This window comes from Hemiscyllium ocellatum, chromosome 5, assembly GCF_020745735.1.
Source record: "Hemiscyllium ocellatum isolate sHemOce1 chromosome 5, sHemOce1.pat.X.cur, whole genome shotgun sequence".
Classification (NCBI taxonomy): domain Eukaryota; kingdom Metazoa; phylum Chordata; class Chondrichthyes; order Orectolobiformes; family Hemiscylliidae; genus Hemiscyllium; species Hemiscyllium ocellatum.
The window spans coordinates 65,106,860-65,683,575 of NC_083405.1; the positions used below are offsets into that span (position 1 = coordinate 65,106,860).

The 576,716-nt window shown below is 40.8% G+C and overlaps 2 protein-coding genes across 5 annotated transcripts; one reads left to right on the forward strand and one right to left on the reverse strand.

Moving 5' to 3' along the window:
* Positions 1 to 63,352: 63,352 nt before the first annotated feature.
* Positions 63,353 to 296,997, forward strand: zgc:110045 (uncharacterized protein LOC664755 homolog). 4 transcript variants are annotated; one of them, XM_060825478.1, is made up of 13 exons: positions 63,353 to 63,413; positions 230,052 to 230,175; positions 244,926 to 244,949; positions 245,036 to 245,068; positions 245,157 to 245,273; positions 251,854 to 251,985; positions 258,803 to 258,931; positions 259,274 to 259,417; positions 266,425 to 266,466; positions 266,934 to 267,009; positions 267,966 to 268,024; positions 276,175 to 276,344; positions 296,784 to 296,997. In XM_060825478.1, the coding sequence occupies exons 1-13, from the start codon at positions 63,379 to 63,381 to the stop codon at positions 296,866 to 296,868; spliced, it is 1,170 nt and encodes a 389-aa protein (XP_060681461.1). In that variant the 5' UTR covers positions 63,353 to 63,378; the 3' UTR covers positions 296,869 to 296,997. The 4 variants fall into 4 exon arrangements, with proteins under 4 accessions (XP_060681461.1, XP_060681463.1, XP_060681465.1 ...); XM_060825480.1 differs by lacking the exon at positions 296,784 to 296,997 and adding an exon at positions 296,646 to 296,718; XM_060825482.1 differs by lacking the exons at positions 266,934 to 267,009; positions 296,784 to 296,997 and having other exon boundaries at positions 276,175 to 276,255.
* Positions 296,998 to 371,181: 74,184 nt separating this feature from the next.
* Positions 371,182 to 416,585, reverse strand: znf830 (zinc finger protein 830). The gene is made up of 10 exons (XM_060825483.1): positions 416,452 to 416,585; positions 414,012 to 414,108; positions 411,242 to 411,365; positions 410,407 to 410,431; positions 403,866 to 404,065; positions 384,214 to 384,301; positions 383,490 to 383,553; positions 383,192 to 383,272; positions 380,427 to 380,503; positions 371,182 to 371,575 (listed from the first exon to the last, which is right to left on the reverse strand). The coding sequence occupies exons 1-10, from the start codon at positions 416,571 to 416,573 to the stop codon at positions 371,401 to 371,403; spliced, it is 1,053 nt and encodes a 350-aa protein (XP_060681466.1). The 5' UTR covers positions 416,574 to 416,585; the 3' UTR covers positions 371,182 to 371,400.
* Positions 416,586 to 576,716: the final 160,131 nt, after the last annotated feature.

A 576,716-nucleotide genomic window follows, 5' to 3' on the forward strand; every position in this document is an offset into this window, starting at 1 on the left:
GGACGAGATCTATATGGACTTCAGTAAGGCGTTCAACAAGGTTCCTCATGGTAGACTGGTTAGTAAGGTTAGATCTCACGGAATACAGGAAAAACTAGCCATTTGCATACAGAGCTGGCTCAAAGATAGAAGTTAGGGGGTGATGTTGAAGGGTTCCCTTTCAGACTGGAGGCCTGTGACCAGTGGAGTGCCACAAGGATCGGTGCTGGGTCTGCTGCTTTTTGTCATTTATATAAATGATTTGGATGTGAACATAGGAGGTATAGTTAATAAGTTTGCAGATGACACCAAAATTGGTGGTGTAGTGGACAGCAAAGAAGGCTACCTCAGAGTACAAGGGGATCTTGATCAGATGGGCCAATGAGGTGAGTAGTGGCAGATGAAGTTTAATTTAGATAAATGTGAGGTGCTGCATTTTGGAAAGGCAAATCAGGGCATGACTTATACACTTAATGGTAAGGTCCAGGAGCATGTTGCTGAACAAAGAGACCTTGGAGTGCAGGTTCATAGTTCTTTGAAAGTGGAGTAGCAGGCAGATAGGATAGTGAAGAAGGCATTTGGTATGCTTTCCTTTACTGGTCAGAACATTAGTATAGAAATTGAGAGGTCATGTTGCACTGTACAGGATGTTGGTTAGACCACTTATGGAATATTATGTGCAATTCTGCTCTCCTTCCTATCAGGAGGATGTTGTGAAACCTGGAAGGATTCAGAAAAGATTCACAAGGATATTGCCAGGATTGGAGGATTTGAGCTATAGGGAGGGTTTGAATTGGCTGAGGCTACTTTCCCTGGAGCGTTGGAGGCTGAGGGGTGACCTTAGAGATGTTTATAAAATCATGAGGGGCATGGATAGGATAAATAGATAAGGTCTTTTCCTGAGGGTGGGGGAGACCAAAACTAGAGAGCATAGGTTTAGAGTGAGAGGGGAAAATTTTAAAAGAGACATAAGGGGCAATTTTTTCACACAGAGGGTGGTGCGTGTATGGAATGAATTGCCAGAGGAAGTATTGCAAGCTGGTATAGTTACAACATTTAAAAGTCATCTGGATGGTATATGAATAGGAAGGGTTTAAGAGGGATGTGGGCCAAGTGCTAGCAAATGGGACTGGATTAATTTAGGATATTTGGTATGGACAAGTTGGACCAAACAGTCTATTTGAATGCTGCACATCTCTAGGAATCCATGACTCCTCTTTAATCAGTTTCATAACATCTTTCCTACAGTAGGGAGACCAGAACTGCACACAGTATCCCAAAAGTGATCTAACCAATGTCGTCTACAGCTGCAACATAAACTCCCAACTCCCATACTCAATGCTCTGACCAATAAAGCAAAGCATACCAAACATCATCGTTACTATCCTATCTATCTGCGACTCCACTTTCAAGGAACTATGAACCTGCAGTCCAAAGTCTCTTCAGTGGAAGGAAGGAAATTATGCAGCAGAAAACGATTGAGCCAAGAACACTAGCCGGAGGAAAGGCTCTTGTAGTACAGTGGTAGTGGCCCTGCCTCTGAAGTAGAAGACCTACGTTCAAGTTCCACCTGCTTCAGAGATGTGATATAACATCTCTGAATAAGTTGATTTGAAAATATCTACCCTGAGTATCTAAGAGCCCCTGAGGATCAGTGATAGTGCCCCTCCCTCAGAACCAAGAGACTCATGTGCTCCAGATATCTGACATAACATCTGTGAACAGGTTGATCATAAAAACACCTACCCTGAGGAGCTCCCACAAAAATGTTCTGGAATGAAAATAGCTAACAACCACAAATGCTCACATCTTCCTTTGCACTAGGTATGATTCCAACCAATGGAGAGTTTTCCTCTGATTCCCATTTACACCAGTTTTGCTGAAGCCTTTTTGATGCCATACTCAGTCAAATAGGGTCTGGAAATGAGGACATCTCAAGCTGAAAGGCAATCCAATTCTCGGCGCCACTTTCACATGAATTACACCAGAGGCCAGCTTGCAGTGTGTGCCAGAAAAGGTGAACATGTTTAACAACATGCCTTCACATGGCACCAGTCCTCTTTCTTTCCCCTTTGACCAATTTTTGAGGCCTAGTCTGTCTCTCTAGTTCTGCTTGTTACATGAAATATTTAAAATTCATATTTGCTAACTCTATTGCTTGGCACTTTCTAAAGGTTACTTTTATTAAGTACTCATTTTGTTAAATCATCAGTTCATCAAGCCGAGATTTGTTTTCTTTGACAACTTATTTACCTTCCTTCACACCTTAATGTTTTTTGAAGTTCAGCTTTAATGTTATCAAAAAGCGTGGTGCTTGAATAACACAACAAGTCAGGCAGCATCTGTGGAGCAGGAGAGTTGACGTTTTGAGAATAAGCACTTCATTAGGAATTCGGGGGGGGGGCATCCAAGGGGGCTGAGAGATAAATGGGAATGCGGGGTGAGTCTGTGGGGAAGGTGGCTAGTATGCAATAGGTAGACGAAGGTGGGGGGGGGGTGATAGTGATAGGTCGGAGTGGAGGGTGGAGCAGATAGATGTACAGGTAGGACAGTTCAAGAGGGCGGTGTCAAGTTGGAGGGTTGGACTTGGGATAAGATGGGGGGAGGGGAGATGAGGAAACTGATGAAATTAACATTGATCCTGTGCAGTTGGAGGGCCCCAAGGTGGAAGATGAGGCATTCTTCCTCCAGATGTCGGATGGCTAGAATTGGACGGTGGATGAAGCCCAAGACTTGCATGTCCTTGGCGGAGTAGGAGGGGGAGTTGAAGTGTTCGGCCACAGGGTGGTGGGATTGTTTAGTGCGTGTTTCCCAGAGGTATTCTCTGAATCGTTCCGCAAGTTGGTGTCCTGAGTCTTCAATGTAGAGGAGACCACATCAAGAGCAACGGACACAGTAGATGACATGTGCGGAGGTGCAGGAGAATCTCTGTCGGATGTGGAAAGGTCCTTTTGAATCGGATGGAAGTGAGGGGGGAGATGTGGGCGCAGGTGGCAAGGGAAGGTGCCAGGAGTGGAGAGTGGATAGCATATTAATTGTTCAGTCTTTCATTCCTGGTTACAGGCAATAGCTTGTAGAAAAGGTGGGACAAAATAGCTATCTTTCAGTTTTTGGTTACTTCAGTGCAGAGGGAGAAAGAGATGTGGCACTTGCAGTCTGGAGACCTTCTGCTTCTGTATTGTTCATACTCAGTCTGCCTATCTACCCAATCAGAGTTGGTGTCATGCCGATGTCTCTGGGCTCACATAACTGGTTCTATTTGAAAACATAATCAACAGTCTATCTCCGGGTGAAGCTTGTTCCGCAAACACACCCATGGTGTTGTAGAGTCTCAAGCATTTACCCCATTATTTGAACAATATAAGGAACAGATCAAGGGACAAATGACAATATATTGTAAAGCATTAATACCATTGACAATGAAACCAATAGAAGAGGTGCAAGAAATATTTATAGTGATTCAAAGAGAGCTACATTCAGCCCAAAGAAAGGAAATATACAGAAAATCTTATACCTTAGTATAAGACCAGAACCAGATCAAGGAGATATTTCAAAGCTTCAGAAAGACCAACCAGTGAACGTAGGTTTGAAGAGGAGTGATGAAGTGTAATAGAATTAACTTCAGAAGTTTATACATTTTGGGCAACTAAGTAGAAATAACTTATTTCCCAGATGGTGGCTGAGTAGGATGCTTCAGCAAGAGCTCATCTGCTCCGTCCATTTCTTTTCATTTTTTTTTCTCTTTTATCTGTATTTCCTTCCTCTTCTCTCTTCACGGTCTCTGACCACACAGCCTTGAAACTTCCAGTCTTAAATTTTGTAGCCTCGGATCTCCCACAACTAACTGCACGACCCGGAAAATCATAGTATCTGACTTCATAGCCTTAGATCTCCTGGCCTCCGACCTCGCAGCCTCAAAACTCTCAGTCTCCACCTCGTGACCTCAGAACTCCCAGCCTCAGCACAATGTGGTGGCCTCTTAGCCCCACATGGTGGTCTCTTAGCCTAGTTTGGCAATTTGCTGGCCCAGTGTGGCATCTACTTGGCCTGGCATAACGATCTCCCAGCAGCCGAGCGTGGTGATGCTTGGGTGGTACATGACAGTCTCATGACCTAGCTCACCTTAGTGTGGAATTCCAATCGCAAGATGACATCACAGTGATCTCCGGTCCTCGTGAACCCAGAGGTAAAGTCCAGAGCGGTCTACAGTCAAGGCCAGGTGCGGACTGGAGACTAGGTGCCAGCATGAACTGGGTCGGAAGACTGTTGTCCTGAACTTTTTTTTCTCCATTTTATAATTTAATCGTAAAGTTTGCAATGCTGGACATTTTTTACCTGTCTATTTTCCCAAGAACTGTAATTTTAAAAAGCTGTACCTTTGTACTTAAGATGGCACCATAAGTGGCAACTTGTACACTTTTCACTGTACTCATTTGAGTATGTAACAATAAAACTAATTCTAATTCTAAGATTAGGCTCCATACTCACAACAAAGTAAAAATGATTAAGGTAAGACTACTCAACAATATAATTTATCATGTAGGTCATCCAACTAAGCCACAGACGTCGTTTACCACACTGTTCAAATGGTTAAGATTCTTAAATTGCTTAGCCTGTGTTCACATATTTCAGCAGGCCACTCAATGTGGAAGAAGCATTCACCAGCCCTCAGAAAACAGTTATTTTACTTACTGCAGCTGTAGGGATAGCCATTACAAGGATATGTAGGATAGCTAACTATTTTAAAACATGCACATTATGTAAAATAATGAATGAATTAATTATAAGTTCTGTAGAGCTGAAACATATACAAAAGACCTCTGCTACCTACTGCTATTGTTAAGTTTACTGAGATGGCCCAACTTAACTGGGTGGAATGAAACATGAAACGAACAATGCACTATGAGGTTTGCAACAAAAACCTTGTGACAGTTGGGATTGCTACTCTAATGTGAACTAAGCAATTGCAAAATATGTTGTTTTTCTACAAAGAGACAAGTGACAAAGAAAAGCCCTGGATTTAATTGGGTTTATATATAGACTGCTCCACCAAAACGAACATCAGAAAATCAGATAAGATGAAACACACTTTTATAGAAGCACACGTTTTACGTACAAAATTTCAGGAGGATTCTAAAAGGTGTGTGTTGAACCAACCAAATTTTCTGATACTCCTGCCATTCTGATGATCCAGACAATTAGGGTACAGGCCAGGAAAAACTTCCCCATAAAGTCTGGCAATTTATCACACTACTTGAAAGCACAGAAGTGAGGGGAGGAAAGATATATCCCAAGAAAATTCCAGGTAAATGTTAATAAGCTAACAAGCTAATAAGAACAAAAAAGTTTTTTAAAAATTGCAGAGAACTTGTAAAGTCGTTCTGCAAAGAACAAAGTAAATTACAGTTATGTGCTAATTGCAGAGAAGACTAGACTTTTAGGGTTTGACCCTCAAAATTCCCTCCCTTGCAGAACTCTTGGTTTCTCACTTGATTCAAACATTTGCAAGCTACTCTGAAGGCCTGAACTTTCTCAGTTTCAACTACTTGAAGACTTCTGCATGACGTCTCCCAGCTTTGAAATTTCATACATGAGGAAAACACAGAGGTTCAGGTGACCGTCTCCCCTGAACTGCACTAATTAGAGGCATAGAGATGTACAGCAAGGAAACAGACCATTTGGTCCAACTCGTCCATGCTGACCAGATATCCCAACCCAGTCTAGTCCCATTTGCCTGCACTTGGCCCATATCCCTCTAAACCTTTCCTATTCATATACCCATCCAAATGCCTTTTAAATGTTACAATTGTACTAGCCTCCACCACTTCCTCTGCAGCCCATTTCATACACATGCCACCCTCTGTGTGTAAGAGCTGCCCCTTAGGTTCCTTTACATCTTTTCCCCACTCACCCTAAACCTTTGCCCTCTAGTTCTGGACTTCCTCACCCCAGGGAAAAGACTTTATCTATTTATCCTATCCATGCTCATGATTTTATAAACCTGTATAAGGTCATCCCTCAGCCTCTGATGCTCCAGGGAAAATAGCCCCAGCCTATTCAACCTCTCCCTATAGCTCAAATCCTCCAACCCTGGCAACATCCTTGTAAATCTTTTCTGAACCCTTTCAAGTTTCACAACAAACTTCTGATAGGAAGAAGACCAGAATTGCATGCAATATTCCAAAAGTGGCCAAACCAACGTCCTGTACAGCTGCAACATGACCTCCCAACCCCTGTACTCAATACTCTGACCAATAAAGGAAAGCATACCAAATGCCTTCTTCACTATCCTATCTATCTGCGACTCTACTTTTAAGGAGCTATGAACCTGCACTTCAAGATCGCGTTGTTCAGCAACACTCCCTAAAACCTTACTATTAAGTATATAAGTCCTGCTGAGATTTGCTTTCCCAAAATGCAGCACCTTGCATTTATCTAAATTAAACTCCTTCTGCTGCTACTCAGCCCATTGACCCCTCTGATCAAGATCCCGTTGTAATCTGAAGTAACCTTCTTTGCTGTCCACTACATCATCTGCAAATTTACTAACTATACCTCTTATGCCTACATCCAAATCATTTACACAAATGACGAAAAGTAGTGGACCCAGCACCGATCCTTGTGGCACTCCACTGGTCACAGGCCTCCAGTCTGAAAAACAACTCTCCACCACTAACCCTTGTCTTCTACCTTCGAGCTAGTTCTGTATCCGAATGGCTAGTTCTCCAAGCATTCCATGAGATCTAACCTTGTTAACTAGTCTCCAATGGGAATGCATTACTGAAGTCCATATAGATCATGTCCACCACCCTGCCCTTATCAATCCTCTTGGTTACTTCTTCAAAAAACTCAATCATGTTTGTGAAGCATGATTTCCCATGCACAAAGCCATATGACTATCTCTAATCATCCTTGCCTTTCCAAACATAGATAAACACTGTCCTTTCCTGGTGGTGGAAATTGAATAAAGATTCTTGCACCTTGTGTCTCTCACTGTGTCTCACACCTGCACACACACACCATGGGTGCTGGGAAAAAATAAGCACTACCGCAGTTAGGCAGTAGTGTGGGGGTTAGAGAAAAAAAAACACGGTCTTTCAGGATTCCCTCCAACAACTTGCCCACCACCAACATCAGGCTCACTGGTCTGTAGTTCCCTGGCTTGTCCTTACCACCATTCTTAAGTGGTAAGCACTGCTGCCTCACAGTGCAAGAGATCCGGGTTCAATTCATGCCTCAGGCAACTGTCTGTTTGGAGTTTGCACATTCTCCTCATGTCTGCGTGGGTTTCCTCCGGGTGCTCCAGTTTCCTCCCACAGTCCAAAAATATGCAGGTTTGGTGAACTGGCCATGATAAATTGCCCGTAGTGTTAGGTGATGGGGTAAAATGTAGGGGAATGGGTTTGGGTGGGTTGTGCTTCGGCGGGTCGGTGTGGACTTGTTGGGCCGAAGGGCCTGTTTCCACACTGTAAGTAATCTAACCTAAACAGTGGCACCACATTAGCCAACCTCCAGTCTTCCGGCACCTCACCGGGGCCTAGCAATCACTTCCCTAGCTTCCCACAGAGTTCTAGGGTACACCTGATCAGGTCCTGGGGATTTTTCCACCTTTATGCATTCCAAGATGTCCAACACTTCCTCCTTTGTCGTATGGACATTTTTAAAGATGTCACCATCAATTTCCCTGCATTCTAGATCTTCAACGTCCTTCTCCATAGTAAACACTGATGCAAAATATTTGTTTATATCTCCCCCATTTCCTGCGGCTCCACACAAAGTCCACCTTGCTGATCTTTGAGGGGCCCTATTGTCTCCCTAGTTACCCTTTTGTCCTTAATGTATTTGTAAAAATCTTTTGGATTCTCCTTAACTCTATTTTCCAAAGCTATCTCATGTCCCCTTTTTGCTCTCCTGATTTCCCTCTTAAGTATACTCCTACTTTCTTTATACTCATCTAAGGTTTCACTCAATCTATCCTATACCTGACATATGCTTCCTTCTTTTTCTTAACCAACTCCTCAATTTCTTTAGTCATCCAGCATTCTCTCCACCATCCAGCCTTTCCTTTCATCCTAACAGGAATATACTGTCTCTGGACTCTTGTTATCTCATTTTTGAAGGCTTCCCACTTTCCAGCCATACCTTTCACTGAGAACACCTGCACCCAATCAGCTTTTGAAAGTTCTTGCCTAGTACTATCAAAGTTAGCCTTCTTCCAACTTAGAACTTAGATCTGGTCTCTCCTTTTCCATCACTGTTTTGAAACTAATAAGAATTATGGTCACTGACCCCAAAGTGCTCCCCCACTGACACCTCAGTCACCTGCCCTGCCATATTTCCCAAGAGTAGGTCAAGTTTTGCACCTTCTCTGCTAGGTACATCCACATTATGAATCAGAAAATTTTGTTGTACTCATTTAACAAATTCCTCTCCATCTAAACCCTTAACACTATGGCAGTCCCAGTCTATGTTTAGAAAGTTAAAATCCTCTACCATAACCATCCTATTATTCTTACAGGTAACTGAGATCTCCTTTGAAAATTGTTGCTCAATTACCTGCTGACTATTAGTGCTTCTATAATACAATCCCAATATGGTGATCATCCCTTACTTATTTTTCAGTTTCACCCAAATAATTTTCCCACATGTATTTCCGGGAATATCCTCCCTAAGCACAGCTGTAATGCTATCCCTTATCAAAAGCGCCACTCCCCATCCTCTCTTGCCTCCTTTTCTATCCTTCCTAAAGCGTTTGTATCCTGGAACATTAAGCTGCCAGCCCTGTCCATCCCCGAGCCACGTTTCTTTAACTGCTGTGATATTCCAGTACCATGTTCCAATCCATGCCGTGAGTTCATCTGCCTTTCCTGTTAGGCCTCTTGCATTGAAATAAATGCAGTTTACTTCATCAGTCTTCCCTTGTTCTTTGCTTTGTCCCTGCCTGCCCTGACTGTTTGACTTGCTTCTTTTCTCAACTGCGCCAATCTCAGTTCTTTTGTTTTTTCTTTCTGAACTACAAAGAAATGTCAATTATCTGGCATTCGATGATCCGGATTATCTGACCAAGCACGCAAGGTCCCGATGTTTGGTTAAACAGTGTTATCCGGCATTCAATTATCCAGCATTTAATAATCTAAACAAAATACTCCCCACCTGTGTCATTCAGGTAATCAAGGTTCATCTGTAAACAAGTTAGTTCTTTTGTCCTGAAGTCAAACCAAAACAAATGACTTTATTATCTTTCCTCAGCGTAGTGATTGAAACAAGTGGATATCATTGACTATGAGATTCTTGATTGGCATTGTTAACTTGTCCAATCAGGGACCCCTGGCTGACAGAGATCAACACAATATTTTAAGGAAGAAAAAAAAACGAAAAAAACACAGGAGTGTTGAGAAAAAAAGAAAAAAAAAGAAACAATATTTTTCTTTCTTCCTGGTGGTAGAAATTGAATAAAGATTTGTACACCTTGTGTCTTTCACTGTGTCTCACACCTACACACACACACACATCATGGGGAATAAAAATAAGCACTACCGCAGTTCGCCGGTAGTGTGGGGGTAAAGGAAAATAAAACAAAAAAAAAGGAGTGTCCGACATCTGAAAAAAGAGGGATTATAGGTCACCCTTTTGCTTGTTATTCAGCTGCTGACATTTTAAGAAAACAAATAAGATTATAAATTCTAAAAAAAACAAGAGTAAAAAAAAATATTCAGATGGTCTCCTCAGCCTAGGGACTGGCTTTGAGTTGGGTGGTCACAGCCCACAAACAGGTGCACATGTAAATAAAAGGTGATTTATTAATGGAACAGAAAAGGAAATTCAGAAGGTCTTCTCAGTCCAGACACTGGCTTTGAGCTGGCTGGTCAAAGCCCATGTACTATAACTTATAAATAAAGGCTGACTTGGTGACAGGATATTAGCCTACATGCAGTTATTTCAATCTGATCATTCTCAACTCCATTTTTCTGCTTTATCCCCATAGCCCCAATTCCCTGACTGATTAAAAATCTGTCAATCACCGTTTTGAATATAATTACCAAGCCTCTACAGTAAGAAATTAGCAATGTCACCTACAATAGGCATTATCTTTTCAGGAGGTGGGAAAAAAATAAAAATAAACAGCAGATTCGGAGAGCCCTGTCATTCCGGGGACTGGCTTTGAGCTGGCTGGTCAGAATCTCTGTACTATGTACATGTAAATAAAGGGTGATCTAGTGATGGGATATCTGCATCCTTGCTCAGTGGCGACGAGAGTGGGATAGCATGAACCTAAAAAGAATTCGCTCGCAACAGTCATCTTGAGTTGGGATAAGCATTTCTGGCATTGTGCATTTATTCTGGAAACTTGACTCGACCGTCAAAGACTGGGCCCAATATGTGGAGAGCATGCATTATATTCCAGGCAAACGGCTTTGGAGGAGATGAAAAGTAATGAATAATATTTCTGACTGTTTGCGGACATGCAGAATTTTCGTTAGTAGAAGCCTAACTTTCCCTCAGGCATCAAATACTAAAACCTTTCAAGAGTTGATAGATTTAACTAAGGAATATTACGTCCCCAAGCCTTCCCGAATTCTGAGGCAATATCAGTTTTATTTGGCAGTTTGAGAACCAAGGGAATACTTATTAGGATTTTTGAGGAGATGAAAACAACTTGCACAGGCACGTGAATTTGGGTTAACTCTGAATGAGATGCTGAGAGACTGTTTGGTGTGTGGAGTGTAAGCGCTAAGCCCTGACACAAAATTAACATAGTCCTTTTCTCAAAGTAAAAGGAAAGGGTAACACACATGCTGTCACCAGCCAGTGAAACAACAGTTCCTAATGAGAACTGCAATATACCTGTACCACATTGTGTAGATCAGCCAGTTTAGAAATCAGTCCTCATGCTTGAAGAGCTGAAGGGCCTGTTCCTGGGCTGTAGTTTTTCTTTGTTCTTTGTCCTAGTCCAGGTGATTTATCCACCTCCAGGCCATTCAGTTTTTCTAATGCCTTTTCTTTAGTGATGGCCACCATACTCAGCTCTGCCCCTGACTCTCTTAAATTTTTAGGATATTACTCTTGTCTTCCACTGTGAAGACTGGCACAAAGTAATTATTCAGCCATTTCCTTGTTCCCCACTCCTCTCTTTCCAGCATCATTTTCCAGTGGCCCAATATTCGCTTTTGCCTCTCTTTTGCCCTAAATATATAGAATTCCAGTTCGATACCAATGCAGTGGTTGCAGAACCAATCTTTAACAAGATTCATTTTGGACTCCAACCCTTAGGTTTGCATAAGACCTGGACCGGACTATACCAGGGAAACATTACAGATTAAGGGTACGATCTTGGTACAAGTCTCCTGTGAAAAGCAGTTGGTGTAGTTATCACTGATTGTAATAAAAGACTTGGACCCAAGCTTAATGGGGTGGAATTGGCTGAGAAGGATTCATCTTGATTGGCTCAAAATTATTCAATTAGAAAATGGTCACCTGAGTAAAGTCCTAATTAATACCTAGAAGTTTTTTCAGAAAGGGCAAAAATAGAGGCAGAATCAGGAGGCTGGAAAGTGAAGGAATCATCAAACCAGTACAGTTTATGGAACGGGCAGTACTGGTCATACCGATTTTGAAGCCTGATGGCTCAGTTTGCTTTTGTGGAGATTTTGAGCAAACTAAACCACTTCTCGCAGCTGGATAAATATCCAATTCGTCAGATAGAGGACTTGTGTGCAAAACTGGCAGAGTGGCTGTTCTTCACGAAGCTGGACATGAACCATGATTACCTGCAATTGCAACTAGATGTGAGGTGCTGGAAATATGCCACAATTCATATTCATAAAGGTTTGTACCAATACGTGAGACTGCCATTTGAAGTAGCATCAGCCTGTGTCCTTTTTCAGGAGACGAAAGAGATCATTTCACAAGGTCTACCCCAAGTGGCCATTTATGTGGATGATGAGCTAATAACTGGGAAGACCACTAAACAGCACTTGGAGAACTTGGACGTAGTGCTTAAACATTTTTCCCAGGCGGGCGTACACCTTAGAAGGGAAAAATGTGTTCCAGGCACCTCAAATGACCTAATTGGGCTACAGATTTGATGAGGCTGAGTTACACCAATTGCAAGATTAAAAGAGGGTGATCAAAGGTTCCCGGCTCCCAGTTTGTACTGGATCTTAGGTCTTTCCTAGCATTGGTGAATTATTACAAAATATTCATAAATAACTTGGACTCCAAATTGGCACTCTTTACACATTCTGTTGAAAAACGTCAGCATTGGAAATGGTCTTGTCAACAGAAAGTAGCCTGAGAGAAGGTGTTAACCCACTATGACCCCAAGCGAGAAGTTATGCTAATATGCGATGCCTTCCTGCTTGGTATCGGGGAGGGTGGCCCAATAGGAGAGAACACCTAGTAACATTTAATTCCTGGGCTTTGGCTGATGCTGAATGCAAATACACCCAGATAGAGAAGGAACATTGGGTGGTCGTTTTGATGTGTGGAAGTTCCATCAATACATTTATGGATGGAAATTTGTCATAGTAATGGACAACAAACCTTTGCTAGAGCTACTTAAAGAAGACAGGGATGTACCGCCCATAGCATCTGGTGGAATTCAGCAGTGGGCCCTTATTCTCAGTGCATACAATTACAAGTTGGAATACCGTCCAGGAGGCCAAATGGTAAATGTGGATGCCTTGAGCTGCCTCCTACTGGTAGATACACCACCTGTGGTGCCTCCACTGGAAGAATCTGTTTTGGTTTTAAACTTTCTAGATACCCTTCCAGTCAGAATTGACAATACCCAACTATGGATACAAAAAGATCCCATCCTGGCAAAACTAAAACAACTGGTGGTGATGGCGGAAACAAAAAGGCATTCCAACCAGGGTTGAAACTTTTCTGGACCCGATGAGACCAGACCATCGTAGAGGACAGCATATTACTATGGGGAGCAAGAGTGAACGGCCCAAGTAAAGGTTGCTGCTAGATAGTGGCTGAACCAGGGGTTTCCGAAATGAAGATATTGGCAAGAGGTTATGTCTGGTGGCCAGAATTGGTTACTGACATTGCTGCATTGGTGAGGCATTGCTCGGAGTGCCAACAAGGGTAATAACTAACAGCAGCAACATCCCTAATTCATGGGAATGACTGGGTAAACGCTGGAATCAGTTACACACTGACTATACTGGTCCTTTCATGGGGCTCACTGGCCCTGATCGTTATGGATGCCCATTCAAAATGGTTGTAAGTGTACAGAATTCATTAAGCAAACTCAGGGGTGCCGATTGAAAAGGTGCGAGCATCATTCGCGATGCACAAACTCCTGGATGTATTTGTCACGGTCACTGGAATGTCATTTACCAGCAGGGAATTTGAATAGTTTCTAAAATTAAATGACATGTGACATGTTCGGACAGCTCCATGCAATGGCCTGGTGGAAAGAACAGTCCAAACATTGAAGGCAGGCTTAAAAAACAGCCTGTAGCTTCACTCACTACCAAACTGTCTTGGTTCTTGTTTGATTACAGGATCGACCCTCATGCAATGACAGGGATAGCTACAGCAGAGTTGCTGATGGAGTGAAAATACTGTACCAGGTTATATCTGATATTCCCAGACATGAGCACAGGGTTGGTGTGTGAAATGGCAGAGGGATGCCAATGCCGGCCACATGCCTCCTTTAGGCAAAAGAGACAGTTTACTTCAGGAACAAAGTTTGATGTTGAAACTACAGAAACAACCCTGCATTCGTACAAGGTGAGGTTGATGTGAGGTCAGGTCCTATGACATGCAAAGTTGGTGTAGGTGATGCGGTCATGAACATGTGGATCACCTGAAAGCTGCTACCTTGCAAATGGGGATGAAAACTTATCTGGCCCCTTAGACAGCCAGAAAAACTGTCAGAAACCATGGGTTCTCCCCATCCGTCTCGCGTCAGAGAAACCTCAGAGTTTGAGATGGATGCAGCCTTGATAAGTTACTGCCTGAAGAACAGGGAGAATTCTCCAAGATGTTTCGGATCCAAGAAATGGGCTGGAGTCCAGTACATGGCATCCACGTCTGAGTCTGAGTCAGAGATCTGGGACGAAAATGTCTAATTGACTATGGGAACCCAGATTGGGGTTGTTATCTTGGGTCAATTAGGGAGCTCTGGGTGACAGGGGATGTAGAAGATCTCATTTTAGGGAATGCTTCTGAGTTGCTTGGCCACACAGTCAGTGTGTACTGCTGCTGTTGGTTTCTGTGTTTTTAGGGGGGGAATCTGATTCCTGAACTGGCTGATCTACACAGTCAATTTGTTATCTGATATTCCTTTTTTTATTGAGGACTGATTTCTAAACTGGCTGATCTACACAGTCTATGTGGTACAGGTGTATTGCAGTTCTCATGTTATTTCACTGGCTGGTGACAGCCTGTGTGTTACTCTTTTCTTTTACTTTGAGAAAAGGACTATGCTAATTTTGTGTCAGGGCTTAGCCCTTGCATTCTGGTTTTCTTTCTTATTTTTGTACGTGTTTTGACTTTTTTTGGTGTTTGGATTGGGTCCCTGTAAGTCAACTGCAACTTTACAGATGAACTGTTCCTCTGTGGGTAGGCCTAGTTCTCAGTGGGGTATTTGGTCTCTGTAAAGACTGAATACCTGTGTGCGCTGGGAGGTGAGCATTTGCTGCATGCTGGAGTGGACTCTGCCTTCGGGAGTGACCAAAGTCCTGAGTTATCTACACCATTATAATGAACTGTGTTTCTGAGAGTAGGCTTGGTCCTCTGTGGATGGACCAGGCCTTTATGGAGACTGAACACGTGTGTGTGTGTGTGTGTGTGTGTGTGTGTGTGTGCGCGCTGTGCATTTGCTGCCTTCAAGGCCAACTGGGTTGGGCGATTGGAGGGGCGGGGCTCAAGGGCGGAGGAGCAGGAAGTGGAGGAGATGCGGTGGAGAGCATCGTCAATCAGGCGATTGGAGGGGCGGGGCCCAGATGGCCTCCTTCTTCAAAGACCGCAATTTCCCCCAGACGTGATCTCCACCACATCTCCTCCACTTCCTGCTCTTGAGCCCTGCCCCTCCAATCGCCCCAATACCCAACAACCCAGATGGCCTCCTACTTCAAAGACCACAACTCCCCCCCAGACGTGATTGACGATGCTCTCCGCCGCATCTCCTCTACTTCCCGCTCCTCTGCCCTTGAGCCCCGCTCCTCCAATCGCCACCAGGACAGAACCCCACTGGTCCTCACCTACCACCCCACCAACCTCCATATACATCACATCATCCCTCGTCATTTCCGCCTTCAAACAGACTCCACCACCAGGGATATATTTCCCTCCCCTCCGCTATCAGCGTTTGAAAAGACCACTCCCTCCGTGACTACCTCGTCAGGTCCACACCCACCACCAACCCAACCTCCACTCCCAGCACCTTCCCCTGCAACCGCAAGAAATGCAAAACTTGCGCACACACCTTTCTCCTTACTTCCCTCCAAGGCCCCAAAGGATCCTTCCATATCTGCCACAAATTCACCTGCACCTCCACACACATCATTTATTGCATCCGCTGCACCTAATGTGGCTTCCTCTATATTGGGGAGACAGGCTGCCTACTTGCATAACGTTTCAGAGAACACCTCTGGGACACCTGGACCAACTAACCTAACCACCCTGTGGCTCAACACTTCAACTCCCCCTCCCACTCCACCAAGGACATGCAGGTCCTTGGACTCCTCCATCACCAGGCTATAGTAACACGACAGCTGGAGGAACAGCGCCTCATCTTCCGCCTAGGAACCCTCCAACCACAATGGATTAACTCAGATTTCTCCAGTTTCCTCATTTCCCCTCCCCCCACCTTGTCTCAGTCCCAACCCTCAAACTCAGAACCACCTTCCTAACCTGTAATCTTCTTCCTGACTTCTCCGCCCCCACCCCCACTCCGGCCTATCACCCTCACCTTAACCTCCTTCCACCTAGCGCATTTCCAATGCCCCTCCCCAAGTCCCTCCTCCCTATCTTTTATCTTAGCCTGCTTGGCACACTCTCCTCGTTCCTGAAGAAGGGCTCATGCCCAAAACGTCGACTCTCCTGCTCCTTGGATGCTGCCTGACCTGCTGCGTTTCTCCAGCAACACATTTTCAGCACTGATACCTATAAGCCAGGCTAACTAGGTTCTAATAACCCAGGAGAGGAGGATATCAGCTCTTCAAGTGCGCTAGCATCCTGAAGAAGGGCTTATGCCCGAAACGTCGAATTTCCTGTTCCTTGGATGCTGCCTGACCTGCTGCGCTTTTCCAGCAACACATTTTCAGCTCTGATCTCCAGCATCTGCAGACCTCACTTTCTACTCTGCTGTACTGTCACAAACAGGCTTCCATTAGACAAAATGTTTACAAAAGCTATAAAACATAGAACAATACAGCAAAGAAAAAGACCCTTTGGCCCATGATGTTGTGCTGAACATTTGTCCTAGCTTAAGCACCTATCCATGTACCTATCCAATTGCCGCTTAAAGGTCACCAATGATTCTGACTCTGTCACTCTCACAGGCAGCGCATTCCATGCCCCCACCACTCTCTGGGTAAAGAACCTACCCCTGACATCCCCCCTATACCTTCCACTCTTCACCTTAAATTTATGTCCCCTTGTAACACTCTGTTGTATCCAGGGAAAAAGTCTCTGACTGTCTACTCTATCTATTCCCCTGATCATCTTATAAACCTCAATCAAGCCACCCCTCATCCTTCGCCGTTCCAATGAGAAAACGCCTAGCACTCTCAACCTATCCTCATACGAGCTATTCTCCATTCCAGGCAACATCCTGGTAAATCTCCTCTGCACCCTCTCCAAAGCTTCCACATCTTTCCTAAAATGAGGCAACCAGAACTGTACACAGTACTCCAAATGTGGCCGTACCAAGGTCCCATACAGCTGCAACATCACCTCACGACTCTTGAATTCAATCCATTTGCTAATGAACGCTAATACACCATAGGCCTTCTTACAAGCTCTAAAAACCTGAGTGGCAACTTTCAAAGATCTATGAACATAGACCCCAAGATCCTTCCGCTCCTCCACCTTACTAAGAACCCTACCATTAACCCTGTTTTCCGCATTCTTATTTGTCCTTCCAAAATGGACAACATCACACTTAACAGGGTTGAACTCCATCTGCCAATCCTCAGCCCAGCTCTGCATCATATCTAAGTCCTTTTTGCAGCCAACAACAGCCCTCCTCACTATCCACAACTCCACCAATCTTCATATTGTCTGCAAATTTACTGACCCACCCTTCAACTCCCTCTTCCAAGTCATTAATAAAAATTACAAACAGCAGAGGACCCAGAACTGATCCCTGCGGAACTCCACTTGTAACTGGGCTTCAGGCTGAATATTTACCATCTACCACCACTCTCTGACTTCGACCGGTTAGCCAGTTCTCTATCCAACTGGCCAAACTTCCCACTATCCCATGCCTCCTAACTTTTCGCATAAGCCTACCATGGGGAACTTTATCAAATGCCTTACTAAAATCCATGTACACTACATCCACTGCTCTACCCTCATCCATATGCTTGGTAACCTCCTCAAAGAATTCACTAAGACTTGTAAAGCAAGACCTACCCCTCACCATCTCCTCTAGCTTACAGTCCGTTTCATACTCTCCTCTTCAACAATACAGTCCCTCTCATTTGTAAATACTGAAGAAAAGTACTCATTCAAGAGTATTTGAATGAGTCACAAACCTATACTGTCACAAACAGGCTTCCTTTATTCAAAAAGTTTACAAAAACACTGCATGTTCTTAACTAGACACATAACAGTGAAGGACAATAATTCAGCAGAGAAGTTAATTGATATTGAGTTTAGTTTTGAGGTCAGAATCAAACACTATCATTAATTTCACAAGGGAACAGCTGTGAATGTTATTACTCAGTGTCCTGTTTACACAGATTGACTGATATTAAGGCAAATGTTTTTAATTGCCGTACCCTCCCTGGCTGTCTATTTTCTGGTGTGCAGCAAATGTGTTCTCTAAGTCAACATTTTTCGTCTAAATATTTAAGGACAAGTTTTAAGGCTATAGACTTTCTCACCTCCTTGTAGTTTTTTCAGTCTGCCTTTCATAAGCTCAACAGTAGAAACACTTTATTCATTCATAGTATTGAGGGTTGTCTAAAGTACTTATGTGCAGTCAAATGCTTTCTTAGCGATTATGCACTTTGTGTAATTGGCCATTTTCCCTCCACCTCTGCTTTAAATCTAACTTACAATAGTCATTATAAATATTCTTCACCTTTCTTCATACTTCCTGCCACAGAAACTAAAAGAGTAAAATGGTGATGTGTTGCGATATGTGGATGACAAAGGGACTTGAATATCCTCGTACACCAGTCACTGAAAGTTAGCAGGCGATGCAGCAAGCAATTAGGAAGATAATTAATATGTTGGTCTTCATTGCAAGAGGAATTGAGTCCAAATGTAAGGTTGTCTTACTGCAGCGAGACTGCGCTTGGAGTATTATGGTCTGTTTTAATCTACCTAAGAAAGGGTTTTCCTGCCACTGAAGGAGTGCAGCAAAGTTTCATAAAGCTGATACCAAGGATTGCAAGACTACTGTATGAGAAATTGGTTCAACCGGGCCCGGAGAGTGTTCTGAAGAGATTTACCAAGATGTAGCCATTTTTTTAAAGTGGGAGGAGAAAGATTTAAAATGGACATGAGGGGCAGGTTTTTTTCACCAGAGGTGGTTAGAGTATGAAATGAAGTGCCAGAGGAAGTGGTGGATGCAGAAGCATTTAAAAGACATTTGCATAAGTAGATGAATTGGAATGGTTTGAGGGGATATGGACCAAACACAGACAGGTGGGACTAGTTAGTTTGGGAACATGGTCGGCATGAACTAGTTGGAAGGAAGGGTCTCTTACCAGTATGACTCTAATAGGGAGAGATATTACATTTGTGCATTCCCCAGACTCCTTGGTACTATGGAGTAATCAAATCTTGGAAGGAGGATGAATGCACCTAGGATGACCTGGCCTAATCTTATTAGGCACTGTGACCTCAGTGGCTGCAGTCAGAGAACATTCCAGCAGGTTCAGAAAGGGGGGAATAAGAAGGGACACCTGATGGCCATTCCCTCAGCAAAGACATGGTAAATGAAGACTCCAAACAAGACCCATCTTCATATCAAGAAGAACCTGAGTGCATCTGTCAACAGAGTTCAGTGAATTGAATCCAGCAGCCTAATCAAGTTCATCAGAGCAGGTAGATAAGTGTTTTTCAGGCAGTCAGCCTGATTTGGGTAAAAGTTAAGTTTGTTGTGTAAGAGTTGTTTCTGTAACTTCATTGTGTTTTAATAAAACTAAGTTTGAACCATAGTCCTTTATTTGTTTCCTAACAAAGAGCACTTAGATAAATCCATTTTATGAGTGTTGCGTGAAATCTAATCTTGTCTACCCCAGCGCAATATAGGCACATCCACAACTGAGTAACAGCTGGAACTTGAACCTAGACTTTCTGTTGTGAATTTTGGGATGAGTTTTACTAATTAATAATATATATAGTTTCAACTGAGTGAGATTTTTCAATCATAAAATGAACTCTACTTATTAACTATAGATTTGACTGGCTTGTTTTGCCATTGCTATGCACATGTTCAAGTGCATACTAAATCGAGTAAAAAAAGCACAACTCTTATAAAAATACGAATCTCTAAAAGGAAAAGTGATAGTTATTCACTTCCCTAGACTTGGTTGTAATATCTATTAGTTTTAAAATAATGATGGAAAAGGATAGACCAGATTTAAAAGTTGAAGTTCTAAATAGGAGGAAGGCCAATTTTGACGGTATTAGACAAGAACTTTCAAAAGATGATTGGGCGCAGATGTTCACAGGGAAAGGGACAGCTGGAAAATTTGAAGCCTTCAGAAATGAGATAACGAGGGTCCAGAGAAAGTATATTCCTTGTTGGGGTGAAAGGGAAGGCTAGTAGGTATAGGGAATGCCAAATGACTAAAGAAATTGAGGGTTTGGCTAAGAAAAAGAAGGAAGCATATGTCAGGTATAGACAGGATAGATCGAGTGAATCCTTAGAAGCGTATAAAGGCAGTAGGAGTATATTTAAGAGGGAAATCAGGAGGGCAAAAAGGGGACATGAGATAGCTTTGGCAAATAGAGTTAAAGGAGAATCCAAAGGGCTTTTACAAATACATTAAGGACAAAAGAGTAATTAGGGAGAAAATAGGGTCCCTCAAAGATCAGCAAGGTGGCCTTTGTGTGGAGCTACAGGAGATGGGGCAGAGACTAAACAAGTATTTTGCATCAATATTTACTGTGAAAAGGGACATGGAAGATATAGAATGTAGCAAAATAAATGGTGACATCTTGAAAAATATCCATATTGCAGAGGAGGAAGTGCTAGATGTCTTGAAATGCATAAAAGTGGATAAATCCCCAGGACCTGATCAGGTGTACCCTAGAACTCTGTGGGAAGCTAAGAAGTGATTGCTGGGCTTCTTACTGAGATATTTGTATCATCAATAGTTACAGGTGAGGTGCCAGAAGACTGGAGGTTGGCTAACGTGGTGCCACTGTTTAAGGAAGGTGGTAAGGACTAGGCAGGGAACTATAGACCAGTGAGCCTGACATTGGTTGTGGGCAAGTTGTTGGAGGGAATTCTGAGGAACAGGATGTACATGTATTTGGAAAGGCAAGGACTGATTAGGGATTGTCAGCATGGTTTTATGCATGGGAAATCATGTCTCACAAACTTGATTGAGATTTTTGAAGAAGTAACAAAGAGGATTGAGGGCAGGGTGATCTATATGGACTTCAGTAAGGTGTTCGACAAGATTCTCCATGGGAAACTGGTGGGGAAGGTTAGATCTCATGGAATACAGGGAGAACTCGCCATTTGGATATAGAACTGGCTCAAAGGTAGAAGACAGAGGATGTTGGTGAAGGGTTGTTTTTCAGAATGGAGGCCTGTGACCACTGGAGAGTCACAAGAATCAGTGCTGGGTCCACTACTTTTCATCATTTATATAAATGATTGGGTGGCACAGTGGTTAGCACTGCTGCCTCACAGCGCCAGAGACCAAGGTTCAATTCCCACCTCAGGCAACTGACTGTGTGGAGTTTGCACATTCTCCCAGTGTCTGCGTAGGTTTCCTCTGGGTGCTCTGGTTTCCTCCCACAGACCAAAAATGTGCAGGTTAGGAGAATTGGCCATTCTAAATTGCCAGTAGCGTTAGGTGTAGGGGAATGTGTCTGGGTGGATTGAGCTTCGGCAGGTCGGTGTGGACTTGTTGGGCCGAAGGGGCTGTTTCCAACACTGTAAGTAATCTAAATCTAAAATTTGGATGTGAGCATAAGAGGTATAGTTAGTCAGTTTGCAGATGACACCAAAATTGGAGGTGTAGTGGACAGCGAAAAAGGTTACCTCAGATTACAACAGGATCTTGATCAGACGGGCCAATGGGCGGAGAAGTGGCAGGTGGAGTTTAATTTACATAAATGTGAGATGCTGCATTTTGGGAAAGCAAATCTTAGCAGGACTTCTACACTTAATGGTAAGGTCCTAGGGAGTGTTGCTGAAAACAAAGAGACCTTGGAGTGCAGGTTATTAACTCCTTGAAAATGGAGTCGCATGTAGATAGGATAGTGAAGGTGGCGTTTGGTATGCTTTCCTTTATTGGTCAGAGTATTGAATACAGGAGTTGGGAGGTCATGTTGCGGCTGTACAGGAATTGGCTCGGCCACTGTTGGAAGACTGCGTACAATTCTGGTCTCCTTCCTATCTGAAAGTTGTGAAACTTGAAAGGGCCCAGAAAAGATTTACAAGGATTTGCCAGAGTTGGCGGATTTGAGTTAAAGGGAGAGGCTGAACAGGCTGGGGCTGGTTTCCCTGGAGTGTCGGAGGCTGAGGGGTGACCTTGTAGAGGTTTATAAAATCATGAGGGGCATGGATAGGATAAATAGACAAAGTCTTTTCCCTGGGATTGGGGAGTCCAAAACTCGAGGGCATAGGTTTACGGTGAGAGGGGAAAGATAAAAGAGACCTAAGGGACAACTTTTTCATGCAGAGGGTAGTACGTGTGTGGAATGAGCTGCCAGAGGATGCGGTGGAGGCTGGTACAATTACAACATTTAAAAGACATCCGGCTGGGTATATGAATAGGAAGGGTTTAGAGGGATAAGGACCAGGTGCTCGCTGGTGGGATTAGATTGGGTTAGAATATCTGGTCGGCATGGACGAGTTGGAGCGAAGAGTCTTTTCGTGCTGTACAGCTCTCTGACTCTTCAACTCTTCTGAAGTATCGTCCAGATTTGAAAATCGAAAAAAGTATTTTTTCGTCCTGTTTAATTGGTTCTATGAATGTTTCTTTCCAAATATTCTCAACGATCTGCACTTTTTTGAAAAAAACATTTTATGGCATAATTCAAATAATTGAACTTTTCCGATTACTGATTGTTAAACATGCTTGTCTAATATGCACGAATAACGGTTAAATTAATTGAAAGTTGAAAATGGAAACATTAGATTTTAGGATACAACTTTGTCTCTAGCACGAATGGTTTGTGCTGATTTATGCCCACTTTGTACTTAGGTATAATTTTGATAAAATTAATCTGATTCATCCAATTGGAAGCTCCTGTGTATTTTGAGATTGGCAAACGATAATGGGACACTTGCCAACTTTCAGGGTGCACCCACGTCGGAAATTCGGGGGTGGCGTGCGTTGAACCGGGTGTTGCTTTTTTTCCTATGTTATAGGTACTGAAAACAAAAGCCCATTGCTACCGACTGTGGCACTTTATTACCAACCTTGCCGACCGATCGTTCCAAGCTCGAGCAGAATAACCTTTACCGTTACTGCTGCAAGCAACGAACCACCTGCTAACACGCGCACAGTGACCGTTCATCACGCGCCACGGTCCTGTCCCCATCGACAGAAGGGCGGGCGGTGAGGAGATGGTATCCCTCCGCCAGCGGCAGTGAATCAGTGTGCGGCCGTTGCTGAGGGACATCTGTGTTCGTGTGCGCGGAACTGGAGCGGGGTCGATTGAGACAGTGGAAGTGAGGATCGGGAGAAGAGCTGACCGTGTACCTTGTCTCCCTGCAGACATTTAAAATCTCAGCTGCAAGCAGAAATCTGAGCGCCAGCGCTTGCAGAGAAAAAGAGCTGCCTTGCCTCATCTTGCATTGGTCTTCATATATCTAGGAGACAAAAAAGAGTCCGAAGAGAAGCAGAGAACGAAATATTTGTGTGTTACTTGGCTGATTTCTGACTTGTAGTCTTATTAAAAAACCCTGATTTCCCTCCTTCGCTTCCTTTCAGTCCGAACCCTGTCTTGTATCTAATCATCATCTCTGCACCCTCCTGCTCTGACCCTCTACGTTTGCATCCCCCCAAAACCCTCCTCTGTATTCTCGTCCAGGTGAGTTTGTCTTTTCATCACTTTCCTTTTATTTTGTGAAAACGGATAGAGTTGTGTACTTTTGAAAAAAAGGGCTTTGATTTGTTTTCCCGTTCGCAGTAAACAGCAGGTTTATTTTATGGAGCCTAAGCACCATCCAAACTTGCCTCATTCCGGGATGTAGGTTTTACAGAGAGTGATCAGGCAGTGTGAGCATGGCGTGTGTATTTGGGGAAGGGCAGGACATTTTCTTCATAATGTAACTTCTGACACCCTTCAAGAAAACGAACGGAAGGGAAATTGTCGTGCAATTGAAAAGCTACAAATTCGTAATATTTCCATTGAAAGCTATCAATGAAATGTCGCATCCAATAAAGTTTTGCTGCAGATTTCGGTTACTTTGATGTTCAGCTCTCCGGGGCGCTTAGTTCGTAGCTAAATTCAATAAACTGAAAGAAAATTTCCAAATAACGCTATCATACTTTTATCTCCAAAATTGTCTCTTCCCGAAAAACCTATGTTGAAATTAAGTGAATTGTTTTCGCCCGTTTCTACAGATGTTGTTAAAAATCTGATACTGATGGTCAAGTCGAGCAAACGCATAGATTATAACAGTACGATCGAATTTAGTTGACGATACTTCAATTTTCTTAAAAGCTTGCATATTGCGTCCGATTTGCATCAAAATGACAATAATGCAACTTTCCTCTATATAACTAAAGTAAATTTGTTGAGTAGTTATCTAACCCTAAAATACCACATCCATTAATTCTCAGCATGCTATTGTCAGTTTTACTTCAGTTGCGGGTTTTAATGTTAATTTTAATGTTACTAAATGGCGAAAGGGGTTAAAATAGACTGTTTTAAGTGATAAATAATGCTGCTTTTGGTATTTAAAATTTCTAAATGCCTAATGAGTGTTAGTTTTCTATTACTGCAATAACGGATTCATGACAGACGGATGTTCAGCCTTTTATTTCTTCTACCTTCGGAGTGCAATTTACTTGCTTTTTAAAAATAAATTCATTAAAGCTGTGGCACAGAACTCACTCCCCAAAACATGCAGAAAACTCCAAATATAATTAGAATATTGAACATATACTTTAAATCTTGGGAAATAAATTATGTCGAGATTGGACAACTAGTGCAATGGATCAATTTAATAGTGGAGTTATTCACTATTTTTGATGCAGGATAGAAATGAGCATTTAATTAATATCCTAAGTGATTCAGAATTTGTGTTTGGCAGCATAATTTTAGACACCACTTTGCTTTCAGCAGGACTTTAATATTTAATGTGGCTACTTTCAGACCCAATAGAGATGAGTATGATTGGCTGCCATAGCTGGCATTTTCTGGTACAGTAGTATCTGCACAGTGAGAGACTGGAGTATCCATCTGTTGCCAAGTTTGGTGCTAATTAGGCAAAATGCCTAGGGTGTTCACATTTCTTGAATATAAAAATAGAGTTGTCCTAACACAGTGATGCTTACAGATCACATTTTTAAATCTTAGGATATTTAATAGAAATGTATTTTGAAAAAAGGAAGGGTGGTAGAGACAAACCTTTTGTGCCAATAGCATACTGTTAACATAAAGTCCCGTTGTTCAGCAGAATCAATATGATAGAATTTCTAAAAAAACACAAATATGTTTCTACAAACCTTTTTTTTCATATTCCCAGATGTTCCTACCTTTACTCTCAGGAATAATTCACTTATACAGGATCTATAATGTGGGCAGATGATAATTTTACAATTTTCCCCTATCTATTAAACAGTGCAGTAGAATTAGTGAGACCAGGAGATTACAATAAATAGTCACAGCATTTGAATTAGTGCTGCATGTTTTATGGACTTGAGCAATATATGTTTTTCAAAATTTATAGAAGTCCAAATCTGCATTCTTGCTGCTATGGCAAAACAATTGCATTCAAAGCAAAACAATTCCAGTAAATAAAATATTATCCTTAAATGAGTGTAAGAATACCATTCGAATCAATGTAATTTATAAATTTAATGACTATATGCATGTTTCTAATTAGGTTGGCAAAAAGTTCATTCGGGTTTACTTTTGATCTTGAAGGTGTAATATTTCCTTGTGAATCAAAGATCAGTCCACATGTTTTTAGAATTGAGAAGTAGATTTACTAATATGAAATAAATCCAGACAAATTAAAAAATATTTTTCTCTGATCAGAAGTCTAACATAATACTTGTAAGAAGCATCATTAATTTTTGAAAAATGAACCACTAATTTATTTTCATTTCAGGTTAGATATTTATTAACTTAAAAATAGCTAATTAGCAAACTTTCAACTGCACTTTGTCCTTTTAAAAGCATAGATTTGTCACTTTCTCTTAGTTAAAATAAATTATTAATGCCTCTATTGTGTAGAGCTGTGTCTCTCTAAGAGAGCAAGTAGGATATATGCCTTCATGAGCAGTCCTTTAAGGTAAGCATTAATATGTGTCAAGTGCATAAATTTTGTAATGAGTGTTTTGCTGAATTCAATCGAATATATATTACTTACATAATTGAAGTGTGTAATGCTGTAAGGGAGAGAGAATCAGACAGCCTAAAATGGCGAGCAGTTATTTTTTGCTGGGAGGAATTTCCCTGTGGAATTGAGGGGAAGTCTGACAAGGCATGCAATAGCTCTGTTAAACTGTATATTTTTATAAAGATGGCTTACGAGACTGGGAAAGACTATTGTCCTTTTCCATTAGCTGTAAATTTCTCCTCATATGGTGCCATCACCATCTGGATTAAGTTCTGCCCTGCTATTCATTAGTCACTAATGCTGTGCTATTGTAAACTGGCTGAATTTGATTCCGATTTTACCCATTTCCCCCCCCCCCCCCTAAAATCGCCACCAATATATGATCCTAGTCCTCTTGGCATGTGTTAGAAAACCAGCCTGGTCTTCCCTGGCCTTTTCATTTACCCTACCCATTTCCACCCCACCCCCCCCCTCCCCCATATCGCCACCACCACCAATGTATGATCCTAGTCCTCTTGGCATGTGTTAGAAAACCAGCCTGATCTCCCCTGGACCTTTTCATTTACCCTAATGTACTCCCCTCCCCACCAACTCTTTCTAATCAATGCTTTCAGTTGCTACATTAATCCAACCACAGCCTAATGGTTGAACAATTAAGGATATGAAGTATTGACTGTGCTGGCTCCCATGGGGATGGAAACAAGACTATTACAGGAACTGAAAGTTGATATCCCGGACGCACCTACAAACTGAACTGTAAATTCATTACATTCACGTTATGTTTGGATGTAGTTTTTAAATTGGGAAGACTGTTATCAGCAGTGAATCAGCTGATCCAACTAATGTAGCCCAGCATACTGAAGAACACATCATCCAGCATCGACAGTCTGAGATTTCTGAAAAAGTAATTCTGTAGAATGCAGTTACGCTTGAAGCTTGAAATCACTGAACAATATTTCTGCAAAGGAATTATTCTGGTTCTCTGGATATTATCAAGAAACATTTTGGATTTGTTTGAATGTTAATGGATTCCTATTTCTAAGCATCTCTTTTCCTCAGATATAAATTTGAAGCAAGAAACTTAATACTACCTGTTGACTGATGAAAGAAAATATAGTTTATTTGTATCTTCTTAATCTAGGCAACATTTATTCAGACTGTCTCCATGTGAAACAGGTGTCTCTGTTGTGGAAGACTTTGCAGCTGCCTTTGTGTGACTGGATGGTTTGCATTGTTATACTTTGTCTTTCAGAATGCCAGTTTGTTGAGGCAATGTACTGTGCACAACAAAAGGCCAGCTCCCCAGAGCTATGGAGATAAAAGAACAGATGGTACATTCCTTCAACCATTCTCTAATTGTGGAGTTTACTGTTCTAGATTAATGCAAAATGGGAGATTTATATACACAATACTTGCATCAAGAAAATAAACACAAAATGTTGCTTGTTGCACCAAACAAAATTTATATTGAAAATCAAATATAAATTCAATTTATGAAATCAGATGTATGGCTTACATTTTAAATTAAGAAATTGCCATTATAAGTATAAGATAACAATATTTTGTTTGCTGTGAACAACATAAACAGTTAAGAACTTTCTTTGAAATAAATTGGTAGGATTATTGGGCTATTCATGACCACTGTAAGAAAGGATACAAATTTGTATCAGACAATTTATGATGTGTTCTGATGTACTGCTTTGTAGACAAGCTTAAATTCACTCATAAAAATAATTAATTGAGTAATACTGAAGTGGTGCCATGCATTATTGTTGCAGTCTTAATCCAGTTTCTAAATTAATCTTGCATTGTGAAGTGACAAGTTTGGAAAACTGATGAAGGAGATGATTGATGAGGCACTGAAGGATTGAATAATGAGAAGGTATCGGTAGGTTAGAACTGGGTCAAAGTAGAATCAATATTCCAAAAGGTGATTTAAACAGACATATGAATCCAGAGATCCATTTATGTCTAGAGCAATGGAATAATTGAAGAAACTAAAAATAACCTACAACATTGCAGTCAACATGAATTGAGAAAGAATTTTTTGATTTCTTTCAACTTTTTTTTGAAAACAGGACAATTCAGTGGACTTAAGTGAAAAGCCTTAAGAAATAGTGTATTGAAACTTGCAGAAGGCATTCAATAACATTTCAAATAAAATGCTTTTCGTTAAATTCAAAACTGTGGAGATCCAATCTTAAACCTTTTAGAATAGATAAGAGAGTAGCTGAAGGCAGTCAACAACAAATAGCCATGTTGGGATTGGCAGGAATGTATTGAATGATGGTCCAAATGTTGTTAGGTCTGTCAAAGTTCATAATTAACACAAATTATTTGGAGTTAAGAATTTGCAAATACAAAGGTAGAAAGACAGTGGCAGCTGCAGCTCACAAATTACAGAAGTATCTAGATATTGTATATAAATGGTCAGAAGAACATAGATGAAATTTAGTCCAAATACGTTCTTCAAAGACCGCAATTTCCCCCCAGACGTGAGCGACGATGCCCTCCACCACATCTCCTCAACTTCCCGCTCCTCTGCCCTTGAGCCCCGCCCCTCCAACCGCCACCAGGACAGAACCCCACTGGTTCTCACCTACCACCCCACCAACCTCCATATCCAGCATATCATCCGTTGTAATTTCCGCCACCTCCAAACGGACCCCACCACCAGGGATATATTTCTCTCCCCTCCCCTATCAGCATTCCGAAAAGACCACTCCCTCCGTGACTCCCTCGTCAGGTCCACACCCCCCACCAACCCAACCTCCACTCCCGGCACCTTCCCCTGCAACCGCAAGAAATGCAAAACTTGCGCCCACACCTCCTCCCTTACTTCTCTCCAAGGCCCCAAAGGATCCTTCCATATCCGCCACAAATTCACCTGCACCTCCACACACATCATTTATTGCATCCACTGCACCCGATGTGGCCTCCATTGGGGAGACAGACCGCCTACTTGCGGAACCTTTCAGAGAACACCTCTGGGACACCCGGACCAACCAACCCAACCACCCCGTGGCTCAACACTTCAACTCCCCCTCTCACACCACCAAGGACATGCAGGTCCTTGGACTCCTCCATTGCCAGACCATAGCAACACGATGGTTGGAGGAAGAGCGCCTCATCTTCCGCCTAGGAATCCTCCAACCACAAGGGATGAACTCGGATTTCTCCAGTTTCCTCATTTCCCCTCCCCCACCTTGTCTCAGTCAAATCCCTCAAACTCAGCACTGCCTTCCTAACCTGCAATCTTCTTCCTGAACTCTCCGCCCCCACCCCACTCCGGCCTATCACCCTCACCTTGACCTCCTTCCACCTAAGTCCCTCCTCCCTACCTTTTATCTTAGCCTGCTGGACACACTTTCCTCATTCCTGAAGAAGGGCTTATGCCCGAAACGTCGATTCTCCTGTTCCTTGGATGCTGCCCGACCTGCGCTTTTCTAGCAACACATTTTCAGCTCTGATCTCCAGCATCTGCAGTCCTCACTTTCTCCTCCAAATACATGTATACTCATGCACAGTAAAGAAATAGAGATGTCATACTTAATACTTAACTCTTTGAATAGTTTTGAAATAGCTGATAATAAAGCTGAAAAGAGAAGCTTTAGAACTCTCAACATAGTATGTCCAATTAAATGTAGATTAGTAATCTGTGAAGCAAAAGAAGGTTCAAAATGACAAAAACAGTAGACAATTAGCCTGACGAAGTTATGACCAAACTGGAATACACACCATTCGTGCTTGTTTTGAATACACTATCCATTTCTGGTTACCAAAATATGAGACAAACATTCACATTTTGTAGTGCAAAATGCAAGGAAATTGGTAGTAACAACTTTTTTTTTGGGTTATAATTCATTGGTATTTCAGAATGTTATTACTCAAAGGAGACATGAAGTCAAAGTTTTTCATCTTGCACGACTCATCAGAATCGAAACACAATAAACAATTTTAGAATGCAAACAACAAGCTGTAAAGCAGGCAATGAGGCTTCTGATTAGAGGGCAGTCTCACAAACCAGCCCAAGGCATTGGTCACTGTCAAGTGTCTGGTTTTGGTGGCTTGCAGAAGGTGACCATCCCTATATGTGAGACACAGTCAGTCTTTTGTCTCCAAGGAGCCAGTTGGGTCAGGTGAGATGGTGGGAGGGAAGGAAAGGACTGTCACTGTCAGGAACACCATCCAGGAGTCAGAGCAGGTGAAGATTGATGTTGGCAGGACGGATTGCTTGAAGGAGTGGCCTGCTGTTGTCCCATCAGATATATTCACAGAAATTAAGAAGAAAGAGGATTCGGAAAAGGGGAGGGGAGGGAAAGGGATGCAGTTTAAGTTGCATATGTATAGCTTAGGGGTTGTCACCTGGCAAAGTGAGAAAGCTGCATGGTTAACAGAATAGACAACTGGAAAGGAGAGCTGAATATTGGTCTCAGTGGCACATTAATGCTAAGGCTGAGGCCACCCATAAAAGATCATTCATTCAGACAACCATGAAGCACTTGGATTGTGTGCACTGTTAGGGAGAATGGCTGCATAGATACTTGTCATGGGCCGGGTAAGTGTGAGGAAGGGTGCAGTATTGCAGCTGTTCACTGACACTTCTCTGGGGAACAACATTGTCCTCCAACACATGTTTTGTTGGTCACACAAGCATGCAGGATGTCTACCCCCGAGAATCTTGCTGCATTGACTGTCTTAAGTTGCATCTCCTTGTCACTGCTGGGAACTCTCTGAGATATACATTCCTGTGCACTCAGAAGTAGATGATGATCAGGCTTTGGAAGCTGGGCCTATGGTGTCGAAGTGAGCCAGTGCCATGTACAGTACGCATTGTGTTAACTCTACTCTATTGTAATGTATTGGCAATGTACCCACAACTATTCTGTTCTGTTGATGGACCAGGAGTGATATTGCAGGGTACTATGAAGCATTTACAGAAACAAGAGACAGGGACAACCACATGGACAATGAAATGTAAGAATTTGTGAAATCTGAAAACTATTTTCATACTATTGCTTCTGAAAAAATTGGAACTATTTAAGTGCTTTCTTAATAAACTGTGGAGCCAATTGTATGGGCAAACAAACTATTTACATGAGACATAATGATCAACAACCTATTTACAAGTCTTCCAGCGGCTGTCCATTTGTGACATTAATACATTTTTCTCCTCCTGTCACTCCCACTGCACCACTCTGAGCTCCTCTATTCTGCAGGTGGAATGGAGGGATAATCCCTCATAGCAGAAGCCATTGACTGTGGAAAGTACCCTGTGCTGAGCTATTTTTCCATTTTCTTTCATTTATTTTCTAGTTGATCCATCTCCCATCAGATTATTATATAATCGTCATCCATTGGATTTACTGGTTGTGCCATCTTTCAATGTCAACTTGCCCATAGACAACCTGTCAAAAGAAAATGGGTGATACAATATTTAACTCAGCCGCATCATTCTATTCTAACAAACTTTACATCTTCACACTTTTCAACATTGATACGCTTCCCCACCCCTAGCAATTCTGGAGTTCTTGGGCGCTTCCCACTCTGTCCTGTGTATCTATCCAGAAGGCTGTAAGCTTGAGGTGCTATTGCTGAAGCTTTCTAAATGCAACAGAGTTCAACAACTTCAGCTCATTATTGTTATTATGTTTAGGTATAGAAGATCCTTTCGTTTGAGCCCCCTTGTGTGGTAATACACTGAGTATAACTACCATCATCATTACAGAACTAACTGCTTACATCATTGTTAAAGGTCTGCACATTGTTGGAGTAGATTATGCTGGATTACTTACGTTTGATTGTATACATCTTATAATTTTCCTTTTTTTTTCTAGCAGTTCTTGAAGAAAGTATTGCTATAAAAGTACCAGAGAGCTAAGTGTGTTGCTAGAGAATGTTTTTTTTATTCTGTATCGATGTCAGGTTTAGTGATGCTGCAGGGGTGCTAGGAAGTTTCTACATCTACACAGGGACTATCCATGATAAAATGCAGCCAAAAGCAAGCACTTGTTTTGATTTTTTTAAAAATCCGTGTAGAGGATAAAATATGCTCAATTCATTAGGCATACCACAACTAATAGTAAAAATGTCTTTATATGATATCTTTCTAGAACACCAAACATCCTAAAATCCTTCATAATCCATGAGCAACTTTTTCATGTTAATAATAGATTTAATATGAGAAATAAAGGCGCCAAATTACACACAATGAACATCCACAACATAATCCATGATGAGATAATCTGTTTTTGTGCACTACATATTTGCCTGGATAACATATTTGCCTGTTCTTCTTTAAAATAGTACCTTGGGACTTTTTGCATCCACTGGGATGAGCAGATGAGCTCTCGGTTTAACATTTCATCCCAGAAAACTGCACTTCTGATAGTACTGCACTTAACCAATACTGTACGAGAGTGTCAGCCCAGATTTTTGCACTCAAGTTTCTGAAATGGAACTTGAACCAACTGGTTCAGGCAAGCCTGTTTCGGGCTGAGCTACAGCTGACTCTTCAACGAAAGTAGGTATTCAAATTTGCTTATTAAAGTTTATTCTATAAATAGTTACAGTATTTGTAAGGTTTTATTGAGGAAAATAAAATATGTTTTATAGAAAATCTTGACAAAGCAGATTTACAGAAATTTTGTAACTTGGATACAACAATGCTTAGACAAATAATAGATCATGATGGTGAATCTTGTGATGCCTCAATAGAATATGGAACATGTGGAATTTCAATGTTGTTTAATCATGGATGTTCACATACAAAAGCTGGTACAGATGTACTATATGTTTGTACACAGGTCTTAGAATCATCATACACATTCTGCATAATTTAATTATTTATGTTAACTTTGCCATCTAGATTTTTTTACTTTAGCCAGAAAATTCTGCTGCAGCACAATTCTATTATTTCAGTGTTCGTTTTTACTTCAGTGCCTTAGACTCTTAGGTTTGGATTTTAGCTTTCAGACTTGCTCACAGCTAGGAAGCTTAGAAACTGAGGATTTCAGCATCTCATTTGGCAGTGAACTTTCAACTCGGCTACGTTATTTGCATCTGACTTCAAGCTTTCCTGATTAATTAAAGCAGACTGAAGGGATGACAACTTACATCAGTCTGTTTCAGCTTTATACTTTAAAGGGACTTTGTGAGAGTCAGCATCAAAGGATTATCGAAGTGTTATTACAGGACAAGGAGCTTCACTGATGGGGTCTCAAATTGAAAAGCAACATCACACTTCTCAGTTTCACCCCGAAATATATATTGCAGTGTACAAGTCTGTGGGGAGATTCCATTTATTGTGGACAGGAGAAAAGAAACTGCAAGTGTGGTTGGTGTGGCCATGGATTATTAAGTCTTGCTTCTAGATTTGTTCCATCAAGACATTCAATGCTCTAAATAGGGCAGAAACCGTGCTTCAATCCCAGATATAACCCCACACTCTATCCCCAGTCTTTTGCACGTCAGTGTTCAGATGAATGAACCTTCCTTTTGCAACCAACCCTCATTGAGTAACCACCCCCTCATACTCCATTTAATCAGCCATAACTGACATCTGCAGTTGCAATGTCATATTCTCTCTCACACACATACACATGCGCGCACACGCAGACAGTCACATTGCTATCTTATGCACACATACATAATGTAAATTTGTAAAATTTTATTGCGGGAAATTAAATATAATTCATTGAACAACATTCAGAGCAAATGTACTGAAGTTTTGGGACGAAGTCACAGTAAAGCTTAGATAAATGGTTGATAATGCTGATAAATCTGCTGATGTTGTATTTGGATATATGAAATTTCAGGATAGTTTGATAGCTCACACTGAGCCTCTGCTGTCCCCACAACCCCATTCCCCACCATCTCCCCTAAAATATTTTCTTCCAATTATAAAACCTTTTAATTCTTAAATCTATAGACCTTCTCAAAATGTGGCTCAGTGGTTAGCACTGTTGTCTCACAGCACCCCTGGGTTCAATTCCACCCTCAGGTGACTGTCTGTGTGGAGCTTGTACATTTTCCCTGTGTCTGTGTGAGTTTCCTCCGGATACTCCAATTTCCTCCCCCAAGTCCAAAGAGGTACAGATTAAGTGGATTGGCCATGGTAAATTGCCCATAGTGTCCAGGGGTGTGCAGACTAGGTGGGTTAGCCATGGGAAATGTAGGGTTACAGGAATAGAGCAAGGGAAGCTGGGTTTGGGTGGGATGCTCTTTGGAGGATCCATGTGGACTTGATGGGCCGAATGGCGTGCATCCACAATGTAGGGATTCTATGATTCTCTCCTTAGAGCTAAAGAAACACAGAACAGCAGATGGAGGCAGAAAACTGGAGGTAGCCCTCATGCCATCTCCACTTAGTAGGATATGATGATGAAGATAAGCCATATCTCAGCATCGGTGACTATTAGTGATGGAGAGATTGTGGCCTCTAACTATATGTGGCAGATTTAAATATGATACTGTCACATGGCAGATAACACCTACTTGTGTAGATTTGATGTCAACATCCAATGTTCTTTGACTTTTTTCTTCGGAACAACCTATTAATTTAAGCAAGCACGCACTTTAACTTTGTGCATTGCACGCATGCAATATATTACAAGGGCTGGTTTGTTTTCAGTCAGTGGGGGAGCTTAAAATTTCATGTTTATGAACCATAAATTTTTTTCAAAATTGCATTGATTTCTCTTCCCCATTGTCATCTGTTAAGTGACATTTGAAATGTAGTAGGGTAAAAGTAAATGATTAAAAAATCAATTGTGTTGATGAGTTGGATGGATTATTGATTGATTGCTTTGTGTTGGGGCAGAGTGGGTTCAGCATTAATGCGCCAAACAGTAGTATTGGTTTAGATTAGCTGGCGTGTCAAAATTATTCTGAATATCCTTGGCAGCTGAACAAGTCATTCGAGCCATTGCAGGTGTTTTTGAACATTTCTCCTACTCCTCTAAAGATGCAAATTTTATGAAGATGTGGATGTACTGTACCTTTAGGAAAGTTAAAAATTAGCAAAACTACCTGACAGCACCAAGTGTTCTCAAAAAGATACAATGTATCATGTGGTCCAGCAGTTAGTGTAGTTGGTTGCCTGGAGACAAAAACAAATTTGAATTCAGCCAATCAGTTTAAATTATACCCCAAAATACCAACCTTCAATCAAGTTTGAATTTAATATATTGACAATCCAATGCTTTGGGAGTAAGACCGGGGAATATTGAACAGTTGGAAGAGAACTGCAACAGGACCAACAGATGTAGACTGCTCGTCTGAACTGTCGGAGAGGTACCTGTCTAGAGAAGGAGTTTGCATAGAGAGAAACATTGACACCGACCTGGAGAGCAAATTTGCAAAGATAAGGTTTGACAGCTGGCTGGTTTCGAAATTTGAATTTTTCAGTAAATCTTAATCGGGGGCTTTATCAGACTAGTATTACAGAAAGGAAGGTAAAAGATAGGTTGGGGAAAGGTTGCAAATAGTTGTTAATTAATTATTTTCTGTTATACTTTAAGAAATAAAGTTATTTTTTTACTGTAAATAGTTCTTGGCCTCTCGAATTTTCACAGATTACTGCACAGGATAAATCTTTTCTGTGTTGCTGGTTTAAATTAAGCAGGAGTGTTTAACCTGTGTCGTAACACAAAGCAGTCATTCCCTTTGCCTCTTCAAACTTCTGACCTTGTTGCTCTGCTTTGTTCCACAAGCTGCAGCACCCTGCAATAATTCTGGAAACTCTTCCTGGAGGACATCACAGATTTCATCTGAAATGCACCTTCAGCATCTTTATTGGTTATTCAGTCACATCTTTCATGCTAATTTGGTTCGGTTGTACCTGTCTTGGATGTCTGTGGTCAAGGTAGTCACTGGTATTGTTAACCATGTACCTAAAGGCTAGCCTTTCTCTCCAATGATCCACCTACTGATGGTGGTTCTGTGTGCAAGTATTTACGAGGAAGATAATGAACTCAGATGAAGGCATCATGACAGCTCCGATGGTGTCTTGAACAGGTATGCATGATGATCATTCTTTGATTGTGTGTCAGTTGAACATTGATGGAGTGGAAAGCCTTTTTAGTTGATGGATATAAATAGGTGATCAGAGGATATCATGATTGCCATGTGTAGAATCTGTAACTTCCTGGGTGCATTGGAATCCATCAAAAGTGACAATTCTGATGGCTGTCTTCAACTGGCTCCACCAGTGGCAAAGTGCATAAGTTTTAACCCGGGTGCCAGGGTCCGAGATGTCTCAGACCGTGTCTTCAGAATCCTTAAGGGGGAGGGTGTGCAGCCAGAAGTCGTGCTGCACCAACGACATAGGTAGGAAGAGGGCTGGGGAGGTCATTCAGGAACGCAGGGAGTTAGGCTGGAAGCTAAAAGCTAGGACGGACAGAGTTGTCATCTCTGGTTTGTTGCTGGTGCCACGTGACAGTGAGGCAAGGAATAGGGAGAGAGTGCAGTTGAACACGTGGCTGCAAGAATAGTGTAGGAGGGAGGGCTACAGGTATTTGGACAATTGGACTGCATTCTGGGGCAAGTGGGACCTGTACAAGCAGGACGGGTTGCACCTGAACCAGAAGGGCACCAATATCCTGGGAGGTAGGTTTGCTAGCACTCTTCGGGGGGTTTGAACTAATTTGGCAGGGGGATGGGATCCGGACTTGTAGTCCAGCAAGTAGGTTAGCTGTTTTTCAGGATGCCCAAGATTGTAGGGAGGCTGTGGAGAAGATAGCACTGACAGGGAATACTTGTGGACATAGAGATGGGCTCAAGTGTGTATACTTCAACGCAAGAAGTATCAGAAATAATGTGGGTGAACTTAAGACATGGATTGGTACTTGGGACTATGATGTTGTGGCCATCACGGAAACGTGCATAGAGGAGGGACAGGAATGGTTGTTGGAGGTTCCTGGTTACAGATGTTTCAGTAAGATTAGGGAGGGTGGTAAAAAAGGAGGGGGTGTGGCGTTGCTAATTAGAAATGGTATATTGGCTGCAGAAAGTCAGTTCGAGGGGGATCTGCCTTTGGAGGCAGTATGGGCTGAAGTCAGAAATAGGAAAGGAGCAGTCACTTTGGGTGTTTACTATAGGCCCCCCAATAGCAGCAAAGATGTGGAGAAACAGATTGGAAAACAGATTTTGGAAAGGTGCAGAAGCCACAGGGTAGTAGTCATGGGCGATTTCAACTTCCCAAATATTTATTGAAAGCTCTTTAGATCAAGTAGATTGGACGGGGCAGTGTTTGTGCAGTGTGTCCAGGAAGCTTTTCTAACTCAGTATGTAGATTGTCCAACCAGAGGGGAGGCCATATTGGATTTGGTACTCGGTAATGAACCAGGACAAGTGATGGGCGTGTTAGTGGGTGAGCATTTTGGTGATGGTGACCACAATTCTGTGACATTCACCTTGGTTATGGAGAGAGATAGGTGCGTGCAACAGGGTAGGTTTTGCAATTGGGGGAAGGCAAGACAGGATCTGAGGAGCATAAGTTGGGAGCATAGGCTGTCAGGAAAGTATGTCATTGAAATGTGGAACTTTTTCAAGGAACAGATATGACGTGTCCTTGATATGTATGTGCCTGTCAGGCAGGAAAGAGATGGTCGTGTGAGGGAACCTTGGCTGACGAGGGAGGTTGAATGTCTTGTAAGGAGGAAGGAAGGAGGCTTACATAAGGTTGAGGAAACAAGGTTCAGACAGAGCGGTGGAGCGATACAGGATAGCCAGGAGGGAGGTGAAGAAAGTTATTAGGAGAGCTAAGAGAGGGCATGAAAAATCTTTGGCGGGTAGGATCAAGGATAACCCCAAGGCCTTTTATGCATACGTGAGAAACATGAGAATGACGAGAACGAGGGTAGGTCCGATCAGGGACAGTAGTGGGAGACTGTGTATTGAGTCAGAAGAGGTAGTAGAGGTCTTGAATGAGCACGTTTCTTCAGTATTTCCAAATGAGAGTGACCGTATTGTTGAAGAGGAGAATATGAAACGGACTGGTAAGCTAGAGGAGATACTTGTTAGGAAGGAAGATGTGTTGGGCATTTTGAAAAACTTGAGGATAGACCAGACCCCGGGCCTGACGGGATATATAGGATTATGTGGGAAGCAAGAGAGGAAATTGCAGAGCCATTGGCAATGATCTTTTCGTCTTCACTGTCAACGGGGGTGGTACCTGGAGAGTGGCGAATGTTGTCCCCCTGTTCAAAAAAAGGGAATAGAGATAACCCCGGGAATTACAGGCAAGTTAGTCTTATTTCGGTGGTAGGTAAAGTAATGGAAAGGGTACTGAGGGATAGGATTTATGAGTATCTGGAAAGACACTGCTTGATTAGGGACAGCCAGCACGGATTTGTGAGGGGTAGGTCTTGCCTTACAAGTCTTATTGAATTCTTTGAGGAGGTGACCAAGCATGTGGATGAGGGTAGAGCGGTGGATGTAGTGTACGTGGATTTTAGTAAGGCATTTGATAAGGTTCCCCATGGTAGGCTTATGCGGAAAGTCAGGAGGTATGGGATAGTGGGAAATTTGGCCAGTTGGATAGAGAACTGGCTAACCGGTCGAAGTCAGAGAGTGGTGGTAGATGGTAAATATTTAGCCTGGAGCAGAGTTATGAATGGAGTTCCGCAGGGATCAGTTCTGGGTCCTCTGCTGTTTGTAATTTTTATTAATGACTTGGAAGAGGGAGTCAAAGGGTGGGTCAGTAATTTTGCAGATGATACGAAGATAGGTGGAGTTGTGGATAGTGATGAGGGCTGTTGTCAGCTGCAAAGGGACTTAGATATGATGCAGAGCTGGGCTGAGGAGTGGCAGATGGAATTCAACCCTGTTAAGTGTGAGGTTGTCCATTTTGGAAGGACAAATAAGAACGCGGAATAAGGGTTAACGGTAGGGTTCTTAGTAAGGTGGAGGAGCGGCGGGATCTTGGGGTCTATGTTCATAGCTCTTTGAAAGTTGCCACTTAGGTGGATAGAGCTTGTAAGAAGCTATTAGCGTTCATTAGCAGAGGGATTGAATTCAAGAGTCATAAGGTGATGTTGCAGCTCTAATGGACCTTGGTAAGGCCACATTTGGAGTACTGTGTGCAGTTCTGGTCGCCTCACTTTAATGTGGAAGCTTTGGAGAGGGTGCAGAGGAGATTTACCAGGCTGTTGCCTGGAATGGACAATAGGTCATACGAGGATAGGTTGAGAGTGCTAGACCTTTTCTCATTGGAATGGCGAAGGATGAGGGGTGACTTGATAGAGGTTTATAAGATGATCAGGGGAATAGATAGAGTAGGCAGTCAGAGACTTTTTCCCCGGTTACAACAGAGTGTTACAAGGGGGCATAAATTTAAGGTGAAGGGTGGAAGGTATAGGGGGGATGTCAGGGGTAGGTTCTTTACCCAGAGAGTGGTGGGGGCATGGAATGCGCTGCCTGTGGGAGTGGCAGAGTCAGAATCATTGGTGACCTTTAAGCAGCAATTGGATAGGTACATTGATCGGTGCTTAAGCTAGGACAAATGTTCGGCACAACATCGTGGGCCGAAGGGCCTGTTCTGTGCTGTATTGTTCTATGTTCCATGTTCTATGTGGGATTTTAGTAAGGCACATTTGTGGGTAACAGATTGTGAGACTCTGTGGCTCCCTTGCAGGAGATGAAGAAATTAATTCTATTGCAACTTTGACTAGCACAGGTATTGTGCACCATCTTTAACCACTATGACTCTCTGACTTGGAAGAAAGCCTCCTTTTTGGGGCCTATAACTGTCACTACTCATTGCGTAAGTCTGAGTCTCCTGAGGTGTTGCTTCTCAGTCATATCCTCAAAAATAATCTTCTACCTATATACTCTGTGTTGAGTATGGGGGTGGTTTCTGTTAGCTGTTCTAGCCTTCAATTAACCTCTTCTGTCCTGTGGAGTGACAGCTGATTGAGAAGAAGGCTGCTGCTGCCCTTGCAGGTGCAGCTGGTAAGGCTGATGTTGTTCCTCCTGTATTTGATTAGACATCTAAGATAGAACTACACAAACATTTACCTTGCTTCTGAGGAAACTGAGCTGAGAAGTGCAGATCAAAGGCAAAACAATCCCAAGGTACCTATAAGGGAAGAAGAGCAAGGGTGGGCCATTCAGCCCTGCACACTGCTCTGCCATTTAATAAGATCATGGCTGATCTAATTGTAACGTCAAATCCATATTCTGCCTGCAGTGATAATCTTTCACTCCCTTAACAAGAAACTATCCATCTCTGCTTTTTTTAAAAATAAGGCAAGCATTCTGCTCCCACCACCTTTTCAGGAAAAGAATTTCAAATACTCATGATCTTCAGAGAACAGAAAAGTGCCTCATTGGTTTTAAATGGATGGCCCCGATTTTAAAATGGGCAAAAGTGAGGACTGCAGATGCTGGAAATCAGAGTCTAGTTTAGAGTGGTGCTGGAAAAGCACAGCCAGTCAGGCAGCATCCGAGGCTGTGCTTTTCTAGCATCACTCTAATCTAGACCCTGATTTTTAAATGGTGATCTGTGGTTCTCGACAAAACAAAACTTCCACTCCACATCTATGCTATCAAGACCCTTGAGGATATGTTTCAATCAAATCACCTGTTCCTCTTAGAACATAGAACATAGTAAAATACAGCGCAGTACAGGCCCTTCGGCCCTCAATGTTGCGCCGATCCAAGCCCACCTAACCTACACTAGCCCACTTTCCTCCATATGCCTATCTAATGCCCGTTTAAATGCCCATAAAGAGGGAGAGTCCACCACTGTTACTGGCAGGGCATTCCATGAACTCACGACGCGCTGAATAAAGAATCTACCCCTAACATCTGTCCTATACCTACCACCCCTTAATTTAAAGCTATGCCCCCTCATAATACCTGACTCCAAACGTGGAAAAAGGTTCTCATTGTCAACCCTATCTAAACCCCTAATCATCTTGTACACCTCTATCAAGTCACCCCTAAACCTTCTTTTTTCCAATGAAAACAGCCCCAAATGCCTCAGCCTTTCCTCATACGATCTTCCGACCATGCCAGGCAACATCCTGGTAAACCTCCTCTGCACCTGTTTCAATGCCTCCACATCCTTCCTTTCGTATGTCGACCAAAACTGCACACAATACTCCAGATACGGCCACACCAGAGTCTTATACAACTGCAACATGACCTCAGGACTCCGGAACTCAATTCCTCTACCAATAAAAGCCAGTACACCATATGACTTCTTCACAGCACTATTTACCTGGGTAGCAACTTTCAGAGATCTGTGTACATGGACACCAAGATCCCTCTGCTCATCCACACTACCAAGTATCCAACCATTAGCCCAGTTCTCCATCTTCTTGTTACTCTTACCAAAGTGAATCACATCACACTTAGCGACATTGAACTCCATTTGCCACCTTTCTGCCCAGCTCTGCAGCTTTTCTATATCCCGCTGTAACCTGCCACATCCTTCCTCACTGTCAACAACTCCACCGACTTTCCTATCATCCGCAAGCTTGCTCACCCAACCTTTTAGCCCCTCCTCCAGGTCATTTATAGAAATGACAAACAGCAATGGTCCCAAAACAGATCCTTGCGGAACACCGCTGGTAACTGCACTCCAAGATGAACCTTTACCATTAATTATTACCCTCTGTCTTCTGCCAGCCAGCCAATTCCTAATCCAAACCTCCAACTCCCCCTCAATGCCATACCTCCGTATTTTTTGCAGTAGCCTACCATGGGGAACCTTATCAAACGCCTTACTAAAATCCATATACACCACATCTACCGCTTTACCCTCGTCCACCTCCTTAGTCACCTTCTCAAAGAATTCAATGAGGTTTGTGAGGCACGACCTGCCCTTCACAAAACCATGCTGACTATCTTTGATCACATTATACCTATCCAGATGTTCATAAATCCTATCCCTTACAATTCTCTCTAAGACTTTGCCCACAACAGAGGTAAGACTCACCGGCCTATAGTCACTCAGGTTATCCCTACTCCCCTTCTTGAAATTGGGGACCACATTTGCTATCCTCCAGTCTTCTGGCACTATTCTTGTAGACAACGAGGACATAAAAATCAAGGCCAATGGCTCTGCAATCTCCTCCCTTGCTTCCCAGAGAATCCTAGGATAAATGCCATCAGGCCCAGGGGACTTATCTACATTCACCCTTCTCAGAATTTCCAACACCTCTTCCCTATATATCTCAAAGCCATCCATTCTAATGAATTGTGACTCAATATTCACATCGGCAACAATGTCCTGTTCCTGAGCGAATACTGACGAAAAGTATGCATTCAGTGTCTCCCCAATTTCTTCAGCCTCCACACGCAACTTCCCACGACTATCCTTGACGGGATCTATTCCTACCCTAGTCATCCTTTTATTCCTGACATACCTATAGAAAGCCTTTGGGTTTTCCCTAATCCTACCAACCAAGGACTTTTCATGTCCCCTCCTTGCTGCTCTTAGCTCTCTCTTTAGATCCGTCCTGGCTACCTTATAACTCTCAATCGCCCCAATTGAACCTTCACGCCTCATCTTTACATAGGCTGCCCTCTTCCCTTTAACAAGGGATTCCAATTCCTTATTAAACCACGGCTCCCTCACACGACTCTTTCCTCCCTGCCTGACAGGTACATACTTATCAAGGACACTCAATAGTTGCTCCTTGAACAAGCTCCACATATCGATTGCACCCTTCCCTTGAAGCCTACTTTTCCAAGCCACACATCCTAAGTCATGCCTCACCGATTCATAATTTCCCTGCTCCCAGCTATAACTCTTGCCCTGTAGTGCACACTTATCCCTCTCCATCACTAGAGTAAAAGTCACCGAATTGTGGTCACTGTCCCCAAAGTGCTCACCTACCTCCAATTCTAACACCTGGCCTGGTTCGTTACCCAGAACCAAATCCAGTATAGCCTCACCTCTTGTTGGCCTGTCTACATATTGTGTCAGGAAACCCTCCTGCACACATTGGACAAACACCGACCCATCTAACGTACTCAAGCTATAGCTTTCCCAGTCAATATCTGGAAAGTTAAAGTCCCCCATAACAATCACCCTATTACTTTCACACTTCTCCTGAATCATCCTCGCAATCCTTTCTTCTACATCTCTAGGACTATTAGGAGGCCTGTAGAAAACTCCTAACAGGGTGGCCTCACCTTTCCTATTTCTAACCTCAGCCTAAACTACCTCAGATGGCGAGTCTTCATCCATCATCCTTTCCACCGCTGTAATACTATCTTTGACAAGCAATGCCACATCTCCCCTCTTTTACCCCCACCTCTGACCCTACTGAAACATTTAAACCCTGGAACCTGCAACAACCAATCTTGTCCCTGTTCTACCCATGTCTCCGCAATAGCCACAACATCGAACTCCCAAATACCAACCCACGCTGCAAGTTCACCTACCTTATTTCGTATACTTCTCGCATTGAAGTATACACACTTCAAGCCACCTTCCTGTTTACAGGCACCCTCCTTCAGATACAAGCCTGCCTCTCCAGACTTTCTGCTTAAGCCAACCTGCCTGTCTTACTTCGTTACAGTTATTGGTCTGGTAAACCTTCTCTAAACTGATTACAATGTATTTACATCCTTATTTAGATAATGTATCCACTACTATACATACTACTTCAGATGTAGTCTCGCCAGCGCCTTGTATATCTGAAGTATGATCTCCACTCTGTTCTATTCAATTTACCTCAAGAAATTATAGCGTTCTATTTGCTTTTCTAGTTATTTTCTGTATGTGCACATTGTGATTTATGCATGAGGACACCCATATCCTTCTATGCTTTTAAGCTCTACAATGTCTCACCATTTAGAGTACGCATTTGTATTCTTCCTGCCTCATTTCACACATGATGCACCATTTGTCAGATCTTTGCCAACTCATTTAACTTATCCGTATCTTCTATTAGTCTCCTTGTGTCCTCTACACAACTTACTTTCCTACCTATCTTTGTGCCATCTGTAAATTTGCCAATCAAGTTATTCAAGTCATTTCTGTAAATTATAAACAGCTGAGGTCCCAACACCAATCCCTGTAGCATACTACCTGGCCAACCTAAAAAAGACTCATTTATGCCGATTGTTTGCTTTATATTAGTCTGCTAAACCTCTGTCCATACCAATGTTCTACCCCATACACTGAGTTTTTATTGTCCATGATCACTTTTGATGTGCACATCATCAAATTCCTCCTGAAAATCTAAGTACAGTGCATCTACCAACCCCACCCTATCTTAATCCACAGCATCTATTACTTTCTCTTAAATCCCCAATAGCTCTGTAAAGCATGATTTCTATTTCACAAAGTCTTTTCAACTCTGCTCAATTACCTAAAACCTGTCTAAGGCCTTGCTTTAACTTTTATGAATAACAGCTTCCAATATGTTCCCAATGACGGATGTTATCTCAACTGTAGATTCCCATACTGTTGTTTCCTTTCCTATCAGAATAAAGGGGTTTCATTTGCCATCTTCCAGTAAATTGGACCTTCCCCAAATCCAGTGTTTTCAAAAATTTAAACCAACAAATCAACTGTCTCACTAGTTAATTCTTTTAAGATCCTTGTATTATACAGAAACAGTGCTTTAAGTAGAAAATAAATAAAACAGCTTTTCTCCAGCATACCAAAACACGAGTCTTGCTGCAGTTCTCAAAAATACCACTCATAAAGAACTGACTCTAGAATCCCTGTATCTTGCACCTGGGTATGTTTCCTTCACTTGGGACTTAGGGTCATAGAGATGTACAGCATGGAAACAGACCCTTCGGTCCATGCCGATCAGATATTCCAACCCAATCTAGTACCACCTGCCAGCACCCGGCCCATATCCCGCCAAACCCTTCCTATTCATATACCCATCCAAATGCCTCTTAAATGTTGCAATTGTACCAGCCTCCACCACATCCTCTGGCAGTCCATTCCATACACTACCACCCTCTGTGTTAAAAATTTGCCCCGTATGTCTCTTTTATATCTTTCCCTTCTCACCCTAATCCTATGCCCTCTAGTTCTGGACTCCCCAACCCCAGGGAAAAGACTTTGCCCATTTACCCTATCCATGCCCTTCATAATTTTGTAAACCTCTAAAAGGTCACCCCTCAGTCTCCAAAGCTCCAGGGAAAACAGCCCCAGCCTGTTCAGCCTTTCCCTATAGCTCAAATCAGTTTGGAACTGCAATAGCTTCTTCCTGGGGCTATCACACACCTGTGCTTCAATGCATCCAGCTTGAATAATTATTTCTGGGTTTTTATCCCAACACTTCTGGTCTGGGACTAACAATAATGGTTCATACTAAAGTATTATTACAAACAGATGTTATGGTGTTTGAAACTCTATTTAAGAATGAGGCCAGATGAAAAATGTTCGGCATGCCATTTGAGATTTTGAAAGCAATCTTAATAAATTAACCAGTATTGGCCATCCTTGACCTTCCAAGATGACGCTTGATAAAAAAAAATTAGGAGTGGATGCTATCTAGTTACAGGATGATGAGTCAATAAACAAAAGTCATTGGGGAAACTATGGCACATAATTTGATAGCAAGGACTTTGCTACATTTTGTGAATTCTGTCTTTGTAGTTGTGGGTTTCTGCAACATGTGGATGACCAGGAGCTGAGGGGCTGTTGACAAGTGAAGTTGATTGATACAGGGTATTTGAAGTCAGTACTTTGCGTAGTGCTTTTTGGAATTGTACCAGGACTAGTGTTTTGGGGTGCTTTTCTAAGAAACTAAACCGATATCAGAAGAAATACATACAGTAGAATAAAAAGGCCTTGGGATTGTTGTAAGGTCTTCAGTGCTTTGAAATATATATCCAAAAGGAAACACTAATTTACATAGATTAATCCACGAGCCTGCATTGAAACGTTTAAAAATTGAAATATGTTACTATTCATATGGAGTCTTTTATTGCAATCATTTAGTGTAATATAAGCTCATATCAATGGAAGTTATGATATAATGGTGGGTACACTATCTGAAATGTAAAACGTTAGAAAAAGTTAAAAGGTAAGAAATTCTAAGGCAGTGTAAGTTTGTACAAAGTGGAAAGAAGAATGGGTAATTGTAGATCTTGTTATTGTGGATTACATATTTACAAAGAACACATTTAAAAAAAGACACATTTCATTTCCTTAAGGATAGAAGCATGTAAGGACAGTGGCTTTTTATTTTTTTGTCTCAATACTGTGGACTGCAATTAGAAAGAACTGTGTTTTTTTTAAACAGGGACTTACCAGAATGGCACATAATTTGATACTTAGGACTTTGATACCTATTGTGAATTCTGTTTTTTGTTTGTGGATCAGGAGCTGAGGAGCTGTTTAAAAGTGAAGTTGTTTGGTCTTCAGCCATCTGAGCAGTTTGGAACTGGAAATAAATTAGAGTCACAGTGAGAGAAAGACAGAAAAGTGTGTGCATTTGTTCTTCTAGCAGAAACTGTCTATGCTCGACAGTAAAATACAGTAAACCTTGCTTTTAAAGGTTCATCTACTACTGGTAGTAATACTAACATTTGATTCTCACAAGAGAAACTACAGATTTTTGATCTCTTGTCTGCTTCATGCTGTGCTACTTTTAAGTGCTATCTAGCCAACTCACTTGTTCTATTTAATCTCTCCCTAACACATGACACATAGCCCAATAATATAATTTTTGAACTCTGACTGCCCAATTTTCCTTATATATTTCAGTGGTCCTCTCACCTCATATCTGAAAATGAATTCAATTTGACTGAATTTAGTTGATTCATTAGGTGCATCCCAATTGCAAAAAGTAAAATGGAATACCTTTTATCCTAATTCCCTAGATACTCTTGCCGATGGGCCCTCAAAATGGTCTTTAAAGTTTAATGTTACCATTCTAATGGTCATGTGATTCTGTTTGGTAAACAATTGATTTAAATTGCTTTACTCCTAAGCTGTCCATAATTTCCTTGAATAACTGTGATGTAAAATTTGATCCTTCCTCTGATTGTATCCCTGTGGATTGTCTGTATCTTGTAAAAAAAAACTGATTAACTCTTCTACAATGATGATATTGTGTATTGGAATGGCCTCTGGAAATTAGTAGACCCATCCATAATGTTCAACAAATGCTGATTCCCATTTTATGTTTTAGGGAGGGCATCCTATGTAAAAGGTTCCTCAAATGTGGAAATGGGTATTAAGGGAACTTGTTTTATCATTGCTTGAGGTTTTCCTATTACCTGATGTGTGGCATGCCTGGCGAAATTTAACCACATCTTTGTGCTGTCCAGGACAGTAAAAATGTTTTTTGTATTTTGGCTTGAGTTTTCCTTACTGCCAAGGGACCTCCTACTGGTAGCTCATATGCTACTTGCAACATCTCCTTTCTATAACCCAAAATATACATCTTGATGAATGTCTCCCCATTTTTCATCCATCTGAAAATGTTATGTTCACCATTTCCTCATCAAGACTTCATTTTTAAGAAAGTAGCATTCTGGGATATTCTCAGGTTCTTCCTTTTTGATTCAATTGCTTTATCTTTTAGAGTCATAGAGATGTACAGCACGGAAACAGACCTTTTGGACCAACTTGTCCATGCTGACCAGATATCCCAACCAAATCTAGTCACATTTGCCAGCACTTGACCCATATCTCTCTAAACCCTTCCTATCCATACACGCATCACCCTCTGGGTGAAAATGTTGACCCTTAGGTCTCTCTTCTATGTCTTTCCCCTCTCAACCTGAACTTATGCCCTCTAGTTTTGGATTCCCTCACCCCAGGGAAGAGACTTTGTCTATTTATCCTATCCATGCCACTCATGATTTTATAAACCTTTATAAGGTCATCCCTCAGCCTCCGATATCCCAGCCTATTCAACCTCTCTCTATTGCTCAAATTCTCCAACCCTAGCAACTTCCTTGTAAATTTTTTCTGAACCCTTTCAAGTTTCACGACATCTTTCCGATAGGAAGGAGACCAGAATTGCACGCAGTATTCCAAAAGTGGCCTAACCAATGTCCTGTACAGCCGCAATATGATCTCCCAACTCCTGAACTCAATACTCTAACCAATAAAGGAAAGCATACCAAATGCCTTCTTCTCTATCCTATCTACCTGTGACTCCATTTTCAAGGAGCTGTGAATCTGCACTCCAGGTCTCTTTGTTCAGCCACACTCCCTAGGACCTTACCATTGAGTGTATAAGTCCTGCTAAGATTTGCTTTTCCAAAATGCAGCACCTCACATTTATCTAAAATAAAGTCCATCTGCCATCATCTTCCATCTGCCATAAATCTTCCATCATTGTACCTCTCTTGAACACACAAAGTTTTTATTGGTTGGGATGTCATGTTACAGTTGTACAAGACCTTGGAGAAAGTGAGGACATACGGCCAAATTTGGAGTACTGCATACAATTCTGATAGTCCTGCTATGGGAAGAATGTTATTAAACTGAAAATGGTGCAAAATCGATTTACAACAATTTTACCAAGCTTGGAAGGTTTGAGTTATGAGAGGCTGGATAGTCTGGGACTTTTTTACATGAAGTAAAGGAGGCTGAGGTGTCTTTATAGACATTTATAAAATGATGAGAAGCATAGATAAGATGAATAGCCAAGATCTTTACCCCAGGGTAGTGGAGTCTGAAACTAGAGGGCATAAGTTTAAGATGCGAGGGGAAAGACTTAAAAAGGACCTGAGGGGTAACCTTTTTATACAGATGGTGGTGCATGTATGGAACACCCTGTCAGAGAAAGTGGTAGAGGTGGGTACATTTACAACACTTAAAAGACATTTGGACAGAAATGTGGAACAGAAAACGTTAAAAGAATTTTGACTAAATGAAGGAAAATGGATCTAGTCCAGGTTTCCTGAACTGAATGAGTTGAGCGGAAGGGCATGTTTCTGTGCTATATAACTCTATGACTCTGTTCTCAAAAACTACTGTCACATCTCGAACTTACTTTTTCTCCTCCAAGTCCTTGTATGTTGTTTCCCATCAGTTATAGGTGCTTTGTTTTAATCCCTTCAATCAAACTTCTCCCTCAACACAGTCTCTAAACAGTTCTTAGCTGGGTCACAACAAATTACATCCTGTGTATTTCCATCTGTCTTTACTTGCTTTACTTCCTCTGTTTAAACCCTCACCTTTACCTTTTCTATCTCTATGCATTGACTATTGCAATGTATGTCTGCCTGGTTACCTATATTCCATCCTCCATACATTTGAGATTATTTGAAACTCTATTGTCTATCTCACAACCTGCACCAAGTTCTGTTCACTTCTGATCCGTGATTCTATTGAAATATGGATTTTAGGACTGACACAATTGCTTCCAGTTAAAAGAGGACTTTAATTTTAAAATATTTATCCTTTCAAATTGCTATATGGTCTCATTCCTTCCTACCTCTCTGAGGTTCTCCTATTCCCTAATCCACCAGGATCACTCTGCAACTTGAATTCTGATCCTTTATGAATCTCTTATTTTATGTGCTTCAACATTACTGGTTATATATCAGTTACCAAGGATCTAAGCTCTGGAATTTCCTCACCAAATATCACCCTCCCTCTATCTCTTTGTTTTCACTTTTAGGATGCTCCATAAATTATATTTTTGGTTCAGCTTTAGGTCAACTGTTCCCATGTATGCTTATATGGATTAGTGGCCTGTGAAATATCTTCGGAAATTTTATTATTTTAAAGATCCAACATTATCCCAAAAGTCACGACGTTTCCAAAATACTTTATTGAATGTCAAGCATGATTATGGGCATAATATAACAGCAAGTCTTTTTATATAACTACAATTTATTATTGTGGTTCTGTTCGCCGAGCTGGGAGTTTTTGTTGCAAACGTTTCGTCCCCTTTCTAGGTGTTATCCTCAGTGCTTGGGAGCCTCCTGTGAAGCGCTTCTGTCATGTTTCCTTCGGCATTTATAGTGGCTTGTCTCTGCTGCTTCTGGTTGTCAGTTGCTGTCCGCTGCAGTGGACAGATAACTCTGTTATCTCAGATAACAACTCACCGGGACAAAGGACCCGATACCCAGCATGAGCAAAACCAACGTAGTGTACAAAATCCCATGCAAGGACTGCACAAAACACTACATAGGACAAACAGGAAGACAGCTAACAACCCGCATCCACGAACACCAACTAGTCACGAAATGACACAACCAGCTATCCTTAGTAGCCACACACAGATGACAAACAACATGAATTCGACTGGGACAACACTACGATTATAGCGCAAGCCAAACAGAGAACAGCCAGGGAATTCCTAGAGGCATGGCACTCATCCACTGATTCTATCAACAAACACATCGACCTGGACCCAATATACTGGTCACTGCAGCGGACAGCAACTGACAACCAGAAGCAGCAGAGACAAGCCACTATAAATGCCGAAGGTAACATGACAGGTGCTTCACAGGAGGCTCTCAAGCACTGAGGATGTCACCTAGAAAGGGGACGAAACTTTTTCAACAAAAACTCCCAGCTCGGCGAACAGAACCACAACAACGAGCATCCGAGCTACAAATCTTCTCCCAACTTACAAGTTATTATTGATGTTAGCTGTTCAAGAATTATGAAGAAATTGAATACTTCTTCAGGATGTTGATTCTATGAAGGGAGCAAGTGACATCATTTAGAAGTATTATGATCCTCTGCACTTAGGATTCATATTTATAGATTTGGTGGAAATCAAATGTATGTTTTGTACTGAGGTTCTGGCGAGGTTAACATGAAAACAATCAAATTAAAACTTCAGTTAGAGTCTGGATGCACACTGATAAGTAAGAGAACTTATCAAATAAAAAAATTTATGAAGTTAATGGAAGAAGTTTGACTCATTCATAAAGTTTGGTGAAGATATGAAGCTCAGGGAGGATTAACTCTGAATAAGCACTTCACCACCAGAACCAATATATTTGACCAACTCAATAAACGCATGGTAAGAAAAGCTTTTACATGGAGCACGAAAACATTCAGTGTTTCTCAAAAAAATGTTTTACTATGGAACAAATATCTGTTGCAAGACTTTGTAACTGGATTCAATAAGTTGAAGCTGCTTTTTCTCTCAGTTTTACATAAACCTTTGATATGGACTAGTCCAGACCACTCAAAACATTCTTAAACTGCAGCCCCAGACCATAACTTTGCAATTTGTTTTGGTAAGTGTTTAGTGAAAATTACCAGGAGTAAGATAGCAAGGTTGACTACTAGATTTTAAAAGAGACAAATATTTATTCACAAAATTACACAATGAGACACAAAGAACAGAATAAAGGACTCTTACCGAACTTAATCTATCCAACTAGAATTAATTATTCTGTTCCGAATATACACTACAATCCCAATAAGCAATCTCTCTTTAAAAACCAGTATAAATGAAACACGTGCTTACAGGTTGAAGTTGAAAGGCAGAAAGTGAGAGAGGGTTTCCACACAGCTCCGTGTTGAACTTCCAACCAGTTCAAGACTGAACTAAAACTGCTCAGCTCAGCTAGTTAGAGAGCTGATTATTCATATTTCATTATACAGGTCACTCCTAAAACATGACCACTTTGGCCTGAAGTTTCATCTGTTTACATATAAACAAAAGGCCTCTCAAAATCCTTTTCATCTCTGTACCAAATCAGACTGATCGAAATCCGGCCTGATTTCTTGCTCCTCTGAAAAAAATCAAGAACAAAGTATCCTTGAGACAAGGAAGAGCTTTTAGAAAAAAAGGGACTAGCTTTGTGACACCTTAGTGAATATTTTAATGGAAGAACAGGAAATAAATCACTAGAATTTTCCTGGGTGTGAAATCCATATTCAAAGATATATAAGAGAAGGGCTTTAACTGTTGTGAATTTAAAATAAGATTTTACTAATTGCATTGTAATTTTATTTTGAGACACCATTTTTACTATCATGCTCCTTAATCAGTTATGGCTGTCAGTTCTGAACGCTTCCTTAGTAATTCTGAAGAACTTTGAATATTCTTGTCCAGTATGCCTCAAAGTATTTGTATGATAAAGAAATTTCTTCATGTTTCTAAATCAGAAAGCTCAATTTGGTCTTCCCCATAGTGTAAAATATGTTCATTGTGAATTGGCAAGCCACTTTATTCCACACCTTCCATTGACTTCAAGGGAAAGGAAAATTAGGTTCAGTGTAAAATGAGCTAACGATTTAATATCACCTATCTTCTACTGATCGAAGCTGGTTTCTTCTTGTTCCCAAATGTGTAAAATAACAAATATTCACATGGACTTCTTTGTGATGCAAAAATTCCAGTACTTGGTTGTTCTAAAAACATGCACAATTGGTGAAATATAGACGTAATATTTATCACCAGTTCCTGAGCACAGCACGTAATTTATTGTTGACAAAAAGCACTAAACACAACTAATATTTTGATTTTTCTAAGAAGACAATAAGAAATAGGAACAGGAGAAGACCGTTTGACCCCTCAAGCCTGCACCAACATTTATGAGATTCGTGGCTGATGACGTTCTTTGCATCCATTTTCCTGCTCTTTTCTCCATAACCCATGATTCCCCTAGTGACCAAGATTCTACTTCAACCTTAAATACACACAAGGAGTCTACCCACGACACTCTGTGGCAAGGAGTGCTGAAGACTATCAATCCTTTTAGAAAAGAAATTCTTTCTCATTGTAGTCTTAAATTGATGGCCTTTTAGTCTGAGACTGTGCTCATTGGCCCTTGACTCCCTGATGAGGAGAAACACCCTCTTGGCATTTACCCTGTCAAGTTCTTTCAGAATGTGAAATGTTTCAATGAGATCACTTCTCATACTTTTAAACTCCAGTGAGTAGAGTCCCAACCTGTTTATTCTTTGCTCATAAGACAATACTTCATACCAGGGGTAAGATTAGTGAACTTTCACTGAACTGCATCCAATGAAATGATATCTTTCCTTAAATAGAGGGATCAAAACTGCTTACAGTACTCCAGATTTGGCCTCACCTGCATCTTGTACGGTTGCAGTAAGACTTCCCTACTCTTTATTCGAAACCTCTTGAAATAAAGACCAATGTTTCATGAGACTTCCTGATTTCCTGCTGCACATGTATGCTAGCTTTCTGTGTTTCATGCACAAGTCCCTTTATGTTGAAGCTTTTTTTCAGATTTTCTACATTAAAAGAATATTCTGTTTTGTTTTAATTTGTTCTTCTTTCCAAAATGAACAATTTTGCATTTTCCCACATACTCCATTTACTAACTTTTGCCCATTTAACCTCTCTCTCTGTAAACTATTTATGTCACTGTCACAACCTGCCTTTCCACCTAATTTATTGTTGTTTGCAAATTTGGTTGCAGTACATTCATTTTCTTCTTCAAAGTGATTAATATATAATATAAGCAATCATGATTCCAGCACTGATCTCAGTGGAACTGGGGTGGTCATGTGCCGCCAGCCTGAAAAAGAACCTCTCATCCACCACCGTCTGTTTCTTACCCATTAGCTAATTTTCTATCCATGCCAATATACTACCTCCAACCCTGTGGCTTAACCTTTTGTAAGGTATCTTGTTGAATGCCTTCTGGAAGCCCAAATACAAAATATCTACTATTCTTCTCTATCTACTCTGGTTGAGATGTCCTTGAAAAACTCTAATAACTAAGTCCCATGTGATTTGTATTTCATCAGTTCCCTCCCTCAGGGCATTGTGGGTCAACATACCTGTACCAATCCTCGGGGCTGTTATATTAGGGTCAGCCCGTCTAGCTTCTGCTAGTGGCTCGATTATTAGCATAAATTGCAATGGTGAGAGAGGACATCCCTGACGGCAGGTCCTAACCACACTGAAGCTATCCGAGCCTAGTCCATTGGTAATCACAACTGCTTTGGAATCATTATATAGTGTTGAGACCCATTTGACAAACACCTTTCCAATGCCAAACCTTTCCAATGTGTAAAACAGGTATGACCATTTAATCCTGTCGAATGCCTTTTCCGCGTCTAATGAGATTACTATTCCGAGTATTGTTCCCTGATGGCAGACTTGAATCACATTCAAAACCCTTCTAACATTATTCGATGTTCTACCACCCTTAATAAACCCCGTCTGATCCTCCTTTATGATGTATGGCAATACCCTTTCTACCCTCAATGCTAACATTTTAGAAAGAATTTTAACATCTACATTTAGCAAGGATAATGGTCTGTATGACGCGCAATTTTCTGAATCCTTTGCTTTTTTTGAGAATAAGGGAGATATTCACCTCTTTCGGCGAAGGCGAGAGACAGCCCTGACTTTATCAGTAGTTATACATGTCCATAAGTGTGCCAGCCAGTATTTCTGTAAATTCTTTGTAGAATTCAGTTTGAAAGCCATCTGGGCCAGGTGCCTTACTGCTCTGAAATTGCCTGATTACGTCAAGTACTTCTTGGATTGTTAGCGGAACATTCAGGACCGATACCTGTTCCGGGGTTAGGTCCGGAAAGGTCAAGTAGCATCCTCCTACTCTATCTTCGCGATCCTGCAATTTATATAAATCAAAATTACATTTTCTGAAGATTGCGTTAATCCTTTTGTGATCATGAGTCAGAGTACCCGCACTTCCCTTGATAGATATGATAGTTTGAGGGGCCTTTGTTTTCTTTGCGAGAAATGCTAAGAATCTACCAGGTTTATCGTTGAATTCATATAACCTTTCTTAGCCATTTGGGTAAGCGTGGTATTAAGAGCTGTCCTAAGGGCCCTAATCCTTTGTAATTTGATAATAGAAGGTGTGTCAGCGTATGCTGTTTCAGCTGCTTTTAAGCAAGCTTCAAGCAGACACTGTTGTTTTCCCTTTAATCTTTTCTGGGTCGCTGAGTATGAAATGATCAAACCTCGCACATAAACTTTGATGGTCTCCCACATCATTGATGGGTTGCTAGCCGTACCTGAATTAATTTCCAAAAAGTTTTAAATTCTTGAGAGAAGTACTTTAGAAATTTATTATACTTCATTAGGAAAGAATCCATACGATAATGTCGGGCGGTGGTGGGGGGGGAGGGAGGGATGTCTCATTGTTCCTTGCCTTGATTTCCATATCTACAGCAGCATGATCAGAAATTGTTGCACTACCTATTTTACAGGATGATATGGAATTTTAAAAAATCGAGGGGGCAAAAAACATATCAATTTATGTGAATTGGAGTAAAAAGAAAAATCTCTGCCATGTGGGTGAAGGTATCTCCACACAGCCACTAGTCCTAATTCTTTGTTCAAATCCACCAATTGTCTGGATCGGGGGGATACTCCTGCAGTACTCTTGGGAACCCTATCTATTTCTGGGTCCATAATACAATTAAAGTCTCCCCCTATAATTGTATGATGAGCACTGAGAGCCATCAATTTGGAGAAGGCTTCTGTTATAAATTTAAAAGGATGTGCCAGGGGACAATACAGATTTAAGATCCCATATTCCTCTCCATTTGTAAGGGCTTTAAATATAATATATCATCCAGATTCGTCTTTTATCTAATTTAGGATTTTGAAAGGGAGATTCTTCCGAATAAGAATGACAACTCCCCTACTTTTTGAGCTGAAGGAAGAAGGCCTGGTGAAATCCACCTTGTCGTAATTTCAAATGTTCTTTATCCAATAAATGTGTCTCCTGTAGGAGAGCTATATCAACCCTTTTTTTCTTGAGGTTTGATAATATTTTCTTCCTTTTTATTGGTGAATTACTCCTTTTGACATTCCAGGTGTGCCATTTAATCGAATGACTAACCATAATTGTCCGGGCAAGTTCAAGATCCTCGGGAGAAGAAACCCCATCCAAAACATCTCGAGTTTAGAACATATAAAATTCACAAAAATAGAGGTTCTTTAGTACACTCACACCAATATAATAAAAAACTATTTCTAAATAGGAAAAATATAAAACATATTTACACTGAGATTTTCCTCCTTGTTCCCAGGAGGCATCATTTCCTTTCCGAAAACCCATCATATCCTCTCCCAACCAGTGCCCCACCCTTTACCCAGGCACCCCACAACAGCATAAAGAAAATTCAAAAATACTACAAAGCTAAACAGTAAGTACCCTACCCCCCCCCAACAAATAATAACTAAATATAGTAATACAAAATAACAGGGGAAAACAGCCCCACTTTTAAAGACAGAGGTAAAACAGGATAAGGTAACCACCTCGTAACTAGACAACTTGGCATATATATATATATATGTATATATATATATATATAAAGGATGAAAATCGCTATGTGAAGAACAAATAAATTAACCCCTCTCCCACACCCCGGAGATAATATTTAACAGTAAGGTAATAAAAAGAAAAAACAGGGATGAACCAGGATGTGGGGAGGGCAGAACAACATCATTCACCACTCGAATTAACTCTTACAATTTATCTAAGACAGCCCAGAAATTCCTTGGCCTTCTCTGGCGATCCAAAGTTGTGCACAGACCCTTCATGGCTAAAACGTAGCGTTGCTGGGTAGTGCAGGGAGTAGTGGATTTTAAGTCCCTTAAACGCTTCTTTGCTTCATCAAACACCTTCCTCTTTCAGACCAAAGCTGGGGAGAAATCCTGGGATAGCATAATCTTGATCCTTTGTATATCATGGCTTGGGGATCTTTCCCAAGATTTCTGGAAGCTTCTAAGAGCATCTACCTCTCCTTGTAACTCTGCAACCGGAACAGGACCGGGTGGAGGCGCTGGTTCGAACCGGGCCTGTGCATCGCAACCCGGTTGGCCCATTCCACCCTTACTTGGCCTGATCCAGCCTTTAGATTTAACAGCTGTGGAAGCCACTGCTCGAGGAACACTGTAAGTTGGCCTTCCTCTTCCTGTTCGGGAAGGCCCAGCAAACGAATATTTTTTCGACGACCTCGAGAATCGAGGTCATCGATGTGATTTTCTACGGGCCGGACTCGCTGTTCGAGAGTCCGGACCTGACCCAAGGCCGATTCTGCAGTAGTCTCGGAGGTCACGGCCTTTAGCTTAGTCCCTCCGATTCGGCGCTCGATTTCCACAATGTCTCGGTAATGCATTTGTAACACAACCGAGATTAAATTCCATCTTCTCAGGGACTCTTCAATGAAGGCGTCAATCTTCGTGTCAAGTTTGGAAATTACTTCCACGAGGCTCGCCACCGTAGATAAGTCGCCCAGGCAGCTGCGGACACCTCTGCTGCAGCTGGGGAGGATGGAGGAGGGGTTCCTTTGTGCTGAGAACTGTGGGCATCTTTTCCTTTAGTCATTTTTGCAGGAGACTAGACTGTTTAAATTTAGTACAGAGCAACTAATTATATTAAATAAAAACTATTTTAAATGATTTGGTAGGTGTGGTGGAGGTGGGCGGCCCACTTTGCCCAAGTCTTGGGAGGAGCACTTGCTGGGCACTAGACTCAGACTTGCTGGGTCACTGCCATCTTCGGTCTCCCCGCTGTTGGATGTTTCATGACATTTTTTTGTAAAAATGTGATGTTCTCATACTCAGGATTTGCACAGGAATTGAATTAAACCAGGCTTGAGAAAAGCTATTAGAGAAGAAGTGATTCTTTGTAAATTTCAGATCTCATACAGAAAACAAATTATCAACAGATTTTTCTATTTCTTCTAAACTGGCCATAATGGTTTGGGGCAAATACCAACAAGAATTATGGCAGGGGATCATTCCACTTCTCTCTCTACTACAGTTTTCATGATTGCACCTCAGCAGTTACTTATAGGCAATAAGAAGTGGCTGTACATTACTACAAATATTGTTGGGAGGACTTAACATTAAGTAATTTCCCTATGATATCCTACTTCAATTTTTTCACTGAGTGCCCATGATATCATCGTTTGTGGATTATACTTATTGCACCTAATCAAATATAAATTCTTTCAGACCCTTTTAGACTGATTTGCAACATGCCCATCAAGAGTGTTTTCTGATATTTTATATATGGCCTGACTCTTTGGATAGGGTGTTAGAAATCAAGTCCCAATAATCCTGGAGTCCTCACAATTGTAAAAATTTGATGAATCCACTAAATTGGTTGATTTCTACCCAACTGGCTGATTCAAGTTAAAAGATTATGCACCCAAACAAGAAAGTAATTTTTTATTGTAATTAAGCTGTTTCTAACCAATGGCAAGAAAGAAATACATAATGCTAACTTATACATCTATATCTTAAATTCTAAACCTTTAAAAATCTTCATACATATACAAACAGACACACCTTGAGAGAAGGCAAGTCACAAATGCTATGGGTGAAGAAGGGCTTTTTAAAAAAAGGCTGAAATACAGTTCTGTGACCAGTTCTGATCAACAGAAACGTGAATTGTTTTCTTTGACATACTTGCAATTCCTTCTAAATCTTTGCTCATGACACTGGATTGTGATTCATTGATTCTCAATTTTCCCTTCATTGATTAAGGATTAGTTTTTTTCATTGTCCCAGAAAGTGATTATTCCTTTGTCCTTCCAATGATGGGGTTGGTTTGTAGAATTTACAGACATAGCTGTGGGCGAGTAGCAAGCTGCCAGGGATTTTCTTTTACTACTTGTTATTTAGGAAAGAAAGAAGAAGAGATCGATGATTTCTCTTTCCATGCTAGATGCTTCTGCTGTATTGTCTGTCCACAAAGCTGTAACTTCCTGCACACGAACTGATCAAGTTGTTGTTACTATGCTGAGCACTCCTGAAGCCACAAAAATAGGCACTGATTGTAAAATTAATCAAAAGACTATTTCTGTGCAAAATTACACAGATAATCAGTTCTGAGCAGTCTGGAATTCTTCATCTCACTGCTCCATAAGGCACAGTGTGTTCCTGGAACTTGTTTTTAAAATTCTTCCATTGTTTTCTTGGTTTAAAGCAGTCTCTTTTCCCATTTGTGGTCCACAGTCCAATAACAGTGATCTTTACATACCTTTGTTTTCATAATTAGGTTAATCACAATCCCATCTGTCCCCCCAAGTTCTTTGACTTCACAAATTTGAGAGATCTAGAGGTTACACTGTTCCCTTAGGATTGAAAGAATTTTTTTTGTGTAGAAGGTAGTTGTCTTACATTGTCATTCTGACAATCTGAGGTTCCCTTCTGAAGTGGAGAAGTTTTAATCTCTTGTATTTCTTTCAGAGGTTATCATCCCTGAAATAGTAGACACTTTTTTTTCTTTGCATCATGTTGAATATTATTTGTCTGTCCCATGGTGTCTTCCATGGAATTATACATGGCATCTTCAATTCATAGTTATTTGGCCTATTCTCTGCACCAACCTTTCTTTTTCGAAAGACTGTAATATTTGTCCAGTTTCTGTTCTTCTGGCACCACCTCCAATTCTAAGGAAGATTAAAAATTGCAGCTAGTGCATCTGCATTTTCCAATCTTGCTTCCTTCAGTATCCTGGGCTGGATCTCATACATTCCCAATGTGTAGCAGTCTTTAGGTACTGAGTGACAGGTCATACAGTACCTCCTTCCTGTAAATTCTGGATCCTGCTAGTGACTGAATTTTCACCTGTGTTATTGTGGCCTTTGTAGCACATCTTTCTTTGGTAAAGAAGCAAAGTATTAATTTATTACTTCATCTGTGCCCCACAATTACGTGTGTAAATTCTGTTTTGGTCATTAATCACCCCTACTACTCCTTTTACAATCCTTTATTATTTTTATGCCATTGGATGAATTTATAACTGCGCAATTATATGAGCTCCCAGTGTTTTTTTAATTAATCCCTCTTATTTGCTTTTTCATCTTGCTTCTGTACCTTCTGTATTCTGTTTGGTTTTCACTTGTGTTTTCTCTTGAGCACTGTCATAAGTACACTTCTTATTCATCATAATTTCTACCTAGGGAACTCTGGATTGTTTATACCAACATTCCTTTTTGAGGACATATACTTTAACTATGCCCAAAACATCTCTTTAAATATAACCCTTAGTTCAGCTACAGTTTTGCTTGCCAACTTTTGCCTCTGGTCTATCCAGGATTGAGAAAGTGAAGACTGCAGATGCTGGAGATCAGAGTCAAAAGTGATAAGTCATTCTCGACTCCAGCCTATCCAGCCCAGTTTCATTCTTGCCCCATTGAAGGCTGTTTTCCCAGTTTTGCTTGCTCTGGATTATTCATTGTTCTTTTCCATCGTCAACATAGACCGAGATATAATGATCACCCTCCCGTCAATGATCTCCCACTAATACTGACTCTCTTCATTGCCAAGAACTAGGTCTAGCAATACTTCTTTTCTTGTTAGACTAGACACATATGGCTGAAGAAAATGCTCCTGAGCACAATCAATGTAAGCTTGCCCTTTCTGCCTTTTTACCCACCACAATCCCAGACTACATTAGGACATTCAAAGTCCTGTCCTTGTAACTATTGCATAATATTTATATATAAAACCCTGTGTACTGCACTATCCTTCAAGCTACACATTCCTCCATCTTATCCTCCTATTCCTGTACTCACGTGTGCCTGGCACTGGAAGTAATCCAAAGATTGCTACTTTGAGGTCCTGCTGGATAGTTTTCTACCTAACTCCCTGAATCCTACCTGAATCCAAACTGGAAGAGCATATCCCTTTTCCTACCGAAGTCATTCAAACCATAATAGCATGGACCATGCCCTCAGGCTTATCATCAACAGAAAAATAGCATGCAGTTGCTCCGTGACATTTCCGACCCTGACACTATGGACACAACTTACCATTCTGGAGTCATATTCAGAGCACAATTAAAGAAATATTTGTCTGTTCCCCTGACTAATGTATCCACTATCACTGATGGCTCTTCCACTCTTCTTCCCTCCCTCCTGTACAACTGCAGTCCTCTGAGGAATGCTTCCCCTCACCAGTATGCAGTATGGAAAATTAATTAGAACAGTACAGCACCATAATTGGTCCTTTGGCCCACACAAAACAATATTGCCAAGCAATTAGTGAGCAAAACTGTCGCAGGGAGCTCCTACATTATCTTCTGATTTCCTTCGATAGTATGGTGGTCTTCCATTCCTTGCCTGACCAAATGTTACAATTCTGCACTTTGCCCATCTTTTTTACTGTGTTGTTCATGTGTCCTTCATGAATACAGCACAGTGACTCCAGCTATTGACAAGCTCTGAAACATTGAGCTCGAGCATTTTCAGCCAGTGAAATATTGCTGCACATGTACCTGTTTTGGTTACATGGAAATCCCCCTATGGTTCACAATTCTCCCTATGACACAGGATGAGAATTCAATATGACAAAAGTTTATTTTTGAGTTATTTACTATAAATTGGGAATAAAGTGTGGAAAGTAGAATTACTCATCTTTACCAATCAGCTTCTCCCAAACCTACAAATTCGATACTTAATGGTAAAAATAACAAGCAATTTCCAAAGAGTATTCGTAGAATCCCTACAATGTGGAAACAGCCGATTTGGCCCAACAAGTCCACACTGACCCTCTGAAGAGTAACCCACCCCAACCCATTCCCCTACCCTATTTGTCTACATTTACCACTGACTAATGCACCTAACCTACACACTATGCGCAATTTAACATGGTCAATTCACTTAACCTGCACACCTTTGGATTGTGGGAGGAAGCCGAAGCACCTAGAGAAAACCCATGCAGACACTGGGAGAATGTGCAACCTCCACACAGACAGTCTCCTGAAGCTGGAATCAAACCTGGGTCCCTCGCGCTGTAAGGCAGCAGTGCTAAAAACACAGAGCCACTATGCTGCCTTATGTAATAATGTAACAAAATAAACAGAGCTCCTCCATCCTCTCCTTATCTAGCTCACTCCTCAAATTTCAATATTAAAGTCTGTTTACTGAAAGTGGGTGGTGGGTGTTTCCATGTATCTGCTACAGTTGTCCTTCTAGATGGTAGTAGTTGTGTGTTTGTAAGGTGCTACAGAGCCTTGGGGAATGTCTGACATAACTAATGATTATGGATTCTGCTTTTCGCTGGGTTCTACCACTAGCTTACAGAGCCCTATAAAATTTTATATCAGTTGTTTCTTGTCTTTTTTGTTACTTAGTCCATTCTAGGTTTTGAATGAAATTGAGATCAATATTCCCCTTTATTTTCAGAAATGCGAATTCCTGATTGTGATGTACAAATACATTTTCTACTACTGGTGTCTCCTATGTTGGGGGGTTGTTTCTAGCATTCATTTAGTGTAAAAAGTGTCTTAGAATTTTTAGTTTAACTGTAGCTGTAAACAATGTTTTGTCAGCCAAGATTTGCTTCATGAGATGTTCATTGACTTCAATGTCAGATTGTCAAAATGGTCTGGGATACCAATTTTCCCTGAGAAAACTTTGCCTTCTACCAGCCATTTTTGTTTAACTTCACTTATATCTTTATGCATGTAGTTCTTTAGTGTTTTGTTTTTCTGTGGATGTGCCTTGCTTCAATACATTTTTAAAGAACTATCCTATTGATTTGATTTTAATAGCTAGGCACTGTTTGTATCTGGAAGATGTTCCTTTCTCCAAAGAATTGGCTGGGACATTTAGTGTCTGATATCTGCCATACTCACTGTCTTAGCTTATCAATTAAATCTTCTTGTGATTGAGATTCTGCACCTTCACAATTCTGAAAATCTGAATTAGGCGTGATCGTCTACCCTTAGGATTGGTATGTTTTACTTGTGGCTGTCTACTTCGTGTACCATAGAACATAAAACAGTACAGCGCAGTACAGACCCTTCAGCCCACGATGTTGTGCCGAGCATTTATCTTATTTTAAAATCAACCTAACCTACACACATTTCAATTTACTGCTGTCCATATGCTTGTCTAGCAGTCGCTTAAATGTCCCTACTGTCTCTGACTCTAGCGTCTCTGATGCTGGCAGTGCATTCCACGTACCCACCACTATTTGAGTAAAGAGCCTGCCTCTGATATCTCCCTATACCTTCCTCCAATCATCTTAAAAGTATGACCCCTTGTGACAGCCATTTCTGCCCAGGAGAAAAGACTCTAGCTATCTACTCTACATATGCATCTCATTACCTTGTACAACTCTATCAAGCCACCTCTCTTTCTTCTTCTCTCCAGTGTTAAAAACCAGAGCTCACTTAACCTCTATTCATTAGATAAGCCCTCCAATTCAGGTAGCATTCTGGTAAATCTCCTCTGCACCCTCTCTAAAGCATATACGTTCTTCCTATAATGAGGAAACTAGAACTGGATACAATATTCCAAGTGTGACCTAAGCAGCAAAACCTCGCAGATCTTAAACTCTATCCCCCTGTTAATGAAAACAAAAACACCATACGCCTTCTTAACAACCCTGTCAACTTGGGCGGCAAGTTTGAGGGATCAGTGTACGTGGACCCCAAGATCCCGCTATTCCTCCACACTGCCAAGAATCCTGTCTTTCCGAATGGTTTGCTATAGACCTTGGCTGTCTTTGGGCTGTCATAAATCTGTGAGTCTTATTAGTGATGCCTAAAAGAAGTTGATCTCATGAATTTTGATTTAAAGTCTCCATAATCACATTTCTCGTCTCGTATTTAAAGATCATTCATGAAGCCAAAAGAGATTCAATGAGCTGATTTCTGAGATGAGGAGGGTTAATTTTGCAGAAAGCCTGAACAGGTAAGACCTTTATTCATCAGCCGTTAGCAAAATGAGGGGTCTTCTTATCGAAACATACAAGATTCTGAAGCATCTTGATGGGCTAGATTTTGAGAAGATGTTTCCACATGTGGGGGAGTCTCTCTCTAGAGAACATGGTTACAGAATGAGGGGACAGTCATTTAGAACTGAGATGAAAATGAATTTCTTCTCTCAGAAAGTAGAAAATGCCTGGAATTCTCTACTCAAGAATTGCAGAGGCTAGATCTTTGAAAGTATTTAAAATGGAGGTAGATAGATACTTTTAATATTAGAGGAGTTGAAGCCCAGGGCAGATCAGCCATGATCTGATAGAATAGGGACAGATTTGAGGGGATGAATGACTTACTTCTGCTCCTATATATTATGTTTGTATGTTCTTGTTGTTTCCTGAATGCTGTATTCTCCTGTTAAATCTTAAATTTTTCAAGCATTTTATTAGTTCTAAACTTGAAGTCTTTCAAGGCTTTCAGTTATTCTTTGTTTCTTTTTATACCTTTTGCTTTTGAGTTAGTATCCTGTTTAGAAATTAGTTTATTCCTCAAGAAGTGTTTTTCTAGGGTGTCCAATTTTGTGTTCTGTTTAGCCCATCTCTGAAATTAAATCTTCCTGGTGTTGTGGGTAAATCATTACAAGTTACCTTTAATTTGGCTACTTATCAAGGAAATCACACAGGCAATCAAATACTGGGGGAGCGGTCCTTGTGGAAGGCTGAGAGGGATAGGGTAGAGAAGATGTTCTTGGTGGTGGGGTCTATTTGGAGTTGGTGGAAGTGTTTGAGGATGATGTGTTGGCTGCAGAGACTGGTGGGGTGGTAAGTGAGGATAAGCGCAACTCCTTATTGCATTTTGGGGAGGTTTAGAGCGGTGGAATGGGGAATGCAGGTGGTGCGGTGGAAGGCTGTCTGTATGACGGACGGAAGAAAAGTACGTTATTCAAAATCGATGGACATCTGGGATGCTTATTGGGATATAGCAGGATACTGGGTGGAAGAAGGTGTAGTCCGTAGGTTTGTAGTACAGAGGAATCTCGATTACCCGAAGGACACGGGTGGGGAGTATTTCACTCGGTTAATCAAATGCCAGATAATCGAATGCCGGATAACATAGTTTAGCCGAGCATCGGGACCTTGCGATCTTGCCAGATAATCTGATATTCGGATAATTGAATGCCGGATAATCGAGGTTCCTCTGTAGATGTTCATCTGGAGACTGTTGCCAGCTATGGAAATGGTGAGGCCAAGAAAGGAGAAGAAGGTATCCGAGATGGACCAAGTGAATTTGAGGGTGGGTTGGAATTTGTGGGTGAAGTCGATGAACTGCTCCTGTTCAGCTTGGGTGCAGGACGCTGCACCGATGCAGTCATCGATGTAATGGTGAAAGAGTTTGGGTACAGAGCCTGTGTAGGTGCTGAAGCTGGACTGTTTGATAGTACCAGCAAAGATGGATCAGCACCCGTACCACCACAACCACTCACTGGGACCTCCGAGTACTCACCTGACTCTGGTCTGGACGTCTCCTGCAACGTCTCCTGACGATTCCGCCAACAACAGCACTCAGACCAGCCTGAACTCTGCTCCAGCTTCCACCTCTACCTCTGGCTCCACCCACTCTGCAAGGAAGTCCTGGACGACATTTCCCAGGGATACCCCGGATCCTACTGCCGACCTGCAGCCAGCCAGTACACCAGCTCTCTGTCCTCACTCACCCAACTCCACAATGCACCTTACCCCTCCACTTCTTCCTCTTCACCTCAACTCTCCCAACCACACCCAACCCTCACCTAGTACATACAATCACCCTTCCCTCCACCCTCTCCCCACCAACCACCCTAGGACTCCCCCCAAAACTCCACCCACAAGCCCTGCCACATATTCACTAACCCCCCAACCTTGAACTCTCTGAGACCGAATGATCTGTCCTCAGGAAAGGGGTCATTTTTGTATCCCTCCACTTCCACTTCAATGAATTCACAATCCGCCACAACGTGGAGCTCTTCTCCTGCCACCTCCGTCTCCGTGCCTTCTTCTTTGACAAAAACTCCCAACCTCCCTCGGATGACCACTTACCACGCCTCCAACTTTCCTCCTCCACTTGCTCACCACCTGAAGGCCTTGTACCTACGCTAGAACTCGGCCAAGGACTGTCATTTGGGGTATTGTCAGCCATGCAATTTTTCAGAGGGTAATAAAGGACTTTTTACAAGGTATAAGCTCCAGTGTTGTATGAAGTTCACATAGGTGTGATGGTCCTGAACAAGCATGTGAACATTATGAAGCTGCAAATTTGCAAACGGCATGGGAGCAAAACATGTCCAGCTCTTCCACAGTCTTTCTGAGCATTCCAGCACCCTTGGGTTCTTCCTCACTGATAAGCATTGAAGATACCTTGGAACCTGAGATTAACCCGGCAGATGTTGCCGCCTCAACTCTTTTTGCCATCTGAAGAGGAGGATAAATTTCTTCTGAGATGCTCCAGGCACAAGAAGCGGGCTACTGTGTGTTACACACTGCCCATATCAGAGGTAGATTTGGAGGAACTTGACATGGTGCTAAAACATCCCAGGAGAAGCTACAAAAAAAGGCCTACGTCCTCCGAATTGAATGGGGTGGGATGTAGTGATTGTAATAAGATTGGCCAGGTGGACCTCATGGAATATGAATTCCCTGATTGGGGCTGTTAATCTATCAAATCAGGGAGCCTTGGCTGACAGATAAGAACAGAAGTGTCAGATAAGCTGTTCACTGTGAGAATGGCTCTGAGGAAGCTGGATCAGTGTCAAGGACTCTCCACATTAAATAAAGTATGACTTGGTGATGGGATACTGACCTCTGTAGAGTTATTCACTCATATAATTGGGAAGACATAGAGGCTACAAACAAATGATACAATTTAACGAAAGAGGCCATCAGCAAGAAGGACAAGCTGGAGTGAATTTATGGTGTACACAGAGGTGCCAAATAAGGGACAGCCACCTCTATCATTTAGGTGGATTGGCATGGAAAAGATGTCTTCTGAAGGAACTCATAAAGCTTAAAGCAATGACAGGAGCACAAGGTTTCGAAGATAAACTGGAAACCACGGGAAGATTCCATGACAAGAAAAGCAGTTTTGAACATTTTCTTGGCAATCTTATCAACAAAACTTAGTAATATAGGTAATGGATTTTAAAGCTGCATTTTTTCTGGTGAATCATCTCAAAACAGAAGTACTTATTTGACCTCCAAAAGAGGCACCACACACTCTGGGAACCCCCTGGAAATTAAATAGATATATGGCCTAAAAGGTGCCTCTAGTGTTTGGTGCTTCTCAGTGAAGGTTCCTTATTAAAACTGGACTATCTCCAGTTGAAAGCAGACCCTCATGTTTTACTCGAGACAAGAGGAATAGCTTTCAGGCATTTATGATGCATGTATATGTATTTTGTGGGGTGGCAGCATTGAATTTGACAATATTGCCATAAATGGACTTAAAGCAAATTCAAAATTGGAAGTCAGGCTTCTTGGGCTGTTAAGTGCATTAGATTTAAAATCGGGCAGAGTGATTTCATCATGTATCAACAACCTTATTTGGAAAATGTTAGATGCATTGCATTTATTAGAAATAGAGCCTCAGAAAAAAATCTAGTTTCCAAAACATAAATGGAAAAATTGTAAAATCAAATTGAACATGTGAATTCAGCTTTCAAAAAAGGCCAAATGTCAATTTGAGGTCTTAAAAATGAGGAAAACTATGAAAATCCCCAAGGTTGGAGGTATTGTTTGGGAAAACAAAACATTGATAAAACTAAAAATGGAGCATTTTGTTTTGAGATTTCCATCAATGGGAGATGTCAGGAACATGAAATCTATTGTTTTTAGTGATACTTCCTACACAGATGTCTATTAAGTTTGGATTAGAGAAAATATTATAAATTTCCATTTGGGAGAGGGAGGTAAATGTTGCTTTTGAGCTTGTGAAGCGATAAAAGATCAGAATTAACTTAGCAGCAGGAAGTCTTATTCTTGTTGATGTGGTAGATATGCAGGAGGCTGGAAGAACATAGCAAGCCAGGCAGCATTAAGGAAGTGGAAAAGTCAACATTTCAGGTATAACCCTTCTTCAGGATCAGGGTTGGGGGTGAAGAGAGCTGCAGATAAAGATGAGGGTTTTGGGTAGGGAGAGGGGCAGTGTGGTGAGGTAGTGATAGGCGAACACAAAGAGGGTACGGCCTAGTTGGTCGATGGAGGAATGAATCCATTTGGTGGATGGAAGGAAGGGTCAGTAAGTGGAATGAAAGAGAGGAGACTGGGCTGGAAAGGGAATCAGGAGATGTGTGGGAAGGTTATTTGAAATTGGAGAACTCAATGCTAAATCCTCCGGGCTGTAGGCTGCCCAGGCAGTCTGATTCACTGTGGCAATGGAAGAGGCCGAGGATGGTCATGGCAGAGAGGGAGTGGGAAGGGGAATTGAAATGGGTGGCGACTGGGACTTTAGAGATCTGCTTATCTGCTTTGGATTCCAGCATCTGCAATGTTTTTTTTGCCTCTAACTGAGGTGGTAGATAAGGCATTTTTCTTAGCAAAAAGTTTGGAAGGATTTCCAAAAAGGAAACTCAGCAGTAATACGCATTATAAGTAGTAATTATAAGTCACAATGGGATAGAATACATTCGACAAAATATGTGAATGAAAAATGACCAAGATCGATATTGCAGTTTTAAAACCGATACTGGAAAATGAAGAAATTTTGTAACTTAAATGGTTATATGATAATTGAGGGTAATAAGCTGAAAACTTATCTGGGGAGCATAGTCAATGGTGTTTTATATGGTTTGTCAACAATAAGAGTTTACCTGTACTGGTGTAGCAATTAAGATTTACAGTTGACCTTTCTTTCTGCACCTTTATAGTCCAACATATTGGCACTCTCTTCGTATAAAATCATGTCTCTTTTCTGAAGTCTGTTTCTTGTGACCTAGTTCTGAGCAGTGCAAGACAAAATACTTCAACTTCTTGATTCCTATTAACAATGTTCAAAGTCCTTTGCAAACATAGATTTTTGTATTTATGTAATGTGTTATTGTATGTCAAATTTTAATTACAATGTACCACTTGTTACTATGCTGCATTATTGCAGTTTTGATTTTTTGCAACATCTCACATCCTGCTAAGTTTCATGAACTTTTTTATACTGTATATTCATTTATGGGATATGGGCATCGCTGGCAAGGCAAAGTTAGCCTTTGTTGCCTATCATTAATTGGACTTGAGAAAGCGGTGGTAATTTTAAAATGGGATTACATCAGATAATTGTTTGCAAAGCAGTGCCATATTCCTTTGCTTCACTTGGGATGCATATAATCCCAAGGTCATGTTTTGTTGTTAGTATGGACCTCATCTTGTATTATACACGCTAACTGTGTTGAAATGCTCAGACCGTTTTGCTGATTTTGTGCAAATATATTGATCTACAGCCTTGACTGTAATAGAAGATAACAAAGGGGAAAAGTAAAGGTACTCCTCATTTGAACTTTAATAATCCCACCCATTTGAAATAGCCCAGCGGCATTTGCATTCCACTATAGATCATTAAAATGCTATAGTTAAATAACTCGTTGTTACTTTGAGACTTTTCTTCTGCCACTATAACTCATGATACAGCAATATTATCTCACTCCAGGTGTTCCATTGAGGTGTAGTACAATTTCTGGAAGACCAGGGTAACACAGTTAGTACCTTCCTGCTTTCTACATTTAACCACTCTGTATGTATGTGTGGTTATCAAAACAGTCTGATTTGGCACTTTAATAATAGTGGGAAGTGGACATTACTTTTTCTGCACACGCTAGACTGAAATGTTTACTAGAGAAGTGAAATGGAGTTGATTTATTATTGAAATATCACCCTTTCCATGTGATTGATATGTATATTTTATACGTTGTTCGTAAATGTCTTGCATTGAGAATTGTGTGAATATTCGGGTCATTTGCTTGTTATTACAATACATCACTGTAAACATTTCAATCTTTAATTGAAACTCATTTAAGATATTTTAATTTTCTAAAACCAATGTATAAAATAACTTGCGCAAGTAAAATTTAATATTTAATCTTAAAATATTTGAGGAAATTCATTATGAAGCTGTACTACATAATTCATACCAATTGAATTTAAAAATTACAGTTTTAATTGAAAAGTGCTGTATGTGAGTTAGAACATTCCTATTGAATATTACATCAATTTATTTTTATTTTCATTGAATAATTATGTGTTTTATCTGAGTTACAGTCTCTCCTGAAATCTCATTTTAAAATAAATCACATGCTTATACTGGACACTCGTTAAATTAAATTTTTTCCAAACTGAGTTTAGTTTGAACTTTCAAAAGGGTGAATAAGTGTATGGCAGATGGTAAAGTGGACTCTTTGGACTGTTATGCATGTGTTTCTGTGAGTAAAAATAAACAATTGTGGAGCTTGAGCTTTACTGAAACATCGTTCTTAACTTTGGCTCAGAGATCATTGTTATTTGTGCTCTAATTGGAACTAGATCTTCAGAGGCTCAAAATCATTTTCAACACCATTCAAAAGTTGAAGTCTGTTCAGTTAATGCACAATAAATCAATTTTAAAGAATTGTTCTTTCAGATAAATGAATGGTGTTGTGATATTCGGTTTATATGTGAGGAATCAGTGAAAGTCATTGATTTCAATGGTGGCATCATGTAGCTACAGTAATGAGTTTAACTGTTTTTGCTGGTTGTAATAACAATACGGTACAAAAACAAGAAAATATAGAGCAGCAAAATTAATGTCACTTCATGAAAATTTCCTTTCTTTATACTTATTGGCATTAAATTTTAATAGCAATTGTTTAACAAATTCAGATACTGATAGTGGACAACATAGGATATCCCTGCAGTGCTACTTCCTACCCCACTGCTGCCACTTTAAGCCTTTTTAAATATCTTCAGCTAGTATCTTTATCTATTTCCAAATTTGATCCTAAATCCTCACACCCTTTGAGATTAGTTTATATCTTTTTGTTTGGAACTCATAGGTGCCTTTGAACGTCTAACTTCACAATAATTTAGAACTAAATATGGTCCATTTTCGTAGCTATCCTTCAAAAGATCCCTTAGTTTGAAATTTCCCTGATTAAATATGTGAGCCAACTGCTGGTTAAGTTAATGTTCTATACATATTCCTCGAATTTACCCTATTATTTTTTCTTTATTTTTCATAGAATTGGCATAAGATTGAATAGATCTGTAGATGCTGTGAGCTTTTTGAAGTTAGCAGCATAATGGCTTATCTCCAAACTGCTAGTTACCTCTACAGTATAAAGTATAAAGATTTTTAATGCTGCATAAATAGAATGCAAAACAATACTTTTCACTGTATCTTGGGACATGTGACTATAATAAATCAAATCAATCTCCCCCCCCCTCTCTTTCTCTCTCTCTGCCTCTCTTCCCACCTGCACCCCCTCCAACAAACACATCATAAATGTCTCTGAGCACTTTGTATGAAATACTTTAATTCTTAGAATGAGTGACACAGGATGAGCAATACAAATATGCAAGAAAATGTAGGGGAGGTACAGGTAACTATCAGAAGATGAGTTACAAACACAATCTTACTCATTTCAGCAGTAATATACAGCTAAGAATCACCCTTAGAAAGTGGGTATGAGCCCTCATGTTGGAATTCTCCGAGGTGTTGTTGACATAGGATTATCACAGATGTTTGAGTACATGAGCTAATCCATTGAGAGAACAATTAATCTCATGTAGTGCAATTAAATGTATACAGGAACAGAACATTTACACTCTGCATGAGATGTTTGGTGGCATTAACCATTCAGTGCTGTAATTATGCAAAGATGCTTGGATGCTGGTTGTGCTGCAGCTTCCCTTAGACACTCAACTCCTCTGTCAAATGCCAAAGGATTTAGTAATGATGATGAGGAGGTTCACTATCATCAGCATTCAATACTTTGACTCCTCTGAATTGGAAACATCTCTACAGCAAGGTCCTGCATTTTTTCACTTGGAACAAACAGTGAAACTGCACCCATTGGCTCCTCTAAGGCAACTATAACTGCCATGGACACGCTCTGCTGCACAAGTAAACCAATTGCTCCACCTTTATCCCAACCACAGGAGGAGTACACATTGGTATCGTTTTGAGTAAAGACCACCGTGTTATCAATTTTATGTTGTCACTTAGCTTGTTCTTATGTGTGAGAAAAGTTGTGCCAAATTATGAGAACTCAATATGGCATTTGTGATCTTGTTTAAAGAGAGGCCTATGAGTTTCCAGTCTTTGAAATTAATGTAAGAGGTGAGGATGACTGTGTTCATCATCTGAGTTATTTGGCCAAATTCAAATGGTACACATGTGAGTAATAGGACCAATTATTTCTGGAAGGCTCAGATGCAGCAGGTCAAAATACTACAGCTAATTGAGTTTGGATAAGATGCTGACTCAATATTTCTTCTTCCTGCATCTTCTCTCTGCCCCTCAGAGGCAATTGTTTTTGAAAGATTCTGCATTTTTTAAAGTTGGATTGCTGCACTAGAACAGCCTAAACATTCTTCTCTCAGAATGAGCCACTCAAAGTAATGTGTTCGGCCTCCCCGTAAGAGGTACCACCCCTCCAATGCACTTCTTTCACCCCAGTCAAAGAAGTAAGGCATAGAGGAATGTGCAAAGGTTATGCTTTGTTAACTGCATGACCAGTAGTGACTTGTGCCTCATTTGCTGTATGAAGCAATGGAAGACTTCTGTGTTGTGTGCATGATGGTTATCCAGTTTACGGGAGGTGCCTATCATCTCAGGATTTTCTAGCTGCATCAGAGAAATGTTCTGAATTAGAACTGCCCAAGTTTCTCTGCTCCTATGCTTTGACCTTTATCTGATCATGTGGAAAGCCGTGGAAATGATGTACTATCTTCCATTGGCTCTTCAACCTCATTCTCTTTCTCTGCCTCCATAAGATCTGCATTTCTTTTGAGAGCATATTAAGGGGAGCACAGTAGATAACTACAATGCAAGAGAAACTTGAGGGAATGTACTCAAGGCCCCTCCTGAGTAGTCAAGATTCTGAACCACATCTCCAGATGTTCAATGGCCTCCTTATTTGTTGGTTCTGGTGATGAGGTAGCATCAGCTGAAGAACATCTGTCTCTGTTGCAGAGTCTTTGATCAGGATCAGTAGCCATTTCTCCAAGGGATATCCTTCATCCATTTAAAAGCCATCTATGGAATCCCTCATGTTCCACAACAATTTGCAGCATCTTTGAATATGAGAATTTGCCTGAGAATGGCACTGGTCTGGATATCATGCAGATACTTGTATGAAAATATTTTTGTCGTTACAGACCAGTTGGATCTTTAAGGAATTATATCCCTTCCTCTTGAGGATTCTCCATAGCTGTTCAGCCATTCCCTCAGTGGCAGCAGGGTGAAATTAATAATTCCTTTCACCTGAAAGAATCTAGCAATAGAGGTGTAGTCTGCTGTCCTCTGCTGCATTGTTTCATCCTTTTGTGTTTTGCATAACCAGTTTGCCTGCTGTGAATGCATCTGTCCTTAATGTCCTCAGTAGCAGTCTCTACTGCACAGTCCTCATGGAGACAATTCCCATCTGCACATTGGGAATACTATATATTGTGCTTTGTGTCACTACCACTTTGTGAAATGGAATAGACTTCAAACAGATCCGGCAACTCAAGACTGGGAGCATGGACCATCAGCAGCAGAACTGTACTTCAACACAATCTGCAACCTCTTGGCCTGACATATTCCTCACTCTTCTATAATCATTAAGCCGAGAGATCAACTTTGTGGAGCATATGGGAAGAACATGCTAGGAACAGGAAGATTGCCCAAGTACATCCTGTCCACAAAAAGAAGGATAAATTGAACCCTGTCAAATACCACCCTTCAGTGTTATCTTGATTATCAGAAAAGTGATGGAAGGTGTCAGCAACTGTGCTTTTAAGCAACACTTGCTTAACAATAACCTGCTCACTGATGCCCAAATTGGATTTCACCAGGGTCTTTCAGGACTGACTTCATTAAAGCATTGGTTCAAATATGGACGAAAGAACTGAATTCCAGAGGCGAAGTGAGAGTCACTGCTCTCAACAACAAGACTGCAATTGGCTGAATGTGGCGTCAAGGAGTCTGAGCAAAACCGAGTCAATGGAAATCAAGGGGAAAGTTCTCCATTGGTTGGAGTCAAAGGCACCATTACTTGGCACAAAGGAAGATGGTTGTGGTTGTTGGAGGTCAGTTGTCTCAGCTCCAGAATATCTTTGCAGGAGATCCTCCGTGTAGTGTCCTAAGCCAAAAGAATGAGTTTGGTATACTTGCCTTTACTATTCAGTGCATTGAGTATATTCATAGAGTCATAGAGATGCACAGCACGGAAACAGACCCTTTGGTCCAACTCTTCCATGCTGACCAGATATCCCAATCCAATCTAGTCCCACCTGCCGGCACCTGGCCCATATCCCTCCAAACCCTTCCTATTCATACACCCATCCAGATGCCTTTTAAATGTTGCAATCATACTAGCCTCCACCTCTTCCTCTGGCAACTCATTCCATACACGTACCAGCCTCTGAGTGAAAAAGTTGCCTCTTAAGTCTCTTTTATATCTTTCCCCTCTCACCCTAAACCTATGCCCTCTAGTTCTGGACTCCCCCACCACAGGGAAGAGATTTCGTCTATTTATCCTATCCATGTCCCTCATGATTTTATAAACCTCTTTAAGGTCACCCCTCAGCCTCTGACGCTTCAGGGAAAACAGTCGTAGCCTATTCAACCTCTTCCTGTAGCTCAAATCCTCCAACCCTGGTAACATCCTTGTAAATCTTTTCTAAACCCTTTCACATTTCACAACATCTTTCCAATAGGAAGGAGACCAGAATTGCGCACACTATTCCAAAAGTGGCCTAACCAGCTGCAACATGACCTCCCAACTCCTGTATTCAATACTCTGACCAATAAAGGAAAGCAAACCAAACACCTTCACTGTCCTATCTACCTGCGACTCCACTTTCAAGGAGCTATGAAGCTGCACTCCAAGATCTCTTTGTTCAGGAGTGTAGGAGTTGGAGGTCATATTACGGCTGTATAGGACATTAGTTAGACCACTTTTGGTATACTGTGTGCAATTTAGTTTCCCTGCTACAAAAAAGATGTTGTGAAACTTGAAAGGATTCAGAAAAGATTTACGAGGAGGGTTTGAGTTATAGGGAGAGACTGGAGCTGTTTTCTCTGGAGTGTTGAAGGCTAAGAGGTGACCTTACCAAGATATATAAAATCATGAGGGGCATGGATAGGGTCATTAGACAAGATCTTTTCTCTAGGGTGGTATATGAATAGGACAGGTTTAGAGGGATTTGTGCCAACTGATGGAAATAGGATTAGATTAATTTAGGCTATATGGTTGGCATGGACGTGTTGAACTGAAGGATCTGTTTTTGTGTTGTACATCTCTTTGACTCTAACTATACTCAGCTGCTTTATCAATGACTTTCCCTTTACCATTCACTCAGAGGTGTGGTTGTTTGCTGCTGATTGTGAAATGTTAAGCACCATTTGCAACTCCTTAGATTCTGAAGTAGTCCATGTTGAAATGCAGAAAGACCTTGACAGTAATCAAGTTTGAGCTGACAAGTAGCAAGTAACTGTTGCACCACACAAGTGCCAAACAATGAACAAATTCAACAAGAGGGAATCTAACACTGCCCCCTGACATTCAGTGGCATTCAATAGCCTTAGCAACTCTGAATCTCCCACTATAAACATCCTGTGGGTTACTATTGACTAAAAACTGAACTGGGACTAACCATATAAGTATAATGACTATTAAAGCACGTGAGGTCCTGCAGTGAATGACTCATCTCCTGACTCCCCAAAGCCTTTCCATCTGTCCACAAGGCATAAGTGAGATGGCATACTCCCCACTTACCTTAAGGAATGTAGCTCCAACAACATTCAAGAGGCTTGACACCATCCAAGACGAAACAGCCCATTTGATTGGCACTACATGTACAAGCATCCACTCCGTTCACCTCTGACATTCAGTAGCAGCAGTGTATGCCATTTACAAGATGGACTGCAGAAATTTACCAAACCTCCTTAGCCAGCACTTTCCTAAAACACAACCACTTCCAACTAGGAGAAGGGCAGCAGATATATGGGTAAATGGGAACACCATTAGTTGAAAGTTTACCTCCAAGTCATTCACCATTCTGATTTGGAAATACATTGCCATTCCTTCAGTGTAACTGGATCAAAGTCCTGGAATTCCCTCCATTACAGCACTGTGCGTCTACATATACCAAATAGATTACAGTCCTTCAAGAAGGCAGCTCACCACCACCTTCTTGAGGGCAGCTAGATATAAGCAATAAATGCTGGCCCAGTCTGCAACACCCACATCCCATGCATGAATTAAAATAAAGAATTACAATCCTCTCAAACAGTGGAATAATGAATTGTGACATGCAATAATGGGGATGTAGATGAAAACTGCTACCCAGCCAAGCAGCTAATGCTGGGAATGACCCAAATGTGAAGAAGCTGATGCTTGTGATGACCCAAATTTGAAGAAATTGGGAACCACTGTGTCTTTTGTAAGAACTCATGGGATGTGTTTCTTAGATATTCTTTCACAGGACATGAGCGTCGCTGGCTAGACCAGCATTTACGTCTCAATCCTATGTTGTTGAGAATGTGATTTTGGAATGTGTTTTTCAATCAATCGTTACTTGGCCTGGCGGTAGGTCTCATCTAGATACCCATCATTGCATGAGACAATTCATGATTCCGCTGCTTGAGAGGACTGTAGTTCTTTATTTTAATTTATTTGTTAGATATTGGGATAGGTAAACTCATGGTGCTGAGAGGAAGGATCTTGGTCTCGCAATAGTGAAGGAATAGTGGTATATTTCCAAATTAGGATAATGCATAGTTTAGAGAGGAGCTTAAAGCTGGTGATGTTCCCATGTATCTATTCCTTTCTCCTGCTGGAAGATGTAGCTACCAAAGGAGTTCTGCATTGCAGCTTGTGACTTGTACACATTGCTTCCATTATATGCAGTGATGGTGGAAAGAATGAATGTTAAGGTTAGTGGTTAAGATGTCAATCATGTTTGTCCTTGGTGATGTTCAGCTTCTTGAATATTGTTGGAGCTTCATTATTCAGGCACAAGACAACATTACATTCTCGATTTCTGCCTTCTAGATGATGGACAGGCCCTGGGGAGACAAGTGGTCAGCTTTGTGCCACAAAATGATCAGTGAAAGACAATGGTCAAGTGGTATTATTGCTGGTCTATTAATTCAGTGACCCAGATAATGTTTTAGGGACTCGGGTTCAAATCCCACCATGGCAGATCACAGAGTTGTACAGTATGGAAACAGACCTTTCAGTCCAACTCATCCATGCCGACTTGATATCAATCAGTCTAGTCCCTTTTGCCAGCATTTGGCCCATGTCTCTTTAAACCTTTCGTCTTCAAGTACCCATCCAGATGCTTTTTAAATGTTGCAATTGTATCAGCCTCCACTTCATACTCTTGACAACTCATTTCACCATGCATCACCCTCTGCATGAAAGAGTTGCCCATTAGGTCCCTTTTAAATCTTTCCTCTTTTACCTTAAACCTATGCCCTCTAGTCTTGGAATCCCCTACCCTGCAAAAAAACCTTAGCTTTTCACCATTTCCATGCCCCTCATGATTTTGTAAACCACTATAAAGTCACCCATCAGCTTCCGATGCTCCAGGGAAAATAGCCCCAGCTAATCAGCCTCTCCTTATAACTCAGTCTGTCCAACCCCATCAACACCCTTGTAAATCTTTTCTGAACCCTTTCAAGTTGAACAATTTCTTTGCTATAACAGGGAGATCAGAATTGAACACTGAATTGCAGAAGTGGCCTAATTAGTGTCTAATACTGTCGTAACATGACATCCCAACTCCTGTACTCAATGGGAGAAAGTGAGAACTGCAGATGTTGGAGATCAGAGTCAAAAAGTATGGCACTGGAAAAGCACAGCAGGCCAGGCAGAACTCGAGGAGCAGGAGAGTTGAGATGAAGAGAAGCTGGAATTAAAGAGTCTAATGATGACCATGAATCCATTGCTGATTGTCAGGAAAAACCCATCTGGTTCACTAATGCTCTTTAGGGAAGGAAACATATCTAGTCTACATGTGACTCCAGACACACAGCAATGTGGTTGACCCTGAACTGCCCTCTGGGCAATGAAGAATGGGCAATAAATACTTTGTGACCAGCAACACCATCATCCTGTGAATGAATAAAGGAGAAAAAAATAAAGAATTCTGAGCCTCTGACCTATTCTTGTAGCCACAGTACTTAAGTAGGCCAGTCTACTTCAGTTCATGACCCCCAGAATGTTGATAGAGGAAGATGTAGCAATTTTAATTCTGTTAAATGTCCAGGGAAGATAGTTTGATTATTTTTTGTTGGATTTGATAATTGCCTGGCACTTAGGTGGCAAGTAACATTCATACCACATATCAGCCCAATACTGGATGCTGCCCATGTCTTACTGCATATGGATATAGATTGTTTCAATAGTTAAGGCATCATGAATAGTTAAGGGTCTGAACATTCCACAATCACCAGTGAATATTCCCATTCTGATCTTATGATGGAAAGAAGATCATCAATGAAGCTGCATTAAATTCTGGTCGTCTTGCAGTCGGAAAGATGTTAGTAAACTTGAAAGGGTTCAGAAAAGACTTCCAAGGAAGTTGCCAGGTTTGAAGGGTTTAAGCTACAGGGAGAGGCTGAATAGGCTGGCGCTATTTTCCCTGGAGCATTAGAGGTTGAGGGGTGACATTATAAAATCATGAGGGCATGGATAGGGTGAATAGTCAAGCTCTTTTTCCCAGAGTAGAGGAGTCCAAAACTAGAGAGCATAGGTTTAAGGTGAGAGGGGAAAGATTTGAAAGGGACCTAAAGGGTTTTTTTTTCATGCAGAGGGTGATGTGTGTGTGTGTGTGTATGGAATGACCTTCCAGAAGAAGTGGTGGAGTATAGGTGCAACATTTGGAGTATGGGTACATTTAATAGGAAGGGATTAGCAGGATATGGACCAAGTGCTAGCGAATGGGATTAAATTAATTTACTTAAGAAGGAAATCAAGGGGGCAAAAAGGGGACGTGAGATAGCTTTGGCAGATAGGGTTAAGGAGAATCCAAAGGGTTTGTACAAATACATTAAAGACAAAAGGGTAACTAGGGAGAGAATAGGGCCCCTCAAAGATTAGCAAAGAGACATTTGTGTGCAGCTGCAGGAGTTGGGGGAGATACCAAACGAGTATTTTGCATCAGTGTTTGCTGTGGAGAAGGACATGGAAGATACAGAATGTAGGGAAATAGATGGTGACATCTTGAAAAATGCCCATACTAAAGAGGAGGAAGTATTGGATGTCTTGAAACGCATAAAGGTGGATAAATCCCCAGGATCAGAGGTGGCCCCTAGAACTCTCTGGGAAGTGAGGGAAGTGATTGCTGAGCTTCTTGCTGAGATATTTATATCATCGATAGTCACAGGTGAGGTGCCAGAAGATTGGAGGTTGGCTAACGTGGTTCCACTATTTAAGAAAAGTAGTAAGGACAAGCCAGAGAACTATCGACCAGTGAGCCTGACATTGGTGGTGCGCAAGTTGTTGGAAGGAATCCTGAGGATACGATTTACATGTATTTGGAAAGGCAAGGACTGATTAGAGATAGTCAACATGGCTTTGTACGTGGGAAGGCATCTGGATGGGTATATGAATAGGATGGGTTTAGAGGGATATGGGCCAAATGCTAGCTAGCAAGTGGGACTAGATTAGGTTGTGATATCTGGTTGGCATGGATGAGTTGGACCAAAGGGTCTGTTACTGTGCTGTACAACTGTATGACTCCGTGACGCTATGCTGAAGAAGGTTGCTCCTAGAACACTATTGTGTAAGGGCATTAAGATAATGGAGCAACCTTACAATGAAATGATGGAGCTGTTCCTCACTGGGCATAAATAGCACAATGTGCATGAAGTTAAAAAAACACAAAAGAAACACAGGGAGGGCTAGCCAGAAACAAAATCTAGCCATTTGAATTTTAGAAATGCTTGAAGAGAAGCATGAGTAGCAGATCAACTAGCTTCAGGCAGTAGAATTTACAGGATCGTCTTTCAATAATGTAAAAGATCAGAGCCTGGTATACCTCTGAATATCACGTATTGTAGTATTTATCTTTAGTATGTAATAATGCTCAGGAAACTGCAGTCTTAAAACTGTTCTTCACCTTACCTTTCCTCACCCAATACGTCTTGAGCACAAACACATGGGTGTGGACATAAAACCACACAATAAAACATGGTGGCAGCAATGAGATTCACTGCCAAGAAAAAGTGCTGAGGATCAAGGTGTCATTGTGAAATCTTCAGAGAAAAGACCATAAGACCATAAGACATAGGAGTTGAAGCAAGGCCAATCGGCCCATCAAGTCCACTCCGCCATTTAATCATTGCTGATGGGTGTTTCAAATGCCAATTACTCGCACACTCCCCGTAGCCCTTAATTCCTTGCGAGATCAAGAATTTATTGATCTCTGCCTTGAAGACACCCAACGTCTTGGCTTCCATTGCGTTCCAAGGCAATGAATTCCACAGGCCCACCACTCTCTGGCTGAAGAAATGTCTCCTCATTTCCATACTAAATAGATCCCCTCTAATTTTAAGGCTATGCCCACGGGTCCTAGTCTCCCCAGCTAATGGAAATAACTTCCCAGCGTCCACCCTTTCTAGGCCACGCATTATCTTGTGAGTTTCTATTAAATCTCCCCTCAACCTTCTAAACTCTAATGAATACAATCCCAGGATCCTCAGCTGTTCATCATATGCCAGGGATCATCTGTGTAAATCTCCACTGGACATGCTCCAGTGGCACTTTGTCCTTCCTGAGGGTTGTGGCCCAAAGTTGGACACAGTATTCTAAAGTCTAGATAGATGACATCCACTGGGTCTTCCTGGTCTAATCTACTGGTGGCCTCTTCAAAGAATTCTAACAAGTTTGTCAGGCACAATCTCCCCTTACTAAATCCATGCTGACTTGTTCTAATCTGACCCTGCACTTCCAAGAATTTAGAAATTTCACCCTTGACGATGGATTCTAGAATTTTAGCTACAACTGAGGCTAATCGATTTGGAACGGCCCAATTTCTACTTTTGTCTCTCGTTTGTTTCTTACGCATTGAAAGAAACTTTTACTACCATTTCTAATATTACTAGCTAGCTTACTTTCATATTTGATCCTCTCCTTCCTTTTCTTTCTTTGTTATCCTCTGTTTGTTTTTGTAGTCTTCCCAATCTTCTGATTTCACACTGCTCTTGGCCACTTTAGACTCTCTCTTTTTCTTTGATGCATTTCCTGACTTCCTTTGTCAGCCATGGCTGTCTAACCCCTCCCTGCATAATCTTTCTTTTCTTTGGGATGGACCTCTACTGTGTCATCAATTACACCCAGAAACTCCTGCCATTGTTGCTCTACTGTCTTCCCCACTAGGTTTTGCTTCCAGTCGATTTTCGTCAGTTCCTCTCTCAAACCCCTGTAATTACCTTTATTTAACTGTAACACCATTACATCCAATTTTCCCTTCTCTTTTTCAATGCAGACTGAACTATACCATATTATGATTGCTGCCTCCTAAGTGTTCCCTTACTTTAAGATCTTTTATAAAGTCTGGCTCATTACGTAGAACAAAGTCCAGAATAGCCTGCTTCCTTGTGGGCTCCATCACAAGCTGTTTCAAAAAGCCATCCTGTGAGCTTTCCATGAATTCCCTTTCTTTGGATCCACCAGCAACATTACTCACCCAGTGATCCTGCATATTGAAGTCCTCCATGATCACCGTGACCTTGCTTTTCTGACATGCCTGATCTACTTCCTGGTACATCTTGCATCCCTGGTCCTGACCACTACTGGGAGGTCTGTACGTAACTCCCATAATTTTTTTTTGCCTTTGTCGTTCCTCAACTCCACCCACACAGACTCCATATCCTCTGACAATATGTCATTCAGTGCCATAGATTTAGTCTCTTTCTTAACTAACAAGGTAAGCTCACCCCCTCTGCCCTTCTCCCTGTCCTTTTGATAAGTTGTAAATTCTTGAATATTTAACTGCCAGTCCCGAACACCTTGCATCCACATCTCTGTGATGCCTACCACATCATAATCATTCATGATGATTTGTGTGGTTAATTCATCTGCTTTGTTACAAATAGTACAAGCATTTAGGTAAAGCGTGTTAATGCTAATTTTCTTATCCTCATGATTTCCAACATTGCTAGTATTATGTCCTAAGTTATCATTCCTTTTTGCTTTATTCCTAGCCTGCCTTGAAATTAAACCCTGCACACATGCTAACCTTTTGCCTATCTTTCTACTTGATTCCATACTCCCTTTTGCTTTCACTTTCCCTTCCCCCAACTCACATTTTAAAGTCCTACTGACCACCCTATTTATCCTTTTCGCCAGAACACTGGTTCCAGATCAGGTTCAGGTGGAGACTGTCCCATCGGTACAGATCTCTCCAGTTCCAAAACTGATGTCAATGTCCAATGAAATGGAATCCCTCTTTCCCACACCAATCTCTTAGCCACGTGTTTACTTCTCTAATTTTCTTATCCATATGCCAATTAGCATGTGACTCGGACAATAATCCAGAGATTATGAACCTTGAGGATGTGTTCTTCAATTTCCTTCCGAGTGGACTTGATAATTCCCAAACACGTCCTCCTTCCTAGCCTTGCCTGTGTTGTTGATGCCAACATGGACCACAACAACTGGATCCACCCCTTCCTGCTCCAATATCCTTTCAACCCAATTGGAGATGTCCTGCACCCTGGCACTGGGCAGGCAACACACCATGTGGGACTCCTGATCCAGGGAAAGGATACTATCTGTCCCCCTAATTATAGAATCCCCTATAACTTTTTTTTTGCTTCCCCCCTCATGAATGGCCTTCTGCACCATGGTGCCGTGGTCAGCTGGCTCATCCTGTCCACAGCCCTTTTCCTCATCCATACAGGGAGCAAAAATCTCATACATGTTGGACAAACTGAGGCTCCTCCACTCCTGAACTCAGAATCCCCCTACCTGCTTCACTTGCAGTCACACCCTGTTGTCCCTGATCATTAACTGAGCTAGAATTACTAAATCTACTGGGTGTGACTGCCTCCTGAAACAAAGCACCCAGGAAACTGTCTCCTGCCGCTGGATGTGCCACAGTGTTTGAAGCTCAGATTCCAGATGATCGATTCTGATCCAGAATTCTTCCAGCAACCAACACTTCCTGCAGATGTGGTCACTGCTGTTTACAATGGGATCAGCCAGCTCCCACATCATATTGCAACAGCACATCACCTGACCAGCCATCTCTACTTATTTAATTAATTTGTACAAATTTATGAGTTAAATAATTTCTAGTACTTCTCTCTGGTCTTTACTAATCAACTAATAGTAAACTCTTAATCTGTCAAACGATACACAAGAAATATAAATTGAAACGCCTTGTAGCATCTCTTGTAGTTACACTTGAAATAAGTGTAGTGTCTCGGAATTCAGCTGCTGCCCAAATATATACCCAGTAATCCTCTGCTCCTCGTTGTAGCCTCTCCCTCTGCTGCTCTTTTAAAAAGTAAGTGCTGCTCTCTCTCTCACCTCTCGAAATAGAGGCCCAAAGCACGAGATAAGTTTTAAAATGGATTTATTCACCTTCCCAGCTGTCCTTTGCTCCTCCCTCTCACCTCTTGACAAATGGAGAAGACAAAAGAAGACAGAGAAAAAACACTCTTTCAAAAGAAGGCACTGGCAAAGCTCTAAGACCAGGTAACATCCAGAAAATCTATAGGCTGAGCAGTTGCTGTGGAGAAAATATCTTTGAACATTAAACTTCTGTAGAGATACCACTAAGAACAACTGTAAGTTAATATTAAGGAAAACAAGCTTTTAGAAAATGAACAGTGAGATCCCACAGGCAGCCAAGGGGATTGATCCAATCAAAAGAGGTCAATTACTAATATCTACAACAAAGGAAAGAGACAACAGTTTCATTTTCACCTGAGAAACTAGGCTGAGAAACAAGGTCAGACTTCTAACAGTGATTTAACAATTTCTAAACTACCTCCTTGACAACAAAACAAAACTAATAAGGACATTCAAAAATGTCTGAATTAAAAGGATTGAAAATAAACAAGTAAAATTACTTATAAAAAATTGAAATTTCAGTGCCCCAACAGTAATGGTAGTTACATTGTTATTATTTTTGTCAGTTTACGTGACAAACACTAGATTTATTTAACAGCTATGAAGTTTTATTAACTTAAGTCCCGTTATAAGGGGTTGATATTGCTTTTGCAACCATTTCCATATGACAGGTTTTCTGAGAACTGTAATATGTAAACATCAAAATATATCTCAGCACCAAACAGCAGTTAGAGCACAATTTGAGACAACGTCTACTGTTTTATTCAAAATATTGTTCTTCTTTTTAAATGAGTAATTCAGTTAAGACCATTTAAACTGAGCCAAGTTTAAGCCAAATATAATATTTCTGTTTGGTGTTTCAATTTGCCATGGTACTTTAACAAAGAATATAAGACTAATATTTGAAGAATTAGACATTGAGATCTTGAAATATATGTCAACAGTTAAGTAATGGAATGACAATGACCAAGGATAAAGCTTACTTTGGCACAAACAACAAACTATAAATATACAGTAGCTGGCAACATACCAATGCACCTGCAAACAACCATTAAATTTGCAGTCTATAGATATCCCAGCACATGACTTTTGTAGTCATTACTGCAATTGTTCATACAAATAAAGAATGCATAGTATTCTATAATATGTATGTAAAGGTTAGGGGTCATCTGTTTCATTTAACATATCCATCAAATTCTTCAATGAAAGGTCACAGTTGCGTTTTAAACTATAATAATAGTGTTGTTATTGAATAATTGGTTAAAAAACACAAGTAAATGTGATGTGGTAGATGAAGCTTTAAAATTTGAATTGCCACTCATCTATAATAGATAATGTCTTGTGTCCAATATATACTGCATATCTGTCACATTTCCCAAATGTGATCAACAATTTGCAGTCACATTTGCACCTTCAGCACTTGCATTGTCACAGTTTATTGATTGTCTTGAAGTAGAATAGCACTGAAATTGTTGAAAAATTCAGATTGTTTATCTGGCAATGGAATGCTTGTGAACATTTGAAAATCAATCAATTTGTTACTAAGGAATACAAAACACTTATTACATCTGAAAATTAATTACAGCATAATTAAACAGATAAGTTGCAAAGAATTGATTCCTTCGTAATATAAAAAGAGGCGATCGAAAGTTTTGAACCTATCTAGTGACTTTCCATTTGTCCATATTAAATGACATTTACTGCATCAATCAAGCTCGCAATTTATTTATGTTCTGTAATTCATCTTTTTTAATTTTTATTATAGTTCTTATTAGTTCAGTATCAACTGCAAACTTACAGAATTTTCTTTCTATCCAGGAGAGAGGAATAGCTTCTAGAATCATGCATATAATGATATGCATATAAATTTAGCTTGTCAAGGTACTTCAACAATAGAATATGAGTTTTCCTATATTTGCTTGAAATGGAAGCACTTTATTTTTTATTTGGTGATTACTGATTTGTAAGGTTAAACTACTAATTTACAGATTTGTTGAGTAAATGAAGACCCTGCCATTTGAACTTTAAACTTAAAGTTCAATTGTCAATTTTTCTGACGTTTTAATTGCTGCCATTATATTGTTGGACTTTGGTTGATAATTATATAATCATTTTAAGAATCCAGTTGACTTTCTGTAGCATTGATCTTGAGTAACATGGAATAAAAATTGAACTTGCTGGGGAAAATGAAACAGAATTAACTTCTGAAATGTAAACAAAAGAGAAATCCAGGATGCAGAAATACTTCCTTCTCAACCTCACCTTTTTATGGCCAAAGTACAATTGTGTCAAGTTTTTTGAAGGGAATTCAGCATCAAGTTCTAGTGGGTTTTTGAACCATTTAACAAACTTGCCTGATTAACTATCTATTCTGCCCCTGTAACATCCGTAATGTTCAATTCCAGCCCCACTCACCAGACATTGTTCCCAGAGCAACTTGCTATTGTGCCTTGTGCCATCTTTTAAATTCCACTGTGTAATCAGACAAACAATTGCATTGCAAAATTGTCCGGCTTGTTCATGGAGAGAATCTGAACATAAGAAGTAAATATGGCATAGTAGGTCTCTGTCAGGAGCCAGGAGATCCTTGTGGAGTGGTGGTGCAGAGGACTGGCGGAGAAGGCCACAACAGACTTGGCAGCCTGGTCTGCGGTCACCACCTAGGTGTGGAGAAATGGCTAGAAGTGCTTGAAGAAGGTCTTGTCTCTGTTTCCTCACATTCATTCTATCTCTACTACTTCACCCACCTCTCACTAAAGCTCATGCTGTGCCCATCTTACATTGCCTGGACCATCTCCACCCCCCCCCCCCCCCCCCCCCCCCATGCAACATCATGAACCCTACGTGGCCTCTGCACTGACTACCTGCTCCTTTTGAACACTTCACCTCCTTTTGACTCCATGGTCCAGCACTCATTTTCAACTTATTCAATAAAATCAAAAGAACTGTGTATGCTATAAGTCAGAGTCCAAAATAGAGATTGCTGGAAAGGCTCAGCAGGTCTGACAGCATCTATGGAAAGAAATCAGAGTTAATGTTTTAGGTTGAGTGACCCTTCCTTAGAACACATTCTAAGGAATGGTCAGTCAACCTGGTATGTTAAGCCTGACTTCTGTCCACAGATTTTGCCAGACCTGCTGAGGTTTTCCAGCGATTTCTATTTTTGTCTTCAACTTACTCAGTACCTCCAATTCTCTTGTTACAAGAGAACACAGAGGTTCTGGAGGTACTGGAAATTATGCTCCTTACTCCATATGAGGAGAGACATCTGGCCCATGCAGAAAAAGTTTGATTTGGTCATACGAAGATGCTGAGACATCCATGACTGGCCAATCTACTAAGTTCCTTTATTCATTCCACTGCAAATCTTAAATTAATCTTAATTAAGTGGGCACACCATTTTAACATTTCAGTCATTGACCACAATGCCTTCTCTCTCTTGTGTCTTGGAGATACTGCCAGCATCTTGCCACCAGCCATGAAATGGATGACTGCCCAGAAACTAGCTCCTCCACCTCTGAGGACGAAGAGTATCGAAGCCTCAGAGAAAGCATGACCTAGACTGCATCCTGCCACCCCACCAGCACAGTTAGACATATTCATGGGAGTATTAGACTTAGAAAAATAGGCCATAGTCTGGCAGGTCCCTCACAGAAACGATTCTGCAGCTGACTGAAGAAGAAATGTCCTAGGATGCAAGCATTTGCTCAGTGCCAGGTTGGAGAGACCCCTGTGCTTTCAGCAATCAGGAACTTTGCCCACGTGCCTAGTCCTGGCTGTTATCCTGCACCCATGCTGCCCCATCAGGCCTTTAGAGGGTCATGCCAAGGAAGGTCAACTTGCATCTGACGAGAAGATCTTTGACCTGTGTGATCCATTCAAACATAAGCCTCCCTGGAGCCAACCTGACTAAACCTTCAGAGCCAAGGAATTCCACTGAAAGTATGCCGTCTCAGCCTACAGCGACCAAGCTAAAGAGTACACTCACACATAGTGTGGGGGAGAGGTAGAAGAAAACTTACTGAGGGCACTCTTTTGGCATTACATATTATTTTGTACATCTAATTGTAATTTTCCAGCATGAGGCATAATTTGTTGACAACATATGCATCATGGATGGGTGGATAGATGTCTGCAGTGAAAGCTTGCTGCAGCATCTAGAAGTTGGGAAAATGAGGTACACACAGGGCAATGAGTACAGCTGGCATCTTCGACCAACATCCCACAATATCACTGTTCTTTTCTGGCTTCTGTGTCCAACCGTATACCGTATGAGTATGAATGATTTTGGTCAGCGATGTCTGGGTCAGGAAGTGCAAAGCAAATAGGAGGGAAATGCATTAGGATGGTCAGAGATTAGGGACTCTGCAGTAATGTTCTTTCTCTTTAAAAGCACTAACATTGGTGGGTTCTGCAGTTCCGTCCCTCCCTCTCTCACTTACCCTGCCTATTCTGATAGTGGTTACAGCCATTTTCTTCCCCATTGTACATTTTTTATTTTCAGCATGATAGCAGGTGACAGTTAGTGTTCCTCAGCTGGTGGCTTAATGAAATCACACATGTCTGTCTCAACATGTCAGTGTGTACCGAAATATCCAAGTTCCCCCTCCTGATAACCCTTCTTCAAAGGCACGACCCCAGTTCTCAACCCATCTGAATGAAACCTGTATCTACCCACCTTTCCCTCCTAACCTCTATTATGTATGAGATGACCATGCCAGGTGAAGTCATACAATGGCACCCATTTCAAGACAGGGTGCTCCTGTTGATGGCTAGCCCACCTTCCATATGACCCACTTTCCATCCATGCTATTGTAATATCGTTGTCCCTCTCTTCATAATTCTTATACCTCCTTCTTCTCAGCCTACAGTCCCAAGAAGTAACTTGCTGAGTCTCCTTCCCATGACAGTGCCCTCCACGGACTTTATTTCTCTCCAAAACCCATTTCCCATTTTTTTTGTGCAGTTGAATCATGTACTAACCGTAGCCCACCCCGTTGATTGACGTCTAACAGCCAGGCTGGGCAGGAGGTGCCCCTTCCAGACTCATTGCATTAGCCCCCCAACCCCCAAGACTAGCTGCTATAGAGCCACAGGACTGACTGTTTCCCAATCTTGGTTTGCAGAGACATGGACCCCCTCCATTGAGATCACCCCAAATAGACCTGACTGAACAGTGCCACCATAGACTTCAGGTTCATCAGGTCAGTCTGACATGATTTGCCTTCAACAAATTTGTCCAGTCTGTCCCTTAATAACCCATAGTTCTCCAAGTTAAAATTAATTTTGTCCTTGACAGTGGTCTCTAACAAATTTTCCACCACTGACATTAGACTGCCTGTACTGATTTATCACTTCTTTTTGGATTTGAATATAATATTTGAATTCTCTCATCCTCTGGCAGCGCTCCCATGACCTTGAAGGATTGAAAGATCGTTGTCAGAGCTTCCAGTTTCTCTGTCTTTGCTTCCCTCAGCAATCTCGGATGCAACATATCTGGACCAGATGATTTAGTAATTTTGAGTGATGTCTATAGTGCAGATTAAAATATCACATTCTGTTTGAACAAATACATTGGACTCATTTTACATGCACACGGGAGATACAAGTACGCTAATCAGCTCCCGCTGACCTCTCTGTCTTTCCCAACTTACAATTTTGCATAGCTTTTATGTAGTTACTCAGCCCATTCTGGCTGAATATTTCTTACATCATGCAGCTACACAACAGATCGTGGCTGAACACACACCATCCATAGCCCTGGCTACAAATCAAATGCATACACATGATCAATCATGATATCCTAACTGCTGAGCACTGTGATTTCTAGCAGTAGTATTGCGATGTTCCACTGAGATTGCTTCTATGAGGTTAATTCTAACTCCAGCCTTCAAAATGTGAGTTTTAATGTTTACTCTAGCAAACAAGCAGTCACACAATGCTTTCTTGGCACAAACATACTATCTTTTAGCCCTTATGTTCCCAACTTGTAGTGTGGCACATCTGCTTCAGTTCAACATCAACCTATTCATCAAATCTTTTCTATTATTTAAAAAAATCATACTCAATATCATTTCTTTCACTATGGCAGCGTTGCTTTGGTTTTCAGATGAGAAAATAAATATGTTAAAATATTCATTTTGTAATATGGTTTTGTCTACTGCTGCCTAATGAAGATTTCCTTTTTTGCCTCCAGTCAGCCTCATCGTTCCCTTAATTATACTTTTAATACATTTACAAAAGAAAAAAAAAGTTTCCTTTTGTGATTTCCTTTCTTTGTGCTTATATCCTTTTTCAATACGTTTTCTACATTAATCTGTACCTGCTATTTAGCATAAACCTACTATTTTTTGTTTTGTGTTCACCTTTGTATCTTTTGTTATCTAGGGAACTCCAGCTTAGAATGCTTTATCTTTTTCCCTTATCCAAACTACTTCAGCCTTGAATGCCTGATATTGTTTAATCTGTGTTTTCTTGACCAATCTTTGTCCACATTCAGTTCACATGTGATAAGTCTCATATCACTGACAGTGTCTCTTTTCCAGCTGAATATTTTCCACTGTTGCTTTTCCACTGTAGCTTTTCCTGTATTGTGGAGACAATATAGAGAACCACCAGGAGACGCAGAGAGTTCTTCAAGAAGTAGGTCTTTTATCTGCAAACAAAAAACCGTGACATTGAGAAAGCAGATTCTCAAATGCTCGCGAACCTCAGGGTCTGTGGATTTTTTTTTTGTCATGTTCCTGTTAGCTTTTAGCGTGTCCAACTATATTAATCAAAGTACCTCACTCTGGCTACACAATAAACCACTGATGTTAATTCCCATTATCTCTTTAGTTATACATTCTACTTAATATTATTCTAATGTCGTGGTTAGATATTTATTGCTAACTCTGCTACAGTGATCTTTCCATTCCAGACTAACCTGTCATGATAGATTAGATTAGACTTAGATTAGACTTACAGTGTGGAAACAGGCCCTTCGGCCCAACAAGTCCACACCGACCCGCCGAAGCGCAACCCACCCATACCCCTACATTTACCCCTTACCTAACACTACGGGCAATTTAGCTTGGCCAATTCACCTGACCCGCACATCTAGCTATATATAGCTATTCCATCTAATACAATAGTCTCCTGTCTCAAGTGGACTCTACTAACTACTAATTAGATATTTTAATGTCATGTCCCAAATACTTATGGTCCCAATCCTGTCATAATAACACTTAACAGAGAAACTTGCTTTATTACTTGTGTTATCTCATCTCGCCATAGTGACCTTTCAGCCTTAACCTTACCCTGCTAATTGGTGTAAGAGTGTTCCACTATGGTTATCCCATCATGCCTTCCACAGATCACAGATTGCCAGTGGTCTTCATGCTTTAACCCTTCCCATGCTTTCATGTTCTTTATTTTCCATAATCCCCCTTTGAGACCTACTGGACTCACCTAGAAGAAGACAATACAAACAATGTAGGACCCAACACGGATTAAATAATTTTTGGAGTCTGCGACTTAAAGGGTTCTTCCCCCATTCCTGGAGTCCCTTGGGCCAAAAACCTGTTCTCCAATAACCAGAACAGGAAAAAAGACCCAAGACCCCTCATGTCCTAGGACCAACGCGTTCTTCAGAAGTATCATCGATGTCTCCACGTGGACATATCCCTTGCACAGTGGCAGTTGTCAGGTCATAATATTAGAGAGGTGGGGTTCCATCAGAGGAGTAAGTAGTTCCTGGGGTAGCTGAAATGACCACAAGTTGCCTTGTAGTGACGGGAACAAAAAAGGACTTAATAAAAGTTAAAGCACAACAAAAGATGCAGGCAACAACAAGCAAAACTGCACCTACAATAAGACCAATCTGGACAAACCATGCTCCCCAAGACCCTAATATATTATTCAGCCAATCAAAAGCCTGATGACCAAACCCCACATTGTCTTTTAGCTCCTGTCTTAGATTCTTTAGTTTTTCCATTTCTTCAGTAAAAGATCCTCCAGGGCTAGTGTTGTTAGGTATAAAGTTACAGCAGGACCTTTATACAGCAGGTATAAAGGTACTGCGTCTTGGTGGGTCGGTGTGGACTTGTTGGGCTGAAGGACCTGTTTCCATACTGTAAGTAATCTAATTAAAGCAATGTTTCCCAAGCATCACACAAACCCTGCCTTTTTCTGCCAGTATCCAATCTAAGGCCTGTCTGTTTTGCCATGTCATTTTAGTAGTAGCATCCAATTGTTCTCCCAAGGCCACAAGGGCATCGTCAGTATAATTGATAAATCCCTGCTGGTTGTAATAAATGTAATTAATCCATTCAGCATTCTTGCTAACCCCTATCACTGGGATGAGAGCTTCCCAGCCTGTGGTAATCTCATTGTGGGCCTTAAACTCATTAGAAATACCTCTTGGCTGTCCTATGCGATCAATCCGAATCGTTGGATCAGGGACATACTGTCGCTTAGTTCAGTGCAAAGCTGAATGTGACATCTCATCAAACTGCGTGTGTGCTGATATAACTACCTCGTGTAGGAGCATTATTCGGGCACAGCTGCCACTCCACTCAATGGGCAGCGTCAGGCACAACCCTCCTTTCCTACCACACAGTTACCAAGTATTTGCCAGTGGGACGCGTTGAGAATTTAAAACAGTCCCAAATGTGGTGTCCACCTCTAATTCAATTAAATTCCTGCAAAGACCCTTAAAATAGCCTACTGGTGTGGAGCCATTTCGCTTAAAGCATTCAAAACTCAACTCTTCCCATATCCTGAAAGCAACCACGGGGAACGTGTAATTAGTCTTGCTGGTCACCACACCATCTTTGGAGTTGCTGCCAGCCCACATAATCCTGCTGATGGAATGCAAAGGCCGGAAGTAGGAGGCACCGAAACGGGCAATGGGATTGCCTGTAAGTTGATGAATCATCCGGACTAAGAGGTCAGTTAGAGTGCTGCAAACGCCATTGAGTACAGGTGGTCGAGTTATAGGGCATTGGGACAACATAGTATGAGGGGGCTGCCTTAGTACACAAGAAACAGTCCTGTCTAGCCATCATTACAGCCGTATAGTTTACCCATTGATACCAGTGATTGTCACAGGCATGTACCCATGTTAGGGCAGTGAAGTCTGCACTTCTAATATGTCTTTGTCTCCCAGCCTGAATGACCCTGGCACTATCAGTCCAAGTCTGCCAAATTAATGGTCTCCAAGTCTGCATATACAGGCCTGGCATCAGAGAGAGGGGGTATCAGGGGCATCCCCCATGTCTTCCCCATCCCCACTGCCAGGAGAACTATGCTCCACATCTTCATCACAATCATTTCTAGAGTGATCAGTATCCCCAAGAAGTTCACCTGTACCTTGTTTGGAACCCTGTTGAGGGGTACTAGCCTTCTGTGTGCCCTGCCCGTGTCCAAGTTCCTCGGCCTCAGCTCCACTTACCTCAGTGTTAGAGTTAGTTTGTGCTGGTGGGAGAGCTTTAGTACAATGATTAAGGTGGTACCATATGTGTCATCCTTCCACTTGGATGGCAATAGGTGATGCCTTAGTCACTGCAAAAGGTCCCTCTCTCCTTGGCTCATTCCAGCATCTTCGAAAAACTTGCACATACACCCAATCCCCAGGTATAATAGGTCCTTCCTCGTTGACAGGTGTTGGTTCCCTTTGTGTTTCCTGCAGGTGGATCATCTCATGTATCACAGTTAGCTGCTGCATATACTGCTTAAGTTCTAAGCTTAATCGCTCCAAGCTCGGCCCCTCGTATGGGCCTCTCCACCTGGGCACTGGCATAGATCTATGTGTGAGCATCTCATGCGGTGTTAGATTGGTTATGCAATAACTCATTTGCGCCAGCGGCAGCGCATCAACCCAATTAAGGTTGGTGCTTGCGCAGATCTTGTTTAACTTGGCTTTCAATGTCCCATTAATCCTTTCCACCATATCCTGTGACTGGGGATGATACATGCACCCAAACCCCTGTTTGATTCTCAAAGACTGCAGCACCAACTTTACTTTCTGAATGAAGATAGACCCATTGTCTGAATTAATTTCTGACGGTATACCAAACTTTGGGATAACTTCATTCATCAGAAATTTCACTACTGTCCCAGCTTCTGGTTTCAACCTTATTTCCACTGGGCTAGCTGATTTCACTCTCCCCACATCTGTGTCATGCTGTGACCACAAAGTAGCTGGTAATGCATCCAATCGCTCATTACCATATTGATCACTTTACTTCATTGTCACTTGCATGCTCCGCTGGGGCGTTACCTTAACTTCCTTCTGATTCCCTGTCAAGTTGCAGCATGCTAGGATTTTAATGTAGCTGCCATCCCTGGATTCCCAAACCCCTGTCGTGAGGCTATGCCAATTCCTGACTGTTTCTACATGCCTGGCCATAGATCCTAAGTCTTTAGATTGATATCCCTTATTTACCAGTAAGGTGACATGTGGTGCAGCACCTGGTACTCTATACCACTTTTCCAGGAACGCATTTCTCTCTATTTTCAGGATCACCCAACATTTGCTTCACTTCTCAAATATTGTGGAGCAGTGACTTCCTACTCCCACTGCCTGTCTAACACCTCATCCTGAGACTCATCAAATATCAATGTACAGTGCATCTCAGACTTAGGTGATCTTGCTTTAGTCAACATAGTCAACACTTCTGCTTCCCACATCCCCCAAACATCTTGAATATCACTTGCTATATCCCCTATCCAATAAACATTAACATCTTTAACTTCTTACATCACTAATTGTGTATTTGCCTTTTCTATGACCAAGCCTGCTGTGTGCACTCCAATCTTACCTCTAACTAGAGTAAAGCATCCCTACCTAACAAGTTAATTGGCATCTCTTTAGACACTAATATTTGCAGAACTATCTCCCTACCTTCCATTTCTAATCTTACTGGAGCTGTAAATTGGGTTAACTGTGAATTTCCTGAGAACCCTACAGTTTTAACAAATTTATTTGACATGGGAAGGTGAGAGGCATACCATGGCTGTACACAAGTGTATGTAGCTCCAGTATCTATCATCACCGGTGTCTGCCTCCCTTCTATATTAACTTGTATTACTGGTTCTCGACCAGCCTCCCATGCTACAACAGGGTAGTGCCCCTTCCCACCCAGGTTCTCAGGGCACCCCAAACACATCCCATACGGGTTAACAGGTCCTGCTGGGCCTGTAGGTGTCTGCGAAGTGGCCACTGGGGATTCTCGCTGAGTAGGCCCGCTATGGAGCAGAGAGGGCCCGGTCCAATAAGGGCAATTCCTCCTAAAGTGGCCTGGTTGATATTCCAGCAAATAATTTCTGCTGCCCCCCCGCCCCGAGCCTGATTATTTATCATGTACCTTAGTCCCCCATTCCTACGTCCCTGTCCTTGGGGACTCCAGTTCTGTTTAGGCTGTTGTTTAAATCTGCCCTGCCCCGGATACGTCACCTGCGGGAAACTTCTCTAAAAGCCTCCATTGCTGGCATGGGACTTTCTGGCCCCTGTCTGGCTACCTGATAGGATCCCCCTTGGTTCACGCCAGTGTTGATTACTGTGTCAGTTCTTACTGGCAATACCTTTGAAGCCTTCTCTTTTTCTTTCTTTTTAAGTGCTTCGAGCTGCATTTGTGCCAGCTTCCTTTGCACCTCCTCCTGCTGTTCAGACAGTTTCTCTTTGTCTTTTTGAAACCTTTCAACTGCATGATCTACATGATCTCGAAATTCCTGATGGTTCATTGATGATGTCAGACCCACCGCCTCCTCCAGTCTTGACCTGACCTGGGAGGGCATTGCCTCAATGATGAAATTTCAGAACATTGTGGTCAGCAACTGATTAGTCTCTGTCTTGCTCTGTTTCCAGCCTCCACTTCTTTAACTGTTTCTCCAAGTAAGCAGCCGAGTTTTCACTTTCTCCCAGTGGATCCCCTCTCAGAGCCTGGGGGTCCATTTTGGGTGGATAACAGTCTCTTAAGGCCTGCCATACATGCTGTCTCACTCGATCAAACCCGACCACATCAATCATTGGATTGTCTACCGCGTTTTTCAAATGGGCTCGGACCATTATTTCCTTTAACTTCGGGAGCCTTACCAACCTCACCAGCAGTGCCTTCAAGTCTCCTATAGCCAGCAATCGCCCGGAGGTTTCATCATCAAAATCCCTGATCCATTTGCCTGCTCCCTCACATAAACTGGGCAGCGCATTCTTGAGCCCTTCCAAATCCTGAGTTCCCCAAGGAATGTATTGTGGGTTGCTCCCCTCTTTTATAAGGAGTGGTAGCATCCTTCCCTGTTGGCCCTTTTTCCCTTTATTGACACTACATCTTAATAAATCCACCTCGGGCTCTGAGTCCAACGCTATTTCTAATTTCTCCCATTCTTTAGGTACTGGGCCCTTTTTCTTTCCTGGTGTCTCATCATCCCTTTCTGCTTGTTTTGTGTCACTTTCACAGCTTTTCTCTTCAGCCCTCCTTTCGTATCGCAACGAGTATTCCTCAATTGCTTTTTGTTCCCTTAGCCTACGCAGCACACTAATCTCATGTTTCAGCTCTTCCTGCTCTCGTTGTATAGCTTCTATTTGCTCCTGCCTGTTCCTTTTCTCGCTTTCTCTTCTTTCCCTGAGTTCATTTTTGTCTTCAGCATTTCTATCCCATTCTAACTGTCCCTCTATTTCTACTGTTCCCTTTTTTTGCTCTATTTCTACTCTCTATTTCTACTGCTTCAATGCCTCTTCATTTGAGTAGGGAGGAGGTCTATTCAACTCCTCCACATCTGGGTATAGAGAGGGTGGGGGGATGAGGGAAGCTGATTCCTGCTTTCCTGTTTCCTATAACTGCTCTGCTTGTTCTTTTGCAGCTTTCCTAGTCACCACAGGTGCCTGACAAGCTACCTTCAGTTCCTCACCCTCTTTCCTGAAAAGTTTCAATATTTCCATGTCCTGATCCCTTTTTGGTTTCTATTTTTAGATTTACCTTTCGGCTTATAGTTCTTAATTAATCCTTCCATCTCATTGCACATATGTATATCAAAGGTACCTTCTTTTGGCCATTTAGTCAATAAATCCTTAGTACTTTTTTTCTATTTCTCAGAAATTTTTACAATATAATTTCTTGCCACTGGAAATTTCTTATTCAGTATCTCAACTGCAGTCCCTTTATCCATACTATAATATTTTTCTTTGCTCTCATAAACCACTTCCTCGTACCATTCAAGTCCGGGAGTGCTTTGTTCAATGGTATAAGCAGTTCCTAACTTTATAACTTGCAATTGCCCCTTACCAATCTATCAATTTCTAAACGCCCTCAATTGCAGTTAGTTAATACAAACAACCTATTCTCATTCATTCAACCTAAACCAATCTAACACTGCACCTTCAAAATGCATCAATCACTAATGGTTTCTTGAAACATTTCTCTCTCAAAAAAAATTCTTACAGTGCAAAATAAAATCAAAATACTCCTGGTTCTCGAGCTCCAGGGAAACAAACACAAACATTTAACCACCAACAAACAATTATGCATACAAATCAGATCGAACTTACACACACACACACACACACACACACACACACACACACACACACACACACACACACACACACACACACACACACACACCTCTGCTACAGCCAAGAACTCTGCTGTAAATCAATTCCTGTCAGCCAGAACCTTACTTAAACAGACCCTTTGTTCATTTCCAAAGATTCTATTATCCTGCAGGCCTTATCTGAAACATTTAACAGTCTAGTAACACTATGACTATTGCCTGCTATTTTAGTTTTAATCATCCACTACCAATCTGATGACTTTCTAAACAGGTCTATCAGCACTTCCAGTAAAACAATTTCCCTTATTTATTTTGCCCTATCTATCTATAGAGTCTTATAAAACAATTTCCCTTTCTTTATTCTGCCCTATCTATCTACAGGGTCTTATATTTCTGGCCTATCTATTTATAAGGTCTTATATTTCTGCCCTATTTATCTATAGGGTCTTATATACACCATGAGGAATTTTTACTCAACAATTACTACTTTCTATTCTTTCTCACCCCTTACCCAACTGGGCAGTTTTCTTGACCAATTCTCCACGTCTCCTTAAGCAGCAATTTACCCCTCGCCTTTGGAGCTTGGATCAGAGAGACCCTCTGGCAAGTTCCCATACCTCTGAGTTCCCAAGGACCACTCCAAGCCAACAGAATATAGTCCAAAATCACAGCAAAAATGCTAACTTTTTTTTGTTGGGTACCCTTATTCTGTCAGTCTTGGGAGTGCCCCTGGTGGACCAACAAGCACCCTGTTACTGATGCCCTCTGTCCAGGTGGGTCTCTGCTCTGCCCTGCTTGCAGTGCCAAATTTGTTGTGGAGAAAATATAGAGAACCACCAGGAGACGCAGAGAGTTCTTCAAGAAGTAGGTCTTTTATTTGCAAACAAAAAACCATGACACCAAGAAAGCAGATTCCCAAATGCCCTTGAACCTCAGGGTCCATGGATTTTTATTTTTTTTTAACATGTTTCGTTAGCTTATTAGCATGTCCACTATATTAATCAAAGTACCTCACTCTAGCTACACAATAAACCAGTGATGTTAATTTCCATTATCTCTTTAGTTGTACATTCTACTTAATGTTATTCTAATGTCACAGTTAGATATTTATTGCTAACTCTGCTACAGTGATCTTTCCATTCCAGACTAACCTGTCATGATAGATATTTAGCTATTCCATCTAATACAATAGTCTCCTGTCTCGAGTGTGATCTGTAATTGATCACAATTACAGAAAGGTTATTTCATTGCTTTGAACAAGTTCCAATCTGCTTTTTTTCCCATGGAGGTAGAATCTTTTTGGTTAAGAAAGTTCTTCTTTATCATTCTTTCTCTGACATTTAATTTTATAACTATATAGATAAATTTTAGATAGTCTCAGTCTTAGAATGAAGTGTTCTCAAAATAAACTTGTCAAAATCAACTTTTCTCAGCCGTATCATAACTCAGTGAGAAAATTAACTCATAAGATATTTTGCCTACTGCAGAACAAATATTGCAGTCTGATTTTACAATACTTTGCATGTGTTATTTTGAAGTTTTTGCAATGAAGGCATATTGTTGTATTCAGAACATGTATTTACTATCTTATTGTTGTAAAATGCTGAAGAATGAAATTCTTCTTTTTTCTGGAGATATCACTTTTCCTCTCAGGCTTTCTTAACTGGTGGTAATATCATTATTTGCTAAAATGTTTGGACTCTAAAATATTTTGATTCAATAAAAGCTGTAATTATGTTGGTGTGCAGGTTTTATTAAAAAGAGTGGGTTCAATTTTATCAGGTCCAAGGAGAGCTGGATGGCATTATAGAAAGGAGGAGGAACCAAAGAATCTTGAGGAACCATGCCAGATTGACTCCAGGAGTTTACCCTTCTGGTGAATTTTACTGCAAGGACCACCATAAATTAATTGTGCAATTGGTGTGTGATCTCATCAAGACATTCATATCACTGAATTCCTGCTCTCCTGAAGCAGCCAAGATGCTTTCATCCTTCAATGGCCTGCAATTTCTTTTTGCCTCGAAGAGAGAAAACATGATTGCGTACTTGTATAAGGCTTACCCTCTGCTTTATTTTGCGTTTGGCTTATGGTCACACTCCGCAGTTACATCACTCTGAATCAAAGGGCTTTCAATACAACCATGGACTCATATGTAAAACCAGGCCCCAGAGGTCTCAATGTTTGTGGTATTGTGGGCCATGTCACTTTTCTAGATCTGAAAATTACCTCATAAGCTGGAGGAAGAAGGGAGGAAATTGCATACAACACCTGAAAGTAGACAATGTGAGAGGAACTACATGGTGAAGCTGTATTTTAGATGAATGTAACTTCCCCACTCCAAATTTAGAATATAATAATTTCATACTGTTTCAAAGTTCCTTTGGCCCACATCACCAAGCTTTTGCACAATGTTTATCAATAAACACATACATGGTATGAAAAGAAAATCCCCATTGTGGATTTCCTTAATGCCTGTTATGTGAGTACCCTTCTCTAGTCTAATGTTTTTTTTATGCAGAACACCAGTGGCTCCAGCATGATTGGTGGAAGTTTGTTTACATTTTCCAGAGGAATTTGCAGAATGATCTTGAAGAATGCCTTAAATGCTGACGAGCATCAAGGGTCCAGAATTCGGACTGTACCATTTTGGTGTGCGTAGCAGTCCATGGAGTGACTGGCCAGCTGAGAGGCAACAGCAAGGACATTAGTTAAATGGCTGTGGTGAAACATGAATGTTGTCATAATGAGAGAAGACAGCAATTTTGTGTTTCATGGCCTCACTGACACTTCTCCTGGCAGCACCTCAGCTCATATGGTGGAACATAAGTTGTTCAATTGCTGTGAAAGCCAGTAAGCACTTTAAGTACTGAGATCTGCATCCAAAATTAATGTTGTCTGTGACTGAATAGCAGTAGTCACACATTGAGGGCTGAATCTGAGATTAATTCCAGAACCGCACATGATGATGATGATACACTGATTATGCCAGTTATGTAATCCCAATGCTACCACATGCATTGTTAGCTTGTCACGCTGTATCTTTCTGCAAACAAGCAAACACTAAGGCTGTATCTAGGACACAATGGGTCAGTGCGTTTAGCTGTAAACTGGAAAGTTGGTGGTTTGATACCACCCAGGGAAAAGGACTTCCTTGCTTTAGGGGGCACAGAGTTAGTACCCCTACCCCTGGACCAGGAGGACCAGGTTCAGCTTTGACCTGCTCCAGAGGTGAGTAACATCTCTAAACAGGTCACTTAGAAAAATAGGTTACATTTATAAATGTGCTATGTGATTAACTACTAAGTGCTGGAAGTGAGCAGAAGCTCAGCCAACCACGAAGATATGGATATATGAATCAAGCTGTAAACAAAGTTCATGAAGTTAGTTTAATGGATTTGCACAATGTTAATTCAGGAAAATAAACAGGTTTGGACCTCAAACACACAGCAAAACATAGTGCCAGTGGAAAAGGCAAACATAAGCAACAAAGTCAGCAACTGAGTGAATTATATAGTCAAAAAGGACAGAGATTTATTTCTTCTTGTATATTCACCAAGATGTCAGGGATATCACAAGACTACAAGCAGGCTGGAAAATAGACCTGGAGACTGGACAGCAGTGAGCAATGTTCCAAAGCCATGAGCAGCACGATGGACTAAGCAGCAGATTCAGGAACTACTCCAGGACTCAAGCGATGCAAGAAAGCCAACCTACTACTGCTGGAAACATTCTAGGCAATTGAGGAACTACACCAAGTCAAGGAATGGAGAAATTGGAAGTAAAGGTTCACAAGATAGAGATTGCTTCAGAATTAGTTAATAGCTCAGTACGTTTCTTTATGTGGGAACCATAACCAATGACATTTTAGCAAGACAAGACATTGATGAAAATCAGCATTGTCTGGAGATATATTACTATACTGAATGCATATTTTAGCATTGATCAAATTTCAATAATTACGCATATGAGTTTAATAGGAAGAATTAATAGTCAGGGCAAGCATGGATTTATTCATTAATAATCTTTGTATGATAGCAAAGAATTGTGCTTATGAAAGGTTGAAGATAGAAATAATTTACAACTGGATCATAGTCAAGGTGGCACATGAGACTGTGTCAAACCTTTTACAAGCCGGGGAAGATTAAATGTTAAAGAAAGTAAATTAAAAACAAAAAAATGGTGCAGACCATCACCGAATCCCTACCATGTGGAAACAGACCATTCGGTTCAATGAGTCCATGCAGACCCATCCCTCTACCTTATCCCTGTATTTCCCATGACTAATACACCTAACCTACACTTGCCAGGGTAACTTAGCATGACCAATCCATCTAACTTGCACATTTTTGGACTATGGGAGGAAACCCATGCAGACATGGGTGAAATCAAACCCAGGTCCCTAGTGCTGTCAGGCAGCAGTGCTGATTGAGCCACCTTGTCACTCACAACAGGTCAGGCAGTTTCCATTGAGAGAAAGAAAGTAAATTGGAAACAAGAAAATGGTGCAGATCATCACTGAATCCCTACCATGTGGAAACAGACCAGTCGGTCCAGATGATTCTTCATCAGAGCTGACATGAAGTGTGGAGGGGGCAGCAGGTGACCACTTTGCAGGACACCTCCAGTCCATGCACAAGCATGACTCTGACTTCAATCCTTTCCTGTTTTTTTAGCTTTGCTTGTTACATTCTCTGTCACCATATTGTCTCTCTGTACCCACCCCACACACACCCATTCCAGTGGCATTGTCTCTTCTTTCCAGTCTGGCAGTTAGACACACCATTGTTCTGCCATTCTCACATGCCAATCACTTAATCTGAACTGTCAACATCCTTTCCCCTCCAGCACTCCAAACCACATCCCATCACCGCCACTATTGCATAAATGCTGCCCCCTCCACACTTCAAGTCAGCTCTGATGAAGAGTCATTGAGACTCAACATTAGTTTGCTCTCCCTCCATGGATGTTGCTTGACCTGCTATGATCTCCAGCATTTTTTGTTTTCAGTACAGATTCCAGCATCTGCAGTTATTTGCTCCTCTGTTTGGCAGAGGGAACTTTGGAAACAATAGGGTATATGAGGGGAAACTGATGTGCCGTACAAAAAAAGGCCAAACACAGAATGCAAAGGAGAAAGCACAAAAACCACAGTTCATCAAAGCAGAAGAAATGTACACTAACTGCTATTTTGATTATTCCCTGATGTGGCTGTTACAAGCTAGCCAAACGCAAAGAACGTCCAACAAGAGGAGCTTAATCCAACAACTATGGAAAAATAGGTCATATAAAAGCAACCTGTCATTTTAAAATGCATATAAATTGCAAACAAAAGGAGAAATTAACACCACATTCAGAAGAAATCAATGGTGCAGAAAATAAACGTTGAAAATCAGACTAGAAGGAAATGGCCACCCCACAGAGTTTAAACTAGATTCTGATTTTGTGTTTCAGAATTAACAGGTAACTTAAATGGCTTAAATAAATTAAATTACAAACATCATCCATGAAACTGCAAGTATCTGGAGGAACATTATTAAATGTAAACGGTCAACTTATGTTGAGGTGCAGATATAAGAAAAGAGAAATCCTGGAATATCTGTTAGTCTGAATCAAGAATGTTCTCTAACTAAGCAGAAAGCTAGATTTAAAGCAGAGAATAATCTGTAAAGTCATTGAGATTGCTGATGATGAGCAAACAAATGAATTTCAAAGTAAGTTCCTGAAATTGTTTTCATTTTAAAGTTTGGCTATCACATCACACTACAAATTGATGTTCTACCAGTTTGTGTATACTGTACATGCAGAGAAAGATCCCTGACTCAATTTAGGGAAAAGTTAAAGGATAAATAAAGAATATGCTAGAAGGAATGATTTCACTGGTCTTTTTAGCTAGATGGTGTTTGATTATAGTTACACTTGCAAAACCAAACGATCTGATAAAAAGTTTCCATGGATTTAATTCAGTTGAATAAAGCAATGGAATTCAAAATATTCAGTGGTGTCCAGCAAAAGTTCACCATGGTTTATCAAGAACATCCTATTCACCAAAGCATATGCTGAAGGTGGATTTTGACAATTACATCGATATGAAGTAGCATAAAGTTGACATAAAGAGAGTAAATGTGACATCACAGGTTGGTCAAGTGGAACGTGTAGCCTGCAATATTTAGGAAATCATAGACCATTGGTGTCTTAGATGATCACATATTTAGGAAGAGTTATCAGCTAAAGACAATTGAGCGGAGAGTTTTGGAACTTGAGCAGTAACAGGAGTCACTGTGACATATCTGTGAAGCTGAGAATTATGTGGATAGCTCATTGAGGAAGGTGGTCAGACCTAGTTTAATGACTTTGAGGCAGAAAGGGGATTCCTGCACCACATTGTCAGCCAGGAGCATAGTTGGAGTGAGATAAATGCCGAATGAGTATATAGGTGGAAATTTGGTTCAAACTGGGAATTCAGTATAAAGGGAGACAGAAGTGCTTTAGCTAAGGATAATTGCAAGAAGTAAACTTTTGAGAGTGAAAGGGAAGTAGGAGAGCATAAAAAGCATGGATTGAGAAGTCTACCTGCAGAAAGACCAGCAGCAGAGACACTACACAAACTACAAAGTGACATGAGTGCAGGAAAAGAAGCTGATTTATGAATAGGATTGATGAATATTTCTCGTCTTTAACGGTAATGACTTCAATTTGTGTTTAGGTTTCCATTTTTTCTTTTTTTCTGTTCCTAAAAATGGCTGCATAAGTATAAGATTGATACTTTTTTTTAACTTGATACAAACAAGATATTACAGTAAAGTATAAAAGCAGGGAATCTAAAGTCGTTCATTTACAAATTAAATTAAATCCAGTAATAATGGCAGGATGGGTGATGTGTTGCTGCTGCACAATGTGGAAGCTATTGGATACCTATGTGATCCACAGCCAACCATCTATGGGAAATGGTTTTTTTCTGGAGCGACTTTGGATTCAAGTTCTGGAGCTGGAATCGAAGCTTCAGACATTACAACAGAAAAGGAAAATGTTATCTGGTCACTTTGCTCCAAAGGATGGTCACACCTTTCAGACTAGATAATTCAAAAATGGACTATGATTGGCTATAGACAGGTGTGATGGCAGCTAAGGCAAGTATAATGACTGGAAGTTGTAATTGGGGGGCCTCAATCCCTGCAATTCTCCAACAGTTACAAGGTTCTTGTAAACTGTGAGAATGAGAGTGGGGACTTCAGGATGAATGAGTGAACTCATTAACACCATCTCCCTACAGGGAGCATTTCAAATGGAAGAAGAGAGAAGGAATGTGATTGCAGTAGGAGCAGTATAAAAATTAGCTTGAAGATTGGTTTGGGTCTCGGTTCATGAGAAGCTGGCACCAGTACTGGGGTGGAAGGGAGCTGTTCTAGTGGGATGAACTATGCGTTTGGGACCAGTGTCCTGGCGAATTGAATAACTAAGCTGTAGAGGGGACTTCAAATTAATTAGTGGGGTGGAGTGCTTGGGAGAGGGAAAATGTCGACTTAAAAAGCAAGAGGATATCGCAGCATTACTGGGCAACTACTTGTTTAATAATAAAGGGACGAGAAGGGACAGAGTGTAAAAACATAGAAAAAACAGTTGTAAAGAGGATCAAAGGAGGAAAAAATGTTTTAAAAGGCAACATTAATGGCTCTTGAATACACATAGTATTCAAAAGAAAATCGATCAATTAATGGCACAGATACAGCAAAATAAGTCTGAATTTATAACCATTATGGGAGTACTTGATGGTTTGCTTTGCTTGTAATGGGTTTTGCATGTAGATATTTAATTGGCTACACAGGCACTTTACTGGTGGAGGTCGTTTAAAAAGAAAAGTCAAGGTGATTTGGTGGTGGGAAGATTCATTGAGTTGTGCATGACTGCACTTCCTGGGAGACATATATATTTATAATATAAATATAAAGCAGGCCAGTTCCTCTTTCCCTATTCGACCCCCCTGACCCCCGTCCAGCGCAAACTTCTGATGGTTTGCATTGCCCATTGCCCATAATGAGCTTTGCTTGTAAATATTGAATTGGCTGCAAGGATGTATTTTCTGTGGGTGATATTAGTTAAAATAAAAGGCAAAGAAACCGTTGTGGTGATTTTGGAGGTGGGAAGGTCACTCAATTGTGCGACATGACAATTATGTGTACAAAGAAAAGAAATAAAGCAGGTGGTAGCAGAGTGGCACAGTGGGAGCGTGCTAGGCCTATTCCCTGAGGTCAGTGAGTTGAAACCATCCTCTGCTTTTCTTGTATTCCCATTACTGCTGTGAGTATGCATGTGTCGCTCCCGGGAATGTCATTCTAATCTCTACACTCCATTTTGTTTGCATTACTCAAAACGGGCTTTGCATGCAAGCTTTTAATAGGCTGCATGAGTGATTAGTGGTGGTTAATAGTTGAAAACAAAACAGAAGTCACAGATTTTGTCGGGGAAAGTCATTTGATTGTGCATATTAATACTTTCAGATATAAAAACAGGAAAAAAAGACAAAGCAGACCCAAGGATGGGTCCGCAAAACTATCTGTCCCAGGCTGGGACTAGCCTATGTATGTCATGAGTGGTGGCTCTATTTTAGTTCAACAATAAAGGATGTTCCTTTCCAGTCAGGCATCCTGAGTTATTACAGGGTCCAAATCCTAGAAACTACCTTCCCAACAGCATTACTGCCCATGCTCCATCCAGCCCCCCTCAATTGGGTTGCAGTAGATTAAGAAGACGATTTACCACCACTTGTCAAAAGGCAATTAGGAATGAAAAATAAATCCTGTCTAGCTAGCAATTCACAATTCCAGTTAACAATTTCTTCTTTCTTGGAAAATTGGCTCAGCCTTTTCACCTACCACTAACCTTCATGCTATTATATGTTTTTTCATTTAATTTGATACTATTTTTAACTTCCTTGGTTAATGATGGGGATGATGCATCCTTCTCGTAGAGTCTTTTTTATTGAAATATATTGTTGCTGAGAATTATGGAATATCTCCTCACATGTTTGCCACTGGAGCTTTACTGTTTTACCTTTCTTCCAGTATTCACTAAGTTTTCTCTACGTAGCAGAGAGCTATTTATTAGTGTAAAGAATAAACTTCAGTGTTACTTAACATTCAACTTATTACATATTTTAACAATTGTATTAATATATTTAGCAATTGGTAATATACAATGAAATGAATTATTTATTTACTATCTTAAAATAGCTAATTTCATGACATATTTACTTAAATATCCTAGAAATTTTCTCTCATGAACGATAGGGTTAACATCAAGTGTGGTCTCATTTATCTCATTTTTCGTTTGAGATGTTGATGTTGAAATCAGATTCAATGCTCAAAAATGGTGTTTCCAGTGCTTTCAAGAATGCTAAGTAATGATGTAAACTACACTTATTGCTGATCATTTATTATTTTGTGTTGGATACAACACATGGCTGAATGTCACACGAGACTTAGCTTTTCAATATGAACGCCACGTTTCACAAACACATTATCTCGTACTTTAGTGGTATAGCTCTAAATTTCATGTTTCATTTTGCATCTTCTTCATTTGATCACCTGATCCCAGTTAGGTTTGTGTTCTTGTTGATCATTAGCTCTGTGGGATAAATCAAGCAGATGTGTGCACACAGCTTGATCAATGTTGATTGAGTAACAGTTTCCTGAATATGTGCAAAGAAAGTTTTGCAGCTCTTACTTCCATTGCTGCTTTCAAATGTACATATATTTATCATTTCTTTCAAGGAGTGCATAAATCTTTTGACTTCTCCTCTTAACTCTTGGCCAACAGAGTATAATTTTTCCAATGACTGAAACCCAGGTAGTTTACAAATTTTCTAGACTCAGTGTTGAATGGGGTCCATTTTTCCTACTTGTGGAATTCAAAGTAAAATGGAAATCTGGTTAAGCTTTGGGATAACTACGTCCATTGATATTGACATAATTATGCAAGGTTTGTGAAGGTTTATAGCTCATGTTGAGGTTTAGGGTATAGGTTTGTTCGCTGAGCTGTAGGTTTGATATCCAGACGTTTCATTACCTGGCTAGGTAACATCATCAGTGGTGACCTCCAAGTGAAGTGAAACTGTTGTCTCCTGCTTTCTATTTATATCTTTCTCCTGGATGGGGTTCCCGGGGTTTGTGGTGATGTCATTTCCTGTTCGTTTTCTGAGGGGTTGATAGATGGCATCTAGATCTATGTGTTTGTTTATGGCGTTGTGGTTGGAGTGCCAGGCCTCTAGGAATTCTCTGGCATGTCTTTGCTTGGCCTGTCCCAGGATAGATATGTTGTCCCAGTCGAAATGGTGCTTTTTTTTCATCCGTATGTAGGGTTATGAGGGAGAGAGGGTCGTGTCTTTTTTTGGCTAGCTGGTGTTCTTGTATTCTGATGGCTAACTTTCTTCCTGTTTGTCCTACGTAGTGTTTGTGGCAGTCCTTGCATGGAATTTTGTAGATGACGTCGGTGTTGTCCATGGGTTGTACTGGGTCTTTTAAGTTTGTTAGTTTCTGCATATACAGAAAACCGACAAACACTGACCAGATACTTAACTACACCAGCAACCATCCCAACACACACAAACAAAGCTGTATCAGAACTCTATTCCAATGAGCCACTACACACTGCAGCACAGACGAACTTCAGAAAACAGAGGAGAACCACCTATACAACGTATTTAAGAAGAACCGATACTCAAAAAATACAGAGCGCAGATTCCTCAAGAACAAACCACGACAAGCAGACCAAACACAGCCGGAAACCCTAACCACCTTACTGTACATCAAAGAAGTCTCAGAAATAACAGCCAGACTACTAAGACCCCTCGGAATCCTAGTAGCATGCAAACCCACGAACACTCTCAAACAGAAACTCACAAACCTTGGGAATTCCAGAATTGGGTCCCAGCTATCATTTTCACTCCTCCACAGATGTTCTTGATTCCATCAAGCCTCAGAATTAGAATTATATCAGTGAGCTGTTAAAAACAGATCCTTTATAAAAATCTCATTCTAGTCCACTCACTCTGCTGGTACTTTGTGTATGTAGAGGCATCAAGGGATTAAATGTTCAATATAGTATTCCAAATAAACCTTTTTGGTCTGATTTGGTGTGATTTTTAAACTTTGTTCACCCCAGTCCAACACCAGCCCCTCCAAATCATGAATATAATATTCAGTACACTGCAGGCAAGCCACCACAATGTAACACTAACATTTCTGGGAATGTCTAGGTCTGAGAAATCCAGGAACTCAGCTCAACACTTCTGAAACCTTCCAAACCTGACAACACCAGAGGTTCTTGACGATTACTTTATTTTCCCTTCTGCAGAGCAACCTAATGAATTTTGCACCCTTTATGAATAAAACCAACTGATCCTGAGATTACAAAAACCTCCACTAAAGGGCAGCAAAGGACATGACAAAGTATAGAATATTGTATGGAGAATCCAGTGCTGTTCATATTATAACCAACCAGCACCTTTTTTCATATGAAATACAAATGTGAGGAAAGACTTGACAAATTGTCTCTTTGGTAGGCTAATGCTGGTTATAATTTCATAGACTACTGGTATTTTAAATGATTAAATAGAAGCAGCCTGTTTCTAGTAGTTGATGGGCCAAGAATGAAAGATTATTGATTCAAGAGTATATGTAATCGATTGTTACATTTGTAACACAGAACGAAAGAAATCTTGCTGCTAGACTTAGGAGGTTGTGGAATTCAACTTGTGTGATAGTCCTTGTGGTAGAATTTACATCAAGACTGGATAGAAGAAGAGGAGAATGTGAGGACTGCAGAAGCTGGAGATCTGAGTCGAGAGTGTGGTGCTGGAAAAGCATAGCAGGTCGAGGAGCAGGAGAATTGATGTTTCGGGCAGGAACCCTTCATCAGGACTTCAGAGGGTAGTTAAGGGTCAACCACAATATGTAGATTCTTGCATAATAGGTTCTTGCAAGATAGTTTTTGGCGTCTTTCCCAGCTTGTGATACTCAGAAGATTACATTTACTTCATATGTTATTTCTTCAGAATTCCTTCTTCAGAACTGTATTCCATGTATTCTGAAGAAGGGTCACTGGACCCAAAATGTTAATTTTGATTTCTGTCCACAGATGATGCCAGATCTGCTGAGCTTTTTCAGTAATTTCTGTTTTTGTTTCTGATTTCCAGTATCTGCAGTTCTTTTAATTTGTGTTCAAAACCTACCATGGCAATTGGTGGGATTTAACATCAATGCATAATTCTTGAATTAAAAACGGGTTTCAGTAAACATGACCATGAGACTATCATCAATTATCATAAAACTATGCTGTTTCACTAATGTCCTTTAGGGAAGGAAATCTATCATCATTACCTGCTCTCTCCTACATATCACACTAGCTCTACATATTGTTGTTGAAATTTAAACTCAAGTTGGTAGATCTGAAACACTTACCCCGACATCTGTCCTATATCTATCACCCCTCAATTCAAAGCTCCCTTGGGCTAACCATCACAATCCAAGGACAAAGGCTCTCAAGGTCCACTCTATCCAACCGGCTGATAATCTTATATGTCTCAATTAAGTTAACTGGGCTGAAAATGTGTTGCTGGAAAAGTGCAGCAGATCAGGCAGCATCCAAGGAACAGGAAATTCGACGTTTCGGGCATAAGCCCTTCATCCAGGTCATTTATAAAAATTACAAACAGCAGTGGTCCCAAAACAGACCCATGTGGTACACCAATAATAACTGAACTCCAGGATGAACATTTCTTATCAACCACCATCTTCTGTCTTCTTTCAGCTAGCCAATTTCTGATCCAAGTCGTTGCAGCACCCTCAATTCCATGCCTCTGTATTTTGTACAATAGCGTACGGTGGGAAACCTTATCAAATGCTTTACTGATATCCATATACACACATCAACTGCTTTACCCTCATCCACATGTTTGGTCACTTTCTCAAAGAACTCAATAAGATTTGTGAGGTATGACCGACCCTTCACAAAACCATGTTGACTATCCCTAATCAACTTATTCCTCTCAAGATGATTATAAATCCTATCTCTTATAACCTTTTCCAACACTTTGCCCACAATTGAAGTAAAGCTCTCTGGTCTATAATTACTAGGGTTGTCTCTATTCCCCTTCTTGAACAAGGGGATAACATTTGCTATCCTCCAGTCTTCTGGCATTTTTCCTATCGACAAAGATGACATAATGATCAAAGCCAACGGCTCTGCAATCTCCTTCCTGGCTTCCCAGAGAATCCGAGGATAAATCTCATCCGGCCCAGGGGACTTTTCTATTTTTACACTTTCCATAAAGAAAATTTTCTTGAACACATTTGAGAAATTCTTCACCATCCAAACATTTAACACAATGGTAGTTCTAATCAATATTAGGAAAATTAAAATCCCCATTATTGCCACCTTATATATTGCTTATATATATCTAAGATTCCATGCATACTTCTTTCTCAATTTCTCTTTTATTTTTGGGGGCCTACAGTACAATCCCATCAAAGTGATATTTCCTTTCTTACTTGTAATTTCTACTCACTTATCGTCATTGAATGATTTTTCAGAAATATCTTCCCTCATTACAGCATTAATGTATACCTAATCAAAAACGGCACCTCCTCTTCTTTCTCGCTTCCTTTTCTATTCTTCATAAAGCATCTAAAACCCAGAACATTGAGCTGCCAGTCTTGTCTAAGTTTCTGTAATAGCTATGACATCCCAATCCCTTGTTCTTAACAATGCCCTGAGTTCATCAGCTTTACATGTAAGGCCCTTTGACTTGAAATAAATGCAATTACATTAGCAAGTTTTGAGAAGATTTGTAGCTCGGGTTGAGGTTCTGGATGTACGTTTGCTCGCTGAGCTGGAAGGTTTATTTCCAGACGATTCGTCACCTTATTAGACAAGATCTTCAGTGGGCCTCCAGGCACAGCACTGCTGATAATTCCTGCTTTCTATTTATATGTTTGGGTTTCTTTGGGTTGTGATGACATTTCCTGTGGTGATGAAATTTCCTGCTCTTTTTCTCAGGGGGTGGTGGATGGGGTCTAACTTAATGTGTTTGTTGATAGAGTTCTGGTTGGAAAGTCATACTTCTAGGAATTTTCATGCTTGTCTCTGTTTGGCTTATCCTAGGATAGATGTGTTGTCCCAGTCGAAGTGGTGTCCTTCCTTATCTGTATGTAAGAATATTCGTGAGAGTTGTTGTAGCTAGTTGATGTTCATCTATCCTGGTGGCTAGTTTTCTGCCTGTTTGTCCAATGTAGTGTTTGTTACAGTTCTTGCATGGTATTTTGTAAATGACATTTGTTTTGCTTGTTGTCTGTGTAGGGTCTTTCAATTTCATTAGCTGCTGTTTTACTGTGTTGATGGTTTGTGGGCTACCATGATGCCAAGGAGTCTGAGTAGTCTGGCAGTCATTTCCGAGATGTCTTTGATGTAGGGGAGAGTGGCTAGGGTTTCTGGACGTGTTTTGTCTGCTTGTTTAGGTTTGTTGCTGAGAAATCGGCGGACTGTGTTCATTGGGTACCCTTTCTTTTTGAATACACGGTATAGGTGATTTTCCTCTGCTCTGCGTAGTTCCTCTGTGCTACAGTGTGTGTTGGCTCATTGAAATAATGTTCTGATGCAGCTTCGTTTGTGGATCTTGGGATGATTGCTTCTGTAGTTCAATATTTGGTCCATATATATTGTTTTCCTATAGATGCTGGTTTGAAGTTCCCCGTTGGCTGTTCCTTCTACTGTGACATCTAGGAATGGCAGTTTGTTGTTGTTTTCCTCCTCTTTAGTGAATGTTATGCCAGTAAGGGAATGATTGATGGTCTTGAAGGTTTCATCTTAGGACAAGCCAAACAGAGACACACATGAGAATTCCTAGAAGCATGGCATTCCAACCGAAACTTTATCAACAAACACATTGAGTTTGACCTCGTCTACCACTCCCTGAGAAAAAGAACAGGAAATTACATCACCACAGGAAATGACATCACCAACCCGAACACATATGTAGAAAGCAGGAATTATCAGCAGTGCTTTGCCCGGAGGCCCACTGAAGATGTTACCTAGTATGGTGACGAAAGGTCTGGAAATGAACCTTCCAGCTCAATGAGCAAACCTACATCCAGAATGCAATTATATTCTTCAGAGTTACTACATATTCTGACTCTCTCTTTTCTTTATTTTCTAATTGATGTGCTTTCCTCACATTTAGAACCTTCCCCATCAATCCTTCCATTTATACTGTTATTTAGAATTCCTCCACTCGCCTTCTCTCTGTGTAAAGTCTCCCTTAATAGAATGAGCAAATCTAAGTAATTGAGTCCCTTTCCAGTTTACATTATACCCAACTCTTTGGGACAGGTTTTTTCTTTACCAAAAGACATTCCAATTGTCCAAAAACCTAATCCCTAAACAATACACTAGTTCTTCAGCCTTTGATTTATCTCCTCTAACCTTTTGTTCCTTCCCTCATTTGAGTTTGGCATTGGGATTAAATTACTACTTTTAAGGTTTTATTTTTTAATCTTCTATCTAACCTCCTAAATTCACTCAGTACTGTTTTAATCTTTTCCTTAAAAATGCCATTTCCATCAATGTGTACAATAATTTCTGGCTTCTTGATCTCACCTTTAACAATATGCTTGAAATGTGCAGAGACATTCTTACTCCTAGCATTAGGAAACCACCTTAAATTTACAGTCACTGTCACAGAATGTCCTGTCTCTGACCCTGATAGGAGAGTTCCCTATAGCAATAATTCTATTAAATCTTATCAAATAATGCCTATCGTAAGAATTGTTTGAAAAGTTTATTAACTTACTGACCCATTTTCCTTGGCGAGATTATCCCCTTCAACAGTTCCAAAAATGGAATATCTTTGATAGCCACCAGAGACTTTTGAAATATCATCTTAACTTTCCTGACAGTCATCCATCTATGTGACTGATCCTGCTGGTAATAACTTTTCTAAATCTACTAGCCATCTCATTCTATACCTTATCGATGGCCTTAATAACATTAAGCCTAAAAAAGGGATGTTTCAATAGCACCTTATAAATAAAATAAACTAGCTTTCATTACCTACAGAAAATAATATTAAAGTGGAAAATTCATTTACGTTTAGTTTAGTGATGGAAAGGGTCAAGAGTTATCAATAGGGCAAGGTCAATTATAATGCGATTAGGCAAGAATTAGGATGCATAGAATGGGGTAGCAAAATGCAGGAGATGCAGACAATAGAAATGTGGAGCTGGTTTAAGGAACAGATATTGTCCTTGATAGGTATGTCCCTGTCAGGCAGGGAGGAAGTGATAAGGTAAGGGAATCTGATTTATGACAGAAATTGCATCTCTTATTAAGCAGAAGGAGGAGGCTTTTGTGTTGATGAGATAAGATAGTTCAGATGAGGTGATGGAGAGTTACAGATCAGCTAGGAAAGATTTAAAGAGAGAGTTAAGAAGAGCAAAGAGAGGACAGGAGCAGTCTTTAGCAAATAGAATAAAGGAGAACCCTAAAGCTTTCTATAAGTATGTGAGGAATAAAAGGATGACTAGGGTAGAAATAGGGCCAGTCAAAGACAGAAGTGGGAAGTTGAGTGTGGACTCTGTGGAAATCAGAAAGGTGCTAAACGAACATTTGTCATCTGTTTTCACTCAGAAAAAGGAGAATATTGTAGAGGAGAAAAATGAGGTACGTGATATTAGACTAGAACGGATCGAAGTTCGTTACGAACAGATGTTATCAATTCTAGAAGGAGTGAAAGTAGACAAGTCCCCTGGGCTAGATAGGATTTATCCGAGGATCCTCTGGGAAGCGAGGGAGGAGATAGCAGAGCCTTTGACTTTGATATTTGAGTCGTCATTGTCTACAGGGTTAGTACCAGAGGACTGGAGGATTGCAAATGTTGTGTTGGCTTTGATGTTTGAGCTGTCATTGTCTACAGGGTTAGTACCAGAGGACTGGAAATGTTGCAAATGTTGTGCCCTTGTTCAAGAAGGGGAGTAGAGATGACCCAGGTAATTATAGACCAGTGAGCCTTACTTCTGTTGTAGGAATATTTTGGAAAGGATTATAAGAAATAAGATTTATAACCATCTAGCAAGCAACAATTTGATTTCATTTAGTCAACATGGTTTCATCAAGGGCAGAACATGTCTCACAAACCTCATTGAGTTTTTTGAGAAGGTGACCAAGCATGTGGATGAGGATAGGGCAGTTGACATGGTATATATAGACTTCAATAATGCCTTTGATAAGATTCCACATGGTAGGCTATTGGAGAAAATGCAGAGACATGGGATTAAGGGTGATTTAGCAGTTTGGATTATAAACTGGCTTTCTGAAAGAAGGCAACGAGTGGTGTTCAATGGAAAATATTCAGCCTGGAGACCAGTGACTAGTGGTGTGCCATAAAGATCAGTTTTGGGACCACTGCTGTTTGTCATTTTTATAAATGACTTAGACACAGGCATAGGTGGATGGATTAGTAAATTTGCAGATGACACTAAAGTCGATGGAGTAGTGGACATTTTGGAAGAATGTTACAGGTTTCGGAGGGCTTGGATAAACTTCAGAATTGGGCTGAGAGGTGGCAAATGGAGTTCAATGCAGCTAAATGTGAGGTGATGCACTTTGGGAAGAATAACAGCAAGGCAAAGTACTGGGTCAATGGAAAGATTCTTGGTAGTGTGGATGTGCAGAGGGATCTTGGAGTCCATGTACATAGATCCCTGAAAGTTTCCACCCAGGTTGATAGTGCTGTTAAGAAGGCATATGGACTGTTAGGTTTCATTGGTAGAGGGAATGAGTTCCAGAGCTGCAGTATCATGCTGCAACTAAACAGAATGCTAGTGTGGCCACACTTGGAATATTGTGTACAGTTCTGGTCACCATATTTCAGGAAGGATGTGGAAGCATTGGTAAAGTTGCAGAGGAGATTCACCAGAATGTTGCCTGGTCTGGAGGGAAGGTCTTATGAGGAAAGGCTGAGACACTTGGGTCTGTTCTCACTGGAAAGAAGAAGGCTAAGACAGGATTTGTTAGAAACATACAAGATGATCAGAGGATTGGATAGGGTAGACAGTGAAAGTCTTTTTCCTAGGATAATGACGTTAGCTTGTATGAGGGGGCATAACTACAAATTGAGGGGTGATAGATTTAAGGCAGATGTCAGAGGCAGGTTCTTTACTCAGCGTGGTAAGGGCATGGAATGCCCTACCTGTCAATGTAGTTAACTCAACATTAGGGAGATTTAAACAATTCTTGGATAAGCACATGGTTGATGATGGGATACTGTAGGGGGTCAAGCTGAGAATAGTTTACAGGTAGGTGCAACATCGAGGGACAAAGGGCCTGTTTTGCACTGTACTGTTCAATGTTCTAAAATAATATTAAAAAAATCTATATATCAAACAATTCCTGTCTGCCACGTTTAACGGTGTTGCTGCACTGGTCAGCCCAGCAGGATATCATTATAATTCATGATCTAACTCTGTTCCCAAACTTTCATATATGGGGGTTTACTAGGATGTTTTGAAACGGTCAAGACCCTTAAGCAATGTTCAGTTGACCTTAAGTAACACTCCAATAATTTATCAATAAAATTTCCATGTATAAATATTCACTGTCTGAGAGATAAGCAGGTAAGTATTAATGCAGGTCTTTCTTTTATTTCTGTTGAAAGGGAAATAATAGGCTTTTATGTTGCAGAGTATGCATCAACATTGTCATGAAATCGCAAAGAACAGTGCATATTTCTAATACTAACTACCTAAAGCTGCTGAACAATAATAGCGTTTCAGCCTCAAGTCTGTTCAGTGAGACTGAAGCTCATCTCCATTCTGATGTTTTGTGTGATGGCACTGCTAATTGACATGTCAGTCAATTTATGCAACAACATGATTTCATCCAAAAAAGCCTTATAGTTCAGATTAGGGTGATGACAGCTACTCAGTCAGAGGACAATTCCATCTGGTGCAGTTGGGAGTAACAAAGATCAGAACCTGTGAAAGAAGTATCAGAAGCAGAAACAATAGAATAAAATGATGAAAAGGTGGTTAAATTTAAGACACCATAAGGAGCATATGAAAGATAACAAAATATTTACAACAACATGAAATTAGTGAAATGAATAATAGAAATGTTTAAAGGAGAAGGGAAAGAAGTAAAAATATAGAATATTGGAGCAAGAATAGGCCATTCATCCCTTTGAGCCTGCTCCCATCGTTCAATATGATCATGACTGATCATCTAACTCAGGACTCTGTTCCTACTTTTCCCCATATCCTTCGATTAATTTAGTCTTAAGAATTATATCTATTTTTTCTTCAAAGTCTTCAGTAGTTTCCTGAGGCAGAGAATTCCGTGGGCTTACCATTGACTGTGTGAAGAATTTCCTCCTCATCTGTCCTAAATGGTGTAACCCTTATCTAATACTCTGACCTCTGGTTCTGGATTCCCTGATCATTGATAACAACCCTCTTGAATCTATGCTGTCTAATTGTGTTGAAATTTTATAGGTTTATAGGAGCTCTCCCCTCATTTTTCTGAACTCCAGTGAATATAGACTGAACCAATCTCATCTTTCTTCATACATCAGTCTTGCCATCCCAGGAATCATCTTGTAAACTTGCTTTACACTTCCTGAATACTTAGAGCATCCTTCCTCTGATAGAGAGACAAAAACTGGTCTCACCAATGTCCTGCACAATTACAGCAGGCCATCCCTGCTCCTTTATGCAAATCCTTTCACAATGAAATAGGGGCCAACAAGCCATTAGAGAAATGAAAGTAAAATAATTTAATTAGTATTCTGAAAAATAGTAACTCAATTCATTGTTACATTCTGATACTTTTTTCAAATATTTACACTTGAATTCTCTTTAACAACTTGTCCTTAGAACTGAATTGTTGGTACACCATCAATCAATGCATAATAACTTGTCTTTCAAACATAAAATGTAAGTAAATTCTTGTTTTGGTGTATCTGTCTTCTGATAGGTAGTGGTCATATTCTCCCATCATAATGTCATTGATGAGGCAACCCCTGATTACTCTTTTGTATCTGTATCTATTCATGGAGCTCTTGATTGTTGTATCAGGATATCCCTCGCTTCGTTCACCTATTTTTGGAAGGGGCAGTGCAGGGTAGTTTACTGGACCATTTGTAGAAAGGAGAATCTTTATCTTCCTGGATAATCTTTGAAGAGTGGATAGTTTTATTGATGGAGTGTGGAACCCATTAGTGCTGCAGTATATGTGAACCAGTCGTATATGGCAGTGGATGGTTAAACTAGCTCTTCATCAAGGCATCATATCTTCATCCCTTCAACTTAATGTATATACCAGAGGAATGATTCAGATGAGTGAGTGGGAATAAGGGCAATGAAGTTAGTAGAGGTCTTGTAACTTAGAAAATTAGGACTGCAGGAATGTCATGGTGGATCTATGTCATGATCTTGATAGAGATAATCCAAAATTCTGCTATTTATATATTTATATGTAGAAAGGTTCTTTCATTCAGTATTGCAGTACTTGCTGACTGACGTTGGCTTTAGGTCAAGCAATATGTTGATTTTAAAATTCTCACTATTTTTTTCAAATGCTTGCATGGCCTCACCCCTTCTTATCTCTAATTTCCTCCAGCTTTATAATGCTCCAAGATATCTTTAATCTAATTCAGAAATTTTGGAATAGCCCAAAATCAAATTGCTCCATCATTGGCAAATCTGACTGTCATTATCCTGTATAATGGCCTGTCTAAACTTCTCCAACATTTTTCCCTCCTTTAAAGCACTCCTTAAACCCATATTTTTGACTAAGCTTTTGGCTACCTGTCTTAATACAACCTAATGTGTTTGTTAAAAATTACACAACATCAGGTTATAGTCCAACAGGCTTATTTGGAGGGTAGAATGAAAGAGGATAGTTTAAAAATATGATTTATGGAGAGGAGAAGCCAAGTTCTTTACCTTTCTGGATAACCTTTGAACAGTGGACTATTTTGTTGATAGAGAGTAGAACCCATTCATGCTAAAAGTAATCCAGCTGTATATGGACTTTTCAGGAATATTATAATACAAAGAATTAATATGCAAACACATAATTTGGAGGTGCCAGTGTTGGACTGGGGTGTACAAAGTTAAAAATCACACAACACCTGGTTACAGACCAACAGATTTATTTGGAAGCACTAGCTTTCGGAACGTTGCTCCTTCATCAGGTGGTTATGGCGTATAAGATTGTAAGACACAGAAGTTATAGCAAAAGTTTACAGTGTGATATAACTGAAATTATACATTGAAAAAGACCTGGATTGTTTGTTAAGTCTCTCAACTTTTAAAATGACCATGTTGGTTTCAGTTCTTTTATATGTAAATCGCAGAACTTTAAGTTCCACTATAAGTGGAAGAAGTTGGGGACTTCTTTCATACAATGAGGAGCTTCAATTTAATTGTCTCTACTGCTTCTTTCCATTCCATAATCCATTGGAGCTGCTGCTTCTTAGATGCATCCCTCTGTCCTAATCCTGCACTTATGTCTTTCTCTACGTTCTCTCCCCCCTACAGTGATGCCTTGGTAAGTGTATTTTATCAATGAGTTTTGCCTCTTGTCCTCTAGGCCGTATTTCCTCAAAACCACTGACCATAAAATATTCCATCTTGACATCTGTGTTGGTTGCTATTAACTGTTCTGTCTTCAAGAATTTTTTTCCTCACCTTCAAATTTAGTGTCATGTTATGTGTTTTTTTATGTTCTTGAAAACTGCTGCCTTTGCCCTCTGTCTTTTTCTCCCCCCCCGCCCAAAGACCTTGAACATATCACCTCCCAGATCTATGCTCATCTTTCATGAAACTTTGAATTTCCCTCCAACCAGGCTTTCTGTCTAATTTTATACAAATATAGTTTTTATTTATTTTTTTCCTTTAACCCCCCGACTACCACCTAACTGCAGTAGTGCTTATTTTTTTTTCCCCAGCATCCATGGTCTGTGTGGGTGCAGGTGTGAACAGTCCTGTTTTTTTTCCCCCTCGAGGTGCACAAATCTTTATTCAATTTCCACCACCAGGAAGATAGAAAAACACCCGAGTGGCCAGTGACAAGCAGTGTCCTTCACAAAAGGCAATACTGTGTGATCAAACAGTGAAGGGAAGGGCAGGGATTAAATCAAAATAGAGTTGGAGGGGGAAATAATGCACTCCACTCCCTGAACAACTCCAGGGTGTTGGTGGACACTGCGTGCTCCTTCTCCAAGGACACCCGGGCTCTAACCTAACAGTGGAAGAGGGACCGGCTGTCGGCCCTAACGACCCCCTCCACAGCCCGCTGCCTGAACCTGTTTATGGCCAGTTTAACCAGGTCCAGGAGCAGACCCATGAGGAAGTTTTCAGACCTGCCCTCCTTCATCCCAGGTGCCCGAAGAGCAGGAGGGCGGGACTCAAGTGCAACCCAAAGCAGAGGAGAAGGTGTTTAAGAAAATCAAAAAAGGGAGTGCAAACACCCACACTCAATATACACATGGTCCATGGACTCCACAGCACCACAGAACAAGCAGTTGGGCTAGGAGTCTGTGAACCACCGCAATCTGCGGTTGCAGAGGACCGCTGCGTGCAGCGCCCTCCACTCCAGATCCCCGAGAGAAAAAAAGGGGGAGGACTCCCGCATAGAGAGCCCTCCACTGGGGATCCCCACTGCCCAGTGGCAAATAGGCACGCCAAGGTGTGTCCAGATGGTGGATGAGGGAGAAGAGGTGGATGGTGTGCAGCAGCAAATCGATACAGGACCCGCCTTTTTAACATCCTTTAAAAAAAAAAGGAACAAAAAAAATGAAAATTCCAGAGGTGGATCAGGGCACAGGCACCTTGGGAACAATGAAATTCCGTCCGGGCTGGGGTGAGCGCAGACGGGATCCCACCGCACACCTGAGCTTCCTCCAACTGGTGCACTACATCAGGTCCGAGCACCGCTGTTTTAAGGCGTCGGATGGCAGTAGCCACATACCAGACATCTACTGCTGCCCTGCTCGCTATGTCCTGCAGCAGCATCCAGCCCAGGCCCCCAGCACATCCCCGACCCTGGTCACCCTCGTCGCCACGGCCCTCCCCTCAGATAGCCACTTGAACCCGCGAGTACGGAGGTGCGGATTCCTGAGCAACGGCTCCCTGACGACAGCCACTTCTCCTGCTGGAGGGTAGGCGCAACACGATTCAGCCACGTTCCAGTGATCAGGTCCTGGTAAAAGACAGGCAGTGTCTTGAGGGCGACCTCCAAACCGTCACGGTCGAAGAACAGGAGCTGCACGTTATAGTTGAGGTTATGCACCTGACGGAAAAAATACGTCGCCAAGCATACCCCCTAGGAGGCTCGACGTAAGAGGTATCGCTGTAAGGTCTGAAGGCGGAACGTTGTGACCTGGGTGCGGACACACACCAGCGACTGACCACCCTCCTCAATAGGGAGACTCAGAACCTGCGCAGCGACCTAGTGCATCTTTTTGTCCCAGAAGAAGTCGACCAACGTTCTCTGGATGTCAGCGACAAAGCCAGGAGGAGGGACCAAAGTGACCAGCTGGTACCAGAGCATGGCGGCCACCAGCTGGTTTATGACCAGCACTCGGCTCCTGTAAGATAGCACTGAGCAGTCCTGTCCAGCGGCCTAGGCGAGCCGAGACTTTGGCCTCCAACTCCTGCCAGTTCGCTGGCCAGGATTCCTCAGCCGGGCTGAGGTAGACCCCCAGGTAGAGAAGATCGGTGGTACTCCAGCTGAACCCCCATAACTCCTCCGGCAGAGTCCACCCGCCCGGACCGACCAGTAGTCCGGAAATTTGGCCCAGTTGATCCTGGTGGAAGGCGCTGCTGAGTACATGGCCTGGCACTCGTGCATCCTCTCCAGGTCAGCCGGGTCGGTGAAAGTGAGGAGCACGTCGTCAGTGTAGGCCGGGAGGACCACCCGAGCCATGCAGAACCAACCCAGACAGCCTCCTCCGCAAGAGGTGCAGGAAAGGCTCCACGCACAGGGAATACAGCTGGCCGGACAAGGGGCAGCCTTGACGCACTCCTCTCCCGAAGCGAAGGGGCGCCGTCAGGGACCCATTAACTTTAACCAGACACTCTTCGGCAGCGTACAAAAGTCGGATCCAGGTGACAAATTGCGTCCCAAACCTGAATGCGCACAGAGTCCCGAGCAGGTACTCACGATCGACCCTGTCAAATGCCTTCTCCTAGTCGAGAGACAGGAAAGCGCTCGGCAGACCAGCCCGTCGGCAGAAATGAATCAGATCACGGACCAGGTGGACATGGTCGTGTATCCTCTGGCCTGCGACCGTGTAGGACTGGTCTGGGTGAATCACGTGAGGAAGCCAGGTGAGAAGACAACATCCTGGCAAAGATTTTGTAGTCCCTGCCGAGGAGGGAGACTCGATGTCAGTCGTTCAAAGAACAAAAAGGTCCCCCTTCTTTGGCAGCAGGACAATGACCGCCCTGCACCAAGAAAGGGGCAGCTCTCTGGCATTTAGACACTCCCCCAGGACCTGTGCATAGTCGCTCCCCAGGACATCCCAGAACACCCTGAAGAACTCCACAGTCAGTCCATCCAGCCCCGGGGAGTTGCCCCTCGAGAGCCAATCGGCTCCACTAAGGTGGCGGGAGTGTTGAGCCTTCCGGCGTCCTCCAGGCTGAGCTGCAGCAGGTCCTCCCATAGAACTAGGACGGATGGACGCTGGACAGATCCGGAGAGAACAGAGCTGTGTAATAGCTCCGGACGTGGGCTCTGATACCCTCCAGATCAGAGACGAGGGATCAGTCATCAGCCAGCAGCATAAGGAGCTGCTGACAGGTGCCACGCCTTTTTTCCAGCGAGTAGGAGGGTGAGCCGCGGTCCAAGTCCTGGAGGAGCTGGATCCATGACCTCACGTATGCGCCCTGAGCCCTGAGGAGCTGCAGGTCCCAGATCGCGGCCCTCTTCTCTTCGTACACCCCACGCAGGGCCGGGTCCGTGTCGGGCTGACCAAGGCGTGACTCCAGGTCGAGCATCTCCCTCTCCAACTCCCTGATCCTGGATTTCTGCTGCTTTGTTGACCCCCTCACGTACTTCTGACAGAAGACGTGGATGTGAGCCTTGCCCATGTCCCACCATAGCCTCAGGGAGGGGAAGCTTCCTAGCTTCCTTCTCCAGCCAGCCCAGAAGTGACGAAATGAGTCCCGGAACCGCTCCTCCAGCAGCAGGTTGTTAAAGTGCCAGTACGCGAAGTCGAACGGAAGGAGTTCCGCCCACACCAAGTGATGGTCCGTGCACGACACCTGCCGCATGGAGGCCATCGGAAAACAGGAGGCGTATGCCTGCAGAACGTACAGGTGGTCGATTCTGGACGCTCCGACCCCAGGCCTCACAAAGGTGAAGGTGATGGAGTCAGGATGGAGATTCCACCAGACGTCCACCTGGTTGAAGGACTTGTCCAAGTCCCTCTACCTCCTCCCCGACGCCCAACCTGTGCGGGCACCGCCGTGGTCCCTGTCCTCGAGGACACAGTTAAAGGTCTCCCGAGGACGATGCACTGGCTCTCGTGGATGGCGGAGAGATGAGCGGACACTTCGCCAAAGAAGCTCGTTTGCCTCGGCCCAGCCAGGGGAGCGTAGACGTTCACCAAGTGAAGCACCGCGCCCCCCAGCTGAACCATCAGGTGAAGCAAACGGCCTGGCACTGGCTCCCTGACCCCCAGGATCTCTGGCTGAAAACGCAGGCCCAACAAGATAGCCACACCGCTAGATCTGTAGTGAGGAGACTCATGTAGACCCCCCCCTCCCCCTTGCCACTCCAGGAGCCAGGTGGCTTCGTCTCCCCGGGTAGTGTGGGTTTCTTGCAGGAAGCACACCGCATACCGCATGCCTCCAGTCGTGAAGGACCGAGAGGGTCTGGAATCTGCGCTGTGACTCCCTGCTGCTGTTGATGTTGAGGCTGGCTATAGTTGTCTTCATGTTGGAAGCATTGTGAAACCACCACCAGCCTATATACATTTACTGGGAGGATGAGGGAGGGGCACAGAAGTCCCATCGCCCTCACCAGGGGTGCCCCCAGGAGGTTCCTGACTCACTTTTATTCGTTCACGTCAAGCCCGGGCACCTGGCACACAGTGTGGGCCAACCAGTAAACTCTCTCAAAGGAACGCCAGCGGTCGAGCGCCAGTTGGGCTCTATCCCGGCAACTCCGAGTTTTCTCAACAAATTCCCGGAGTTCCTCGAGGGGTATGAGGGGGGAGATCGGTAGGGGGGCACCTGGGAATCAAAAATGTCGCTGGAGACAGACTCCGCAATATCCCCAGTGTCTGCCACCGATCCCGAACCCTCCTCCGGGAGGTCACCCTCAGTCAACGACCCCTCCCCCACAGAGAGAGAATGGGGGCTGGTCTGGCACCGCCAACTGGCCTCAAACCCCCAGCAACCCCACCCCTAAGGTCACCAGCAGGGCCTTCCTCAGCACACCCCTTCCTGGAATGCCCAGAGTTCAGGTGTTGGGCAGCAGCGGCTCAGAGCTCTGCTCCTCTCCCGACACCGGGATGCCCAGATCTTCGGGGAAAAGGTCCTCCCCCCGGGCCAGGGCCCCCAGAAAAACAGTCTGGGAGGGAGGAGCGAAGATAACACCTTCCTCCCCTCCACTGCTCAATGACCCAGCAGAGGGTTCGCCATTGTTGCCTGCACCACAGCCAGTGTGGTTATTAAAGTCCTCCCCAGGAGCCAGAGGAGTTGTGTCTGCAGAAGGTCCTGCTGTAGCCCCTGGGGGTTCAGACAGGTCAGGCCTTGTTGCAGGACAGGCAAGAGGCACCATAGGCTCAATCCCCAGAGAGGAACAACACCACTGATGCACTACTAGGACATCTCTCCCCTTCAAGGGCCAGCACCTCTTCCCCCAGAGAGGCAGGGGGAAATTTATGGGCCTTCCTATACCCACCCACCTTGGTGGGTCATGGGGCCTGTGGACCCACCCCCCAGCCTTTCCCAGAATATGATTGGCTGGGAAAAGGCAGGGGGTGTGGCCAGGGTCAGCTGGATCACTTCTTGCCCTGTCCCTGGTTTATCAAGTGATGGTGGGTGGGGCAGGGGCCCAGTTCCCTCTCCGGGACAAGGAGACATGGTTGCTGCAGTGGCTCCCCCCCACCCAAGTTAGTACCAGGGTGTGGCTGGCTGGAGCCGGGCTCGGGGACCCCCAGGGGTTTCTGTAACTGTGCGGGGGTTGGGTGTGGTGTCAGTGGGTTCAATGGGGTTAGGGTCAGTTATGGGTTTGGGGGTCGGGGTTCCCGTGCCATAGTGACACTGGCACGGCCACAGGGGCATTGTCATGCTGGGGTGGGGCGGGTCATGGGCTAGGTGTAGGTGTAGGGGAAGGGGATAGGGTGGTCTTCCCGTGGGCGGGTTGATGCGTTGCGTCTTCCTGAGTGCCTTCCGACGGGTCGGATGCTCAACCCCTCCCAGCCAGAGGCTGAGGCATTGGAAGCATCTGGCTTTGCCCCCACTGCCGGGGCTTGTGGTGTTGACCTCAGGGGAGAGGGAGTGGGTGTGGCAGTGCCACTCTCAGCCATTGGTAGGGGCTGGGCAGCCTTCTGGGTGGGGCAGTTTGTTTCTAATATGCCCCACCTCGCAGCACAGGTGGTACTGCACACCGTCCGCCGTCTAGAAGGTGCAGTATGCCGTGCCCTCGTGGAGGAGGGTAAAGGAGCCCTTGGTGACCTCCTCCCGGGCCAGGCAAATGAACCCCTGGCATCGAAAGGAGTAAACGTGCCAGAGGATAGGGTCCTTAAGACCGAGCAGGAACGGTTGGACACCTGACCGGATCTCCCCCAAGGTGTTGAGGTGGGAAAGGAGCTCACTGGCAATGAAGGGCGGGACGTTGGAGATCATGATCCTCTGGGCCGTAACCTCCTAAGGGTCAACGGGCAGATGTGTCCCATCCACAATGAGCCCACTCTTCACGGCCAGGTGGTCTACCTGCTCGGTCTTCAGGAAGAAGACGGCCTTCCCGTACATCCGGGCTGCAGCGATGATGGCCAGTGGGCTGACCACACTAGCCATAGCCTTGCTGCAGGCCTCGATGGTCATATTGGGGTGGGGATAGGCCTTGACCCTCCAAGTGTTTACTCAGGTGCCTGAAGGGGGTTGCGGTTGCAGCCGGGGTTGGGACAGCCGAGCCTAAGGCAGCGGCTACCCCGGCATAGGTGCGGCTGGGCCCTCTGACCATTGGGCTGCTGGATGTTGGTAGGCCCCATGCAGCAGCGGTGGAGGTGGGCCTCTGGCAGCAGCAGTGCCAGAGGTCCTGGGGAAGTGCCCAAGGTGAGTCCCAGGCAGCAATGGTGGAGACCGGCCTCAGGCAACAGCAGCGGTGGAGGCAGGCCTCGGGCGAGTCCCAGGTAGGCCCTTTGTCACACCGGTGGGGGCAGACCTGTTGGGGAGGGTCCCCAAGGCAAGTCCCAGGCAGCAGCAGTGGAGGTGGGCCTCCAGCAGTAGCAGTAGTGGAGGCTTTAGGGAGGACCCAAAGTGAGTCCCAGATAGTGATGGTGGAGGCAGGCCTCAGGCAAGTCTTAGGCAGGCCCTTGGTCGCAGTGGTGGGGGCAGGGCAGACCTTTTGGGGAGAGTCCCCAAGGCAAGTCCAAGGCAGCAGCAGTGGAGGTGGACCTCTAACAGCAGCGGCAGTGGTGGAGGTCCTGGGAGGGGTCCAAGGTGAGTCCCAGGCAGCAGCAGTAAGGCAGGCCCCAAGCAGTGGCAGCTGAGGCAGGTCAGGGTGGGGTCCCAGAAATAAGCAATGGGAGTGGGCTCCACGACAGCAGCAACACTCCTTTGACCTGGGCAAGGCCCAGGCTGCAGCTCCAAAAGTAGGCCCAGGACTCAGAACTCTCACCTCCTTCTGCCTCCTCTTTCCTCTTCTCCTTCCTTCCTTCTCACTCTCTCTTTCTCTCTTTCACACTCACTCTCACGCGCTCTCTCTCTCTCTCTCTCTCGCGCGCTCTCTCGCTCTCTCTCTCTCTCGCGCGCTCGCTCTCTCTCTCTCTCCGCGCGCTCTCTCTGTCTCCCACTCGGTCTCTGCGTGTCTCTCTGACTCGCGCGCTCTCCCCCTCGCGCGCACTCCCTTTCACTCTCTCTCACGATGTGGGGCTGCTGGTTTAGGGACAGTCCCCTTCCTCTCAGACACAGTCAAGTCGGAGAGGTCTTGCATGCACAGGTCCAGCTCTCAGAGTCATATGGTCTTTATTAGACCAATTACCAATTGATATCCTAGTGTAACTGTGACAAAGAAACTATCACTCATTTGCCATTCTAGACATGGCTAGAACCTTTTTTTGGCATAGTTAATTACAAAGGTTGCTCCAACACCTTTCTATGTCATCCATTTGTAAGAGACTGCCTGTCTGATCAGAGTATTTGAATCATCTGCAATGGTGTTCTTACAAATATGCTGTTACTTCTGGTATCCCCTAAGGATCAATTCTTGGCCTTTTCCTATGCCTCAACTACATGCTGTTCCTCAGCCTGATCATTTGAAAACACTGCACCTACAACTAAGTGGGACGAAGACTGGAATCATTATTTTCCTTTCCCATCACAAATTCAGTTCCCTTGTCATCAATTTAAGTGCACTCTCTGCAAACTGTCAGAGGTTTAACCCGAACCTTCGTATCCATCTTGTCTTTGTTGGAAGCTTATCTTGTGGCCAACTATATATCCTCACTCTCACTGACTGCTAATTTTCATCTCATTACATTGTCCAACTTTGCCCTTGCCTCAGCTTAAATGGAGTTTTGTTATCGATCAGCTATTACCTCATCAAAAGGGGGCTAATTCCTGTTCTTCTTCTTGTGTTTCCACCTATTGCAGGACAAATCATTCATACTTTTCTTTGGCCTAGGCTTCACTGTTCCAATGCATACTTGGTTGGCCTCAGTTCTGTTGTCTACAAACATGATGCCATTCAAATCCTATTCCCAGACATGCAATTTGTCCTATGTACCTATCCCTCTGCCTCTCCCCAATTCCATGCTTGCTTACCTACATTGGCTGCTGTTTAAAAAAAATCTTAAGTATTAAAATTCCTTGTCCTTGTTTTCAAATCCATCCATGGCTTTGTCCCTTATCATTCCCTATGATCTCCAGTCTTATGGAGTACAAAGTATTTGGCCAACTATCAGTTCTAGCCATTTAAGCATTTCCAAATTTAATTGGTACACCAGAGATGGCTATGTCTTTAGCAGCGAATCTTAAAAAAATTCTTGCCCATACATTAGCTTTTGTTTCATAATGCTTGTAAATTTCTCAGGACATTATTTGTACATTAAAGGTAAACTGTTAATGCAAGTCATTGGCCTGAACTTTCATTTTCAAGTAGGGTAGTTCAAGTCAGAACATTTCCTGGCTTGGTGAACGTGTTTTGGAAAACAATGCTGTGAGTGATGGGATCCTCATTCTGAGAGTTTGTTGTAGTGGTGGGAGTGGGAGTATGAAGAATCAGGCGTCAAAAGAGCTGCCAATTACTGAGACACCACATTTATAAAGGCCTACTACAGTTATCTTGCACTTTGTTCCACTTGTTTTCTTAAACGTTAGTCTGTCTAGTCCTTACCTGCCATGCCTGCTTATCAATATCCATACATGTTCAATCATGTCAACATATGTGTCAACACCATTGCTCCTCATATTTTCCAAACTAATTAGTGAAATCCCACCAATGTTCGTACCCTTCACAGCTCCTAAGTTACCTTAATGCTAAATCATGCTGCTGCAGGTTTTGTCATTACACCCTCTATACCACTCACCCAGTGTCCAACATTGTTAGACATACTTCCAAAGTTCTCTCTCTGCCCTATACCTCACCACTTTTTTTTTTAACATTCTTCTCGCAAATCCAACATACCATTTGCCTTCTTTGATGCCTACTAAATCTCCAGGCTTAGCGTCAGAGACAGATATTGTTGCACATTACCTCTCAATTTATAACTATTTGCGTTCTGAAGAAGGGTCACTGGACTGAAACATTAAGATGTTTCTCTTCACAAATGTGGAGTCGATAAAGCGTGGAGCTGGAAAAAGCACAGTAAGTCGAGCAGCATCAGAGGAGCAGGGGAGTCGACGTTTCAGGTCTGAATCTTTCATCATGGAGTCCTGATGAAAGGTTCAGACTTGAAATGTTGACTCCCCTGCTGCTCTGATACTGCTTGATTTGCTGTGCTTTTTCCAGCTCCACACTTTATCGACTCTGACTTTCCAACACTTGCAGTCCTCGCTATTTCCACAGCTGCTGCCAGACCTGTTGAGTTTCTCCAGAAATTTCCATTCTTGTTTCAGATAATCTGCCTTTCTGTTTTTTGCTCTAAAGTAGATAACCTTACATTTATCCACATTGTACTGCATCTGTCATGTATTTTTATCTCTCACTTAACTTGTTCAAATCACACTGAAGCATCTCTACATCCTACTCTCCGCTCACCCTCCCTCCCAGCTTTGCGTCATCTGCAAATTTGAAGATATTACATTTAGTTCCCTCGTCTAATCATTAACATGCATTGTGAGTAGCTATTTGGAATAAGTATTTACCTCAAAGTTGGTTGGAATTTATACATTATTTGAGGTTGGAAGCTGCATGAAAATTTAGATTAAAAGTATTTTACATTTGTTTTCCATTAATGAAAAAGTTTTTGGCACATAATAAATTAGTAGGCAAATTTCAATTTGTATATGAACTTCAATGAACGATAGTCACTGAAAAGGGAAGTGTGTTCAAATAAACGACCTATTTCTGGCACATAAAGTGCTATTAAAATGCTAGGCATAGTGAGAAATCAGGCAGTAGTTTGCAGCTACACTGTTGATGTCAGCAGGCATTACTTAACAAGAAAACTAACAAGTTTTTGTTTATAGAACAGATTATTACATTGATCAATTAAAGAAAACTTAATGTATATAATCCCAGGATCTTTAATCCACTACTTGATGAGTAGTGCACCACACATATAATTAATTTATTGTAAAAACATAATAAATTTACAGCTTATTTTTTGCACTGTGATTCAAGTGACAAGAAACTGCCTCACCATTTGTGTTTTTATTAAAACAGAATGCAGCCTGCGGTAGGGTTGATAGCTGAGTAGTAAGGTTAGAAATCCAGTTGTAATGGCAGGGAAGACAGAGTTAATATTACCATTTTAACTATCAGATATAGAGAATGTATGACAACTGACAAATAATAAAGTGTGGCAGGCTATAATGTTTCATGTGACACCAAGCTGTTGGATGAAGTATTGTATTCAAAAAAGACTTGTAGTGACCAGCTGGCATGAGCATTGTTTTGTTGTACATGTCTGACTGTGTTAGACTCATCAAAATAGAAAAGCAGGGTAAGAAACATTGGTTCCTAACTGAATATGGATTAAAAACTCTTCTCATGAACCACAGAGATAAACTGATCATTATTGTTAGGGCCATTTGTGGTGATGGGCCTCAAACATATTCATTAAATTTATTATCTTTGATTGTAAAGATCACAATGGTCATTTAAATAAATGTACATTATTGCAAGAGTTTTCAAATCTGCAGAATCAATGTTATGTGTGTCTTCAGGGGTTTTCTTTTAAAACAAAGAATACAAGGTATAGAAAGCCATATGGCTTGTTGAGCCAAATCTGTCATTAAATACGATTATAGTTGATCTTGGACTTCAGCTCTACTGTCCTGTCTGCTCCCATATCTCAATTTCCTGACAGATTAAATATCTGGCCATAAGCAGCTTTAAACATAATCAATAGTGCAACATCCACAAGCCTCTAGGGTAAAAAATTCACAACCTTTGAGTAAAGTAATTCATCTTTGTCCTAATGAATCATCTTTTGCCCTGAGACTGCGCTTCCATATATTGTTTCTGTTGGTCAAGTAATCCAAGCTCTCAATATTCAGTATATCAAGTTTCTTCAAAACTTCATACATTTGATTGACATCACCTCCAATTTTTCTAAACATCAGAGAATAGAGACTAAATTTATTCAACCTTATCGTAAGACACCTCCCAAAAGCCAATATAGTGAATTTAATTATACCAAATCAAATACATCCTTCCTAAAATATAACAATCAAAGCTGCATATCGTATTCCAAGCGTGGTCTCACTGATGCATAATTTTTCCAAGAACGATTGTGGTGAATGCAACTTTTTAATATTGTGGCATTATATGTTTAAGCATCATGCCTGAGTACCTTTCTTCACTAACTTGGCAGATCAGATAAGCAAGAAGAAAATGGGAAGATATGGACTGGATCTTTTTGCAGGGTAGCGGGCCTGCCCCTCAGATAAAAACAGCAGGAGCCTCCTCTTGTCCTGGAGACAATGATCAGGTTTTATAATTAACAGACAACTAGTTGCCTACAGTTAAGGCTTCTGCACCCATGTCTGTAAAAGCTGCTGGCTAATCAATGTTCATTGGTGTGACTTCAGTCAGTTCCAAGTAAGCAACATGGAGATAACCAGGAAACAGATGGCTTCACAAGGGCTAGTCAGGCAAGTCTGTTCCCCGGTTGGGCAGAATTGTGTCCAAATTGTGAAGACACCCATTCCCCATCTTATTCTTTGCCAGGTGACGGTTGAAGTTGATAGCTGATTGGCATGGTACCCCCTGCTATGCCCATGACAGACAGGGCTATGCTCCTCTGTCAGTCGTATTACTCTTGGGGGAGCATTTCAGGTTTGCAACTGTTTTTTAAAAATCAGTAACCATCTGATCAAAAGTGCTGCAAACTGGTTCCAAAAGATCAAGTCAGCAAAATGGCTAATATTGTGCATAGCTAAGGTCATTTAAAGGTCTATCCAATGCCTCATGAAAGAAAGTGCATATGACTGCAAGAAGTTCTTTGTGAACTAAATCTGTGCTGTAATATATTGAAGTATGGCTGAATATAAGAAAGTGAATTTGAGCCAAAACTTTCTGATAATACCCTGATGTATGGATGCAAAGGTTGAAAAGAGAATGTATATCCTATATCTATGGAGTAGGAGATCCTTGAGTCACAAGCTCAGAAGGCAGTGGTAGTTCCTGGTTTAGCAATCTAATAAAAATTATCAAGGTGGGTGAGTTCCATACTCCAATGACACATACAACTAATTGAATTACAAAGATCGTTTACCAACCAACTAATTTTATTGATACTCAGCTCTTCAATTCAGAAAGGAATCAGGTGAAAACTCTCCATAGGTTAGAGTCAGACATTCCTCTATTTAAGAAATTTTTCAAATCAACCTGTTCAGATGTGTATCTCAAGTAGGTGGGACTTGAACCCTGGTTTTTCACTCCTAGGGTAGGAGTGCTACCACTGTGCCACAAGAGGGCCCTTTAGAGTCAGAGTCATGTTGTAAGCCCAAGCATTTTCAGCTGCTTCATTCAAACCTTTGCAGGTCAGAAGTAGGATTTTCAGTACCATTGACTCCCCAGATATTGAAGCAGTCTTATCCTTATGTAATAAGACCTGGATAGCATTCAAGCTTGGGCTGATAAGAGAAAAGCTGGACAAGTACCAGGATATTATTGTTTCCAACAAGAGGGAATTTAGCTATCTGTCCTTGACATTTAATGGCATTACCATTATTGAATCTCTCTCTGTCAACATCTTGGCAGTTAACATTGACCAGAAACTGAATTGAAGTGACTCTATAAATAAATACTGTGGCGACAAGACTGGGTCACAGACTATAAATTCTAAGGCAAATAACTTATTTTGATGCCCCAGAATCTACCTACCATCTACAAAGGCACAGATTAATAGTGTGATAGAATAATTTTCACCTGCATGAATGGGTGCAGCTCCAACAACATGGAAGCAGCTCATCACCATCTAGGAGCAAGTATTCTCTTTGATTAGCAGCCCATCCATCAACTTCAATATTCACGTCCTCCATTGGCAGTTCAGTGGCAGCAATGAATACAAGGTACAATAGTAGGAGCTCACCAAAGGTCCTCCGATAGCATCAGTTGGGGCGGGTTTAAACTAATGTGGCAGGGGGATGGGAACAAAATGAGGAGATTAGTGGATAGCAAGGAGGTAGTAACCAAAGCCAAGATAATGAAGTCAGCATGGTTAAGGGGAATAGTAGGCAGGGAGCAGATAGAGTCATAGAAATGTATAGCATGAAAACAGACTCTTCAGTCCAACCTCTCCACCCCGACCAGATATCCCAACCCAATCTAGTCCCACCCGTCAGCACCCGGCCCAGACCTCTCCAAACCATTCCTATTCATATGCCCATCCAAATGTCTCTTAAATGTTGCAATTGTACCAGCCTCCACCACATCCTCTGGCAGCTCATTCCATACACGTACCACACTCTTAGGTATCTTTCCCCCCCCTCACCCTAAACCTATGCCCTCTAGTTCTGGACTCCCCGATCCCAGGGAAAAGACTTTGTCTAATTATCTTATCCATGCCCCTAATAATTTTGTAAACCTCTATAATGTCACCCCTCAGCCTCCGACGCTCCAGGAAAACAACCCCAGCCTGTTCAGCCTCTCCCTGTAGCTCAGATCCTCCAACCCTGGCAACATCCTTGTAAATCTTTTCTGAACCCTTTCAAGTTTCACAGCATCTTTCTGATAGGAAAGAGACCAGAATTGCACACAATATTACAACAGTGGCCTAACCAGTGTCCTGTACAGCCGCAACATGACCTCCCAACCCCTGTACTCAATAATCTGACCAATAAAGGAAAGCATACCAAACGCCTTGTTCACTATCCTATCTACCTGCGACTCCACTTTCAAGGAACTGTGAACATGCACTCCAAGATCTCTTTGTTCAGCAACACTCCCTAGGACTTACCATTAAGTGTATAAGTCCTGCTAAGATTTGCTTTCCAAAAATGCAGCACCTCGCATTTATCTGAATTTAACTCCATCTGCCACTCTCAGCCCATTGGCCCAACTGGTCCAGATCCTGTTGTAATCTGAGGTAACCCACTTCGCTGTCCACTGCATCTCCAATTTTGGTGTCATCTGCAAACTTACTAACTGTACTTCTTATGCTTGCATCCAAAACATTTATGTAAATGACAAAAAGTGAGGACCCAGCACCAATCCTTGTGGCACTCCACTGGTCACAGGCTTCCAGTCTGAAAAACAATCCTCCACCACCACCCTCTGTCTTCTACCTTTGAGCCAGTTCTGTATTTATATGGCTAGTTCTCCCAGTATTCCATGAGATCTAACCTTGCTAATCAGTCTCCCATGGGGAACCTTGTCGACCGCTTTACTGAAGTCCGTATAGATCACATCTACCGCGCTTCCCTCATCAATCATCTTTGTTACTTCTTCAAAAAACTCAATCAAGTTTGTGAGACATGATTTCCCACACACGTTGACTATCCCTAATCAGTCCTTGCCTTTCCAAATACATATACATCCTGTCCCTCAAGATTCCCTCCAACAACTTGCCCACCACTGAAGTCTGGCTCACCGGTCGATAGTTCCCTGGCTTGTCTTTTCCGCCCTTCCTTAAACAGTGGCACCATGTTTGCCAACCTCCAGTCTTCCGGCACCTCATCTGTGACTATCGATGATACAAATATCTCAGCAATCACTTCTCTAGCTTCCCACAGAGTTCTCGGGTACACCCGATCAGGTCCTGGGGATTTATCCACCTTTAACCATTTCAAGACATCCATCACTTGCTTCTCTGTAATCTGGACATTTTGCAAGATGTCACCATCTATTTCCCTACAGTCTATATCTTCCATATCCTTTTCCACAGTAAATATTGATGCAAAATATTCTTTTAGTATCTCCCCCATTTTCTGGGGCTCCACACAAAGGCCACCTTGCTGATCTTTGAGGGGCCCTATTCTCTCCCTAGTTACCTTTTTGTCTTTAATATATTTGTAAAAACCCTTTCGATTCTCCTTAATTCTATTTGCTAATGCTAACTCATGTCCCCTTTTACCCTCCTGATTTCCCTCTTAAGTATACTCCTACTTCCTTTATACTCTAAGGATTCACTCGATCTATCCTGTCTATACCTGACATATGCTTCCCCCTTTTTCTTAACCAAACTCTCAAATTTCTTTAGTCATCCAGCATTCCCTATACCTACCAGCCTTCCCTTTCACCCTGACAGGAATATACTTTCTCTGGATTCTTGTTATCTCATTTCTGAAGGCTTCCCAGTTTCCAGCTGTCCCTTTACCTGCGAACATCTGCCTCCAATCAGCTTTCGAAAGTTCTTGCCTAATACCATCAAAATTGGCCTTTCTCCAATTTAGAACTTCAACTTTTACAATTTTAAAACGAATAGAATTATGGTCGCTGGCCCCAAAGTGCTCCCCCACTGACACCTCAGTCACCTGCCCTGCCTTATTTCCCAAGAGTAGGTCAAGTTTTGCACCTTCTGTAATAGATACATCTACATACTTAATCAGAAAATTGTCTTCTACCCACTTAAGAAATTCCTCTCCATGTAAACCTTTGACACAATAGCAGTCCCAGTCGATGTTTGGAAAGTTAAAATCCCCAATCATAACTACCCTATTATTCTTACAGATAGCTGAGATCTCCTTATAAGTTTGTTTCTCAATTTCCCTCTCACCATTTGGGGGAGGGGGGGTCTATAATAGAATCCCAATAAGGTGATCATCCTTTTCTTGTTTCTCAGTTCCACCCAAATAGCTTCCCTGTACGTATTTCACGGAGTATCCTCCCTCAGCACAGCTGTAATGCCATCCCTTATCAAAAATGCCACTCCCCCTCCTCTTTTGCTTCCCTTTCTATCCTTCCTGTAGCATTTGTATCCTGGAACATTAAGCTGCCAGTCCTGTCCATCCCTGAGCCATGTTTCTGTAATTGCTATGATATCCCAGTCCCATGTTCCTAATCATGCCCTGAGTTCATCTGCCTTCCATGTTAGGCCCTTTGCATTGAAATAAATGCAGTTTAATTTATTAGTCCTACCTTGTCCCTGCCTGTCCTGACTGTTTGATTCACTTCTGTTCTCACCTATACCAGTTTCAGATTCATCTCTTTCCTCACTATCTCCCTGGGTCCCACCTTACTAGTTTAAATCCTCCCAAGCAGTTTTACCAAATTTCCCTGCCAGTATATTAGACCCCTTCCAATTTAGGTGCAATCCGTCCTTCTTGTACAGGTCACTTCTACCCCAAAAGAGATACCAATGATCCAAAAAATGTGAATCCTTCTCCCATACACCAGCTCCTCAGCCATGCATTCATCTGCTCTGTCCTCCTATTCCTGCCCTCACTAGCTTGTAACACTGGGAGTAATCTAGATGTTACTACCTTGAGGATTTCCTTTTTAAATTTCTGCCTTACTCTCTGTAATCTCCCTTCAGAATCTCAACCTTTTCCCTTCCTATTTCTTTGGATGATGAAAGCAAAGGGACTGTTGGTCTGAGGTGCATTTGTTTTAATGAAAGTGTAGTTGGTAAGGCAGATGAACTTAGGGCTTTGATTAGTATCTGGGAGTATGATGTTATTGCTATTACTGAGACTTAGTTGAGAGAAAGGCATGATTGGCAACTAAATATCCGAGGATATCAATGCTTCAGGTGGGATAGAGATGGAGGTAAAAGGGATGGAGCAGTTACATTACTGTGCAAAGAAGATATCACAGCTGTGCTGAAGGAGGGCACTGTGAAAGAATCGAGCAGTGAGGCAATATGAGTAGAGCTCAGAAATAGATAAGTGCTGTAAATAGGTAAAACATGGTGTGGTAACCATGTTGAGGCTGTAGTACATGCCTCCCATCAGCGAGTGTGAAATAGAGGTACAAATATGTAAACAGTATGGAAAGATGTAGGAACAACAGGGCTATGTGATAGAATATTTTAATTTTCCCCAACATTGACTGGGATTCACTTAGTATTAGAGGTCTAGATAGAGTATAATTTGTAAGGAGCATCCAGGACGGTTTTCTAGGGCAGTATGTAAATAGTCCAACTTGGGAAGGGGCCATACTGGACCTGCTGTTGGAGAAAGAGCCCGAACAGAGAGTTCAAGTTTCAGTAGGGGATTACTTTGGGAATAGTGATCACAATCCTTATGTTTTAGAATACTCATGGACAAAGACGAGAGTGGTCCTGAAGAAAGAATGCTAAGTTGGGGCAAGGCCAACAATTCAGAACTCAGCAGGAGCTAGGGATTGTAGATTGGGAGCAGCTGTTTGAAGGTAAATCCATATTTGATATGTAGAAGCATTTAAAGACAGGTCGATTAGAGTTCAGGAGAAATATGTTCCTATGAAAAGGAGGGATAGAAATGGCAAGATTAGGGAACCATTATGACAGGTGAAATTAGGTAAAAACAATGACCGCAGATGCTGGAAATCAGAGTCTAGATTAGAGTGATGCTGGAAAAGCACAGCAGTTCATGCAGCATCTGAGGAGCAGTAAAATCGACGTTTCGGGCAAAACCTTCTTCAGGAATACAGACAGAGTGCCTGAAGGGTGGAGAGATATGAGAGGAGGGTAGGGGTGGGGAGAAAGTAGCATAGAGTACAATAGGTGAGTGGGGGAGGGGATGAAGGTGATAGGTCAGGAGGGGGCGAGTTAAATTGAAAAGGTGGAAGATAGGCAGGTAGGAAAAGTCATGGGGACAGTGCTGACCTGGAAGTTTGGAACTGGGGTGAGGTGGGGGAAGGGGAAATGAGGAACTGTTGAGGTCCACGTTCATGCCCTGGGGTTGAAGTGTTCTGAGGCGGAAGATGAGGCGTTCTTCCTCCAGGCGTCTGGTGGTGAGGGAGTGACGGTGAAGGAGGCCCAGGACCTCCATGTCCTCGGCAGAGTGTGAGGGAGAGTTGAAATGTTGGGCCACAGGGTGGTGTGGTTGATTGGTGAGTGTGTCCAAGAAATGTTCCCTAAAGCGCTCTGCTAGGAGGCATCCAGTCTCCCAAATGTAGAGGAGACCACATCGGGAGCAATGGATACAATAAATGATATTGGTGGATGTGCAGGTAAAACTTTGGATATGGAAGGCTCCTTTAGGGCCTTGGATAGAGGTGAAGGAGGGAGGTGTGGGCACATGTTTTGCAATTCCTCCAGTGGCAGGGGAAAGTGGGTTGTAGGGGGCCGTGGAACTGACCAGGTAGTCACGGAGGGAATGGTCTTTGCAGAAGGCGGAAAGGAGTGGGGAGGAAAATATATCCCGGGTGGTGAGGTCCGTTTGGAGGTGGCGGAAATGTTGGCAGATGATTTGGTTTATGCGAAGGTTGGTAGGCTGGAAGGTGAGCACCAGGGGTGTTCTGTCCTTGTTACGGTTAGAGGGTGGGGTCTGATGGCAGAGGTGCAGGATGTGGACGAGATGTGTTGGAGGGCATCTTTAACCACATGGGAAGGGAAATTGCGATCTGTAAAGAAGGAGGCCATCTGGTGTGTTCTGTGGTGGAACTGGTCCTCCTGGTAGCAGATATGGCGGAGGTGGAAGAATTGGGAATACGGGATGGCATTTTTGCAGGAGGTTGGGTGGGAAGAGGTGTAATCCATGGAGCTGTGGGAGTTGGTGGGTTTGTAAAAAAAAATGTCGGTCAAGTTGGTCGTCATTAATGGAGATGGAGAGTCCAGGAAGGAGAGGGAGGTGTCTGAGATGGTCCAGGTAAATTTAAGGTCAGGGTGCAATGTGTTGGTGAAGTTGATGAATTGCTCAACCTCGTCACGGGAGCATGAGGTGGTGCCAATGCAGTCATCAATGTAGCTGAGGAAGATGTGGGGAGTGGTGCCGGTGTAATTACGGAAGATGGACTGTTCTACATAGCCAACAAAGAGACAGGCATAGCTGGGGCCCATACGAGTGACCAGTCCAGGAATTCCCCACATACGTTCGAGACACCACCCACGCCCACCACCTCCTCCAAGACTTCCATTTCCCTGGCCCCCAACGCTTCATCTTCACCATGGATATCCAGTCCCTCTACACCTCCATCCGCCATGACCAGGGCCTCCAAGCCCTCCGTTTCTTCCTCTCCCGACATCCCTAACAGTACCCTTCCACCAACACTCTCATTTGTGTGGCTGAACTAGTCCTCACTCTTAACAATTTCTCCTTCGAATCATCCCACTTCCCCCAGACCCCAAAGGGGTAGCCATGGGCACCCTTATGCGCCCCAGCTATGCCTGTCTCTTTGGCTACGTAGAACAGTCTATCTTTAATTACACCGGCACCACTCCCCACCTCTTCCTCCGCTACATTGATGACTGCATTGGCGCCACCTCGTGCTCCCGCGACGCGGTTGAGCAATTCATCAACTTCACCAACACATTCTACCCTGACCTTAAATTTACATGGACCATCTCTGACACCTCCGTCCCCTTCCTGGACCTCTCCATCTCCATTAATGACGACTGACTTGACACTGACATTTTTTACAAACCCACTGACTCCCATAGCTACCTAGATTACACCTCTTCCCACCCTACCTCCTGTAAAAATGCCACCCGGTATTCCCAATTCTTCTGCTTCCACCGTATCTGCTCCCAGGAGAACCAGTTCCACCACAGAACACACCAGTTGGCCGCCTTCTTTAGAGACCGCAATTTCCCTTCCCACATGGTTAAAGATGCCCTCCAATGCATCTCATCCACATCCCGCACCTCCGCCCTCAGACTCCATCCCTCCAACCGTAACAAAGACAGAACACCCCTGGTGCTCACCTTCCACCCTACCAACCTTCGCATAACCCAAATCATCTGCCGACATTTCCGCCACCTCCAAATGGACCCCACCGCCAGGAACATATTTCCCTCCCCACCCCTTTCCCCCTTCCGCAAAGACCATTCCTCTGTGACTACTTGGTCAGGTCCACGGCCCCCCTACAACCCACCCTCCCATCCTGGCACCTTCCCCTGCCTCCGCAGGAATGGCAAAACCTGCACCCAGACCACCTCCCTCACTTCCATCCAAGGCCCTAAAGGAGCCTTCCACATCCATCAAAGTTTTACCTGCACATCCACCAATATCACTTATTGTATCCGTTGCTCCCGATTCGGTTTCCTCTACATTGGGGAGACTGGACGCCTCCTAGCAGAGCGCTTTAGGGAACATCTCTGAGACACTCGCACCAATCAACCACACCGCCCTGTGGCCGAACATTTCAACTCCCCCTCCATTGAAGTCCTGGGCCTCCTTCACCATCATTCGCTCACCACCAGATGCCTGGAGGAAGAACGCCTCATCTTCCGCCTTAGAACACTTCAACCCCAGGGCATGAATGTGGACCTCAACAGTTTCCTAATTTCCCCTTCCCCCACCTCACCCCAGTTGCAAACTTCTAGGTCAGCACTGTCCCCATGACTTGCCCTACTTACCTATCTTCTTTTCCACCTATCCACTCCACCCTCCTCCCTGACCTGTCACCTTCATCCTCTCCCCTACTCACCTATTGTATTCTATGCTACTTTCTCCCCACCCTCACCCTCCTCTCATATCTCTCCATCCTTCAGGCACTCTGCCTGTATTACTGAGGGCTTTTGCCCGAAACGTCGATTTTACTGCTCCTTGGATGCTGCCTGAACTCCTGTGCTTTTCCAGCATCACTCTAATCCTGACAGGTGAAATTGTGAGACTAGCTATGAGGAGACAGGAAGCATACATTAGGTGTAGGGGACTGAAGACAGATGAAGCTTTGGAAGAATATTGGGAATGTAGGACCAATCTGAAACCGAGGAATTAAGAGGGCTAAAAAGGATCATGAGATATCTTTAGCAAACAGGTTTAAGGAAAATTCCAAAGTCTTTTATTCATGTATAAGGAGCGAGAGGGTAAACAGAGAAAAGGTTGGGCCACTCAAGGACAAAGGAGGAAAGTTATGTGTGGAGTCACAGAAAACAGGTTTGATTCTTTGAGTACTTTGTATCGGTATTCACTGAGGAGAGGGACATGATGCTGACATTAGGGATAGATGCTTGATTTCTGTAGGTCAAATTGGCATAAGGAGGGATGAAGTATTGGGTATTCTTAAATGCATTTTGGTGGACAAGTCCCCAGGTCCAGATGGGACCTACCCAGGTTACTGAGGGAAGCAAGAGAGGAAATAGCAGGGGCCTCAACAGATATCTTTGCAGCCTCCTTGAATATGGGTGAGGTCCTGGAGGACTGGAAAATTGCTAATGTTGTTCCCTTGTTTAATAAGGATAGCAGGGATAATCCAGATAATTATAGACCAGTGAGCCTGAAATTCCCATTTGGAAGAAAATGGACTTGTCAGTGATAGGTATCATGATTTTGTGCAGGGAAGGTCATATATTATCAACTTATTAGAATTCTTTGAGGAAGGGACAAAGTTGGTTGATGAGGGAAGGGTTGTAGATGTTGTATACATGGACTTCAGGAAGGTATTTGACAAGGTTCCCCGTGGTAGACTGATGGAGAAGGTGAAGTTGCATGGGATCCAGGGTGTACTGGCTAGATGGATAGAGAACTGGCTGGGCAACAGGAGAGAGAGAATAGTAATGGAAGGGAGTTTCTCAAAATGGAGATCTGTGATCCAGGGAGCTGTGCTGGGACCACTGTTATTTGTGATATACATAAATGGTTTGGAGGAAGGTACAAGTTTGCAGATGACACTAAGATTGGTGGAGGAGCAGAGTCCCCTGCATGATCAGAGGGTACAGCAGAATACGAATTGGAGAGTTGGGCAGAAAAATGGCAGATGGAGTTCAGTCTGGGCAAATGCGAAGTGATGCATTTTGGAAGATCCAATTCAAGAGTGAACTATACGGTAAATGGAAAAGTCCTGGGGAAATTGCAAGAGGATGTGACATAACTTGAAGCAATAGCTAATAATTAGAGGACAAGCACACATGCAATATTTAACACACCCCGCGCCCCCCCACCCACCCCAAGAGGCAACATTGTGCATCATTGAAGTCATCGTCACTCCTGATGAGGAATCAATAGTAAGGATCTCTGAATAGCTAATCCTTTTGCTCAATATCCTCCAGTTATAAGTTTGGCATAGTGCCAACATGCACTTTCTACTTTCTCTTCTCACCAGAAACTAACTCTTGACCCTTTCTGATGTTCAGGAATCAGAATTGTTTGGTTCATTTTAAAAAAAATATTGAATTCAAATTTCACCTTCTGCCGTGGTGGATTCAAACATTCAATATTAGCCTATGCCTCAAGATTACTAATCTAATTACATTAGTATTACATCCCTAACTCCCACATATTTAATTACCAAAAGATTTTGTGGGCTACTAATTAACTTGTAAGTGAATATCAATGTTATATATAGTTCTGCTCCAAAAATAATAAAACATTTTTCCAAAGAATTGCAATTTGGGACAAGGAAAAGGCTCATCTGAGTCATGTTTGGGCCATCGGATCTCATACCTGCATGGAGCTTGATTTCTGAAATTAAAAAAAGTTCACAGATCATAATCTGCTGGGATCACATTAATGATCCAATCTCCGGCTAATGGTAACAAAGTTTGTAGGGTCAGTTAAAGAGCACACAGTAACATGAGACAGGTGGGAAAACACCATTTTAGGTGCGTCATGAATACAGAGGTGCCTGCTGTACGTTCATGGAAATTCTTGGCATGGTTCCCAATGGTGAGTTCCATAAGTAGTCTTGTGGAGGTTGAATGATTCTACTTGTTTGATTTAAAAACATTGAACAAGAACTTACGGTTTTGGGAGACTTTGTCCTGTCCCCTTTATATTTAGCATTGTCAGGACCAGGCTGAAATTCTGCCACTTAAAGTTGGCTAACAGCTAGATACAGAAGGTCCTCAACTTCCCTTTACATAACCTTCCTGCTGAATTTATGGTACAAGACCAAAGTAAAGGCTACAAAGTTGTATTAGTCCAATATCAATCGACCACATCACAATTAAGCATGTTGAGTATTTAAAAGGCATAGACTTTACTGCAAGAACACTCTAAGCACAGTGACAATCAATTAATAATGTTGCTTCTTGAGCAAGATCTTTTTAAAAATTATATTTTTAAAGTGGGGCTTGAACTTGGAACAGTTGTGCAGAAATCATTAATTGATTTAATCTACGTCATGCAACTTAACCCAAAAGTAAAATAGTTAAAAGTAACTTCTTTATTGAAATGTATTATTTTTCATCAAATCGAGCAGACTAAACAAAAAAACATTCATGAGATCCCTGTCCTTTTTAACACCAAATGCAAAATTCATTTGAATTAATAATATTGAGTTCCATGTGATAAATTAGGTCTACTCTTAAGCTCAGTTGATTTTGGATACACCAAAACCAACTGCTGTCTTATTGAAGAAATTAATTAAAATTAATTGATTTGGAAGTAGAATTTTCCACTGCAGCAACCAAGATGTTTTTTTTCACAGCAATATCATGAATATGCTGTGAATATAATGAATATTCAAACATTATTGAATACATATTGGTATTTGATGTTAATATCTCCTTTATTAGTCAACAGAGAGATCTGGTCCAATGTGAAATATAGAAATCCTATCTTCTTTCTAATCATTGTAACTGGATTTAGAATCACATCTGCCATGATTGTATCCAACTGTTCAAGCGCAGCACGAACAATATTTTGTTTGGCAATGTTGTCATTGGTAAGATGTCTTTGTTTTGTTTTTATTGCTACTCTATTTTTGAAAGTGGACTTTATTTTCCATATTTTGATCCCATTTAACATACTACAGAAAAATGAAAATAAGCAATTAAAATTGCACAATGTAAATATTGGATTAAAGCAAGATGGACAACTAGAAAAGTTCCACCTATTGATAATAACAAGCCTGAAAGAAATATTATATAATAATTTTAAAAATTTATTGCCAGAGAGCCACATTCCTCACTTCCATGTCTCTCCCAATCTTCAGGTTCCAATGGGACTTGGAGTACCAGAGGGGGCCAGTATATCTAGTGAGTGGAAGACGACTGGTATCTGCAAGGGCATGCAGCTGTGCCAAAGCATCCCATTATTAAAAGACTACCATGCAGTTTTATTTGAACTTATAACAGAATTATTGGATGAGTTTCTTTATTTGCCTGTTGCACTAATGTGGCTTTTAGTTAAAATGAATTTTGTGGATGGCCTAATTCGGTCAGGACGTACAGATGAAATTAGATTGATTGTTACAGAAGAGGGGGAATCAAATTCTCTGACTGGCCAATTTTAGAAGAGACTTTGTAGACACCTCATGAAAACAGATGGAACATGGAATGTTCAGCAAGCGAACAGTCCCTTTTAAGAGGTCATCTACATTCTGTGTGTCTGCCTTTTCATAATACTAGGGTTGCTACGAATATAAAAACCAATCTCCCACATCAATGCAGTTGGGGAGGTACAATACCCTCCCTGTTTGTGGATTTGATGGCTGAACAACCTTTTAATCAGACAGGAAATGCCACGTGGTAGGGAATGACAAGCAAACAGTCTTCCTGGGCTGGGGTTCCTCACTCAGTGCTTGATGATGGGCCCAGCACCAGGAAGTGATAGCCCACTGAGGATATTATTAAATTGGAGAGGTTTCAGAAAAGATTTACCGGGATGTTGCTGGGACTGGAGGGCTTGAGTTATAAGGAGACGCTGGATAGGCTGGGACGTTCTTCACTGGAGCGTTGGCGGTTGAGGGGTGACCTTGTAGAGGTTTACAAAATCATGAGGGAAATATATAAGAATAGAAAAGGTCTTTTCCCTAGGATGGGGAGATCAAAACCGGGAGTCATATTTTTAGGGAGAAAGGAAAAAGATTTAAACGGGACCTAAGAAGTAACATTTGCATACTGAGGTGGTCTGTGTGTGGGATGAACTGCCAGAGGAAGTGGTAGGTGCAGGTACAGTTGCAACATGTAAAAAACATTTAGATAGATACATAAATAGGAAAGGTTTAGAGGGATATGGGCCAATCGCAAGCAAGTCTGACCAGTTCAGTTTGGGAAACTTGATTAGCATAAATGAGTCAGATTAAAGGGTCTGTTTCTGTGCTCTAGGACTCTATGACTATGTTGGCTACATCCCTCCACCATAGCAGAACCTAGAATGTGAATACAACAGATCAGTCTGAATATTTTGGAAGCCGCTTCAGAAATAAAAAGTATCCAGTACATAATCCTATTTGACCTCCTTTGCAGTTGCCAGTTCCCAAATAATTCAGTTAACTCTACATGGCATTAGGAAACAGGTCAGTGGAATGGACATTTTGAAGGTTATGTACCCTGATACATCGTGATTATGGTACAGAAGACTAATGCACCATAATTTTTGCTTTTTCTCCCCCTATTCACCTCAATCCTGGGCCTTGAATCTTCTATATTCTCTCACTTCTCCCCACATTCAACTTGTTTCAATGTATTTATGGCAATTATATTTATTGCATCTTGTGGAAGACAGAACAAACTTATTCTCTCCACAAAACTGGATCAATCTTGACTTGCCAATTGCAGCCTTATTTCATCCTACTATTCATTTAAGTGTTTTAAGGAGTCAATACTCCATCAAAGGCATCTGGTTAGCAATAATTCTACATCAATGTGCAGTTTGAATTCTGACAGAACTTTTCAACTTCAGGACTTCTTTCAGCTTTAAATCAGATATGGATTCAATGAGCTGAATGCCAGAGGCAAGTCAGAATAACTGACCTCAATCTCCAAGCAACATTTGACTATATATGGCTCCAAAGGCATCCTTGGAAAGATGAGGTCAATAGCTACCTGAAAGACCAGCCATTGATGTTACCCAGATCAACAAGTTTCAAAAGCAAAAGACTGCAGACTGGAGTCTTACTCACAAAAAGTAAATGTTAGAAGTTACTCACCCTATCCAGAATTACTACAGCACTCAGGTCAGTCTTTGTAGCCGAATCATCTCCAGCTGTTTCTTTTAATCATGTCATGAGCATGCAGTTATTATTGATCTTGTAACAAACTTTAATCTCCTTTTCAAATGACATAGTAGACAATGAAGGTGGTTTCCTAAGACTACAAAGGAATCTTGATCAAATGGTTCAACGGAAAATAGCTGAAAAATAGCAGATGGAGTTCAATCTGGATAAATGTGAGGAATTGCATTTTGGTACAACAAACAGGGTAGGACTTATACAATTAATGGTAGGGCCTTGGGTAGTGTTGTAGAACAGAGGGACATGGAGTTCAGGTACATCATTCTTTGAAGTTTGCATCACATATAGGTAGGGTGGTTTAAAAGGCATTTAGCATGCTTGCCTTCATTGCACAGTCCTTTGAGTACTGGAGTTGGGAAGTCACGTTGAGATTGTACAAGACATGGTGAAACCTCTTCTGGAGTAGCATGTTCAGTTTTGGTTGACCCATTATAGGAAAGATATTATTAAGCAGGAGAGGGTTCAGAAGAAATTTACCAGATTGTTGCTGGGTATGGAAGGTTTGAGTTATAAAGAAAGGCTGGGACTTTTTTCACTGGAGTGTTGGAGGTTCAAAAGCGTCCTTGTAGAAGTTTATAAAATCATGAGGGAGTATATATAGGATTAATGGTAGTCGTCTTTTCCCTAAGATAGGGGATTTCAAGACTATGGGACACATTTTTAAGAAGAAAGGAGAGAGGTTTTAAAAAGACATGAGGGACATTTTTTTTACACATTGGGTGGCTTGCATGTGGAATGAACTTCCTGAGGCAGTGGTGGATGTGGGTACAATTACAATGTCTTGGCATCATTTCAGACCACAAACCCACCAACACACTAAAACAGCAGCTAATGAACTTGAAAGACCCCATACAGACAATGAGCAAAACTAACTTCATTTACAAAATACTATGCAAGGACTGTAACAAACACTACATTGGACAAACAGACAGAAAACTAGCCACCGGGATACATGAACACCAACTAGTCAAAAAAAGACATGACCCTCTCTCACTGGTATCCTCACATATGGATGAGGAAGGACACCACTTCAGCTGGGACAACACATCCATCCTAGGACAAGCCAAACAAAGACACACACAAGAATTCCTAGAATTAGTGAATTTTGGGATGCTATTTGCAACTGGATCACCAGTTGTAGATAAAATGGAAACTTCTGAACGTGATACTGCCTTCTGTTATGTGTGCAATGGTGACATTCCTGAGAGTTTGGAAGTTAAAAACATGTGAGGTTGGTTTATTTCATTGCTGTAAAGTGAATTTTTCAATTTTTTAACATTTTTAAGCATGAATGCAACTATGTACATAAGTGGTATCTTAACATCAAATGACTAAGTAGGCATTAAAATATCAACCATGTTTTTATCACTTATCTTTACATATAATCAACCAGCTGTCCTTTAAGTTCTTCAATAACAAAGGTTTGCAGATGAAACAACAAATGGTACAGTAAGAATATAGGCCTTTTTTTAAACTCTGAAGTAATAATATTCCACTTACATTATCAAATTCTAAAATCAGATTAAGCTGCAGTACGTAGTTTAATTATTTTTAATGAAACATACTGAAATTGGTAATGACTTTAAGAGATCTGATTTCTTTTCAGTTAATTTGAAGAGTTTATTACTTCCCTTCTTACTTTCCGGCACTGACTGATTCAAGAAAATCAAGTATGTCAGGGAAAATTGTGCTTTGTGGTTTATGGACTCAATAATTGGTTACACTTTAGCTCAGAACAGTGCTTAAGTCTGCCACTTCTGCACTACTGATTCATTTACTTATTCATTTAATTGCTGATTGCTTCATTATCTTCAGCAAAGACACATTTTTTACAGACAGAGAAGCATAACATTCATTTCAGGGCCAGAGACTTGTGAAAGTAGGTTGATATTATTCCCAAGTTAGACTTTTCATGTTCTCAGTTAGATATTTGATACATTCATTGTAAGAAAACTGTTGTGACACTTGATGGGAATTTTCTATGAGGGATTTCTATTCTTTGTACATTCAGCTATTTTAAAGCCTCCATGTTTTTAAGATTCATATCCTAATTATCACAGCTGCAAAGCATTAGTTCATTCATGATTATACCTGATCAGTTTTGAAGTTGGTTGTTCTACTCTCTAGTCCTTTACTGAACAGCTTTGGGCAGATCTTCTCATGTGGCACTAATTTAAATGATTAGAAAAAAGGTTGTGAGCTCACTGTGCCTACTCAGGCTTATCCACCAAGGGCTAAGCTAGGAACAGCAAAGCTTCCTGCATATCAGCAGGGCTTAGGGCTCCTGGCCATCTGTCCACACCAGAAATTGTCGGACAAATAAGGGCCACACTTGTGTTAGCAGCAGAGAGGAGCAATACTGAGACAGCATTTGCATTTCATTGGGACGACAGGAGAGAAAGATCTTGGTAGGTTGATAATTTTAAATTTGATTAGTGCATTGTTATTATTAATGTAGTTTTGCATCATTAAATTGACTTTAATTGTTTTTGTTACTGTTGTTATTAATTGTTAGCTTAAGTTAACAGAATAAGCAATCACTTTTATTTAAGATCTTAAATTTCTGAAGGCTAAAATATTTTCAATTGACAGATGTGAGGGTAATTCTAGAAGCAATTATTCTTTTCTGCCAGGAACCTTAAAAGTACATGAATCTGTGCTCCACCTTTAGTGAGGAGTTTACATTTTTGTTTATGTAACTGTGAAAGAGAAATGAATGTTGGCAAAAGAAATAATAAACTCTTAATAGAATGCTGTGTCATGGGCAGCATTTCATGTATCTATATTTGGAAATGCACCAAACTCTGAGGAAACAAAAAATGTAGTGTTCAGTTATGCAAAATAAAAATGCTGAAAATGGTGTCAAAATACCACAATGGTAATGTTTCAAGCATCAAAAGTTAATGCTTGGAGAAAACCATTTAATAAACAATTTAGGTTAGATTTAGATGCAGGGTGTCAATCAAACACATCTTTATTTGTTGTAGGACTGTGACGTTGAATGGATAAAGTGTTACCTAGATTCATTTTGGAAAACTTTGAAACATTTACCACTACATTAAGCAAAATTACTGAGGAAATATTTTATTCATTCCTGGATATGAACTTTCCTTTCATATCCAATTGAAAAGAAAGCAAGAATGCAAACAAGAAAATATCTGACTTAATCTCATGTGAAAATCAAGAGCAGTATTTTAATATGCCTTTTGTGTGCAAACATCAATAACCTGATTGGTGACAGAAAAAAAGACATTTGTCTTTTATAACAGCTTTGTCTGTTCATCTGTTTTACTGCAATAATTGAAGGTTGCTTGAATTCTGCTTTTTCATTTTGTTTCAAATATTCAAATCTTTTTTATGTAAGACGAATATTAGTTGAAGGTATTTCTTTTACTTTCAGATATAAAATAGCATAATTTCAACAAATTAAGCATGGAATAAAACCTGGAACACAAAATATTGGTTTTCTAATTAATATTTATGTTTTATTAAATAATTACATGATCTAACTATTAAAATGTTGGAAATGCTGTATAAATCAAATATAACATTTCCTAGCTTGATATTATTATTTTAGATGTCTACCATCCATAGATTGAACAATAAATCTCCTATTTTAATCCTTCTTTAATGTTAATCCCATGGAATTAAAAAAAAGAACAGGTATTCACATATAAAATGGGTCATATTGGTTTTAGGATTAAGTGGTAAATCCCAACGAATAGTATTTATGTTGAAAGGGTAGTTTCATTTAGTATGTTTACAGTAACACATCAGGCTAGCATCCATAAGAGCAAAAATCCTGAAATTGCATGGTATCGACATTTGCTTCTGCACCTCAGCTTAAAACCTTCTGAAAATAGAAGAATTACTATTATGTGTTAAGGACTTTTAATGTCAGTTTAATATACTCACTATTGGACCAAACAAACACAGTATTTTACTCCAGCTGATGTTGAGAGTGAGTGACCTTACCAGAAGGGGAAATTTGTAGTGGCATAACAATCTTACATAATTGAATTATTTTTTGGCATGGGCATAACACTGTGTAAGAAATGAAAGCTGAAGTGCTGCCACAAATGCATAGCATCAATAATGGATGCTAACTGGATAAATGCCTTGACATGGTAGATAGACAGTCTTTGAAGAGATAAACCAGGCAGGTTCTGTGTGAGTTGTAGCTACTGAATCAGGAATACAAAAAATAAATTGAATACAATTAAATATGTAAATATGAAATAAGAAAAACTTAGCTTTAGATACAGTGATTATGTTGGATTGTTGAAAGATGTAATTTTAGATTGTTTCATGAACTCACTTAATTAATTAGTATCATCATGTGAAGGATATCTTCTGTGTTTAGCTTTGCAACATATATGTGACTTGAGATGAACAGTAGCAGGGTCGACTCTTAACAATCTTCAAAAAAAATCTTGCAAAAACACTCAGTCTCAAGGAAAGGGCGATAAATGCTAACTTTGTCAGTTTTTATTCTATGAATGAATAATTTAGAAGAATGACAGGTGATCTCTGCGTATGGCACTGGGAAAGCACAGCAGGTTAGGCTGCTTCCGAGGAGTAGGAGAGTCGATGTTTCGGGCAGCAGCCCTTCATCAGGGCTTCCTGATGAAGGGTGTATGCCTGAAACGTTGACTTCCTGTTCTTTGGATGCTGCCTGACCTGTTGTGCTTTTCCAGCGCCACACTTTTTCTCTCTGATCTTTCAGCATCTGCATTCCTCACTTTCTTCGAAGCGATCTTATTGAGACATAAAGGATTCTTAGAGGGCTTGACAGGGTAAGTAATGAGGATATTTTAGGTTATAGAAGAGTCTAGGATCACAGGGATGAATTAAAAGACACCAGTTTAAGCGGCGGTGTGGAGGAATTTCTTCTCAGAGGGTTATGAGTCTTTGGAACTCCTTGCCACAGAAAACTGAGATGGCAGAACTGTTGGGTACATTTAAGGCTGAGATAGATTCTCGATTAGTAGGAGATCAAGGGTTGTCAGAAGAGATTAGGAAATTGGATGTGAGGAGTTTTGGATCAGCCATGATCCTGTTGAATGTCAGATCAGGTTCGAGGGGCTAAATGGCTTACATCTGTCCGTATTTCCTATGGTCTTACTAACCAAAACGTATCATTAAAAGGACATTTAATAAATGTATTCAGAATCCTAAAGTATTTTAATCAAAGTAATACTAAACTTGCTCCAGTAGAAAGATGCTTGCTAATCAGAGACCACATATTTGTTAATTATTAAAAGAACTCGAAACATATTTGGAAAAAGAATGCAACACAAGGAGAGTTGTTATGATTTGGAATCCACAAATAGAAAGGGTGGTGGGAGAAGATTCAATAAACCAAAAGTCATAGAGTCATAGAGATGTACAGCATGGAAACAAACCCTTCGGTCTAACCCGTCCATGCCGACCAGATATCTGAAACCAATCTAGTCCCACCCTGCACCCGGCCCATATCCCTCCAAACCCTTCCTATTCATATACCCATCCAAATTCCTCTTAAATCTTGCAATTGTACCGGCCTCCACCACATCCTCTGGCAGCTCATTCCATACACATACCACCCTCTGCGTGAAAAAGTTGCCCCTTAGGTCTCTTATATATCTTTCCCCTCTCACTGTAAGTCTATGCCCTCTAGTTCTGGACTCCCCAACCCCAGGGAAAAGACTTTGTCTATTTATCCTATCCATGCCCCTCATAATTTTGTAAATCTCTGTAAGGTCACCCCTTAGCCTCTGACACTCCAGGGAAAGCAGCCCCAGCCTGTTCAGCCTCTCCCTATAGCTCAGATCCTCCAACCATGGCAACATCCTTGTAAATCTTTTCTGAACCCTTTCAAGTTTCACAACATCTTTTCAACAGGAAGGAGACCAGAATTGCACGCAATATTCCAACAGTGGCCTAACCAATGTCCTTTATACCTGCAACATGACCTCCCAACTCCTGTACTCAATACTCTGACCAATAAAGTCAATTGAATCAATACCTGAATGCAAAAAAGTGTAGATGCTCACAAGGAAATAACTGAAGAGCAAGATTAGTGAGATTAGTGACAGCAATACAATTGAATACAGTACAGGATTGGGGCAGGCCCTTTGGCCCACCAAGCTTGCGCTGATTCCTATTTCTTAATTAGACCTGCCCATGTGCGATACTTATCCCTCTGTTTACCTCACTTTCATGTGTCTGTCAAGGTACATCTTAAACATGTCTGCTTCCACCACCTCCAGTAGCAGTGCGTTCCAGGCATTCGCCACCTTCTTGTGAAATATTTTTCCTTCATTCTACCCTAAAGTTTCCCCCTCTCAGCTTGAACCTGTGCCGTCTTGTAGTTGACCTTCCAAGAGCCAGCACAGATACGATGGGTCAAAAGTCGTCTTTCTATGCTGTATTGCTCTATAATTCTAGGTTATGAGCATTGCCTTTATGAAGCGTGAACTGATTCTGTTTGATTATGCAACTGTAACTATGTACATATTTAATGTGCCTTGACACTTAACAGAAACCAGAAGTTTATAAAAATTACTTAATCATATATAATGAAGTTTGCTTTTGGTTAAATGCGTCTGAGCATCTAGTTTCTTCCTGGCTCAGGAATTATGTGTGTTTTTCTTCAAGCATTTGCTTTGAGTGGTATAACCTGCCTGCTAGTAATGCATTTTTCTACTACCAACTGTTTGTTCAGGTGAAGAACTTTATTCAGCCTGCATGACTAATGGGTGATCTGAAATCTAATTGACATTTTGCAGGAAATATGAGAGGTCCTACATTATACCTGTTTAAATGAACCATTAGTGCCTCCATCTCTTAGTTAAAAAATCAGATTCCACCTTAACTCCAGGATTTAAACATATAAAATCTAGGCTGCTTCTTCAAGACTGCAGGGCTACTGCATTCTTGAAGTTGTGCTCTAAACATAATGGGGCACATTTTCTGACCTTTCTTAGACAAGGAAGAAGTCCCACATTTCTGAGAGGAGATTCCTATGGCTCCTACAGAAATGCAGAGCCATAATTCCATCCAGTCAGTTATTTCATCGTGAAGAACAGTCAGAGGAAAGTAAACTCTGCCCCCTTTCCACAATAATCAGCAGCCATATTGTGAAGTTTAAAGCTCTGGAGAGCCTGGCAGCTTTAACTTTGACAGCTGCTGTCAAAAAATAGGATATATGTTAAATGTGACATTAGGTTTCTGGGATGGTAAAATGCCACTTGGATTGGTGGGTTGTGTGCTAGGTAAATAGGATGTCAAATGGATAGGGTGTAAGGTGTCACATTGGTATGACGTCAAGTAGGAAGGGGTAGGGTTCAAGTTGGCAAGACAGCTAGGGAAATGATGTTGAGTTTTTGGGGCGGTGGTAGGAGAAATTAGTTCTAGTGAGAGAGAGTGGCTATCGGAGGTGGCATGTGGTTGCTGGGGGTAATGGGAGGGTTGTTAGGGTGTTTGTTGGTTGCAGAGGTAGAGGTGGCAGTCTGACAATAAGATTCTGATCCACTGATGGTGGGAAGGTGTCCGGGGTCAGGTCAGCTGGCAGTGGCAATGGCTCGAGTTTCAGTTGTATAGGTTTGTTTTCAGGTCCCTTGGCTGCTGTGTACTGGGAGTGGGAAGATCTTGAGTCAGGGTCTGGTGGGGATAGCTCATCTGAGAGAGGTGTAGATGGATAGGTATAGGAACTGTTAAATAGCTATTTAGAAGTCATACTGTGAATTGAACAGTAATAATAGTAACTTCTGCATAGGTGTTTACCTAATTTCATTGGAACCCTCAAAGTCTTAGAGATTTTCAGAGGTTTCCAAAAGTAAAGGAATTATCTAGAAAAATCTTTATTATTTCCTGGGCTATTCCTTTGGAGCCTGCTAATGGCAGGGCTACTACAGGATCCCCATCTGCGACTCCTATTTATGCTGGAATAACAACTTTCAGATCATTGGAAAATCCAAGTCGAGAGTGTGGGGGTCCCGTCCGTCACTGCTCCCCCTGACCTATCATTTTCCCTCACCTTGATCCACCTATCGCTTTCTCAGCTACTTCCCCCAAACCCCACCACCATGCCATTTATCTCTAGGCACTGACCCACAAGCCTCATTCCTGAAGAAGGGCTTATGCCCAAGATGTCGATTCTCCTGTTTCTTGAATGCTGCCTGGCCAGCTCTGCTTTTCCAGCATCACACTCTCAGCACTACAGAACATTATTTCAATGAGCCAACACACACTGCAGCACAGAGGAACTGTGCAGAGCAGAGAAAAATCACCTATACCGTGTATTCAAAAACAATGGGTACCAATGAACACAGTCTGCCGATTTCTCAGCAACAAATCCAAACAAGCAGACAAAACACGTCCAGAAACCCCAGCCACTCTCCCCTACATCAAAGCATCTTGGAAATGACTGCCAGACTACTCAGACTCCTTGGCATCATGGTAGCCCACAAACCAACCAACATACTAAAACAGCAGCTAATGAACTTGAAAGACCCTACACAGACACCAAGCAAGACAAGTGTAATTTACAAAATACCATGCAAGAACTGTAATAAAAAACTACATTGGACAAACAGGCAGAAAACTAGCCATCAGGATACATGAACATCAACTAGCCACAAAACGACATGACTGTCTCTCACGAGTATCCTTACATACAGATAAGGAAGGACACCAATCCGACTGGGACAACACATCTGGCTTAGGACAAGCTAAACAGAGACATGCAAGAGAATTCCTAGAAGCACGTCATTCCAACCAGAACTCTATTAACAAACACATTGAGTTAGACTCATCTACCACCCCCTGAGAAAAAGAACATGAAATGACATCACCACAGAAAATGATAACACCAACCCAAAGAAGCCCAAACATATAAATCAAAAGCAGGAATCATATATAGTGCTTCGCCTGAGGTCTACTGAAGATGTTACCTAGTAGGGTAATGAAATGTCTCAAATGAACTTCCAGGTCAGCGAGCAAATTTACAATCAGAAACTCAATCTGAGCTACAAATCTTCTCAAAACTCACCACACTGTTGACTCTGATCTCCAGCGTCTGCAGTCCTCACTTTCTCCCATTGGAAAATCCAAGCCAATATATTACACTCAGGCCTCATCAGCCTGATCAGACTGATATGTACTGTACATTCATTGATATATTAAGCTACAATTTTTAAAGAAAAACAGGGCACTGCTTTTATTACCCAACTAAAGATTTTCCAACTCTTTTCACAGGATTGGCCTTTTGGTAAGCCCATCTTGGCACTTGTCCACTTCTATGGCATCCAGAAATGGCTGAACCAAACTGATTACATCACCTGTTATGATCCCAACAGATGTTTAAATTGGACAAATCCGATCCCATAATCAAACCTAGTCTGAGATCTTTATTTAATAGGCAGTCTTTCACTGAAAAATAAGCACATAAGGTTACATATTTGGTTTTAACAATAAGACAGAAGTTAATGACACAAAAGAAATAAAATTAAAACAAACATTGTAACCTAGATATAATGCAGTTTGAAAATATTCATAATACATAGCAAAACAACTCTAATCTACTCTCCAACAGCAACATGTTATATATTCAAATACATAGAGAAGTTAATTCCCTATCAAATCTGTAAATTCTACCCAGTACCAATCCTTGAGCTGTGAGTCTTTTCTCTTGTCTATCCACACGACTGAGAGTTTAGTCTTTTGAATCAAACGTTTCCAATCTAGAAGTTTCACAAATGATATTCCTACTCTGAGGTAACTTATTGCCTTAACTGTTCTGAACAATTTTCTTTTTCTCAGAGAGATTATGTATTGAATCATAGAATCCCTACAGTGTGGAAACAGACCCTTCAGTCCAACAAGTCCACACCGACCCTGTCAAAAGCAACCCACCCAGACCCATTTCCCTAGCCTATATTTACCTCTGACTAGTGCACCTAACCTACAAATCCCTGAACACTCTGGGCAATTGAGCTTTGCCGATTCACCTAACCCTACACATCTTTGGATTGTGGGAGGAAACCGGAGCACCCTGAGGAAACTGCACAGACATGGGGAGAAAGTGCAAACCCCACACAGTCACCCAAGACTTTGATCGAATCTGGGTCCCTGGTGCTGTAAGGTAGCAGTGTTAACCACTGAGCCACCATGCCAGCCTCAAAGTATACTTACTTCTGATCCCAGTCAGGTCTACTTTGAACTTCCCAAAATCTTTTGAACTAAATAGAAAAGAAATTTGCTCATTCTAGACTCTGCCATGCTGTTGGCTTGATATTTTTTTCTCTGTAGTTGTAAACCTCCACTAACGCTCCAGGTGGCATATGCTGATATAAAATAATGTTTCTGGGAAGATTGACCACTTAATTTTTTAACACTTTCACAGAAATGTAAACAACAGGGACAGGAGTAGACCATGTGCCCTTTTGAGCCTGCTCTGACGTTTAAAATGATCATTCAAATGAGCACCCTGCTTTCCTGCTTTTGCCCCATACTCTCTGTTCCTTTTAGCTCTAAGAACTGTATCTAACTCCTTCTTGAAAATATTTAATGGTTTGACCTCAACCACTTTCTGTGGTAAAGAATTCTACAAATTCACAACTCCCTGTGTGAAGAAATTTCTCCTCACCTTGGTCCTAAATGGCCTGCCACATATTCTTAGACAGTGACTCCTGGCTCTGTCCAGACTCCAATCATTGGGAATATCCTTCTGTGGTTACTTGTCTAATCCTGTTAGAATGTTATAGGATTCTGAGATCCCCTGTCATTCATAATTCCAATGAATATTGTGCAAACTGATCCAGTCACTTGTCACATGTTGGTCTTGCCATTCCAGGAATCTTCGCCATTCCATCCGTAGCCAGGGTATCTTCCTCATGTAAGGAGACCAAAGCTGCACACAATATTCCAGGTGTGGGCTCACTATGGTCCTGTGCAATTGCAGCAAGACTTGCCTGCTCCTACATTTAAATCCTTCCAGTATGAAGGCCAGTGTACTATTTAGCTTCTTTAGCACCTGCAGGATCTGCATGCTTGTTTTCAGCAACTGGTGTACAAAGACACCCAGCTGTCTTTGCAGCTCCCCCTTTCATAAACTGTAGCCAATCAGATAATCTGCCTTCCTGGTTTTGGTACCAAAGTGGATAATCTTAAAGTCATACTTCAACTGTCATGTATTTATCCACTCATTGAACTTGCCCAAATCACATTGAGGCATTTTTACATTCGCATCACAGGTCACTGTCTTACCTGCCTCAGACAATATGAGATAGTAGCAGAGTTTGGCCATTCAGCAATTGAATCTGCTCTGTCATTTGATCATGACTGTTTTGTTCTCAATCCCCTTCTCCTGGCTTCTCATCGTAACCCTTGATCCTCTTACTGGTTCAGAATTTATCTATCTCTGTCTTAAAGGCACTCAATGTCTTGATCTCTATAGCCTTTTGCAGCAATAGGTTACTCAGATTAACCAGCCTCTGAAGAAAATCCTCCTCATATCAGTTCTAAAAGGTCATCCCTTCATTCTGAGGCTGTGCCCTCGGGTCCTAGTCCCTCCTACTCGTGGAAACATCTTCTCCATGTTCATTCTATCCGTGCCTCAGTATTCTGTAGGTTTCAATGTGATTTCCCTGTCATCCTTCTAAACTCCATCGATATGACCCAGAGTCCTCAAACACTCCTTATACACAAGCCCTTCATTCCCAGGATCATTGTTGTGAATCTCTTCTGGTCCCCGACCCTTCCAAGGTCAGCCCATCCTCTTGCTTAGATACAGGGCCCAACACTGCTCACAATTTTCCAATTGTAGTCTTACTGGAACCCTAGACAGCCTCAGCAGTATATCTTTGCTGTTGTTGTCTAGCCCTCTCTAAATGAATGCAAACATTGTATTTGCCTTGCTAACTGCCAACTGAACCAGTATGTTAACTTTGAGAATTTTGAACGAGGACTCCTCAGTCCCTTCATGCCCTAGGTTTCTAAAACTTTTACCCATTTAGAAAATAGACTCTATGTTTATTCTTACTACCAAAACCTCATACTTTCAAATATTGTATTCCCAAATATTCTTTGTCCACACTCCTAGCCTGTTCAGGTCCTTCTGAAGTCTTCCCACCTCTTCAACACTACATGTCTCTCCACTTATCTTTGTGTCATTCACGAACTTAGCAGCAATGCCTTCAGCTCCTTCATCTAGATTATTAATGTATAACATGAATAGTTGTGGTCCCAACACTGATCCCTGCAGAACTCCACTGGTTGCCAGCTCCCATCCTGAAAAGGGTCACTTTATTCCCACTCTCTGTCTTCTGCACATCAGCCAATCCTCTATCCAAGCCCTGGGCTCCTATCTAGCAGCCTTCCATGTGGCATCTTTTCAAATAGATCATCTTCACCGAATCTCCTTTTTCTAAAAACTACTTACCTCCTCAAAGATTTCCAGCAGCTTTTTCAGGAATGACCTCCCCTTGGTGAAGCTATGCTGACTCAGTCCTATTTTACCAAGCACTTTCAAGTGGTCTGCAATTCCATCTTCAGTAATGGACTCTAATGTCTTACCAATGACTAAAATCAAGCTTATAATTTTCTGTCTTTTGCCTTCCTCCCTTCTTTAACAACAGTGTTACCTTAATCATTTTCCAAACCTCCTGGCACCCTCCCTGATTCCAGTAGTTCTTGAAGGATTACCACCAGTGCTTCAACAATTTCCTCAGCAATTTCAATTAGAATTCTTGGATATAGTCCATTCAGTCTGGGTGATTTATCCACCTTCAGATCTTTCGGCTTCACCAACAAATGCTCCTTAGTAATAGCCACTACACTCATCTCTACTTCCTGACTCTGTTCAAAATTTGCTACGCTGTTAGTGTCTTCAACGGTGAAAGTTGATGCAAAGTACCTATTCAGTTCCACTGCAATTTCTTTGTTCCCCATTAATTCCAGTCTATCACTCGTCAGCCATGGTTGCCTCGTCCTCCCCTTGGTATGTTTCTTCTTCCTTAACATGACTTTCTGCTGTGCCTCTAACATTACCCCAGAAAGCCCTGCTATTGCTCCATGTCATTTGCAAATTTGGAGACATTACGTTTAGTTTCCTCATCTAAATGATTAATATATATTATGAATAGTTGGAATCCAAGTACTGATCCCTGCAGTACCCATTAATCACTGTCTGCATCAGGAGAAAGACCCATTTATTTCTATTGTTTGTTTCTCATCTGCCAGTTCTCTATCCATGTCACTACACAACTCCCAGTCTGATGCATGTTAATTTTATGTGCTAATCTGTAAAGTGGGACATGATCAAAAGCCTTGTGAAAGTCTAGGAGAACCACATCCATTGGCTCCCCCTTATCAACTCTACTGCTTACATCCTTAAACTTCCAGTAGATTTTTCAAACATGATTTTTTTTCCCCTTTGTAAATCCATGCTGACTCTATCCAATCTTGTCACTGTATTCCAAGTGTTCTGTGATTAAATCTTTTTTGCAATGGACTCTTGCATTTTCCCTACCACTGATATCAGGTCTATAATTCCATGTTTTCTCTCTATCTTCTTTATTTTAAAATGTGATGTTACATTATCATCTTTCATATCAATAGGAACTATTCCAGAGCCTACAGCACCTTGAAAGCCAACCATCAATGCATGCATTATTTCAAGGGCCACTTCCTTAACACTCTGTAAGATAGGCTATTATCAGGCCTTGGGGATTTATAAGTCTCTAATCCTATCAATCACCCCAATACTTTTTCCCTACTAATACTGATTTCGTTCAGTTCCTTCCTGTCACAAGGTACTGCACTCCCAACACTTTTGGAATGTTATTTGTGTCCTTGAGAAGATAGAACTAAAGTAAGTAATTGATCCACCATCTCCTTGTTCCCTACGCTCACTTCCTTTGTTTCTGACTATATGAAAACTACATTTTTTTCTTCACTGACCAGCACCAATATGCTACTAGTTTAAAATTCAAAAGCTCAAAAAACATTTTATCACTCCCCACCTTCCTGGAAATAAAATAATATTTATGTGGTTGATCTCATGAAGGTGGGCTTGCCAAGTTAGGCGACTTCCTTCCTTGACGCCAAAAATCTGGCCCTAAGAAATTAACTGATCACTCAATATATTTCTGTTTGTGGGGACTTGTTGAGGGCTCATGATTGTCCTTTAATTTGTTGGTTTTATGGTACTGTGACATATTTTGAGAATGTAGAAAGGACACAAAGGTGGGCAAGTGCCAAGATGAGCTGGTTAGAGGGCCAACTTTTGTTCATTGAGAGTTCTGGCTTGTTTTAGAAAAATCTGTCAGGCCCTCCAGGCCTATTTCCTCAGCTATCCTCCATCACACTTGATGGAATTAGATTCTTAAGAATGTGATTTTATTAACATTAATAAATTAGTGAAGAAAATGCAACAAATCATGGCACACCTTTATTAACATTAAATTTAATTGAGTTCAATGTGCCTGTGATTTCCTGATTTTTCTAACCTATTGAAGTGGAGGAGATAGCTCACCACAGGACTTGTTTGGTTACAATATTTGTATATGTTTGAGATGCTATTACCAACATCTCAGTTGCTATCATTCAGCTCAGCTACACAAAACTGTCAGTAGCAGAGTTTCATTATCACAGATTATAGTCCCACACAGAAAGATTAGTTGAATTTTACACGGATGATATGAAAGTAAAATAATCCTAGGATTTCAGTCTAAACTCTCCAGAAATCTTTCATTCCAAAGGAATCTTTCCTGGTGATTGCAGATGAGAAGAGATGTAAACTTATCTTCTGAAAGGTTTGATTTTTTTTCTTATTTGCTTTACCTTAACTACGTGTTCCTGTTTAGATGTACATGGCTGGACATTACATACCATTGTTGGGTGAATTTCTGTCCAGAGAGCATATAAAGCATAAAGAATGCCCTGTACATCTATTTTCCTATTCCTAGTTCACCCCTATAATACAGACAGTTGTTAAAAGCTAAATCAACCATTACCCTGCCCATGCTATAACACATTCTGGATTAGTGATGCTGGAAGAGCACAGCAGTTCAAGCAGCATCCAAGGAACAGCGAAATATGCTGCCTGAACTGCTGTGCTCTTCCAGCACCACTAATCCAGAATCTGGTTTCCAGCATCTGCAGTCATTGTTTTTACCATGCTATAACACAGTTGGTGTGGGCAAGCAGGTGTGAGGGGAAAGTCATTTGTTTTTATGAAATGTAAAGATGTCCGATGGAGGGTATACTCTACTTGGATGCTGCCATTTTGCATCGGGGGACATTCCCATAAGATAGCGCTACCTTCCTTCTTCGCCAAATGGCTACGTTTGTCATGTCGTCATGGAACTGGTCAAAAGAGATTCCTTTGTTTCTAATATACCACTGCTGTTTTCATAATCTATTAGGCTGTAATTTCTGGTGTCCGTTTGTGTCTGGAACAGCTTTCAGGATAAGAAGTAGAGTGCCATTAAAAAGACTGAGTGTTTTAAATTTGGAGTTACAACACAAGGATGTTAGTGAGCTCCATGTTCAGGCTGGTAATATTCAAATTTCTAAGTTGTTGAGCTAGGGCTGGAGGATTCACTTGGTGGATGCTAGTGGGAGAATCTCCTAGAACCAACTCACCTCAAAAGTTGACCTGGAAACTAAGGTGAATCGAATAGCCTCAAGTAACTGTAATGTTAAAAGGAAGAGTTCTAGTTTGCAATTCAAAGTAATGTGAGGAAAGGTCTGCTTTGATTTTGACATAAAACATGAATGCTTATGAGATAGTGTTCAACTATAGTGTTAACATTTGAAATTTGGTTATAGGTGTTTCTTTGAACTTCTCTCCCTCTTGATTTGGACAATATTCATCTTGACATAATGTAGAAAGGGGATAAATACAATAAAACACAAAAACTTTTCTATTTTCAGATGATAAAAACATTAAAAACTTATCTATTTTCACCAACTATTAGTTGTTTACTATAATGCACATGATCAGTTGAAGGAATGGCCAATCCATTTAAATTTTAAATATAACAGGGAAGGTACTGATGCTGATTCCACAGTTTGTAAGTGGCTCACCATTATGGAGAAAAGGAAATCAGATGGATGTATGCTTACTAGTAGCTTAAAGAGAAAAGCTGGAAGTAGAAGGGAGTGAATTGAGTATGAATTAAACAGGTGTGTAGATTTTAATGGTAGTGGCATGTTGAAAATACACAAACAACAAGAACGTGAATTTATAGAGTCAGCTGTCAATTGACTGAATGAAAAAAAGGAGTGTCCTAACCTCCTTCAGCTTTCTCTGACTGAAACTGAAAATGCCTTCCCCTTACAAACTTAAACTACCCATACTTTTGACAAGATACCTCACAAAATGTTAAGTCATAAGATAAGAGCCCACATTTTGAAGGTAGTTTACTGGTATGGATAGAACATTGGCTAATTGGCAGAGAACAGCAAATGGAGAGAAGATACCCTGAGGAACCCCCCACTGGTCACAGGAACTGTTTACATTGTGTATCAATGACTTGGAGGGATGTACTGTTACCAAATTTGCAAGCATCACTAAAATAGATGGAAAAGCATGTTTGGAGAGAGATGCAAGCAGTTAACAGAGAGATATTGATAGATTAGTAAATGTGCAAAAAGTTGGCAAATGGAGTATAATGTGGCAAAATGCATAGATGTTCATTTTGAAAGGGAGAATAGAAGTACAGAACATCAAGTAGAGAAAACAACTGCAGAAACCTGCAACACAAAGGGACTTGGGATATTTGTTCATGGAAGCTAGCACACAAGTTCAGCAGGTAATTGAGAAGGCTAATGGAATGTTGGCCCTTATTTCAAGGGGGCTGGAGTATAAGAGTAGGGAAATTGTACTGCAACTGTACAAGGCGCTGCTGAGATCACATCTGGAGAATTGTTAACAGTTTTTATCCTTTTATTCAAAGAAAGATATAATTTCAATGGAGGCAGTTCAGTGAAGGTTCAATAAAATGATCCCCAGTATGAGGAATTCTTTAATGAGTCCAACTAGACAGATTGGGACGTTTATTAATGGAGGTTAGAAGAATGAGAGGTGATCTCTTTAAGATTTATAGGATTCTTAAGGGACTTGATAGGGTAAATACTGAGAGGATATTTCTCTTCATATAAGAGTCTAGGACCAGAAGGTGTAGTCCCAGAATAAAGTGGCACTAGTTTAAAAACGTGATGGGGACGAATTTCTTTTCTCAGAGGGATGTATGTCTTTGAAACTCTTTGCCACAGAGAGCTATGGGGGCAGAGTTTTTGTGTATATGTAAGGCTGTAATAGATTCTTGAACAGTAGGGGAATCAAGGTTTATAAGGAAAGGGCAGGAAAGTGGACACGTAGAATGTTGGATTAGCCATGATCCTATTAAATGATGGAGCAACCTCCACCCTCCTCTCCAACCTATCACTTTCACCCCCACCTTCATCTACCTATTGCATTCCCAGCTACCTTCTCCCCCCCCCCTCCAGCCCTAACCCTCTTCCCATTTATCTCTCAGCCCTCTTGGCCCACAAGCCTCATTCCTGATGAAGGGCTTATGCCCAACATGTTGATTCTCCTGCTCCTTGGATACTGTCTAATGGGCTGTGCTTTTCCAGCACCACATTCTCAGGCTCAAGGAGCCAAATAGTCTACTGCTGTTTCTATTACTTATCATTTTATGATCTTAGTTAATGGTACAGTTGCATCTGCATGCATACGCACAGTTGGAGAATCTGTTTGTTAATTTTACATCAAGACTTCATTCGACCGAGTGTCACATCAAGGAGCCCTAGCAAAACTGGAATCAGTGGGTATCAGAGAGCAAAATCTCCGGTGATTAGAACCATACCTGACACTTAAGATGGTTGTTAGTTGGAATTCAGTCATCTCCGCTCCAGGACATCTCTGCAGGAGTTCCTCAGGGTAGTGTCCTAGGCCCAACTATTTTCAGTTGCGTCATCAATGACCTTCCCTCTGTCTTAAGGTCTGAAGTGGGGATGTTCATCGATGATTACATGATGCACCATTCACAACTCCTCAAGCTGAAGCAGTCCATGTCCAAATGCAATAAGATCTGGACTATATCTAGTTTGGGCTAACAAGTAACATTCACGCCACACAACTGCCAGGCTATGGCCATCACTAACCAATAAGAGACAATCTAACCACCACCCCTTGACATTCAATGGTGTAACCATCACTGAATTCCTCACTATTAACATTCTGGAAGTTATAATTGATCAGAAACTCAACTGGATTCAACAGCAGGTCAGAGGCTAAGAATACTGCAGCAAATGACTCATCTGTTGTCTGAAAGACTAGCCACCATCACAAATCAAGACTGTGATGGAATACTCCCCACTGGCTTGGATGAGTGCAGCTCCAATAACATTCAAGAAGCATGACACCATACAAGACAAAGAAGGCTGCTTGATTGGAACTGTATCCACAAGCATCCATTCCCTCCAACACCATTGTTCAGTGGCATCAGTAAGTACTGTCTACAAGGTACTCTGTAGAAATTCACCAATGATCCTCAGATTATCACCTTCCAATCTCATGACCACTTCCATCTAGAAGAACAAGGGCAGCAGATACATGGGAGCACCACCACTGCAAATTCCCCTCTAAGTCACTCACCATCCTGACTTGAAAATATATCACCATTCCTTCACTGTCACTGGGTCAAAATCCTGGAATTCCCTCCTAATGGCATTGTGGGTCAACCCACAGCCGGTGGTCTGCAGCGATTAAAGAAGGCAACTCACTATCACCTTTTCATGGGCAACTAGGGACAGGCAATAAATGCTGGCCAGTCAGTGATACCAACATCCCACAAAGTGAATGAATTAAAAAAAACTGCAAACAGCTAACCAAGAAGATATAAATTCACCATCAGCACAGTCCACAGATTCACAACATGCTAACAAAAGAAACCATGGCATGGCAACGTCACAACAAATGGCATAGGAATGACTCTCACCAGGGAAAGAAATTCTCCCAAATAAGCCCACAGGTGCTATTGAGAGAGTGGCACTACTTAGAGGCTGTGTGCAATGCGTATTCAGACACTAATGAAAATAATGATTTGTTAAGGCACGAGTACAGTTCCATGTATTTTTGATAACTTGAGAAACTCAATGTATATGATACCTCATGTAAATTGTTTTTCTATGATAGAGAATATGTTTGTGATGGAAATGCAATCTGTACCAATGGACCCTCTGGCTTGCTGTAGTCATGTAACATTTATGATGAGGCACTGACTAAGTGTGCCATCTTGAATCAGCAAATCTCTTCAGTGCAGAAAGATACCATTCAGCCCATCAAGTCTGCACTATTCAGCCCACCAAGCATTCCCCAGGCCTACCCTCTGACCCCATCCCTGTAACCCGCATTTACTATGGCTAATCCATTGAGCCTGCACATTGGGCACTGTAAAGGAAATTAGTATGGCCGATATACCTAACTTGTACATCTTTGGACTGGGGAAGAAAGTGGAACAGGTGGAGGAAATCAATGCAGATACGAGGAGAATGTGCAAACTTCACATAGACAGTCACCCAAGGCTGGAATTAAATCCAGGTACCTGATGCTAACCACTGAGCCACTGAAGCAGTTTATAGTCCCATTACAGGCCAGGTTATTGTCTTGACAGCTCTTTGCACTGTTTTTCTTCCCAGTCCTTATCTGCTTCTCTGGTCCACCTTTGAAATCCCAACAGCTCTGCCATTGCTAGATTGCATAGCCCTGGAAGATATGACCAGTTCAGGCATGTGCATTTCCAAAGCATGCAAATAAAACAAATTTACTGTCTGTGCAACAAATGCTCATATTTCAGATTATTATCTAACTTTAGATGAGTAACCTTCTTTTCCTCTCCAAAATAATAGAACATATTGTCACCCTCAAATCTGTACTTACTTCTCCAGGACTCCAGTTTTAAATCCTTCTAATCAGGTTTATGCTCATTGCAGCTTTTGACACAAGGATATATATACTTATTCAGTACCTCTCCATTATCATCTGGTTGGGTGAGACTGAATTCATCTAGCTCTAATTTTCTCTATCCATTTTCTGGCAATGAATAATCTGAAGTGTCTTTACTTCACATTCATATTTTATTACCTTTGTGGCTCCTTGGTCCCCTTCTCATTTTCATTTGGGAAGGCGATGGTATTGTTGCTGGACTAATAATCCAGGTAGTCCTGCACATAAAAAGCAAGACAAGTCAAACCCAGGCAATTACTGACCCATTGATATACTTTTGATTATCAATAAAACAATGCTACATGGCATCAAAAGTGCTATCAAGCTGCATTTGCTTAGCAATAACTTTTTCACTTATGCTCAATTTGGTTTCACAGTTGGTACACTGTTCCTGACCTCAGTGCAGCATTGATCCAAACATGGACAAAAGTGCTGAAAGGTGACTTGATAGTAACCGCCCTTGACGTCAAGGCAGCATTTGAATGAAGATGGCGTAAAAGGACCCCTAACAGAACTGGAGTGCCTAAAAATCAAGGTGAAAATCTCCATTGATTGGAGCCATTCTTAGCACAAAAGAAGGCAGTTGTGATCAGTCACCTCACTTCAAAGACATCTCTGCAGGAAGTCTTCAGAGTAAATATTTTCCTAATCACCTTATGACATACCTCATTAACAGGTGGGACTTGAACCTTCACTTCTTGGCTCAGAGTTAAGGACACCTCGATTGTACCACAAAGAGCTCTGAAAGATTTTCAGGGTAGGTTCGTAGGCCTAACCATTTTCAACTGCTTCATCAAGGACCTTCATTCCATTATCAGGTCAGAAGTCGTAATTTCACAGCATGCACAATGTTCAGCACTATACGCAAGTCCTCAGATATTGAAGCAAACCATGCCCAAATGCAGCAAGACCTGGACAATATCTAGGTTTGGGCTGACAAGTGGCAATTAACGTTTGTGCCACAAGTGCCAGGCAATGACCATCTCCAACAAGAGAGAATCTAACCATTACCTCTTGACATTCAGTGGTATTACCATCACTGAATCCCCTCCTGTGAAAATTCTGGGGTTACTATTGACCAGAAACTGAACTGGAATAGCTATATTGTGGCTACAAGATTAGTGCAAACACACTCATTCTGAGGTGAGTAACTCACATGTTGATTTTGCAGAGTCTACCTACATCTACAAGGCACAGTCAGGAGTGTGATGGAGTAATCCCCACTTGCCTGCATGAGTGCAACTCCAACAACATCTCATGAAATTTGACACCATCCTGGACAAAGTAACTCATTGATTTGACATGACATCCACAGATATCCACAAGCATCCACTCCCTCCTAATGACACTCAGTAGCAGCAGTGTGCACCCTTTGTACAAATGCTCTTTACCTGGCTTCGTAAGCAGCCACTTCCAATCCATGATAACCTCCATCTAGAAGGACAATGACACAGATAAATGTAAACACCACCAGCTTCCTAACTGGCCAGGGAGCTCGGCTCCATGAGAATTAAAAGGTCGGCTTGATAAAATTCCAAGTCACTCGCTATTTCACACTGACAGCAATTCTGGGACTTGCAAACTACCCCAGCTCCAGTTTCCCATCCACAACGTGAAAATTCATCCCTAAATCTGGATCATAGGAAGTATGTGGACATTTTGAAATGAATGAAATATCAACATACCCATCAGTCTACTGAGTTAAGTATTTGTCACAATCTAGATCACTCACATTTTTTGACATGTCAGCAGTTTCTCTTCTATGGGCAATCTTAAATTAATATGTCAGAAAATTGTTAGCAAAGTCACTGATGTTTCCTGCAATAAATGTAAAACCCATGATATCACATTGATACCATGTATGTTTTTACATGTAATATTTGCATTAAACTATCACAGTATTGATGTTGGCAAGACAAGTTGAGAAAATGGCTAAAATGGCATACAGGCTTGTGGGCTTTATTGATACGAAAGCAAGAAACATATGATAGTATAAAGTACCTACTTGACCTATTTGGAATGTTATGCCCAATTTTGGGCTTCACATTGAACAACAGTGTAGTAATCTTAGAAGGTGAAGGAAAAATATGAACAGTTTATGAGAATGGATCCAGTGATGCAGAACGTCAATTAAGAGGCAGACTGGAGAATCTGAGATTGTTCTTCTTAGAGATGAGAAAGTTGAGAGGAGTTTCAGTTGATATGTTTAAAATTGTCACAGGCCTAGGTAGGTTAGACAGGAGAAAAGCTGTTTCCAATCACAGAAAACTTAAAGCTCAGTAATAAAAAAAACTAACATAACAGCTTGAAAATGTTTACTGCTTCAAATTTACAGTTTCAATAATTATTATAATAACCTTCTGTTTTCAAACCTTTTTTAATAACCAAAAATGGTGGAAGACAAGGAACATACATCATGCACCTCATGTTACTCCGTTGTAAGTGTATTAAAGTTCAAGTTTTTTACAGTGGAAACCTAAACAGTAATGATGTTGAGGTTTGTTTTTATATATTCATTTTTCTTGAAATTTTAAATATCTTTTGTTTACGATTTCAAACATAATCTCACTTAATATTTTGGTAAAGGTCTGTCGAGTTTTGAAGAACGTATTTTGGTTTTAGTGATATCTGCTTACAGCACTGTTTCTGATCAAATTAATAAAGGATAACAAGGACGCAAGCTACTTATAGTGACATTATCGGCAAGGGCGAATAGATCCGTGTTTGAGCTATATCTGCAAAATGAGATGAATGTCAATTATTTTGGAATTTGACATTGTTTGTAAATGCAGACAGCCAGTCCATTGTCCTTTAGGACTGTTCATATTTATGACAAAGTAAATGCTTGCAAAAGTGCTTCAGGGTGGTTGGAGTAATGTTGCAAACCATCTACTCAAATCAAATGTAGTATGACACTTGCATTTGGGTCAGCTTGTTTTGTTATCTCCCCCCCAGCCATTCCTTCTGACTGGGCAACTTAGCAAATAATGTGATTCCTCTTATCTTCCTTTCTGGCCCTTTCCTGTCTTAGTAGCATAGTTATTAACTGTGTTAAAGAGAAAACTGAATTCTTTGATTTGTCTTCCACCCAAAATTTAACTTTGATCTTAAAAAGAACCTCCTGCATCATTCTATCATGTTTGATTGGCATGTTTAACAAATATTATTGCTGTCAGTGTCAGTGGTGTAGTTTACACATAGCAATTTCATTTCAGAACCCTTAGTGCTCCTTAATATGATCTTAATTTCTGATTTGTGTTTGTATTTCCTAACTTGTTTCTTGAGGGAGCCCAGGCTGCTTATATTGTCAAGGTGGGAGACAGGCGTAATTGGGCAGTGAAAGATGGTAGCACAATGATAATGTCACTAATCATTCAGCATTCCAGGCTGATGCCCTGGTGACATGGATTCAAATTCCAACGCACTGAGTTGAAATTTAAATTCAAATCATAAAATCTAGAATGAAAAACTAATTTCTTTTAGCGTCTCTGCTCAGCCATTCAGTTCTGGACCAATTCAGGATAAGTAATAAACAGTGGCCTTGTTAGTGACACCACATGGCATGAAAGATTAAAGAAAAAAATTGTTCTAAAATTGAAGCAAATGTGAAAGACTCACAAAATGTTTCCTGTTGCTATTTAAAACTTGCCCCATTCTCAGCAAAACAGAGACCAAATATAAATAACAAACCTCTATATTGTGTCTCTTCTTTTGACCTCAAACGTATGTCCAGGAAATTGCGAATATCCTAATCTTTCTCCTGTGCAGTCCACATTTTAGCTTTCCGTACTTCTGTTGAAGCATTGTTGGATCATGAATTCAGCCACAACCACCATGAACTTGATCCAGCCCTGGAGTCATTTGGGTTTAAATTTGTCTTTGATGCTATTGTTGGTAGTTATCCTACCAGGAGGTCTACTATTGTGGTATGTCACACTTATCAGTCAATTGCCATTCTCACATGTGTAATATAGCTGTTGCGCAACTGCTCTGTGATCCACCATCTAAATATGTTTAGCTCAACTTCACTTTCTGCTTCCCTCCACTTTATCCTCTGGAAGAGATTTTAGTAGCTTTTCAGCTCTGATCAAGTTATCAAAACACTGACATTTTCTTTCCTGGGTGACACTTTTGAAAATGTTTTTACTTCTCAATTTTAAACAATCATTCATCTGTCTTATGATCTTTGTGTAAAATTTTAGGTATACATCTTAGCATCCACATTTCAAAGGCCTGTTTTTAATTCCCATTGATCTTTATTTGGTGTCCAAATTCATCAGTGCCAGTGAATCAGTAGTTTATTTTACACTTGGCCTGAGTTTCCTTATTACCAGCATTACTGGGGGGAGAAACATGCAGTGTAAAATAGGTTGTTGATTTGTAATTGCCCAATTCACCCTAAACTATATCCCCCAACATCTTTGCAAACATTCTGTCATTTCTTGACTGGATCCCCATCATCAGGAGGAACTCCGTTCCAAAATGGACGTGTGTAGAATATGATTTTTATGAAAGTTCTTGTATATTAGATTATTCAGTGCAAGACATCTGGGGATACCAAGTAGGGGCATCAGTGTGGAAGTAAGCCAAAGTTTGCTGCACTCAGACAAAGGGAGGAATTGAGTATGGTGGAAATGAATGCATGAATAGAAAAACGTGGTGAAGTGTCCCCAGTGAGTGAGTTGAAAATGAAGACAGAAAGATTAGTAGATTGAGAAGATGAAGTGCGTGAAAGCCATTGACAAGAGATGATCAATATTGAATTGTAGTTCACAGACCCAGGAGAGATGTGTATGCAGAGGCAGAATTAGAATGAATAGTGGCCCTTTTGAATGTGAGGTAGCAGAGAGAAGACGTTGGCACTTACTCTTGAGCAACATAAATTGTTAATCTTCTTTCCTGCATTCTTGGGCATCCTGTTTCACCCAAGATGCAGCACTGATGTAGGCTGCAGTTTGTGTCCAGGCTGACTGAGCTTCCAGTGTCAGTTGACTAGAAAATACCTGCTTCCTTTCCATCAGCTGTCCACCAACTTCTCCACATTCCTATCCATTAAGAGAGGAGAAAGTTTTCCTTTCCTAGTCTGAAGTACATTTCGTAGAATGTAGCTGGTCTTTGAAAATTGCACCAGAGACATGAAATCTGAAAGGTCCTGATAGTGGTGATAGAAGGTCCTGATAGAAGGTAGGCTAGCCAGTAATATTAGAAATGATAGTAAAAGTTTCTTTCAGTACATAAGAAACAAACGACAGGCAAAAGTAGATATTGGGCCACTTCAAACTGATGCAGGAAGCCTAGTGATGGGAGATAAGGAAATAGCAGGAGAACTTAACAAGTACTTTGCGTCAGTTTTCACAGTGGAAGACATGAGTAATATCCCAACAATTAATGGTGCTGAGTTGAGTATGGTTGTCATTACGAAAGAGATGGTGCTAGAAAAGTTAAAAAGTCTTAAAATTGATAAATCTCCTGGCCCCGATGGGATACACCCTAGACTTCTGAGAGAGGTGGCTGAGGAAATAGTGGAGGCATTGGTTGAGATCTTTCAAGAGTCACTGGAGTCAGGAAAGGTCCCGGATGGTTGGAAGATAGCTGTTGTAACCCCCTTGTTCAAGAAAGGATCAAGACAAAAGATGGAAAATTATAGGCCAATTAGCTTAACCTCGGTTGTTGGTAAAATTCTAGAATCCATCAGTAAGGATGAGGTTTCTAAATTCTTGGAAGAGCAGAGTCTGATTAGAACAAGTCAACATGAATTTAGTAAGGGGAGGTCATGCCTGACAAACCTGTTGGAATTCTTTGAAGAGGTGACAAGTAGGTTAGACCAGGGAAACTCAGTGGATGTGGTCTATCTAGACTTTCAAAAGGCCTTTGATAAGGTGCCAAATGGGAGGCTGCTGAGCAAGGTGAGGGCCCATGGTGTTCGAGGTGGGCTGCTGGGATGGATTGAGGATTGGCTGTCTAACAGAAAGCAGAGAGTTGGGATAAAAGGTTCTTTTTCAGAATGGCAGCCAGTGACGAGCGGTGTCCCGCAGGGTTCAGTGTTGGAGCCACAGCTATTCGCATTATATATTAATGATTTGGATGCGGCGACTGGGGGCATTCTAGCGAAGTTTGCCGATGATATGAAGTTAGGTGGACAGGCAGGTAGTACTGAGGAAGTGGGGAGGCTGCAGAAGGATCTAGACAGGTTGGGAGAGTGGTCCAGGAAATGGCTGATGGAATTTAACATGAGCAAGTGCGAGGTCTTGCACTTTGGCAAAAAGAATAAAAGCATAGACTACTTTCTAAATGGTGAGAAAATTAGTAAAGCCAAAGTACAAAGGGATCTGGGAGTGCTAGTCGAGGATTCTCTAAAGGTAAACATGCAGGTTGAGTCCGTGATTAAGAAAGCGAATGCAATGTTGTCTCATATCTCAAGAGGGTTGGAATATAAAAGCAGAGATGTGCTACTGAGACTTTATAAAGCTCTGGTTAGGTCCCATTTGGAATACTGTGTCCAGTTTTGGTCCCCACACCTCAGGAAGGACATACTGGCACTGGAACGAGTCCAGCGGAGATTCACACGGATGATCCCTGGAATGGCAGGTCTAACATATGAGGAACGGCTGAGGATCCTGGGATTATATTAATTGGAGTTTAGAAGATTAAGGGGAGACTTAATAGAGACGTACAAGATAATACATGGCTTGGAAAGGGTGAACGCTAGGAAATTGTTTCCATTAGGCGAGGAGACTAGGACCTGTGGATACAGCCTTAGAATTAGTAGGGGTCAATTCAGAACAGAAATGCGGAGACATTTCTTCAGCCAGAGGGTGGTGGGCCTGTGGAATTCATTGCCACGGAGTGCAGTGGAGGCCGGGACACTAAATGTCTTCAAGGCCGAGATTGATAGATTCTTGTTGTCTCGAGCAATTAAGGGCTATGGGGAGAACGCTGGTAAGTGGAGTTGAAATGCTCATCAGCCATGATTGAATGGCGGAGTGGGCTCGATGGGCCGAATGGCCTTACTTCCACTCCTATGTCTTATGGTCTTATAGTGAGCTCATGCAAATCACTGGCTGCGCTATTGCCCAAGAAAGATGCCCAAAAGCCCAGTTATATCATTTATGAGGTGAAAAGCAGAAGATTGTGAGAAAAAAGTCACTCTAAGCCAAATGGGAAATACATGAAACAGAATTTTAAGCTTAATTTATAATTTTTTTATGTGTGAAGAAGGAAGACATTGGTCTAGAGGTCTTAGGAGCTTATACTGGAGAGTCTGAAGGCATGTTTGCATTTTCATGTCAAGAAATGGAGGTTACCAGTTCAGTGCATTTATAAAAAGACAGCGTGGAGACAAGACAGCTGAGAACATACATGTTTGCTCTGAAGTTAAATTGATAGTGAATTTACTTTGCAGTTAATTTTAATATTTCATGGTGAGATACCAACGGAAGAAAACAGCATCTAGCAATTGCAGCAATCAAATTGGTTGCAGCTGTACCAATCTGGAAAAGAAACCTATTTTGAAGGTACTCTAGCTCTTCACTCAGGCTTGATTGTTGGTAAAAATATTGCAAAAAAAGGGGTAATATGAGCTTATATCCTTTCCTGGATGTGTTACCAATCAAATCTTTCCCAACATTTTTGTTTAGTGTGATATGTTTCCTAATTCAACATACGTTTTATTATTTGTGTTAAAGTATACTGGCAGACTCTTATGAATGTGCTGAATAACAGACTTTAAAACTGTTTTAAAAAAAGGTTAGCTTAACAAGCCAGGTTTTACTCTGGGAGCTGACTTATTTGATACTAACATCAGCTGGATTCATAACAATAGACACAGTAAATTCATTGTAGACAAAATCTTTTAGTTTCTAACACTGAAAAAAATAACTTGTTCTCCTTTTCCAATTAAAGCAAAAAAATGCATAGGACTGGCTTTGTATTTTCAGTATCTGTTTACAAAATTCACTATTTATGAACTATTTTGTTTCTGCATTTCAGGAGCAAGAGAAACACTTAAGATAAAACAACTGAAGTACAGCTGCAGTAAGTTATGTTTTAATTGTCAAGCAACTCCTCAAACACTATTAAATCAAAATTTCTTCCACAACTTTACATTACTTCTGTAAAACATTGAATTGCATTTGTAGCTGAGACAATTGTGAACTTCTTCGGACAGTTATCTATTAAGAAAACATTCAGTCAACAGTTTGATACAGATGGAGTTAAATTTTAATAGCAATGAGGAGTCAGGCCTGAAAACAGGCATGTCAGCAATTTCCTGCTACTACCTGGTGTGCTGTCTGCTGCCATGGTCCCACTCTGAGCTTACTTTGATGCAGGCCATTATGCTGGGGTGATCATGTTGACTCATTTGCCCATTGAGGGCACTGATGAGAAGCCTTCTGGAATTTTTTAAAGGAATGTCCACTTTTCTAACTTCTAGTTCATAGAAGGTGTAGTCTGTTACAATATTCATCAGATATATTAACAAGGTGGGCACAACATAAGAATAGTCCTGCAATGTTAAGAAAAGGTATTTAATGTAGAAAAGGGGAACTAATTGATTAATTAATGAAACAGGACAAAATAGCTGATCTGATTGGTTTGCATTTACAAAGATTAGAAGTTGTAAAACACTATTACTTACATTTAATAGTTCATAGAAAAGGGAATTGAGCTGGTGGGTTAGAACATAGACCATAGAAAAATACAGCGCAGTACAAGCCCTTTGGCCCTCGAAGTTGCGCTGACCCAAGCCCACCTAACCTACACTAGCCCACTATCCTCCATATGCCTGTCCAATGCCTGTTTAAATGCCCATAAAGAGGGAGAGTCCACCACTGCTACTGGCAGGGCATTCCATGAACTCACGACTTGCTGAGTAAAGAATCTACCCCTAACCTCTGTCCTGTACCTACCACCCCTTAATTTAAAGGTATGCCCCCTCGTAATAGCTGACTTCATATGTGGAAAAAGGTTCTCATTGTCAACCCTATCTAAACCCCTAATCATCTTGTACACCTCTATCAAGTCACCCCAAACCTTCTTTTCTCCAATGAAAACAGCCCCAAATGCCTCAGCCTTTTCTCATACGATCTTCCTACCATACCAGGCAACATCCTGGTAAACCTCCTCTGCACCTGTTTCAGTGCCTCCACATCCTTCCTATAGTATGGCGACCAAAACTGCACATGCTACTCCAGATGCGGCCGCACCAGAGTCTTATACAGCTGCAACACGACATCAGGACTCCGGAACTCAATTCCTCTACCAATAAAAGCCAGTACGCCATATGCCTTCTTCACAGCACTATTTACCTGGGTGGCAACTTTCAGAGATCTGTGTACATGGACACCAAGATCCCTCTGCTCATCCACACTACCAAGTATCCGACCATTAGCCCAGTACCCCAGCTTCTTGTTAATCACTTTACACTTACCTACATTGAACTCCATTTGCCACCTTTCTTCCCAGCTCTGCAGCTTATCTATATCCTGCTGTAACCTGCCATATCCTTCCTCACTGTCAACAACTCCACCGACTTTCGTATCATCCGCAAACATGCTCACCCAACCTTATAGCCCCTCCTCCAGGTCATTTATAAAAATGACAAACAGCAATGGTCCCAAAACAGATCCTTGCGGAACACTGCTAGTAACTGCACTCCAAGATGAACCTTTACCATCAACTACTACCCTCTGTCTTCTTCCAGCCAGCCAATTCCTAATCCAAACCTCTAACGCACCCTCAATGCCATACCTCTGTATTTTTGCAGTAGCCTACCATGGGGAACCTTATCAAACGCCTTACTAAAATCCATATACACCACATCTACCGCTTTACCCTCGTCCACCTCCTTAGTCACCTTCTCAAAGAATTCAATAAAGTTTGTGAGGCACGACCTGCCCTTCACAAAACCATGCTGACTATCATTGATCACATTATTCCTATCCAGATGTTCATAAATCCTATCCCTTACAATTCTCTCTAAGACTTTGCCCCCAACAGAAGTGGGACTCACCGGCCTATAGTTACTAGATTATCCCTACTTCCCTTCTTGAAAAAGGGAACCACATTTTCTATCCTCCAGTCTTCTGACACTATTCCTGTAGACAACGAGGACATCAAAATCAAGGCCAATAGCTCTGCAATCTCCTACCTTGCTTCCCAGAGAATCCTACGATAAATGCCATCAGGCCCAGGGGACTTATCTATTTTCACCCTTTCCAGAATTTCCAACACCTCTTCCCTACATATCTCAAAGCCATCCATTCTAATTAATTGTGACTCAATATTCACATCGGCAACAATGTCCTGTTCCTGAGTGAATACTGACGAAAAGTATTCATTCAGTGTCTCCCCAATCTCTTCAGCCTCCATGTGCAACTTCCTTGACTGGACCTATTCCTACCCTAGTCATTCTTTTATTCCTGACATACCTATAGAAAGCCTTTGGGTTTTCCCTAATCCTACCAATCAAGGACTTTTCATGTCCCCTCCTTGCTGCTCTTTGCTCTTTCTTTAGATCCTTCCTGGCTACCTTATAATTCTCAATCGCCCCAATTGAACCTTCACGCCTCATCTTTACATAGGCTGCCCTCTTCCCTTTAACAAGGGATTCCAATTCCTCACACGACCTTTTTCTCCCTGCCTGACAGGTACATACTTATCAAGGACACTCAATAGCTGCTCCTTGAACAAGCTCTACATATCGATTGTGCCCTTCCCTTGAAGCCTACTTTTCCAAGCCACACGTCCTAAGTCATGCCTCACCGTGTCATAATTTCCCTGCCCCCAGCTATAACTCTTGCCCTGCAGTGCACACTTATCCCTCTCCATCACTAGAGTAAAAGTCACCGAATTGTGGTCACTGTCCCCAAAGTGCTCACCTACCTCCAATTCTAACACCTGGCCTGGTTCGTTACCCAGAACCAAATCCAGTATGGCCTCACCTCTTGATGGCCTGTCTACATATTGTGTCAGGAACCCTCCTGCACACATTGGACAAACACCGACCCATCTAATGTACTCGAGCTATAGCTTTCCCAGTTAAAGTCCCCCATAACAACACTCTTCTCCTGAATCATCCTCGCAATCCTTTCTTCTATGTCTCTAGGACTATTAGGAGGCCTGTAGAAAACTCCTAACAGGGTGACCTCACCTTTCCTATTTCTAAGCTCAGCCCAAACTACCTCAGATGGCGAGTCTTCATCCATCGTCCTTTCCACCGCTGTAATACTATCCTTGACAAGCAATCCCACACCTCCCCCTCTTTTACCCCACCTCTGACCCTCCTAAAATATTTAAACCCTGGAACCAGCAACATCCAATCCTATCCCTGTTCTACCCATGTCTCAGTAATAGCCACAACATCGAAATCCCAGGTACCAACCCACGCTGCAAGTTCACCTACCTTATTTCGTATACTTCTCGTATTGAAGTATACACACTTCAAGCCACCTTCCTGTTTACAGGCACCCTCCTTCGAGATTGATGCCATGTTCCTAACCTCCCTACACTAAAGGTCCTGCACCCTAAAGCTACATTCTAGGTTCCCATGCCCCTGCAGAGTTAGTTTAAACCCCCCCAAAGAGCACTAGCAAACCTCCCCCCAAGGATACTGGTGCCCCTCAGGTTCAGGTGTAGACCATCCTGTTTATAGAGGTCCCACCTTCCCCAGAATGAACCTCAGTTATCCAGATACCGGAATCCCTCCCTCCTGCACCATCCCTGTAGCCACGCATTTAACTGTTCTCTCTCCCTATTCCTCGACACTCTATCACGTGGCACGGATAATAAACCAGAGACAACAAACTCTGTTTGTTCTAACTCTGAGCTTCCAACCTAGCTCCCTGAAAGCCTGCCTATAATCCTCATCCCTCTTCCTACCTATGTCGTTGGTGCCAATGTGGACCACGACTTCGGGCTGCTCCCCCTCCCCTGGGAAACACGATCAAAGATGTCACGTACCCTTGTACCTGGGAGGCAACATACCAATCGTGAGTCTCTCTCGCCCCACAAAACCGCCTATCTGTGCCCCGAACTATCGAGTCCCCAATAACTATTGCTCTGCTCTTCTCCACCCTTCCCTTTTGAGCAATGGGGACAGGCTCCGTGCCAGAGGCCTGAACCCCCTTGCTTACCCCTGGTAAGTTGTCCCTCACAAGTATCCAAAACGGTATACTTGTTCTTGAGGGGAATGGCTGCTGGGGGTCCCTCAGTGGCTGCTTCCTCCCAGTGCCCCTCACAGTCATTCATCTGTCTGCAATCTTTGGAGTTACTACTTCCCTAAAGCTCTGATCTATGACCCCCTCTGCCTCCCGAATGATCCTAAGTTCATCCAACTCCAGCTCCAGTTCCCTAACACGGTCTTGAAGGAGCTGGAGATGGGTGCACTTCCTGCAAGTGTAATCAGCAGGGACGACCATAGCATCCCTCACCTCAAACATGTTGCAAGAGGAACATTGCACTGCCTTCACTGCCATCCCTCTAAAAGTAACCTTTTAAAAAAAACTAGGTCTAAAGAATAGAACAAGCAAAATGCAGCACTTACCTGCTTACCACAACGGGTCTTATTAGGTTGGAGGAGGAGGGTGGGTGGGAGGCACTACCCCTCTAGTGCCTCGGGCTCCTCGCCTGCGTGCCGATATAGGAAAAAAAACCTACCCAGGTAAGCTTGCGCTACACCAGCTTCCAGGTCCGCTCCGCATTTAAAAAAAAAATCTTTTAAATTTAAACCGTTAAACAAACGTAACCACGTCTACAAACAGACACTGCCAAACAGCCCTTACCTGCTCCACCGAGAGAGTGAGGGTTACTGGACAACAAATGTTAGTGCTATATTCTAAGAAGGACAATAGACCAGTTACAGCTAAAGAAATCTTTACTCGGGTAAAGTTGAAAAAACATTATAAACAAAACAAAATCTTATTACTCTACATTTACCCTTAACCTACACATCCCTGAACACTACGGGCAATTTAGCACGGCCAATTCAACTAACCTGCACATCTTTGGATTGTGGGAGGAAACCAGAGCACCTGGAGGAAACTCTCATAGACAGGGGGAGAATGTACAAACTTCACACAGATAGTTGCCTGAGGCTAATTAGTGCAGATTTCAGAAGGGAAGACCATCCTTGACTTTGTTAAATTCTTTGCAATATAACTCCATTCTGAAGAACCACTGGACTTAAAATGTTCACTCTGTTTTGTCTCCCCAAATGTTGCCACATCTACTGAGTTTCTCCAGCAATTTCTGTTTTTAGAACATAAAACATTACAGCGCAGTACAGACCCTTTGGCCCTCGATGTTGTGCTGACGTGTGAAACCAATCTGAAGCCCATCTAACCTACACTATTCCATTTTCATCTATATGTTTATCTAATGACCATTTAAATGCCCTTAAAGTTGGCGAGTCTATACCTGTTGCAGGCAGCGCGTTTTACTGCCCTAGCTACTCTCTGAGTAAAGAAACTACCTCTGACATCTGTTCTATATCTATCACCCCTCAATTTAAAGCTATGTCGCCTCATGCTAACTATCACCATCTGAGGAAAAAACTCTCTCTGTCCACCCTATCTAAGCCTCTGATTATCTTTTATATCTCAATTAAGTCACATCTCAATCTTCTTCTCTTTAACAAAAACAGCCTCAAGTCGCTCAGCCTTACCTCATAAGACCTTCCTTCCATACCAGGCAACATCCTAGTTAATCTCCTCTGAACCCTCTCCAACTCTTCCACATCCTTCCTGTAATGCAGTGATCAGAGCTGTGCACAATACTCCAAGTATGGCCACACCAGAGCTTTGTACAGCTAAACATGATCCCATTGCTCTGAAATTCAATCCTTTTACCAATAAAAGGCAGCACAGTGGTTCAGTGGTTAGCACTGCAGCCTCACAGCACTAGGGACCTGGGCTCGATTCCAGCCTCGGGCGACAGTCTGTGTGGAGTTTGCATTTTCTTCCTGTGTCTGCGTGGGTTTCCTCTGGGTGTTCTGGTTTCCACCCACAATCCAAAGATGTGCAGGTAATGTGAATTGGCCATGCTAAATTGCCCATAGTGTTAGGTATGTTAGTCAGAGGGAATTAGGTCTGAGTGGGTTATACTTTGGAGGGTCAGTAAGGACATGTTGTGTCAAATGACCTGTCTCCACACTGTAGGGAATCTAATCTAATCCAATCTAATCAAGAGCTGACACACCATACACCCTGTTAACAACCCTATCAATCTGGGTGATAACTTTCAGGGATCTATGTACATGGACACTGAGATCTCTGCTCATCTACACTATCAAGAATTTTACCATTAGCCCAATACTCTTTATTGCTGTTGCTCCTTCCAAAGTGAATCACCTCATACTTTTCCATATTAAACTCAATTTACCACCTCTCAGCCCAGCTCTGCAGCTTACCTATGTCCCTCTGTAACCTGCAACATCCTTCAGCACTATCCACAACTCTACTGACCTTAGTATCATCTGCAGATTTACTAACCCATCCTTCTAAGCCTTCACCCACATCATTCATAAAATTGACAAACAGCAGTGGTCCCAAATCAGATCTTTGTGGTACACCACTAGTAAATGAACTCCAGGATGTGCATTTCCCATCAACTATCACCTTCTGTATTCTTGCAGTTCACCAATTTCTGATTGAAACTATTAAATCATTGTCAATCTCATGCCTCTATTTTTTGTGTAATAACCTATTATGGGGAACCTTATCAAACACTTCACTGAAATCCATATACACCACATCAACTGCTTTACCTTCATCCACATGTTTGGTCACCTTCTCAAACTACTCAGTAAGGTTTGTGAGGCACAACTTATCTTTCATAAAACCATGTTGACTATCCCAAATCAATTTATTCCTTTCTAGATGATTATAAATCCTATGCCTTGTAACCTTTTCCAACACTTTACCCACAATCGAAGTAAGGCTCACTGGTTTATAATTACCAAGGTTGTCTCTACTTCCCTTCTTGAACAAGGGGACAACATTTATTATCCTCTAGTCTTCTGGCACTACGTCATCATTGTCTGCAGGAATAAAGATGAAAGCCAAAGGCTCTGCAATCTCCTCCCTGGCTTCCCAGAGAATCCTAGGATAAGTTCCATCCAGCCCAGGGTACTTATCTATTTTCATACTTTCCAGAATTGCTAAAACCTCCTCCTCGTGAACCTCAATCCCATTTTGTCTAGTATCTCAGTATTCTTCTCAATAACAATGTCTTTTTCCAGTGTGAATACTGACGAGAAATATTAATTTAGCGCCTCTCCCATCTCCTCAGACTCTACACAGAACTTCCCACTACTGTCCTTGATTGGCCCTAATCTTACTCTAGTCATTCTTTTATTCCTGATATACCTCCAGAAAGCTTTAGGGTTATCCTTGATCCTATCTGCCAATGACATCTCATGACACCTCCTGGCTCTTCTCTTTAGGTCTTTCCTGGCTAACTCAAGCTCCCTAACTGAGCCTTCATGTCTCATTCTAAGCCTCCTTCTTCCTCTTGACAAGAGATGCAATTTCTTTAGTAAACCACGGCTCCCTCACTCGACCACTTCCTCCCTGCCTGACAGGTACATACTTATGAAGGACCTGCAGTATCTGTTCCTTGAATAAGCTCCACATTTCAATTGTGTCCATCCCCTGTAGTTTCCTTTCCCAGCCTATGCATCCAAAATCTTGCCTAATCATATCATAATTGCCTTTCCCCACCTATAACTCTTCACCTGCAGTATATACCAATCCCTTTCCATCGCTAAAGTAAACATAACCGATTTGTGGTCACTATCACCAAAGTGCTCATCTACTTCCAAATCTAACACCTGGCCGAGTTCATTACCTAGTACCAAATCCAATATGGCCTCGCCCTTTGTTGGCCTGTCTACACACACTGTCAGGAAACACTCTTGCACATATTGGACAAAAACTGACCCATCTAAAGTACTTGGACTATAGTATTCTCAGTCAATATTTGGAAAGTTAAAGTTCCCCAAAACAACTACCCTTTTATCCTTGCTATTATCCAGAGTCATCTTTGCTATCCTTTCCTCTATCTCTCTGGAACTATTCGGAAGTCTATAGAAAACTCCCAACAGGGTGACCTCTCCTTTCTTGTTTCTAACCTCAGCCCATACTACCTCAGTAGATAAGTCCTCAAATGTCCTTTCTGCCACTATAACACTGTCCTTAACTAACAATGCCAAACCTCCCCTTCTTTTACCATCTCCTCTATTCTTACTGAAATATCTAAATCCCGGAACTTGCAACAAGCTCTATCCATGTCTCCGAAATGGCCACAACATCGAAGTCCCAGATACCAACCCGTGCTGCAAATTCACCCACCATAATCCAGGTGTTCCTGGCGTTGAAATAGACATACTTTAAACACCTACCTGCTTGCCAATGCACTCTTGTGACCTTGAAACCTTATATCTGACCTCACTACTCTCAACCTCCTGGACACTGGAATTACAATTTAGGTTTCTCTCTCCCTGCTGAATTAGTTTAAACTGAAGAGCAGAAGCAAATTCCATTCCCCACTCCCCCAGGATATTGGTACCGCTCTGATTCAGGTGTGGACAATCCTGTTTGCGGAGGTCCCACCTATCCCTTAATGAGCCCCAATTATCCAGATATCCGAAACCCACCTTCCTGCACCATCCCTGTAGCCATGTGTTCAATTCCTCTCTCTCCCTATTCCTCGCCTCGCTAGCACATGGCATGGATAACAAACCAGTGATAACAACTCTGTTCTAGCTCTAAGCTTCCGCCCAGCTCCTTTAATTTCTGCCTTAAATCCCCATCCCTTTTCCTACCTATGTCTTTCGTGCCTATGTGGACCATGTCTTGGGGCTGCTCCCCTCCTCCTTAAGGATCCCAAAAACACTATCCCAGACATCACAACCAGAAAGGGGATATGAAGATTTGGGAGAGACCTAGACTGAGAAGCTAAGCCTCTTTCTGACTCCATGAAGTTCAACTGCTGTTTCTTTTCATCCTTTTCCAAATGGCAAGTTCACAGTAAAGATAACAATTGCCGCATTCACCCCTTGGGTGGATGGGAATAAATGTTTCATTTGATGAGAGGGGGGATATACTTTTGAATGATGTGAAGTCCCTCAAAGGACAATAGCATTAAATAGACACCTACATAATATAGATGAATGACATCTATACTTAAAAATGCTGTATGTGGACCTTACACATTGACTTATCCTGTCAACTAAAAATCCTGGCCCAAAAACCCTCTTCGTCGCATCATGATACAACATTATGAATAATCTTGCTAATGATTATGGGACACAAACAAACAATCATATGGTGATTTATCATAGTTGCCAAAGTAGAAATCACCTTCCAAGGTCCTATTGTCTCGGTAGGGTGCAGGAGCTACTCTTTTGAGACTTTGGACAATAAAATATCGACACTATTATCCTATATGCCATGCTGCCTTTCATGTGTTAGACTGGGATTAAGTGAGGAATGGATAAGTCTTCATTATTGTTCCTCACATATAATGTCCTACTGTGTGTGCACCAAAAGGTGTGTGCAATAGATGTCTGTATCAGGGTAAAAACATCAATGTAAGGCTTCCCACTAGCCTTCTTTTCAGGGGTTTCCATGCCCTGTGTTTTAGAAGACCCTGTTCAAATGTTATTCTGCAACTTCTGAACGATCACCTAAGAGCTGCTTTGTTTCTAATATTGTCACAATAAGCCCAATGGAACTATGTCCAGTGAATTTACACATAGAAATTGTGCACATGCCTGTGACTAGCTGCTGCAAGAATGGATAATAAATAAATGCATCTACAATCCCAGGGCCAAAGGTGGAGCTAACTATATACAATGGAACTTGCAGCCATAGGGGCCGTAATGATGCAAAGATGCAGGGAATCCACAATGACTCATCTTCCATGGAATGTGATGAAGATGAGAGAGTAGGAGTAGTGCTATACTCTTTCCAGAGACTGTAACCTTATGCCATGCTGTATAGTATTTCTGCAATGAAAGCTATAATTCCACTTTGGCCAACAAGGGCCATATGATCCTTTAACAGCAGATTTCTATGCAGGTCATGTCTGGGGATTTGTATCTGTACTGTCCAAATAGAAGGCACCACTTGATCCTCAGAATATCAGCTTCTGTCAACTGGAGGATGAGTCAAGGAAATGGGATGAATGATGAGCATTTGTAAAATCCACTGTACTGAGATGATGAGAACATTCTTCATATGAAACAGCATTTTCACCACCTTACAGTGCTACAGTGTTGGCCACAGCAATTCAGAAAGGACTTCCCTCTGAATTGCTGGAAGTCATCTTGCAATGTCTGCATATGTCTTGATGCTACTGAGGCCAGTATTCCTTTTGTAACCCAAACTGCAAGGGCAATTTAGTACTTTGATTTTTCTATTCAGTTCATTCTGTTTAAGAAAAGACCATAGATGTAAAAGTGGAAATAGGCCATTCAATCCATTGAATCTGCTCCACTTTCAACAAGATCATGATGATCTGGTAATCCTTACTAAAATATCCTTGATTCTCTTACTGACTAAAACTCTGTCTATTTCAGCCTTGAATATACTTAACAACCCAGCCTCTACAGTCCTCAATGTAAAGAATTCCACTGATTGATACCGTCTGTGGAAAAAAACCTCCTCATCTTTGTGTAAGCTTTAGTTTAGATTAAAAGACAAAAAAAAAAGGGAAGAGACACATAGGGGAAGATTGAGTGAGGCTTAATTTTCCTAGAGTTGTGGAGATTCTGCAAAGTTTCCAAAATGGTCCCACAAACATGAGTGAAATAAATGAACTGATTTATAGTTTTATTGACAATATTGGTCAGAACACCGAGATAAATCCCTCGCTGTTCTTTTATGTCTGATAGTTTAATATCACATCTTTAAGATGGCATTTGTATTGATGTGCATTTTGCTCCAACAGATACTTGTACCTTATGTGAGAATGCTTATGTTATCTCCTGTAATGTAAGAGTTAGACATCAGTAATGTGGTGTTGAAGAATCAAACGGAAGATTTGTTACAGCTATTCAAATTCACAGAAGTGTTTGGGTTAGTATTAGGATCTTTGGTTACAAAGAACAGAATGCTTTCATCAATGGTCATGTTGAACTGGCTCAAGTGAAGATGGACTCTGAGACCTTTATATCTTCAGGTTACATCCTATGATCAAATGATATCATAAACATGTCTCTTACAGGTAAACTGACATAATTAACTGTGAGACATAACACAACATGTATTACTAGAAAGAAACTCAGTGAGTCTGACAGCATCTATGGAGAAAGAGAAACAGAGTTAATGTTTAGAGTCCAGTATGACTCCCCTTTAGAATTCATGGAGTCCAGGACTTTCTGTTTTTATTTCTGATTTCTAGCATACGTAACATTTTGCTTTAATTGTAGCACAATGGCACTTCCTCAGTGCTACATTAAAGTGTCAGTTCAGAGTATCTGTTCCTACTTCTGGATTGGTGTTGAAGAGGATTGATTTGCTGGGTTATAGAAAAAAATCAAGGAATTTGGGACAGATTGAACCAATGTTCAAAGTATCAGAATGGGCATAACTTAGCAAGCAGATTAGAATAATGCTGGAAAAGCCTACTTCAGGAATGGTGAAGGGCTTTTGCCCAAAACATCGATTTTCCTGCTCCTCAGATGCTGCCTGACCTGCTGTGCTTTTCCAGTACTACTCTAATCTTGACTTTAATCTCCAGTATCTGCAGTATTCACTTTTGCCCATAACTTAGCAAATGGCCACCTTCTTCACTGCAAAATACTATGATTCTAACACATGACCTTTTGATTTGAGGCAAGAATACTACCATGGATCCAAAGACATGAATAGATAATATTCTCAATATCTATCTCATCATGTAACATTTGTTATTCAAAACAGCTTTATAAACTCTACAAAGCAGTGGACATGATCTTTGAAGGTTAGTATTATAGCTGTAATGCCTCTGAATTGGTATTTCCACTGCCTGAAACTATCAGCATTTAATTGAATTGATGCAAATCTTGAGGGACCAATGAACACATCTTCCTACAATTCTGACTCCCACTAACAAATTTGAGAAAGTCATGTAATATGTAAATATTTATTCCCATGGAGCATGAAAAATCCTTGGCATGCAACATTTCCATTAACTACTGGGGAGACCATACAAATATAATAATTTGACTTTATGTAATATTTTCTATTTAACACATTTTGTTGCATTTTTACATTCAGTATTTTTGTATGCAAGATTAAGCATACTACAAATTGAGCTTCCTATTCCAAAATAATAATGATTTTCCTCATAATCATCTCTCTTCTTTGATAACCCCTGTGCAGTAACAATACAGAAGAGAGAGAAATTAAAAGCTGTCCTGGAAATGAATGACATTACATTAGTACAATTAATTAACCTCTGCTTTGTTATATTACTTGCTCAAGAGTGCACTGGTTTTCTCAGTACATTATACTAGAACCAAACCTGTTTGTAAAATTGACCACATGTCCAGATTAATTGATCATTAAAACAAGTTTACCTTAATTATGTTCATAAATGTAGGACCTTTAAGGAGCTAAAAATGAAACCTTTGCTGTCTTTTTCCAGCAAAATTCAAGTGCTTTAAAACCAGACCATAATAATTGTAAAGAGAAAAGCATTAAATAATCATACTTTAAAAGTATTTTTACAAGTAAGGGTTGTAGTCTTAATGGTTTTGCAAAATTGTCTTGAGCAATTTCTGCTCTGTTTCTATTACAAATATATTTTTAAAATTGGTACATATGAAAATGTTAGGTTCTGACAACCAAAAGTAACATTTCCTATTCAATAGTTGAATAGTTGTCTTGGGTTGTTGATAGAAACTTTGAGCATGCATCTTACACAATATTTTCACAAATTGTTTTCACTTACAAGGTATATTTAGCCTCTGCTGTGTTATGAAATTGGCGTATTGGTGATCCTTTAATCAGTGACATGAATAAGTTGTGAAGAGAAGATCACAAAAGAATTTATATAAGTTAAGTGAGTGGCAGATAGAATATAATGTGGGAAAATGACAACTTGTCCACTTGGCAGCAAGAATAGAATAACAGTGCACTATTTAAATGAGAGAGATTTCAAGAACTCAGTGATACAGGGGCATCTGGATATACTGGTGCACAAATACATGAAAGAGGTGAGAATGCAGGACAGCAAGTGAATAGGAATATAATTGAGATATTGTATATTTCAAGCAATGGAATATAAAAGTAGTGAAATTATGTTTCACTTATGTAGGGCACTAGGGACATCACATTAGCATACTGTGTACAGCTTTGGTCTCTTTAGTTAAGAAATAGCATAATTACATTGGAAGCAGATCAGTGAATGTTCACTCAACTAATTCCTGGATGAATGGGATTAATTCTTCAAGAAAGATTGAAGAGATTGGGCCTATATTCATTAAACTTTGAGTACATGAGAGATTATCTTAATGAAATGATCTTGGGCGGCGTAGTGCCTAGCACTGTTGCCTCACGGTTCCAGGGATCCAGGTTCAGTTTCACCTTTGGGTATCTGTCTGTGTGGAATTTTCCTGTTCTCTCAGTATCTGCATAAATTTCCTCTGGGCACTCCGGTTTCCTCCCTCAGTCCAAAGGTGTGGAGTCAGATAAATTGGCCATGCTAAAATATTCCCATAGTGGGATGTACAGGCTAGGTGGATCAATGTAGGACTAGATGGGATGCTCTTTGGAGAGTTGGTGCAGACTCAATGGGCTGAATGGCTTTTATCTGCATTGAATTGAATTTAAAAGATCCTAAAGGGATTTGACAGAAAAGATGGTGAATGGATGTTTCCCACTGCATGTAGAGGAAAAAGAAATATGCTTTTGCAGTAAGAAACTGACCATGTGTGAAAGAAGCTATGCAATTGTGATATTAGACCTCATGGAACTGGAGCATGGGTCAATGATGTTCCAGATAAGGATCTCTCCTACCAGCAGCTATATGTAGTTATGTTCAACAAAGCTTGGTCGTCACACATTTCTACGCAATGACCATGCTGATCAGACCCATGGAACCTGAGGTGAGTGGCAGTAAGAATATAAAGAAAACTCAATGACATGCCAGAATCAGAGAGAAAAAGAAAACTCATGGCCATTCTGTGATTAGAATCCAGAGGTGGATGAAACACCTGAAATAGAGGCCAGTGAACAATAGATTTTGAGTCTCATCTGGTATGGCATTCTGAGCCCATCTGCTCCAGGCCAGCTGCATCCCTTTTCTCTCTCCTTTCTTGCTTTTTTCTTTCTGTTTTTTTTTCATCCACTTCTGGCATCATGGGGAAACCGGAGCGGGGCGTCAACTGCAGTGGTGGCGGTGCCTAGTGCAAGGACTCCTGGCTGCAATGTGTCTGAAGCATAGTTGTCATCATTTTATCTGGACCGGGACTCCTTGAGATGCAGAACGCCTTAAAGAGACCTTGCAGAAGCCTTGAAGCTGTATTTGAAAACCCTTTTGTACAGAAGATGGCTCTATTTATGTAATTCCTTTTTATACATTTTGTAACTTAAAATACACCAATTATGGCAGCAAAACATTTTTCATTGCATCTTTCTAGGTATATGTGACATAAATAACTCCTAAAGCCTGTGCCTGAAAAAATGGAGAAGACCCTCAATAGAATTTGTGGCAAGTTACTTGACCACAGAATACCAAAACTCTCAGAAATGGAGAAGAAATGGAGACTCAGAAATTCCAGCAATGACCAAAGGTTCAGAACAAAAAAACAGACCACAAAACAGATCGCAGTGGACACCATGACAGAATTTTACTGACAAGTTCCCAACCTAGCAAGTTTTACAGGGGGGCAAAGAGAGAACTCGGGGTACCGCTGCATCAGCATAAATGTAAACATACCCCATAGCAGCCTACGTGCATCCCAGCAATAGGGGGCACAGAGGGGCAAGCTGAACTCCTACAGATGTGCAACAAAGTTTAAATTCTCCTGACAGTAAAAATCAGCAAGACAAATTCTGATATGCAGAGATGACAATAAATATAATAAAATGAGAACTGGATGTAGGAGTTGTAGGATTGAGCAAAAATCCTATCATCTAAAATACTGGACAAAACCCTAGACTTTTCTAATATCTAAAACACTGGACAAAATCCTGACCTCAGGCTGCAACAAACACGCACACACAGCTAGGATAGTTTCTGTCTGGGATTATTGTTCAGGCTGGAATTCCAATTTACACCTCCACTCTAAGAGAACAATCAATCAAACTTAACATTCCAGATTGAGTTAAAAATCAAACAACATCAAGGTATAGTCCAACAGGTTTATTTGGAAGTACAAGCTTTTGGAGCACTGCTCCATCATCAGGTGGCCGATGGAATAGGATCATGGGACACAATTTATAGCAACCAATCATAGTATCATACACTGATGAGATATATTGTTCACTATATCGCATCAGTGTATGACACTATGATCTTTTGATATAAATTCTGTGTCCTATGATCCTACTCCACTAACTATCTGATGAACAAGCAACGCTCTGAAAGTTTGTACTTCAAGCTAAACCTCTTGGACTATAACCTAATGTTGTGTGACTTTAAACTTTGTCCACCCCTGTTCAAAACAGGCACCTTTCACAGAAACTACCTTTCACACCTGGGGCTTACAGAGGTACCAAACTTCAACTTCAAATGAAATACATTCACAGAGATACTGGACATTCAACTTCAATCGAAACTCATTCACACATGCTTGTAACTATTGAAGAAATCCATTGATTTCAAAAGGAACACCAGAAATACAATGGCAAATACAGATTTGGCATGAAGGTAACGGGCCCACAATCAATATAGTTGCAGGCCTCAATCTCACGTGAAACAGTGATCCACACAGCTATCCCCAGATGATTTCCAGGCAGCTATCCCTAAGAAAACTTACCCCGATAGTGTTCCAAATGCAGCAATCCCAAGAAGCGTGCCAAAGAGCTAGCTCCAGAAACATTCCATGGAGCCAACAACTAATTCCAGCAGCTATTTTCAAGAGTTGTCTCCAGATGAGGAAACCTAACAGCAATTCCGAGAGCTTTTGACACATGCCTGTTCTGAACCAGAGGAACCAATGGCAACTAACCATGACCAGTGAACCTCTGAACCAACAAATTCTGAAAACCACCAACTCAACTGCCACCACAAGGCCTCTGACATGTCCTGAGGTAAAAAAAAACAGGCCCACTAAGCCACCAGGAAGTAAGGAAAACCAAGTACTTACCCAACAGATTCAATATGCATCCTACCACATGAGCGGACTCAACCCCGACTAAAGGCCTATGCAGTCTTAAGTCTTCATCCAGGGAGGGAGTACGGCAAGTGGAAATAGCCAGCTGTACCTCAAAATCATGTGTTCCTCAGTGGTGAGCTTAAACTCCCAAGACCCCAAAGTTTCCAACCTAGCTAGCAGGGAGGGAAAAGTGGGTAGAGACAGTGTCTGGGACCCCCAAGGGTAGGAAGCCTGATTAAAATTTCTGTGATTAAAACTGCCATTTAGGTTCTAATAGTATTTAATTTGTGTGAAATTTAATAGTATATTTAACTATTGTCCTATGTATAATTCATAGTGTTAATTTCACTGTTTAATGTTTTGAACCTGTATTTCTTGTATTATACTTACCTTTTCATATTCAAATAAATGCAGGGATTCTTTTGCCCTGAAATCCCTGCTTACTGTTTTCTTCATTTCACATTCCCTAAACAAGTCCAATGTCTAGAACCAGGGATCTGGGGTGATTCGAACCACCTAAAATCAACAAATTATTGAGTGCAAACCAGAACCCTATAGAGCAAACATATCAAACTTCTTAGACACTTCACCATAATGTGACTCTGGATTAGTGGAGCTGGAAAAGCACAGCAGTATTCCTGATGAAGGGCTTTTGCCCGAAACGTCGATTTCGCTGCTCCTCAGATGCTGCCTGAACTGCTATGCTTTTCCAGCACCACTAATCCAGAATTTGGTTTCCAGCATCTGCAGTCATTGTTTTTACCATAATGAGACTGAAATACCATAGACTATCATCCACACAACCTTGGGTCGAAGGCAATACTAGAATTGGAAAAAAAGGGCAGATGTGTGTTATATTTTGCTTTAATGGAAGTGATATTACAGAGAACTTAGATGTCGTTATTAAACATCAGTATTCTTCATTGAGTGGAGCTGCTTTTATAGCCTTAAATCTTCTTTGGTTAGCAGATGAAGCTATGAAGCTGTGACTAATGACTGCTGACATTAATGACAAGCATCCCAGCACCGCAAGACAACAGTACTGTGAGCCTGGTATCTTTGGCTGAACGGGTCATGCACAGAAGGGCAAGGCAAGATAATGCTGTGAGCATCCAGGCAGGCTCAGGATGACTGAGATATATGAGAGCAAGGGAACTGGCTGGAGATGCAACCTGGTCCAATCCATAAACTTGGTGCATGTCCCTGAGTACATAGCAGCCTTACACTGATAGTTGTTGGTACAGTCTGAGATGCAGCATTAAAGTACAGAAGCATCCTGTAAGTGGATCAGAAATGTGCCATAAGGGTGGTACATGTCGAATGCCAACGTTTGTGGATGTGGGATGCATGTGACTGGTGCCATGGAGTGTAGCCTGAAATGTAAATGCTGAGTGTCCAACATGGAATTCCTTTGGAGCGAGCTGTGAGCTGGAGTCACCAGCTTCCCCCTCTGATTTCTATGTTGAGAATTCTAGACATCTAGCTTGTGTGATACGTTTAGTAAGATAGGAAGCTGGAAATTAATAAGCCATTAATAACACAGTTAACAAGCCATAGTCCCTCTTGGTTTGCAGCTTGCTACTATCTAGTGAGAAACTCACAGTGGCACTTGACTGATGCATACAAGAAGCAACATATTTCTCACATGATTCTGTCGTAAATCTTGCCATGATCTGTTCATTTCAGACCCTTATAAGATTCCATCTTTGGTGTCCAAAAAAACTCATATAGGGGGATAATTTTTGATGATGTATAAGTTGGAGCGAAAGTAATTGTTGCGGTCCTGAAACTTTTCAATTATGCTTTCTCTTGCTATGTTTTCAAGTTTTACTTTCAGCTTTCACTGAATATTAATCTACATTTACATGAAGGATCAATGAAAGGAATAGTATCTGCATGTATATGCAATGCTATATCACTTTGAAATATTTATTCTTTTTGAATCTATTCAAGTATAACAATGTTTAATTAGCAGTGGAAGTGATAAGGTCACCTTTCTGATCTGTTGTCTTTGCCATTGTCTTAGCAATGTTATAAGTGATAACCAATGCACACATGGAATCGCTGCACCTGTGGTGTTCACAATGTAGACCAACTGGAATGACCATTGTCAGCTGTTATAGAGATATTTGAATATGATGGATCCTAGGGATGAATCTTTGATCTGTTGAAATCTATGTACATGCCAGTGGTTGGTTGATCCATCACTTTCCAGTTCTGCGTAATATGCTTTTCAGTGTGCACAGTGCTTGAATCTATATTGATTTTTGTCCACAGTCTATGTTTCCCAAACTTGTGTCAGCATACAATGTGAACAGTGACAAAGGCTTTGGAGGATACCACAGTGTCAATACGATCTATGATGATGACTGTTTGAAATGTCCGCTCATTGTGTTTGTTGATGGTCTGATCATCCTTATCATTCAATCTAACAGTCCATCTGATCATGTTTGGATTTACAGTTTGTCATATTTAGTGTGCTCCCTTTGTTTTCTGGAATGCTGTACCTGCCTTGTGTCCAACTGTGTCTTGTCATGGTGTTGAGCCATCTGTTTTGGCTTTGGTTTCTTGCACTGGCTCCTCTAGTGTTCTCTCATGCCAGCTGCCTTCCATATGTCATTGAAAGATGGTCAAATTCTGGGTGCATGTATGAGACTGCACTATCTGCATATCTTATTGGATTTGTTTGAATAAGTTACCATAAAAATAGCAAACATACAGCACAGAGCCTGTAAACTCTTTCTTCCCATTAGGATTGTTTCATACTTGCATTACTTTTTAGGAATAGTTCAAAACTGCAACCTTTGGGTTGATTCGAAAGTTCCTTTTGATGTTCTTTGATAGAAGTTACCATGAGTTTAATGATTCTGTCAGCTAATTCTGCCTCTGAAAAGTCACAGTTATGCCCCTTATCTCTGCAATGGCTCACAAACTGATCCATCATCTCCTTTGGTTGCTATTTGAAAGTTAAAATTTAAGATGGTATATGTGAAAACAAGCTTAACTTAGGTTTCACACTGGAAGATGAGCTCCATTTGTTTCTGAGTCCATGAAGTTGTCTTTTGACAGTCATGATGTGTTCAGTCTGGGGAAACCTTCATTTCTTAAGGCTATTGTCATGTGATGGCTTGTTTATATGGCTAGACATTGCCACGTTCTGGAAACATAGTGCTATCCATTGCCTAAACAAATTTAACTCAGTAAGGAGGATTGCCGGCTTCCAATTCTGGGAAGGAAATTTTGGAATCATGCTGCTACTATTTGCAGGATTTTTGATGATATCTATGGCAAGATCAAATACTCAGCCATGTTATGTTCATCTGAGCTTACATTCTGTGGCTGTTGATGCTTGTAGATTTTTGGATGGTCATGCCCTGTTATTAGACTTAGGATTGGAAATGTTGTTGTTGCCGCCACCACATGTTTTTGTTAGGTCCTGCCACAAAGTTGCATTTCAGTATAAAAAATGCCTCAATAGCTAAATAAATTGTGAACAGTGATGGAAATATCTTGTTCTTAGCTTTTATAAAGCAGTTGGTGGCTGCCTTTTGGCAGATTCTTTTGCTGTCATGTGACTATTTGGTCCAATGTATGCCCTTCAGGTGAAGCAATTGTTCCTATTAGTCCACTTTCCTACTACACTGCAAAAAGTTGGTTCACCAACAATTGTTCCGACAGTAGATGGACTCAGGTGTGGCCCGCCTGAATTTCAAGTTGTTTTATCAGGCTGTAATGACACCTATCTATTGTTAAGAGATGTAATATCCTGAGCATGTCTGGTGTGCCTTCCATGCCTAAAATGTTGCAAAATGATTTATATAAACTTCCATACTCTTCAAGCTTGCCATGCAATAACTATGATCATGGCTGATCATCCAAATCGGTACCCTCATCCTGCTTTCTCCCCATTTATAGAGTCATAGAGATATACAGCACGGAAACAGACCCTTCAGTCCAACTCGCCCACGCCGACCAGATATCCCAACTCAATCTAATCCCACCTGCCAGCACCTGTCCCATATCCTTCCAAACGCTTCCTATTCATATACCCATCTAAATGCCTCTTAAATGTTGCAATTGTACTAGCTTCCACCACTTCCTCTGGCAGCTCATTCCATACACGTACCACCCTCTGTGTGAAAAAGTTGCCCCTTAGGTCTCTTTTATATCTTTCCCCTCTCACCCTAAACCTATGCCCTCTAGTTCTGGACTCCCCAACCCCAGGGAAAAGACTTTGCTTATTTACCCTATCCACGCCCCTCATAATTTTGTAAACATCTGTAAGGTCACCCCTCAGCCTCTGATGCTCCAGGGAAAACAGCCCCAGCCTGTTCAGCCTCTCCCTATAGTTCAAATCCTCCAACCCTGTCGACATCCTTGTAAGTCTTTTCTGAACCTTTTCAAGTTTCATAACATCTTTCCGATAGGAAGGAGACCAGAATTGCACACAATATTCCAACAGTGACCTAACCAATGTCATATACAGCCGCAACATGACCTCCCAACTTCTGTACTCAATACTCTGACCAATAAAAGAAAGCATATCAAGCGCCTTATTCACTATTCTATCTACCTGCAACTCCACTTTCAAGGAGCTAAGAATCTGCACTCCAAGGTCTTTTTGTTCAGCAACACTCCCTAGGACCTTACCATGAAGTGTATAAGTCCTGCTAAGATTTGATTTCCCAAAATGCAGCACCTCGCATTTATCTGAATTAAACTCCGTCTGTCACTTCTCAGCCCATTGGCTCATCTGATCAAGTTCCCAATTTAATCTGAGGTAACCTTCTTCGCTGTCCACTACACCTCAAATTTTGATGTCATCTGTAAACTTACTAGCTATACCTCTTATGCTTGCATCCAAATCATTTATATAAAGATAAAAAGTAGAGGACCCAGCACCGATCCTTGTGGCACTCCACTGGTCACAGGCCTCCAGTCTGAAAAACAACCCTCCACCACCAGCCTCTGTCTTCTACCTTTGAGCCAGTTCTGTATCCAAATGGCTAGTTCTCCTTGTTTTCCGTGAGGTCTAACCTTGCTAATCAGTCTCCCATGGGGAACCTTGTCGAACGCCTTACTGAAGTCCATATAGATCATATCTTCTTTTGTCATAAGAACTACATCTAACTCCTTGAAAAGATTTGCTATTCCAGTCTCAAATGGAAGAGCAGTATTTTTTCATTCTCCTTTTTAAATTCTGAAATGGTCCCAATCCTACTTTTCTGGCAAACCTGTTACAAACATTCTCCATTCTTCCAATGCAATTTTGACTTTCTTTTGTTAGCAACAGATGACTCATTTTCACCGTTGAGCTTTTTTACCTTAAGGAAATATGTGTTTGTTTATATTAATACAGAATTTAAGTTTTTAAATAGCAATTAGTATTTGAAATATGCCATTGTGTTTTTTAATGTATTTTGCCAAATCATCACTGCCAACTTTATTGTATACGTTATTTTAGATTTAATGCATTCGTTTTAAATTGAACTACATTATTTTCAAACTTAATGGAAAGTTATTCATCCAGAAAAGTGCAAAGGTAAACTGTGAAGTTTTGTGCATCTCCAAGGGCTTCACTTTATACCCACCTTGTTATGAAGGTGTAAGGGGTACTGTACCTTTAAGAGAGTTGAAGGACTTAGCAAGCACACAGAGTGCTGGAGAAGTTACAATGTAACATATGGTTCAGCAGCTAGCAGTACCTGGGTTGCTATGAGATTAAAAAAATTCAAATTTGGCCAATCAGTTTAAATTATGCCCCAACATAGTAAACTCCAATCAAGTTTGAATTTAGTATTTTGACAATATTAAAGCGAATGAAACGATCCGATGCTTTTGGGTATAAGACCAGGAAAAATTGAACAGTTGGAGGAAAACTGCCAAGCCATCAACAAATGCAGACTGCCCGGAGAATAGCTATCTTAAAGGTACATTTATCTATCAATGATGTGTGAAACAGATATCCCTAAGAAGAAGAAAAGAAGACAGAGGAAGAGAGGATTCTACAGTTGGCTGATTTTGAAATTGAAATTGAAATTTTTCTGTAAATCGTAATTGGGGGTTTTATTGGAGCGGTATTGTAGGGGGGGAAGGTAAAGGTTAGGTTTAGATAAGTGAGTTGTAAATAGTTGTTAGTTAATTATTCTCTGTTAGACAAATAAAGTTGTTAATTTTTTCTTTAAATAATGACTTTTGGGATAGTTCTTTGCCTCTCGAAGTTTCACAGATTACCGCACGGAGTAAATCTTTTCTGTGTTGCTGGTTTAAATTAGCGAGGGGGGTTACTCTGTGTCATTCCAACCCACTTAGAGGTTTGATGGTGAAGGAACTTGCAAAATTCAGCATGTGGCTTCCCCGTCCTTGAGGGGAGATTGTATAGGTAAAACAAGGACTGCAGATGCTGGAAACCAGATTCTAGATTAGAGTGGTGCTGGAAAAGCACAGCAGTTCGGGCAGCATCCGAGGAGCAGGAAAATCGACGTTTCGGGCAAAAGCACTTCCTGATGAAGGGCTTTTGCCCGAAACGTCGATTTTCCTGCTAGGGTGATTGTGTAGCCTCTGCTGTGACATTGTATCAACGCTACTCGATCTGTTCCTGAGATGTTGGAGGAGCTATGACTTGGTTGTCTTATAAACAGGTGCTGAAGGCTGATTGTGAAACTAAAGGCTGCTGTATTCAACTCTTCCCTTCAGCACTTTTGTGAATGCACGTAACCAAATTCTAGACATGTGTAACCTTGTAGACTTCCAGGGCGAAAGTAGCCTAACTCATTTTGAAATTCGTTTTTCAGTTTGTCCAATTAATATCTTTATATTCTAGTATTAATTAAAATCATCAGATAAGATTGAAATGGCTGAGTATCTGATTTAAAAAACAAGCTACAGAAACAGTCCTGCTCAGAAAGTGGCCCTTTGGCCCACCAAACTCCCACTGTCTCATGATGTTTCTCTAAACTAAAACCTTCTGTCTCTCCACAGAGGAACTGGTAAAAGCAGATACAATATCTGTGTTTAAGAGGTGTATCTGTCAAGATGCCTCTTAAGCATTGCTGTTGTATCTGCATCTACCACTTCCTATGGCAGCACATTCCAGGCACTTACCATTTTCTGTGTGAAAAAACCTGCCTCTCACATCTCCTTTAAACTTTTTCCCTTTTACCTTAAGTGTTAGTAATTAATATTTCTATCCTGGGAATAAGACTCTGACTTTTCATTCTAGCCATCTATCCGCTGAATGGAAGAAGTACACCTCATCTTCTGCTTCAGGACCCCACAACCACACGATATCAACATTTTTACTTCACCAGTTTCCAAATCTCCCCATCCCCCACCTCAGTCCAGATCCAACCCTCCAACTTGGCACTGCCCTCTTGACCTGACCTACCTGTCCATCTTCCTTCCCATCTATCCGCTCCACCTTTCCCACCGACCTGTTACAATCACCTCTGACCTATATCCACTTATCGCCATCCCACCTTCTTGCCCCCAGCCCTTCAACTCCCTCCTATTTATCTCTCAGCTTCCTTCCCCCTTCACATTCCTGATGAAGGGCTTATGCTGAAAACGTAAACTTTCCTGCTCTTTGGATGCTGCCTGACTTGCTGTGCTTTTCCAGCACCACACTTTTTGACTCTGACTCTCCAGTATCTGCAGTACTCGCTTTCTCCTTTCTATGCCTCTTGCATCATAGAAAATTCATAGAATCTTTACAGTGTGGAAGCAGGCTATTGGGCCTATGAAGTCCATGGATCCTTTGAAAAGCATCTCACCTAGACCCACCCCCTTACTCTATCCCTGTAACCCTTGGCCAATCCACTTAACCTGCGCATCTTTGGACTGTGGGAGGAAACCAGAGAACCTGGAGGAAACCCATGCAAACATGGGGAGAATGTGTGAATTCCACACAGACAATCGCCTAAGGATGTACTTTTGTAAACTTCTATCAGGTCATCCCTCAGCCTCCAACGCTCAAGTGAAAACAAAGTTTGTGCAATCTCTCCTCATAGCTAATACCCTGCATTACATACAACGTCCTTGTAAACCCTTTCTGTAGCCTTTCCAAAGCCTTCACATCCTTCTGATAGTGTGGTGACCAGAACTGTATACAATATTCCAAATGTGGTCTAACTAAAGTTCCATACAGCTGCAATACAACTTGAAAAATTTTGTACTCTTTGCCCCAACCAATGAAGGCAAGCATGTCAAGTGCCCTCTTGACCACCTTATCCACTTGTATTGTCACTTTCAGGGAACTGTGGACCTGCATGACTAGATCTTTGTGTTTGTTAATGCTTCTAAGAGTTCTGCCATTTACTGTATACTTCCCTCCAGTACTTGACTTTCCAAATGTATTAAATTTCATCTAATATTTATCTGCCCAAATCTCCAGTCTATCTACATTCTGCTATATCCTCTGACAACCCTCCTCACTGACTGCAGCTTGCCTAATCTTTGTTGTACATGGAAACTTGATAATCAGACCACTTGCATTCTCCTTCATGTCATTTATATGTATAAAACAAATAACAGGTGTCCCAGCATTGAAACTTATGGAACACACTAGTCACAGACCTCCAGTGAGAAATATACCCTTCCACCCCTACTTTCTGTTTTCTATGACCAAGCCAGTTCTGTATCCATCTCACCAGCTCACTGCAGATCCCATGTGACTTCACGTTCTGTATCAGCCTGCAATGAAAGACCTTGTCAACGATCTTGCTAAAGTCCATGTAAACAACATCCATTGCCAAATCCTCATCAACCCAAAGGATGACACGGTTACTCAGTGGTTAGCATTGCTGCCTCACAGTGCCAGGGACTCGTGTTTGTTTCCATCCTCAGGCAACTGTCTGTGTGGAGTTTGCACATTCTCCCTGTGTCTGTGTGGGTTTCTTTCCACAGTCCAAAGATGTGCAGGTTAGGTGGATTGGCCACGCTAAATTGTTCATAGTATCCAGGGTGTACAGGTTATGTGGATTAACCATGGAGAATGCAAGGTTACAGGGATAGAGTAGGGGGTGGGTCTGGATAGAAAGCTGTTCGGAGGGTCAGTCTGGAATAGATGTGCTGAATGGCCTGCTTTTACACTATCAGGATTCTTTGATTCTACAATCTTTGTCACTTCCTCAAAAGACTCAATGAAGTTTGTGAGACATGATGTTCTCCACATAAAGCTATTCCTATCATTAATAATTATTATTTTTCCAAACATGAATAAATCCTGTTCCTAAAAATCTCTTACAATAATTTCCCTACCATTGGCATAAGGCTCACTGGCCTGTACTTTCTCAGATTATCCCTGTTGCCCTTCTTAAACAAAGGAACAACATTGGCTAGTCTTCAGTTGTTTGGGTTCTCGCCTCAGCCCCAGCATTTTCCTTCCTCTCCTCCCCCAGTATCCTGCGATAGATCCCATCATGTCCTAGGGACTTGCTACCTTGATCGTTTTTAAAATACCCAATACCTTCTCCTTTTTAACGTTGACATGCACTAGAATGTCAACATGCCTTGTCTAGACTCACTATCCAGATGTCCTTCTCCTCTGTGAAAACCAATACAAAGTACTTATTAAGGATCTCACCCACTTCTTCTGAATTTTGCACAAATTCCCTTCTTTGTCTTTGAGTGGACCTGCTCTTTCCCTAACTACTCTGTTGCTCCTTAAATACATATAAAACACTGTGAGTGTTTCTTAATTCTGTTTGCAAAGGACAGTTCATGGCTCCTTTTAGCTCTCCTAAATCATTGTTCTTTCCTACTTCCTTTTTATTCTTTGAGCATTCTGTCTGTCTTCAGTTTCCTAAACCTAACATATGCCTCCTTTCTCTTTTTGACTAAACTCACAATTTCTCTTATCATCTAAGGTTCCCATGTCATGTCATCCTTATCCTTCGTTTGCACAGGAACATGCTACTCCTGAACTCTAATCAGCTGGCCTTTAAAAGATTCCTACATGATAGATATGGATTTTCCTGGAAACAGTTACATTTTACATTCTACTTTCCCAGTTCTTGCCTAATATTGTCATTGCTAGCTTTTGCCCACTTTAGTACTTTCACCTGAGGACTATTCTTATCCTTAAGTAACTTAAAACTTATGGAATTATGGTCACTGTTCCCGAATTGCTCCATCACTGAAATTTCAAACAACTGATCAGGCTCATTCCTCAATACCAGGTCCTGAATAGCCCCTTCCCTAGTTGGACAATTTACATATTTCTTCAAGAAACCCTTCTGGATGCACCTAACAAACTCACTCCCCATCCAAGACCCGGGCACTATGGGAATCCCAGTCAAGGTAGGGAAAATAAAATCACCCACCATAACAACCTTGTTGTTTTTACAGTTTTTTCATAATCTGTCCACGTATCTGTTCCTCCACCTCCTGCTGAATGTTGGAATGTCTGTAGTATGACCCCAAAGTGATTGCACCCTTCATAATTCCTGAACACTCCTCATATGACCTTGCTAGAGTGAACCCTCCAAGGTATAATCCCTCAGTACAACATGTGATAGTCTCTCTATTGAGTAATGCAACTCCCCCACATCTTTTACATCTCTCTATCTTGCCTGAAATATCTGAATCCTGGAATGTTAACTGTCAGTCTTATCCCTTTCTCAACTAAGTCCCTGTAATAGCTACAACATCATACTTATAAGTACTAAACATGCTCTAAGTTCATCTGCCTTACATATGATACTCCTCACAAGTGCATCTCAGAGGCCAGTCCCACTGTGTTCAGAAATCGCTGTCTGTTCTCCCTCTTAGCCTCACTGGCCTTAATCTTTAACTCCTCCTCAGTCATTTCAATTGCTGACCTACTGCTGTGGTTCCCAACCCAGCCACACTAGTTTAAAACCCTCCCTGCCAAGATATTGGTGCCTTTCCACTTTAGGTGCAATACATCCTTCTTGTATAGGACCCACCAGCCCTGAAAGGCAACCAATCATCCACATACCTGAAACGGTCCCTCCACATCAACACTTTAGCCATATATTTAACTGTAATATCTTCCATTTCATAGCCTTACTGGCACAGGGTGTAATCCCAAGATTACAACCCTAGAGGTCCTACCTCTTATCTTACTACCTAACTCCCTGAACTCTCTTTTTGCAGGACCTCGCCACTCTTCCTGCCTATGTCATTAGAACCAATGTGTACCAAGACCTCTGGCTGCTTTCCCTCCCTTTTGAGAATGTCCTGTATCTGCTCAGAGACATCCTTGATCATGGCACCAAAGAAGCAATACAATATTATGGAGTGTCTTTTGTGGCCACAGAAATGCCTATCTGTGCCCCTGACTATAGAGTCCCCTATTACGACTGCTGTACTGTACTTTGACCCTCCTTGCTGTAGAACAGAGCCATTTAATTGATGCCTTTAAAATTATGAAGGGGTCTCAATAGGAAGATGCAGGAAAATGCTTCCGTGCATGGGAATCCAAATCCAGTGGTTATACATACAAGATAGTCATAGTAAATCCATTAATCAATTTATCTGAAGAATGTTTAGAATACAGGACATTCTGCGAAGTGGACAGCATTAATACCTAAGAGGAAGCAAGATAAGTAAATGACGAAGGAAAGAATCAAGGAGGTATTCTGTTCAGGTTAGATGAAAGAGGGTTGGAAGAGGCATTTGTAAAATATGCACACTGGCATTGACCAGTTGGGTTGAATACCTTTCCTCTGAGCTGTATCCATGTGTTAAGCTACCAGACACTGTCACCATCTGGAACTGAGCCTTGAATACTCAAGCTCAAATCTAACTGTTCCTTTTTATCAGTCACTATTGTTGCTCTTTTGCGTATTTGTTTACAACCAATATTCTCCCTGTCTATTGTTTGTTTAATTTCCCTGTTCGTCTTTGTCTTTATCATTTTTCATTTATTCAGCTTTTCATTGCCAATAATGTCCATTCATAAACAGTGCAGTTAAGACTTATTCTATCTGTAAACTATATCACAGTGGATTCATAATGTTATAAAACAATACATTCTGTCTACCTAAAAACTCATGGCATGCAAGTGCATGGCAACACTACCACCTTCAAGCTCCCCTCCAAACCACATGCTATCTTGACTTGGATCAACTTGGATCAAAATCTAGATGTCCTTTCCTAACAACACAGTATATCAGGTGGACTGCAGCAGCTCAAAAAGTGGCCTTACCCTGCCACCTTCTCTAGACCATTTGAGGATGGGTAATGAATGAACATCACTACCCCATGAAAAAAGTTTAAAAAGACATCATGTCACTGCTAAGTGCCAGTTTATGTGGTTAACTCGTAAAATTCACAAGCAAATCTAAAAGTAAAGCTTGTTGTACTTTGAGACTGCCATGATTATGTTTCAGATTATGTCTGAAGCTTGGAACACTTCAAAGCTTACTTATTCCCAAATTTAATGATATATCTGTTAATTTTGTGTTCTTATTGCAAAAAAATGTTTATTAATAGTAATAGATAGAGTATGGTAAAAAAAAATTAGATTTGTTAATTTTGGTAACATTTTAATCTTATAAAAATGTAAACCTACAATGTAAGTAAGTGTTACCTTATCCATCACATTCATTTATTATTATGAGAAATCGTTCAGTTTTCTTGAGAATTAGGATTCTCCTATATTATTAGTTCCAGTCAATATGGTAATCAAAGCCTCTTAATACTATTGCAAAAACCAGTAATCAACTGTTGTGCTGATCGAAACAGGAAAAAGTGCTGAACGAATAATGAAATCAAACATACTCAGTTGGACCTGGTACAGGTCTTTATAACCAGAATCTTTTATTTAAAGTACACATCTATATACCATGCAAGCAGAGGTGCCTGCTGACCCATCTTATACATAGTGACGATCATATGTTTTGATATCACTGCTTGTGATCTCATTACTATTGATAGTTGCTTCTGTTATACTACATCTCCCCAAAGTATTCAATTTGTCCTCAAGTGTTTACATTTTTCATCATTAATGTGTTCTAATATTTTTACATTTTTATTTATTAACATGTGTTCCATTGACTTCTCCACCAAGTCTGTTGTGGTGCGGCTTCAATCACCAACCTTCTTTCTCAGCCCTGTTTAAGGATGGAGGGACCGGTGCTACATGTGTGCTTTTGTCTTAGAATTAAACATGAACATTGACTGTTCCTTTTTTCTTTGCGAAAATGCCCTATAGTGGAATATCCATTTTGCTTGCTTGCATTAAATATGGTTTATAATGTTCCCTTGGTGTTGTTTGGCTTAGTCTGGCCTGAAAACCTTCAGTCCAGTTAGTGCATGGAATAGTCACTGTATTAATCTTCTGGTGAAGAGTTGTTGAGGGCAACCTCCCAATGCCCTGCCATGTCCATGGTGGAGTTGATTTGTGGAGCACCTCCTGCTATTGGTTGTTAGAGTATTGTTGGGACTATCTCCCAATGTGGCGGTTTCTCACAGTTTGTCTGCTGGTGGATTGATGGGTTTTTCTGCTCTTGTGAATAGTCTTGTGTCAGCTAGGAGTTAGGCAATCTGTGCTTGCATGAGGCTTAGTCTCTTGGGTAGCCTCTTCGATGTTCACCCCTGAAAGTCCTTACTGTTTTGCCTACAGATCTTGCATGGGGTATACTAAAATTCTGTTATATCCTTTGTTGGTTCATCTCTGGTATGTTCTGCACCAGTCTGGAATACTCCTCTGGGTATAGCCTCCTGTTGCTGCTTGGTTCCCTTAGATGGATTTGCAGTTTTCAGGCGTTCTAAGTTCCTTGGTTGTATTTGTTTTGCTCTTTAAAAGCAGTTCTTTCTGAGCCACTGTACCGGGCTGAAGCACAGTTACCATCCTAGTTTATTCTTTGCTCTCCCTGGGCTCTGATATGCTCAGAGCTTCCATACATTGGCCAATACCTGGACTGACATTGGGTTTTTTTTTATTCCAATTTCTCAGGGTTGTAGCCTCATCTCTTCTTCAGGTAGTTTAATAATGGAGAAAAAAGGTGATCCTCGTGCTCTCTGGCAGGGCCTGTTGTGTTGAGTTGTGCTTCTTCTGTGGAATCTCCACATTCTCCTTGAAGAGTCATGTGAGACCTGAACTTTCCTTCTTTGGTGGTCCCGGTCATGAGTAGTGCCTTGGTGGTGTCCTCTTCCACGTTATCCTCAAAGTGCAGCATGAGGTTTTCGAGCCACCTCCTCTTTCTGGTTGCCATGGTCAGTAGTGTTAATCTACCTGTTCTGTAAAGGAAGGTTATAGTCTAGGCCCTCTTCCTGTGGTTACAGCTGTGGAAGATCACTAGTAGAGGCAACTTTGAAGTAGTCTGAGTCAGGGGTTTCCTCTCGTCGAGTGAGGAAAACTGTAAGGCCACATACACCTGCCTACTCAATAAAAATGTAACATTGATTTGGAAGGACATAGAGTTCCTTGTGCTGGAAACATAAAAAACAAGAACTTTGTTAAAAAAAAGTCAGGGATAATTATGGAGGTAAGATTCAAAATAAATCTAAAAGAAACAGAGACTGCTAGAGAAACTCAGTGTGTGAAAAAGAGCCATACAATTCTTGAAATGTTAACTCTGTTTCTCTCTATACAGATGTAGCCAAACCTGTTGGGTGTCTCCAGTGTTCTCTGTTTTGGGTTTGATTCCTAGCATCTACAGTATTTTGCTTTCATCTGAGAAATCTAAAAGAAAAGACTGTGTACAAGTACAGTTGGTCTTCTGTAATGCATATTTCTTCAAAATGAATTGGCTATAATGCGTTTGTAGAATTTAGACAATTTCTTTGTAGAACTTTCCTTGCCTGCATTGGTTATAATGCAATTCCAGCCCCATTTGTTTAATTGATGCTGTTATTATGCAATTTTCTTATAACACAGCAGTCGCACGAGAATGGAACTATCGTGCTATATCAGAACTGACTGTGTGCAAAAAAAAAACAGATGCTGGCAAATGTGAATGATATAAAGGAAAGAAAAGGGAGCAAAACAACGAACAACAAAAACAGAACATGAAAGGAGATAACTGATACATTATAACAAAAGAGGTTGATTAGGCATCCTCCTCCATAGGGCAGCATCTGAATACAGTTGTGGCCACACGAAATTGTGGCTTTAGTGGAGGTGGAGAGGAGAGGAATAATTATCAGACCACAGGCTCTCTCGTTTGTTGCTGGGATGCTACATACATTGGTTGGGACTCAGCTTTAGCATAGGTCCCAACAGCCACATCAGCATATGCATTGTGGACTCAATAGGCTTTCTACACAAGTACCCACTTCTACCAAACAGATTGTAGAGAAATTACCCTAAAGGGAGACAAGGTTGCTCGTCATTGATAGAAAGTTGTGAGGACAACTGCCTTTGACCCTACAACTGCAGTCATATAATGCTCTGTCCTAAAGAAATCTCTGTGCTTTAAATAGTGTTATGATTTTTAAAGTATCCACATGACCAGGCACAATATGTATCACAGAAGTGCACTTTGACAATTCTTGTTTTGGTATTGGAAGGCTTTATTGTTGGTATTGGAATACTAAGTACAGATTGAGTTTATTATCCTGATTTGGCACCAGAAAAACACAACTTGCTGACCAAGAAATATGGCTGCACTTTGTATCAATGCGGATTGACACAAATCAAAATATTGTAATTTGAGCACTAGGATCTGCTAGCTGAAAATGTGTTGCTGGTTAAAGCACAGCAGGTCAGGCAACATCCAAGGAATAGGAAATTCGACATTTCGGGCATAAACCCTTTATCCTGATGAAGGGCTTATGCCCGAAACGCCGAATTTCCTATTCCTTGGATGCTGCCTGACCTGCTGTGCTTTAACCAGCAACACATTTTCAGCTGTGATCTCCAGCATCTGCAGACCTAATTTTTTACTAGAATCTGCTACTCTGGTATTAATCAATGAAGCAATCACATCAACAAAAAAGGTAGTAAATTTTGAAGTAAGAAGAATTTACAAACTATAGGAATGAAATGCATCGGCTGATCAATGTCTTCTTAACCTGCACAATGTGAGACTGCCTTATGATAAATTCCAATATATTTGCAGATATATTCTAACCTTACGGGATCACACTTAAAATCTTTTAAAGTGAACAGTGTAAAGCCCTACAGTATGGTTCATTTGGACACCAAAAGGCAGTTGATAAAACTATTAGTTACAAGTAAATCTTTAGGTTATGATTATAAACCTGGAAATGAATGGCTAAAAGATAAATGATAAATACTCATTTAAGGAGCTGTTTGGTTTCAGAACAGAAGTACTGAGTTGAGATCCCAAATAATTATCCTTGTACAACTGGAAATAGTTTGATTCATTCATGGACTTCAGCTATTGCTGGCAAGGCAAATGCCCTTAGGAAGATGGCAGTGAGGTACCTTCATGAATTGTTGCAGTTCATGTGGTGTAGGTAGACCTGCAATGCTGTGATGGAGAGAATTCCAGGATGTTGACTCAGTGACAGTGAAGGAAATATGGATATAGTTCCAAGATAGGATAATATAGTGCTTGGATGGAATCTAGCTTGCATGTGATAATCTTCCTGCTCTTATCATTCTGTGTGTAAATGTGGATTTGTCAAGGGAGCTTGGAGGGTTCCTGCTGGTCCTCTTGTATATAGTACACATTGTAATAATGGAGAGAACTTAGATTAGTAGATTGAGAGCTAATTAAGAAGGCTGCTTTTTCCTGATGCATAATGTTAAGCTTCTTGAGTGTTATTGGGGCTGCACTCTTCCAGACAAATTGAAAATATTCTATTCCACTCCTGACTGTGCCTTGGAGATGGTGGACAAGCTTTGGGAGTCAGTTGATTGGCCTGCTGCAGAATTCGCAGCCATTGACCTGCTTTTTGTAGCCTTAGTGTTTATATTGCTCATCCAGTTCCATTTCTGGTTAATTGTAAGCCCCTAGGATGTTGGTGATAATGCTACTGGAATGTCAAGAGGAGATGCTTAGATTCTCTCTTGTAGGAGATCATCATTGCCTGGCATTTGTGCAGTGTGAATCTCAATTGCCCCAATCTTGGATGTTATCTAGGTCTTGCTTCATATGGACATGGACTGCTTCAAAAATGTAGAGTTGTGCAATCTTCAGCATTTATCCCCCACTTTTGACCTTATGATGGAAGAAAGGTCATTAATGAAACAAGTGAAGATAATGCCACATTGGAACCTCGGCAGCGATGTATTAGAATTAGGATGATTGACTTTGAACAATCACAAACATCTTCCTTTGTACCAGGTATGGCTCCAACTAGTGAAGAATCCCTCCCTGACCACCTCCACCCCTGTCAATAGTCTAGCCAATTCCAATTGATTTAAGTATTGCTCATGGTAATTGATGCCACACTAGGTCAATTGCTGCTACCTTGGTCTCAAGGTTAGTCACTCTCACCTCAATTCTCAAAATCAGTTATCTTATCCTAGCTTTGACTAAGTTTATAATGAGGTCTTGAACTGAGTGGCACTTTCGAAATCTAAACTAAGTATCAATGAGATCGTGAGCTGAATGGCCCTGTAGAAATCCAAACTAAGCATCAAGTTTTTGCTGTTTAAGTGTGCTTCCATCATTTTGCTGATGAATGAGAGTATATAATAGTATTCTAATTAACCAGATTTGATTAGTGCTATTTGTTGTGGAAAGGACCTTCTTGGACACATTTTTCTTTTATTAGATAGATGCTAGTGTTGGCTTGAATGTAGATGGAGTCTATATGGGATCATTTGGTTCTGCAGGCAGGTACTGAGGAAGGAGATGTGGCTGTGTTTAGTGAGCCGGCTTCAGGATGTGGCTGAAGAGCTTTAGGACAGAGGAGATGACCTGAGGCGTGCAGTGAGAGAGAGAGACTCACTGAGATCCGTGTAGAGAGAGGAGGCGAACTTCGTCAAAGGAGGCATCCTTGGAAGAAGCTTCGCAGTAAGGTTCTAATCAACTAGAAGAAAGTGATGACTGCAGATTTTGGAGTATCAGAGTCGAGAGTGTGGTGCTGGAAAAACACACCAGGTCAGGCAGTATCTGAGGGGAAGGAGAATCGACGTTTCGGACATAAGCTCTTTAAAACCTGATTGAAGATTTGTAGCTCGGGTATCCGTTGTTGTGGTTGTGTTCGCCGAGCTGGAAGTTTTTGCTGCAAACGTTTCGTTCCCTGGCTAGGGAACATCATCAGTGCTGTTGGAGCCTCGTGTGAAGCGCTGCTTTGATGTTTCTTCCGGTATTTATATCTGATCAGGACACTATTCAAAAGGGCCACAACACACTGCAGTACACCAGAACTGCGAAGAGAGGAAGAGGAACATCTATACAAGGTATTCGCCAAAAACGGATACCCACACAACTTTATCACCAGATGCCTAAGAGATAGACCGAGGAACGAGGACATGCCACAACCAAAAGGACTAGCCACTCTACCATACGTCAGGAGCGTCTCAGAACTGACAGCCAGACTACTGCGACCCTTAGGACTCATAACAGCACACAAGCCAACATCCACGCTCAGACAACAACTCACTAGAACAAAGGACCCAATACCCAGCATGAGCCAAACTAACGTAGTTTACAAAATACCATGCAAGGACTGCACAAAACACTATATAGGACAAACAGGAAGACAGCTAACAATCCGCATCCATGAACATCAGCTAGCCACAAAACGACACGACCAGCTATCTCTAGTAGCCATACACTCAGACAACCAGCAACATGAATTTGACTGGGAAAACACCACTATCATAGGACAAGCCAGACAGAGAACAGCCAGAGAATTCCTAGAAGCATGGCATTCATCCCCAAACTCCATCAACAGACACATTGACCTGGACACCATATACAAACCACTACAGCTGAAACTGACACCCGGAAACGGCAAGAACATCCATCAACAGACACATCGACCTGGACCCCAGATACAAATCACTGCAGCTGAAACTGACACCCGGAAGCGGCAAGAACAAACCACTATAAATACCGGAAGAAACATCAAAGCAGCGCTTCACACGAGGCTCCAACAGCACTGATGATGTTCCCTAGCCAGGGAACGAAACGTTTGCAGCAAAAACTTCCAGCTCGGCGAACACAGCCACAACAACATAAGCTCTTCATCAGGAACGTCAATTCTCCTGTTTCTTGGATGCTGCCTGACCTGCTGTGTTTTTCCAGCACCACACTCACGAGTCTGATACTCCAGCATCTGCAATTCTCACTTTCTCCTAGATGCCAGTGTTGCAGCTATGCTGGAACAATGTGCTGGGACAAACTAATTCTTGAACACAAGTCTTCTGTACTGGAATGCAATCACAGCCCATTGCCTTTATGGCATCTGATGCCTTAGTCCATTCCTTGATATTATGTGGAGTGAATCAATTTGGGTGAAGATTGGCATTTGTGATGCAGAGGACCTCAGGAGGAGGCTGAGATGCTCATTCATTCAACACATCTTCATAAAGATCATTGTCAATGCTTCAGCCTTGTCTTCTCCACTGACACACTGGACATCTTCATTATTCTAGATGAGGATATTATTCCAGTTGATATTTGGATTAAGTTCCAATTATTATTTCCTTATTGTTTTTACACTCTGAAATGTCCCTGCATATTTTATTCTCTAACTCTCTCCCACCATTTGGGTGGTATATAATATGCATCTAGCAGTACGTTTCAGAACTCTACTCATCTGGCCACATTTGATTCATCATTTAATGGATCATGCTTCTTACAGCTGTAATTAACTCTTTAATCTACAATGCTACACTCTCACCTTTTTAGCTATAACAGACTGGTACAGGAACAATTTTTTTTAACTCTCAGACATAGGCACAAGTTTTTTTTTCAATTTTCAAGGACAGATTCAAGATTTATTGAAGTGTTTTGATGGCTTGAAAGTACTGCAAACTTTGTCTGCCTTCCACATGCATTTATGTCTGCTTTAAAAAAAACATGTCATGCACTGTGTGAATAAAACCCTTGCCCCAGTCAAAATGGGATTTATTCAAATAGCCCTTCTGAGTTTGGGTTCAAATACCAAAAAACAAGTTTTTTTTCAGTTTTCATACAGTGAAATCTCACTAAATGTTTATGACAGAGGACTGTTCATTCATTCCACTTTTTTTGTTAGTTTATCCTTTTGCAGTAAATCATTACAGGAAATAATTGAAAGCATCAGCCAAAGTCTGGGAAGCATATACTATCGGGCATTCCTCTCTGCTGAGCCATCAGCACCACATTTTACTTGAGATCATTGTGTACCAACATCTTAAGTGCCAATAGCTGCTGTTTCACTTTCCTAAAGGTTACTTGTTGGCTACGTGATCATTTGCAAGGCTTACCTTTTCTCGATATCAAATGCAAGCTCCCCAGATGGAGGCCTGGTTATTACAAATTGTTCATAATAATTGACCAACCTAAGGAAAGACCGAAACTCCGGTACAGACTTTGATGGCCCTCACTTTATCTTTCAATGTGCACAACCTGGTCTTATTGATACTGTAGCTCCAGTAGGTCACTTGGGGTACCTTGGAACATGCATTTTTCTTTCTTAAGGCCTTGGAAAAACATTTAAACACCGTGTCCAAGTTCTCAAACTGCTCTTTATTGATCATCCCAGTTATCAGCAGATCATTCAGATGATTTTAGGGTGATTGGAGGAAGGTTTAGGGGAGCTGTCAGAGGTCAGTTCTTTACACAGAGAGTGGTGAGTATGTGGAATGCACTGGCAATGGTGGTAGGAGAGTCAGATACATTAGGGACATTTAAGCAACTCTTGGATAGGCACATGAATGATAGTAAAATGAAGGATATGTAGGTTGGTTAGATCTTAAATTGGAATAAAGATTGGCATAAAATCAAGTGACAAAGGGCCTGTACTGTGCCGTACTGTTCTGTGTTTTATGTTCTTATAACACACCAGCAGTACAACCTATATGCAGTTTGTGTAAAAGTATTGTTCATGATAGTTCATAGTAGATATTTGCTGATTAATTAGGATTATGGGATATACTTCTTGTCAATCATTATATTGTATATTAATAAGAAAGAAGAAGCTGGAAAACCCAATAGTACAAAAATAAACAGGCTCCTGGGGGCATTGTGTTGACAGCAAAGTGGTGAAACTGGAAGTCCACTTCACTATGATATTAACATTGAATGAGTTTTTGCATTCATGTTACTGTAGTTGAATTTGTAAACAAGTATATTGTGTTAAAGCAATCAACTTCTGTAGCCTAAATCAGCAGCACTAATGATGTGGAAAATATTAGCAGGGGTTAATACAGCTTTGTTGGGACATTCAATGATTTATTCAGCTGGCTTTCTGTTTATAAATATCAGCACAATACCTGAGGTAAGGACATATGTAGCTGTGTTTGATTTGTATCTCGTGGAGTTCCTAATTAGCAAATACCTTTCTAAGTTCTTAATATATTACAAAACAACAGCTGTGAGTCCCAGATGTCCAGAATTCCCATTTGTTCATTATTGCAAGGCCATTGCAGTCACTGACAAATTAATTTAACCTGAGTACTATGCCTACAGGGTGTTTGCACTGTACTGTCATTGTAGATGATTGCAGTCTTGTGCACTTTGAAACAGTATTTACTTAATAATCATTGAGAATATGCCCGTTCCAGTGCACATTCAGAAATGATATTTCAATACCTGTGCTCAGGCTTTCATAACATTTAGAATTGTTGAATGTTTTTATAAGCTTCTAACACATGGTATGCAATGTGTCTCTAAATGGTATGTCTGTAAATTCCATTATCACAATGTGAGGATAATATTTAGGAGTTTTCACACCAAGTGATGTGAAATGCAATAAGGATGTAACAGGGAAATATTAGAGGGATAAATTTATTACTGAGCATTGATTTACTGTAGCATTGAAAGGAACTCAAGAGAACTGGGCATAGGGTAGTAATATAGAGGTGAGTTAGAAAACAAATATGATCTTATTGAACGAGAGAGCAGGCGTCCAATGCTAAATGGATGACTGATCTTTGGAAGAATCGACATATTGCACAGTTCTGGACTTCAGATTAAGGGTTTGTTATCCTGATGAAAAGGCAAAAAGAATCACCAAGTCACCTCATAAAGTCAGGCTTCAAGAAAGGAATGCTTGAACTGGAGTGCACAACCTCTGTATGCTGTTTTCCCATTTCCTTCATTGATTCTGAATTGGGATTGTAAGAATTATATAGAAAATAATCAAAAAAGTGAATCTGTTCAATTAGAATTAAAGATTAATAAATAAACTTTTGCTTGTTTGGGAATGTAGTAAATGCTACCACACAGTCAAAATGGGTTGAGGAGAAGATTTATAAATCAATTAAAGAAACATGGAATAGTGACAGGGCCATAGCAAATATTTTTAATTGTTCTAAGATAGATTGTTGTAAACTCATGTAAGTGAGAAAGAAAGGGAAGTTCTACAAAAAAAATACAAAACTTCTCTCTAAATCTGCAGTGCCAAGAGAGTGGAAATGATGAATCAGTTTTAAATTGAGTTTTAGGATGTGAGGCAAGCCACATAGACAAAGTAGGATTAGAGAAATGTATAGGAAGCATAAATTTAAAAAGGTTCAAAATTCAAAAGGAAAAGGAAAGGTTAATCCAAAATATAATGGTTATGAGTTAAAGAAAACAAAAGGGTACAAAACCTCTGGCCAAAAATGTGAACACTTGGAAGATCTTAGAGGAGAAGGAGAAGCAGAGGGTTAATGGGAATAATTCTGGAGTTTTTCTTGTGGTGGGTCAAAGGGAAGGAATGTACACCAAAGTGTAGTTTTGTACAGTAGTGTTAAAGGAGATTATGGATATGGAGGGAAAACAAAGTCATAAAGGGTTTTAAATGCAATGATTAAAATGTTTGCTTTCTGACAAAGGAGCAGCGCCCTGAAAACTTGTACTTCCAAATAAACCTGTTGGACTATAACCTGGTGTTATGAGATTTTTAACTTTGTCCACCTCAGTCCAACACCGGCACTTCCACATCATTATCAATGTGAAGGCTGGACTTTGTCTCCACAGGCACTGTGCTGAGGTCACTCTCATTGACACTGTCATGGACAGAAGCATCAAGGAAGCAGATTGGTGAGGATGAGGCCAACTATGATTTTCCCTTTTGTTTGTTCCTTTGCCAGCTGCCCCAGATTCAACTCAATTCAACAAAGACAGAAATAACTGGAGAAACTCAGCAGGTCTGGCAGCATTTGTGGAGAGAAACAGAGTTAACATTTCAGGAACTGTGACTTCTTCAGAAGCAGAATGCCCTTTAGCACCTGACTAGCTTACTTAATAGTGCTGCTTCATGAGTCACTCTTGGTGTTGCGTATTGAAATCCCCCTTCTTTCTGGATTAGTGGTGCTGGAAGAGCACAGCAGTTCAGGCAGCATCCAAGGAGCATTAAAATCGACGTTTCAGGCAAAAGCCCTTCATCAGGAATTAAAAAAAAGTTGAAATCCCCCAACCAGAGTATATTCTGCACTCTTGGTCACCCTCTGTGCTTCATTCAAGTGTTGTTCAAAAAGGAGATTTACTGAGTCATCAAGCAAGAGAAGATTGAATATGGTAATCAGCAAGAGGTTTCCAAACCCATGTTTGACTTAATGAAGTGAAAACCATGGTGTGCAGAGTCATGTTGAGGGCTCCCAGGGCAACTTCCTCCTGACTGTGTGTGACTGTGCCAGCATCTCTGCTGCGTCTGCCCTTTTGGTTGGATAGGATACATCAATGAGTGAAGTGATGGTATCTTATTGACTATAAGGTATTATTCCCTGAGATTGACTGTCAGGCTGTTGCTTAACTAGTCCTTGAGATAGCTCTCCCAAGTTCGGCACTAGCCAGAAGGAGGACTTTGCAGGGTCAGCAGGGCTGTTTTTATTGTCATATCCAATGGTTAGGTCAATATCTGGTGGGCTGTCTGGTTAATTTTTTTCTAACACTTTATACCACTGAATGGCTTGCTAGGCTATTTTTAGAGGGCAGCTGAGAGTCGGCCACATTGCTCTAGAATCAAATGTAGGCCAGACCAGATAAGGATTAGAACCAGAATTAGAATTAGATTTTATTGTCCGGTGTACTCAAATACAGAAGTACATGAGAAGAATGAAAAGTATACAATTACGCTATTCCCAGCTCCATCTTAGGTACAGAGCTACCTAGATATAAAATCTTAGGTATAAAATAGAAAAATAAAGAAACAAAATTAAAAGTTAAACATTATAGTCCTTCTTAGTATTAAGTAGAAAAATAATCAAGTTAAAAGTTCAACAGTTTTTCTTAAGAAAGGTAATGTCCTTCCCTTAAGGACATTATGAACCAGGAGGGTTTTCCAGTCAGTGATAGTCCACCTTAGATTCTTAATTTCAGATCTTTAAAAAAAATTAAATTCACCATCTACCATGGTGGGATTTAAACCTGATCTCCATAACATTATCTGGATGTTTGGATTTAGAGTCGAAATGTGGAGCGCTGAGAAAGCACAGCAGATCAGGCAGTATCCGAGGAGCAGGAGAGTCGACATTTTGGGCATAAACCCTTCATCAGGAATATGGGGGAGGGGAAGGGGCCGAGAGATAAATAGGAGGGAGTGGGGCTGGAGGGAAAGTAGCTTGGAAGGCAATAAGTAGATGTGGATGGGGTGATGATAGTAGGTCATCATGGAGGGTGGAGTGGATAGGTGGGACAGTTCAAGAGGGCAGTGTTTGAATTTAGAGTCTAGCAATTATACCAGTAGGCCATCACCTCCCCTAGATCTAAGAGGTGGCAACCCATAGAAAACGTTGAGGAAGCAAGAAAGATTATGAACACTAAGATCAGATATATAAAAGATTACTTGCATTTCTGTGTTGCTTCTCAAAAGCCTTTAAGGCAGTGAATTCTTTCAGGACAGATAATGTAAATAAATGGTAAAAGGCTAATCAACTACAGAAAGATTTAAATATATACTGGCAAATGAAAACTGATGAATGACAAATGTCATAATAAACAATGGCAACATTAACTAATCTTTCTAACACATTTGAGAGAATTTGATGGCCTTTAAGGTAAACCACCAAACTTGATGTAGTGCAGGAGTAAAAAGATCAAATAGAATATCAACAGTACAACTAGATACTTAAATACATATCCTAGGAAATAGTAATATATTTGTATAAGAGAACGATCTGACATCACCCGCAGTACTATTTATAATTCTGGTCATTATATTATAAGATATCCAGTTACTTAAAAGGATAGCCTAAAGAGCCATTAGATCCATCACTCATATTTGCTAAGAGGCTGCAGAAATTGGAATTTTGCGAAGAAGAAGGTTTAGGGATTGTCTTACTCATGTACTGAACATTAGAAAGACCATAAGTAAAATTAAAATAAATAATTTCAGAGAACTTCTTATGATTAGAAGAGGGAGAGTAAACATACAAATTTAATTGTATTTTGCAGAATACATAATGCATATTTCCAAGCACAGCAGATTCAAGAAACAGTTGAGAAAAACGTCCATGTGCTATCACTTACTTAGTACCAGGAAAGGTTAGCCTCAATCGCAATATGTGAGTGACCCATCAGGATATAAAGGACAGCTCCACGGAAGAGCTAACTCGAGTTCTGTATGTGTCCCATGAGTTTTGTATGTGTTGACCGTGCTTCAGTGAATTGTTCTTCGTGTTAGCAATATGTAGCCAATGTAATAAACTTCATCTTAAATAGAACCTGACAGTCTCACAAGAAATAATAATTTATCTCAAGTGTAATATTTTTAGCCTTCAGTACTATGCAATAAATTGATATCTAAAAAAAGTATAAAATTAATTGATTCCGTCTTGATTCACAATCTTCTGCTAAGGAGGTTGTTTGGGCATCCTTCCCTAAATGGCATGAACAACTTAATCTGATGCCAGCAAGAAGGATTGATAGCAATGAATCTACCCAAAGTCTCCTAGATGGTTCCAGCAGAAATCAAATTGTACGAGATAGTGTCACTGTGCATGTCTGATTTAGCTGTACCATACAAGATGTTAGCAATAGTGGACACTACAGTCTAGGATTATGAGCTAAAAATTAAGATATTCTAAAAAAAAATCTGTTCTTGAGAAGAAAGGAGAAAATAATCTAGTGAAAAAGCTGCAAGTAGATCTTTAAATATCTGTCAGCTTAGGAACACACAAGGCAATTCAGTCTCTGTGAGTGCTAATGCCAGCTGTTAAAAAAGACTGTAAAAGCAATACCAGTATCAACCTTGCTCCTAGAAACTTGAATCAGATGGAAATCGTGAAAAATATTGAAAAAGCTTATGTAGACCACAGAGAATCTTCCTAGAATTGCAAGGGAAAAGAAATCCAGATGATAAACTCTGGATACAGTGGTAGATATCAAATACTTGAAGTATATTCAGTCTCTCACCAAGAGTAAGATATTTTACATTGCTGAGAAGCTAATAGAAGATTTAAATTGGTATATTAAACAAATGAGTATCATTAAAATAATTTGAAATTATTGGGAAAAGCTTCAGAAAACTCTTGCAAACTGACTCACGTTAAGTAAATCCTTAAAATGACAGTATAATTCAACCATTTAGGCTGATAAAATTAAAAGCAGAAGAATTTATTAAAATCAGTGTTTTAAAGGAAAGAAGAATATTTATTTTAACTAGAAGTATTGCTTTTAGGTGAAAGAGCAGAGTAACATGATTATTTAAAATGTAAAATGGCATGAAAAGCACAGAAAAGAAGCACAAAGAGTGTCAAATGTCCATAGTGTTAAAAAGGAGGAAAAATCACTTTAAAATATTGCAAAGTGACAGTCTTTCTCCATCTTGAGAGAAAATAAAAAACTTGCATTAAATACATGAAGAATAATATTTCTTTATTTAAAACAGTCCACTACTTCTTAAATACCTGAAAATACTTAATTTGAAATAGGAGGTAAACATCCTGAAACATTTAAGAGCTTTTCAACTATAATGGATAGAAATTAAAGGTATTTTGAAACAAAAATAAAGTGAGACAGAAGTTAAGATTTGACATTAAAGCAACAAAACTTCTTGATTGCAAGCCTTTATTAATAAGTCATCTTCAGGATTCAGCAATTAACAAAAATTGTCATATCCAAAAGAAATTATTTAAAAAAAACATGCAGAAGGCAATTAATACAATTGAATTGAACTTACAATTGAAAACGCTAAATAGCAAAATTATCTAAATCCAAACAAACTTAACAAAGTCCTGCAACAGCTGTCAAGTAAATCATTTAAATAGGAAAAGTAATGGCAGTTCAATACAATGACAATGGAAAAAGATATTGTACCTTCAAGCAGAGTTAATATAACAAATACTTCAGTTGGGGGAACTAAACTGGATTTTATAGAAGAGATAATTCATGCAACCAATAGAAGCCCAGAGAAACAAACAAATGAACACATTTCTCATTGCTGTAGGTCCAATAACAAATTATACTTTACTCTTTTTTTCCATCTGACATAGTAATGCATTCAACAGTATTTTAAGAGCATTTGCCAAAACTTCAAATTAAGTATAACTTGTATAATGGAAGTAGCAAGATTTAAAGAAGGATACAGGTTCCAGGAACCACTATTGACAAATTATAGGAATTTTATGATCCATTTGCAACTGATCAACCTATCTGACCAGCCATCTATGTCATGTTATAAGCCATGACCATCCTCCTCACTATTTACCACACCAACACTTTTTATATCATCCACAACTTTACTTATCATCCCTCCTGCATTCAAGTCTAAACCATTTATATGTACCACCAACAGCAAAGGCCCTGGCATTGATCCTCACTACTTACAGGTTTCTGGTCATAAAAATATCCCTCCACCATCACCCTCTGCTTCCTACCACTCATCAATTCTGTATTTAATTAGTCAAATTTTCTCAGATTCCATGGGCTCTTACCTTCACTATTGGTCTCGCATGTGTAACCTTATCAAAAGCCTTGCTGGAGTCTAAGTAAACTATGTCTAAGGAAGATGTTCTGGCATTGGAGGGGTCCAGAGGAGGTTTATAAGAATAATCCCAGGAATGAAGAGCTCATCAAATGAAGAGTGATTGAGGACTCTGGGTTTCTCATTGAAAATTACAGAATACTGAGTGGACATGGAGAAGATGTTTCCAGTAGTCGGAGAGACTAGGATCTGAACGTACAGCCTCAGAGTGAAAGTACAACCTTTGAGAATGGAGATAAGGAGGAATTTCTTCAGCCAGGGGATGGTGAATCTGTGGAACCTATTGCTACAGAGGGCTGTAGAGGACAAGTCATTCAGTCTATTTAAGACAAAGGTAGTTCTTGATTAGTAAGGGAATCAAAGATTATGGGGCGAAGGCAGGAGAATGGTGTTGAGAAAGCAGCCAGGATCAAATGGCAGGGCAGATTCAATGGGCTGAATAGCCGAATACTGCACCTATGTCTTACGTTTTATGGCCTTAAATACATTGCCCTAATCAACATACCTGGTCATCCTTTTGAAAAATTCAATCAAGTTGGTCATGACATACCCTTAACAAAATCAGGCTGTCTGTTCTTGATTAACCCCTGCTTTTCCCTCAGAATTGCTTCCAATAGGTTTCCCACCACTGAGGTTAGACTGAGCAGCCTCCAATTTCCTAGCTCTCGTCTAAATAACAATACCATATTGACTGTCTTCCTGCTCTACTGGAACATCTCGTGTGGGCAGAGAGGAATTGAAAATTATTGTTAATATCCTGAAATTTCCTCGCTTAGCTTATTCAACAAGCTAGGTTACATTTCATTCTGGACTGAAGACTTATCTACTTTTAAGCCTGCCAGACTACTCAGAATCTCTTTCTTGTCCATGCTAACTTTAAGTTTATCACAGTATTATATTGTCCCTATTTTTGAAAGTGCGCCATTCTTCTAATATAGATTTACCTAAAAGTATCTACTCCCTCTTATCTCTGGCCAAATCATATCTGATCTTATTTAAATCAGCCTTCCCCTAATTTAAAACTTAAGATTATAGACCAATCCTTGTCCTTTTCTATAACAGTCTTGAATCTACGAGTCTCTGTCTGCAAAGTGTTCTCCCACTGAAACTGAACCATTTGCATGGGGAAGGGGTTTGGCAGCAAGACAGAATATTTTATTTCCTTCCTAATGCTGGGTTGCCTGATCAGGCACATTTCTATGAGTGAGAGACCACCCCATCCCCCAGTGCAGGAGTCTGTTAACAATCTGTGCAGGTTTCTTTTTTTGATTTCCCTCAGGGTGAACCTCCCCCGCATCCCTGCCATTGGTTGAATCTGGCCCTTAACTGGGCATTCAACAGTTAACTAAAGATCTTAATTGCAACAAATCTAATGAGGGTAGAGGTGGGGAGGTAATAGTATTCATACCAATGAATCTTTATGACTAAATGCCCTCACCACCAAACTGGCCATGGAGAAGGCATTAAATTGTGCCCTGGGCTTAACTTGCTCTGTTAAATGGGACCCACGTGATAATAACAGTGTTATCATAATTATAGAATACTAAGTTGCATACTCAGATATACTGAAAAAGGAAGGAGATAATGATGTTCAATTTCTTGATACTGTTTGTAGTTTGCTTTTCCTTAGTGGCCTCCTATATTGGTTTGTTTGCTCTGTTGGTTGTATGGCAGATTGATGCCAGCAGTTGAAAATGTGTTGCTGGAAAAGCGCAGCAGGTCAGGCAGCATCCAAGGACCAGGAGAATCGACGTTTCGGGCATGAGCTCTTCTTCAGGAAACCTACTGCGCTTTTTCAGCAACACATTTTCAGCTCTGATCTCCAGCATCTGCAGTCCTCACTTTCTCCTAGAAGATTGATACCAACAACATGGGTACAATTCCTGCAGCAACTCAGATTACCATGAAGGTCCCACTTTCTCAACCTTACTTTAGGTATGTTAATACTGTCACCAGTCAAGTTAAACCACCACCAGTTGTCACTCTATTGAGAAAACAGCTGTATGGTCCTCTGGGACTGTGGTAACTTAGCGACATTGTATGTGCATGTCATCTCTCCATGACAACGTATATTTCTAATATCTGGTTTTGGGTAGTCAGGGGTATTGGGATTGGAGCTGTTCAAATCAAAATTTTAAAGAATTTCTGCCAGTCAAAATCACCAAAAAATTCAACATTGGGGAAAATGTCTTATATTTAAATTAAGTCATCGCTATTATTTACCAATTTGTACATTAAGTAAATTTTCCTGTAGAAATAAATGTAAGCTTTAAAAAATGGATTGGTTAAATTATCTGCAATAATGCATATTTTCAAGTATGCTTTCCTCCTTCTTCCAAAGTGGTGTTGAATTTAAGTGGGTACACTTACAAATAAAGAAACTACAAGTGTAAGAACTGAAAAACTCTGTACCCGGATCAAACTTTGGTTTTTTGAATTTAACAATTGATTAAATTCATTTTAAATCTGGCACCTTTCTAAATGAATATGATACTGAGTTAAAGAATTATATATGTGAAATTCTTTTGTAAACAGTCACATTTAAAAAGCAATTAACTATACTGCTGCATAGTAACAGCAACATGTTGGAACATTTTATTAATGTCCAATTTACATGTAACTTGCTATCACAAAATAGCAAGTAGCTAATAGTTTCATTGCGTCCAAAATTCTATTGCAAATTATTGATGATAAGCTCACTTTCTCAAGTTTGATGCAACTGTAAGGATAATCTGCAGCCAATTATTTTTAAAATATTGAAGATTTAAAGGCTTAGAGCTTGTGCACAACTAAAATATACAGCTACCAAAAGCCTTTTGAATGATAACCCAGTTAATACAGGACTAAAGTTTGACAATTTTTACATGTAAATATCATATTATGAAATAAATATTAACACAGTTAATGAAATTAAAATTTGACAATTTTTGTACATGTAAAATAGTGTGTAAAAAATCAGTTTTTAAATGGGCAGTACTTTTCTATTCATTTAGTATCAATTAAGTAGTCAATTACAAGTAACTTTAGAAAATGTTTTTTTGTTGTCTTCCTCTGTTAACTCTCATTTCCAACATGTATCTTTGACTTAAAATCATGAGTTTCAACTGTGATGGACTTATGTTAGGATAATAGATTCACTTCTGGCAATATACTGGAAAAGAAAACTGTGCAGACATTTCCATAAGCCCATAAGATATTAGATCAGAATTAGGTCTTTCTGCCCATTGGATCTGCTCCGCATATGATCATGACTGATATCCTTCTGCGTCCTAGTCTCCTGCCTTCTCCCCATATCCCTTGATCCCCTTACTAATCAAGATCCGCTATATCTCTGCCTTAAATGAACAATGCTACGATCAGTTTGCTCATCCTGTCTGTACAGCCCTACACAGGAAGTATGAATCTCAAACCTATTAGACAAGCTCAAGGGCTGAGGTTCCTTCAACACAAGCTCCTGGGTCCCTCTACCTCACTTGTAGTCATATCCTCCTGTCCCGGACCATTGACTGAATTTGAGATAGGTAGTCTAAGCTGTGTAATTGTCTTCTGAAACACAGAATCCAGGGAACTCTCCCCATCCCTGATGCATCACCATGTTCAAAACTCAGACTCCAGCTCATTAACTCTGAGCTGGAGTTCCTCAACCAGCCAACACATGCTACAGATGTGGTCACAATGAACCAATTGAATCATAGAATCCTTATACTATGGAAACAGGCCCTTCAGCCCAACAAGTCCACACCAATCCTCCAAAGAATAATTCTCCCTGACCAATTCCCCTACATTTATCCCTGACTAATACACCTAATCTACACATACCTGAACACTATGAGCAATTTAGCATGGCCAATTAACCTAGCCTGCACATCTTGCATTGTGAGAGGAAACCAGAGCACCCGGAGGAAACCCATGCAGACATGGGGAGAATGTGCAAACTCCACACAGACAGATGTCTGAGGCTAGAATCGAACCCAGGTCTCTGGCACTGTGAGGCAGCAGTGCTCACCACTGAACCACCATGCCCCAATGATAGACCTTGGGGTCCACCAGGTCCCATATCGTACAGGTACAACATGTTGCCTGACTCTGCACCTGTATTTTATTTACTTAGTTCTTAGTTTGATTTTTAAAAAAGTTTTGTGTTGGTCTTTTCGTTTGTAATTTGTAAATATTTCAACTATTTGACTTCAATCTGAAAGTAACCAACAATAGGTAATCAAATTAGTAGCTATCACCAACCAATGATTCTTTTGTTTATCTGTGATGTTGCTCTTTTGATCCCGGACTTCAATTTATCCCATCTTAAAAAAAACCTTTGCAAACAATGAGCCGAAAGAAAAAGCAAGCAAAAAGCATCTCTTCCCCTCTGCACTTTTCCATTTTGCCTTCACATTCTCTAAACTATGTATTCACTTGGGCTGTGTCTCACTCTGGGTGTGACCTCTCCTTCCTGACCGGGCACAGTTTACTGTTTCAGAACAAATGTGTTCAGTACTCTGGCTTGATGCTGTCTACTGTTATTAGAATTAAGGCTTGACAGTAACTTAAAAATCATAAGATAATAAATATAAGCTTATTAGCTGATGGTCACAATAAAACTTCAGTCATTCTTGTAAGTAATTTTGACTGATTTCCAAGCTATTGCAACTTTATTTGATCTTTATGGATCATTGCAATATTTTATTTTGTTAACTGACAGTTAATAACTTTGATTACTTAACTAATCCCATTACATGTTTTTGGTTCAGCATGAGAGATACATTTGGTTAAGCAGAAAGATCAGTACTGTTATTTCGGTTCATCCATAAAAAAAACCTAATTTTATTGACACAACTGTTCAGTCACACACACACACACGAAAAAGTCAACTTTTAGAATCTTTTAGGAGCTATATTTGAACACATAATAGAGCAGCTTTACAGGAAAATTATGTTTGGAACCATAATAAACAATTTTAATAAAACCCTACAAAAGGATGAATATTTTATTTCACTTGTTAGACAGTTGAAAGCTGAAAGCAATCAATATTACATAAAAGATAATGCTTCTTAATGTGTTGGTAAGAGGTAACAACAACGCTAATTATATTAATATTCAAATAATATTGTAGCCACTTTTTGAACACTATACTGGCTTGAGTAAATGCATAACCACAATAAACTGCATTTTTTTTTAAAAGGATGTACGAACAACTCTAGACTTATAATAATTAGGATAAACAAGATTATGGATTTATGCATATTACAATACATTATTTTTATAATAGAATTCAATTGGCTTGCCAAGCTAAAATGTCTGAGGAATCCAAAGGACATTTTGACTCCAGATAGGGAAGCATGCAGGCCCATAGTTATACCCTTGGTACTCATGAATCAAGCTCCCAGCCAGGTGAATAATTCCAATGCCTCATAAATACTTCCACAGAATTGAATGCTAAGTGGGTAAGGGTGAGGAATGGGAAATGGTGATGTAATACATGTCAGTGAAATAGTAATCCAGTGGTCCATGCCAAAAAAGTCATAGCGTCATTGAGTTATACAGCAGGGAAACAAACCCTTTGGTCCAACTTATCTGTGCCGACCAGATATCCTAAACTGACCTACTCTGGACAATGTGGATACAGTTGCCAGCATGGCGGCTGATAGAATTTGTACTCAACTGATAAAACTGAATATAAAGCTAATCTCAGAAATTTTAACCAGATCAACCATCAATTGTTGGTTCTCTAATGTCCTTTAACTGAGGAAATCTGCCATCCTTCCCTGGTCTGACCTACATCTAACTCCAGACCCACAGTAATACTGTTGACTCTTAACTATTCTGTGAAATGTCTGAACAAGAAACTCAGTTAAGGGCTATAAAGGATAGGGAACAAATGCTAGCCTTGCCAGTACTGCCTACATCCCGTGAAAGAATAATGAAAAAATGTATTTGTGTGCCTAATATTCATTATTATAACTGGATCATTGTTGCAGTAAATGGATTGCAGATGTTCTAGCCTGCTAGCTGGATTTACTGCTTGCTCTGTTGCCACGTCAGGCTTACTTCTAGAGGCAATAAACTTGACTTCATCCAGTTCACCTGTCTATGTAAACATTTGGTGAATATGCGTCTTTTTAAAGAAGATATGTCTGCCAGGTTAGAAGTTCCCTGACTCTCTGCACCCGCTTTAATGCAATCACATTCCTCTTATCGTGCGGTGATCAGAACTGCATACAGTACTCCAGCTGTGATCTAACAAAAGTCATGTACAGCTCCAATATAACCTCCCTGCTCTTATTACCTATTACATGATTGATAAAGGAAGGTACTCCACTTGCCTTCTTAACTATCCTATCAACCTGTCCTGCCAATCTGAGGGATCTGTGGACAAGCACCCCAAGATCTCTCAGTTCTTCTCAACATTCACTGTCTTGCCCTTCATTGAGTACTCCCTTGCCTTGTTACTTCCTCCAAGAAGTCCACTTAGTAAGGTTAATTTCCACCTACCGTTGATCTGCCTATCTGACCAATCTGTCTATGCCTCCCTGTCATCTAAGACCACCTTCTTCATTATCAATCACCAGCCAATCTTCGCAATATTTGCAAACTTACTTCCATTTCCCCACATTTTTATCGATATTGCTTATATATATTACAATCAGTGACAGACCCTGTGGGAAATCTTTGGACACTGGCCTCCAATATACAAACTTTCTAGCAATGCCCTCTGTCTCCTAACATTACGCCAATTTTGGATCCAACTTGCCAAGTTTCCCTGAATCCCATGTGCTTTTATCTCTATATCAGTTTCCCCTGTGGAATCTTGCCAAAGACCTAAAATTTATATAAACTATCTCAAATGCCCTATCCTCATCCAAACACTTGGTCACCTCCTTGAAAAATACAATCAAATTTGTTAAGCATTACCTCACTCTTATAAACCCTCTTACAAACCTTACCTCTCGAGGTAAAGATTAATTCTTTCTTTCAGAATTTTTCCCAGTACAGAACAACCTTGATTAAGTGAACAAGACGGGTGGAGAGTATTTTGGTTGGATAACTGATCTGATTGCAAACAAAGGAAGCCATACTGGGTATTTCATACATGATATTTTACAAATAAAATCACTTTTTGGTTAGAGTTTGACTGAAGTCTGTGAAAATCTTCGTTGATATTTTCCTTGGTTTTATCCCAGTCCTCGACAGCATCTTTCTGTTTGGTGTTGGCCCGCCAATCAGATTAACCAAGTGTTGTCCCTCCCTCCTCAGTGACTGCCGATCCCTGAGAGAGAGCGTGAGAAAGAGAGGTGCAAAATACAGGGGGAACATGAAATAGAGGGAAGAATTTTTTGCTGACTTCAGTTTCTGTCCTCTCATCAATGATTTTTAGGGGTAATGTTTTCCTCGTGTTTCCTCCTGTCAAATTTTTCTCCTGTTTATTTTCATGTGAGCTAACTCACTATGATTTACTCTCCCCCATCAAAAAATGTTACATTAAATTTTCTTGTCAGTTGAAAGATTTTGAACTCCCTATTTTTTGGAAAAAAAAGAGTCATCACGGGATAACCGGAGGAAAAAGCAATGGAAACAAAAAGTGTGAACTCTAACGTCATGTCTCGAGTATATGTTTGAAGTTACTTATTTATTAAAGCATACTTGCATCTATATTCCTGTTCAAACCTACAAAATGATGCATTAAATAGTTGAGGAATAGAATTTTTCAACTTCAATTGAAATGCATGTACAGGGACCTTGAAATCTTGTCCAGATAATCTGAAATTCGGATAATTGATGTTCGGATAATTGAGGTTGTTCTGTAGTTTCCTTACCATTGATTGGAAACTCATTAGTCTATATTTCCTGGATTTATCTCTACCATCCTTCTTGAAAAATGGAACCACATTGTTGTCCTGGAGTCGTCTGGCACCTCCCTGTGCCAAGAGATGAATTAAAAATTTGGGTCAGAGCCCTTGTAACTTCTTCCCTCATGCAGCCTCGGATACAATTCATCCAGGCCTGGAGATTTGTCCAACTTGAATCCTGGCAAAACCACCAATACCTCTTCACTCCATGTTAAATTGTTCAAGTACCCCACAGTCTCTCTTCCCAAATTCAGTACCTACATCCTCCAAAGTAAAGACAAATGTAAGGAACTTGTTTGACACGCTACCAATGTCCTCTGTCTCCACATACTGATCTTACCCTTGGTACCCAGCATCCCAGATGCCAGTCTTTATCCCATTTAATTCACTCCACGCGATATCAAAGTGTTCTAGGCCAAAACATCTTCAGCTGCTTCATCTCCATCATAAAGTCAAAAGCGGGAATGTTTGCCGATGATTCCACAATGTTCAACACTATTCATGTGTCTTCAAATATTGAAGCAGTCTATATTCAAATACAACAAGAATTAGACAATATCCAAGTTTGAGCTGAAAAGTGGCAAGTGACATTCACAAGATTTTCACTGTACTTAGGTACATGTGACTACAATAAATCAAATCAAATCAAAGGCAATGACCATCTCTAATACGAGAGAATCTAATCATTGTGCCTTGACATTCAATGCCATTTTCATCAGTGAATCCCCCATTTTCAATGTTGAAGGTTACCATTGATCAGAAATTGAAATGGTCTTGCCATATAAATACAATGGTTACAAGAGTAGGTCAGAGGCTCGGAATTCTGTAGTGAGTAAATCACCTCCTGACTCCCCACTTGCCTGTCCACCATCTGCAGAGCACAAGTCAGGTATGCATTGGAATACTCCCCACTTGCCTGGATGAGTGCAGCTATAATGTACTAAGAGGTTTGACATTATGGAGGACAAGGTGGCCTGCTTGATTGCCACCACATTTGTAATCAGAAATTCAGCAAAGATCCCTAGACAACACTTTCCAAACCCATGACCACTACCATCTGAAAGGACAAGGACAGCAGATACATGTGAGCAACATCACCTGCAAGTTTCATTCCAAGCTACTCACCATTCTGACCTAGACGATAATAAGACTTAAGAAATAGGAACAGAAATAGGCTGTATGGCCTGTTGAGCCTGCTCCATTCTTCAATAAGATCACGGCTAATCCGCCATTCCACATATCCACTTTCCTGCTCTTTTCCTGTAACCCTTGAGTCCTCTCCTGACCAAGAAACTATCTATTCCAGCCCTAAATATACACAAGAACTCTGCCCCCACACCTTTCTGTGGTAAGGAGTTCCAAAGACTCTCAACTTTCTGAGAGAAGAAATTCCTTCTCATCTCAAGTTTTAGTTGATTCCTCTTTATTCTGAGGCTATGTCCTCTGGCCCTAGGCTCTCCAGTGACTTAGAACTGTATTGATGTTTCTTCAGTCTCACTGGGTCAAAATCCTGGTACTCTCTCACTAATAGCACTGTGGGTCTAATTGCAGCACATGGATTACAGTAATTTGAGAGGGCAGAACACCATTATCTTTTCAGGGGATGGACAATAAATGCTTGCCCATGCAGTGACATCCACATCACATGAATGAGTAAAACATAAGCCTTGCTTAACAGTGGTCCATACTTTGAAGGCATCTTTTAAGATCTTCCATTTAACAATGTCACAAATATATCACGATGAAGCAATTGCAGAATTGTTGTCCATCTCGAAACACAATGTATAAAAGCCAAGAAAGATGTTGCATAATCTGAGTAAGGAAATAATTAACACTGCAACTTCTCAGAATTATTAGATTGCTAAAATTATTATTTGCAGTTTAGAATTAACTTATTCATCTGTAAAAAACCTGTTCTGCTGATGAAAATATTAATTGGTTTGTATACCTCTCGATAATCATTACATCCAGTTTTAAAATTGGATGGATGCGGGAATCAAAATTTGTGCTTCTGATGTTTGGACTATTTTGATTTATTTGCAAAATTGTGTTGTTGCCAAATATTTTCTGACTTAAATAGATAAATCTGTCTGTACATCAACTTGCATAGCATTATATAGAATATATAGGACAGAAGTAGGCCATTCAGCCCAACTAACCTATGCTGGTGTTTATACTCCATATAGGTTTCTTTCATTTTATCTGCATCAACTGAGTCTATTAGCATTTGTTCCTTTCTTCCTCATGTGTCTTTTGAAAGCATAAAAGCTATTTATTTATTTGAACCACTTCATGCAACAATTAGTTTTCTGTTTTAATCACTTTCTAAGTGAAGAAATCTCTGCTTCATTCAGTTTCTATTTCTACTCCCCTCAGTTTCTTATTTTCTATGGTGGTGTGTGGTGTTTCTATTTTTTCTATCAAAATGCAACATCTATGTTTATCTCTTTTCAAAGTTCATTTGTTAAGTAACTTATCAACTTGACAGGGCAAAAGTGAGGACTGCAGATGCTGGAGTTCAGAATCTAGATTAGACTGGTGCTGGAAAAGCACAGCTGGTCAGGCAGCATCCAAGGAGCAGGAAAATCGATGTTTTGGGCAAAAGCCCTGATGTATCCCTGTAATATTTTGCAATCATCCTCAGTGTTAGCTGTATCCCCCAATTTGGTATCATCAGCATGAGCTAAATGCCATTCAGTATACAAGAACTTCCAGAATTGCCAACACAAGTAAGTGCCATTCATTTCAAGTGAAAGCACAGCCAGAGGTGTTCCTTGCAAAAGGCATGTTACCTCCTTGCATGAAACTAGAATAGCAGTTTAAGTTTTGTGTCACAACAATACTTAGGCCAAGCTATCATAGACTCATGCCTTTTTTCTCCATGTTATTGGATTAAATAAAGTTCTCATGAATAAAGTCATTTTTGAAAAGATGCTGAGGCAAGAGACGGAAATGATTCTGGGGCACATAGACATCACCACAGCAGTTAAATACAAGGCTGCATTAAGTCTTAGATTGAATGGAACAAGCTGTGGAATGATAATTCAATTGCACTGCAATTGTATAAAAGCATGTGGTTGGTGGCACAATGCCTACATTCTAGTTTTACTGGAATAGAAGGTGCAGTTATTGATGCTTTTGTTAATGCTTCATAAAGTATACTTATGTACTGTGCAGTAAACATTTGCTAATGTGTGCTTGACACTCATTAGTGGATTATTTCAAAGATTTGTGTTTTCCATAACCTCTTTATGATAGAAAAGAAATGGCAGTTCTTGCAGCGTCTTTTCTTCGACTTTCAGAAATACACAAAGCACTGCCAACTTGTCAAAGCAGAGATGGCTGCCAAAAATAGTTTCTCTGCTATAATGAAAATGCTTCTTCACTAATATTCATGAATTAAAGCATTATATTATCAATCAGAGAGGATGGAGATCAAATGTTTATGTTTGATCAATTTTGGCAGGGGCACTGATTTTGGTTTTAAGATCTTTACCACCACCCTATTTTGCAGTGCATCATTTATAACTTTTGGCACATGTTATAATAAACATTTTATTTCTGATCAAATATTTTTATTTGTACTGTTACATTATTTGCAAGCAGCTAAGCAAAAGCATCAATCTTGCAAGCAGAAGAGATTTTTTTGGTGTGTAGTTATTTAGTAGTATGGAACTTCAATAATTTTTCATGATGTATACTGTAGGAGAAAGCTCTGCAAGCAAATGTGCAATTCTAAAAAGAAAAAGACTTGAATATGTTGCTTCACACATATTCAGGGTCACATACTCAGTAAATAAAAAGAATATGTTCAAGTCTTTTGCATTTGTTGATTTACTTGGGAACTTACCAATGCCTTACCAAATCAGAGTCGACAGGCCAACCAATCAGCAACCATTTTTTCCTGTAATATAAATTGTTGAAATTTAGCTTTCTCGTGTTTTTTTTTCTAATACAGCTGTATTGTGTTGCTAATATATCCTCTTTTTAGTAATTTTGTTTAAAATTAGATTCAGTTCTGATATTTGAATGAAATCTCAATGTATTACACCCACATGCACATCAACTTGTACAATGAAAATGCTGTAAATGTTTTTATTCATGTCTTCATTGCATATTATAAGAAAATAGAATTTGGTGTATTTGTTCACTGCATTTCATAATTGAAAAGCTGCATAAATAGTGGCTGCAGCATCAAAGATGTGGATCGGGACTCCTGGCAGCCGCAGCAGTACCCAGAGCGGGGACTCCTGGTAGCGGTAGGCCCAGAGCCTGGACTCATGGTGATGTCTGGAGTTGGGCTGCCTGGCTGCAATAGGCCTGCAGCCTAGACCTTTGGTAGCGGCAGCAGAGCATTGGTTGCAGTAGTGGCTGTGCCCTGAGCAGGGATTCCTTGCTGTGGTAGGCCCAGAGTGGGGACCCTTGGCGGCAACAACTGAGCAGGGTTTCCTGCGGCATTGGCATTGTCATTGCTTTATCCAGAGTGAGACTTCTTTGTGCCTGGAAAACTTTGCAGAAGCTCTGGAGCCATGCTTGAGGCCCAATTTGAAAAGAAGATAAACTATATTTCTGTAATTTCTTCCCTTTTTTTTGTTAATCAAAGTGGCACTAGATTGCGGTGACAAAACAATTTTCACTGTAGCCTCTCAGATATATGACGATAATATCATTAATACATTCATTCAAGTGTGAGAAATGAATTGATTCTCTATCACAAGAACTGCTGTAGAACTATACTGAAAAAGAAACTATTTATGTTTATTTCTAGCAAATACAGAAATTTGTTTTTACAGGTCAAGTTTTCCACAGTATGATTGCTGTCAAATTCCTATGTAGATTTCTTGTGAACTGTTTTCTATGTTAATTTAAATATTTCCACAAGATTGTGGCATAATGGGTGGCACGGTGGCACAGTGGTTAGCACTGCTGTCTCACAGCGCCTGAGACCCGGGTTCAATTCCCGACTCAGGCGACTGACTGTGTGGAGTTTGCACATTCTCCCCGTGTCTGCGTGGGTTTCCTCCGGGTGCTCCGGTTTCCTCCCACAGTCCAAAGATGTGCGGCTCAGGTGAATTGGCTATGCTAAATTGCCCGTAGTGTTAGGTAAAGGATAAATGTAGGGGTATGGGTGGGTTGCGCTTCGGCGGGTCGGTGTGGACTTGTTGGGCCGAAGGGCCTGTTTCCACACTGTAAGTAATCTAATCTAATAACAAATCTTTTCAAACAAAGGCACATGCAGTAAATGCAAATTTGTAACTGACATACTTAAATTTTTAAAATATATAAAAATTGCAGCAGCTATCATATTTTTGAGTTTTTCATTCTGCAGGGTGCCAGTATTTCTGTGTGAAAACAGAGTGCCTCCAAACATCAGAATGAATAAATCAGACTCCAAAGTGGCTGAAGGGGGACTGAACATCATGCTTACTATCCGCCTACTTATGCATGGAAAGGTACTGTTTCATCAATCATAAATAACTGCACCAAGTTGTCTTTGAGTGAATATATTATTAGTTATTGAAATCAAATTAATTAAACTTGTGTTCCTAGCAGAGAGATGTTGAAGTACCTGTTGTTGGTTCCTGTTGTTGAATATTTGGTTAGGGATGTCACTTTAACACAAGTCAAGTTTTATGCACACAGTAGTGCAGTAAACTCCTTGTCAGAGTTTACCCTGGATGGTCAAGGAGTTTATTCAATCATTAGTTGAGCCATGGACAGCCAGAAAGTGCCAGCTTTGATCCCTGGTTGTACCTAATGCAACATTTGGGATGCTGCGATTGTTTCAGTTGCCCTTGTTAAGAAATTAGGGGAAAGTCAGTTACAGTTCTTGCTCCTGCACATAGGAATTAAATTTGCAGTTTTCTAGTCCTGTGGCACTAATCCTTTATTTATTAAATTTTATATATGGATGCGAGTGCCTCATGTCATTCGTCTCATTTTCTTTTCTCTTTCTTCCGCTATTATTTTTCAATATTCTCACAGGAGAAGATCTCCTTTAGAAAGCCTTCGCACAGATGGTCTGGGTCTCTTTAACTTCATGCTGCTCTGTGATGGAGGTATTGTTACTAGTCAAGCCACGTCATTTCTTCCCCTCTCATTCTCCCCCAAAAGTAATATATTCCATGACACAATATTCTATCGAGCAATTTCTGTTCTCTGCAATAGAAAACAAATTGAAGTGAAAGGCAACGTAAAGACTTGGACCTGTTGCCATCTTATTTTGGAACAGAAAACCCACAAAGTGCTTATCATTACTGTTTTTGGTTTATTACCCTTTCTCCAAAGTTGTTAAATCAAAGCAGAGAAATTTACTGGATGAGCAGAATTGGGTTATGGTTAGCAGATTTTGAGTGTCAATTAATACAATCTGAAAGGAGCAAATGTATCTTTATGGAAGATGCAATAGGTGAGAAAAAAACAGGCTTTGCAGCTTCCAATAAATGGGCAAAAATAACAAAGCCAAAGCATACAAAACAAATTGGCAAATTGCAACTTAGCAAAACAATTGTAATTTAAATCAACGATATCACTGTCTTTAACTCTAGTTGGATTGTCTTCAAATATGAATCCACCAATGTATCTGTTTAGCACTGTGAATCATTCTCATAATCTGATGAAATTTTCTAGATAAAGGAGTGGAGATGGAATTTCCCAGGCACATCTGATAATTTGTACACCAAAAATATGCAGTTTGAACATAAATGTATTTGAAGAGATTCTCTTTTTACAAACTAGAACTTTCAAATTAGTGCTTGCTTAGCTCAAATATGTTGTTGGAAATGGAAACCTGAATCCTCTACCCCGATATCCCTCAATGTGACATCATGTAAACCCTACAAGAGGCCATGCACAAACTGCGTAAAAGCACCATTAGGTATTGTCTTTAATGCTGCCCCAGAATAGAAATAGTGCACCTAATAATTGTCCTCTGCCTCTTAAGACTAAATGTTAAAGAGACTATGTCAACATAGAAACATGGAAACGAGGAGTAGGAGTTGGCCATTCAGCCCTTCGAGCCGGGTCTGCCATTCAATGTAATCATGACTGATCGTCTATCTCGATGCCATATTCCTGCTTTCTCCCTTTACCCCTGGTGCTAATAAAATGTAAAAATGTTTATATCGCTTTGTTGAATATATTTCAACGGTTGGCCTCCACAGCCTTCTGTAATCGAGAATTCCACAGATTTACTACTCTTTGAGCAAAGAAATGTTTCCTCAGCTCAGCTGTAAATGGTCGACTCCATATCTTGAGATTGTATCCCTTAGTTTTAGATTCCTCAATCAGGGAAAACATCCTCCCTGCATCTATCCATCTCTGTTAGAATTTTATACATTTCAATCAGATCCCCTCTCATTTTTCTAAACTGTATTGAATAATGGCCCAGTCACACTGATCTCTCCTATATTCTGACACCCTGCACTCATTCTGCTCCAGGTGCAGTCTCACCAGGGTCCTGTGTAACTACCATAAAGTATCCCTGCTTCTGAATTTAAATCTTCTTGCAATGAAGGCCAATATACCATTTTTTTGCTGCACTTGCCAGTGTACTTTCATTGATCCAAAAACCTTTGTACATCCACGCTTCTCAAAATGTTACCGTTGAAACAATATCCTTCTGGTCTGATTTTCACACCATTGTATATATCTTCATATTTAGCCATATTGTCCTGCATCTGCTGTGTGTTTGCCCACTCACTCAATCTATCTAACTGATATTGAAGCCACCTAGTATCCTCCTCAGAACTCACAATCCTGCCCAGTTTTCTGTTATCAGCTAAACTGTGGAATTTATGCATTTGGTTCCCTCATCAAGATAATTTATATATTTCGTTAATAATTGGGATCCATTTATAGATCCATTTATTCCCATTCTCTTTTTCCTGTCTGTCAACCAATTATTGATTGATGCTAATATATTAATCCGTTACCCACGTGCTTTTACTTTGTCCACTAACTTCTAAGGAGAGAGCTTTTCAAAAGCTTTTGGAAACTTCAAATACTTCATATCCACTAGTTCTTGTTTATTTATCCTATTAGCTATTTCTTACTAACTCCAGTGGATTGATAAAACATCCTTTCATAAACCCTTGCTGGCTTTGTCCAATCCTGTTAATCCTTTCCAAATATTCTGTTATCAAGACTTTTATAAAAGACTCCAGCATTTTCCATGCCTCTGATGTCAGGCTGACTGGTCTGTAATTCTCTCTGCATGGATCTGTGTTACAGCCTCGATTATTTCATGTTATTTATTAGTGACTTGGATAATAACATAGAAAGTCATATATCCAAATTTGTTGATGACATAAAATTCAGGTGCATAGACCTCAGGTACAGCAAGTAATCTAGCTTTCATATATTTAGCGGACAGGATACAGGGATGCAGAAGTTCTGCTGTAGTTATACAAAACCCTGGTTGGATCACACTTGGAATACTGTGAGCAGATCTGGGCACCACATCTTTGTAAGCATATATCGGTCTTGAAGAGATTACAATGTAGATTTGCAAGCATGTTACCTGGACTTCAGGGCTTAAGTTATGAGGAAGGATTACACATTTTCTCCAGAATTTAGAAGGTTAAGAGGTGATCTAATCAAAGTCTTCAAGATATTACCAGGAAAGATAGGGAAGATAAAGATAAGCTATTTCCACTGGTTGGGGATGCTAGAACTAGGAGGCATAGTCTGAGAATTAGTGTTAGATCTTCAGGAAGGATGTTAATAAACATTCTCTATACAAGAGATGTTAGATGTTTGGAGCTGCCTTCCACAAACAGCAGTGGATGCAGGATAAGGTATTAATTTTAACTCTGAGATAGTTTTTTTTGTTAAGCAAATGTATTAAGGGATAGAGGCCAAAGCTGGTTAATAAAGTTAGACCACAGATCAGCCATAATCTTATTGAATGGTGGAACGCTTAAGAAGTTGAATGACCTATTCCTGTTCCTATGCCCCGATGTACATAGTAGGGTGACATGTGTCCCCTTTCAATATGAAGGAACTGCTCCAGAGTCTATAGAAGTTTGGAAGATGACTAGCAATGCTTAATATTTCCAGGACCACTTCCTTTAATGCTGTTGGATATAGAATATCTGACCTTGGTGATTTGTCAGATTTATCCCCATTAATTTCCCAGCACCACTTCCTTACTAATATTTATTTCCTATAATTCCATCTGGCCAGTAGACCTTTGGTTCCCTGAAGTTTTTGGGAGGTTATTTATGTCCTTTTTTTGTGGAGGCAAGACCAGAATATGTATTCAATTATTTTGAACACTTTTTTGTTCCTCATAATTTCCGCATCTTCTGACTCTTGAGAAATTTATCTTTCTTAATCTTTATCTCTTTGCATATTAATAGAAGTTTTTGTGGTTAATTTCTATGTTCTCTGCAATTATACACTTATACTCTATTTTCTACCTCTTGATCAACTTTTTCTCCTTTTCTGTTTTCAATCCTCAGACTTGCTACTTTTTTTCTGGCATTTCTATGTGCTTTCTGTCTAATACTATCCCTAATTTCTTTTGTAAGCGATAGTTGGGCACCTTTACTGTTTTATTTAGCTAGTGCCATGTTTGTGCATTGCTTTGCCTGCTCCCACATGATGCAACAGGTGCTCATCATAGACCCCTATGCCTCATTACTACCCAAGGAATGATATCATAGGATACAACAATGTATCTAAGCCCTGCCCAAACACCTAGATGAATCATGGAAAACAAGCTTCTATGAACAGAACAAATCTCTGCAGAACTGTCAGCTGTGGCTCTCACATCCTCAGTAAACCTTCCTCCTCTCCCTCCCACTACCTGCACTGATCTGGGTAGAGGGAACCTGCTCCATCATGGAGCCTTTTATCCCTGAAAGTCTGACAGGGCAAACACAGGGCCACAGGGGCCTGGATAGGCCAGGCATATGGTCTCCCCTCTCAGCCTGAACTCCCATGCATCAGAAGGGTACTGAAGGAACGCAGTGTCCTGAGTAGAGGGATGTGTGTGTCCTTCCTCCTCTCACTGGGTGCCTCCTTGTGAGGATGCAGCATCTGGAATAAGGTCAAGGCTCCCTGCACTATTCTCACCCCGCCTTCGGACCTGAGGATCAGTGCCTATGGTGGTAGATGGCAGATGGGCTTGAGCCTCCAGCATCCAAGAGGGAGCTGTGCCTAACTCTCCATGTTAGCCCTTAACCTGTTCATGGAGACAGACATGCAGTGGCTGGACTTACCTGTATTGCTTCAGCTTCTGAGCAATGAAGGCCTGCGCATCGCATGCTTGTCTGCTTCTGCTTTTGCATTTTCATGGGGTCCCTTACTGTTAAGACCACAGGGTCCTCTCAACGTTTCTAACACTGCTATTTGCACAACAGTCTGTGTGAAGTCCTGGGCAAACTCCAATCCCAAACTTCTTGTTGTCTATCAAAGCCACTGACATTTCCATATCAGAGCAGATACACTGTGCATGAGACATTGTTGTTGAAACCTGCTCTGGGCCCTGACAGTGTCACCTACAGAGATGGAAGACAGGCAGCTCTCTGTTGATGTAGTCGGGATACTGGCTACACCTTCATGGCCATAAAAGGCAAAATGAGTCGTAGCCATACATTCCAAGTGATGCCTGATGCATTTCACTGACCATTTGCTTAATAGCAGCATTTCAATGCAACAATAAGTGTTACTTACTCTATTGCTGGGACATGATTCTCTACATGCAGGTCTGGTCCAAGCAGTTATTCTGGCAGGGTCATTTCGTGCAACATTACATCCCTCCACTCCCTGAAGATGGTATTGATTGGGTGGTGATCTCCATTCAGGCTGTCATGGTGTATTGTCATGGCTTTCTCAGATGCTTCTCTGGGAAGAGGATATCCCTTCCTTTCAATACCCCGTCAACAAAGGTATCCAGATCTATATCAGAGAACTGTGGTGTCAACTTCCCCTTCTCTGTCATCTCTTCTCAGTCCTCAATGAGAAGATCAGCTGCCCGATGTCAGCACTCCTCCAGGTGAATTGTGACCTTTCACAAGGGATGCTTGCCTGAAAGCGGTTGAGAGTGGCTAGTTATTCAGGAATTGGTGCATGGTAGAATGGGGTGGAAAACAGACACAAAATAGTGGAATGCACAGAAACAGACCATTTGGCCCTTTGACTCTGCTCTGCCATTCAATATAATTCTGGCCAATCATCCAGCTTGGTACCCTGATCTTGCTTTCTCTTCATACCCTTTGATGCCTTTGGCCCCAAAATCAATGTCTAATTCCTATTTGAAAACATTCAATGTTTAGGCCTCTACTGCTTTCTGTGGGAAAGAATTCCACAGGCTCACAACTGTCTGGGTGAAGAAATTTCTCACCCCTGTCCGAAATTGCCTACTCTATATTCTTAGACTGTGACCCTGGTTCTGGACTTACCAGTCATCGGGTACATCCTTCCTGTTCCTGTTGAAAGTTTATAATATTTATGAGTTTTCCCCATCATTCATCTAAATTCTACTCCAAATCAATTAAGTCTCTCTTCAAATATCAGTCCTGTCATTCCAGGAATCAGTCTGGTAAATCTTCATTGCACTCTCTCCATCCTTCCTCCGATAAGGAGACCAATACTGCACTCAATATTCCAGATATGGTCTCACCAAGACCATATACAATTGCAGCAAGACATCCTGGCTTCTATACTTGAATCCTCTGGTTATGAAAGCCAACATATCATTTGTCCTCTTCACACCTGCATGCAACCTACTTTCAGCAATTGATGTACAAGGACACCAAGGTCTTCTTGCAACTCACCGCTCCCAAACTATCACCATTCACATAATAATCAGCCTTCCTGTTTTTGCTCCCAAATTGGATAAACTTACATTTGTCCACATTGTACTTCATTGGCCATGCATTTGTCCTACATATGACACATGGCAAGTTACAGCAGATATCAGACATAAGGGATGCCACAAGGGCACAGTAGGTAATTAATGACATGACATAACAAGAAATCTCACTAGGCCTTGTGACAAAGAATGCTCCAACAAACACTGACGCAACTCAGACTTAGCCAAGAAAGGTTTAGGAAGAGTTTTGAGTTCCAAAAAAGGGTAATTAGATTAAAAAACTTAACTCTGTTTCCTTTTCAACAGATAGTGCAAGACCTGTCGAGTTTCTCCAGTGCTTTCTGCTTTACTTCAGATCTCCAGTACCTAAACTTTGCTTTTATTTGGAGAGATTGCACCTGTATTCTCTAGAGATTAGAAGAATAGGAGATGGTGTCATTGAAATTGCAAAATTCTTAAAGGACTCAACAGGAGTTTTGCAGAATTAATGTTTTCCCTGGCTGAATAGATGTAGAACCAAGGAATGCATGATCAAAGTAAAGGTCAAGGAATTTCCTGATGAAGGGCTTTTGCCTGCTTTTCGGATGCTGCCTGACGTGCTATGCTTTTTCAGCACCACACTCTTGACTCTAATCTCCAGCATCTACAGTACTCACTTTCGTTGATCACAATGAGGGGCAAGCCTTTTTCGTCTAAGGTAATGAGAAATTTCTTCACTCAGAAGGTAGTGAATCTTTGGAATTTTCTACTCTAGTAGGCTGTAGAAGCTCAGTCATTGAATATTTTCAAGGCAGAGATTGATAAATTTGTAGAAACTAATGTCATCAAGGGATATGCAGATAGCATACAAAAATGACATTGAGGTAGATTATCAGCTATCATCCAGATTGGAGACTGAATAGCCTACTCTTACTAGTATGTTTCTATCTTTTTAAGCTAATTTTATATCTCATTTAGTGGCATACTAGAATTGCAAGCTCACAGTGTACAACTCTCATACAGCTGCCAAAGCAACTTCAATGAAAGTTGTTCAGTTTGCTAAGGCAGATAACAATGTGGACTTCAACAGTTTCCTCATTTCCCCTTCCCTCACCTCACCCCAGTTAAACTTTCAGCTCAGCACTGTCCTCATGACTTGTCCTACCTGCCTATCTTCTTTTCCACCAATCCACTCCACCCTCCCCTCCCGACCTATCACCTTCATCCCCTCCCCCACTCACCTATTGTAATCTATGCTACTTTCTCCCCACCCCTACCCTCCTCTCACTTATCTCTCCACCCTTCAGGCTCTCTGCCTGTATTCCTGATAAAGGGCTTTTGCCCGAAACTTCAATTTTACTGCTCCTCGGATGCTGCCTGAACTGCTGTGCTCTTCAAGAACCACTAATCCAGAACCATGAACTCCAGTCAGGAGATGACAAAAATGAACACAATACAAATAACTTTACATTACTGTTTATTTTTCTTGGAATCTAAGAAACAGATTGATGTGTTTACTGAAATAATCTCCTTTATCATCATGGCAAAAATGGAGACTACATGAAGTTTGCTAAACTGCATTTCATTTGGTATTTTGTTGAGTGTTTGGAGCCTGTACTGAATGAGAATGTTTCTGTGTCTTGAAATTCCATGTTTGCTTGTCATTCATGTTCATTGGTTTCAAACTTGGGTGCAGAAGGATGTTGACCTGTGCCCGATACTATATAAGCCAGGCGTTAAATGTTTTGTACTATCTGGATAGCACAAAACTATCTTATTTGCATAATGTCTTCTCAACAAAGATAAAGGATTCAAATTTAGTCATGTAGATGCAGGGAGTTCGCTCACTGATTCAATCCTAATCATGCAGCTGCATAAAAACAGCTTATGGGTCTGGATCAAAGGCACATTGTCTTTGGATTGATTGCTTCTAATTCCCTGTAGCAATAACTACTGGTTGAAAAGTTTTGCAGGCTGTGATCTTGGCAGCTACACTAGATCACATCTGCCTTTGCTCTATTTCATGCCACTCAAAAGCTTTTTCAATTTGGAAATGGTTTGTGTTCCAACCGATTTAGATTCTATGGTTAATACAAAATGCTCAGAGCACAACAATATAAGTTCATATATGTTTGGACCACTGTTTAATATAACTTATAGTTTTAGGGCCCAAATCGTAATAAGGAATTTGAAGTTATGTTGAGTGTACAACGGAAATTCAAAGGTGTTTTGTATGTGAAAATAGAAATGCAACTATCTTGTGAAAAACTGATATATCTGTTAAAATAGATGAAATCCAGGAACAATTTAATGAAGGTGTTAGAGTTAGGCAGATAAAAACAAAAAGATCCAATACTTTTGTTCTCCTTCTACAAACAGTTTGTTCTCTTCGATACATTGATTTCTGAAAAAAGGTCACTAGAGCCAAAATATTAACTCTTATTTCTCTCTACAGAAACTACAAATCTGCTGAGTGTTTCCACCAACTTCTGTTTCTGTTTCTAATTTCCAGCAACTGCAGTTCTTTCAGGTTTTTTTTTCATTTTGTTCTCTTCCATGTTGCCTTAAGACAAAGTTTAAAATCACACAACACCAGGTTATAGTCCAGCAGGTTTAACTGGAAGCGCACTAGCTTTCGGAGCAACGCTCCTTCATCAGGTGATAGTGATGGGCTCGATCGTAACACTGAATTTATCGAGCCCTACACTATCACCTAATGAAGGAGCGTTGCTCCGAACGCTAGTGTGCTTCCAATTAAACCTATTGGACTATAACCTGGTGTTGTGTGATTTTTAACTTTGTACACCCCAGTCCAACACTGGCATCTCCAAGCCTTAAGACAAATACTTCTTATCTGTTAGCTGCCTCAATCAGTAGAAGGCATACTGTCTCATGTCCTAGTGGTTGAGCTTGTTGAACCTGCATGGATGTAGGAGGTGCAATCTTTGGCAAAACCCTGATAAGCTTCTAATTTGTGAAGTTACTAGTTACAAGCAGTCTAAGCAGAGGAATGAGTTACTTATTTCCACCTCTGCTAAAGTCACAGATGTCGCACCATATAGGAGCAGTAAGAAAAGAAAGAATTAAACTTTGTAATTCTGCGTATGTTTGCACATTTTATGAAAGCATTTTATGCTGTGGAATTTCTAATCTCCATAGAATTACATAAATTTTATTAGTATACAATATTTTCCCAACTAGCCCTTTCTTGGGTGCTGGATGGAAGGTTTCCTTCTTTATATGTGTTATGATCCTAGTTGATGGTACTGCTGGACAAGTCAAATTCAAGAATAAATCCAGCCTTGAATAGATGATCTTTTTTGTTTTGTTTAGTTAGTTAACATGGTAGTTAATTGCTGAAATATGTTTACATAAGACTGCACATTTTCTTTAACAATAGGACAAAATGTATTACAAAAAAAATCAGAAAAATATGGGTGACAGTTAAAATGATCTTCAAACACTCAACACAAAGTTTCAACCTATTTCTAACACGGCCATTATAGAATCTCAAGTCCAGAAAAATTACCTCCCTGTCTCAACTTTTTAGGGTTCTGCTTCCTGATGCTTTCAAGTTTCTTTATCTCAGACTATTGAGATGGTTCAATGAGTTCCTTTCAATTCTGCCAACATGAACTTTTCCCAAATCTAAGAGCCGAACATTTCTCAGTTGTAATAATGTACAGATTTCTGACCAAACTTTTCTGCTTTGGAAGTTTCACATATTAAGCTGTTCTGCTGAGATGACTAGTTCTCTGAACTGCTGTGAACTCTTTCTAAGAGTGAAAATAAATTAGCTTCTGAACTCAACTCTGGTTTTTCTAGACTGAATTGGAAAAACTTTCACAAATCTAGCTTCTTCTGAACTGAAAATAAAACTTTAAGTGTTTACCTTAACTTCGCTAATCCAACAGTATAAACATCTAAACATCTTTCCATTCAAAAAGGTTTGCGGTCACCTGCTTTAATCACAAATGCTGGATTTGGATCTGGATCTGGAAAGACTCTCTGACCTTGTTATTATTTTTGAAAGAAAACCATTCACAAAACTAACCAATGCCCACCAGCCTCTAATTTGTAATCCAATTTCCAAAAATGACAACATAGATATATTAAACGCCTCCATCACAATAGGAATACATGACTTGTTAGGATTAAAGGGGTATATGCTGGATTGGTTAGTTGTTACTAAATTATTTTGTGTAAGTGGTATTGATGGTGGGTGGGAGTCAAAAAGGATGTCCCCTGTATGTGCTCCAGATACTGATATACTGGTATAATCCAAAGTTGTTGTGGTTCTGTTTGCCAAGCTGGGAATTTGTGTTGCAGACATTTCGTCCCCTGTCTAGGTGACATCCTCAGTGCTTGGGAGCCTCCTGTGAAGCGCTTCTGTGATGTTTCCTCCAGCATTTATAGTGGTTTGTCTCTGCCGCTTCTGGTTGTCAGTTCCAGCTGTCTGCTGCAGTGGCCGGTATATTGGGTCCAGGTCGATGTGCTTACTGATTGAATATGTGGATGAATGCCATGCCTCTAGGAATTCCCTGGCTGTTCTCTGTTTGGCTTGTCCTATAATAGTGGTGTTGTCCCAGTCGAACTCATGTTGCTTGTCATCTGTGTGTGTGGCTACTAAGGATAGCTGGTCGTGTCATTTCGTGGCTAGTTGGCAGTGTGAACTTGATTGGCTGGATAACCTGTTTCCACACTCTAGAGATTCTATGCTTCTATGAAATCCTTTTGCATAATTAAAAAAAAAGTGGTGAAGTCTGAGTATTTATTAACTAATTACATCGGTTTTAGTCAGCCCCAACAACTGTCATTGTGCGTTTACTTTGCTTTCAATGGTAAGTTTCAGGAAGTTGAGTAACCCCATGCTCCTGGAATGCTGAGTACAGCCCTAATCCCTATATTCAAGAAAGGATCCATTAGCATTGGAGGCAGTTCAAATGAGATTCACTTGGCGGATTGCTGGAGTGAAAGGAAAAATAGTTAAACAGGTTAATCCTATACTCATTATATTTTAGAAGCATGAAGAGTGATCTTATTGAAACATACAATATTATGAATGGGTTTGACAGCGTAGATGTTGAGAAGATGTTTCCACCAGGTGGAGGAATCTCAAACTATGGGACATAGTTACAAAATAAGGGGACAGTCACTTGAAACAGATATGTGGGAATTCTTTCTTCCAAAAGTAGTGAATGTCCGGAATTCTTCACCCAACAGTTGTAGAGGCTAGATCACAGGAAGTACTGAAAGAGAAGGCGGATATAATTTTGAAATATCAAAGAATTGTGGGCTATGAGGAGTTGAGGCCTGGAGCATATCAACCATGATATTATAATATGACAGACCAGGCTTGAAGGACTGAATGGCTTACTCCTGCTTCTATTTCTTAAGTTACAATTGGTTAGTTCAGTCAGATTAATAGGTCAGACATGATTTGTGACTGCTGGAATGATAATTGCAGAAGGACACCATCAGGTCAGCATAAAGTGTCAGATAGACACAGATGCATCATTCATCATCGTGACCTTCACAAATTTCTGTGAAGTGCTCAACATGGCAATTCAAAATGAAAGCAATGTTGAAATTAAATGATGATGCTATGTGATGAGCACAGTAAACAGCTGTTGTCTAGGCAGAATGAATTCTTTGATCCTCAGTAAAATGACTGCCTCCAGTGTGAGTCTCAGTTACATGACTACAGCAGACCAGGGTTTTATATGGTTGCATTTCAATCCGAACACCCTCCTTACAAGTGAGGTGCAGCTCAGAAGGTCAATGCAGACTCAGTGGGCTGATTGGTGTATTTCCACACTCTCAGGATTCTAGTCGCAACACAAAAACTGACCTCCCTCCCCCCAACACACACACACACACACACACACACACACACACACACACACACACGTAGTTCTTTTTCTATCAGTCCATCACCTTAGGAGATAGTGGGGTATTATACCAGCAATAGCTAAAGTTTCCTCTATGATGTTGCCAAGATCTGAAGCTGCTGACCTCTGATTGGCCAGTTACTCTTGATGGCTGACAATTCCACTTCCTGGATCCTAATATCAGTCAAAAACCTATGGCCAACCAATCAGGTTGAAGACCCAATACGTTTCCTCATTTTGACAGGTTGTGATTTTACACTCCTCCAAATGTCTCCCAGGTTCTGGAATTTATTTTATTGACTGAATAGCCTCATAGTTCAAAGCTCTTCAAACACTTTACCTCAGAATGAATGGACGCTACTTACGAACTCTAATTTGGAAATAATTCTAAATGAGAAGGTCATTTTTCGGTGTTTATGCTGTTTTTCCAAAAGTACTGTTAATTTCTTGTTCAAATTATGACAGCAGTTGAGGAGAACTCTATAACAATTCTGGGCTACTTTGGTATAGTCTGAGGATATGCAGCTAGCTTCTCTCTCCTTGACTGGTCTGCTACAATTAGCAAACTATTTTGCCACAATTTATGACTGTATATCAAATATTGAGTTTGGCACTGATTACCCCAGCAATCCTCTCCTATGTCTCTGCTGCTACTTCTTACTTCAAGGTTCACAGTATGCTTTGCATTCATCCTCATGACCTTCTGCATGACCATGTGTGAAGAGAGCAGCTCTGAGCCCTAAAGCAGACCTGCCTGGCATTTTACTAACAGTTCATTTCCACTTTCTGTCGCAAAATTATTAAGAATCCTGAAAGCTGAAGGCATTTAAATCTTGCATAATTATCACCTTGATAATTCCCACTGCCAAAAAAGCAAAGTCCTAGAGTCATTTTCAATAATTCAGTTCATCTGCTATTTTTTAATTAACCCAAACTGAAAACTACAGTTGGGACACCAATTGCCAAAAACCTAATCTAATTATACTTCTGGGGTTATTGGCTCAGAGAGAAATGCAGTCCTTGATGTCTTTTATATGAATGGTAAGTAACTGCTATATGTAATATATTTCGTGATTACTTTGTGCTGTGCTCAATAACAACCAGACAAAGAAGTAAATATGTACAACTGGGATAATTCCTGGACAATATTGTTCTGTTTAAGATAATGATTCTAAATAGTGCGTTAGGTTAGATACTACTTTAACTTCTGGGAGTTGGATTTATCTGCTGAGTGTCTGTGCTGATTACAGCCTATAATCACAATTGAGATTTTACTAACCCTGACAAATGGTATGTAGATGAGGAGGGGACTCGTAAAATACCATTGGTGTTGACTCTGATCCATACTCACCAACCCCTGCCTCCACCACAGTTTTACCTGGAAAAGTCTAGCCCCAGAGAGCATAGTTTCAGAATAAGAGATTGCACATTTAAGATAAAAATGAGGAGGAATTTAATCTCTCAGAGAGTTGTGAATCTGTGGAATTATTTACCACAGAATGTTGTTGAAATTGGGTTTTTAATTATTTTTAAGGCTAAAGTAGACATTTTTAATCAGTAAGGGAATCAAGATCTATTAGAAAAAGGCAGGAAAGTGGAGTTGAGGACTATCAAATAAGCCATAATCTCATTGAATGGTAATTCAGTGAGCTGAATGGCCTACGTCTGCTCCTTATGGTTATGTTCTTAAGTGTAAGAAAAATAACAGCCACTTAATATAACATGGAGCCTGAGAGACCCCATCCAGCTGGGCAATATTTACAACACAGGTCTTGACAAGCAAGGGAACATGGTAGCTCTTAGAAGTTTTTTCAGGGTCATTGGTGGCCTTATCCAGATCATTTCTATGCCTCACTTAGATCTCTTCCCTCCATTTGCTGACCTATGCTAGATTTCACCCCCACCCGTCCCCTTACTGCGACATTCTAGGCTGTCTCCAGCAATATACTCCCCCGTCTTTTACTCTCATTCCAGCTTCTCATGTGTAGGAGTATAGTTCCAGCAGTGACATAGACCAGGTACAGATACTGAGACAGATAGAACCAAGTGAATTCATTCATTTGATTGGCCAGCAGCCCTCCAAGGTGGGATTTCCAGATGGAGTAGAAATTCTGCCTTAAACTAATTCAGATCTCTCTGATCAATAGGCACCTGCTAGGCAACTATTGGAGTAAGGGCAGTTTTGGCCCAAGCTATTTTGCTGAGGAGGATTTAGATCCCAGTAGTTTGTTAAGCCCAGATGCATGTTTTCAGTTCCAGGGATCCAAAGCACAAACTTCCATTAAATTGTAATCTCACTGTTCCAGGCCACAACATATTAAGATTTCTGTGTGAAACCTTATTGGATTTTGCTGAGGTGTAATTAATGCTAAAGTTTTCCAGTACAAATGTGCTCATTTAAATCAGAAAAAAGTTCTGTAAATATTTTAAGACTTTATTTTCATTCAAATAATTCATATAATTGAGGGAAACTAGTAATTTGACATAATGTATTTTTCCTCTTGCTCTACAGGAAGTTGGAAGCATTATTGGAAAGGTTAGTTCTATCATTTTAATTCCCCAGCCTAAAAAAAGCTAAATAAAGTTACAATAAGTGTGTGAACATTTTTCTTTCTATTATAGAAAGGAGAGACGGTGAAAAAGATGAGGGAGGAGGTAAGTTGTGAATTGTTTATCCTGTAGTGAAATATAGGTTGACAAACATGCTTCATGAGATGAGACAATGAGCTGTTCTTTTTCCCAGAGCTGTGCAAGAATCAACATTTCAGAAGGGTCCTGTCCAGAACGCATTGTAACAATAACAGGCCCAACAGATGCTATTTTCATGGCCTTTTCAATGATAGCACATAAATTTGAAGAGGTAGGTAAATGTACATATTTGGACTTTAAGCATGTATTCAATAAGTTAACTTGTGAACTGAATGTGCATGTTAAAATAGATCAGAAGAGACAAATATATGTTGCCTTAGTAGGTGAGTGTGAATACAAAATATGGCATTGAACTGTTAAACTCGGAAGGCCCAACATCCAAAGTATAATTTCTCGTCTGTAGTACAGGTTACAGACATGGGTCAAGGTGTGTATGGAAATAGGGATGGGAAACTGTCAGTTATGTTTAAAGTCCTCCCAAGTCATCCTGAATTGGCAAAAATCCAAGCCAATGATGTTTACCACCATATTTTAATAAAATAGTTTCATTTCATCCAATTATTGTAATATTATAATTTATAGCACATACCACAAAATTAAATTTTAGAATTACATATTGCATATTTCAGACTGGAATTCAAAATTAACCTTTATTAGTCAATGTTTTTCCAACTTACATTCTAATCACATGCTGTAAAAGATATTTACTACTAAAGAAGCTTAATTGTATTTTCTGATTATGGAAACTTATATTACATTAATGGAACTGCCATTGAGGCTTAAATGTAAATAATAAGAAATAGGAACAGAAGAAGGCCGTTTGGCCCATTGAGTCTGCTCTGCCATTTAATGGGGTTGTGGTTAGTACCTGTGAACTGTGCAATTATTATTTGTTATGAATTTATTTAATTCTGCCTTGTTAATCTCATTTGCTTTACTGAGTTTTGCTGGTTTACAATAACAGCTAATTTTTATTATTTTCTCCAAATTTGCCCAATTTGTTTTGAATTTTACTTTTTCTCTATGATTTTGATGTTAAATTTGAGAATTGAATAGTATCTAATATAACCAGGTTTTAAATTGGAAATAAAAAAGCTTCACAACAGTAACTGGGGAATTTTTTTAAAAAATGAATGTGGCTGTAAATTGAACAGCAGACAAACTGAATGCATGGAATTCTGAGATGGAATTAGCTGACACTCCTTGTTGTGATGTTTGTCATATGGCAACTTCATGGAACTTGCTAATTTAAATGACTGTATTGTACAACCAGTGAGCAGAGTAAACAGAGACTGCAAAATCATGAGAGGCTAGCATCAGTTAAAGCCTACATCACTTAAAGCCAATCTGCATGGCTGATGTCCTATATCTGAGCTCCCATTGAAATCAACAAATGCCATCCAATGTCTGAGTGCAGCAGTGGCAGCTCAGATTGAAGTCGTGCAAGGTCAGGTTGGTGCCATGCAGGCTCAGACTGTTGCTTTCAAAGCTGAGGATAGCAGTATTCAAAGCAGTTCGCAGAATGTACAAGTAATTGTTCTGCAAACTGTCCCCAATGCATTGCTCAAATTGCAGAGAAGCCGATGAGAAGGTGACAATGGCATCATGGAACATGAAACTACTGTCCACTTTCAGAATGATTACATTTGTTCTCCCACCACTGCTAATCCACCAATGTTCTTGCTGTTGACTGTCAGTCAGCCAGGCTGGGCTACTGACACCTTTGCCAATGTAATACAGTCCAAGCTGCTTGTCACAAAGCAGATGGATTAACAGATCTTAGAATAAAAGAACCCCATTATCCCATGATTCCCTGATAGATCAAAAATCAATCTATCCTATCTCGATGTCATGTGTAAACCTATTTGCAGTCACAATCAGGAATCTTGATACCCACGTTGTCTCCACTGGGATAGAATCATGGAGTCACACAGCACGGAAACAGACCCTTTGGTCCAACTCATACATGCTAACCAGACATCCCAATCTGACCTTATGCCATTGTCAGCACTTTGCTCATGTTCTTTCCTATTGATGTACTCAGCCAGATGCCTTTTAAATGTTGCAATTGTACCTATCTCTATCACTTCCTCTCGCAGCTCATTCTGTATACGCACCACTCTCAGCATGAAAATGTTACCCCCAGGTCCCTTTTAAATCTTTCCACTATCACCTTAAACCCATGCTCTCTAGTTTTGGTCTCCCCACGCTAGGAAAAATATCTTGGCTTTTCATTCCATGACTTTCATGATTTTATAACCCTCTATAAGGTCACCCTTCAGCATCTGACACGCCAGGAAATAAAAACCTCAACCTATTCAGCCTTACCCTAAAACTCAAAAACTCTCCAGGCCCAATAATATCCTTGTAAATCTTAGTGCACCTTGTCAAGTTTAACAACATCTTTCTTATAGAAGGGTGACCAGAATTGTATGCAGTATTCTATAAGAGCCTCAACAAAATCCTGTGAAACCATAACTCCTATACTCAATATTTTGACTAATGAAGGCAAGCCTGCCAAACCCTGTCTATCTGTGACTCCACTTTCAAGGAAATACGCGCATGCACCCCTAAGATTCTTTGTTTGACAATGCTCCCAGGGCCTTACTATTAACTGGATTATTCCTGCCCTGGATTGCCTTTCCAAAATGCAACATGTCAAATTTATCTAAATTAAACTCCATCTGCTACTTCTCAGTCCATTGCCCTCTTTGATCAAGGTCCCATTGCCCTCCAATAATCTTTTTCACTATTCATCATGTCACCTATTTTGGTGTTATCTGCAAACTTATTAACCAAACCTGCTATATTCACATCCAAATCATTTATATAAATGACAAAAAATAGTGGACCCAGCCCTAATCCTTGTGGCACACTGCTAGTCACAGGCCTCCTGTCTCAAAAGCAACCCTCTACCACCACCCTCTGTCTTCTACCATCAAGCCAATTTTGTATCCTAATGTCTAGCTCTTCCTGGATCCTATAGGTGATCTAAACCTACTAACCAGTCTACCCTTCTTTGGTGAAGTTCATATAGACAATGTCTACTGCTCTGTCTTCATCTTCTTTGTCACCTCTTTAAAAAACTCAATCAAATTAGTGAGCGATAATTTCCTACACACAAAACCACGCTGACTATCTCTGATTAGCCCTTGGCTTTCTAAATGCATTTAAATCTTGTCCCACAGAATTCCCTCCAACAGCTTACCCACCACTGATGTAAGACTCTCTGGTCTATAGCGTCCTGGCCTTACCTTACAGCTTTTCTTAATTAGAGGCACCACATTAGCCAACCTCCAGTCTTCCAGCATCTTACCCATGGCTGTTAATGATACAACTGTCTCTGCAAGGGGCCCAACAATCTCTTACCTAGTTTCCCACAACATTCTGGGAAATTCCTGATCAGGTCCTGGGGATTTATTTACCTTTTAGTGTTTTAAGACCTCCAGCACCTATTCTGTAGTATGACCTCTTTCCAAGACATCACAATTTTTTTTTCCAAAGTTCCCTAGCTTCCATGTCCTTCTCCACAGTAAATACTAGCACAAAATATTTGTTTAGTATCTCATCCACCTCCTGTCGTTCCACATAGTGACAGCCACCACATTCATCTTTAAGGGGCCCTATTCACTCCCTATTTCACAATCCTTCCACTATAGGGAAACTACATACTATATCTGTATTGAAGACAAATCTTTTCCAATGATGTATTAAGACTGCTAAAACAATTATTTTCCCTGTTCCAAGCCTGGTTCCCTTACTACTGACCAAATCCCTTGCCTTGGCGGCAGTATTAAGATACTTTGAACCTTACCATCACAAGATGGCCTTTCGACCACAATTGTGCCATTACTTAGACTGCCTATTTCCATCTCAGTTATGACTTTGCTCATCGACTGTGAAACCTTTATCCATGTCTTTGTTAACCTTAAATTCAGCTATTCCAGTGAATGCCTAGCTGGTCCCCTAATATCTACCCTTTTTAAACTTAGGGTATTTGCCATCTTCCAGCTAAATACAAAAAGTCATTCACAAATGTCAAAGGCTAGGACCGAAAATGCTGGAAAAACTTTCAAAACTGGAATGGTCCAGTGACCCTTTGTCAGAACAGTACTGATGAAGAGTCACTGGATCCAAAATGTTAACTCTGCTTTCTCTCCTCTAATGCTTCCATACCCTCTGCTGAGCTTTTCCCATCATTTTCTGGTTTTGTTTCTGATTTTCAGTACCCACAGTTCTTTGTTTTTTTTGGCAAAGGTAAGATGATGGCCTAGTGGTATTGTTGCTAGACTAATAATCTAGAGAGGATGAAGGGCTCTGGCCCGAAACGTCGAATTTCCTGTTCCTTGGATGCTGCCTGACCTGCTGTGCTTTAACCAGCAATACATTTTCAGCTAATAATCTAGAGACCCTGGTAATGTTCTGAGGACCTGAGGTCAAATCCTACTATGGCAGATGAATTCAACAAATATCTGGAACCAAGAGCCTAATAATGCCCATTCAGCCATTGTCAATTGTCAGAAAAGACCCATCTGGTTCACTGATGCCCTTTAGGAAAAGAAACTGCTGTCCTTACCTGATTTGGCCTACATGTGACTCCAGACCCACAGCAATATGGTTGACAGTTAACTGATCTTTGGGTAATTAGGGATGAGTAATAAATGCTGGCCTGGCCAGTGAAGCCCACATCCCGGGAATGAATGAAAAAATTAAAGAAGCAATGACGTCTTCAAATATTTTAAGAATAAAGAAGGACACATAATGGCAATTCAGAGTATAACACTTGGTGAGAAATTAGGGTGACAAAAATCTGGATTGCATTCAAAAGGTATATGCTTGAAAAAAAAATTCTATTCAAGAAACTGATTTCCATTACAACTGATGCTGCAACAACAATGCTTGGCACAAATGTGGTCTTTTTTGCAGTTTGCGGAAATTATCTTGATTTCCCCTCTTTTAACATTTACCACAGTATAATCCACTAGCAAGCATTAGCAAGTAAAGTTATAGAGTTTTCTCGGATAATGAATGTTGTTAAGATGATAAACTTGATTTGAGCAAAAGCCCTTCATCATCAGTCTTACATGACAAACATGATGCTGCCTATTGTGAATTAATCCTCCATGCATATGTCCATGAGACAGTATTCTCCAAAATGGAGATAATCAAGTCCAAATATTGCATCCACCTCACAGATACTGTTTGATGGACTGTGTACAACTAATGACCTTAAACTGCAGCATAGACTTTGAAACACTGACAGATAATGTGCAGTCACAAGGTCACACTGAGACTTGGTCAGTAAAGGACAAAATGAATAATTATATATACTTGGCTTTAGAGTTATTTCACACTAAAAATAAATTGTTTATTCTATATTTGATTTTGGCTAGAACCTGGCTTGCACTTAATTTTAAAAAGTGATCTTGTGCTTAAAATGTTAGAGGCTACTGCTTTAAGGTATTGTTTTCACCTTTGGGAATGAAATACTGGCAGTAGTGGAATGAGGCCCTTATTTAAGGACCTCACCAGTCCCATGAGCTGAAGGGTTTGCTGTTGCTCCCCCCATCACTCTGCTGTAATCTAAATTTCTGAGATGGTGGGGAGGCAGGCAGAGAAGGCCACTTGCTGGATGCACCCACTGGTGAGCGACCCACTGCTTTTTTGCTGAGGTTCAAGTAGGAGTACTGTTCCCTAAATAACCTGGGTGGATAGAATTTCCTAGTGAGAGGATTTCTTCCTCCTTCTCACTTTTCCAACATGCTTGCCTTGCTGTGTAGGTTCTTTTACATTCTTCCTAGCAAATATGTCTTATTCTGTAGCAATATCTACTTTCTCCTCATCATGCTATAGTCCAAGGGGAGTGACCAGTGTCAGGAAGCAAATGATTTGTAATGAATACTTGAAGTCAATGGTAACTTCTTCAGCACATTTCATATTACTCCTTGTAAATTTTAACACTTTACAGAAGCCTTGCATGCCCCCAAAACTTCTACAACTGCAGCAACAGCCAATAGAAATCTATCAGAAATTAAGCTGAATATTGTTGATGCACTTAAATTGTATTCATGGAGTAGGTAGAAGGAAGGTTTTTTTCTGCTGTTGAAAGCAACTGTGTGAAGTTAAGATGGGGTTTTTGCGAGAACATTGAGCTCCAACATGCCAGTGTTGATGTCAAATCAGCATTACAATTTGATTGATGCCACAATATGTCTACTCTACATTTTCAAGTGATGGCAAAAATATGAAGGGATTTTGCCCGAAACGTCAAATTTCCTGTTCCTTGGATGCTGCCTGACCTGCTGCACTTTAACCAGCAACACATTTTCAGCTCTGATCTCCAGCATCTGCAGACCTCACTTTTTACTCAATGGCAAAAATATCACATGCAATGCCTAAAAAATGGTGAATGGGAGATAAACGTTGTGACCACTGTCACCTGTGAAACACAGCAAAAGCTAAATTCCTCTTCATGCATAATATTACACATTTGGTGATTGCCATTATTGACATAATTGAATCTACATTTATCAGCATGCAATGTATGTAGGTATCTTAAGCGCCCAGTGTTTTCAATTTACTTAATCTGGTGCATTTCAATGTACATATCAACTCTTGACCATCTGTTTGAGATTCTGTGGGTATTTATTTCAATGGAATTCACAATGAATTCCATGCCTGTTCTCCTTTATGGTTCCTGGATTTGTTGTAATGATATTCTGAGAAGACGGTTAAAGTTTCAAATGGAATAACTAATCTGAGACTAATTTTTACTGAAATTGTTATTACAGGATATAAATTCTTCAATGACAAATAGCACAGTGACAAGTAAACCACCTGTGACATTACGTCTAGTTGTTCCAGCAAGCCAATGTGGCTCTCTCATAGGGAAAGGAGGTTCAAAGATCAAAGAAATCCGCGAGGTAATGCTTTAGACACTGGAATTTGATATTTAATCTGTATAATTTTTAATACATGCTACTCTCATCATAAAGGGAAAAGCAACTGCAAAGTATGTGCATCTATTACTTGAATTATGAGAGAGTAATTTATATATCTTATAAATTAAATGTAGTCATTTTTTAAAAAAGTTTGTAACAACAATAATTGGAAGTAATTTTAACTTAATTACATTGTTAAGTACCATTAGACAGTATTCTGACAGATATCATGGACAAGTATCCTAAAATGGTCCTGTAGAAATTTGATTATGTTTTATATACCATTGTGGGAAAATGTTGGTGATTGGGAGGGAGTACTCATTTGTTGCACAGTGGATGAAAATAGCTGGGTGAAATCGATGGTTGGGAACAGTCAGTGATTTGGGGCTCATGATAGCAGGGAATGATTGGTGACCACGGAGAGGAAATTGGTGGCTGCATGCAAATGGTTACTGTTCATAGGGGGATTTGGTAGTCAGGGAGATGGCTGGGGAATATCAGTAATCAATGGGAAGATTGGTGATCAAGACCTTTGTGATCACATGAGAGGATTGATGATCAGGAGAGTCATTGATCATTGAGAGGTTTAGTGCTATGCTGCCAGTGATTCAGGAGAGGTGGTGTTGTGTTTGAGGAAGAGTTGGTAATTGTGGGAAACCACCTCCGAACCCTCCCCAAGGAATCATGCATCTTTTAAAGCAGAAGTAGGTTGGTTTGATGCAGGTTGGATTCACTTTTGAAATCATCTTCCCAAATTCAACTCTTTTGCAGACGGCATGGGGAGATGATGGGACTAATTTCATCCATTTTGTATGCTAAATTTATGATTGGAGTGTTAATGTTTCCCTGCTGATATTAAGAGTTTTGCTTTTCAATAATGTTCATGTGACATTGGGCTAAACAAAATGCTAAAATCTTATTTTATCTTTCAATCCAGAAAGATAATAAAAGAAAAGAAAATTCTTGTTACTATTTCCATAGCCAGAACTTGAACAAAGAGCTAAAGTTGATTGATTGAATCCCCAAATTGTATATCTGTGAAACCAGTAGCTTTAAAGTAGTAACACTGGCCCTGATCTTTCGCTCAAAGATTGACAGAAAAAAATCAATTAAAAAATCTGTTTCCACTTCCTCTTGGTGCCCTAGCTCACATCCCAATATTGACCTGCTATTTTGAACAGATGAATGGGCCAACTTGAGGAAAAGAAACTGTTCTGTGTAAATATAGCAAACCCAATAATTATGAAGTCTGTGATTTTAGTTAGGTGGCTGAGTGAGGAATTACTGGCTGCTTGCTTGTTAGGCCAAACCTGTTGGGGAGCTGAATTATGAACCAGGAGAGGCTGAATTTTAAACAAAAAATGTTGATGGGATCTCAGCATTGCTGGCTAGGCCAGCATTTATTGATCATAAGGACAGTTAAACATCAACCACGTTGCTGTGGGTCTGGAGTCACGTGTAGGGCAGACAAAGATGGCAGATGTTCTTCCCTAAAATGCAAAAGTGAACCATATAGGATTTTTACACTAATCCAATGGCTGCCATTAGACTGGCTCTTAATTCCAGATTTTATTGATTTCAATTTTCACCATCTGCTGTGGTGGGATTCAAACTCATATCTTGAGAACATTTGACTGGGGTTGGCCTTATTAGCCCAGTGACATTACTATTGTTCTACTGCCTCTCCTGTGCATAGGCACATTCACAGTGTTGTTAGGAAACTTAGGCAGCTTTAACTTTTTATTTCCTTGAAGCTGTAGGTTCCATCTTTCACCTGATTGTCTCCAAGGACCTAATTTTCGTGGCTAGATCCTTCTACAAATTTGCAACTCATTCCCACAAGTCAGCAAGTGAATTTATTTGGCTGTGGGACTCAAGAGAATTTATGGGCATGAAGGCCAGCTTTTACTATTTTAAATTCTGATAAGCAATTTTTGCCATTGTGCAAATGCTGCTTCAACTGGCGAAGGTGGAATTCCTTCAGAATCAAACAAAAATAGAAATTGCTAAAGAAATTCAGCACGCTTGGCAGCATTTATGGTGAGAAAACAGAGTTAATGTTTTGAGTTTAGTGGCCCTTCTTCAGAAGGTATTTATTCAGCCATTTTCAGGTTCACCAGAGGAAAGTGGCAGTTTGGATGATCATAGGGTTTGTAGCCATGAGAGTTTTAACTTACAGGCTGTAGGCTCTGGATATGTTCAGATATCTCTGTTTGTGTGATCACATGGAACATCTTTCAGAAAATGGTTTATTCAAGTAAATTAACAAGCTTGATAAGTTTAGATTTTGCCACATTGTTCTTCGTATAATCTGGTTTTCTGACTAAATTTGCATTTTAATTTGTTTTAGAACTGTTTATTCCTTTTAGCTTTCTCAAAGGTGGGTCACATATTTTGGCTGTAGAGAACAATGATAGATAAAACTCTGCCCCCATGTTATGCTAACAACACCAAGATTTGGTGTGTGTCATTTTTCTTATATAATAAAATGAAAAAAAACATATTTTGTAATAGCTTTTGTCTTGCACTTATTAGGACAATTCATAAGGAATACCAAAGTAAAGGGAAAACAATGTTAAAATGCACGATTTGAGCAAATTGATTGGATGGCAACAGGACTTTGATTGATAACTATGTTGCCATGAAGAATACACTAATTATTGATGATTGAAAATTAGTTGCCAACATATGAAGATATGAAATAGGAGCAAAAGTAGACCACTTGACCCATTGAGCATGCTCCATCATTCATTAAGGGCATGGCTCAACTGTTTGTGTTTTGTTTTTCTGTTTGCGTTTTTGATCATATTTTCAAAATCTACCCCTGATGGTGAGAGCGTGGAATTGAAGGAAATCGGTAATAGTAAGAAAATGCTGCTGAGGAAATTAATGGGGTTAAAGGCTAACATATCGTCAGGGCCTGATAATTTACAAGCCAGAGAAGTAAAGGAGGTCGTCCTGTGTATATAGTATACATTAGTGGTCATTTTTCAAATATCTATAGATTCTGGAGCAGTTCCTATAGATTGAAGGGTGGCAAGTGCAAGACCACTATTTAAAAAGGAAAGGAGAGAAAAACATAAATAATTGCAGACCAGTTAACTTTACATCTGCCATGGGGAAAATGCTAGAGTTTAATTAGATAAATTCTCCATCAGGAAGGGAATCAAGGATTATGGAGAAAGGGCATGAAAATGGTTGTGACAAATGTCAGATCAGCCATGATCCCATTGGATGGCATGGTACGCTCAAAGGGCTGAATGGTCTACTCCTGATCCTATTTCTTGTGGTCTTATTTAAAAAGTATTAATGGGATTGGACAAGTCTTCAATGGATTTGTGAAAGACAAATTAAGCTGAGCTAATCTACTGGTGGTTTTTAAGGATGTAACTAGTCAAGTTGATAAGGTCCCTCAGAAGAGGTTAGTGGGCAAGACTAAAGCACAATGGATAGGGGATAATATATTAGCATAGATTTGGAACTGATTGTCAGGATACAGAAAGTGGAAATAAATGGCCTTTTTTTGAGTTGTAGGCAGTGACTAGTAGAGGATTATAAGGATCAATGCATCCCGTTGGGCTCCCTGTTATTCATGATAGTTAAAAGTTACCTGGATGAAGAAACCAAATGCATCTTTTCCAAGTTTGCTGATGACACAAAACTAGGGAAATAATGAGTTATGAAGAGGATACAAAGAGGCTTTGATGTGATTTAGACGAGTTAAGTGAGTAGGCAAATACATAGTAGTTGCAGTTCCACTTGGCTAAGTGTGAAGTTATATATTTTAGCGTAAAAAACATAAAGAACAGTATTTAAATGATGATTTATTGGGAAGTGTGGATGTATGAAGGCATCTGTGGTTCCCTGGTACACCAGTCAATAAAAGTAGACAGGTATGTGGAGCAAGTAATTAGGGAGGCAAATGTTATATTCACCTTCATTGCAAGAGTATGTGAGTTCAGAATTAGGGGGATGTCTTATTGAAGTTACACATCACCTTGGTGGTGCACACCTGGAGTTTTGCATGCAAGTGTTTGGCCTCCCTACCTTTGAAAGGATATACTTGCCATAGAGAGAGTGCAGTGGAGGTTCACTAGGCTGATGCTGGGGCTGGCAGAACTAGAATTTAGAAGGACAAGAGGGGATCTGATTGAAATGTGTAAAATTCAAACAGGGCAGGAGAGACTATTTGCAAGCAGGATGTTTTCCTTTGTTGTGTACTCTAGAACCAAGGGACAAACTCTCAGGATATGGGGTGGACTATTTAGGACTGAAATCAGGAAAACTTCCTTCGCTCAAAAGATTTCAACCTGTGGAAATTTCTACCACAGAAGGCTTGAAGGCAAAGTCACTGAATACATTCAAGAAAGAGGTAGATTTTTCTTAGATATTAAAGGCTTCATGTAGTATGTGAAGGAAACATGAATATGGTTTTCAACCAGGCACAGTGTGTGTATATGTTCTTGTGTTTGCAAATAGCAGGGATCTTGGTATACGTAGCCACAAGTGCAAGAAAATGTGCCACACTGCAAGCCCAACTGACAATCCTAAATGTGTTGACAGTGTAATTCTTTCATACTTAGGATTATTCAGCAAATAATACTGGAAGCTGCATATATTAATACACTCGGCCTACTTCAACTTAGTAAGATAGATGACAGCCATTGTTTTCTTTGTGTCTCAGGACAATATCTCAACTAATCAGAGTCAACTTAACTGGCTTACCATTTAAACAAAGTCTGACAGTTAGCTGTTGATTATCATTAAATGGTAAATGACCTGTGGCAATCAGAGTCCTTTTGCCAATCAATCAGTTCCTCTCATTGAGCATAAATATTTTCCTGATAATCTGGTATCACTTGCAATTTATGCTGAAAGATGAAAATCGTTGCCAAAATGTGTTACTTTTTCAGCAATATGCAAGCACTGTGCTTGCAAATGGCTATTTTTGGAAAACATTTTTATATTACTCTACCTCATCTGTTAATTGAGCACAAAGTATTACAAGTTTAACTTTCCAAGTTTGTACTAATTGCCAGAAATGTTCCCCACGTACCTATTGGCCACACACAACAGGAAAGCCTTTACAAGCTGTCCACATTTTCCAAGATGCAATGTCACAGCTAACAGACTCAGAAAATTAGTCTTCATTTGTGCACTAATGGTAAATGAACACCTCAGAGGTGTGATTTCCCTTGATGAAGGGTTGATTTTTATTTTGTAATTCTTACAGCTTCTAACTTTCTTTTAATTTTATTAATTAATTGTGCTAATAAACTGAATCATTTCTTGGCTTGATCATGGAACAGTTTCACATATTTTATATCCAGTGACAGCAAACACTCCTTCAAGGAGAGATATAGCACAACTGAATGCTGGGTAGAAGTTGCTTTACTTTGCTCAAACAATTTTTCATCAACTGTAATTGCAGGAGAACTGTAAATATATTTCAGATCTTGTTCTATCTTATTTGTAAGGCAATTTTCCCATTGAATTCTTTCATTCAAATTCAGAAAAATGCCACAGTTCTTTTATTTTCTATTCATTATCTTGGATTCATCTCTGCAGTACTTGAAGTAAAATAAAAAATCAGTTTTTGAAGAGTAGGCTTATAATTTTGTTTTGACAAGCATTTATAGGAAATCTCCCCTCCAATTTAGTAGCATTTATTACAGCATTGTAGACAATTTTCTGCTGTGGTCTTGCATCAACAAAAACCTGATTGTCACACTCAATTCAACCAGTAGAAGGAAGCGAATTTCAACACATCAATCTAATTTTGACGTTTTCATATCTGCCACAGGAAAAAAGATAAACCCCTTAATATGCAATAAAAATATGTCATTATAGCAAATGTATGATACAATGTATAGGTAATTTATAGGTAATCTTATCATTTTATGCTAGATGCCATGTTGCATTACTTTTATTAATTCTTTATTATTTGTGTTAGAATTTGTGGATCATGGATCAAATTATATTCCTTAATCAATAAAATCTAAAAGGATTTTAGATTTATGCCATGGAATGTCATTGCATTGTACATAAGATATATTTAAAATCCTAAAAAAATTGACACAAATCCTCAAGTACACTCTTATGGAAGTTAGTCCAAAGCCAGAGGAAAAGTCTCATGCTTTATTGAATCTCTTGAAGAAATCATAATTCTACTTTAATATTTAAGTGTGAGCATTTTCAATGTACGTCAAATTTTACAAATATATAGTTCAATAAATAGTGAGTTTTGAGAAGATTTGTAACTCAGGTTGAGGTTCTGGATATAGGTTTGCTCGCTGAGCTAGAAGATTCGTTTTCAGACATTTTGTCAAAATGTATTAGGTAACGTCATCGGTGAGCCTCCGGATGAAGCACTGGTGGCTTGGCCTGCTTTCTATTTATGTGTCAGAAATAAATAGAAAGCAGGCCATGCCACCAGCGCTTTACCTGGAGACTCACTGATGAAGTTACCTAGTATGGTGATGAAACGTCTGAAAATGAACCTTCTAGCTCAGAGAGCAAACCTATATCCAATTCAAAAAATATATTCTAACTACAACAAATAATGTATAAAATATTTATCTTTTGTAGGAACTTTTTCAGAATCATTCTGGGGTAAGGGGTGTTTCCGGATATATAATAGATTAGTGTTATTGAAAATGTTAATCACTAGAAATGTTAAGATTACAAATATTTAGAAAATAATTTTTGAAAACTTTTTAGTATAGAAAACTTGTAATTCAATGTCTTTCAACTGTACCTGTGGAATCATGAATCTAGTCTTACTCTTGTTTGTTCATAGACTACAGGAGCCCAGGTGCAGGTAGCAGGTGATATGCTTCCAAACTCCACTGAACGTGCAGTTACTATTTCTGGCACACCAGATGCCATTATTCAATGTGTAAAGCAGATCTGTGTGGTGATGCTGGAGGTATGACATTTGGAGCAAAATGTAAATTGTATCCTTACAATTGAATTTTGCAGTCACTAGCTAGAATAATTCTATAATTAAACTTTTCTAGTGATGAAAATAAATTCATATTAGATCATATAATTATACTAGTAATTATCTGTTCAATCATAAAATTAATCTTAAATTGTTCATAACATTTTTGAGGAACTGTTACCATCAATATTATTGAGTTGAATGTTGAAATTAATGCTTCAAATTGTTTTGTGAAGCCAGTTACAAAAGCAAGAAAATCCTTTAAATTTAGTAAGAAGATATGTAAGTAAAAGATTGCTCTATTTACTTTGTGTTCCTTGTCTTTAGTCCCCACCCAAAGGCGCTACTATTCCCTATCGCCCAAAACCTGCCTCTGCACCCGTCATTTTTGCAGGTGGCCAGGTAAGAGCAGACACCATTTTGGCTTCTGCAGGAAACCACAGCGTCTTGGCCCAACATCAGTCAGCGCCTGTTAGTTTTTTTCAAATCTTTTTCTGTCTTCTTCCTTGTCTTAATTATTAATTTCTAAATTTAGTATGCCATATCTTATTTATATAGGGGGTGACTAATACCTTATCATCTGGTAATAAGCCTAATTATTCTCAATTTTCATATCCTCAGTTCTTAATATTGTATCAATGTGAATTTATTTAACAGCTTTTAATTTAATATTGGGACAGCTTTCATATTCTATATTCAATTCATGAAGTTTGATTTTGTTATGTTCCTATTGGTCTTCCCCTATTTCAAATAACAATTTGGTTAAATTGCAAATCACAGATATAAATTATTGCATGCCATATTATCTTACTGAGTTACTGCTTCGTAAATATTTGGGGAATCGATTGCCCTTGTATAATTGGTATATTTCATTACCATATCAGTGTATAAAGTATATGCCATTACTTCCAGATAAACAGCAGAGAACTTAGCAATGGGATTTTTTTCATCAGAGACCTTATTTCCTTCTAGGATTGGGTAATAGACATAGATTCAGGACCTGGAAACAATACCAATCTCTAGAAGTATTTTCATTAACTGCAAAAGCTGCAATCCACCAATGGGAAATGTTGGCAATTCTAAAAGAAAGCAGACCTGAATTAAGCCAGACTGGTAGTTCTTTTTGTGGTTGCATTTCACTGAATTAATTACTGAAATGCACATGCAGTCAGAGAAGTAGAGACCTGGAACTAGGGAAGCGATGTTTCTCATTTTGTTAAAGGTGACCTGGCAGTCCATCAAGGCAGTGATGGAGAAGATGATGTCCAGAGAAGGTCACCTCACAGATCAAGCAGACCTAGGTATACAGATTTGGCATTTTAATATAGTTTCTTCCATCGATCAAGCAATTCCCAGCCACCAGTCTGAGTTTTGGGCTGTAACTCAGCATTTTCATACACCTAGATGACTTTGATGCAATCTTTGGAGAATATCACTTCTGAGACATTTAGGTATTAGCACTCTTCCATTGTGATAAAGGCCACAAGCACAATAAGAAGACATAGTACGGTGCTCAAAAACTGGGAACAGCATGGGAAAAGGATAAATTATTCTGATAAAGGGAGTGTAATGTTGAACCCTCAGGATGGACATTTGGATATTTGGCCTCCATTTGATACACCGGCTATGCTGTGTCAGGGTGCCTGTTGCTCCTGATTATGTGTGGAGCATGTACCCATGGTAATTACTGACCCATCAGAAAGGCTAATATGTAAAATGCTGATGATTGCAATGAGATATGTAGTTTCTTGCATTATGAGCCACTGGCATTGTCTGTAAAGGCCATCAGTTCCTGATCTGATAAGTTTTGAGCTTGGAGTGTAGTAGAAAAGGCCACATAATGGTCATGAGAAAGGTCAGATATCTGAAAGAGTTTGCTAACTGTATATCATCCACTCAATGGAAGAAGGAGTGATGAAGATTCAGGGTCAGTAATGCTCAATAAGTCAGGGAAGGCTGGATGGGCATCCCAGCGGAGTGAATGAAGACAAACTGGATTTTATCTGTTAAGAGGATGCACACCACTCCAGTCTGTCTGACAGCATGTCGAAGAAAACTTGGTTGTATGGGAAGTCTCAGCATTACAAAGACTTCCACTCTCCAAGACAAACTAACATGATTTTCTTCTTTTGTCACACATTAATGTTGATGTCTATTTCATCTTACTGTGTGCGTTTTAACAATAACCTTTTATTTATCGATTAACACTTTATACAGTCATGGACTGTATATAAGCTTAAGACTACCTCATCCAAGAGATCTCTCCCTAGACTCTTCTTCATGTGATGTTACCTCACCATTACTTCATCATTACAACATTATTCCTTAGTTTCATGTCATTGCACCCCACCTCCTTCTAAATTCTCAGGAAAGTCTTTGTGGCAATTTAACTCTATTGTATAGCTATTTTCCTGAGGCTGCCCACTCTCCCTTCTCTCATTTTAAATTTCCATTCCTTGGATTTGTGTAGAGCTTTCCATGGTTTTCTGTCTTCTTCATGGAAGTAGTGTGTTCATAATTGTACTGGTTTGCTTTACAAGGATACTAAGGATGTTCAGTTTCTCCTTGTGATACCTGTGATTAGATTAGATTCACTACAGTATGGAAACAGGCCCTTCGGTCCAACAAGTCCACACCGACCCTCTAAAGAGCAGCCCACTCAGACCCATTCCCCTACATTTACCCCTGCACCTAACACTACGAGCAATTTAGCATGGCCAATTCAGCTAACCTGCACATCTTTGGACTGTGGGAGGAAACCGGAGCACCTGGACACAGACACAGGGAGAATGTACAAACTCCACACTCACAGTTGCCCGAGGTGAGAATTGAACTCGGGTCCTGGTGCTGTGAGGCAGCAGTGCTAACCACTGTGCCACCGTGCCACCCTCTGTTCTGATTACTCAACTATAGTTTTTCTTACTGTCAATTTCAAATCTGTGTTCCTTCTCATGGCTGAAGAGCTAACTCTCTTCTTGTTGATTACTATCTTGTTATTTTTCTGTATTTTTGATTGTGAACTGAAATGAGAAACCAATGACTATTGAAGGATTCTGACACCTTTTAAAAACAAATAATCTAATGTTCATCGTAAATGCTGTTCATATAACTGTTTATTCAAGCAATAGTGGAAGCTTGTGTACAGTTGAGCTGGAACCAAGTGGTGTGTACAAACGAATCTTCGACTGGCAACAATAATTGTTTGGTCTATGGTCTAGTGACCACTTATCACTGACAAAGACCTTCTGCATATCAATGACTGTGATTGGCTCCCAGGTGTGAGAATATTTTGGAAGAAACCTGCAGACCTCTGTCGGAAAAGGAGCTGCTTTTGCCCTGCAATAACAAACATCTGAAGCCTGAGGACAACCAGGCTTCCTGTTTCCTCTTTCCAGTTGCTGGAGGTTGCAACGTTTAATTAATAAGTTGAAGATTTTTCGAAGTGGAAACCGGTCACACCACCTCCTGCAAGCAAGTGAAAGATTCTGTGGAAGGAAGATTAAGAAGCAATATTATTTTCCTGTGTCGACTCTTTGAGTGTGTAGAGGGGGAGTTTCAAGGCAGTTAGAGTTTTAACTAGTAAGGTTATATGCCAAGGGTTTATAATTGTTTATCTATAGCTAGAAATTATTTATTTGTAATAAGTAGTTGTTCTTGTTAAATACAGAAACTTGGCCCATGTTGGGTCAGAGGAACAGCTAAATTGGGGAATTCTGGTACTTTGAAAAATCTTTAACTTAGGAGAGGTCTCTGGGAAGAGTGGGGCTTGATTTCAAACATTCTACCCAGCGAGGTGTAACAAGTAGCAAATGTGACTTCGCATGTTAGAACTCCTTGAGTGGCATGTGGTCATAGGCTGAGAATGAAAGAGCCCATTCAGTTTGGATTCTCCACAATGGTTCATGGGTTTGATCACACGAGACCCTCCATTTCAGAAATCGATCAACCTTGTGGACAACATTTGCAGTAGCACTTGAAATGCATGCAGAACTTGCACACAGACATACCAAGTATGCCTGCCACACTATATGTTACCTGAAACTTTCATTATGGCTGATGATACAGGATGTTTGGAGGCCCCGGCTGATGCTTCTCACCAGCCATCCAGAATATCAGATTAGGGCTGAGGCAAACAACGAGGATTAGGATGCCACAGCTGATAGACACCAGCATCACCATCAATTTTATTGGCCTCCTTGGACCCTCAGACTGAGAGCATCTATGCAGTGAGCCCTGATGAGGAGGTTATCATTGCAATCAAGCAGGTGCAGCAGACCTCGGAGGGCCATATTATGGAAAAAGAAGCAAACCTCTATCATATGCAATACCTTTGAAGAATTGCAAGTTAAGGTCTTCCTGATCAGAACGGTTTATGTGATCTATTTGGACTTCAGTAAGGTGTTCAACCAGATTCCTCATAGTAGACAAGTTAGCAAGGTTACATCACATTGAATACAGGGAGAACTAGCCATTTGGATACAGAGATGGCTCGAAGGTAAAAGATTGAGGGTGGTGGTAAAGAGTTGCTTTTCAAACTGATCAGTGGTATGCCTCAAAGATTGGTGCTGGATCCACAGCTTTCCCATCGTTTATGTAAGTGATTTGGGTGTGAAGAAAGGAGGTATAGTTAGTAAGTTTGCAGGTGACTTCAAAATTAGAGGCATAATGGACAGCGAAGAAGGTTACCTCAGAATACAACGGGATCTTGATCAGATGGGCCAATGGACCAAAGATTGGCAGATGGAGTTTAATTTAGATAAATTAGGTCCTGCATTTTGGAAAGGCAAAATAAGGCAGGACTTATCATTACGTGTACAAGGTACTGAGGAGTGTTGCTAAACAAAGAGACCTTGGATTGCAGGGTCATAATTCCTTGAAAGTGGAGTTGCAAGTAGATAAGATAGCGAAGGTGGTTTATGGTATGCTTTCCTTTATTGGTTAAAGTATTCAGCACAGGAGTTGGGAGGCCATGTTATGACTGTAGAGGACATTGATTAGGCCACTTTTGGAACATTGTATGCAATTCTGGTCTTCCTCCTACAGGGGGATGTTGTGAAACTTGAAATGGTTCAGAAAATATTTACAAGAATGTTGCCAGGGTTGGAGGATGTGAGCTGTATGGAGAGGCTGAATAGGCTGGGGCTCTTTTCCCTGGAATGTCAGACGCATTATAACGGTTTATAAAATCATGAGGGGAATGGTTAGGGTAAATAGACAAAGTCTTTTCCATAGTTTGGGTGAATCCAGAACTAGAGGACATAGGTTTAGGGTGAGAGGGAAAAGATTTAAAAGGGACCTAAAGGGCAACTTTTTCAAGAAGAGGGTGTTGTGTGTATGGAATAAGGTTTTAGAGGAAGTTGTGGAGGCTGATACAATTATAACATTTAAAAGGCATCTGGGTGGGTACATGAATAGGAAGTATTTGGAGGGATATGGGCCGAATGCTAGCAGCTGGGACTTGATTAATTTAGGATGTCTGTTCAGCATGGACGAGTTGTACCGAAGGGTCTGTTTCTGTACTGTACAGCCCAATGATTCTAATATTCTATGATCAGTTGATGCATCATAACCTGCTTCTCAAATACCTGATGACCTAGCTGTTCAATGATTGTTTAAGTGAGCAGATGGCTGTGATTGTAGCACTTTGCCACAAAAAAGGTAATCAGTGAACCAAACTTTTCATTAGTAATTATCTGTTTGAGGGCCACTAACAGTGTCCACAGCTGATTTATGGGAGGAGCCAGGAATGAACAGGTTCAAGACCACAGAGAATTGAGTGGCTACTGGTGGGACACAGTGACCAATGCTGTCTTTACTGCCATGAGGTCTTTGCTAACAAGAGCATAAATCTCAGTGACTGTCTCCCTGGGCAGATGCAGTGTCCTGCAGCTTTGAATCTTTGTCATCTCAACGTATCTTCATCTACAGTGAGACAAGTTATGTTGAGGAAATAGCCTCCATTGCCTTCTTGACTCCCGTGGCTCTGCTGTTGCCCTCAGGATCTGCTTCTCCTGGACATTGTTCCTTCTCACAACTAGGTCTGAAATTCTGAATGAAATTTAATACTAACTGTTGACTTTCTTATGCTCAAGTAACTTTCAAATTATGTTTAGGACTTTTTTCCCCCTCTACCTAGAACCCTGCAGGCATTGTGCTGTAATGACTCCTTGCTATCCAAAAACTTAATGACCATGCTTCACCCCCATCACCCTGTGCTGAACCAATGGCATCAGTATGCCAATGGCTGTGTGTCTCGGTGCCATTCTTCCTTTCATAGAGATCACCTAATTGTCTGGGCTGGCCAAGAATGAATCCCCACTGTATCTCTGTATCAATGCAGCTGGTCTGCCTCAGATTCATTAGGCAGCCTGTGCACAGCCTACAAAATCTGTACATGGTCTTGAATTGCTCTTTAACAGTGTTAACTGCAGTCAATGGATTATCCTAATTCTTGGCACCGTATGCATCATGTAATGTCTCCAGTTCAGGTTCAAGTCCCTTATGCCACAAAGGCATGTCACAAAATGTCGAAACACGTTGATTCTTTTTTAAAAAATGAAAATTCTTGGGGCCGTCCTTCGCCTGCCTTGATGTAACAGAAAATTGGCATGCCAATCAGCATCAATACTTTTGTTCCCCTGCCCATATCTGTTTTAGCCTTACTAATGATGTGGAGTTGCAGGTGTTGGACTGGGGTGGACAAATAAAAATCAGACAACACTAGGTTATTGTCCAACAGGCTACCTACCTGATGAAACAGCAGCACTCCAAAAGCTTGTACTTCCAAATAAACCTGTTGGACTTTAACCTGGTGTTGTGTGATTTTTAACTTTAGCTGACTAAGACAGTATATAACTTATCTCACTTCTGATTCCAACGTTTGTCAGTTTTTCTAAGTTGACCAGGAGATTCCATATACAATCCTGGATCTGTGATGAGTTAACTACTCACAGCTGTGATGACACAAGGGGTGCAAGTGGACACGATATCCCCAACCTTGAGATAGAGAAATAAACGGACTTGCAGCTCTGGATTATTGTCTTGTGATTCCTGGTGCATGGGCTTCGAGTTAGGATAGGAGGAATCATGGCTGAGCTTCCTTGTTTCCCAGGTGAAAAACCACTCAAATTGCAGACTTACCTATGATAAATAGCCATTTACACACCGTACTTCAGTCATACTGACTCTGATGGAATCCCACTGCAATAGAAATTAGAGTCTACAGGAGAGAAAAGTAAAACAAAAACAATCTATGGCATATAGCTGGAATTGGACTAAAACTCTATCTGGCTAAAAGGGCAAACTATTCCTTTAACTTAAAGATTTTTGTGTGCTTTAAGAAATCAACACTAATGCTTTAATTTAAATGTAGCTCTTTTAAGTGGTTTTGTAGTATTTTATTGTTTTGTTGTGGTTTAATTTAATATATTAAAATGCATAGGTAAATGTAATTGCATGTTTTTAACCTTTTGTTTTAGGCATACACAGTTCAGGGACAGTATGCAATTCCTCATCCTGACGTGAGTCCTGTGCACTACAATCAATGCCCTTTTTCATTTGTTCTGGGCAGTATTTACTTTCTGTTGTTAATAAGTGAAAGAGAGTTTGCTGTAGTTTCAATTGTGTGTAGCAGAGTAATGCATAGTTCAATGTGAATTACTTGGAGTTTGTTCTGTAATTTATTTTTGCTTGAAAGTACATTGGCCCAGATACAAATTATTAGCTTTGTGTTAGTATCTTAAAATTTGTTAATCGTTTCAATGTAAATAATAATTTAACAATTAACAGTAGTTATTTATATGTATAACAGTAAAAAATGTCATTAATCATAGCACATTTATTTCTAAATAGTAGAATAAAATTATGGTTGACTTTAAGTATGTATTTAATATAATTAATTAATCCTGTTTTTAAAGAAAGATGGTTTCTGTATTCTGATATAATTCCATTTGATTGGTTAGCTCTAATTTCCCATCCTGCCCTGCAGTTGACCAAGCTTCACCAGTTGGCTATGCAGCATACCCCTTTTACTCCCCTTGGGCAGACCACCCCTGGTTTCCCTGGTACGTACCCGTGACTCCCTGGGGATGTCCTTTCTCAAAACACCTTTATCTCCCATGGTCATTTTATCACTTAATTAAATGTGGTCAATGACCAAGTTTCCTGTTGTCACGTTTAACTGTGACTAATTTTTATAATTACCCTTGTAATGAGTTATGTCATTAATGGTTATTCATTGTTGTCTTGTACCCTTGTTAATAGCTTTGTTGTTAAAAAAAAGCAGTACGTTGTAGCATCATTTAAATGTAATATGTTTCTGTTAGTAATTCCAATGTTGTATAATTATGTCTTGTTGTTTAACATCCTTCCTACATTTCATTTTGCCTTAATATCAAAAGTTTCTGTATAAGCAAAACTTTGATATTATCATTAATTCACATCTGATGCATGTTACATGAAAACGTTGTTACAGACAGAACTAAAAACTACAAATCAGTCTTTCTATTTCCTGAATCCTCTTTCTGCTTAATTTGCTTTTTAGATATAATTTATGTTTCATTTGTGTTTCTTTTATCAGAAATTTCTTTTTAACCATTCCTTCTTTAATGCAAACCAACTGTCTGCTTTATCAATCTAAACTAGCAATGTTAGAAAGTTCTTTAAGCTGTTTTTTTTTCTCATCTGTTTTTGTCTTCATTTGCTAAATCTTGTCACAGTATTTGATTTAATTTCTTTCCTGAAATATTCTTATACCATCTTGTATCTTTGCGTCCATATTCCCTGCATATTACAATGTTTCCTCCTCACATTTAGTTTGTCCTTTTATTTTTGCATTCCTCTTTATTCTTCAATTTTACCTTTCTTCTGTACTATATGTTATATGCTGTGCAGCTGTTTCTTTCGATCTATCAATTATGCTTTGCTCTAGTATCTTTTAAATTATATCTTAAATATTTTGAAGTGCTTTATTGAATGTTTACTAGGAGTTTGATATTAATAAATGCTTAATTCTGTTCAGCAGCAGGATTGGATGCCACTGGTCAAACCAGTTCCCACGAGTTCACTATTCCAAATGATGTGAGTGTTCTTTTGTTAGCTACTGCAATAATCTGCACGCCCCATTTCTAATCTTGCTAACATTACAGTACATGCAGTCACAACAAAAAACAATTTCCTTCAGAAAGTCCACCTGTCAAAATAATATAGAGTTATATTTTGAAATAGATTAGAGCTGAGCTTGCAGAGCTACACATTTCATTTTAACCATAAAATCACTTACTATGTATGTTGCTTTTTATAATTATTTATTGAAAAGTAATCCGTAAATAAGTCACTGACATGTTAGTGTAAAACTTAGCTTGGCGCTGCACATTCTAAAGACAAGTATGTGTTCCTTAATGGATTCTGAAATTGTAGTATATCTGTGTAAATGACATTGGATTTCATTGGAGATCTATATCTTGGTCAATATCAACAACTTGCATGTATTTAAAACCTTTAAGATAATAAAGCATTCCAAGGCATGTCACAGAAACATTATAAAACAAAATATGATACCATATCACATAAGGAGATGACCAAAAGTTACATATAAGTAGAACATGTGGAGTGCCTTAAAAAGGAGAGACAAGTGAAGACTTGCAGGGAGGGAATTTTAGAGCTTAGGACTTAGACAACAGAAGGAACAGCCACCAATGGTGGAGCGGTTAAATCCAAAGATGTTCAAGCAGCTAGAATTAGAGGAATACAGAGGTTTGGGATGGTTGGAGGGTGGGAGGAGATTTGAAAAATAGAACAAAGATTTTAAGGAAGTGAAAGCTGAGCAGTTAAACCCAAGTTTTCTGAAGCTACTTTGTAGCTACCTTCCAAAAGTTAATTTTGCGTCTTGTATAATGACATAATGTTTTGATATGATTAAAGGCTCAGCCTTCTCTTTTTATTCCTTAATCTTACTTTTACACTTAGTAGAGCTACATGACGACTGTCAACTAAATATAATAATTGAATACTATCAGCAGCCTATATTTCTATAGTACTGCAGGGTGGTGGGTGTAAGTCATTGAAAGTCAATAATAAGGAACCAGGAATAAATCTGTGCTTGACATTAATTGATAGATAGTTACAATGTAACATAGTGTTAATAATGTTTTATTCAATGCACTTAATCAAAACTGTTCCTAATTTGAATAAAAGCTCATCTTAAATAAATTTGTGGTCATTATGGTACAGCAAATACAAGATATTTCCAATACGATTCACTTTTGTATGCTGAAATATTGAAAAATAATGGCTTTGAGAGTGTTTCTTTCTAATTCACATATTGTTTAGCCTCTATTAAAATTTAAATATCCTTAATGATACTTCATTTTTAAGAAATAGAATGTTAGATTTTGATGAATTCTGCAATGTTAAACTAATGGAAGGTTCAGTAAATTCGCCTGCAGTCCTGAAATGATTATTCTCAAGAAAGAAAGGAATTCAACATATGTTATATTGGAGATGCAATAAATTAACATTTGCATCAACTCTGAGTTTAATGCTAATATCTTTCAAATAAACTATTGATTATGTATTTTCTGTGTAATGTGGCATATTGTAAAGAATCAATACAAACCACTGACTATTGATTCATTGTACAATATACCAACTTAAACAATTTGCAATTAGTAAAAATTTTGCTGCAGACATTTTGTGCAGATATGTTACTAACTCAAAAACTGATCCAATCAGTCCTTATCAGGCGCAATAAACAAAACGGACCTAATTATAATTCTTCAATAAAAACAGTGGTCCACTTTTCTTCTTCTCTTGCTCAGATGTTTCTTACTGTAAATATCAACTCAGTGCCTTTGACTGTTTCAATAATGACCTTTCCACTATCATAATTTCAGAAATGCTGCTGATCACAGTATATTCAGCTTCATTTGCAATTCCTCAGATAGTGAAATAACGATGCAGTAAAACCTGCACCACATCCATTTTGAACAAGAAAAATCCTAACTACTTATTAAGATTGAATCTCACTAGCATCAAACAATGATTTGGCTGAATCATCATTAAGCAAGAATTGTATGAAACTAGCTACATAAATGACCAACTACTAAAGTAGTTCAAAAGCTGAGAATTCTGTGGCATGTAATGCTTGTCCTACTTTCCCTTTCCAGGAAATAAAAGGCACAGGGCAGAAGTGTGAATGAATACCCTCCATTTCCTGGATGACTCCATATCTTGATAACATTCAAGAAGCTCATTACTGTATACGAAAATGCGATCCTCATAACAATTCCTGCTCTCCACAGGAATTTTATGGCTGTGATGTATGCTGTCTACAGAATGCAGATCATTAACTTCTTCAGCACAGATCCCAAACTGGTAACCTACACCAAATTAGAAAGACAAGGTCATGAGGTGTTTGGGTACCACTGTCATCTCCAGGCTTTCACTTCATTTACTGAATTTTGCAGATCCCTGGGAATGGGATGGCAAATGGAGAGTATTGTAAAATTGGACACACTGTCAATAGTACATTCTTGGTGCCTGTCAACCCATGCCCACTCCTGCTGCAATTTTATCAATGTCAGGCGAAGTATTGAGAGCCTCTCACTGGCCTTCTGGTGCCATTGTTGGGATTTTACTGCAACAGGGAGAGGCTGGCATTAAGTATCCAGCTCAATCAATAAGCATGGCAGGCTAGTGACCAGGCAAGGTATTGCCTCTCTCTTCAGGCTCTCTATATCCTTTGGTGGCCCCATCCTAAAGTATTCCCCTCAGCGTATTTCCCCAATTGAGAATTATGTTTCGAAAATGCTACATTAGTTATTTATAAGATAATTCTGACAGAGTCCAAAAGAAGTGGTTATCTTTATCTTAGATCAAAAGATGTTTGGTTGGTTTAGAACAGTTAAAGTACACAGACTGTCTGAAACAATTGAAAAAGAAAATCCAGCTAAAGTAGTAATGAGCACAGAAGGAAGACTTCGCATTCCACTGGACAGAATAAGTTTGGATAATTTTACTTGCTTTTATTTAATATTTATTACATTAATGTCAGAATAGTCTAAACTTAGTCAGCCACAAAATATGACACTGAGCCACATGAGATATTACAGAAGATGGCCAAACGATTGGTCACAGAAAAAAGTTTTATGGAGTGTCTTATTGGAGAAGAACACAATAGAGACATGGCGTGACCTTGTGAAATTGTTTCACAGGTGAAATTGCCTTTGACGTGATAGCTGATTCACAAATACAATGTTTACTGTAGAATATAAATGCCACGAATATTACTTCCAACTGCTATACAATGACTGTGGCTAAGTGGGATCTGATGAAGAATCAAGCTTTGTTATGGTATGACTGTCAACACTCATGACTTAGACTCACACATCAGAAACGGCATCTAAGTATATACTCTGGGACATTGACATCTATGAAACCAAACTAGGGCAGAAGCAAAAGAGTTGCGGGGAGGGGGAGCAGGTTTTACAGTTTGAAGGGAAGGTAGGAAATAACCCTAACCCTATCACAGTAAATGTGTATTTACAGACTTGGCTATAATCCTTGCTGGTTGCTCACGTTAAATCTAGTTGAATTGGCTGACGGTTGACATTGACACTTTAATGGAAGAATGATAAGAATTATTCTCTAACATGAGGCTTTTAAATAAAACTAATAACCTCATCTTTTACTAGAAAGAGAAACAAAATTATGACAATAAATGATTGAAACTTTAGAAAATGAGGGTTTGCATACTAAAACCTACAAAAAAAATTACCTTTGAAGGCATTTTCTATTTTGTTTAAAACTTTTTTAAAAATCTGACTGGCAGATATCATACATTGGAATTTCATTCCCGGGTCCCATTCCACGTCTGGGTGAAATTCAGGTTGGGAACTTGGTGGGGTGAGATCTTGGAGGAAGCTGCCAATTTATTGGCAGCCTCTGGAATTTCCAAAGATGAAAAAGTAGGAAACCATGCACCAATCTTTTATTTAATATTAGATTTATTCACAATGCAACATTATAAACACCTTTCTCCTCCCTAGCCAACATCTAGTCACACTTTATTGTCTTTTGATTACCAATAAACCAAATTAACTAAACATCACATGATATACCTCTATTGCAATTTGCATCGGAATCCAAGCTCTTATCTGATAAAGCAATAAATCAATGCTCTCCAACTAATTATTCTTAATTATGCAATTAATATACTATTAAGACATATCCCTCTTTTATTTAAATTATAACTTTATCAAAATACAAAAACAATATTTCAAACCAAATCAGAAAAAGCCAAAAGAAAAAACAATATTCTATAAATTCCACATCACAATACTAGACACCTCTCTTATAGGGCCTCAAGTAGTCTCTCTATGGATGCATTCCTTCTTGCAAATCAATCCAACAATTGATGACTTATATCATTCCATTTTATCATAGAGATTTATTTTCTTTCCAGCATCTCTTTAACACTTGAACTTTTTGGGTCACTTTTTTTTGTCGAATGTACTCTACACCACTGGGAATGATGATCAATATAACTTTCAGTTATTCTCAAAGTGCCCTTGTCCCCATAAATATTTGATAAATAAAACACCATAACTATTGTTTCTACAGCTGAAGTATTTTTATCAACTTTTTTTTAAGCTTTCCAGGCCAAGGAACGCCATTTTCCATTTTCACCCACCAAGGCAATTCTAAAAAGATCTATATTCAAATACTCATCTGGAAGAGTGGCATAAGAAGCCTCACTAAAGAGGACTAAAAGCTAGAAACTTGAGTATACTTGCCCTTAAAGCATTGAAACATGGGAACAGGAGTAAATCTGTCAGCTGACCGAGCTTGCTCCACTATTTTAGATCATGGCTGATCATCTCTTCAGTGCCAAGTTTCTATACTACTTGCCGTTTTTACTTTCATAGATGGTGCATTTATTGCTCCTCCTGACTTGCCCAATGGACAGGATGCTGAGCTATCTTCTGTAACTGTTAATGTGTAGGGACATCTACAGTCCTGTTAGGAAGGAGCTCCAGAACTTTGCCCCCCAAACAGTGAAGGAACAGTGTCTGTCTTGGAATATGCAGGTGCTGGTGTCCCCAAACTTCTGCATTCCTTGTATTTAAATGTATTCAAGGTTATGAGTTTGGAAGGTACTGTTGGAGGAGCCTTTTGGTGAATTATTGCAGTCCATTTTGTAGATGGTTCACACTGCTAGCATTGTGCGTCAGTGATTGTAGTCGGTAGATATTGAAAGTGATGAATGGGATGTCATTCAAGTAAGCTGCTTTATTCTGGTTTCTTGAGTGTTGTTGTAGTTGCAGTTATCCAGCCAAATGAAGAATATTCCATCATAGTACTGATTTGTGCCTTTTGGATGATTAACAGGCACTGAAGAGATATGAGGTATGTTATTCTCTACAGAATTTCAAGCCTTTGACCTGCTCATATATCAACAGTATTTATATGATGGTCCAGTTCAGTTTGTGGTAAATGCTAATTGCCAGGATGTTAAGAATGAGTGATTCAGTGAAATTAGTGCCATTGAATGTCTATTGGACATATGTAGCTTGTCTCCTACTGATGATGGTCATTACCTGACACTTGTATGCGAGCTCTGTCCAACAAAGATGGTGGATGAGTTCCCAACTCTGGAGGAGTAATAACAAGCCCTTCAGCACTGGAGGATCAGTGACGCTGCAATCAGCGACAGAAACTGCTGAAATAGGTAAGATAATTGTAAGGGCACCTCTGAAGACTTGCTAAAATTTCAATATAAAAGGTGGCTACAGCTGCCTGAACAGAATTGTGAAGGGGAAATCCCCCATCATAGACTTGCAGCTGCATTATCCCTTTAGCAATTAAGGCTGGGCAGTAGTGAGAAAAATTAAATAGGGCATCGTGAGCCCCTGCCCTGCTGATGGGATGGCATCTCTATCCAAGGCTTTGGCCTCACTGGAGCCCTATATTCTGACTGGAAAATTCTAGATGGCATGTGAAGTGTCTTGAATTGACCCTTTAGTCTAATTGTTATCTGCCACTAGTGGATAGATAGCTGTGAAACCCCTGAAGTTGCAATTTTCAAATAGGCTGGAAGCATGAATGCGCCAGCTGCCCATCATGTTAGCCAGTTACACAAAACTATAGATTGTCCTCCACTGAATGTAGATGATAATTAAGCCCATTGTTTAGGTAAAGATAGATGTTTTTAACCTGCCTTACAATTGTACTGGTTGGGGCTTTGAATGGCATGTGAACCACTAGAACAAAGAGGGCATTGTTAGGTGGAATTCTTGGACTGGGAAAGAAATGCATCCAGACATGCCATTTTGCAGCAGCAGCAGCTGGTTTTTTTTTCTTGTTCTATACCTCTGCCGTAACTGAATTTTCATAGTAAGCTAAATGGGATGGTGCAGCACCCAGAATTTCAGGCCACAGCTCTGTCTGTATTTTCCCAAGGTCTGGAATTCTGAACTGTATTTACACTATGTGACTGCTTATGCGTTCCAAAAGGGCAGTGAGCCAATGGAAGCAGTTAAAAGCAAGTTTTTTCCCCCTACATACTGACAGACTCTTGCAACTTAATTGAAAGTTACTGAGGGAATTGCTTTTTTTTTAACACCTCATTGGTAATTTGGTCAACAGCATCGACCACCCTTTATTGAATATGAATAGTATTTATTCCATTGAAATTTATGGAATAAAAATCAGATACAAGAGCTGCCAATCTGCTCTAACAAATGACCGCACAGGCTGTGAAGACAAAAGCATACGCTGGTTTCTTAATTAAAAATTTGGCAACTCCATGGGTTACATGGGTCACTGGAGATGCAAGTACTGTAAGGATTATGCCCTTTAATACTCACTCAGCACTGTGACCTTTAAATAACCATTACAGCCTGCCAACATTTAGTCATATCTCATTTATAAAGCATAGAATTCTGACCTGTTGTTGCAGGGGATTAATAACTGTCACATCATTCATATAAGAGTCCTGATTAAGAATGACTCATTATACTCAACTAACCATTTTGTTCGGTACCTTCCAAACTCATGACCCACTTCCATTTAGAAAGACATGGAATACCACCATCAGCACGTTCCCCTCCAAGCCACTCACCATCTTGATTTGGAAATACATTGCCATTACTTAAGTATCACTGGGTCAAAATCTTGGAATTCCCTCCCTGATGGCCCTGTGGGTCTACCTACAGGACATAGACTGCAGCAATAAATGCTGGTCCAACCAGAGATGCCCACAAACAATAATTTTTTAAAAAAATTCCAAAACATATTTAAATGATGCAAAATTGTGGAAGAGTTTTTTTTATAATAATAAAATAGTATTCTAGGTATAAGGATATGAGGTAGGCCATTTAGGATGAAGATGAGGGGAAGAAGGTGAGCCTGTGGAATTCTCTGCCATAAAAAGCAATTCTGACCAAAACTCAAATCAAATTAAAGGAAATCTAGCATTCATATTTAAAACATCCTTGCAATATTATATTAAATTTACCACATTACACTTATTGGAAGGTAAAATTATAATTTCTGTAGCAGCTGGACAATAAATGGTTTGAAGTATCATTGCGAAATGTAAAGGTCCAACATAAATTAACAGTAAGTTAGGAGCTTGCTTCACCTCTATAAGTATGATGTGCAGGTCTCTTGGTTCTCTGAGTCAAATAGGTCATTTACAAAGTCAATTACATAGGACAGAATCACCAGGGCTAGAATGGTGCTTCAGCATTACATGCTATGATTTACCTTTGGAAGGTGGAATAGTCAACAGCTGCTCTTGAGTCTTGAAAGGGGCATGTCTTGGGGCTGATTAGGAATAGCAGGATGCTTCCCCAAACTTGATGCAGAGGGAAAGGCAGAACACTTGCTTGTTTGAAGCTCTCACTTCCCCAGGATTTAAAACTTTTTGGAAGATTAATGAAGCTGGATTCCATCTCCAACTTATGTTTCTGGCAAGTGAACAGCCTGCTCCATGCTCTGCTCCTGCATTGAAATGTACTTACGTATGATCTATTAAATAGGAAATTTGTCAATTGTATTAATTTGCAAGTTCAATATTATGCAGTTCTTTCTTGTGCAGTGCTTTTCAATTGCTATTTACACAGTGGAAATAGATTTCAAATACAGTTATTAATTTATCATTAGCTGTTTCTGGAAGTCTACTGGAACAACTGATTAAATGTCTTTCTGTTTTTCTCCTATTTAAGTTAATAGGATGTATCATTGGCAGGCAAGGGAGCAAAATAAATGAAATCAGGCAGATGTCAGGAGCACAGATCAAGATTGCCAATGCAACAGAAGGTTCCACAGAGCGACAGATTACCATCACAGGATCTCCTGCTAATATTAGCCTGGCACAATACCTAATAAATGCAAGGTATGTGCATTATTTATTCTTCATTGATATAACTTGCAAGAAGAAAGTATATTAGACACTGACGTAAGAACTGGCACACTGATTGTTTCAGTCTAAGGGCAAATGCTGCAATCATAATATCCAATTTAGGAACTTATGACTGTTCCTCAATGCTGCTTAGTACTTTTTAGAAATAGTAAGTAAATTAACATTTAATTTTTTTTTTGGAAAATTAAAATGCTGGAAACCTGAAATAAAAAGAGAAAAGTAAGTCATACTCAGCAGGCCAAGCAGGATCTATGCAGAAAGGTGGACTTTAATGTTCACCCATAGTGGGCTGGGAAGCAGGTTGAGTAGGAAAGTGCAGTGTAGTTACCCATTCACTGTCCCACCTCTCTCTTTTCCTCCCACACCCTGATACGCATCATTATGAGATCATGATCAGGATGGAAAGTGTTGAGGACGACCCATGCTTTGTGCCCAAAGATGGACAATAAGTGATCAATTAAGGGCCACTTCATGGCCTCATTCCACCATTGCATATATTCAACCAAGTGGGCCAGTTATCAGATAAAAGCCAGTTGGTATGAAGAGGCAGGAATATAATGGTAATATCATTAGCCTAATAATTTCTTAGCCTAGGTTAATGCTCGGGGGATAAGAGTTCAAATCCCATCATGGTGCTGGTGGAATTTAATTAATAAAGCTGGATTAAAGGTAGTTAACTGTCTATGTAACAACTATCATTGATTGTCATGAAAACCCATCTTTTTCAATCCCATTTAGAGAAAAAAGTCTGTCCTTACCTGGCCTGGCTTATCACTTCTCATATTACTTCTGCTTCTTTTATTAATTACTTTAAATCTATGCTTGCCTGTTCACAAGTGAGAAAATTTAGAACAAAGAACAATACAGCACAGGAACAGGCCCTTCAGCCCTCCAAGCCTGCACTGCCCTTGCACACTTAAACTGTCGTCACTTACACGATCAGTATCCCTCTCGTCCCTTCCAATTCATGCATTCGTCCAAGTGCTTCTTGAATGCTGCTATTGTGTCTGCTTCCAACTCTGGCAGAGCATTCCAGAAACTTACCACCCTTAGTGTGAAAAATGTGCCTTACATATCTATTTTAAACATCCCCCCGGTACCTTGAACCTGAGTCCCATAGTAATTGACCTCTCCACCCTAGGAAAAAGCCTCATACTTCCTACTCTATCCATGCCATTCATAATCTTATAAACTTCTATCATGTCGCCCTTCAATCTCCTGCATTCCAGTGAATATAAACTCAATCTATCCAACCTTTCCTCATAGCTAAAATCCTCCATACCAGGCGATGTCCTGGTAAACCTTTTCTGTATTGTCTCCAAAGCATCAACATTCTTCTGGCAGTCTGGTGACCAGAACTGTATACAATATTCCAACTTTGACCTAACTGAAGTTCTCTTAAGCTGCAGCTCAATGCCCCTTCCAATGAAGGCAAGCATGCTGTAGGCTTGTTTTACTACTGATCAACTGCGCTGCCAACTTCAGTGATCTGTGGACCTGCACATCCAGATCCTTCTGCATATCAAGTTCCTGGTGAAGGGCTCTGGCCTGAAATGTCGAATTTCCTGTTCCTTGGATGCTGCCTAACCTGCTGTGCTTTAACCAGCAACACATTTCCACCTTCTGCATATCAATACTCCTAAGGGTTCTGCTATTCACTGTATAATTTTCACCTGTACCTGACCTTCCAAAATGCATCACTTCACATGAACTATTTACTTTGTCCATACTTCCATAATTTTGTGTGCTTCAAGTATATTTCTCTTTAGCCTTCTCCTCTCTAAAGAGATTGGTCCCAGTTTCTTCAATCTATCTTCACAACTGAAATTCTTCATCCCTGGAATAATTCTTATAAATTCTTTATAAATTATAATTATATTTATAAGAATTATGAATTATTTTCCACTCTCTCTAATCTGTTCACATCCTTCCTAAAATGTGCCACCCAGTGCTCAACACAATACTTCTGCTGAGGCCAAACTAATGTCGTATCTAAGTTCAACATAATTTCCTTGTTGTTACACTCTATGCCCTCTAAATAAAACCTGCAATGCCGTATGTTTTACAAAACTTCTCTCTCAATCTGTCCTGCCATTTTAATGGCTTATGCACATATGCATCCAGGTTCATTTGCTCTTGCACTCCCTTTGGAATTGAATCATTTATTTTATTTTATCTCTCCATGCTTTTTCTACCAAAACCTCACACTTCTATGTCTTGAATTTCATCCACATAGGAGCAGGAATAGACTATTTGGCCCTTCATGGACTGCCACTCAGTATGATCATGACTGATCATCCAACTCAGTACCCCGTTCCAGCTTTCTCCATGTGTCCTTTGCTCCCTTTACCTGCAAGAGCTATATCTATTTCCTTCTTGCAAACATTCAATGTTTTGGCCTCGACATCTTGCTTTGGCAGAATCCCACAAGCTCACCACTCTCTAGGTGAAGGAGTTTCACCTCATCCCAATCCTAAATGGCTTACACTATATCCTTAGACCAGGTTATCAGGAACATGTTTACCTGTCCAGTCATGTTAGAATTTTATAGGTTTCTGTAAGATCTCCCCTCATTCTACATAACTCCATTGAATATATTCTTAACCAATCCAGTCTCCCTTTATTCCTCAATTGTGCCATCTCAGGTTGTGCAATCTCAGGTAAACCTTTGTTGCATTCTCTCCATAGCCAGAACATTCTTCCTCGTAAGGAGACCAAAACTGCACACAGTACTCCAGGTGTGGTCTCACCACGCACTTGTACTATTGTAGCAATTATCTTCTTGAATTTCTAGTGTATGTCCTTTTGAAATTCTAGACTATACCCCTCACAGTTTACAATGCTTCATATCTTCCACAATTTTGTAATTGTACTCTGTTCCCAGGCCTAAATAATTAATATATCTGGGAAAGCAAGGGTCCCAACACTGACCACTGGGAAACCCATACAAACCTTTTTCCTGCCCAAATAAAATCCATGCACTGTCCATGCTGACCCTTTTTTTCCATTAGTTCAAATATTGCTCACAATTCTATTGTGTGGAACTGGAAGTCAATGTGCACCATTTCAAAGCATTGCCTGATCAATCCTTTCTGCTGTCAGGAATCAGTAAATGGGGCCAGGAGTGTGGTGCTGGAAACGTATACCATGTCAGGCAGCATCCGAGGAGTAGGAAAATTGACATTTCAGGCAAAAGCCCACATTCATCCTGATGAAGGGCTTTTGCCCGAAACATCGATTTCCTGCTCCTCAGATGCTTCCTGACCTGGTGTGTTTTTCCAACATCACACTCCTGACTCTGATCTCCAGCATCTGCAATACTCACTTTTGCCATCAGTAAATGGGGGCACGGTGATCCAATGGTTAGCACTGCTGCCTCACTGCATCAGGGACTTAGGATTGATTTCAGCCTTAGGCAACTGTCTGTGTGGTGTTCGCAATTTCTCATTGTGTCTCCGTTGGTTTCCACCAGTTGCTCCGGTTTCCCTCCACAGCCCAAAGGTGTGGAGGTTAGGTGAATTGGATATGATAAATGTCCCCGTGGTGTCAGGGATGTGCAGGCTATGGTCAGTGTGGGGTTATTAGGATTTAGTGGGTTGCTCTTCAGCAGGTCAATGCAAACTTAATGGGCCTAAATGGCCTCCATCTGCACTATAGGGATCCTAGGAAACCTCTGTTGCACTCCCTCCATAGCCAGAACCTCCTCAGGTAAGGAGAACATGATCAGCAAAGTGGTTAGCACTGCTGCCTCACAGTGCCAGGGATCCAGGTTCGATTCCAGCCTCTGTCAGTGTGAAGTTTGCACATTCTCCTAGTGTCTGCATGGATTTCCTCCAGGTGCTCCAATTTCTTCCCACAGTCCAAAGATCTGTAGGTTAGTTGGATTGGCATTCTAAGTTGCCATGTAGTGTCCAGGTTAGGTGCATTAGCCACATGAAATGCAGGGTTACAGGGACAGGGTTTGGGGGATTGGATCTGGGAGGAACGCTCTTTGGAGAGGCAATGTGGACTTCATGGACCGAATGGTCTGCTTCCACACTGTAGGGATTCTATGAAATGTGCACAGGATATCCAAGGCCCTGTATGATTGCAACAAGACATCCCTGCTCCTGCACTTGAATCCTCTCACTATGAAGGTTAACATAAATATTTGCCTACATCACTTTCTGCTGCATCTGCACACTTGCTTTCATCAACTGATGTACAAGGACACCCATGTTTCATTGCACCCCCCCCCCCTTCCCATCTATAGCCATTCAGGTAATAATGTGCCTGCCCATTTTTGCTACCAAAATGGATAAGCTCACATTATGCTTCACCTGGCTTTTGTCTGCTCATTCAACTTCTCCAAATCACACTGAAGCATCTCTGCATCCTCCTCACAGGTCAGCCTTCCACCTGGTTTTAACTCCTATCTCCACTTCACCTGATATCAACATCCTCTTTCTTCTCAACAAATCAAAGTACTCAGTAATTACATTGGTTTTGCACTTCTTTGTCCTTAAAGTGCATCACCCTAGGTGTTCCCACCTGCTGACTATTTACAAGCCTTTTATGTTAGCTGCTATTCTATCTGACATTCTCTCTTTTCCAATTTTTTTTCCTCTTGACTTCTCCTCTCAACCAAGTGTATTTGGCTTACTTCTCACTTGAATAATTTACCTGATATGCATCAAGCACTTTCTTTTACATTTCATCATTTAGCTCATCTTCCACAGCACCAAGCTTTGGTTCTCCTGTATTTCTGTCTTGTTGAAATGTGTCCAACTTGTACATCAACTATCTATTCCTTAAAGATTAGCCTTTTCCATTGAATGTTGGTTCAGTTTTACCCTGGCTGGAAAACTTTTCATCCCTTTTAAGTTAGCCACTTCCAATTTAAGAATTCTATTTTGTATCATTAATTTATACAAGAGGGAATAAGATCATAAGACATAGGAGCGGAAATTAGGCCATTCAGCCCATCAAGTCTGCTCTGCCATTCAATCACAGCTGATATGTTTCTCAACCCCATTCTCCCACTTTCTCCTTGTAACCCTCAATCTTCTTGATACTCAAGAACCTATTTATCTCGGTCTTAAATATACTCAATGACCTGGCCTCCACAGCTTTCTGTGGCAATAAATTAAATCTTTAATACCTACTGTTATCTCACTGGGTGGCATGCTGGCTCAGTGGTTAGCACTGCTGCCTCACAGTGCCAAGTACCCGGGTTTGATTACAGACTCAGGTGACTGCGTGGAGTTTACACATTCTCCCTGTGTCTGCATGGGTTTCCTCCAGGTGCTTTGGTTTCCTCCCACAATCCAAAGATGTGCAGGTTAGGTGAATTGGCCATGCTAAAATCACTCATAGTGTTCAGGAATGTGTAGGTTGGGTGCATTAGTTAGAGATAAATGTAGGGGAATGGCTCTGAGTGGGTTACTCTCCAGAGGGTCAGCGTGGACCTGTAGGGCAGAATAGCCTATTTGCACACTGTAGGGATTCTAATAATCGTTAAGTAGTGCTTTATGCTATGATAATAGCTTTTTTTGATTTTGTTACTGATTCCTTAGGGTATTAGAGTGAAACCTAACCAATGTATAAGTGTTTTCCCGGAATTAAAATCAAAATGCAGTCAAATGCCATTAAAGAGACCACAGTGGAAAAAAAATGCATGTGATGAACATCAAGATTGAAAAAGCAGCCAATAACATCATGAAACAAGCTTCAATTTACAGAACATGAAAAGGAAAGTCTTAAAATGTGATAGCAAGCAATATCTCCATACTATAAGTTGTGTAAAGAGAATTACTATTATTTATTTTCACGAGCAATAGAAGAGTAATCTATTTCAATAGCATGAAGGAAGTTAGTAACTGGATTTCTTGTATGAATTTCCATTTGAAAAGGAGAAAACAAAACCTAATTAGTTAAGCACCCCTTCCAAGTGAAGAAGAAATCATTAGCAATTAAGAAATAATTTGAATATGTTGCAAATCCTGTGAATAGAGAACTGTCAGACCTCATTTCAGGAAAATAATGCAGCCAGATATCTGTTTGTGCTTGTTATTTCTGTATAAATTGGTTTCAGGCAGAAATTAACATGCAAAACTTTGATGTTGAGGTTTGCACATTTCATGCTCCTAGAGCATTACTAAACTGCACAGAAATAGGTAAGGGAAGAAGGCGATGTGGCGATATTTGGATATTGTGGTGGAAAATCAGCCTTCTCCTGATTGCAACTTAACAATTGTCACTCAGAGCACACATTGAGTGACAAGTTCAGGCTTATTTGTGATGATCCTGTGGTTAATCAATCTGTCACCATGCACTGCAAATAACTGAACAATTACCTTTGGATAGGCATTGAAAGCTAGCTTTCAAAAGGGAGTCATGTATAGAAGAATAAGATAAAATTAGCCAAGAATATAAAAATATTTTTTAAAATGAAAGGACTTTTAGATATAGAGGCCCTGTTTTTCATTCCCAGGTTGGGTGTATCGTGTTGGGACAGACCCTAGCCCTGTAAATCTCATCCAGGCAAGTTATTAGTCTGAAAGATAAGATTTTCATCTGGGGAGGTAGATTCTTTGAGAGACAGACAGACAATCCAGGTTAAGAGCAGAGACAACTAGCTATGGATGCAAGCTACATTTAAAGTTTGCCTTGCTGCTCAGTTTACATTATTCCAGTTTATGTTCAGGTAATTAAATACCCCTATTATAACAATTCTAAAACATTAACACTTCTCTGTAATTTTTCTGCAAATTTGTTCTTCTACATTCTTCCCACTAGTTGGTGGTCTACAGACTACACTGAGCAATTGTAATTCCACTTTTTTATTACTCAACTCTATCCAATTTGATTTTGTCGCTAACAGCGTTCACTTTCTCCAACCTTGCTCCTGTCCTCCTTTTCTTCTTTCCTATATTTTCTGAACACCTTGTACCAAGGAATTTACACTTAATACTGCCCCTTTTTTGACTCAGATCCCCGTTATTCCCACAATAGCACAATTCCACATGACAATCATCACCTGTATCTGTCTTATCACCTGTAACTGTAACTTATTTACTGTTCTCACTGCGTTCAGACACATGCACAGTAACTCTGATTCAGACTTCATACTTTCTTATTCACTGCACCAATTCATTAATCTTCAAAAATTCTAAAATGCTCCCTCTGTACCATCTTTCTATCTACACATTCTTCCATTTTATCATCCTATGTCTTGCTCACTTGCACGTGGCTCTGGGAGTAATCTGAAGATTACTAGTTTTGACGTCCTTCTTGTTAGTCTTTTTTGCTTTGTTCCTTAAATTCTGACAGCAGGCAACATCCTACCTCCTAGCCACGTCATTGGTACTAATGTGGACTATGACCTCTGTCTGTTCACCCTTCCCTAAAAGAATGTTCCAAAATCACTCTGTGACGTTCTTGACCTTACCACTCAGGAAGCAACATCCCATCCTGGAGTGAAATCTACAGCTGCAGATACATCTGTCTGTTCCTATCTAGTGAATCCTTCATAGCTATTGCACATCCTTTCTTCTTTCTCCTCTCGTATACAGTTGAGTCACTCATTGTGTCACAAACATGGCTCTGACTGCATTCCTCTGAGCAACCAACATCTGCACCAGTATCCAAAATGGAAAAGTGATTAGCAAGCAGGACCCCGGGGTCTTGTTCTGTCAGGCTTTTTGGCGGTCAGCCATTCTGTATCTACCTGAATGCTCAGGTTGTATGACCACCTTTCTGAATGTACCATCAACATTGTCTTCAGCTTTGCAGATGTGTCATAGTGACCCTACTTCCTGCTTAATCTCCAAATCCTGCAGCAGGTGACATCTCCTGCACATGGTTGTCTAGGTCAGCAATAGTGTTCATGACTTCTCACATATTATAGGACACACACCCCATATGATCAAGCTTTAGTTCCCTTACCTTAATTAATGAATAGAATTGAATATGATAGCACAAAAATATCCATTCTACCCATGCATTCTGAAATACTATTTTGACCCACAGAGCATTTAGTTTACTCCTACTCTCCCACTTACTCCTGTTACCTAGCACCTTTCTAACATAACAATTTAATTCTGTTTCAAAGATATTTTTAGAATCTGCTTTGACAAAGTTTTTGATAGAGATTTTTTTTTCTAACCACCTTCTGTTGAATGATTATTTTACAATTTCCTTTTGAATTATTTTCCAGTTATATTACATGTATGCCTCTACTTCTTTCATAGAGCCATAAAGTCTTGAAGCATGGAAACAGATTCTTCAGTCCACCCAGTCCATGCCGAACATAATCCCAATATAAACTAGTCTTACCTGCCTGCTCCTGGCCCATATCCCTCCAAACCTTTCCTTTTCATGTACTTATCCAAATATCTCTTAAACATTGTAACTGTACCCACGTCCACACTTACTCAGGACATTCATTCCACACATGAACCAACCTCTGTGTAAAAAAAATTGCTCTTCATGTCTTTTTTAAATCGCTCTCCTCTCACCTTAAAGGTGTGCTCCCTAGTCTTGAAATCCCCCATCGTAGAGAAAAGAAACCCACCTATATCCCTCATTATCTTATTAACTTCTATAAGGTCTTATCTCAACCTCCTATGTTCCAGTGAAAAAAACCTCAGCCTATCCAGTCTTTCTTTATAACTCAAATCTTCCAAATCCAGCAACTTCCTGGTAAATCTCTTCTGCTCCCTCTCCAGCTTAATAATATCCTTCTTATAACTGGGTGACCAGAACTGGACACAGTATTCCAGAAAAGGCCTCACCAATGTCCCATACAACTTCAACACGACTTCCCATCTCCTATACTCAAAGGACTGAGTAGAGCGTGCCTAATGCCTTTTTAACCACCGTGTTATTTCATCTGACGTGTATTCCAAAAAAATGACATAGAATATACAGCAAGAAGCTGATCCTGCAAACCAACATGTCACCACTATTGTTTATGATCCAAGTGATACTCAACTTCATCCATTTTCTTTCAACATATCTGTAGAACCCTTCTTCTTGTGTTTAACTACCTTCCCATTATATATATATCTATGTTATTCCCCTCAACAGCATGTGTTTGGGATTTCTATTTTCTAACTGTTCTTTGGACAAAAAAAACTCTAGAATTAATTTATGGTGTCATTATTGTAGCTATATTATATCTATGGCCCTAATTTTAGTCTCTCCCATTAGTGGATGTATCTCTAACTCTTTTATTTTTGTAGAAACCTCTATGAGGTCAAGTTTGACTTTTCTTTTTTGAGAAAAGAGTCTCAACTTAGTCAATCTTTCCTGATTAGTATATCTTCTTAGGTCTTGTATCATCCATGCAAATCTTTAGGTACCTTCTAATTTTCTTTTATAAATCAGACCTCTACTGTAAGTTCTAAATAAACTTAGCATAATGGCCCAAACTTTCTTTTAGAGATGGGAAAGCATGCTCAGATCTGTTTGTGGCTTCTGAAATATGAATTTAGCTCTGAACTGACTTTTCTCCAAGCTTTTGCATCTTGGAGGCTGGAATGTGTTCCAGATAAAGTTTGTAAGTCTCAAGTGGGTGCCGACCGAGTTTTATGCTGGAATGAGATCAGGGGATCTGTCCAATATAGTACAGTTAAAAGCACAAATATGTGAAAGATTAGATTAGATTCCCTACAGTGTGGAAACAGGCCGTTCCAGTCCACACCGACCCTCCAAAGACTAACCCACTCAGACCCATTTCCCTCTGACTACTGCATCTAACACTATGGGCAAGTTAGTATGGCCAATTCCCCTAGCCTGCACACCTTTGGACTGTGGGAGGAAACCGGAGCACCCGGAGGAAACCCATGCAGACACGGGGAGAATGTGCAGACTTCACACAGACGGTCACCCGAGGCTGGAATTGAACCTGGGATCCTGGTGCTGTGAGGCAGCACTGACTAGCCATGAGCCACTGTGCCACCCCAGAAAGCACCCGCTCCCTGACCGGGAATTGAACCCTGGCCGTGGCGGTGAAAGCGCTGAATCCTAACCACTAGACCACCAGGGAGTCTTGATCTTAACTGAGACTATTCTGAGAGGTCGCTGAAGGTGAGATGTAACCCTTAAATTATAAGGACTATTGAGTTGTCGACATTGTCATTCTATTCAATTCTTTCAGCACTATGCTATACTTGTTATTTGCTACTCACTGCTGAAAGTTACAGACTTTTAAATATACCATGCAGCATCTCAATCAGTTCTGCAGGTCACCATAGCAAGAATTCACCAGTTATACCCCTCTGTCCCATTCATATCTTCTTCTCACTGATTACACCCATCTCAATGCCTTCCCTTTCACAGGTCACAGCACACTTCAGGCTCCCAGACCTATCCCCACCACAAAGGAGGTGATAAATGTTTCAGGAACCTCTTGAGGCCCTAGTGCAATGTGACATGACTTGTCAGACAGTTAAATAAAATATGACGTTTAGGCCACCAAACCTGTGCCAAGTGGGCGGCATGGTGGCACAGTGGTTAGCACTGCTGCCTCACAGTGCCAGGGACCCGCGTTCAATTCCCACCTCAGGCAACTGTCTGTGTGGAGTTTGCACATTCTCTCTGTGTCTGTGTGGGTTTCCTCCAGGTGCTCTGGTTTCCTCCCACAGTCCAAAAATGTGCAAGGTTAGGTGATTTGGCCATGCTAAATTGCCCGTAGTGTTAGGTGAAGAGGTAAATGTAGGGGAATGGGTCTGGGTGGGTTGCTCTTCGGAGGGTCGGTCTTGGGCTGAAGGGCCTGTTACCACACTGTAAGTAATCTAATTTAATCTAAACCTTCTCACCAGCACAATTTAACATAAAGTTCATAACAAGGAAAGGGATGACAAACCACACGTGCTGACTCATGTGCTACAGGCCAATTTGATCCTGCAGTCACAGAAATATATCTGGCTAAGTCCCCTGAAACATTGCAAAGCTACATCTTCTAAGTGGAGCAGTCTGCAATGGTCATGACCTCAACAATGTCCTGGGTTTGGGAACACATGAAAAGCTGTCACAAAAAAATGGCCAACCTGATAGTGACTCCCTTGGTGTACATGCAGTGCAGCAAATGGATACAGGATACCTTGTGCAGTGACATTTGTTTTCCTGGTAGTGACGAGAGAGCAGCTCAGATGCCTGAACAGGACTATTTCATGGGTGGCAGATTGATGGCTAAATGGAATCAGTGATAACAGCATGCCCAGCCACTGGGACATCATTCCAAGGACTAAACAGTCTTAACAGAATGTTGATGGTCCACACAATATTGGAGGAACCTCACCATCCTCTGAATTCTTAGCCTCTTAGCTAGATGCATGATCCACTTCCTGTTCTAATTACCACTGAAATTCAAGTAGCTCAATGGTAAGTAGGACCTATTGGATCCCTGCACAACAAGCTGACTGCCATGATCCTCACAGCTGTATAGCCAGGGAATCGAGAACCTTTCGTAAAGCAATGAGGGATGTGCTACATGATCTTGCTCTTAATTTGTATGTTTGTGTAGGAGTTTCTGAGAGTGAAGGAAACTGCATCAGTAATCAGGTCACTGTTGTGTAAGTTTAGCTGTGTAAAGTAGGATGCAAAATATCTGTGTAGGGAAAAAGAACTCTTTATTTGTGAAAATATAGAATTTTATACAATTTATCACTACACAACAAATTTAAATGTCTTTATTTTCTCCCCTGCTATCTCAGCATAACATTCAGTTGGCCTTCATAAATAGAGTCATAGAGTCATATAGCACAGAAACAGACTCTTTGATCCAATCAGTCCATGCCGACCATGTTTCCAAACTAAACTAGTCCCCATCTGCCTGCACTTGGCCCATTTCCCTCCAAACCTTTCCTCTTCAAAAACATCTCTATGTGTCTTTTAAACATTGTATCTGTACCTGCATCCACCACTTCATTGGCAGTTCATTCCACACAGGAACCCTCTCTGTTTAAAAAAGTTGCCTCTCTTGTTCTTTATAAATCTCTCTTGTCTCCCCTTAAATATATGTACACTAGTTTTAAAGACCCTTGTCATTCACCCTATCTTATACCCCTTATAATTTTATAAACCTCAATAAGATCAGTCCTCAACCTCCTACACTCCAGTGAAATATGCCCCAGTCTTTCCAGTCTATTTTTATATTTCCAGCCTTCTATTCCCGGTAAATCTGAACCCTCTCCAGTTTAATAATATCCTTCCCATAACAGGGTGACCAGAACTGAACACAGTCCTCCAGAATAAGCCTCACCAATGTCCTGTACAACCTCAACATGATATCACAACTCCTATTCTCAAAGGTCTAAGCAATGAAGGAAAATGTGCAAAAACACCTTCTTAATCACCCTGTCTAGCTGTGATGCAAATTTCAAAGAATTATGTACATGAACCTCTAGGTCTCTGTGTTTTACAACACTACCCAGCGCTCTACCATTAGTTGTATAAGTCCTGTCCTTGTTTGTATTACCAAAATGCAATACCTCACATTTTATCCAAATTAAACTCCATCTGCCGCTTCTCAACCCATTGACCTAATTGATATAAATCCCTTTGTAATCTTAGATAACCATATTTACTGTCCACTAGACCACCAATTTTGGTGTCCTCTGCAAACTTACTAATTACGCCTCCTATATTCTCATCCAATTCATTTATATAAATTATGAATAAAAGTGGATCCAGTACCGATCCCTGTGGAACACCACTGGCCACAGGCCACTAGTCTGAAAAATCAACCCTCCACCACCACCCTCTGTTTCCTACTGTAAAGCCAAATTTGTATCCAATTGGCAAGCTCACCCTGAATCCCTTGTGATTTAACTTTACTATATAGTCTACTATGCAGAACCTTGCCAAAGGCTTTACTAAAGTCCAACTAAACGACATCTGCTTCTCTGCCCTCATCAAATTTTTGGATTATTTTGTTAAAAAACTTATTCAAGTTTGGGAGACATGATTTCCCTTGTACAAAGCCATGCTGACTATTCCTAAGCATTCCTTGCCACTCCAAATGCATGTTAATTCTAGCTTTCAGGATCACCTCCAACAACTTACCACCACTAATGTCAAACTCGCAGATCTATGGTTCCCAGGCTTTATTAAACAATGGCACAACATTAGCCATCCTCCAGTCCTCTAGTACTTCACCTGTGCTTACAGATGATACAAATATTTCTGTTAGGGTCCCCGCAAATGCCTCCCTAAGTTCCAACAATGTCCTGGAATATACTTGATCAGGTCCTGGCGATTTATCTACTGTTATGTTTTCTAAGGCCTCCAGCACTTCCTCTTCTGTAATGAGAACTGTTTTCAAAACACCAATTTTTATTTCTCTGAGTTCTCCAGCTTCCATTTCTGTCTCAATAGTAAAATATTCACTTAATATTTCTCCCAGCTGCTGAGGTTCAACACAAAGGTGACCTCATTAACCCTTAAATGATCCTACTCTCTCTCATTATTCTCTTGCTCTTAATTTATTTGTAGAATCTTTTTGGATTATCTTATCTGCCAAGTTTATCTCATATCCCCTCTTTGCCTTCCTGTTCCTTCTTAAGAATGCCTCTACGCCCTTTATGCACTTCAAGAGATTCAGTTCATTCTAGTTGTCTACATCTAATATGTGATTCCTTTTTATTCTTGACTAGAAACTCAATATCTTTAATCTTCCATTGTTCCCTAATCTCCCCAGCCTTACCTTTCACTCTAACAGGAACATAATGCCTATGACCTCTTGTTATCGCATTTTTGAAGGTATCCCACTTGTCAGTCATCCCTTTACCTATTCCAATCAATTTTTGCAAATTCTTGTTTCATACCCTTAAATTTTGCCTTACTCCAATTAAGAAATTTAACTTTTATGGAAGACTTATTCTTTTCCATCACCATTTTGAAACTTATAGTATTATGATCATTAGTCCCAAAATGTTCCCTTACTAACACTTTGGTCACTTGCCCTGTCTTATTTCCAAAGAGAAGGTCAAGTTTTACTCCTTCTCTAGTAGATAGTATTGATAAAGAAAATTTTCTTGAACACATTTAAGAAATTCTTCACCATCTAAACCTTTAACACTATGGCTGTCCCAGTAATTGTTTGAAAAATTAAAATCCCCTACTATGACAACCTTATTATTCTTACATTTATTTGAGATCTCTCCAAATATTTACTTCTCAATTTCGCTCTGACTATTGGGCAGCCTGTAGTACAATCTCATCAAAGTGATCATCCCTTTCGTATTTCTAATTTCAAACCATATATTTTCAGAAAATGTCCCCTCAGAATTATCTTCTCTAATTACTGAAGTAATGTTTTCCTTAATCAAAAATGCAACACCCCTCCTTCTCTTTCCCCTCTTTCTATCCTTCCTAGAACATCTAAAACTCTGAACATTGAGCTAACAGTCCAGTCCTTCCCTCGACCATGTTTCTGTAATAGCTATGATGTCTGAGTCCCATGTTCCCATACCCACTCTGAGTTCATCAGCCTTACCTGTAGACCTCTTGCACTGAAATAAATGCAGTTTAATTCTTCAGATTTACTTCATTATCTGACTTGCTCTTGTCTGTCTTTTCTAATTAACTTGCACTTTTCAGAATCATCCTCATCTTTCTATTTTTGCTGTTACTTACGAAGCCCCCACCTATCACTCTAAGAGTTTACAGGATCCCAAAATAGAGCTAGGGAATCTCCCCACCAGGAAATTCGTCCCTTTCCAGTTTAAACCAATCCTTTATGAACTGGTCTTTTCTGTCTCAGAAGTGATCCCAATGATCCAAGAAACTGAATCCCTGCACATTGCACCACCTCTTCAGCCATTGATTTATCTCTCTTATTCTTTTATTCCTTCCCTCATCAGAACCTGGCACCGGAAGTACATTTGATGTTCTGTTTTTAACCTTCTACCTAACCTCTTATATTCACCCTGCATGCTTTAGCTCTTTTCCCAACTATGTATTTCTCACTAATGTGTACAACTCTCAACTTTTCACTCTCCCTTTTGACAATATGCTTCAACTGAATGTCCTTAATCCTGGCACTGAGAAAGCAACATACTATCCGCAGAACTTCCTCAGAGTTCTGATGAACGATCACAGAACACAAAACTTTAACTCTGCTTTTTTTCCACACTTGCAGCTAGACCTGCTTAACTTTTTCAGCAATTTCAGTTTTTGTTTTTGATTTCCAACATCTGCAGTTCTTTCGGTTTTTATCTATACTATCCTAGATTCAAGCTCCCTGCCACAAAATCTCCTGTCTGTGTCCCTGACAGGAGAATCCAGTATGAAATATAAAGACCATAAGAATTATACAAGAAATCCTGCAACTCAGAAGCAGCTTTAATATCCATACTACTTTCAGTTAATTTTGAGAAGAATCCACATTTATGATTGCAAGAAAGAATTTCCAATGCCCTTCCCTTGATGTCTCCAACATTCGATTCTGATTTCAGCCTTCACACTCAGGAAAGTGCCATGCAAAGTGCCATTGTACTGAAGGTCTCTGGCCATGAGGTTTCCTGCATTCATTAGTAATACCCTCAATGACAATGCTTTCTACCCTTTCTTTAAGGTCTCACCTATGAATCTTCCTCTTTATTCTCATCTTTCTGCTGAAATTCTTCCTCCTTCTGTTCACTATCCAAGATGAGGCTTCCTTGATTAACCTTTAATATATTGCTCTGCAGTTTATGTAGAAGTCCTTATTTTCACATGGGCAGACCACCATCCCTTAAACCTGAGGAAACTAGTTTAAAAAAATCACACAACACCAGGTTATAGTCCAATGGATTTATTTGGAAGTACTAGCTTTCAGAGTGTTGCTGCTTCATCAGATAGCTGTGGAGCAGGATCATATAAGCCACAGAATTTATAGCAAAAGATCACAGTGTCATGCATGCAACTGATACGATGTATTGAACAAACTTAGATTGCTGTTAAGTATTTCATATTTTAGAATGGGTTGCAGGTTTTGGTTCATTAATAGAAGGTGCTAAAGGTCACTATCATAAGAACAGGGTACGATGCTCAGCTCATTGATCACCAGCTCCGATGTGCCACAGTGAGAAACCGTAATGACCTCCTCAGAGACAGACACAGGATCTGACTGATAGGGTACCCTTCATTATCCAGTACTTCCCAGGAGTGAAGAAACTACATCATGTTCTTCGCAGTCTACAACACATTTTTGACGAGGATGAGCGCCTTGCCAAGACCTTCCTCACGCCTTCATGTCTCGCCTTTAAACAACTGCCAAACCTTAAACAGGTCATTGTGCACAGCAAACTCTGCAGCCTCAGGACAACATCAACCACAATATCACACAACCCTGTCGGGGCAACTACTGCAAGACATGTCAGAGTGTCAACATGGATACTACCATTACACATGGGGACATGTACACGGCAGGTACTCACTTAACTTGGTCAACATTATCTATCTCATACACGGCAGGCAAGGATGCCCCGAGGCATGGTACATTGGCAAGACCAAGCAGACGCTACAACATGATGAATGGACACCGCGCAACAATCGCCAGACAGAGGTATTCCGCCCAGTTGGGAAACACTTCAGCAATCAGGGACATTCGGCCTTGGATCTTCGGGTGACCATCCTGCAAAGTGGACTTTGAGATATGCAACAATGCAGAATGGTAGAGCAGAGGCTGATAGTCAAGTTCAGTATCCATGAGGATGGCCTCAACTGGGATCTTGGATTCATGTCACTCTACTACACCCCACTACACTACACATTCTCACACACATGCACATACATGCACACTCTTACATATTCACACACTCATGCAGACCCTCTCTCATACACACGCTCTCTCTCAGACACACACGCAAGTACACCCCACGAGAGGCACACACATGCAAACACACAACCTCACACGCACTCATTCTCCATCTATTCCACTCATTATTTTGTACACCTCAATCAGGTCTCCTCTCTTCCTCCTTCTCTCCAGAGAGAAATGTCTGAGCTTATTCAACCTTTCTTCACAAAACAAGCCCTCCAGTCCAGGCAGCCTCCTGGTAAACCTTCTTTGCAGCCTCTCCAAAGCCTCTGTATCTTTCCTATAGTAGGGCAACCAGAACTGGACATAATTTTCCAAGTGTGGTCTCACCAGGGACTTGTAGAGCTGTAGTAAAACCTCACGGCTCTTAAACTCGATCTCCCTGTTAATGAAAGCCAAAACACCATATGCTTTCTTAACAACCCTGTTCACTTCGATGGCAACTTTGAGGGATCTATGTACTTGCACACCCAGATCCCTTTGTTCCTCCATCTGCCATTTCTAGCCCAGCTCTGCATCCTTTCTATGTTGTGCTGCAGTCTACAGTAGCCCTCTATACTATTGATGACAACTCCAACCTTTGTGTCATCTGCAAATTTACTAACCCACCTCTCAACCTCCTCATCCAATTCATTTATAAAAACTACAAAGAGCAGAGGCCCAAGAACACAGCCCTGTGGGACCCCACTCAATACTGACTTCTAGGCAGAATACTTTCCATCTACAACCATTCCCTGTCATCTGTCAGCCAACCAATTCTGAAACCAGATAGCCAATCTCCCTATATCCCATACTTCCTGACTTTATGAATGAGTCTACCATGGGGAACCTCATCAAATGCCTTATTGAAGTCCAGATACGCCATATCCGCTGCTTGACCTTTGCAAACCTGTCTTGACATCTCCTCAAAGAACTCAATATGATTTGTGAGGCATGAGCTGTCCCTCACAAAGCCATGCTGACTGCCTTTAATCACATCATGCTTTGCCAAATCATCATAAATCCTATCCCTCAGAATTCTTTCCTTTACTTTGCTGACCACAGATGTGGACTGACTGGTCTGTAATTGCTAGTGATTTCCCTATTTCCCATCTTGAAAAGAGGAACAACATTCACCTCCTTCCAATCCTCCGGTATGACTCCCATGGAGAGTGAGGAGGCAAATATCCTTGCCAGTGGCTTAGCAACCTCCTTTCTCACTTCCCATGGCAGCCTTGGATAAGTCTGGTCTGGCCCTGGGGACCTATCAATCTTAATGTTTTCCAAAGTTTCCAGCACATCAACTTCATCAATCTTGATCTGGTCAAGAAGTATCCCAGCTCCTCTAAGTTTTCATTTACAACAAGTTCCCTTTCCTTAGTGAAAACTGAAGCAAAAAAACTCATTTTGGTTTCCCCTATCTGCTCAGACTCCACGCACAAGTTCCCTCTGCTATCCCTGATCAGCCCTACCTTCTGCCTGATCATTCTCTTATTCCTTACATATGAATAAAATGCCTTTGGGTTCTCCCTAATCCTTCTTGCCAAGCCTTTTTCATCCCCCCTCCTGGCTCTCTTCAGTCCCTTTCTGAGCTCCTTTCTAGCAAGCCTGTAGTCCTCTAAAGCTGTGCTAGATCCTTGCTTCCTCAACCTTACATAAGCTGTTTTCTTCCTTTTGATGAGTAGCTCCTCTGTTCTCATCATCCAAGGTTCCTTAATCTTACCCCTCCTTACCCGTCTCAGAGGAACAAATTTGACCATCACTCGCAACAACTGCTCCAGTCTCCACATGTTTGCTGTGCCCTTTTTGTGGAACAAATGCTCCCAGTCTGTACTTCCCAACTCCTGTCTGATAGCATTGTAATTTCCTTTTCCCCAATTAAATATCTTCCCTCGGTAACTACTCCTTTCACTCTCCAAGGCTATGCTAAATGTAAGGCAGTTTTGATCACTGTCACTACAGTGCTCTCCCACCACGAGATCTGACACCTGTCCTGGCTCATTGCTGAGCACCAAATCCAAAATGGCCTCTCCCCTCGTCTGCCTGTCTACATACTAAGTAAGGAAACCCTCCTGGACACACCTGACAAAATCGGCTCCATCCAAACCATCAGCACTTAGGAGGTTCCAGTCGATATTGGGAACATTGAAATCACCCATAACAATAATCCTGCTAGCTTGAGAATGCAATTTGAAAGAAGTTCTTGGTTTTACATATTAGCGAACCAAAACCTGCAACCCATTCTAAAAGATGAAAGACTTAACAGCAATCAAAGTTTGTTCAATCTACCGTATTAATTACATGCATGACACTGTAATCTTTCACTATTAATTCTGTATCTTATGATCCTGTTCCACAGCTACCAGATGAAGGAGCAATGGTCCGAAAGCTAGTAATGTCAAATAAACCTGTTGGACTATAACCTGGTGTTGTGTGATTTTTAGCTTTGTCCACCCCACTTCAACAATGGCTCCTCCACATCTTAGGAAACTAGCAACTGAAGCAAAACCAATAACTTCCTGAGCTTTTGATGCAGCATTTGTCTCAAAAAAGATAAACTGCTCATCTTGATGAAAAAGCTATGTGCTTTTGTCTGTGATATACCAGGTTGTCTGTGGAATGTTTACATGAATCTCCAGCAAAAAAAAACAAATCAGTGCCATAGTGACCCCTAATAGTTCTTGGAGTGTAGGCTTCTGACATTCACGTTGTGGGGTACCCTCCCAAGCAAAGAATCCTTTTGTTGCCAGCAAAGTGTTAAGCGTGTTAAAAGTATGAAGAAAATGCTGCAATGATGTTGCTCTACATCAATCTCAAGCTCTTTCTGACTTGGAAGAAGGGGTTATGACTCAATTTTGTTAATGCTCACAGAACATACACCAACAGGTGAAAATAGTGCATTTTAGGAGAAAGGAAAGTGTTGCACTTTTTAAAGCACCATAATGACCCTCAATGGATATTATATGGAGTCGTGATCCAGGGCCTTTCTGACAAAACAGATGGCTGTATGAGGACAGTTTGGGATCAAAAAGGAAGAAGATGCCCATTTTGCCAGCAAAATCTCAATGGTCTCAGGTTTCAAATATAATCAGGAAGACAAACGTTTTATACCAACATCTCTGCTCTTAAGTTCTATTCTCCTAGAAGTGGATTTCCTACAATTAATAATCTGTATGATTCCTTTTTCCAAAATATTTTGGAAAGCAAATAGATTTTTGAAAAAACCTGTAAGTGCACAGATTCGTGCAGCAGGAACATAGGAGAAAATCATAAATTACAACAAATTATCTTTCTTTTGTAAACATGAAGTTATTTAACAAAATGCAGTCCCAATCTTTGAGGAAAGTACTGATTTAAAAATAAGTAATTACTAGTTAAATATTGATTGATATTTTAAGATTAATACTGTTCTTTAAGTTTAGATTAGAAATCATACAGTCAAACCTCTTTGTAGTGAACTTGGTTATTACAAACCTTCCATTAGAACAATTTCCTTTCTGTTACAGCATATAGTGTTCAACCCCTGTTAAAATCAAGCAAACCAGCAACTGTTTCTCAATGATTTACAGCTCAACTCCCACATTTGCAATGGTTTTACCCCATTATTATGAGCTGGTCAGTAGTCATTGTTTTGACACTCACAGGAAGTGCGCAATGACATCACCAGGCATGGTTCCAGCTCATGTGCGACAGTTGGAAAACCCAGTGCAGCAGCTGTGTCTGTGGTAAAGGAATAAAGTCAGCTCAACCCTCGATAGAATGAAGTCCCAATGAGGAGAACTACTTGGCCATTCCCCGTGGGTTTGTAATAATGGGGTCTGACTGTATATTGTTAATATCTCCAAGTTGCATTGAGAAAACTTTAAAATGTAATATTCAATAGCCAGTACAAAATTTGTGTAAAAATATTAATTTGGTAGAATGCCTATTCTAATATGATTTTAAAACAGTATTATTAAATCATAGTTCCAGCACTAATATGTACTGTAAAGTTAAAAGGAAGGTTTTGTTGCTTGTTAGAAATTATCTTGTTATACCAATAGTTATGTGTCTAACAATCAGTAAGCATGTTATTATCATAATATAATAATTTTATAACTTTTCTTATCTAAAATTAAGTCAACTGATCTTTTGCACTTTTACTTATATCTAATAGTGTACAATGTATTATAAATGTATATGTGCTATATCAATATGAAATGTGAGAAAATATTGTTTTAATTTACCCTTTATACTCCAGTAATTTGTTAGTGTATCTTTACATATAAGATTAGTGCCCTTGTATAAGTTTGGTTTATAAAGCATAACTGCGCACTTCTAAATGAATTTTAATTCTTATATTTCAATTAGTATTATATTTGAAAATCTATTTTCAACAATACTGCAACAGCTATGTTTGTATTGTACTGAAGGAGGAAATGGAAACAATGCAACATTTAATAAATAATGTGGTTTAATTTTAATTACAATTCAATGAACCGGTCTTAAAATTTTCTGACTCCTTGAATTTATCATGTTGTTATTTTTCAAAATTATGTAAAATAACTCAGGCAAGAGTACTTATAGTAATATAATTTCTTATATGAAAAAAATAGTATTTGAAAACTTTTCCAATTCAGATGTTTTTATTTGTGCTGGAGATTATATCTTAAATATTTTAAATTCTTGGCTTTAAGTTTGCTTCTCCATCATTAGTCATTATATACATTTCCTCAGATTAATTTTACTCATGATATCAGATTTTTAATTTGAAAAGACTTTGAGGTCTCAGTAATGTTTCATCATCAAAATCATTAAATACCCTTTTGTTATTTCTCTTCTTTAACACATAACATGTTCCCCCCTTGATCCTAATCTCTCCTTTTTTACCTCCCCATTTCCCTTTCCATTTGTTGACCAATCTAATCCCACCCTGTGTGCGTGCTCCTATCCTTCCTCTCTTCCTCACCTTGGCTTGACCTCCCCAACTGTTTGTTCCTATTCCTCTCTTCGTTTGCAGCTTAGAGATGGCTAAAGTCAGCACCCAGACTGCTTCCGTCACGAACCCTGTTGACCTGAACGTGAACCTCTCTCAGTCTGCCATCCCTACCTCAACCCCCACCTCTGTGGCTGTTATGGCAGCAGCAGCTGCCTCCATGGTTAATGTGAATACCTCGTCTCCTTTACCAACACCCCACTATGCTGTTCCTGTTTCCAGTCTGCTTGGCATGAAAACTGTCCCGCTCCTGGCATTTAATGCCACAGCTGCTAGGGGTGTCCCTGGGAATTTAGCTGCTTATACTCCTAAAATTCCTTCAACAAGTGGGGTTAAGAAATCTGACCGGCAGAAGTTTGCTCCATACTGAAGTAATGTGAAGGCGGTTTTCAAGTCTCTACCAAATCAATAGCTAATAATAGATACTGAGGAAGCATTTTAAATGTTTATCATTTCTAACAGTTGAGATCTAAAATTGTCTTTCACGATCCATTACTATTAACAATATGATGCAATTAGTTCCAACAGCTAATTGACATACCACATAATAACATATTTCCCACAGTCTAAGACAAAATGGTAAAGAATTTTACTTTAAGAAAATTAGGCGCACTGTTTTTGTAAGTAATATTAGGCAAAAACAAACAAGTAGGAATTATTTCCCAGTAGAAAAATTATCACAATTTTCCACTGGAGAAGAGAAGCATTAAAACAAGTCAAACACAGAAAAAAGTTGAAGCAGAACGATAAACATTGTGAGTTAAATGTTTATCTCCACTGTCAGAGAGCAATCTATAAAGTGGAATGTACTGGCTATGGCCTCACATCACCACTGGTAATCAGTGGTGTCCTGCTGCAACCACTCCTTGGAGCCCGAGTGAGGTTAAATGTCAATCTGGCAATTAATGTGAGCACCACTCCCATTTCCTACTTCCCACCACTCTCCCCTCCACCTCACCAACAACCCCTCCATGTGAATCCCATCTGGCACTATTCACTTGTTTCCAGGGATGCAGAAATGGTCCTTGATGAAGGTTTTGGAGCATTACTAGCCACAACTGCCCTCTGCAGTACTATTGCCAATACAGAGTTGCTACCCCTGATTGGCTTGTGGCCTTCAGCCAGTACTGAAGGCATATGCACCACAACTTGGTGGGCCTAGCCAAGCTGTTCCAGTACAGGTTTTTTTTAGATTCGATTACTTACAGTGTGGAAACAAGCCCTTCGGCCTAACAAGTTCACACTGACCCTCCGAAGAGCAACCCACCCAGACCCATTTCCCTCTGACTAAATGCACATAACATTATGGGCAATTTAGCGTGGCCAATTCACCTAACCTGCACATTTTTGGACTGTGGGAGGAAACCAGACCACCCGGAGGAAACCCACGGGGAGAATGTGCAAACTCCACACAGACAGTTGCCTGAGGCTTGTATTAAACCTGGGTCTCTGGTGCTGTGAGGCAGCAGTGCTAACCACTGTGGCACCGTGCCACCCACAATGCTATAACAATGTTGGAAGTTGCCCAGTTATATCCTGTCCAGAAGAAACAAGACAAATCCAACCCATCTAACTACTGCCCTATAAGCCTACTCTCCACCATCAGCAAAATGAAAGGAGAGGGGTCATTGACATGCCACTTGCAAAGGAATAGCCTACTCACTGAGTAATTTGGGTCTGCTCCTGACCTCATTACATGCCTTGGTCAAAACATTGATAAAACAGATGAACTCCAGAGGTGAGAAGCAAATGACTAACCTTGAAATTAAGGTAGCTTTCAACCTGGTTTGGGTCAAGGAGACCTGGCAGAAGTAGAGCCAATTGAAATTGATGGGAAACCTCTGTCCAGTTTAGAATCATACCTTTCACAAGTATTATGGTTCTGGTTGTGGAAGATCAGTCATCTCAGTTCAAGGAGATTTTCACATGAGTCCCTCAGCTTAATGTTCTAGGTCCAACTATCTTCAACTGCTTCATAAATGTCCTTTCCTCAATCATGAGGTCAGACATGGGGCTGTTTGCTGATTGCGCAATATTAAACACCCTTCATAATCCAGCAGATATTGAAGCAGTCTGTGTCCATAACACCATAAGACATAAGGGTGGAAATTAGGCCATTCAGCACATCAAGTCTGCTGCGCCATTCAATCATGACTGATAAGTTTCTCATCCTCATTCTCCTGCTTTCTCCCCTTAACCCTTGATCCCCTTGATTCTCAAGAACCTATCTATCTCAGTTTTAAACATAGTCAATGACATGCCCTCCACAGCCTTCTGTGGCCATGAATTCCATAGATTCCCCACTCTCTAGCTGAAGAAGTTTATCCTTATCTCCATTCTAAAAGGTCTTCCCTTTATTCTAAGGCTATGACCTTGGTCCTAGTCTCTCCTACCAATGGAAAGACCTTTTCAACATCTACTCTGTCCAGGCCATTCAGTATTCTGTGTTTCAATTAATCCCATCTCATCCTTCTAATCTCCATTGAGTATACATCCAGAGTCCTCAAATGTTTCTCCAATGAAAATCTTTTCATTCCTAGGACCATTTTCATGATCCTTCTCTGAACACGCTCCAAGGCCAGTACATCCTTCCTGAGGTATGGGGCCCAAAACTGCCTTATAGAACCTTATAGAGCCTTCCTAACTACTGACTCACCCTGTAAGTTTACTTTGAGACAATCCTGGACTATTACTCCCAAGTCTCTTTGCACTTCAGACTTCTGAATTTTCTCCCCATTTAGAAAATACTTCATGCCTTTATTCTTCAACACAAAGCAAGGCCTGGACAACAATCAGGCTTCAGCTGATGGATGGCAAATAACATTCACAACACACAAATAATAAGCAATGACTTGTCTGCATAAGTACAGCTCCAACAAAACTCAAGAAGCTTCACACCATTCAAGCCAAAGCAGCCTACTTGCTTGGCACCTCATTCACTACCTTTAACATTCATTTCCTTCACCACTAATGGACAGCGATAACAGATGTAACATCGCCAGACACACTGCAATAATTGAAGGGTCGTTCAACATCATCTTTCAAACTCAAATCCTTTACCACTTAGAAGGACAAGGAGACTAGTTACATGGGGGATCACTAAGGTATGCAAGTTCCCCTTCAAGCCCCACTATCGCTGTCTCAGAATCCTAGAAATCCCTTCCTAATGGTATTGTGGGTGTACTACACCCCAAAGCCCGCAATAGTTTAATAGGACAATGCACTACCACCTTCAGTTAGGAAGAGGCAATAAATGTTGACCTTGCTAAATTAAATCCTCATCCCATGAATGGGAAAAAAAAATTTTCAAAGTTGGCTGGCAGCTCTTGGGTGCAGAGTTCCCATCTGACTGGTACCTTTGTCATGGGAGCAGACCAATGCTGGCCAGGTAAGTGCATGTTTGCTCATAAATAATGCTCGGCCTTCACAGAGAGAAGCAATGCAGGTTCCTACCAGTTATCCAATCAGTGGGAAAGTGCCATCACATAAACTAAATCCCACCCAGAGCTTTTCACTACAACAGTGCCTCTGATCTCAGATATGAAAGTTAGTCTGGATCGCATCTCCTGATTACTCTCCATTGGTTTCTAGAGTATACACATAATGAAGATCAGTGAGTACAGGATTGACCTGGTCTGCAAGGCTCTAAATGGTCAAATTGCCTGTGAACTTTTACATCATAGAGATTGAATTTTCTTGCAGAGATAAGGATCTTGATGATGGGCTGGAAAGTCAGGGTAATCCTGAGTCACAGCTTTTGGGACTCCCTGCTCTATTTAACCGAAGTCAGGTTACTGACCGGCTGCCACAGGACCACTGTCCCTTTAAAGGATGATTGCCTATCCTCAGAAGCTCTGGTTAAAGCTCAGTCATGCCATTAGGAGAAATAGCCACTATTGGGATTTGTCTGGAAGAGGAGGAAGCTACGGAAGTATACCTTTGTCTCAACTAGGATCTGGGGACATGGGGTCAAGCCCAAGTAAGAAGCAGAGTGGGTTGCCAAGTTCAGGCAGCTCTTTATTTGCTGGGTAGCTAGTTGTGTCAGGTGGCTCCTCCGTAGGTAGTCTGCTGATATGTCAGGGAGCCCAGCTGCAATGGATGAGGTCTTCATTGACCACATAAGTGGCTCAATTGACTTCTGGATGAGAAGGTTATACTTAAATGTCATGGCAGTGGGGACACATGAACATTCCATCCTCTATTTTCTCTCATAGTTTTACAGGGCTCTCTGCCAGGAACAAACCATTGCCTAAGTGTGAAGAACGGCTATTTGACTGTGCACTAAAGACAGCTGGGACAGCCAGTAACTGGATAGAAACAGAGTTAGCATTTCAGGTTGATGATTTACTCTTCATCGGAGAAAGGTCACCACCTGAAACAATAACTCTTGTTTTTCTCAATAGATGCTGCCTGACCTGCTGAATATTTCAACCAATTTCTGTTTTTATTTGAATTCTAACTTAGTTTGTTTTTAATGACTAACAGTTCATGTAATGTACTGCTGAACGACAATGACTATCACTTCTAAACTGGTATTTGTGAAAAGGAGTGAAAATCTTAAATTTGGGCATCTGTTACTTGTGTTAATTTGTCAATATTAAGCAGTTGTAAGCAAATAAAACTAAAGGGTAAGTTGTTAACACATGGTGATTGATGGAGAAACATAGTATGTTAGCGGAAAAGCATTGTATTTATGGATATGAATATTAAGAAGTCAGTATGCTTACATGTGAGGAATTAGACAAGGGTTAAAGCTGGACTGAGATAAATTAGAAATCAATAAATTTGGCCAAGCCTTTCATACATGGCATGTTACCTTATACAGCCTAGATGCAAATGCTTGATCTATCTTACAAACATCACATTCAAAACATCTTCTCTGTAGCTCAGGAGCGAGTTAACGAATGAATAGTTTAGCCTTTCAGACCAGAAAGATCCCAAAATGAGTCCAGATCAGTACTGAATTAACTATATTCAGGCAGTTAGCAACCTCAGTGGTTGAGTTATCAATGAGAAAAGCTGCTAAGAAGTAGTTGGTTCTGTTTGCTATCCAGCAACATCTACTTAAATTGAATGCATTGCAAGAAGCAGGATGAAGACAGCATTGGACCCAGCTCTGCTACTTTCTAACTGAATAGTCTTGACTGTCACTGCCCAAGCTCACCCAGTAATAACTGTGATTTGGGTTTCTTGCTGAAAACAACCAGTACCACACAACTAACTTCAAAGACCTAGCCTCTTAAAGTATAAGAGGAGGGAAATTACAGAAATAAAAAGTTTTTATACTCATGGGAGGTGTGAACATTTTACAGATAATATTTCTATAAGTCATTCTGGAAGGAAGTGCCATCCACATTATGGTTCTCATTGCACTTAAAATACAAATTATTAGATTAAATTACTTACAGTGTGGAAACAGGCCCTTCAGCCCAACAAGTCCACACTGAACTGCCGAAGCACAATCCACCCAGACCCATTCCCCTACATTTACCCCTTCACCTAACACTACGGGCAATTTAGCACGGTCAATTCACCTAACCTGCACATTTTTGGACTGTGGGAGGAAACCGGAGCACGCGGAGGAAACCCACGCAGACATGGGGAGAATGTGCAAACTCCACACAGTCAGTCGCCTGAGGCAGGAATTGAACCCGGGTCTCTGGCGTTGTGAGGCAGCAGTGCTAACCACCATGCCGCCCACTTGGAAAATAACGTCAGTGAATTCATCAATGAGTTAAATATCACAAAACATTCTTGTCTTTATCTGTTGGAGCTAGTTTATATCACATTTCCTGTTTTGTCTATTCATCCATTTTTAAGTTTAGTTTGCACTTCTGACAAAATAACATTGTTTCAGTCACTTTCTAAATTCAAAAAGGCCATCAACAAACTGTATTCGTTCATCTTCATTTTTCAGATAAATGTACAAATCCTTAATTGTATCAAGTGAACTTGTAAAAGAATACAAAAAACTACAATCTGTGAAGAAATTATAGATCAAAACCAGCCCTAGTATGGTGTTGTAAAGGACTATGCACCTTTTTAAGTATTACAATAAACGTCATTGTTGTATTCTGGAACTCATTACTATTTCAGCAAGGTTACACTAATATGTACTTTAGTGGTAGAACTGCTGTTTTTAATGTTGGCTATTCATTAATGTTTTTGTTTGCTTGTATATAATGAAAATATTTAGAAACAATGTCCAAGTATTCAAGCTACTGTCGGGCTTTACCAATGAATCATGTACCCGGTTTGTTGTGTCCCAACAAAATTCATGGTTGAGAAGTACTTTGTTTATCTTTTTTCTTGATTTTGTTCCTCCATTTTAGGCTGACTTCAGAAGTTTCTGGCCTGGGGGCTCAGTAATATAACCATCTTACAAACTGCATTAATCACAACACAAAACCATTTTCTCTGGAGCATGATTTCTGTGGACTGTAATCTATAAGATAAGAGAAATTTCCTAACATTTCTAACATGGTTGAGAATTAAGAATATTGAGAAATAAATGTTTTTGTTGTCTTAATGGTTAAATAATCTAACTCCAGTGTTACTACATCATTTTTTATGATTCTACACATTTTGTGACTCACATTAATAATTAAATATTCTTTAAATATTCTGGTGTTTAATTTTTTAGCTACACCCATAACAAACCATAATCTGGTAGATTCCAATTCTTCATCTTGTGTTTCAGGCATTCAAGCAAATTCAATCATAATCTTTTTACAAATAGCAGAGAACATTAGAAAACCTGAAGTCTACTAGCTACATCATTAAATTTAATGTTTTAAATATTCTTGTTCTGTGTTTGATTTAAATGCTTGTGAAAATTATACTTCGTACATGCTCAAATGATACCACACCGGAGTTTTCAAAAATGTTAGTCTCAAGATATGTTTATTCAATATCCACATAATTATGTAATAATTTAATCATTAAAATTACTCAAGGTCACTTATCACCCTTAATGACTAGATTTTAAAATTTACTAACATAAGAAAGTTTTCATTGAGTTTCTATGTGGTTTAGAAATTCCTAAGGCCTGTACTGAAATTTTCATAAAATATTTAGTCCTTGTTTTAAATTGCTTGTTTGACTCTGCTTTTCTAATTCAGTGTTCTTTCACATAAAGAAAGGTGTGTTAAACCATTCCCTACTTTCCCTCTGAAGAAGACATAAAATGTATTAAGCTCAGACCTCTCATCAGAATGAGGAACTATATTTATAACTTCGAATGGACAGAAGTTTACAAACTTAACTTTGCTCTGTGTGAAACTCGAGGCCAGGACCTTTCCCAACAGAAGCAGTCTAGTCCAAGCCAGGAATCCAGACATTCAGCTGTGAAGTGGATTCACATTGAAACCACTCACTTATTTTTGCATTACACTAGCTGGAATAGTTTAAGATTTTTCACGCAAATGAGCTGCTGGAGGAAGTGATGGAGGTTGGTACAATTACAACATTTAAAACACATCTGGATGGGCATGTGAATAGGAAGGGCTTAGAGGGATATGAGGGATATCTAGCAAATGGGACTAAATTAATTTATGATATCTGGTCGGTATGGACGAGTTGGGCCGAAGGATCTGTTTCCATGCTATACATCTCTAACTCTACATGTCCTGAAGCTGCTGAGGAAAGGCAAGTGTAAGGTGAGTGGAAGAGGGTGGCAGGGAGGTAAGGGATTAGGAAGCTAGGTGAATGAGAAGGTAGGTTGGCAGCTGGATGAGGATATAGGATACCAGCTAGGTTGGGGGTGTGATGGGTGTTAGGATGATAAGTGAGTGGCTGACTGTTCATGGTAGGTTGGGGTTAGGAGTTGGGGCTGTCAAAGCAAATTCAATCAAAGGGGATGTAGGAAATATTTGAGAGGGCCAGCAAGGCAAGGGATTACACTATGAATGGTAGGACTTTGGAAATGTCTGTGAGACCTTAGTGTGCATTTTCACAGATGCCTGAAGGTAGCAGGGCAAGTAGATACGATGGTTAAAAAGGCATCTGTGGATAGTTACCTTTAATATTCAAGCAAAAAAATACAAGAGCAAGAGGTTATGTTGCAATTGTATAAAACTCTGGTTGGGCCACACAAGAGTACAGCATGAAGTTCTGGATGCCACATTCTAGGATGGATGTGAAGGCAGTAGAAACAGTGCAGAGATGATTGTCTAGGATGGTACCGGGGGTGGAGAGTGTGAATTTCAAGGAAAATTTCATAGGCTGGGCTTGTTTGCCTTGGAACAAATTTTGGATTAGTGGTGCTGAAAGAGCACAGCAGTTCAGGCAGCATCCGAGGAGCAGCAAAATTGACGTTTCAGGCAAAAGAAACATCGACTTTCCTGCTCCTCAGATGCTGCCTGAACTGCTGTGCTCTTCCAGCACCACTAATCCAAAATCTGGTTTCCAGCATCTGCAGTCATTGTTTTTACCTTGGAACAAAGTTGAGAAGGGCCCTATTGGATGTCTATAAGAGTGGAAGGCACTTTTTCCACCAATCAAGATGTCAATACCAAGGGTGATTGATTTAATGTAAAACACAGAAGGCTAAGAAGGAAGCTGAGAACAAATTTTTTTGAGATGGAGGTTGGTAAGAGCGTTGGAGCTCATTGCCTGAAAGGGTGGCTGAGTTAGAAATTCTCATAACCTTTAAGCAGTATTTAGATATTGATTTGTGTTGTCACAGCCTCCAAGGCAATAGACCAAAAGCTGGAAAAGGGATTTATATCATTAGATCTTTGTTGACCAGTGTAGACATGGTGAGCCAAAGGATCTTCTTCTGTGCTCTAAATCATGATAAGTCTATGAGTTCTCCAATATTCTCTCATGACATAAGTAACTTGTCCCTAGAAATTCACAAAGCTCCCGGCACTATTTCCAGTGCATGCATGTCGTTCCTCCAATTTGGCACTCAGAATTGTGCACAATATTTCAGCTCAATCTAACCAATGTCTGATAGAAGTTCATCATAATCTTCTTTCTCTAGGACACTATGTCCCTACTTATTAAGTCTAGAGTATTTCCTGGGCCATTAGCTGCTCTCTCTACCTGTCCCGTCATCTTTAATGACTTGTGTGCATATACACCCAGGTCTATGCTCCTGCACACCCTTTAAAATCATACTTCTTAAGATTATACTGCCTCTTCCTTTTTTTTAATCAAAGTGCATCACATCACACTTGCCCATATTGAACTTTGTCTGCCAACTATTGTCTCACTCCATCAATGTATCAACGTTATTGAGTCATAGATGTCCTTTTGAAATTCTGCACTGTTCTCCTTACAGTTTACAATTCTCCCACATTTTGTATTTTGTGCAAATGTTGAAATCATCCCTTTCTCACCAAGATCTGCATCATTCATATATATAGCTGGAAAAGCAAGTGTCCCCAACACCAGCCCTTGGGCAACTCCGCTACAATCTTTTTCTAGCTGCAAAACCATTAACTATTACTCTCTGCTTCCTTTCCCTCTGCCAGTTGTGTATCTCCATTGCTCCTTTTATTCCATATCAGCAACTTCCTCACATATCTATTGTCTGACACTGTAACCAATGCTTTTCGAAGTCCATGTACATCACACTAACAACATTTCCCATCTGAATACTGCAGTGTGACCACTTATGAACATTCTTTCTATGGAGTTCTCTGTTTAATGGATACATCTCAGTGACTCAAGCCACTGCTCAAACTCTGAAATCCAAATGGCAGCCTTATGCAGTGCAACTTCCAGCACTTGGTTTATCCAGATCACAAGAAGTGTCCATGACTTTCTATATGCCATACAACGGGCATTCCACTTAGCCAAACTGTCTTGCTATCTTTTTACTTTAGTCACTGTACTTGAATTTCCTTTAAACCTTAACTTTGCATTGTTAACTAAAAACTATTAATTAGTAGAAATTCCTCTCCCTTACTCACAAATTATCTCCTTCTCCTGTATCTATAAATTCTGTCTTTCCCTTTGGTAGGTTAGAAATGTATTTTTTTTCAAAATATATTGGAGTTGAAAAACTGTCCTTAATGGCAGTCACTTTGCAAGCTTTAAACCAATGGCTTTCTTGCAATGTTACTCTGAGTCTTTGTTCTCTCTTGTGCACTTTTAGATGCTGCTGACTGTCTCTGGGTCCTCTCTCTCACATTGCCTGAGATAGGAGTAGAGACGGGCAATCTGCCATTGAAATCATTTCAAGCTATTGCTACCTTTTGTCTTGTCATTCCAATGCAGCCTTAGCCAGCTTAGAAGTCTGAACGGATTTCCACGCATCCAGAACTCTGTATCCAGCTACAGACTCATAGCCCCTTTCTTAATTACCTAGTTTAACAATGTCCACAATCTAAACTGCATATCTTCATATTTAATATCTTTTGTGACCTTACACCTTCCTGCTACTGGCAATTTCTTGCTTCTAGCTTCTTAATTTCTCTAGCTTTGGCATCCGACATTCCATCTTTGTGTCAGACTTTAATGAGCTGAAAATGTGTTGCTGGAAAAGCGCAGCAGGTCAGGCAGCATCCAAGGAGCAGGAGAATCGACGTTTCGGGCATGAGCCCTTCTTCAGGCCACCTCCAAACGGACCCCACCATCAGGGATATATTTCCCTCCCCTCCCCTACCAGCATTCTGAAGAAGCTCTTCAGACTTTAACGAGCCCAGTCTCTACTTTTATCTCGCTGTTCACTATTTTGACTAAGTGTGTATCCCTTCTAAAAGCTTCTTTTTTGGCTTGAACTATTTCTGAAATTACTGTGAAATACTTAAATCTCTGTGAAATACTTCATTATATTTTTGTACATTAATGCATTTATGTAACATTGTAACAATAGAATTTAAGAAATAGGAGTTGGAATATACCATGGTCTCTCAAGCCTGCTCTCTCAATTGGCGAGACCATAGCTGATCTTCAATCTCAATTGCACTTTCTGCCTGGTTACCTGAATCCCTTGATTTCATTGAGGCTAAACATCTATCTATCTCAACTTTGAATATGCTTAGCTCCTAAGCATCTATTGTTCCTCTAGGCTGATACAAAAAATTCGAGCCAAGAAATTTCTCTGATGTTTGTCTTGAATGGCTGATCCCTCATATTGTCTGAATTTCCAAAAGTCCTTTAACAAGATGCTACATCAGAGGTCACTACACAAAATATGAGCTCATGGCATGGGGTAACATATTAGCATGGATAGAGGATTGGTTAACTAACAGGAAGCAGTGAATAAGGATGAATGAATGCGATAGGAATCAATAACTTATAATCCATATCAATTACTTGAATTAAGGGACCAAATGTATAATTGCTAAATTTTCTGATATATGGGAAGATATGTAGGACAATACGTTATGAAGAAAACGTAAGAATTATGCAAACGGATATGGATCAATTCAACAAATAAGTATGAATTTAACAGATTGAGTACCATCAGGAAAACTGTATGCTTGCCTATTTTGGCAAGACAGAAAGAAAAGCAGCATATCATTAAAATTATGAGAGATTGCAGAACACTGGAGTACAAAGGCCTTGGGGTATCCTGGGACATGATTCACAAAAAAGTACCCTGGTTCAGCAAGTGATTAGGAAGGTGAATGGAGTGTTGCCATTTATTTCATATCTGAGTATGAGTACGGGAGTTTCAGCTGTAAAGGGTCCTGATGAGACCCTATCTGGAGTAATGTGTATAGTTTTGATCTCCTTACTTAAGGAAGTAGTTTGATGAAGGTTAACAGCCGATTCTGGGATAAAGGAGTTACTTTAGGAGGAAACATTAGACCTATATCCATTCACACCTGGAAGAATGAGAGATGAAATTTTTGAAACATGTATGATCCTGAGGGAAACTGACAGGTTGAATATTGAGAGAATATTTCCCCAATGAGAAAAGCTAGGACTAGGGGAGACAATTTAATGATGAGGTCTCAAATTTCAGATGAATGTGAGAAGGAATATTTACTCTTGGAAGATTATCAATATGTGGACTCGTCTTTCCCTGAAAGTAATGGAAGCAGGACCACTGGGTATTTTTAAATCTAAGATAGATAGAGGTAAGCAGGAAACTACAGCATGAAGTCACAGTCATGTCAACAAAATAGGATTGAGGGGTCAAGTAGCCTACTGCTTAATTTGTATGTTCTTATGATTTTTTTCTGGTGCATGACTGAATGTAGGGAGGGCAGGGGTGTGTCAATATGGAGTAATGATGTTAACATTAGACACATGCACAATGATGATATAATCATGATGTCAGAGCCAATGCGTGGGTAGAAAGGTCTGGAAGGGAGCAATGCTTGAAGACAATGTATATAAAGATCTAGCTGTGAATAAAGTGTTCTTGCATAAAAAGTCTATGGAAACAAAGCAGCATACACTTGTGAGACTAAACATCTAGGAAGCACAAATAAATACAGGAGAGGGAAAGGCAAAAGAAATTGACCAAGCCAGCAGTTGAAGAGAATCTTGGAATTAAGGAGGTTATCCAAAACAGAAGAACTTTTGAAAGCTCACCAAGATGTCAGGATTATTGCAAGAGCAGCAGAAGTGAGCTGATAGCCACGGACACTGGTTAACAGTGAACAAAGACCAAATGCTGCATGCAGCCTGGCAGACACTGGTTCATCTCAGAGGAAATGTGCAAACATATCTACTATTCATAAAAGCATTCTCAGCAAACAAGAGCCCAGACCAAGCCTAAGAATGAGAAAACTGGAAGTTCACTGGATATGGAACTGATTCAGGCTTGGATCAGAAAGGCCATAACAAATTACATAAAATTAAGACAGGGCATTGATGAGACTGTAGTTTTGTGTGAAGAAGTACGACAGATATTCAACTAATTTTAGCATAAGTCAGAATTTAATTATTGCATGGGTTACATTAAATAGACCAAAGGAAAATCCAGAAGAAAGTATGGATTAATTTCTTAATTACCTCTTTCATGTAGCAGAGAACTTATAAAGGCAGAGTTGATTCATGACCAGATCATTGGTAGAGTTGCAGGTCAAGTCCATTATCAGACCGTTTGCAGGTGAGGGCAAATTTAATTCTGAAGGAAGTGGTTTGAATCATGTGTCAAACAGAATTTAGAAAACAGATTCAGGTATTCACTCACCAGGAAATTGAAGACCAGTGTAAGTAATTGAGTGAAACAGTTCAGTTAGTAAACCACACAGGAGAAACGTTAACTCACCAAGTTGCCAACTGCAATTTTAAAATATCCCTAATGCAGCATGAACAAATCTTATAAGTAAGAGTCGAAGTGCCACAACTATGAAGAGATAGGCCATTTTAAAGCAGCCTATAATTTTAACATTCAAACAATCAGCATATAAAGGAGAAATTCTTAAAGCATCATCACATTCAAGAAATTTAAAAAAACAGAGGAACAGATCAAATCCCTCCTGCAGCTGGACTAGCAGCGGTTCCTGGGTGACTCAAAGCAGACAGCCGAACATTCATTCTTGAAGTAATATTGATTTAAGTGGAAATGTATCAGCGGTTAAATATTCTCAGCAATGCTCGTGTCTATATGCTTGTAGCTTGACTCTTGCTGTAGAGAGTCATCTCTTCAATAAGGCCCAAGACCAACATGTGTGGACAGTCATATGACATATCAGTTCTCCACTATTCCCTTCTATAGTGAGTGGCCTTGTCCTAGAAGAGAGAGGGCAGACTAATAGTGGTTGTATTTGATTATGTTTGAATGATTTGCTAATAGACACATAGCAAGAGTAGGCCATTCACCACATCAAGCCTGTTCTGTCATCTAATACGATCATGGCTGATTTGATTGTGGCTTTAACTCTACATTGGTAGTGTAATAGGGAGGTGATGCTATGTAAGATGCATTCACTGACCTGGATCACCTAAGTATAATTAATTTCTTGTGGTACTGTTGACACTTTTATTGCTTCAGACTGCTTGCATTGATCTCTTTGGTCATTTGGTTATGGAATCATAGAATCCCTACAGTGCAGAAAGAGGCCATTCAGCCCATCAAATCTACACAGAATCTCCAAAGAGTATCCCATCTGTTTCCATACCCATCGGAAGATGATCCTAAAAGACATCTGGATCTCATAGATCACTTCTCTGCCTATCCACCTTCATCAGTAGAACTGCACTAAAAAAACTTCCCATTTTTGCAGCTCCTGTGTATGCATTATGTGTTTGTATGAGCAGCCAACAATGGTTTTCTTCAGAGTATATCTGCTTTTTACAAGGTGAACAATGAAGTAGGTGAAGAGGTGTAGATTGACTGCATCATATATTTTCAACACATGCTATTCAGTCTTCCTATGCAGTTAAGTATAGAGGATCTGCTTGGACTAATCCTCCATTCAGGTAAATAAGGAGATAGCACCAAATTTGCATGCAGCCAGGCACAGGCAGGTCATGACGCATGTGCTGAAAGTGCACCCTATCCAATCTTTAGCCCTTAATCCTCTTAATTCAAATTGTGGTGGGTGTCCAGTGATCATACTGCTGACAGCAGTAGTAAAATTATTGTGTTACAAAATCAACATAGTATTATGATAAACATCTTGTCTATAATTAATTAAATTGCACAGATTGATTCTGATGCCTGAATGGAGGATATGCCTTTTTATTAATATGACAAATGCCTAAGTTTCAGCTACATGACACCACATTTCCTTGTAAGATTAGTTTGTTTTCTAAAACTCATGTCATAAAGTAATATAAGGATTGTTAAGAATGAATCTTATTAATAAATTACCCTAATTAGTTTCTATTCAATAATTTGAACCTTTCCCTCTACTGTTTAGATACAAGGGAAGGGGTCAGTTAGCTAAGTTGGCTGGATGGCTGGTTTGCAATGCAGAATAACACATTGCTGAGGTTACAATGCAGGATTCTCCTTCACAACTACTCCTGTTGCCTAAGGCATGATAACCTTTAGGTTAAGTCACTTCCAGTTGTCTATTTCTAAGAGACTGTGGTCCTATGGTCTTGTAAGACTGTAACTCTATCTTTTACATAAAGGTGTGAGTTTTGAAATTGATTAAGCAAATTTGACTAAAGTACATGTTAATTCTGACTGTCACGTGATTATATTTGGAGTTGTAAAATGATACAGCATAGGGTGAGGCTATTCTACAAAGGAGCCTCCCAATTAGTCTTTTTCTCCTACACTTTCCCAATAAATGAAATATTTGTAAGGGTCAACGTGTAGCAAGTGTGGTGCATTCCAAATTGTAATCATTCATTGCATTTTTAAAAAAATATTTAACTCATGTAACTTTTTTTTGCCATTCATCTCAAATCTGTGTTCTCACCTACTCAACCCTTTAACTGCATGATCTTTAATAGTGACAATGAGCCAAAATGCAGCCCTCCCAAAAACCCACTTTTTGGAAGTGCCGATTCACCCAATCAATGGCATTGGCCTTATTTGTGTTCTCCATTTTCTCATTGAGGAAACTCAATAGAATTAGGTACACATGAATTGCTTTAACAGGTTTAGGCTAGCCTTCCATGATTGCTCCACAATTGTAGAATTTTGTCTTGTATTATTTTTAAGCACTTTTCCTCAATAAGGTGGCTGTCCTATATATTTTGTTTTATTTACTCACAGGATGTGAGCATTATTGGCTAGGCCAGCTATTGTTGGATATCCCTACAGCCCTCAAAATTGTCATCTTGAACTGTTGCAGAATGTTGATATGGATGTACTCACAGTGCCATTATGGAGGTAGCTGCAAGTTTTTGACTTGAAGGAATGGTGACATAGATTTCAGGATGATGTGTGTGATGTTGCGTGAAAAGAGTTTACAAGTAATGGCGTTCCAACAATCTGCTGCCCTTTTCTTACTGGGTTGCAAGGTTAGAAAGTGATGTTGATAAAGACATTGTGGATTTCCTCTGCATGTTGTGCTTCAGTAGTGGGAGTAAATAGTGGAATGGGTACCACAAACAGCTGGTTTTGTCCATGATTATTTAATTAATCAAATTTCTTGAGTGTTTTTGGAGTTCACCCATCCAGGCAAGTGGGAAGTATTGTGTTTTGCTCCTGACTTACGTCTTGTAGGTGATGGATTGGCTTTGGGGGTTAGGGAATGAGCAACCCACTGCAGAATTACCAGCTTCTGATTTGCTCTTATCGTCACAGTGTTTATGGAGAAAGTTATGCAAATGATCAAAGGCACTACTATTACCAATGGAATCGAAAATCGATTTGAGGGAGAACTTGTTCTGCTTCCAGATTTTCTTTTGCTGGCCTACATCAAGCTGGAAACCCACATTTTAGCTGGAAAACCTCCAATCAATATTCTGTGTAAACTATTGTTGAAATGGCAATCAGGGTCCAATTGTGTCACCAGCTCCTAATCATTTTATAAAGAATAAATGAAAGCAAAAGATGCAGGAAATGGTCAAGCAGTATCTGTGAAGAGAGAAACCAAGTTAACATCTCAGTGTGGTGATCTTTCATCAGAACTCATCCACCAAGAATGCTTTATCCACAGATTCTGCCAAACTTTCTGAAATGTTCCAGTGTGTTTTTATATTAGACTTCCACTTGCCTTCATTAGTCAGAGCATTGAATATAGGAATTGGGACATCATCTTATGGCTTTATAAGACATTGGTAAGGCCACATTTGAAGTTCTGCATACAAGTCTGGTCACCCTGCTATAGGAAGGATGCTATTAAACTGGAAAGGGTACAAAAATGATTTACAAGGTTACTGAGACTGGAAAGCTTGAGTTATGATGAGAGGCTGGATAGTCTTGGACTTTATTCCCTGCAGCTTAGAAAGCTGACAGGTCACCTTGGAGATTAAAAAAAATCACAGGCAGATGGATAAGGTGAGTAGTCAAGGTTTTCTCCCCTAGGGTAGGGGGAGTTGGAAATTTGACAACACAGGTTTAAGGTAAGAGGTGAAAGATTTAAGGGTCCTAAAGGAAATATTTTCATGCCATGGTTGGTCTGTTATTGGAATGAGCTGCCAGAAGAAATAATAGAGACAAGTACAATGAGAACATTTTAAAAAACCTTTGGACAGGTGCATGGATAGGAGATGTTTAGAGGGATATGGGCCAAATGCAGGCAAATGGGACTTGTTCAGTTTAGGAAATAAATACTGAATGGATTGGGAATATGGAATGTTGTCAAATAAACCATCCGAGTGTTTTTAACTATTTATCCATTTGTTGGTATCCAAATCACTCCCCACAACCACTCACGGTGACTTTGTTTTGTATGGAATCAAACTCTTTAATTTTAACCTACTTATTGCAGAAACTTCAAACTTGGGACACAAACATTGTCTAGCTGGACACCGCTGTAGTGATTGCAATGAGGTCAGCTAGGTGGACCTCACAATGAGTCCCTGACTGGGTCTGTTAATCTGGGCCAATCAGGGAGCCCAGGGTGACAGATAGAAACAGGAGTGTCAGAGGCTCTGTTCACTTTAGAGCTGGTTTTCAAGAAGTTGGACTGGTGTCAGTACTATGCACGTGTAAATAGTGATTTGGTGATGGGATACCAGCCTCAGTGGAGTCATTTCTACACCTAAAGGCAAAATACTGTTTTCCAAAACCTTGGTTGTATTATTGCAAAAATCTAACTCAATAGCAGGCAAGTTTACACTTAGGCTGGCATACTGGTAAAGGAGAATCGACGTTTCGGGCATGAGCCCTTCTTCAGAAATGGCTTCAGGATTCCTGAAGAAGGGCTCATGCCCAAAAAGACAATTCTCCTGCTCCTTGGATGCTGCCTGACCTGCTGCACTTTTCCAGCAACACATTTTCAGCTCTGATCTCCAGCATCTGCAGTCCTCATTTTCTCCTATACTAGTAAAGCCCAAGATCTTTGAATGACCAACATCACGTAACAGTCTAGGAAAACACATTTCAAATATTCTAAAATGGTTTTTATTTACTCCTATTGTTCATATCTAAGCAATGAAAACACAATAAGAAGCAACTTTTAAATGGGGAAACAAGGAGCAAGATTCATGATGCACAGTAATTAGTTAAAGTAAACTGTTGGTTGGTCAGCTAGCAGTCATTAGATATAGAGGCATTGAAATGGCAAATGCAATTTCAAATGTCCAGAGTTACCATTTATGGATTCCATTTGTGGCATTTCCCAGATTATACCAATAACTTCTGAGCAATTGCCAGACTTCCTGCTCTAAACATGCATCAAATGGGAACTGGATTAGAATTTCTTATATTTAACAATAGCCATTGAACCTCCATCTGACAAATTCTTATGTTTTTATTAGATTAATTGTCACATGTCAGATTGAATGATATTTGGAGTCATATAGCCTGGAAACAGATCCTTCGGTCCAACCAGTCCATACGAAACATAATCCCAAACTAAACTAATATCACCTGCCTGCTCCTGGCCCATATTCTTCCGAACCTTTCTGATTCGTACCTATCCAAATATCTTTTAAATGCTGTAATTGTACCCACACACACTCCTTCCTCAGAAAGTTCATTCCACATGCAAATCACCCTCTGCAAAAGTACATAAATAAATAAATATGCCTTTCATGTCTTTTCAAAATCTCTTCTCACCTTTTTAATAATGTGCCCCCTAGTCTTGAAATTCCCCCTCCTACGGAAAAGACAGCTCACATTAACTCAATCTAGACCCCTCATTATTTTATAAACTTCTATAATGAAAAATGTCCCAGCCTATCCAGCTGTCCTTTATAACTCAGACCTTCCATAACCTGCAACATCCTGGTAAATTTCTGTTGAACCCTCTCTAGCTTAATAATAACCTTTTTCTAACTGGGCAATGAAAACTGGGCACAGTATTCCAGAAGAGGCTTCATGAATGTCATGTACAACCGCAAAGACTTCCCAACTCCTATACTCAAAGGGCTGAGCAAATGAAGGCAAGCTTGCCAAGTGCCTTTTTTAACCACCCTGTCTATACATGATGCAAACATCAAAAAGTTATGCATCTAAACCTCTCGGTCCCTCTGTTTTACAACACTATCCAAGACCCTACCATTCATTGTTTAAGCCTTACCCTTGTTTGTTGTAACAAAATGCAATACTTTGCATTTATCCAGATTGAATTTATCTGCCATTTTTCAGCCCATTGATCCATTTGATTAAGATCCTTTGTAATCTTAAACATTTCACTGTCTACCACCAATTTTGGTGTCATCTGGATTCTTACTAACCATGCCTTCTACATTCTCATCCAAATCATTTATATGAATGACAAACAAAATGGATACCCAATTATGTATCTAGTTGGCAAGCTCACCCTGAATCCCATGTGACCTAACTTTACTAACTAATCTATCATGTTGAACCTTGTCAAAAGCTTTACTAAAGTCCAAATAAACAATGTGTACTGCTCTGCCCTTTATCAATCTTTTTGGTAACTTCCTCAAAATTCAATCAAGTTTGTGAGACATGATTTTCCTCACACAAAACCATGCTAACTATCCCTAATCAATTTTTGCCTCTGTAAATGTCCATAAATTTTGTCTTTTTACAATCACATCAACAATTTACTCGTAACCAAAGTCAGACTCACAGGTATTTAGGTCCCTGGTGTTACCTTACAACCTTTCTTAAACAAAGATACAACATTAGCCATCCTTTAGTCATCAGACACCTCACCTGTAGTTACAGATGTTACAAGTTTTTTCTGTAAGGGCCTCACAATTTCCTCCTTTACTCATTAGATCAGGTTGTGGAGATTTATCCACCGTTATATTCTCTAAGACCTCTCAAACTTCCTGTTCTATAATGAGAACTGTTTTAAAATTATCAATTTATTTCTCTGCATTTTCTAGCCTCCATTTCTTTCTTCACAATAAAAACCAATGCAAAATATTCATCTAGTATCTCTCCCATCTCCCAGGGTTCAACACAAAGATGACTTTCTTGATCTTAAGGGGCCCTACCCTCTCTGTAGCTACCCTCTTGTATTGTAGAATGTATTGTAGAATCTCTTAGTATTTTGGTAGATAATGTTAAGGATAATGCAATCTCATAATCACTCTTTGCCTTCCTAATTTCCTTCTTAAAAATGCCTCGTAACTTTCTCTTTTATTTTTGACTAGAACCTCAAGATCTTGATTCAGCTATTGTTCGTTAATTTTAGGAGCCTTATCCTTCACTCTAACAGGAATATTATGTCCCTGAACTCTCATCACCACATTCTTGAAAGCTTCCTACTTGTCAGTCATCCTTTCACCTGTGAACAGTCTGCTCCAATCAATTTTTGAAAGTTCTTGTCTCTCCATTTAAAATTTGCCTTATTCCAAATAAAATGCTTTAACTTTTACAGAAGGCATATCCATTTCCATAACCATTTTGAAACTAATAGAATTATGATCGCTAGACCCTAAGTGCTCCCCCATTTTACTTCAATCACCTGCCCTGCCTTATTGTCCAAAAGACGGTCTTGTTTTTCTCCCTCTGTAGCAGGAGTATCTACATATTAATAAAGAAAATTTTCTTGAACACATTTGACAAATTCTTCACCATCAAAACCTTTAACACTATGGTAGCCCAAGTCAAAGTTTGGAAAATTAAAATCCCTCATAATTACAACCTTTTTATGCTGACCTATATCCTATCCCCAGGCCAATCAATGTCTTTAAAATCAGTAGTGTGGTTAATAAATTCTGGATTTAGTTATTAGCAGTTTTATCTGCTTCAGCATTAATCTGAGTGAACCTGTGACCAGAAGATATTTGATCAGTTCGTTGAGTTGGACTATGCTGAGCTGGAATACACAAGAAATTCAAAGAATTGTTATTGATATTCTAAAAACATTTGAAGTTGAATTTAACATGATTATTTCTGTAAGACTATTAAATGTTGTGATTTGAATACAAGATTGTTTTTTGACTTGCACAAGGAAGTCAAATTAAAAAGTCAATCAAGTTGTAATTGGTTCTGCAATAGGCTGTAGTCAGATACTTGCAGTCCCTTGTCAAAATACCATTGGAGTTGCTTAAATTTTTAGCACATGACACAGGATGATTAAAGATCTTGTAGTAAAGGCTCCTCTGGGCAAGAATGATCATATTGTGATAGAATTTCACATTCGGTGTGGATCATAAGACCATATCCCTTGAGAAAGAAGCTCACATTGGGGCTGCACTTTAATGGGAACGCAGGATAAAGCTCTCTCAGAATTTTTACAGCCTAAAAAATATATTGTATTACAAAACGCAGTACAGTATGCAAGACAGGTCAAACTTCAGAAGCAAAACAGACTTGTTATGAGAGCACAGAACATTTGCCTGCAGCTAGACCACTGATCCTGACTCAGTGCAGTTCATTAATCTGAGAATTACCCATGGTGGACAAGACAACAACCACAATAGAAAAAAGAGAACCACAGGAAATTTAAAAATCTCACATCACCAGATTATAGTCCAACATGTTTACTTGGAAGCACTAGCTTTTGGAGCGCTGCTCCATTAATGCCCAGGATCAATGGGAGAAGAATATTTTAGTAGAGCAAGAGAAAAATGACAGTCCTGACATGAGCAAGTTCTATTTCAAAAATGAAATCTCATTCTATAAGCACAAAGCAACACTATTTCATATAGATGATAAACATTGTAAATCTTTTTCAATACAGTGAAACTGAGACATTTGTCTCAGCTGGTTAATGGATAGCATCTGTGAAGAATTCAACATTTCTTTTGCATACAAATATTGTACATCTGCTGAGTTTCCTCTGGGGATCCATTCATTATTTCCATATAAACAATTCCAGATGCTGTTAGTGTCATGCTCGCTACACACCATCACAAAACTGCACTTCATTATAAGGTAGAGCTCTGATAATTGAAAAGAAACAATAGAGAAGAGATATTCTGTGGCTCAGATAAAGCATCACAAGGGATTACAATGAACTGCAGAGCATAATATTATTAAGCTTTATTGAACAAATACTATATTCTGTAAGATGCGTAGTTCATTGAATTTTATAAAGACAAGATACATTAATTGTATATCAATCATGAAATAATTTCTAAATGTGTTTCAAGGGAATCTTCAAAGTTCTAGAGGGATATACCTTTGTGCTTATTTGTCTCTGTCATCTTTGGTTTTCCTACATTATTAACAGTTGTTTCTTTTGTGCAGACAGTCTGTCATCTATTATGTTCTATTGTGGCTGGTGGACCAGGCTGCAGATCTGCCTGGCTTTCCACAGCGCAGGAGAGGATAAATTAATTGGGACTGCCTGGTGTTTCTGTCTTACATTGTGTCCTTGGCTGCCTATATTCTTTGCTGTTCGAAGTAAACAACAGCTATTATTTAACATTAATCTCCAAGTAGTTCTTTAGTATGCACTTCCGTCTCTCAATCTGCAGTGGAAATGTTACATTTCTTGAGGTTCAGCTTCAAGGAATTCATGAACCTTAATCTCAATCTATATCACTGGATGTCAAAGATGAAGTTGTTAATGCATGACCATTTTAGAAATGTTATCATCATTCATACATATTACATGAACACGCCATCTGAGCTGACTGCTGTGATGAGAGTTTCAATTCCAGGTGTTTATGCTATTTGAAGCACCTTTGTGTTGTAAAATTTGTCTTCCAATTTGGTGTGCATCTCATGAAGAATGATTTTAAGTTGAGAGTAGGTATTTGATGACTTATAGGCGTAATGGAGGGTACCTCCACACTTTTGTACATAGTATTTTTTTTTTAGTAAGTTCGATTCTTCACTTCTTTCCAGAGTCTTTTGCATAAATGGATAAATGTTGAACCTGCCGTGGCAATTCTATTTGCCACCTTGCCATTTCTGGAAATTGTGCTTCTAATACAAACAACATTATTTACAGTCTTCATGGTTGTGTTATTGATAGTTATGATATGTAGTGATGAGTCATAATTTTGTGGAAATTAGTTGAAGAGCTGGCAGTTTATTGTAATCAGAAGTATATTCCATCAAATTCCCCATGAGGCTTGGTAGCAAAGAATATACTGACAATCACAGGGTCCATGATGCACTACATTGTCATGCAACATCAAGTTATAGTCCAACAGGTTTAATTGGAAGCACTAGCTTTCAGAGTGCTGCTCCTTCATCAGGTGGTTGTGGAGTAGTTGATGAAGGAGCAGTGCTCCAACAGCTAGTGCTTCCAATTAAACCTATTGGGCTATAAGCTGGTGTTGTGTGATTTTTAACTTTCTCCATCCCAGTCCAACATTGGCATCTCCAAATCATACATCGTCATGCTACCTAAAAACAGCATTCTCAACAAAAAGTGACTTTGACCATTATCACATTGGGAAACTGCTGTATAAACTTTGTGGCACTCAGGACATTCAAATTGATTAAGCCTTTTCACAAGGCCTCTCTGTTTGCAATGTCAAAATCAGTTGACATTGAATAATAGAGTCCCATCTGTTGTTTGTGACATTTTTCTTGCATTTGCCGAAGGATGAAGATCATGTTACAAGAGTTTCTGTCTTTTGGGTATCCACTTTACATTTAGAGCGAGAAGGTTACTGTTATTTAACTCATCTGCTTTTACTACAATCTTAACAACTATATCTCATCATACACAGCCTCCTGAATAGGGCTTTTATTACAAGCTTAACAACTATCATAAGCAATGAGATTCTGTGAATCATATACAGATCTTTGTTGTTTTCCTTTGTAAAAATCAACAAGTGTTGCATCCTTAAACTCTCGAGGAATGATTTGTTGATTCCACATCCTATGAGTTTAATAGCTAGCTAGGGTCCTTGAAATGTGCAAGTTTTCCTGGAGTGCTGACTAAGTCTGGAGCTTTTCTTGAGAGTAGGGTAGGGGTTAGGATGGCCCAAGTGGGCAAATCTGGACGGCAAACAGCAATCTCTGTGCGGGTTGAAAGAGTTCTTTCTACGTTGACTTTGCACTAAACTGCTGATCAGCTAACTTCCCTCCCTAAATTCCATGATAACTGATACTGTCAGTTGTTTGCCATAACTATTCAAGTTTGTGTCCTTTTAACTGAAACTGGTCGAGACATGAATTGATTTAAACTGAAAAGTCTTTAGGGAAATTGGATCACGAAGACCTGTTTGTCCTTTGCTTTAAAAGTATTATTGGTATAGAAATCTAATTTCTAATGGATGATAATCAAACCACATTACAGGTGCAGAACAGTTTTTGGAAAAATTCCCAGTTGATCTGCCCAGAATGAAGGAGGGGAATGTTTGTTTTGAGATTTAGGGAATCAACAATGGAGGTGACATTTGGATGAAGCAAATTGGTACCTAAAGTTGTGTAATGGAATACCAAAAGTTAAACATTTTGGGACTGCAGTTATTACTGAATTTGGGGTGTAATTTTTTTTTGGAGGCAGGTGCAGAAGGAAGTGGAAGGGTTACAGGTTGTGCATGATTAAAGAAGTAATCTGAGAAGGCCTTATCTGTGATACTTTGGGAGTAGCAGGGACATATGAGATGGCAAGTTCAAGAGAGGGTCTATAAATACGGACTACAGAGCTTTCATAGAGGATAAGGTTCAGGGAATATAGAAGGTCAGTGAACTTGGAGGAAAGAGAAAGAATGCGATGTATGTTCTATTCAGACGGTGAAAAAGTGACTTGTTGGAGAGGCTGATTTGGGGACTTTAATGTAGGAGGTCGTTGTAGTATGGATTTATTGTGGGTGTAGGTAGTTGGTAGTGTGGGGAGACCTCAGTAAGAAAATTGGTATTTCTGTTGTCATGAGAGGAGAATTATACAGATGAATGTCATACCACCATCCATATGGGCAGGGCACGGTGGTTTAGCTGTGGTAGAATAATGTCTATTCGGGTGAAGATGTCATCAGTATCCAACCAGAGGAATCATAAATTGCTTTATGAAATATATAGATGCTTTGGCCTGGCAACTACTTGTCAGGTGATGTGTGTATACATGTTGATGACTTCTCTGGGCTTTGTAGAATCAGGGAATTGCTTTAATGCAAAAGGAATCCAGAGTACCACTGTACCTGTATACCGTTGTACTGTCACCACTGCTGGGTCTGTCCTGCCTATCAGTGGTAACTGTTACCCCATGTCCACTTCAGGAATGGATGCCTAACACTTGCTATAACTTAGGAATTTCACATTTACTGCCTGGGATCAAAAGAGATTGTCCTCCACTCTCCAAGCTTTTGAACACAGACAGGATACCCCACTACCAACAGATGTATCCATGCAGAGACTCATGTGAACTAGATGATGGGAAAGCCTTCCCATTTCTGGCTACCATCCTTCTTTATTCACAAAGGTGGAATCCAGATATATCCCCCCAAGGCCATTCCTATTAGACAAAAAAGATTCTCCATTTAACAAAGAGGATGTTGAAGTTTCTCTTTGGGATAGGGCAGACTACAAAGGGATTTGAACTTCAGCCACCTCTTTTGCCTATTTTATCCTTTTCCCCACCAGCTGCTGACAGTCCATCCTCCGTTAAGCACCTTTCACTGTGCACACGGAATATGCACACTCTAATCTAGATTATACCTTTTCTACTAATGGAAAATGATTCATCTTCCCACAAGATGGGCGAAGAATAGAATTGAAGAGGAATGTTGAGGTGGGGGGAAAGAAAGTGAGGAAAATGTTGATAACTTATAATATTTCTGTTAATGTTTAGCTAATGTTTAATTGTTAAACAATGTTTTAAAGGGATAGAACGAAAGACTTGGGGAAGGTGTAGGATGAGGTTAAGTTCTGTTGGCAGTCTTTGTTATTGACCATGTCAGCATCCTCCAAATGATCAGAAACTTAACAGGAACAGCCATATAAATGCTGCATGAACCCAACTCCTGTCTACCATCCACAGTGTGCGCTTCAGGAGTTTAATGGAAGCGTTTCATTTGTCTGTACGAGTGTAACTTCGACACCACTCAAAAAGTTTGACACATACCAGGACAAAGCAAACCGCTTAACTGAAGCTATCAACCCAAAGACAGTTCAGCACAGATAATAAATGCTCACCTAGCCAGTGATGGCCTCATCCTCTGGAGGAATTAATTGAAAAAATGCCTCTCCACAGTCCTCCATTAGTGAGATTGCACTATCTTGGTTTCATTCATAGCTATTGAATGACAGCCTCTGAGTAGCATCTGCAACAGCTTCTTATCCTGCTCCCACATAATTACATAATCATGATGAAGACCTTTGCAGATGAGACAAAAATGGCTGCATGGTTGATAATAAGTGGGATAGCTGCAGACTGCAGCTGGTCAGGTGGGTAGAAAATGACAAATTGTACTCAAATCTGAGAACTGGGAGGTGGCGTGCATGGGGAGATCAAAGAAAGCAAAGGAGGACACAATTAATGGGAGAATGGTGGGAGATACAGAGGAAGTGAAGGACCTCAAAGTCCACAGGTCCCAGAAGGTCGCAGAATAGCTCAGTAACATAGTGGGGGAAAAAAGCATATGGACTCCTCTCACTAATTAGCTGACGTAGAATATAACAGCAGGAGAGATATGATGGAATGGAACAAATCTTTAGTGTGATAACTTGAGTACTGTATGTATTTCCAATCACCTCACTATAGAAGAGATTCAATTACAATAGTGTGAGTGCATAACAGATTTCCAAGGATTTTATCGATCTGGAGGAATACAGCCATGAGGAAAGTTTGGATGGGCTGGTGCTGATTTTCCTTGGATCAGAGGGGAATGAGGAGCATTTTGATTTGAGATGTAGAAACCTGACACGCCTGGATAGAATGGATGGGAAGGGCCTATTAGTAAAGAGATCAGTGACAAGGGATCTAGATTTAAAGAGATTGGTGGAAAGATCAGAGGATAGATGAGGAAAACTGCTTTCCCTTAGAAGATGGTAGGGGTCTAGAATTCATTGCCTGAATGGGTAGTAAAGGGAGAAACCCTCAACTCATTTAGAAAGATGTCTGAATATATATCTTTAAGTGCCAGGACATGCAGGGCTATGGAGCAAAGATTGAGAAGTGAAATTTGGCAGAGTGGCTCACTCCCAGATAGCACAGACACATTGGGTTAAGTGGCCTATTTCTGTGCTAAAATGCCAAATGTTTAGTTTCCTCATTTCCCCTCCCCCCACCTTGTTTCAGTCGGTTCCCTCAACTCAGCATCGCCCTCCTAACCTACAATCTTCTTCCTGACCTCTCCACCCCCACATCACTCCAGCCTATCACCCTCACCTTGACCTCCTTCCACCTATCACATCTCCATCACCCCTCCCCCAAGTCTCTCCTCCCTACCTTTTATCTTAGCCTGCCTGGCACACTCTCCTCATTCCTGATGAAGGGCTCTGGCCTGAAACGTCGAATTTCCTGTTCCTTGGATGCTGCCTAACCTGCTGTGCTTTAACCAGCAACACATTTTCAACTCCAAAAGGATTGACAAGTTGGTGGAGGGGTAAAGGATGGCAGATGAGGTTTAATGCATGGATTTGTGAGGTGATACACTTTGGTTGGAAGAGCATTGAAAGACAATATAAAACAAGTGTACAATTCTAAATGGGGTGTAGGAGCATATGACCTGGATGTATATATACACATCATTGAAAGTGGCAGAAGGCAGAGAGAATAGGAAAGAAAGCAAACAGTTTTCTCACCTTTAATAATAGGGGTAGAGAGTATAAGAGCAAGGAGGTGATATTGAACTTCCACAAGACACTCAGTTGGGATAATGTGCATAGTGTAGGCACTGCTTTCGAGGAAAGATGCGAATGCATTGTAAAAAGTGCAGATGTGATTTTCTAGAATGGTTCCAGGTATGAGAAACTTCAGTTAAAAGGTTGAGACTGTTCCCCACCTGATCTGATTGAGGTTTGCAAAATCATGAGTGGGCTCAACAGAGTAGATAAGATGAATCTATTTCTGATGGTAAAAGAAATAAGAATGAACAGGCTGTGCAGGTGAAGTGAGAGCAATCTTTTTCACATATCAAGTAGTTATGATATAGAATGCTTTGCCAGGGTTGTGATGGAGGCCGAATCAGTTGAAAATTCAAGAGGACTTTTTTAGATCAAAATGGCATTCAGGAATTAGGGGAACAGGCAGGAAATGAGTATTAGATTATAGAGCCAGTACAATTTTTAATGGGCCAAAAAGCCTCTTTCTGCTTTCCAATTCTGTGATTCTATGATGTCTAGTACAGAGTGAATAAAAATGTGCTTTAATTAAAAATCAGGAAGACCATATCATTATCTTAAGTTCCAGCTTCAAACTTCTTCCCACGAGTACAAACTCCATCTGTCTGTTTCCTTGGCAAACATCTAAGGGTGAAGCAGATCATTCATAACCTTGGTGTCATATTTAACCTGAGATGAGTTTACAATCAGATAGCTTCATCAGTAAGATTAATTTTCTATTTTTCTAGCATCATTGAAGTCTACACCTGCTTCACCTGACTGAAAATCTCACCTACACCTTTTGTTATTTCTGGACTTGTCTGTTCAAATGCATTCCTGACTAGCGTCCCACATTCTGCCCTCTGAAAACTTGAGGTCATCTAAAACTCTGTAATCTGTGATTACTCCCACCAACCTCCACATACTGATAATACCTATGCTTTCAAATATTACCTGGCTCCTGATCAAACAATGTCTCACTTTAAAAAATATTGTCCTCACTTTAAATCCTTCCACAATCTTGCTCCTCCCTCATATATACCAGTTCCACAGCTGTGATATATCATGCTTGTATATAATTCCAGTCTCTTGAGCAACCAATTTTAATAGCTCTGTCATTGGCCATTAGAAAGGTGTGGCTGGCAATGTCCCAGGATCTGGAATTTCCTTCTGACATCATTTCACCTCTCAACCTTTCCCTCGCCCTTTAAGAATATAAGAAGTAAATCATTTGGCTCCTGAAGCCTGTACATTTTTTAGAGTTAGGTTAATGACCAATTAAGAACATTTCTGGACCTAAATAGAAATAAAATATACAAAATAAATGAGCTTTTAAAATATGGTTCAACTTGTCCGATGTTTATAGATATGATTCTAATTGATGACATGTTGAAAAGCATTTCAGTCCTTCTTGGTGTAAGTCGGAAAAAACCTGAAAAATCAAATTAAAAATCACACAACACCAGGTTATAGAACAATCCTGGATTGTTCAATATATCATGGTATGACACTGTCATCTCTTGCTATAAAGTCTGTGTCAACAGACAATAGACAATAGGTGCAGGAGTAGGCCATTCTGCCCTTCGAGCCTGCACCACCATTCAATATGATCATGGCTGATCATCCTTAATCGGTATCCTGTTCCTGCCTTATCTCCATAACCCTTGATTCCACTATCCTTGAGAGCTCTATCCAACTCTTTCTTAAATGAATCCAGAGACTGAGCCTCCACTGCCCTCTGGGGCAGAGCATTCCACACAGCCACCACTCTCTGGATGAAGAAGTTTCTCCTCATCTCTGTCCTAAATGGTTTACCCGGTATTTTTAAGCTGTGTCCTCTGGTTCGGCACTCACCCATCAGCGGAAAAATGTTTCCGGCCTCCAGAGTGTCCAATCCTTTAATAATCTTATATGTCTCAGTCAGATCCCCTCTCAGTTTTCTAAACTCAAGGATATACAAGCCCAGTCGCTCCAGTCTTTCAGCGTAAGGTAGTCCTGCCATTCCAGGAATTGACCTCATGAACCTACGCTGCACTCTCTCAATAGCCAAAATGTCTTTCCTCAAATTTGGAGACCAGAACTGCACACAATACCCCAGGTGTGGTCTCACCAGGGCCCTGTACAGCTGCAGAAGAACCTCTTTGCTTCTATACTCAATCCCTCTTGTTATGAAGGCCAGCATGCTATTAGCCTTCTTCACTATCTGCTATACCTGCATGCTTGCCTTCATTGACTGGTGTACAAGGACACCCAGATCTCTTTGTACTGCCCCTTTACCTAAATTGATTCCATTTAGGTAGTAATCTACCTTCCTGTTCTTGCCACCAAAGTGGATAACCATACATTTATCCATATTAAACTGCATCTGCTATGCATCTGACCACTCACCTAACCTGTCCAGGTCACCCTGTAATCTCCTAACATCCTCCTCACATTTCACCCTGCCACCCAGCTTTGTATCATCAGCAAATTTGCTAATGTTATTACTAATACCATCTTCTATATCATTAATATATATTGTAAAAAGCTGCGGTCCCAGCAGTGATCCCTGCGATACTCCACTGGTCACTGCCTGCCATTCCGAGAAGGAACCGTTTATCACTACTCTTTGTTTCCGGTCAGCCAACCAACTTTCAATCCAAGTTAATACTTTGCCCCCAATACCATGCTCACTAACCTCCTATGTGGGACGTTATCAAAAGCTTTCTGAAAGTCCAGGTACATTACATCTATTGGATCTCCCTCGTCCATCTTCAGAGTTACATCCTCAGAAAATTCCAGAAGATTAGTCAAGCATGATTTCCCCTTCATAAATCCATGCTGACTCTGTCCTATCCTGTTACTACCATCCAGATGTGTCATAATTTCATCCTTTATAATTGACTCCAGCATCTTTCTCACCACTGAGGTCAGACTAACCAGTCTATAATTTCCTGCTTTCTCTCTTCCACCTTTCTTAAAAAGTGGTACAACATTAGCCACCCTCCAATCCATAGGAACTGATCCCTAATCTATCGAACTCTGGAAAATAATCACCAATGCATCCACGATTTCTCGAGCCACCTCCCTCAGTACCCTGGGATGTAGCCCATCAGGCCTCGGAGACTTATCAACCTTCAGACCTAACAGTCTCTCCAACACCAATTCCTGGCAAATATAAATTCCCTTAAGTTCAGGTCCTTCAGCCACTGTTACCTCAGGGAGATTGCTTGTGTCTTCCCCAGTGAACACAGATCTGAAGTACCAATTCAATTCTTCTACCATTTCTTTGTTCCCCAAAATATATTCCCCTGTTTCTGTCTTCAAGGGCCCAATTTTAGTCTTAACCATTTTTTTGCCTTTCACATACATAAAAAAGCTTTTACTATCCTCCTTTATATTTTTGGCCAGTTTACCTTCGTACCTCATTTTTTCTCTGTGTATTTCCTTCTTAGTAATCTTCTGTTGTTCTTTAAAAGCTTCCCAGTCCTCCGTTTTCCCACTTATCTTTGCTATCTTATACTTTTTCTCTTTTAACTTTATATGTTTCTTAACTTCCCTCGTCAGCCACGGCCACTCCTGCCTCCTCATAGGATCTTTCTTCTTTTTTGGAATGAACTGATTCTGCATCTTCTGCATTATACACAGAAATATCTGCCATTGTTCCTCCACTGTCATCCCTGCTAAGGTATTGCACCATTGAACTTTGGCCAGCTCCTCCCTCATAGCACCCTAGTTCCCTTTATTCAACAGAAATATTGTCGCTTCCGATTGTATCCTCTTCCTCTCAAATTGCAGATTGAAGCTTATTGTATTATGGTCACTACTTCCCAATGGCTCCTTCACTTCGAGGTCCTTGATCAACTCTAGTTCATTGCACAATACCATATTCAGAATTGCCTTCTCCCTGGTCGGCTTCAGCACCAGCAGTTCTAAGAATCCATCTCGGAGGCACTCCACAAAATCTACTTCTTGAGGTCCAATACCGTCCTGATTCTCCCAGTCTACTTGCATGTTGAAATCCCCCATAACAACTATAGTAACATCTTTGCAACAGGCCAATTTCAGCTCCTGATTCAACTTGCATCCGACATCCATACTACTGTTTGGGGGCCTGTAGATAACTCCCATGAAGGTCTTTATACCCTTATCCATACCAGCTCTATCCATACTGACTCTACATCCCCTGATTCTAGGTCCCCCCAGCAAGGGACTGAATATCATCCCTTACCAACATGGCCATCCCACTCCCTATGCCATCAGTCTGTCCTTACGATAGCACGTGTACCTTGAATATTCATTTCCCAGGCCCTGTCCACTTGAAGCCACATCTCAGTTATCCCCGCAATATCGTAGCTGCCAATTTCCAAAAGAGTCTCAAGCGCATCCATCTTATTTCTAATGCTTCGTGCATTCATATATAGTATTTTTAATTTGTTACTGCCCTCACCCTTCCCATCAACTCCTATTTCACTCAACCTTACAGCATGATCCCTTTTTGGGTTTTCTGCTTCATTGATACAGTTGTCTTTCTTGACTTCCCTTGTTCTAACTTTCCCCTCAATTTCCTTCTTAAACATCCAGTTTGTCCCCTCCCCCCCGCTACTTAGTTTAAATGTAGCTGTGTTACAGTAGCAAACCTGCCTGTCAGAATGCTAGTCCCCAACCGATTAAGGTGCAAACCGTCTCTCTTGTAAAATTAATGCTTACCACAAAACATACCCCAGTGATCCAGGAATTTAAATCCTTGCTTCCTGCACCAGTTCCTCAGCCACACGTTCAAGTCCATTATCTCTCTGTTTCTGGCCTCACCAGCCTGAGGAACTGGAAGCAAACCGGAGATAACCACCCTAGCCATCCTGCTTTTCAGCCTTCTTCCTAGTTCCCCGAAGTCCCGCTGTAGTATGTTCCTCCTCTTCTTCCCGACATCATTTGTGCCGACAAGTATCACCACCTCTGGCTCTTCACCTTCGTCCTTGAGGATTTCCTGCACTCTGTCTGTGATGTCTTTAACCCTGGCATCAAGAAAGCAACACACCATCCTTAAGTCCTGTCTGCTGCCACAAAAACCCCGGTCAGTTCTTCTTACTATGGAGTCCCCTATTACCACGGCTCTGTGCGATGACCGACTTTTCCGCTCTGCCTCCACACCAACCTTTGATTGACAGACCTGGCTGCCTCGCGGACTGGCAGTGTCATCTGTCTCTACTGTTTCCAAAAGATTCAACTTGTCTTATCATCCTGCTCCACAGCTACCTAATGATAAAACAGCACTCTGAAAGCTAGTGCTTCCAAATCAACCTGTTAGACCTGATGTTGTAATTTTCAATTTTGTCCACCCCAGACCAACACCTCCTCCTCCACATCTTGAAAAATCAAGGGAGATATGTTAAATGGAATCTTCATATCAATCTCGGTAATTGAAAACAATAAACATGTTGTATTTAGAATTATGTTTCAGAATTTGTAATGCAAGTTGAAATAATACATTTTGGTTCAAATAAGATCTTTGTGGCTTGAGGTTTTGAGGAAATACTGATAAATTTAAACTATTTTATGTGCAGAAAAGGATTTTAAAATTGAAGAGAAATAGATGGTGTGAATTTCAATTGTTTAACTTGTGATAACATGAAACTAGAGAACATGGATTTAAATTGTTTAGTAAAACTCAGGGAAGAGAAAAATTGTGTGCTCTTGCCTTAAAGAGAAACGCTTCCTCCTTTTAAGTTTAGCACACTATGCTGCATTTCCCCAGCCAAGGAAGTAAATAAGCAACCTGCTGTCAGACTTGTTAATTCTGCTTTGTATCTAGGCACGTGGAGATGATTCATTATTTTATTTTAAGAATACAAGCATGCCACAATGGCATATTTATAATATGATCCATAAAAGTTGCTGCAGGTTAATGAAATTAATCTTAGTTAGTGGAGGATGAAGCTTTACCAATATAGGGAATGTTTTGCCAAAGGAAAGGAGTCTGGCATTGCACAGATTGCATCCCAGTCAGATGAATGAATGCAAAGGGAAAATGTTGTTACTGAAAGATAAAATTTGGCACTGGGACAGATGTGCTGTCAGTGAGAGGTATGGAAGCAGAAACACATAATTATCATTGTAGAATAAAATGACATTGATGTAATCTTTTAATAGGTCAAAGCATAGAAGATCAGGGTTAATAATTATATATGAATTCAATACCACAAATGTTCTATCATTAAAAGCTATTACTCTAAATGCCCATGGTGCAGGATGAAATCATTTGAAAACACTAAGAAGAGACATGGATGCACAAAAGCATATTAAAAATCACACAACACCAGGTTATAGTCAAATAGGTTTATTTGGAAGCACTAGCTTTCAGAGCGCTGCTGCTTCACAATCACCTGATGAAAGGGTAGCATTCCGAAAGTTAGTGCTTCCAAATAAACCTGTTTGGACTATAACTTGGTGTTGTGAGATTTTTAACTTTGTACATCCCAGTCCAACACCAGCATCTCGAAATCATAAGCATGTTTAGCAACTGATATTCTGTTCAATTTCCATTGTACTTCCTACAATTCCAATGGTTGGGAATAAGTGAAGCATTGTAAGCTGAGGTTCTAATAAAATTAATTCAGCGTATCTCTCAGTATTTAAGAATTCTTTTGTTATGAGGGTCACTTTTGAGAAAAGGATTTGCATTTACATAGCCCAATGAAGAAGTAAGATAGCAGATGTAAGTTGACATGAGAAAAGCTGCAACTATTTAAATGCATAGGAATTCTGAGTCAGACACTAAGTTTAAACATTCATGAATATTGCCTCGGCACAGATGTTCTTTTTGGTTATTTGTTGAGATGAGACACATCATTGGCAAGGCTCGCACAGTTTTTGTCTATCCCCAACTGCCCTTGCTTCATGATTGCTGCATTTCAATTCTTCTCTCAATATATTCTAATCAACCTGTTCAGAGCTTTTGTCACACACCTCTGCAGCAGGTGGGACTTGAACCTTGGCCTTCTGGCTCAGAGATAGGGACACTACCACTGCACCACAAGAGCAATTCTACTCAATGCTGTAACAACTATGAATTCCCCTCCCATAACATCCAGCTGATGCATTATGGGAAATGCATCATGGAGGTAACTGCTTAAAATCCTGCTGGCAATCATGGTGCAGTATAAGGAGTTCATAGCTGCAATACTAATATCTACAGAGCATCATTACTGACGCTAGATACTGTTAGAGATCACGAGGACTTTGAACCAAAGGGTATAAGGTTCTAAATGATTCCTGCTGAAGTCTGTCTCTATTAATAGCGTGAATTAACAAATGCTCTTTTGGCTTGCACTAACATGGCTTCCAACCTCGACTGTCAAAAGTACCCAGAACCTAGTCATGATGTTAATCAATGACAACAGAGGTCTGCAAGCCTTTACATATAATCCCAACTGACGTGGATAAAGACAAGAAAGTAAAGAGCCATCAGCCTGTGAAGCACAACATGGCCTCCTCTACATTAGGGAGATGAAACACAGATAGGCTGACTGCTTTGTAGTACACCTGCATGCTGTCCATAAAAATGACCTTGATCCTGCAGTTTCCTGCCACTTCAACATACCACCATGTTTCCATGCAACCACCATTTAGGTACATCTTAGACCACTCTTAACCTTTATAGCTTTCTGGACTCTATGTTGAATTACAATTTCAGGGAATGAACACCCATTCCTTGTCTGTTACCTACCCTCTCAACTCCAGCTCCCTGTCATGAAATGGGTTGCTTTCAGTACAGCCAATACATTTTCAACTAATCATAGGGCCTTACTAACTTCGGTTGTTCCTTGTCCAACTATCAGTAATATTTTTTATGCCTATCCTTTCCTTCCTTTGTCTCATGCTCTCTGAGCTCACTCTCCATCTCCATCTTCAGCACAAATATCACGTTTTCCTAGCTGTTTCTAGTTCTGAAGCAGGTTTACTGGACTCAACAGATGCAGCCAGACCTTTCTCCAGAACTTTGTTTGTTTCAGATCTCCAGAATCTGCCGTTCTTTGTTCCATTTAACATTAGATTTGTTTCCTGAGATTAAATATGTATTTTGCCACACTTATGTATTAGATTGCATGTCACTTTTTCCAGAGATTACACTGTTTATTAGTTTTTGGGCAGCTGCATATTTTATGGGAAAATGTGCTTCAAGATATTCTGAATAATTTGCACGTCTGACTAAAATCATTCTCTTGGGTGCGTTCATAGTGTAACTGAATTACTTTCAATTGTCAAATGAGGAAGATTAGCCTTGGGCTGTTTTGATTTGCTTATGAATTTTTCAGTTGTGATATTTTTAAGTAAGAGAAACAAAATCTAATCCTTTTCAATAAATCCATATCAATTACATTTTAAACTAAGAGTCTCTGAGGAAATATGGAGTAGGTTTTCCCTCAGTTTTGGGTTCTAATGGGCCACAAATTCTGATTCTCACAACAAACCTTTTCATTTTCAGATTATTGTTTTCATCCAATCGATTCTACAGCAGCTACTCACGTTTTTTTTGGACTGAAATGCAATATTTAATTATAATAATTTGTGTAAGCAAGAATAACCTTGCAAATGAGGCTATTATGAGCAATAGCTGGTTGCATAGCATTTACACTTCTATCAGAACAGATTTTCCATGCTTTTCCTCAGTAGGTTCCATTCTTTCTATCATTGGTCCACTGCAGAGTCTGAAAATACTTCCCCTTCATTGTTGCAGTCTTTGTTCAACTGTAAATTTTTATGTTAAATAAATAAAAGGAGGATAGAATATTGAGAAACCATGATGGTCTGTTGGTTGAACTATTCTGCATCAAATGTAGTATATTAAACATAAATATATAATGAAACATGTATCATGCATTCACAGATTAATAGAACATAGAAGGAGGTCATTTAACCTAACATGCTTGTATGAGCTTCCTGTGAGAACAAATTAGTCAGATTCCTGTATTTGTTTCCCCATAGTCCCTAACAGATTCATTTTAATTTTAAATCAAATTCTGTTTTGGAAATAGCTATTAGAGCTGTGTCCACCATCTTTTCAGGCAACACATTCCCAACCATAATAGCTCAAAGAGTAAAACAAAATATTCACACCTGCCCTTCCCCCGCTAGCTTTATATTGCAAATTATCTTAATTTTTTTTTGCTTTGGGAGCTGGTGCATGTGAGAGCTTTCAGGGGTGATATATTTGATCTAGAGTCTAGTTTTTTTCTTTTAATTTAGCACTTCATTAAACATAAACAAGTTAAGTTGAAGAAGGTTAAAATTTTATTGCAGCCCTAATTCCGGGTTTATTAGCTCTGAAGGAAGCTGCAGGTAATTAATTGTGGCTGGTTTAATCCATTATTTTTAAGGTTGAGTTCAGGAAGTATAGATAGAGATTTTAGTTGTGCGGAGTGCCAAGTAGGAATTTGGTGACTATGAGGGAATTTGTTGAAGAGGAGGTGCTCTTTTTCTTTTTTGACTGTTTTCAGCTTTATTATTTGGTTCTTTAGCATAGGGCAAGAAGTTAATTGGTGAAGAATGGTAAGCTTTCCTAATTGTAACAAACACATTTTAAAGTTACTGGCAGGTCAGCTTAGCCAAGTAGGGTGTATGTCCTGTGGTATATGTCAAGTCATGGACATATGTACCAAATGGATACATCTGCAGGAAGTGTCACCAGCTGTACAGTTTGACCACTGTGTTTCAGAACATGAGTAATAGCCTGAGTCTGTTGTTCATCCCAGAGACTGATCTACGTGGATAGCGCATTTTGGGAGGCAGTAGGAAGACTGCAGTTTGGAAATGTATCAGCAGCAATGGAATGGGTGACTACCAAGCATTTTAAGAGAACCATACAGGTAATGCAGGAGTCCCATAAAACTAATGTGCTTGCTATTTCATATTCCAGTTTGGAGACCGGTAGGAATTTCTCAGAGTACAGCCAGAGCCAACAGATAGCTCAGCTGCACTGGGATGGGGGTATGAAGAATGGAAGAGAAATACTGATGAGGGGATCAGACAGGTGTTTCTGTAGACCATCAACCTGACTTCAGGACAATATGTTGCCTCCTTGGTGCAGTGTAAAGAATGTTAGAATGGCTGCAAGGTAGTCTTTTGGACGAGTGTCTCTACTCGTACCAATTATTCATGTATGAATGATGGTGGCATCTTGAAAGGAGATGGGAAAACAAACTTCAGGGAACAAGATAGGAGATTGAAATGTAGGACTTCTAAAGCAGGAGTCTTACTTCCAGTCTCATGTGTTAATAAACATAGCAATAGGAGAAATGAGCAATTGAGCGTGACTGGAAATCAGGTATAGGTGGGCATCATATTTCTGGGGCATTAGGGCTCGTTTTATAGAAGATCAGAGTTGCACAAACTGGATGATCTACAACTGAATAGGACAAGGATGAATATTCTTGCAGCAAGATTTACAAGTGCTGCTGGGGAAAGGTTAAATAGTTCAGCAGAGAAACAGGAACATAAGGGCCAATTCAGAGCAGGAAACAAAAGGCAGAAACTTGGTGAGCAAATAAAGCCAATGAGCTGAGGGCACAGAGACACATAGTAGCATAATACCATGACTGCGACAAAGAGAGAAGCATGGCTTCTCTGTCTCTGGATAGAGTTTTCAGGCAGGGTAGAGAATGGGATCTTAGAAGGGGGAGTGTAACATTGTTGGTTTGAAAAATGAATTACAGCTGTAAAGAGGGCTGATGCGCTAAATAAAGCATCAAATAAGGCTGTATGGATTGAGCTCCAAAACAAAAAAAGCACACACACTGCTCATTACAATATATAATACACACTGCTAGTAGTGTATTATATATTATCAGTGGATAACAGCTAGAGGGACAAATATGTATACCTATTTCAGTGCAAAAACAATAGCTGTTCAACTACCTAACAATCAAAACTGAGATACAAACAGTGTTAAAGACAAAGGGCACAAAATAATTGAACTCGTTTCAATTAAATCTATTCAACCAACACGACAAGCCCAATAATAGACGCACAATTCTAGATTTGGTCTCAAGAAATGAGGCTGGGTAGACAAATGAACTCGAAATGGGTAACCATTTTGTGATGTAATAAAAATAAAAGTTAGATTTGTCATCATTATAGTGAAGGATAAAGGTAGAACAGGAGTAAAAGCTCTGAATCGGTGGAAGAATATCATAAAAAGCTGAAAGATGATCTGGCAAAGATGAACTTAGACATTTATGAACCTTTGAACCTACAGCACACAAGAAAGCCATACAGCCCATGTTCCCGCTAATTAACAAAGGTATGGCTACACAAGTTCAGTTTTCCAGCTGTCTGTCCATAACTCTGGAGGCTACAGTAACATTCTATAAATATCCTAATACCGTTTAAATACTTTGAGTTTCTGACTCAGCCACCCTTTCAGGATGCGAGTTCCAGACTTCCACCATCCTTTGGGTGAAAATAACTTGTTCTCATCTCTCCACCCTTCAGGCTCACTGCCTGTATTCCTGATGAAGGGCTTTTGCCCGAAATGCCGGTTTTACTGCTCCTCAGATGCTGCCTGAACTGCTGTGCTTTTCCAGCACCACTAATCCAGAATCTGGTTTCCAGCATCTGCAATCATTGTTTTTACCTATCTACCTCATCTTATCAATGCCCCTCTTGGTTAGTGACCCCTTTAAAAATGGAAGAAGTACCTTCCTATTGATGTCCCTCATAATCTTGTTCTCTCTCAGGTCTGTTCTCAACCTTTGCTACTCCAAGGAAAACAATTCCAGCCTACACAATCTTTCCTCATTGCTCAGATCCTGCAGCCCAGACAGTATCCTGTTGCATCTCCTCTTCACCCTCTCTAGTGCAATCACATCCTTCCTATAATGCAGTGACCAGAACTGCACACTTACTCCAGCTATAGCATTTTACACAGTCCCAGCACAATCTCATTGATCTTGCAATCTACGCCACAGATAATAAAGGCAACTATTCTATATGCGTCCTGAACCATCTTATCTACCGTCACTTCAATTTTCAGAAATGTGTGGATGTACAGATCAACATCCTGCGGGTCTTCAGTACTTTCCAACGTTCCAACATTTATGGTATTAGCTCCACTGAAGCACAATATATCTTCTATGATTGCAATGAAAGATTTTGTGGGGTATGTGGAGATGTTGGGAGTGGACCAGAGGGAATTGTCTCTGAGGATTGTTGACAAAGGAAGGGAAGGGAATATATGTCTGGTTGTGGTATCCCATTGGCAGCTTACAATCCTTTGGATGAGGAGGCTGGTAATCTAGTAAATGAGGACCAAGGGACTGCATTGTTGTGGGAGGGAAGAGAAGGGATGAGCACATAAGTGAGGGAGATGGTTTGAACTCCATGGCCAAGGGCCTATTTGGCTTCAGTAGTGAGGAACCATCAGTTGTGGAGAAAGATTGATATTTCAGAGGTTTCCTTGCCAAAGGTTGAGGGGCATCATCAGAACAGATGCAACAGAGACAGAAAAACTAGGAGAATGTGACGGAGTCTATACAGGAATCAGGACGCAAAGAATTGGAAGTGACATAACTGAGGCCCATGCAGGTACCTAGCCACCTCTTTGACCTGAAGAAAGTTGGAGTTAAAGAACAATTTTTTCAGATGAGGACCATAGATATGCCTGTGTCTTTGTGAGGTACATGAAGCATACCTTGATCCACTCCTACTTTGATTCATCCCCACAACTCTTTCTCAGATACATTGACATCATCAGTGCTGTTCCCCTCTTTCAACTGAAATTGGAAACCTTTATCTAAATTGCTTCCAATTTCCACTCCGCTCACACCTTCACCTGGTCCATCTTTTACTTCTTCATTCCCTTCCTCAACATCTTTGTTTCCGTTTCTGCACTTAGACTGGCCACCAATATCCATTACAAACCCATTGACTCCCACAGTTACTTTGACTGTACAACCTCACACCTTGCTTCTTATAAGGACTCCATTCTATCTCCCAGTTTTTTTGTTGCATCTGTTCGATGGTGCCACCTTCCATAGGATGGGTCTCAAAAATGCCCATCTTTTTCCTCAAATTTGTATCCCCCACTACCGTGGTCAACAGAGCCCTTATCCATGTCTTACCCATGTCTCACGTTTCTGCGTTCATCCCTTTTATTCTCTCCCACAGTAAAGATAAGCAGACTCTGGTCTTTATTTATCAACCTGCCACCCATTGCATCCAAAGCACTATACGTCACTATTTCTATCACCTCCATCAGCACGTTTATGGCTAGACACATATACTCCCCTTGCCTCCCTTGTCAGCTTTCCATAGGGACTGTTCCCTCTGCAACACACTGGTTCACTCCTCCGTTCACAATATCTCCTCTTACCTCCATAGCACAGTCCCTGCTCACCTTCTCCCTCCTCACCAGCAAAGCCCCCAGACATACTTTCCAGGTGAAGCAGCAGCTTACCTATACTTCATTCAATCTAGTCCACTGTATCTAAGTTACTTAACCATGTGATCTGCCGGTATTGCTCACAAGAAAAAGCTTTACACTGTGCCTCAGTACATGTGACAACCAACTCAATTCATTTGCTATTTATAATGATGTCTCACCTATAGTGGGCGATGAAACATAACTGGATGACTGCAATGCAGAACACTTACTTCATGTCTGCAAAAATGACCCTGAGTTTCTAATTACTTGCCATTTCAACGCTCTACCATATCCTCACACCAACATTTCTGCTGTGGGCCTGCTGCAGTGTTCCAGCAAGCCTCAGTGTGAGCCTAAAAACATTGCACTTTCTGCTCAGGGATCCTGCAGCCTCTAGGATTCTGCAACAAGTTAAATAACTTTAGATCCTGATTCTATCCTTCCATGTCTTTTTTTTCCATCTCACACCCAGTCCTGTTATGACATGGGTCACTGGCCAAAGATTATTAGCCTATCCCTAGTCAGTCTGACTTTTGTGGGCATCCTACTGGAATCAATGTTGAGAACTGGATTTAACTGTTAATTGGAAAGGTATGGGGGTTAATCAGGTATAGTCAACATGGTTTTGTTAAGGGAAAGTCATGTTTACTAACAATTATACTTTTAATAAAGTGTTGGGGGCAGATTTTCTCTCCATTCATGGGAATTCAATTATGATAATGCCATTAAATGTTAAGGGATAATAATTAGATTGTCTATTGTTGGAGATTAACATTGCCTGGCATTCATGTGACACGAATGTTATTTGCCATTTGTCAGCCCAAACCAGACTATAGGGGCTCTGGCCCGAAACGTCGAATTTCCTGTTCCTTGGATGCTGCCTGACCTGCTGTGGTTTAACCAGCAACACATTTTCAAACCAGAATATTGCCCAGGTCTTGCTACAAACTGCTTCAGTGTTTAAGGAGTCACAAATAGTATAGAACATCATGCAAACCACTAGTGACCATCCCAGTACTGACCTTTTATGATACCAGCGAAGTTATTGATGCAGCTAGAGGCTGTGTATTCTCTAACAAATAACTTGCTTCCTGACTCCCTATGCCTGTACAAGGTAAAGGTCAGGAATATAATTAAATAATTTCCACTTGCCTGGATGCATCCAACTCCAACAACATCCAAAGTTCAACACAATACAGAACAATGGGGTCTGCTTGACTGACATCCCATCCACAATCTCCAGCATACACTCCCTCCAGCAATGACACATAATGACAGAAGTATCTACCATCTTGTTCCATGATGCACCACAGCAATTCAATCAAAGTAACTTTGATGGCGCCCCTCAAATCCATTACAATCAAACCCCACTATCAGAGACCTACCCTACCTGTGTTCTGCAGAGACCATTCCCTCTGTGACTCCCTCATTAGGTGCTTGCGCCCCACCAACCCACCCTCAGCACCTTCCCTTGTCACTGCAAGAGGTGTTAAACCTACGTCAACACCTCTCCTTCATCCCCATCCAAGGCCCCAAAGGATTTTTCACATCCAGCAGAGATTTTCCTGCACATCCACCCACCTCATCTATTTTATCTGTTACTCTTGATGTGGCCTCCTTCGACACTGGGAGACAAGACGCCAACTCGTGGTGCATTTCAGGGAACATCTCTGGGACACATGCCCTAAACAACTCCACCGCCCTGTGGCCGACTGCTTCAACTCCCCCTCCCACTCTGGCAAGAAAGTGCAAGTCCTGGGCTTCCTCCACTGCCAAATCCAAGCAACCTGACAACTTGAGGAAGAACGCCTCATCTTCTGCTTTGGGACCCTTCAACCACACAACTTCAACTTTGACTTCACCAGCTTCTTCAACAGACAATAGACAATAGGTGCAGGAGTAACCATTCTGCCCTCAGTTCCTGCACCACCATTCATTATGATCATGGCTGATCATCTTCAATCAGTATTCCTGTTCCTGCCTTATTTCCATAACCCTTGATTCCACTATCCTTGAGAGCTCTATCCAACTCTTTCTTAAACGAATCCAGAGACTGGGCCTTCACTGCCTTCTGGGGCAGAGCATTCCACAAACCCACCATTCTCTGGGTGAAGAAGTTTCTCCTCATCTCTGTCCAAAATGGCCTAACTCTTATTTTTAAGCTGTGCCCTCTGGTTCGGGACTCACCCATCAGCGAAAACATGTTTTCTGCCTCCAGAGTGTTCAATCCTTTAATAATCTTATTCATCTCAATCAGATCCCCTCTCAGTCTTCTAAACTCAAAGGTATACAAGCCCAGTCGCTTCAGTCTTTCAGTGTAAGGTCTTCCAGGAATTGACCCCGTAAACCAATGCTGCACTCCCTGAATAACCAGAATGTCTTTCCTCAAATTTGGAGACCAGAACTGCACACAATATTCCACCAGGCCCCTGTACAGCTGCAGAAAAACGTCATTGCTTCTACATTCAGTCCCTCTTGTTATGAAGGCCAGCATGCTATTAGCTTTCTTCACTATCTGCTATACCTGTATGCTTACCTTCATTGACTGGTGAACACCCAGATCTCTTTGATTCACCTTCACCTAAATTGATTCCATTTAGGTAGTAATCTACCTTCCTGTACTTGCCACCAAAGTGGATAACCATACATTTATCCATATTAAACTGCATCTGCCATGCATCTGACCATTCACCTTACCTGTCTAGGTCACCCTGTAATCTCCTAACATCCTCCTCACATTTCACCCTGCCACCCAGCTTTGTATCATCAGCAAATTTGCTAATGTTATTACTAATACCATCTTCTATATCATTAATATATATTGTAAAAAACTGTGGTCCCAGCACTGATCCCTGTGGTACCCCACTGGTCACTGCCTGCCATTCCGAAAAGGAGCCCTTTATCACTACTCTTTGTTTCCTGTCAGCCAATTTTCAATCCAAGTTAGTACTTTGCCCCCAATACCATGCGCCCTAATTTTGCTCACTAACCTCCTATGTGGAACTTTATCAAAGGCTTTCTGAAAGTCCAGGTACACTATATCCACTGGATCTCCCTTGTCCATTTTCAGAGTTACATCCTCAAAACATTCCAGAAGATTAGTCAAGCGTGATTTCCCCTTCATAAATCCATGCTGACTCTGACCTATCCTGTTACTACCATCCAGATGTGTCATAATTTCATCCTTTATAATAGACTCCAGCATCTTTCCCCTGAGGTCAGACTAACTGGTCTATAATTTCCTGCTTTCTCTCTTGCTCCTTTCTTAAAAAGTGGTACAACATTAGCCACCCTCCAATCCGCAGGAACTGATCCTGAATCTTATGAACTCTGGAAAATAATCATCAACGCATCCACGATTTCTCGAGCCACCTCCTTCAGTACCCTGGGATGTAGACCACATCAGGCCCTGGGGACTTATCAACCTTCAGACCTAACAGTCTCTCCAACACCATTTCCTGGCAAATGTAAATTCCCTTCAGTTCAGGTCCTTCAGCCACTATTACCTCAGGGAGATTGCTTGTGTCTTCCCCAGTGAACACAGATCTGAAGTACCAATTCAATTCTTCTACCATTTCTTTGTTCCCCAAAATATATTCCCCTGTTTCTGTCTTCAAGGGCCCAATTTTAGTCTTAACCATTTTTTCCCTTTCACATAGCTAAAAAAGCTTTTACTATCCTCCTTTATATTTTTGGCCAGTTTACCTTCGTACCTCATTTTTTCTCTGCTATTTCCTTCTTAGTAATCCTCTGTTGTCCTTTAAAAGCTTCCCAGTCCTCCGTTTTCCCACTTATCTTTGCTATGTTACACTTTTTCTCTTTCAACTTTAGATGTTTCTTAACTTCCCTCGTCAGCCACGGCCACTCCTGCCTCCTCATAGGATCTTTCTTCCTTTTTGGAATGAACTGTTCCTGTATCTTCTGTATTATACACAGAAATATCTGCCATTGTTCCTCCACTGTCATCCCTGCTAATGCATTGCACTATTGAACTTTGGCCAGCTCCTCCCTCATAGCTCCATAGTTCCCCTTATTCAACTGAAATATTGTCACTACCCATTGTACCCTCTCCCTTTCAAATTGCAGATGGAAACTTATTGTATTATGGTCACTACCTCCTAATGGCTCCTTCACTTCAAGGTCCCTGATCAATTATGGTTCGTTGCACAATACCAGATCCAGAATTGCCTTCTCCCTGGTAGACTCCAGCACCAGCTGTTCTAATAATCCATCTCGGAGACACTCCACAAAGTCTATTTCTTGGGATCCAATACCGTCCTGATTCTCCCAATCTACCTGCATGTTGAAATCCCCCATAACAACTGTAGTAACATCTTTGCGACAGGCCAAATTCAGCTCCTTATTCAACTTACAACCTACATCCATACTACTGTTTGGGAGTCTGTAGATGACTCCCAAGAGGGTCTTTCTACCCTTAGAATTTCTCAGCTGTATCCACACTGACTCTACATCCCCTGATTCTAGGTCCGCCCGTGCAAGGGAATGAATATCATTCCTTACCAACAGGGCCACCCCACCTCCTCTGCCCGTCAGTCTGTCCTTACGATAGCACGTATAGCCTTGAATATTCATTTCCCAGGCCCCTGTCCACTTGAAGCCACATCTCAGTTATCCCCACAATATCGTAGCTGCCAATTTCCAAAAGAGCCTCAGGTTCATCCATCTTATTTCTAATACTTCGTGCATTCATATATAGTATTTTTAATTTGTTACTGCCCTCACCCTTCCTATCAACCCCTATTTCACTCAACCTTACGGCATGATCCCTTCATCTCTCCCCACCTCATCCCAGGTCCAACCCTCCAACTCGGCACTGCCCTTTTGAACTGTCTGATTTGTCCACCATCTTCCCCACCTATCCACTCCACCCTCCCTTCTGACCTAACACTATTACCCAGCTGCCTGCCTGCCTCTACCTATCGCCTTCCCAGCCATCTTACCCCCACCCTCCTATTTATATCTCAGCCTCCTTTACCACCCTCTGCCCCCCATATTCCTGATGAAGGGCTTACACCTGAAATATAGATTCTCCTGCTTCTCAGATGCTATCTGAGCTGCTGTGCTTTTCTAGCGCCATGCTTTTTGACTCTCAAATCCATGACACTGCTAATAAGAACCAAGGTACCTTTTGCACAGAAATGCTATTGTCTGAAAGTTTCTCGCTGACCTGACTTTGAACAAATGTCACTGTATCTGTATCAAAATCTTGAAACTCCCTTAACAGCACTATGGCTGCACATACACCGTATAGACTGCAACAGTTCAGAATGAAGGCTTATTACACCTCAAGGACAAGTAGGGATGAACAATAAATGCTACATATCTGTGATACACATCCTGCAAATTTATAAAATGAATTATCTTTAAATTGACATTCCTAAGAGAAGGTTGATCTGGTCATTATTGTATTGCTGTTTATGGGAGCACATTATACCATATTAGCTGTCCCATTTTCTATATTACAAAGTGGCTATACTCCAGAAATACTTAATTAGCTGTAAAATGTTCTGTGGCATTCTATACTTGTGAAACATGCTGTATATTTTTTAGGTGATTGATATCATTTCATGGTTATAATTCACTTCACGTGCTATTCCTTCAAGGCTTTGAAAGACTATTAACAATGACGACCAGAAACAAAGCTCTATTTAAATTGTGAAAATGAATGAGGGATGCTGAGGATAGTATTCTGAAACTTTTCCAGGCACATTGCAGTTTATTAGGAGTGTTGGGCTGAATTTTGCCTTTTTTAACTCAGTTGTACTTCTCTAGGACAGTTTTTTTAAACACAAGATATAACAGTTTTTCATCTTCTCTTACCAAACTCATCTCATTAACTATCTTCCATGCCCCAACGGCATTCACTTCATTCAATTTTAGCCCAACCTTGTCACATGTCATTCCTGGAACAACTTCCTGCTGCTAAAATGTCCCTGATGCTAAGACCATCTTTGTGCATCCAGACAAATAAGGCATCCATAGTTCTTTGGTTTTACGGCCAGTCTGGAGCTGTCCTGTATAGTCTATGATGTGGCATGGGGGGAAATGCAGCATCATGCTTTGTGGGCAGAGATCAAGAAGTCCTGGTGGAAAGGTTGGTGCAGAAGTGGGACATCCTCTTCCCTCAGGACCAGCAGTAGACGACTGAACACTAGACCAGAGGTTGCTACCCGGGGCAAAGTGTAGTTTCAGCCACCAGGAGGAATGTCATTCTACCAGCCTAAGTGCCACCATCATCTCTTCTATATCCTTCCCTTACTCTATCTCTACTATTGTACCCACCTTCCAACAAGACCCATGCTCTAGAATTCTCTCTATTTCATTATTACCTGCGGCATCTTCCCTCACTTACTCCACCTTCTGGTACCACTAACTTTGTATGCCTGCTGCACTGTTTACTCACGTGTTCAGGACATCGCCTCACTCCTTTCTAAATTAATAATTGCGGCACCAATTTTCATTTCCCTTAATACCTGCCGCTTTCTCATTCCAGGAGGATAACAGCAAAAAGAGTCAAGATGGGTGGTAGGTAGCCTGACATTCGGTGCCTCAGCCTTTGTGTGGAGAATGGCTGACTGGATCTAAGCCCCTGGGTTGATATCAGAGGCTGCTCTTGAACCCCTGAACACAGTCTACCTACCTTTGATTTTATTGAGTATTGTCTTTTGGAAAAAAAGAATCACATTGGACTTGCAACAATAACTGTTACACTCTCCTCAAATGATGTCAGACCTGCTAAATTTATCCATTAACATTTGGGCATTTTTTGCAGTTTGAGATTAAGAGAAACCCACATAGGATATTTTTTAAGGGGATTCATTGTCCATGTTTGACATGAAGCATCAAGAGTTCATGAATTTCGATGTTGACGACTGACAGATCTTTCAATTTGGATACGATGGCATTGCCACATCTGACAAGTTAGTCTTGCTGATCCAACTAAGGATGATGCTAGAAGAGCTCTGGGGCATTGATTTACTAATCTGATATCAGGTGTCGGGGGATTGTTATATGGCAAAGCTGTCTTAGAGGTGAAATGAAGAAGATATAGAGATGCTTCTGTGTGATTTTGACGGGTTGAGTGAGTGGGCAAATGCATGGCAGATGAAGCATAATGTAATAAGTTTGGGTGAAAAAGCAGAAAGATGGATTACTATCTGAATGGCTATCGATTGGGAAAGGGAAGGTGCATCAATACCTGGGTGAAAATAAGCATGCAGATGTGACAGGCAGCATAGAAAGTAAATGACATGCTAATTTTATAGCAAGAGGATTTGAGTACAGGAGCAAAAATATCTTGCTGCAATTGTGTAGGAGCTTGGTGACACCCCACCTGGGTGGTCAGAACTGGTGCTAGGAAGAGATACAGTATCAGGAGTTTAGAATAATGAAGGGGATCTCATTGAAGCTTAAAAAATTCTAACAGGACTGGACAGGGTAAACGCAGATGTTCCCAATGACCTGGGAGTCCAGAACCAGGGGTCACATATATGGTAAGTCACTTAGGACTGAAATGAGGAGAAATGTGTTCACCCAGAGAGTGAAGAAGGTGTTTGGTATGTTGTCTTTATTAGTCAGCTCATTCAGTATAGGAGTTGGGAGGTCACATTGCAGCTGTAAAGGACACTGGTTAGGCCACTTTTGGAATACTGCTATAGGAAGAATGTTGTGAAACTTGAAAGGATTCAGTAAATATTTACAATAACATTGCCAGGGTTTGAACTATAGGGAGACGCTGAATAAGCTTGAGTTATTTTCTCTGGAGCTTTGGAGGTTGAAGTTTAACCTTTATAGAGGTATATAAATTCGTGAGGAGAATAGATAGGGGGAATAGCCATGGCAGGGGAGTTCAAACCCAGAGGACATAGGTTTAAGATGAGAGGGGAAAGATTTAAAAGGGACCTAAGGGGCAAATTTTTCATGCAGAGGGTGGTGTGTGTACGGAATGAGCTGCCAGAGAAAGTGGTGGAGCCTGGTACAATTGCACTATTTAGAAGGCAACTAGATGGGTATATGAATATAAAGGGGTTAGAGGGATGTGGACGAAATGTTGGCAAATGTGACAAGATTGATTTAGGACATCTGGTTGGCATGGATGAATTGGACTGAACGGTTGTTTCCATGCTGTACAGCTCTGATTCTATAACCATCCATTTACTTCCTTAAATCTGCTCTCATCAGACCATTAAAATAAAATACAACCTTTCAGCATATACCCTGTCAAATTCACTAAGAATCTTGTATGTTCCAATATGGTCACCTCTCACACTTCTTAAACTCCAATGAATACAATTAAAACAAACAACAAAAACCTCTACAAGGACAGAAATGAGCAGGGCTAAAGTGAGTGTGGAACCCTTGGAGGATTTGCCTGGGGAACAGGGAAATGGCAGATAGTTTAAACTACTATTTTACTTTCGTTGTTCAGGGTGGAGTTCACTATAAATATCGCAAAGGTAACAGGTAAACAAAACCTTAATAAAATAAAAGGTTTTGTAACAGTATTTATCACGATGAACAAAATATTTGACAACTAACGAAACTGAACACAACTAAGTCACCATGACCTGTTCGCCTGCATGCAGAGTTTTAAAGGAGTGGCTTCAGACATAGAGGATACATTGGTCAAAATATTCTAGAACTCACCCAATTCTAGAAGGGTACCAACGGAATGGTTAAACTGCTAATATAATGCCTAGTTCAGAATGAGGGAAACAGAAATCCAGAAACTACAGACTGGTTAGCCTACCATCTAGTATTGGGAAAATGCTAGAGTTCATTATTAAGGGAGAATTAGACAATATTTAGAAAAGAATGCAATCAAACAGAATCAGTGGTTTTATGAAGGGGAAATCATGCTTGACAAATTTGATATTGTAGTTTGAGAATATAACAGGTTTGATAAAGGGGAACCAGTACATGTAGTGTATTTGGATTTCCTTGACATATTTGATAAGATGCTCCATGAAAGATAACTACACAAAATAGGAGCTGCTGGTATTGGGATACTCAGTCTTTAGCCAAACCAGCATTTTTGCAAACAAAGACAAATGTGTACATATGTCTATTAATCACCTCATCTACCTTTTCAACTGACCCAAGCTACAAACTACCTCTGCACCTCTATACTTTGGTGTCCTATCATTTACTGCGTGGTCCTATGCCCCCCCCCCCCGCCACCACCACCACCACCACCGAATGTTGCTTCTGCTATCCAGAGGCAGTAGAGAGTGATGCTGATGGTACTTCTCCTCCTTGATATCATTGTGGATACAGATTCAAATTGGTATTCAAATAGGAATTGTATGAATATTTGGAACAAAAAAAACATGCCGGGGGGGCGGGGGGGGGGGGAATCGTTAATGAAAGGACTAACTGGATTTCCAAAGAACTACCACAGATGCAATCGGCTGAATGCCGGATTTCGGGCTGCACTATTCCTGTATATAGGTCATTGCATCATCAAGGCACCTGGCAGAAGTTGTTGAAGGTTGAAAAAGGCTGAGGTGAGGGAAAGTCCAGAAACAGCTTGGAATGATAACTGCTTTGCCCAAGAACATAAGAAATTACAGGGTTATGAGCCCAGTCTATTAAAAAAAATCTAATTTCCTTCTGTCTATACTTGCCACTGCTTCAGAAAAGCAGTCATCAGAATCAAAGACCCCTACCAGCCTGGTTATATTCTCTTCCACCTGGTAGAAAATACAAAAGTTTGAGAGCACGTATTGACAGATTTAAAAACAGCTTCTTCTCCGCTGTTATCAGACTTAAAAATGGTCTCTCATACAAGAGTTAATCTTTGTCTGCATCTTCTATGTAGCTATAACACTACATTCTGCATTCCATTCAATTACCCTGATGTACTTATGCAAGGTATGATCCGTCTGGTTAGCACACAAAACAATACCCTTCAATACCTCAGTCAATGTGACTATTAAATCAAATCCAGGGAAACCTCATGATCTCAGTCCATGAACCAGCTGGGCAATTCTTTCTAATGAATTTGGAACAGTGCATAGATATATCCCTGCACCTTTTAATTTTCCTCCTCACTATTTGTATGATCCACTGATTTCCTAATCAAGTCCTCTGTACTTGCATCTAACTCCTTAAACATGCCACAGAAAACAAGGGACCAAGCTCTGAACTCTACAGAACTCCATTGGAAACAGGTTTCCAGTCACAAAAACACCTATCAACCATTTTGAATTCAACTTACCATATTCGTTTGCATTATTCTTTTGGTCAGTCTGCTAGGTCAAAGGTCTTGCTAAAATCCATGGAGTCTGCATGAAATGTGTGATCCTCCTTGAGGGCAAGCAAATTTGAAAGCTAATTAGTAACTCCTACACATTCATGATCACTATGACGGCAAAATCAGAACAAGTATGATCTAATGTGAAACAACTTACTGACACTTACCATCCATATCGACAAATAAATAATTGCCTCTTGAACAAGGTCCTAGATGGTTGGGCACGGTTAAAACTGTCATCCTTTATGAGACTACACCTTCATCAGGAAAAAAGGAAATTGGAGGAAGTATAGTTTCACTTATTTTTAGACAAAACAAAGGGGTAGCTGCAAATGTTGATGGTTACCCAGCCCATTCAATCCTTTATTATTCAAAGAATCAATTATTTGTGTAACTCCAGGTTTTTTTGAGAAATTATTCTTCTGAAATTTGGATGAGTATTCAGGAGCTTACAAGTGTGAATGTCGGGTCTCTGTCCTGTGAGTACACTTAATGAAAGCTGCAGGCATTTTCTGTGCATTTGCCAAAAGCTGTTCTGAGGGATTGCCATTAATGTTTACCAAGTTACTTTGGCATTGCATCCGTATGGTGGGGAACAGTTTCATGATGCAGTGGTAGTGTCCCTACCCCTGGGTCAGAATCTCTCTGTTCAAATCCCACACTAGAAGTTGTTAGCTGTAGAAGGTGTTTAACATGAAAAGGACAACTCAATATTTCTCTTGGCTGTCATTCTTAGCCTTTCCTCACTAACATCGATTGGCATACCATGCTAACCATATTACATGGCTAATGAAATCCATGGTGAGATAGAGTCATAGGTTCACAGAGAAAATGCAGCTCAGAAACAGGGCCCTTCAGCCCAAATCATTCATGCTGACCAGGTTTCCGAAATTGAACAAGTCCCATTTTACCTACATTAGCTCCTATCCTTCTAAATAATTTCTATCTATGTATCTGTCCGAATATATATCTTAAACATTGTAGTTATACCTGCCTTGACCACTTCCTCTGGCAGTTTGTTCCATATACGTACCACCTGTGGGTAAAGGTTGCCCCTCAGGTCCCTTTTAAATTTTTCCCCTCTCCCCTTAAACCTATACTCTCTAGCTTTGGACTTTCCTACACTGGGGATAAGATATTGGCTATTCAATCTATCCATGTCCCTCATAATTGTACAAACCTGCAGAAGGTCACCCCTCAGCCTCCAATGCTTCAGAGAAAAAGATCCCAGCCTTACAACTTATTAATAACCTGTATGACTGCTATGTAACAATCAATATTATTCATCAATCCACATTTGGATTGACCTGCCACGCTGCAGTTTATTTTACGGTGAATACAAGATGAACAGTTATTATTTGAAGAATGAAGAAAACCCAATATCACAAGGCCCAAGGTCACAGCATTCTGAGCATGTCATGCTTCAATTAAACCAAGTGTAATGGAAAACAAATAAGTTAATATTGTTTTTCTTATGTAAAGCCTTTCTTCTAACCTCAAGCATTCTGCATTAAATCATTCCTATGCTTCCTGTGCCATTTAGTATGCAGATGGAACTTTTCTGAAATGGGGACAGAACATAATTTATGGGTATTGAAGGCACAGTTTGACTTATTATATTTTCACTGGAGTGAGAGTATTTACAGTTCATTGTTATTGCCAGTATATTTTGTTCTTTCATTGACAGAAGGCAATTTTGAATTAATTCCAGAGTGTAATGGAAACCTGATGAAAGATAATTCACAAGTCTGCATTAATGTATTTTCCTGCTGGTTTGAGTTATCACTCCAGTAGGACCATGTATTATCATAAAATTAAATTGTTTAATGACTAAGTGCTGCCAATCCATGTACATTAACCTGGTTAACTGTTCCCTTTAAAACAGGTATGGCATTTCAATCCATATGAATATTATACAAGGTCACATTAGCTTTGCCGCATGTACTTGCCGTTCCAAACTGATTTGGTTAGAGATTCTACATCCTCAGAAATTGAAACCTAAGTACTTCTTCTCTCAATTACCTTTCTTGATAAATATCTTGTTTTTGAGTAAATAGTTCACTAAAATCCTGTATTGATCCTTCTTAGTAATTTCCTTTCATTCCCCCATTACTATACCCTTTCTACTGTCTTGCTACAATTTCAAGAAATAACCAGCAATTACCTAATTTATTTCATTGATGTAAAAACTTTGAAAGTGTCTTTCTTTCTCGATAGCAAAACATCACCAAATCTAAAAATACCTTTTTAAAACTTAGACGGCCCGAAGTATTATAAAACCTTAGTTTGATTAAACATTATAAATTATTATTTTGGATCTACATTCTTTGGAGTTTCCTAAATACTGTAAATGTTATGTTCATTTGTGGAAAACAAATCAATGTATCTCTTTAACTACATTTTAACTTCTTTTTGTAAAGATGAATTTGTCTTGTTTTCATCTTTAGGAGATTTAACAGAGCTTAGTGAAACAAATTCTTTAAATTATTAAGTAGATATGCGAAGATTCAGTGGTTAAATCGTTAAGTAAATTAACTTTTGCAACAAACACAGGCATTACATTGAACAACTGTCAATTGTTTTTGAACCAACAATCTTTTGAGCAATAACTTGTTAAGACATTGCAAATATATTTAGCAATAAACTCAGGATCGAAAGGACTATGTCTGTTTTTAATGCTAATGTCAACATATAATATGATTCTACAGGTGATTGAGGTAGTTAGTTGCCACTAATTTCTTTTAAATGAGGAACATTAGTTTAAATAATCATTTGTGGAGCACTGTAACAAAAAGTACTGATTACTTTAACTGATTATGCCTAATCAGTTAGACTAACAGGAGCTATGGGCGACACTTCAGCTCCAAGATCTCATGCAAGAATCCTGACACCCGAACACTGAAACATCATCATATTGGATGGAGCTTAATGCAACATCAACATTAACTCTTTCAGAACCATTTCATAATGGAATTTTTTCCCCCGAGAGATAACAATGATACATCCATGTGTAGAAATATATATACATTTACCATGACTCCATCTCCTCCAAGTCCCTGACTTCACAAATCCAGGCGGCCTGGATTTTTCACAATATTCCCAGAACACTTTCTCTTCAGATTTAAAAGATTACTCAGCCTTTTATTTCAGGACTATTGACCATGTTTCTGATCTGTGAATCACTATATGCTGCAGGATCATTAATATCTTGTTGGTACTATACAGAGGGTGTCATTCCAGGTAAATCTAGTAGTACCTTTGTTTGAGAACCTTCTGAGTTCTCTTTGCAGAGAAACTCTTCCCTGTTAACTTAGGTAGTTCTCCGAGGACATCATCTAAGGGATTTTTAATCTCAGGAATGTTCAACATAGAAGATGGTTGCTCTGTTGAACCAAACATTTCCCTTCTTGTGGTATGCTGGTTTTCTGGACCAGGCAATTCCTTTATTATTAGAATAGGCCATCTCTTTTTGAAGTACCATGACATTTCAACCAGTCAAGCTGTTTTTGATTATGTCCTAATCAAAATCTATGGATATGGGTCTGGAAAATAGCATGTTGGCCTTCATTGCAAGAGGATTTGAGTACAGGAACAAGGAAGCTTTATTGTGGCTATGCAGAGCTTGGGTGAGACCAAAGTTGGAGAATTCTGTGCAGTTTTGGTTGTCTTACCAAAGAAAATATATACTTGTCATTAAAGTGAGCAGTGAAGCTTCATCAGTCACCAAACAAAAACAAATTGCTGGAGAAACTCAACAGTTCTGGAAGCATTTCTGGAGAGAAAACAGTTAATGTTTCAAGTCCAGTGACACTTGTTCATAACATGTTCTGAAGTCCCCTAGCAGGATTGGAACGAGGAACTTTCCATACTCTCAGCAAAGAGGGAGGCATAGCTGTGACCCAATGTGGGCAGACAAAGCCACACCTTTGACTTGGAGAAAGTGAATCAAGTTAGAGGTGAACATCAGTTCAACCAAACGAAGGGGTGTGGTGGTGGTTGGAGACTGTAGCAAGGAAGAAGTCAAGAGCACTCTGATCATTCTGATGGGGAATGGTCATGTAGCAGGATTATTCAGAGCAAGTCCCCTATTCGCTGACAGATGAATACCAGCTGTGGTTGGTTGAGTTCCCACTTCTGGGTTGGGAGATATTCATGAGCAGAATTGGGAAACCAGCATGGTTTCCACTTATCACCCTTTCACCTAAGTAAATGAACCTGCCACAAACCTGTCTTAGGGGAGGCTGTAAAATTCCAGTCAAAATTTCTGTTAAGTGTCTGCCATTTGCCTATTCCCCATGGTAATACTGCTTCAATCCATAAGGGTGTAATATTTACTTTAGCTATCCTCCTTCTCATATACAAACAGAAGCTCCTATATTTGATTTTGTTCTAGTTTAGTCGAATCATTTATTCTATTTGTTCCCGGAACTGTATTTCTTCACCCTTGGTGGTTTGTAAAATGTCACTTGTCTAACTTGCTGTTATTCTTTTCAACATCATAACAACCTTTTTTTCACAAAAAGATCTCATACGACCTTTAACTTCCTAAGTGAACCATGGATGGATTTTTTTTCACTGAGTTTTTGATTTTTTTTACTGGATATACTTTTCTTGAATTCTGTGACTTGTTTAAATATTAACCACTGTTTGTTTATTTACTTCAAAAACATTTAGTCTATTTATTCAATTAACTATAGTTAGTCCTCTAATATCTGTAATAGGCTTTGTTGTCCTTTTAAATGTCTGTTTGGGCCTGGAGCACATTGAAGTCAAGTTAACATCATTATTATTATCAGCTTCTCCCCAGAGGAGATATTACTTTGAGATTAATTAAACTTGCCTCATTGCACAATGCTAGACCTAATGACATTGTAGTTCCACTAAAGATTGTTCCAGAAACAGTCATGAAAGTACCCAGTAAACTTCTCTTCCCGGTGGGATTTTCCCATTTGATTTTGTCGGGACTGTATGAAGGATAAAGTCTCTGACAATTATTACATTATCTTTGTTACACACGCTGAGTATTTATCACTTAATTTCTAATAGTATAACTATAACTTTTAGAGGGCCTACAAAGTACTCCCACTGTTTTTTTTAGACTTTTGTTACTTCTTATCTCCAGCCGTTTTGATTATACTACTTGGTCTGTTCAGTCAAGATTTTTCATCAGAACTGTTTTTGTATCCTTTTAGTATCAGAGCTCATCATTCTTTCCCACCTTGTTTGTCAGTTTAAAATGTTATCTACTTGATAATATTTATTTTCTAAATATGATCAACTTGTAAACATGGCCAGAATTTTAGGAGCACATCATTGGCCCTGCTGCTGGAACCAAATCATCTGAAACTTGAGCCTGCTCAGATGAATGGTGGGACTACAGAGATTTTACCAATAGTGACCTACCAATAGTACCAATAGTAAAATTATAGAATCCATCATTAAGGATGAGATTTCTAAATTCTTGGAAGTGCAGGGTGGAATTAGAACAGGTCAGCATGGATTTAGCAAGGGGAGGTCATGCCTGACAAACCTGTTAGAGTTATTTGAAATGGTAACAAGTAGATTAGACCAGGGAAACCCAGTGGATATTATCTACCTAAATTTGCAAAAGGCATTTGATAAGGTGCCTTACGGGAGGCTGCTGTGTAAGGTGAGGGCCCATGGTGTTCGAGGTGAGTTACTGGCATGGATTGATGATTGGCTGTCTGACAGAAGGCAGAGAGTTGGGATAAAAGGTTCTTTTTCAGAATGGCAGCTGGTGACAAGTGGTGTCCTGCAGGGTTTAGTGTTGGGGCTCCAGCTGTTCACTTTATATGTTAATGATCTGGATGAAGAGACTGGGGGCATTCTGGCGAAGTTCGACGATGATACCAAGTTAGGTGGATAGGCAGGTACTTCTTAGGAGGTCGGAAACTGCAGAAAGATTTAGATAGTTTAGGAGAATGGTCCAAGAAATGGCTGATGAAATTCAATGTGAGCAAATTCGAGGTCTTGCACTTTGGAAAAAAGAACACAGGCATGGACTATTTTCTAAATGGTGAGAAAATTCCGAAAGCCAAAATGCAAAGGGATGTGGGAGTGCTAGTAAAAGGATTCTCTAAAGATTGACTTGCAAGTTGAGTCTGTGTTTAATAAAGCAAATTAATGTTGTCATTTATTTCAAGATAGTTGGAATGTAAAAGCAGTGATATGCTACTGAGACTTTATAAAGCTTTGGTTAGGCCCCACTTAGAATACTGTGTCCAATTTTGGGCCCCATATCTCAGGAAGGACATATTGGCAGTGAAGCGTGTCCAGTGGAGATTCACACGGATGATTCCTGGAATGATAGGCCTAACATACGATGAACGGCTGAGGATCCTGGGATTGTATTCATTAGAGTTCAGAAGGTTGAGGGGAGATCTAATAGAAACTTATAAGATAATGCATGCTTTAGAAAGGGTGGATGCTGGGAATTTGTTTCTGTCAGGCAGGGATACTAGGACTATGGGCACAGCCTTAGAATTAGAGGAGGTCAATTTAGAATGGAAGTGAGAGACATTTCTTCAGCCAGAGAGTGGTGGGCCTGTGGAATTCATTGCCATGGAGTGCAGTGGAGACTGGGACATTAAATGTCTTCAAGGCAGAGATTGATAAATTCTTAATCTTGCAAGGAATTAAGGGATATGGGGAGAGTGTGGTAAGTAGCGTTCAATCATCAGCCATGATTGAATGGAGGAGTGGACTCGATGGGCCGAATGGCCTTACTTCCATTCCTCTTTCTCATGTTCAAATGGTCTTATGGACCTCTGTCAAGACCATTATCCCATTAAGGACTGCAGCCTGCCTCTGAGCTTCAGTTAGACAACCAATGTCTTCACAGTGCCTTTGGTTGATAAGTGCACTGTTGAGGCTGCACAAGGAGAGAGTTCCTCCAAATTAATTTTGTTTTATTCATTTGTGGGTTGCGGGTGTTGCAGGCTGGCCAGCTGAGCTTTTCCAGCACCACATTTTTGACTCTGATCTCCAGCATCTGCAGTCCTCACTTTGGCCAGCATTTATTGCCAGTCCTTAGATGCTTTTGAGAAGGTGGCTGTGGTGATATGCCTTCTTGAATCGCTGTAGGTTCAGCTGCTGTGGGTTGAGCTGCAATGCCGTTAAGGAGGGAATTCCAGGATTTAGACCCAGTGACAATGAAGGAACAGTGATATATTTCAAAGTCAGAATGGTGAGTGACTTGAAGGAGAACTTGCAGGTGGTTGTGTTTCCAGGTATCTGCTGCTCTTGTTCTTCCAGATGGTAGTGGCCACGGATTTGGAAGGTTCTGTCTGAGGATGTTTGGAAAATGTCTGCAGTGCATCTTGTAGAAACTACACACTGCTGCTAATGAGCATTGGTGATTTTGGGATAAATGCCTGTGGAAATGGTATTAATCAAGCAGGTTGCTTTGTCCTGGATGGTGTCCAGCTTCTTGAGTGTTGTTAGTGCTGCATCCACCCAGGCAAGCGGGGAATATCCCAGTACACTTATGATTTGTGTTAAGTAGATGATGAACACGCTTTGGGGAATCAGAGGTGAGTTACTCATCACAGTGTTCTTAGCCTCTGACTTGCCCTTGTAGCCACTGTGTATATGTGGCAAGTCCAGTTGAGTTTCTGATCAATAGTAACTCCCTAGGATGTTGCTAGTGGGTGAATTCAGTGATGGTAATGCCATTGACTGTCAAGGGGTGGTGGTTAGATTGTCTCTTATTAGTGATGGCCATGGTCTGGGCATAGTAAAGTGCAAATTCTACTTGTCAGCCCAAGCCTGGGATACTGTCCCAATCTTGTTGCATTTGAACACGGACTGCTTCAGTGTATGAGGAGTCATGAATGAAGCTGAACATTGTGCAATCATTGGCAAACACCCACAATTCTGACACCCCCATTGATGGTGGAAAGTCATTGATGAAACTGCTTAAGATGGTTGGGCCTCAGACACTACCCTGAGGAGGTATTGCATGGATGTCCTGGAGCTGAGATGACTGACCTCCAGCAAACACGACCAACCTCCAATGTGCCATGGATGCTCTAATCAGCAGAACATTTGCCCCCGATACTTATTTATTCCAGGCTTTCCTAGGGCTCCTTCATGCCATACTTGGTCGATTGCAGCCTAGATATCAAGGGCTCTGACTCGCATCTCACCTCTGGAACTCAGCTGTTTTGTTCATGCTTCAACCAAGGCTGTAATAAAGTCGGATCTGAGTGGCCCTGACAGAACCTGAACTGGGCATCACTGAGTAGGTTATTACCATAGTGGGATTTGAACCCAGTTCCCCATTAGGTGAGTTTCTGGATCAATAGTCTAGTGATAATACCACTAGGCTATCACCTCTCATTGAATCCTTGAAGCCCTAACAGAGAAAGTAGTTATTGCTGGAGCACTTAGGCAGTTCCTGGGTTTTAGTAGGGTGTATTTTACAGCAGAGGTGCTGGGCTGCAGGGATAGCCATTGCATTCAGTGGGCCCCTAATTGGGCCATGGACCCTCAGGGAGCCAGCCCACCATTTTTACCCTTGGGGAGTAGTTGGGTGGCCTTCCTGGTGATTATGGTGGACTCACTTACAGCAGGTATATCCTAACGCTAATAAAACGCTGAGGGAATCATAAAATGACCACCAATAGGCCAATTAATCTTTCTTTTTGTCTAGAAAGTGGGCACTTCAACCTCTGAAATTCCCACCTTTGTTAATATCTGATGATAATGAGAACCCATTGGGGCGTCCCTCACAACAACATGTCATTATTTCACAATCCCTTCAGCAACCATTCCCATCTCCAAAGGGTTGGTAAAGTCTAGACCATATCTTGATAATGGAAATTATTTTGAGTTAAGTGGTTTCAATCTGAGGCACAAGTATATCTACAACATTACTGAACATTACTATCTGATGTACTGGGAATTTGATTTGGATAGAATGGTGGCCAGAATATTGTGAGGAAATTGACTAACATTCAGAGAAGACATTATAATTGCTGTAAAGTCCTGGTTTGATGGTAACCTCACTGCTGCCAATGACGCCCCTCTGTAAAATCCCAGTACCGATCTATTTTCATGGAGAACATTAACTCTCCAACACAAAAATAACTAGAAGAATCATATTTTTGCTTCTTCTTTTTCTTCAGGGAATGGTATTTAATTAACTTAGATCAGTATAATAAGGAATGATTGATGCTCCAGAAATAAGTTTGTATTCATCCAAAATCTCTTTGGTCTTCTTTCTCCTCCTCTTCTTATCATTAGACAGGGCAGTTTACACCTCTCCTCAGTCAAGTACTTTGAGTCCTTTCTCCAAGTATCACTGTCGAAACCCAGTTCTAGTGCTTAGCCTTTGATTTATTTGCAGCTTTGTCCACCTTCCATCTCTCTGATTAAGAGGTTCACTATCTCTCATCCTAGTTATTCTGTTATGGCTCAATCAAATCTCCCTAAAAGTGTGCAGTCCTTCATTCGCATAACTGCCTTACATATTCATTCATCGCCACATTTGTCTTAACCAAAGTTTTATTCAGTCAGACTGACCTCTGACCTTTGATACTTCATCACCATGGATAGCAAAAATAATCTTAGCATTTAATTTAGCTGCTCGCTACTAATGGTTCATTCGCCAACCTCCAAATGTTCTACATGATTCTTAGTCAATTCCCAGATGGCACATCAAAGGTTTTTGCACACGATAAAACACATGGTGTAGCAGTAACATATTACTAGAGATAAAGGATTTTTTTTTCATTTGAAGAAATACCAGTCCTGTCTAATAACCCCGTCATCCCAGAAATAAGCCAAGTGAACCATATGTGAACTATTTCTGATGCAAGAATAGGTATTTTTAAACAGCCCAGTTAGTAAGTGGTCTTCAACCCAGGCCTTCAGTTTTAAAGGTAGGAGCATTACCACTGTGACACAGAGTTCCTGCATTTGTAAGAGTGGTAAACTTATAGACTGATACAATTATTTCACTTTTACAAATAGGTACAAGAACTGTCCTCCTAGATGTGGTCTTACCAATGCCTTGTACATTCCTTTTGCAATTAAATAACAAAGTTCCATCTGCCTTCCCAATCACTTGCTTTGTATAATAACTTCATGTGCAGCTACTGACGTGTACACACTTCTGTATCTCAGAGTTCTGTAATCACTTCCAGTTAAATCAAATATTACTTTTCTATTCTTCCTGCCAATGTGGGCAAGTTCACATTTTCTCACATTATTGTTCATTTACAAAACTTTTGCCCACTCACTCAAATCATCTTTATTCATTTGCAGTCTGTTTAGCTCCTGTTGATAGCTTAACTACCCCTAACTATCTTGACGCAATGGACAAATTTAGCTACCATGCATTCTGCACCTGCATCCACATCATTGTTAGAGATTGTCAATAACTGAGAGTTCAACACTGATCTCTGTGACACTCTTAATTACAGTCTGTCAACCTCAAAATTGAATTGAATTGAATTAAATTTATTGTCACGAGTACTGAGGCACAGTGAAAAGCTTTGTATTGCAAGCAATACAGACAGATCACATAGTTAAATAGCATAGATAAGTAAATAATAATAGGTAAATAGCGGCAAAAACCAAAACACAGAGTTTGTGAATCCATTCAATTTTCTAACAACAGTAGAGTAGAAATTGTTTCGAAACCGGCTGGTGTGTGTGTTCAGGCTTCTGTACCTTCTCTCTGATGGTAGAGGTTGTAGAAAAACATTGCCAGGGTGGGCTGGATCTTTAAGAATGCAGGCGGCCTTTCCTTGACAGAGGGCCTGGTAGGTAGATTCTATAGATGGGAGGTTGGCCTTTGTATTGTCCAGGCCTCATCCTACTCAACATCACTTTCAACAGCAGAACTCACACCCTGATTCTTAAATTAAGGGAATAAACATGAGAATTGCTGCATTGAGTAAAACCACTCTTAGTGGCAAACTCACACTTGAGAAGATGTGGCTGAGGGAAAATTGAGGCCTGCTCGAATATCTCCTCCCACTTCTGTTGGAATGTTATTCATAGCACCAGAGGCTGGTAGCAAGTGGGAACTGGCAGAATATTGCTGGGCAAAGGATTGCCATTGTAAATCATCCTATTCCTTTTCCCAGGTTTCACCAGGAAGCCTCCCTAATGAATCTGTTCCCCATTCCCTCTTTTCTGGAGCCGGTGAGATCTTGGACTTATCTTAAAGTCCAAACTCAATAGACTCCTCTTTGTCAAAGGCTTGTATGCAATCTGAGCATGCTCATGCTGCTGCTGGGACAACTGAGCTGCAGGCCATTGGATTTTCCGAAATGGTGTCAGAAGACCCATCTATAATAAATTAGCAGCCCAGTGGCTATTACATGGTTGCAGGGCAAACTAGCCAAGTGCAAGCAACATGCCCTGACTTTCGCGTTAGGATGGGGGAAAGGACCCTCTTTGCAGTGTCAAATTCAGCTCTTTAGAAATCATTCCCTAAAACCTCGGACTCATTCAGGTGACCCTTTGTGCTAATTGACTGACCTACAGGTGTTTGCAACCTGCTTTAATGTTTAATTACGCTGCATCAATAATGTAATGATATTTCATTTCTGAGCAACGCACAGAAACACTTTCCTAGAATAAATTTACTATTTTTAAAGTGAAAAGTCTTGAAAGTCTTCATACATGTACACAATTACTACCATCTAGTGGCAAATGCTGTCCATTGTTTGCAGTTTTATTGTTTAGGTTCCCCTTAGCTTCATGCTCCACTTGTTTTGACACCGGCATACAATATCCCTTTATGTGCAGCAATCTTCAGAAACATTTAATCAACATTTACTTTACACAATATCAGGATTTCTAATAAGCAAATTAACAAAGTGTAGAAGACAGCCATTCCCCACTCCCAAAGCAATTGTTTTACTGGAAGCCCTGTGTTTTTTGAGCACCTTTATAAAATCTGGATATCTCAAAGCATGTTAAAGTCAACTTAATATTTTTGCAGGTCGTCTGTACTATAATGTCAAAACACTGTGTGTTCTCAATACAAGATACATGGCACCACTATTAAAAATAGTAGCCAAGATCGATGTGAATGTGCAGTGGTCCACCCACACATGGAACCTTGCACAATATCAGTCGTTAGCACTACCGGTCTGCTAGTGGGACTCTACCCACGTATATAACGATGTCATGGAGACAACAACATAGACGACTTTGCAGGAGCAGCACGTATGAGGGCAAGAGGGAATCTGATGTCAGCAATACCTAGCTTGCTGAACATCACAGGAGACATACTGTCATCAGCCTACTAAAGACACTTGACGTGCCACAAGGGGTTAAAGCTTATTATGGTATGATTTTGCATTCCAGCTGATCCTTCACTCACTGACAGTTCATCTCTTATGCTTGCTGCAAATAGACTAATGCATGGATGTGGTTGAGCCATTTCTATTCATTTGACAATATTTGCCAACTCTCCAGATAAATTTGTACTTCATATTTTGTATGCACTTTCTTCAATACAGCTGATGAATGGTATGTGAGGCCTGTCCTCCCATGGGAATCACAGCATCAAGCAACATGGACCAAATGAGTCAATCAATGTAACCATCCCTGGATATTCTATGAATCGTAAAGCTTGCAAGATATCTCTTTTCATCCATTTCCACCTGTTTCCAGCTTTGTCATGGCTTGCCTCACCATTCTTAACACAATGTTTCTACACCTGCATATACATATGGGCCCTGGTCTTTTAGGGAAGAGTGACCATAACACGATAAAATTCTTCACGGACAGTGAAGTGATCCAATCTGAAAACAGTTCTAAATTGAAAAAAAAATTACAAAAGTATGAAACATGAGTTGGTTGTAAGTGAGCAATTTCATTAATAGGTTGGACAGTAGATAGACATAATGTTTAAGGAATGAACCATAACATTGTAATAGTTACATACTTCATTCACTACAAAAACACAACAGGAAAAATGGTCCAATCATAGGCAAGAAAATAAATTAAAATTTTTGCAAATTTCTAGAAGAAGTAGCAAACTTGAGAATTGGGAACAGTTTAGAATTCAGCGAAAGACAACCAATAGATTGACTAAGAAAAGTACAGTATTTAATTAAACTTATAAAGAGCAGAAAAGCCTTATTTAAAAAGAAAAACGTGAAGACAAATATGGTGTGAAAATGAAGACCAATAAATGGCACAACAATTAAACAATTCATTTAGTCCAGTCTTCACAGAAGACAAAGTCTTCCCTGAAATACTGGGGGAAGCAAGGATCTCTTAGGAAAGAGAAATTGAAGAAAATTATTTTTTTTAAATTGTAAAATTAATGGGACTCAAAGCTAATCTATCCCCAGAGCCTGATAATCTATGTGCCAGGGTACTAGATGGGTGGCCATGGAGATAGTTGTATTGGTTACCATCTTCTAAAATTCTGGGGATGTGGACAAGTTGAATGAATAGGCAAATGCATGGCAGATGAAGTATAATATGGACCAATGTGAGGTTATCCAGTTTGGTTGTGTTGTGGAGAAAATATAGAGAACTACCAGGAGACACAGAGAATTCTTCAAGAAGTAGGTATTTTATTTGCAAACAAAAAACCGTGACACTGAGAAAGCAGATTCTCGAATGCCCATGAACCTCAGGGTCCGTGGATTTTTTTAATCATGTTTCTGTTAGCTTATCAGCATGTCCAACTATATTAATCAAAATACCTCATTCCCGTTACACAATAAACCAGTGATGTTAGTTCCCATTATCTCTTTAGTTGTACATTCTACTTAATGTTATTCTAATGTCACGGTTAGATATTTATTTCTAGCTCTGCTACAGTGATCTTTCCATTCCTGACTAACCTGTCATGATGGATAGTTAGCTATTCCATCTGTTACAATAGTCTCCTGTCTCTAGCTGACTCTACTAACTATTAATTAGATATTTTAATGTCATGTCCCAAATATTTATTGTCCCAATCCTGTAATAATAACCCTTAACAGAGAAACTTGCTTTATTACTTGTGTTATCTCATCTTGTCATAGTGACCTTTCAGCCTTAACCTTACTCTGCTAATTGGTGTAAGAATGTTCCACTATGGTTATCCCATCCTGCCTTCCACAGAACACAAATTGCCAGTGGTCTTCATGCTTTAACCCTTCCCATGTTTTCATGTTCTTTATTTTCCATAGTAGCAGAAACAGTAAGATAGATAATCTGATTGGCAATAGCCTTGGATCAGGGTAAGTTCAACAAGATCTAGGTGTCCTTGTACACCAGTTGCTGAAAGAAAGCATGATAGTGCAACAGGTGGTGAAGAAGACAAATGGTATGTTGGTCTTCACGGCCAGAAGATTCAAATAAAGGAGTAGGGATGTTTTGCTGCAATTATACAGCTTGGTGAGATGCCACCTCGAGTACGGCGTGCAGTATTGATCTCCTTATTTGAGGAAGGAGACATAGGAATTTCAATGAAGATTTACCAGGCTGATACCTAGATATGGCAGGACTGACATGGAAGAGATGGTCCGAAGGGTCTGTTTCTGTACTGTACATCTCTTATGACTCTATGACATTTGAAAAGAGACTATATTGGTAAAGATATATTCACTGGAATTTGGAAGAACAAGTGGAGTCACATGGAAACCTATAAAATTTCAACAAGGACTAGACTGGGTAAACACAGAAAGTATGTTCCCAATGATTGAAGAGTCCAGAAGTACAAGTCACCGTTTAAGGATAATGGTAGGTTATTTCGGACTGAGATGCAGAGAAATGTCTTCATCCAGAGAGTGGTGAGCCTGTGGAATTCTCTGCCACCGAAAGCAGTCGAGAACGAAACATTGAACAAAAATATTGTTCCTAGGACTTAAGAGATCAAATGATATGAGAGAAAGTGAGCACAGAATTTTGATTAGAATGGTCAACTATTATCCTACTGAATGGTGGAATAGGCTCAAACAGCTGGATGGCCTACGTCTGTTCCTATTCTCTATGTATGTATGCATGCTATCACTGGAGTCATGCAACAACCTAAAGAAATGTTGTGAAATAAGATAACGCAAAGATAAATTAGTAAACAACCGTACAGGTTTCACTGCTGGAAATAATATCAAACAGCAAGTCCTTATTGTGAATGTGAAATTGTTTTAAATTATCAGTAAAGAAGTATATTCATCTAAAGTTGAACACATTCACTGTGTATCCTGTATTTTATGTTAACCAAACACAAGTCAACCTGACATTGATGGATTATATCCTGCCCCAGTTGGGGCCAGTTTAATTGCCTGATTGATATGAGACTTGATGCATCACAGATACATGATGTGGCAATAATTGTGAATCACACATAAAAACAATCCATCAATTCTGTTAGCAATACACTAGAAAGCTTGGGACGATATTGGGGATTATAATTGGTATGAAGATCGAAGGGAATGAGTGATTGATTCAACTGGGGCAATGAGGGAGAGAGGAGAACAGGGGAATTAAATGGGGTAAAAACAGGGCTTATATTGAATAGAATTTAAAGAGTATGGGAAATGAGTAGAAGACAGGAGTTGAACTGATTAAGGCTGTGAAAGGGAGCATAGGGATACGTGACCATGATGATATTGCATTTACTACAGTTGTGTGGAGATGTGTCAAATCTCTTTACAAATGGAGTATTTGAATGTAAGTTTGCTCGCTGAGCTGTAAAGTTTGTTTTTAGCTGTTTCGTCACCATACTAGGTAACATTAGTGAGCCTCTGGTGAAGCACTGGTGTTATGACCCATTTTCTATTTAATGTGTTTAGGTTCCCTTGGGTGGTGATGTCATGTCCTGTGGTGATGTCATTTTCTGTTCTTTTTCTTAGAGGGTAGTAAAAGGGGTCCGGTTGATGTGTTTGTTGATGGGAGTTCCGGTTGGAATGCCACGCTTCTAGGAATTCTCATGCGTGTCTCTGGCTTGTCCTAAGATAGATGTGCTGTCCCAGTTGAAGTGGTGTCCTTCCTTATCTGTATGTAAGGACACTAGTGAGAGTGGGTCATGTCTTTTTGTGGCTAGTTGATGTTCATGTATCCTGGTGGCTAGTTTTCTGCCCGTTTGTCTAATGTTGTGTTTGTTACAGTCCTTGCAAAGTATTTTGTAAATTACGTTTATTTTGCTTGTTATCTGTATAGGGTCTTTTAAATTCATTAGCTGCTGTTTTAGTGTGTTGGTATGTTTGTGGGCTACCATGAGGTCAACGGGTCTGAGTAGTCTGGCAGTCATTTCCGAGATGTCTTTGATGTAGAGGAGAGTGGCTAGGGTTTCTGGATACATTTTGTCTGCTTGTTTGAGTTTGTTGCTGAGAAATTAGCGGACTTTGCTCATTGGATACCCATTCTTTTTGAATACACAGTATAGATGATTTTCCTCTGCTCCTCGTAGTTCCTCTGTGCTGCAGTGTGTGTTGGCTCATTGAAATATTGTTCTGATGCAGCTTCGTTTGTGGGTATTGGGGTGATTTCTTCTGTAGTTCAATATTTGGTCTGTATGTGTTGTTTTCCTGTAGATGCTGGTTTGAAGTTTCCCATTGGCTGTTCGCTCTACTGTGACATCTAGGAATGGCAGTTTGTTGTTGTTTTCTTCCTCTTTTTGTGAATTTTGTGCCAGTAAGGGTATTATTGACAGACTTGAAAGTTTCCTATAATTTGTTTCATTCAGTGATGACAAAGGTATTATCCAAAGTTTGGGTTGGATGGTTGGCAGAGCTGTTTGTTTGAGTCTCTGCATTACTGCATAAGAATCCTGTTATCAGAGATCCCATGGGTGTTCCGTTGATTTGTCTATAGGTTTTGTTGTTGAAGGTGGAGTGGGTGGTAAGGCATAGGTCCAATAGCTTGACAATATTGTCCTTGCTGATGAAGTTGGTGATGCTTAGTGTATGTGTCTTTGAGTCTTCTAATAGTGTAGTCAGTTTCATTGGCCAGGTTGATGTTGATGGATGTGAACAGTGCTGTTACATCAAAGGAGAACATTATGTAATCTCTTCTACCTTGGTGTCTTCGATGGTCTTCAGGAATTCATTGGTGGAGTGAATGGAGTGGCGAGAATCTTTTACTAATGTTTTAGTCTTTGGTGTATTCCTTGGCTAATCTGTACGTTGAGGTTCTGGATATACATTTGTTTGCTGAGCTGGAAGGTTAGTTTTCAGTCGTTTTGTCGCCATACTAGGTAATGTCATGGAATATTTAACATTGGTAAAATAGACCACAAATGCTCAGGTTCAACCTTAATCCTATCACAAATATATAAAAGATGTTGCTAATTCCTTAAGCCTACTACAAATACTATAAGTCCACATGATCAGGCAGACATGAGAACAATATGCAGGGTATACAATTCCTTTTCCCCCAATGTCCTCCAATTGTCTCAATCCAACCAATTTCACCCCCCTCCGCCCCCATCCTCATGACACACACTTGCCTATTTCCTTTGAGTCCCCAAAATGCCAGGTGCACATACCTACAACTGGCAGGCAATGCCTGGAGAGACCAACTCTGTCAGGGACATAGTTACTCACTCCATTTGTGGGATTTCCCAAGCTGACTCTCATTGCTAAAAGCTATGAAGTGCACTGGTAGCAGAAGAGTTCAAGACATTCATGACAGATGAGTGCAACCTGAAGAAGAGGGAAATGGGATTTGCAGGCAAAGTCTATGGGGCTAGGCTACACCACATCATATCAGTGTCAAGTGTCTAAGTAGACAGCAGCTTTGCTCCCTGCACCAGTAGAGAATTGCAGCCACAGAACAACAATAATTTATGGCTCTGTTAACATTGTACCCACCTTCTGTCTTACTGTGAGGATCATGATCAGCCAGGTTTGAAGAGAAAAGCTGCCATCACTAATTTGCATTGAATACATCTACAACCCTGGGCCAAAACATGTAGTACCTGTGATTGGCTCAGCACATTGGCAACATGGCTGCATGTTATTTAGACACTTGACCACCTTGTAGGTGGTCGTAAGCTGCCTTCTTGAAGCGTTGCAAAAGAGAAGTGATGGCCCAGTGGTATCACCACTCGACTACTAATACAGAGACTCAGCTAATGCCCTGGAGACTTGGGTTCAAATCCTGCTAAGGCAGATGGGGGAATGTGAAGTCAATTTTTAAAAATCTGGAATTAAGAGTTTGATTACCATGACTCCATTGTCAATTTGTTGTAAAAACCCACCTGGTTCACTAATGTCCTTTCGGGAAGGAAATTTGTTATCCTTATTTGCCTACATGTGACTCCAGACCCAAAGCAATCTGGCTGATTCTTAACTGTCCTCTGGGCAATGAGAGGTAGGCAATAAATGCTAGCCTAGAGAGTGCCATTCTCATCCTGTGAATGAATTAAAAAAAACACTCAATGCCTTTAGGAAGGGATTGTGATCCAGTGACAGTGAAGGAACAGCAATATATTTCCATGCCAGGATAGTGGTAATAACAGATAACCTGTTTTAATTATACTGTAAGAGGGATAAATATTAACAAGGCTCTTAAGAAAACCTTCTCTTCTTCCCTTTAAGTAGTGCAATGGAATCTTTTATTTTCACCTGTGAGAGCAGACAGGTCTCAACTTAGCAGCAATCCCTCATCTCTGTTAGCTTAAATTACGTGCTCAAGTTTCTGGAGTGGAATTTAAAATGTAACTTGAAGACTCAAAAATGAGAGTTCTACCACTAAGCCATGGCTGTCATCCAAATAATAGTGATAACACAATTAATTACCATCTCTTTCTACATATTTTTCAGCCATTTAATTTGATTCCTATTGATATCATCTTCTGACTAAGGAACAACTCATTGTATTGAAGTCACTTTTGGTTTTAAATTAGTTTTTAATTCCCACGGAGTCTTGCTTCACAAGTGTAAAATAATTCATAAATTATACTAGCTTGTGACTTTACTCTGCCATAATGTTCATTACCAACCTTCTCAACAACATCTATGATAAGACAATAAATACTCCCTTGCCAACAACATCCTCATGTATGAATGAAATAGAAACATTGAATTTTGCACAATGATGTTCGTGCTTGGCAACATACAGAAAGCTGCAAAGTCTTTAATCAAATTTCAGTTCAATTCTTTTTGCATTATCCATGCCTAAAGCCAAGAGTTGTGGGCTCAAGCTACACTTTAGAACTTAAGCACATAATGTAAACTTACACTTCACCCTACCCTCATCAATCTGCACTGGCCCTTGGCTCAATATATAAGATTCAAATTCTTAGTTTCTCATTTATAAATGTAATTTGCTCTGCTCTGTCTTGACAATTCCCGATTATGCTATGCCCTCTCTCAAATGTTTGTTTTCTTTGATTCTGGCTTTCTGTTCCTTGCACTTTGTTATACCACCAGAATTAACAATTATCTTGGTTCTACTCTTTGCAATTGTCTCCCTCAAGTCTGACTCTGCACCTTTCTCATTTTAGAATCTCCTCAAATTTACAATGAAGTTTATCTTGCTCTCTGTTTCAAACTTCTGCATTAATCTGTAACCACCATCTTCATTCTAAATCCATAAACTGCAAGGACCTGTTTCTATCCACCCTGCCTCATATTTGCATCATCTAGATCATATTCTATTATAATTTTCATTCTTCTAATACAACCCAAATACTCTGAATCTTTCTTAAAATTTGTATTTCTTCATATTAATCAATGTCCTAATGTACTGTGCTGAGCTGTACACTCTCTGAAGCTCTTTATCATTAATGTACAAAGATCTTCCCGCTAAATTTCCTTCTTTCCCCAAGCTGCCACAAACCAGTTTTTACACACGTAGCCCGTGGAACATATGCAGTTCATAAATATCAAATGTCCCTCCTCTGCACCTCATGCTTGGATGGCTTCTGGACACAGCAAAATATTTGACAGACTGATTACAATATTGATGGGCTACATTCCCTGCACCAAAAAGCCTTTCAGACAAATGTGAAACCGTCCTTTCAATAAGGACTGAATTTGAATCCAGGATCCATGATTATAAGGAGTTAACTCACTGCAAACACAGTTGGTGAAGACGTGTTTCCAGGAGCATTTCACAACTTTCAAAAGATTCAAATGGCTTAAGGAAGCTTTTAAATAGCTTTGTTGCGTGCATTGAACTTAACGCAAAATGAGGCATCAATTTGACAGATTTCAGTGACAAATGTTTCAAGGCATGTTTGACATCCGTACTTTTACATATAAGCTGCAGTCTTATTTATCAAACAATGCAGCGCTGTTTTAAAATAAATTATTCTGCAAATCCTTACTTAGCTAATTCTAACCATATTAAAGAGCTAGAAGCATAACTTTTAAATAATAGCTGTGGCAACAATCTATCCATATACTCTACTTGCTAACAGGAAATTTGACAGTCATGACACGGAAAATAATCACAGATGTCTTCCATAAAATTGGGTATGAAATAAAACATTTACTGTAATTAAACTGTTTACAATTAAACTGTTTCTATCCACAAGTAAAGCATGTACAGTGAAACTTACATTCTCTCTGCTTTATGTATGACAATGTTTCATGAGAAAAGATTGTTGGACATCTAAGCCATAAACATAATCCACTAGATAAAAAACAGATATTGGTTTTCAGTAGATTTGATGCTGGGTATGGAGAGACTGTCTTAAGGACAGTCAGAGTAGGGTGGGCTGAGCCCACTGGAATTTAGATGAATGATTGCTCATTGAACATAGAATATTCTTAGGAGTTTGACAAGGTAGATGTGGAGAAGTTATATCCCGTTGTGGATGAATCTAGGATTAGAAACCATAATCTTAGATTCAGAGGTTGCCAATTTCAGAGATGAAGCTGAATCTCTTCTTTTAGAGTATGCAGAATCTATGGAATTCTTTACTGGAGATTGTTGTAGAAGAATACTCAAGACTAAGGCAGATCTTTCATCAGTGAGAGAATTAAGTATTATGAGAAAAAGGCAAGAACGTGGAGTTGAGAATTATCAAAGCAACAATGATCTCACTGAATGGCAGAATAGACTACTGAACGGCCTACTTCTGGTCTTACATCCTATGGTTAAGATCTATTTTGCTGTTTTCAATTGCAATTGTAGGATCTATACTCTTATTTGGTTTAAAATCAGTTGATAGCAATAAAAGGCTCTTTGTTACTTAAAATAAATTTGGACATGTCAAACTAATGTCCTTTCTCCATTAATTAGAATAAATTTGTTTGGAACAGAGTCGCTTAAGTTTCAACTGGGATAACTTTTGTCATGATTCAAACAGGCAGCTAAATGACAGAAAGAGGACATGGTGTCCCAGTGAGTCACGTATCTTGTTGAAAAAGCATGTGACTTGCCTCTGATTGAAGGGCAATTAATGCAAAGTCCTTGGAGGCAGTAAACAAAGTAATTCTATACTTTAAAAAAGTCTCTCTGCACTAAAAGAGGTTGCTATAAACTCATCCTTTTGTTTACTTACGCCTTTCAAAATATATTCCATATTGATGACTGAATGAGAAATTCAACCCATGTAGCCAAGCACATTATGAAACTGCAAACAATGCTACTTCTGAAATGGATATGCTAAGTTCTAGAATTAAGTTCTACCATTACACATTCAGACCCAATATTATATTTTAAAAATTCCATTGATATGGTTGGTTATAACTACATAGAATGTATAGGCCAAACAACCCACCAACCCAAACATCTGTAGCAGATTGTGCAGCTCCAACATTGAATTGCTGAGTCAACTCAAGACCCATTATTTATTCTCAAGGGACTAAGAAAAAAGTATCACCACAATTTACAATAGAAATCTTGAAATAAAATCTGAAAAAAAAACTGGATTCAACTTAATTTTAATGCAACAACCAAAGCACAGACATTTCAAGTAGGCTTTATTTACAAGTGTAAAAAAAGGAATACTTTCTCCAAAGTGTTTAATTGCCAATGTTCTCATTCATTTCCCAGTTCATGTGATATAAACAATTAGAAGCCAGTTTCAGGTGAATGTTCATTAAAGTTTGCAGAAAACTTTCTTCAAGTCAGAAATTGAAATTTCCAGGGTACTAAAGTAAGGTTCCCTTTGCACGCCAATCACCTGAAAGGAATTCCTGAAATTCTTCTTCTTCATCTGTGTCAACTTCATTGTCACTTTGGGATTGCCTGCCTTTCAATGCTGCCATCAGTTGTTTTACTGTTTCTTGACGATCTCGCAAGTGCTCTATACGCTTGTAGCACATTCTGCAGGAAAATAGGAACTTATTAATTAGGTAGAAAATTTTAAAAAGGTCTGCCATTGAAACACTAACTTATTTACAAAGTATTTCTGTGCTGCACTAAATTGATGATCACAATTATACCAAAATGAAATGATAGTCAGAAAGTGATTTTGGTTAGAGGGAGATGGTGGCAAAGTGGTAATGTCACTGGGCTAGTAATGCTAATGCTCTGGGGACATGGATTCAAATGCCACCATTGCAACAGGAATTTAAACTCAACTAATCAAGTTATAATTAAAAGCCAATCAGTAGCCATGAAACGGTTACTGATTGTTGTGAAACTCACCTAATTAACTAACATCCTTCGGGAAAGGAAATCTGCCTTGGTCTAGGCGAAATGTGATTCCAGATGCAGACAGTAACATGACTTTTTACTGCCCTCTAATAACTCAGTTCAAGGGAAAGTAAGGATGGACAAATGTCAGTGAAATATCCTGCAACATTCTGCTCCAAGATTCACTAAGAGGAGTGATGTCTGATTGCTGTACATTCCTGCCTACTTATTTGGTTATTAAGAATATATTCACCACTATCTTAAAAGTATTTAAAGGCTCTGTATCCACCATCTTTTGAGGAAAAGAGTTCCAAAGAACCATGTCCATCCTATGTGGGTTTTGCTAGTGATGTCCACAACCCACGAAAGAAAATCTATAACACACTCATGTTCTAATGTTAAAACTTTTTTCAGTAAAAGGAGCAAAGTAACTTGTAGAAAAAGAGACAAAAAATAAACTGAATTTGATTCATCCTAACACTGTTTTTGTTTGTTTTTACAAATACCAGTGAGAAGGATGGATGTAGGTAAAGGGAAAATTAGCCACGGGTAACTAAGGAAATAAAGGAGAGCATCAAATAAAGGAGAGTAAATGCATACAAAGTAGCAAAGATTACAAAGGAATCTTGATTATCTGAATATTAATTATCCAACTTTTGGATTACCCGAAGAAGATCTCAAGGCCCTGGAAAAACGTTCCATCAAAGAGGCAAGTGTATTTGGATTATCTGTATTGAAGAATACATGAAAACACTGGCAAAAACAAGGAAACACAAGCACCTCAAGCATCATTGACTGGATATGTTTTAGGTAAGGGTTAGTTACACAGCCCTTTGCAAAAGCAAGTGTTTTACAGTATTCCTGTAACTTTAGTGGGCCGTTCATGAAAAGAAATGGCCAAGAAAGTAAACACACGCATGAGGCAGAGATTCTGTCTTTCTATCGCAACACTGAGTTCCCGGAAACTGACAAATGCTCTTGCAGTCGTAGAAGCTGTTCAAGACCTTGTTTACTGCTGGGATTTCATATACAGTATTTATGTGATGGTAAGGGGTTAGTCCTTCTCAATTTAACCTGTAATTTGCAGAATGTAAAGATCAGTTTGTTTAAATAGCAGACTTATTAAAATCATTGTTTTAAACAAATTCTCTGCGTTAGATCAGTATGGCTTCCCTTGTTTAAGGTAAAATCGATCATCCGAGTAATTAATTATCCGAATGAAACAGTGATTGCCCATCCCATTTGGATAATCGAGGTTCCTCTGTAGTGGGAAACTAGGGGGTTGGAAAATCTTTAGTAGTCAACATAAAGCCATGAGAAAAAGCTATGAAGAAAACTAAGATGGATTATGAGAGTAAGCTAGCTCAGAATATAGAAACAGATGGCAAAAATTTCTACAAATATATAAAACAAAGAGTGGCTAAGGTAAACACTGGTTCTTTAGAGGATGAGAAGGTGGATTCAATAATGGGAAATGAGGAAATGGCTGAGGCGTTGGACAGGTATTTTGTGTTGGTCTTCACAGTGAAAGACATAAATAACGTGTCAATAATTAATGAGGAAGCTATGGCGAGTGAGGACCTGGAAACTATCATTGTTACTGAAGAGGTAGTGTTGGGATAGCTAATGAGGCTAAAGGAAGACAAATCTCCTGGCCCTGATGGAATGCATCCCAGGACATTAAAGAGATAAAGGAGCAAATGTGCTTCTGACAATTTACCAAAATTCAGTAAACTCTGGGACAGTTCCAGCAGAATTGAAAACAGCAAATGCGACGCCACTGTTTAAGGAAGAAAGTAGACAAAAGATAGATAACTATAGCTTAACTTCTGTATAGGGGAAAATGGTTGAATCTATTATCAAGGAAGAAATAGTGAGACATCTGGATAGAAATTGACCAATCAGGCAGACACAGCATGGGTTCACGAAAGCAGGTCATGTTCAACTAATTTAGTGGAATTCTTTGAGGGCGTTATGAGCATGGTGGTCAATGGGAAACTGGTGGATGTGGTGGATCCGGATTTCCAGAAGCCATTTGACAAGGTGCTGCACGAAGGTTTGCTGCATAAGATAAAAGTGCACAGCATTATGGGTAATATATTATAGAGTCATTGAGATGTACAGCATGGAAACAGACCCTTCGGTTCAACCCGTCCATGCAGACCAGATATCCCAGCCCAATCTAGTTCCACTGCCAGCACCCAGCCCATATCCCTCCAAACCCTTCCTATTCATATATCCATTCAAATTCCTTTTAAATGTTGCAATTGTACTAGCCTCCACCACTTCATCTGGCAGTTCATTCCATACACGTACCACCCTGTGTGGAAAAGTTGCCTCTTAGGTCTCTTTTATATCTTTTCCCTTTCACCCTAACTTATACCCTCTAGTTCTGGACTCCTCCACCCCAAGGAAAAGACTTTGACTATTTATCCTATCCATGCTCCTCATGATTTTGTAAACCTCTATAAGGTCACCTCTCAATCTCCAGGGAAAACAGCCCCAGCCTCAGACTCTCCCTATAGCTCAAATCCTCCAACATCCTGGCAGCATTCTTGTAAATCTTTTCTGAACCCTTTCAAGTTTCACAACATCTTTCCGATAGGAAAGAGGCCAGAATTGCACGCAATATTCCAACAGTACAGCCGCAACATGACCTCCCAACTTCTGTACTCAATACTCTGACTAATAAAGGAAAGCCTATTAAACGCTTTCTTCACTATCCTATCTACCTGCGACTCCACTTTCAAGGAGCTATGAACATGCACTCCAAGGTCTCTTTGTTCAGCAACACTCCATAGGACCTTACCTTTAAGTGTATAAGTCCTGCTAAGATTTGCTTTTCCAAAATGCAGCACCTCGCATTTATCCGAATTAAACTCCATCTGTCACTTGTCAGCCCATTGGTCCATCTGATCAAGATCCTGTTGTAATGTGAGGTAACCTTCTTCACTGTCCACCACATCTCCAATTTTGGTGTCAACTTAACTAACAGATAGCAAAGTGTGTGGATAAATGGGTGTTTTTCTGGTTGGCGATCAGCGGCTCGTGGTATGCCTCAGGGAGCAGTGTTGGGACCGTAATCGTTTACATTTCACATAGATGATTTTGAGTTGGGGACCAAGAGTAGTGTGTCAAACTTCGCAGTTAAAGTATGGCAAATGGAGTAAAATGATGGTAAATGCGAGGTCATCCATTTTGTAATAGCAAAATGGACTATTATTTAAAGGGTGCCAAACTGCAGCATACTGTTGTGCAGAGGGACCCAGGCGTCATTGTGCACAAATCACAAAGTTGGTTTGCAGGTGCAGCTGTAATTAAGGCAGCAAATGGAATATTGTCCTTCATTGCTAGAGGGATGAAGTTTAAAAATAGGGCAGTTATGCTACAGCTGTATTTGGTGCTTGTGAGGCTACCCCTGGAGTAGTGTGCACAGTTTTGGCCTCCTTACTTGAGAAAGGATGTACTGGCACTTGAAGGGGTGCATTGGAGGTTCACTAGATTGATTTTGGAATTGAGAGGGTTGCCTTTTGAGGAGAGATTGAGTAAACTGGTATTATACACATTGAAATTTAGAAGAAGGAGGGGGACATCTGAAACAAACATTCAAATTCTGAAGGGAATAGATAAGGTAGAAACAGGGAGGCTGTTTCCATTGGTGGGTGAAAATAGATCTAGGAGGTACAGCCTCAAAATAAGGGGGAGCAGATTTAGGGCTGAGTTGAGGAGGAACACTTTCACCCAAAATCTGGGGAATTCCCTACCCAATGATGTGGTTGAGGCCACCTTGTTGAAGTTTGTAAGGCAAAAAAAGAACAGATATTTGATAAGTAAAGGAATTAAAAGTTCTGGTGAGTGGGCAGGTAAGTGCAGCAGAATCCACAAAAAGATCAACCATGATCTTATTGAATGGCAGAGCAGGCTTGATAGGCCAGATGGCCTACACCTGCTCCTAGTTCTTATGTTCTTAATCAATAGTCCAATTCAGCACCAATCAGCTAGATTACCAATGCTGATCTGAGGGAATGACAATATCTGTTTAAATTGTTGAATCCAATTTCTCCCATCACACTAGTCACCAGGTGAGCTTGCTATTTCTCAAAACAATGAAACTAAAATATTAAAAATGAAGAACTAGATGACCAACCACTTTCTGGTTACATTGATAGATTGGAGATGCTGAGAATGGTATGCAAGAAGGAGATTAGATTGAGGGGAGATTGGATACTGGTGTTTATGAAGGGCCTGGACAGTAGATAAGGAGAAACAGTTCTCATTGAGAAAGTCAAGAAACAAAAGGAACCAATTTAAGTATTTGGCAGAAAAAATATGGGTGAGCAGAGGGAAAAAAAACTGAATTAGATTATATGAAAGGGGGAAGGGCACCAAGGTGAATTGTTCCTGTAGAGAGCCAGCATGACTACAAGAGGTAGAATAGCATCCTTCAGAGATTTAACCATTCCCTAACTCGATGTTCAGATAGGTTAAGTGATCGTGATCAGTGATAAACATGCTGTAGCTGTAGTTGTACAAATGATCTACTGTCATGAAGTTGCTGTCCTTCACTTGCCTTTTATTACCCTGGCAAGAAACGGAGTGTACTTTAAAAACAACCACAAGATTTTACTATTACTATTCTCAACTCTCAAATCTAAGGTTATTTTGTAGCAATAAGCTAGTAAGAGCATTAAGTCATTAAGTATTTTCAAGGCTGAGCTAGTCAGATTCTTAATCAATTAGGGAATCAAGTGTTTTGTGGAAAAGGCAGGAAAGTGGAGTTGAGGATTATCAAATCAGCTATGACTTCATTGAAATAAGAGCAGACTCGATGGGCTGCTTGGATGTCTTATGGTCTTATTTATTATTGACTACAGATGCCTGGCCTTAGTGTCAACATCTGCATCCTAATAGTTCCACTTTTTACACAGGGCTATGCTGATTCAAATAATCTTAAAGTGAAGCTTTTTTTTATTGGCACTGAATTTAATTCAAGATAAAATTAACTCCATGAGAAAAAAGGATATGCTGGGACAAATTAGGGAAATTGGAGTAAACAGATACTTCTGATCTAGATCCAGCACATGCATTGGCACATTGGTCTCAATGAACCCATTCTGTTCCGAAACTTCTGCGATTTCAATTGTGATTAATGACTAATTTGCAACATATTTCAGGTCAGTGCAATGTGCAAGTTATAATATAAAATTCTAATTAAAATTGTTCTCACCGTATTTCTATCGCAAAAGATTAAAATAAGTCTTGCTATTTTAAACAGCTGAAATGAGATCTACGTTACTGTTTTGCAGGGCACACTAATTGGACTCCACTTGCAGTGCACATTCTCCAGAATGAAAAGAGACAAAGGGTTAAAGGAAGACAGGTTGCATATACAGCTCATTTCCATAATTATATAAGATTAAGGAGTGGGGCTATTGTGGTGCAGTGGTAGTCACTCTATCTAAAAGCCAGAAGGTTTGGATTCACGTCACACTGACGCTAAAGGTGTGCATTTACATATCTGAACAGGTGGATTCAGAATACCTACAAGATTAAGCTGTTGATTATTAGGGACCCTTAAAAACTGGATATTCCTAGTATCAAAACTGTAGCATGAGATTTCATTTAAATGCTATTGCAGCAGTAGTTAATGTTCCAAAATCATAGCTTATGAAAACAAAGGGGAGAATTATGAAAAATAGAAAGATCACAATGCACATCAGACTAGTGTCAAAAATTTATCAGGCACCAAACACACCCTATTACTCAAAAATAAGAAGTATTTGTTCTCAGAGAATGGTAAACTAACCCTCAGATGCGTGTGGTCAAGGGAACAATGGGCTTCCGATATCATGTGTGGCTGTCCCAGGCCATTGGCCAAAAATGTTCAGACAATTGATTGACACAGTGTAAGGTACTTGCCTCTAAAAATATGACGTAACAATGACTACCAGAGTCAGACAGGTGTATTCAGGACAGGATGTGCTAGCAGAAGCCAGTAGGCACTAGGAAAATTCTGTGTTGGGATAAATGCACTGAAGCCAGGAAGTTAGAGGCCCCCACTCCACACTGGAAAAGCCATGCAAGGGCCAAGAGGGTTCAGGAGCCAGATTCTGTGCTCGAGTAACTATGCTGAAGCTAGGTCAAATCCGTGCTGGAAGATCAATGCAGGGACCAAGAAAAGAATCAAGGCAGTGGGAGTTTTCATCAAGCAGAACTCATAGGCAGCAGTTTTCATCAAGTCGTCCCCTGTGAGCAGTCTTTGGTAAGCTGACAGGAGAGGACGGAAAACCATGAGAAGAGTTCCTGACCACTTCGCGTGAGAGCAGGATGCTGCCCCCATCACTTTAATGAGATCAAAACATTCCAAGCTGACAGCCTGTTTGTCGTCTGGTATCACCAAATCATCCCAGTTGTCTTGGTTGTATACTTTACTTAATTAACTAATGCATCATATCTAAACGGCTAGTTCCTTACAAGCTCAAACTATCAGATAATTGCAATAAATCATCAACTGTCTAAATTAGGTGACTGTGACCATGTGCCCCTAAAGCCAACAAAGGAGAGTGGTCCTCTTTTGACAATGCGATGATGCTCCTTTCTTTCAATTAGAAAGCCAAGATGCAAGTTCTACCTGCTTCAGAGATGTGTCATAACATGCTTAAACAGGTTGATTAAAAATACCTATAGGATTAAATGATAACCCAACTACAGTATGTGTGATGTAATTATTTGACAGGGTAGATAAAGAGAAATTGATGGATTCAACGACAAAAAAAAACCTTAAAATTAGAGCAAAGTTGTTCAGGTCTAATATCAAAATGCACATCTTCCCACAAACAATAAGAGTTGAGTTAACTGGCAACATCTCGCCTCTGAATCAGAACACTCCGGGTTCACGTCCACTTCAGGACTTGATGGCCCCAGAAGGAATGTTCATGATGTGGCTGAAACAGATTGATAGCCTACAACTCCTTCCAAAACTTCCACACTAATCGCCACAAAGCAGAAAAGTGTGTGAAGTTAAGCAAAAAAAGCAAGCAAGTTCATGGAAACGTAGAACTCAATCAAAAATTTAAAAGCTGACACTAGATTTTGTGGTTAGATGAAATTAAGACATCGATCAACCATGATTTACTTGAAACACAGACCCGGTCATGTTTCTACATTCATAAAAATGAATCATCCTAAAATGTGTTCTTAAAATAGTCATTAGGAGAAACACTTTGCAATTGCAGAACATCATTCAGGAATGACATCCACAAGTGCTTTATAAACATATGAGAAAATAAAAGAGACATTGATTTAACTTTTTTTCTGCAAGATAGCAGCTACAAGAGCACAGCACTCTCTCGTTTCTGCATTGAAGGGCATAGGAGAAGATGGTCAAGTCTCTGGTTAGAACCAATGATCTGATTCAGAGGCAAACATGGGACCACTGAGCCATAGTTAACAGCTACATGGCTTCTGTAGGGTTATTACAAACTTATTGTATTTGTAACTAATTGAGAAAATGCTAATGATTACAAAGCACTGATTGCATTTATAAAAAAACTGACAAACTGTTTGTGTTAACAAAGAACTGACTTCACTTATGTGGAAGGTTCACTGCACTTGACTCATCGTTTGTTACCTTGTAGCTGAGCAATTATTGCATCAGGTTAATCTTCTCTATGTTTCCCACCCAATGTAGATATTGTCACATCACAGGTGGGATTCCAGACCTCCTAGCTCAGCGATAGGGCCTCTACCACTGCGCCACCAGAGCCTTCCCCACACAATGTATCCTGTGTCTAAGCTTTACAAAGATAGCTTTATGTCTATGAGTTTGCTTGCCAAAAAATTCACCCTAACAGTCTCTCCATTATTCAGCCACACTTTGGCCTGAGGGAGCCACACTGTAGCCACTCTTCACCCACAGGCCCTCTGGGTTCTAGAAACTTGAGATTCTACTAAAACGTTCCCTTAAATTCAACAGCATAACCATTAATGAATTCCCAACAAACTGAAATCATTGTATGATTTGATGTTAATATCCTGGGATTGGTGAGTCAGAGCAGCTAAGTCTAGAATGGCTTCTACCAGCCATTTAGAACCATGGTCACAAGAACAGGTCAGCACTGGGAGTTCTGTGGTAAATGACTCACCTCCAGACTCCCAAAAGCCTGTTCACCATCTAGAAGGCACAAATCTGGAATGGAATGGAATACTCTGCCCTTGTCTGGATGAGTACAGCTTCAACAACACTCAAGAAGCAGCCCTGTATCTGGGGTGGGGTCACTCTCTGTTCAGCTGCACACTTCAGCCAAGGAATAACCACTTGCTGAAAGGTGCTACAGAGATGCTTCTCAGTCTTTGGGATACATTATAGTAATACCAGCTGCTACTCCAAATCCAAAACCTGAAGCTTGAGCTCTTTCAGTTGATGACATTTCCTGCTCCCCTGGCTGTCCAGGGCACAAGAAGTGACCTGGATTTTCTACAAGTCAGACATTTATCAAAATATGATTTTAAATTTCCTAATGCATTGGAATTTACTTACATTTGTTCATCAATTTCTTCTATCTGTCTGTCAAAACGAATTTCTTCATCATCTTCGGCTACAATTGCTTCTGAAACCTTTAGGCACAATATAAAAATGTGTTTGTTAAGATGCACAGACCACTCTTGACCAAAATAGCAGTTTAAAATTAACATTTAAAGTATTTAAAATCTCAAAGAAAATGTACTTCAAGTGATCCCATTACATTTCAATTCGAACATGAGATCAAAATGAGGAGGATTGGACAACAAACTGAAAGCTATCATAATATGCTTGATATCAATGAGCAAAAGAAATTAGGTGTTGGGACACATTCATAGATCAATATTGAGCCAAATGAGTATATTAACGCTGGTATGTTATACAATGCTGCTTCAATATCAGATCAGTCACGATCTTACAATAGTGGAACAGACTCAATGAACTAAAGTGGGTACTACAGATGCTGGGGATTAGAGTGGTGCCGGAAAAGCATAGCAGGTCAGGCAGCATCCGAGGAGTAGGAAAATCGACGTTTCGGGCAAAAGCCCTTCATCAGCAATGAGACTCAATTGGCTGAATGGTCTAATTCTGCTCCCACACCTTGTGGTCTTTTTAAGGTTAGGTGAATTGGCCATGCTAAATTGCCCGTAGTGTTAGGTGAAGGGGTAAAGGTTGGGGTATGGGTGGGTTGGTGTGGTCTTGTTGGGCCGAAGGGCCTGTTTCCACATTGTAAATAATCTAAACCACAATAAAAGTATCATGCCCAGCTCTGGTCACCACAGTATTAAAAAAAATACTGCAGCAATAGCACCGCCCCCAGGTTTTTCTCAATTCTAGTCTCTTGTTGCATCTGATTTATAAATGGCTGTTTTGTTTTAAATGGGAGTCCTAACCCTGCTTCTCAGCTGCACCAAATAGCACCCGGGACTTCAATTAGCCCCAGCTCCTCAGAGCTAATAGCAGCACTTTAGCTTCTAGAAGAAGTAGAAAAGAGAGGACTTAATGAATGGAAAGGCACGAGGAAGTTCAGAGGAATGAAGGACCTTGGGATGCTTGTCTACAGGTCCCAGAAGGTGGCAGGACAGATTTATAGGGTAGTTAATTGCTTTCATCAATCATGGCACAGATTATAAAAGTAGGGAGGCCAGGTTGAAGCTGTAGAGATTTTGGTTAGGCCATAGTTGGAAAACTATGTGCAGTTCTGGTCACCACATTCTCGGAAAGATTTGACTGCACCGGAAAGGGTACAAAGGGGATTCGCCAGGATGTTGCCTGGGATGGAGCTTTCAGCTATGAAGGGAGGCTGGGTAACCTCAGATTATTTTCTTTGGAGAGAGAAGTTTGAGGGGTGTACCTGACAGAGGTTTACAAGATTATGAGTGGCAAGGACAGAATGAATAGAAAGCAGCTGTTCCCTTAGTTGAAGAGTCAATAATAAGGGGGCATAATTTTAAAGTGCAAGACAGGAGGTTTAGAGGGTATTTGAGGAAAAACCTTTTCACCCACAGGGTGATAGGGTTCTGGAGTGCGCAATCGGAGTCAGCTTGCCTACACATGGGAGAAATCATGCCTAAAAGAATTACTGGAATTCTTTGAGGAGGTAACAAGTAGAACATATAAAGGGGAAACAGTGGATGCAATATATTTTGATTTTCAGAAGTTACTTAATAAGGTACCATATATTTATTAATAAGAGCACAATATTGGAGGTAGCATATTAGCATGGATAGAGAAACTAATAAACCAGAGTTGGACTAAGGGGCAGGGGTGGGGTTTCAGGGTGGCATCCTGTAACTAATTGTGTTGACAGGGATCAGCGCTTAGACCATAATTATTTACAGTATATACTAATGACTTGAATGAGGAAAGCCAAGTTTGTGGATGACACGAAGACAAGTGGCAAGGATAACAAAGAGAGTCTTCAGAGGTATATAGGTGGGCTAAACGATTCAGACAAAAACTTAGTTCATCGTGTGGGAAAATGTGAGGTTATGCACTTTGGTAGGAAGGTAAGCTAAATATTAATTAAATGTAGGAAGACAAAAGAAAGCTACAATACAGAGATATTTGGTAGGCCTATACATAAATCACGAAAAGTTAACATACAAGTTTAGCAGGTAATAAAAAAGGCAAATTTAATTTTGGCCTTTATCTCAAAGGAAATGGAGTACAAAAATATGGAGACTTAGCCAAATTAATACAAGCAAAGATGTACTGGCATTGGAGACAGTCCAAAGAAGGATCCCTATCCCAGGTAAGGAGGGAGCATCTTATGAAGAGAAGTTGAGTAGGTTGTGTTTGTGCTGACTGGAATTTAAAAGAATGAGATGCAACTTAATTGAAACATTACAACAATCTGAGGGGATTTGCGGAAAGGTGGTTTCCCCTTGTGAGAGTCTAGGACCACAGGACATTATCTCGGTACAAGGGGCTGTCCATTTAAGACAGAGATGAAGAAGAATATCTTCCCTCAGAGAGTAGTGGATTTGTGGAATTCTTTAATGTGAATGCCGCAGATTTTTAATCAGAAAGGGAATCAAAAGTTATAGGGAAAAGGCAGGAAAATAAAGTTGATGATTATCAGTTTAGCCATGATCTCACTGAATGGCAGAACAGGCTAAATGGGCTGAATGAGCTACACCTTCTGATTTCATGGTCTAATTAGACCAAACTGTAATATTTTTCCTTCATCTGCATTTAACCTTTGTGTGCATGATTGTGTGTGAATCACATCACTGACAATAAGAAAACAGACTCTACTTAGGACATTTAAAATCACTCACCGTATTGACCTGTCTGATTTCTTTCTGAAACTCCTCCCACTCTTTGTCCATTTGATCTTTTGGAGGGTCTACTTTCCGCACCTATAATATTAGATGATGATCAGGAAGAAAATAAATAGATGAGGGCACTGAAGTGGTCAGGTATCAGAATTCCACGAATGCTAGCTCTTCACCGCCGTCTACAGTTTATCAAACTGAAACCTTAAAAAATACCATCTCACTGCTAGACAACAACATTTGACTAAAATATCAGCATCAGCTTTGACAAACAAAGTAACATAAATGCTGTGGTACTTGCTTTTGCATCTTTTACCGGATCATCAAAAAATCCTTCTGGTAAAGCCTCTGCTGTATTGTCTTTCCTAAAACAGCAAGACATATCTGATCACCTAAAAGCCAGCCAAGTCTCAGAAATCCAGAACATACAACGCAACTGTGGCCTGAAGTATTCTGTTGCTCAAGCTCAATAGAATATTTCATTGTGCAAAGGTATTTTAATATTTTTTAACAATTAATTTTTGTTTAAAAAATGAATACAAGAATCTTCACTTTGAAAATTAGTAAGTTGTATCCCACATTTTTGATTCTTCTATAAAATGGAATACAAAATAAATCTCTGTGGCATCCCTTTGCCCTGTACCACCTGTTTTATTGAATTTGTTCAAGGCAGAACTAGATGAATCTTGATAAACACTGGTCTGAATGGCTATGGTGTGTGGGGGTGGGTTTAAAATCACAATAGCTATTATCTAAATGAATATTAGAGCAGGCTTGAAGGGTCAAATGCCTAATCCTGCTCCTAAGTCCCATGTTCACCTGAAAGATGGGAAGGTTGACCAGTGCAATGCTAAAGTATAAATTTATTTCCAAATATTTAACATGGTTAATTAAAAATAAATAGTTCAAAAACATTATATCTATTTTTTCATAGGAACAGAATTTTAAGACAATTGATAATATATGCTATAATTGTTAAACTTGGTCTGTAATTAGTTCATAATTACCACTATCAGAATTTTCACCTTTCCACTGTGTTGTCTGATTGTTCTGGTTTCTGGATGGATCCAGAATGAGGGACAGCAGGAGGTGCCAGGGTGCTATCAAAGAAGTCTGAAAAGGAAAGAGAAAAAAAGGTCAAAAATTACAAGTAATTAACTTAATATCATGGAACAACACATTTTTATTACTTATAAGTGTTTTATCTTTCTGTCTGTCCTCATATCAATATAAGAAGGTGGAAGGGCTATCTGATTAAGGATCCATCAGCGTCACTTAAGAACAGTATGTAATAAATGTATTTTGCTGACTGGAAATAGCTAGCTGAGATCTTTGTATCTCAGTGGAGGTGCCAGAAGACTGGATGTTGGCGAACATGGGGCCACTATTAAAAGAAGGTGGTAAGGAAAAGCCAGAGAACTACAGACCAGTGAGCTGATGTCAGTGATGGGCAAGGTGTTCGAGGGGATCCTAAGGGACAGGATTTTCATCAATTTGGGAAGTCAAGGACTGATTAAGGATAGTCAACATGGCTTTGTGCATGAGAAATCCCATCTCACTGACTTGAGGTTTTTGAAGAGGATTGATGTAGGCAGAGTGGTGGACGTGATCTATATGGACTCGAGTAAGGCATGTGACAGGGTTCCACATGATAGACTGGTTAGCGAGGTTAGATCTCATGGAATACAGAGAGAACTAGCCATTTGGATACAGAACTAGCTCAAAGGTAGAAGACAGAAGGTGGTGGTGGAGGCCTGCCTTTCAGACTGGAGACCTGTGACCAGTGGAGTGCCACAAGGATTGGTGCTGGGTCTACTTATTTTTGTCATTCGTATAAATTATTTGGATGTGAACATAGGAGATATGCTTAGTAAGTTTGCAGATAACACCAAAATTAGTGATGGAGTGAATAATGAAGAAAGTTAACTCAGAGTACAATAGGACCTTGATTAGATAGCCAATTGGCTGAGAAGTGCAGATGGAGTTTAATCTAGTTAAATGTGAGGTGCTGCATTTTGGAAAGGCAAATCAGGGTAGGACTTATCATTCAGGGTCCTGGGTAGTGTGGCTGAACAAAGAGACCTTGGATTGCAGGATCATAGTTCCATGAAGTGGAGTCACAGGTAGACAGGATAATGAAGAAAGGCGTTTGGTATCGTTTGCTTTGTTGGTCAGTGCATTGAATGTTGGTCATGTTGTGACTGTACAATACATTGGTTAGGCCACTTTTGGAAATTCAGTTCTGGTCTCCCTGATATAAGAAGGATGTTGTGAAACTTGAAAGGGTTCAGAAAAAAATTATAAGGAGGTTGCCAGAATTGGAGGGTTTGAGCTATGGAGAGAGGCTGAACAGGCTGAGGCTATTTTTCTTGGAGCAGAGGCTGAGGGGTGACCCTATAGGAAGTTTATAAAATTGTGAGGGGGACATGGATAGGGTGAAGAGCCAAGGTCTTTTATCTGAGGTGGGGGAGTACAGAACTAGCTGGCATAGGTTTAAGGTGAAAAGGAAAAGATTTAAAAGGGACCCAATGGGCAACGTTTTCAAACAGAGGTTGGTGCATGCATGGAATGAGCTGCTGGAAGAAGTGGTGGAGGCTGGTACTATTACAACATTCAAAAGGCATCTGGATGGGTACATGAATAGGAAGAGTTTAGAGGGATATGAGAAAATACTGCCAAGTGCGACTAGATTAACATAGCACATCTGGTCGGCATGGTTAAGTTGGACTGAACGGTCTGTTTCCGTGCTGTACATCTGTATGATTCTACTACTTTATGTCCTCAAACTCAAGCTATCAAATTGGGCACTCCCATTGTAGGTCAGGAGTTCTGTGAGCTCTGCAAATACCTTATCTGTAATTTTGAATGTACTCGCAGCTCCAGAGTCATATATGTGCAAATATCACAGCAGAGATGGGGCTGGATTTGCTGCAGCATGCCTTAGAGGCCAGTTGTAGTTAGGGTGAAGAAGAAAATATTCAGCTGTCTGTAGAAAGAAAATCTATTTTCCCTTATTTTCATCTTTGCTTATGGAATTTTGAATGGAAAGTTTCGGAGTGTTTTGTAGAGGTCTATCATCTTTCTTAACCTCAAGTGTATGTCCACTGACCATCAAAAGCTGGATGTCCAACATTTAAATATGGAAAATATGGGAAGGACAACAGAGGTCAATTTAGCCTCATTAAGCCATTCTTTGCATATGGCTGGACTTTTGTCATTCTGCTAGGATTTGAATCCATTAAAAGGGAGATTGAAGGGAGAAAGAAGCAGAATATAGTGAGGAGTAATCACAAGCACATGCTGTAAACTTATCAATCACTTTACAAAGAAATAAGGAGGATCTCTCCATTTTTCAGTTGGTTCCAAGAAATTTGGCAATGATGGCCTGAGTCGTCAATCAAGTAAGCCAGGGAGAACAGTCCAAGACAATTCCGGCCGGCCCACTGTATTTCAGGACATTATCAAACTAGACTAATTCAATGAAAAATTGATTCAATTAAAATATTTTTTTTCCCTATTCTGCTTCAGAGATCCTATTGCTTAGTTGTTAAATTCCATCAATTCTGCAAAATACACACTTGAATCTGTGATTGATGCTGCAAGGTTACACCTAAGTTCTCTATCAGAAAGTGTTGCACACTGACGTTGCAAGACTGTTGAGTTTCATCAGCACTTGCTAATAAAAACAAATTAATGTGAATGCTTAAAGTCTGAATTAACAGCAAGTTAGAGTTTGGGAATTCTGTGGTGAGTAACTTGCTTCCCAACTTCCAGAGACTGTCCATCATCTACAAAGGCAAAAGAGAGGAGCCTGATGGAATTTTCTCCACTTATTTTAGTGAGTGCAGTTCTAACAGCACTCGAGAAGCTCAATTCAATGCTGGACAAAGCAGTCTGAGTTTTTGGCAACTATACATCAAATTCAAGATACACTGTAGCAACTTGCCAAATCTCTTTCACCACTACCTTTAAAAGCTGTGACCTCTACCAGCTAGGAGTAAAATGGAGTAATTGCATAAGAATGTCAGTACATCCTAATTTCCCTCCATACCACACATTTCTGACTTGAACTACATTGCCATTCCTTCATTGTCACGGGATCAAAGTCCTGGAACTCCCTTCTAAACAGCACTATGGGCACTTGAAGACCAGATAGACAAGATTAGCTCGCTGTCGTCCTTTCAAGGAAATTAATCCTGCCAGCAATGAAAAGAAATGCCGGCATCCTATAAAAGAACAAAATAATTACTCACAGATCTTTGGCTGTATTGCTCACAGTATGCTGGAGATTCATTGTGTTACAACAAAGAAGGTAGGGATCAAATATAAAGGGAAATAGGACTACAAATGCATGACAGGAAGTTTAATACTTAAGAAGGTGCCATTATGTATAAAGAGAGGAAGGCCAGAGCAAGACTAAGACGAAGAGGAATGAAGTGGGGAAGGACCAACATTGATGAAAAAGAGTGTGGTGCAAAAGGAACTTTCAGGAGTTGGACAGAAGGTGTAGGAGAATCAAGCGGTTGGGAAGGATCATTGCCAAAACATCAAAAGTGAGCTCAGATGTCATAAATTGATCAGTTGGGCTAGAGAGGTGAGAGATTGCATTATCAGGGGCAAAATATATGAAACCTGCTCAGTGGTGTAGAACTGGATGTTTTTCCAACTCCCTTCTTCTGCTCATGTTTTACCCACAAAATTATTTTAATAAAGGTTTTATACAAATATAATATTTATAAAATGTAGCTTCAAACATATGTGCTCCACAGAATAAACAGCTATTTAACTGTTCTAGTCTGACTGGTTTTGTCAATAAGAATTGCCACTCCCTGCTCTTGACCTTTAGAAGGACTCTGGAATGAGAAAGAACCAACAAACCTGCTGAACTTTAACCAACAGATCATCAGTGTCTAAAAGTGAACTGAAAATTAGAGGTCAATATAAAATCTACATCATTCTGTCTTCAACAAATTCAATGACCTAGCTTTCACTGCTTTTTGAAAAAGAATTCTACAGACCAGTGATCCTCAGAAAAAAATCTTACTCACCTATGTCTTAAAAGACAGACCTCTTATTTTTAATACTATCCCCTCATTCTAGTGTTTCTCTACTTGACAGAATATCCTTGTACCCTCAGGGCCTTCTAATTTTAGGAAAAATCACCTCCAATTCTTCCAAACTCAAGTGGCTATAAGGCCCTCTCTCCCAACCTTTCTTTATAAGATAAACATGTCATCCATTGAATGATTAGAGGGAATCTCATCTGGACTGTTTCAAGTGCAATTATTTCATATTTCAAATTAGATCGAAGTTGTACCTAACATTCCAAACGTGGCTTCACCAAAGGCCTATGAAACTCCTTACTTCTATATTTCATTCTATGCAGATTTCTTTTCAACTCAATACATTACATGAATTTTGTAGATTTCACATTGAGCTTGAAACATTAACTCTGCTTTTCTATGCACGGATGTTGCCAGGCCCAATAAGTTTGCCCAACATTTTATTTTTATTTCAGATCTTCAGCATGTTCAGCACTTTGCTTTTATTCATATTGCATTCCTCCTGCAATAAACAACAACATTCCATTTTCTTTCCAAAACCATATGATTCATGGTCTGAGAATTTCCAAAGTTTGTGTCTTTATTTTAGACAGCGACAGCAACATCTGCCTTCCCACAAACAGATGGGTACAAGATTATAACACAATTAGATAAGGTTGATGAAGAAAATCTGGTTCCATTGGCAGGTACTACAAGAACATAGGGAATAGCGTGACATGAGTACAGGGAACGAAGCCCATGGTCAAGTTGGAGTAGTGAATGTTTCCAGTCCTTTTATTTGATCTTACTTTTATTTGTATTTTGATCTGCACTGTTTTTCTTTCTTTCCTCAAAAATAACTGCTCAAGTATTAGATTGACACTGGTGAACTTCCTTTTCTTTATAGTTTACAAAAATATATACAGACAGTGAAGTGTAGATAATCTTAAAGATTTGTTTTTAAGTTAATTCAAATATGAGTGATTACAGGGCAGGTGGAATTGCTGCTGCAATACATGAAAGCTTTATAGGGCCTAATGGTATCATAGATACGAGACTATTAATTGAGAGATACTAGACTGTTAATTCAGAGATCCAGGTTCGAATTTCATCATGACAGATAAATTTGAATTCACTCTGAGCAAAAATCTAGAATTCAGGCTATGAAACCATTGTTGATTGTTGAAGAAAACCCATCTGATCCTCGAATGTACTGTCAGAAGGAAATCTGCCATTCTTACCAGGTCTGGCCCATGTGCCTCCGGACCTAGAGCAAAGTGGTTGACTCATATCTTTACTAAGGGCAATGAGCCTGTGACTCCCACTTACCATGAATGAAAAGAAACATTAATCTGATCTAGAGTGAACTCACGTATAGTAAATGTTTGTAGCTCGAGGAACTTCAGACCTCAGTTGAAGACACTGACACATCAGGGAAGGGGAAAATTATGTAGATACTTTGCTTCAGAGGATAGTAATACACCCCTGAATTGATCATTAAAAATTGGGCTGTCATCAGCAACTGCAGGTTGCCTGTGACTGCAGGTGAGGCAGAAATGAGGGCACAGGGGTTATAAGTGAGGAGCTTTGGCTCCAGCAAATGTCGAAGAGTTGAGAATGGGGTCAGCAGGGAGAATGAGCAAACTGACCTCAGCACCTTGATATAGGGGATCATTCAGGAAGGGAAGGAAATAGAAATGTAGTTCAAGTAGGGTGCAGAATTATTAAGGGGATGGATATTGTTCTGTGCAGCTGTGAACAGAAGTCATAGATTTGTACAGAACAGAAACATCTCTATGACCAACGACACTGGCGCAATTGGAAAGATTATGAATAGTCAGGAAGTAAGTTAGAAAGCAGAAATTCCAAGGTAATAATCTCTGGATTATGACCTGAGCCAGTATAAACTGGTATAGGGTAAATAAAATCAAAGAATCAAGTGTGTGCCTCAAAGCGTGGTGTGGGTGAAATAGATTTCAGTTTGTGGGGCAACGGCACCTTGTTCTAGGGTAGAAGTTCCAGTGGATTGGATTTCATTTGAATTAATCTGAGACCAGATACCCTGGTGATTTGGATAAATTGGGATGCAAAGAGAGTTTTAAAATAATTAGACGAGGTGAGGGTTCAGGAGAGGGGAATTGTAGGCTTACAAAGCAAGAGGATGTGGCTGTAGTAGAGGACAGCTATTGGATAATCATACAGAGAGGTAGGGTCAAATTAAATAAACAGAGAAAAAGCCTACAGAAAAAAGGTCGAAGAAGAAAAAGGTAATGAGACAAAATTAACAGCTCTTTACTTGAATATGCATAATGTTTGGAACAAAATGGATTAACTAACTGCACAAATACATGTTAATGTGTATGATCTTCTAACCATTATGGAAATATAGTTACAAGGAGATCAAAACTGTGAAGTAAATGTTCAGGGTTAATATGACCATTTGGTTGGAGAGGCAAGAAGAAAAGGGCGGTAAGGTAGCATTGCTGGTACAGCAAACAAAGTGCAACAGCTTATGGCTGGAGGTAAGGCAGAAGATGACACTGATTGGAACAGAAGTAGACTTTCAGCCCTGTCACAGTAGCTAGGACAGAGAATGAATCAGTGGATAATGAGGGAATGTAACAAAGGCATTAATCATGAATGAGTTTAATCTTCATGTAGACCAGGATAGTCAGATTGGCAGAGGAAACCATGCAGAAGAATTCATAATATTTCTGAGAACATGTTGAGGATCCAACTGGGGATCAGGCTGATATGGATCTGGTGACAGGTAAAGAGGCAGATTTCATAAATATCAGCAGGTAAAAATCCCCTTGGAAACAGTGACCATAACGTGGTAAAGTTTAACATTGAGAGGGAAGAACCTGGTTTGGAAACAATTGCGCTCAGCTTAAATAAGGGTAACTACACAAGAACATGGGCAGAGCTTACTGGAGTGGACCAGAAAAGGAGTTTAGTAGCAATGAAGGCCAAGTAACAATGGCGAATGTTTAAGAAAATAATTAATGGGTCACAGCAAATACATAGTCCAGTGAGGAAGAAGCATTCTACGTGCAGGGATAAGTTAAACAGGTTAACCACTGAACTTGAGGAATAGCATCAAGTTGAAAAAATTAGCAGTAATCTAAAAGATTGTGAAAGTTTTAGAAACCAACAAAACATGGCCCAAAAATAATAAAGAGGAAGAAAATAAACTTTGAAGCTAAACTTGAAAGCAATATACAGGCAGACTGCAAGAGTTTCCTTAAATACATAAACTGTAAGAAAGAAGCCCAAGTGAATACAAGATCCTCAGAGAATGAGATTGGAAAAATAATAATGGGAAACCAGGAAATGGCACAGGAATTGAATAAATACTTTGCATCAGTCTTCACAGTAGAAGACACTAATAGCATCCCGATATTACAAAATATGCAAGGGGCAAAATCAGCAGAGTACATAGCAACTATCACTAGAGAAAAATTGTTAGGGAAACTAATGGGGGTAAGGACTGATAGGTTGCCTGAACTTGATTGGATGAATCCTAGGTTAAGTAAAGGGAGTAGCTGCAAAGATAGTGTAAGCACTGGTATTAATCTTCCAAGAGTCCTCAGATTTTGGTGAAGTCCTACAGGACTGGAAGACTACCAATGTAATACTTCTATTTAAAATGGAAACTGATAAAAACAGGCAATTATAGGCCAGTTATTGGGAGAAATGTTAGCCTATTATAAAGGATGCAGGAGCAGAGGATTTAGATATATATTATATGAACGAATAGAGTCAAATTCATGAAGGGGAAATCATGCCTGACAAATGTACTAGAATTGTTTGAAGGGAAAAAAGCAAGCGAAAGTAAAGCTGTGACTGTAATATACTCTGGTTTTTAGAGGGTATTTGATGAGGTACCACATTAGGCTAATTAATGGTGTTGGAGGTAGCATATAATCAGGGATAGAGACTTGGCTAACTAATAAAAAACAGAGACCATATGAGCATGGATAGAGAATTGGCTAACTAATAGAAATCTGCGACTAATAGTGTGTCAAGGAATCAGTGCTTGGCCCACAATTATTTATAATATATACTCATGATTTGGCTCAGAAATGTGAATGTACTACCCAGGTGTGCAGATGAAACAAAAATAGATGGGAAGGCAAATGGTTGGAAGACACAAAGAGTCTGCAGAGGACCATAGACAGATTAAGTGAGGTTATGCAATATGGTCGTAATATTATATAAATGGAGGAAAATTGCAGAGAGTAATGGAACAGAGAGATTTGGAACTCCTCATCCATGAATCACAAAAAAACAAACCATCCAAGTTCAACAGGTAATAAAAAAAGGCAAATAGAATGTTGGCTTGTCCTCCAAAAGGAATAGAGTATGAAAGTAGGGAGGCTTTGCTAAAATCATATAAGGGACTAGTCAGACTGTAGCTAGAATATTGTCAATAGTTTTGGGCCACTTATCTGAGGGAAGATGTATTAGCACAAGAGGCAGTCCTGAGAACGTTTACTAGGCATGGATGGAATGTCTTATGAGAGATTGAGTACACTGGGCCTGTATCTTTGGATTATAGCAAAATGAAAGGTAACCTTATCGAAACATAGAAGATTCTTGGGAGACTTGACAGCTGAGACTGGCAGAAAAGTTGTCTCTCATTGTGGGAGAGTCTAGGATCAGAGGGCATAATCTTGAAAGATGGGGTCATCCATTTAAAACATGGATGAGGAGAAATTTCTTCTTTCAGAGAGCTATTAACCTACGGAAACCTTTGCCATAAACAGCTGGGTTAAGTGCATTCAAAACTGAGAGATATTTTTAGTCAGGAAGGGAATTAAGGCTTATGGGAAAAGGCAGGAAAGTTGAATTAAAAGATTACCAGAATTTCACTGAATGGTGGAGCAGTAGCTATGGGCTGAATGGCCTACTTCTGTTTCAATGTCTTATGGTCTTAAACAGATTCAAGGTTTTGGATAAGCGATGCAGAGGAAATGTTAAGGAATGCCTGCAACGAAGATTCAAACCTGATTGCATGGATTCATTTAGGGAGTCATGGGATACAGGCTAGTTCTGACAGATACTAACCTGGTCCAAGAAAGGCAGGCAGGTTGGAGAAAGGCAGTCATTTTACAAAGATGGGTGATTGAAGTCATTTTCCTGAGGGAGAAATTATGACAGAAGTTTTGAAAGTGACGGGACAGGGCTTAAAGTAAAAAAGCAATTTGCATTGCTGCCTAGGATGAGATGTCAGGAAGGAAATTAGTTGATTTCTCTCCAAATTTTAATATCATGCATACATTCAAGTTTATTAAAAAAAAGTGAAAAAATACTGATGGCAGTGATTTTCTTCACAGAAGGGCTCAATGGTACTTAGCTCCACGGTGGCACAGTGGTTAGCACTGCTGTCTCACAGCACCAGAGACCCGGGTTCAATTCCCGACTCAGGCGACTGACTGTGTGGAGTTTGCACGTTCTCCCCGTGTCTGCGTGGGTTTCCTCCGGGTGCTCCGGTTTCCTCCCACTGTCCAAAGATGTGCGGGTCAGGTGAATTGGCCATGCTAAATTGCCCGTAGTGTTAGGTAAGGGGTAAATGTAGGGGTATGGGTGGGTTGCGCTTCGGCGGGTCGGTGTGGACTTGTTGGGCCGAAGGGCCTGTTTCCACACTGTAAGTCTAATCTAATTTACTCAGGGCTACCTTTGCTTTTTTTTTGTGAATTACTGTTAATAAGAGCAAGGCAACATCTTGATCTGAAAGTACACAGATGATATGGTTTTTGTATTTTTCATAAGGACTAACAAAGTAATTTGGTGAAACAATTTGTAAAATGGTGAAATAACAATTATTTTAAAGTAAATGGAAACTAGAGCAAGAACTAACTACAGTGTAGGAAAAAGGACAGTTTATTACATTCATCGGAAGATCCATAATGTGACTTTGAAATAGATAATAACTACAAATATCGAGGACTTAAACTTGATGATAAGTTGATTTGGAAGGAATAGTGTACAGGTATAATAGTAAAGGGAAATATGTATTACTTCAGAAAATTAAAATCCTTTCAAGTAGGTCCCACTATTATGAAACGCCTTGTTATGGCGAGAGTTGAGAGTGCTGTCCATTATCGATGTCTCTCTTGGTACTGCTGCCTTAGGAAAGTAGAATCCTTAAATGAAGACAGACTCAAAATAAAAGTGCAGCGCACAAGGATTTGAGTGTTCCTCTGCATGGTATAAAAAGTTAGCATGTAAATGCAGCAAGCAATTAAGGGAATTGTAACTTTCATTGCTACAGGTTTGGAGTTTAAAAATAGGGAAGTCTTGTTACAATCTTACAGAGTGTTAATGGGGCCACACTTGAAGCAGAGTGTGGAGTTTTGGTATCTCTGCATTTATGAAAGGATATACTGGCACTGGAGGTTTTTTCAAAAGAGATTCACTATGCTGACTGCTGGGATTAAGGGACTGTGCTATGAAGAACAGACAAACAAGTTAGGCCTTTATTCATTAAAGTTTAGAAGAGTGATCTTACTAAAACATACAAGATTTTAAGGGGGCTTGACAGAGTAGATGCTGAGAGACAGTTTCAACTCACGGCGGTAATCTCAAACCAGGGAACAGATAATAAGGGCACACTTATTTAAAACTAATATCTGAAAGAATTTTTCTCTCAGAGAGTTGTAAACGTTTGAAATCCTGTCTCCCAAAGAGTTGTGGAGATTCCATCACTGAAAGTATTTAAAGAGAATGTAGATACATGTTAAAAAGCATGGAGTTGAAGGTTGTGAGGAACTGTAGGCAGAATGGTGGCTCAGTGGTTAGCACTGCTGCCTCACAGCACCACGGACCTGGGATTGATTCCAGCCTCAGGTGACTGTCGATGTGGAGTTTTCATGTTCTCCAAGTGTCTGTGTGGGTTTCCTCCTGGTGCTCCAGTTTCCTCCCACAGTCCAAAGATGTGCAGGCTAGGTGGATTGGCCATACAAAATTGCCCCATAGTATCTGGGGATATGAGGTTAGGTGGGTTAACCATGGGAATTGTAGGGATGAGATGTGTTTGAGTGAGATGCTCTTCAGAGGGTTGGTGTGGACTCAATGGCCTGTCATATTGTAGGAATTCTATGATTCTATGAAGAGATATGGAAGACCAGTGGAGGCCTGGGCTGATCATCTATGATTTTATAGAATGGTGGGGCAGAGTTGAGGGGCTGAATGACTTACTCTTGCTCCTATTTGTTAAACTTTTATGTTTAAGGACACAGATTATTGAACCTGGCAGGAAAGGCATTTAATAAGTAGATATTTCTTGACAAAAGCTGATCAAAACGTTGGTGAAAATAACTTTTGTCATAAACAATGAAAAACATTCCTGGTCTAAGTATTACTGCTGGTTGTGTATAGAGAAAAGGCTACTAAGCCTCAAATATAGGTCAAATTGGTTCTCAATTTGTTTGTGTATTTGTTGAATGCATGAGAATATGTAGCCATGATCGATCTCTGTAATTAGTTATTTTAAAAGCATTGGAATAGATGTTTTACTAAAATTTTAATTAAAGTTTACCTCAGTTGCCAGATAAGTTTGTTTCTTTTCATTGTTACTCATTTGTGTTCTTTTATATTGAATAGAATTAGAAAGACTTTTGTTTTCGAAAGGTGATAACGAAGTGCATTTGGCAACAAATGAGTAAAGATCATTGCGTTAATTGCAGCATTATTGAGATGGATGAGAAGGTGTATGTAATTAAAACTGGATGTAAGTTAAAGAGAGCACTTCTACGAATGGTTACCAACCAACAGGAATTTATGTAACTACAATGGTTATATACAGTGAAATATAAACCTGCTCAGAGTTCACAAAATTGGAATGAGTTTTCTTTGTATCCAGGTATACATGCATTATTGTTGCTCATAATGACTGTCAAAGCTGGAATTCCTCCATGCCCTGCACTGCAAATATGTATATTATAACATTACCATTATTATGAAAACTACATTTTTTAAATGTAGGATTTATAAAAGAACACCAGGTCTGAAAGACTGGCAGACAGTCCTAGGGTAATTAAAGATCAAAGGAAGACCTGCGCCATGACTGTAAAGCTATGTGAGGTGTTATAGGTAAAACATTGGGAGCCTTGTTAATTACCTGGAGAAGGTTGACTGTGAGAGGGGGTTTGGACTTACGCTGAAAAAAAAGGGGGAGGGGGGGTTAAATTATTGGTACTTTCCTCAGATCAGAGAAGATGAACACAACTGAAAGACAAGAGAAAGTTTTTCAGATCAAAGGAAAAGCTTCATTTTATATGAAAATAGCCCATACGTGTCACATTCTTAAGAAAATAAATTGGGAAAGGATTTTCCTTTCTATTAATATGTCTCTGCTCTTTTCACAGCACCTGAAGATGTCTGCCTGAGAGTGGGGACTGGATCAATAAGACTGCTAAGAAAGCAAGATGGTATTGTGGGACACTAACTAAGAATCTGATCTGATAATCCTCAACTCTACTTTTCTGCCTAATCCCCCAAACCCTTGACTCTCTCACTGGATAAAAAAATCTATCTCAGACTTCAACATTCAACAAGCCTCCGCAGTGAAGAATTTCACAGATTGACTAGCCTGAGAGAATAAAAAAAAGTCCTCATCTTAATATGAAATGAGCAACTGCTTATTCTGGTCCTAAACTCTCTGCATCTTCCCTATATAATCCACAAAGAAGTTATATGTTTCAGTAGGGTCTCTTTAATCTAAACTCGAATGAGTACAAGCCCAACCTACGCAACCTCTCTGCATAAGAAAATCCTCTTTACTGGGAATCAACTTAGTGAACCTTCTCTGGACTGCCTCCAACCCTAGTAAAGCTTTCTTTAGATCAGGGAACGAAATCCGCTCTCAGGATTGAGAGTGTGGCCTAACTAGTGCATTGTAGAGTTCAGCAAGACTTCTGTATTTTAATACTTCATTCCCTTTGAAACGAAAGCCACCATTTCATTTGCTTTTCCTATTATTCATTGAACTTGGATGTTAGCTTATTACGATATGTGCACCAAGATCCCCCACTCATTCCTTGCTGTAGTGTACTGTTCTTCTATTCTTCCCACCATGTACATAATCTCTCATTTTCCTGCATTATATCCCATCTGCCAACTTTTTGCCCGTAAATCACAAAAGAATGTAGTAATTTGGAAACCTCATACCATGTTATTGTCTATTGCAACTGAATACAAAAGCTGGGAGATTATGACATACTTGGGACAGGGCACATGAGAGACCATATCTGGAATACTGTAGAAAGTATTGATCTCCTTATTTAAGTACGTATATACACTGGGGGTAGTTCAGAAAAGGTTTACCATATTAATTCCTGGAAAAAGTGAGTTGTCTTATGATGAAAGGTTAGATAGGATGGTCTTGCATCTGCTGGAGTTTAGAAGAGTAAGAGGTGACTTGACTGAATCATATAAAATCTGAGGGGACTTGACGGGGTAGATATGAAGAGGATGTTTTTGTTTTATGAAAGAATCCAAAATCAGGGACCACTGTTTATAAATAAGAAACCATCCATTTAAACCAGAATTGAGACAAGGTCTTTTTGGAATGCCCTTCCTGAAAAGGCAACGGAGGCAATGTCTCCAAATATTTTGAAGGTAGAAGTGGATAGATTCTCCACAAGCAAAGAGGTGAAAGTTTATTGGGATAGGTGAGAATTTGGATTTAAGGCTACAGTCAGATAAGCCATGATCTTATTAGATGATGGAGCAGAATCAAGAGGACAGCTAGTTACCCCCTGTTTCCTGTCCATATATTTGTGTGTATGACCTGCTCTCAGTTAGCAAAATTCCACATTCCACAACAGGAATTATTAACCATCAGAGTTCGGTGGTCTTTTCCCAAATTCATTATACTTCTTGAATATATAGCACAAAACAATTCCAACTCAGCAAATATACAGTCCCATAGGTACACCTTCTTTTGTGCATCTTGTTTCCTTCCATGTCAGTTAATATCTATGAAAGGCCACAAGCAGAATGTTGGCCATCTATTTAGAGGGCAGAACTATAGACACAGAGGTTGTTTTTTATGTCAACCACGTGTAGCAGAATGTGAAAGAACCAGCCAACAACTTGAAATTGTTCAGATTGTTCCAAGGAAACAAGTCAAAGATATTCACTGCAGTATTTCCTTCATATTACACAAACAATAAAATGAAAGATAAACCAGGCTAGAAAGTTTATACTTTTGTACTTTGCAAATCAATTGCATTTACAGGTTGGTACTGAGCGAGATCAGGTTCAGGTACAAGCTAGGGCTTGTTTAATAACTGGGATGACAACAAACACAGAATAGGTACAGACTTGCATGACCAAGACTTATTTCACCAAGTCCCACGCTATTAAGTTAATACACTTTGTAGACTGAAATATAAAAGTCAAAATGCCCTCAAAATTCGTTAACTGCACAAAATCCATTTAACACGGAAGACAATAATTCACGTGGAACAATATAATCATTCCTTCACTGTTGAACAGTTTTGATACCCTTATGTAAGTATACTCGCATTGGAAGCAATCTAGAGAATGTTCAAAACAAACACAGAGAAACTCAGCAGGTCTGACAGCATCTGTTGAGATAGAAAGAGCCAGGTATGACTTTTTAAGAATACCAGAAAAATTCACTAAGCTGAAAGCAGGTATGGAGGAAGTGGCTTTTAAGGAAAGATTAAGTAGGTTGGGCCTTTACTTATTGGAAAGTAGAAGAATGAGAAAAGACTTTCTTAAAGCAGAACAAGTTTCTTCAGGAGCTTGACAGGGTACATGCAGAGACATTGTTTCCCTTTGTAGAGCAGTCCAAAACCAGAGGGCATAATTGCACAATAAAAGGTTGCCCATTTAAGACAGAGGTGAGGAGGAATTTCTTCCCTCAGAAAATGGTGAATCTGAGAAATTCCTTTCTGTAGGTGGCTGATCAGGTTGGGTGTAAAGAATTTTCAAGGTCATACTAGAGCCCTTGCTGATTTTTCATTATTTTTATCTTGTTCTTTTATCAGTTTTAATTTTGGGCTGTCTACAGAGAACTGTGAGCGAAAGATGACTTTCAAACTTTGGGCAAGAGTTTTATTAAGAATGAAAAAAGACCAACAAGTTTTTGTTTGTTCATGAGGCAAGACCTGGAAGTTAACTGCAGGTTGGTTCTTGATCCAAAAGGTTCTGCAGATGCTTCCTCACTGGAGGAGAGCATTGTGTGTAAACAGAGAGCAGAGGTTGACTACTAATGAGGTCAGCACCTGGGAATTGGTTTCAGCAAGTCTGGAAAAGACCATGCTCAAACAGATGGCAGATGTTGAATGGTAATTGACTGTCTCCTTCAAGAAGTCTCAGTCTGTCAGGGAGTGGTCAGAGTTTGAATTGGGTTTTGGATTGTATTTTCTGTGATAAAAATAATCTGTCTATTGATACTTCAAGATGAAAGATTTGCAAGCTTCCTCCCTAACCTCCCATGAGTAGATCTCAGAAGCTCAAAGAATAAAAACAAAGTTATAAATCTTACTGTCTTTATCTAACTGTAAAGATGGGAAAATTGAGGACTTCTTTGGCACTCCGTCATTAGGTACACGCCCCACACCAACCCACCCTCTACTCTTGGTACCTTCCCTTGTTGCCACAAGAGATTAAAATCTGCTCCCACACCTTACCCCTCACCTTCGTCCAAGGCCCCAAAGGATTCTTCCACATCTTGCAGAGATTTTCCTACACCTTCACACATATCATCTACTGTGTCCGTTGCTCTAGGTGTGGTCTCCTCTACATTGGGGAGGCAGGACATCAACTCGCGGAACGTTTCAGGGCACATCTCTACCTTCCTGTGGCCGAAAACTTTAACTCCCCCTCTCACTCCACCAAAGACATGCAAGTCCTGGGCCTCCTCTACAACCAAATCCAAGCCACCCGATCCCGGAGGAAGAACACCTCATCTTCTGCCTTGGGACCCTCTAACCACATGGCATCAACGTGAACTTTACCAGTTTCCTTATCTCTCCTCCCCTACTTCATCCCAGATCCAATCCTCCAACTCAGCAACACCCTTTTGATCTGTCCTACTTGTCTAGTTCTTTCCCAGCTGTCTGCTCCACCTTCCCCTCCGATCTATCAACATCACCCCCACCTCCATCTACCTATCGCCTTCCCAGTTACCTTCCCCCAGCTGCATCCCCACCCTTTTATTTATTTCTCAGCAATCACATACCTGATGAAAGGCTTATGCCCAAAAAGTCAATTCCCCTGCTCCTCGGATGCTGCCTAACATGCTGTGCTTTTCCAGCATCACACTTTTCTATTCTGAACTGTAAAAATTACTTTGATCAACTTAGAGTCAGAGTCATACAGATATACGGTGCGGAAACAGATCCATCAGTCCAACTTGTCCATATCAACCGGATATCCTAAATATGTCAGCATTTGGCCTACATCTCTCTTAAACCCTTCTTCTTTGTATATCCACCCAGATGCCTTTTAAATGTTATAATTGGACTGGCCTCCACCACTTCCTCTGATAGCTCATTCCATATACATACCACCCTCTACGTGAAAAAGTTGCCCCTTAGGTCTCTTCTAAATCTTTCTTCTCTCACCCTCAAACTGTGCCCTCTAGTATTGGACTCCCCCACCTGAGGGAAAATACCTTATGTATTTACTCCATCCATGCCTCTCAAGATTTAATTTCTATAGGGTCAGCTCTCAATCTCTGATGCTCCAAGGTAAATAGCATCAGCCTATTCAGCCTCTCCCTATAGCTGAAACCTCCAGCCCTGGCAGCATCATTGTAAACATTTTCAGAATCCTTTCAAGGTTCACAATATTCTTCCTATGGGAGTTAGACCAGAATTGAACAGAGTATTCCACAAATGACCTAACCAATGTCCTGTACAGCTGCAACATGACCTGCCAACTTCTATACTCAATGTACTGATCAATAAAGGTGAGCTGCATTGTCTACCTGTAACTGAACTAAGAACCTGCATTCGAATGTCTCTTTGTTTAACAACATTCTCAAGGATAAGTCCTGACCTGATCTGATCTGCTTTCCCAAAACGCAGCACCTCACATTTAGCTAAACTAAACTTTATCTGCCACTCCTTGGCCCACTGTACTATCAGATAACCTTCTACGTTGTTCACTACACCTCCAATTTTGGTGCATTTGGAAACTTACTAACTATACCTCCTATGTTCATATCCAATACACTTATATAAATGATGACAAGTAGTGGACCCAGCACCAATTCTTGTGGCACACCACTGGTCACAGGCCTCCAGTCTGAAAAGCAACCCTCCACCACCACCCTCTGTCTTCTACCTTCCATCCAGTTCTCTCTGTTTTCTATGAGATCTAACCTTGCCAACCAGTCTGTCACATGGAACCTTTTTGAACACTTTAGTCAAGTTCACACAGATCACATCCACCACTCTGTCCTCATTAATACTCTTTGTTACTTCTTCAAAAAACTCAATTAAGTTAGTGAGGCACGATTTCCCACACACAAAGCAGTTTGACTATTCCTAATCAGTCCTTGCCTTTCCAAATACGCGTAGCTTCTGTCCCTCAATCTTCCCTCCAACAACTTACCCGTCATTGATGTCAGGCTCATCCGTCTATAGTTCCCTGGCTTTTTGTTTCTTAAATAGTGGCACTAGATTAGTCAACCTCCAGTTTTCTGGCAACTCACCTGTGGCTATCAATAATACAAGTATCTCAGCAAGGGACCCAGCAATTACTTCCCTAGTTTCCCAGAGTTCAGGGTACACCTGATCAGGTCTCAACCAAGAAACTATCATCTATGCCTGAGGAACAACATATCATGAAAACAACTTAAATGGTCTGTCAGTTTTGTTATCTTCTTTCATTTATCCCTTAACTGTGTTTGCTTGTCTGTCTTTTTGTTAGAATGGGGCTGTAAAAGAACAATGGTTTTTGGGCAGAGAACGTGGACCAATTAGATGACCTTACTGTTGAATTTTTGCTCTGTTAAAGTCATTACATTGTTAATAAGCTGCTAAGTATTTTGTTTAAGACACAAACTGATGTCAAGGATTGATTATACACAAAGGTTTGGACTGGATATTCAGAAAGATTCGTTGGGAACCTGTGGAGTCAATTTTGAGGGTATTTGAAAGTTTTAATTTTACTGTCACTATTACAGAGGTAGAATGACTGATTTGGCTCGGCTGTCTGTCTCCACGTTGTAATGGTCATGACAGACAGATTTTTTAATCAGTAAGAGAATTGAGAGTTATAGGCAAAAGGCAGGAGAGTGAAATTGAGGATTATCAGTTCAGCCATGATCTCATTAGTGGTGGAGCAGATTTGATGGACTGAATGGCCTATTTTCGCTCCTCCATCTTATGATCTTATCCTGAAACTCTTTACCTTTCAGCACTGTAGATGTACAGACATATCATGGGTGCAACATGTCTAGAAGGCAGTTCATCACCAACTTCTCAAGGCTGATTAGTAAGAGTAGACTAATGCTACACTGAACTAGCCAGTGATGACCAGATCCTATGAAATATTAACAAGAATTACTTGAATTACAACACAACCCACATAAGACTGTAAAGCAATTCACTGACCGTGTTTCTTTTTAAACATACAAAGCCCACAGTCCTTATAGTTTAATTTTTCATAGGGTATGAACATTACTGGCAATGTCAGCATATGTTAACCATCTTAAATGTCCTTGCACGGACTGGCTTGCTCAGCAATTTCAGATGGAAGTTCAATTGCATTGTTATGGGTCTCCAATCACATGCAGGACCAACTAGATAAGGATGACAGCTTTCCTTCCTCAAAGAAAGGTATCGATGGGCTTTTATAACAATTAATAATAGCTGTCATAATCACTATTGCTGAAATAAACTTTATCTTACATATTCTAGATGTATGAGTTGAATTTTAGTTCCACTAGGTGCAACTGGAACCTATGCACATGGAGCATGAACTCAGGTCCCAAACACATTACCACAAAACCACCATCTTTATGAGAAGCCACGTTAATCACATTAAGCACTAATGTTTTTGTTTAGGATTTAGGATCAAATCTAATAGCAGTAGGAAAGAAATTCATCGGATATACTTCCTATATATCCAGAATGCAGTATCTGAATTTAACTAATTAACTAAAGTAATTGATTTGGAGACTGGAGGTTTGAAAGTTTCTCATCCTGAACTACAACCTATTAAATGCTTACAAAGTCTAACATCTTTCCCAGTTGAACAATCATTTATGCCCCTATCTCAAGGAGCCATGAAGCAAAGAGATTCCATGACAATGAAAATCATTGATCTATTAAATGAAAAACCAGTTTCTTATATTTTCTACAGCAGAAGGTCTTTATGGGTTTGCTTAAAAAAAATAAGCTAAAAAACTACAGAACGATAAAAATGTCCTATCATATATAAAAGGCAGCTTGGCACCAATTCTGCAGGTTAGGGAGTTTAAATTTCAGGTAAGTACAGAATCATTTGAGTAACAATACCATTGTCCAATTAAGCAAACAACAGTCTTCCAATTTTCTAATTGCACAATGTTCCCAAATAAATTTTGTCAACATGATCAATGCTTAAAGAAGGAATGTTGCCCCACTTGTCAGAAAAATGCTTACCAGCAGGCAGACCATGTCCAGCCTGTGATTCCATTGGTCCTGGAAGAGCTGAGTGGGCCATAACACCTTTCTTGCCCTCTTTTACCATGTCATTGCTATCTTCATCACAACCAATAACAGTTAATCCAAGACCAGAATTCTGTGAAGACTTTGGCTGTTGAGAAACTTTGTTCACTGGATCAATAAAATCAGGTGGTAACCTGGAAAAACATTTGAGTGATATAATCATTACAACACAACAGGGAGCCATCCAGACTGATGAGACAAAAAATTTGCAGATGCTGGAATCCAAAAAAGACAAACAGGAGCCTGGAAAAACACAGCAAACCAAGCAGCATCAGGAGGTGGAGACGTCAATGTTGCAGATATAAAAATACTTACACCCAGAACGGTGGCTTCTCCACCTCATGATGCTGTCTGGCTTGCTGTGTTCTTCCAGCATCTATCAAGTCCAGGCTGTAGAGTCCATGCTATTATGTAGACCTACTCCCTGGTTCTTTTCTTTTAGCTCTGCAAGTTTTCCCCTTCAGCCAACACATTCAAAGCAGACATTATCGAATTCCCTTTCAAATGTCACAACTGAATCTACCTCCATACTTTTCCAGGCAGTTTCTGAACCCATTGACTCTTTAAAGCATTACTACTGAAGTTTCTTTTGCCAGTCTTTTTAAAGATAGGTTCATTGAATTACCTGATTTGGAGATGCCAGCGTTGGACTGGGGTTTACAAAATTAAAAATCACACAACACTGGGTTATAGTCCAACAAGTTTATTTGGAAGCACTAGCTTTTGGAGCACTGCTCCTTCATCAGGTGGTTGTGAGATTTTTAACATCGAACTACCTGTCATTTTCATGATTTTATTTCATTATAATCCTCATTAGAGGCACTTTATAGTAAAAAGACTCCTACAGTTAATAAAAAAAATTGGCCCTCAATTTGCCATCTGCAACTTATTACATCAGTTATCGAGTCAGAGATATACAGCACGGAAACAGACACTTTGGTTCAACTCGTCCATGCCAACCAGATATCCTAAATTAATCCAGTCCATGTGCCAGCATTTGGCCCATATCCCTTTAACCTCTTCCTAATCATATACCCAATCCAGATGCATTTTAAATAGTATAATTGTACCAGCCTCCACCACTTCCTCTGGCAGCTCACTGCATGCACACACCACTCTATGTGTGAAAACGTTTCCCTTTAGGTCCCTTTTATATCAATCCCCCCCTCACCCTAATCCTATTTCATCCAGTTCTCAATTATCCTACCCTTGGAAAAAGACCTTGGCTATTCATCCTACTAAGGCTTGTCATGATTTTGTAAACCTTTATAAGATCAGTCCTCAGCCTCCAATCTCCAGGGAAAATAGTCCTAGCCTTATTCAGCCTCTCCTCTTGCTCAAACCTTCCAACCCTGGCAACGTCCTTGTAAATCTTTTCTGCACCCTTTAAGTTGAACAATATCTTTCCGAAGGCAGGGAGACTAGAATTGGATGCAGCATTCCAAAAGTGGCCTAATCAATGTCCTGTACAGCTGCAACATGTCATCCCAACCCTACAATCAATGCACTGACCCGTAAAGGCAAGTATACCAAACACCTTCTTCAGTACCCTGTCTACCGTGATCATCTTCAAGGACTCTTAGCTCAGCAACACCTCTACCATTAAGTGTATAAGTCCTGCCCTGATTTGCCTAACTAAAATGCAACACCTCATCTTTATCTAAATTAAACTCTACTTGCCATTCAAGTTATTTACTTTCCTTAAAAGTAATAACTGGATTGAAAATATTATTTTAAACCATATGTCCCATGTAAAACTTTCGCTTCATATTTTGCTACTGAAATACTTTGAATGATTAAGTTTATTTTGGAAGTCAATGGGGGAATAGGGTATTGCATTTTGAATGTTATATTGTTTATATATATTACAGCTAGGGAATAAAAATAGGAAAGGAAATTTTCTAGAAGTGCTGAAAATTTACTGAATGCTCTCACAGGCAAATAAATTTACCTGTTCTTTTTATTCGGCCAATTCTGCTCTAATGCTGATTTTGTGGGTTGATTCTAATTTGACAATATCTGTTTTAGTCCACAATTTAGAAACTTTAGGAAAAACCCATCCCTATAAACCTTGTTAGTGTATGTGTACAATACTTTTATAGTTTCCTAATGATAGTGAGCCGCTATACAGACTAGGAAAGTCCGAGTTTCAGACCCTGGTCCATACTGAGATTTCAAATTGTTCAGTTGATACATCTGACTGCCAGCCAATAATCTATCCACTCAATTCTCCTCTAGCCCCAATCTACTATCGCCTTCTAAGCTTATCATAAGTTCAACCTCAATGTTTTCCATTTGCGCCTTCCCAGGTGTCTCCACTCCCAAGATGTCCATTTTCTCCCTATTCATTCCTTCCATGCATTGAAGAACAAGGTTTCAGCTCTATGCAAATGTATAACAAAAAGTCAGATTCCCAGAAAGGGGCCAAGCTTATTTCAGAAGTGACAAGTCAGTAACAGACATAGCAAGTGAGATGCGGGAAAAGCACAGCAGGTTAGGCAGCAGCCAAGGAGCAGGAGAATCGAGTTTCGGTCATAAGCCCTTCATCATGAATGAGGCTGAGGGGTGCTGAGAGATAATTGGGAGGGAAGTGGGGCTGCGGGGGGGGGAGGTAGCTGAGAATGCAATAAGTAGATGAAAGTGAGGGAGAAGGTGATAGGTTGGAGAGGAGGGTGGAACAGATAGATGGGAAACATGATGGACATGGGGGAAGGGAAAATGAGGAAGTGGTGAAATCCACAATAATCCCGTGAGGAAACTGGTGAAGCCAGGCGCCAACTTGCAGACACCTCCTTCTACTGCCCCCTTGACCATGATTTCACCTCCATCACCAAACCATCTTCTCTGATCTCCAGCTTCTGCAGTACTCACTTTCTCCACAGCAAATGAGATGAAGAGTATGAACTTCACGGAGGTGGTCGCATCTCAGGATAAGAACATGCAGGGAAAAAATGAACAGGTGACTACTACAATGTTTTGGAATACCAGACAGGTAATGCAAGTGTTCCCAGAGTCTATCCTGATAATGAACTGGTTGTCCATTTTGGATACTGGTGCTGGTGACAGCACCGCAGAGAAACTTCTGAAGAATCACTACTGGTGGCTGGGATTTGAGAATGAAAGGGCAATAGTGGTAGGAAATTCGACTGTTATGGAACAGACAGGCATTTCTACAGATGTAAGCATCGTTCCATGATTTTATGCTATTTTCCTGGTGTCACTGTCAAGGATATCATCAAGTGACAATGTGACATTGTTTTGGGAAGAAATCATGATCCGCAATGATAAAAAGGAAGATGAAGTCCTGAAAGCAGCTAGGAAAGGAAATTAAAAGTATGGGCTCTACAGAAGTCATCTTAGGCAAACTCCCAATATCATGTGCCAGTGTGTATAGAAATAGTATAACTGGCATCTAAACTTTTAGTTGGAGGAATAGGTAGAAGGGAGGACTTTAGATTTCTGGGACATTGGGACCAGTTCTAGTGAAGGAAGGACCTTATAAAGAGGAAGCATTATGTTTAAGTAGATCTGGGACTATTTTGCCCACAGAGAAAATTGCTGGTTCTTTTCGAGGTTTGTGGGGGACGGGACGCGGAGGGTTGACTGAAGGCGATATTTGAAATTAGCTTGAGAGGAAGCTGGGAACCTAACATAAAGAGAATTTAGCCTGGAGAAAAATAAAATTGCTACTGAAAAATAGAAAAGTTATAAACAAAAGTTGAAAGCCGCAGAAACAAATACCAATGATTGAGTTAAAACACAGAACAACATTAATCAGGCAAACTAAAGCCACAAAGTAGCAATTACAAATAAATGCAAACATATGCATGATCTAGTTGCAATCGTAAAGACACAGCTGACCAAGGCTGGGAACAGAATATTCAAGGATATTCAACATTTAGAAAAGACAGACAAAAAGGAGAAGTGCTGATAATACGGATGTAGATCAATACGTTATTGTAGGAGCGGAGCACCCGACTGGGGATGAAGACTCAGGAGGCAGGCAGGATTCAGGCAAGTGGCAGACTTTTTATTCAAGCAGAAACTGGCTATTGCAGGGAGCGGGTCATAGGACCTTCCCCAAATCTGGCCTTAACGTAAGGAAGCAAATTTTCTTTTCATCTTTGGCTCAGATCAGAAGAGAGATTAATGACACACTCAGATTGTTACAGTAAATTACAGCATTCCGATACATTTCATGTTACAATAATCGCACACAACGTGGTCACCATTTCCTTCCCTCTTACTCTGTATACCCAATCAATGATAGGCATCTCTACGGACAACCCCAGGTTCCCATGATCTTAAGGTGTTACCAGACACTATAATCTCAAGGCAAAAGTGAGGACTGCAGATGCTGGAAACCAGAGGTTTTATCAGAGTGGTGCTGGAAAAGCCCTTCCTGATGAAGGGCTTTTGCCCGAACCGTCGATTTTTTTGCTCCTCGGATGCTGCCTGACCGGCTGTGCTTTTCCTGCACCACGCTGACTAAACTATAATCAAGGTCTTGGGAACTTTCTATGCATCCTATTTATTTGCTTTACACAGTTATTGGCTATAATCCTTCAGATCTGTCACAGGCTTGCTTATCTTGAAGGACTGCCTGAATGCATTTATTCATTGTATTCTCCACTGTCCTAATAAAACACACACACATAGGAACCTCGAGTATCTGAATGAGATGGGTGGGCACTATTTTGTTCGGATAATTGATTATTCTGTTATTCGATTCAATGCCTCTCCTCTGAGGCTCTGAGTTTTCTGTTAAGTCTGATCCCCATTCAGGAGACACACAGTACACCACGCATGAGCCCTGACACCCTTCCGACAACAACCCTGCATCCCCAAACCTGTCCAACACAACCCCACTCTCATCCACCAACACCGCCCCTCAAACCCATCCAATACCACCCACAGCCCTGCCTTCAAACCTATCCAACCGTGCCCTCCAACATCACCCCCAATCCCGTTGAATACCGCTCCTCCATCTGCATCCACCCTCATGCCACTCCCCCCACCACCTCCGACCCCTGTCCGGGGCAGCGGGACTGGACACCAACAAGACTGCTGCTGGAGAGAGAGAGCGAGATAATAGAAAGCATTTCCTGAGGCTAATTAACGTTCACATCTGTGTTTAAATATTCTTCCTCTATGCTTCTATTATACTTTGGTTAAATGTGTATCTACACTTGTGTAGGGAATCTATCCCTATGATTTTCTGAAAAATCTTTAACTAGAAAACATTTCTTAATATTGTGAGTAATTTCAAAAGAAACAACTATTTACTACAAAGTAACTTTAGCTTTGGTCTTTGCAGCTGCTCACGGAGTCAATCTGGCTGTTTCATGGGCTGAGATCACATGCGGTATTATTCACTTACTGGGACAATCATTATCAAGGCTGGGATCAATCACTAGTCTGTGCTTAGGCATCCTCTTATCAAACTGTCTTGGATGGTTGCTTGTTGGGCCCCCTTGCTGACCTTGGAGTAATCAGTAAGAGGTTTCCTTGCCATGTTTGACCTGATGCCATGAATCTTCATAAGGTCAAGAGTCAACGTTGAGATCCCCTCCTGACTGTATACCACTGTACCGTTACCTCCACTCGGTCTGTCCTGCCAATGGAATGGGACATACCTAAGGCTGGCGATGGTGTTACCTAGGTGTGCGCAAAATACAATTCTATCAGATTTACCCTGTCAAACTTCTGTTTAACACGTCAGTGTAGTGATATCTCTCCCAATTTTGGCACTAGCCCCAGATGTTGCTAAGGCAGACTTTGCAGGGTTGACAAGGCTGGGTTTGCCATTATCATTTACAGTGCCTTAGTCGATGCCAAGTCATCCATCTGGTTTCATTCCCATTTTGAGACTTTTCAGTGGTTTGATACAAGTGAATATCTTGTAAACCATTTCATAGGGCAGTTAAGTGTCAATTACATTGCTTGGGTCTGCAGTCACAAGTAGGCCAGACCAGGAAAGGACAGCATTTTCCTCGTCCTTGTCATTCTACACGTTTGTAAACTAGGTTAGAAGCGAAATGAGGAAGAACATTTTCACACTGCGGGCAGGGAACCAGTAGCATTCCCAGCCCTTAATGCTGTGAAGCTCAGCCATTGAGCATGTTCAAGATAGTGACCAATGGGTTTCTAGACACTAATGCTATCAAAGGATATGGTGATAGTACAATTAAGTGATCAACCATGATTTAGAACAGCAGGGCAAGCTCCAGTGACTGAAACACTCACTCTTGTCCCATGTTCCTCTGTAAAACAGAAACTACAAAAAAATGCAAGACAACACAAATCAAGAAACTTTGAATGAAGGAAAGAAAGATAGGCATTCAGGCAAAGAAAAGGTAAGCTGTAAGAATACTGTGAGAAACAAGTAGTATTGAACATTTCAAAAATTGTACAAATGCAATGTCAAAGAAAATCAAAGCCATACGAAGTTATCTTATATAACAAAATTACTCACCCAGAACCTGTAGATTCACAGAATGCTGTGAAAGATAACCAACAGTTACTAAGCAAGTTGTGCTTGCTGCACCCAGAAGAAACATTTATCACAATTTTAGCATGAATTAATAGCGTAGCATATTAAACAGAAAATAACTTATTGAGAAGGTTTTTTTCTCTACTGAACTTCCCAACCTGGATCTTTGTCTGAAATCTATTATACTACATATTGCTATGTAAATACAAAACAGAGATAAGCTGGGAGTGAAGAAAAAGAGATAGACAGGTAAAGACAGTGCACACAGAAGAAGCTTGCAGCTTGCTTGAGGTGAATCGGAAGATATGGTCAGGTGAAATGATGAAGAATGTATTATTTTGGCATTATATGCATGTTGCTACTGTCCCTTTTATTCCAGAAACTCTAACATTTCTCACAAGCTGTTGATATGATATTTTATCAAGGCCTTTTAGAAATCTATGCATACCATATTAACCATATTGTGTTAAATAATACTGTATCTCCAACTGAAAATTTCAAGCATGTTAGTTAAACACAATTAACCCTTAACAAATCCATATTTGGTTTTACTTAATAGACATTGCACAAGGGATTACAAATTTTATCCTAAATTATTACTTTTAAAAGCGTGACCACAAACAAAGTTAAAACAATTACATTGCTGGATTGACTGTTATAATTCTTGAACAAGGGTGTAACATATACGATTGTCCTAACCTTCAAGTTAACAGATAAAAGAGCAAGTAGCTCAATATAAAAGTTTTATTTATGAAGTTTGACATAAATCAATAAATTGGCATTTCTTTTATTCTTGGAATATCAGATTGGTTCTTACCTTTGACCTTCTTTGTTGTTTGCGATTCTGGATCTGTAACTTTTCTTTTTCCTACAGAAACTCTTGGTGCATTAACATGTGATGGTCCTGTTGTTTGTTTTGTAGTTTTTTGTTTCTCAAGGTTCTACAAGGAATCAAAGATTAATGTATTTAGTCTGCATTGCACAATTTTAAGAATGCTCTTTTAATCAAAGGAAACAAAGCAGCACTGGCAAATTAACATAGCAATTCTGCCAGATTCAGGTATCGCCTGGTAAGTGCCAGGTGCAATACCTTATGCGTGAAATGAGGTGCTAACTTTATAAAGATACAACACAGGATTACATATTCTATGGACCAGACCAGATCTGCCTCAAAACATTTTAAGAAGGTAGCCCAGACCCTAAGTTCTTATGTTTTTAATAGGCAGATGAAAGGTTAATATTCCAGGAGTGATGCAGCTGGTCAAACCATTCAGCTTTAAACAAAACAGAGTTTATTTACACCTTATGGATGAAACATGAACAAAAGAAAACAGAATTTAGAATAACTTAACTTATTTGATAGCTCATCTGACAAGATATCGCAAATTAACGAATCTGTTTCAATTCTTGCAACATTCCATAAACATTGGTAAAAGGTAAATTCAAACACAGGGTCTAAGAGGGAAGACAGGATTCAGACTGGAAGTTTAGACAAGACCTCTGCTGAAACATGGAACCTCTTTTCACTGCAGCTGCTTCTCTATGTCCCCAGCTAAAACTAAACCAAACTAGGAACAAAAACATCAATTGGGAGAACTGGCCACTCCCCTGCCATTGATTTCAAATAGATATTTCCAGATACATTGGAACCTCAGCCTTTATGATCCCTATTGAAAGAAAACCAAGGACAACATAACCTTGTTAAAGCATCGTCACACATGTTAACAGTAGCATTAGCATGCTACTTACAGATCACAGCTCAATAATCCTGCCATATTCAATCATGAACAGTGGTGGGCAATTAAACGACTAAACAAGAAAAGTCAAGTCCAGTAGCATCTGCTCTTCTCTTAAAGTCCTAGTCATCCCAAATGTCAGTTTTTAGCCATTTTAAATTAGATGGAGCTATAGTTGAGTGCTCGACACAGCAATGAATACAGCTTCAGCAATGTTTTAGCTGTGAAGCTGAAGGTTTGCCCTAAAATTAATGTGCCCTTAACTTAGATACTCTCGCACAGCTACACTGACACATACATTGTGGCATTAATCCAAACTGTCCAAATATCATGCATTCTCTGAACATTCAACTTAAAATCATTATTGTCTCAAGAAGTCAGCTCACTGTTACCTTGTCGGCCTTGCCAGCAACACCCACAACTCAAGAACGAATACACAAAAGTACGATGAATAATAACAGTTGCAGCAATTCATTTTATTTTAACTCCTTTATAACCTTATTTCGAGAGTAATTCTTATGAAAATGTCTTCATTTACTGATAAAGTAGGAATTGGAGCTTTCTCCTTTATAATGAAAGCACTGGGTTTTAGCTCAAATAAACAACTGTGCTTTCCAAGCTGTGAATACAAGTTTTTCATAGTTAATACACAAGTACTTATGGTGATAATTCCTGATATTACAGTATTAATTTGTTGCTTTCTGGCATTGTACAGATGCACAATAGGTGCAGTCCTTAATTACATGACAACATACTGTGAACATATTTGTAATGAAAAGCATTTTTTGATTTTTTAATGAAAAGAGGATCTTCATTACTTTAATACTATGGCTCTGAGAGGGTACCAGATCTGAATACATTTGAGAATTTTTTTAATGTTGACCTCAACCTAAACCCTTCTAGCAGAACTTAGACTGCAGACCTGAACATTTATGGTCTTTTTCTCAGTTAACAACCAATGCTTTGCTTATAGTTTAAAATTGTTAGAGCTATTTATCACAGATAAGTTCCCTACATTTTAGTTCAAATGAAAGAAATATCAACGTCACCCGAAAATCTAAATTGAACCAATTCACAAATTTTTGCAGCAAAATTTGATTTGATAAAAGGAAAGCAGTTGGGACCAAATTGGTGAAACACAAAAAGTGAGATTTTAGGGAAATCGCTGCTTTGCAGTAACATTTGAGATTTTTTTCAAACTTCATTCCTGCAAGTAAATGTGGTGTTGTTCGTGTTAGAATATTACCCTAAAATCATACAGTAAAAGGAGGTTGTAATAGTTCAAATATGTGGTACAGGGTGCAGGCCAGAGAAAGTTGATTTTTAACATAGATATGCTTGTCCTCTCCCTCTACCAGACAACTCAACCTAGTTTTTCTCAATCTAAGACTTATTATCTTAAGGGGCGGCATGGTGGCTCAGTGGTTAGCACTGCTGCCTCACAGCACCAGGGTCCCAGGTTTGATGCCAGCCTCAGACGATGCCTGTGTGGAGTTTGCACATACTCCCAGTGTCTGCGTGGGCTTCTTCCGCGTGCTCCGGTTTCCTCCCACAGTCCAGAGATATGCAGCTCAGGTGAATTGGTCACACTAAATTGCCCTTGGGGATAGGTGCGTTAGTCAGAGGGAAATGGGACTGGGTGGGTTACTCTCCAGAGAGTCGGTGTGGGCTTGTTGGGCCGAAGGGCCTGTTTCCACACTGCAGGGAATCTAATCATAAAAACCTCCAGACAGGTGAGAGATTGTATCCTGAAAACTGGTCATTCTGCCAATGGAATAACAAAATTGCAATATAAAAATATCCTCAGTTTTTAAAATTCCTAGGGTTACAATTGAGAATAAGTATTCTTACCTCTTTATGTTGTTTCCCTAATATGTGTGTCTGCCATAATAATTCATTTTTTACTGGAGCACTGCAAAGCACACAGCTGAGGTGACCTAAGCTGTTGTATGTTCATCTGGGTTAAGGTAAACCAAGATACAATACAAAAGTTAAAAGCAAAATACTGCAGATGCTGAAAAACTCAGTAAGTCTGGCAGTATCTGTGGGGAAAGAAAGAGTTAATATTTCAAGTCCAATATTACCCTTCTTGTTTCTCTCTCTCTATAGATACTGCCAGATGGTTGAGTTTCCAGAAAATAAATGTTTACAGAAAATACAACATGAATTTCACACAGACAATTCGTTATGAAACCAAATTATAAATATAATCAAGTTGAAAGGTTAACTGATAGCAGTGGCAGCAAGGACATGGCTCCTCGCAGCCTTTGGAGCCAGCAGCAGTAAAGCTCCTCCAGCGATCAAGGCGGCAGCAATGGCAAAGCTCCTCTAGAATCAGAGGCAGCAACAAGAACGTGGCTCCTCCAGGCGACTGATGCACAGTTCGCAGACTGATCTTAGACTGCGGACTGTGGCTAGGCTTGGAACCTGCAGTGGTTCCAAACACCTTTCTTGAGATAAGACATTAAGATCTGGATGTTTTCCTAATCTTTCAGCTTTTTAAAATTTCTGCTGTTTTTTTCAATTCTGGTTTTGTAACCAAGATGGCACCGGAGAATGGCTACTTTGTACACTTTTCATTGTACTCATACATTCCTATACTATCTGTAGCTACTTCTTTTAAATTCCTAGGGTGCAATGAATCAGGTCCTTGGGTTTATCAGCCTTTAACCCCACTTAGTTTCGATAGATCTTTTTCTCCAATGATAGTGATACCAACTGCATTTAGGCCATCTCCCACCCCTCTCTGTCCTTTGATTATTTCCAAGTACTAGTATTTCCGCATTCTGGAATGCTATTAGTTTCTTCTGGTGCAAAGTATTCATTTTACTCCTTGGCCATTTTCTCCTCAATTATCTTTCTGAGAACTCCTTTCCCAGTCCATACCAGCTAACTCTGCTTTTTTAAAACTTTACATTATTTAAGTTTAGCATGTCTGTGTCCAACCCAGGCTTCTCACCCTCAAAACTAAATCCTATCACCTTTGGGCACAATTTCCCAGGGACTCGTTTATTCTGAGATTATCTATACAACCTGCTTCATTGCACATTACCGGATCCAAAATATCCTGATGCCTGGATATATTGTTCTAGGAAACTGGAATATATTCTATGAATTCATCCTCATGGCTACCTTTGTCAATTTGATTTTCCCAAACTATGTAACCATTTAAGTCACCATGATCAATGTACTGCCTTTTTCCACATGATCTCATTAGGTCTTGATTTATTCCCTTTGTTTTAGGGAGGGGGGGAAGCTGGTGACTAGGTACTGCTCCTACCAGTGTCTTCTTCCCTTTGGTATTTTCTACTCAACCCATATTTCTGATGCAAGATAATTTCTTGCTTTAACATTTGATCCTTTTCACACTAATAAACATACCATATCACTTTTGCCTCTTGCCAGCCTTTCTAAATATCACATACCCCTGAATGTTTAGTTCCCAAATCTGGTCTTCTCCACCAGTACTAGTGCAATATGAACTGCAAGACACTCCACCTGTAACAATTTTTAAGTCATGCATTTAACTCGACTTGGTTATCCCATGGCAATACTACTGCCACCTACTCAGGAAACTGCATATTAAACTATTTGAAGATTGGAAAAGATTTTCCAGTTACAAATGTTTGATAATTATGGAAAATCTCAATAAAGGGCTTCAAAAGGTATGACTCAGAATTGTGACCCAAGTGAGGCTTGTAAATCAAGTCCACAAGTTTCAACACAAAATAAAACACAGAGATATATAAACAATTACACTGTAATTATTAAAACAGCTCAAATGGAATCTGAAAGGGATGTAACTATCAAACAGCTGAAGAGGGATTGCTCAGGCATGGGAATGTTTGATGTAAACTAACCACGGATCCTTTTATTTTCACTGCCATCATTTTCAAAGGAAAATCTTGCCTTTCCCGAATTAACCAGGTTTGAGCTAACACTCCTTGCCTCTCCCTTTAATTTAGCCTCTAATGCAAAGCACATCGAGGGTAGGACGAGGTGGACTATACATGTAAACTGTTGACTGGTGTATGTGGCTGGTGTCACTTCACATGTACTAGAAATCCGGGTAAAAAATGAGGTCTGCAGATGCTGGAGATCACAGCTGCAAATGTGTTGCTGATCAAAGCACAGCAGGCCAGGCAGCATCTCAGGAATAGAGAAATCCGGGTCACGGATACACCAGTAGACACCCCTAAGCCCTGACAAGTCTTCCTGATTTCGAGTTAAACCGTTTCCCGGTCTGACAGAGGAGACCTAACTCCCAATTCCTTCGGACCTTCCGAAAGGATATTTAGCGAGTGGGGAGTCGATCCTCTTTCCAACCGCGCTCGCCCGCTGCTTCTCCCTCATTAACCGCCGTAGCTCCTGCTGGTCAATAACTTTCTTCTTCCCCTTCCCAGCAGCCGCCATCTTGACAGAGACGGGGCGTTTCCGGTGTAAACCCGGAAGTACTTCCCGGGCAGGTTGGTTATTGATGTCTCTTCCTGCGGCGCCTTATTAAGGTAATGTCTGTTACAGTTACTGTACAGGAGTGTTCCGGATTAGACATTGATCTACTTCATAACAATGGTGTTCAGCTTCCTGAAATGAAATGTCTCCTGGCGAGATACATTCCCGATTTCCTGAAGTACGTATTTCTTTCAGCATTTCCAACTCCTTGCCTGATTTTGTAATTTCCACAGAGTGTGTGTATCCAACTTCCTGCCTCAACCTGCCAACTGGGAATGATCGCAGGGGAAATAGCGGTGATTGCAATGTGATTGAATTCTATTTCTAGTTTAAAGCTATGTCTAAGAAACAGAATACAGTATAGCACCGTCCTATTCAAGAGCCACCTCGAGGTGTGTAACAATATCTCTGAACTGGTTGACTTAAAGATGTCTGTAGCAGCAAATGTAGGTAATTTGGCCTTTCCAGTCTGCTCTGCCATTAGTTGATCATCCAGCTCTGTTTTCTTCTCATTACTTCAGTCAAGTGATCCATTCTCCTTGGATCACTTGACTGAAGAGCTGTCTCGATATCTTTGTTGAAAGTCATCAATGTTTTGCTTCGACAGTTTCCTCTGGAAGAGTATTCCACCGACTCACTACTCTGAGTGAAGAAATTCCTCCTCTGTACTAAATGGTCAACCCAAATCCTTGGATTGCAACCCTGATTCGGCACTTCCTGGTCTTTGAGAACATCCTTCCTGGATTTACCCTGTATTATTCTGATAGAATTATAAAGGTTTTTTTGGATCTTCCCCTTCCCCAGCCATTCTCCTAAACTCTAGTGGATATAGTTCTAATCAAGCCAGTCTTCTTTTTACATCAGCCCTGTGGGTGTAGGAATTATTCTGGTAAACTCCTTCAATAGCTAGAACATCTTTCCTCAAATAAGGAGACTAATTTATTAATGACTTGGATGAGGGAGTCGAAGGGTGGGTCAGTAAATTTGCAGATGATACGAAGATTGGTGGAGTTGTGGACAGTGAGGAGGGCTGTTGTCGGCTGCAAAGGGACTTAGATATGATGCAGAGCTGGGCTGAGGAGTGGCAGATGGAGTTCAACCCTGCCAAGTGTGAGGTTGTCCATTTTGGAAGAACAAATAAGAATGCAGAATACAGGGTTAACGGTAGAGTTCTTAGTCAGGTGGAGGAACAGAGGGATCTTGGGGTCTATGTACATAGATCTTTGAAAGTTGCCACTCAGGTGGATAGAGCTTGTAAGAAGGCCAGGGTGTATTAGCGTTCATTAGCAGAGGGATTGAATTCAAGAGTCGTGAAGTGATGTTGCAGCTGTAAAGGACTTTGGTTAGGCCACATTTGGAGTACTGTGTGCAGTTCTGGTCGCCTCACTTTAGGAAAGATGTGGAAGCTTTGGAGAGGGTGCAGAGAAGATTTACCAGGATGTTGCCTGGAATGGAGAATAGGTCGTACGAGGACAGGTTGAGAGTTCTCGGCCTTTTCTCGTTGGAACGGCGAAGGATGAGGGGTGACTTGATAGAGGTTTATAAGATGATCAGAGGAATAGATAGAGTAGACAGTCAGAAACTTTTTCCCCGGGTACAACAGAGTATTACAAGGGGACATAAATTTAAGGTGAAGGGTGGAAGGTATAGGGGAGATGTCAGGGGTGAGTTCTTTACCCAGAGAGTGGTGGGGGCATGGAATGCGCTGCCTGTGGCAGTGGTAGAGTCAGAATCATTGACGACCTTTAAGCGGCAATTGGATAGGTACATGGATGGGTGCTTAATCTAGGATAGATGTTCGGCACAACATCGTGGGCCAAAGGGCCTGTTCTGTGCTGTATTGTTCTATGTTCTATGTTCTAAAACTGCTGACTGTACTCGAGGTGAGGTCTTACCAATGCCCTGTACCATTGCAGCGTAAGTTCACAGTTCTTGTACTTGAATCCTCTCATTATACAGGTCAATATATAAATTGTTTTCTTCACTGCCTGTGCCCCTGCATGCTTACCTTAATCAATTGTTGTAATTGCAACTTCCTCTTTGCCAATCTGTTGCCATCTAAATAATGATCTGCCTGCCTGTTTTTGCTACCACATTGGAGAATCTCAAATTTATAGACAATAGACCATAGGTGCAGGAGTAGGCCATTCTGCCCTTCGAGCCAGTATCACCATTCATTATGATCATGGCTGATCATGCACAGTCAGTATCTTGTTCCTGCCTTCTCCCCATAACCCTTGATTCCACTATCCTTAAGAACTCTATCCAACTCTTTCTTAAAAGTATCCAGAGACTTGGCTTCCACAGCCTTCTGGGGCAGAGCATTCCACACACCCACCACTTTCTGGGTGAAGAAGTTTCTCCTCAACTCTGTTCTAAATGGCCTACCCCTTATTTTTAAACTGTGTCCTCTGGTTCGGGACTCACCCATCAGCAGAACCATGCTTCCTACCTCCAGAGTGTCCAATCTTTTAATAATCTTATTTGTCTCAATCAGATCCCCTCTCAGCCTTCTAAACTCAAGGGTATACAAGTCCAGTCACTCCAGTCTTTCAACGTAAGATAGTCCTACCATTCCAGGAATTGACCTCATGAACCTACGCCACACTCCCTCAATAGCCAGAATGTCTTTCCTCAAATTTGGAGACCAAAACTGCACACAATATTCCAGGTGCGGTCTCACCAGGGCCCTGTACAGCTGCAAAAGGATCTATTTGCTTCTATACTCAATCCCTCTTGTTATGAAGGCCAGCATGCTATTAGCTTTCTTCACTGTCTGCTGTACCTGCATGCTTGCTTTCATTGACTGGTGTACAAGAACACCTAGATCTCATTGTACTGCCCCTTTACCTAAATTGATTCCATTTAGGTCGTAATCTGCCTATCTGTTCTTGCCACCAAAGTGGATAACCATACATTTATCCACATTAAACTGCATCTGCCATGCATCTGTCCACTCACCTAACCTGTCCAGGTCACCCTGTAATCTCCTAATATCCTCCTCACATTTCACCCAGCCACCCAGCTTTGTATCATCAGCAAATTTGTGAATATTACTTTTAATACCATCATCTATATACTATCATGTATTTTGTAAAAAGCTGCGGTCCCAGCACTGATCCCTGCAGTACCCCACTGGTCACTGCCTGCCATTCCGAAAGGGAGCCATTTATCACTACTCTTTGTTTCCTGTCAGCCAAACAATTTTCAGTCCATGTCAGTATTTTACCCCTCGTACTATGCGCCCTAATTTTGCTCACTAACCTCCTATGTGGGACTTTTATCAAAGGCTTTCTGAAAGTCCAGGTACACTACATCCACTGGATCTCCCTTGTCCATCTTCAGAGTTACACCTCAAAAAATTCCAGAAGGTTAGACAAGCATGATTTCCCCTTCATAAATCCATGCTGGCTCTGATCTATCCTGTTACTGCTATCCAGATGTGTCATAATTTCATCCTTTATAATTGACTCTAGCATCTTTCCCACCACTGAGATCAGACTAATTGGTCTATAATTCCCTGCTTTCTCTCTCCCTTCTTTCTTAAAAAGTGGGACAACATTAGCTACCCTCCAATCTGCAGGAACTGATCCTGAATCTATAGAACATTGGAAAATTATCACCAATGCATCCACGATTTCTAGAGCCACCTCCTTCAGGACCCTGGGATGTAGACCATCAGGCCCCGGGGGACTTATCAGCCTTCAGATCTAACAGTCTCTCCGATACCATTTCCTGGCAAATATAAATTCCCTTCAGTTCAGGTCCTTCAGCCACTATTACCTCTGGGAGATTGCTTGTGTCTTCCCCAGTGAACACAGATCTGAAGTACAATTCAACTCTTCTGCCATTTCTTTGTTCCCCGTAATATATTTCCCTGTTTCTGTCTTCAAGGACCCAATTTTAGTATTAACCATTTTTTCCCTTTCACATAGCTAAAAAAGCTTTTACTATCCTCCTTTATATTTTTGGCCACTTTACCTTCGTAACTCATTTTTTCTGTGTATTTCTTTCTTGTAATCCTCTGTTGTCCTTTAAAAGCTTCCCAGTCCTCCGTTTTCCCACTTATCTTTGCTATGTTATACTTTTTCTCTTTTGACTTTATATATTTCTTAACTTCCCTCTTCAGCCACGGCCACTCCTGCCTCCTCATAGGATCTCTCTTCCTTTTTGGAATGAACTGATCCTGCATCTTCTGCATTATACACAGAAATATCTGCCATTGTTCCTCCACTGTCATCCCTGCTAAGGTATTGCACCATTGAACTTTGGCCAGCTCCTCCCTCATAGCTCCATAGTTCCCTTTATTCAACTGAAATATTGTCACTTCTGATTGTACCCTCTCTCTTTCAAATTGCAGATGGAAGCTTATTGTATTATGGTCACTACCACCTAATGGCTCCTTCACTTCAAGGTCCCTGATCAAATCCGGTTTGTTGTACAGCACCAGATCCAGATTTGCCGTCTCCCTGGTCGGCTCCAGCACCAGCTGTTCTAAGAATCCATCTCGGAGGCACTCCACAAACTCCTTTTCTTGGGGTCCAGTACCATCCTGATTCTCCTAGTCTATCTGCATGTTGAAATCTCTCATAACAACTGTAGTAATATCTTTGCAACAGGCCAATTTCAACTCCTTATTCAACTTACACCCTACATCCAGACTACTGTTTGGGGGCCTGTAGATAACTCCCCTGGAGGGTCATTCTACCCTTAGAATTTCTCAGCTCTATCCACGCTGACTCTACATCCCCTGATTCTAGGTCCTCCCACGGAAGGGACTGAATATCATCCCTTACCAACAGGGCCACCGTACCCCTTCTACCCGTCAGTCTGTTCTTACGATAGCACGTATAGCCTTGAATATTCATTTCCCAGGCCCTGTCCACTTGAAGCACATCTCCGTTATCCTCACAACATCATAACTGCCAATTTCCAAATGAGCCACAAGCTCATCCATCTTATTTCTTATGCTTCATGCAATCATATATAATATTTTTAATTTGTTACTGCCCTCACCCTTCCTATCAATCCCTATTTCACTCAACCTTACGGCATGATCCTTTTTTGTGAGTTTTCTGCTCCATTGATATCGTTGTCTTTCTTGACTTCTCTTGTTCTAACTTTCCCTTCAATTTCCTTCTTAAACTTCCAGTTTGTCCCCTCCCCCCCTCTATTTAGTTTAAAAGCAGCTGTGTTGCAGTGGCAAACCTGCCTGCCAGAGTGCTGGTCCTCCACCTATTAAGGTGCAACCTGTCTCTCCTGTGTAATTTATCCTTGCCGCAAAACATACCCCAGTGATCCAAGAATTTAAATCCTTGCTTCCTGCACCAGTTCCCCAGCCATATGTTCAAGTCCATTATCTCCCTATTCCTGGCCTCTCCAGCCCGAGGAACTGGAAGCAAACCAGAGATAACCACCTTGGACATCCTGCTTTTCAGCTTTCTTCCGAGTTCTCCGAAGTCCCGCTGTAGAATGTCCCTCCTCTTCTTCCCGATATCATTTGTGCTGACATGTACCACCACCTCTGGCTCTTCACGCTAACTTTTGATTGGCAGACCTGACTGCCTCTCGGACTGGCAGTGTCGTCCGTCTCTACTGTTTCCAAAAGATTCAATCTGTTCCTGACAGATACTTCCCCTGGGGTCTCTTGCACTTTTCTCCTCTCTGCCTTCCTCATTGTCTTCTCCCTTCTACTCTCTTCTGGAATGGTCAGTGTAATAATCTCGCTGAAGGTCCTGTCCAGAAAGTTCTCATTCTCTCGGATGAGCCAGAGGTCATCGAATTCTTTTTGTCAGTGCTGCGATATGCTCTGTCAGAAGCTGAACATGTACACACTTTGCACAGTTATATGAGCCAGATACACCAGAGTTCTTGACTTCCCACATCATGAATATAGCACACTGAATCAGCTTGGCAGTCATGTCTTCACCCTCTTCACCTGTGGCGTAATCAGTTCACTCAACCTCCTTGTCAAAGACTCCTGAGCTAAAGACTCGCTGTTTTCTCAACAGAAACTTCCCTGGACCCACTTTTCTTTGGTGCAAGTCTACAGATTTTTAATTTAGGATAGAGGAGGAGGGAGGGAGGACCTACTGTGTAGGACCTGGGGTTTAGAACACATCTACTTAAATAACAGTCACTCACCTTCCCAACCACCTCTGTGCTCCAACTTCACTTCCGCCCAGCTCCCGCCGCTTTCTGTTGCAAAAAGACCATTGGCTTCGATGTAAGTATTTAAATAACAGTCACTCACCTTCCCAACCGCCTCTTATTATACTGCCATGAATTTGCTCACTTACTTGTCCAAATCAGGATTTGAGGAGACACTATGGAAATGAGGAGACATTTCTTCACCCAAAGAGTGGTGAGCCTGTGGAATTCATTGCCAAAGGAAGTAGTTGATGCAAAACATTGAATGTATTCAATGGGTGGCTAGATATGGCACGTGGGGCCAATGGACCAAAGGTTATGGGGAGAAAGCAGAATTAGGCAATCAAGTTGGATGATCAGCCATAATTGTGATGAATGACAGAGCAAGCTCAAAAGGCTGAATGGCTTCCTCTTGCTCCTGTCTTATTTATTTCAATATAAATCACACAAACTTCTCTGCATCCTCCTTACAGCTCACCTTGCCTTACAAATTTGGTGATTTTACATGTAGTTTTTTTCTAAATCATTAATTTCTATTGTGAATAGCTGAAGTCCATCGCTGATCCTAGCAGAACCCACTAGATGCTCAGAAAAGGACCTGTTTATTCCTGTTCTTTGTTTTCTATTTGCCAACCAATTCTCGTTACACTTCAGTGCACAATTTTCATTCCCATGTGCTTTAATTTTGTGTTAATCGCTTAAGCAAGACCTTATCGAAAATCTTGTGAAAAATCGAAGGAAACCACATCCAATGGCTTCCCTTTACCCACTCGACCAATTATAACATCAAAAATGTGTCAAGCGAATAGATCCACGCTGACTCATAGAGTCATAGAGTTGTACCGAATAGAAACAGATCCTTCGATCCCACTTGCCCATGCCGACCAGATATCCCATTTGCCAGCACTTGGCCCACATCCTTCTAAACCCTTCTGTCTGATCTGTAACTATTTTCCTAATGCTCTGCTATTATATCTTTCATGATAGACTCTAATATTTTTCCCCAGCATCGATGTCAAGCTAAACAGCCTATAATTCACTGTTTTCTCTCTGCCTCCCTTCTTAAGTAATGGATTTATATCAGCCAACATCCCTCTACAGGAACTGTTCCAGAGTCTATAAAATTTCAGAACGTGACCATGTAGGCATCTGCTATTTCTAGGGTCACTTCCTTCAATCCTGTGGGATGAAGCTTACCAGGCTGTGGGAATTTATTTGCCTTTCAAACTCATTAGTTTCCTAAAAACCAGTTCTGTACTAATATTAATTTCTTTCAGTTCCTCCTTCTCATTAGCCCCTGTGTTCCTCCATATGATTTGTGTCTTCCTTTGTAATGGTAGAACTAAGATGTGTATTTAATTGGTCTTCCATTTCTTTGTTCCCCATTATAAATTCTGATGTTAGGAATATTCTTTATTGATCTTTTTCTGATCACATACCAATTGAAGGTTTTACCATTGTTCCTTGCCAAACAATCCTTCTCTTACATTCTATTTTCCTCTCTTATTTCTTTCCTTTTCATGGAATTTAACTGCTGCCAATTCTCATGTCTGTTGCTTTTTATGGCCAACTTGTTTGTTTCATCTTTGGATTTAACACTATCCCTAATTTCCCTTGATAGCCATGGTTTGACTGCATTTCCCATTTTATTTTTACGCCAGACTGGGAAGGGTAACTTCTGAAGTTCATTTATGTGCTGTCCAAGGCTGGTATTCTAAGTTAAATTAAGTAACTATGTAGACATGAAAGCTGAACTGGCTGTAATTGATTAGGAAATCTAATAAAAGGATGACCTTGATACATTGAAGTTCTGGCTTGGTAACGCTGAATTCGTTGAACTTTTTCGAACTTGTCATATAACCACACCAACATATCTGATTGGATTTAGGCCATGCTACAGCACAAAATTGCAGGCAAACTATCATTTGACATCAGGATCTTTCTGTGAAACCCTACAGTATAGCTGAAGTGGCCAATAATCCTGAAGAGACTAATGAATGCCTGGGTTTCCCTGGCTAAATCCACATAGGCCATGGAGATGGTCTAGGTTTTACACTGAAACACACAAACACTGAAAGGTTGTTTGACTACACTGATGCACTGGTATACTGTATCACATTTGCCTAAAGACATCATGCTGAGGAGAACAAGTTTACTGAGTTTTTCCAGAGATAACCCTAACATTTTTAATATCTTTTTCTATATAAGCTCAGGCCATTGTAAAGTGTGAAAAAATTGAAAATAAAAGGAAATGCATTTTTCACATAGTTACTGTGTCTTTATTTGCTTTTTTTATGTGCAATGTGTCTAGCAAAAATTGGGTTGTGCTGGGGCCTCTTTGGCTATCTCAAAACTCAGCTTGATGTATGTTTGTGAGTGGTCTCCTGCAATTCAACATCATAATTTTATTGTACCATTATTCATCAATGTATTGTATAGGAGTAAATATTCAATGTAGAATCCAATTAGATATTGGTAACATGCAGCAAGTATCATTTTAAACCCATCTAAAACTAGGCATAATTATACCAACAAATATATTGCACAAAAATCAGATTTATAAAATCAGTACTGAGATGCAATGGGAATATTGAAAATGCAAAATAGTTTAACATTTCTTGGGCCATGCTGATGCATATATCTTAATTCGCAAACTAACAAGTTTTGATCTAGTGAAGCAACAATCTTAATACATTTTTAATCTCCCTCACTAGGGTTAAGGTCAAAAGTAAAAATTCAGTATTGGACAATTCCTTATCTGGCCATGTCAACGCTGATGTACACAAACATTTTTCTATGGAACTTGGAGGGAGTACTGCGAGTTGAGCAGATTTGCTTCACACTAAGCATATGTGCTGACATGTAATTCTGGCTAATGGATCACAAATGAGTTCAGCATTTATGTAGATAATACAACAGTTAATCTCAACTGCAGATGTTGGAGATCTGAAACAGACACAGAAATCCAGCAGGTCTCATAGCCATCTATAGGGAGAAAGTAGAGTTAATGTTTCAAATCCGGGGACGTTTAACCAGAACTGATAGCAACTATGAAAAAGTGGCATTTATGCTGAAGACGAGGTGGGTTGGGAGTGGAGGTGGAGGAGAGGGATAGGTGGACATGGACCAGAGATCGAGAGAGATATAAGAGATAATCAGATGAGGGGATTATTGATAATAGATTAGGACAGAAGAGAAGTTGAGTAAGTGACAATGAGAGTGGAGCATAGGAGAAAATGGATAGGTTGTGCTGAAAGCAATCCATGTAGTGTCATAATAGGACTAAGTTTAAGGTGAGAGGGGAAAGATTTAAAAGGGACTGAAGGGGCAACTTTTTCACGCAGAGAGTGGTTTGCGTATGGGATGAGCTGCCAGAGGAAGTAGCTGGAACACTTACAACATTTAAAAGGTATCTAGATGGATACATGAATTGGAAGGGTTTTGGGGGATATGGGCCAACTGCTGGCAAATGGGACAAGGTTGATTTAGGATATCTGGTCAGCTTGGATGAGTTGGACTGAAAGGTCTGTTTCCATGTTGTATAGCTCTATGACAGCAATATATACATAGTTAGTTTTGGACTTTGACATATGAACAGCATGCATATTTCAAAAATTATTCCAAGCAGAAAAATTGCTTTCTTCAAAAAAGAATGAAATCCTTCAGTATAGATTATTGAAGATCTACATGAGCGAGTTGTGGATCTGGGCATGGAGGAAATACAACAACTTTGGCACCAACCTTGCATTTTCCACAGCAGCCAAAAGCCCTTGCCCACATGCTGGTACGATTTTTCTTATTGCATATATATCTTATGCAATGACAGTAGTACATTTTGTAATTCGTAATGGGATATGAGTGTCTCTGGTTAGGCCAGCATTTTTGCCGCTAAATAGTTGTCCAAAGGGCAATTCAGAATCAATCTTATGCTGTGGCTTTGGAATCACAAGTTTTCAAATTATTTTTAAAACATGGGAACTATGTTCAAATTATTTTTAAAATATGGGAATCAGGAAGTAATGTCATGCTAAGCTCATGTGACAGGATAAAGCCTCTGTGGCACAGACGGCCTGAGTTCAAATCTAACCAGGTCCAGAAATATGTCATAACACCTCTGAACAGGTTGATTGAAATACCAGGTGGTTTAATATAGGGGATCAATGGTAATGCTATTGGACTCCAGACGAAAGGGCTGTTTTGGCACAATGGTAGTGTCCTTGCCTCTGGGACAGAAGTTTCAGATTCAATATTAGCCAATAACATATCAAACAGGTCGATTTAAAATAAAATCTAGAGCTGGATGCATTTGTTATGTAGATCACAAGCTTTTTTTAAAGCAACTTGGACGTGCCTCTGCAGCTTACTATTCACCCCTTTGAAAGAAAAGTAGCTGTAGACCCAAAATGATCCTAAAGCATGAATTATCAACTAAATAAGTAACTTCTATACTCAGGAGAGTGCAAGGCTCCCAAAGGTGCTCTGTAGGGAATGCTGACAATACTGAATAGTGGCAAATATTGTCTATTTCCTCCTTAGAGTGGTTAGCCTCTGCCAGAAAAATGGTGGGGGTGTTGGTATAAGGCCGCGGATAGAATGCCACACAGTACAACAACAGAATAGTATATAAGCCATGCCACGCATTCGATTACCTTGTGTTGTGCAATATACTATTTGACAGATATTAGAAGGCAAGAGATGAAGTTTAGTAGTTTTGTACTGTATAGCCTTTGAGTAACTGTGTCTTTACAACATTTACACACTGTTGATTGGAGCTAGCTAATACAGGCTGTATTTTGACTTGAACTAGAGCATGGTTAGTTGGTTGGCAACTCATAAAAAACACAAATGCAGTCAATGGTAGTAATAGAGTAGAATCATAGAGTCATGCAGCATAGAAACAGACCCTTCAGTTCAACTCATCCACACCGGCCAGACATCCCAATCAGACCTAATCCTATTTGCCAGCATTCGGCCCGTATCTATTTAAACGCTTCCTATTCATCTACCCATCCAGATGCCTTTTAAATGTTGTAATTGCCTCCACCTGCCTCCACCACCTCTTCTGGCAGCTTGTTCCATACACACACCACCTTTTGCGTGAAAAAGTTGCCCTTCTAGTCCCTTTTAAATCATTTCCTTCTCAACTTAAATCTGTGCCCTTCAATTTTGGACACGTCATCCTGGGAAAAAAGACCTTGGCTATTCACCCTTCCCATACCCCTCATTATTTTAAAAGCCTCTAAGATTACCCCTCAGCCTCTGACACTCCAGGAAAAAAGCCCCAGCTTATTCAGCCTCTCCCTTCACCTCAAAATCTCTAACCTCAGCAAAGTCCTTGTAAATCTTTTCTGAACCCTTTCAAGTTTAACAACATCTTTCCTATTGCAGAGAGACCAGAATTGAATGCATTTTTAATAAGTGGCCTCACCAATGTCCTGTACAACTGCAACATGATGTCCCTGAAACGGCTGAACCATTATGTTTCTGGGAATGTACAATTAATATCTTTGTGACATTTGTGTTTATAAATGCACTGATCAATGAAGGCAAGCATGCCACATGACTTCTTCACCACATTGTCTACCTGTGACTCAATTTTTAAGGGACTGTGCAGCTGCACTCCAAGATCTCTTTGTCCGGCAACACTTCCCTGTGCATTATCAATAACTGTATAGGTCCAGCTTGAGTTTGTCCTACCAAAATGCAACACCTCAAATTTGTCTAAATTAACTCCATCTTCCACTCCTCAGTCCAATGGACTGTCTGATCAAAGTTCCTTTGTACTCTGAAGTAACCTTCTTCAAGGTCTAATTTTGATATCATCTGCAAGCTTACTGACTATACCTCTTATGTAAATAATTTGAATGTGAATATAGGTGACGGGAAGCAGTGGACCAATCACTGATCCTTGCCGCACAGTGCTGGTCACAGACCTCTTGTCTGAAAATAACTCTCTACCTCCACTCTCTGTCTTCTACCTTCAAGCTCCACCCTCCAGTTTTCCGGCACCTCATTTGTGACTGTCAATGATACAAATATCTCAGAAAAGGGCCCAGAAATCTTTTTCCTAGCTTCTGTGATACACCTGATCAGGTCCCAGGGATTTATCTACCTTCATGTATTTTAAGACTTACAGCACCTCCTGTTCTGTAATATAGACACTCTTCAACACATCACTATTTATTTCCCCAAGTTTCCTCCTCCATGTCCTTCTCCACAGTAAATACTAATGTAAAATATTTGTTTACTATCACACCCTTCCAATGTGTTTCCACCAATAGACTACTTTGTTGGTCTTTAAGGGGACCTATTATCTTCCTAGTTAATCTTTCGCCCAATGTGTAATTCTAGAATATCTTTGGCTTCTCCTTAATCGAATTTGCCAAAGCTATCATGTTCCCTTTTTGCCCTACTGATTTCCCTCTTAAGCATACTCCTACTGTCCATAACTCCTCTAGTGATTCACTTGATCCCAGCTGTCTATACCTGACATATGCCTCCTTCTTTTCCTTAACCAGAGCCTCAATTTTTCTAGTCATCCAGCATTCTCTACACCTATCAACCTTGCCCCTTGCATTAACAGGAGCATACTGTCTCCGAATTCTTGTCTCATTTTTGTAGGCCTCTCACATTCCAACTCTCCCTCTGTATGTTACCAGCCTCCCTGAATCAATTTTTGAAAGCCCCTGTCTAATTTCATCAAAATTGGCCTTACTCCAATTTTGAACTTTAACTTTTCGAACAAGTCTATCCTTTTGTTCTCTCTAGTTCTCAGTAGTCAAATCTCACAGTAAACCTGAATTATGTTTACTTATCTTTCCTGCAATAGTTGTCGTAAACTATGACGTTTTAACAAGTGAACAGGCCATCTTGTGTCTCTTATCAAACAGTGGAAGCAACTGGAGAAAGATGACTGAAGAGACGTACTAGCTGGCAAAGAGTCATAAAGATTATCTCTACAACATTGCCTGGATTCAAAGATTACTGAACTGTCGTTTCAGTTTCCCTCTGCTCATAGCCTATTTTACCCTGTTTACCTTCTGCCTGTGTGTGTTAAGGGCAGTTTAGAAGGGGAGCAGATTTTTAAATTAGCAGTATTATATATGCAGAGGGTTTTTAAACTTTTTACTTGTGGAGGCTAATTACTTGAATGAAATAACAATTCTTGTTCAGTACATAAATCTGTTCCACGCATTTTATCAACCTGGGTCTGAAAGTCAGGTAAATTGGTAAATTTTGCATACTTTATAAAATCTTAAGCTTTTTTGTCACAATTCCAGGAATAGTACAGCTTGATTTCCAGCACACCGCTTCCAGTGAGCCATAACAGGAATCATGGAGAATTTACTGCACTGCTCAGATTGCCAGCAAACAGGATCCAAGTGGTCATGACCCTGCAGCTAATTTTGATTGAAAAAATGCCAAAATCAACAGTGTCCTGAGACCTTCCAGCAAATTCTTAAACATCGCATGCTGACCTATTCCAAGTTGAACCCTCATGAGTCAGAGCAGCAAAGAAATATTCCCACTCCTATGCCAATTTACTCAGCTTCACATATTCAGGAGCTGAAATGTGATGCTTTGCCAGGAGTATTTCACCCAACTCTTGGCAAACTGAAATGCACAGGACCCTACCAGATTACATAGTGAATTAGAGAGACTGAGACTGGAAATGAACATCTGTCAGCAAAACCTGAGAGACTTGATACCAAAAGGAACAAGAAAGTTGAGACCAGTTCATTGAATGAGAATTTAGGCAAATAATAGTCCATGCTGCACACATCTGATTTCTGCAGCCTTGACTTTCTTCAATACAGTCAAGGAAAGTGTTGTGGTTTTCTGTTCAAGTCATAATAATCACCTCATCTTTGCCTGTGGAGTTTCAACACAAGATTGTCCTGGAGAACAATGTTTTCACTGAAGGCAGGCTGAATAGTTCAAATGTGATTGTTAACAGGATGCAGGACACCAGAGTCCAGCAGCAGTTATCCTGAAAAAGCATAACCACCGCTGGACAGACAGGGCAAGTTGCCATGCATGAAAAAGGAAATCCACATACAGAGTTCACCTGCACAAGATGAGGGCTACAGTAAGGAAAGTAGGGCTGCTCTCTCATTAGAGAGAGATGATCAGTGCTGGCTTTAACCTGAGTGTCACTGTGCATCTTGCAAAGGAAGGGTTTGAGAAGAGTCCTTCCTGGTAACCTGTCACTGTGAGTGTCACTCTGCATTGCAAACCTGCAATTTAGCCAACTGAGCTAACCAACTTCCAAATGAGGGTAGAAATGGCATTAGTAAAGATAATTTGGCAAAGATATGATCTGGTTTCTCTTCTTGACGAAACCACAGAATTGCCATCGTGCAGCTGTACACATTTCTGATCATCTTATTGTAACATACACAAATTCCTCATCCACCTTTCAGAGCTCTAGGCAGGAGGGAGTGAGCTTCCACCATTGGCAGATCTTTGGTGACCTACAATTCAGTATTGTGGAGAAACCATAACTTGCAATTTGGTGCCTGCTGCATACATTCCTTTTGAGGCACCTCCTGACCAAGACCTAAAATAGGGGCACAGCAACTGCAGAAGTGGCCAGATGAAAACCTTGACCCCTAAATGCTGTTTAAGTCGTCAAGGATGATTAAACCAGGAAACAGCCAATATAAGAGCACAACGGGTGTTGCATGGGGATTATTCTCACAAAACATCCATAGCCATGTGCTGACATGAACATTATAGGGCTGAGGTTTTACAGTCTTCATGAGTTAACCAAACAATAACACATATCGTCCCAAGATTCATGAAACAGCAATACAGAAATAACGGACTACCGGTGCTGAGTGAGCTGAAACTCAATCGCACTAGTAACAGCTGTTGTCTAGGCAGCAGACAGTTTCCCTGTCTTGTAGCAAGTTGACCTCAGTCACATTACTGGAGGCATGCAGCCATTTAATGAAAGGGGGATTGTGGCTCAGATGCTTCGTATGGTTTTGTTTTATAGTTTATTCCTCCACACTGCCAAGAATCCTGCCTTTAACCCTGTAATCTGCATTCAACTTTGACCTTCCAAAATTAATCATTTCACATTTTTACAGGTTGAACTCCATCTGCCACTTCTCAACCCAGTTCTGTATCTTGTCAATTTCCTGTTGTAACCTACAACAGCTCTTCACACTATCCACAATGCCACCAACCTTCGTGTCATTGGCAAATTTACTAACCCACCCTTCCAATTCCTCATCCAAGTCATTGATAAAAATCAAAAAGAGCAGCGGTCAGAGAACAGATCCCTGAGGAATACCACTGGTCACTGAGCTCCAGGCTGAATACTTTACAATCTACACAGTCTTTTATGGGCCAGCCAATTCTGTATCCAGACCAACCAAATTTCCTGGTATCCTATTCCTCCTAACTTTCTGAATGAGCCTACCATGGGGAACCTTATCAAACATCTTGCTGAATTCCATATATACCACATCTGCTGCTCTACCTTCATCAATATGTTTTGTCACATCCTCAAAAATTCAATAAGGCTTGTGAGGCATGACCTGCCTCTTGCAAAGCCATGCTGACTATCTCTAATCAAGCTATGCTTTTCCAAATAATCGTAAATCCTGTCTCTCAGAATCCTCTCCAATAATTTGCCCACCAACGATATAAGACTGACTGGTCTTTAATTCCCAGGATTATCCCTATTCCCTTTCTTGAACAATTACATTTGCCACCCTTCAATTATCAGGTATTATTCCAGTGGACAGTGAGAATGCAAAGGTCATCACCAAAAGCACAGCAACCTCTTCCCTTGCTTCCTATCAAAACTTTAGGTATTACCTGTCTGGCCCAGGGGACTTATCTATCCTCATGTTTTTCAAAATTTCCAGCCCATCCTCCTTCTTAACATCAACCTGTTCGAGCATATCAGCATGATTCACGCTGACCTCACAAACATCAAGGTCCCTCTCACAAGTAAATACTGAAGCAAAGTCTTTATTAAGGAGTCCTCCACCTCCTCTGACTCCAGGCACAAGTTCCCTCCACTATCCCTGATCAGCCGTACCCTCACTCTGGCCATCCTCTTGTACCTCACATAAGTGTAGAATGTCTTGGGGTTTTCTTTATCCTACCCTTTTTCATGCCCCCTTCTCACTCTTCTAAGTCCATTCTTCAGTTCCTTCTTGGCTACCTTGTAACCGTCTAGAGCCCTTTCTGATCCTTGCCTCCTCAATCCTAAGTAAGCTTCCTTCTTCCTCTTAACCAGATGTTCCACATCTCTCTTGTTATACAAGGTTCCTTCACCTTACCATCCTTTACTTGCCTCAGTGGGACAAACCTATCCAGCACTTGCAGCAAGTGCTCTCTAAACTACCTCCATATTTCTGTCACTCATTTTCCTGGGAATATCTGTTCCCAATTTATGCTCCATAGTTTCTGTCTAATAGCATTGTAATTCCCTTTCTCCCAATTAAATACTGCTCCTATCGCTCTCCATGACTATAGTAAAGGTCAGGGAGTTGTGATCACTATAACCGAAATGCTCTCCTACTGAGAGATCTGACACCTGACCTGGTTCGTTGGGGAAGTTGAAGTCATCCATTACAACAACCCTGTTACTTCTGCATCTTTCCTAAATCTACCTCCCAATTTGCTCCGTCGTGTCTCTGGGGGATCTATAGAAAAGTCTCAATAAAATGACTCCTTTCCTGTTTATGACTTCCACCCATACTGACTCAGTAGACAAACCCTCCTTGACAACCTCCCTTTCTGCAGCTGTGATACTATCCCTGATTAGCAATGCTATTCCCACACCTCTTTTACCTCCCTCCTAATTCTTTTTGAAACATCTCAATGCTGGAACATCCAATAACCATTAATGTCCCTGTGATATCCAAGTATCCATAATGGCCAGAACATTGTAACTCCAAGTACTGATCCATGCTCTATGTTCATCACCCTTATTCCTGACATTTCTTGCGTTAAAATAGACACACTTCAACCAGTCACGCTGACTGCAACATTGTCCTATCAACTGTTTATCCTTCCTCACAGACTCTCTGCACGCTGTATCTGCCTGTTCAGCAGCTACCCCAACCTCTGATCCTTAGCTCCAGTTCACATCCCCCTGCAAAACTAGTTTAAACCCTAGCTCTAGCAAACATCCTGCCCAGGACATTGGTACCCCTCCAGTTCAGGTGCAACCCATCCTTCTTGTACAGGTCCCACCTTTCCCAGAAGGCATCCCAATGAAAGGATTATGTGCAAGGGACTGACAGCCACACCAACTATGTGCTGTGAGCTGCATGACTTTTGCTGTTATGTCATTACATTGCTGCTGAGTGCCAGTGATGCATTGCCAATGTTTGCTCAGGTGTACATGACCTTTAAAAATGATGCAGACATAAGGAATGCAGATCCCTCACTGGATAGCCACTGAGCGATGCATAGTTCTGGGAAAGGTATGCAGTGAGATAGTGCCAGAACCAAGCAAGAGGAATAGCATAAGGGCAGGGAAGATTGGTAATGAGTTGAGTTTGGTAAGAACATAGAGAACATAGAATATTACAGCGCAGTACAGGCCCTTCGGCTCCGACCTGTGAAACCAATCTGAAGCCCATCTAACCTATAGTTTTTCATTTTCATCCATATGTCTATCCAATGACCATTTAAATACCCTTAAAGTTGGCGAATCTACTGCTGTTGCAGGCAGTGCATTCCACACCCATACTCTCTGAGTAAAGAATCTATCTCTGACATCACCCCTAAATTTAAAGCTATGCCCCTCATGCTAGCCATTGTCAGTCGAGGAAAAAGGCTTTCCCTATCTAACCCACTGATTATTTTATATGTCTCAATTAAGTCACCTTTCAACCTTTTTCTCTCCAACAAAAACAGCCTCAAGTCCCTCAACCTTTTCTCATAAGACCTTCCCTCCATACCAAGCAACATCCTCGTAAATCTCCTCTGAACCCTTTCCAAAATGTCCACATCCTTTCTGTAGTGCGATGACCAGAAATATATGCAATACTCTGGTCGCACCAGAGTTTTGTACAGCTGCAGCATGACCTCATGGCTCCGAAACTCAATTCCTCTGTGAATGAAAGCTAACACACCGTTGCCTTCTTAACAACCCTATCAACCTGGGTGGCAATTTTCAGGGATCTATGTACATCTCTCTGTTCATCTATACTACCAAGAATCTTACCATTAGTCCTATATTATTTATTCCAGTTGCTTCTTCAGAGGTGAATCACCTCACACTTTTCTACATTAAACTCAATTTGCCACCTCTCAGCCTAGCTCTGCAGCTTATCTATGTCCCTATGTTTTATCTGTGTCCTCCACGCCAGACACAAAGGACAGGTTCTACGACAAACTTGCACCCCTCATTAGCAGCATCCCTAGGAAGGAGCAACTTGTTTTTCTGGGTGACTTCAACACCAGAGTGGGTGCAGAACATTACTCATGGCCCTCTTGCCTTGGGCATTTTGATGTGGGCAAAATGAATGAGAACAGATTGTTCAAGCTGTGCACTTACCACAATTTGTGCATCACCAATTCCTACTTCCAGGCAAAGCATCAGCACAAGGTTTCCTGGAGACACTTGCACTCAAAGCATTGGCACAAACTCGATCTGATCTTTGTTAGGCACACCACCATCAAATACGTCCTCCACGTATGTTCTTACCACAGTGCAGACTTTGACACAGACCACTCATCAGTGTGTCGCAAGATTAGGCTGTAACCTAAGAGATTCCATCGCACTAAGCAACAGGGAACCCTTGCATCAACGTCAGCAAGATGTCCCAGCCAGACCTTGTGCAACAGTTCTCCGAGGCTTTCCAGAGAGAATCCAGTGCCTCGCGACACGGATACTCCACTACAGAGAAATGGGAAACCTTGTGGGATACCATCCACCGCACATCTCTGGCTATCTTTGGGAAGAAGACCTACAAGACATACAACTGATTTGAGGCTAAGGTAATCAAATGACCCCCATTGTTGAAGCCAAGTGTGTCACCCCAGCTGAGTACAAGTGGTCAGCTAGTGGGAAGAACCAGCAGATTCTCAGGGCTGCCAGGAACAAGGTTCAGCAGACTGCCAGGCATTGGGATGAATGCTGGACATAGCTAAGTGTGGAAATTCAGATGGCTGCTATAATGGCGAACATTAGGGGAATATATGAACACATCAAGAAGCTCAGAGCAATTAAGCCCACTCAAATCGTCTACTGGGGCAGTAGGTGGCGAGGTGGGTCGAACACTACTCTGATCTCTACTCCAGAAAGCATATCGTGCTCACTTCAGCACTTGATGCCATCACTTGCTTGCTGATCACGGACGAGCTAGATGCAGAGCCATCAGTAGAAGAGCTCAGAAAGGCCATTGACAACCTGGCCTTAGGTAAGGCCCGGGGTAGCAACAAGATTCTTCCTGATCTGATCAAGTGCTGCAAGACTAGCTTACTGCTCCCATTGCATGAAGTCCTCTTCAGTGCTGGCAAGAAGGAGCTGCACCACAGGCCATGAGGGATGCCAAGATCATTGCCCTCTACAAGAACAAGGGCATGAGAAGCGACTGCAAAAACTACAGAGGCATCTCTCGCCTCAACACTGTCGGCAAAGCCTTTGCTTGAATTATCTTGATTTGCCTGCCGAAACTGGCAGAGCAGAACGTGTTTACCCAGAGTCACAGTGCGACTTCTGAGCTCCAAGGTCAACAGTAGACATGCTCTTCTCACATCACCAACTGTGGGAGAAGTGCAGAGAACAGAAAATGCCCCTGTATGTCGCTTTCATCAACCTCACCAAGGTATTCGACCTGGTCAGCAGAAATGGCCTTTTCAAGGTTCTCCTGAAGATTGGCTGCCCACGAAACTACTGAGCATGATCGAATCCTTCCACAGTAACATGATGGGGACAGTGCAATTCAATGGCAGCTCTCCTGAGCCCTTCGACATCCACAGCGGTGTCAAACAAGGCTGCATCTTCGTTCCCACACACTTGGCAGTTTTTTTGCTATGCTCCTGAAACATGCCTTTGGTACCACAACAGAAGAGATTTACCTACGCATTAGATTAGATGGCAGGCTCTTCAATCTGGCCTGCCTCAGAGCCAAGACAGAAGTATGTGTGGCACTCATCAGGTACATGATGTTTGCCGATGATGCTGCAGTTGCAACACACACCCAGCAGGAACTCCAGTTACTGACAGACTGCCTCTCTCATGCTTGTAAGTATTTCGGGCTGACTATCTGTCTGAAGAAGATGAGTGTCCTGGGACAGAACACAGAAGCACCACCGGTCATCACCACCGATGACTACGAACTCAGTGTCGTCCATCAGTTTACTTACCTTGGCTCTACCGTCACTGATAATCTCTCCTTGGACACAGAGATCAACAAGAGGATTGGGGAAGAAGTCTCAACTCTTACTTGCCTCATGACTCGAGCATGGACAAGTCCCAAGCTGACAGTGAAGACAAAAATGTCAGTCTAAAACACCTGTGCCATAAGCACACTGCTGTATGGCAGTGAAACATGGACTACATATACCAGACAGGAGAGAAGACTGAACACCTTCCACTTGAGGAGTATCTGCCATTTCCTGGGCATATCCTAGCAAGATAGAGTGTCCAATGCAGCGATCGTATCTTGCACTGGCCTTCCCAGCATCTACACTCTTCTCAGGCAACGACGACTGCGTTGGCTGGGCCACGCCCACTGCATGAGGATGGCCGATTCCAATTCCCAAAGGATATCCTCTGTGGAGAGCTTGCATCTAGGAAGAAACCCACTGGGCGTCCCCAGCTATGCTACAAGGACACCTGCATGAGGGACATGAAGGAGCTTGATATCATTATGGATCCTGGGAATAGCTTGCAGCTGACCACGAGATGGAGAAGCACCCTGAACCAACATCTCAAAACAGGGGAAAAGAAGCTGATGAGTGCTTCAGTAGACAAACAGGCACGAAGGAATGAGTGCAGCAGTTCTAGCAGATCAACGATCATATACAAATGTGACCTCTATGACCAGGACTGTCACTCCAGCATTGACCTCTTCAGTCACAAGCGACGTTGCTTCAGGGAAGCAGAAAGCCAGAACAACAAGGATGTAACCCATGGTCAGCCATGACCGAAATGGGCCTCACCAACCCACAACATCCTTCAGCACTATCCACAATTCTACTGAATTTAGTGTCATCTGCACATTTACATCCTTTTATGCCCTCATGCAGGTCATTTATAAAAATGACAAACAGCACTAGTAACTGAACTCCAGGATGAACATTTCCCATCAACCATCACTCTATGTCTTCTTTCTGCTAACCAATTTCTGATCCAAACCACTAAGTCACCCTCAATCCCATGCCTCTGTATTTTGTGCAATAGCCTACGGTGGGAACGTTATCAAGTGCCTTACTGACATCCATATACACCACATCAACCTCTTTACCCTCATCCACCTGTTTGATCACCTTCTCAAAGAACTTAATAAGATTTGTGAGGCGCACTCTACCCTTTATAAAACTGTGTTGACTATCCCTAATCAACTTATTCCTTTCTGAATGATTATAAATCCTGTCTCTTATAACCTTTTCTAACACTTTACCCACAACTGAAGTAAGGCTAACTGGTCTATAATTACCAGGGTTATTTCTGTGCCCCTTCTTGAACAAGGGAACAACATGGGCTATCCTGCAGTCTTCTGGCACTATTCCTCAGACAATGACAACATAAAGATCAAAGCCAAAGGCTCTGCAATCTTCTCCCTGGCTTCCCAGAGAATCTTAGGATAAATCCCATCTGGCCCTGGGGACTTACCTATTTTCACACTTGCCAGAATTGCTAACACCTCCACCTTGTGCACCTCAATCCAATCTATCCTAGTAGACTGTATCTCAGTATTCTCCTCAACAACATTGTCTTTTTCCAGTGTGAATACTGTCAAAAATATTTATTTAGCACTATTCCTATGTCTTCTGACTCCACACACAACTTCCCAATGCTATCCTTGATTGACTCTAATCTTACTCTAATCATTCTTTTATTTCTGATATACCAAAAGAAAGCTTTAGGGTTTTCCTTGATCCTATCTGCCAACGATTTCTCATGTCCCCTCCTGGCTCATCATAACTTTCTCTTTAGGCCTTTCCTGGCTAACTTGTAACTCTCAAGGGCCCTAACTGAGCCTTCACATCTCGCCCTAACATAAGCATTTTTCTTCCTATTGACAAGAGATTCAACTTCTTTAGTAAATCACGGCTCCCTCACTCGACAACTTCCTCCCTGCCTGTCCGATATATACTTATCAAGGATGCGCAGTACCTGTTCCTTGAATAAGTTCGACATTCCAATTATGCCCTTCCCTTTCAGTTTCCTTCCCCATCTTATGCTTCCTAGATCTTGCCTAATCCCACCATATTAGCCTTCCCCCCAACTATGACTCTTGCCCTGCGGTATATACCTATTCATTTCTATCGCTAAAGTAAACATAAGCAAATTGTGGTCACTATCACTGAAGTGCTCACCTACCTGCAAATCTAACACCTGGCTGGGTTCATTACCTAGTATCAAATCTAGTGTGCCCTCTCCCCTTGTTGGCCTGCCTAAACACTGTGTCAGGAAATCCTCCTGCACATATTGGACAAATACTGAGCCATCTGAAGTACTCGAACTATAGTATTTGGAAAGTTAAAGTCCCTCATAACAACTACCCTGTCACTTTCACTCCAATCGAGAATCATCTTTGCTATCCTTTCCTCTATATCTCTGGAACTATTCAGAGACATTAGAAAACTCCAACCAGGGTGACCTCTTCTTTTCTGTTTTTAACCTCAGCCCATACTACTCAGTAGATGAATCCTCAAACATCCTTTCTGCCACCTCAATACTGTCCTTTATTAACAATGCCACACTTCCCCCTCTTTTACCATATGCTGAGAAATTGTCCTAGGCCACATGGGACGGCACGGTGGCACAGTGGTTAGCACTGCTGCCTCACAGCGCCAGAGACCTGGGTTCAATTCCCGACTCAGGTGACTGACTGTGTGGAGTTTGCACGTTCTCCCCGTGTCTGCGTGGGTTTCCTCCGGGTGCTCCGGTTTCCTCCCACAGTCCAAAGATGTGCGGGTCAGGTGAATTGGCCATGCTAAATTGCCCGTAGTGTTAGGTAAGGGGTAATGTAGGGGTATGGGTGGGTTTCGCTTCGGCGGGTCGGTGTGGACTTGTTGGGCCGAAGGGCCTGTTTCCACACTGTAAGTCTAATCTAATCTAATCTAATGATGAAACACTCTCCAAAAAAATTGATGCAATTGATACTTATACCAAAGAAATGTAACATTCAGCTCTAACTCTGTTTCTGCCTCTACAGATGCTACTTAACTGTATTTCTGGCCTTTTTTGTTTTTATTTTACATTTGCAAAATCTGCAGAATTTTTCTTTTTATCTCATCAAGGTGCCCTAGCAAAACTGGAATCAGTGGGTCTCGGGGGCAAACTCTCCATGGTTGGAATCATACCTGGCACATAGGAAGATAGTTGCAGTTGATGGAATTCAGTCATCTGAGCTCAACAGCATCTCTGCAGGAGTTCCTCAGGGTAGTGTGCAAGGTCAAACCACCTTCAGCTGCTTCATTAATGACTTTCCCTCCACCATAAAGCCAGAAGTGAGCATATTTGGTGATGGTTGGACAATGATCAGCACTATTAACAACTCTTTAAATACAGAAGCAGTCCATGTTCAAATGCAACATGAGCTGGACAATATTTAGGCTTGGGTTGACAATAGCAGATAACATTCCTGCCACAGAAATGACAGGCAAGGACCATCTCCAATATCTAACCACCACCTCTTGATAGTGCTACCAGCATTGAATCCCCCACCATCAGCATTCTTAGGGTTACCATTGACCAGAAACTCAATTGGACTTGCCAAATGAACAAACTTCAAGAGATGCTAGGAATACTGCAGTAAGTAGATCACCTCCTGACTTCCCAAAGCCTGTCCACCATCTACAAAGCACAAGTCAGCAGGATGACAGAATACTCCCCAGTTGCCAGGATGGGTTACAGTTCCAACAACACTAAAGAAGCTTGACAGCATTTAAGACAAAGCAGTCAAGATTAGATTTTCTTGCTCCTCAGATGCTGCCTGACTTGCTATGCTTTTCCAGCACTATTCTAATCTTGACTCTAATCTTCAGTATCTGCAATACCCACTTTCGCCTCTAAGACAAAGCAGCCCATGTAACTGGCGCCATATCCACAAATATCTACTCCCTCTACCACCAACACTGACTAGCAGTAGGGAGTACTACCTATAAGATGCTCTGCAAGAATTCACAGAAGATCCTTAGACAACGCTCTCCAAACTCACGACCACTTCCATCTGGAAAGATAGCTAATACATAGTAACACCACCACCTGCAAGTTCCCCTCCCAGCCACTCACCATCCTGACTTGGAAATATATTGCCATTCCTTCATTGGTGCTGGCCAAAATCCTGGAAATCACTCCCTAATGACATTGTGGGTCAGCCTACAGCACATGGATTACTGCAGTCAAGAAGGTAGCTTACTGCTATCTTCCTGAGGGCAACTATTGACAGGAAATAAATGCTGGCCAGCCAACAATGCCCATATTAAAAAAAACGTTTTGAAGCAAATTCACAAGAATATCAGTGGCTATCTGAAGGGTTAAATTATAAAGACAAATTTCAGAAACATGGCTTCTATCCAATAAGTTTAGAAGTTTGAGGAATAATCTGATTGAAAAGTTTGTATTCAGTAGAATATGTGAAAAAGACCTGCGATGGGAAAAATCTCAAAGGGGCACAATTTCCAAGTGAAGTCACGGAATAAATTTTTCAAAAAGGCTGTCAAAATCTGGTTTTCTCTTTCATAGTGAGTATGGTGTAATTTTTAAAAAATTCATGTGATGTGGGTTTCGCTAGATAGACCAACATTTATTGCCATTAGGAAGTTAAAAATCAACTATGTTGTTGAGTTTATCTAGGATCACATATAGGCAAGCAAGTGTCCTTCCTTCGAAGATATTAGTAAACTAGATGGCTACCAATGGGCTAGCTTTTTAATTCCAGATTAATATATATATGGTTTTCACCTTTTGGCTGTGGTGAGATTTGAAAGCAAGTTAACCAGAATTTAACTTGGGGTTCTAAATTACTAGGCCAGCAACATCTCCACTGTGTCATCACCTTGTGACCCTTTGTTCTAGATTTCTCCAACAGCAGGAATATAAACTTTTCAATCAGATTACTCCTAAGACTTCTGAATTTATTGGATAGCAGCCAATTTTATGAAATCTCTTTATAATTTAATCCTTTAGATGGCTTGTAATACTCTTGTGAATTTGTTTCAAGCATCTTTTAAAAATAATTTGTAGAATTGGGCATTACTGGCTGGCCAGCATTTACTTCCTGTGTATAATTCCTGCTTAATTGATTGCTGTGAGCTAACAAGTAACTTACCAAACACAGTATAGGGCATTTTTATTCTCTTCGAGGAGAAAGTGAGGTCTGCAGATACTGGAGATCAGAGCTAAGAATGTGTTGCTGGAAAAGAGAAGCAGGTCAGGCAGCATCCAAGGATCAGGAGATTCGACGTTTCGGGCATAAGCCCTTCTTCAGGAAGGGCTTATGCCCGAAATGTCGAATCTCCTGTTCCTTGGATGCTGTCTGATCTGCTGCGCTTTTCCAGCAACACATTTTTCATTTCTATTCTCTTGTCTATAATCATGTGACAATCCCCTTAGTTGCCTGAAAGAGAAATACAGGTCGAAATGAAGCCTTGTCTGAACACTAATACTATGTTTTGTCCCAATCCTATATTTTATAGAGTTGTAACATTTTACTTAAACAGGGTGCAAATTATTTAGATTATTTACGGTGTGGAAACAGGCCCTTCGGCCCAACAAATCCACACCGACCCTCTGAAGAGCAACCCACCCAGACCCATCCCCATACATTCATCCCTTCACCTAACACTACGGGCAAGTTAGCATGGCCAGTTCACGTAACCTGCACATTTTTGGACTGGGAGGAAATGTGATTACTTTTATAAATTGGTAGGATAATCTGTTGATCCCAAAAGTGGGCAAACCTGCTTAAGTATTTCCTGCTTCACTTTTCATACCTCACCAAACTTATATTCATCTTGAAACTTTGCCATTAACCCATTCTTTGTGGGTATATTTGTAACAAAAACCTGTTTTTGAAAAGTTTAGTACATCAAATTTTCAACATCTTTGAAGTGAGAAAAGACAGAGATTATGTTCCATAAGACCATAAGACATATTTCAAGTCCAATTTCATTATCTTCGGAAATATATGGGTCACTCAAAAGCCTAGGTTACTGGCATCATCTCTATTTTTATTATTTCTAAAGCAATACCAATTGGAATTTGCCCTACCCACTATTATAGTAATTATTTCTCAATTATACGTCATCTTATATGTATTATGCTTTGCTGTTCCATTGTAATTTCAATTAGTTAATAAAAACACCTACAGCTAGTCTTAATAGTGTCCAAGTGATGTGGCACATTTCACTTTGGAACTTTATAAATCACTGGTTCTGGCTCAGCTGGACTTTTGTGAATAGTTAAAGACAATACACTTCAGAAAAAATAAGAAGGCTTTAGAGAAGATAGGAATTTACGAGAATGTTATCATTAATAGAGAACTTCAGATATAAAAAGAGATTGGAAATCTTGGAAACATTTACCTTGGAACATAGAATGTTAAAAGGTGACTGATCATCAATTTTCAAGATGTTGCGAGATTTTGATAGATAGCACAGCAAAAAATGCTTGTGGTAACTCGATCAATAATCAGAAATCATTGATTTCAAAATTGAAACACAGAGGAAATAAAGAGGAATGTTTTCTCTCAAAGATATGTTGGACTATGGAATGCTTCAACTGAAAAGGTGGATAAGATGTCATTGGACAATATTATGATCATTTGAGGAGGGTAATTCTTTTTAACCCTCTCTTGGTTGTTTGCAACAAATAATTTTATTTCTTTCAGAATGCATCTGCTAAACTTCAATTAAAATGTATTATTAGTCAAAATTAAGAAGTCAATTACAAGTTTTTTTGTTGTAATTGCAAGACGATTCTTTTATTTGCTTCTTTACTTACTTATTTAGTTCCCAGGATAAATATGCAGTTCAAAAGGTTCTTAGAGTACTTGAATATTATAAATGGATTTGATACTGTAGGCTTTATCTGTGAGCCTTCTCTGTTACAGTATTATCTGTTGTTGGACTGGCCCCTTTAACAGCTGTGCTAACTTTTCAAAATTTAGGAATTAAATGGGCAAATTTGAATACTTCGGCACTTAAATCTGAGATTAAGTGTGGTTTGTAGTGATTGGAACAAGGTCAGGCAGATGGAGATCACAAGATATGAGCTCCCTGATTGGGGCGGTTAACCTGATTCAATCAGAGAACCATAGCAAAGAAATTAAATAGGAGTGACCAGGGTCGGGGACGTGCTGGGTGCCGGGGGCCTGGGCTGGACGTTGCCGCAAGACATAGCGAGCAGGGCAGCGGTAGACGTCCGGTACGTGGCCACCGGCATCCGACGCCTTAAAACGGCGGTGCTCGGACCCAACATAGTGCACCAGTTGGAGGACGCTCAGGTGTGTGGTGGGATCCCGTCCGCGCTCACCCCTGCCCGGACGGAATTTCACATTGGCCCCAAGGTCCCGTACTTCCCGCGGGAGCCTGTGCCCCACAACCTGAGCCGCCTCCGAAATTTTAATTTTGTCCCGTTCAAGGATGTTAAAAGGCGTGCCCTATATCGACTGCTGCTGCACACCGTCCACCTCTTCTCCCTCATCCACCGCCCGGACACGCCCTGGCGTGCCCATTTGCCACCGGGCGGTGGGGATCCCCAGTGGAGGGCCCTCTATGCTGGAGTCCTCCCCCTTTCTCTCGGGGATCTGGGGTGGAGGGTGCTGCACGCAGCAGTCCCCTGCAACCGCAGATTGCGGTGGTTCACGGACTCCCAGCCCAACTGCTTGTTCTGTGGCGCTGTGGAGTCCGTGGACCATGTGTATGTTGGGTGTGGGCGTTTGCACTCCTTTTTGATTTTCTTAAAAATCTCCTCCTTTGCTTTTGGTTGCACTTCAGTCCCACGCTCCTGATCTTCGGGCAGCCGGTGCGGAGGAGGGAGGGCAGGTCTGAAGACCTCCTCGTGGGTCTGCTCCTGGGCCTGGCCAAACTGGCCATAAACAGGTCCAGGCAGCGGGCCGTGGAGGGGGTCGTTAGGGCCGACTGCCTGCCCCTCTTCCGCGGTTACGTTAGGGCCCGGGTGTCCTTGGAGAAAGGAGCACGCGGTGTCCACCAACACCCTGGAGTTGTTCAGGGAGAGGTGGGCGTCGCAGGGAGTGGAGTGCATCATTTCCCCCTCCAACTCTATTTTGATTTAGTCCCTGCCCTCCCCTTCACTGTTTGTTCACACAGCATTGCCCTTTGATGTGAAGGGCACTGCTTGTCACTGGCCTCTCGGGTGTTTTGCCTGTTAGGAGTTGGACCAGTGGCAGTGTTGTGCCTGTGGGAGAAGGAGAAGAGAGAAGAAGAAGAAGAAGAAAGAAGGAGGTGGAAGAAGGAGAAGAACAAGGAGGAGGTGGAAGAAGGAGGTGAGAGCTTTGTGCTCTGGGCCTAGTGTTTGAGCTGACCTGGGGCCCACTCCCACTGCTGGTCTCTGGGACCCCGCCCGGGCCTGCCTCCACCACCGCAGCCTGGGACTCGCCGGAGGCCCCTTCCCACAACCTCCTCCACTGGTGTGACCTGAGGCCTACCTCCACTGCTGCTGCCTGGGACTTGCTTGGGAGTCCCTCCACTGCTGGGACCAAGGGCCAGCCTGGGACTCGCCTGAGGCCTGCCTCAACTTCTGCCGCAGCCAGAGGCCTGCCTCCACCAGCGCTGCCTGGGACTTCCTCCCCAACTGAGGGGCTGCCTGGGACTCGCCAGAGGCCTGCCTCCACCACTGCAGCCTGGGACTCGCCTGAGGCCACTCCCCACAGCCTCCACCACTGCTGTGACCTGAGGCCCACCTCCACCGCTGCTGCCCAGGACTTAATTTTGGGGCTGCCTGGGACTTGTCTTGGGGACCCCCCCCAACAGGCCTGCCCCCAACACTGCAATTGAGGGCCTGCCGAGGACTTGCCTGAGGCCTGCCTCCACCACCGCTGCCGAGGACTCGCCTTGGGTGACTAGCCTCGGGCACCTCCCCAAGGACTCCACCGCTAATACTGCCAGAGGCCCACCTCCACCGCTGCTGCCGGGGGCCGACGGAGTATGGCGAGCCCGAAGGTCGCAGTGCCCAGCCGGACCTACGCCGGGGTAGCCGCTGCCTTAGGCTCGGCTGGCCCAACCCCGGCCGCAACCGCATCCCCCTTCAGGCACCTGACCAAACGCCTGGGGGTCAAGGCCTATCCCCACCCTAACATGACAATCGAGGCCTGCAGTAAGGCCATGGCTAGTGTGGTCGGCCCACTGGCCATCGTCGCTGCGGCCCGCATGTACGGGAAGGCCGTATTCTTTCTTAAGACCGAGCAGGCGGTCCACCTGGCCGTGGAGAGGGGGCTCACTGTGGGCGGGACATATTTGCCAGTCGACCCTTTGGAGGTCACTGCCCAGAGAGTCGTGATCTCCAACGTCCCGCCCTTCATTGCCAGCGAGCTCCTTCTTCCCCACCTCAACACCTTGGGGGAGATCCGGTCAGGTGTTCAACCGCTCCTGCTCGGTCTTAAGGACCCCACCCTCCGTCATGTATACTCCTTCCGACGCCAGGTATTTATTTGCCTGGCCCGGGAGGTGGTCACGGAGGGGTCCTTCACCATCCTCCACGAGGGCGCGGCCTACCGCGCCTTCTGGACGGCGGACGGCGCCACCTGTGCCGCGAGGTGGGGCATATTAGAAAAAACTGCCCCACCCAGAAAGCTGCCCAGCCCACACCAACGGCTGCGGGTGGTGCCGCCGCACCCACACCCCCTCCCCCAAAGACAACACCACAAGCCCCGGCACTGGGGGCTAAGCCGGAGGCTCCCAATACCTCAGCCTCTGGCAGGGAGGGGGGCGAGCGTCCGACCGGACGGAAGGCGCTCAGGAAGACGCAACGCGTCAAGCCAGCCCACGGGGAGACTTCCCTATCCCCATCCCCTTCCCCTTCCCCTCCCCCTTCCCCTCCACGTAGCCCATGACCTGCCCCGCCCCGGCACGACAATGCCCCTGCGGCCGTGCCAGCGTCGCCCCGGCGCGGGAGCCCTGACCCCCGAACCCGTACCTGATCCCGGTCCCACTAACCCCGACCCCCACCCCGTTACAGAAACACCTGGGGCTTCAACCCCTCCTCCGGAGACCGAGCCCCGCCCCACCCAGCCACCCCCTGGCACTAACCTGAGGGGAACCACCGCTGCCCTACCTCCTCCAGCGACCGTGTCTCTGGGCCCCGGAGAGGGAACTGGGCCCCTCCCCTGCCCGCCATCACCTGATACCAGGGGCGGGGCAGGAAGTGACACGGCTGACCCTCCCCACCCTGGCCACGCCCCCTGCATTCCCCCAGCCAATCATATTCCGGGAAAGGCTGGGGGGAGGGACCTTGGGCCCCATGACCACCAAGGCGGGCGGGGAGGAGAAGGCTCATAAACTCCCCCGTCTCTCTGGGGAAGAGGCACTGGCCCTTGGAGGGTGGAGAAATCCCATCAGTGCGCCGGCAGCGCTGCCCCTCTCCAGGGGATGAGCCAACGGTGCCCCCCCACTGTCCTGCACCATGGCCCGACCTGCCCAAACCCCCAGGGGCGACAGCCGGGCCTTCCACCGCCATAACTCCTCCGGCCCCTGGGGAGGATTTTAATACCATCACGGGCCATGGTGCAGGCGACAGACTTCTTTTCACTATTGGGTCATCGAGCGGTGGTGGGGAGGAAGGTGTTATCCTCGCTCCTCCCTCCCAGACTGTTTTTCCGGGGGCCTTGGCCCTGGGGGAGAACCTTTTCCCCGAGGAGCCGGGTGTCCCGGTGTCGGGAGAGGAACGGGGCCCCGAGCCTCTGCCGCCCGGCGACCCGAACTCGGGGCGTTCCGGGAAGGGGTGCGCCGAGGAAGGGACTGAAGGTGACCCTGGGGGTGGGGTCACTGGAGGTTTGAGGCCAGTTGGCGGTGCCGGACCAGCCCCCATCCTCTCGGTGGGGGAGGGGTCGGTGACCGAAGGCGACCTCCCGGAGGAGGGTTCTGGATCGGTGGCGGACACCGGGGACGACGCGGAGTCCGTCTCCAGCGACATTTTCGAGTCCCAGGTGCCCCCCACCGATCTCCCCCTCATCCCCCTCGAGGAACTCCAGGAATTTGTCGAGGAAATTCGGAGTCGCCAGGATAGAGCCCAACTGGCGCTCGACCGCTGGAGCTCCTTCGAAAGAGTCTACTGGTCGGCCCACGCTGCGCGCCAGGCGCCGGGGCCTGACGTTAATGAGCGAAAGCGAGTCAGGAACTTCCTGGGAGCACTCCTGGTGCGGGCGAGGGACTTCTGTGCCCCTCTCTCGTCCTCCCAGTAAATGTGTATATAGTTTAACTGTGTGTACCGGTGGTGGTTGCACTATACTTCCAACATGGAGACAACTATACCCAGCCTCAACATCAACGGCAGCAGGGAGTCACAGCGCAGATTCCAGACCCTCTCGGTCCTTCGGGACGGGAGGTATGCGGTGTGCTTCCTGCAAGAAACCCACGCTACCCCGGGAGACGAAGCCACCTGGCTCCTGGAGTAGCGAGGGGGGGTCTACATGAGTCACCTCACCCGCAGATCTGGCGGGGTGGCTATTCTGTTGGCCCCGCATTTTCAGCCGGAGATCTTGGGGGTCAGGGAGCCAGTGCCAGGCCGTTTGCTTCACCTGACGGTTCGGCTGGGGGGCGCGGTGCTTCACTTGGTGAACGTCTACGCTCCCCTGGCCGGGCCGAGGCAAGCGAGCTTCTTCGAAGAAGTGTCCGCTCATCTCGCTTCCATCGACGAGAACCAGTGCGTCGTCCTCGGGGGAGATTTTAACTGCGTCCTCGAGGACAGGGACCACGGCGGTGCCCGCACGAGTTCGACGTCGGGGAGGAGGTTGGGGGACTTGGTCAAGTCCTTGGACCTGGTGGACGTCTGGCGGAATCTCCATCCTGACTCCATCGCCTTCACCTTCGTGAGGCCTGGGGTCGGAGCGTCCAGAATCGACCGCCTGTACGTTTCGCGGGCGTACGCCTCCTGTTTTCCGAAGGCCTCCACGCGGCAGGTGTCGTGCACGGACCATCACCTGGTGTGGGCGGAACTCCTTCCGTTCGGCGCCAGGTTGGGCTCCGCGTACCGGCACTTTAACAACCTGCTGCTGGAGGACGAACGGTTCCGGGACTCGTTTCGTCGTTTCTGGGCCGGCTGGAGAAGGAAGCGGGGAAGCTTCCCCTCCCTGAGGCTATGGTGGGACGTGGGCAAGGCTCACGTCCGCGTCTTCTGTCAGGAGTACGCGAGGGGGTCGACAAAGAGGCGGAAATCCAGGATCGGGGAGTTGGAGAGGGAGATGCTCGACCTGGAGTCACGCCTCGGTCAGCCCGATGCGGACCCGGCCCTGCGCGGGGTGTACGAAGAGAAGAAGGCCGCGCTCCGGGACCTGCAGCTCGTCGGGGCTCGGGGCGCGTACGTGAGATCGCGGCTCCAGCTCCTCCAGGACCTGGACCGCGGCTCCCCCTTCTTCTACTCGCTGGAAAAAAGGCGCGGCACCCGTCAGCAGCTCCTTGTGTTGCTGGCCGACGACGGGTCCCTCGTCTCGGATCCGGAGGGTATCAGGGCCCACGTCCGATCCTATTACACGGCCCTGTTCTCTCCGGATCCGTCCAGCGAGGATGCTCGCAGAGTTCTGTGGGAGGACCTGCCGCAGCTCAGCCCGGAGGACGCCGGAAGGCTCGACGCTCCCGTCACCTTAGAGGAGCTGACCGGCGCCCTCGACCGGCTCTCGAGGGGCAAATCCCCAGGGCTGGACGGGCTGACTGTGGAGTTCTTCAGGGCTTTCTGGGACGTCCTGGGGAGCGACTACGCACAGGTCCTGGGGGAGTGTCTAAATGCCGGAGAGCTGCCCCTTTCTTGGCGCAGGGCGGTCATCGTCCTGCTGCCAAAGAAGGGGGACCTTCGTTCCTTGAAGAACTGGCATCCGGTCTCCCTCCTCAGCACGGACTACAAAATTTTTGCCAGGGTGTTGTCTTCTCGCCTGGCTTCCGTGCTGGCCCACATGATTCACCCGGACCAGTCCTACACGGTCCCGGGCCGGAGGATACAAGACAACGTCCATCTGGTCCGGGACCTGATCCATTTCTGTAGACGGGCTGGTCTGCCGAGCGCCTTCCTGTCTCTCGACCAGGAGAAGGCGTTCGACAGGGTCGATCACGAGTACCTGCTCGGGACTCTGCGGGCGTTCGGGTTCGGGACGCAGTTCGTCGCCCGGATCCGACTTTTGTACGCCGCCGCAGAGTGTCTGGTTAAAGTTAACGGGTCCCTGACGGCGCCCCTTCGCTTCAGGAGAGGAGTGCGTCAAGGCTGCCCCCTGTCCGGCCAGCTGTATTCCCTGTGCGTGGAGCCTTTCCTGCGCCTCTTGCGGAGGAGGTTGTCAGGGCTGGTTCTGCGCGGCGCGGGGGTGGTCCTTTCGGCCTACGCCGACGACGTGCTCCTCACTTTCACCGACCCGGCTGACCTGGGGAGGATGCGCGAGTGCCAGGCCGTGTACTCGGCGGCGTCTTCCGCCAGGATCAACGGGGCCAAATGTTCCGGGCTACTGGTGGGTCCGTGGCAGGTGGACTCCCTGCCGGAGGAGTTTCGGGGGTTCAGCTGGAGTACCACCCATCTCCTCTACCTGGGGGTCTACCTCAGCCCGACCGAGGAATCCTGGCCGGCCAACTGGCAGGAGCTGGAGGCCAAAGTCTCGGCTCGCCTAGGCCGCTGGACAGGACTGCTCCGAGTGCTATCTTACAGGAGCCGAGTGCTGGTCATAAACCAGCTGGTGGCCGCCATGCTGTGGTACCGACTGGTCACTTTGGTCCCTCCTCCTGGCTTTGTCGCTGACATCTAGAGAACGTTGGTCGACTTCTTCTGGGACAAAAAGATGCACTGGGTCGCTGCGCAGGTTCTGAGTCTCCCCATTGAGGAGGGCGGTCAGTCACTGGTGTGCGTCCGCACCCAGGTCGCGACCTTCCGCCTTCAGACCTTGCAGCGATACCTTTACGTCGAGCCTCCTCCTAGGTGGTGCGCCCTGGCGACGTATTTTTTCCGCCAGGTGCGTAACCTCAACTACGACACGCAGCTCCTGTTCGTCGACCGTGACGGTTTGGAGGTCGCCCTCAAGGTGCTGCCTGTCTTTTACCAGGACCTGATCACTGTCTGGAACATGGTCGAATCGCGTCGCGCCTACCCTCCGGCAGGAGTAGCGGCTGTCGTCAGGGAGCCGTTGCTCAGGAATCCGCACCTCCGTGCTCGCGGGTTCGAGTGGCTGTCGGAGGGGAGGGCCGTGGCGGCGAGGGTGACCAGGGTCGGGGACGTGCTGGGTGCCGGGGGGCTGGGCTGGACGTTGCCGCAAGACATAGCGAGCAGGGCAGCGGTAGACGTCCGGTACGTGGCCACCGGCATCCGACGCCTTAAAACGGCGGTGCTCGGACCCGACGTAGTGCACCAGTTGGAGGACGCTCAGGTGTGCGGTGGGATCCCGTCCGCGCTCACCCCTGCCCGGACGGAATTTCACATCGGCCCCAAGGTCACGTACTTCCCGCGGGAGCCTGTGCCCCACAACCTGAGCCGCCTCCGAAATTTTAATTTTGTCCCGTTCAAGGACGTTAAAAAGCGTGCCCTGTATCGACTGCTGCTGCACACCGTCCACCTCTTCTCCCTCATCCACCGCCCGGACACGCCCTGGCGTGCCCATTTGCCACCGGGTGGTGGGGATCCCCAGTGGAGGGCCCTCTACGCAGGAGTCCTCCCCCTTTCTCTCGGGGATCTGGGGTGGAGGGCGCTGCACGCAGCAGTCCCCTGCAACCGCAGATTGCGGTGGTTCACAGACTCCCAGCCAAACTGCTTGTTCTGTGGTGCTGTGGAGTCCGTGGACCATGTGTATGTTGGGTGTGGGCGTTTGCACTCCCTTTTTGATTTTCTGAAAAACCTTCTCCTCTGCTTTTGGTTGCACTTCAGTCCCACGCTCCTGATCTTCGGGCACCTGGTGTGGAGGAGGGAGGGCAGGTCTGAAGATCTCCCCGTGGGTCTGCTCCTGGGCCTGGCCAAACTGGCCATAAACAGGTCCAGGCAGCGGGCCGTGGAGGGGGTCGTTAGGGCCGACTGCCTGCCCCTCTTCCGCGGTTACGTTAGGACCCGGGTGTCCTTGGAGAAGGAGCACGCGGTGTCCACCAACACCCTGGAGTTGTTCAGGGAGAGGTGGGCGTCGCAGGGAGTGGAGTGCATCATTTCCCCCTCCAACTCTATTTTGATTTAGTCCCTGCCCTCCCCTTCACTGTTTGTTCACACAGCATTGCCCTTTGATGTGAAGGGCACTGCTTGTCACAGGCCACTCAGCTGTTTTCCTACTTTTCCTGGTGGTGGAAATTGAATAAAGATTTGTACACCTTGTCTCTCACTGTGTCTCACGCTTGCACACACACCATGGGTGCTAAAAAAAAACAGGAGTGTCACCGCAGTTAGGCGGTAGTGTGGGGGTTAATAAAAAGACAAACAGGAGTGAGCATTGCCCTTTGATGTGAAGGGCACTGCTTGTCACTGGCCACTCGGGTGTTTCCTTCCTAAAAAAAAGGGAAAATAAAATAAACAGGAGGTTCAGACACCCTATCCACTTTGAGAGATTGCTCCAAGGGAGGTGGATCAATGTCAAGGACTCTCCACACGTAAATTAAGATTGACTTGGTGACGGGACACTGGCCTCTGTAGAGATATTACAGTGGCAATGAGAGTAAAGCATGCTCCTGAAGAAATTTGGTCACAACAATTGGCTTTCAGTTAGGGAAAACATTGTTTGCATCCTGCTGTTATTTGGAAAACTTGACTAGTTCAAAACCTCTGTAGGAGAGTGGCCTCCGTATGTAGAAAGAATGCATTAATTTTTCCAGGCAAATGTCACTGGGGCAGATGAAAAACAATGGGTAAATCCCCTGACAGTGTGTGAACCCATAGCTTTTTCAGTTATTGGGAGCCTAACATTCCCCAAGGTACCATATACTAAAACTTTCAAGAGCTGATGGATTTAGTTAAGAAAAAAATATTAAAAATGAGTGTCATGGGTTCTGCTCATTGCAGCAGTTGGCTTTGAGCTAACTGGATTAGTGTCATGTACTATGTATGTGTAAATAAAGGGTCAATTGATGATAGGGTACAGGCCTTTGTGCTGTTATTTCAGTGGTGATGAGAGAAAAATATGCCTCTGAAAGAATTCACTTGCAACAGTTGCCTTTGATTTGGGGTAAGCATTTCTGGCATTGTTCAGCTATTTGGGAAGCTTGACTCATTTGATCCTGCCATCGAAGACTAGGCCCAATACGTGAAAAGAATACAGGGTAAATAACATTGGGGCAAATGAAAAGCAACGGATAATTTTCCTGACAGCATGTGGACTCACTTTCAATTATTAGGAATCTAACTTTCTCAGAAGTGACAGATACTAAGACCTTTCAAGAGTTGATGGATTTAGCTAAGGAAAATTATGACCACAAGCCTCCTGTAATTCTGAGATGCTGTCAGCACAACAATTTGAAAACCAGGGGAATCCGTTTTGGGATTTTTGACGAGGTTAAGACAATGGACAGTGGCATGTGCTTTTCATTTAACCTTAAGTGGGTCGTTAAGAGACCGTTTAGAATGTTAGATTAATTGTGTGACCATGCAAAAGCACCCAGTAGCTGAAGCCCAACTAGACTTCAAATAGGCACTTCAAATGGCAGATGCAGTATAATTTGGACAAATGTGAGGCTATTCATTTTGGAAGCAAAAACAAGGCAGCAGATTACTATCTGAATGACTGTAAATTGGGAGAGGGGAGTGTGCAGCAATACCTGGCTGTCCTTGTGCACCAGTCACTGAAGGTAAACAGGCAGTAAAGCAGGCAATTGGTAAGTACAGGAGCAGGGATGTGTTGTTGCAATTATACTAGGCCTTGGTAAGGCTACACTGAGAATATTGTGTACAGTTTTGTTCTCCTTTCCTGAAGAAGGATGCTGTTGCTGTTGAGGGAGTGCAGTGAAGGTTTACCCGATTCATACCGGGGATGGTGGGACCTACATATGAGGAGAGATCAACTAGGTTAGGTTTGTTTTCACTGGAATTCAGATGAAAGAGGGGGGATTTCATAGAGACTTATAAAATTCTAACAGGACTCTAGAGAGTAGATGCAGGGAGGATATTCCCGATGGCGGGTGCATCCAGAACCAGGGGTCACAGACTGAAGGTTGAGGGTAGACCATTTAGGATGGAAATAAGGTGACATTTCTTCACCCACATAGTGGTAAGCCTTTGGAATTTATTACTACAGGAAGTAGTTAATGCCAAAACATTGAATGCATTCAAGAGGCAGCTGGGTATAGCATGGGGTGAATGGGATCAAAGGTTATGGAGAGAAAGCAGGATTAGGCTATTGAGTTGGTTGATCAGTCATGATCATGAAGAATTGCAAAGCAGGCTCAAAGGGCTGAATGGCCTCCACCTGTTCCTATCTTTGATGTTTCTGTGTGCAGTTACAACATTTAAATAACATTTGGACAAGTACATGAATTGGAAAAGTTTAAAAGAATATGGGCCAAATGTAGACAAATGGGATCTAGTTTAGTTTGGGAAACTTGATTGGTATGGATGAGTTGGACTGCAGAGTCTGTTTCCATGCTATCACTCCATGACTCTAAATAAAATTCCAGTAATGCAAAATACCCATTCACTCTAAAACCAGGCCTCAAATCTGTGTTTAAGAGAAATCACCATGGCTACAGAAATGGTTATAAATTACTTATTAACTTCAGATACACAGAAATCCAAAAAAACCAGAAACCCAAATTCACCACAAATAGCATTAAAAAATTGACATAAATCCCACAGTTTACATCACAGCTGTCTATTAATCTTCCAATATTCAAAGACAGCATTCCTCATTTATTCATTCATTGGTTGTGGGAATAGCGGTCCTGGCCAACCCTGGAGTCAACAATGTTGCTTTGGATCTGAAATCACGTGTAGGCTAGATCAGGTAAGGACTGAGATTTCCCTCCCAAAAGGACTTGAATGAACCAGATAAATGTTTACAACTTTTTTTTTGTACAATATTTGACAATGGTTACATGGTTGATATTAGACCTGCTTTAAAAAAATCAAATTCAAATTTTATAGATTACTAGTCCACTGTAGTGACATTGTCACTATACTTCCTCACTCGTCATATGAATCAATTACAGTTTTCAATATTTCAGAAGTTTCTATATTGCTACCTACTCTTTTCTCTGTCAAGAGTAAGATGTTAAATTCACAAAACTTGAATATATGAACGAACAAGGCTGTGCACCTCTCCAATTGGTTAGTTAGTACACAACAAGTTAATACATTTATTAACATCTTTCACTCCTTATTTCTTGTTAATAGCCTTGCTGTCATCAACTCATTGCTGATTTGGAAGCTTTATTAAAAGCAGTTAATTGTAATTTACATCATGAATGAAATATAAAACGGAAGTTGCTCACACCGGTATGTAAGGAGACCATATGATACATGTGCCCATGTGAGTTCCATACTCTTACCACCTCATGGCAAAATAATTCTCCTCAATCCCCTCTAATCCTTCTGGCAGTTATCTTAAATCTGTACCCTCTGAGTATTGATCTAACTGGTTAGGAAAATAGGTTTTTCCTATTCACTCCACTGAGGTACATCATAATTTTAGAAGTCACACAATACCAGGTTATAGTCCAACAGGTTTGTTTGAAATCACAAACTTTCAAAGCACTGCTCCTTCACCTGATGAAGGAGCATTGCTGCAAAAGCTCATGTGACTTCTGACTTTGTCCACCCCCAGTCCATCACCGGCACCTCCACTTCATAATTTTGTATCTCCTGTCAGTCTCCTCTGTTCCAAAGAAAGCAAATCCAGCCTATCGCATCTGACCTTGCAACTAAAATTCTCTATTTGTGGCAACATCCTCAAATATCTTCTCCATACACTCTCTAAAGAGATTAAGTTCTTCCCATTTAAATGGTGACCAGAACTGTATACATTACTATAGATGTGGTCTACCGAAATCATTTACAATCCTCCTAATTGCTCATTGCTTTCAAATTCAATCGTGGCCAATATAGTATCCCAAATGACTTTTCCCCCACTTATTTTCCTGTTCTGCATTTGCAAATGTTTTGGACATGTAGTACTGTTTCTCAACACTTCTCAGTTTTGTTTTAGCATTTATTGTGTATTCTGTTGCCTCATTCACCATCCCAATGCACTACACAGTTCTTTGTACTGAATTATAGTTGGCAATATTTGGACCATTTGATCAGTCCACTGATATCTTCCTATACTATACAACTTTCTTCAATACTATAACGTTGCAAATTTCTTAATCGTATACCCAACATTAAACTTTAAGTAATAATTAAATGCTATACATTTGACACCAAAGCACACATTTTGCCAACAAAAATGAACCAGGAAGTACAGAAAAGAAAATCATGCCCGAGGCACGTGAGTTATTGCACAATATGCATTGTTCATTGAACGTTAATCATCAAGAGCATATTTTGTTATTATTTTGCGTGCAGAAAAGACAAGCCAGCGTTTGCATTGATTGCTTAATTTTAATTCTTTTCTGTATGTTAGTGTAATGTCAATACTTCTAATTGTGTAAGATGCATTGTATTTCACCATTTCAGTGTGTCGACATCTTTATACATTTTCCTCTGAAAAGGAGAAATATAGATTAACATTTCAGCTAGAAACAAGTAACCTGTCATATGAAATAAATTATTTTACTACTTCCAACATTTTTAGTGATTAGCTATTTCTAATCACTAAATTTCTAATTTACCGCTAATGGAGTCAGGTGTTACTAGGGGACATAGCTTTAAATTAAGGGGTGGTAGGTATAGGACAGATGTTAGGGGTAGATTCTTCACACAGCGGGTTGTGAGTTCATGGAATGCCCTGCCCGTATCAGTGGTGAACTCTCCTTCTTTATGGTCATTTAAGCGGGCATTGGATAGGCATTTGGAAGTTATTGGGCTAGTATAGGTTAGGTAGGATTCGGTCGGCGCAACATCGAGGGCCGAAGGGCCTGTACTGCGCTGTATCCTTCTATGTTCTATGTTCTATCACTAAATTTCCAAGAGCTTTTTGGACTTAGTTATTTTCCTTATAATCGCATTCCCTTTTTCCATTTTTTAGTATGTTACTGAAGATATTTATATTTCCCCCCCATAAATTAAGTTGATGCCAGTAGCTACATTGGGAAAAGTTTTAATTCATATGTTTGTGAAATATGTTCAACAAAGAGCTATTTGAGTATGCCAATATATGCTAATGAAAGGTAACACATATAAAATTAAAGATTAATAGTAATTAATATGAATTTTGTTTGTTGAGACTGTTGATATCATTCCTGGTATTAGGGTGATGTCTGTTCATCAGCAGGCATGGCAGTGGTGTTGCAGAATGTCTTCAGTAGGCGGGAAGAGAAAGTCATTGGAGTAGGGCAAGCATTAGTGGAGACAACAAATGTCTTAACGTATAGTTTTATAGGTAACAACAAATGCACATCTGATGCCTAGAAATAGATCCACTTGTGAGATGATTCACTTTGGTCGGTGTAAGATTCTTGATAGTGTAGATGAGCAGAGAGACCTCGGTGTCCATGTACACAGATCCTCGAAAGTTGCCACCCAAGTTGACAGGATTGTTAAGAAGGCATGTAGTGTTTTAGCTTTTATTAACAGAGGGATCGAGTTCCGGAACCATGAGGTTATGCTGCAGCTGTACAAAACTCTGGTGCGGCTGCACTTGGAGTGTTGTGTACTGTTCTAGTCACCGCATTATAAGAAGGAAGTGGAAGTTTTGGAAAGGGTGCAGAGGAGATTTACTAGGATGTTGCCTGGTATGGAGGGAAGGTCTTACGAGGAAAGGCGAGGGACTTGAGGCTGTTTTCATTAGAGAGAAGAAGTTGAGGGGTGACTTAATAGAGACATATAAGATAATCAGAGGGTTAGTTAGGGTAGACAGGGAGAGCCTTTTTCCAAGTATGGTGACGGCGAGCACGAGGGGGCATAGCTTTAATTTGAAGGATGATAGATATTGGACAGATGTCAGAGGTAGTTTCTTTACTCAGAGTAGTAAAGGTATGGAATGCTTTGCCTGCAACGGTAGTAGATTCGCCAACTTTAAGTACATTTAAGTCGTCATTGGACAAGCATATGGACGTAAATGGAATAGTGTAGGTTAGATGGGCTTCAGATTGGTATGACAGGTCAGCGCAACATTGAGGGCCGAAGGGCCTGCACTGCGCTGTAATATTCTACGTTCTATGAATAAATGAGGCCAATAATATTGAATACTAAATTACGTAGTAACTCAGACTTCTAGCTGTGAAGCTGAGCCCAATTCATTGTCAGGCTCCTGATGGAGTGAGGAATGTGAAAGGAAAATCTTGTGGCACAGAAGATTGTAGATATTTGGCTTATTGTCCACCAGTGGATAAGTTGCTGGAGACATGACTGCATTGGGGAACAATTCTGATGGAATTTCCTATTGCTTTCTCGTACCCTGCCACCAACCCTCTCTCCATGGAGTGGAGAAAATTCAGCATACAGCATAAAAGAGGCCATTTGACCAATTGCATCTCTGCTGACTCTTTGAAAGAGCTGTTCAATTTGTTTTACTCCCCACTCTTTTCCAATAGCTGAGTAAAACTAACCATTTTTCCTTGAATGTTGTATATTCATTTCCTTTTGGCATAGTATTGTTGAATATGTTTCTACCATTCTTTCAGCCTAAGCCTTCTTGATCATGATGACCCATTGGTTCAAACTCAAAAACTTGGTTGGAATAGAGGGAAAAAGAATGAACGGCAAAGTAGCAGTCAGTTAGCCAATTTTATCTGGGTCTGAATTGGAGTTAATCAGAAATCTAGAGCTGGTTAGAAACAAATATCTGAACAGGAATTGTTACACAATTAGAATGGTGTTACTGGACTCAAAATGTTGACTGTCTTTGCAAAGTTGCTGCCAGGCTTGCTGAATTTCTCCAGTTATTTCTTGTTTTTTTTTCCAGACTTCCAGCATTCACAGTTCTTAGTATTGTTTATTACTTTTCTGTTCCGTAGTGAATCAGATTCAGATTCTGCTCCTCTGCATGTCAAACAACTTGAGGAGGATGTAATTCCACTGGAGTAATTCAGAGGCAATTCGTTAAATTGATTCTAGAGGTGAGTAGTTTGTCTAATGAAGAGGGACTAAGCAGTTTTGGTGAGAGTGAGTACTGCAGATGCTGGAGATTAGAGTCGAGAGTGTGGTACTGGAAAAGCACAGCAGGTCAGGCAACATCCGAGGAGCATCGATGTATTGGACAAAAGCCCTTCATCAGGAATGAGGCTGGGAGCCTCGGGGGTGAAGAATAAATGGGAGTGGGTGTGGGTCTGCGGAGAGGGTAGCTGACAATGCAATAGGTGAATGCAGGTGGGGATAAAGGTAATAGGTCGGAGGAGAGGGTGGTGCGGATAGGTGGGAAGGAAGATGGACAGATGTGACGGGTCATGAGACTCACAGAGCGCTTCAGAGAACATATCTGGGACACCTGCACCAATCAACCCAACCGCTTCGTGGCCGAACACTTTAACTCCCCCTCCCACTCTGCCAAGGACATGTAGGTCCTGGGCCTCCTCCATCGCCACTCCCTTACCACCTGACGCCTGGAAGAAGAACGCTTCATCTTCCACCTCGGGACCCTCCAACCCCATGGCATCAATGTAGTTTTCATCAGTTTCCTCATTTCCCCTCCCCTCACCTTATCCCAGTTCCAAACGTCTAGCTCAGCACCATCCTCATGACCCATCCCATCTGTCCACCTATCCTCTCCACCCTCTTCTCTGACCTATCACATTTACCCACACCTCCATCCACCTATTGCAGTCTCATCTACCTTCCCCCCAGCCCCACCCCCCTCCCATTTATCTCTCCACCTCTGAGGCTCCCAGCCTCATTCCTGATGAAGGGCTATTGCCTGAAACATCAAACTTCCTGCTCCTCAGATGCTGCCTGACTTGCTGTTCTTTTCCAGCGCCACATTAAACAGTTTTGACGTAGACTCTCCAGAGTTTAAAAGAATGAAATGTAATTGAGCTATGTAAGATGTAAAAGTAGACAGTGAAAGGATAATTCCTCTTCTGAGACAATGAGACGTCATAGATTTAGGATAAGGGATAGTAACTTTAAAACAGACATGAAGAGAAATGACTTCTAAAAGGATCGTGAATCTGCAGTGAATGCCAGGACATTGAATACGTTTAAGGAAGACACAAACAGATATCATCAGGAATGAGGCTGGGAGCCTCGAAGGTGGATAGATAAATGGGAGGGGGAGATAGGGCTGGGGAGAAGGAGCTGAGACTGAAATAGGTGGATGGAGGTGGGGGTAAAGGTGATAGGTTGGAGAAGAGGGTGAAGAGGATAGTGGGAATGAAGCTGAGCAGACAGGACGGGTCATGAGGATGATACTGTTAACTGTTTAAAGATTGTGGGGAGTGATCAGGAAGGTGGAGTTGGAGCCAAGTTGAGATCAACCATGATTGTATTGAATAACAGCAGAATCGAGGGACTGAATTTTCTACTCCTGTTCGTAGTTCTTGTGTTCTTATGTGTTGTTCATAAAATCAGCAAAGGTTTCATTTTTTTGTAATGGCATTGTGAAATGGCTTGCTTAACCTGTTCAAATTTTTGAGATACTTTGCAGTGCTGCTATGCAATGATCATGCAAGTAGCATTTTCCTCTGACATTTTGCTGCCACCAGTCCAAAAAGATATCTCACCCACACAATTGAGCAATCATGTATCTGAATTTCTATGACAGCACAAAGCAAGATATTTAGGCGATAGTACCCAATGATGTCCTGAAAATATCAAATAGCAGCCTTCTTTGTTTATAATAGGCAGAGTACAGACTATCCCTAATCAACCTATGCTTGGAAAACTCAAAATAAATTTTGGTTTTGTTAAATGGGGTTCGAAACGTAGATGACAGGAGCAGGACGAGGCCATTTGGTCCTTCGAGCCTGCCCTGCCATTCATCACAATTATGGCTGATCACCAGCTCAATAGCCTAATCCTGCTTTCTCCCCATTACCTTTGGCCCCATTTGCCCCAAGTGCTATATCTTGCAGCCCCTTGAATACATTCACTGTTTGGACATCAACTACTTCCTGTGGCAATGAATTCCACAGGTCCACCAGTCTTTGGGTGAAGACGTGTCTCCTCATCTCTGTCCTAAATAATCCATCCTGAATCCTCAGACTGTGACCCCTGGTTCTGGATGCACCCACCATCAGGAACATCATTTCTGCATCTGCCCTATTTGGTCCTGTTAGAATTTTGTAAGTCTCTATGCGATTCCTCCATAATCATCTGAACTCCAGCAAAAACAATCTTAAACTGGTCAATCTCTCCTCATCCATCAAGGTGAAAGTGAGGACTGCAGATGTACTGGAGATTAGAGTCGAAAGTGTGGTGCTGGCAAAGCACAACAGATCAGGCAGCATCTGAGGAGCAGGAAAATTAATGTTTTGGACAAAGGCCCTTCATCAGGAATGAGACTGGGAGCCTCGGGGGTAGAGAGATAAATAGGAGGGGGATGGAGCTGGAGAGGAGGTAGCTGAGAGTGCGATAGGTGGATGGAGGTGGGGATAATTGTAATAGGTCGGAGGGGAGGATGGAGCGGATAGGTGGAAGGAAGATGGACAGGTAGGACAGGTCATGAGAGCGGTGCTGAGCTGGAATTTAGGAACTGGGGTAAAGTGGGGGAGGGGAAATGAGGAAACTGGTGAAATCCACATTGATACCATGGGATTGGAAGATGAGGCATTCTTCCTTCAGGTGTCGGGTGGTAAGGGAGTGGCAATGGAGGAGGCCCAAGACCTGCATGTCCTCGGTGGAATGGGATGAAGAGTTGAAGTGTTCAGCCACTGGATGGTGGGGGTTGGTTGGTGTGGATATCTCAAAGATGTTCTCTGAAGCGCTCTGCAAGTTGGTGTCCTGTCTCCTCAGTGTAGAGGAGACTGCATCACGAGCAGTGGATACAGTAAATGACATATGTGGAAGTTCAAGTGTAACTTGGATGGATATGGAAGGCTCCTTTGGGACCTTGGATGGACCCCAAAGGAGCCTTCCATATCCATCAAAGTTTCGCCTGACGCCTGGAGGAACAATACGTCATCTTCTGCCTCGGGACCCTCCAACACCATGGCATCAATGTGGATTTCATCAGTTTCCTCAGCTCCCCTTCTCCCACCTTATCCCAGTTCCAGCCTTGCAGCTCAGCACTGCCCTCGTGACCTGTCCTACCTGTCCATTTTCCTTCCCACCTCTCCACTCCACCCTCCTTTCAGACCTATCACCATTACCCCTACTCCATCCACCTATTGCACTCTCAGCTACCTTCCCCCAGCCCCCACCCACCTCCCATTTATCTCTCCATCCCCGAGGCTCCCAACCTTATTCCTGAAGAAGGGCTTTTGCCTGAAACATCGATTTTCATGATCCTTGGATGCTCTTGACCTGCTGTGCTTTTCTCGACTCTCCTCATGCATCAGTCCCGTCATCACCAGAGTCAGTCTGGTAAACTGTTGCTGCACTCCCTCGAGAGCAACAGCATCCTTCCTCAGAAAAGGAAAACAAAACTGCACACAATATTCTAAGTGTGGCCTCACCAAGGCCCAGTATAACTGCTACAACACATCCTTGCTCCTGTACTTGAAATCTCTCGCAATGAATGCCAACATACAATTTGCTTTCTTCATCACCGGCTGCACCTGTGTGTTTACCTTCAGCAACTGGTGCACAAGGACACCCATGTCCCCCTGCACACTCCCCTCTCCCACAAACCCTTGGCCAATCAGAGTAAAATTACTAATTAGTATATACTGTGATATAAATTGTTATGATTATTTGAATTTGGTATTCTTGTGTCTGTCCTGATGAGAAAATGGAAGTAAGATAAACATAACATTTAAATACCACATTTATACATTGTTTTATGAAAATAGCAAGACAGTAAATTAGCAATTGGTGTGATCATTTGAAATTTTGCATTCTTGTGTTTGTCCTGATGAATGCAAAATGAAAAGCTTTGGCACTATCTTTCTCTTTTCAGCAAGAATCAAGCTCAGTGTCAGCAAGTGACTTCATTTGTGATTAGATTAGATTCCCTACAGTGTGGAAACAGGCCCTTTGGCCCAACAAGTCCACACCGGCCCTCTAAAGAGTAACCCACCCAAACCCATTCCCCAACCCTATATCTATTCCTGACTAGTGCAACTAGCATTATGGGCAATTTACTATGGCCAGTTCACCTCATCTGCGGACTGTGGGAGGAAACCGGAGCACTCTCACTCAGACACGGGGAGAATGTGCAAACTCCACACAGACAGGTACCTGAGGTGGAACTCGAACCCAGGTCCCTGGAGCTGTGAGGCAGTAGTGCTAACCACTGAGCCGCTATGAGTATTATAAGACCATAAGACATAGAAGCAGGAATTAGGCCATTCAGCCCACCGAGTCTACTCCGCCATTCAATCATGGCTGATAAGTTTCTCATCCCCATTCTCCCACTTCCTCCCATAACCCTTGATTCCCTTGATAGTCAAGAACCTATCTATCTCAGGCTCAAATATACTCATTGCCTCTGTGGCAATGAATTCCATAGATTCACCACTCTCCGGCTGACGAAGTTTCTCCTTATCTCTATTCTAAAAGGTCTTCCTTTTACTCTAACGCTGTGCCCTCAGGTTCTAGTCTCTTCTACCAATGGAAACATTTTCCCAACATCTACCATATCCAGGCCATCCACTATTCTGTCTTTCTAAATTTTAAAACTTACTGCCATGTTATTTTCATAATATTTAAATGTCATATTTATTCATTTTTTTATATTGATCTTACTTCCATTTTCTTGCATGCAGTCCTGATAGCTGCCTCAATCTAATCTCTTACTTTCTAACTCTGAATCATTCATTTGTTTTTTATTTCTAGCTCTTTCACCAACTTCATATCCTAATCTCTCTGCAAGCTTATTTCATCCACAAAATCAAACAACATTCCTCAATTATATTCCATGATCACGAATATTCTATTCATTCAACTTTCCCTTATACTAATTGGTATTAAGAATTTTTCCTGCTATTCAGCAATCGAACTTCACATCATCCTTAAAAAGTTAATACTTGACATAAGCTAACCACAACACCATTTTTAATCTTCCTGTTCCCTCATTGATCTTGAATTTATTGCAACAATTCAGATCCAAACTTTTCCAAAATTCCCCCAATTTGAATATCTCCAAACATTTTTAAAAATATATTTTTATTGAAACATAGATTCTTTTAATATTGCAACAATTACAAAAAATACAATTCAAAGAAAGAATACAAAAAGAAAATAAAAACCCAAACTTCCCTCAAGTACCAATGTATAAATATATATAAAAATATGTTTTAAAAAAACTGACTACTTAACTAAATAAATTATAACTAACAACAAACTAATAAATAATAATAATACAGCTTAGCAAGACAAAACACTAACTCTCGACGATTGAGAGCATTAGTTTTCACCTATTCAAATGTTCACAGCTTCCCCTCTCTGGATGTTGAACTTGTAAAGCACAATCGTTACGGCTATATAAAAGCCCTTATTAGTGTGGCAGACAAATCTGTGCCCAGGTAGTCCAAAAAGGGCAGCCATGTCTTAAAGAAATTCTTAGTTTTGTGGTGTACCATACTTGTGAGGAAATCCAAGGGGAGGTGCTCCATAACAATCTTGCACCAACCCAACAGGTCGGGAGATTTTCAGACACACAATCTAACAAGATATTCTTTCTTGCGCAGAAAGTAAGGATGTTGAAGAATTTTTTCCTTATGCACATCTACAGGGAACACACTGGGCAGGCCAAGAACAAGAGAGATTTGTTCCTTTTCACCCTTACACCCAAAATCCTCTCCATTGCACCCACCACAGCACTCCAGTATGTTTGAAGCCTGCCACAGGACCAGAGACAATGGATAAGAGTGCCCGTACTAACTTTGCATTTGGGTATGTTGAAAATACTCCTGGTTTAAATTTTGACAAATGATCTGGAGCCAAATGGACCCTGTGGAGAATCTTCAACTGTAAAGCATGGGTCCTATTGCAAATTGATATCTTTCTTGTGTTTTCTCAAATATCTTGACATGCTTCTGAAGAGACCTCAATGCCAAGTTCTCTCTCCCACACCCTGAAAAGCTGATCAAACTCATCTGAGGGTCCCCCACCCCCCAAGGTTGATGATATAAAATGCTGACAGAAAATCTCTGAGCACTGAGCACTCTCCTCTCTATGTCGAATTTGTAGGAATTGGTCAAAAATGTAGTCTTATTTTGAATAAAATCCCAACTTGGAAAAAAACAAACAAAGGTCCCTGCTAGATAGCTCATGCTTCTGCGCTAACTGATCAAAAGACATCATTGTGTTACCCTCAAATAAATCCCCCATGAAAGACACACCCCCAGCTGCCCAATATTTGAATCCTGAATCCATCATCCCCATTTGAAAACCCAGCATACCAACTTTGGTGTAAGAAAAGATGTTTTGTCTATATTGTCTTCCTTATGCTGAATTGCCCTCCATGCTTTAACAGTATTGATAACTATTGGGTTATGGCAATACTCCTTAACTGTCCCCATTTTGTCCAGAAACAGCAAGGTAGTAAGGGGACACTTTGCCTGAGAGGTTTCGATATGTAACCATATTGAAAGAGGGTCCCCACAATCCCAATTACTCATGTAAGATAAAAGTGAGCTGAGTTGGTAGTTTTTAATGTCTGGGAGAACCACTCCCCTCAGTTTGTGAGGCAATTGCAGTTTAGCTAATTTAATAAGGGACCATTTACAATGCCAAATAAAAGAGCTGAACCAGCCATTCTGTCTCCTGAATGTTTGCTTATCGAAAATCTGGGGTAGCATTTGTATAGGGCGCAACAAACAGGGGAGAATATTCATCTTAATAAGAGCTATCTGACCTAACCATGAGACCGGTAGCGCCTCCCACCTTTGAAGGTCTTGTTTGATTTTGTCGGATAATTGAACAAAATTATCTTTCAGCAACTGATCAAGAACTGGAGTGATGAATATGTCCAAATACATAAAACCCCTGTGATCACTTAAATGGGGATTCTGATTCACCCTCAAGACCTAGCACCTTCGTAAGACCATCCATAGGCATAGCCTCTGGTTTTGCAAAATTAATCTTGTACCCCAAAGAGGTGTCAAACACACTGATGCATTGTATCAGGCAAGGTACCAAAACTGCTGGATTTGACAAAACAAAATGAGGACGTCACCCACATACAACAAAATCATATGTAATTTTGACCCCATTTCTGGAGCCAATATATTGGGATCTGTATGAATGGCCTCTGCCAACGGTTCTATCACCAATGTAAAAAGCAATGGCGAAAGGGGACAGCCCTGTTGGCTGCCTCTAAAAATGCTAAAATTACTTGATCATACCCCATTGGTGATGACCGCAGCAAGAAGGTCACTGCAAAGAACCTTTACCCATCTTATAAAGGCTTTGCCAAAACCTAAACACTCTAGAATTTAAAAAAAGGTACAGCCACTCAACTTGGTTAAATGCCTTCTCTGCATCTAGAGAAATCACCAATCCTTGTATTGACTATTGTTGACCCACTTGAATTACATTAAGTAGCCTCCTAATATTACTGGAGGATCTGCGGCCCTTTATGAAGCCGTCTGGTCCTCTTTAACAAGCAAAGGTAATACAGTCTACAGACTTAACACAAGAGGTTTCGAGAGGATTTTAAAGTCAGCATTTAAGAGTGAAATGGGCCTAAAAGAAGCACAGTTCTCTGGGACCTTCCCTTTTTAAGAATAAGCTAAATATTGCCCTCTCCTAGAGATGGCGGGAGATGATTATGACTGTATGAATCATTGAAAATGTTGAGCAGCAGGCCTGACAATATGCTTATAAATTCCTTATAAAATTAGGTGGGAAGTCCATCAGGACAGGGCACCTTTCCACTCTGAAGCTGCTTCACAGCCTCCTGCACCTCTTGCTCTGATAAGGGGGCATTGAGAGAAGACTCTTGTTGCGGGGGGGGGGGGGCACACCCGAAAGCTCCAGATCCTTGAAAAAGGTCTCCATCTTTTTGGAACCACATGTTAGGATCCTAGCCCCTTCCCGAATCAATGTAATGGCTGGAGGGGCACTCTTTTTCCTGGCGAGATACGCTAGGTACTTGTCCGACTTGTCGCCATGCTTGTACAACCTTTGTATTGCGAAAGTAAGCTCCTTCTTTGCGGTCTGCATGAAGACGGAATTCAATGCAGACCGCAGTGCCATAATGCTCTGTAGCTTGGCAAACGAGGACCTGTCAAAATAAGCCTTCTTGGCTGCCTTCAACCGTGCTTCAAGGAAACGTTGCTGCTTGCCCTTCTGCTGCTTTCTACTGGCAGAGGAGGAGATAATTAACCTCTGGCATAGGCTTTGGCGGCTTCCCAGAAGACGGATGGGCTACTAGCTGAGCCTGAATTAATGTCGAGAAAAACCCTAAATTCCTTAGAGAAGTACTCCAAAATCTTATTATCCTTAAGGATAAAGGGATGCATTCGCCAGTGCCTCAGGCCCACTATAGCGTCCTTAATCTTAACCAACAGGTGCACTGGAGTAAGATCAGAGATGAGAATATTACCAATCATACAAGATGTCACCAAGTCCAGGGTTGCCCGGGGGTCAGAAAAAAAAATCAATCCTGGTGTGACATCTGTGTGAATTGAAAAAAAGTGTAAAATTCCTGCCTGTAGGGTGGAGGCGCCTCCAGACGTCCACCAACCCTAACTCCACACACAGATTCACTAATTGTTTAGTTTGTACAGAGTGCTGCGGGGGGTGTGTGTGCTTTGGGCAGCCTGCCGACCATAGGATCCATAAGACAATTGAAATATTCCCCCAATAATGATATGCCGGGACTCAAGACTGATCAATTTAGGAAACGCATCTACCAGAAATTTGAGGGGATGGACCGGAAGGTGGAAAACATTTAAAACATCATAATCTTCCCTGTTTATCAGGGCTTTGAAGATTACAAACCTCCCGTGTGTGTCTTTAACACACTCTAGTAACTTAAATGAGAGATTCCTCCTAACCTAAGCTACTCGCTTACTTCTGGTATTAAAAGATGAAAAGTAAACCCAATCAAAGCCATTCTGCTGTAGTTTAAAATGCTCCCTATCATCCAAGTGTGTCTCCTGTAAAAAGTAATCCACCTTTTCCTTTCTAAGACTTGAGAGTACCTTTTCCTCTTAATTGGTGAGTGACTGCCCTTGATGTTCCAAGTACCCCATTTAATCAAGTCGTTATCCTTAACCTTCTGCAGTAACGTTTAGATTCCAGAGGAGGAACTTGAATTCCAAATCTCACAGCCTTAGTGTCGCAAGATCCATCGAACTTAAAACTTCATAAACTAAAAGCACCACAGTTAAAAAACCTACAAAGCTATCAAAGATTATACACAACAAAAACCAAAAAAAACCAAACCAACATGTAAAACACCAATGGTGTTGAATAGGGGAACTCACCCCCTGCCCAGAGGAGCATCTACACATCTCAAAACCTAACTTCCCATCCCACTGTCAATACTTCAGCCAGGGTATTTAAATACCGAACCAGGTATAAACTGCCCGTAAGTAGACATATAGCCATCCCAACCATTTTCTCTCCTCCTAGCTAGAGCCGTACCACAAATAAAAGTAGCAAAGGAATAAAATACACCTGGAAATAACAATGTAAACAAAGAAATTTTGATAGAAAAATAAGTACCCCACCCATTCTTTAGACTTTGAAAGTAAGCATTCCAGCCACCCCTGGGCATAGTTTAGACCAGGTTATTACCAATTTAAAAAAAAGGAAAAGAAAGCCCCGACCAGACGGGGGCACGGTGGCACAGTGGTTAGCACTGCTGCCTCACAGCGCCAGGGACCTGGGTTCAATTCCCGCCTCAGGCGACTGACTGTGTGGAGTTTGCACGTTCTCCCCGTGTCTGCGTGGGTTTCCTCCGGGTGCTCCGGTTTCCTCCCACAGTCCAAAGATGTGTGGGTCAGGTCAATTGGCCATGCTAAATTGCCCCTAGTGTTAGGTAAGGGGTATATGTAGGGGTATGGGTGGGTTGCGCTTCGGTGGGTCGGTGTGGACTTGTTGGGCCGAAGGGCCTGTTTCCACACTGTAAGTAATCTAATCTAATCAGACATCCTCTTTTTTTTAAAGACAAGTAGAGACATACCCAAAAAACGCTACTTTTTTGTACATAACTAAATTGTTCAGATTAAGTTAATTTGTCCACAACATCTCTTGCCTTCTTCGATGTGTCAAAGAGATGTACAGATCCATCTAAGGTGATCCGAGGCACCTCCGGATATCTCAGAGTGTACTGGATCCCGAGCTCCCTCAGTCTTCTCTTGAAGCTGTCATAGGATTTTCTTTTCCGAATCACTGCAACTGAGAAGTTCTGGAAGAACATGGTTTTAGATCTGTTGTAAACTACGGCCATGGGATCCTTCCCCTGGATTCTGGAAGCTTCCACGATTCTCTCCTTATCTCTACAGTGATGAAACCGCACCAAGGTAGGACAAGGACGCTGATTCAGACCTGACCTCCGCGCTGTGACATGGTGAGCCCTCTCAATCTTCAAGCTTCCTATTCTGGCCTTCAAGTTAAGGAATTTCAGCAACCAATCCTCAATAAATTCCACCGGCGACTCACCTTCCTTACCCTCCAGCAGACCGATGATCCAAACATTTTTTCTCCTGCCCCTGTTCCTGAGGTCATCAACCTGGGTGAGCAAATTAAGGACCTGAGTCTCCAGGGCCTGGATCCTATCCTTGAAGGAATCAATACCAGCTTCCACCACTGTGACTCTGTATTCTACCTCATCCATCCTTTTCTCCAGGTCTCCCAGCTACTGTTCATGCATCTGCAGCATGAGAGAGATCGGGGCCAGCTTCACCTCTATCTGCTTCCCCAACAACTTGTGAGATTTTGCAAGCTCCTTTACCAGGACCTGGTAGGCAATCGAATCCAAGGGTCCTGTAGGTTGGGCCATTGGCCAAGCCTTCTCCCCTCTTTGCCATCCCTGGACGGCGAAAGCCAAGGTAAGTTGTTCTCTAACAGTTTCCTGGGACTCCACAAGCTTTCCAGAATCCCAGGATATTGCGGTGGTTCGGGTAGGGTGAGTTAGGACTTCATCCCACTTGAGATGCGGTGCAGAGCTCTGCAATGCAATCTTTCTAGATCGCTGCCATCTTGGATCTGCTCCGAACATATTTTAACCTGCCACTTCATTGAAACAGCCATACAGAGTCACAAAAATTCTTCCTAGCTTTAACATTGGTTGCAATATCTCTCATTAACCAGATTGCAACCTTTGAAATGGTCAAGGTCAGAAGTCACATGACTCCAGTTTATAGTCCAAAAGAGTTATTTGAAATCGCAAGCTTTTGGAGCACTGTCCTTTCTTCAGCTGGAATGCCATGGCATCGTGTGACTTCCGACCTTGTCCACCCCAGTCCAGCACCGGCACCTCCATCCTTTGAAACGATCAATCATAGTATTCTTCAACATGTTTAGTCTGTTGCCCAACCCTGAGACTGTTCATGCTTGATTTTGTTCTTATTCATCTCCTCACAACTAGTGCATTTCTGGTAGGTTAGATTAGATTAGATTAGATTAGATTACTTACAGTGTGGAAACAGGCCCTTCGGCCCAACAAGTCCACACCGACCCACCGAAGCGCAACCCACCCATACCCCTACATTTACCCCTTACCTAACACTATGGGCAATTTAGCATGGCCAATTCACCTGACCTGCACATCTTTGGACTGTGGGAGGAAACCGGAGCACCCGGAGGAAACCCACGCAGACACGGGGAGAACGTGCAAACTCCACACAGTCAGTCGCCTCAGTCGGGAACTGAACTCGGGTCTCAGGTGCTGTGAGGCAGCAGTGCTAACCACTGTGCCAACGTGCCGCCCACCAATATTCTAAATATGGCTAATATACCGATTTCGTATTTCTACCTTCAGAATTCCCCAATGACCCATGCATGCATCTGTTCTCCCCCTCCTGTTATTTATACGTGTTCATATTAAACCTGGAGATGTTTTCCTAACCACGTAACAACATAATAATTAAGACTACCAGTTCCAACATTGAAAAATCCTCAACTCTGCCCGTTTCTCAACTTATCAGCTGTTGAAATCTTCAGCAATCCCTTTCCTACCTCTAGACGTGAGTATTATCGCACCAACTTCCATGTCCTTGACTCCATACAAAATGTTGTTCATAGCTTTGCTTGCATCATGTTCCTATCGTAATAATATTCAGCACCTGTACTTGCTAACTTACATTGATTTCTGGTGAAGCAACACATCAATTTGATGTTATCACCATCACCATCTAAAGTTTTGTTATTTTAAATCAATTTCTGTTGGAGTGAAGATTTCAGTTAAGGTTTGTAATGAATTGCTTTTCTGAATAACATGTGAAAATGCAAAATCTGACAGATAAAAAGCAGAGTAAAGTAACACAGTGATCGTTAGATCAGTGTCTTTATAATGTCAGAATTGAAAGTTTAACAATCATTAGTATTGACTTAGAAGATCAGTTTAGAAAGCAGGGATATAGTGTTGAGATAGAGGATCAGCCATGATCATATTGACTCAAAAACCGGCTTAAAGGGCTTAATGGCTATTTCTGCTCCCAATTTTTATGTTTTTATGTAACCACACCACTTCTGGTCAAGGAACTAAAAACAGCCAACTTAATTATTTTAAAAAGTCAAGATTTCAGAATAGTTCAATGCTTTATCATATCAGCACAAATATTAAATGTTAAATCATGTTAACTCAAAGACCCTAATTGAATGATCAATGTGTTATTGTACTCTGCTCTTTCTTTCTAGTGATTCCAGGCTGCAATAATGTAAAACATTTGTGAAACAGTGATCATCAGGACCAAGAATGACACTACAAACCCTTTTCTGAATGCTTCAAATCTTTGACAACTTCAGTGGTGGACAATTTCAAAAGTTTGCAACCCTCTGATTAAAAGAAATTCTTCTCATCTCAGACCTGTATGGCATTAACCTAATTTTTTAAAGTGGGTCCCCTCATTCTAGATTTAGAGAAAACATCTTGCCTGCATCAACCCTCTTGATATAAGTGCATGTACCCTGAGGCATTTTTGTAAGCTTCAATGAGGTCACTTCTCATTTTTCGAAACTTTACAGAATACTAATTACAGAATAATTTGCCAATCACTCTTCAGAGGTTACTCCCACCATTCTGGGAAGAAGTCTGTTGAACCTTTGTTCCACTTCCATTATATAAATAATATCTTCTCTGAGATATGACAACTAAACTGAAACACAGGCGTGGTCTAACTAAGCTCTTGTACAACTGGCAAGACTTAATTACTCCAGTACTCAAATCCTCTTACAATAAATGCTAAAATTCCATTAACCTTGCTAATAGCTTATTGAGCCTGCACTTTAACCTTCAGGGACTTATCACTAAGGACAACCAGGTCCCTTTATACAGTTACACTTCCAACCACTTAAGGAATACTCTGCACATCTGTTTCTCTCATCTGTTTCTTTACACTTTAATCCATCTACCATCTTCTTGCCCATTCGTTAGGTCTGTCCAAATCCTCCTGAAGTCATTTTATATCTTCCTCACAACATACATTCCACTTAGCTTTGAAAATCCTCAAATCTGAAAATATTAGATTAGATTCCCAACTCCAAAACATTGAAATACATTGTGAACAGTTGGCGCCCAAATATTGATCTTTGGCTGTTTTCTCAAACATAACATTCTTGTTTCAGAATGAAGTACCCCACTTTCAAATATAATATCATTTTGTGATCACTCATCCCTAAAGGTTCTTTTATGACAAGATTGTTAATCAGCCTTTTCATTACACAGTGCCACATCTAAAATAACAGTCAGTTCTGCAATAACGCAGTAGTTCCATTCTTGTGCAATCTAATGTTAGTAGAAAATCGCGCAATAGCAGCACCATTTAAACTAATGGGGCCGGAATCGTGTTATAACCAATACATGCTTTCACACTTTTTGCTTTAGAAACAGTATTCACAAATCATCAATTGTTTGATAGTGAATTTATGTTAATGAAATGCGCGTTATAGCAGAATGACCTATATCCTCTAGTTGGCTGATCAATGTACTGCTTTCAGAAACCATCCCTGACACGCTCCGGAAACTTGTTCTCCACAGTATTAGTACTCAATTAGTTTACCCAGTCTATGATCACTCATGGTTAAAATCACCCATGATAACTGTGTTGTCCATGCTACATGCTTCTCTCATCTCCTGATTGATACTATGCTCCACTATTATTTGGTGGCCTATAAATAATTCTAGCCAATGCCCGCCCCTTACTGTTTCTTAGTTACACCCAAACAGATTCTACACATTGTTCTTCTGATCTGAGATCCTCCTTTACTAATGAACTGGTCCCATCTCTTATTATCATCGCAACTCCATGCCTTTTCCTTCTTGTCTGTCCTTCCAAAATGTCAACTATCCATGACTATTCAGTTCCCAGTCTTTGTCATCATGCAGCCACATTTCTAAAATTGCAATTAAATGATACCTGTGTATTGCTACTTGTGCCTTCAGATTGTCTACCTTACTGTGACTGATTGGTGTGTGCAAACAGGTAGAAAGCCCTTATGAAATTTTAATATCTGAGCCATTGCTGCCAGTAAACATGAAGTGAATCTTGCAAGATCATTTTCTTGGGTTGGAAATTTTAAATAACCTACTTTAGAAGTATATTGATTTTGCTTTGTTTTCTTCATTTTGTGTATAGGTTTGTTGCAGTAATGGCTCCAGTGTGGATAATTTCCATTATGGTGGAAGGTTCATTGGTAATTTTAAGCGAATGTCTTCTTGTATGACATCACCTACAATTTCTGCTGCAGATGTTGGAGAACACTTTGCTTTGGAAAGTAAGTGTCAATCATTTGCTGAAGTGTGCAATAAAACATTTCATTTGCAATCTCAGTAGATGAAATACCTGACCAATTGGAATTTTCACTCATATTCCAAACTCCAGTATATTGCTCTCGACTGGTCTTACAAAGTGTTTGTGAACAACATTGTTCTGCAGAAGGGGTTTTTCTTTTGGTCTCAAAATAACACACTGGTGAACACTGAGCTCCAGAGATGATGTGCTGGATTGTAATGATCAGTGTTCGTTATAATCATATCCAGAATAGCATCATTCTGGTATGTTGGTTCATGACCTGAACCATTGTCTCTGAAAGCAAAGTATTGAATCCAAGTTAATTGAAATCTCCTCTGATGACGGTCGCAATGACTGGCTAGTAAGTAAGGATCCTGAGAAGATATAACAGTCCATCTATGATTGGACTCCCTGGACAGGAATGCACATCAATAATTTCACTATTGATTATAGCAGGCATGGAGGTCAGACCCTTACTTTTATCACAACTAGATTGTGAGATGTGGAGATTTATAACATTAAGATGGTGCTTGATGTTAACTACAATACCATATCCTTGTGTCCAAGAACAAGTCAAAAGCTGAAATGTTAAATTTGTCTGTAGGCTTATTAGAGGGGTTTGTTTTTGCAATTTTGTCAAAGTCAATACTTTAAAGTTCATAATCCAAGCTTATTTCATCAACCTGCTATTATGGGACTTGTGTTGAATGTTGCATCAAAGATAGACACAGATGATGTTACTGACTGTTAGGGCTCACTTGTGTTATATTTTCATGCCAACATTGCCCAAAGAAATAGTATCCAGGTCAGTTCCCAATGAGAGTTGATGTAAAGCATACAATTTGTCTTCTACTTGTGTCCATTCATCTTGGTCTGTAGTTCTTACTTTTGTTTCAGCTCATGGTGTAAAATACCACATTGTCAAGATAGTAGCAAGAATGTGGCTGGGTAGAAAATGAGTCTTGGCAAAGTGTGGATGGTTAACCACTCTGTCATTGATGAGCTTGGAAAAGCCAGACCAGGTAGAAATGGTGAATTTTCTCCCAATGACTTTGGAGTTTGTTCATCGAATCCTCCACTCCTGCTCATATTAACATGATGCTTGGCTTGAATGCCTTTATATTTTTGTGAAGCTTTCCTTGGAGGTGGGCTTGTTTGCATTGATAGAAATTGCTGGAAAAACTCAGCAGGTCTGGCAGCATCTATGGAGAGAAAGCAGTGTTAACATTTTCGGTCCAGTGACCCTTCTTCAGAGTTAGTACTGCTTTCTTTCCAGAGATGCTGCCAGACCTGCTGAATTTTTCCAGCAATTTCTGTTTTGGTTTCTGCTTTCCAGCATCTACAGTTCTTTAGTTTGTTTTTTGACTGCCTTGATGTTCTCTTTGTTATGTTTTAGATCCAAAAGCAAACTGTCAGCTTCTCAGCCCACCATTAGCTTAAAGTCTGCAATCTCCCTCGAGAAGTTGTTAGCCTGTAGAAATCCTCCAGGTTGTGCTCCAGTACTTCACAGCTGCTGATGGGGATGATTTGACTGGAGGCACCACTGGAGTTCACCTTGTCCTGCCAATTCTCAGTGACCTGTATTGAAGGAGCCACCAGAATCTGATGTGGCTCAGGCTGCTTTGCACAGTTGCTGCTTTGTGCTGGCTACACAGTGTCCCATCAATCCAGGGATTCATTCATGTAATGCATTTACAGATCTTTGTTTTCAAATCCCTCCACAGTCTAGCCTAGGGGAAGCCAGTTAGCTTGGAAAGTTGGTTTGTGATGCAGAATGATGCCAAAAGTGACTGTTCAATTCCCACACTGGCTCAGGCCATGGTGAAGCTCCTTGACTTTGCCCCTTGTCTGAAAGGTAGTGACCCTCAGGTTAAACCACCAACATTCCACTCTCTGGGACTTTGGTGGCAGCTGCTCATTTATAGTTTATACCCTCTCCACCCCTAAACTCACGAGAGATCTATGTTTTTCAAATTCTGGCCTCTTCAGCATTATTTATTTGGATTGGTCCACCATTGAGAATCAGTAAACATCCAAGGCTGAGGGCAGGGCCAGGAATTGAGATTTTCCACAACAAACAAAGATAAAACGTCAATATACGTTTTAATTGATAAGACATACTATAGATGGCCACGAATGAACTCCGTAAAACAAACAAAACCTGAAACTTCTCAGCAAGTTGCTTTTATGTGGTATCCGGTGAATTGTTTTGCCTTTGTAAATACTGAATGAGTATAAATAGGGTTTTGTAGTGAGGTAAAGCGGTGATGAGGGAGTTGCTTTGAAATGCCCTCCAACGCCCGCTTTTATACATTAATAGCAGGCATAGTTCTTCCACGCTGCAACAAACAAATTTGAGGAAACGATCCTTTCGCGTTGTTTCATCGAGCAACAATTGCGGGTGAGAGGAGGTTCTTGCTCCCAATCAGGTTATACAACTTTTGACTTTATCTGGCATTTACCGAGTACTCCACTTTAGAGGAAGGAGTTCCCTCCCCACCGGGTACATATTCCTCACTCCTGGCTGTTGACCATGGGCTAAAGGCAAATCTCAGCCAGTTCCTCACCAACAACTGAACTACTGATTATTCGTCTTGAAGTCAGATCAACGTGCCATCATGGCCAGATTTATTCGCCAGTTATGCGTGTTGTTTTGGAAAAATTGCCTCTGCCGTTTAAGACAGCCGGTAAGATTCCTGACATTTTCCTCCAGATCGCTCTTGAACTTAATGGAAATCTCCATTAAGTTGAATTCCATTAATGTTTCTTTTAATGTATCTCAGGTACTGACCGTGTCGGAAATTATCTGGCCGTGTTTATTGTTCCTTATCCTGGTCGGAGTGAGAGTACAACACCTTCCCCGTCAACGTGAAAACTGTGAGTGCTGAATGTAGATTAGACACGGAATGAACTAAAAGCCGAAAACAGTGTTTGTTTATTGTCAGGGAAGAAGTGACAACATGCTGCTCAAGCTTTCATTTTGTTTTAAACAAAAGGAGTCTTGATTTCGAGCACTGTTATCTTGCAGGTTATTTGGATGATATTTGTCAAAGGGACGCTGGATCGTCTCGATCCAGGTGGAGCAGGGAGATTTCGGATGCCAACAGTCTCTAGTGAAATCGCAAACCTTTCGATAGGAACAGTTGATCCCTTTAATTAAATAAACCGGCTTCAAGCCAGGGTTTGATCTTTGGTGCAGCGGGATAAACTCTCGGATCGGAAATCCCGCAATTCTAAGCCACTGGATTGAAAATGAATTTTTTGTTTCTTCTTTATAAGTACACGCAGAAAAATGGGATAGTGTGGAGTTCGGACAATGGAGGGATTCTTCACTGAAATGAAATTGTGATCTGTAAATTGTCCCCAGATCCATTGTTCACCTTTGGTGAAAATTCGACCCAAAGTTGAAATTCTAATGCACCCAAATGTGATCAACACTATCATTCCTTTGACATTGGAATTATCTGCCGGCGACTTGTTTTCAATATAAATTGGAAAGGGAGGTAGAAAGTCAAGCGGAAAACTGCGAGGGGCTGCTCGCCAGGGTGGGATGCGTTCTGGGTCAGTGGTGCTGGAAGAGCACAGCAGTTCAGGCAGCATCCAAAGGATGCAGCCTGTATTGATCTGTCAGAAAGAAATGTGAAATATTGAAAATAAATAATACCAAACTAAAAAAAGGGACACAGACAAAAAAAAGCTCCAAAAAACCCTCCTGAATACTCACGCGAACAGGGCTAAGTAGGCAAGGCTGAAGATAGGGCGAGACAAAATCAAATACCTCGGACACGTTTAGAGGGACCAATGGAGGGGTGGTGGGCTGGCCGTTTTAACCAGCAATAACATATGGCAATAAAACAAAAGGCATAGCAAAGGAATAGAAACAAAACTTATGAGAACTGAGGTAAAGGACAGAAACATCTCTGAAACCTGAGTGGTGCTCCTGTTAAGTGAGGTGACATGGGTACACCATCACCATGTGGATAAATCTAATCAAATACATCAAAACGGTCAAGATTGCTGCATACAATATTTGGATATGTACTGCAATGGAATAGGCAGCAACATCTGGGACCCATAGCAAGCCTTTAATTGTGAACAATCTGGTTAGAACATCCTGTTTAACATATCCGAATTCCTGCATTGGTTTTACTGTAATATCGAAGGTTCTTACACTGTGAAGTTACCACTGATAGCCTACTATATGTTAAACAAGCTGGAGGGAAAGCAGCAACCACATTATGCTTCTCCAATTTCACACACAAGCAGGATTAGATTCTCTACAGTGTGGAAACAGGCCCTTTGGCCCAACAAGTCCACACTGACCCTCCAAAGAGTAAATCCACCCAGACCCATTTCCTTCTGACTAATGCACCTCACACTTTGGGCAATTTAGCATGGCCAATCCGCCTGACCTGTACATCTTTGGACTGTGGGAGGATATCCAGAGCACCTGGCAGAAACCCATGCAGACACAGGGAGAATGTGCAAAAGCTCCACACAGTCAGTAGCCAGAGGCTGAAATTGAACCTGAGACCCTGGTGCTGTGAGGTATCAGTGCTAACCACTCAGCCACTGTGCCACCCAAGCATATCTGAATACCTTCATTCAATGTACCATGACATAGTAATTACACGTAACTAAGCAAACTACAGGCACTTTAGGCATATACAGGAAAGGGGAACAAGAATAAATCGTGTTGGAGAAGTGCATTATATGGAGGTCACACCTTTGAATGATATTGTTGCACCACCATGTCCAGATAGTATTCTGAGATCTGAAGCAGTTTAAGGTACACCACAGACCAAAAAATAGGGGAAAGGAAGTGGAAAGAAAAATATGTGGGCAAGTGTAAGGAATGTGTAAAACTCAATGGATTGTAAGATCATGAGACATTTAAACTTGTCTAAACAAATTGGCAGTGGAAGGAAATAAAAGGCAAACAGCATTTCAAAATTCTGTACTAAACTGAAGAAACGTTCTGACTCATTTTCTGACAAGCCTAACGAGGTGGAAAGCACTGCCACAATTAATACTGGGAAATCAACCAAACAAGTAAGAGAAGTAAACTTGACAGAGCATTGTAATGATCACAATAAAATGTTTATGATAATTTAGGTGGTTGTGTGGATTATAAAAATAATGAAGTACATCGATTATGAAGAAATTAAAAAGTATCTGAGGGACAACAGGGTATAATAATAGGGAATAATATTACAGAAAGAGATCAACAGAGATTATTAAAAATGTATTAGAAAAGCATAAGGTAGTGATGAATGGGACACAATCACAGAATAGGACAGAACGGGTGTTGGGTATTTAGCCTATTGAGTCTTAAATAGTTTTTTAGATGAGCAATACAGCTGGCATACTTTTTTTTCTCCACATCACTGCATTTTTTTCTTCTTTCTTATGAATTTATGCAATTTATTCTTTGAAGGCCCTGTCCACCATCACATCAGACAGTGCATTCCAATCCTAACCATTTGTTGACTGCACATTTTTTTCCTCATTTATGTTCTTGTTTTTATTTTGGAAAATATGGATGAGGAGCATAAGTTGGTCATTCATTTCTCAAATTTGCTCCCCCATTAAACAAGATCATGGTTGATCTGTTTGTGTGGATATTTCCACATTCCCATTTATTCCCATGAATTCTCTTGCCTAACAAAAACCTGCCTAGTTATGCCTTAAAAATATTGAATTATCCTGCTTACACAGCCTTCTGAAACAGGAAGTTCCAAAGTTGCAATCCTCTGACAGAAAAAAAATATTCTCCTCATTTCAGACCTAAAACGTGCAACCCCTATGTTTAAACAGTGCCCCCTAGTTCTGGACTCACCCATGAAAGGCCTTTTATATGTCATGTTAAATTTATGCCCTCAACCTTTCCTCCATTGGAAACTATTTTACTTCAGTTATTCCATTTAAACCTCTGCAAATGAATCTGGAGACCAGAAAAAAGGAGCGACCAAAGAAAATGTCTTTTGCCAAGTGTATAAACAGTAAAGGAAAGGATGGCATAAAACATTAGCAACTTAGGAAGGGGTCAAAAAAGGCAATGAGGGTTTATGAAATCCAAGTTTTAAAGAACAGTAAGATGAATAATACATTTTAACATTGTCGGCATACTAAATAGATTGCAGCAGTTCAAGAAGGTAACTTACAACCACTTTCTCAAGGGCAGTTAGGAATGGGCAACCAATGCAGGCTCAAAATAAATTCTATTAAAACATGAATAACCAAATGAGATTTAAGATAGAGATAAGGCCACCAAGTATTGAGGCAGATAAGCTCATGGAAGGTGCTACTGAAATGACAGGGAAATTGAATGGATAAATAAATTACTTCAATTTTCATTAAAGAGACCAGCAGGAAAAAAAAGATCAAATCTTCCAATATGGAAAACTGACAACACTAATGTGAATTAGGACTTTGGTTATAACTTACAATATCATAAGAGAACAATCACATGAAAGTAATAGTCTGCAGATCACATAATGGTGGAAGGAAAATGTATTCAGAAATATGCAGACAAATTAGGGAATAGAATAATACATAAATAACACTTGGGGGATTGCAAGTAACATGATATAAAGTGGAAAAGACAAGTAAGTTAAGGAGAAGGAATTCTTAGAAAATGAACAGGACTTCCTTTCAAATCAATATACAATAAAGCCAACAAGAAAATAATCACTATTAGATCTTGTTTTGTGGAATGAATCCGAGCAAGTAAGAGATGTAGAAGTAGGGAAATATCTAGTCTTTAGTGACTGAACTGTAATATGCTTTAACATGGTAGTAGAGAAGGACTCGGGTATGACAAAAAATGGTGAACAGATTGAACAAAATTGGAGTTTGAGGGGCTGTGAATAGAACATGGAAAGAACAAATGGGAAACCACCATGACAAGTAACAGTAAAGAACAATGGGAAACATTTAAAATAGTGTTCAACAGAGTGTAGATAAAATATCTTCCACTAATACAACTTACATGGATAAATGAAGTCACAAGGGAAAAGTGAAAAATTAAGAAAAAGGCATACATTATTGGCAGCAACAGTCTGCATGAAAACAGAAAGTGTGAAGATATTAGAGAATATGTCAATTAACAGTTGGTGATGCAAATAGTAATGATGATATTAATAAGTTAATAACAGTAAAATGAACATGTGAGTTGGGATACCATGTTGCGGTTGTACAGGGCGTTGGAGTACTGTGTACAGGTCTGGTGGCCCCACTATAGGAAGGATATTACTAATTTGGAAAGGATGCAGAAAGAGCTACAAAGATGTTACCAGCTCCTGCCCGAAACATCGATTTTCCTTCTCCTTGGATGCTGCCTGACCTGCTGTGCTTTTCCAGCACCACTCTAACCTTGACTCTAATCTCCAGCATCTGTAGTCCTCACTTGAAGTCCATATAGGTCATATCCACCGCTCTGCCCTCATCAATCCTCTTTGTTACTTAATCAAAAAACTCAACCTTGTGAGACATGATATTGCATGCACAAAACCATGTTAACTATCTCTAATCAGTCCTTACTTTTCTCAATACATGTAAAACCTGTCCCTCAGGATTCCCTCCAACAACACACCTACCACCAATGTCAGGCTGACCAGTCTGTAGTTCCCTGGCTTTTCCACACCACCTATCTTTAATAGTGGCACCACATGAGTCAACCTCCAGTTTTACGGCACCTCACCTGTGACTATCAATGATACAAATATTTCAGCAAGGGGTCCTGCAATCACATCCTTAGCTTCCCTCGGTGATCTAGGGTACACCTGATTAGGTCCTAGGATTTTATCCACTTTTATGTGTCTTAAGACATCCAGCACCACTTCCTCTGTAATATAGACATTTTTCAACACGTCACCATCTATCTCCTCGCATTCGATATCTTCCATGTCCTTCTCCACTGTAAATACTGATGTAAAATACGTGTTTAGCATCTCACCCATCTCCTGTGGTTCCACACATAGGCTGCCTTGCTGAACTTTGAGAAGCTCTATTCTCTCCCTAGTTAACCTTTTGTCCTTAATGTTATGAAAGAATCCCTTTGGATTCTCCTTAACCCTATTTGCTAAAGCCATCTCATGTCCCCTTTTTGCCCTCCTGATTTCCCTCGTAAGTTTCTCCAACTGCCTTTATACACTTCTAAGGATTCACTTGATCTCTGCTGTCTATACCTGACATATGCATCCTTTCTTTTCTTAAAACCTCAATTTCTTGAGTCATCTGGCATTCCCTACACCTACCAGCCTTGCCTTTCACCCTAGCAGGAATATGCTGTCTGGACTCTTGTTACCTCATTTTTGAATGCATTCATTTTCCAGCTGTTCCATTACCTGTGAACATCTGCCCTCAATCAACTTTAGTTCTTGCCTAATACAATCAAAATTGGCCTTTCTACAACTTAGAACTTCAATTTTTATATCCAGTCAATTCTTTTCCTTCACTATTTTAGTATTATTTATGTTTTTATATTCCATTCCTATCGCAATAAATGCCAAAATTCCATTTGCTTTCCTCAGTACTTGCTGTGAGGAACAGGATCATTGAATATTGCAAGGTTTGTGAAGGTTTGTAGCTCATTGAATATTTTTAAGACAGAGATAGATAAACTCTTGTTAGGCAGGGAATGTCAAGTTAATCAGAACTAGGTGCAAATGTGGAATTTGGAACTCAAACCACGTAGTGATTAAAATGAGGGATGGGGGATCTCATTGGCCATGACATCCTTGACAAGATTGTTATCCTGGGCCAATCAGAGAGCCCAGACTGACAGATGTAAAGAGGAGATTCAGACGGTCTCCTCATTCTAGGGATTGGCTCTGAGCTGGCTGGTCAGAGCCCATGTACTGTGCACATGTAAATAAAGGGTGACCTGGTGACAAGATACCAGCCTCTGTGCAGTTATTTCAAACAGATTAGCCATAAACTTGTTTAATGAAAGGGCAAGCTCGAATGATCTTTGTCAGCTCTTATTTCATATATCATATGTTCCTTATCCAAAGATTGTTGAAAATATGAATCGCAGTATCACAGGACATGTTTGAAATAAACAGTCTTAAAGGGAAGACATGCATATTAGTGTGAATGCAACAGCGAGTTATAATGATAGACTTAAATGAGGAACAATGGCAGCAACTCAACTGGAGCAAAAACACTGGCATTTTCCATTTCGATGGAATAGTCTTTTTTGTGTGTTTTAAATCCCTTTTTTTGTAGTTTATTTATTCAATGTATGTGAGTGACCCTGGCTAGGTCAGCATTTATTGCCCATCCCTATTTGCCCAGAGGACTGTTAAGGGTCAACTACATTGCGATGGGTCTGGAGTCACATATAAGCCAGACCAGATAAAAATGGCAGATTTCACCACATTAGTGAACCAGGTGGGTTTTTTCTGACAATCACACTGATTTTATTGTCATCTTTAGATTCTTAATTCCAGAATTTTAATTAAATCCAAATTCTATCATCTGCTATGGTGAAATTCAAATCTAAGCCCCCAGATCATTATCAGGATCTTGGGATTAATACTCTAGCAATAATACTACTAGTTTATGGAGTATATGTATGGGATAATGGTGCAAAACAGATTAGAATATCAATGGATAAATCTTTTAAAGTATCAACGCAAAACAATACTACCATTAAGAGTGCAAGTAAACTACTGGAGCCAATTTCTTGTGGGATAGAAGAGAACATTTATGCAGAAGATTGGTTAGATAGCAGTTGGAGTCTGGCTCTGGATTATCCAGTTTGTGTCTCTACACCATGAAAAGGGGATTAAAGAGCTGGAGAAATTTCAGAAATATTTAGAGGAATTTTTAGCAAATTTGAGACAATGTAAAATCAGAAATGTTTTGGTAGGTTGAGACTGTTGCCAATTTTATACTCTTCTTTTAAACATGCATATACCCATCACGCTCACGGATTGTGAACAATAATGTGGGTTCTTTATTTGAAGATAAAACCATATACAAATATTATTCAAAAGATAGGGGTCAGCTCAGTTGGCTGTTAGTTCAATTTCCATATCGGCAGAAGTTATCATGAAGATCTCCTATCCCAACCCTGGCCCCTTACCTAAGGCACAGTGACCCTCCATTACATTCACCACTGGTCATCTCTCTCTAATCAGAGAGCAGCCCTATGCTTCTCTGGGACAATGGTGACTACTACACATTTTGGGGAGCTAAGTACAGTACATCTAGACTTTAAGTTACTGCTTCAGGCTATCCATTAGGACTAATGGGACTGGTATGTCATGTTTTAGTGAGGTAGGTAATGATTGCCAAAAGTGAAGATGCATCTTTCAAGGTACATGTTATGACATCATAACAGTCAGGAAAGGTGTAGGCAAAGATGAAATCTGACAGAGGGCTTTAAATGATGAATGGGCTCAATTAACTTAGTATGGCACACCTGTTCCTACTTGTAGGAATGTTCAGAACATAGGGGAATTTTTATAAGGTAACAATTAGCAATCAAATAAAAATTATAGAGAAATTTCATCACACAGAGAGTGTAAATACTGTGAAACCTGCTGCTAAACTGATCATCCAGAGTTAAAAGTTACACCGTGATAGTATGAGAATTTGAATTCAGTTGAAAAAATCTGGATATAAAATACTGTCTGATATTTTAGCTCCTACTGGGGAAAGTATAGAAGCAGATGAACACTTAAAATAGCACTACCAGCCTCCATGCCAATTTCCAAGCCCCCAGACCATTTTCCGGGGCACACTTAGAAGCTATGCCATGCCTGCCTATGTTCAACTCCATTCACAACCTGTTCTTTGGAGTGGTGACCCTCACCTCCACAGTGATGACCAAGCTATTAGATCAATTCTTTTATTTCACATTTTAAAATTTGGAGAAAGGGTAATTATGTCTTGAAGTGCCTGTTCTATCACTTATCTACAGGGATTTCTATTGACTCTTCAACTTAGAGAAATTGCCTATCATCCTCAACCGAATGACATGCCCATTCTCTGGCCATGAATTGGCCAATGCATAGAAAATCTCAGATAAGTGCCTGTTTTCTCGATAGTGTGAGCACCTGATCTCCATTTGAACCTAATGACAGATTCCTTAAGATTGCAGAAAAATCCTTCCTCTGTTTTCAGTGAAAATAACCATGAAACTGCAAGGTTGCAGCTAAATCCCTATTGGTTCATTAATGTATTAGGCAAAAGGTACCCAGTAGTTCTTAACTGGATTGCTATAAATATGACTCCGCTGGTTGGTATGTGTTTTCATTGACAAGAGAAACTAAGTACGTATTTGATGGAGAAAGAGGGGCTTTTGTAGCGCAGTGTTAATATCCCTACCTTTGGACCAGGAGACTTGGGTTCTGGTCCTATCTGCTCCAGAAGTCTCTGAGCAGGTTTTTTGGGAGAGTATATCTATGAGGGAGATGGCTGTGATAGTCGATTGAGATAGGGGCATGATTAGAATTTGAACACCAGCATGAACTGACTGGTTTAAATGGCTTGTTTCTGCGCCTTATAACTATGGAACCCCATAATTCTTATCTGTTCCTTGAAGTAGTTAATTGTAACAAATCACTTAATTGTGTCAAATCTTAAAATCATGGAATCCCTATGGTGTGTGAGCCTATTAAATCTACACTGACCCTCCGATGAGCATCCCATGCAGATACACTCCACTAGCCTATTCGTGAAACCTACATTTCCCATGGCTAATCGACCAACCCGACTCAAGCCATTACAAAAAAAATCTGTGACTAAAGAAAAAGCTTCACCCTTATCTTCTCAGGGTAACCAGAGAAGGGAATAAATGTTGACCATTTCACAGAATGAATCCTGAAAAATAAAGTGATTGAAGCACATAATATTGACATAGTAAGGGAAGGATCAATATTTATATGTGGGAGAAGAAAATAGACATTGGGCAAGGTGAGAAGAGGATTCATGTATTGAGTATAAACAATGGCATTTCAGTTGGGTTAAACTGTTTGTTTTTGTATATAATTCAATGAGGATGTCAGTATTTTGTGAAGAAAAGCTGCTCAATCGAACTATGGACCACTTTACAATTTACACAAATGGATTAAGAAGCTTTTTTGCAGTGAGGTTGACGTTTATTAGTTCTGAGTTAGTAATTGTATTGTGTGTTTCCAAAACATGAGCACAATTTTTCCATACTGGCTAACACCAGTCTTAGTGCTCTTTTAATAAATGGTGTGAAAGATTAATTTGGTTTCTCCATAGCTTCAAGGTGTCAATTCCTTGCTGGGCACAGTTTCATTCTCCCCACGTAGTCATTGTTTAAATATAATGCTTGATATCTAATATTAGCAAGTTATTTACTCTCAGGTTAACTTCCAGAAACAAACCTGAAGATGCTGGAAATAGTCAGATGATCTGGCATCATCTCATAGAGTCATAGAGATGCACAGCATGGAAACAGAATCTTCAGTTCATGTCAACTAGATAACCCAACCCAAACTAGTCCCACCTGCCAGCACCCGGCTCATATCCCTCCAAACCCTTCCTATTCATATACCCATCCAGATGCCTTTTAAATGTTGCAATTGTACCAGCCTCCACCAATCCCTCTGGCAGCTCATTCCATACATGTACCACCCTCCGCATGAAATAGTTACCCCTTAGGTCTCTTTTATATTCTTCTCCTCTCATTCTAAACCTATGCCCTCTATTTCTGGACTTCCCCATCACAGGAAAGAGACTTTGTCTATTTATCCCATCCATGCCCTCCATTGCTGAAGTTGATTTTATAAACCTCGATAAGGTCACCTCTCAGCCTCCGATGCTCCAGGGAAAACAGTCCCAGCCTATTCAACCTCTGTGGAGAAACAAAGTTAATGTTTTAAGTTCAGTTTTGCCTCCTGTGGATAAAGAAATAGAAATAATGGCTCCAAACTTCTGATATAATGATGTTTGAAGAGATAGAGCATTATAGAGCAATGATGGTTTGGTGGGTGGAGTGTGTTGAGAATTCTTGTGAGATGAAGAGGACTGAACACTGTTGAAGGGGGTGAATGAAGTGTTAGCATTGCTGAAGTTGAGGAGGGGAATAAATATTGTCAGTGGGACAGGAATAGGGTGGAACTCTTAATAGGTGAGACAGGGGATGAATATTCTCCTGGATAAGTGGGAATTGTACACTCAGGGTGGTGGGATGTTTATGATTACTCTTCGGGGTGTTGAGGAGGGAGTGAAACTGGTGTGCAGTTTGGCTGGTTAGAATCATATAATTGTTGTGGTTCTGCTTGCCGAGCTGGAAGTTTTTGCTGCAAACGTTTCGTTCCCTGGCTAGGGAACATCATCAGTGCTGTTGGAGCCTCGTGTGAAGCGCTGCTTTGATGTTTCTTCCGGTATTTATAGTGGTTTGTCCTTGCCGCTTCCGGGTGTCAGTTTCAGCTGCAGTGATTTGTATGTGGGGTCCAGGTCGATGTGTCTGTTGATGGATGTTCTTGCCGTTTCTGGGTGTCAGTTTCAGCTGTAGTGGTTTGTATATGGTGTCCAGGTCAATGTGTCTGTTGATGGAGTTTGGGGATGAATGCCATGCTTCTAGGAATTCTCTGGCTGTTCTCTGTCTGGCTTGTCCTATGATAGTGGTGTTTTCCCAGTCAAATTCATGTTGCTGGTTGTCTGAGTGTATGGCTACTAGAGATAGCTGGTCGTGTCGTTTTGTGGCTAGCTGATGTTCATGGATGCGGATTGTTAGCTGTCTTCCTGTTTGTCCTATATAGTGTTTTGTGCAGTCCTTGCATGGTATTTTGTAAACTACGTTAGTTTGGTTCATGCTGGGTATTGGGTCCTTTGTTCTAGTGAGTTGTTGTCTGAGCGTGGATGTTGGCTTGTGTAAGCCAACACACAAGCCAACATCCACGCTCAGACAACAACTCACTAGAACAAAGGACCCAATACCCAGCATGAGCCAAACTAACGTAGTTTACAAAATACCATGCAAGGACTGCACAAAACACTATATAGGACAAACAGGAAGACAGCTAACAATCCGCATCCATGAACATCAGCTAGCCACAAAACGACACGACCAGCTATCTCTAGTAGCCATACACTCAGACAACCAGCAACATGAATTTGACTGGGAAAACACCACTATCATAGGACAAGCCAGACAGAGAACAGCCAGAGAATTCCTAGAGGCATGGCATTCATCCCCAAACTCCATCAACAGACACATTGACCTGGACACCATATACAAACCACTACAGCTGAAACTGACACCCGGAAACAGCAAGAACATCCATCAACAGACACATCGACCTGGACCCCAGATACAAATCACTGCAGCTGAAACTGACACCCGGAAGCGGCAAGAACAAACCATTATAAATACCGGAAGAAACATCAAAGCAGCGCTTCACACGAGGCTCCAACAGCACTGATGGTGTTCCCTAGCCAGGGAACGAAACGTTTGCAGCAAAAACTTCCAGCTCGGCGAGCAGAACCACAACAACGGATACCCGAGCTACAAATCTTCAATCAGATTTTAAAGAATCATATAATCATACAGTACTGAAATAGGTCTTTCTTTGTACTGTCTACCTATTCTTGTCCCACTTAATTGCACTAGGCCCCTCGCCTTGAACGTTTTGGAATTTCAAAACCTCAACCAAGTACTTTTCAAAGGTTGTGAGGCTTCACTCTCTCAGACAGTGTGTTTCAGATCCTACCACTCCCTGAGCAGCCCCAGAGACGCATATTGAGAAAAGCATTAATTATTCTGTGAACGATGTTCTTTGGTCTGTCGGAAACCTGTTAGTCTTCCAGTGCATGCCTGTTGCTGACTGACAACATTCCAAGGTTCAGGACAATGAAAATTTAGGGCAGTTGCCACAAAGGCATAATGAGGAAAAGTCGAAGGCCTGGCTGCAGAGTGAGCAAGGAACTGTAGAACTGTGTTTGCCATGCAATGAATTTTGTAATATTAACAGCAACTGTAAATGTAATGAGTAAGGTACACTATTGGAAGAAAGTGATTTGGTTTGTACCTTAAATAATGTCAACGTTTTCATAGAATTCATACAGTGTTGAAACAGGCATTCAGCCCAACAAGTCCTACTGTCCGAAGAGCATCGCACCCAGACCCATCCCTCTACCCTTTCCCTTGGCTAATGCACCCAATCTCCACCCTGAAAGCTATGGGAAATTTAACATGGCTAATCACCTAAGTTGTGCATCTTTTGATGTGGGAGGAAGCCGGAGCACCTGGCAGAAAACTGTGCAGACATGGGGAGAATATGTAAACTCAACACAGGCAGTTGCCTGAGGGTTGGATTGAACCCGAGTCCCTGGTGTTGTGAGGCAGCAGTGCTAACCACTGAGACATTGTGCTGCCCTTTGAACTATCATGTTTTGTATTTCTCTAATTTCTGTGAATAAAGTTTGTTCACTTGAGGGACTGGTTTTCTGAGGTGCGAATGTTCCTGCTTCCACTTGCTAAAATGTTGATCGTGAGACAGCCTACAATCCTGACAGATAACGTTGGGTGGCCCTCCCAAACAAAATATTGACAAGGATGGAATGAGAGCCTTAAATGCCCATTGGAAAAACCATTTGATACCTTTCGTAAACCTTCAAATATCTTGTAAAATATCAGAAGGGTTGGTGGCAAGAGGATAGGTGTTGTAAACACTATAGACTGGATTTTATAAGCTTACCTAACTTTCAAATCTGACAATGGGCAAGTGTAAAATCCAGCCCATGGGTTTCATGAGCTCTTGGTTTTATTCCACTTCCCAGTGTTGGACGTTTTAAAAAAAATTGTTAGATTATTTGCAGAGCGAGCTTGTTTATTTGGAGGGATTTAGTGACCTTTGGGGTGAATTGTGAGCTGTTCAGCAGCAGTCAACTGTTGTAGTAAAGTTGTAAGTTAATATTATAAAGTTGTTAATGGGTGTGAGCAGAGGGAGCTGAAGAGTTATGATGGACAAGGGATTCATGAATAGAGTGTTAGAATACTTAAAGTGGTCAGAAGGTTCAACAACATGCAACGGTTCTTATTATTTCATGGGATGTGGGCTTCATTGTTTGGGCCAGTATTTCATGCTCATCCCAAGTTGTCCATGAAAAGTTAAGCTGCTTTTTTGAACAGCTGCATTGCATTTGGTGTAAGTGAATTCACAATACCATGAAGGTGAGTGTTATGGACCAGGCCAGACCCCTCAAAACATTTCAAGAGATAGCTCAGACCCTAACTTTGCGAGTTGTTTTAAGCAGGTGTAGATATTCCATGAGAGATGCCACTAGTCAAACAACTTAGTTTTAAACAAAACAGAATTTATTTACAAGGTTACTGAACGAAACACACAAAAAAGAGAATAGATTACAGAATGACTTAACCTATCTGAAAATCCAACAGATTATCCCAACTTAATGATGCTGTTCCCGATACTTGCAACAATCCCCATCAACACCCCTTGTCTCAAAAGTAAAATCAAACACAGGTTCCTACGGGATAGAAGTCAGAGGCAGAGTACCAGCCTGGACCAGAAGCTTCCTTAGGTCCAGAAGCTTCTTCAAATCTACTGTGCTAAACCAAGCCAAACCAAACCAAACCAAACCAGGGAAGAGCTGAGCTGGGAGAATTGACCACCCCCCTTTCATTATATAAGTGTCTTGTTTTTTCAAAAACTTGAAAACTTGTTGCCTGAGGCAATATCTGTTAACTATAATTAAACTGGCTCTAAAACTCTTCAACTTAGACTTTTCAGAGTCTGCGTCTTTCACGACCTCTCTGAAAAAATCTCCAGGAGCAACACTACCTTGGTAAAGGAGCAGCTTCATCACATGGTTATTCCAGGATTTTAATGCAGTGATATTGAAGATCAGCAATATGTTTCCATAACATGATGACAAGTGGCTTGGAGGGGAACTAATAGTTAGTGGTGTTTCTATGCATTTGCTGTGATTGTACTTGGTCATTGGAAGGAGCTGCCAAAGCAGGGCATTTTGTAGATAATACACATTGCTGCTACTGAGAGTCAGTAATCGAGGAAGCCAGTGCTTATGGATATGGTATAAATCTGCTTCTTTGTCCTGGATAGTGTTAAGCTTCTTGAGTATTGTTGGATCTGCACCCATCTAGGAAAATGGGGAGTATTCTGACACACACCTGACTTAAGCCTTGAAGACTTTCAAAAAGCTTTGGGAATTCGGGAGGTGAATTATTTGCTGAAAGATTCCTAGCCTCTGACCTACTTTAATAACCATGATGTGGAGGTGTCAGTGTTGGATTGGGATGGACAGGTTCACAAGTCCCATGACACCAGGTTCTAGTCCAACAGGTTTATTTGAAATCACAAGTCTGTGTCACCTGATGAAGGAGCAGCACTCCAAAAGTTTGTGGTTTCAAATAAACCTGTTGGACTAGAACCTGGTGTTGTGTGACTTCTGAACTACTTTTATAACCACATTATTTGTATGGCTGGTACAGTTTCTGGTCAATGGTAAACTCAGGGTGTTGTTTGTGGGAGATCCAGTAATGGTAATGCCATTAAATATCAGAGCTGATTATTGTCTGACACATGTGTAGCCGTGAATATTATTTGCCACGTGTCAGCCCAAACCTGGATATTGTGTAGCCCTTTTTTTTGGACGTGGATTGCTTCAGTATCTGAAGAATGGTGCTAAAGATTGTGCAGTCATCAGATTCCCTACAGTGTAGGGACAGGCCCTTCAGTGCAACAAGTCCACACCGACCCTTCAAAGAGTAGCCCACCCAGACTCATTTTCCCTAACTAATGCACCTAACACTATGGACAATTTAGCATAGCTAGTTCACCTGGCCTGCACATATTTTGGCATGTGGGAGGAAACTGGAGCAACTGGAGGAAACCCATGTAGGCATGAGGAGAATGTGCAAACTCCACACAGGCAGTCGTCCGAGGTAGGATTTGAACCTGGGTCCCTGGTGCTACGAGGCACCAGTGCTAACCACTGAGTCACCGTGCTGCCCTTATTATTACTTCTCACATTATGATGAGGGAAAGTAATTGATGAAGCAACTGAAGATAGTTAGGCCAAGGACACTACTCTGAGTAACTCCTGCATTTCTGGAGCTGAAATAATTGAACAAAGAACAAAGAAAATCTACAGCCCAGGAACAGGCCCTTTGGCCCTCCAAGCCTGAGCTGATCCAAATGTACTGTCTAAACCTGTCCGTCAATTCTTAAGCATTTGTATTCCCCTGCTCCCCACCTACTCATACATCTGTCCAGACGCATCTTAAGTGAATCCACCATGCTTGCCTCTATCACCTCTGCTGGCAACGCATTCCAAATGCCCACCACCCTCAGTGTGAAGTACTTGCCATGTGTAACCCCCTTAAACTTTCCAACCTCTCACCTTGACAGCGTGACCTCTCGTTATTGAATCCTTCACCCTAGGAAAACGCTTGTCTCTATCCACCCTGTCTATACCTTTCATGATTTTGTAAACCTCAATCAGGTTCCCCCTCAATCTCCTTTTTTCTAGTGAAAATAAATCTAACCTACTCAACCTCTCTTCATAGGTAGCACCTTCCATACCAGGCAACATCCTCGTAAACCTTCTCTGCACCCTCTCCAAAGTGTGCACATCTTTCTGGTAATGTAACGACCAGAACTGTACACAGTATTCTCAATGCAGCCGAACCAATGTCTTGTACAATGTTAACAAGACTTGCCAACTCTTATACTCAATACCCCGTCCAATGAATACATGCATACTATATGTCTTCTTGACCACTCTATCCACCTGTGCAGCAACCTTCAGTGTACAATGGACCTGCACTCCCAGATCTCTCTGCTCATCAACTTTTCCTAAGGTTCTTCCATTTATTGTATAATTCGCTCTAGAATTAGACTAGCTTAAATGCATCACCTCACATTTATCTGGATTGAAAGCTAACTGCCACTTCTCTGTCAAACTCTTCAGTCTCTGTATATTCCCCTGTATTCTCTGACCGTCCTTTATGCTTTCTGCTACTCCACCAATCTTTGTGTCATCTGCAAACCTGCTGATCATACCACTAGTGCCCTCTTCCAGATCATTTATGTATATCACAAACAACAGTGGCCCCAATACTGACCCCTGTGGAACACCACTGGTCACCTTTCTCCATTTCGAGAAACTTCCTTCAACTATCCACCTAGATAGAACACCCTGCACACCATATGACTACACTTTCTCCATTAGTCTACAATGGGGAACCTTATCAAATGCCTTACTAAAGTCAATGTGAATGACATCGACAGCCCTTCCTTCATCTAACAACTCGATCACTTCCTCGAAGAACTCTATTAAGTTGGTAAGGCACGATCTCCCGCGTACAAAACCATGTTGCCTATCACTGATAAGCTCATTCTTTTCTAAATATAAATAGATCCTATCTTTCAGTACCCTCTCCAGCAACTTCCCCACCACCGACGTCAGGCTCACTGGTCTGTAGTTACCCAGAATATCCCTACTACCCTTCTTGTACAGGGAGACAACATGAGCAACCTTCCAGTCCTCCGGCATCTTACCTGTATTTAAGGATGCCACAAAGATATCTGTCAGGACTCCAGCAATTTCCTCTCTCGCCTCCCTCAGCAACCTGGGATAGATCCCATCCAGTCCTGGGGATTTGTCCACCTTAATAACCTCTAGCATACTCAACAACCTCAACCATCTTTCTTTGTATTAGATATGACTCCAACCAGGAGAAGGTTCTCCCCCATTCTCGTTTACTATAGTTTTGCGAGAGCTCCTTGATGCCATACTTGTCAAATGAACCATCCCTGAGGTTCAGCTCTTGTATCCATACCTGAACCAATATGATGATGCATTGGGTGAGGATTGTTTTCGACTCTGTTACTGATTTGATATTACTGCTGCAGGTATATTGAAGATCCGACTGGAAGCCGTAAGGCCAATCCAAAATTGGCTCGGTTAACATTAGTTGGTTGAGCCACTAGCACTTGACAGACCTCCACAGAAATCATCCAATTTTTAAAAATTGCATTTCAGGCTGTTTGCCTTACAGGGTGAGGATGATGACCAAGCAGCATACAGGCAGGTTTGTCACACGTATCTTGGAATTGTGTAAACCATTCTTAACTACTGGTTTGAAAAGGATGTTTCATGAAACTGTATCAAAAGAAAATGCATTTTGGTTGCTGTTGCTGCTTAGGAGACAGTGCTGCTGAACAGACAGTGAAGAATTCTAGTTGAAGCAAATTTGGTTACTGCCTCTTGCATCTCACTATAACATGTGAAGGATAGTTCATGTCTGACTAATATAGTTCCTACATTGTTTGAATCTACTATTTCTGGGAAGTAAAGCATGTATGATGTAACAATGAAAGTCCCTTTACTATGCTTCCAGAATCCAAGTTCAGTTTTATATCAGAAGAGTTTGTTCAGTGAACATGGCATTTTTGTCTGACTTGTTAGCTATCCATTTAAGCATGAAGTTGCTAATTAATTGTCCACAGTTTTACACCATGGGTCTAGGTCCACTGAGAACAGGACTGAGGCCATCAAACTGAATGTCCTGTGTGACTTTTATTTCCTTGATGCTAATTAAAAGTGATAACTCATTGTATCAGCCAAGCATCTTCCTCTGACCTTATAATGAAAAAGGATAAGGGTAGATGAATATTAAATAAATAATACATTTATTTTTATGCTTTTATTTTATTATCTTGGATTTAATATAAAAATGATTGTGTTAGAAGAAAAATTAAAACAGATAAAAATATGAAGCAGTAATATAATTTTTTCAAAATTATGGAAATTTCATTTGCTGAATTAGATTTAATGCATAAATAAGCTTTTCGTGCCTTAATCTAATGTAATTTCCTCCTGTACTTTTAGGTTTTTTGCAGCCTCGTACTTTGCCCAGTGGAGGACTTTTTCCTTTCGTTCAGAGCCTTTTTTGTGATATTGACTCTCAGTGTCATGGCACGGAGTTCACAAGATCAGAGAACTTGGCCCGTTCCAGGTACCAGATTCCAACATATCTTTGTGTATCCAAGAAGAAAGAAACTTAAATAAGACTCACTATAACTAAATAATCTGGTTAAAGACACATTTGGCTTTACAAAGTCAGAGGTGTAGAGGAATTTAGAAAATGAGAGTCCTTCAGGTGTTGTCCAACTTGCTGGCTGGAAGGAGAAAAGGATATGAGGGTTTGTGTTGGAGGACAAAATTATAAGCCAGAGGAAAGACTAGAAGCTGAAGCACAGGAAGGTTGAATTGGTCAGTGTAGGATTGGAGGTTTTGTGTGTTACAATTCAGATAGCCTGGCAGTGAATGGTCAAACTGGAGACAGTTTGTTATTCACTTGCAAACCTTTATTCCGAGAGGCATATGTTACAGACATGCATCTCAGATCTGACAACCACCTTTTCAGCTTATTCTTATCATAAAGAGAACAGTGCATTCCCAGTTAATGCCCACCATCTGAATACAATTAAACTCCTAATTAGCATACAATTCATATCCTGGAGAAGTTTAGAAAATATAAAGTAGATGGGAAGGATCAGGCTCCTGTCAGATTATATGAGTTGGTGAAGCAGGTAAACTAACTCCAGCATATAATTGCCACGGTGCTTACCTTGTGAATCCAGCCGTCCCCATCCCTTTAACTGCTGGATCTCCAGAGACCTGAGAACTTGGCTGACCAGGGTTGAATTTAACATGGTGATTATGTGGAAGTCATTCAACCACTTGATAATATTTAATTCCAGTTGGTCTCCCGTGGCTGGGTTTGTTGTCTGTCTGTCCTTGTCCTGTTTCTGTTCAAACTTGAATTAGGTGAGTTAGAGTGGGATTCAGCCTTTTGATATTTTACTATCCAGTTAAACCATTTTTCCCAACAATTCTCTTTGACAGCATTTTGTGTTGTTGGGTCCAAACGTTTAATGAATGCTATTTGAAGTTAAGGACCAAGAATAAATAGGACCCCAAAGTATTTGATTTCTATAATCCTGATTGAAATGTATCCCATCAAAACTGGGAATTTGCTGTGCAGGATTCTGCTTTAAATCATACTCAACATCCAATATAATTAGAAAAGTAAGGTGCAGCCAGTCTGGTGACGTATGTTTCTCCGATGACAGCATTGCCACAGTCACTTAATTCAAATCTTAATTTAGATTCAGGAGAACGTAGAAATGGGAGGAACCCATTCAGCCCCTTTAATATGGTCAAAAGGTGTGGTGCTGGTAAAGCACAACAGGTCAGGCAGCATCTGAGGAGCAGGAGAATTGATGTTTCAAGCATGAGCTCCTCATCAGAAATTCTTGATGAAAATCCTTCATCAGGTCAGACAACATCTGTGGACAGAAAGCAGAATTATTGTTTCGCGTCTAGTTACCATTCTTCAGAATGGAGGTGAAGTGCCTGTATTGAGAGAAGATTTTATGATGCTCCACTGAGCAAGAGAACATAAACACACACAGATGACTCTATAATCTACAGATTTGGTCTGTGGCATTTTCATTGTATTCTACCTTTTAATAGAGCACAGGTTTTCCCAGATTGATATACTTGCAAGATTCAATATTGCCTACTAATATTTGGTTCATGCCATTTACAAAATGAAAATCTAACCTGTATTTGTGTTGTTGCAGGTCATTGCTGGGCCTCTCAGATGACAATGGGGTCGACATCCTATCATTGTTGGAAGATCTTGGAAAGGAAGTCAATGAAACCTTGCAAAAAGCATCTACTTTACAAAGCAATTTAAATGAATTATTTGGAAATTTGGGTAATATTGTGATACAAGTGATAATGTTTTATATCAGTTCATACATTGTAAAAATTTCAAGTATAATTAGTGTTGTGGAATTGCTGTAATCAGATGCTTGTAGTCTTTGTTTGCTTTGTAGGGGCTCATAATATTCTGTTTTAGAGTCTTTACCTTTTAATACACAATGAAACTGATGGACTAGGGAAAGTTGGTCTATCCTGTTAGAAAGATTCATTCTGGTGGTAAAAGAAGTGAATGGAACAAGGTGGCAGAAATGGCCAAGCGAATGAAGGCCCTGACCATGGTGCACCAAGTATGTTTGAAAGTGGGGGCAGTAACCAAATGCTAATGCATTTTCAGAAAAGGTTGGATGACTTGGAGGATGTGTTGTGCTCATCTTAGAAGAGAAAGAACTGCAAAAAATTGCAAGGGTCTAGTATATATTTCAAAACTACAATGTGACAGAAAATCTTCAAATGTCTTTTAGATTCCAAACCTTTCCAATTTGTTGCAGGTCTGAGTCTCTCCAAACCAAGAAGTCTTCTATCTATGAAATCTGTCAAAAACTGAGTAAAACAATATTTTCTAATGTGGAGAGAATGCATGTGCAGAAAAGTCGAAGCTCATCAAATAGCTGAAGATCAAAGTGAAAAAGACAATGTAAATGAAAATTAATTCATGGAGGATTTCAGTAGAACCTTCCATGTTTGGTCATCCCCCAGTAACCATGGGTGAAATTTAATGTAGGTCCTGCAGATTTTGCCTGTCAGCTGGACATTGGTGTGAACCCCGAGTCAAGTTCTTTGGGACAGCCATTTGAATTAACTGTTAGCGAATTCATCGAAATCATTTTCTGGTACAAAGGATCACTGGATGGAAACCTTTCACCCTTGTGAGGCGATGCTGAAAATAGTCTGGCAGCTGTGCATTGGGCCATAGCTGAATAATGGTGAAATGAGTTTTTGTGGGGTGGGCTTACAGGTGAACTGGGACAGCAGCAAGGCCAGAGCTTAGTTCTCAATACTCAGTAGACCCATCCCCATTTGTAGTGTTGTGTCTGTCTGGGGGATCTCACTTTGGAAGTCTGCAAGCTACCATGATTGGATTTATGAACATAGGCCCCTTAGTAAATGAATCTGGGAAGATAGTTATGGGGAACAAGGAAATAGTAAAGGAGTTTCTATTGTATCTGTCTTTACGATGGAAGATAATTTGAACGTCCCATTACTACTACGGAGTACTGCAGAGGAATGAAGTACAATTTAAGATTGAAATAAGGAGGAATATATTCTCTCTGAGGGTTGAGAGTCTTTGGAACTCCTTGCTACTGAGAGCTGGGGGGGGGGGGGGGCAGATTTTTTGTGTAATTTTAAGGCTGACATAGATTCATAATCAATAGGGGAATCAAGGGTTACAGGTAAAATGCAGGACAGTGGATGCAGGGCATGTTGGAACACCCATGATCCTACTGAATGGCAGAGCAGGTTTGAGGACCTGAATGGCCTACTCCTGTTCCTGTTCCTATTTTGTGTGATTAAGAAATAATAATATTTGCTTCTTGGCCTTGTTGTAAGGTGAATATTAATTCTTCAGTTAGGGGCCTCAACAAACTTGACAAACACAGGGCATTAATTTCTGCTCAGGATCTCATGGTGAATCTATGAGCTAATTCTTTAAAGTTCTGATGCAGTGGTCCAGTGAAACCCAGTGTAAGTTGGAAGAGCAGCACCTCATTTTACACTGGGAACCTTGCAGCCTTCTGGACTTGATATCAAGTTCAGCAATTTCAGGGCGTGAGCAGCATTCCACATGCTTTCCTCTAGGAGAAAGTGAGGACTGCAGATGCTAGAGATAAAATTGAGAGTGTGGTGCTGGAAAAGCACAGCAGGTCAGGCAGCATTTTAAAGAGCAGGAGAATCAACGTTTCAGGCATAAGCCCTTCATCAGGCATGAGACATTACTGATGAAGGTTTTATGTCTGATGCATTGATTCTCCTGCTCTTCAAATGCTGCCTGACCTGCTGTGTTGTTCCAGCACTGCACTCTCAACCTGCTTTCCCCCACCACCACACACCAGGCCTTGGCATCGCATGGGCTGCCACTACACATTGCACATGGTCAGCCACTATCAGTCCCCATTAACAGCAAGTCATTCCTCTAGCTTGACCTTTATCCACTTCTTTGTCTGTCCAACTGTTTATCTCTGTTTTTGGGCTGTATTTCCACCTATCATTTACTCCACCACCCTGCCCCGACCATATCGTCTGTACAAAAACTATCCTTTTTCTTACATCATCATGACTATATCTTATTTTTAGTCTCATATCAATCTCAGATTAACAGCTGACAATTTAGAGCTCAGAGGCAAGTAGAGAATGGGCCTACTCAAAAACTTAATGTTGAAGTGATCAAAAGGGGACAGTATCTTCTAGGTGCCAATCTGCTCAATCATATTCCCTTCTCACCACCTCCACATGTCGTATAGAGAGGGAAATATCCTGCCCTTTACATTTAGCAGCTACAGAATGAGTCAAATTTACACTTGGGTGTGCGATATGAGAATGTTATGAAAATGCTAAAGAATTCCTTACATTTAACATTATTGTCCATAATGTTGATGCAGGCTAACATCTAAAAAAGTAGCAAATAGATGATTTAAAGGTTACATTTTACATAATAGAATTCCATGTTGAAAGTGCATTTTCTAAATTTGGTAACAAATTCAGTGGGCCCTCCAAATCTTTCTATTCGAGTATTGCCAACAAGTACAGATTTTATTGAAGCATTTTCCTTTCAGGACACTTAGAAGAATGGGGAGCAAGGTAATGGGGAGGGATATTTTATATTTTTGAGGAAAGAGTGCTGAATGGTTCGCAAGTGGACACCAATTGGTAGAGAAATAAATAAAGGATGAAAGTTAACTGCTGAACTATCAAAAATTGTCAGTTTGGCTTGAAGTGTGCTGCATTAGCAGTCACTGGAAGCTGACTGTTCATCATTGGAACCTTGTTCTGTGTAAATATGTTCTACTTAACCTGTTCAGAGATATTATTAGGTAATCTAATCCAATCTAAACCTCAGGAGCAGATGTGAGTTGAACCCGGGTCTCCTGGCTCCATGGTAGGGAGTGCCACTGTGCCATCGTTCTGTGATTTCTTTTCTAATCGACTTGTTCAGGGAAGTTATTCCACATCTCTGGAGCAGGTGAGACTTGAACCTGGGCCTCCTGGCTCAGAAGTAGGAACACTGTCACTGCAGCACAAGAGGGCCAAGAAGTTGACTCTGGTGAGACACCTTTCTGTGTAGAAAGGATATGTACACAAATTGCACCTGTTTCAACTTAACAAATCAGGCATTAACTATTCTCTGGTTCATTCGCAAGGCCAATGCTTGAGAGCTAGATTGTCTGATTTACACTTAAATAAGCATAGCAGATAACTATCAATTAGCATCTAGCAGCCAAAATCTATATGGTTATGCCTGTACAAATCAAAAACCACTTACCAACCAATTAGCACTTTGTTTCTTGCCTTATAAAATGTTGTTCCCTTTACACCGGCATTCTTGAAGATGTGCTGATGAATGCATGGCAAAAAGCTTTGATAAAATATGAGCTCTTTTCAGTAATATTCTTAGTTCAAACATGGATGAACAGCTGAATTTCAAACATGTGATAGTGACAGCTCCTGACATTAAAGCCAAATTTGAATGTAGCTTTAGGGGGCCCTAGCAAAACTGAGGCTAATGGGAATTAGGAAAGCTCCCCACTGGTTGGAGCCATATCTATCATATAGGAAGCTGGTTGTCGTTGTTGGATGTCAGTATTCTGAGCTCTAAGACATCTCTGCAGGAGTTCCTCTTGATAATATCCTATGCCCAACCATCTTCAGCTCCCTTTATCAATGAGCTTCTCTCTATCATCTATCAGAAAAGGAATCGTTCACTGATGACCACACAATGTTCAGCATCATTTGAAACTCCTTATATACTGAAACAGTCCCTGTTCAAATGTAACAAGATCTGGACAATATCCAGTGTTGGACTGGAAAGAGGAAATTAACACTCATGCCACACAAACACCCAACAATGACCATCCCCAGTAAGAGACAATTTAACCACCACACTGTGATATTCAGTGGTATATCATCATTGAATTCCCCCATTATTAATCTGGCGATTACCATTGAGCAGAAACCCAACTGGATTTATCATATAAATTCAATGGCCACAAAAGCAGGCCACAAGTTAAGAATACCATGCAAGTAACATCCCTCTTGACTCCCCAAAGCCTATCCATAATCTACAAGGCACAAATCAGGAATGTGATGTAATACTGTCCACCTTTCTGGATAACTGTAGCTCCAACAACATTCAAGAAACTTGCCACCATCCAGGACAAGGCAATCCACTTAATTGACGCTGCACCCACGTTCATCCATTCCTTCCACTCCACAAGCTGCAATGTTCTACCTACAAGATACATGGCAGAAATTCACCAAGTCATGTAGTTCAAATGAGATTGTATTTTATGTTCATTTATTTGCATAGAATTCCTGTCAGGTTCCTTCTCAATTGACTCAAATCTTCAATTTTTTAATCTGGCTCTTTAAGTAGCTTGGATTATTCAAATAAGAGTCAATCTGGACTTTCAAAATAAATAGTCAGATCAGTTTGCTACTTCAGATGATAATGTTTTTGAAAAAGATAAGTACATCTGAAATTGTTGATGATAAAACTAGAATTTAGCATAGGAATTGATAACTACATATTTTCTATTCATCAAATTTCTAAATTTCAACATTTGCTATACATAAGAGGCAGAAAGTGAAGGAAATACCCAAACACTATCTGTTGTGTGGAAACAGTATTCACATCTTTAGCTGTGATCCCGCAGCAGAAGCCCTTTTATATTACTGTTTTGCTTTGTGTTTTAAATAAATATTGTGTCTCTTATTTAATGTCTTCATTTATTATTTAATGAATTGTTTCAGAGGCATTGCTTGTAGGAAGTTCTAATATTGGTGTTGCTTTCCTAATTTTGCGGATGAGGAAAATCTTGTGAATGCATGAGATAATTGCATTAGTTAAAGATTTCTGAAGAAATACTTTTTCTCTGTTTTCCAGTGTCATCTATTAAACCCTTATCCAGATACTGAGGCAGTTAAGGCACTCTTTAAGCTCCAAAGAGCCAAGACATGTCTGACAGTAAAATAAAGAAATTAAAATATTATATATAACAAAGACAAAAGCATGATATGGAGTTCCATGTTGATTTATATTCATATCTCATGCAATCAATCAAATTTTCCCCCCAATTTTTTTTTTGCAATTAAGTTATAAACTTCTGCCTGACATGTTCTGTTTTCTTCTTCAGATGATTCTGGAGAACTTGGATTTGCCATAGTAAGTGATTAAATCAATGAATTACATGAAAAACCTTTCAGAGAAGATGCATGTTATCCTATCCAATATATCCATTCCTCAATAAGAATAAAATATGCTAAATAGAATATTATTGCTAAGCCAAAGTATCCACTTAACCTATTAACTGGAGAAAATATTTAAGTGAATAAGATAAAGCATTAACAGGTCTCTTCATTGGCTCAGTTGGCAGCTGAGGATTGATTCAGGGTTGACCGTAAAATAGCTGGATTATAGACGGAAATGTATGAACTTCTTTCTATTGATGTTTACTGTTGAGTGAGCTCCCGGCCTCTAGCTTCAAACTAAACACTTCCAGGAGAGACAGAAGGGAAAAAGTATGGAAGAATACAATTTTTAACAGTAACAATAATAGGATTGGGAGTAGTAGGGTTACCAATGAAGATTATATTTATGTAAAAAGATTTCTTCAGAATTTTGTCTATCCCATTAGATAGTAAGGGCATGAATAGTTTCAGAAAATGCAATATTGGTGATTGATTCTCAAACATATATGTTCATTGCAATGAAAAATGCATTGAAAATGAAAAAACAAGTATTAATAAGTGAAGAGGGTAATCAGTAGAGTCAACACCATTGCTATGTTGCGTTGCTCAAAATTATTAGATCAGTACAACTTTTAGTTGAATCTTTACCATGACTGATTGATCTCTGTAACTGCAAATTTGAAACAATGCATAACTTCCAAAGAGTTTCCATCTCACTGAAGGGGCTTTCAGCCAATTAACGTTATAAATCTGCTCAGAAAACTCTGCTCATTTTGACAGCTGTGACAAATTCCACCATAGCAACTGAAACAATCAATAATATTCTAAAGCAGTCAAAAACATTCTAAATAAAACAACTGTAGACATCCTAAAGAGAAATGTCAATTCACTCTTTCTGTCATTGTGTCATAGGGTCATACAGAACAGAAAGAGACCCTTCAGTCCACCTTGTCTGTACCGATCATACCAAATTGACCTAGTCCCATTTGCCAGCTTTTGATCCATATCCCTCTGAACATTTCCTATTTATTTACCTATCCAGATGCCTATTAAATTTTATAATTGTATCTGCGTCCATCTCTTCCTCTGGCAGCTTGTTCAATACACACTCCACCATCTGAGTGAAAAAGTTACCCCTCAGGTTCTTTTTTAAATCTTTGCCCTCTCAACTTAAGTCTTTGCCCTCTGGTTTTGGACTCCTCCACTGTAGGAAAAAGACCTTGTCTATTCATTTGCTCTTTGTCCTTCATGATTTTATAAATCCCTAAAAGATCTCCCCTCAACCTCTGATAGTCCAGGAAAAATAGTCCAAACCTATTCACCCTTCTGTCCTAGCAACATCCTTGTAAATCTATGATGCACCCTCTCAAGTTTAACAATGTCTTTCCTATAGAAGGATGACCAGAACTGTACGCAAGTGGCCTCAATATTAAAAAAAATCTTGGTTCTATATCCAAGTCTGTACCTTCACCATAATCTAGTGAGATCTTTCTTGGATCATAATCTACTTGTGTAATAAGTTTATTGAAATCCATTCTATTTCTGTTGAAGAAATATTGTTTCCAGGCAAACATAGAAACCAATGTACAAGAATGAAAAAAAAGGACTCTGCCCTTATTCAGTTGCAGAGTTAAATAATAATAATATAATTAGTTCTAGTTTTATGACCAGTAAAACAAACAAGTGCAGGACTTATACAATTAATGGAAGGCCCTGTGTAGTGGTGTAGAACAGAGACCTTGGGGTTCAGGTATATAATTCTTTGAAATTTGCATCACAGGTCAACAGGGTGGTTACGCAGATGTTTAGTATGCTTGTTTGTATTGTTCAGACTTTTGAGTATAGGAGTTGGGACCTCATGTTGAGGTTGTACAGGATGTTGGTGAGGCCTCTTCTGGAGTACTGTGTGCAATTCTGGTCACCTTTTGATAGGAAGGACATTACTAAGCTGGAGAGCATTCAGAAAAGATTCACCAGCATGCTGCCAGGAATGGGGGGCTTGTTTATAGGGAGAGGCTGGCTGGGACTTTTTTCACTGTAGTGTATGAGGTCGGTAGGTGATCTTATTGAGGGGCATAGATAAGGTGAATAGCCAAGGACGTTTTCCCTAGGATGGGGGAGCTCAAAAGTAGGGGACATATTTTTAAGGTGAGAAGATTAAAGTTTTAAAAGGGATGAGAAGAGAAACTTTTTTACACAGAGAGTGATTCATGTGTGAAATGAACTACCAGAGAAAATAGTGGATGCAGGTAAAGTTGCAACGTTTAAAAGGCATTTGGGTATGTTCATGAAAGGAAAGATTTGGAAGGATATACAACAAATTTAGGCAGACAAGACCTGTTTAATTTGCAAACATGATTGACATGAGACTGATTGGACCGAAGGGTCTGTTTTCATGTTGTATGACTCTAACTGTAACGATCTTTAGCTAAGTGGAAGCATGAGGTGACTTTGTTAAATATTCAGCACAATGATTAATTAATGATATTTTATAATAAACATAATAATATTCCTAAAAGGTAGTTGTTGATTAATTGGTCAAATTCTTAATATAATTAAGCCAAACACAATGTTTACATTTCACTTCTCAATATTTTGCAACATTTACTAACTATCTATCTGAGTTCTGAGTTAACATGCTGTTTATGACAAATATAAATGCAATGTGTATTACTTCAGCTAAGTGGATAATTGTGTACTTGTCAAGAGATTTTTTTCCAAATCAATGAGAACTCCTCTGAAAGACTGTCTTTTAAAATTATCAACATCAACTTGTTTTGTTTACAGCATGATTGGAAGAATTTCAAAGGAAAGTAGGAATAATTAGCTTTGTAAAACATAAATTGTCTGATATCCAAAAGGGGTGAAGAGTATTTGAAATTATCCAGATTGCATTGTCTTTGATTTATACACTGAATGCTCAGATTTAATCCGGATTCATATGCTTCACATCCAGTCTTCAGTCAATTTAAAGTGAAGAAATACTGGACTAGATTTTTCAGATGGATACATTGATAATTTTAATAAATTCATTCATTGGATCTGGATATCTCTGCTGGACCATCATTTATTGTTGTTGAGAAGCTGGGGATGAGCTGTCTTCTTGAACCACTGTAGTCCATTTGACTGGGATGGCTGTCTCCCAGCCAATTAATAGTGTTGACTCAGCATTGAGATTTACTGGCCAATCTAATTTGTTGGCAGTTCTATAGTCCCAGCAGGGACAGTGGCAGCAGTAACCAGGACTTGGCCTGCAAGCTCTTCCCAGATTCTAAGTCCTGGGTGTCCAGGCCAAGTAATTATGGGGTCTCACAATAGGGAAGGGAGGTCTCCCTGGGAGATTAGAAGAGTTTAACGACTGACTGGGATGGGAAAAGAGAGCACGTGAAGGTGCAGCCCTGGGGGGTCGTGCAATGGACGAAATGGGAAGAGAGCCTTTGAGGTCAGGGTGGGGTGGCAAAGTCAGAGGAGACTACACAGAAAACATTAAAAGTTGTTTGTTGGGAAGACATAAAATTCTATCATGCAAACTTTACATTATTACTAATATTACCATTCCAAATGAATGCGTTAAATGATATTTCTTTTTCAAGAGGTCAGCTACATCAAAAACAATTATCTGATCAATATTTGTTGAGAACTGATCTGAAATAGTGAAAATTGAAGTACAATAATCTAAAATTTAATTTCTCCCTTCTCTCTACACTGACTATACTTTCATCTTTTCTTGTTTGTTCAAGGAAAACTTGAAAATGTCACAATCATTCAAGGAAGCTTCTGATTTTGAGACAAACTGAATTTGTTTACAATATATTTTTTAGATGGATCTGAACGAAACAGAGAAAGCCATTTATGTAATAGAACAAATTCACAATGAAACATACACTTGGGATATTCTTTTCAAACTACCTGAGCTTCTGGAAACTCTGAAGAATCAGGATTTTTTAACCAAGGGCACTATTGTGATGATTGACTCATTGATGGATGTAAGAAGGTAATGATATTTCTACCGTTATAAATCTTTAACAAAAAAACTAATTATTTGCTTGAAACTAAAAACATTTTATAGTTTTTCTCCAAGAACTTAGTGGCATTAATGAAGAAGCATAAAACTAAGTGTAAATCAAACTTTAAGTGATTGTGAGCTTTGTGTGTGTTTGTTGTTTTGCTCAATAACACTTCAGATAACAGTATTGTTCAGTCACGTATCAAATTGGCCAAATTATTGAAATGTTTTTGCTTTAGTTGTATTTATGCTGATGTATCTAAAGAACTAATAGTCCAGCAACCTCTTGTGACCATTATAGCTGGAATGTATGCAATATCTCAGAAAAGAAATCTAAGTACTGTTCAAAATGAGAGCAAGAAACCGTTGTTTTCTGTTAAGGGGTTAATAATGTCAGCAATCATTAAAGTTCAAATAGTATTTCTCCCCTCAAATGCTCTGCCTTCACTGCTGAAATTGATCATTCGTGTTATGAAGTTCCATGGATTCTGGCAGACCTTTAGTAACTCCTCAATGGAATTCAACTTCATGTGTAATCCTAAGCAATAATTACAGTTCAGCACCTTATTTGTTTTTGTAAAGGATTGGAGCCAATTCTGATAGCCAGCATTGACCATTCAACAGTGATTTGAAATGAAAATGGTAGTACAGAATAAAGAATTAACAGGGAACTTCTCTACTTTGTTCTTTTTGGTATTGGAAGAACATTGAAATCAATATCCTACCAAAAATATTGCTCAAGTACAGTTAGTGAATCTTTATCATCTTCAGCTTAACTCTGCATCAAGAAACTGTGAAAGGTCAATGTCTTCAATACATTAACAGGGAAGGATAAAGTAGATAAAGAGAAACTATTTTCACTGGTTGGACATTCTACACCTAGGTAGCATAGTCTAAAATTAAGGCCAGACCATTCAGAAAGGATGTTAGGAAGCAGTACTATATTAAAAGGGTCATAGATGTTTGGAACTCTTCTACAAATGGAAATTCTTATTAGGTCAGTAGTTAGTTTTAAATCTGAGATTGATAATTTTTTGTTAATGTGGACTAATGGCAGGTATATGGATTAGGCCATTGATCAGCCATGATCTCATTGAATGGCTCAAGCTGAAGTTAGAGAGAAGGCCTCAACACCACCCCAGTCAGAAACTTGATATTGGGTGTTTGGTACGGTGAGTAAGGATAACTGGCAGAAGCAGTAAAGACACATTAATGGACCATCATATTCTTAGTAACAAAGAAATCCATGATCATTCCTGAATTAGTTGTTGGATCTGAGCTTAGAGGTTTGAGGAATGATACAATAAGGTAGTGCAAAAAGATAGTGAAGGATGGCTTTGCTGTTCTGTCAGATCCTGCAGTAGTGAACTTATAGGCATAATAGACTAAATCTGGGTAATATTTATAGTCCAGCCTAATGTGTGATGGAAAGCCAACCCAGTTGTGCATCAGAGACTCTTAAGTCTGTCACTCTTCTATTTGAGGCAATAAAGGAGATCCAAGAGGGATCATATTAGGAGATCCAAGAGGGCAGAGAATTACAATTTTGCCAATAAATAGTGTCAAAGGTGAAGGTAGCAGACCAATAGGTGTAAGAGTATAATGGTGAATGAAGGGTCAAAGTTTATATGGTTGTGAGTTTGAAGTTTGTAACACCTTTATTACAGAAAGAAATAGGATGAGAAGATATCAGGGAAATGTGATTGCTGAGGGATACGAGGAAATGATTGAAGATGATCTTGTTAATGATTAGGAAGTACAGAGATGACAGGAAATGGGAATGCAGAAGAAGTACTGTGAATATATGTAGGTTGGGACAAATTTCTCAAACACAAGAATTCAGAACTGAAGATGAAAATCTTCAAGGATGAGAAGTCACTTCATGCAGGAAAGGAGGAGTGTCTTGCAAAAAAAAAAGTCCTGATGTTTATAAAACCAGGCATTTTAAGGGAAGGGCATACTAGAAATAGAATAATTTTACTACTATTAAAGGTTTGTCAAAAGATTTGTGTGCTCTTTAGGGACTCAAATGAGCACCTATTTGTCAAGGCAAGAGGCATGACAGATCCTAAATGAATAATTTGCATCAACAAGGACTTTCCTGAAGTAAATGTGGCAATTCTTGGGATACTGGATGAGATAAAATAAAGAATGAGTTTAAGAGAATTTGACTGTTCTTAAAATTGAGTAGATTGAGATTCTGAGGTTGCTGGAGAGCCAGTATGAATTTATTAATGGTAAATAGTATTTATTAACATGACTGAGTTGTTAATGAGGCAGTGGAGAGGTGCATGATAACACTGTGGTTGAAGTTATGAATATGGACTTTGAAAAGGCATTCAGTAAAGTACCACATACTGGGTTTATTAACAGAATTAAAGCTGAGGGGATGAAAGGGATTGTAACGATGTGGCTTTAAAATTGGCTAACGCAAAAAGGCAATTGTTATGAATCATAGAATTTGGAGGTACAATTTCAAAACTTGAAAGTCTATATAAATGTGAGGAAGCTAAAAGCAGACTTCAAGAAATAATGGAAAAGTTAGTGGAATGGGTGAACAAATGATGGATAAATTTTAATGTTAAAAAGAGTGAAGTAATACACTTTGGTAGAATGCAGGATGAGCTGTAAAACCAACTAAATATTGAGGTTTGAAAACAACAAAGAGACTTTCTGTGTATCTTAAGAAAGTAGTTAATATATGGGGTATAGAAGCCATAAAGCTATGCTGAACATATTTAAAACATGCATTGAAGGTTATGCTGAAGTTTTCCATATATCAGTGGAGAAAACACAATGGGCAAGTTAGGAAAGTCCTGGCAGTTGCCAATGAGCCGGTTTTCTAATGGCGCTCCTGGCTCCAGTGCTTTTCAGAAGAGCTTAGAGAAGGATAGACCCACAAATCTGCCCAAACCATAACCGAGGTCAATGAAGCTGGTTAAAAAAGCTTGTCAATAGCTCCTCAAGGGGGATTTTTCTGAGTTTTTTTTGTGGGCAAATGAGCTGCCTGGGGAGGCCCAGCAGAATGGAGGTGAACTAACAGTTAGGCAGTGAACAGCTAGGCAGTGAATTAGTTAAGCCCCACACAAAAAAAAATCTAATTGGTGTAGAGGATGACTCAGCCTTGGGAAATCATTACCATGCTGATGGGGAGAGTGGGCAGCAAACTCTTAAGCAGTACCAGGGATCTCTTGGAATGCTGTGGCACTTGACCAAGGAGAAAGGCTTCAAGCATACTAGGAGCTGTTTGAATACAGGAAATGCAGCTGGAGGCGTGACTCTTAGATTTTGTTTTGCCCAATGGAATAAGGAACAATACTTTTTTGCAGGAAGAGTGGAGCCAGGGACACCAAGAGGACAAAGGAGAGGGCTGGGTAACATGAAAGACTCAGAAGCTGTCCACTTAGCTTAAGTTATAACTCTGAAGGTACATCTACCTGGAGATGACTGAGGACTAAACCTCTGCAAACTATGATTGTGCAGCACATAGTTAGAGGGATTTATGCCCTGATCACTGATTACCTTGCCTCTCAAGATACAGAAAATAGTTCATGTTTTCCAGGGTGTCAATGTTGATCTTAATTGATGGAGGTAGATTTGTACTGTGACATTTAGAAGGAGATCTTGGTTTTCTGGGTATTTATGGGAAGCCCCATTTTCTCAGATCCTTTAGAGAAGGAATTAACAGTGACCTGCCAAGTCACGCAGTTTCTGAGTCAGTGCAGATGCCTGTGTAATGAAGCTCATTGACCAAGGTTATAATGCATTTTGGTTTTGGATGAAAGCCAATGTCAGCTGAACATTTCCATTAGTTAATTCCACGCCTCCAGGTATTTTGATGATAACGGGTGCTGTACTGTAGCGTAAAAAATGAAGACGAGGAATGACTGACTTTCGTTTGACCCCATTCTTCTGTGGGATTTATGGCAACTTCATAACTGCTTGCACCTCATCCTGGCAGAGGGTAGTGACTCATTTCTGAGGCTAACCAAATTTGAGGAGGATATTCATAACCTTGGAGTATGATAGAGTCAAAGTCTTTCATGCGCTATGCACAGTGGTTGGTGCAATTCCTTACCTTTTTCTTGGATTTGCCACACATAGAAGATGATGTCCATGGTACCTCTCAATGGGCAAAAAAAAAATACAATGACTCAGAGAGGAGCTTAATGGACACCCGCTGCAGAGGAGTGAGGAGGATTCTGGCAATGATCTTCCTGATGAGGAACGAACAACCTTTTGTAGTCATCACAAACAGACTTGTCTTCATTCTCAAATATAGTCACGATAACAGCTGAGCCAGGTGTGTATTCCTGCCATGAATTTTGGCAGGGATCACGAGAATCTAGCATCAAAGTTCAGTGGTAATTGGGAAGGCAAACGAGATTTGGCCATTCATTCAAAGGGAATGGAGTATAAATGTAGGGAGGTCTTGCTAAAACTATGTAAGGGACTGATCACATAGCTAGAACACTGTGAACAATTTTGAGAGAGACCATTATCTAAGTAAGCTATGCTGGCATTGGAGACAGTCCAATGAAGGTTCACTAGGCTGATACCAGGTAAGGAGGGACTCATTGTGGAAAGCGATTGAGTAGATTGGTCATGTGCTTGGAGTTTAGAAAAATGTGAGGCAACCTTATTGAAACATAGATTCTTGGGTGACTTGAGCAGGGAAATGCAGAATGGTTGTTTCCTCCTGTGGGGAAGTCTAGGATCAATGGGACATAATCTCAGAATAAGGGATCACACATTTAAGACAGATAAGGAGGAATTTCATCTGTCAAAGGGTAGTCAATCTGTGGAATTCAAGGCTAACATTTTTTAATGACTAAGGCAATTGAAGGTGTGGGGAAAATATAGGGAAATGGAGTTGACAATTATTAGATCAGACATGATCTCATTGAATGGCAAAGCAAACTCAATTGGCTGAATAACCTATTTCTGTTCCCAAGTTTTACAATCATCGTTCATCCCAAAAGATTGTCTGAGAGAAGAATATTTCACATTACTAGTTACCATGCATTGCCTATGGCCATCAAAGTCATTGTGACTTTGAACTCTGTGACTTCTTCCACAAATCAGCCATGAACCTTGGTGGCATCTTGCAAATGGTTGCCCCCATTTCATCTGATAGCTCGTGACTTTTAATAGAAGTGTTTAAGATCACAAAGGATGTAGATAGTCAACAAGGAGAAACATTTTGATTGCTAAACGGTCTTTAAACATTGGAATAAAGAGTGAGGACTGCAGATGCTGGAGATCAGAGCTGAAATGTGTTGCTGGTTAAAGCACAGCAGGTTAGGCAGCATCCAAGGAACAGGAAATTCGACGTTTCGGGCTTAATTCCTGATGAAGGGCTTATGCCCGAAACGTCGAATTTCCTATTCCTTGGATGCTGCCTAACCTGCTGTGCTTTAACCAGCAACACATTTTCAGCTTTAAACATTGGAAGCAAATTTTGGTGATTGAAAAAAGTATGCAAGGTAACAAGAAGAATGTTGTTTACAAAACAAGTGACTAGAGTTAGGAATGTACAGCTTGAGAGGGTAGTGAATAAAGATTGAGCAGTACCTTTTTAAAGGGAACTGGATAGTAATCTAGTAATGCCAGTGGTGAGAGCAGGATGGCGTCTCTGCCCTTTAGTGATAATCCTTGTAATGAAATAAACACAAGGTCACAGCTACCAGGCCACCGTCTGGAAGGCTGACCTCACCACACAATTGTTGGTAGCTGCATTGGTGGCCTGTTCATGGATGGGTCTTAGCTAAGGCTGGCGAATATAGAATATTTCCCTAACGCCAGCTGTCAGGAAGCCCCATGCCTGGCCTTCTGTTAGGGAGGGTGACTCTACAATGGGAAGATCCTGGTGATATTCCCATTCAAATAGTCGAATAACTTTAAAGATTGGTTACATTAATTAGCAATAGCCTTTACTGGTGAAGACAAACTTCTAGCAAGATTACCACGTGGCATGAAAACATCAACCCAGTAATTGCATGGCAAGTTTTGTGAATTTCCTCTCCATCCCACCTCAATGCCTGCTCTCACAGGATTGATAAATTCTGGCCTGAAAGAGCAATTGTGGAGCAGTGGCTGAATGTCTCCTGTATTATTCCATGATTCACATTTGAGACAGGTGAAACAAGATCCCTAAAGGAAGGGAAGGTACAAGATCAGTAAGGTGAGAAACCGCGTCGTAACTTGGTGCAAAAGGCCATATCAGCACAGTATCATTTTGTATTGGATGGATGGTGAAAAGGAGAAGGGGAAGTGGGGGATGGTAGCTTCAGTTCACAGAGAAGGTGAGCCAAAATTCAATCAAAGTCAGGATGTCAACACACCGACAACTGAGAGTGGGAGAAAAGCCTGCTTTTCTTGTTCAGCTGTGCATTTTTCTGAACTAGTTGCATGCCATTCACCACACCTTGTGTAGCGTGGCTTTGTGTGAGTTTCAGGTGGCTCTTTTCTTATCTTTCCTGAAATGTCAGAATGCAAGGAAACGAAACCAGGTGAATGCTGATCACCTTCATTTCACAAAACTCACGCATCGAAGTGAAATTGTGAATTGTGTTAATACTGTATAAAACTTTCTTGGATCTGCTCTTCTAGGTCATTTTCATAAATCTTACTTTTGATCTGATCTGATCTAATCATCTATACATCGATAACTTATTGTGCAGAACCAATGTGAAAAACAATGAGGTCATGGCAGAAAGACATAATGGATAATGAGTATTAAAAATCAAGATGTTCCTAAGAAATCAAGACAATATTCTGAGTTCAAAATAACAAAAGCAACAGGCTCGGTGGCTCAGTGGTTAGCACTGCTACCTCTCAGTACCAGGGAAATGGGTTCGATTCCAGCCTCTGTCAACTATCTGTGTGGAATTTGCATATTCTCCCTATGTCGGCGTGGATTTCCTCCTATAATCCAAAGATGTGCAGGTTAGGTGAGTTAGCCATGCTAATTTGCCTATAGTGTTCAGGGATGTGTAGGTTAGGTGCATTAATCTGGGGTGAATGTTGAGTAATATGGTAGGGGTATGGGTCTGGGTGGGCAACTCTTTGGAAGGTTGGTGTGGGCTTGTTGGGCCGAAAGACCTGTTTCCACACTGTAGGGATTCTATGAATAGGAACAGAAAAAGCTGAATCATAATGCTGAGGAGATATTCCAGAAATCAAGGCAAAACAAACTGTTCACTGAATTAAGACATCTGAGATTACAGATTACTGCTCACTGATAGGAAGTTTGAGGTTTTCATCAATAATTTTAATTAGTGTGTTAGGGGATAGGAACTGGAGCAGCAAGCCAGTAGTATAGCGACTAGGGAAGAGCTTGAAACTAAGGCAAATATAGCTAAAAGGAAGACCAGTCAGAGAAAGGTTGCTGAGCTGAGTGGAACTGATGGTTTGGACTGTATTTGCTTCAATGCAAGAAGTATAACAAATAAGACAGATGAACGTGGATCCTGGATTAATGCATGCAACTATGATGTTCTGCTATCACAGACACATGGTTGAAAGAGGGACATGGCTGTCAGTTTAACATTCCAGGATATCAGTGTTTTAGACAAGGCAAAGGGGGAAGCAAAAGAGGTAGGGGAATTACATTACAGGTCAAGGAGCATATCACAGCTGTGTTGGCAGAGGATACCCTGGAAGGATTTTGCAGTGAGTCATTATGTTAAAAATCACACAATACCAGGTAGAGCTCAGGAATAGAAAGGATACAATCATAATTCTGGGATTGTAGTCCAGAACTCCCAGCTACCAGTGGGAGACAGGGGAAGAGATATGTAGTCAGATTCTGGAAAGATGTGAAAATAGCAGGGTTGTTAGGCAATAGCGTTAGGGTTTTAGATGGGGAGCAATTTGTTAAGTGTGTCTATGAGGATTTTTGAAACAGTATGTGGATGATTCAACGAGGGAAGGGGCCAGACTAGACCTGGTATTGGGAAATGATTTCAGCCAGGTGATCAAAGTTTCAGTGAGGGAGCAAAACAATTCCTGAAGAAGGGCTCATGCCCAAAACATCGACTCTCCTGCTCCTTGGATGCTGCCTGACCTGCTGCGCTTTTCCAGCAACACATTTTCAGCATTTTGGGAATACTGACCATAATTCTGTAGGTTTTTGTGTACTTACGGATAAGAACAAGAATGGACCTCAGTTAAAGATGTTTAGTTGAGGGAAGGCCAACTAGAACCAAATTAGTCAATAGCAAAATGTGGATTGTGAGCAGCTGTTTGAGGGTAAATCCATATCTGATATTTAGGATCAATTGATTTTAAGGATCAATTGATTAGAGTGTAGGACAGTCATGTTCCTTTGAAAATGAAGGGCAGGAAAGGCAAGATTTGGGAACCTCACATAAAGTCAAAGAGTCATTGAGATATACAGCAAGGAAACAGACCCTTCGGTCCAACTCGTCCCTGCTGACCAGATATCCCAACCCAATCTAGTCTCACCTGCCAGCACATGGTCCAAATCCATCGAAACCCTTCCTGTTCATAAATGTTGTAATTGTACTGGCCTCCACCACTTCCTCTGGCATATCATTCCGCACACACACCACCCTCTGTGTGAAAAGGTTTCCCCAATGCTGGAGGGAAAACAGCCCTAGCCAATTCAACCTCTCCCTATAGCTCAGATCTTCCAACCCTGACAACATAAATCTTTTCTGAACCCTTTCTGAACCTGCGCTCCAAGGTCTCTTTGTTCAGCAACACTCCCTAGGACCTGACCATTAAGTGTACAAAGGAACCTTGATTATCCAAATATTAATTATCTGAATATCAAATTATCTGAAGGGGATCTCAAGGTCCCAATAAAAACATTAGGTCAAAGAGCTGTTTCAACCCTGATTGCGTCTTTTGTTTACAGGTACAATAATTAAAAACAAATTCGGTTCACTGAAATGCTGCCTGGAACAGTCTTGGATAGTCCAGATGGTCTCTAAATAACTGACCTCCTGCCCTCTCTCCCCCAACATTTTCCCTGGAATCCTACATGGCGTTCACCCTATACCCTCCTTCTCCAGATAATCTCTGTTACATTGTTCTGCACAGGGCAGAGGTGGAATCTGTCAAAATGTTGTGTTTGTGCTATTTGGAGACTTACCCCAGAAAGACAGCAGCTGTCTTACTGTTAGGGTACAGTCTGGCTGTCCTGTGGAGTGGGGGGGGTGGTTGGGGGCCGATGGGGCAGAGGGGGGTCAGACGGGAGGGGCGGGACAGCCTGAGATAACTGCTCACACAATCAAGAACAGTTTGTATTGTATAGCATTGTTCAAAAAATAAAAATCCTGATCTGCTTACTTACCATTTTGTAAATCAAGAATAAAGTGAATCACCAAGGTGTTAAATGGGCAGAAAGGAAAAGAAAACATGGTCAAAAAGCTAGTTTAAGGAACTAAATTAAGGAGGATTAAGGGGTAAAAGAGCCAAAGGCATGTGTCTGAAAATTCTAGAACCCAGGCAGTGAAAAGTATGGCCACCAATGGTGCAGTAATTACAAGTGGAATGCTCAAGAAACCAAAATTAAAATTCTTAGTGGGTTGTGGGACGGCAGAGATTATAAGGAAGGTGACAGGCATGCCCATGTGGACACTTGAAAACAAAAGTGAGAATTTTAAAATCCAAGGCTTTGCTTAACTGTTTACCTATGTAGATCAGTGAGCTTGATGGGTGAATGGAGCTTGTGTGAACAAAGGCTTGGGGACCAAAGTTTTGGATGTCATTGTGAAGGCTAGAGGTAAGAGGATGGCCACGAGTTAATGAGAGCACTGCAGTCAAACGTACAACGAAAAAAGGCATGGGTGAGGGTTTCAGCAACAGGCAAGATCGAAGTCAGATAATGTTCTGGAGAGAAAATAGATGGCCTTTTTCGATGACGTAACTCAGAAAAGGTGGGATTTTGTTAACAGTTTGCTGTTTCTAGAGGTTAACTGCAAGTGTGCACAACTTTCATTCTAGTGCTTTTCATTCTTCCCACCTGATTGTAGTTAGAATTTACAGATCTGGTGCATGCACGAGAGATCACCCAGTGGTGGTTGCTGACCTACCCTCAGTTGACAATGCGGCAGGCACAGCTGAGTATAAAACAGCCTCCTGGTAAAACAGGGAGGCTCTCTATTTCAACAAAAACATTCCTCCCTAATTCTATTGCCCATTGATATAACACCTGAAAGCACAAAGATAATATGTTTTTCAAAATTAAATTTCATGCATAAATATTTCACTCACATTGATTTCATTTATTCAGATCTGTGTTATAGTTATTTATTGTGTTTAGCTTGGTTACAAAACAACTATGCTGGCACATCTCATTTTGGCATGAGTCAACGATTAAAGCATTTCCTTCACGTCGAAGGAACAATATTGTGTGTATTTATGCCTCAGTGTGCATTCCTGTCTGACCTGTAGTGTCCAATGCAGCTAAGCTCTGTCCTGCATAAGGAAAGTTTTCTCCTCCACAATGTCCTCACCTTCCTTTTGGGGAATTGCTCCCATTTCCCCAGTTCCTTAGCACCTCGTTGCCTGCTCCATTTGTGGCAGGATGATGTTGCACACTCTGTTGAGTCAGATCAGTGGAACTGCATCTTAGGAGGCCTATCATCTGTTCCACAGTGGTCCAGATTGAGGAATGAGCAGCATTATATCTTTACTCTACTCTGTCATGAGCCATGGTCACAGTGGCTATCCCTTGTACTCCAGTAATCAAAATTGTAAGGTAGCTGGATCTTCAGACACACCAGCTATGTGGGAGTCATCCAGGACATAGGAGTTGTGGCATTTGGTGGGTAATGGGCATTTCCTTAAGGAAATGGTACAGTGAGGGCAAATCACGTGGCTATTAATTGAATGGAACATTTTCCTGCTGCTGAGTTCTGCAATATTGTAACACGGCCCTCTCAGTACCACGTGTGCAGTTCATATCATCCTATATCTTGGGAGAGCCAGCTATACTCTGAATCCTTCTACCTAGGCTGCAGCACTGAACTTCTCATCAGGAAAGAAAATGAACTGGTGTGACTTTGCTCAGATGGCAGCAGTCACTGTCCTGGTACATTTGTGGGGGCACGACTGAGAGGTCATCCATTGCTCCCTGGAGAGAGCTAGCAGCATTGAATCACAGAGCAAGAGGCACCTTCAGAGCCTCAGGGAGAGGATGGCCTCCCACTCCTGCGGGCCTCAGGTCCAGCTGTAACATTTGACATAGTTCCCACACAGTGTCCTGGGACAGATGGATGTGAGTTGATATTGTGCCTCATTCATCCCCCAAAAACTAGAGATGGGGTTGAAAAGTTTGGCCTTCCTGCAGACCCACATCTGCTAAGGGGTCCTGTGGCTGCGATCTCTCCCTGAGTTGAGTTCTTCTCTACCACCATGCCGAACGGCTGCTGCTGTGGGTTTGCCATCAGCACTGGTCCTCTGCGGTTGTCTTCTCAGGCAGACAGCCACAGTGACTAACGTCTTATCAACGACAGGGTGGAGGCCTCTTGGTGGAAATTGCCTATGTGGGAAACATAAGAAACAGGGAAGTTTCTTAGATCTTAATGGAAGAGTCATTGGTGGCATACCTTGCAGAAGAGGGCTGAGCTCACATGTTGCACCCTGGTAATGAGGGATGGTATGTTCATCATTCATTCAGCTATGGCCTCAGCTTGTGCAGCAACTTGGTTAATGTGCCACACTGTCTCAGTGATCAGGACATTGCATCAAAAGAGTGTACCTGCTGTTCTCTGAACTCCCTCCTGTGCCAGGCCAACATCATTGATTAAATGTTGTTTGTTCTAAGTGGCCATATAAGCTGTCATTCTTCTGATCCTCTCCTTGTAGTATAGTGTGTGATGATATGGTGACTTTAAGAGGTGTATTTTGTCATTTTCTTTCAAAAGAGAGGTTTTGACCTGATGCCAAGCTTTCTTCCTAGCTAATAAAGTAAACAGCATTTGAAGCCTTGAGCTTTCTAATTTAAAGTTGGAACAGTAGAAGCAGCATGAATGGGTGGAGTCAGGTTCTCACAGAGCCAGGGTTTTAGTTAGCATTCAGTGTTGTTGGGGGTTTTGATGCTGAATGTGGAAGCTTTCACTCTTTCTCTCTGCTATATCTAATAGCTTGGGTTTTCTCACTGCTGCCCAAATCACATATGAGATAATCCGTTTTACTGACTTTGCCTTTGCCAAGTGTGTGTTTATGGGATGTTACTATAATGGAATAGTTGCTGTTTAGTAGTTAAATAATATGTTAGTATGTTAAGTTTCCCAAGAGTTAAAGTTATACCAATTCTTCTTTCTTCTGCATTTTTTTGAACTGTAAATAAGAATAGTGTGTTTTCTTTAAAGCCGAATAGTGTAATTAATTGAAATACATCTTGTAAATGGATGGTCATTGGTGTATGGATGTATGGGGAAGAGGGTTGAGACAGAAGGTATGCATCTCATGGACAAAATGAACTTTAAATGCATGATAGGCAAAAGGAGAGGGACTAGAGAAAAATATAAGTTCAGGGCTGGGGTGAGGTGTTGAGTGGGAGGATATTTGAACGGAAATTTGCCCCTGTAGAATGGTGCAAGGAAATGAAGCAACAGAGGTAGCCGATCAGTTGATAGTAATATAGACATTGCCTGATAATTTTACAGCATGGAAAGAGGACCTTCGGCCCATCATGTCCTTGATGTTCATCAAGCACCTATCTACAATAATAGTACTTTCTAGTGCTTGACCCATGGTTTTGTATGGTATAGTATTTCAAGTGTTCATCTAAGTATTACTGAAATGTTGAGATTGAGCCTGCTTCTACCAATCTTTAAGGTACAGGATTAAAAAAGAAAATAAAACAACTGGATTAAAAAGCAGCAGTCTTAGCAACCTGCAACAGATGATCAAGAAGACTACTTACAGGAGGCCATTGTTTGTATAAAGCCCAAGAATGAGTTTCATGAACTTTTCTAAAGAGAATGTTTCATAAGACCAAACTTCTATCAGCAGGCTGTTGCAGAACTAGTAATGTTATTTGAATAGTAAAAAATGAGGTCTGCAGATGCTGGAGATCACAGCTGCAAAAGTGTTGCTGGTCAAAGCACAGCAGGCCAGGCAGCATCTCAGGAATAGAGAATTCGACGTTTCGAGCATAAGCCCTTCATCAGGAATAAGAGAGAGAGAGCCAAGCAGGCTAAGATAAAAGGTAGGGAGGAGGGACTAGGGGGAGGGGCGATGGAGGTGGGATAGGTGGAAGGAGGTCAAGGTGAGGGTGATAGGCCGGAGTGGGGTGGGGGCGGAGAGGTCAGGAAGAGGATTGCAGGTTAGGAGGGCGGTGCTGAGTTGAGGGAACCGACTGAGACAAGGTGGGGGGAGGGGAAATGAGGAAACTGGAGAAATCTGAATTCATACCTTGTGGTTGGAGGGTTCCCAGGCGGAAGATGAGGCGCTCCTCCTCCAGCCGTCGTGTTGTTGTGTTCTGCCGGTGGAGGAGTCCAAGGACCTGCATGTCCTCGGTGGAGTGGGAGGGAGAGTTAAAGTGTTGAGCCACGGGGTGATTGGGTTGGTTGGTTCGGGCGGCCCGGAGGTGTTCTCTGAAGCGTTCCGCAAGTAAGCGGCCTGTCTCACCAACATGGAGGAGGCCACATCGGGTGCAGCGGATGCAATAGATGATGTGTGTGGAGGTACAGGTGAACTTGTGGTGGATATGGAAGGATCCCTTGGGGCCTTGGAGGGAAGTGAGTGTGGAGGTGTGGGCGCAAGTTTTACATTTCCTGCGGTTGCAGGGGAAGGTGCCGGGGGTGGAGGTTGGGTTGGTGGGGGGTGTGGATCTGATGAGGGAGTCACGAAGGGAGTGGTCCTTGCGGAACGCTGATAGGGGAGGGGAGGGAAATATATCCTTGGTGGTGGGGTCCGTTTGGAGGTGGCGGAAATGGCGGCGGATGATATGTTGTATGCGGAGGTTGGTGGGGTGGTAGGTGAGAACCAGTGGGGTTCTGTCTTGGTGGCGGTTGAAGGAGCGGGGCTCAAGGGCGGAGGAGCGGGAAGTGGAGGAGATGCGGTGGAGGGCATCGTCGATCACGTCTGGGGGGAATCTGTGGTCCTTGAAGAAGGAGGCCATCTGGGCTGTGCGGTGTTGGAATTGGTCCTCCTGGGAGCAGATGCGGCGGAGACGAAGGAATTGGGAATATGGGATGGCGTTTTTACAGGGGGCAGGGTGGGAGGAGGTGTAGTCCAGGTAGCTGTGGGAGTCAGTCGGTTTATAATAGATGTCTGTGTTGAGTCGGTCACCCGAGATAGAAATGGAAAGGTCTAGGAAGGGGAGGGAGGAGTCTGAGACAGTCCAGGTGAATTTCAGGTCGGGATGGAAGGTGTTAGTAAAGTTGATGAACTGTTCAACCTCCTCGTGGGAGCACGAGGCAGCGCCGATACAGTCATCGATGTAGCGGAGGAAAAGGTGGGGGGTGGTGCCAGTGTAGTTGCGGAAGATGGACTGTTCCACATATCCTACGAAGAGGCAGGCATAGCTGGGGCCCAAATAGTCAGGTTACCAGGTTCTCTCCTGCACATATTACAAAGGAGGGCTAACATTGGCTGAATATCCATGCCATCTACTCAGGTGAGCAGTTTTAACTTGCAACCAGTGTAATCCTGGCAGTTTCAGGAGACATAACGATGTTGGCTGATTTTACTGCCTCTGTTCCACCTGGCATCTGCTGGTACTAATCTGTAGAGTTCAAGCTGAAATGGTGATAATGAGGATAAGTGTTAAGTTTCATCTGTGTATTGAAACCAGTTTCTCGTGACCGGCAGTAACCTCAGCCCATATATAAATGTAATGTGAGCCCTCGTTTAAGTGAAAGATTTCAATGGGTGTAAAGTTGGGAGTGTCTGATCTGGGTGGTAACTGTGGAAATTCTGGCTGTGAGAAGTAAAACACAAGAAGCTAAACCATTTTTAAAGCTTGTTTTGAAGCTAAACTTCCAAACATTATTTCCAAATTCAAATATTTCTGACCTTTAATTTAGATTATTTTTCAGTACATTGTTTAGCATAAAGCTAATTGACTGTTGTGGAGTGAACATACCAAGAATGCCATCATCAAGCATACCTGTTTGTTTCTGGACATGCTCAAATAGTTGCAGGTTCTATTTTAATAATATTGCCAACTCATACTTGGATTTCAGTTCTTAAGTAACCTAATAGCAAAGGATTATCCACATTCAATAAGACAATTGTCACCATTGTAGTTAATTATCAGTTACGGATGTTCGAATAGAAGTTGCGCTGTAAAGACTATTCTTCGCATATATTAGAACAAAGAGAACAAAGAAACTTTACAGCCCAGGAACAGGCCCTTCGGCCCTCCAAGCCTGAACTGATCAAAAACCACCACCTAAACCTGTTGCCCAATTCCTAGGCATCTATATCCCTCTGCTCCTCACCTCCTCATGCATCTGTCCAGATGCATCTTGAATGAATCTACCGTGCCTGGCTCTACTACCTCGGCTGGCAACACATTCCAGGCACCCACCACCCTCTGTGTAAAGTACTTGCTGCATGTATCCTGCTTAAACTTTCCACCTCTCACCTTGAAAGTGTGACCACTTGTTATTGAATCCTTCACCCTGGGAAAAAGATTATCTCTATCTACCCTGTCTGTACCCTTCATGATTTTGTAGACCTCAATCTAGTCCCCCCTCAATCTCCTTTTTTACTAATGAAAACAATCCTAAGCTACTCAACTTGTCTTCATTGCTGGCATCTTCCATACCAGGCAACATCCTCATAAACCTTCTTTGCACCCTCTCCAAAGTATCCACGTCCTTTTGGTAATGTGTACACAGTATTCTAAATGCAGCCAAATTAATGTCTTGTACAATTTTAACATGACCTGCCAGCTCTTATACTCAATACCCCATCTGATGATGCTAAGCATACTATATGCCTTCTTGACCACTCTATCCAGCTGTGTAGCAGCTTTCAGGGTACAATGACCTGAACTCCCAGATATCTCTGCTCATCAACTTTTTCCCAAGGCTCTTCCATTTACTGTACAATTTGATCTAGAATTAGACTTGCCAAAATGCATCACCCCACATTTGCCTGGATTGAATTCCATCTGCCACTTCTCCGCCCAACTCTTCAGTCGATATATATTCCCCTGTATTCTCTGACAGTCCCTAATGCTTTCTGCTACTCCACCAATCTTCGTGTCATCTGCAAACTTGCTGATTGTAACACTAGTGCCCTCTTCCAGATCATTTATGTATATCACAAACAACAGTGGCCCCAGCACTGAATCCTGTGGAACACCACTGGTCACCTTTCTCCATTTCAAGAAACTCCCTTCAACTACTACTCTCTGAATCCTGTTGCTCAATCAGTTCTTTATCCACCTAGCTAGAACATCCTGCACACCATATGACTTTACTTTCTCCATTAGTTTATCATGGGGAACCTTATCAATTGCTTTACTAAAGTCCATGTGAATGATATTGACAGCCCTTCCTTCATCTATCAACTTGCTAACTTCCTCAAAGAACTCTATTAAGTTGGTAAGGCATGATTTCCCCCACACAAAACCATGTTTCCTATCTCTTCCAAATATAAATAGATTTTATCCCTCAGTACCTTCTCCAGCAACTTTCCCACCACTGACATCAGGCTCACTGGTCTGTAGTTAGCTGGAATATCCCTACTACCCTTCTTGTACAGGGGGACAACATGAGCAACCCTCCAGTCCTCCAGCACTTCACCTGTGTTTAAGGATGCTACAAAGATATCTGTCAGGGCCTCAGCTATTTCCTCTCTCACCTCCCTCAGCAACCTGGGATAGAACCCTTCCAGTCCTGGGGATTTGTCCACCTTAATAACCTCTAGCCTACTCCACACATCTTCACTACCTATGTCAACGTGATCCAGAGTAATCAAACTTCTATCTTTAATCTCAACATTCATCATGTCCGTCTACTCAGTGAACACTGATGCAAAGTAATCATTGAGAATCTCACCCAGTTTCTCAGGTTCAGCACACAGCCTACCTTCCTTCTCCTTCAGTGGACCAATCCTTTCTCTAGTTGCCCACACGCTTCTTATATATGAATGAAAGGCTTTGGGATTCTCCTTAATTCTGCTCGCTAAAGCTATTTCATGACCCATTTTAACCTGCTTGATTCCTCGTTTAAGTCGGGTCCTCCTCTCCTGATATTCCTCCAGGACCCGTTCTGTTCTTAGCTGCCTGGACCTTATGTACGGTTCCCTTTTCCTCTTGGCTTGTCGTCCGATTCCTCGTGTGATCCATGGTTCACGAATCTTGCCTTTCCTATCCTTTGCTTTCAACAGGACATGCCTATCCTGCACTATCTTCAACCACCTTTGAAAGCCTCCCATGTATCAAATGTGGACTTCCCTTCAAATAGTTGTGCCTAATCCACATTTCCCAGCTCCTGCCTAATTTTGATATAATTGGCCTTGGTCCAGTTTAGTACTCTTCCCTTAGGACAACTCTCATCTTTGTCAATGAGTATTCTAAAACTTACAGAATTGTGGTCACTGTTCCCAAAGAAATGCCCCAAAACAACTTCTACCACCTGGCCTCGCTCCTTCCCCAGCACCAGGTCTAATATAGCCCCTTCCCTAGTTGGACTATTGACATTCTGCTCTAGAAAACTCTCCTAGATGATTCTTACAAATTCTGCCCCATCCAGACCTCTGACACTAAATGTTTCCCAGTTAATGGCTGGAAAAATTAAAATCTCCAATCACCTGCACCCTGTTGCCTCTACACCTTTCTACATCTGTTTACCTATTTGATCTCTGTTGTGAGGCCTGTAATACAGCCCCAACAATGTAACTGCATCCTTCTTATTTCTCAGTAGGCTAGCAAACAGCACATGATCAATTTAATGTTTAAAACAATAAAGTTCTTCTTCAGGAAGCATTTAAATTTAAGCTTGAATTTTATTTTAACCTGGAAAGTGAAGAAATAGGTTATAAATAACAACCCTCTGACATTATGGAAGTAAAGTTGTGTCTTATAATGTTGTACATTAATTCTAAAAGTAGCTGCAGAGAATTTGATCTCAACTACTCCAGTTCAGAAGCCATTGTCTGTTTAGCCAATTTGATCCAGCAATAAAGGAGCAACTAGATCTCAGAATCAATTCTGCATTCTCATTTTTAATTGGATCAATCAGCAAAACACCCAGGAGGGGAATTTCCACACGGATTCTCCCGATTGTCCACTGTAATGTGTTTTTGACCCATTGAAATTCAGGAAAACATTGTTAATGCCATTTTTGGGGATTTCCATAGCCCTCTCAAATACTGAAGCAGTAATATGAATGCAAAATTTACTATTGATATTACTTTTTGTAGAGAGATTGGCAGCTTCAAGGTGTCCAGTGCACCTGAGGGAAGGTTTCTTTCAGTGGAGGTGGAGAAAGTTGACTTAGGTGCAGCACACTGGAGATTGAACCAGCGCAGGATAGAACTAGACAGCGAGCCCCATATGAAGGAGATTGAGCCTAGTTCGGGGTAGAACAAGTATGTATGGGCAGGCGAGAGAAAAAGTGAAGTTAACACAAAGAAGATCAAGCTCAACATAGGGGAGAGTGATGGTGCGAGTCCAAATGCGGAGGAGAGCGAGCCCAAGGTTTCCCAGCATCTGCGATGGTGTAGAGTACGGAGGACATTGAACCCTCATGGAGGAGATCGAACCCTTGTGGGGAGTGCAAGCGTGGTACAACTGAACACTTAAGAAGGAACATTCATGCTGAACTTCTGGCTTTATTTCTTTATCTTTCTACTTGATGCTCAGCAGAACTTTAATGTTGAATTTTTAACTTTATTTTCTTATTTTTGTATTTTGAACCTAGGTACATTTGTAATGAAGGTGGCACTGGTAATGGCGACATTGTACACTTTTCACTGTACTGTTGTATCCCTGTGTTGGCTGAGTACACATGACAGTAAAATATAATTCTAATTTTAATTCAGATAAGAATGTGCACAAATGCCTGGAGAAGGAGGAGTGGGTGCAGATTTGAAGGTCAGATTGTAGGGTAGTGCACTTAACACTCTGTCACTCATTACAATTGTTCTCCTAAATTCCTGGATTCTCCTGGCATCCTAACCCAGGGTGAGGTAGGGTAGAGTTTGGTAAGTTTGGCAACTTTCTCAGGACTCCTTTCTATTCTTGTGTTCAAAAACTGTTGTTCAGTACAGACATTCTGATCCTTCCTTTGATATGTCATGTTTTCAGACTCTCTGAATGGCTGACAAGCCAGAGACAGGAAGCTAATGACTCAAGGAATTCATGACAAAGCCAGTCAAAGCTATTGATAAGCTCTGACTGGAGGAGGCTGATCTTGAAGAGCTTAACAGGATGGATGTGCAAAATGAGGTTTCCTGTCATGTGAGATTCCATATCTAGAAGTTGCCCTTTAAACATAAGGGTCATCTGAAATTCTTTGTCAGATATTTGTGAGTCTTTGGAACTCTCTTCCAAAAAAAAGCAATGGAAACAAAACCTTTGATCATTTTAAAAGTGGGATGGAAAGATTCTTCGTAAGTAAGAGATGAAAAGTTACCTGGGGTAGGTGGGAATACAGAGCTGTGGTTACAGTCAGATCAGCCGTAATCTTATTGACTGATAGAACACACTTGAGAGGCTAAATTCCTGATCCAAAATTCCTTTGTTAATATATCAGTAGGAAAATGTCCCTTTTCTTTTAAGTAACTCACTTAAATTAAGAATATTTTAATATAATATTTGTTATCACAATTCTTTTAAATTTTACACAGTTAAGTTAAATGTGGGCCAGATTTTAAGATTCGCCAAACTCCTGATGTTTCAGGAAACAGAATGTCTTTACCACAGGAACAAGGCTGCATGCTCTATCATATGAGAAGCTAAGCACAAGATTAGAAAGTCTCCTGTAAGTAACATGAGGAGATGCGGAATAGAGGTTTTATTGTCTATCTTTGTCAATGTATAAATGAAGTTTTTGAGGAGCTACAGACATTCCCTTTGGAAATTATTCACACATCATCACTTTTTACTCAGATTTCGTTAAGGAAAAGTGATACATCAGTATTCTTGGGTGAGTGTTAAGAAGCAAAATAACATTGTGTGATCATTTGCACATACAGGAGAATTATCCATGTCCTGTGAGCTCAACAGCTCACATTAACGTTAAAGAAACTAAGTACTCCATGCATTTTGGTTCATTCAATACAAGGTCTTATTGGAAAAATATTTAATATTTTGTGCAAGCAAAGACCTTTATTGACTTGCTAAAGTTGTCTACAACAACTAACGTCACAAACAATTATTTCTCAACTAAATCTGGCATGAATGTAAGAGGGTATGTTGACTTCCTGATGTCAGAATCTTACTGTCACTGAGTGGCTTTAGAGCACACATTGATTGGGGAAGGAGTGGGGTGTGAGTTAGTGGGGTGGGGAGTGGCATTTTGCGTGAGGTGGGGAAGGGCTGGTGATGAATAGCCAATGTTGTAGTCCAAATTATTGCCAATGAAATAGGTAGATAAAGGCATGTGGTCCTGCAATCAGAATTAGGAAGCTCTGATACAAACAGGATATTCATTGTAGGCATTTCCAGACTGTCCCTGACACCTTGAGCAACTGAGTACAGAAATAGGAAGATTGATTAGATAAATGTGGGAGTGGTGAGATTGTGTAGAAGTGAGGGTTTTAGATGCCTGAGGAATGAGGACCAGTTCTGGCTGAAATGAGACCTGTACAGATAGATTGCACCAGAACAGATTACAATGGGATCTTGATGAGATGGGCCATTGAGCTGAGGAGTGACAGATGGAGTTTAATTTAGATAAATGTGAATTTGTGAAAGCAAATCAGAGCAGGACTTATACATTTAATGGTAAGGTCCTGGCAAGCATTGCTGAACAAAGAGATCTTGCAGTGCACGTTCATAGTTCCTTGAAAGTAGAGTCGCAGATAGATAGGAAGAAGGCATTTGGTATGCTTTCCTTTATTGATCAGACCATTGAGTATAGGAGTTGGGAGGTCAGGTTGCGGCTGTACATTGGTGAGGCCATTTTTAGAATATTGCGTGTAATTCTGGTTTCCTTCCTATTGGAAGGATGTTGTGGAACTTAAAAGGATTCAGAAAAATTTACAAGGATGTTGCCAGGATTGAAGGATTTGAGCTATAGGGCAAAACTGAATAGGCTGGTGCTGTTTTACCTGGAGCATTGGAAGCTGAGGGGTGACCTTATAGAGGCTTATAAGATTATGAATGGCATGGATAGGATAAATTGACAAGGTCTTTTTCCTGGGGTGGGGGAGTCCAGAACTAGAGGGCATAGGTTTAGGGTGAGAGAGGAAAGATCTAAAAGGAATCTAGTGGCAACTTTTTCACACAAGGGTGGTGCATGTATGGAATGATCTGCCAGAGGAAGTGGTGGAAGCTGGTACAATTACATCATCTAAATGGCATCTGGGTGAGTATAAGAATAGGAAGGGTTTGGAGAGATATCAGCTGGATGTTGGCAAATGGTACTAGTTTCAGTTAGGATATCTGGTTGGCATGGGTAAGTTGGATTGAGGGGTCTGTTTCTGTGCTGTACATCTCTCTGACACTGTGACCCTAATACAGAATTATGAACAATGTCCTTACTGGGCTATTTACTAATGCTAATGAGGAGAGGTTAAACTAACCTGGCAGAGCTGTGGGAACCACAAGTAGGAAAAACATGGTATGCAAAGGATTGGGGGAGATATTTAGCACTAGAGTAGAAAATAGTATGATTTTGTTTGGTATCAGAGTAAGTAGGAACATAATAAAGTTTTAATTAAAGTTATTATAAATAAATATGTATGTGCAGGATATAACAATTGAGATTAGTGAGCTTAGGTGCAAATAACCCTGTGAAAAAATGACATTGTAGTTACAATGGAGGCTTCATTCAAAGAAAGTCAGGATGATGTAGTTAGCATTCTTGGAAACAAGGACAGGATTTCCTGAGGAGTAACAATCCCACATGGATAACCACTTAGTTCACTTTTTTCCCATTAGCAGGTAACTTTTCTAACAGAAAATTACAATTAGGTGTCAATCAGAAATGTGGAGCCACACTTACATCCCCTTGTAGTGCAGAATTGTCAAAGGAAGGCAAAGCACACCCCACAGCACTCAGTTGTTACGTTCTGTGATTTAAGGTGCAGTGTCACTGACAGCCAGAAATAAAACACAAGACATAAATAAAGAAGAAAATGAGTTTGCTCTGCTTAGAGTAAAATGAGCAAGTCGCAAACAAGACATGGCCAGGCTTTAAAGTTGTGGAACTTAATATTGAGTCCTAGAGTCTGTAAAGTACTGAAGTAGAAAATGAGATTTTGTTCTTCCAGTTAGCATGGAACTTCTTGAAACATTGTTACAGGCCCAGGACAGAAATGAAAGTATGACAGTTTATTGAAATGGCAAAGATTGGAAGATCAGGGTCATTCCTGTTGACAGAATGGATTTATCAATTTCTACTTCGATCCTGATCTTTGGCAGCCTTCTGGGTTAGAGAATTCTGAAGATTCACAACCTTCTGTGTAAAAATAAAACTCATCTCAATTCCTTGCTGTCAAAGAGTAAGGACTTGAGGTACATATATGGTTAGGATGCAGATAAGGAGGGTGCCAGGTTAGTTGGGGTAGGGCACTGGGTGGGTAGGTTATCAGATGGTTAGGATAGCAGGTTGGATCAGATTCAGGGTGTCAGGGTGATGATGGGTGCTGGGATGTTGTTAGGTTTGCGGGGTAGACATGGGGAGGTGTTCGGTTCAGCAGCAGTGAAGAGGGGAGTTGAGTCGCAGATGGACCTTTCCATTTCTATCTCGGGCGACCGACTCAACACAGACATCTATTATAAACCGACTGACTCCCACAGCTACCTGGACTACACCTCCTCCCACCCTGCCCCCTGTAAAAACGCCATCCCATATTCCCAATTCCTTCGTCTCCGCCGCATCTGCTCCCAGGAGGACCAATTCCAACACCGCACAACCCAGATGGCCTCCTTCTTCAAGGACCGCAGATTCCCCCCAGACGTGATCGACGATGCCCTCCACCGCATCTCCTCCACTTCCCGCTCCTCCGCCCTTGAGCCCCGCTCCTCCAACCGCCACCAAGACAGAACCCCACTGGTTCTCACCTACCACCCCACCAACCTGCGCATACAACGTATTATCCGCCGCCATTTCCGCCACCTCCAAACGGACCCCACCACCAAGGATATATTTCCCTCCCCTCCCCTATCAGCGTTCCGCAAGGACCACTCCCTTCGTGACTCCCTTGTCAGATCCACACCCCCCACCAACCCAACCTCCACCCCCGGCACCTTCCCCTGCAACCGCAGGAAATGTAAAACTTGCGCCCACACCTCCACACTCACTTCCCTCCAAGGCCCCAAGGGATCCTTCCATATCCGCCACAAGTTCACCTGTACCTCCACACACATCATCTATTGCATCCGCTGCACCCGATGTGGCCTCCTCTATATTGGTGAGACAGGCCGCTTACTTGCGGAACGCTTCAGAGAACACCTCTGGGCCGCCCGAACCAACCAACCCAATCACCCCGTGGCTCAACACTTTAACTCCCCCTCCCACTCCACCGAGGACATGCAGGTCCTTGGACTCCTCCACCGGCAGAACACAACTACACGACGGCTGGAGGAGGAGCGCCTCATCTTCCGCCTGGGAACCCTCCAACCACAAGGTATGAATTCAGATTTCTCCAGTTTCCTCATTTCCCCTCCCCCCACCTTGTCTCAGTCGGTTCCCTCAACTCAGCACCGCCCTCCTAACCTGCAATCCTCTTCCTGACCTCTCCGCCCCCACCCCACTCCGGCCTATCACCCTCACCTTGACCTCCTTCCACCTATCCCACCTCCATCGCCCCTCCCCCTAGTCCCTCCTCCCTACCTTTTATCTCAGCCTGCTTGGCTCTCTCTCTCTTATTCCTGATGAAGGGCTCATGCTCGAAACGTCGAATTCTCTATTCCTGAGATGCTGCCTAACCTGCTGTGCTTTGACCAGCAACACATTTGCAGCTGTGATCTCCAGCATCTGCAGACCTCATTTTTTACTCGCAGATGGATGGGCCAAGAGATCAGGCCTCATTGGTAGAGGGGAGTTGTCACATCCAGGGGTTAGAAGAGTTGATTGTTTCTATATTATGAAAGTTTGTAAGCTTCTCAGATTTGGAGAATTGTCATGTCCCGAGGTGGGAAAGGGAGTATTGGGGCTGGCAGTGGGGACAAAAGTGGAGATTGTTAAGGGGGTTTAGTTGGGATGTTGCATCAGGTTCCACAGGTTTGGCTCTAGCCAACAGGGCTACTCTCATAATCAATTAAAAATATTAAAAATAGCTACAGGACTATGAGAGCTAAAATCAACAATACACAGCACAGCTTATTCCGACAACAATCAGATTTTATTGACAATAGAGCTGAATGCAGTTTGGCTACACTTAAAACTACCCACCCCAGTCATCGATTACTATTTCCTGAGCCAATCATTCCTGCCGCTGCTGCTTGACCTGATCACCTTCCAAACTGATCACTTCTTCAATAACTCCTGAAACACCCAATCCTTTGCTCATTCCTGATCTGATTACTCATCTCTAATTCCAAAACCAATCACCCACTGCTAGAGTTGTAGAGTCTAGAGATGAACTGCACGGAAACAGATCTTTCAGTCCATGCTGACCAGATATCCCAATCCAATCTAGTCCCACCTGCCAGCACCCGGCTCATATCCCTCCAAACCCTTCCTCTTCATATATCCAAACAGATGCCTTTTAAATGTTGCAATTGTGCCAGCCTCCATCACTTCCTTTGGCAGCTCATTCCATAAACGTACCATCTTCTATGTGAAAGAGTTGCCTTGTAGGTCTCTTTTATATCTTTCCTTTCTTATCCTAAACTTATGCCCTCTAGTTCGAGACTCCCCCACTGCAGGGAAAAGACTCTGTCTATTTATCCTATCCATGCCCCTCATGATTTTATAAACTTCTACAAGGTCACCCCTCAGCCTCCAACGCTCTAGGGAAAACAGCCCCAGCCTATTCAGCCTCTCCCTGTAGCTCAAATCCTCCAACCCTGTCAACATTCTTGTAAATTTTTTCTGAACCCTTTCAAGTTTAACAACATTTTTCCGATAGGAAGGAGACCAGAATTGCACGCAATATTCCAACAGTGGCCTAACCAATGTCCTGTACAACTGCAACATGACCTCCCAACTTCTGTACTCAATACTCTGACCAATAAAGGAAAGCATACCAAATGCCTTCTTCACTGTCCTATCTACCTGCGATTCCACTTTTAAGGAGCTATGAACCTGCACTCCAAGATCTCTTTGTTCAGCAATACTCTTTAGGACCTTACCATTAAGTGTATAAGTCCAGCTAAGATTTGCTTTCCCAAAATGCAGCACCTCACATTTATTTAAATTAAACTCCATCTGCCACTCCTTGGTCCATTGGCTGATCTGATCAAGATCCCATTGTAATCTGAGGTAACCTTCTTCGCTGTCCACTACATCTTCAATTTTGGTGTCATCTGCAAGCTTCTCATCTGCAATTTCTCACTGCTACTTCCAGACTCAATTACTCACAGCTACTTCCCACATTGAACATCCATAGCTCTTCACAAACCCAATCACTCACCAATCCTTCCTGACCTGACCATAGCTACCACCCTATTCAAACACCTTATTTATCTTATGATCTTGTACAGAAAATGCTACCACTACTGACCCAAGACAATCAATCAAGGTCCATCCCTTTACTAAGCAAGAGGGAGTGGAGCAGACAGAGGAGCAATCAAAATTAAAGAACTAAAGTTAAATTACAGTGACTGGTATCGAACCAATCGATCGGAAAAAAGCAAAGTAAAATACAGTAATGATAGATAACACAGTAAAAAGTAAATACAGTCACAAAAAGAAAACAGATGCTTATAGTAATGAACAATAAACAATGGAACAATAATGGCATGATGCCAAAGATGTAACTGTGTACACCACTATAATCCAATCTTGGCAAAGCTGCCATTAGAGCAATATAAACTGAAAATGTGTTTTATTGGCTGTTATAAATGTACACCTGAAAATTAGTATTTTATTACAAATTGGTAAAGCATTTAAAAGCACTAAAGAGATATAAATTGTCTAAATGTAGGGACTTTTAAGGTAGTGGAGCTATTTTACAGTGTCATTAGCATGTTACTCTTTATAGAGATTATGTATTCACTTTTGCTTATTCTGGAACCAACTTTAGGAGTACAAAAGCAGAATATTTGTGGAGAACCAAAATGTTTCTTTCTTTCCTTCCAAGTTGGAAATGTAATCTGATTTACTGTCCTCAACCTTGCATACAATTGTGTTAAAAATTGAGATTCAAATCCACAACTCTAAACTCACTCATCCTACAGAGCTCCGTAACTCTATTAGTTTTTCTTCCATCCTACAATCTACTGTTCTTCCTTGTTTTTTTCCCCTCCTCTTAAAGTGGTTCAGAATAAGACTTCTGAAGCAACATTGATTGGAAACTCATCATCAAATAAAGGCAGATATTTCTCTGTGATTAGAAGTCCAGGCTTAAAACTCAAATAAACAAAAATAGTAAGACTGTATCTATCTAAATCTGTTCATCAAAAGCACATTAAAAGCTTTATGCCTAAGTGTAATTCACACCTGAAACAAAAATAGAAGTGCTGGAGAAACTTAGCAAGTCTGATAGCTCGGTTTCTGTCACCATAGATGCTAACATTTTCAAGTTGTATAACTCTTCAAAAGTGAAATGTGGTGGAAAATTATGGCTTTTATGTTGTTTGCAGAGGGCAGGAAGAGTAGTTAAAACAGATTGTGGCCAGAGCAATAACAAGAAGAGTGCTAATGTTGATGAAGCAGATATTGAAATAAAACACAGATGTAAATAAAGAAGAAAATGAGTTTGCTCTGCTTAGAGTAAAATGAGCAAGTCACAAACAAGACATGGCCAGGCTTTAAAGTTGTGGAACTTAATATTGAGTCCTAGAGTCTGTAAAGTACTGAAGTAGAAAATGAGATTTTGTTCTTCCAGTTTACATTGAACTTCTTGAAGCATTGTTACAGGCCAAGGACAGAAATGAAAGTATGACAGTTTATTGAAATGGCAAAGATTGGAAGATCAGGGTCATTCCTGCCGATGGAATGGATTTATCAATTTCTACTTCGATCCTGATCTTTGGCAGCCTTCTGGGTTAGAGAATTCTGAAGATTCACAACCTTCTGTGTAAAAATAAAACTCATCTCAATTCTAAATGGCATCCCCATTATTTTTAAAGTGTGCATTGATTCTAGCCTCATCAGCCAGAAGAAATAACTTATTTGCATCGACCTCTTTAAATGTTTTGTAGATTTCAATAAGATCACTTCGCATTCTTCAAAATTCTAGAAGATACAGGCCCAGTCCCATCATCCTGAGAAGTTTTGTATAACTTCATTGCTTTCTCTGTATGGCAATAATATCCTTCCTGAAGTAAGGAGAACAAATGTGCCAGATGTAGTGCAAGCAAGTATCTATACAATTGAAGCAAGACTTCACTACTCCTATACCCAAATCCTCTTGCAATAAAGACTAATATTTTATTAGCCTTCTTAATAGCTTGCTGCACCTGCATGTTAGCTTTCAGTAATTTATTGGCAAGAACACCTAAGTCTCTTTGTACATCTACATTTTACAATCTTTTATTATTTAAGTGACATTTATTTTTCTTGGGAAATGTGAAATATCATATTTTTCCACATTATATTCCATCTGCCATGTTATTTGCACTATCCCTATAACCCTGGATTTCTCTGATATTTAGAAATATCTTAATTTCCATCCTGAACATATTCAGTGGCTGAGCTTCCACAGTCTGTTGAGGCAGATTATTCCAAGTTCATCATCCTCCAAGTGGGGAAATTCCTCCTCATTTCATCCTAAACAGGTTATCCTTCATTCATAAACTGTGTCTTCTGGTTCTAGACATCTCAACCAAGAATGGAGTGTTTCAAGCTGCTAGTTCTTTCCATGTGATTTTAACTGTTCTGTTCTTGACAGAGTGAATTACAATTGTCTGCGGTAATCTCAGGACTCATACCAAACTGTCTCTATATGAACTACAATGCTACATATTTGTGCTGAACGTATGAGTGCAATTTAATTTAATTTGAACTGATTTGATTTATTATATCACATGTACCGAGATACAGCAAAAATATTATTTTGCATGCTATTCAGATGAATCATATCTGACATAAGTACCTCAGGGTAATATAACATAATGCGGAATGTAGGATCACAGCTACAGAAAACGTGTAGAGAAAGATCAAATCTAATGTATGAGAGGTCTACTCATAAGTCTGACAGCAAGGAAGATGCTGTTCTTGACACTGTTGGTACATATTTTCAAACTTTTGCATCTTCTGCTCAATGGAAAAGGGTGGAAGAGAATGAAAACAGGTTGGGAGGGGCTTTGACAGTGTTGGGGAAGTAGTGGGAAGTGTAGATGGAGTCAATGGAAGGAAAGCTGATTTTCGTGATGAAATGGGCTACATTCACAACTTTCTGTAATTTGTTTTGGTCCTGGGCAGAGCAGTTGCTATGATGTTTCTGGATAGTATGCTTTCTATGAAGCATCTATTAAACTTGGTAAGAATCATTATGACCATGCTGAATTTCCTTAGCCATCTGAGGAAGTAGAGGCATTGGCGTGCTTCTGTGGCTGTTGTTTTATGAATTATTCTGTCTATGTAAATTTCTGCTTTCTCAGGTTATTGGAATCGCTGAAAGATTTGTTCACTTCCAAAAATGAGAATTCATATTTGGTTTCAGACACCGGCTTTAACCTGACCATTAGTGCATTGAACATCTTCCATGCTATTGGCATTCAAGGTATGTATTCACTTGGAGTCAGAAAAAAATTATATCATTTAAATGTGTTTCTCTTCTTGAATCTTGTTACTTTGATTTTTTTTATTTCCATTTCCATACTTTTTCTTAGTTCTGGGATTATTATCAATTCCAGTATTGGCTGTGAGTGTCAGTTTTAGGGGCATAGGACAAAGATTTAACCCTGTCCTCCCTTGTGCCATGACTGAGAATCTAACTACCTCCTCATTCAATAAATGACATTACCATTAGTATATACTCCAGCAGCAACATTGTGGAGGATCATTGTTGACTAAGAACTGAACTGCACTTGTGATATAAATACAGTGGGTAAAAAAACAAATCAGAAGTTGGGTATTCTGCAATAACTCACCTCCTGTCTTTTCATTGTCTTTTAAACAACTACATGGCACAAGTCAGGATTGTAATGGAAAACTCTTCATTTGCCGAGATAAGTGCAGTTTCAACAATTCACAAGAAAACTGTCAGCAATGTAAACATGTAAATCAGGAGGAGGAGTAGGCCATTTGGCTATTCAAAACTCCACCATTCAATAAGATCATAGCTAGTCTGATTGCAGTCTCCACTTTTCTGCTTATCTCCAATGTCTTTTGACTCGCTTGTTAACCAAATACTTGTCTACCTTTGAAAATATTTAATGATGCTGTTTAGAGAACTCTTTAGAGAAGAGTTTCACAGACTCACAATCCTCCTCATTGCATTCTCCTTATCTTCTCCCATTTTAAACAGGAGACCACTGATTTGTAAACAATGCACCCTAATTCTAGTTTCTTCCGCAATCCTGTTACAAACTGACTGGCACTGTTGGAAATTATAATTCATGCAGAGAAATATTGCTAAAAATGTTTTTATAATTTTCATAGAAGACTGCACTTTACAACAATTCGCATTTTAAAGAAGCTTCTAATGGCAATGTGCAGTGCGGTGTGATTATGGCCAGCGAGTTACTAAAGGTTGTCATCAGCAAGGAAGGAATTGCTGTCTCCGATACCTTTTTTTTATGTAGGAGGGAGGAATAAGAAAATAATCCAATTATAGGGATGCATAATACAACAGGAAGCATATGGGGAAAACATCTTCAAACTTAATATATGATGATAGAAAAAAAATTGGCAGCATCTAGTTAATTGGAAAAAAACTGTAGATTTATGACAAGTCACAGAAAGAATTAATAATAAAAAGTCATAGGTATAGCTGGGAAGGCCTTTGGAATTGAAAAGATTCCAAGGTATTTAAAGAAGATACAACAAAATAACTACTCAAAGATCTTAGTGTAGTGTAACCAACAATGAGTCAGTATTCTATGGCAGAAGTATTATGAATGTGGACACTGACCTATCATTGTTGGGTATGGCTGTGAAATCTTGCATTACTGGGATGTGGTCTCAGGTCCTGAAAATATTTTGATTGCAAGATATTGGGTTTACAGGAAAATTAGAGAATGGGTTTTGAACGAAAGACATCGGAGCTAGGCTGGTATCTGAAATCTCTGGAGCAATGATTATAAATCTTAAGGACAGCATTGTCTTTGCCTACTGGCAGCATTAACCCTGAATTAGTGCGAGTCTGGCAATTGCACCTTGAAATTGTGCAAGAGTCAGAAATTTTACATTGCATTTGAAAAATATTTGAATATGCTGTTTAATGTGCCATAACCAACAAGATAAGGTCAGGAAAATGGCATAAATTAAGCAACCCTTTTTTTCAGATGAGTAGGACACAATGGCTGAATGATTTCCTGCTGTCTGTAATAAATCTTCCTATGTATCTTTACTGGTGGGTTTGCCAACTTAGTCAATCCTTAATGAGCAAAGAAAATCCATTGGAAAATAATTATATTGCATTACAGAATTCATTGGACATAAAATTTAAGTTTGACAAGGCCATCAAATGATGCAGTCCACTTTATTTTAGTTTCCATTCTCTACAGAGACATGGGCTATCACATTAATCATAATGATTACTGTCTGTAATAAATCTTCCTATGTGTTTCTATTGGTGGGTTTTCCAACTTAGTCAGTCTTTAATAAGCAAAGAAAATTCATTGGGAAATAATTATATTGCATTACAGAATTCATTGGAACATAAAATTTAAGTTTGATAAGGCCATCAAATGGGTAGCAGCAGGTCATTGTGACATATGGTTAGTGATGCAGTCCACTTTATTTTAGTTTCCATTTTCTACAGAGACACAGGCTATCACATTAATTGTAATGATTACTGAAAACGTGACAGGACTGATGCCACCAGATGTAGCGACAATTGATATAGAATATTGAAAAACCCATGGGCACTGTTTACATAGGACCTATTAGCACAGAATGAACCAATATGAATTTTATAGAGAAGTCTCAAAACTGTTTTTAATCCATAGAGAGAGACCAAAATCTGACATTGGGTGATCTTCTGAGGGATCGTAAAATGACTGAGTCAGATTTTAAAAACCTATTTAAGATGGATCCTGTGGTGATCAACCAGTTGCTGAATACATCAATTCCTTTATGCAAGGTAAGAACTAATGAACATAATTGTACTCTACGTCTTGTTTTGTGTTCATGTGTCTAGTTTTGGGCTACCTTTTAAACAAAATGGGAGGGCATCATAAATGAACAGAAATGCAGTTTCTACACAGGCAGCCAAATAATTCCAATGGGACAAAAGTCACTTTGGAAATTATATATCACTTTGTCTTATACTTAGTATGCCCTGCAGAAACTTGATACATGAGGCTGTTCTTTCCATTTTCCATCCATTGTGCAGGTGTTCCCCAGTTTCCCTGTCTGTTAGTGAAACCTGGGACCATAAAGCATAAATAAACTTTTACAAATTTTTGCTTTGAAGCAATCTGAGTTTTATGATGAGGTGGGCTGTACAAAATAGCAGCTTATGGTTGGGTGAGGGATTGACCCATCAATGTTATTTAATGGAGATGGCATTAAGGGTAGTGAGGGACGTGCATTTGTTTCTAGGATTCAAGTTCACCAATTAAATATTATAATTATTCATGTTTAACTCTTGCTGAAAGGTTTCCCAAGCCCCAGGAAGTCAGTTAATAAAAGAAGATGAGGAAAGCTTTGGAGAAACGTAAAATGCCTTGACAGCATTCACTTGAGGGCTACAAGGAGCTGAACCATATTTTCCTAACTTTATAGGCTTGTCTTCTTCTCAAATATTTGATTTTGATTCAGAGATTGGGCCCAGGGATCAGCAATTGTATCAAGCTTCTCACCTTAGGTTTAAACCCATCCACAGGACTCAACTTCAACTCAGGATGTGGAATCCACATGTCTGACCCCATCCTCATTCCCTTCATGCTCCCACAAATACAGGGGCATTCTCTGTATCTCCAGTTCATTCCCTGTTGGGCTGAAGCCAAGCTTCTCAAGCTGGCTTCCAGGAAGGGATCCTGTTTAAAGAGGTAATACTCTGTGAAGTTTCAAAAATGCTTAGTTATTATGCTCAATTCTGATCAGTAATTTATATGCTAAAGGTTCCAGTATCATGCAACTGAAATGATATTTTCAACAAACTTAGACTGCTGTTAAGTCTTTCATCTATTAGAATGGGCTGCAGGTTTCGATTCATGAATGTGTAAATCCCAGGACTTCTTTTAAGTCACATTCTCAGGATAACTTAGGTTTTTTTTAAAAAAGTGACATCTCAGCTCCGATGTTACATGAATGGTGTGAGTTTATAGTTTGTCTGTATCCTAATCTTGAATCAGACTGACTCTATTTCCAAAGTAGAAATTTATAAAATGTTACATGGATTGACTACTTGCATCGACTGCCTGCAGGTTGTGTGCTTTTGAGCAAAATAGAATATATCTGCAAATATAATTCCACAAATGCAAATTCACCCATAGACTTGTGTGTGTGTGTGTGTGTGTGTGTGTGTGTGTGCGTGTGCATGTGCATGTGAGGGAGTGACAGAGCGTGAGTCTCTGCATGTGTGTGTGCATATGAGTGTGAGTGCACATGAGAGAGTGTGTTTTTGCATGTGTGCATGTGTGTATGAGTGTGATGGAGTATAAGCCTATGAGAGGGTGTGTGAATGTGGGGTTGTTTGTGTGTGTATGAAAGAGGGTCTGTGTGATTATGTAAGAGAGTGCGTGTGTGTGTGCGCGTGCGCGTGTGTGTGTGCGCGTGCGCGTGTGTGTGTGTGTGCAGTTTCCTCTACATTGGGGAGACAGGACTGCCTACTTCCACAGCGCTTCAGAAAACATCTCCAGGACACCCGAACCAATAACCCCACTGCCCTTTAACGGAACACTTCAACTCCCCCTCCCACTCTGCTAAGGACATGCAGCTCTTGGGCCTCCTCCATCGCCTCTCCCTTACCACCTGACGCCTGGAGGAAGAGCGCCTCACATTTTGCCTCGGGACCCTCCAACCATCCAGCATCAATGTGGATTTCACCAGTTTCCTCATTTCCCCTCCTCCCACCTTATCCCAGTTCCAATCTTCTAACTTGGCACTATCCTCATGACCTATCCTACCTGTCCATCTTTCCTCCCACCTATCCGCTTCACTCTCCTCTCTGACCTATCATCATTACCCCCACCTCTATCTACCTATCACACTCTCATCTACCTTCCCCCCGGCCCCAACCCCTCCCATTTATCTCACCACCCCCTCGGCTCAAAGCCTCATTCCTGATGAAAGGCTTTTGACCAGAACATTAATTTTCCAGTTCCTTGGATGCTGCCTGACCTGCTATACTTTTCCAGCACCACACTCTCGACTCTCATCTCCAGCGTTTGCAGTCCTCATTTTCACCTTTCAAATAAACCTGCTGGACTATAACTTGGTGTTGTGTGATTTTTAACTTTCTCGGGGTAGCAGCATTCATATTCCCATTACTGTCACTGTGCTAGTGCCTTTACTGTTGCCTCTCAGCCAACTATTAAAGTATGCTGCCAGCAAGCTGCAAATTAATGAGGCATAATTTGCAGTTAATGAGCAGTCATCCTCTTTCATATGCAACTCACTGCTTCCGACTGAGAATGTCATCAAATGCTCACCAGTGCTCTGTTGACAGCACCTTCCAAACATATGATGTCTACTCCCCATAACAGTAAAGGCAAGAAGTTGCATAGGAACACCCCATCTACAAATCCTTGAATTCCTCTCATAACAGCACTGGGAGTATGCCAACACCTATGGACTGCATTGGTTATAGAATATGCCCCATCACCATGTAATCATCACTGCCAACAAATTTTGGCCTGTTCATTGTCCCTTCTTAATGAGAACACAACGTCAATTGACAGTCACTTCATCCTGAATGTATCAATCGTGAAGTGTTGGGGAGATTGGGGCATGTGGTAGTGGCGGATGTTTGATATACTGTTCACTCTCATCTGGAAAGGTTTGTTCGTGCTGAAGTTTAATGTGATTCTGACCTTTACAACGTTTAATAATGGCATACTCACCTTGCTTTGAAACTTTATGTTATGATAGCATAGCATAGTTCCATAACTAATTCCTTGGTGAATTTGAGTCTCTGCACATTGAGAGACGTACTTTGGGAACACCGGTTGTTAGCATGTCCTGCTCATCCATTTCTCCCCTTCATGGGTATTCCCATCAGTGCACCCTGTGTTCAGTTTGTTGACCATATTGCTGACCCAAACCCACTGCAGTTACAATCCCCAGACTTCTTGGAGATTGCATGCAACAAAGTCCTCTACTCTCTCTTTAATCGCCATATTTTCCAGACAATGTGATGCACCTGGGTTTTGAAAGCAAATGTTTAGAAAATATCTGAGCATAGCCTTCACACTGTCAGAAGCATAGCAGATTTATCAACTCCTTCCCAGGAAAATAGAGATGTATTATGGTCCAGCAATTGTTGTAGTGTATGGGCAAGTGCTTCACAATATGTTTAGGTGAGAGTGAGTTATGCAGGCACTATGCAGGCCAACTCGAAGACACCTTTTCCTACCGCCCCCTCAACCATGACCCCACCTCCCCATCACCAAACCAGTATCCCCCAGACCTTACAGAAGCTCATCACCTCAGGAGATCTCCCACCCACAGCTTCCAACCTCATAGTCTGGGAATCCCGCACTGCCTGATTCTACCTCCTTCCCAAGATCTACAAACCGGACCACCCCAGCCGACCCATTGTCTCAGCCTGCTCCTGCCCCACCGAACTCATCTCCACCTACCTTGATACTGTCGTATCCCCCGATCCAGGAACTCGCCACATACTTTCGAGAAACAACCCACGTCCTTCACCTCCTCCAAGACTTCCATTTCCCTGGTCCCCAACACCTCTTCACCAAGGATATCCAATCCCTCTACACCTCCATCCACCATGACCAGGGCCTCCAAGCCTTCTGTTTCTTTCTCTCCCGATGTCCCCAACAGTACCCTTCCACTGACACTCTCATTCGTTTGGCTGAACTGGTCCTCACCCTTAACAATTTCTCCTTCGAATCCTCTCACTTCCTCCAGACCAAAGGGGTAGCTATGCCTGTCTCTTTGTTGGCTACGTAAAACAGTCCATCTTCCATAGTTACACTGGTACCGCTCCCCACCTCTTCCTCCGCTACATTGATGACTGCAACAGCACCACCTCGTGCTCCCGCGAGGAGGTTGAGCAGTTCGTCAACTTCACCAACACATTCCACCATGACCTGAACCATCTCTGACACCTTCCTGGACCTCTCCATCTCCAATAATAACAACCGACTTGACACTGACATTTTTTACAAACCCACCGACTCCCACAGCTACCTGGATTACACCTCTTCCCACCCTACCTCCTGCACAAATGCCATCCCATATTCCCAATCCCTCTGCCTCCACTGTATCTGCTCCCAGGAGGACCAGTTCCACCACAGAACTCACCAGATGGCCTCCTTCTTTAGAGATCACAATTTCCCTTCCCACGTGGTTGAAGATGCCCTCCAATGCATCTCATCCACATCCTGCACCTCCGCCCTCAAACCCCACCCCTCCAAGCGTAACAAGGACAGAACCCCCCTGGTCCTCACTTTCCACCCTATCAACCTTCACTTTAACCGCATCATCCGCCGACATTTCTGCCACCTCCAAATGGATCCTACCACCAGGGATACATTTCCCTCCCCTTTCCACTTTCCACAAAGACCGTTCCCTCCGTGACTACCTGGTCAGGTCCACACCCCCCAACAGCCCACCCTCCCATCTGGCACCTTCCTTTGCCACTGCAGGAATTGTAAAATTTGCACCCACACCTCCTCCCTCACCACCATCCAAAGCTCCAAAGAAGCCTTCCACATCCATCAAAGTTTCACCTGCACATCCACCAATGTCATTTATTGTATCCGTTGCTCCCGATGCGGTCTCCTCTACATTGGGGAGACCGGACGCCTCCTCGCGGAGTGCTTCAGAGAACATCTCTGGGACACCAGCACCAATCAACCACACTGCCCTGTGGCCCAACATTTCAACTCCCCCTCCCACTCTGCCGAGGACATGCAGGTCCTGGGCCTCCTCCACCGCTGCTTTCTCACCACCTGACGCCTGGAGGAAGAGTGCCTCATCTTCTGCCTTGGAACACCTCAACCCCAGGGCATCAATGTGGACTTCACCAGTTTCCTCATTTCCCCTCCCCCCCACCTTACCCCAATTCCAACCTTCCAGCTCAGCACTGTACCCATGATCTGTCCTACCTGCCAATCTCCCTTCCCACCCATCCCCTCCACCCTCCCCTCTGACCTATCACCTCAATTCCCGCCGCATTCACCTATTGTACTCTTTGCTACCTTCCCCCACACTCCTTTCTGACCTATCACCTCCATCCCCACCCCCATTTACCTATTGCCCCCTTTGCTACCTCCTCCCCAGCCCCACCTCCCCCATTTATGACTCCACCTTGGTGGTTCCTGCCTCTATTCCTGATGAAGGGCTTTTGCCCAAAATGTCGATTTTCTTGCCCCTCGGATGTTGCCTGACCTGCTGTGCTTTTCCAGCACCACTCTGATCTAAACTCTGGTTTCCAGTATCTGTAGTCCTCACTGTGGGCCTACATTAACCAAGTTTTAAAATAAAAGTGTTTGACTAGTCAGGTGACTTATTGATATTTAACAAAAATCCGAAAGAACTGCGGATGTAGGAAATCAGAAACAAAAACAGAAATTGCTGGAAAAATTTAGCATATCTAGTAGCATCTGTGGAGACAAAGGAGAGTTAAAGTTTTGAGTCCAGTGACCCTTCTTCAGAACTCCTGCTGAAGTTTTCCAGCAATTTCTGTTTTTGTTTGTGGCTTATTGAAATTACTGTCCGATCTTTCTTAGGTTGGCTCATGAGTAGCATGTCCACATACTGCAAGCCTAGCAATACATGGACAATACGAGAATTTATTGGGAACACAATTTTCCTCATCCAGGATTTTGGTAATAGGGAGCCAAAATTAACATTCTTTATTTCTAAAGAGTGACTGGATGTTTAACCAATTTAGGTGCAGTTCCAAGTTAACAGCTGTATCCAAAATCTGATTAATATCTGCAGACTTGTATATATGCTGTTACACATTGAAATATGGTAGTCATAAAAATGTAACTGCCTTTCTCAAGCAAAATCTTCTAATTGTATTTTTGTTTCAGTTTTATATTCTCCTGAATAAGCAAAACCTCGAGAAATTTATGTGCGCAAAGCTGGATCACTTGATATCTTGTGCTATGTTGAACAATGTGTCTACTTATCTGTTCTACAATATTGACATTTTTAAGTTATCCAAAGAGGTAAGAAAAATACATTAGATCATTGCCCTGATGAACTAATGACTAATAGTAACAGAAAATGTTGGCAATGCTGAACATGTCAAACAGCATCTGTGGAGTGAATGGGCAGAATTGTTGAGACATCAGGAATCTTTCCTGTTGTTGGAGAGTCAGCAAGAAACCTTTTGTGCCTCTTTAAAGGAACATCTGCTGAACCACAAGCCAATCAGGCAGTGGTGAGGCCACCAGCTGGTCTGACAATGGAAATCAAGACCTCAGGGAGGAAATCTCATTCATGGACAGCTTGCCAGCCATTCAGAAGTCAGAAGCTGTGGCTGCTGCTGTAAGAATGCTCTCAGGGTCAAGGCATCATGGATTGACCAAGACAAGTAAATAATATGGGAGAAATGGGTTACACAGAGTGGGAGTCACAGGATTAGTAGATAGGGTATCTTCCCTCTTCCTTCCTCAGAAATGACAAGGTGAATAACTGCTGAGGTGGCAAGATGGGAAAGAGTTTCTTCCTAAGGTCAGCTCACCCCAATACTTCCTCTCTTGCCATATCAGGGAGGGAAGAATCATGTCTATTATTTCTTTCCATAGATGCTGTCTGACCTATTGAATATTTCCAGAATTTTCTGTTTGAACTGCAGATTACTAGCATTTGAAGTATTTTGTTTCTCTATTGTCCTAAAATGTTACCGAACTGTTATTTCACCTTCTGCAAAATGTCCAAAATAACCAATCCTCCAAGGAACAATCTAATGCAATTTAATATTCTTGATTAATGCATTAGCCTGTTTGTGGCCTTGATACATCCACAGTTACGCACTGAGTGCTGGCTGCATTACTGCCATATTGATTAGCTTCATAGTATTGATGCTGGGAACATATTTCTGAAGTATAGGGAATTAGCATGTAATACTGATTTTACTCCCGAGGTGACTTTAAGTTCAGTGCTCCAACTAACACACTTTCTAAGTTTTTGTACAGCTGAACATGCATTCAGCAGCAGGAAGGCTCTCGCACCCTCCAGCTGCTACCCAACATCTCAAAAGCAACGTAAGAGAAGGTGGTGTCGATTGGAGCCATGATGTGAAGGTGCCGGTGCTGTACTGGGGTGGACAAAGTTAAAAATCATCAGGTTATAGTCCAACAGGTTTATTTGGAAGTACTAGCTTACAGAATCATAAAACTCAGAATTTATTGCAAATGATCACAGTGTTGTGCAATTAAAACAATATATTGAACAAACCTAGATTGCTGTAAACTCTTTCATCTTTTAGAATGGATTGTAGGTTTCGGTTCATTAATCGGTACATCCCAGAACTTCTTTAAAGTCACATTCTTGAGATAACTTAAGATTTTATAAGAAAAGGTGACATCTCAGCTCAGACAATATGTTAAAGTTGTGAGGTTAGAGTCTGTCTTTAGGATGGTGTTCTCTAAGCACCATCTTACAACTCATCCGTTTCATCCTCGACCACAATGTTTTTACCTTTGACAGCCAGTTCTTCATCCAGACACACGGAACAGCCATGGGGACCAAATTTGCACCCCAGTATGCTAAATTTTCATGCATAAGTTCAAACAAGACTTCTTTGCTGCATAGGACCTCTAACAAGCTCTATACACCAGATACATTGACGACATTTTCTTCCTCTGGACCCATGGCGTGGAGTCACTGAAACAACTGCACAGTGATATCAACAAATTTCATCCCACCATCAGATTTACCATGGACTACTCTTTAATGTCTGTCTCATTCTTGGAAACACGCATCTCCATCAAGGATAGGTATCTTAGTACCTCACTCTACCGCAAACCCGGGGATAACCTCATGAGGCTGCACCTCTCTAGCTTCCATCTGAAGCACACTAAAACAGCCATCCTCTACGGATTAGCCCTACACATACACAGGATCTGTTCATATGAGGAGGAATACGATGGATACATGAAGATGTTGAAGGAGGCCCTTATAAGAACAAGGTACGATCCTTAACTCATTGATTGTCAGTTCCAACGTGCCCCAACCATAAACTGTCATAACCTCCTCAGAAGACAGACACAGGATGCAACTGAGAGGGTACATTTCGTTGTCCAGTACATCCATGGCTTGGAAGAAACTATGCCATGTTCTTCGTGGCCTGCAATACATTATCGACAAGGATGATCGCCACGTCAAGACCTTGCCTATCCTCTACTGCTAACCTTTAAACAACCACCAAACCTTAAACAGTTAATTTTTCTCAGCAAATTGCCCATCCTGTAGGACAACATTGACCACAACACCATATAACCCTGTCATGGCAACCACTACAAGCTGTATGAGAGTTTCGACATGGAAACCACCATTACCCGTGGAGACACAACCCACCATGTAAACGGCATGTGACTTGGCCAATGTTGTCTATCTCATATGCTGCAGGCAAGGATGCCCCGAGGCATGCTACATTGGTGAGACCAAGCAGATGCTACGACAACGGATGAATGGACATCGCACAACATTCACCAGGCAGAGGTATTTCCTCCCAGTCAGGGGAACACTTCAGCAGTCAGGGACATTCGGCCTCGGATCTTTGGGTGTCCATCCTCCAAAGCAGACTTCTGGATACGCAGCAGCACAGAGTGGCTGAACAGCAGCTGATAGCCAAGTTTGGAACCCATGAGGGTGGCCTCACCTGGAACTCTGGGTTCATGTCACTCTACAGGTGACCCCACTACACTATACACTCTCACACAGACACACACATACTCTTACATTCTCACAGACTCATGTCGATCCTCTTGCATACATACGGTGTCTCTCAGACACACATATACACACCCCACATTCTCACCCATGCACACACTCTCTCACAGGCTTATACTCCGTCACACTCATGCACACACTCTACCAAGCATGCACATACAAACACACATTCAGGAGAAAGTGAGGACTGAGGATACTGGAGATAAGAGTCGAAAGTGTGATGCTGGAAAAGCACAGCTGGTCAGGCAGCATCCGAGGAGCAGGAAAATCGACATTTCAGGCATAAGCCCTTCATCAGGAATTTCGTGATGAAGGGCTTATGCCGAAAACATCAATTCTTCTGCCCCTCAGATGCTGCCTGACCAGCTGTGCTTTTCCAGCACCACACTCTTTGATACTTCTTCATGCACACTCACACTCATGTGCACATACACACACACACACACACACACACACACACACACACACACACACACACACACACACACACACACATCTATGGGGTGAATTTGCACTTGCAGAATTATATTTGCAGATACATTCTGTTTTTGCCCAAAAAGCACACAACCTGCAGGCAGTCAATGCAAGCAATCAATCTATATAACATTTTATAAATTTCTACTTTAGAAATAGAACCAGTCTGACTTAAGATTGGAGTACAGACAGATTCTAACCTTACACCTTTAATGCATTGTCTGAGCTGAGATGTCACTTTTTTTTAATAAAAAGTCACTTTTTAAATAACTTTTCTTAAGTTATCTCAAGAATGTGATTTAAAAGAAGTCCTGGGATTTACATATTAATGAGACGAAATCTGCAACCCATTCTAAAAGTTGAAAGACTTAACAGCAATCTAGGTTTGTTTAATATCATTTCAGCTGTATGACACTGTAATCTTCTGCTATAAATTCTGTGTCTTACGACCCTGCTCCACTAGTTACCTGTTGAAAGAGCAGTGTTCTGAAAGCTAGTATTTCCAAATAAACTTGCTGGACTATAACCTGGTGTTTTGCAATTTTTAACATAACAGAACATTAACAACTTTCAGGCTAGTTGCTTGTCGATTACTACTGGCTTCAGCTGAAAGGGTAGAAGTGTGTTATGTATTTTCTGCCACTTATTGACTTTAATAAAGTTTACAAGAATTAATTTGATGTAGTAAAAGTCTTACTTCTGACTGCACAGAGTCTGCTTGCAATGTTATAGGGACAATAAGCAGAGGCAAGATCAAGGACAGCAGTCTATTTGAAGAGGTTGGCAATAGGGAGGAGGAGGAAGAATGGCTCTGATCAGGAGGCCATATATACCCTGTGTCTTCAGGGAACAATTTTCAGCAAGGAACAGTTTGAGATGTTTCCATTTCACAATGGAATGCTCTGTAACATCCTGCATGCAGACCTGTGGTCTCAGAGCAGAGTACAGAGGAACTTTGATTATCCGAAGGGCATGGGCAGGCAGTACAGAGGAACCTTGATTATCTGGCATTCAATTATCCAAATATCAGATTATCCAGCAAGATTGCAAGGTCCTGATGCTCAGTTAAATTATGTTATCCGGCATTCGATTATCCGGAATTCGATTAACCGAACAAAATAGTGCCCATGCCCTTTGGATAATCAAGGTTCTTCTGTATTTTGTTCAGATAATCAAATTCCACATAATTGAATACCAGATAACATAGTTTAGCCAAAAATTGGGACCTTGCGATCTTGCCGGATAATCCGATATTTGAATAATCGAATATCGGATAATCGAGGTTCGTCTGTGATTGTCAATCATTGTTAGTGACTATAAAAGTAGCAATGAACTTGCAACTTATTGCTTTGTGCTCCTTCTAAGCTAGAGCAGGCAACATGTCCAACATCCGACAGTTCCCTTTCCACTACTGGTAAGGGAAGTCACTGAGGCTCTGTATGCAAAACAAAGCGAGCATGTTACATTTTCTCATTCTATAGAGACAAGCAGGATACACGTATTGCCTTGCCAAAACAGTGACTCCCCATCATGCAGGGTCAGAGATGTATCAAAACTGCAAAGTGTTTGATTCTCTCAGTTTCCAGCTGGTGTGGGACCATAAACGATCCATCATGCAGGTCATTGTCCAATACCATGTCAGAAGTCATGATGCCTTTATCCATTGTCCCATCACCATGAGAAAGCAAAGGTCTCTAGAAGATGGCAAGGGCTATTTGCTGGATGAAAAATGTGTTGCTGGGAAAGCGCAGCAGGTCAGGCAGCATTCAAGGAGCAGGAGAATCGACGTTCTTCCTGAAGAAGGGCTTATGCCAGAAACATCGATTCTCCTGCTCCTTGGATGTTGCCTGATCTACTGCGCTTTTCCAGCAACACATTTTTCAGCTCTGATCTCCAGCATCTGCAGTCCTCACTTTCTGCTATTTGCTGGATGCCTGGCTCATGATTCTGATGCTCTAGCCATACACATGTGGGAAACACACATGCAATGTGTACAGTGATCAAGCAAACCATTGTGGTGCCTAAGCAATGCTTCCACCAACACTTCAGTATTTTTAGGAGAAAGTGAGGACTGCAGATGCTGGAGTACCAGAGTTGAAAAATGTGGCGCTGGAAAAACATAGCAGGCCAGGCAGCATCTGAGGAACGTCGATTCTCCTGCTCCTCGGATGCTGTCTGGCCTATTGTGTTTTTCCAGCACCACATTCTTCAATTTCAGTATTTTTGTCTGCTTTGGAAAAGATTTGCAATTTACAAATTTTTCTGAACTTTGGCATCATGTGGACATGGTCTTTGCCACCAGGTTTGTGGCAGACAACTAAGAAGGAAGAGAAAAATAAAGATAAGGTGGAGGATTGGGAAGATGTTATCAACACAGCTCCTGTCTGCTGGAACATCATAATTAGCACTACTTCATGATTCAATAGCAGTTCTCTATTTTTCCTTCCCTGAATGAACATCACAGTTTTTTCTTAGTCACAACACTAAACTAAAACATTTTCCACAAAACAAACATTCCAAACCAACTTTATCATTCATGCCATCAAATATTCTATGCAAACTTAACTAATTTCCTTTGAGCATTCCTTTATTTTTTTTACACAGATTACATAAAGGCACTATACGTTTAAGATAGCTAGATTTCATGACAACATGTGATGCTGTAGTATAAGTGGTCTCCGTATTGCAGTCAGTCAGTCATAAAAATGCTGGAGAAACTCAACAGGTCTGGCAGCAACTGTGGAAAGGAATAAGAACTAACAAATTCTTTGATGACCAAGCAATTATTAAAAGAAAGTCAAGCAACAAATTTGGAAACAGCTAAAACTGCCAAAATGAAATGATTTATTAACATGTTGAAAAAAATACAAAGATAAAGAATACTTTGATTATTTCATGATTGGCATCAATGAAAATGGGCCTTAATTGGAATTAAATGTAACACTATTATTCATGAGCCATATCTGATTGATCATGTTGCAAAAGCATATGATGTTTAAGTTATAATACAGGAAGTAAAGCAATTTTTTTTAGCAATGTTCATTGCAAAGCACAACAGAGAATTCAGTTATTCATTTTAAGTATTTAAAATATTTGTTTTGTGATCTCTACCATTGGCTGAAAGTTATACACTTCATTGATATTGTTCACAGCATTTTAAAAGTTTTTTATGAATCAGAAAATGAACCGATCTTCACCCAGTTCTCTGTAGTTTAGGTTTACACAATATTGTTATAAGTGGCAAATGAGTCGATTTGCCAACTTGACCTGGTCTGACTGTGACTCTAGACCTATAGAAATGTGGTTGACTCTTAACTGAGATGAGCAACAAATGTCGTCCCATCCAGTGATGCTCTCTTCCCATCAATGCTTTGCTCCAACACAGGAATGCTATTCTCTATGACTTAATGGTTCTGATATACATTCTGATATACATATGACAAAATTTCTCATAGTTCAGCCTATTAACAATGAGCTCATTAAAATGCTGAGGTATTTATACCAATATCTGTAAGAGTGTTACAATGTAAGTGCATAAATGGTCTCCATGTCACATTTTCAGAAGAGGTGCTAACTGAGATTGTGTGAATGGTATAAAGAATCTGCAACAATAATCATATTAACAACAACAAAACAATAATATTTATTATAAATGAAGAACCATTTCAGTTCCCAACTTTTCCTCAAACCTCTGCGTAAATAAGGACCTCTGCGTAAACTTAAAATGAATGACTGAATTCTCTGCTTTATAATGAACAAAGCTCAAAAATGTTGCTTTATGTACAATATTGTAAGCAGAATCTCCTTGGGCTTCAAACGAAAAGACGTTCAATAAATACTAAAATTAATCCTCAGATTATATGATGATAATGAGACTGTATTCCTAAAGAGCAGGGAAACTGTTCTATTGCCTGCTTTGACTCACTCTGTTATTTTGTCTTTTTCACATAACACTTTAAGGCTTTTAATGTTTGGCGTAGGAGTGGATTTCCTGAGTACTTGGTGACCAAGTTTGATCAAATGTCTGCAGCTGTAATGAAACTTTCAACAGACAACCAGGATTTCAAAACAGCTTCTCCAGTGCAACAGATTATTTATCTGCTCAGTGACTTTTTTCACCACGTGGTGGACCCATCAGGAGAGTGAGTCCGTTATTGTATTGTTTCTGTGCAACATGTCGGCCTGTTATCAAAAATGTGGATAATGTTTCTTGTGATATCAAGGGGATAATTAATTGAGCAGGTTGGAGGTGAGGCAACATCATATGCATTTTTCCACAACAATGTAGATGAATGATCCATTGAAGCTATGAAGAAACATTATAAAGGTTCCTATAAAATCATAGTGGATTATTGGCTGTGAAAATAAATGGTGTACTTTTATATTACTTGAACTTGTTAGTATACTGATGTGTAGTAAAATATTTAGCCTACTAAATATTTATTGCTGTTGTGGTTCTGCTCGCCGAGCTGGAAGTTTTTGCTGCAAACGTTTCGTTCCCTGGCTAGGGAACATCATCAGTGCTGTTGGAGCCTCATGTGAAGCGCTGCTTTGATGTTTCTTCCGGTATTTATGTTGGTTTGTTCTTGCCGCTTCCGGGTGTCAGTTTCAGCTGCAGTGATTTGTATGTGGGGTCCAGGTCGATGTGTCTGTTGATGGATGTTCTTGCCATTTCCGGCTGTCAGTTTCACTGATGAACATCATCATGCACTGATGATGTTCCCTAGCCAGGGAACGAAACATTTGCAGCAAAAACTTCGAGCTCGGCGAGCAGAACCACAACAAAAGATACCCGAGCTACAGATCTTCAATCAGATTTTAAATATTTATTGCTACTTAACTTGCTGATAAAGGTTAGGTCTGGTATTTTGTCTTAGAAGTAGTTAAAGTAGCATCCTAAAACAAATAAATTGCCAAGATTGTGGGATATTGGAGTTATGTGTGGCTACTGTCTTCATCTCTGAGTTGACCAATTTTAGTAACGCATTGAGAAGCAATACAAATGACTTCTATGATTCAAATCCTATTCCTGTTAATGAGCAAAATAGGCAAAAGATAGGATTGGGATTTAGATCTGATGTTTCCTCAGTTGAAAAGACCACTTTGCACACACCTGTTCAGGCTCACACATTATAAACATCTAGATGAGTTAATGGAGGGCAAGTGCTGGCCATGGAACTGTAGTTATTTAATGGTTTTATGAGAAGAGGAAGAGAAGAAAACCAGAGAAAAGCTTGGCTAGGATTGCAGCAAGTTGAGAGGAGGTGAGGGTGGCAAAGATAGAGTGTGAGGAAATACAACAGCTATTAGAGAATTAATGCCCATTATTATTTCTTAATAAATAATGAGCAGACTGCTGATTTTGGTGCCTGCCTATCTACTGTTTTTAAGAAATGGTTTGGGAGTGGACAGTAAGCTGAACAAATCACTCATCATAGTTTACGTGTCTGTCCTGTTGAAAACATGCTTGACAATGGTCTAACTATCTTCCCTCTTCCACCGATCCCAGCTCCAGTCCTCTGAATCAGATCCACCCTCTTGACCTGACCTACCTGTCCATTTTCCTTTCGACTTATTCGCTCCACACTTCCAACAACCTATTACTATCACCTCCTACCTTTGCCCACCTATTGCCATCCTATCTACCTTACTCCTAGCAGCCCCCTCCCATTTATCTCTCAGCTCCCTTCCCAGTCCTGAAGAAGGATCCTGTCTGAAACGTCGACTCTCTTGCTCCTCGGAAGTTGCTTGACCTGCTGTGCTTTTTCTAGCGCCATGCTTTTTCAACCATAAGGGGCTAAAACATCCAGTGCATGGAATCATGCTTTGCTAACAGTACAGAAAGAGGGGTATTTGGCCTACCATGTATGCAGCAGCAATTGAGTGCAACTGAAAACATCTTACGCCTCCGCCTTTCCCTTGAGCCCTACAATTCTTTCTTGTCAGATACTTACTCAACTCTCCATGAACATCATGATTAAATCTATCTCCACCATCTTCATAGATAACATTTTCCAAATTCTAACCATTTGCTGAGTAAAATGTAAATTTTAAGATTTGATTTGTACCTCCAGAATAACTTCAGAATTGACACACACATCTCAAGGAATTAACTAAATATGTGTGAGGTATAGTGCTGTGAATTTATGACAGTTGAGAATGATGTCCCATTGTTATAGCAACAGGAGCTGACATTTGGGCACTGTGCATACTTTTAGCACAATAGCTGATCTTACATTCTCATAGCACATGAAGGAAAGAGATGTATGACCAGACAGTAGCAGATTTTAAAGCTTGCTTTAATATATACTAATGCTAAGAAGTAGAAGAATATCCCTGTTACTGAACCAGAAGTGGGTGTGAGTCCAATACCAGAACTTGATATTCAAGAAAGGTTTATTATACAGCAAACAAGTTTTTCGTTGACCTTCAATCTTTCCAGTACATGCTAGTGGCAGGTGGTAAGAGTGGTAGAGATTTCTGCGCAGCCATATAAGGGGATGAAAGTTTGAACTTGTGCCATCATTATCTGATCTACAACATGCATGTAAAAGGTGCCTGTTATCACAGCAACTTGGACTGATTGAATGATCTGTCAACATAACATCGATGTTGGGTGTATGTGTTTTCATTAAACTTTTGTCACTGACACAAAACATAGCACACATATATTCATATTGATGTTCCATCTAAGAAGAGCTTAATGCTGTGTTTATATTTGCAGATCACAAAAGTACCTCGAAAGGTTCCAGGAAAAGCTGCAGTCTTTGCCACAGTGGCCTCAAATCAAATACATGCTAATGGTAGACGCGTCATTCCGAAACCTTACTATTGCAAAATGGAATGCTGATCGAGGTAGGAGGATTGATAGAATTCTGAAATTTGAAACAGATGGCTTTCCTGAACGCTGCTGGGATTTAAACTGGCTATTGACAAAACTAATCAGATGATACACCATTACACTGAGTAAAATAGGAAGCGGTGAATACTTACAAATCCAGTAAATTAATTGACAGATTCAGATAGTATCACAACCAATGAATGTTTTATAACCAGTACCAGAATCCTGAGATTAGATTATAATTTTGAATTATTCTATTATTTTTGCTTTGAGTTTTTGTGTGCACTTTACAGTTAAGGTTTTGTAATACACTGTCACACTATCACATAATTGAATTTTAACAACTTTATAGAATTCACACTCATTGCAATATCTTTATGTCAAAGAGAGTCATTCTCATCTCCCCTCTAGAATTCAATTTCTTTTGCTTCAAGGCTTTGATGAGGCCAAGAACTATTTAATCCTGGTTGAGTTCAAACTAGTATCAGTATGTAGGTGCTGCTTATTATCACTTCCAATAATATCTTCCATCACTTTGCTAATGATTAATGGAATACTAATTGACCAGTTTGGATCAGTCCTGCTGTGAACAGGTTAGACCTCCATTTTTTTAATACAAACAAAACACTGTGGATTCTGGAATTTGGAAACAAACAAGAAAATATTAGAGAAACTAAGCAGACTAGGTAGCATCTGTGGAGAAAGTTAAAGTTTTGAGTGCACAATGACTCTCTTTCAGAATCTGAAGAATGATGATTATAACTTGGCAAAACCTCATCTTCAGTTTGAAGAGAAGTATGAATATATGAATAGTACATTAAATGTGAATAAAAGTAGGTACTTATTGGTGGATGAAGGCAGAGCAAGATCAGTTGAGGTGAGACATCAGTTTAAAAAGTAGGACAGTAGAGATGCAAGACAGACATTTAAGGAGATATTTAATAACTCTCAGCAAAGGTTTATTCCAGTGAGAAAGAGAAGCTTTTTCAGAAAGGTGCATCATCCATGACTAAATAAGGATAATAGGAAATCAAAAGAAACATTATACATAGTCACCTAAGCTTTATTAATACTGCAATAAAGTACAAGTAGGAATTAGATACAGGTCATAGGGCTAAAGATATCAGATGATATGGGGAGAAAGCAAGAACAGGGTTTTGAGTTGGATGATCAGTGAGGATCATATTGAAGGCACAAAGGGGCAAATGGCCTAACCCTTTCCTCTTTTCTGTGTTTCTCTGGAGACGGTTCAGAGGAGGATTGCTAGATTGATACCTGGAATAAGCAGGTTTGTCTCATGAGCTTAGATTGGGCAGGCTGGGCATTTTCTATTTGAGGAAAGCAGAGGAGTGGTGATTTGATTGAAGCATGTAAGATCCTGACAGGTTTTAACAGATGGATACAGAAAGGGTGTTTTCTCTTGTGGGTCATTTCAGGACTAGAGAGCTCTATATTAAAATTAGGTGCTACCCATTCAGGGCAGAGATGGGAAGACATTTATTCTCTCAGAGGGGCAGACAACTTTGGAACTCTGCCTCAGAAAGCAGTGGAGCTGAGATGATTGAATTTTTTTTAAGACAATGATTGATAGGTTCTTGTTAGGTGGTAGGATCAAAGTAGGTGGGAATATTGAATTTTGAAACACAAACAGATCAGCTATGACCTTATTGTAAGTAGACCAGACTCAAGATGCTGAATGGTATATTTCTGCTCCTCTGTTTTTATGAGCTATTTCATCATCGGTATGAGTCTTGGGAATGTGCACTCTGAGAGAAACTTCTCTATGCCAACTTCATCAACTGTCTCTTTAAACAGTATGTTTCATTTCATGAGTTACCGTTGCTGACATTAATTGGATGAGAAACTGGGTTTGCACATTCTCTTCGTGTCTGTGTCGGTTTCCACCCACATTCCAAAGATGTGCAGGTCAGGTGATTTGGCCATGGTAAATTGTCCATAATGTTAGGTGCATTAGTCAGAGGGAAACTGGTCTGGGTGGATTACTCTTCAGGGGGTCAGTGTGGACTAGTTGGGCCAAAGGGCCTGTTTACACACTGGAGGGAACCTAATCTCTATAGCCTCTTCCTAAAGCTCAAAGCCTCCAACTCTGGCAACTTCCTTGTAAATCTTTTCTGAATCCTTTCAAGTTTCACAACGTCTTCCAATAGCAAGGAGACCAGAGCTGGAAATAAAATTTCCAAACGTGACCTAACCAATGTTCTGTACAGCTGTGATAAGACCTCCCAACTTTCATATTCAATGTATTGACTAATAAAGGCATGCATACCAAACGCCTTCATCACCATCCTATCTACCTGTAACTCCACTTTCAAGGAACTATGAACCTGCACTTCTAGATCTGTTTGTTCAGCAACGCTCCCCATTTATTCACTATGAAGTGTATAAATCCTGCTCTGATTTGCCTTTCCAAAGTGGAGCACACATTTATCTAGATTAAACTCCATCTGTCGTTCCTTGGCCCGTTGACCCATCTGATCAAGATCCCATGCTACACCTCCAATTCTGGTGTAATTTGGAAACTTCCTAACCATACCTCCTATGTTCACATCCAAATCATTTATATAAATGATGAAAACTGTGGGCCCAACACTGAGCCTTGTGGCACTCCACTGGTCACAGGCCTCCAGTCTGAAAAACAACCCTCCATGACTATCCTCTGTCTTCTACCTTTGAGCCCGTTCTGTCTCCAAATGGCTAATTCTCCCTGTATTCCATGTGATCTAACCTTGCTAATTAATCCACCATGCCAAACTTGTTAAATGCCTTACTGAAGTACATACAAATGATGTTCTCTGCTCTGCCCTCATCAATCCTCTTTGCTACTTCTTCAAAATGCACAAACACATGTTGACTATGTCTAATCAGTCCTTGCCTTTCCAACTACATGTAAATCCTGTCCCTTAAGATTCCCTCCAATAACTTGCCCACCATCGATGTCAGGTTCACTGGTCTATAGTTCCCTAGCTTTTCCTTTCCATCTTTCTTAAATAGTGGCACCACGTTAGCAACCTCCAGTTTTCTGGCACCTCAACTGTGGCATTCAGTGATACAGGTATCTCAGCAAGGGGCCCAGCAATCACTTCCCTAGCTTCCCACCGAGTTCTAGGACTCTCCATGTCCCAGGGATTTATCTACCTTTGTTACGATGTTCAACACCTCCTCCTCTGTAATATGGACATTTTTCAAGATGTTGCTATTTATTTTCCTACGTTCTGTATCTTCCATCTCCACAGGAAACACTGATGCAAAATACTCATTTAGTATCTCCCCCATCACCTGCAGTTCCACATATAGGCAGCCTTGCTGATCTTTAAGGGGCCCTGTTCTCTCCCTAGTTACCCTTTTGTCCTTAATATATTTTAAAGTCCGTTCGGATTCTCCTTAATCTTCAATTTCTCTTGTCATCCAGCATTCCCTGCACCTACCAGCGTTGCCCTTCACCCTAACAAGAGCATACTGGCTCTGGACTCTCATTATCTCATTTTCGAAGGCTTCCCATTTTCCCAGTCACATATTTCGAAACATGCCCCGAGTTCATCTGCCTTACCGGTTAGGCCTCTTGCATTGAAATACATGCAGTTTAATTTATCAGTGTTACCTCATTCTCGGCATTGTTCCTGCCTGCCCTATGTGTTTGAGTTGCTCCTTTTCCCAACTGTACCAGTCTCAGATTAATCGCTTTCCTCACTATCTCCCCATACTAACCCCCCACCTCATTACTAGTTTAAATCCTCCCGAGCAACTCTAGCAAACATCCATGCCAATTTATTAGTCTCCTTTCAATTTGCTTCCAATCCATACTTCTTACACAGATCACTTTTATCCCAGAAGAGATCCCAATGATCCCAAAAATTTCAATCCTTCTCCTCTGAACCAGTTCCTCAGCCACATATTCATCTGCTCTATGCTCCTATTCCTACCCTCATTAACTCGTGTCACTGGGAATAATCCAGATATTACTACCCTGAGGACCTAATTTTAAAATTCCTGCCTAACTTCCGGTATTCTCTCCTCAGAATCTCATAATTTTCTCTTCTGATGCCCTTATTTCTAATGTGTACAACAACCTCCTGCTGTTCCCTCTCCCCTTTGAGAACATTATGTTCTGTTTTCAAAATATCCTTGATCCTGGCCCCAGCGAGGCAACACATCATGCTGATTTCTCACTGTCGGTTGCAAAAACATGTGTCGGTTACTCTGACTAGAGAGTCCTCTATCACAGTCGATCACTTGGAACCTGACATTGTGACATTAGAGCCTGTCTTGAAACCAGAAACCTGGCTGTTTGTGTCCCATTCCCCTGAGAGCACATCACCCCCTGCATTTTCCAAAACATCATACTTGTTTTGAGATGGGGATAGCCATAGGAGATCTGTGCACTATCTACCTCCCTCTCCTACCTTTCCTGGAGGTAACCCATCTACCTGATGGAATTTGCAGTGTCTTACCATTCCTATAACCGCCATCCATCACACCCCATAGCTTCTGTAAATTCCTGATTGCCTCTAACTGCTGCTCCAACTGATCCATGCAATCCAATAGGATTTGCAACCAAACATACTTCCTGCTACGATAATCATCAGAAATATGGAAACATTCCCTGTTCTCCCACATCCAACAGGAAGAGTACATCAGTCTACTAAAGGCCATCTTTGCACCTCAACAATATTCAGACCCAGAAACAGCACAGTCTTTCTGCTCTAAAAGACACTGCTCCAGGCTAACATAGTACCTGTATTTTATATTTTTGAAATTTAATCAAGGGACACATCTAGCTAGTTATGCTCACATCCTGTGTGCAAATACAAAAAAATCCACAAGATGTATCTTCATAGCCTTGACTGATTGGGTGGTGCCCTCTGATATAAGCCAGCCATTATGCTCTACGGTGGACTTGTTGACTGCATAAAGAAGCCTTGACATGGATGAAGTGGAGGGACTGGCCTGTCTTCCTTGAAGGAAATACAGGAAGATAAAATTGACACTCATGCAATCGAGGCTCAAATTCTGCATTCCCAGACCTTATGCCAAACTGCAGGTTGACATGACCACAAGCATGTCAACTGCACCATTCCCATACATAGGACAGATGACGATTTCCATCATAGGGAAAAATATCCAGCAAACACAATTATTTGACTAATCCCAGTTCCACTTGTGGACATGGAACATGAAGGCACCCTCACCACCATCACCTACATAACAAAAAAGCATCTGCATAAGGCCATGGTCCCCTGAACCACCCCAGATCACGGTTCAGTTCTTACTTTTTCAGTTCACACCCTGTGATCTGTTAACGACATGAAGATTGATCAGTTATTAAATAATGTTATTCCTACAATATAAATTATATGAGAAAGTACTGTGACTCCTCCAGTGGTGCCTTTTGTTGCTGCACACTCACATAAAGTGCTCCTCCTGTAGCTGTCGGTGAGGTAGAAGCCAATTACTCTATCGTACTTATATCCTACTGAGATGCCTGTGACTTCCATCGTTGTTATGGAGGTGCCCTGTAAGATGATAATCATTGTCACAGGACTTTGCATCAGGGATAATTTCTCAGTCAGAGGGACTATAGTGGCAAGGAATGATGCTGGTACAGGTACCCCCACTTTTCGAACATTCGCTTTACACAATTTTGCTTTTACAAAAGACCTACATTAGGACTTGTTTTCGCGAATCCGAAGAGAATTTTCGCTTTTTACAAAAAATAACAATACTTTTTTTGAGTAAAATCATGCACACTTCGCTTTACACCATTTTAGGTTTATGAAAGATTTCCTGGGAATGGTCTTCTTTCAGATAGCAGGCGCTACCTGTACCCCCAGTGCAATGACCAATAGGCTGTTTGATAAAGAGTAATCTCTTTGTGCTCTTCAGCGCTGAGGCACAGCTGACATCTACAGTTTGAATTGAGAGTATTACCAAAACACGGATACAATGGCATTACCATGCGTTTTCTTTACATGCCAGATGCACTGATCCATCTCTAGCTCAGACTGGCACTGAACATAACTAAAATTTTGTCAATCTCAGCTTTGGATATACTTAACACTCTAACCTTAGCAACTCTCTGGGTGAAATAAGTCAACAAATTGACTGCCCTCTAATTCTTATTTAACATAGGCTTGAAAGATTATCAGGGCTAGATGGGAATGTGGATTTGAGATTACAACCAGATAAATTATTGAATGGCAGAACAGGCTCAATGGGCTGAACAGTCTACTTCTGTATCTGATTCATATGTTTGTATGTTCTGGTGGTCAGGTTATTTTAGCCAGAATTGTAAAATGCATTTTTTGGTGTTTGTCTGACAACATGTCCTTTTATGAATTGATTAAATTAATGCTTACTTTCCTGAAATGATCTCAAGTTGTTGTTCAGAAAATGCATTAGGAATGTTTGTAAATAGATGATGAATTAAATGAACTAAATGATTGCCACTCCAATTCTTCCACAAGTGAACCAAAATCAGGTTATATGAAATCAAATCAAATCCTGGGTGTCAAATTAAATTTAAGTAGGTTCTTAATTATATAGTAGGCCGCAATTACACACAAATTGGCCAATGAGCAATTGTTGACACATGTTAAATAATTACACAGTTGCACAAATCATGGGACTGATTGGCAATAAGCCTTCTACTGAAGGCAAACAGTTCATACTAATATTTTGGCAATTTGTGTTGGATGGGAGAGAAGAGAGCCAGAAGAATGCCATGCTATTTTTGGTACAGTGATCAACAAATAAGTGACAAGATAATTTATATTAGTGTCACTTACTTACCAAGTCAGGAACTGATTTGTATGGCATGAGTGATATTATAATGTGGGTCAAGAAAACAAGATATGAATAATATCTCAAGGGAAACTTTTGACAATTTTATTCACCACAACTTGGACCAATCAGTCTTGTCTATCAGTTTCTGTATGGTTGAATGAGTCAATCAATTTAATGCTATAACATGCAATAATACAAACAACTGGCATATGGTTCTGACTATAACGTGGTCCATGACTGGATGCCAGACTCTACCACGTTACTGCTCACAACATTAGTACAGAAGTGAGAGATTTTATGATGGAATTGCTGGGTAATTGCACTGAATGATTCCCCTCAGTAGCAACCAGAATTTTATAATAAAAATACATTTAAATTTTTTCACATGTACTTTTTTTAGCATCATTTCAGTGGAAATTAAAGTGCAATCAATAGAGACAGTGTGGTTTTAAAAGTTCCAGAATTCAGCATACCTGGGGTAATGAATTCCAGAGATTCATGGCCATTTGAGAGATGTAATTTCTCCTTATCTGTTTTAAATCTGCTTCCCGTTATCCTAAACTATGATCTCTTGCTTTAGATTGTCCCAGAAGAGCAAGCATCCTCCCTACATCTTCTTTGTCAATACCTTTCAGCATATTCCACAATTTGATCTCTCATTCTTCTAAATTCTAGAGTATATAGGCCTAAGCTGCTCAATATCTCCTCATAAGGTAAGCTCTTTTCCTGTGGAATCAATCTAGTGAATCCCCTCTGAACTGCCTTTAATGTCACCAACTCTTCTCAAGTAAGGGGACCAAAACTATATGGAATACTCCAAGTATGGCCTCTGCCATTTGATCGTGATTGATATGCTCCTCACCCCCATTTTCTTTCCTTCTCTCCATAATCCTTCAACCCATTACTAATTAAAGATCTGTCTAACTCCTCCTTAAATTTACTCACTGTCCCAACATTCACCACACTTTGGGGTAGTGAATTCCACAGATTTATAACCCTTTGGGAAAAATAGATTCTCTCAACTCTGTTTTAAATTTTCTACATCTCATCTTAAGACTACGACCTGTCATCCTAGAATGCCTCACAAGTGGAAGTATACGCTCCATGTCTATTTTATTGTACCTTTTATCATCTTGAATGCCTCAATTTGATCTCCCCTCATTCTTCTAAATTCTAGAGTGTATACGCCTAAACTGTTCAAGCTCTCTTCATACGACAAACCCCTCATCACTGGGATCATCTAATAAACCTCTTCTGAACTGCCTCCAATGCCACTACATCTTCCCTCAAATAAGAGGACTAAAACTATGCACAAAACTCCAGGTGGAATCTCACCAATACTATAATAGTTACAACACTACTTCCTTATTTTTATATTCTTTAGCTAGAAGTTCATTCCATTCACTTTCTTTATTGTCTGCTGTACCTGCATGCTAGTTTTCTGCATGTACTCATGAATGAGTTCACCTAGATCCCTCTATACCGGAGCACTCCAAAGTCTCTCCCCATTAAGATAATAGGTCATCTTCCCATTCTTTTGACCCAAATACACAACCTTACACTTATCCATGTTAAATTCCATATGCCACATTTTGGCCCATTCTCCTAACCTCTCTATATCCATTTGTAAGGTTTTTATTTCTTCATTGCATTTTGCCATCCTACTTATGTTTGTGTATCATCAGCCAATTTGGCTATAGAACTTTTTATCCCTGTATCCATGTTGTTAATGTAGATTGTAAATAGCTGAGGTCCAAGGACTGAACCCTGTGGCACTCCACTAGTTACATCTCGCCATCCAGAAAACAATTCCATTTATCCCCTCTCTCTCTCTTCTATCCATCAGCCAGTCATCTCTCCAGGCTAATAAGTTATCCCTAATCCCATATGATCCAACCTTGTGAATTAATCTTTTGTGCAGCACCATATCAAATGCCTTCCGGAAGTCCAGATATGTTACATCTATAGGATCCCCATTATCCACTTTGCTTGTTACATCTTCAAAGAACTGTCGCAAAATTATCAAATATGATTTGCCCTTCATAAAACTATGCTAACTCTGATGGATAGCGTTTTGACTTTTCAAATATCCTGATGTTGCTTCCTTGACAATTGATTCTAACATTTTCCCAATAACAGATGTTAAACTAACTGGTCTATAGTGACCCACATTGTACCATCCTCCCTTTTTGAATAAGTTACATTAGCTACTTTCTAATCCATTGGAACCATTTGTGAGTCCAGGGAATTTTGGAATATTGTACCCAATGGATCTACTATCATTGTCACTTCCTTTAATACCCCAGAGTAGGCCTTCAGGCTCAGGGGGCTTGTCTTTCTTCAGTCCTAATAGTTTGCTTAGTACCTTTTCCCTATTGATGTTGATTGTTCTAAGTTCCACCTTTTCTATTGTCTCTGCCTTGCCCACTCCAATGGGAATGATACAATTATCCTCCACTGTGAAAACTAAGATGAAGTATTGATTAAGCATCTCTGCTATCTCAGTGTTCTCCACTATCGATTCTCTGGTTTCATCTTCCAAGGGACTAACATTCACATTTAATGACTAGCGCAGTGGGTGGCACGGTGGCCCAGTGGTTAGCACTGCTGCCTCACAGCGCCGGGGTCCTGGGTTCATTTTCAGCCTGTCTGGAGTGGAGTTTGCACATTCTCCCCATGTCTGCATGGGTTTTCTCCAGGTGTTCCGGTTTCCTCCCACAATCCAAAGATGTGCAGGTCAGGTGAATTGACCATTCTAAATTGCCCATAGTGTTAGGTGCAATAGTCAGAGGGTAAAGGGTCTGGGTGGGTTACTCTTCGGAGGGTTGATATGGACTTGTTAGGCCGAAGGGCCTGTTTCCACACTGTAGGGAATCTAATCTAAGCTCCCCTTTTATACACCTGTAGAAACTTTTGTTTTCCTTTGTGATATTTTATGCTAGTTTCCTTTTGTAATTTACCTTTTTATTAATTTTTTAGTATCCCTTTGTTTATGTTTGAAAGTTACCCAATCTTCCAACCTGCCATTGGCCTTTGCAATATGGTATACTTTAGTTTTTGACTTTACATTGTCCTTGATCTCCTTGTATAGCCATGGATATTTTTTACCCCTCCCTTACCATCTTTCATCCTCACTTGGATATATTTTAGTTGTGAAGAGTTGAGTAGTTTCTTTAACATCTGTCACTACTCATCTGCAAGTCATTAATACAGCTTGTAAATAATAGGGGCCTGAGGATCAAACCCTGTGGAACCCCTCTAACATAAAAATACCCATTTATTCAAACATTCTGTGTTCCGTTGATTAGCCAATCCTCTAAGTAAGTTAACATATTACTTCTAACCCTGTGTGATCTTACAATAGAATCCCCACAGTGTGAAAGCAGGCCATTCAGCCCTTCAAGTCCTCACTGACCCTCTGAAGATCACCTCACCCAAACACACCCTATCCGTGGATTTCCCATAGCTAATTTACCCTAGCCCACACATCACTGGACCATTTGGTACACCAATCGACTTAACCTGCACATCTTTGGACTGTGGGAAGAAACTAGAGAACGCAGCAAAATCCCACACAGACATGAGAAGAACGTGCAAACTCCACATAGGCAATCGTCCGAGGATGGAATCACACCCAGGTCTCCGATGCTGTGAGCCACTGAGCCACTGAGCCACCCTGTTTCAAATCAACAAAATAGATGACAACCTTTTGCTGCCTCATTTCTCAAGGCAATGTTGTATCATTCAAAGTGAATCTGCCTGGTTTAAAATCTAAACAAAATCTGAGAGTTCATGAGAATCATTACTAACTGACTCTCCTGCTTAGCGCCTCTGCCAATCAGGTTACATTTGCTCACTGATGATTATTCTCTTCACGTACTATAAAAGTTAGTTTTCCCCAGTTTATAGTTTGTGTGCATTGCCCATGAGTGAAAGATAAATACCTTCAACAAAATGTGTTTTTTTCAGCAATACTCAAATTCTATGCTACTTTACAACTATTTGTAACCTAAGCTCTTAAACCATTTGAACAATTTTAGTCATAATTTAAGTTAAATCTGCACTTAACACATTTGAGCTGTCATATCAAAAGAAAAATGAAATAGACTAAAAACTAATTGGGAAAAATTTAATGAGATTGCACATGTTAGAGAATATTCTATTCACTGTCTAATAATGCGTTAGCTAGAATACGCCTTTGAGTGATGATTCAGTGACACTTTTAAAGGAAGAACCTTAATGGGTTTATTTTGGAAATGGTACAAGGGAGGAATGTGGATCAAGATTTAATAGCTTTTAAATGATAAAACATTTACGGTTGTTGAATTGAAGATATATAAAAGGTAAAATAAACGAACAGCCTTAATGATTATTAAATAGATGGATACACTGCATAAAATTATTTAAATGACATTGAATATTACAATATTTAAATTTAGTACTCATTATTTCAGGTTTGTCCGTGTCTTTAAATATTTATGCTTCATGGTGCTGTACAGCAACGTAACTTTTTAAGAGTATACTTTTGAGTCAATATTTTGCAATGCTTTAAATATATGTTGTCATTAAAATAGTTTGAAAGTATTTCATGATCATGGAATCTTGTGTTGGATTGGAGTACAACCATGTATTTATTGCCTTACAGTGATAGTCAAAATAAAAGCACATTTTACTGATTTATCCTATTGAGGTACTGTGTTATTCCTGAATTTTTTCTTGTTTCTGATGATAAAGTTAAAGGTAAAAGCACCTGAAAAACCAATTTTTACAATCAGGAATGTAAAACTGATTTTGTAGATTCCTGGAAGTTCACCAATATTGTGAAAGGTATTCTGGTATTTACTTGACCCTTAAGCAATAGATCTTAAATATCAACTGAGTAAGGAATGCATCCATAATTCTTCAATCAAACTCAGTTTTCCATTTTGCTGATTCTCTTCAAAAATTTGGATTTAATTCAGTATGGTTTTATAAAATTTATGAAATGGTTATAAACAGTATTCTGCAAATACAAAATGAAATTCATGACAATACTTCTATTTGTCAATCTGTTGATTCTTCACGTTACAGTAATATTGTGAAAACATTTTTTAAAAATCTTGTTTCAGCTATGTACGAAACTCTGAGGAAAGTGTTTACCACTGTGCAACTGAATACTGTGAACCAGATGATATCGGCTGCTGATATCCTGATGACCGAACTAAAAATGGTAAATCAATAAAATCAGCATTAAAACACAGAAAAAAACGATTTAGTGACATACATAGAGTGGTAGAGATGTATAGCATGGATACAGACCCTTCGGTCCAACTCGTCCATGCCAACCAGATATCCCAACCCAATCTAGTCCCATCTGCCAGCACCGGGCCCATATCCCTCCAAACCCTTCCTATTCACATACCCATCTAGATGCCTTTTAAATGTTGCAGTTGTACTAGCCTCCACCATTTCCTCTGGCAGCTCATTCCATACACGTACCACCCTCTCAGTGAAAACGTTGCCCCGTAGGTCTCTTTTATAGCTTTTCCCTCTCACTCTAAACTTACGCTCTCTAGTTCTGCACTACCACACCCCAGGGAAAAGACTTTGTCTATTTATCCTATCCATGCCCTCATAATTTTGAAAACCTCTATAAGGTCACCCCTCAGTCTCCGGCACTCCAGGTAAAATAGCCCTTGCCTATTCAACCTCTCCTTATAGCTCAAAACCTCCAACCCTGGCAACATCCTTGTAATTCTTTTCTGAACCCTTTCAAGTTACACAACATCTTTCCGATAGGAAGGAGACCAGAATTGCACACAATATTCCAACAGTGGCCTAACCAATGTCCTGTATAGCCGCAACATGACCTCCCAACTCCTATACTCAATACTCCGACCGATGAAGGAATGCATACCAAACGCCTTCTTCACTGTCCTATCTACCTGCGATTCCACTTTCAAAGAGCTATGAACCTGCACTCCAAGGTCTCTTTATTCAGTAACGGTCATGAGGACCTTACCATAAGTGTATAAGTCCTGCTAAGATTTGCTTTCCCAAAATGCAGCACCTCACATTTATCTTGATTAAACTCCGTCTATCACTCCTTAGTCCTTTGGCCCATCTGGTCAAGATCCTGTTGTAATCTGAGGTAATCTTTTTTGTTGTCCACTACACCTCCAATTCTGGTGTCATCTGCAAACTTACTAACTATACCTCTTAAGCTTACATCCCAAATCATTTATATAAATGATGAAAAGTTGTGGACGCAGCACTCTACTGGTCACAGGCCTCCAGTATGAAAAACAGCCCTCCACCACCACCCTCTGTCTTCTACCTTTGAGCCAGTTCTGTATCCAAATGGCAAGTTCTCCCTGTATTCCATGAGCTCTAACCTTGCTAACCAGTCTCCCATGGTGAACCTTGTTGAATGCCTTACTGAAGTCCATATAGGTCACATCTACCGATCTGCCCTCATCAATCCTCTTTGTTACTTTTTCAAAAAGCTCAATCAAGTTTGTGAGACATGATTTCCCACGCATAAAGCCATGTTGACTATCCCTAATCAGTCCTTGCCCTTCCAAATACATGTACATTCGGTCCCCCAGGATTCCATCCAACAACTTGTCCACCACCCAAGTCAGGCTCACTGGTCCATAGTTGCCTGGCTTGTCCTTACCACCTTTCTTAAACAGTGACACCACATTAGCCAACCTCCAGTCCTCCAGCACCTCACCTGTGACTATCAATGATCCAAATATCTCAGTAAGAGGTCCAGCAATCACTTCCCTAGCCTCCCACAGAGTACTAGGGTACACCTGCTGTGATGTAATTCTGGCTGTATTGCTTGGAACATTCAGTCGCAGGATAATTTATTTTCATAATGCCATTGAAATATATTTATATGTTTTGATAATTTTTCAAAATAGATCTGTTATAGTCAGTTATGCTACACAGAAAAGTGTTGTTTTGCTCAGTGTCCCTTGGAAGTGTTTCTTGTGCAGAACCAAACTCTGATTAATTGCTTCTACATGTATTTATCTTGCTTAATGATTTCAATGCTTTAATTTTTCCTGTGTTCTCCATAAATGAATATTATCAGTCTCTCAGTGAATTTTCACCTACTTTCAGGGATTAAAATGATAAATTTTTAAATCAGAACTCATCATGTGATTTTCTTGAGGGCTACTTTTTAATTTTGGTGGCTACTTTTCTGGTTTTGATGATCCTGTTTAGTTGTTACTAAGTCATTACTTAGGTGATGTTGTCATCCAGTAACAACAGCTGGATATTTGTGTGATGTGTGTGATACTTGCACTCTCATAGAAAATAGAATTAGAATAAGTGATTAATATCTCAATAATAATCAAATCTCCATTAAACTTAAAGGCACAACACAAAATGATAAAATTCATGTCCAGGTATCCAGCTACAACAGCATTTAAATTGGTACAAGACAATAGACATAAGTTAGCAACAAAAGTTTTTCCAAAATAACTGATATATACCTTTGCTCCTGAGACCACATCTGGAGTAATATGAGCGGTTTTGGTTTCCTTGTTTAAGAAAAGACATCATTTCATCTCGGATCAGCTGTGATCCTATTGAATGGTGGAGCAAGCTGAAGAAGCTGGGTGGCCTACTCCTGTTCATATTTCTTATGGTCTTATAGGAAAATTTATCAGCCTAAGCACATTTTGAACAGACTGCTGAGGTCACGACTGATGCATATCTGTCACACATGTGTATGCAACTTTTGAAACAATTTAACCATGCAGTCACTTTTTGCTACATCTTGAACTTAACTTTAACAATTGATACTGTGTTTACCATTAGGAAGATCCACTGCATTTTAAAAAATATTTACATTTTTTAACTTACGTAACTTTAAGACCAAGAAACCATGACATGCAGGAGCAGAGGTCATTCATACAGCCCAGCAAGTCTACTCCACTATTCATGACTGAATTGGTTTGATGTTAGGGGATAGAGGGTGGGGGTGGAGGGTTGTTTCTTGGACTGGACTGGAGGCCTGTGACCATTGTTGTTCCACAGGGATCGGTATTGGTCCACTTTTGTTTGTCGCTTATATAGATGATTTGGATGAGAATATAGAAAGTTTGTGGATGGCACCAAAATTGGTAGTATAGTGGACAATGAAGAAGGTTATCTAAGATTACAAAGAGATCTTGATCAATTTGACCAATGGGCTGAGGAGTGATAGATGGAGTTTAATTTGGATAAATGAAGTGTATTGCATTCTGGTAAAACAAACAAGGCAAGACTTGTACAGTTAATAGTAGGGCCCTGGGTAGTGTTGTAGAACAGAGACACCTAGGGGCTCAGGTACAAAATGCTTGGAAACTTGAGTCACAGGTAGACAGGGTGGTAAAAAAGATGTTTGTCTTCATTGCTCAGACCTTCATGTACAGGAATTGGGATATCATGTTAAGGTTGTACAGGATGTTAGTGAGGCCTTTTCCAGTTCTGATTGCCCTATTATAGGAAGGATATTGTGAAACTGGAGAGAAGTCAGAAAAGTTTTACCAGAAAGTTGTCAGAGATGGAGGATTTGAACGATAAAAATAGATGGATAGGCTGGGACTTTTTTCACTGGAGGATAGGAGGTTGAGGGATGATTTTATGGAGGTTTATAAAATCATGAAGGCCACGGATAAGGTTAGTAACAAAGGTCTTTTCCCTAGGTTGGCTGAGTACAAAACTCCGGGCATATTTTTAAGGCGAGAGGAGACAGATTTAAAAAGCACATGAGGGGCAACATTTTTACAGAGAAAGTGGTTGAATGTGGAATGAACTACCAGAGGAGGTGGTGGATGCAGATACAGTTACAATGTTTAACAAGCAGTTAGACATTGATGTACATGAATAGGAAGGCTTTGGAGCAATATGGGACAATCACAGGCAAGTGGGATTAGTTTAGTTTGGGAACATGATCGGTGTGAATTGTTTGGACCAAAAGGTCTGTTTCCATGCTGTATAATTCTATGACTCTATAACTCCACTTCCCTGTCTTATCCTGAAAACTCCTGAGTCACGTTTTTTTTTTAAAAAAAGTCTACCTCTGCTCTGAATATGCTCAACAACCAGCTTCTTCAGCCAAAGAACAGTATCTGCAGGAACAAATTCCACCCAGTGACCACCCTCTGAGAGAGGAAAATTCTCCTCATCTTTGTCTCAAGTGGACAATCCTTATTCTGAGATATGTCTTTTGACCCTCAACTCTCCTATAAAGGGAACATCTCCACATCTATCCTGTCAAGCTTCCTCATAATCTTATTTGTTTCAATAATGTATACATTCTACCAAGCTACAATGAGTACAGCACAACCTGGTTGACCTCTCCTCAGAAGAATATCGCCCCATACCTGGGATCAACCAAGAGAACCTCCTCTGGACTGTTTCTAATGCCTTATCTTTACTTAGATAAGGGGACTAAACCTGTTTATAGTATTGCAAGTGTGATTGGAAATATAGGCCAAGATTCCATTTGCACTCCCAATAATCTACTGAATATGGATGTGTAATTTATACACGAGGGTGTCCAAATCCCTCTGTACCGTGGCTCCCTGTCATCTTGTTTCATTTAAGTGATATGCACCTCATCTGTTCTTCTAGTTAAAGTGCATAACCTCATATTTTCCCACGTTACATACCATTTGCCAAATTTTTGCCACTTAGCCTGTTTCCATTGCTCTGTGGACTCTTTGTGTCTTCTCACCTACTTTAGTATCATCCACAAACTTGGTGATTAGTACATTCACTTTCCTCGTTAAGTCATTCATAAACATTGTGAACTAGAGTTCACACTCATTTGTTAGGAGTTCATTATCTCATTGATTTAAGATGTATTTGGGTCCCAGGTAGTTGAGTATTCCTTTGTTTTCAGATTTGAAAATGTTGCCTCTCCACTTTAGCCTTCATCTGATTGACCTTTTGGCCTCCTTTCCCTGCACCCCCCAAACATCGATCTTGCAGATTCTTTCTTCCCCCACGACATTCTTGTAATCTCCTTCTCCCTCTAACAGATATCTTCCAAGCCCCTTCTCTCCCATACAACTACCTTGCAATCTTCTCCTCCCATTCTTATATATCCAAACATCCCTGGAAGGTACATCTTGGTTTCATTAGATGAAACATCAAGCCATAGCAAAAAGCTCACAATAGCTGTTTTGGTAAAAGGCAGCTCCCTAATCCTGACATCGTCAAGAGACAACTTCTAATCTTGCCCGAACAAAGGTGATTTTGCCTGATTCTGGCCTTGTCTAAAGGTAGGTCCTATTCTTGGCCTCATTTTATTGCAAGTAACACATTTTCAGGGATTATCTCTTCATTTTTTTTAGCTTTATTTCAATTTTAATAATATTTAAAGTTTTAGAAATAATTGACATGAGTAAAAAAAACCTGCAAATAAATTTAAAATAATCTTGAGTGTGGGACAGCAAAATAAAATGTTAACATGTGTGGTAGCTGTAAAGAATATATTTTGCAAAAATATTGCTTTTGAAAATTGAAAAGTTCTGTCTTCATGGTGAAGGGCTAATGCCTAAAACATCAATTCTCCTGCTCCTCGTATGCTGCCTGACTTGCAGTGCTTTTCCAGCACTACACTCTCGACTCTGATCTCCAGCATCCGCAGTCCTCACTTTCTCCTAATTTCTGTCTTCTACATTTTTCAGAACTTGACCCAAAATATGACTGTTACGTGCAATGATATAATGAAGATGAGTGATATTCTCAATTTACCAGAGGGCGTAATTTCAAATGAAGCCTTAACAAGTATAATATGCGGTCATCAACAATCCAATGAACCCTGGAATGTGTTTGAACATTTTCCACATATGAAGAGCTGGATTGAAGCTGTGAGTTATAATTAATTGTTTGGAGAATATTGAAAATTGAAGTAGAAAAAAGAACTGTTGAAAATGATCAATTCCAAAATCTTTACCTATAAACCATAAACTTGCTCTGAATAATTTTCTCATGAAATATTTGCACTCTAATGGTGTCAATGTTAACTAAGGGGCACAGGTTCACCTGTCTCCCGAACATTTAACAACAACACCATCCTCTTCTCTCAAACAAAGAACAGAGACCGTCACTAAATAGAACATCAAGATAGCGTGTTATGTAGAGTGCGACTTTGGAAAATGTAGATTAGCAGATTGATGTTGGTGTCCAAAAATATACACATCCTTAAATATGACACAACAAGTTGATAAGGAATCTTAAAAGCACATAGATTGTCTGATTTTATGAATAGACATAAAGGTTATAAAGACAAGGAAATTATGCTGGAATGCTGCTCATCGTCCAATGCTGAACTATCATTGCGCAATTCTTTCAAAATCTTTCATAAGTCACTGGAGTCAGGGAAAGTTCCAGATGATTGGAAAATCTCTGTTGTAACTCCCTTGTTCAAGAAAGGATTGAGACAAGAGGTGGAAAATTATAGCCCAATTTACCTAACTTCAGTTGTAGGTAAAGTTCTAGAAGCCATCGTTAAAGATGAGATTTCTAAATTCTTGGAAGTGTAGGGTCAGATTAGAACAAGTCAGCATGGATTAAGTAATGGGAGGTTGTGCCTGACAAACCTGTTTGCATTCTTTGAAGAGGTAACACGTAGGTTAGAGCAGGAAACCCATTGGATGTTATCTAATTAAACTTCCAAAAGGCCTTTGATAAGGTGTATCACAGGAGGCAGCTGAGTAAGGTGAGGGCTCATGGTGTTCGCGGTGAGCTACTGGCATGGATTGAGAATTGGCTGTCTGACAGAAGGCAGAGATTTGGGATAAAAGGTTCTTTTTCAGAATGGCAGCTGGTGACAAGTGACGTCCCGCAGGGTTCATTGTTGGGGCCGCAATTGTTCACTTTATATATTAATGATCTGGACGAAGGGACTTGGGGGCATTTTAGTGAAGTTCGCCAATGGTACAAAGTTAGGTGGACAGGCAGGTAGTACTGAGAAGGTGAGGAGGCTGCAGAAAGATTTAGACAGTTTAGGAGAGTTGAACAAGAAATGGCTGATGAAATTCAATGTGAGCAGATGTGAGGTCTTGCAGTTTGGAAAAAAAGAATACAGGGACAGACTATTTTCTAACATGAGAAAATTCCTAAAGCCAAAGTACAAAGAAATCTGGAAGTGCTAGTTCAGGATACTCTAAAGGTTGAATTGCAGGTTGAGTCCATTGTTAAGAAAGCAAATGTAATGTTGTCATTTATCTCAAGAGGGTTAGAATGTAAATGCAGCGATGTGCGACTGAGATTTTATAAAGCTCTGGTTAGGCACAATTTAGAATATTGTGTCCAGTTTTGGGCCCCACACCGCAGGGAGGACATACTGGCACTGGAGCATGTCCAGCGGAGATTCACTCGGGTGATCCCTGAATAGTAGGCCGAACATACAATGAATGGCTGAGGATCCTGGGATTGTATTCATTCGAGTTTAGAAGGTTGAGGGGAGATCTAATAGAAACTTACAAGATAATGCATGACTTAGAAAGGTGGACACTGGGAATTTGTTTCTGTCAGGTGGGGTTACTAGGACCCATGGGCACAGCCTTATAATTAGAGGGGGTGAATTTAAATCAGAAATGAGAAGACATTTCTTCAGCCAGAGAGTTGTAGGCCTATGGAATTCAGTTCCTCAAAGTGCAGTAGAGGCCGAGACGTTAAGTGTCTTCAAGGCAGAGATTGGTAAATTCTTAATCTCCCATAGAATTAAGGGCTACAGGGAGAGTGCGGATAAATGGTGTTGAAATGCCCATCAGCCATGATTGAATGGTCGAGTGAACTCGATGGGCCGAATGGCCTTACTTCCACTCCTATGTCTTATAGTCTTATGGAAAATAGGTACCATTCATTGAAAGAAAGATGGGATCAAAAGTCAGAATTTTGAGATTAGGATGACAGATTACAATAATGTTTTTGGACTCTTAAAGAACTGAGCCTATGAGCACTAGCTGCATACATTTTCACTTCATGAATACTCATTAAAGTGACAGTTTGCCAGAATTACATTCCCCTTCCCAATTAAAATCTCTGTAAGCAAGTGAAACGTGCCTTGTAAATCTTTATGCATATAAGGTATTCAGTAGGCAAAGCACTGTATATGCTGGACTTTGGAGTGATTAGACACTGCCTTGATCTTTTTGAGTGCATTTGTTTCAGCTTTGATCGGCATTGTGCAGTTGGAATCTCAAGTTTCACAAGGTTTGAGGGAGAAGCAATGGAGAAAAGTTGTGGAATAATGGACATGGGTCAAAGAACCTGCCAAGTGTGGAAGACTGTTTGGTTAAGGGAGGTCGGTTGACCGGAAAAAGGTGGAAGGGCCAGGTTGTACAGCAATAGGATTAACATTTTCATGATGTTTGATAATGCCAGAGTCACATGATTATGTAAAGAAAACTGGAAGGGAGCAGAAGCTTCAGCAGGGTCTTGAGAGAATGTGTGTAGAGATCAAGCAGTGAGTAAAGAGCACTTGCAGCAAGTTACATGGACTCGAGCAACAAAACTTCAGGAGAATAAACAGAAATAAAATACATGCTAACACCGAAACATGGTGGCAGCAGAAAAATCAATGGACAAGGTGAAAAATATCATTGAATGCAGTGGCTGAAAATGCACATCGCCAAGAGTGAAAAGATAATTCTTTTCAACATTCATCAGAAGGCTGAAAAACAGAGTAGAAGCTGGATAGCGGTGAATACTGACATATACTAATGTATGTAGGTATAATCATAGATGAAGAAGGAATAGCACCAGAGCTCAAGTGAAACATTGTACCTCTTTCAGAACCATTCCAGGCGATGGAGTACTGCACCAGGCATGGGAATTTAATGAAAGTAAATTTAATGATGCTGGAAACCTGAAATAAAGACATAAAGTGCTCAGTAGGTTTGGCAACATCAATGGAGAGAGAAATAAATTTCTCTCTCCATGATTCTTCTTCAGAACTAAAGTTTATAAGTATCTCTTCCTAACTGATTAGAGTACATGATAGTTATAGAATGAGATACAATAGAGGACCAAAATCAACAGATCAATACTCGATGCAGCAGTGAACTACAATATTAGCAAGAAAGGGCGCTGATGAGAAAGTGCTAAAATTGGAAGAAGCATTGTGAGCATTCAATGCTTATTTCATTACATGCTGACATTTCATAACAGAGCATGCAAAGATTAATAAGAGAAAGCAGAGGCCAAGTAAAAGCATGAAAAGCATGGGTAAGTTATCCTTACTGACTGGCAGAGAATTATGCAAATTCAGGTTGATGGCAGAATTGATATCCAACAAAATTGCAGGTGCACCTACGGCCTGGTCAGACCACTTACAACCCAGAAATTACAGGTTAATGCAATGCAGATGGCTAGACAGATTGAATTCCAGAGGTAGAACAGGATGTTTGTTCAATGGAAAATAAGGTATGATGATAAAAATTGAGTGGGGGTGAGTACATAGGCTCAGGAAAAAAAGTATGTGTGCAAAGTACAGCCTGCCAAAATGTCAGGGAGGAAGGACAGCCATACAAATGATAAGAAGCCCAGCAGAGGACCACAGGCCCACTACTGAAAAATTAGATTCTTTTATAAGAATGTATAGGTTCTAAATGTACACTACAATGATACAGTGGGAAATAACCTTAGAACTCAAGTACATTCAAATGTAGAAGCTCCATAGACTGAAAGACTTTTACAGCAGTCACTGATTCTGAAAATAAGTACTGAGGTAGCAAATTGAGAATAATTAAACAGATGCACCACAGGGTTCAATCATGATCCTGTAGCCAGTGTCGCTGTGTGCTAAAAGCTTGTTCACCCCTCAAGAGCATTTACATATCTACCTTAATCTTGCAGAGCATGAATTGCAGCTTGTTCATGCAATAAGTCAACACTAGCCATGACATTAACATTTTCTATTATTACAGCTTGAACAGTACAAATCAGTGCTTGCTGGGGAGCAGGAATTTGAAGTCACATTTCAAGATTCATATAGAGGATGGATAGAAGTATTCAAAGCATATGAAAACAACCAACTGTTCTACAATCAGTTCTTTAGGAATTTCACAGAAGAAACTCATGCTACATCTGAACACTGGAAAGGTTTTGAATTTAGCAGTTTTCAGGAACACCTCATATGGAATCTGTAAGTGTAAATCCATATTATTTCAATAGACTGGAAATTCTGTGTATCACAGCAGATTTTTATTGCCATTGTGGAGATGGTTCACAGATCTTTGGTCAGAATTATTAGTGGAGATTGGCAGAACTGATCCAGAATTTCACAACCAATATTGCTTTTGGTGTTGGTCACTGCGAGGGTCGTCCAGATTAATTAGTGGCTTCTTAGTTGTTTTTATCCTTTTTCCATCAATTTTTCTCCCTCCAATCCCTCCCACCCGATAATATTGACTTGAGTTAGATAGGTACAAATCACCTCCAGTTATCCTGCCTAAATAGTTATTCCATATACTTATTCCTTATCCAGTATGCAAGCGTAGATGGATAAAGAGGAACCAAATTCTTTCTTCAGAGTATGACCACCCATATAGATTTACAACAGAGATGGTTAAATAAGAATCCTTTTGTCTAATACAGGGACACTGAGGACAATTGCTGTGTCCATACCACATAATAGATGGGATAATGCAACACAGAAAAAAATGAGATTGAACAACTCACTAAACCACAGTGACACAACACTTTGGAATAATTGGAGAGGAAATCTTACAGTGAATGCAATCTTTCACATCTCATCCAACTGAAGAGCAGTGAAATCATTCCAGTAAGGATGTCCAGTCAGTCAGGCTGGTGCACACTGTCTTTGTTGGGCTACTCTGTTATCATAGAATCCCTGTTGCAGGGAAACA

Excerpts from the sequence above, each read along its gene's own strand:
- zgc:110045 (XM_060825478.1), top strand. The coding sequence starts at position 63,379 with ATGAGGAGGGTTAATTTTGCAGAAAGCCTGAACAG. Across the intron at positions 266,467-266,933 it reads ATGCAATTCCTCATCCTGAC|TTGACCAAGCTTCACCAGTT; the intron begins GTGAGTCCTGTG and ends CCTGCCCTGCAG. Across the intron at positions 268,025-276,174 it reads AGTTCACTATTCCAAATGAT|TTAATAGGATGTATCATTGG; the intron begins GTGAGTGTTCTT and ends CTCCTATTTAAG.
- znf830 (XM_060825483.1), bottom strand. The coding sequence starts at position 416,573 with ATGGCGGCTGCTGGGAAGGGGAAGAAGAAAGTTATTGACCAGCAGGAG. Across the intron at positions 411,366-414,011 it reads TAGGGAAACAACATAAAGAG|AACCTTGAGAAACAAAAAAC; the intron begins GTAAGAATACTT and ends GATTCCTTGTAG. Across the intron at positions 383,273-383,489 it reads ATCCGGTAAAAGATGCAAAA|GTGCGGAAAGTAGACCCTCC; the intron begins GCAAGTACCACA and ends CTAATATTATAG.